The following is a 554,855-nucleotide window of genomic DNA, read 5'->3' as shown; positions in this document are numbered from 1 at the left end:
ATTCAGAGTAATATTTAATCACATGATGTTTTATGTCATTATTTTTGTGTTTTACTTTCCTAATTATATTGCTAAGTTCATGAAGGGTAGAGAGTGGTGCTTATCCATCATCATTCAGGCTGAGGCTGTGCTTGTGATTCACTAGATTGAAATAAATATATATTGTGAGTTGTTGGGCTACATAACCTGGAATTTATACAACAGAGTTTTCCAGGTTTTTTGTAGTAGAACAAGTCAAAGCTTAATTTGAAACTTAAAAGTTGTGGTAGGTCTTGGTGGGATTTTGACTGAAGATGAAAATATTTTCTTCAGTTGTCTGTCACCTATTAGGTATATGATATTTGTCAGATGAAAAGCTGAAAGACATGATGTAAATGTACAAGAAAAGGACAAAGATGGATATGAGAGCATTTATTATGTTCTAATGCCAATCAAAGGATATGTGTTGGTGGATATTTTGAGGTATTCTTCGACAAACATGATCTCTTGCTTCTGGACCTTTGTACCTGTCTTTGTCTGGAAAACGTCCCTTATCTCCTCCCCTTCCTTTGTTACTTCCTATTCATCTTTCAGTTTTTAGTTTGATGTCACTTTCTCCAGGAAGCCTCCACTACACTATCTTAAGTCTGGATGAAATATCCCTACTCTGGATTCCCATAGCACCCTAAGCTGATTACAGCACATATAAAATTATATTGTAATCATCTGTTTATTTTCATGTGCCCTGTATTAGCCAAAAAGGGTGCTGATGCAAAATACCAGAAATCTGTTGGCTTTTATAAAGGGTTATTTATTTGGGGTAAAAGCTTACAGTTACAAGGCCCTATAGAATCCAACTCAGATACCCTAAGAGGTACTTTTGCACCAAAGTCTGTTGCCACGTGTTGAAGCAAGATGGTTGCCAATCTCTGCAAGGATTCAACCTTCCTCTTCTGCTTAAGGCTCTCTGGGTCCAGCTTCTTCCTATCTCAGCTGTAGCCGGGAGGGCTTATTTTTTTCCAGGACTTCTCAGCTGCCCAGGGCTCTGGTCTCTTCAGCTGCAAACTACCAGGTGAATGGCTCAGCTCTCCCTGGGGCTTTAATTATTTGAGCCTTCTCCTTTCTGTCACATGGCAGAAATGACCAAGTACTCTCTTCTTTGGTATCTTCTGAATGCCCATTTATATCAGCCCACCAAGGGGATGGGGACTTAACCCGAGTTACACCCTACTGACGTGGTCCAATCAAAGCCCTGATCTTAACATAATTTAATCAAAGACCTCTCAGCCAACTCTAATATAATCAAAGGGCATCATACCCAAATACACTGGTCTGTAAACAGATGAGTTTACAAACATAATCTCATAAATAGTCACGTGACCCTCACACAAACCACAGAGAACAGAAGTTGTATATGTCTTATTATATCCCTGCACAGTGCCTAGTAATCAACAAATATTTGTTGAATAAATAGCTTTTAATTCCTCTAATTTAACTTAAAAGGGGGGGGGGAATCCTCAAAATAATAGCTGTCATTTATTGGATGTTTGTTAAATGAGCATTTACATATGTTAATATTTAATCTTTAAAAAAATCCAGATGGGGCAATTGAGGTTCAGAGAAATTAACTTGCTCAAACTGCTGAGATTTGAACCAGGATCTCTCAGGAGCCAAAGCCTCTAATCTTTCTACTTTGTAATACTGCCTCTTTCATACCTTACATTTATTTATGTTGCTTCAGGCTAAAAAACATCTTCACTCTTTACAGTAGCCTTGTGAAGCTAGGTGGCAAAGCCATGATTTCAAAATTAGATTCTGAACCTGGTACATTGCCCATTCCATAACACTGTTGTCACATTCTGGGGGTTTCAAAGGTCTTTACAAAAATGGTGAAATGATAAAAGAGTTAAAAAAAAAAACCCTAAACACCAGACAAGGAATACTTGATTCATAATTAATGGAAACAAATAGATTTATTTTAGCAGGCCTGAAAGAAATTCTGTATTTTCTTTGTCATTTTTTCCATGAAAAGACATATTAATAAAGTTGGGAATAATCATTATTAATTCTATCGAGTTATTTCTTCTTTATCATCTGATGATTTCTTGGCCTAATATTGCAATGGTGATAATTTCCAGGCCTCATTGACATGAGCTCAGAATTCATAGAATCCCTACAGAAGAGCCTATGGTATTACCGAATGGTGCTGCTGGGTGAATTTGATGCAACTCCTTCCTATCATTGGCCCTCCTTGTAGTAGTTTGCCTTACAAATTGCCTTTCCCAAATTCCTCAAATTATAACTTCTGGCAGGAGAGCACAGAGGGCTTCCTCCTGAGTTTATTAGCTTTGGCCACTCTTGACCTAATACTTGACTTTTACTATTTTTTTTTAGGAGATACTCAGCTTTACTCTTTACCGTTCCACCAAAAATTACTTCTGTTGAGAGGTAAAAAGGTTAGGAATGGAGTAATGGAAAGGGGGGGGGGTGGAGGGAAGCGTATTTTGAACTGAAACAAGCAGTGGCCTTGAACTAAGGGAATCTATTCTCCACAACACCTTCCCCAAAGTGAAGAAATCCCAGTATATACAGAGAAAAGAAAATTCAGTGTGAAAAGAATTCATATTTATTTTTTTTAACTTCCCGAGTTTTGGCATCCATTTTGATACATATAGGTCACTGGGCTATAGGGCAATACAAATGCAAAATCTCAAAAAAATAAGTATTTATTTTTTATTTAAAGTTTTTTTTTAAAGCTTTAGGAGACTTCAGGTTCTTAAGACCATTATTAACCTGAATTCTATTATAATCTCTGACCAAAGTGTTAGATTTAACTGAAGATTTAAAAACCAATTACAAATTTGGAAATAAATTGCTCTAAAGCAAATATAATTCCAAATATATCTGATTATTGGCTAATTGGTTTTGCCCTGTACTGTTCTGTAATGTTTGATTCAGTATTTCCCCTACCAGCTGTATATATACGTACATATATATTTCTGTTTTCCTTTTGTCTTTACATTTGTTTTGTCTGGCATTGGAATTTTGTTAAATCTGTGAGTTTGTGAGGGAGAAATGAGGGATGTGGATAACCTAGGCCCAAGTAGGTTGTGGTTGAAAGAAGGAAATACCAGCCTAGTTGTTGTTTTTTAATTGATGTATAGTTTATATACAGCAAAGCCTGTACATCTTAAACAAATACTATAAAGTATGTATATATCCATTTAACCACCACCCAGGTGTAGACAGAGAGAAATTTCACTACAACAGAAGGTTCTCAGGTATGCCCTCCCAGATATTACATACTCCCAATGATAACCACATCCTGACTTCCATCACCATAAATTCGTTTTTTCAGACCAGCCATTTATATTTTTTATTTTTTAAAAGACTTATTTAATTTATTTATTTCCCCCTCCTCCCATTTGTGCTTGCTGTCAGCTCTCTGTGTCCATTTGTTGGGTGCTCTGTGTATCTGCTTGTCTTCCCTTTATGAGGCACCAGGAACCGAACCTGGGACCTCCCATGTGGAAAAGAGGCACACAATCGCTTGAGCCATCTCTGTTCCCTGCTTTGTTGTATCTCTCATTGTGTTTCCTCTTTGTGTCTCCTTGTGTCATCTTGTTGCATAAGTTCACTGTGCCAGCCTGTTGCACGAGCTTGCTGTTTTGTTCATCTTCTCTGAGGAGGCACCAGAAACCAAACCTGAACCTCCTGTGTGATAGCAGGTGCCCAAAGCTTGAGCCACATTTGCTTCCCCAGACCAGCCATTTTTAACAGGGCTTTTCATATAAGATATCCTGAATGGGAATGGTTGATGTAAAGTTTGGGTATTGGGAGTAAGTTCATATTCTTTGGCATGACATATATAACCTGTGTGGTGTGTCCATTGCTTTCCCAGACAAAGAAATCCCCTACTGGTTCCATTCAGCTCAACTTTGGTCATTTGGTGGGATTTCCCTTAAGATCTCCTTCACCATAAAGGGTGTCCAGGTTTGTGGCTAATACACAGGCAGTGGATGATCTACACTTAAGAATAACTCATCACTGTTTATTATACACCTTAATTTCCAATCCTTATCCCCACCCCATCCCCTGGTAACCTGTATTCTATTCAGTGCTACCATCACCACCATCCATTTCCAAACCATTTTCATCATTCCAAATAGGAGCTCTACATATTAAGCCTTAACTTCCCATTTCCTGTATTCGCCCCATCCCCTGTAACTCTATTCTAGATTCTGATTCTATGAGTTTGCTTATTCTAATTATTTCACATTAATAAGATCATACAATATTTGTCCTTTTGTATCTGAGTTATTTCACTCAACCTGATGTCTTCAAGGTTCATCCATGTTGTCGCAATGTATCAGGACTTCATTCCTTTTTATGGCTGAATGATATTACATTGTATGTACATACCATGTTTTGTTTATCCATTCATCAGTTGATGGATATTCGGGTTACTTCCGTCTTTGGGCAATTGTAAATAATGCTGCTGTGGACATTGGTGTGCAAATATCTGTTTGAGCCTCTGCTTTCATTTAGGTATATATCTAGTAGTGGGATTGCCAAATCATACGGTTACTCTATACTTAGCTTTGTGAGGAGCTGATAAACTGTTTTCCACAGCTACTGCACCATTTTGCATTGCCACCAGCAATGAATGAGTTTGCCTATTTCTCTGCATCTTCTCCAACACGTTATTTTCCATTTGTTTATTTTCCTTTTTTTTTTGTAGTAGCCATTCTAATTAGTGTGAAATGGTATCTCATTGTGGTTTTAATTTGCATTTCCTTGATGGTTAATAATGTTGAGCATCTTTTCAGGTGCTTTCTGGCTATTTGTATATCTTTTTTGGGGAGATATTTATTCAAATCATCTGTCCATTTTAAAATTGGGTTATCTTTTTGTTAAGTTGAAGGATTTCTTTATATATTCTGGATATTAAACTTTTATCAGATATGTGGTTTCCAAATATTTTCTCCCATTGTGTAGGCTGTTATTTTACTTTCATGCTGAAGTCCTTTAAGGCACAAAAGCTTGGAATTTTTTTTTTTAAGATTTGTTTATTTATTAACCACAATCCTCATCTACCACCGGGTCACTATGTTTTTCAGTTATTCTAGGTTATTCTCCTCTATCTTTCTTTCAAATACTGTTTATGTCCCTAAACTATCTTTCGGGTGAAACAAACCACGTTAGTTATACAACCATTTGTAAACCAACCACATTAGTTATAGTCACTATAATGTGATATATCAACTCTGGATAGAAATGGATATTTCTGCACATTTACAGTCAAGCTAATTAAAAATTCTACATACATTAAGCATCAGTACCCCTTCTCAGTCCTCATCCTATCTCCTAGTAACCTACACTCTAGGTTTTAACTCCGTGTGTTTATTCTTCATATTTTGTTTGTATTAGTGAGACCACACAATATTTGTCCTTTTGTGTCTGGCTTATTTCACTCAGCATAATGTCCTCAAGGTTCATCCATGTTGTCATATGTGTCCCAATCTCATTTCTTCTTACAGTAGCATAGTATTCCATTGTATGTATATATCATATTTTGTTTATCCATTCATTGGTTGATGGGCACTTGAGTTGTTTCCATCTTTTGGCAATTGTGAATAGTGCCGCTATGAACATCGGATGCAAATGTCTGTTCATGTCCCTGTTTTCAGTTCTCCTGGATATATCCCCAGTAATGGGACTACTGGGACATATGGCAGTTCTATATTTAGCTTCCTGAGGAACTGCCAAACTGTCTTCCACAGAGGCTGTACAATTTTACCTTCCCACCAGAAGGAGTGTTCCTATTTCTCCACATCCTCTTCAGCACTTATACTTTTCTGTTTTTTAAAATAATGCCCATTCTATAAATTGTGAATTGGTATCTCATTGTTTTTATCTGCATTTACCTAATAGCTAGTGATATTGAATATTTTTTCCACTTTTTTTATTTTATAAAAGGTACTTCGATTGCTTAAATGTTACAGAAAATATATAGGGGATTCCCATATGCCCTACTTCCCATACCTTCCATATTTTCCAACATTAACAGCATCTTTCATCATTGTGGTACATTAATTGCAATTAATAAACACATTTTGAAACATTGCCACTAAGCATGGATTACAGTTTACATTGCAGTTTACACTCTCTCCCATTTGACTCTGTAGGTTATGGCTGGATATATAATGGCCTGTATCTGTCATTGTAATGTCATTCAGGATGATTCCCAAGTCCCTAACGTGCCCCTGTATTACACCTGTTTTTCCTTCTCCCTGACCCAGAACATCATGGGTGGGTCACTGCTTCCACAACAATTGTGTTTCTTCCATTGTTAGAATCACAATAAGTCTATAGTAGAATACTAGTAAGTTTGTTTTAGTCCATAGTTCATTTCCCAATCCTGAGGACTCTGGGATGGTGATGCTCCCTAGGCCATTAATTAAGGGTGGCTTCGATCCCATACATCTGATGGATGGGACTCTTGCTTGCAGTTGTAGGCACTCTCGGTTCCTTGATATGTTGTTTGTCCATTATCTCCTCCCCATTAGTTGTCTTAGGTGAGTGCATTGAACTGGAGTGTAGTGTTGCAACTCTGTTGAGATTTAGGGCTCACCTGGCACATGGACAGCCCGAAGATTTAAGTCTCAGATGTACACCTACCAACTCTAATACTAATTATAGATTCAAATAGAAGGACAGAAGAGTCATGCATAGGGAAACCACTGCTGAGTCTAACTGTCACACTAAGGGGCATAAATACCAGATTAGGGCCTACTGGCAAGGGGCGAAATTCCTGAGCTATCTGCCCTGACTACAGTGTCTGAATGTCTCCATATCCCTGTGGAACTTCGCTATTAGGGGTATATCTACTTTGGCTATCAGTGAGATCCTGTGGAGTTGTGCATAAGCACAACTACTTCCCAAGTTTGAAGTCTCTTAACTATAAAAGCTTTGTCTTTAATTTTCCCCCCTTTTGGTCAAGGTCTTTTTTTTTTCTTCCACATGCATTGCTTGTTGATACTTGGTAGCAATCCCTCAGTGTCAGGGAGACTCATCCCCAGGAGTCATGTCCCACCCTGGGGGGAAGTTATTGCTTTTATATGCCGAGTTTGGCTCAGAGGAATGCTTCTAATAGGTAACTTTTAGGAACCCTACATCACTATGCTAAGTTTAAATTTCAAGAGCAAAGGCTTGTAAGCATAGTCATCAATATCAAGGGTCCTTCAATGGACCATCCTTCACAAATTATTGTCCCTGTACTTGGGGCATTCTTGTTGTTCCATTAGAGAATGTGGCAGAGCTCCCCCAAGTGGGAATTTGATATTCTTTTGGTTATTGTGTGAATCTCCACCCACTGTGACAATGCCTCATGAACATTTGAATGCATTTATATGTATTATATATATACCCAGGAGAACTTCCTCTCATGTATCCCCCCTCACTTACACCCCACCCCAGTGATCCTCCCCTGCCACAGTTATAATGCTTCTGTGATCCAAAATCTCTTAAAAAATGAAACCAATAAAATAGCCACATACAATTAATAAGAAAATGATATAATAATGATAGTTTTATATGTAAGAAGTAAATACAGGAAAAATTAATAAAATGTAAAAAAAATTTTTAATAGGGATATTAAAAAATGAAAAATATTTAGGGAAAAAACTTTTTTCGGGGGCATTTTGCCTGTCATCACTGTAAGATTGTTGTCCTGTATGTACAATGACATTTTCTTCCATTTATTCCCCCACTGTCTTTTTTTTTTTGTCTTTTTGTCTTCAAAGAAATTTTAGGTCACAGTAGAATCACATACAGAATACAGGGGATTCCCGTATACCCAACATCCTCCCCCATTTCCCCTTTCCCCCATTGTAGCAGTTTGATGTTATTGATAAATTCCAAAAAGAAATAGCAGATTATGTTTGTAAACTGGTCTTTTCCTCTGGGCATATTACAGTATTGGATTCAGAGATTTTACTTTTACTTGATTAAATAATGATTAAGGCTTTGATTAGGCTACATCTGTATGAGATTGCATCCCTGTGCCCTTGGTGGGCAGGGACTCTAAGAGAACCCTCACCTCAGAGAAGGGAGGTTGAAGTCTTGAGCTGGAGCCCTGGGAAGTAAGCACACAGAGGAGCTTGGTCTTAAGGAAAGAGAGAAGATCTGGCCTTGTGGAGATAATAGAGCAGCTGAGCATGAAGAGAGACAAGCCCCCGGAAGAAAGAACCCAAGAAGCCTGAACACTGGCAGATGCTGGTAGCCATCTTGCTCTAACATGTGGCAATAGACTTTGGTGAGGGAAGAAACTTACGCTGTATGGCCTGGTAACTGTAAACTTCTACCCCAAATAAATACCCTTTATAAAAACCAGCTGATTTCTGTATTTTGTATCAGCATCCCTTTGGCTGACTAACATACCCAATAACAACATTTTAAGTGTGGATGGTGTATTTCTTACAATTGATGCACAAATATTGAAACATAGCTAATAACCATCATTAATGGGTCACATGGTTTACAATTTGGACTATATACTTTTATAAAATCTGATAAAATTTAACGTGACCTGTGTCCATCATTGCAAGTTCATGCAGAACATTTCCATAACCCCCAAAATGCCCTCTGTTCCATCTATTTTATTCCTCCCTCCCCCTCCCCTCAGGGCCCACAGTGACCACTAGGCTTCACTTCTTGAAGAACAAGATTCATAGTTACTTGCATCTTCACTGAGGCTTGATACACTGGTCTGTCCTCCCCTACTAGGCATCACCGATGCTCTCAAGTGACTGCCATCCCTCTGAGAACATAGCAGGCCTCCCTAGGATGGGAGTCTAACACCTTCCTACTCCTTATGTGGGTCTCTACCCACTGATGCAACACACTATGCCAAAATGATCACATGCTCCCTAGAAGCCTGCCCTAGGTGCGCCCTGGCCCAAATACCCCCCATCCAAAACCCTAAACCAGTAAATTTTCCTTTTCCTATTGCCAAATGAGCATTCCCAACATTGTAATTTCAACCATGTACCTGGCAATCCCCAGTGTTCACCTGCTCCCTCCCCTAACCCTCCCCTCAGTTCCATGGACCATCCAACCCACCCTCCCCACCCTACCCCTATACCACCTATACCAACCTATACCACCCAACCCAATATTATCACTATACCCCTGTCATGTCCCTTCACTGCACAGCTAAACACTTCCATCTTATGGATTTCGCCCATATGTGTGTTGGCTCACAACCTTCTTCTCCCTTTCTGTTTCTGCTTTTTTTGCCATTTGTATTTCCTCTTTAGAAAAATCTTTATTTGTGTCTTTTGCCCATTTTAAAATTAGGTTGCTTGCCCTTTTATTATTGAGTTGTATGATCTTTTTTATATAATGGAAATCAAACCCTTATTGGATATGCGGTTTCCAAATATTTTATCCCATCGAGTAGGCTGACTTTTCACCTACTTGACAAAGTCTTTTGAAGCACAGAAGTGTTTAAGTTTGATGAGGTTCCATTTATCCATTTTTTCTTTTGTTGCTCTTGCTGATGGTGTAAGGTTTATGAAATCCCCACCTACCACCAGGCCTGGAAGATATTTTCCTACATTTTCTTCTAGGAGCTTCATGTGTTTTGCTTTTATTTAGGTTTTTGATCCATTTTGAATTAATTTTTGTATAGATGTGATAGAGATCCTCTTTCTTTTGGCATCCATTTGTTGAATAGACTGTTCTGACCTATCAGGGTCGCTTGACAGCCTTGTCAAAAATTACTTGATCATAGATGTGAGGGTCTGCTTCTGAACCATTAGTTTTTTCCTACTGGCCTATATGTCTATTTTTATGCCAGTACCGTGCTCTTTTTCCCACCATAGCTAGGTAATATGATTAGAGATGAAGTGAGGGTCCTCCAACTTTGTTCTTTCTTTTTAAGATGATTCTGGCCATTTAGGGCCACTTACCCTTACAAATAAATTTGATAAAATTGAATTATTTATTTTTTTAAAATAAGGCTGTTGGAATTTTTATTGGAATTGAATTGATTCTGTATACCAATTTGAAATTTTAAGGATATTTAGTCTTTCAATCCATGAAAATGGCATGTTCTTCCATTTATTTAGATCCATCTTTGGTTTCTTTTAGCAGATTGTAGTTTTTGGAATACAATCCTTTATGTCCTCGGTTAAGTTTATTCCTAATATTTGATTCTTCTTGTCACTATTGTAAATTTCTTTTTCCTGCCTTATTGCTCTAGCTAGATCCTCTAGCACTATATGAATAACAGTTGTGATAGTGGATATACTTGTCTTCTTCCCAATCTCAGTGGGAAAGCTTTTGGTATTTCACCATTGAGTACAATGATAGCTCTGGGTTTTTCACATATGCCCTTTATCATGTTGAAAAAGTTTTCCTTTAATTCCTATCTCTGGAGTATTTTTATCAAGAAAGAATGTTGGATTTTGTCAAATACCTTTTCTTCATCAATCAAGAGGCTCGTGATTTTTTTTCTTGTGTTGAACCACCTTTGCATGCCTGGGATAAACACCCTTGATCATGATGAATAACTATTTTAATATGTTGTTGTATTCAATTTGTGAGTTTGGGTTTGGTTTGTTTTTTTTTTTTTTTGAGATTTTTGCATATCATTTAGTAGGGAAATGGGTCCATGGTTTTCTTTTTTCATAATATCTTTACTGGGTTTTGGTATTAGGGTGATGGTGGCTTCAAAGAATGATTTTGGTAAAGTTGTTTCCTGTTCAATTTTTTGGAAAAGTTTGATTAATATTCATATTAAATCTTTGAATGCTTGGTAGAGTTTACCTGTGAAATGATATGGTCTAGGGCTTTTCTTTTTGGGAAGGTTTTTAAAAAAATTTTTGAAACATATCACTCATACATAAACATACATAAACAGTAAGTGTATAGTAATAGTTGTGAACTTACAAAATAAACATACATGACATCATACAGGAATCTCAAACCTCACCCTACCACCAATACCTTGCATTGTTGTAAAACATTTTTACTAATGAAAGAGCATGCTCAAAATATTACTACTAAACAGAGTATCTTACATTTGATGTATTTTCCCCCCAACCCCTCTATTATTTATTTTTTAAATTTTTATATCATTTGTATACAAATATACATAAACAGTAAGTGTATAGTAAAAGTTGTGAACTTAGAAAGCAAACATGCATAACATCATACAGGGGTCCCATACATCAACCCACCACAACACCGTGCACTGTTGTGAGATATTTGTTGCAAATTATGAAAGAATAGCATCAAAATCTTAATACTAACTATAGTCCACCTCTTATATTTGGTGTATTTTTTCCTCAACCCACTCTATTACTTTTTAAAAATATATATTTATATTACAGAAGGTATGAACTTGCAAAACAATCATGCACATGTGCAGAATTCCCATACAACAATCCTCTATCAACACACCACACCATGGTGGAACATTTGCTACAGATTATGAGATAATATCAGACTATTAACCACTAAACCTGGACCATAGTGTACATTTGGCATATTATTTCCATACAGCCCCATTATCAACACAGCACATCTTTGGCATAGATGCATGAGTATTACTGTATTGCTGTTAACCACAGTCCACTGGTCACTCTGGTTGTATTTTTCCCATGCTTCTCCATGTTCCCACCACCCTGCAATAGTGAGGTACTGTGCTCTCTCAAAGGACACTCTTGCCTCTGTACCAACAACCACAATTCTCACCCATCTCTGGATTTACTGTGTTATTCAGTCCCTAGTTTATTTTCTTGCTGTCTTTCAATTGACATTTACACCCCTAGATTACCCTTTCCAGCTACATTCTGATTTGTAAATCAGCTTTTACTCAATATAATGTGTTACCATCAACCCTATACATTTCCACACTTTTACAATGAAGTTAATTAAAACTTCTACATACATTAGCCATCAGTAGTCCATCTTCATCCTTCTCTGATCTCCTTTAAGAATTCACCATCTACCACCAGGTCTTGAAAATGTTTTCCTACATTTTCTTCTAGAAGAAATGGTTCTTGCTTTTGTATTTGGGTTTTTTTAATCCATTTTGAGTTAATTTTTGTGTAAAATATGAGATAGGGGTCCTCTTTCTTTTGTCTATGGATATCCATTTCTCCCAGCACCATTTGTTGAATGAACTTTTCTTCCTGAGCTGGGTGGGTTTGATAGGCTAGTCAAAAATCACTTGACGATAGATGTGAGGGTCTGTTTCTGAAACACCATTTTGGCTCCATTTGTCTATGTGTCTATCTTTATGGCAGTGCCATGCTGTTTTTACCACTATAGCTAGGAAATATGATTTAAAGTCTGGAAATAAGAGTCCTCCAACTTCGCTTTCTCCTTTTTAAGATGTTTCTGGCTACTTGGGACTCCTTATCCTTCCAAATAAATTTGATAATTGTGTTTTCCAATTATTTTTAAAATGCTGGTGGAATTTTTATTAGTATTGCATTGAATCTGTATATCAATTTGGGTAGAATTGACATCGTAATGATATTTAGTCTTCCAATCTGTGAACATGGAATATTCTTCCAGTTATTTAGGTCTTTTTTAAAATTTAATAATGCATTGTAGTTTTCTGAATACAAGTGCTTTACATCCTGGTTAAGTTTATACCTAAATATTTGATTATTTTACTTGCAATTGTAAATGGATTTTCCCCCCTGACTTCCTCTTCAGATTGTGCATTAGTAATGTCTTTTAAGGTCTATTTCATCTAATATATAGCTACTTGCCTTTTTTTTTTTGTTACTGTATGCATGGAATATCTTTTCCCAACCTTTCTTTTACAATCTATTGTTATCCTTGAGTCTAAGGTGAGTCTCTTGCTCAGAGGCAGACAGCATATAGATGCCTTATATTTTCTTACTCATTCCACCAGTCTATGTCTTTTGATTGGGGAGTTTAATCCATTAATATTAAATATTGTTACTGTTCACCCATTTTGACCTTTGGGGTTTATCTTTCATATTTTGTCACCATTCTTTTGAGACTTTTATTACTTTTATCAATATAATCTTCATTGCTAGACTCTCTTCCAAGCCTTTCTCTCCTGTCTTCTTTTCAGACCATAGCACACCCTTTAGTATTTCCTGCAAGGCTCATCTCTATGTTATAAACTCTCTCAGTTTCTGTTTATCTGTTAGTATTCTAAACTCACCCTCATTTGTGAAAGACAATATTGTCAGATATAAGATTCTTGGCTGGAAGTTTTTCTCTTGCAGTATCCTAAATATATCACACCTCTGCCCTCTTATCTCCATGGTTTTTGGTGAGAAACTGGCACTTAATTTTATTGGGTATCACTTCTTTGTTATGCATTGCTTTTCTCTTGCTGCTCTCAGAATTCTTTCTTTGTCTTTGGCATTTGACATTCTGATTAGCATGTGTCTTGAAGTTGGTCTATTCAGATTTATTCAGATGGGAATACATTGTTCTTCTTGGACACAGATATCTATGTCCTTCAATAGGGTTGGAAATTTTGCAGTCATTATTTCTTAAATATTCCTTCTGCCCCCTTTCTCTTCTCTTCTCCTTCTTGGACACCCATGACACCTATGTTTGCACACCTCTTGCTGTTGTTTAGTTCCATGAGAACTTGTTCAATTTTTTCTATTCTTTTCTTTATCTGTTCTTTTGTATAGTCACTTTCAGAGGCCATGTATTCAAGCTCACCAATCCTTTCTTCTGCCTCCTCAAATCTGCTGTTATATGATTCCAGTGTATTTTTAGTTTCATTTATTGTGCCTTTCTTTCCCATGAGATCTGCTATTTTTCTATGTATGCTTTTAAATTCTTCTTTGTGCTCATCCCATGTCTTCTTAATTTCTTTAATCTCTTTAGCCATCTCATTGAATTTATTAAGGAGATTTGTTTGAACATCTATGATTAGTTGTCCCAACTCCTTATTTCATCTGGAAGCTTACCCTGCTCCTTTAACTGGGCTGTATCTTCCTGTTTCTTCATATGGATTGTAATTTGTTGTTGGTGTTTTGGCGTCTGGCTTACTAGATATGTTTATTCTGGGTGCAGTTTCTCTCTTTGGTTTAGGGCTTTCTTGCCCTTTCTCCTTTGCTGGTTATGTAGTAGGAGCCAGGGATGTAGTTGGTGATGTAAGCTGTGTAGGCTCACACTGCCCTTATTGCCCAAGGGACCAATGAAGCTTCTCCCAACTTTCTCCTTTGCCAAGGGTAGGGAAAGAGCCATAGCCATGTGTAATAATCCAAGTTGTGTAGACCTCGACTGTAGTTGCCCAGGGAGACTGATGAAGCTTCACGCCCCATTCTCCCCTACCTGGGATCAGGATGAGCTGCAGGTGTGAACAGCAATCTATGCCATGTGGGTCCAAAATGATTGCAGTTGCCCTGATAGATTTCTGATTATTCAGTCCATGCCAGCTGAATGTTCTTACAATTACCTGGAGAGGCTAATGTTGGTCCTACCAGCTTCCTCTCTTATAGAGGTGAGGCTGAATCTAAGGCTGCAGTCTGATCTGGGTGGGGAGATGCCAGTCCTTGCAGTCACTATGATTTTCAATCAGCCCACCTTCCCCTCATGTCAGGGGAAGAGTCAAAATGGTGGCTACTGGTCTCACTTTCCAACTTGGACAAGTTCAAACTTTAGCTGTTCTTAGGGTTATACTTTAGCCAGCTAAATTTACTGATCAGTAGCTGAAGTTGGTGGCCAACCATTTCTTCCTCCCCTGTTTTTTGGAAATGGAGTTTCCAACTCCAACCACAGAATTGCTCCTGAGGTTGCTTGCATTGCCAGAGTAGGATCACCACCAGCCTCTATGGCATGTCCTGTATTTTCTCAGAGAGGCCAGCACAGGTCCCCCCAGCATGCTGTCTGCTGGATGTGGGGTGAAGGTTGGGCTAGAGCTGTAATCCCGTCTGGATGAAAAGAAGCAGGTCCCTACCAGCACTGTAATTTTCAGTCTGCTCCTCTTCCCCTCATGCTGGGGGCAGAGTTAAAATGGCAGCTACTGACTTCTTTCTGACTTGGAGTTCAAACTTTAGCTATTCTTAGGATTATACTTTAGGTCGCCAAATTTACTAATAAGTAGCTGAAGTTGGTGCCCAATGGTCTCTTCCTCCCCCATTTTTGAGCAGTGGAGTTTCCAATTCCAACCACAGAATAGCTCCTGAGGCAGCTTGTGCCATTAGTGGAGGATGGGCACTGGCCTCTGTGGTGTGGAGCGCTCTACTTAGCAGATGGGGAGTCTCCTCCTTCCATTTTTTCAAGAATGTTGCAGGATCCTCTTCTGGTAGTCTAGAGCCCTAAACAGGTGCTTTAGGTAGCTCTGGGTGATTACTAATTGCCTTGTAGCACAAGCTACTCTAGGAGCTCCTTTCTGGTTGTCCTCTTGGAGAGGTTTTTGATAACTGTTTCAGTCTCTACTTCTGGTTGGTCTTCTATTTCTTCTAGGTACTGTAGGTTGTTCATATGTTCATAAGAATTTGTCCATTTTATCTGTGTTGTCTAGTTTGTCGGCATACTGTGGTTCCTAGTATCCTCTTATGGTCTCCTTTATTTCTGTGGGGTCAATAGTAAGGTCCCCGTTTTCATTTTTGGATTTTTTTTTGCATCCTCTCTTTTTCTTTCTTTGTCAGTCTAGCTAAGGGTTCAAACAGTAACAGCCAAACATATGTACTAGAAAGGAAGAAAGCACTTGTTCTATGGTGGGTTTGCCTCAGTCCAGTGTAAATATACTTATCAAGGCAGATTTTAATAAGCTATCACATCTTTTTTATTAAATTTAGAACTCTGGAATTTGTTAGAGTTAACTTGGAATAAAAGACTGAAACTGAATATAACTACTTGTCAAAAGCAGAGAAAAACTCAGTAAGCATAAAAGGCAAGGAAAAAGCCAAACTACTTCTGTATATACAGAAAAACAGCAGGGAAGCAGACGTGGCCCAACTGATAGAGTATCCACCTACCATATGGAAGGGTCCAGGGTTTAATACCCAGGGCCTCCTGACTCGTGTGGTGAGCTGGCTCACACACAGAGCTGCATGCAAGGAGTGCTGTGCCATGCAGGCGTGCCCCTGCATGGGGGTGCCCCACGTGCAAGGAGAGCAACCCCACGTGAAAAAAGCACAACCCATCCAGGAGTGGTGCCACACAAATGGAGAGCTGACGCAGCAAGATTCCACAACAACAAAAAAGACGCAGTTTCCCATTGCCGCTAGGATGCAGGTGGACACAGAAAAACACACACTGAGTGGACACACAGAGCAGACAGTGGGGTAGGAGGGAAGGGGAGAGAAATAAATAAAATAATAATAAAAAAAAGAAAGACAGCAAATATAACCTTCAGTTTAAAATGAAACATCAAGCATATAGACATGTTTTAAAAATATAAAAATGATACTCAACTATATCAGGAATGATGCTTTAAAAATTCCAGTTTTGGATTTTTTATTTAAGAGGAATGGGGAGAACCTTAAGCCTATATGGAGTACAGAAAATGATGGGATCTAGAAAGGGTGTTGAGAGGAGGCAGGAAGTTAGGAAAAACCAAAAAAGCAATTGCATTCCCAATGGATTTAGAATTCCTGTAAATCCATCTATTACACACAGTGCTTCCTAAATTGAGAGATTTTGTCAAAGAATTTAGTGACAATAAAAGTGACTATTTACCTTACAAAAAAGGTACTGTTTACATGTAGATTAGAAGTTATGCTGTTAAAGATTAGTCACTGACCCTACAGTAGAAATTAAAATTTATGTGCTGTCATCAGTGATACATGGCAGAAAACTTCTTCCAAAAATAGAATTTGCCATTGTAGGACTTGACATTAATGAAGCTCCTAAACAATTACTTAACTTCTCATACTTAAAAACCTAATGCAAAAACATTTCTACTCTGACTAATGAAATCTAACAGTTTTAACTAAAGTGAAGAATATTGCAGCTACATTTTTTTCTAAGATACAACTTGAGAAGATCTAGAATGTTTATTTCAGTATACTGGGCTCAAAACCAACTAAACTTTTGAAATGCATGGAGGCTAGATTATATTCCTTACAAAGTAACATTGTCATCATCATCTTTATGTTTTCAATGGGTTTGATTCATTGATTGCATTCTGTGATGAAACCATGTTGGTGGTAGTAAGAATATTTTTTGAACCCAATCATTGAAGGATTAATTAGTACATTTGGAACTGCAGTTGTTGCAGGAACTGGTTTGACATATGTGTACCGAGAAGGTGGAATCTGCACCGTAAATCTTTGACTTGTCACTGAAACTGGAGTTGTAACTTTACTTGGGACAGATACTTTTGTGGGGCTGCTTTTGTAGGAGTGGTAAGTCCTTTACTAATAGTACCAACACTTAACTGTGGAGCTTGTCTTCTTTGGTTAGATCCTTTTTAAATCAAGGACTTCATCCTATAGTTGGAGCTGTTAAGCAGTATCTGTCCAGTGGCAGTCTTAGTCCTGCTTAATCAGTGGTGAAGAGGTTTGATTTTTCTGCCTTGCAATAGCCAGTAAAGAATCTCTTGAAGGAGGACAGGTAAAAGATTGGTCAGCACGATGCTGGATTGCCAGTCTCACATCATCTGCATCAACATTAGGTTTATTAGCATGACTTGAATAAATTTTTGCATCATCCAGAATTGTAGGCACATATTGGAAAGCAAATTCCAACATTAGATTTATAACCCTTGGCTCATACTCTGTAATTCCCATGTCCTTCAGGATCTGTGCCATTACCAAGGCATCTCTTGGAGCCTTCTTGGGAGCCACCATCTTGCTTGGCTCCATATTATCCAGCCACCCATCCTTTCACTTTCAGTCTGTTTGTATCCTTGGGACTTAGATGAGTCTCTTGTAAACAGCATATAGATGAGTCATATTTTCTTATCCATTCCACCAGTCTGTGTCTTTTGATTGGGGAGTTTAGGCCATTAACATTCAATGTTATTACTGTAAAGGCAGCTCTTCACTTTTTTGACCTTTGGATATTTATCTGTCATATCTTATTTTCACCAGTCTTTTTACACTTTTAGTTACTGTTACCAATATCACCTTCATTTCTAGGCTCTCTTCCAAACTTCTCTCTCCTTTCTTTTCTTTTCAAGCTGTATCCCTTCCTTTAGTATTTCCTGCAAAGCCAATCTCTTGGTTATGAACCCTCTTAGTTTTTGTTTATATGTGAATATTCTAAACACACCCTCATTTCTGAAAGTCTGTCTTGCTGGATATAAGAGTCTTGGCCCACAGTTTTTCCCTTGCAGTAGCTTAAATATATCATACCACTATCTTCTCACCTCTGTCATTTCTGATCAGCACTTAATATTATTGGGCATCCTTGTATGTGATGAATTGCTTTGCTTTTGCTGCTCTCAGAATTTTCTCTTTATCTTTGGCATTTGACATTCTGGTTAGTATGTATCTTGGAGTGGCTCTGCATTTGACATTCTGGTTAGTATGTATCTTGGAGTGGGTCTATTCAGGTTTATTTGGATGGAACTGTGTTGTGGTTCTTGGACATGGATATCTATGCCCTTCAATAGAGTGGGGAAATTTTCTAACATTATTTCCTCAAATATTTCTTCTAACCTTTTTCTCTTTTTTTCTCCTTCTGGGGCACTCATGACATTTATGTTTGCCAATCTCTTGCTGTCATTTAGTTCCCCGAGACCCTGTGTGATGGTTAGACTATGGTGTCAACCAGGCCAGGTATTTGTGCCCAACTGTTTCAGTCAAAAGCAAGCACTACGCTAACTGTAATACAAAGGCATTTATGGACTTCAGTCACCATTGACCTTACTGCAGTGGTACATCATAGATAGCTGATTACAATGATATCAATCAGGGAGATTGCCATCAGAAATGAGTGATGCTTTATCCAATTGGTTGAATGCCTTAAAAGGGAAAGTGATTCCAGTATTGAGTGAGAATTTCCCAGCTCATCTTTGGACAGCCAGTGTCTCCCAGAACTTGTCAAGAACCTTCACTGGACTTTCATTGGAGCCTCTGGTTGCAGCTTGCCTGCAGAACCTGGACTTGTGCATCCCCACAGTCACGTGAGAGACTCTCATAAAATCGCATACTATTGACAGATATCTCTTGTTGATTCTGTTTCCCTAGAGAACCCTGACTAATATACCCTGTTTAATTTTTTCCATTCTTATCTTTATCTGTTCTTTTGTGTGTTCACTTTCAGGGACCCTGTCTTCAAGCTCACTGGTCTTTTCTTTTGCCTCTTCAAATCTGCTGTTATATTCCTCCAGTCTATTTTTAATTTAATTTATTGTGCCTTTCATTCCAATAATATCTACTATTTTTCTATGGATGCTTTCAAATTCTTCTTTGTGATCACCCTGTGTCTTCGTATTACCCTTAATTTCTTTAGCCATTTCATTAAATACATTAAGGAGATTTGTTTGAGCATCTGTTATTGGTTGTCTCCTTTTTATTTTTTATTTTTAGGAGGTACCAGGGATTGAACCCAGGACCTCATACATGGGAAGTAGGTCCTTAATCTCTGAGCTACACCCATTCCCCTAGTTGTCTCAACTCCCTTATGTCCCCTAGTTGACTAGGCCATATCTTCCTGTTTCTTGGATTGGCTTGTAATTTTTTGTTGGTGTCTTGGCCTCTGTTTTACTTGATGTATTTATTCTGGGCTTGGTTTCTTTCTTTAGTCTAGGGTTTTTTATTTGATTGGCTTTATGCTGTAGCCCCTCTTTGATACTTAGTTCAACTTATTTTAGAACTTTATGTGGTTCATGTTTAGCCAATCTGACATTTTCAGCTCTTTTTCATCTGTTTCTTGTGCTTCCTTACTGGTGACAGAGTAGGAGCTGAGGATGCAGTTGGTTCTCTAAGCTGTGGAGGCTGAAGATGCCAGCCTTGGCCAGGCATCATTGAAAGTTCTCCCACTTTTCTCCCCTGCCAAGGGTAGGGACAGAGCCACACTGTGTGTAGTAATCCAAGCCATTTCAGGCCAAGACTATCTGTAATTGCACAGAGAGACTGATGGAGCACTATGCCCTTTCCTCCCCTGCCTGGGACAGAGATGGAGCCACAGGGGTGGGCAACAATTTTGTCTGTGCAGGCCAAAACAACTACAGTTGCCCAGAAAGGCTGAGGGATCACTGTCCCTCCTCCTACCCTGTCAGGGGTGGGGATGCAGATACAGGACTGTGCAGTCTAGACTGTGCAGGCTGAAAGAGCCCACATTTGCCTGGAGAGGCTGAGAAAACATTATCCCTCCTCCTGTCCTGTCATGGACATGGATATGGTCACATGGTGCCCAACAATCTAGTCCATGCAAGCTGAAAGTGAGTACAATTGTCCAGAGAGGCTGATGCAGGTCCCTCAGCTTCCTCCCATCCAGAGGCAGTCCTGGAGCCCAGGCTAGGACAGCAATCTGACCTGGGTGGAAAGAAGGCCAGTCCCTACTGTCACTGTGATTTTCAGTCAGCCCTGCTTCTTATGTCAGGGGTGGAGTAAAAATGGATGCTACCAGCTTCTTTCTGACATGGATAGATTCAAACTAGCTTTACTTAGGACTGGACTTTAGCCAGCCATATTTACTAATCAGCAGCTGAAGTGCCTAAACATCTCTTCCTCCCCCGTTTTTGAGAAATGGAAACAGTAGGGTATGGACACTGTCCTCTGTGACATGGAGTGTTCTATGCATGAATCTTCACTGCAGATGGACAGTTTTCACTGTCCATATTTCCAAGGATGTTTCAGGATGCTCTTCTGGACTCCTGAGCCCCCAAAAGGTGATTTAGATAGCTCTGGCTCATTACTAACTTCACTATAGGATGAGCTGACTCTTGGTACTCCCTATTCTGTTACCATTTTGCCCATCCCGGTTTTCCATAAAATCTGATGATTGTCTTTTCCATTTCTGCAAAGATGACTATTGGAATTTTATTTTGAATGAAAAACCATATTATTTTATTTTTAAAATGCTCTGGGAATCTGTGTGTACAGGGGAAGAGATCAGTCTATTCAGGCCTTCAGTGTCCTGATGGTGATTTTGTCCTTTTCAATGATATGGCCAATGACTCCTATCTCTGACACTGCATTCTGGTCCACAGCATTTATCATGGCTTGGGAGATTGTTTCAAACTGGTGTTCTGGATCCATGTTGGGCTCCCAGAGAGACTTTCTGTACATTTGTTTGGTGCAGGTGCCACTGACCACAAAGTCAAATGAGGTCCAGAGAGTAAATGAAGGGCTTAAAGTCTTTGGGTACAACCCAGCAATGACTGACTCAGTATAGTAGGAACCAAAACACTTCTCATACAAGAGGTTGGCCACCATTCCCTTGAGTGTGTAAGGCTTGAGCTGCCGACCCTCCTTCAGCTCTACATGGCCATGACAGCCTCTCTGTTATAGGACATAATAGACGTGATTGCGGTGTACTAGGACCCGCAATCTCCACTGGGATTCCAGAAAACCCACTTTGGCCCTCACTGCGCAACCATCTTCACTCTTTTTTCAGAATTTTGATTGACACTGTGTTGAAGTTATAAATTACTTTGAGTAGGATTGACATCTTAACAATAATCTTTTACGTGTTATGCTTCCTTATAATTCTGTCCTTGCTGTCACCTTTTTTTCATCGTATACTTCCTTCCTGTGACTTTATCCATTCAATCCCGTGATTTTAATTATTGTTTTTATTCTAATGATGCCTTTGGCTGAATCAGCTAGTTGCCTATACAAAAACTTTTTTCAATATTAAAAGGAACCAGCCTTCCCCCTCTGCCCTCAGGGCAGCTATATGCCCAGATAAAACATGCACTTCCCCTGACTCCTTTACAGGTATTCATAGCTCTGTGACCAGTTCTAACTAATGAGATGATAGAGGAAATGTAGGAAGATTCACCTGCCTGCCTTTCTACATGAAGCCTGGACACAGTGCCTGAAGACACGTTATCAATCATGTGACCATGAGAACAAAAACCACATGCTAAAGATGGCAGAGCAGGAAAAGGGAAGGAAATTATTTCTTTGACAAACTCTTGACAAGCTGCATTGGCCTTGGACTACCTACTTCTTGATTTCTTGCTGCATGAGAATATTAAATACTTTTCTTTTTAAGATACTGTTTCTAGGGCCTTCCTGTTATTCACAGCTGATTGTATTTCTACCATACATTTCCCAAATCCCAGAATAGATTAAAACTACTACAGACCATAGGTACTAAAAAGATTGTTATTGAAAGGAGTTTTTCTCAATATCTCCCTTCGTACACTGACAAACACAAAAGCACTGGTTGACAAATAGTTAGCTTCTATACTGTTTTGAATGTTCACAATTGCTTTAATTCTAGAACAGTGATCTTAATTTTCCTAAGTTCCTCACATTATACTATTGGTTTCTGAAAACCCCTGTTCCTAGAAGTACAGCGTTTAATGTAGTTTTCTTAATAAAATTAGTTTTATTTTTAGAATTGACATAACCTTTTTCAAATAACTAGATGGAGATCTTTAAAGAACAAAAATGGGAACCAACTGTTTTAAGGATTTCTGATTTCACAGATAACCCTTAAGAATCTGTCAGTGGATCAGCCTAGAAGTCAAAGAATCAAAAGACTTTCTTATTTGTTTGTTTTATGTATTTATGTTTGTCTCCTCTATAGGAATGGAAGTTCTATGAGGGCAGGGATGTCTATTTTCTTCACTATTGTGCCCTAAAAGTGTAAATAACTAAATGGCACATAGAAGATACTTAATATCTATCAAATGAATGAAATGAATGAATGAATGATGAATTTACTAGTGTAACATGTAATACACTATTACACTAGTATAATGTGTAATACACTTATTCTGACTTCTGTGTATTAGTCAGAATAAGTAGGTGATGCTGCAGTAATATACACCCTTCAAGCCCTAATATCAATGACTTCACAACACAAGAGTTTGCTTCTTGATCACATTATATTACCAAGGTGGGTCTTGCACAGCTACATAGGTACTGATGGTGAAGAAGTCTCTACCTTTTTTGGTGGTTTGGAGCTGTATGTATCCCAGAAAATCATGTTCTTAAATCTAATGCATTCCTGTGGGTATGAACCTAGTGTAAGTAGGACCTTTTGATGAGGTTGCTTCGGTTAAGGTTTGGCTCCAATCAATCAGGATGGGTTTTTATCCTATCACTTGAGTCCTTTATAAGAGAATGAAATTAAAATATAGGGAGAGAAAGCCACAGAGGGAGTAGCGAGAAGCTGAACATCAACAGAACCCAGAAGGAAGGGAGAGACCAGGAGATGCCACCATGTGCCTTTCCATCTGACAAGCTAAGGACAAAGTATCACTGGCAGCTAGCCCAGACACCATAGTCTTTGGGAAAAAGCACTGCCTTAATTATACCTTGATTTGGACTTTTCTCTTAACTTCAAAAACTGTGAGCCATTAAATTCCCATTGCTTAACCCAACCCATGAGCATTTGCTTGATCTGCCAAGGAAACTAAAACACCTTGTCCTTTGCGTCTATAACTGCTAATGGTGGGAAAGCTGATATTATGACTTGTTCACTGGTTCTTAAAAGTTTCTGCCTGGAAGTGGCATACAATACTTTCCCATTTTATTGGCCAAAGTAAGTCACATGGCAATTTCCAGGGGATAGAGAAGTGAAATACCACCCAGAACTTAGACAGAGAAGAACCAAAAAAAATTTAAACAGCTCTAATGGTTGGTATATAATATAAAATTAGGGATACTGAATGGCAAAATAGTAATTAGCTGGATTATTAATTCTATTGAAAAGCAGTTAAAAATTGTGGTTTGAATATAAAAGTAATTCTTGAATAATTCTACAAGCTGAAAATAGAAAAGGAATACTCATGCCAGGAAATGAATGAAGTTGGAAACTACCTTTTGATAATTGGTGCTAAGTGGGGTGAATTGGTGGGCATCAGTTTCAATAGCTAGATAAAGCATGGAGAAGCTTATCCTTTAAAAGTGCATTGTCTTGGTTCTAAAATGATTTGGTGGAAAATCTAAGGCCAGAATCTAGATTTCTTTGTTCTCTTCCGGCAATTTAAAAAAATACATTTCCAAAGACTCCAATTTCCGGGAAGATGGCCGATTAGAAAGGCACAGGACTCTCTTCTCTTTCAGAAAAATAGCTAGAGGACAGGCAGAAACAGCTTGGAAAAAATATTATAGAGTTTGGAACACCAGGGGAAGGCTGGACACTGCACAGAAGAAAGAGGGGCAAAGGAAAAGAATTGCAACAGCAAAACTGTGAGTTAAAAAATGCATCTGCAACGGCTGGCACCCTCCCCCACCCTATAGACACTTTTGAATTCTCAGGCCTTGGGGCAGGCAGCTACAGACAAGGGGGCCCCAGGGATCCATCTCCCCATGGAAGGGGAGAGACACATACAGCCTAAGGCTGATTCAGCTTTTTACCCACAAATTTGTTCTGCTGCATCCCACAAGCTTTCCTGGCTGGGTGGAGCCACACCATTGTTTGCCTTGGGAGCCAGCAAGGGACTAAAGAGATCTGACCCTCTTAATCCCCCTCTTTACAGACCAGGGCTGGTTGTTGAGGATGCAGAGGGGAATGGAATTATTTACCTCCTGGGAAAAGAAAGGTGACTGCCAGCAAAGGTTGCAGAACTGCCTCTAAGACAGCTTGAATTTCGAGTCTCATAGCCTCCAGGCAGGAATTGTTCTGATATGGGTTGCAGTAAACACACTAGGAACAGACATTGAAATGAAAGGGCAACAAAAAAACACCACCTTCTGGCAGACCAAAGAAATGGACATGAGTAAATTAAAAGTAAATGAGTAAGAGAGGTATTTTCCTGCCTTTACAGCTTCCATGCCCAAGACCCTAGCAAGTTGGTCTGCAACCCATTACTGGGTCTAGGGTGCAAGTCCGAACAACTAACAGGGACAATCCTAAATTCCCAGAATAGGTTGAACCAAGGATCAAAGAACAGCTGTAACACACAGCTTCTTGCCACTAACTCCCTACAAAAGAGAGAGAAAGAGAGCATCTGAGTAAACTCATTACCCTAATCAGATGCCTAGACATTAGCAAAAAATTACAAGCCATACTAAGACAATGGAAGAAATGGCCCAAGGAAAGGAATATATTAAAGCCCCAGAAGAGATGTAGAGTTTGAGAAAACTGGTCAATGAGATGCACACAAATTTCCAAAATCAAATAATGAGTTGAAAGACAATAAGGCTAAAGAGATAAAAGACATCAAGAAGACAGTGAGTGAGCACAAAGAAGAATTTGCAAACCTGAAGAGAAAAGTAGCAAAGCTCATAGGAATGAAAGACATTATAGGTGAGATAAAAAACACATTAGAGGCATACATCAGTAGACTCAAAATGACAGAAGAAAGAATAAGTGATACAGAAGACAGAAGAGCTGAAATTGAAGAGAGGAAAGAGTGGGAAAAATTTAACAGGACCTCAGGAAGTTGAATGATAACATAAAACACAACAATGTATGTGTCATGGGAGTTCCAGAAGGAGAAGAGAAGGGAAAAGGGGCAGAAAGAATATTTGAGGAAATAATGGCTGAAAATTTCCCAACTCTCATGAAAGAAATGAACTTACATGTCCAAAAAGCACAGTGTGCCTCAATCAAAATAAATGTGAATAGACCTACTCCAAGACACATACTGCTCAGAATGTCAAATGTCAAAGATAAAGAGAAAATTCTGAGAGTAACAATGGAGAAGCAAACCATCACATACTAGGGACAGACAGTAAGACAGTGAAGATGTCTCATTCTAAACCATGGAGGTAAGAAAACAGTGGTATGATACAATTAGAACACTGAAAGAAAAAAACTGCCAGCTGAGAGTTCTTTATCCAGCAAAACTGTTCTTCAAATATGAAAGGGAGTTTAAAATATTCACAAATAAGGAGAAATTCAGAGAGTTTGGAAAAGAATCCACCTTTGCAAGAAATATTAAAGGAAGCATTAGAGCCTGAAAGAAAAAGACAGGAGAGAGGCTCGGAGGAGGGTATAGAAGAAAGAATAGCAGAAAGGATAACCAAAAGAGTAAATGAACAGAAAAAAATAAGCTATGACATAGGAAAATCAAAGAATAAAATGGTGGAGGTAAATAATAAATTTACAGTAATATCATTGAATGTGAATGGATTAAACTCCCCAATCAAAAGATACAGGTTGCCAGAATGGATACAAAACAAAACAAAACATGAGCCCTTGTATGGGGAAAGGCAGGAAGAGATGAGAGGTGGAGGCGTCTTTGGGACATGGAGCTGCCCTGGATGGTGCCTCAGAGGTAATCACTGGACATTGTAAATCCTCACAGGGCCCACTGGATGGAATGGAGGAGAGTATGGGCCATGATGTGGACCATTGTCTACGAGGTGCAGAGGTGCCCAAAGATGTACTTACCAAATCCAATGGAAGTGTCATGATGATGGGAACGAGTGTTGTTGGGGGGGGGAGAGGGGGGATGGGGGGGTGGGGTTGAATGGGACCTCACACATATATTTTTAATGTAATATTATTACAAAGTCAATTAAAAAAAAAAAACAAAAACAACATGAGCCCTTGATATGCTGCCTACTAGAGACTCACCTTAGGGATACAAACTAGCTGAAAGTGAAAGGTTGGAAAAAGATACTCCATACAAACCGTAACCGAAAAAGAGCAGGGGTACTTATATTAATATTGGACAAACAGACATTAAATGCAAAAAAAAACTATGAGATAAAGAATGCCATTATATATTAATGAAAGGGACAATTGACCAGGAGGAAATAACAGTCATAAATATCTATGCATCTAACCAGGGAGCCCTAAAATACATGAGGCAAACTCTGGCAAACCTGAAAGAAGAAACAGACATCTCTATAATAATAGTTGATACTTCAACCACACCACTCACATCCTTAGAACAGAATATTAACAAGAAAACAGAGAACTTGAACACTATGATAAACGAGCTAAACCTAACAGACATATATAGAACATTGCTCTCAAACACAGTGGGTTATACATTCTTTTCAAGTGCTCATGGATCTTTCTCCAAGATAGATCACATGTTAAGTCACAATGCAGGTCTCAGTAAATATAAAAAGGTTGAAATTATACAAAGCACCTTTTCACATCGTAATGGAATGAAACTGGAAGTCAAAATAGACAGCAAAGAGGTAAATTCACAAATGTGTAGAGGCTGAACAACATACTCCTAAATAATCAGTGAGTCAAAAAAGAAATTGTAAGTGAAATTAGTAAATATATTGAGACAAATGAAAATGAGAACACACCGTTTAAAACTTATGGGAGGAGAGCGGATTTGGCTCAAGTGGTTGAGTGCCTGCTTCCCACATGGGAGTTCCTAGGTTCAGTTTCCTGTGTCTCTTAAAAACAAACAAGTGAACAAATGAAAAACCAATTCAGGGGACCCGATGTGGCTCAGTGGTTGAGTGCCAGCTTCCCATATATGAGGTCCCGGGTTTAATCCCTGGCCCCTAGTACCTCGAAAAAAAAAAAAAATTGCACCCTCAATCCCTCAGTTCTTCCTATCTTTCTTTGCTGCCTCACTCCCCACCCCACCCAGAGCACTTAATTACCATTTGACAAACTATATATGCCACTTATTATTTTTAATAATATGTTTAAGGTCAGTTTTCCTCCATTGGAATGAAAACTCCATTACAGCCAGGATTTTTACCTTTTATGTTTACTGCTGTTGTATCTCTAGCACCTGGACAGTGCCCAGCACAGACTAACTACTCAATAAATAGTTGATAGATGGCATGATCCAAAAAGAGTCCAAGAATGGTGCTCTAAGAGAGATTTACTTACTTCCAATTAGATTTCAGTGTAGATTAGGAAACTTGAGGAACTGAGAAACTTGGTAGGATTTGTGACATCATCACACTTTTTATTTCTGTTGCCTTATTTGTTTTTGCATAGCAATGAACAATAAATAAGAATCCTCAAATCCCAGTTGATCTGGGAATATAAGAATCCAGGTGGTGGTAGCTGTAAAGAAGAGAATAGTCTGAAATTTGAGGCTGCACAACAGAAGTTCTCATATAGCTCCTTGACTGGCATCAATTTCGGAGAACAAAGTATTTTTCATCTGTTTTGCAGAAATGACCACAAAACAATTTCACTAGAAACAGCATTTACTAGAATGACTAGATCTCCACAAAACAATGTTCATGTTGTTCAAAACAGATGTTCTTTTCTGTATACCTGTTTTGCCATTAAAATTAAACACAGCTATAAGTCTTGCACAAAGCACTGAATGATTTAAGTTCTAAAGGAGGCAATTTAGGCCCAGGTGTAACTATAATTCTTTAAAAAAAAAAAAAAAGAAAAATAGAAGGAAAGGAATAAAGGAAGGAAGGAAAAAGAAGGGAAGGAAGAGGGCAAGGGTGCAGTGAAGGAAGGGAGAAAAAAGATAAAGAAAAGCAGAGAAAGAAAGGTTGTAATATTTAAACAAACCAGCTAGTGAGATTCTATGCTTGGTCTGCTGGAAAACTGTTCTAGTGGCCTCGATGTGGGAAAGTGAGTTGCTCAGCAGGGGCTGCTAAAAATACAGGGACTAAAAAGACATGGTTACCACATGCTGGCACCTTTGGCTATTGTTTGGTAGTTTGTTCTGATAAAGTTACGGTACAGCATTGGTGGCTCTTCTTAAAGCTTGATCAGCACAGAATGCAGATTACCTTGAACCTGGAAGACAAATAAAAAGGTTTAATTCAGATCAAAATTTGTAGATTTCTAACTCAAAGTGCTGGTCACATTTGTGCTATTATTAGCACCATGGTTATGCTGAATTTAGCCTAGCATTCCTGTTTCACCTAATGGGAAAATAGGAGGTTACTGCATTCAGACAGAGGGAAATCATGAAATAAACCTACTATTAACAATGTTTTCTGATAAAAATTACAAGAGTCACATGTTATGAACTTAAGGTGGGTTTCAAAGCAATCCGTTGTCTCTCAGAACAAATCTCTTTCCTCCTCGGTTTTGGGATTCCCGTTAAAGTATATCTTTTCTTTTTTCCAACTAGACCACTGACCAAAGTAAAAGACTGCCTTGTTCAGCGGAACAAAGTAAATGTTTTGGTTCTCATTTTAATCAGATGAAGCAAAAGACCTTATCATGCTTTATAAGGTCTCGATGATCAGTCTCCAGACTTCCTTTCCAAGTTCATTTCTTGCCATTCTCCTGCTACTCACTTCGCACCAGCCATCTTGGCCTCTTTCCTGTTCCTTGACCATGCCTAGAACACTGTTGTCTCAGGGCCTTGCTGTCACTGTTCACTTAGTCTGGGACACTCTTCTCCCAGATCTCTACATGGTTAACTCCAGCATTAGGATTTGGAAAAAAACACGGGTTTTGAAACATATCTTGAGCTGAAAAACCGAATGAAACTATGGAAACTATATATATAATTAATATATAAAATATGTATGTAAATATTATTTAATATACTGAATATATAAATATATAAATATTATTTATATATATCTTGCAAATTATATATAGGGTAGATAACATCATACAGTCCAAATCAAAACTGGGAAAATGAAACCCTTCCAGCATCCATCTTCTTAGAGTAGTTTTTGCTCAGCTAAACTCTGTAAATCACTTCCCCAGCACTGTCACCATTTTTTTTTTAAGTTTTAAATGTACAAGTTTATTACAGCCACTTATGTATAACATTGGAAAACTGGACATGAATTAAATGTTTGACAGTGAGGGATCAGTTAAGTAACTTATACCCATGTGATGGAGTATTATATAGGCATTAAAAATATATTTTTAAAAAATTTTAATAACATGTAAATGGAAAAAAAAAACCCAAAGAAACCAAAGGATATGCATATGATTTCAATGTGGTTTAATTTAGGTATGTAAAATGCATTTGAGAGTTGGAAGAGATCTCAGAAATCATCAAGTTTAGGAATTCCTAATCTGGATTTTAAGGGGATTTGTGAACCCTTTTCTCCCCAAATTATGTGTAGGATTTTGTATGGAAGTGTTTGTGTGTATTTTTCTGGGAAAATCTATAGATTTTCTTAGATTCTTTTGAAGAAATCGTGATTAAGATAGATGTTCAGACATCTTCATTCTATGTATCTGATGAAAGAAAAGCCTTGATACTTGGGTGAAGAGATAACCTAAGGGAGGAACTTTTCAAGTTATGTTCTATTTATTTATTTATTTATTTATTTATTTATTTATTTATTTATTTATTTATTTATTTATCCCCTTCTCCCCGCCATTGTCTGCTCTCTGTGTCCATTTGCCGTGTGTTCTTCTGTGTCCACTTGTATTCTCATCAGGTGGCACTAGGGATCTGTGTCTCTTTTTGTTGCGTCATCTTGCTGCGTCACCTCTCTGTATGTGTGGCACCACTCCTGGGTGGGCTGCGGTTTTGCTCAGGGCGGCTCTCCTTGCACAGGGGCCACTCCTTGCGTGGGGGGCACCCTTATGCAGGGGCATCACTGCAGGGGCCAGCACTCCTTGCACACAGCAGCACTGCACGTGGGCCAGCTCACCACACAAGCTAGGAGGCCCTGGGTATTGAACCCTTGGACCTCCTATATGGTAGGCAGAAGCTCTATCTTTTGAGCCACATCTACTTCCCAAGTTATGTTCTTTTTGTCTCTGGTTTTCCTTAGCACACTTCAGTCTCTCTCTCCTGGATGTATGAGTATGGGCATGTTCAGGAACAACTTGTTCTTACATAGTTGAAGGCCCTTTCCTTCATTTACTGATAGTTTTGTCTTCCACAGTGGGTAAAAGTCATTTTCCTTGAAAAAGTGATGCCCTTAGTTGTTTATAGAGTAGGGGGATCTCAACTTGTGCCTCAATTGTGTTTATTCCATTTTAGGAGGACTTGGTCATTCAGGCTCTTCTAAATTTGCAACGTTTCTAGGAGTCCATGTGCTTAGGGGCTGGAGGATCCTGCTCAGCAGTACCTTATTCAAAGGAATAAAGGGTGGAGGTAGTCTTGCTATATCTAAGGGCAAATCTCCAAGGTTGGTGAGAAGGGATACTTTTGGGACACACTGAGGTGTTCTTCATTCAGTTCATACTCTGTCCAGTTCCTGTAGATCCCTGTGTGAGTGCTAGGGTGGGTCTGGAAATAAAATCCCAAAGAGATATTTTCATGAAAACCTCTGCAACTTTGAAAGAACAAAGCATTGCTGTTTGGAGAGCCATAAAACAATGTCAATGTCATCCTAAAGTCTTGAGTTATTCCCTACTTTGGTAGGGATTTTGACCTGATGTTTATTCTTCCACACCTTCAGGGTGCTTCTAGGGTAAGGGTGGGAGTGTTAGGGGCCTTGACAGTCATTCCAGGGTGCCAGGAAAGGATGAAAGTGATGATTCCTGTGCAATAGATGAGAGAACTTATGAGATGCCTCCTGGGAAAAAAAGGGACTATTTTGAGGTCTTGGAATTGCCAGACATTCCTCTGGCAAGCTTATAATTTGCCCCTGCGAGAGGAAACGGGATACATATTCAGCATAGGGACCTATGGCTATAGAAGTATATCCTTTTTTGCTTTGAATTTCAGGTATGCTATTTTGTATTCTGTAGTCAAGGTATCCTCTAACTCTTAAGTCCTGTGATGGATAAGACTTAATTTCCACCAAAAAGAAGTGCTGTGATTTGCTTATGGATACTTTTCATAGCGACGAGGTTGCCAAGAAGTCATTACATATCTCTATCTGGAGACAGACCCCTCTATGATGGTACTCTCCAAGCCTTCGTTGGAAGCAGTAAGAAAGCGTGGGGTGTAAGGACTGTGGGGCTGTGTTCCCCACCACAGACAAATGCTGATGAGCATTTCTCCCTGCCAATGTGCTGCTAGCAACACCTCTCACTGAGGGGATTAATATTTTGATTGGCCTTCTGGAGGGTAGTGACCTTCCCAAGGGGAGAAATCTGGCTAATACTTTAGTTCCTCTGATATCAGGTCCAGAAGGACGCTGTTGCCAGGAATCCAAGGTAGTTGTTACCTTGACAGCAAGAGTGCAGCATGCGTGCATCTCTCCTGGTCCCCATGTGATTCTTTCCTGTGACGCCTGTGTGTTTATACCTGTGCAAGATGTAGGTAGAGACAGCCCACATGTGTCCTGTATGTCCTTTCAGAAGGAAGGGCTGGGCCCTCTGGGGTCAGTCTGCTCTTAACCCTCTGCTGCTCTCCTAGATGTCAACTAATGGGACCTCTTAAACCAGAGGGGGACCTCTCAGAAAAGACAGCATGATTCCTGATAAGGGCAAGGTGCTGGGTAAGTGACTATACCTGCACTTTCAGCAAACTAATTGGCCAAAATTGCTTATCTATATAAGGCTCATGAAAGAGGATAAATATCTTCCCTTTCTAAATGTTGCTAGTTAAGTCTCAACATCAAATTTATCTCAGGTGTTTCCAACTGCCCCCACCTTTTTCATTGTGATTATCATTTTCCTTCCTCAGGTATACAACTAAATCCTTTATAAATTGGGGATTGCTTGTGCCAATGGGCATATAAGTGCTCAGGGGTGAGTTGGAGACATTTTAAATTTGAGGCCAATCTATGGTTATTGCTATTACTTAGTTCCTCCTTGTTTCAGCAGGATTTATATGCTCACTTGTTCCTGCTTTAGGGAAGCTGTTACCTCTCAATTATTTACTTTCAGGCTTCAGATAAAATTATAGTTACACAAAGTTCCATTTAGAACAGGCTCAAGTATTACCTGCTTATCACCGTAACTGAAGATATTATCATAATATATTCATAAGTGAATATATTTGACCATTTACAGTTTTTTCCTTCCTTCCCTCCCATCTCCTGCTCCCCACATTCCTTCTTTTCTTAACCAAATATTGCTTTAGATTCCATATCTCAGAGGGATGCAAAAATATTGGGAAAAATGAGTTAATTCATACTTGTGCTTTATTTTATTATGGGCTTGCCTTGGAAGCACAGTCTTTCTTTCAGAACATGCTTTCTTTCATAACAGTAAGTTACTGTGATTTGAAAATCTTTGCTTTTCCCATGCTGGGAGTACAAAAGCATTTGTGTATAAGAAAACACTCCCAATCCTCACTCCTAAACACAGACATTTTTATTTCTCCCAATTTTCTCCACCTCATTTCTGCAGTTAAAATAATAAACTATTTCGAACATTCAGGAAATTACAGACTAACAAATACCATGTAGCTACTGCCTGCATTAACAAATAATAACATTTTGCCATCTTTGCTTAAGACTTAAAAAAATAAATATAATTTCATAGATATGGTTGAAGTCCTCTATCTACTCCTCCCCAGTTCCATAACACCCCAGAACTCTTAGAAGTAACCACTCCTGAGGTAGATTTTTCCTTTCTATCAGTGTATTTGTATACATGTGTATATCCATATCAATATATTATATTATTTTGTGAGCTTAAAAATTAAATGTAAATATAGGGAAACACTTTCAGGACCTTATGTTAGACAATGGCTGTTTCTTATATTTTACACCCAGAACACAAACAACAAATGAAAAAACATAAATGGACTGCATCAAAATTAAAAACTTTTCTGCATCAAAGGACTTAATCATGAAAGTAAAAGACAACCTATAGAATGGGAGAAAATATTTGAAAATCATATATCTGATAAGGGTTTAATATGTATGATATATAAAGAAGTCTTACAACTCAACTACAAGAAGACAAAGAATACAATTTAAAAATGGGCAAAAGACCTGAGCAGACATTTCTCCAAAGAAGATATACAATGGCCAATAAGCACATGAAAAGACGCTCAGTATCATTAGCCATTAGGTAATGAAAATCAAAACAATGCTGAGATACCATTTCATACCCAATAGACATGTCAACTGTTAAAAAAAACCAAAAAAACAGAAAAGGACAAGTGTTGGAGAAGATGTGGTGAAATAAGAACACTAATTCCTTGAAGGAAGGAACGTTAAATGGTGCAGCCCTGTGGGAAAGCAGTTCAGCTGTTCCTCAGAAAGTTAAGTATAGAATTACCATATGATCCAGCAATCCCACTTGTGAGTATATACTCAAAAGAATTGAAAACAGGGACTCAAACAGATATTTGTACACTGATGTTCATAGTGGCATTATTCACAGTTGCCAAAAGTTGGAAGCAATCCAAGTGTCCATCAGCCAATGAATGGATAAACAAAATGTACACACAATGAAATATTACTCAGCCCTAAAAAATGAAGTTCTGGTATATGTGATAGCATGGATGAACCTTGAAGACATCATTTTCAGTGAAATAAGCCAGACACAAAAGGACAGATACTGTATGAACTCATTTATATGAAATAATTAGAATAAGCAAATTCACAGATTCAGAAATTAGAATCCATGTTACCAGGGACTGGGGTTCAGTTAGGAAATGGGGTGTAAATGCTGAATTGGCAGAATTCTGTGTGGGTTGATGGAAAATTTTTGGTAATGGATGGTGGTGATAGCAGTGCAACATTATGAATGTATCAACACCACTGAATTGTAGATTTGAAAGTGGTTAAAAGCAGAAATTTTAGGTTGTATATATGTTACTAGAAATTTTTTTTGAAAATTAAATGTATGATAGCATTCAGTACCTATCACTTTCCAGTGTGCTTTCTTCATTCACACATTCGTTGCTCAGATTTTTTCCATGTTGATGTGTTAGGTGCAATTCATTTGTTTTAACTACTATAGAGATTACATTGTGAGAATATCCCTCAATTGATTTTCCATTTCTCAATTGATGTGCCAAATAGCTACTTTAAACCCTTCTTCCTTCTCTTCCAACTCTTGCCTCATTATCTCTGGAAACTTCATTACTACTTCCTGAATCCAATTGTTTACTTCAATTCTAGATATTCTCTTACCTTTTTGGCCTCTATGTTGAAGGAAGTGAATTGATACTTTATCTAAAAGATGTGGTAGATTAAAGAAAAGAAAGAAGTGCAAATGATGACTTGATGCTCTAAGAGTTTATATGACATTGGTAAAGATGCTGCGATTAAACAGCCTAAATTTGAATTCTAGTATCACCTTTTCTATCTGGGTGAACTTGGACAATTGTCTCAACACCTTAACCCTCAAATTCCTAATGGATATCTTATAATGTTTTTTTTTCCTTTATTTGTAAAGAAGGTTTAGATTACATAAATGTTACATTGCAAATATAGCAGATTTCCATACACCCCACCCCTTCCCCATCCCATAATTTCCCCCATTAACAAAAATTTTCATTAGTGTGGTACATTTGTTACGATTGATGAACACATATTGAAGCATTGCTACTAACCATGGTCTATAGTTTACATTATGTTTTACACTTTGCACCACACAATTTTATAAGTTTTGATAACATGTGTAATGACCTGTGTATGTCATTGCAATATCATGCAGAACAATTCCAAAGACCCCAAAATGCCCCACACTACACCTATTTTCCCTCTCCCTCCCTTCAGAGCTTCTGGTGACCACTGTCTTTATATCAATGTTGCAAGTTCTTCTATTACTACAATATAATGTCTACTTTAGTACCTAGTTGCATTCTACCCTTAGGTTTATACATTCCTCAATCTTGAGGGTTTGGGGATGGTGATGGCCACTTTGCTTCCAACTGAGAGGGGGCTTAGATCCCATGGGGCAGATGGATGGTTTTGTCTTGCTTACAGTTGTAGGTACTCTCTGTTTTTCTGGGTGGATGGTGGTTGTCTGTCATCATAATTTTATTAGTTGTCCTGGGTAAGTCCTATGAACTGGAGAGTAGGTGTTGGCTGCAACTCTGCTGAGATTCAGGGCTCAACTGGCATATGAACAGCTGGAGGATTTAAGTCTCTGGGACATATATTTAATGGGTATAGTGCTAATTATAGGTTCAAATAAAAGGGGCAGAAGAGCTATGTGTGGGAAAATTGTAAGTGATACATTGGAGAGAGAGGTTATCATATATTTCAGGGTAGGGCCCACTGACAGGGTGCCAATTTCCTGAGTTTGTCTGCCCTAACTGTAGTGTCTAGATGTCTCTAGAGCCCCAGGAGCACCCTTATTTGAGGCACTGTTTACTATAGCAGTCAGTAAGATCCTCCTGAGACATGCGTAAGTGTAACCTCTGGAATGACATCCTGACTCACTTTGAAACCTTTTAGCCATAAAAACTCCTTTGTATTTAATATTTCCCCCTTTTGGCCTAGGTCTTTTCCCAAATGCATCACACTTGATAATAATCCCTTTGTGCCAGGGAGGCACATTCCTGGGAGTCATTTCCCATGCTGGGGTGGGGGTTGGGGAGGTTAGTGAGTTTATATGTTGAGTTTGGCTTAGAGAAAGACCGCATTTGAGCAACAAGAAAGTTTCAGGAGGTAACTATTAGGCAATACAAGTTACTAGGCCAAGCTTCAATTTCATGAGAACAAAGTTCATAAGTACAGCCATCAATATCAAGGATAGGTGTATTGGTCTGCCCTCCTTCACTAGGTACTGCCTATGGATTCTAGAGATTCTTGCCACTTTATTAGAGAATGTAGGAGGACTTCCCAGGATGGGAATTCAATATTCTTTTGGTTGTTGTGTGGGTCTGCACCCGCCAAGACCATACCCTATGACTACTGAATACCTTCATATTCCATAAAGTTATTCATATTCTTCCCCACACATCCCCCCCTGACACGTATAGTATTGTTTTGAAGATTAAATGAAATAATTTTTGTAAAGTTTATAGTGCAGTGCCTGGCACTTGGCAAGCTTTCTGTTAATTTCCATTATTCATAATGATTATTAGCTTACTTGAATGTAGATACCTCAGTTTTGGTAGTGGATTCTATGTGGGGATCTATCTCTTCCTCTTGGATGGAACCATATGTGTGAGTACATGGGTGTAAATCTGTGTTCAGAAAAGGATGAAAAGGGATTGCTGAAAGGTTCTTATAACCCTGAGTTTATATAGAAGACCCCTCAGGTCCTACAAATTGGGCTTTTTGATGTGTTGGGAATTCTGTATTAGTTGAAGAGAATTGTTCAGTATTTTAACATCTTAGAGCACTATCAATAATGGGATATAATGAAATTATCAGTGATGGGATTGTGTTGAAATATATTCTATTGAAATAACTTGGATCATTCCATTACAACAAATATAATTTAAAATAGTCTTCTCATGTGTATGTTTTAACTTATCTGAGCCTCTATGTATTTTTTCAACCTCTATTTAAACTCACCTCTAAATGAAAATTTTTATTAGAAAATTAAAATGTATGTGTGTACTTAAAGATAATGAGAGGCCATCAGGCTCAGAGGGAAACTGTAACTTGAGAGATTTCCATGACTCAGTCTTTATCACTTGTTTTATGTTTCTGCTCTTTGAAGACATTGTTCAGCCAAACAAACACACATTCTATGAAAATAGACAAGGTTTGTACTTTGGTAGGAAAAATACTAACGCTAAAGGTATAATGGAAACCTCCTGAGAGTGGCTTTTTCTTCTCAAGTCTCAACTGGTGAGAGTTGGTCGGAGATTGGCTATTTCAAATGGCTCTGCGAAGACGAAACAGTAACTGTGATGAATATAGCCAGAGAAACAGAAGGAAGTGGAGCCAAACAGGAATGTTGAAGGAAACACTCAAGGAAAGTTCACGCAGAATGTTATTCATTTTGAGAAAGTATTTTTCAACAGCAATACACTCATGTGGAAGAACTGATTGGTGTGTGGGTTAAGTCCCAAACTCTCAAACTCTTGTGTAGGTGATGACCCATCATTCTATGGAAATTCTGAGAAATTGCATTTCTTTCACAGGGACAGAACATAAAGAGATATGGGCTTTTTGAAATAATGTATGTTCCTATTAGGACCTGTCTCCCAATACTAGTTTTGTTCCTGTTTTCCTAAATTGCATGCAATTAGGAAACATAACAATGTCTATAATAAAAATTAAGATAACATGAAAAAAATTATTGTGTTGGTACAATACCTGTTCAATCTTTGAGGACTATATGGAACTACTTAGTAAGGCAAGATAAAGATGATTTTCATTAAGGGATGCAAGATAATGTAAACATGTAAACAGGAATTGACAGTCTATTAAGTAAGAATAATCTGGCCACAATTTTTATACTAAAGTTCATTTTAAGTGTGAGCATTTCATAGAGAATTCAAATCCACATGGTTAATGGATTTCAATATTTTCCTGCATTTTCATATAGGAACATTTCCATTTTTGACAAACATCTTAAAATGGATATTTGTATTTACTTAGTTCAAATCCCAGTAAGAGGTCGGGAGTAGATAGACTTATGGAAGTTTTTGCAGAGATAATTTTCTATACATATTTTAGGAAGACTGTTTTGATTTCCATATTTTGCTTCAATTAATGGGAATTTGCACATCTATTACCTCAGCAATAACAGTACAGAAATCTAAAAATAAAATGCTAAGAATAAAGAACCTGAAAGGGGAAGAAGGGATTTTTATATAGATTTAGGTATCATGCTTTCACTGAGAAATTATGTTGTTTGAGAAAAATAATTGCTAATTTTTCTTTTTTACAGATACCTACACTTGTTTTATAACCTCTTCTGGCTGTAAACCTGAGCACCGATGCTTAACCTATTGTAAGTCAGAAAGTCATGCATGGAAATAGCCGTTTTGCATTTTAACCTTTTTCTTTACTAAGAGAAAAAAACCAGAAACACAAGAAAAAATTTTAAATCACGAATGGTTGGGAAAAGAAGACTTCTTGTTTAGCAAGTAAATGTTCTGACCTTATTATGATTTGATAAACCACGTAGCTCTAGCTTTACAAATTTAAACTTCGGTAGTACCTGGCAGGTACTCAATAAATCATTACTATTGTTGATCATAAAAATAGGTGTGGAGATGCATTTTTCCCTTTTGTAGCTTGACAGAAAAATTTCATTTATAAACCACTGTGAAGAGGATATATCTATGTGCTGATCACACAATGGCGGGTCACTTATACATCCTACTATAATTTGGTAAAAATAGAATAGTTTTTATCTTCAAATGGAAACAAATTGGAGAAAAGTATGTAACACCATTTGGAATTGTTGGCAACTTCAAGTGTTCATAACATAAGTCACAAAAGCAGGAGAACAAAAAGCTTCATCCTGGCTGATTAGATGATTTAACTAGCAGTTGGTGTTGGCACCAAATTTTCAGCCAGACTGTTAAAAAAAAAATCTCAGGGACCGGTAACTCTGACTTCTGTAGGGGAAAGATCTAAAATTAGTGTCCCTCATTATACCTGTTGGCATACAGATTTCTCCTATCAATTTCTGATTAGAAGAAAAATATGATATGACATTTTTAAGGAAAGCAAGAGTGGAACACACAGTAATAAAATGTAGTGAGCATTCTGCAAGGAGTTTCATTACCCTTAGCAATTTTGGAGGCAGTTGGACTATCATGTCTTGTATTATCAGGGTCTCTCCTCTTACCTGAATCTAAGCACTCATGGCTAACATATGACATTCAGAGGAAAAGATCCCAGGAAAAATGGACAAGAGAAGTACTCACATTTATTGTAAGAAGCCTCTACAATGTGGAGTGGCACATATCAAGTCCTTTCCAGAGTAAGCAGTGTGTGTCTATTTTTGGCGTCATATTAAAATAGGGTTCAGCTTATTGTGATAAGGAAAAAATGCTTTCAATGAGATTTACATTCAGTTCTACATGTCATAATATTTAAGGCTGTAGTGTTTTTATAGATTATACTAATTTGTTTGTAAGGCTTATTAGCTTTGTGGGTCTCATCCTTGAATATAAGTAAGGTTATCTGGTCAGGGGAAGCTGTAAGAGTTTTCTTTGACAAATCCCAATTTGCTAATAGGTAGAATTATCCACTCATGGTGTGGTCAGTGAAGTTTTCTATTACCTGTTTTGTTTTTTAATTTAATTTTAAAAATACTTTTTGGGAGTATTTCAGGAAGCAGATTGTCTACTATTAAGGCTTGAAGTCCAACTCATGTGAGAGTCCTCATTCTCCCAGAATAAGAAGGGTTTCTTTCTTTATCTGCACTCTTCAAACAAGTTCCCCAGAGCCAAGTTCTACATGTTCTAACCTATATTCTCATGATGTTATTGTGCTTACCTTTGTTTTAACCCCATTGGTTTCCAGTGAACATGCTAAAAGTTAGGCAATTAAGGCTTTTTTTTAACCTACAGAATTGGACTTGTTTCAGTATTGTTGACCAGTTAAGCCATTATTATTTGTTTTATAAAATATTGTATAGCATAAGCATCCTGCTTATTCAGGATAATCTTTTCAGATAAGCATTATGAACCTAACTGTGTTGAGAATGTGTTCCAAAGTTCTCAGTGTGTTTTTGGGACCTGGCAGTCTTGAATCTCTTCTCTACTGCTATATGAAGCCATTCAGTACTACTCTGTTGAGAGGCAATAGCCAGCAAATAGCAAATAAAAGCCTACACCCCAGAAGAGATTGACAGGCAGAGCATTTGATCACAGAAGAGCCGAAATGAGTTTCAGGAGAGATGCTGAAGGCCAGATGGCCCTTCAGAGATCTGCCAAGATGTACAGAGGCCCAAGAACAGTGAAGCCAATGAATGGACTGTGCTATGCCTGTTATATAGACACACCAGGGTGAGGGAGTCCTTATTATTTAGCAAAAACAGTGGGTTCAGGATTAGGAAAATGTTGGACTTTCTATTTAGCTGCTTCCTGATATTGACTGAACTTTGTGATCTCCCCACCTGCTGCCATTGCTGGTTCTGCTCAGGTTCTGTTTGGATAGTATTTGATTCTCACTGACTGCCCTTCCTTCCGTACGTAAATATTTATTGAGTGACTGATTTGTGCCAGCTGTGTTAGACTGGATATTTAATAGAAAACAAGATGAACATCGTTTCTGTCCTCAAGGAACTTATGATCTAGTGGGGAAGATAGAAAATGTAACAAGTGATTACATTACAGTTATACATTCTGCATAATGAGGGCTATGAAACAGAGAGTACAGGCCTATCGACGCACATAGCAAGGAGAACCTGAGGTAATCTGCAGCCCAGAGAAGTTCTCTCTGGAAGGATATGTAAGCTGGGACCTGAAGGATGAGTAGGAGTTTGACAGTAAAGTTAGAAATATTCTGGTTAGAGAGTGAGTATATACAAAGTTGTGAAACAGAGAGAATTTATCATATTTGAGGAAGTAGAGGATAAAATGTGGGACCTGGAGGATTACTGTTCCATCTCTTTCTTCCAGTGTCCTAGGTTATAAGGCAAGAGTGAGGGAGGCAGAGGAAGGGTTTTGGTGGATGCAGAGCTTTAAATGTTGTCAGGCAAGTACTTCATTGGAAATACTTTATGTGTATCCATGAATGTGTCACAGAATAGAAATTGACCTACTACAAAGGCAGAGCATTTGAGTCAGAATATAGGAACGGTTGAGATATACAGTGGGTAGAGAAAGGAGAGAAGGCCTAAAACAGAACCCTGAAAGATATCAACATTTAGTTGATAGGCAGAGGATGAGCTGCAAAGAAGACTGAGAAGGAGATTCCAGCAAGAGAGGAGAAAAAAATAGGAAATTGTATCACAAAAGTGAAGGGAAGAAAGTTCAGGGATGGCCCCAGAGTGAGGTTAATAAGGCACTTGCCTTGGATACCAAAGTTAAGGGGATATCAGTATTTTAATGCAATATCTAAAAAATCAAAATTAATGAAAAAATCCATGATGAACATAATATTAAACTTTTAAATAAAGACAGGATCAGAATCACTGAATTTTCTTTTGCTTCAGGCCCCAATGTGGTTCAGCAGGACACAGTTATTGTTCTTGTCTATATATTTAGAAGTTTGATATTTTGTTCATATAGAAAGAGGGAAAGATCAACAGAGTTAAATGTGGCTGAGAAAGTCAACATAAGGGCTGAAATAAGACCATTGGATTTAGACACAGGGAGGTTATCAGTCTTAACTATAGCTTGTTTTACTAAATCATTAGGTGGGTTATCTAATGTTCCTGCAAAGATATTCATCATCTTCTTAAAAGCTGAGAACTTTTTTGAATTAGGAAATTGTATAAACACAAACAATTTAAATCAAGTGATATCTTTTATATTATTAATAACTAAGGTAAAGTGAAATAATTACTTCTTTAATTTTGTGAAATCATCTTTAGCAGTTCTTTGCACTGAACCCTGTTCTCACCTAAATCCCTAGGGCAGGCATTTTCAAGATTCTGAAATATAGGCTGTGGGAGCCAAGTATGATTGCTAAGCAAATCCATGTTTATCCCTGAGATAATTTAATTGGTGTTTTGTTTGCAGGTCTTTGCAAACAAAGATTCTTATAAAATAATTTGCTTCCTAATAGGCCCTTCAGTTTGATATTACTACAATACAATATCAGCTCTGCAGGGCCCTTTCTAATAAAGGTATTTATCTATATTCCTTCTTAAGTGCTCTGTTGCCCTTTTTTTTTTCAGATCATACATAAGTTCTTTTATTTTCACATGCCATTTTGTTGTTGTTGTTCTAATCAAGGTTGAGATATCTCAGAAGATTGGAAATAACTTACCATGTCCTAGCCGCCTGTCCAAAATCTGATGTGCTCCAGCTTCACTTCTCAGTGTGTCAAAAGGTTAATTACATTTATAAGGTGAAAAATGTTCATTTCTACCTCATGACCTCAACCTCTGGCCTTAGCACTGGGAGTCCTCTGTCCTGGAAAACCCCTCAGCACTGAGCAAACCCTAGACAACTGGTCACAGTTTCCTTTGTTAAAGCCACCCAGGTCTAAGTGTAACAACTTACTTTGCCAATTTTATACCTTCAGTGTTTTTGTTAAATTTCTAACCAGGATTGTGAACATTCATGGAAAGCTTGCATTATAGAGTGAGAGATCCTGCATTACAACCATCTCATTTTACAGCTGAATATAATCTCAATTGCATTGGAAGGTTTTGGCCATCTCAATTCCCCTCTGGCTGCCATGGTACCAGACTTCTGCAAACCCTTCAAACATATTTCCCACTAATTAAAAACAAATGATCATGTTGGAACATCAGCTACAGTAATATGAAAAGTAGCATTCAGTTACCTTTAAATTGTCCAGTAATCTTTTTCTAATGATTCTTTTTGCGTCAAAGGTATTTTAACTTCCCTGGTGTCTAAAATTCAATGTCTCTCATGGATTACTCATACCTGAATGTGAAAATAAATATGGTCTGGCTAATTAGCATCAACTTTAATAAGATCCCAAAGTAATTTTATACAATGCTTCTTAAGAAGAAAGAAATTAAACTTAATAACTGAGATGATGGGATCTAAAATAGAAGCAATGCAGTGAGCATGAAAGAAAGAAAATAAGTACAGAAAAGGGGGAAAGATTTGTGTACTATGTGTGATGAATGGACAAGATGTTATTTTCAGATTCACACAATAGACCTTTGCTATTTTTGCCTCTACAGGACTAAGGTAGGGACTTCTTGAAAATTCAAATACCTGGTCTCCCAGGTATTTGGCCCCCATACCTGGTCATTCTGATTCAGTATACCTGGAGTTGGACTTGGGAATCACTTAGCTAGGCTATTTGAAGAAGTTTTCATATTTTTTACTTTGAGGAAAAGTATTTAGTGGTCATTTCTCAGACTTCATTCTTAGCATGTATAATTGTCCTTCCTTCAAAGAGGAGGGAATTGAAGAAGGCGGAGTCACATTTTAATGTGAGAGAGAATATAAGAAAATGAGACTCTTCCCCAGTTTCACTGAAGAGTACCTACATTAAAAACTTGCTATAAAATGTGAGGATGAATTCCTCCAGAGGGCATGTGGGATTGTACAGAGGAAACATGCTTTATAAATTTGTCCATAATGAAAAGATGGAGTAGAGGTGCCCAAGAGTCCAAGATTTTTCAAACCATGTCTGACTTGTGTTGTAGAGATTTTCCAACCCTAATGGAGCAGAAAAGAAAGGCTACAGTTTGTGTTGTTTACTATGCGTGATGGAAGCAGCTTTTTCTTTTCTTTTTTTAGTTAGACCAGTAAAAAAGAATTTATTGGGAAATGGGGGAAAAGAACAGAGCTTGCTGAGAAATGGGAAAGAAGGACGGAAGTACACACCGAGATTTGGTGTGGGCTTCTCTAGGCAGAGAGAGCAATCTCTGGCTTGTGTGGTTACCTTTTAAACTATTTATTATTCTTCCCCATGATAATTTTAAAGGGAGGGGCCCCAGGTGTTATTGGCTACCCCACCAATAGTGGGAGCCAATGATGAGGACTGTTTGGAATATCCGGGGTCAAGAGAAGGTCCCAGAAATAGTTAACTGGGACCTCAAGGTCATGGTCAAGGTCTCGGTGGGGTCTCACAGCCATGTTGTCTGTCAGCCATGTTGTAGCTCATCTTTTCCTCTTTTCCCTGTACTATTTCAACTCCCCCCTCATAGAGTTCATTCCCTTATTCTTAAGGGGGGCCTGAGGGGTGAGCGTCATTCTTCTGTAGTTACTTCCTGCTGGTTAGGGCGGTAGTCCCTGCCTGACAGGGTATAAACCTCTCTGACTATTCTATTGAGGTTGAGGAAAGACGGGTCAGACACTGTGGTTGAAACTGGATGGTATTCCCGTTTGACTAATAAGATGTTGATTCTGTAAGAAATACACTGAATTAGAATTTTGAAGCTACATGGCCCCACTAAAAGGATAAAGAAGATGGTGGTAAGCAGACCCAAGAGGGGGCCAGCCATGACACACTGAACCACAAGAGTGAGAAAAGCCAGGTGCCTTCAGAGGCAACATCCTCCCAAAGTTGATGGGAAACAGCATTCTTCCTTCAGTTCTTTTATGCTGTTGATTAACTCTAGGAAGAGATTGTGGTAGAACTGCTGAGTTTGGGTAAAAACTGCAAATCCCATTCCTGCAGCAATGGTTAAAGCATCTCTTTTTTAATATATGTTTACGTGTCCATGTACATCTACCCACATACCCTGAAAAGTCCTCTGGGAAACTAACACAAAGCTCCAAGTTCTTAATTAGCAGAGTGGATTCCCCCAGCTCTGTCACTTAATGGTGTAGGAAAAGCTGTGCTGGGCAATTAATTGGATGAACTGTAAAACTGGAATCCTGACCACTTGTGGTCATTAAAGATCCCAGGGTACATTCCTTATGGCAGGTAGAGTCCTGGATGTATTCCAACTCTGATAATTAAATTACCTTCTGCCCAGCTTCCCTTTACACTTTCAATTGGACTCTGTTTTCTTTCTATCCTTAACTGAAGTCAATTGTACACTCTAGACAGCCACTGCATTCCACAGGTGACTATAATGTAATAACAATGTTCTTAGGAGTAAGATTTACTGGGTTCGTGGTCTACTGGCATACTTTGTATAAAAGGGAAATTGTTGGTTTGGCATCTATAGATACATGGTACCACTCCTGAAAAATTGAGCTTGTTAAACATTTCAGTATATAATTAAGAGTGTATGTTCTATTAGTCTTGCCTTTTCCTTTTATGGAAGATGTCCTCTATAAACAAAGTAATTAATAAACATATTTTATTAGCAGATCAAATCCATGTTTTTAATAAAAAGACCAGTTACTTAGAGATCCTCATTTCAGAGTAGAGATAAGAGATATACTGGGAACCAATATGATAGCTTGAAATTTGTTGATACAGAATTTGGCCTCATATTTCTTCATTAAAAATTAGTAGTTTGGAAGCGGACTTGGCCCAGTGGTTAGGCCATCCATTTACCACATGGGAGGTCCGCGGTTCAAACCCCGGGCCACCTTGACCCATGTGGAGCTGGCCCATGCACAGTGCTGATGTGCGCAAGGAGTGCCGTGCCACGCAGGGGTGTCCCCCACTTAGGGGAGCCCCATGTGCAAGGAATGCTCCCCGTAAGGAGAGCCGCCCAGCGCAAAAGAGAGTGCAGCCTGCCCAGGAGTGGTGCCGCGCACACGGAGAACTGACACAACAAGATGATGCAACAAAAAGAAACACAGATTCCCGTGCTGCTGACAACAACAGAAGCGGACAAAGAAGACGCAGCAAATGGACACAGAGAATAGACAACTGGGGGGGGAGGGGAGGAGAGAAATAAATAAATAAATAAAATTTTTTAAAAAATTAGTAGTTTCCTTCTAATCTACCTTTTTTTGAAATGGGGAGGATTGGCAGTCAGTATTCTTTCTCTTAGTTATGTTTTATTACCACAAATTATTTTACTAATGCAAATGTTTTTCAAACAAATAAAAATTCAGTGGACTGTATATTTACTGAGAATAGAGCACAGTTATATAAAGTGATTAAACTCTCATAAAATATTATTTAGCTGTTTATCTGCTTCTGGGAACTAAAATTCTCTCCAAATTATTTTTTTAAATTTTTTATTTTTATTTTTTTCTAATTTGTCTCCAAAATTGCTTTAAAGGTATACAAGAAATATTATTTTCTCATTGTAGATAATGACTTTCCAATTAAAAAGATTTTAGCATGCACTCCTTAATAGACCAAAAAGAAAAGATCTCTTTATTTGGTATACTGATTAATTCATACATATTCAGGGAAGCAAAATGTACTCCCCAGTTTATGTGGTTTGTCAACATGGTTTAAAGTAAGTCCAGTTGGAGATTTTCTTTTGTTTATTTTTATTAAACTAACTTTTTGTTTTAGATAATACACTTGGTTCAAAATGTCCTACCTTTACCACAGGTAAAACACATAATGAGTTAAGACACACACACACATACTCACACACAATGCCTAAAACTTGAGAATCTGTAAGCATTTTCTTTTCTATCTCATAATAATTTATGCTTTACTTCAATTAGATTAAAGGAAAACAAAGGTAGACACCAGCTGTATTTCATTGTTAAGAAATTGGTTTTATTACCTGAGGTGTGAGGAAGAATTTTTTGAAAATGTATTAAGAATGCTTATGAAAGTGTTTTAAGTACATATATACTTATTTCTGTAATGCAGATTGGTGAAACTTTATTTAGAAGGGCTTTAAAAGTAGAGAAAATTCTCTGAAATAAAGATGGCTGTGAATAATTGTGTCATGGGCTTCCTATTTTTAAAAAAGTAAGTAGGATTGGTTTATAGATTTTTGTTTTGTTTTGTTTTAGTGGTAAATAAAAAATGCCTAAAGAAAGGAAAAAGGAAGAAATAGTGCATCAGATTGTACCATTTCTTATGGATATTTAAAATGACTGAGCTCCTTTTCCTCTAATTATTTCTCTGAAACAAAAATAAAGGAATTCAAACTGGTTATATCCACAACGTGAAAGACAGTGGGAAGAGTTCATGTAATGGGAGATTTCCCCATTATTAAGCAGATAGGGATATATCTTTCTAAGGGTAAACTGCTAACCTTTCCTACATGGAGGGGGCCCAGTGTGGTTGACTATATATTAGTTCAAAATATTTTCCAATTTCCATTATGATTTCTTCTTTGACCCATGCAAAATTCAAAAGTTTAATTCTTCATTTTTAGATAAAAGGGCATTTTATAATTATCTTTTGCTATTATATTTATTCTTATCTTAATTGCATTTGGAAATCATATACTCTATTTCTAATACTTTGGTAGTTTCCCCAGAAATTACAAAGTGCATATTTAATTTACCAAAATCTAATATTAACCAATACCTTTATGCTTGGACAATACAAGTCCTTAGGACATCTTAACCTTATTCACCTTACTCCTGTCTTACATGGTATTGTTGTGATGAATTTTAAACTTATCTTCACTAACTCAAGGATATTACTATTATGGTTTTATATAATAATTATTTCTATTATCTACATATTTATCACTTTATATTGCTCTTTATTTCTTTTTTTCTCTTTAACATTCTATCCTCGGAGTACTTTCCTTCTGCCTGAAGTATACCTTTCATTAATAGAATTTCCCTTAATAAGCTCCTTTGATGGCAAAGTGCTTCTATTTTTGCATGTCTGAAATGTTTTTATTATGCCTTTATTTGAAACATTACAAGATATAATATTCCAATGTTTGGCAATTATTTTCTTTTAACACATTAAATATATATATTTAACACATTAAATATATATGGCTTCTGGCTTCCAGCTGTTGCTGTTGAGAAGCTGACTGTCAGCCCATTACTCATTTGAAGTTAATTTACCTTTTCTCTCTGGATGCTGTTATAATTTTGTTGTTGTTGTTTTCTTTGGGGGTTCTACAGTTTCACCATGATGGTCATGATGACCACAAAGAGTATCAGTTTGAATATCTCTTTATTTATCCCTTTTGCAATTAGTATGGCTTGATTCTATGGATTGCCATCTTTCATTTGTTCCAGGAGCTTTTGTTTCAGTCATTACTTCTTTGATATTGCTTCTACCTAGCTTTTCCTGCTTCATCTCTCTAAGGCCTTCAATTAGCCAATGTTAGACAATTTCACTTTATTCCCCATATTTCCATGCCTTTTGAACCCTATGTATATTTAGTATTTGTCTTTCTTTGTTTCATTTTTTGATAATACATTTTAACTAATTCTCTCTTCTGCCCTAAGACTTTTAAACCAGTCCACTGAGTTTTTAATTTTGTCTATTTTTTTGTGTTCCTTACAGTATTTTTAAATTATTTTTTTATCAGAGAAGTTGTAAATTTACAGAAAAATCATGCAGAAAATGCAGAGTTCCTTTATTATCCACCACCCCACAGTTCCCAATAATTAATATTTTGCATTAATGTAGTATCTTAGTTAATATTGATGAAACTATATTATTATAATTATACAATTAGCTAATGGTCCGTGGTATACATTAAGGTTGATTGCTGTGTTGTACAATCCTATGTTGTGTTGTGTTTTAAATTTTTATTCTGGTAAAGTCTATACAACATATAATTTCATCTTTTTACCATATTCATATATAAAACTCAGTGTTTTTAATTATATCCACAATGTTGTGCTACCATTACCATGATCAACTACCAAATCTTTTCTATCACCCCAAACAGAACTATGAAACAACTAAGTATTAACTCCTTATTCCTTAGCCCCACCCAAGCCCTTGGTAACTGTGTTCTGATTTCTTACTCTATAAATTTGCTTATTCTAAGTATTTCGTATTAATGAGATCATACAATATTTGTCCTTTTGTGTCTGGCTTATTTCACTCAACATGATGTCTTCAAGATTGATCCATATTGTCACATATATCACCTGTCATTCCTTTTTATAGCTGGATAATATTCCATTGTATGTGTTTACCACATTTAGTTTGTCCATTCTTCTGTTGTTGGGACATCTTTGGCAATTGTGAATAATGCTGCTATAAACATTTATGTGCAAAATCTGTTCAAGACCCTGCTTTCAATTCTTTTGGGTATATAACTACAAACGGGATTGCTGGATCATATGATAAGTTCTAAAGAACTGCTGTAACGCAGTTACAAAATGACAAATAAAACAATTTAAAAATGGGCCAAAGACTTGAATAGATATTTTTCCAAAGAAGATTTACGAATAACAAATAAGCACATGAAAAGATGCTCAACATCATTAGCCATTAGGGAAATGCAAATCTAAACAACACTGAGATACCATTTCATACCCAATAGACAGGTCTACTCTTAAAAAAATGGAAAAGAACAAATGTTGGGAAGGATGTGGTAAAATAGAAACACTCGTTCCTTGAAGGTAGAATGTTAAATGGTGTAGCCCCTGTGGAAAACAGTTTGGCATTTCCTCAGACAGTTAAGTATAGAATTACTGTATGATCCAGCAATCCTACTTGTAGGCATATACACCAAAGAATTGAAGCGTGGACTCAATAGATACTTGTACACTTATGTTCATTGCAGCATTATTCACAATTGCCAAAAGATAAAAACAGCCCAAATGTCCATTATGTGTGTGTATACATATATATTTATATATATAATCAAATATTATTCAGCCATAAAAAGGAAGGCAGTTCTGATACATGTCACAACATGGATGAACCTTGAACACATCATTCTGAGTGAAATAAGCCAGGCACAAAATGACAAATATTATTTTATCATCTCACCATTATGAAATAATGAAAATAAGCAAATTCATAGAGCCAGAAACTATAACACAGCTTGCCAGGGGCCTGGGTGGGGGTAAGGAATGGTGAATTAATGCTTAATTGGTATAGAGTTCCCATTAGGGATGATGGAAAATTAATACCAGTAATTAACACCACTGAATTATATATTTGAATGTTTTTAAAAGGGGAAATTTTGTTAGAGTAAAAATAAAAACAACATAGGCCTGTACAACACTAACAGTGAACCTAGTGTAAACTATAGACTATAGTTAATAGTATAATTAAATAATATTTTTCATCAATTTTAGCAAAGGTACCACACAAATGCAAACAGTTAATAAGAAAACTCTTCATGTGAGTAGGATATTATGGGAACTCTATTTTCTGCATGAATTTTCTATAAACCTGCAATTTCTAATAAAACATATTTTTAAAAATTCTTTTGACATCCCCCCATATTTGAAAGTGAATAAAGAAGAACCACTCACATACTATTGTCAAAATACTTTTTTTCCTGCTATAGGGTAGATATGGTTGAAATAATACATGGAAAACATATGACAGCAAACTAAAATTAATTTAATTTTTATAAATACTAATGGAAGAGAGTGAAAATATTGCTGAAAATTCAATAAAGTATTAATATAAATTACTTAGAATCAGTTTGAAGTCACAGCTTGTAATTTGTCTCAGCATATATTGCTTAGCAGATTTGTTTTCAGTAATAAAATACACAAGAACTGAAAGTTTGTAAATAAAAAAGGAAAGAGATAGTAAAAAGATTTAGTCTAAACAGCAAATACCTTTAATATAAAAAAGATGTATATGTGTAATCACTGATGGAATAATTATTTTAACTAGAATTAAAAATCTTACAAAATTCCCTACAACATTCCCAGAAGTTCTATTGCTGCAAAGAAGTTGAAGCCAGTTACAAAATACTTGAAAATATTATGGATGTGGTTATTTTAAAAAATAAGATATTAAAAATATATCACAATCTTTAAATACTTTGTAGTGAAGTGAGCAATGATAATGACAACCTGTGAACCATGTTTACTGGTTTTTTGGAGAGTTTTTGAACTAGATAACAGATTTTTAAAAAATGGGCAATCTGTTCTTTCAAGACTTTCAGACAGTAAGTGAAAAAGTAACTGTTTTGAAAGAAATTCATGCTAAGGAGAGATCATTTTGAAAATTCATGTTTAGAAATATTTGTATAGTTACATGATTTTGTTGCAAAAATTAATGCTTTTCACCTATTAAAACTCTATCTGCACACTTTAAAAACTTGAAGATAGATTTTTCTAAGCCATTTAAAAATTCTCCCATATGAAGTTTTTAGTTGATATTGAACCTACTTGTTAAAAAATATTGAAATTCTATGAATATTGATTAGCTTGTATGGGCAACTGCTGGACTTCCGAAACAATGGAAATTTAGTAGCTAAATCTCACCATATAAGCAGTGGATGGAATTGGGAAGTAAGTGTCATGATTTAGTAAGAGCAGACAATGACATACTTCAGAGGTGAGAGAACCTTTCGTCACCTATGTCAGCCATTAAAATAACTATCAAAATAAGATAAAAGTAGTTTTTATTTCAGTCAGAGTTTTTAATTGCTTTGTCACAAAGTGTTATACAAAGATTAACAAAACGTGTATTAAATCATTGTTTTCTATAAAATATTGATAATTTTTATAGGTGACAAAAGTTTTTTTGTACCATAAGTATATAAAATAGAAATATTTAAAGTATTATTTCACCCTTTAAAATATGTTATAAGGTACATAATGTATAGTTTGCTGTACATGTATGTATGTGGACATGTGTACATATGCACATACAGACATACATACATATTTGGGGATGTGCTAAAAAATCTTCACTGATGAGGTGCACAATCCAAAATATTTGGGAATCACTGATTTAGTCATTCAAATGGTCTTAAAATTTGACCTCAGAGGACCCCACCTCTTTAGCTAGTCTGAATTATTCCCAATCTCCCAAAATAATCTTTATATTCCTTTCTTATCCTACTGTCTTTATGCAAGCAAACCTATATTAATGTATGACTTGAAATGTCTACTCTTCCTCTGGCTAAAGCAAATCCCATTTACCTTCTTGGACCTGTTCTTCAAAGGCTCCCTAATCTCTTCTGTTTTCAGAGTTCTTTCACTTTTTAAATGCATAGCACTTACTGGTTTTAATATACTCCTAGCAGTAGGTGATGTCATACTTTAGGACACTCCTTTTTTTGTATTATTTGATTTAAAGCGTATGAGTCTTATTTCCCCAGCCTCTTGAAGGCAAAACCTCCTGCTTACACTTTTGTATTCCCCGTAGTACCTAACACAAGTTCATGCAAGTAGCAGATCCTCTGTGAAGGTTTATGGAATCAATGCCTTTTTGGAAAGATGAAGTTGAGGGAGATGTTTTGGAGTTGACAAAACCCTCTGCTGTTGTAGTGTGTGTGAAGACAGTCACAATAACAGCTTTTTCCTCCCCAGTGACTCCGGGAGAAAGCGCTCCCCTTTAAATGTCTATCTAGTACTGAGGATGTAGTCCTCATGATGATATCAAGTAAGTAGTATAGACTAGAATCTCAAACTATGACACTAAAGGGAAAGACTGAATTTATTTGGAGTCACAAATGTGTTTAATATGTTCTCTTTCCCAAATGAGAAAATTTTAATCTTTTTCAATAGCTTACTTTTATGTCTTATTCATTATGATTATGTTCACAATGACAGATTGGAGGATTGGGGTTTGCCTGTCCATCTTGCTCTAGTTTGATATCTCTGTAGAAAGAAAGCAAATCAGTAAAGAAATCCTGTTTCCTTTTTAAATATCCTTCTGTTTGCTATTTCTGTTTTGCCTTTTTTTGTAATGCACTTTCACTCTCTCTCTAAAGATGTTGATTCTTTTTTAACAGCAGAGGTCCTCCTTGCTCAGCAACTACTCATCCTAAAAGTGTGAGAAAATTGGGAATTGCGTGACAAACAGATTAAAAAAGCCATTGTCTGTGCTATAGCTGGGTTTATGATGTCTTTTCATCTCAACACCTGCTAACATCTCAAGGTTCTAATTAGCTGCCAATCAGGGTAAAAAGCTCAGAATATGCAGCATTGTGTCTGGAATTACTATGTGGAAGTATATGCAAATTACTTGGGTTAAAGATAAGAAAATAATTTATACTTTAGAGAATGAAAAACTTCAGTAATCTAGGATTATCAAACATTGGTAAATGTATTATTGACTGTGTCACACTGATGCCAGATCATATAATGCTCTAATCTAGAGCCCAGATTTCCTGGACACAGATGAAACATGCTGGCTCTGGATTGGCTGGTTCCATTTTAATAGCACTAAGTGGAAAGAATTGAAATCTACACTAATCTGAGTTTGTTTGGGGTCCCAAACTCATGAGATCAGGACAAGCTCTACCCTATGCCACCCACCTTTTCCCATCTGTATCTATCTCCCACTGTGTTATCAGACGCTCCAGATGGAGCTTCCTGTACAATTAATTATTATTATTATTTTTATCTTTTCAACCATAATGTCTCTAAAACTCCTGGCATTGCAACTGTTGTCTTTGTTGGAAAGAGATGATAGCCTTCTGAGATGGTGATGGTGGCATTTCTTTGTGAGCTCTCAAGAGCAATGTGGATCCTATTTAAGTTTTAAAAAATAATAATTATGTCCTGACACTTTTAAAAAGTGCATTTCTTTGTAATTAGTTCTAGTGTTTAGGATTGCTTTGAAATTCATTCGGATTTTTCCTTTAAACAAGGAGAAAAGATTCAGCTTGTTTGCCTTGTTTAGGATCCTTTGGGATGAAAGCACTATAGAAATGTAAGCTATTATTAATCCGCCCTTCTCCAGACACATGTCGACGGAGGCTCTAAAATGTATATCAGCTGATGGTGTGTCTCAGCTTAAAGGAAGCTGCAAAATTATTTTAAGCATCTACTTTGAATTTGCTCAAACCCCATCCATTTCCATGGAAATGGAAGTGGCATCCCGCAGATAAGGCTCCTATTGGTTTTAGCAGTTACAGCAGGTTCAGCTGGATGGATGCCACCTCCAGGACAATACCTAACATTTTTATCTAAGTGCTTTGTATAATAAAGGTGGGATGTGGGTAAGTCCTGTCTGGATGCAGAGGGTTAGACAGATTGTGCAGATTTCCTCCAAAACCTTGCATTCTATCATGGGACCTTGATTGCTTTTACCTCTTTTGCCATTGCTTACTGGCATTGCACAGTAAGAGGAAGAGAAAATCATCACATCTTGCCCCTGTAGCTTTACCATCTGTGTGCCTTGGAATATTTGAGTATTATTTTCTTTCCCAATGTTGCTTCACAGCTCTTATTGACCGACCCCAAATAATCCAGAAATCAAATTCTTCAGTATCATTGTCCTCTGTGGAATATTAAGTATCTAAATGTGTGTGATACTGTATGGGCATTGAATAGTCAAACAGAGAGACAACTTAAGGTCACCCCAATGCAGACTGATATAGGAAGAATGAGGTAGGAACAAGCAGGCTCTGAACAGCATAAGAATAGACAAAGCTACAGATTTGCATTGCATACCAGATAATATAAGTCCATTTGAGTTTCCATTTTTATTAGCGTGAGATTTGTAGAAATCATGACCTCTCCTTAGCTTAGTTGAAGTTTTGGAATATTTCTATTATATATGTGGAAATGAGCAATAGTATTAGAACTCTTTCTGCTTTCTTGCCCCTTAACTCCTTAGGGATAATTTTAGGAATTTTATGTTAGTAGCATGTAAAGCATTAAGACATCTTAAGGGCCCACTTGTACACTATTTCCTGAATAGCCCTGTGAGGCTAAAGCTTCACCTTGTGTTTTAGTTATCTATTCCCCAAACTTAGTGGTTTATACAACATTCATTTTATTTGCTCATGATTCCTCAATTTGGCTATAATGTGGTGGGGACACCATGACTCTGGGCCATGTGGTGTTAACTTTTAAGGCACACTCATATGACTGGCAAATTGGTATCCAGCTGGTACAGAAGGCCAAGGGGGCCTTTGCTGGCTAATTTGGTCTCTCTATATTGGATTTCCTCAAAACAAGATGGTCCAAGTTAATAAGATTTCTTACATGGTGGCCAACTTTCCCAAAGTGCAAAAAAGTGGAAGCTGCAGGCCTTCGTAAGATTTCTTCCCAGTGGCTGCTGATGGTAGGGAGAAGGAAGAAGAGATATGGTATGGAGGCATTTTCAGGATTTGGAGTTGTCCTGGGTGGTACTGCAGGGAAGGATGCTGGACGTGGTGTGTCCTGCCATGGTCCACTGGGTGGACTGGGGGAGAGTGTGGACTACAATGTGGACCATTGTCCATGTGGTGCAGCGGTGCTCCGGAATGTACTCGCCAGATGTAGTGGATGTGCTGCAATGATGGAAGAGGTTGTTGACTTGGGAGGGGTGGCATGAGTGGGGTGGGGAGTATAAGGGACCTCATATGTTTTGAGTGTAACATTTAAAAGAAATAAAGAAGGAAAAAAAAAGAGTTCTTCCTGAAACTAGCCCATCATCACTTCTGCCACATTCTATTGGTTAAATCAAGTCCAACAGGCATCTCACATTCAAGGGAAGAGGATGATACAAGGATGTGGGTATCAGTAGGTGTGGTTCTCTTGGAGATCAATGTAATAATCTTCCAGCCCTGGTTCTAGTGGCTGTACCTACCTTCGTATTTAACTTGGTACCCACATTCCTCAAACATTTAGAGTCCTGTCTTCCTCTTGCCAGAACTTCCAAAGACTAAAGTCCTTCTCACAAAACTTTGTCATCATGGCAGATACCAAATAACCTTGTTTTGCCTTGTTAGCACAACCATTGATTTCCCTCATGAAGCTTTCTGGAGGCTACTTAGCAGACTGCCTGGGCCTTCACTTAGGTTACCAATTCTCAAACAGTGGTAAATGCACCTAGAGAAATGCAACATTGTGACAAGGAGTGTGAGGAATTTTGAGACATAAACATGAATCATCTTCCTCAGAAGTTGATTTTATTTGAAAATATGAGTTAAAAATTCTTCTTTCAATCATTACTTTTTACATAAAAGCTTTTTTATAAAAGCAAACATGAATATATTTTAGAATAAACTGTGGAGTTCCCTTGAATTTTAAACATATAACACAATACCTCAAGGACATTTAAAGCTTAATGTGAGCTGTTTCAAATTATATCCCAGACTCCTTGGGGCATGGGTTTATTCTTCTATGCTGTGAAGAGTATTTCTGTTCTGAATTCCCATGTTACATCCCATACACATACAGATTTCTTCGCTGTTGAAATATTCTTGAGTCACTCACTCTGTCACTGCAGGTCTGTTTAGTCTTTGCTAGCAGACCCTCTTCTTCTGTTCTTACTTATCCTGCCATCCATCCAGATCCAGAAAAGACTATATAATGGCCTTGGCCTTGACATGGTTCTTATGATATTTGTCGTCTATACCAGCTTCCCTGAAAAGAGAGAAAACTGTTTGGTGAAGGAGAAAGAAAAGTACATTGTTTCCATTTCCTTTTTCTGGAACCCAAACGCTGTTTTAAATTTTACTCCATAAAACCAGATCCTGCCACATGGTTTGTATACCCGATTCTACTTTCATCCCTAGCCTTTCAACAGCACTGTGACAATAATATTGCTTCGCATGGAAGCTTCTTACCCTGAATGGACCTTTGTATTTATTTATTTGTTCATTCATTCATAAATAATGTTTATTTAATGTGACTCCATTACATGTTTATGCTCTCAAGATACCTACAAGGTCTTTTAATCATCTTCTCTTTCAGAACTGTCTCATAACTCAAACCCTCATTCTAATAGCCCCTGATTCTGCTACAACTTCTCATTTGCTTTCTGCATAGTCTCTGGACATTCTACATTCATAGAATAGAAAAATTTCAACTTTTCTTTACCTGCTTCCCTTAAAAGCTTGAGCTCTGAGGGCCAGCAAACTCTAATCACTGGTATTATCCAAATAAAGAAGTAGAGATGAATAAAGAAGCTGTAGTTGAGGTATGTTTAATAATGCAGAAAAAGACTCTCTGTTGTTTGTTCTGCCCCCAAGCTTACATATAAAAGACCATTTTAATAGGAACCTTCATCCACAAAGCAATTTCAAGAAATAGGCCCCAATGAACTTTGGTTGTCAAGGGTGGCTTTTAACACACAGAAAAGTACACTGGGGCCTTGTTCTTTTGCTGAATTAGCCCTAATAAAAAGATATCACTAGTATTTCAATAAGAATGCTCCATGGATGTATTTGCCAAATTCATTTCTGCATTTCACAGTGTCATAGCAGAGCTCCAAAATACAGACCTCATGCATATGTCAATATGCCCTTGGAATGACAAACCAAGTAGTTAAGTTAATTAATGGCGGGTATGTTCAGTCACCCCTTTGAATAAAATGAGGCTAGAAGGGTCAATAATTGAACTCTTTCTGGAGGCCAGTGTTGTAATCTCTATTAAAATATTAACACTAACCATTCCCTGGGTACCTCACTAGTCAATTCTCTTTCATATTAGTTTAATTTATAGGCCAGGCTTTTTTTTCCAAAACTTGCCAAGTAAACAAGATAAATCTAAGGTGGCAATAAGGTCAAATGATGGTCAGGTTAGTATTAACTCTCTTGCAACACTCAAAGTAGGGTCTGTGGGAAAGAATCATCCTTAGCAGGAAAGAAAAAGTGCAGCCAAGGACACACCAAACCCTTTCATCTTTCTAGATTGAGAAATGAATGCACTGTTAAATGCATTTACTTAATTAATATTATCTGTAAGGAACTGTACAGTCAGTGAGAAAAGCTCTTTTGAACAAACTAACTTCAAGGTTGGCATATTATCTAAACACAATTTCTTCTCTGGACTGATTGTATCCTTCCAGCATTGTCACAGTGAGTACCATTTCCCTGCCAGTAGAACTGGATTTTCTATTTTCTTGGTAGGGAAGGAGAAAGGTGGGGTATATTGGGTCCAGAGGAGAGGGTACAGATAAAGATGCAGTCAATGATTGACTCATCTTTTTCTAACTACTTAACTACAAGGGATTATCCAGGTGGGACAGCAGTGAAAATTAATCTAGTACCTCAAGCTAAACTGCTTCTAGTATAGATAGTCAAGTGTTTGATTTCCATGTTTCTAGCTTCTCTTGGATATTCCAGGGAAACCGTTTTTAAAATGATTTTCTTTTGAACACATGATAGCATCTAATGGAGATAAATAAAATTTCTGCCAATGACTTCCAAACCTATATCTGAAAATTTGATTTCTTTTCGATCTCTTGACTTCTATTTTTAATTGTCTTAGCTCTCCACGTAGAGTCCTAACAGGCATCAGATACATATTGTTTTGATTTTCTCTCTGAAGTTGCTCCCCCTAAGCCTGCTCCATTTCATTAAGTATCCCCTTTTATACTTCTCTAAATTTCTTAGGCCCCAAATGTAGGTCTCATTTTTTATTCCTCTCTCCCTCATTTTCCACAGCATGGCGGTCTGTTGGCTTGCCTTCAAAATGTGTAACAATTCTGACCACTTCTCATTACCTCCGCTACTATCATCCTAGTGACTAGACACCATCAGTCATCTCTGACCTGAGGTATTGCAAAGAATCCTGCTCCCACTCTTGCCCACCTTCAGTATAAGCCTCATGTGGTAGCCAACATGATCATGTAACTTTTCTGCTCAAAACACTTCAATGTTTTCTGTTACATTTAGAATAAAATATAAATCCCTTACTATTTTTACCAGTCTACTTGTCTAAGTCTTTATTATCATTTTATTCTCATTTTCCACTATTCTTTCCCTCATTCATGGTACTCCAGCTATAATGCCTCTAACATGTCAAGGATTTTCCCAGTTCAGAGCTTGTGCTCTTGTTCTTTTCTTTTCCTGGACTCTTCTTCCCTCACATCTTCACCTGACTTGTTCTCTCTCATTTCACTTGGGTCTTGGCTCAGATGTTCATTCCTTTAGAAATGTCTTCTTGACCACTCTGCAATAAATTACAAATAAATAATTTGAAAAGTTGTTTGTATATTTGTTTCCGCCACTGGTAATTAACTGCAAGAAGTCAGGGGCCTTGTCTACCTTGTTCACTGGTATCTCCAGCACCTACAACAGTGCCTGACACATATTAAAGCTAATGAATTTTGAGTGAATGAATGAATGGATACATTTGTATTAAAGATCAGCAAAACTCTCCAGCCAGGGTCAATGTTTGAGGAATTATAGAAGAGTAAATAAAGAAGAGGATAACACTGGTTGCTTAGATAACTATTTCCTAACATTTTCTATCTTTTAATCAAAAGGCATAAAATAAAATATCCTTTATTGATAATTTATTATTCCCAAAGCATGGTTGTAGAGAATACAAAGTTATATAACTCTGACCCTAAATCTCTATGTGGTATGTGTATGTATGTGTATGTGCATGTTAGAGGGACAGGTCTTAATAAAAAAAAGAGCAATAATACTTCTTTCACAAGTGACAGGTGATTATTGCCTTATAATCAGACCCAATGCATAAATATGCTATCAGATATGATGTGGTAAGTGGTAAGCTCGAGAACAGAGCTTCCCAATGAGTTTGCTGGTTACAAGTATGCTTCATGTAACGCCTTTTCCTTTTACTTAAGCTAAAACAGACATACTAAAACTATTAGATTGGTGCAAAAGTAATTGCGCTTTTGCATTGTTGAAACTTTCTGTTTGATATTGGAATATATCATTAAATAAATGTGGTTATGTTATGCATCTTTTTTTAAATTTTTATTTTCTCCCCTCCCCCCCCACTTGTCTGCTCTCTGTGTCCATTCACTGTGTGTTCTGTGTTCGCCTGCATTCTTGTCAGCAGCTCCCGGAATCTGTGTCACGTTTTTGTTGCGCCATCTTGTTGTGTCAGTCTCCGTGTGTGCCATGCCATTCCAGGGCAGGCTGCACTGTTTTCACGCGAGGAGGCTTTCCTTACGGGGTGCACTCCTTGTGCGTGGGGCTCCTCTACGCGGGCGACACTCCTGCGTGGCATGGCACTCCTTGCACGCATCAGCACTGTGCATGGGCCAGCTCATCACATGGGTCAAGAGGCCCTGGGTTTAAACCTTGGACCTCCCATGTGGTAGGCAGACACCCTATCCCTTGGGCCAACTCTGCTTCCCTGTTATGCATCATTTTAACATGCATTTCTTGCTTTATGTTTTTTTGCTAATGACTTATTACTTGCTGTTTATTGTATATGTATTTTAGACTGTGGAAATGATGTTAGACAAAAAAGCCTGTCTGACGGATTTTCTTATTTGAGTTCAAAATGGGTCGTAAAGCAACAAAGACAACTCGCAACATCAACAACGCATTTGGTCATGAACTGTTAATGAACATACAGTGCAGTGGTGGTTCAAGAGGTTTTGCAAAGGAGACGAGACCTTTGAAGATGAGGAGCATAGTGGGCGACCATCGGAAGTTGACAACTACCAACTGAGAGCAATCATCAAAGCTGAACCTCTTAAACTACACGAGAAGTTGCCTAAGAACTCAACATCGACCATTCTACAGTCATTCAGCATTTGAAGCAAATTGGAAAGGTGAAAAAGCTCATTAAGTGGGTGCCTCATGAGTTGACTGAAAATTTAAAAAATCGTTTTGAAATGTCCTCTTCTCTTATTCTACACAACAACAAACCATTTCTAAATCAGATTGTGATGTGTGATGAAAAGTGGATTTTATACAACAACTGGTGAAAACCAGCTCAGTGGTTGGACTGAGAAGAAGCCCCAAAGCACTTCCCAAATCCACACTTGCACCAAAAAAAGGTCATGGTCACTCTTTGGGGGTCTGCTGCTGGTCTTATCCACTATAGTTTTCTGAGTCCCAGCAAAACCATTACATCTGTAAAGTATGTGCAGCAAATCAATGAGATGCACTGAAAACTGCAATGCCTGCAGCAGGCACTGGTCAATAGAAAGGGCCCAATTCTTCTCCACAACAGTGCCCTACCTCATGTCACATAACCCAACGCTTCAAAAATTGAATGAATTGGGCTATGAAGTTTTGCCTCATCCACCATATTAACCTGACCTCTCACCAACTGACTACTACTTCTTCAAGCATGTCACCAATTTTTTGCAGGGAGTATGCTTTCACAACCAGTAGGATGCAGAAAATGCTTTCCAAGAGTTCACTGAATCCCGAAGCACGGATTTTTACACTACAGGAATAAACAAACTTCTTTCTCATTAGTAAAAATGTGTTGATTGTCATGGTTCCTATTTTGTTTAATAAAGATATGTGTTTGAGCCTAGTTATAATGATTTAAAAGTCACAGTCTGAAACCGGAATTCCTTTTACACCAACCTAACTAAATGCTATGCATAAAAAGAGTGGGAAGCACTGGACTAGGCAGTGAGAGGAGAAGGATAGCTGTTTGGAAATCAGCTGAAGTACAGAGAATTCACCAGCCTGAGTCTTGATCTCTTTGCAGCACCTTCCATTTATTTTCCTTCACGATGATATCCAGCAGTTGAGGGAACTCAGCTCTCTTTAGTTATCCCAAAGGAAAAACTGGTTTTTTTTTTGTTTTTTTTTTTTTTGTGAGATAAATAAAGGGGGACTGGAAATATGTGGGTTTTGTTGTTAACAAGAAACCTCTCCTTCTCTTCTTTCAAATTTCTTTCAATTTCTTTTTTCTTCTTCCTTCTCTTTTGTTTGCACTTTCTCTCCTCCTGCTCTTGTCATGCTTTCATCCTCCTCACCTCTCTCTGCCTTCTTCCCAACTGTCTGTGGAGGTGGTGGTTGACGACATTCTGTGAGTAATAAATAAGTAGTCAAAGAGAGTGATTCCTATGTCAATCAAAGTGATGCTTTTCCTTCCTTTCTCCTTGCATTCTCCTCTGGATAAACCAAGGACTTGGGATTTCCTGTCAGTTTTCTATATTGTAGTAAAGCAGGAGAAAGGAGGAAGTAGGAAATTAACAGGACTTGACAATCATACCAGGAATTCGTTTGTCAAAACACCAAGTAAATTTATAGTATTTTGACATGGAATATAGTATTTCAAAACATGGAATTATATTAAGCAGGATCTTACAGTTTCTCAGATAGGGTCTTTCTGATGGGGTGATCCAAGGAGGTATTACAGCCATCTGTCTGCATTGTAGCATGCAAAATAGCTGTTTTCCACATTTCAAAGGCTGGATTTGTTTTAGCTGAACTTTGTGTGTCTGGTAACATATAGTCTGGCTTAACTGTCCTGAGGGAGTGTAGAACAGTTTCTGCTAGCGGTAACCCTAGAGGGAACTGGGTTGGTCTCAAAAGAGCTTTGGGCCTGACCACTGGTAGATTCAGTTCATTCTTTCAGGTCCCTCCTTGTCGTCTGTGGTTCAGGTAAGTAACTAGATTCAGAAGCTTATTTCAGAATGTTGGGAAGAGACTCAGGGTATTCAAAACCTTAGAACTGGAAAGGACTTTAAAGGTCATCCATCCGGCCATTGACTTAAGTTTCTTCTATCTTTTCTACTTCTGCCCTATACCTGAACAGTGACAGGGAACTTACAAGGTCCTGAGATAGCGTATTGATATTTATAAATAGCTCTGGCTATTGGAAAGTTTCCTTTTTAGTGAGGCAGAGTCTCTCTACTCTCTCAAGTTTTCATATTGGCCTGTCTCAGGGTTTTTCTGGGATCCTGTGAAACAAGTTTTGGATCAGTCTAACAGGAAACTGGGCCTCCCAACCTTCTGAAGGAATTAATTTCCTAAGGACCTCTGTGATAGAAATAGCCTTAGATACTTGAATTTTGGATTAAAGGAAGTAAGGTGTCTCATGAACTCAGCAAGTTTAATCAGAACAACATAGTTCTCTTTCTTGAATTTTCTCCCTATTAATTCTTTAGAAGACAGCATGGAGATACTCTACTATTAATTGCTATTACTAGTATTGTTAATTTAAAACTAAAGGATTAAAATAGATTCAGGACTAAAAAAAAATTATATTCAGATTTCTTCTCCTAAACGATAGGGTCTTTTTTCTGGGTTCCCTTCTGATATGATTTAGGGACATTGGTTTAAAAAAGTCATAGAAATAGGACATAGCTTTTCTTTAGCAGAGAACAGAAAGCCCTAAATTTTGTGTTTTAAAAGCACTGAGCGTGGGAGCATTAAATTCCTTCAGCTACTGGAGACCTCTAAACATCATAGTTTTGAGTCTGAAATTCTGTAACCATTTCCCCCATATGTATGGAGATACTTTCTGCACTGTTTCTCATTTATTTGTTCGTAAGTGTTTGTTAAGCACCAATTACATGCCAGACACTGTGCTTGTGCTTGATGGAAGTGGGAGCAGAGGCAATGTTCTAGTTCTACCTTCTAAGGTTTAACTTGGAACCAGTGTTGTCAATTCTGCTAATAGGTTTGGATGAGATTTGTTGTTCATTAATGGCTTTTCTCTTCCTATCACTAGGAAAATGCTGGTAGGGCTAGAATTTTACTGGCCTACTTTCAATGATGGCATTATTTTTTCGATTCAACTAATGGAGCTCTTAAATCCAGTTAGCCACCTGGCTTAACAAATCATTCATAAATGTGTGAATTCCTATTATATATTAATTTTATTTGTTTACAAGTATCTATAGTATATGTGCATAAAACCATCTTATGTTTCAGTATTCCTTAAATTTTATGGCTGAAAAAGAAATTGCATTGTTAATCTCGGGTATTGTAACAATAATAAATGTTGAGCCCTGACAGTCCTTGGATTTTCCAAGCAGTGAGTTTCTGTACACAGTGATGTTGCCTAGGGAAACAGAGTGTCTGGAAACAGAGAAACCAAACTTGAGTTTGGCTGAAGGTGGAGGAGGGAGGTACCATCTAGATTCTGGGGAGGACCGAGAGATATTTGGTATTGTGTGACTGGTAAAACAGATGTCTTTATCATAAATGGAGATGATCTGCAAGTCTCCTTCTTTTGGGAAGTAAGGTTTAGGTTCAGCCAGAAATAGTGGTATGTAAACACCCGATTCCGTCATGTGCAGACAGAGAACTGAGCCAGTAAATACAGAGCCTTTTTTTAGTTGGCAGAAGGCAAATGAAAGCTCAGTTAGGAGTGTTACCTAAATGGAAAGGTAAATGCAATTTGCAAAGTGCTATGAAGGTCTTGCCATCAGTATGACAGGCAGAAAAAATGATTAAAAAATGAAATCCTTTGCCTTTTCCCATCAACTTCATCCAACCAGCAAACTCTTCAAATATGTGCTTAGAGATTGAGATGGGAAAGCACAGGTTGGGGTTATTAGGGGCCTGTGACCTGAATTCTCCTTTTGGCAGTTTACTTTAGCCTTTGAGTGGCTAAGTGCTCTGGAGCCTCCCTTTGGCCTTAGTTTCCCATGCCTTTTCCTTCAGTTCTACTCATTTTTCTTCTTGTGTTTTTCTTCTATGCTCTAATATCACAAGTGTAACAGAATCTGAAGATGAGGGTGGAAAAAGAGTTATGGTGTGATCGAAAGTGTTGGGGAGGAAATAAGTTGCTCTGTTTCAAAGCCCATGCCTCAAATTGATGTCACATGATTTCGTTCATTCCTAACCTCTTCTACTCTCCAACATATCCTCTGAAACTGTCAGTCCATCCTTGCCAGTGTATTGTATTTAAATGTCACCTCTATAATTATTTTCCTTTTTGTCACCACAAACACATACTCTCTCTCTCAGACACACACACATACTTTCCTTCTTGAGTGTCAGGAAGAGCAAATAAACTCCACATAAGATGTGTTTGGTAGGGTCTAACCAGCTTGAGGTATATGGGATAAAAACATCACCTTCCTACCGTGTGTTAATTGGATCTTAGTAAAAAAAGATTACTTGGAAATATATTGAGACTTCAAATATGATTGAAATACATCTTACAAAGTTGTATGTTGCAAACTAACATTTACTGGGTGTTTAACTTAAACATTTATTCCTAATTACAAACATCTTAATTTACAAAAAATGAACTATACCAATGGATGTTTTGTTTGTCCACCAATTCCACTTCTCTAGAGTATTGACTATAAGTAGCTAGACGAGTGAATTTCTTTTGTCCTGCTGACCTCTTCAGTGGGTTCAAAAAGATCGCTGATGAAATCTTCATTTTCTTTCTCTGATCTAACCTTTGTCATTTGTATCATTAATGACCTCATTACTCTTTTTCATGCTACCCTCATTCCTCTTTTTACTCCTTTTCTCCTACCTTTTAAGCATTTTCTCTGTCCTATATTCTTATATATTTTTTATGCTTAAGAAATAATTACTTTTAGAAAAGTTTAAAAACTTCAAAAATGTATATACAAAGCTATATAAAATGTATACATACATTTTAAAGAAAAATAATATAATGAACACTCATGTTCCTATCACCTTGCTAAAGATCTAGAATATTACCCATACCATAGATGTTTCCTGAGTGCCCCTCTCCAACTATGTTCCTCTCTCCCCAAGGCATAAGCATTATGCTAAATTTTGTGTTATTATTTCCTTTAATTTTAAAATACTTTACCACATATAAATCTATCTCTAAATAATATGATGGATAATTTTGTCTACTTTTGAACTTTATTTACCATGCAGTATACATTTTGCTTTGACTTTGTTCAACATTACAATGGGGGATTTGTCAGTGTTGATGTATTATTCCTATGAGACTTGATTCTTCACTCAAAATTATGTTTTTGAGAATCATTCATGTTAATGTATGCCTCTGTAGTTCACTCATTTTCATTTCAGTATAATCCATGGTATTAATATAATACACTTCATTTACCCTTTTATTGTTATGGTTATTTGGGTTCTTTCCTTTTCTTAAAATTTTTGCTATTAATACTATGAACTACAATACTGGGGACATTCTTTTACAACTCTTGACATGTATGTGCAAAAGTCCTTTAAGATATATACCTAAGAATGGAACTCCACACTTTGATCTTTTTTTCTATGCTTTTTTTCATATTTTCCCTTCTACCCACCTTATCTTCTATACTGCATATTCTCCATTCTTGCTTTTTCATAAAAAGGGGGGGGGGAAATTATTTTACCCAGAACATATCATTTTTGGAGAGAAAGAATTGACTTCCTGGAAGTGCCGGGGGATGGTGACAAGACAGACCTGGTTTTAAACACCAGCTCTACCACCTATGAAATGTACGATTGTGGACTAGGTATTATCCTCAATGAATTTCAGTTCTTTCATCAGTAAAATGGGGGATAATAATACCTTTTTCAGTGAGTGGCTGAGTGGCTGTGAGGATTAAGTGAGTGCTTTCAGCAATTGGCGTGACAGATAGTAGGCATTAAATATGCCTTGGCTTCCTTCTCCATCTTTGTTAGAAATAAAATAAGCCATCACCTTCACCACTGCAAAGGCCAGGTTAGCCTGCATCCTCTCCACCAATCAGTAACCAGGAAAGAGACAGAAAGAAATGTTTTAGCATTTCTGTTCATTCACTCCCAGTACCGTGCGTTGACCCTCTGGTTTGTGCCCTTGTTCCTACCACCAGGGCTGGAACTGGACAATCAGTGTGTGCTAGGTCTGGTCTGTCATCCTTGAGAGAGTGGTAAGGCAATGAGGTGAATGAAATAATGCAGTGTACTTTTGGATTTCTGTCCAGGCCTACTGCAGTCTAACACAGATATGGGTTTGAAGAAGAGTATGCCTGGGATATCTCTTTCAGAAAAGATGAACTCTAATAGGTCTATGTTGGTCGCAAGTCATGGCCCTGAAACACAGCCAACATGAGGAATACTTACTGGTGTTTGTTCAAGGACCGTTGACTCTGTGGAATTGATAGGAGCCCTTCTACCTCTCTGGAAATGAGCTTATGCCTGTGTGTCTTTGAAGACTTCATACCACAAGTGCACAAGAGCTCTATATTGAAGAGTATTGTTTCTGCACTGTGAAAACCTGTCTCATAAGTATGCTGTGAAGACAATGGGAAAGAATGTTGGTCATAGAAATAGGTGGTAGAATCTTTCCTTTGCAAGAAATCAGAGTTGGGGCAAAATAAAACGAAGTATGTGTCATGCACAGTATAAAAGTTACTGGTTAAATCCACCATAAATTTTAGATGAATAAAAGAAATGTTTGTACCAGAAAGGGTGTGGTAAGGAATTGTCACCATCCCCTCCAGTGTGCATGCAACAAAGAATTTCTGCATTAGTTACCAGTTTGGGTTGATAGAATTGGAAAATCAATATAAAAATGTATGTTGGACTTGGTTAAAAGGGAAATAAAAAGAAAATAATATTGTAAGACAAACATAAATGCTAAAATACATTAATGACAAAGTCAGGAGGATAAAATTAATATTGATATGTATTAATGATCAAGCAGAAACTGGAAAAAATGCAAATCTAAGTCAATTAAAGAAAGAATAGTTATAAATAATCATTATTTTTTATTTGTGAAGGAAAATTTGATGATCAATGCTGCAGAAAAGATTAATATATAATGAATTTTTCATGTATTGCTTTTTTAGTACAGTTTTAGAATTAAAAAAAGAAAAATTGAGCAGCTACTACAGAAAGCTCCATATGCCCCTCCTCCCCAACATCACCCCAGCACACATTTTCCCTTATTATAAACATCTTGCATTGATGTGGCACATTAGTTACAATTAATGAACCAATATTGATATTATCAACTAAGGTTCATAGTTTACCTTAAGGTTCAGTCTTTGTATTGTATAGTTTAATGAATTTTGGCAAATGCATAATGACATGTATCCATTATACTGAATACAGAATAATTTCATTACCCTAGAATGCTTGTGTTTCGCCTGTTCCTCCCATCCCTCCACTCCCACCAAAAGCCCTGACAACCACTGATCTTTTTATTGCCTCTTTTCCAAAATGTCTTATAGTTAGAATCATACAGTATGTAGCCTTTTCACACTGACTTGTTTCACTTAGCAATATGCATTTATTGTGTGCCACTTTTAAGATAAAAATGTAATTTCATCTATACTTTTTCATTTTTATAAATTGCTAAGGAGTATGGCCCGGATTTTCAGTGGGTTGTAACAATTTAGTAGGTCACAAAATAAATTTAGTGCATCCACACTACCTGCATTTCCAAATAAAATAGGGAAAGTGGGTATAGCTCTGTGGTTCAAGCTTCCCAAGTACATGGTCCTGGGTTTAATCCCTGGCACCTCCTGAAAATAAACAAACAAACACTATCAACCACCTTGACTTACTTAAATTTTTAAAAAAATTTAAATGGAATAGAAATGATAAGCGTGCATTTTGTAATTACAAAAAGAAATTTTGTTTTTATTATGTGTGTGTGTTTGTGTTTATTGGGTCTACGATTGAAAACGTTTGAAAGCCACAGATCCCAGTGACTCCTCATGAACCTTTCCAATTCTGGTGTATAATGATTCTGTATGCTAAATAATTGAGTTCCGTAGCTGGAAATCATTTTGTTCGATTTCACATAGCTCTTCTATCTGAGAATATCACTAGTTACTTTTGAGTGGAATTTGGGCTAAGGTGTCTCCTTCTTGGACTGTATACAAAAGTATTAAGTTATTAAAGAACCAAATAAAAAAGAAATACCATTGGTCTCATCCTTTAGGCAGGTCAAATGTGTGAAGCTGGCAGGCATAATTAAGGGGAAGTTCTATTATGTGAAAATATTTCTCCTGTATTTCTGCTGTATTGTATGAGTTTATCAGGATTATCCAATTATTTTGGGGCATATTAAGTGCAAGACTTTGAATAAATGTCTATGATTTTTCAAAAAGTCCATGGAAACATGGAAACAGCTTATTAGGGTAGTTGGAGGACTGCTGCTCCATGAGCTTGGAGGACGAAGACTCAAGCCACAGATGTCTCTCAGACCTTGAAATCTAAGGGAGTTTGCTCTGCTGGTCCCCAAAAAAGGCATGTTCAGATTCCAACCCCTAGTCCTGTGCTTGTGAACCTGTTTGTAATTAGGCCCTTTGAAGGTGTTATTAGTTAAGGTGTGCCCAAACTGAATGAGGGTGGGCATTAATTCAGTATGGCTGAAGTCCTTATAAGCAAAGGCACTGGACACAGAAAGAAGAGCCATGGGTGGAAGCTGGAAGTTAACACAGTCCTGAGGAAAAATGGAGAAGACATCCCCATGTTCATTGCCACGTGACAGAGAAGCCAAGGACCAAGGATCATTGGCAGTCAGCTCCAGAATGAGTCTTTGGAGAGAAAGGATCACCTTCCTGCTGCCTTTATTTTGGACTTCTAGCCTCAAACCATGAGCCAAAAGATTCCTTTTATCTAAGCGAAGCAGCTGAGAAACTAAAACAGTGATGCACTGTCTAAACAGGCCAATTTTGTGGCATATAATTCCACAGAGTGTGGCCAAAGAATCTGCTGTGGTGGGAAGTGAGATTTCTTTACAGCTTGTTCTGCTCATACCTTGGTCAGAAATTTTGATTAATCTCATAAAGGATTCTTGATACCTGACCAGTCAGGTGAGATAAATGAGGTTTTTTTGATCTCTAGCCTCAGCAAAAATTTCATTACTATGGTTTATTTTTACTCTGTGCATAGTTACGTGCATGACATGACATGTGTTTGGTATCGCGTCATTGTCTTTGGTCATACTATGCTCACAAATATTGCACATATAAATTACAGGGCTTTAAACACAAATGACTCTGATATGATCAAGTAAATGTATTGGTATAAAGACAGTAAAATTATATCCTGAGAGGAGTTAGCTTATGTCAAAACAAGCACACATATCATGATTCTGTAGGCAGCTGATATTAAAAAAATACCATATCAAAAGAGAAATAACTGCTCTTGAAACAATTTGAGGTTTGTAGTGAAGTCATCTTTGCTACCACTAGTATTCTTTTAGAGAGTTCTTGCATTTCATCAGCAACAGTTTTTGGCCTCATTTTAGCAATGCTGAGGCAACGTTTCCTTTCTGTTCCAAACTCTGAACAGTTTTAATTAATGGTATTTTTTCAGCTCATGCTTAGCAGTTTTATCTTTGCAAGGCAATTTATAATCATTTTTATTAGTTATTCTAAATTGAGATTTAGAATGGCATTTCATAAAGAAAATGGCTTATGTTTGAGAAAGGAGACTATTCCTACCCAGCATTTGTCTAAATAGCATAATTATGGCTGCATTACTCATGGATTGTTTAATTATTTATTCTTTAATCAGTAGATGTAAATACTCCAACCTGCAATTATGGAAGGTCTGCAAACCTGAGTTGTGAAGTTCAACTGATATCTCTAAGAATTCTTGAGCAATGCTGAGCATGTGTTAATGGCTAAAAGGAAAAGGAAGTTGGAGTTAATGACGTAAATTATTAGACACTAATGAAATCCAATTTAGTAGTGTGCATAATAAAGTCATGCCATTTAGAAATCAAGAGTCTCAGAATGTTATCACCTTTTTCACATAAAAGTGATATGTTAATATAATATATATTAATGCAATATTGTGTTTGTTACAAGATCAAACTAGTAATTGAAATATACCTTTTCATAAAGTTTGAATGAAAATTATCATAGAATGTTTATTTTTGAATAGAGTTTTCTAGATTTTGCATACACCACAGGACAAAAAAATCAACATAAGCAGTATGTTGTGGACTTCGTATTTGTAGTCATTGCAGAATGTAATATACAAATTCAAAGCTCTCAGATTTGGAAATTTGAAAATACATATAACTTTCTAATTACTTTAACTCAGCTCATAATTTTCAACCAGTGTTTGAATATTCAAAGCCTTTGCATCTGCTTTTTGGATGTTTCACCACACATATGAGCATCTTTACGAGAGGAAACCTTAGGCAGGGAAAAGTGGTGAAACAGTGACCAGCTTCCTCAATTGCTGGTATCTCTAACAAGGAAGGCAATGGTGGGAAGAGGAAAATATAACCAACTAAGAAACTCTGTATCAGGGAAACTGTTGCCCACCTAATTTAAAATCATATTTTCAAACTACCATTAACTAAAAATGAATTTCATGAAAAGTTTTCTTTCCCTGATTACAATGGTGTTTATAAGAGAAAGAAGCTGTAACACAACAACAACCTAGGCTTATGGGAAAAAAAACAATTAAAAAGTCAGAATACCGGGCAAACATATCCTTGACTCAATGTCTCTCTCTCTCTCTCTCTTTTTTTTTTTAGGAACGAGTAATATAATGATGTAGTCCCACAGCATCTGCATAGATATTAAATGTGATTAAAAAATTTACGAATATACAAATGTGACCTGAATGAAAGGGCATGTCAAAACACAAGGAAACTAATTTTCTGCTTAAACTGGCAAAGAGACCAACTACTGTGCCTAGAAAAACAGTTTAGTTTTATTAGCTAAATAAACAGACTAATCAACACCACTGATCCCCTGCTCCCACTTACCCCAAGCTTTCTGAAAAGCTTGGATGTTCTCAAAGGCAATTTACTGATTTCAAATGCGGAATTGATGTTTTTCAATACACCAAATTCAAGTGATGGTTTCCATGGTGACCTTTCCTCAGCCACTTGACAATGGATTGAAATGGCAAAGAACCTCCCCTCCAAACATCAAATCTCCGAGTCCCTTTAGCCCTGTAGCAATGCACTGACAAAGGAAGGCTGAATCTGAGCTGGGAATTGGCATTGGCAGGCATTTCTCATTTGATTAAAGATTTTGATTCCTCATCTGGGCTGTTTCTGGACATTTTGCTTGAAATCCCTCCCCCTATGCCACCCGTGGAGTTCATGTTCTGGGTCATGGGGCAGGAGAATATGGGTAAAGTGTGGGTGGGCCAGAGAGATGAGTTACCCCAAGAGGAATCTGGTGTGAACTGGAGAACATTATTTTCACTTGGAAATCTTCAAAGGTCCATTCTTTTTATCCATGAAGCACTGGGTGGATTTCACATTACTTCATATGTAGTTTATGAAAGTATATATTGCTAATAAAGTAATAAAAAATAAAATAGAAATAAAGAAAAATATATAGCATTAAATTATAATAGAGTAATAGAATGTGTGTATATTTATATCTATATCAAAAACTGAAAATGAGGTCTTATTTTAGCAACTTAAAATTTTCTCTTAATATTGTATTGTGGATATCTCAAAAGATGCACCATATAGTATTTAAACAATTCTCAGGTATTCCAGTTTGATTTTACAATTTCAAGCAATAGTTCATAGCACATCTTGGTAGGTATATATATATCGTGTTGACTTGGGTAACTATTTCCTAGGAAAAATTCCTCAAAAATAATTGCTGGGTCAAAAGTGTTACATTTATTATTATTATTTTCATCATATATGAAGATATGATACTTTTTGTAGATTCCTGTATTGTTAAACACAGACTATCTGAAAATATGGGCACAGTTTTTCCAATGCTTTTGGTTTCATTTTTCTGTAGTATGAGGGTTCGAAAAGGAAAGATGTGGATTTCTGCAACTTGGAATCCTTCCATAATAAAAACGAACTTTTATTGAATACTTACTATGTGCCAGTTCTTCTAAGCACTTTACATCTGTTTAACTCATGTATTTTTCACCACAGTCTCATGAAGTATTTATGTTTTACTAGTGTAAAACTAGTAAACTGAGCTTCAGAGAAGTTAGGAAACATTGAGGTCATGCAGCTAGTAAATGAATGTGCCAAGATTTAAAACCATGTAGTTTGATACTAGAGTCAACAGTCTGAACCAACCCATACTGCCTCTTCCATGCTGATGATCTTTATTAGGAAGGAATTAAATACACTCTGTAATGTTTTACCTTATACTCATGCCCAGGTAAGAATTAACTCTAAGCCTTTTTTCAAGCACACAGACAACTACCTACAGATTGAGAAAACAGCTTAAATAGTAAGGAGAGGACACCAGATAGAGTAGACTATACGGGGAGAGGGTTGGGGAAGTAATATCATGCAGTTGAGGGCGGTATTATGAGATGGAAGATAAGTTAGATGAAGAGTGAGAAAAAGGTGGGAACTTGGGAAAAAGGAATGAACTATTTAAAAAATCCCTGGCCTAGGTAAATACATAAATTAAGAGTATTTGACTAAAAATATCCACATGGAGTAGCAACTCAGTGTTTATGGCTAGGAGAATATCTTTTTTTTTTTTTTAAGCCACACTTGAAGTGTCAAAAAACCTGATAATTGAAAACAAATGGGATAAATGCACAACTCTATGACTATACAAGGACCACTGAATGTACACTTAGATGGATTGTATGGCGTGTGAATATATCTCAATAATATTGCTTAAACAAAACAAAAGGACTTTGTACTAATTTTTCTTTACTGGTACACATTCCTTTCATATTCTAGCTAGATGATGAGTTTTGATGAACTCTGAAGAAAAATAAAAAATTTTTAGAGGTAAGGTGTCTTCAATAATAAAAGTTTATTCTCCAGATAAATATAAACATGGTAGGAAATCATAAAATTGCAAAGAAACTGTATTTCAGCAGTATGGAGTAGGGCTGTATGCTTGGGGGGCTGGGTCTACTGAGGGGCAGAAGGACAAGTCTTCCATTGTTTCCAGCTTGGTTTTCTTTCTCTTAGGAAGAAGAAAACATTAGTGGGCCACAGAGTTCTGATAGAGACATCATGCAGACCCCCTCTCCACAAAGCAATAGGCTTCTCAATGTGCATTAAATAAACAATTTGTGTGATTTTCCTGAAGGCAAGTACAGTATTTTAGAATGAGAAAACATATCATGTGGCAATATGATTATTTCATTAACTTACTCTACAAGAACGTTTATTGCTCCACTCAAACACTATCTTCCATGTGCCATGGTTGTGTTTTACTGAGGGGATGACGTCAGTGGCAGGGAATGTGGAAAGAGGAAGGTCTAGTTCTTATACCATTAGATGTAGATAACGGCTAGCAGGGCCTCCATAGGGCAGGTCTCCATCTATTCTCTTTCAATGATGACTGTTGTTTCACTTTTTTTCATAATTAATGAGTTGCCTAATAGTTTGTATTGGTTAATATATATTTCTCTTCCATAGGAACTCTGCCATAAGATCCATGGAGACAAGGACTATGTCATGTCTTGTTAACTGGTGTTTATCCCCACCACCAAGCTTAGTGTTTGACACACAATAGACTGTAAATTGTTGAATGAATGAATGCTGCAAAACAGTGTAGAACAGAGGAGTGTATGTAGCTTAAGCGGTTGAGATCCTTCCTCCCACATGGGAGGTCACAGTTAAGTTCAGTTGCCTCCTGAAAAAAAACAAAAACAAACAACAAGCAAAATAAACAAGAAAATCAACTCAGACAAGCCAGTGTGGCTCAGTGGTTGAGTGCTGGCTTCCCACATATGAGGTCCTGGGTTCAATCCCTGGCTCTGGTTTCTCAAATAAAAAAAAAAGACAACATGTGCTAGGATAACGTTACTAAGACCTTTTAGGAGACAAAAGAAAGACAACATGATAGAGTGGGAGGGAAAAATGCATACTCACATGGGTTATTTAATTCTGTTCTCAGAGTTTAAAAAATAAAAGTGTAGAAATGCATCTGTTCCTCCCTTCCATAATTTTGACCATACCCATTCACTCCAATTTCCTAATTGGGTATAACATTACGGTGAGGTTTGTAATTATGTAGAAAATAAGGAAATGAATTTGTTAATGAAGACGAATTCTGTGTTTTTTCCAATGCCAAATGATGGCTTTAATTTAATCAAAACCACTTGGAAGAGATAATATTCTTGCTCACCCAATTGAAGATAGATTGAGGCAGTCAATGTTTTTAATGAACTGAGTTTTTAAAAGAAATATTATTGTTTTGATAGTGTAATTGTCTTTTCTTTACAAATTACAGAATTACTAGTAATATTCTTTAACACCAGCAACTATAACTCTACTACCACCATAATAAGAGGTTACACAGATAATTTTATTTTATTTTCTCTCTTATCTTTTTTAACACAGTATTTTTAATAGCAGAACCAAGCTTCAAACCCAGGGTGGTCATAGGCAGGTTCTCCTAAAAGGAATAGAACAGTTACATCTACTTGGTACCATCGCTCTCAGTTATGTGCATGACTGAATTAGAATTTCAGAATTTTTGGGGTTTCATTTCAAGGCCAAGTGGCAGAACACTTGAGTTCAGTCCCTGATGACCTTGCCCTAACACATTAATGTTCCTTGTCCTTATCTTTTAAATGGAGTCATAGTTCATGAGAAGGAGGTATGACTCACTAATGAATGTAGAGCACAGGGAAAAGTGGATTAAGCAGGTTAGCTCAGGAAAGAACCAAATGTTATTACTATGAAAGAGCATTTACCTTTTCATTTGGTTTTGTATCTAGGAGTATTAAAATGTGGAGAAGCAATGAAAAAAGAAAAAGAATTCTTTAAGGCTACCACATAGGGTCAAAATTTTACTATGTCAGGACAGGAAGATTGTAAACTCAAATTTCCACCAACACATTTATTTGATATTTCAGTTCTATTTATTTGCTCAACTATTCTATTGTTTTTGATTTTGTTGTCTATAACTCTGATAAAGTTCTTTTTTATTAATACAAAGTAATACAAGTTTATAGAATTGTATAATTTTAAAAAAATATCAGTAATGATTCAATCTTTGGTAAAAACTAGGGGACCAGGGAGCTAGAAATGACATTCATGTAGGGAGAAGGGAGGTGATATTTTAGAAAGTAATTGGCAACACAAGCTGGGAAGAAAATAAAAATTTTAGGCCAGCCAGGTTGATCACAGCAGATGCATCATTTGCTTGTGAGAGTAGACAGTCCATTAAATGCTTATAAAGTTAATCTTTTCATCTACTATTTTCCTTCAATTTTACTTCATGATGAGAATGCAAAGAACTGTGTCCTTATTCCAAGGTTCAAGCGACATGGCATTCTATTTGATATTTATTAATCTGATTTGCTTTTATTGGTTAGAGTGGTTATCAACTATTAAATCAACGCTTTTAGAAGGCAGAAAATAAACTTTACTTGTTGATGTAATGTAATTGACTTATCCCAGTACTGCTGCAATATGTTGGGTGAGGGGGCATGGTATAGTCTGTAATAAAACAATAGGTTTAATGACTATTAGAAAGACCTGATAAGGTAGCTCTTTTTTGTAAATAAACATAAATGGGTTCCAAAATATTTTATTAGTGTAGTTATATGTATTTACTTTAGACTAGGAGTTGGTAAAGTATGGCCCACTCTGGCCAAATCTGGCCATGCCCATTTGTCTCCATATTATCTATGGTTGCTTTCTCACACCTGCAGAGGTGAGTAGTTAGGACAGAGACCGCGTGGCCCACAAAGCCAAAAGCACTTACTATCTGACTCTTTACAGAAAAAGTTTGGCGACCCTTGTTCTAAAAGAATTTCTGATCCTATTTCTTATTGTGTATACTTCATTAAATATGGCAGACACCTAAATTCATACTTTCCAGAAAACAAACTGAACAAAACAAAACCAAACCCTACATTTGTTTTGAAGCTCTACTTTTATGGTTCATCATTTAAAAAACTTCATGGCCCCAATAAAACCACCCAGCACATTTTCATATGGCATTTGGAACAATTTAGTTTATTTCTTCTGAAAGGTATGGAAAAATATGTAGGCACGTTCACTGTTTTTTTTTTAGGTACTTCTAGAAACTTAAACTTCAAAGAGAGTACAAATATAGTTATTATCCACAAGGCCTAATAGTGAAGCAGAGGTTGAGCGAAAAGCCTTGAGGTCAGTGTTCTTTGCTCATAGAAAACTAAAGGTTTTCATATTGATTCTCCATCTGTAAGGGTAATAAAAACTTGTTGGCTTACTAATGATAAAAGAACAGCATTGTCAGAGTCAGGAGGGCAGGGACTAAAATAGCTGTTATCTGGGGGGATGTTGTTAGCACCTGTAGTCACTGGTATGAAGGAGCAATCAGTTGCTAAATATTTGTGATTGCTGTAGAGCTGGTACCAATTCCTAGGAAAATAGTTTACTTTCAAATTTTTTGTATACCATGTTAGAGTTTTCAACTCAAAGTATTATTTTTAAAGACATATCTTAATATCAGTGGTCAAATTCTACCATTTTATATTAGTTGAAAGAAAGGGGAAGAGAAAATACTGCATGCTAAGAAAAGAAAAATGTATAGAGGATTGTTTCTGGAAACAAAACAACTTTGTGTTCTAATTCCCTACTCACCTATTTTTTAGCTGCCGTTCATGTGCACTTAGAGTTACCTGCAGGAAAACTGCTTATGAGATTTAAGAGAAATAATGAGATTTGAAAAGTGCACCAGGGTTTTAAAATGTGGCTTCTTTTGATTTTTTTAGCTTTTAGCTTTGATCAACCTTGAATATGCTTTACCATCAAACTTAATTTTATTGAGAATAATCAAGTGCCAAATTTATGTCTGACTTTCAGATTCCTTGTGTATCATGTATTTACTACTAAAATGGTTACTCAACCTTCATTTGAGTAATAACATGAAATTTAGTTGAAGTTTTTAGTTTGGAGATTGCATGTTCCTCTAGAATGTAGTTGTTGGACTCAAATGTATTTTTTCCTTGAATGTTTAATTAATTGGCTAATCTGGATGCTATTGCTGATTAGCAAACTACCCAAAATTTAATTGCTTATAATAATAATAATTTTATTATGCTCATGGATTCTGTGGGTCAGGAATTCTGACAGGGCACAGCAAGATGGTTTGTTTCTGCTCCACAGTGTCCAGGACCTTGGCTGAGAAGACTTTAGGGCTGGAGGTAATTTGATGACTGAGGACTGAAATCATCTGGAGAGCACTCCAGTCAAGTCTGATGCCTATGTTGGTTAGATCTGAAAAACAGAATTGCCAACTGGAATGCCTATAATGGCTTCTTCATATGGCCACTCTGTGGTTTACTAAGGTCATTGCAGCCTTAGGGCAATGGATTTCTTACATGGTAACTCACGTTTCCAAGCATGAGTGTTCTAGGAAACGAAGCAGAAGCTGCAACATCTTTTATGACCCAGCCTTGGAAGACACATATCCTTTCTTCTACTGTACTGTATTGGTTATAGCAGTCCCAGCCCATCCAGATTGAAGGAAAGGAGAATTAGACTCTACCACTCGATGGGCGAGTGGTAATGGGTAACACTGCAGAAGAGCATGTGGAATGGGATTTGTTGTTGAAATCTCTTTGGGAAGTATGATATGCCACAATGGTCTAGTTAAAAGTGGATGCACAATTGAGAAAATGTAAATTGTTCAGTAAAATGTTAATATTTTTGTGATGTTGGCTACTTACTAGAATTAGACATCTAACAGGTATTTCAGACTTACTGTGCTCAAAACAATGTTTTCGATTTTAATCTTCCCCAAACTTGTTTCTTTTAAGGTATCTTCATCTTGGAAAATGGCACCTTCTCCTACTCAACACTTAGGAATCATCCTTGATTTTTCCCACTCATTCAATCCTTACATCTAATCTAAAAACAAGTCCATACAGATTCACCTCCAAAATACATCTCAAATTAATCTACTTCTCTCCAACTTAAGTACTCACCTCCTAATGCAAGCCATCAACATCTCCCACATGAAGTCCTGCAGTAGATTTCATGATTGTTCCTCTCTGATCCATTCTCCATTCAGTATTAAGAATGAGATTTAAAAACCCTAAATTTGGTCATGTGACACATTTGATTATAACTCTTACTCTTGGGATAAGACCCTAATTCCTTCCTGGAGCCTATAAGGCCCTCCAAAGATCTGGCTCCTGCCTTCTTCTACAAATTTCATCACATTACCACTCTCTTTTTTGCTCATAGTGCTCCATTCTCACTAATTTCCATGCCTTAACACCCAAGTGTTTAGGAACTTGCTCTTTTCTCTGCCAGGAGTGCTTTCCCATGCTTTACATGGCAGGCTCATTTTTAACTATCAGCTATTATCTTCTCTGACTTTCCCTGACCATCCAATCAAAAGTGTACTGTTCCATTACTTTATCATCCCTAGAACTTATCTTATTGTCTTATTTGCTACTTGTTTATTGCCTCTCTTCCAATTAGCATTTAAGCTCCCTGAAGCCAGTGGCCTAGTTTGTTTTGCTCATGCCTTTCTCTTCAGTACTAATCTGTATCTTGTGCATAATAGGAACATCATAAATTGTTTTTTGAAGAATGAATAAAGATGGTTTCATACTGTGATAAAAATTGTATGTTTAAGTCTAATTTCTCATGAAAAGCTACTCAAGCCAGTATAGAACATAAAAGATGACTTTTACATTAATAGTAACAGAAAAGTAAAAACTGAAAAGTTCTTTTCTGGTCCAATCTGACCTTTAATATTTAAAATTATAATTGTTATTAATTAAAGGTAAGCTTCTTTTATGCATTTTTTTCATTTATTCATTCAATTTCCAATGAGAGCCTACTATAGACATGGCATTGTACTTGAGATGAAGAATGTGAAAAAATAGAGCTTACAATTTAAATGTTTTCAGAATAGAGGCAAAAGAGCCAGTTAGGTTGAACTAATTGCAGAAGATAAAGTGGGATAGATGGTGTTTAAAGTGGACATTTAAAAATAAGAAAACTTTCAATAGGTGGAGATGGAGGTGGAGGAAAGAAAGATTTCTTGTTAAAATAAATGGCAAAAGCAAGGGACCAGGGAACTGAAAGAATATAATGGATGCTTAGGAAATGGTGAGAAGCCTGGATTGAGTGAAGCACCAAGCTGTGTATGTTAGCCAAAGCAAATACAGTTGATTGAAGCCAGGTCATGGAAGGCTCCAAGCTAAATAACCTGAACTTCATTCAATAATTGATGAAGAACCATTGAAAGTGTTTTTGGGAATGGAGGAGTGCAGGAGCTTAATCAAAACAGTGCTTTAGGAAGATTAGCCTGGCTCTGTGTTTAAGCTAGATGGAAGAGTAGAGGAGAGGGCAGTCCGGAGGTATAGAGACCAAACTTTGTCAACTAAGAACCAAATAATCTCACCCTTCTCCCTGTATATCCTAAGGGATGAGGGAGGAAGCTTGGTATAGTGGGAAGAGCAGGGGCTGAGGCCTAGTTTCAAACCTCTAGCTCCATAACTTTGGTACTTATATGACCTGAGCCAAGTCACTTGAAATTTCTGGGCCTCTGTTTCCTTAACTGTAAATAGGGATATTTTTTTTATCCTACTATACAAGGTTTCCAGGAGGATTGGAAAGTATCTCACAAATTGTGGCTATTATTTATTGAAGGCAGCATTGAATTTATTTGCTTAATATTTTTTTAACATTACACTGGACTATACTTCCATTTATCTTGACTGGTTGTCTATACTAGAGCAAGATTACAAAAGCAGTTTGTTTGTACAGCACCACTATACCTAGTTTATAATGTTTTCTTATGTATTCTCTGAAAAATCACCCCCTTATCCTTGATTACTCTGCCCTTTATGTAAATAATACCTGCAGTATCAGCAGAGGCTTCTGAATAGTTGTTTTTCTGAATTAAAAATCTCTGAAGTGGAGTATCTTCTACTCTTGCCAGGATAGACCAAGTTTTAAATACTCAATAATCATTGCATTTACTTCAATCAAAGAACCATAATAGAGTTTGATGGCCACTGTGGCAGAAAAAGCAGTCTAGCACTCTTCTATTTTGTTCCATTTGCCTCTTATTCTTTCTTGGATCCTTTAGGGTTTATTTTAATATATTCCCTGGACTAGGATGGAAGACTATTGTTCCAAGATATCACTAAACCCATGAAGAAATATGCATATTAAGAAGTGATTTGGGGGAAACGGACTTGGCCCAGTGGTTAGGGCGTCTGTCTACCACATGGGAGGTCCTCGGTTCAAACCCCGGGCCTCCTTGACCCGTGTGGAGCTGGCCCATGGGCAGTGCTGATGTGTGCAAGGAGTGCCTTGCCACATTGGGGTGTCCCCCGTGTAGGGGAGACCCACGCACAAGGAGTGTACCCCATAAGGAGAGCCGCCCAGCGCGAAAGAAAGCTCAGCCTGCCCAGGAATGGCGCCGCCCACACTTCCCGTGCCGCTGACGACAACAGAAGCGGACAAAGACACAAGACGCAGCGAATGGACACAGAGAACAGACAACCGGGGAAGGGGGGGAATTAAATAAATAAGTAAATCTTTAAAAAAAAAAAAAACAAGTGATTTGGGATTACTTTCCCTGGATCAAAGATACTTGAGTACTTAAATGGAAAATTGAGAGGAAAAGAACTTACCTTTTAATAATTTAAAAATAATTTCCATCTTCTAATTCTGATGTACCATTATATATGCTTGAGAGATATTTTATAACAAACTTTTGCTAAAATACTAAATTTTTTATAAGGCTTACGCAAGTAAGGAATGCTGAAGGAAAGAGCCATGTCAGATGGAATTTGTTACTAATTGTTGTCTCTTTGGTAAACAGAGATAAAAATCTCTTATTGAGGGATTAAGATTGCTAGGACCAGGCCCAGGGACTAGATGCCAAAACAGCAATAACAACAACAGAACAAGAATGCTTCCCTTCCCCATTGATTTTAAAATGAAAAATCAAAGAAATCAAGGAAAATGATACAAGCAAATACCGTAAAGTTACCTCATGACGAGTTATTAATGATCTTCAACTATAAATTTTTTAGATAGAAAGCACATACATGTGTTTGAAGTTAGAAGAAAACACTACAGAAAATCTCATTTTAAATAGCTGTAATAAAAAAGTGGACATGTTAAAAACAAAAACAAAAATATAGCCTTCTGTTTTTGGATAGCTGAGCTCTCAGGTCTGTATATGGGTGTTGACATCAGTAGATGCATGTTCTGTCAGGGTTGGTTGAAATCAGAGCAGTGAATATAATTTAGGTGTCATGTTGTGTGGATTTCTCCAACCTTAGCTAACTCTTCTGGAGCAGATATTTAAATTTCACAGAGGAAGACCAACCCCAACTTCAAACTTCCTCAAATTTCAAGGAAATATGAAACAGAGTTGCCATGTATGAAAGTGTATTGAGTTCTGGTATTCATAGTGCTTCTTCTGATGATGGGAGTGATGCCATTACTAATGATAGGGTTTTTATGAGGATTAAATGCATTAATTTATGTAAAGTATTAATTTAGAAAAGTCCCTGGAACATGGCAAGGCTATGTAAGTCTTGGCTGTTTTAATTTTATTATCATTAGTGGGCAATCCATATTTCATTGCCAGATAGCAGAGACTGTTACTAATGAGCCTATTTCTTATGGATTCACATAAACAAAAGAGCATTTCTGGAATTTTGCCAAGATGACACATGATAGCTGTCTACTAGGTTTAAGATAATGGAGTCAAATTCAGATTTTATCCCCCCCTTTTTTCTTGCTGTACCTGTATTTTTTCTCAATTTAATCATTTTTTCTGTAATGAAACCACATTATTTTTAAATGGGAAAAAAAGCTGCAAATTTTAATTTTAAAAAAATCAAACAGCTATAATAAAAACATACAGCTAAATGTCTGATAAAATGTTATTTAAAAAAATATACTGGGTAGAGGATGTAGGTCAAGTGATTGAACAACATGGCTCTTCAGTCCCTTCTATTTGAACCTTTAGTTAGTATTAGAGTTGATAGGTGTACATCCAAGAGATTTAATCTTCAGGCTGTCTGTGTGCCAGCTGGGCCCTGAATCTCCACAGAGTTGCAACACCTACTCTCCAGTTCACTGGACTCACCCAGGACAACTAACAAGGAGAAGATGGACAATGACCATCCCAAGAAACAGAGAGAGTCTACAACTGCAAGCAAGATAGTCCCATCCATCTGTCCCATGGGATCTAAGCTCCCCTCTCAATTAGAGGTGGAGTGAGTATCACCATCCCCAAATCCTCAGGATTGGGGGAGGAATGAAGGCCTATAGTGGACTTACTGGTACTCTAGTATAGACTTATTGTGATTCTAGCAATGGAAGAACTTACATCATTGATGTGGAGGCAGTGGCCATTGGAGTTTCTGAGGGCACAGAGAGGGAAAAACAGGTATAATATGGGGACATTTTTGGGACTTTGTAATTGTCCCGAATGACATTGTAATGACAGATACAGACCATTATATATTGTGCCATAACTTACACAATTGTGTGGAAGAGAGTGTAAACTACAATGTAAACTATAATCCATGCTTAGTGACAATGCTCCAAAATGTGTTCATCAAGTGTAACATATGTACCACACTAATGAAGGATGCTGTTAATGTGGGAAAATGTAGGAGGGGTAGGGAGTGGGGCATATGGTAATCCCCTATATATCTTATGTAACATTTATGTAATCTAAGTATCTTTGTTAAAAAAAGTATATTAAAAAAATAAATATATATACTGGGTAGAAGACATAGCTACCATGCTATATGGGAGCACCTGCTTCCTATGTAGGAGATCCTAGATTAGTTCCCCAATACCTCTTTTTTTTAAAAAAAAGATTTATTTATTTATTTATTTCTCTCCCCTTCCCCCTTCCCCCCCACCCCGGTTGTCTGTTCTCTGTGTCTATTTGCTGCATCTTCTTTGTCCACTTCTGTTGTTGTCAGCAGCATGGGAATCTGTGTTTCTTTTTGTTGTGTCATCTTGTGTCAGTTCCCCGTGTGTGTGGCACCATTCCTGGGCAGGCTGCACTTTCTTTCCTGCTGGGTGGCTCTCCTTAGGGGACGCACTCCTTGCGCATGGGTCTCCCCTACGCTGGGGACACCCCTGTGCGGCACGGCACTCCTTGCGCACATCAGCACTGCACATGGGCCAGCTCCACACGGGTCAAGGAGGCCCGGGGTTTGAACCGCAGACCTCCCATGTGGTAGGCGGACACCCTATCCACTGGGCCAAGTCCGCCGCCTCCCCAGTACCTCTTAAAAACAAACAAACAAACAAACAACAACAAATATATACATATATATACAAATATATACACACATATATATATATAGTACACATATATACTGTATTTTTATTTGCCCAAGTGTAAGAATGGCAGTCATATGCATTTGAAGATCTACTTTTCCCCAACACACTGATTTGAATGGAGCCCAGGTGGGCAGTGAGCAAACACTTTCAGCGCGGTGCAGCATCAACTGCCTATGAAAGGGGTCAGACAACCTATCTGTTAGGCTTTTAAAAAATTATTTACTTATTCATGTAGAAAAGTAGCTCTAGGCAGTAAAATGAAGTTATTTATATATTTTTAATCAAATGTAAGTTAAAAAATAAGTAATCCATCCACATGGTTCAATATTTTAAAAAGTGCAAATAATGCAGGAAGACATCTTTTGAATTCTTCTTGACCTTAATCATTTAGTTCCCCTCCCTGGAGGCAAATTGTGCTTTTAGGTGCTTAGGTATCCTTCCAGAGGTAGTTTATATACATGCAACAAAATACATAGATATATGCTAAAATTTATTGTTGATGAAGAATGAGGTCTTAGGGAATGTGTGGTAGCCTGAATCTGTGGTAATAGAAATATATTCTGGTTAAGTAACACTATTTTTTTAAATCAGTTTTACTGATAAATATTAATAAAGCATACAATTCATCCAAACTGTATAATCAATGGTATTTGCTATAGTCACATAGTTGTGCATTCATGACTTCAATCATTATTAGAGCATTTTCATTATTTCAATAATAATAATGAACAAAAAACCAGACAAACGAACCAACCAGAAAATCCTTCACCTCTCAGTCTCTCGATGCTTCTCTCCCTGTACATAGCTATGTTTCTGGCTATTCTATCTAAATGTATAATCACAATGTTGTACATTCATCATCTTAAAAATTTTAAAACAATTTTTTACTCGTAAAAGAAAGACTCCAAACCCCTTAGCATTCCTTCCTCAGCCCTACATAACAACTAATTTCCTTTCATCTTTATGAATTGGGTTATATTTACATTTTATATAAATGGAATCATACAATATGTAGTGCTCTGTATCTGGTCTCTTTCACTTAGTATAACGTGTTTTTTTTGGTCTGATATTAACATTGTGTAGTATTAACTTACATTTGTTCAGCTGCAAGGAAAAATAGTCTTAAAGATGCAATTCTATCCATATTCATATTTCACATAAAATATTTAGTTTGTAATAGCATTTTTCCTTTTGTGTCTGGCTTGCTTCACTCAACATCATGTTATCCCGGTTCATTCATGTGGTCATATGTTTCACTACTTCATTTCTTCTTATCGCTGCATAATGTTCCATCGTGTGTATATCCCACAATTTGCTTATCCATTCATCAGTGGATAGACACCTAGGTTGTTTCCAACTTTTGGCTACCGTGAATAATGCTGCAATGAACATCTATGTGCAGATGTCTGTTCGAGTCTCTGCTTTTAGTTCTTCTGGGTATATACCTAGCAATGGTATTGCTGGGTCCCATGGCAAGTCTATATTCAACTTTGAGTAAAACTATTTTTAATGTCCCCTAAAAAGTAGATACAATTAATCATTCTAAATAAATAATTACTGATTTCCTACTCTGCGTAAGGCACAATGCCAGATGCTTTTTTCCTGTCAAGTTGCCTTTAAAATTTTTTGATTTATGTATCTTGTCATTCAGACAGATCTGTGTTCAAATATCTTGATTTCAGAGACTGCTTCCTTGACACCCAATTGCAAGTATCTCTCCCTCTCCTTGCCACTCTATCATATCATCAGTTTTGTTTCCTCCAGAGCAAGGATGATTCTATGATTTATTACCAAAGCCTGAACATTTTTGAGAGTCAAATGGGATGCTGTTATTCACAGGGAGACTAGGACTGTTCCTTGCAAAATGGGAGAGTTAGTTACCTCTTCATAGTGTTATCCCTTCTAAAATTTCCCTGTCCATTTGTTTACTCATAAGCTCCACAAAGCAAGAACTTTGTCCACTAGTTCTAGAAACCCATCACCCAGAAGAGTGTTTGATATATAGTAGTTGCTCAATAAATATTTGTTGACTGAATGGATAACTTAATTATTTTCCATGTCCTGTGTAGAAATGAGCAGAAGTTGGTCAGCAGTGGGAAATAGGAAAGCCATAGATGTTCCTTATTTAAAAAGAGAGGGAGAAAAGGAGCCAAGTTTTAATATTAAGGTTTTAATTTTGCAACAATTCCCATAAAGTCATCAATCTGGCATATGTATTCTTTTTTAAAAACTTTTTTAAAATTGAAGTTTGTTATTCAAACATGAACATCCATAAAGAATAAGTGTATGGTATAAATTGTGAACTTACAAAACAAACATGTATATCATCATACAAGGCTCCCATATATTACCCCACCACCAACACCTTGCATTGTTGAGAAACAATTATTACAAACTATGAAAGAGCATCATCAAAACATTACTACTAACTATAGCCAATATCTTATATTTGGTGTATTTCCCCCTCAACCCCCCCAGTTAATGACACACTGTATTAGCATTATATCCTTGTTATATTTTATGAAAGAATGTTCTCATATTTGTCCTGCTAACCACAGTCCATCTTCCACCACAGGATTCATTGTGTTATACAGTCCCATGCTTTGTACCATCCATTCAAAGTGTATACTCAGTGACTCTCACATTCATCACAGAGTTATGCTGTCATCACTTCAGTCAATTTTAGAACATATTCAATACTCAAAAAGGAAAAATCCCATTTCCCCTTATACACCTTCATTGTCCCTTAGAATTGATACAATATATTTTTTGCCATTGCTGCAAAAATATTACATTATTGTTAACTATAATCCATAAATTACTTTAGTTGTAATTTTCCCATGTGTCACCATATATTTTATTCTTATGCCATTAACCACAATCTTCATCCACCACCAAAATCACTGTTATACATGCACCAGATTATTCTCCAGCTTCCTGTCAATTTTCATTTACAGCCACAGACTACCCCTTTCAAACATAATCACATTTATAAATCAGCAGTGTTAGTTATACTCACTATACTGTATTTCCATCAACTCTATTCATTTCCCACACATTTACAATAAATCTTATTAAAAATCCTATATACATTAAGCATCAGCTCCCATTTTCAAAGCACATTCAATTTCCTAGTAACGTATACTTTATAGAGTTTACCTCCATGAGTTTACTCATCGTATTTCGTTCATATGAGTGAGACCACACAGTATTTATCTTTTTTTAAAAAGATTTATTTATTTTCTATTTCTCTCCCCCACACCCCCAGTTGTCTGCTCTGTGTCCATTTACTGTGTGTTCTTTTGTGTCTGCCAGTATTCTTGTCAGCGGCACTGGGAATCTGCGTCTCTTTTTGTTGTATCATCTTGCTGTGTCAGCTCTCCATGTGTGTGGCACCACTCCTGGGCAGGCTGTACTTTTTTCACGCGGGGCGGCTCTCCTTACGGGGCACACTTGTGTGTGGGGCTCCCCTACGCGGGGGACACCCCTGCATGGCGTGGCACTCCTTGCGCACATCAGCACTGCGTATGGGCCAGCTTACCACACGGTCAGGAGGCCCTAGGTTTGAACACTGAACCTCCCATGTGGTAGGCGGACACTCTATCAGTTGAGCTAAATCTGCTTCCCTAGTATTTGTCTTTCTGTGTCTGGCTTATTTCACTCAAAATAATGTCCTCAAGGTTCATCCATGTTGCCATATGTATCCCGATTTCATTTCTTCTTACAGCTGAATAGTATTCCATTGTATGTGTATATCACTTTTTGTTTGGCCACTCATCGGTTGATGGACACAGGTTGTTTACATATTTTAGCAATTGTGAATAATGCTGCTCTGATATCGGTGTGCAAATGTTAGTTCATATCCTTGCTTTCAATTCTTCTGAATATATTCCTAGGAGAGTATTGCTGGACCATTTGGCAGTTCTATATTTAGTTTCTTGAGGAAAGACCAAACTGTCTTCTACAAAGCCTGCACCATTCTACACTTCCACCAGCAATGAAGGAGTGTTCCTTTTTCTCCAGATTATCTCCAGCACTTACAGTTTTCTGTTTTTGTAATGATAGCCATTCTATAAAGTGTGAAATGATATCTCAGTGTAGTTTTGATCTGCATTTCCCTAATAGCTAATGATGTTGCTCTTTCTTTTTTTTTTCCATGTGCTTTTTGGCCATTTGTATTTCCTCTTTGGAGAAATGTTTAAGTCTTTGACCCATTTTTAAATTCAGTTGCTTATCTTTTTATAGTTGGGTTGTATGATCTCTTTATATAACATGGGTATTAAACCCTTATTGGATATATGGTTTCCATATATTTTCTCCTATTGAGTAGGCTGTCTTTTCACTTTCTTGACCAAGTCCTTTGAAGTACAAAAGTGTTGAATTTTTTCTTTCATTGTTCTTGCTTTGGGTGTAAGGTTTAGGAAACCGCTGCCTACCAAAAATCTTGAACATGGTTCCCTATATTTTCTTCTGAGAGGTTTATGGCTGTAGCTTTTATATTTAGATCACTGATACATTTTGAGTTAATTTTTATATGTGGTGTGAGACAGGAATCCTTTCTTTCTTTTGGCTATGATATACAGTTCTTCCAGCACCATTTGTTGAATAGACTGTTCTGGCCCAGCTAGGTGGACTTGATAGTCTTGTCAAAAAATCACTTTGCCATACGTTTGAGGATCTATTTCTGAACACTCAATTCCATTCCACTTTGTTAAAATACCTATCTTTATGCCAGTACCATGCTGTTTTGACTACTGTAGCTAAGTAATATATTGCAAATATCAGGAAGCAAGAGTTCTTCAACTTTGATCATCTTGTTAAAGGTATTTTTTGGCTTTTTTTGACCTATTACCCTCCCAAATAAATTTGATAATTGGCCTTTCCAATTCTGTCAAAAAGGCTGTTGGAAGTTTTTTCCATATTGTGTTGAATCTGTAGATAAATTTGGGTAGAACTGACTTCGTAATGATATTTAGTCTTCCAATTTATGAACATGGAATGTCTTTCCATGTATTTATGTCTACTTTCACTTCTTTTAGCAATGCTTTGTAGTTTTATGAATACAAGTCCTTTATGTCCTTGGTTAAGTTTATTCCAAAATCTTAGCTTCTTTTAGTCTCTATTTCAAATGGGATTCCTCCTCAGATTGCTCATTAGTAGTCTATAGAAATGCTACTGGTTTTTGCGTATTACTCTTGTATCCTGCCACTTTGCTGAACTCATCTATTAGTTCTAGTAGTTTTGTTCTGGATTTTTCTGAATTCTCTAGATATACGATCATGGCATCAGCAAATACCAAAAATTTCCCTTCTTCCTTTTCTGGTTGGATGGTTTTTATTTCTCTTTCCTGCCTAATTGCTCTTGCTAGAACTTATAGCACAATATTGAATAATAGTGGTGACTGTGGGCGTCCTTGTCTTGTTCCTGACCTCAGCAGGAAAGCTTTCAGTCTTTCTCCATTGAGAACAATGTTAGCTGTGGTTTTTTCCTATATGCAATTTATCATGTTGAGAAGGTTTCCTTTTATTCCTGTCTTTCACAGCATATTCATCAAGAAAGGACATTGGATTTTGTCAAATGCCTTTCTGTGTCAATTGAGATGATCATGTGATTTTTCTTCCTTAATATAGTAATGTGATATGTTACACAGATTGATTTTCTTATGCTAAACCGCCCTTGCATACCTGGGATAAAACCTCTTGATCATGATGCATAATTCTTTTTTTTTTTTTAACAATTCAATTCTATTGATACATATTAACAGAGCATATAATTTATCCAAAGTGTGCCATCAGTGCTATCTGGTATAATCACATAGTTGTGTGTTCATCACTTCAATCATTATTAAAGCATTTTCATTGTTTCAATAATAATAATAATAATAGACAAAAAAACAGACAAACAAGAAAATTCCTCATCTCTCAATCTCTCTGTTTCCCCTGCTGTACATAGCTGCTATTTTTGGCTATTTTTGCACAATTATTTATTTTTTTATTAAGCAGTTTTATTGAGATGTATTCACATACCATATGATCTAGCCAAAGTGTATGATCAATGGCTTTTTAAAAAGCTGTTAAAAAGTCCTTTATTGTAAAATTGAAAAATAAATAGAAAAATAGATTGAAATTACAAAGTTTAAAAAAAGAGCACAAGGCCAAGTTAGATTTAATATAATCAAGTATAAAAGATAGATAGTGTAGCAACATTTATAAATGTAAATAATATTTCAAACATAATAGAAATTAATTATAACATAATTCTAATTTTCATATCACAGCTCCAACTACTGGATATAATAATATCTAAGAATGAAAGAAATTATTGGTTTAGTTATTTAATTTCCATTTAGTCCAAAATTCTTTCTAGAAAATAAAATTCCTATTTGGGAATTCTTCACATCTTACTGGAATGAATTATAGCAGATAACAATTTGCCAACACATAGTTTTATGAGGCAGAAAAACTCAAAATCTTGTTCAACAGTAGTTATGCTACATCATTATTGGTCCAGATAGATTTTATTTAAAGAGTATGAATAAGAAAATAATAAAGAAAAATGCAGTATCCAAAAATATATCTCTTTTCCAGTCCTCAACTAAAAGCAAATGTTTATTTTTTTATGAAAAAAATTACAGATGACCAATCATAGGAACAATTTGCCAGGTGCAGTGAATAATTACAGTTTATATACTATAATGTTGTTATTTTACATATATCTGGTGTACTCTAGCTCGTTTTTGGTTACTATTTGCATGGAATACCTTTTTCTAACCTTTCACTTTTTTTTTTATATCCCCCCCTTTGTGGCTTTTTGTATGCTGTCTGCTCTGTGTCCATTTGCTGTGTGTTCTTCTGTGTCTGTATTTATTTTTTTAATTTCCCCTCCCCACTTGCTGCTTGCTTGCTGTCTGCTCTTTGTGTCCATTCGCTGCCTGCTCTTCTGTATTTTTGCTTGTCTCCCTTTATTTTTATTGTGTCACCTTGCTGAGTTGGCTCTCTGCAGCGCCCGGGGCCAGACAATGCTCCATGGTGTGTGGGCAAGCCTGCCTTCACAAGGAGGCCCTGGGACATGAACCCAGGCCCTCCCATATGGTAGACGGGAGCCCAAGTGATTGGGCTACAGCTGCTTCCCTCAACCTTTCACTTACTTGGTTGTGTCCTTATGTCTGAGGTGGATTTCTTGTAGACAACATATAGATAGCTCTTATTTTTAAAATCCTATCAGTCTATATCTTTTGATTGGGGAGTTCAATCCATTAACATTCAGTGTTATTACTGGAAAGGCCTTACTTACTTCATCTATTTTGTCCTTTGTCTCTCTGTTGTCATATCATTCTATGGTCTGTCTTCTTATCTTTTAGTTTACCCTACCTAATAATCTTCATTTCTAAACTCTTCTTCAAATTTCTCACCCTTGTTTTTTACTTTCAGGCTGCTGCACCCTCTTTAGTATCTCTTGCAAGTCTGGTCTTTTATTAACATATTCTATCAGTTTTTGTTTGTCTGTGAAGAAGGAACTCACCCTCATTTTTGAAGGACAGCTTTCCCAGATACAGAATTCTTGGCTGGCAGTTTTTCTCTTTCAGTACCTTAAATACATCATACCACTTTCTTCTTTCCTCCATGATCTCTGATGAGAGGTCAGCACTTAAACTTATTGAGGTTTCCTTGTATGTGATGCTCTCCTTTTCTCTTGCTGCTTTCAGAATCTACTCTTTTTTTAAAAAAAAGATTTATTTATTCTCCACCCCCCCCCCATTTGTCTGCTCTCTGTGTCCATTTGCTGTGTGTTCTTCTGTGTCTGCTTGAATTCTCATTCGTGGCTCTGGGAACTGATCCTGGGACCTTCTGGAGTGGGAGAGAGGCGATTGCTCTCTTGTGCCACCTCAGTACCCTGTGCTGCTATGTCTTCTTCTTTTCTCTCTTCTGTGTCTCTTGTTGTGTTATCTTGCTGCACCAGCTCTCTGCCTTGGCTGGCACTACTGCACGGGGCAGCACTCCTGCATGGGGCAGCACTCCCGCACAGGGTGGCACTTCCACGCGGGGCAGCATTCCCATATGGGCTGGCACTCCACATGGGCCAGCCTGCAGTGAGGATCAGCTTGCCCTAACCAGAAGGCCCTGGGCATTGAACCCTGGACCTCCTTTATATGGTAGACAGGAGTCCAACTGCTTGAGCCACAACCATTTCCCCAAATCCACTCTGTCACTGATGTTTGTCATTCTGAATGGTGGGTGTCTTGGGGGTAGGTTTATTTGGATTTATTCTGCTTGGGTGCATTATCTTTCTTGGATATTTATATTTAGGTCCTTTATAAGGGTTGGGAAGTTTTCTGTCATTATTTCCTCAAATATTCTTTCTGTCCCTTTTCCATTCTCTTTTCCTACAACACCAATAATGCAAATGTTTATTTCAGGTTGTCATTCAATTTTCTGAGACTCTGTTCCATTTTTTCCCATTCTCTTCTCTTTCTGTTCTCCTCTCTTTTCCAGTTCAGATGTTTAATCTTTGAAATCATTAAGTCTGTCTTGAAGCATTCCAAACTGCTCTTATGTGCCTCGAATGTATTTTTAATCTCATCCATTGTGTCTTTCATTCCCATAAGGTCTATTACTCTTCTTTGTAGGCTTTCAAATTGTTCTTTATGTTCTCACAGTGTTTCCTTGATATCCTTTATTTCTTTATTCATATTTTCTTTGAAGTGATTTAGCAGAGTTGTGTGATTATCACTGATCAATTGTATTAAATATAGTATCTCTTCAGGATATTTGGCTTGTACTTTTGGCTGGGCCATCTCTTCCTGTTTCCTAGCATGGCTTGTAAATTTTTACTGATATCTGGGCATCTGAATATGTTGGTGAGTTTACTCTGATGGCTAATTTCTCTCTTTTGCCCTTTGTATTTCTTTTCCAGCTCTTCTTTGATAGTTAAACTTATTCTAGTCTTTAAAATTTCCTAGCTTAAGTTTTCAAAATTGGGTCAGGGACTCACTAGGTGGGTGCAGATTTTCTCTCAGGGGCTGGATACAGAAAGCGAAGAGTTTTTGTTTATGGAATTTCTAGATTGGCAGCAGATGGTGCTACTCAGCGCACCTTTCCACACTGGCGTTTCAGTCTCAGCTTTCCAATGTTCCTGTGTTGAATCTCCAGATCAGAGATTCAAAGTGGGTTCTGTTTGTGGAATTCACTGAAGTAAGGCACTCTGATCTCCCCTCCCTTTTCCCTTGAAACAGCTGACAGGGAGGAAGATGTCTGTTCCCCTCTCAGTTGTCTGTAGCGAGTCAGGGTTTTTTTCCCAGCTTATATCTTGGGGGTAGAGGAGGGGAGACCATCCCGGCTGCCAGTGTGGCGTGGTAAGTCACGTTTGTTGTTTTGGCTTCATCTCTCTGTCCCTCATCCTCCTGGGAGTTGTGTAGCAGTCCTGGTCTCTGACACCAGCAACAGGTCCCTCGAACAGCTTTTGGCTCTTTCTACGTTGTTTTTGTGGAAGCATTCAGTTCTGCCTGTTAGTCCATTGCCATCTTCCACGAAATTCTTTTAATGTATGTTGTATTTAATTAGCATGTATTTTGTTGGGGACTTTTACATCTATATTCATTAGAGATATAGGCCTATCATTTTCTTTTTTTCATGTTATCTTTATCTTGCTTTGGTTTTAGGGTGATGTTGGCATCATAGAATAATTTTGGTAAAGTTCCCTCCTGTTCTATTTTTTTTGAAAGAGTTTGAGCAAGATTGGTATTAATTCTTCTATAAATGATTGATAGAATTCATCCTTGAAGCCATCTGGTCCTAGACTTTTCATCTCTGGAAAGTTTTTGATGACTATTTCAATCTCTTTTCTTGTGATTGATTTGTTGAGGTCTTCTCTTTCTTCTAGGGTCAATGAAGGTTGTACATGTGTTTCTAGGAATTTATCCAGTTCATCTATATTGTCTAGTTTGTTGGCATACAGTTGTTCTTAGTATCCTCTTATGATCTCTTTTATTTCTGGGGGGTCAGTGGTAATGTCCCTCCTCTACTTTCTGATTTTGTTTCTTTGTGTCTTCCCTCTCTTATTTTTTTTGTCAGTCTAGTGAAGCATATGTCAATTTTGTTGATCTTGTCTAAGAACCAATTTTGGTTTTGTTGATTGTCTTTATTGCTGTTTTTTTTCTTGTTGTTGTTCTCAATTTCATTTATTTCTGCTCTAACCTTTATTATTTCTCTCCTTCTGCTTACTTTGGGATTTATTTGCTGTTATTTTTCTAGTTCCTGCAAGTGTTCAGCTAGGTCTATGACTTTAGCTGTTTCTTGTGTTTTAATGCAAGTGTTGAGGGTTATAAATTTCTCTCAGCACTGCCTTCACTGCACCCCATAGGTTTATATATTGTGTTCTTGTTTTCATTCATCTCGAGATTTTACTTATTTCTCTTGTGATTTCTTCTTTGACCCACTGATTATTTATGAGCATGTTGTTTAACCTCCATATATTTGTGAGTTTTCCCTTTCTCCACCTGTTGTTGATTTCTAGTTTCACTCTGTTATGACCAGAGATATTGCTTTGTATAATTTCTATCTTTTTAAATTTATAGAGACTTGTTTTGTGACCCATTATATGGTCTTGTGGAAAAGGATCCATGAGCACTGAGAAGAATGTATATCCTGCTGTTTTGGGTGCAATGTCCTATATATGTCTGTGAGGTCTAGTTCATTTATTATATTACTCAAATGTTTTCTTTCCTTATTGATCCTTTGTCCAGTTGTTGTATGCAAAGATGAGAGTGTTGTATCAAAGAGACATCTATTTCTCTCTTCAGTTTTCAAAGTATGTGCCTCATGTATTCTGGGGCACCTTGTTAGATGTATATTTATTATTGTTGTTTCTTTTTGGCAAATTGCTGCTTTTATTAATATATAATGTACTTCATCTCTTATAGCAGCTTTGTATTTAGAGTCTACTTTGTCTGACATTAGTATCACTACCCCAGTTCTTATTTTGATTACTGTTTGTATGGAATATCTTTTTCCAACCTTTTACTTCTAGTCTATTTATGTCCTTGTTAGTCTTTTGTAGATAGCATATAGATGGCTGAATTTTAAAAATCCATTCTGCCAGTTGTGTGCTTTGATTGGGGAGTTCAATCCATTAACATTTGACATTATTACTGTAAAGGCATTACATACTTGGTCCATTATATCTTTTGACTTTCCATTGATTTACCATAGTATTATCTTTTGTTTTTCTTTCTTTTTAAAATTTTTTGTTATCTGACTTTTTATCCTTTTTTAAAAACCCTTATTAATAATCCTTATTTTCATACTTCTCTCCAGGCTTCTCTCTCCTGTTTTTTCATGTTGCAGCATTCCCTTTGGTGTCTCCTGTAAAGCCATTCTCTTGGAGACATACTCTTATTTTTTGTTTATTTGTGAGGACTTTAAACTCATTTTTAAGGGCAGTTTTGCTGGATGAAGAATTCTTGGCTGGCAGTTTTTCTCTTCTAGAACCTTTAATATATTATACCACTGCCTTAGCACCTCCACGGTTTCTGATAAGAAATTGGTACTTTGTCTTATTGAGCATCCCTTGTATGTGATGAATTGTTTTTCTCTTGCAGCTTTTAGAATTCTCTTTTTAATCTGGCACTTGACATTCAGAATGTTAGGTGTCTTAGAGTAGGTCTATTCAGATTTACTCTGCTTGGGTTGTGTTGTCCTTTTTCATTATTGATATTTATATCTTTCACAAGGGTTAGGTCATTATTTCCTCAAATATTCTTTCTGCCCCTTTTCCATTCTCTTGCCTTTCTGGGACACCTATAACACATATGATTGTGTATTTCACATTGCTATGCAATTCCTTGAGACCCTGATCCATTTTTTTCCCAATTTTTGCTCTTTCTTTTCTCCTGTCTTCAAATTATGATGCTCTGTCCTCCAACTCACTTATTCTGTCCTCATCCAATTCAAATCTGCTATTTATGCCTCCTATGTATTTTTTTATGGTAAAAAACCTTATATTTAGAATTAGCCAGCTGGATTCAGTTTAGATGATCCCAATTTTTTTGGCAACATCCAAAGGATCATATTCAGGAGCCAGTTGAACATATACCTTCTTCTCTCCATCAGACCTAATCAGGGTATTTTTTTTTTGTGTGTGTGAAGATTTATTTTATTTATTTCTCTCCCCTTCCCCCCCATTGTCTGCTCTCTGTGTCCATTCACTGTGTGTTCCATGTCCACTGCATTCTTATCAGTGGCACTGGGAAACTGTGTTGCTTTTTTGTTGTGTCATCCTGCTGCATCAGCTCTCTGTGTGTGCAGTGCCACTCCTGGGCGAGCTGTACTTTTTTTCACATGGGGCAGCTCTTCTTGTGGGGTGCACACCTTGCACATGGGGCACCCTATGGGGGTGACACCCCCGTGTGGCATGGCACTCTGTGTCTGGCAGCACCACATGAGTCAGAAGGCCCTGGGTTAGAACCCTGGACCCTCCATATGGTAGGTGGATGCTCTATCAGTTGAGCCACAACTGCTTCCCTGATCAGGGTACTGACCTTGGCCATGTTGATGTCATAGAGCTCTTTACAGCCTGTTTGATCTAGTGTTTGTTGGCCTTGACATCCACAATGAACACAAGTGTGTTGTTGCCTTTCACCTTCTTCATGGCTGACTCAGTGGTCAGGGGGAACTTTATGATGGCATAGTGGTCAAGCTTGTTTCTCCTGGGGGTGCTTTTCCAAGGATATTTGTGCTGTCTTCTGAGATGCAGCAGTTTAGGCTGCCAGAAGGTTGGTGACATGGGGATCTTTTTTGTGGCTGTGGACACCTTTCAGTATTGCCTTTTTGGTTTTCAAAGCTTTTGCTATGGCTTCAGTTTTGGGAGGGGCTGGGGCTTCCTTCTTTGCTTTCAGTGCCATCTTTGTGAACAGGTCTAATGTATTTTTAATCACATCCATTGTGTCTTCCATTCCCTTAAGATTTGTTACTTTTCTTAACAAACTTTCAAATTATTCTTTGTGTTCAACCAGTGTCTTCTTAATATCTTAATCTCTTTAGCCATCTCATTGCATTTATTAAGGAGATATGTTTAGATATCTGTGATTAATTGTCTCAAATCCTGTGTTTCATCTGAAGGTTTAATTTGTTCCTTTGGCTGGGTCATATCTTCCTGTGTCAGTATGGCTTTCAATTTTCTACTGCTTTGTTAGCAGTGATTTTTTAAGGTGTTTATTCTGTGCTGTTTCTCTCTTTAGCCTATGACTTTCTTCTTGGTTAGCTGTTTGCTAAAGCTTCCTCTGTTCCTCCTCCATGAATGTTAGTCTGTTCCTTTTGTTTTTTATTTTCTTCTATATATTTTCAATACTCCTTTTGTCTTCTCTCACTGCTGTATCCTGGAGGGCTACTTTTAGAAGTGTCCCTCTGGAGGCAACCTTCCCAGCTCTGTTTTCCCAGTCAAAACAGGCTCAGGGGACCTATGATGAGAGTGTAGGTTGATTCCAACGTGCTCTAGAGAAGAGACCCTAAAAGCCTCCAATCTTGTCTTTGATGTCTCTCCCAATCTAGGCTTTCTTAAAGTAACCAGCAAATAACACTCTTTATCCAGTTTTCCCTTGCTGCCCTAAGGTACCATTAATTCTCACTTGATTTAGCTCCTGGTAGGGGCCGGTTGAGGCTGATATTGCCAGCCTACCCGGAATTAAACTGATGCACAGCTCCCAGCCCCTGAGACCTGAGTTCTCTGATCAGTTGCCACACCCTGTGCTGCTCTCCTGCCCAGGTGGGCGAGGTGACTTTGCCTGCACTATCTTGAGAGAGAGTGATAGGAAGGCTCTTGGTTTTTCTCCCTCCCAGGGTACCTTAGGGATGTGACTGCAGCACCTGTTCAAGGTGGGTGGGTCAATTTGCCTGCACTGCCTCCAGAGAGAGTGCATGCTTCCCCTCCTTCAAGGGGGACTTGGAGGTGAGTGGGCAGCAGCCCTTTGAAGGTGAATGAATGGGGTGAATCTGCCCACCCTGCATGGGACAGAGTGCACACTTTATCTCTGTCCAGGAGTGCACAACAGCCCTTCAAGGTGGGTGGGATGAATCTGCCCGCACTGCCCAAGAGAGTGTATACTTCCTCTCTGTCCAGGGGCACAGAGTGTGCAGAAGATACATGGGAACAAGCTACCATTCTGTGAGAGGTGGCTGGTGAGACACACACACCCACACACCCACACATTGGCTGGTAGAGTCCAAGGGGCCCAAGAGTGTGTCCTGGCAGAGAAGTCTATGGCAATTCTTTACTATCTTACCTAAAACCAGAACAATCTTCTAAACCAGGGGGCATAGGTCTTAGTAGTTTAGCAGCTTAAGTTTTCCTTATCCCTTCTAAACAGAGAAAGCTGTGTCCTATGTTATGCTGACCCATGGGATGAATTCTGTAGGAGGAAGTGTAGGAGGAAACACTGGCCTAGGGCTGTTAAATAGAACATTCGTTGATAAATGCATGAATACCATTTCTGAAAGATTTGTATGTTTTTCTATCACAAATACAATATTCAGATTTTATCAGAGGAAATTACAGAGGAACTGGTATCCTATTAGAATTATTGAATTTTAGGGTAATTATCTTAAATCCTTTGTTTTTACAGCTGAGGGAACTAAGGCCCAGAAAGGGTGAAAAACATACTTTTCTTGACATTAACCCAGTCTCCTGATTTTAGAGCCTAGAACCTTTTCTAATATATTTTTCTTTTTTTAAAGATTTTTATATTTTTTATTTATTTCTCTCCCCTTCCCTCCTGTCCCCTCTAGTTGTCTGCTTTCTGTGTCCATTCGCTGTATGTTCTTCGAATGGACTGCTTCTATCCTTATCAGCGGCACCGGGAATCTGTGTTTCTTTTTGTTGCGTCATCTTGTTGTGTCAGCTCTCCGTGTGTGCGGCGCCATTCCTGGGCAGGCTACACTTTCTTTCGCGCTGGGCGGCTCTCCTTACAGGGTGCACGCCTTGCGCGTGGGGCTCCCCTACGAGCGGGACACCCCTGCAGGGCAGGGCACTCCTTGCGCCGCATCAGCACTGCGCATGCGCCAGCTCCACACGGGTCAAGGAGGCCCAGGGTTTGAACTGCGGACCTCCCATGTGGTAGGTGGACGCCCTAACCACTGGGCCAAGTCTGCTTCCCCCTTTTCTAATATTTGACAGGCATATGTCTTAAAAAATGACAGGTATGGAGAGAACCAGCAAGATGGCTGCGGAGTAAGGAGCTCCTAGAGTCAGGTCCTGCTACAGGGCAGTTAGCAAACACTCAGGGCTCTCTGGAGCTAGCTGAAGCACCTGGTTGGGGGCTCCAGGAGACCAAAAGAGCATCCTGCAACATACTTGGGGGAGTGGAAGGAGGAGACTGCCCCTCTGCAGAGAGGACTCGTAAGTAGAGCGCTCCATACCACGGAGGCTGTGCCCATCCTCCACTGGAGGCACAAGCCGCCTCAGGAGCTGTTCCGCAGCTGGAATTGAAAGCCCCACTTCCCCAAAATAGGGGAAGAAGAGACGGTTGGGCACCAATTTGAATTATGATGAGGAAATTCAGTGTGCTACAGCACGATCCTGAGAACAGCTAAGGTTTAAGCCTGTCAGGACAGAAAGAGGCTGGGAACTGCCATCTTAACTCCACGCCTGGCACGAGGGGAAGCGGGCGGACCGAAAAATCCCAGTGCTGGTGGGGACCGGCTTCTTCCCATCCAGATCAGATTGCAGGTCTAGCCTAGGCCCCAGTGCCACCTCCAGCAGGGAGGAAGCTGCGGGGACCAGCGCCAGCCTCTCTGGGAAATTACGGGCCAAACCGCGGAGGCCGGTGATTATCCTGCGCTGGCAGCACACCGCCCCAAGAGCTGTTCTGTGACGGAAACTGGAAGATCCATTTCCCAGAAACAGGGGAGGAGGAGATGGTTGGCCGCCCATTCGGCTACAGATTAGGAGACTTGGCTAGCTAAGAGATAACCCTGGGAACGGCTGGGGTGAGAACCACCCCAAGCCAGTAGCCGCCATTCTGACTCCGCCCCCAGCCTGAGGGGAAGCTTGGCTGACTGAAACTCTCCCTGTTGGCAGGAACCAGTTTCTTCCACACAGATCAGCCTGCAGCCCTAGCCTAGGCTTCAGCCCCGCCTCTGGTAGGGAGGGGCTGAGGAGCGCTGCACCAGCCTATACAGATAACTGCAGAGAACTTTGGCTGGCATTGACTGATAATCAGAAGCCTACCAGGGCAACTGTGGTCATCTTGGACCCACACTGCATAGATTGCTGCCCACCCCTGCAGCTCCATTCCTGCCCCAGGCAGGGCAGACAGGGTTGTGAAGCTTCATCAGTCTCTCTGAGCAATGACAGTCTAGGCCTGCATGAGGATTATTCCACATAGCTGTGTACCCCTGGCAAAGGAGAAAGTTGGAAGAAGCATCATTGGTCCTTGGTGCAATGAAGGCAGCTTGAGTCTCCACAGCTTACAGCACCAACTACATGCTTGGCTCCTACTGCATAACCAGCAAGGGAGAAATGATAGGAAGCCCTAAACTAAAGAGAAAAACTGCACCCAGTATAAATACTCTAATAAGCCAAATGAGAAGACACCAACAAAAATTACAATCCATACCAAGAAACAGGAAGCTATGGCCCAGTTAAAGGAACAAGATAAGCCTCCAGATGACATAAATGAGTTGAGACAACTAATTATAGATGTTCAAACAAATCTCCTTAATAAATTCAATGAGATGGCTAAGGATATTAAGAAGACACTGGATGAGCACAAAGAATTCGAAAGCATACCTAGAAAAATAGCAGATCTTATGGGAATGAAAGGTGCAATCAATGAAATTAAAAAAACATTGGAATCGTGTAATAGCAGATTTGAGGAGGCAGAAGATAGGATTGATTGGTGAGCTTGAAAAAATAGCCTCTGAAAATGGACATACAAAAGAAGAGATGAAGAAAAGAATGGAAAAATTGAACAAGATCTCAGGGAACTAAATCACAGCAAAAGGTGTGCAAACATACATGTCACGGGTGTCCCAGAAGGGAAGCAAAGGGAAAAGGGGCAGAAGGAATATTTAAGGAAATAATGGTACAAAATTTCCCAACTCTATTAAAGGACGTAGATATCCCTGTCCAAGAAGCACAATGTACTCCCATCTGAAATAATCCAAATAGACCAACTCCAAGACACATACTCATCAGAATGTCAAAGGCCAAAGACAAAGAGAATTCTGACAGCAGCAAGAGAAAAGCAATGCATAACATATAAGGGATATCCAATAAGATTAAGTGCTAATTTCTCACCAGAAACCATTGAGGCAAGAAGACAGTGGTCTGATATATTTAAGATACTACAAGAGAAAAACTTCCAGCCAAGAATGTTATATCCAGCACGACTGTCTTTCAAAAATGAGGGTGAAATTAGATATTCACAGATAAACAGAAACAGAGAATTTCTAAGCAAGAGACCAGAATTTGAAGGAATACTAAAGGGTGTGCTAGAGTCTAAAAAGAAAAGAGAGGAGAGAGAGGCCTGGAAGAGAGTCTAGAAATGACGATTATATCAATAAAAGTACTAAAAGTGTCAAAAAAAGTGGTGAAAATAAAATAAGACAGATAAAACTCAAATAGGAATACACTTAACTGATGATGTAAAAGCACTTGTATTTAGAAAACTGCAACTCAATGTTAAAACAAATCAAAAAAACCCTAAATAACTGGAAGAACATTCCATGCTCATGGATTGGAAGACTAAATATCATTAAGATGTCAGTTCTACTCAAATTGATATGCAGATTTAATGCAATCCCAATAAAAATTCCACCAGCATGAAAGGAAAAATTGAAAACACAGTCATTAGATTTATTTGGAAGGGTAAGGAGTCCTGAATAGCCAGAAACATCATAAAAAGGAAAAGTGAACCCTCATCTCCAGATTTTAAATCATAATACCTACCTATATTGGTAAAAACAGCATGGTACTGGGCTAAAGACAGACACAATAGACCACTGGAACCAAATTTATGGTTCAGAAACAGACTCTCACAGGTATGGTCAAGTGATTTTTGATTGGCTTGTCAAACTCACACAGCTTTGGGCAGAACAATCCATTCAACAAATGGTGCTGAAAGAATTGGACACCCACAGCTGAAAGAAGGAAAGAGGACCTCTATCTCACACCTTATGCAAAAACCAACTCAAAATGGATCAAAAAACTAAAAATAAAAGCAAGAACCATAAAACTTCCAGAAGAAATGATTGGAAAATATCTTCAAGACCTGGTGGTAGGTGGTGAATTCTTAAAAGAGATAAGAGAAGGACTGAGTGGACTACTGATATTTACTGTATGTAGAAGTTTTAATTAGCTTTACTGTAAAATGTGGAAATGTATAGAGTGGATGGTAACACACAGTGAGTAACAGCTAGTTTATAAATGGGGATGTGATGAAAATGGTAGTCTAGTTATGTAAATACCAGTTGACAGAATGGTTGCGAATAATCTAGGAACTGGAAAGCACAGTAAACCAAGAGGTGGGTGAGAATTGTGGTTAATGTTACCGATGCAAGAGTGTCCTTTGTGAGCAACAACAAATGTATGTCACTACTGCAGGGTGTTGGGAATGTGGAAAAGCATGGGAAAAATACAGCTGAAGTGACCTATGAACTGTGGTTAGTAGTAATAATATAATATTCTTGCATCTATTCAAAAGATGTACTATGTTGATACTGATGCAGTATGGAAAAAGTGAGGCAAATGTACACTATGGACATGGCAATAATCAGATGATATTTTATCTGTAGCAAATTGTGGTGTGTTGATGGAGGGGTGTTGTTTGGGAATTCTGCACATGTGCATAATTGTTTTATAAGTTTATAACTTCTGTCATAAAAAATATATTTAAAAAATAATAATAGGGTGGGTTCGGGGGAAAACACACCAAATGTAAGATTAGAACTATGATTAGTAGTAAGATTTTGACAGTGTTCTTTCATAGTTTGCAACAAATGTCTCATGACAATACAAGGTGTTGGTGGAGGGTTTATGTATGGGACCCCTGTATGACGTTATGCATGTTTGCTTTGTAAGTACACAACTTTTACTATACACTTGTTTATGTATGTTCATATATAAATGATATAAAGATAACAATTGGATTGGTTAGAGGAAAAATTGTTTAGTAGTAATATTTTGACAATGTTCTTTAATCATTAGTTAAAAAGGTTTAAAAACAATGCAAGTTATTGGTGGTAGGGTGAGATGTTATATACACAATGTATAATAGTTGTGAACTTAAAAAACAAACATATAACATAAAACAAACATATATAACATCTCACAACTTAAACTACTAAACTCTCAATCATACCTGTCATTTTTTAAAAATTTTTACTTTTAACTTTTTATATTGAAATATATATATATGAACATACATAAACAAGTATATGAGTGATATATTTCAGATATTTCAATGTATGAACATACATAAACAAGTGTATGAGTGATATATTTCATATATTTCAATATAAAAAGTTAAAAGTAAAAATAAAAAAAATGACAGGTATGATTGAGAGTTTAGTAGTTTAAGTTGTGAGGCCATTTATGATGTTTAACCAAATATAACTATTTTTCTCAGCTCTTGCCATGCTGATAACTTGCATACACTGTGTTCACCTTCCTTCTCTCATAAAATGGGGCTACAGCTGTTTTTAAACCCAAGGATTGAAGGAAGGGATGTGGATTATAAATCTAGGTTAGTTAGATTATTGAGGAGTTTGCAAATTGAATATGAACTTTCTGGATATTTTAAAATATGTGATAAAAACAACTTCAGTTTTCTCCCAGACTGCCCCCAAAATGAGAAGCAATAGTGATCTACTATTTCCTTACTCTTACATCAAGAAGTGGTTGACCAAATTAATGCATAGTGGCAACTTTAATGATCATTCTTTTGAAATATCGTTTAATAATAAAACAACTATAAGTGAAGACAATATCAGCACAAAGAAAATCTCTATTCTGTGTTGCAAAATGTTTATAAACTTTCATGAATGAGTCACGTATTTAAAAAAGACTTGATAGAAACATTTTGATTATTTGTTGAAATTTGTCGTAATAGGCTATAATGTATTTACTATCACCTTTCTATTTATGCCCCCAAAAGAGATGTGCATGAATGGTATAATTTTGCATAGCTGAAGGATAAACACTCAGTGACATCTTTCACCTTTTATTTGTCTTTTTTCATAGAATAGCATAAAGGGGGGAAACTCCTAGGATACAGCTAGTCACATTGACTTGTTCTGCTATTTGTTAAACAAAGTGTTTTACAGAAAATATCGAGTGACAAGCCCTCACTCTTCTCATTTTATGTAAGGAGGAAACATATAACTTAAATTTAAGGACCTATTCCAAGTCAAACAAAAATTGCGAAAAATCTTTAGGGTAAAATCTGTGGATCATATCTGTACTCTATTTGAATAAACAACACAGGGCCTATCAGTTGCACTGTTTAACTACATACAATCTTCTTGTTTTAGGATAAAAGAGTCCTAAGCTTATAAGAGACAGGAACCCCTGGACTGCCTTTTCAAAAACTTTTATCTTCACTCTTGCTGGAGACATTATGTCATCAAGAGGTTTCATCTTTTGCCGCCACTAGATGGTGCTTATCATTTCAACAAATGTTCTTCCTCCAGTCTTTCTGTTTTCTTTATGTTCCTATTAGGACTTTGTATGATATGAATAAATTTGATTGATGAACTAAACAGTGGGTGGGTATTGTGGAAGGTCATTCAGCACAGAGAGCTATTGATTAAAAAGTAAATAAATCATTATCAGTAAGGATTATTTATACTGTTTTTCTAATTCCATTAATTGTTTCTGTTCATTTTTCTTGTCACCAAGTTGTGTGAACCCCAAGACAAAAACAGAACAAATAAATCTTTCTTTGGGCTCATGAGAATCAAGGGACATAACTCAAGTTTTAGGATAGGTGAAAAAAAATAATCTCAGGATTCATTGTCCTCACCTAGAAAAGCATTGGCAAAGGTGACCACATGCAGAGCTAACCAGAGAAGTTAATCAATGACCTTTCAAAGGAAAAAGCACATGTATCTCAATTAGTGGACAATAATCAATAGGAAAGGAAAGGGAACATGCTCTTTTAATTGTGGGATAGCAAACATAAAGCAATGAGAATGATAACAAAGGTTGTTGGCTCTTTGCCAAAGACAACTCTTCCCCCCCCCCCCCCCCCCCACTAATGCAAAGTACACAAAACCTCACCCCCACAGCCCTTCAATCCCTCCTGCCCCTAAAGCCAAGTACGACTTCATATCCCCTGCAGGGTAAAATCTTCCCAGGCTTGATAAGTGAATTGCCTCCAGGGGTTCCCTCTTTGGTTTGTGTAAAGGACAGTTTGATAAATTTTGTAGCAGAATGCTAAAAAAAAATTAGGTTTCTTGGACTCTTCCTTTTCCAAACATTCATGAACACTGACTGTTCATGGCTGGCTCATGATTATAGTGAGAAGTTGCCAGCTATGTTGAAATACATAATCCACAGTGTGAAAAACTGCAGAGCAGCAGTGGCAAATTCTTAATACAAAAGTGGCTTCCCTTTGCCTAGGAGCTTACTTTTGAGGTTACTGATTCTTGCTAACTGTGTATTTAGGAAAAGAAGGTTAACTTTAACATTAGTTAAAACCAAAATATAACTATGTAGACAAAAACTTTAAAGCCAAATTTTTATTTTATGCTCTCTTTTGAATTTCCCATGTCATTGCAGTGGATCATTTATTACAGCAAGTGTGAATATATATCTGAGCCAGATGTGACAAGACCCCAACCCATGACATTAGTACATTTTAATTTCAGACATTAGCTAGCTTGGGGTGTTTTCTAGTTGTTCTGAGCATTGGCTAAGTAAGGGTTTTAAAGATACAAGTTTTTTTTTTTAAAGATACAAGCTTCATACCTGCTTCCCAAGCATTGCTGAGGCATCCTAGATTTTTCCAGTTTTAAATCCTGGAAATAAAAGCCTCTTTCTCCAAACTCTCCCCAAATTATTGTACTCCAAAATTTTTTCGCCCCTCTGGAGGTGTTATTAGCAACAGCTTTTTACTGAAGAAAAGTTCGGAACCAGGAGCAGTTAGTATGTGAAATTATTTCTCAGAAGCTTTATGTGTTTTGGTGGTTGCTATTGAAAATGCACTTTGACCAGGGTCTTTCATACACACTCTCACACACACACACATTATATATATGTAGGAAATGCATGCGCCCCTGAGTCATATATAGTGTAACTAAAATCCAATTGAGAGGCTACTCTCTAACAATACTCAGAACGTTGTTAGATGTGCTGTAAGTCTGTTTCATAGCTTCATGATATACTTAACTGATCTTAATGGGGATGGGTCATTGCTATATTATTATTATTATTTGCTTGGCAAAAGGGTACTTTAGCCTCATTAATTAGCCTTAGGAACAGAGTAAATAAAACCAATCTCTGCACGCTCAAGAAAACCCCTTGTATTGCTGAGAGTGTTTCCTTAACTTCGAAAGGCAGACAGCAGCCACCAGTGATAAAAACAAAGGACAAGGTTGAGAATCCCCGTTCTCCAGACACCCTTTGCTAATAGTGAACGATCACTTAATACTGTGTTCTGGTGGACCTTTCTACCCCTACACCACAAGTTTTGTGTAGCCTCAAGAGTGATACCGGGTTGGGAAAGGCATGCAACTTCACGTTTGCGTGGGAGAATAGCCTCTCCCAGCGAGGAACTCTTGTGAAAAGGGTATAAATAAAATATAAAATAAAATAAAAAAAATAAAATAATAGCCCTTGTAGCGCGCTAAGAGCGTGCGAGCGAAGGATCCCCGGGAGGCGAGGGCGGCGGGTCGGAAGCCGGGCGCCCGCCAGCTCCCGGCAGGCGCAGCCCGCAGCGCCGTAGCCCCCGGCGTGGGCGGCGCGGCCCCAGGCCCCTCCCCGCCGCCGCGGAGCCGGGGCGGCTGACGCCGAGCGGCGGCCGGGAGCGGCGGGGGCCGCGCGGGCGCGCGCGAGGGTAGGGCAGGGGGCCGGCCGCGGCCACTAGCGGCTTTAAATATGGATCGCGGGTTTGCTCTCGCCGCACAGCCTCCGCCGCGGCTGCCTTCGCCGACCCTTGTCCCCGGGGGGCTCCGGGGCGGGACACCACCGCTGCAGTGTTAGTTCCTGGCAGTAACAGCGGAGATCCCCATAAATATGCAGGAGCTGCAGAAGGCAAAGTAGAGTAGAGCCCGTGCTCTCACGCCCGCACCACGCGGGCCGTGGAGTCTTCTCGTCCCCGCGTCACCTTTGCCCCCTTCCTCCGGGCCGTTCAGGTTTCCAGCTGTGCCTGCTCGGGAGACCCTCCCGCCCCCGCGCGCTCGCCCCGCTCTCCCGCTCTCCCGCGCTCGCCGCCCTCGGCGCCGGAGCGCGCACCCACCCGGGCGGCAAAGTTGTGACTACTTGAGCGCGGGTGGCTCGCGCCCCGCTCGCTCCGCGCCTCGCGCTGACAAGTTGCCGGGGCTCGGCCCCGCCGCGGCCCGCGCCCGCGCCTCCGGGGATCCCGGGGGCCCCTAGCCTTCAGGCCCCGAGGCGCGCCGGGCAGTGCTCCCGCGGCGGGGACGGCGGCAGTCGTGGCGGCAGCAAAGGCAGCGGCGGCCGCTGCGGCCCCACACTCGGCTGCCAAACTGGAGGAGCGACGGAAGCCGGACCCCAGGAGGTGAGCGTCCGGCTCGGGCGGCGGGATGGAGGGTCGCCCGGAGTCCCCGCCTCACCCTGGCGGCGGCGGCGGGCGCGGACCCGGGGGCTGGTCCGGGGGGAGCGCGGGCGGCCTCTGCGCGCTCCGGGGAGGGAGGTCAGCTGCGGGCCGGGCATCTCCTCCCCTGGGCGCTGGCGGTGTGTGCCAGCTGCTTCCGCGGAAAAGTCCTTTCTTTTTTTCTCTATCCTTTTCTTCGTAGCTTTTGGAGAGGAGTTTGGGTGGTCCTTTTCTTCCTCTCTGCAAAGCCCCTAGCGCGAAGCTGGGCGTTGTTAGCAGGACTGTGGGGCAAGTGTACACAGCCGGCTGGGCTCGGTGGCGGTGACACGTGTGTTCCTGTGAGCCTGGGTGGTAGCTAGTGAGTCGGGGCACCTGCCTGGCCGGGGAACATCCTCCAACCCACCAGCGGGGATGTGTGGGGGACTCTCGGTGCCACTGAGGCCACGGCCCCCACTTGCCTGTCGGCTCCCAGACGGAGCATTCACATCTCTCCCTGGCACGTCGAAGGCGGGGGGTGAGTCAGGCAGATTCTCTGCAAGTGGCACACACACTTATTTGCAGTGAATTTGGAAGAGGGAGGCAGAGGTTAAAGTGGGATTTCTTTTGGCCAGCGACAGCGGAGTTCTCAGGTACTGGGCACCATGTGCGTCTTGGCAAGAGAGGAAATTTCTTTTTTCTTAAGTGCATTTTACTCAGCCTTTGCCAGTCCGTTAATAACAGTCACCAAAGGAAGGCAAGAGTTGGGAACTACATCAGCAGACTGCAGCAGGCACCACAAGGGAAAACAGTTCTTAAAGAACAAAAGGAAAATAAACAAAACAAAACTGAACTGGATGTGAAAGATGGAGAAGTAAGCAGTTCTATCTCTGTTCTCCCAATGCAGAGCATTACCTGCTACCCCCAGATCCTTGTGAAACTTCTGTTTTTTCCACACTCAGTCTTCTGAAGCCCTACCTTCTCAGTATAATTGCTTACAGCAAGCTGTTTCCAGTGTTGACACTGAAGAACAGTAACCACTTTGCTTTACCCTCTTCACTTATTTTCCCATTTCACTTCAGTGTCAGGGAAAGTAGCTCCCAGGGAGAAATCATGGTCTGTGGTCTGTATTAAATACACCAGTGTTATCTATACATTGTCTCAAATCTTTCCTTTACTAAGAGACTCTGGATTGTATCATATTTCCTCTTTTTTTTTTTTTGTATATGGGACTTGGAGTTGGAATATTACCTGAATTAAAGTATAAATTACTCATTAGTATTTGTTTTCTTTTCATTCTGATTTGAATGATTCTTCAATGCAGTTAGTTAGAAGAACATTCAGTAGCTTCTTTTAGCCATTGTAATGTCTTTTGAGACCATTTCAGACTAAGAAAGATCTCTGTGCCTTGTATCTATCACATTAGCAGTGAAATAATTTCATGGTCATTAAAGCACTTAGTTTGAGGTTATTAATGTAATTTCATTCAGGGGAAACATGCCTGCTTATTTTTCTTCAGCTTTTTTAACTGAGAAAAACTTTTACTTTCATTTTAAAGTTAAAAGTAGTGATAGGATTCGGATCTCATTATATTAAATCTTGTAATTGAATTAATAAAGGTTTTAATTCCAGAGTCTCTGAAACAACACAAAACTTCCATATACGTGGATGGAAACAGGAAAGGAGTGATCTTAGGAACAGTTGAGGCACAGGGCATTGGTGTGGGAGGATTAATATGGGGTGTTTCTCAAAGGCATGTCTGTCTTTGAGAAAACAGAAATCTAAGAAACCCCAACATTTTGTATGTGAATGCTTCTCAAAATGAGTTTTTTCATAATCATATATTTCAGGGTCATTTCTGCAGACTTTAAAACATATAAGGCACCCCAGTCAAATAAGATTGCCTGAATATACTCTCAGTTTATAGTGATATCTCTTTTAGTTTATTTTGCCAACATAAAATAACATTAAATGCTTGGCTGCTGGTGTTATTATTAACCTTTTTAAACCATTAGAAGACACTTTGGATTTCTAATAATGTTGTGTGAAAGAGAGAAGGTGATAGAAATTGGGTAACCTTTGGGACAACGTCCAGCATACCTTGCTGATAATCTCATTTTTTTGCTGAGCTCTGGCAAGAACGATTTTTAGATTCTGATCCCTTGTTCTGATAACAAGGCAGATAGTCTGGCGATACTTGCATCTTAAAGAAAAACACAACGCTTAAGGAAAGAACATGCTGGCTAGCTGGTAAATCATGTAGATGTTCGGGTTTCTCTCTGCCTGCCTCTGAGGGCGCTGCAGTCCACTAGGACTCTATTGCTGGGGAGAAGAGTCCGGAGAGAATTCTGTGCGGCTGAAGTATGGTGATACATAACCATGCTTGTTTCCTGGAGTTTCTCTGTGTGTTTGTTTTTATTAATATGAATGAACTCTAAGACTAGAGTTACAGATATAAAGAAGAGGAGTGGAAAGAACACATTGAGAAGAGGAAAATCTTGTAATGATGATTAAAGTTTCTAACTAATAGTTACTTAATGAAAGGAATCAGGGTACAGGACTTGATGGGACAAAGGAAGCAGACTATTTATCTTGGTTCTCACTTGATGGTGTTTTTGAGTTTGACCTTTGATTTTCTGAAATTTTGTGGAGTCATTTAGAAAACCATATAATTTAGGAATATTGAGGAAATTAGTAAGACTTTATAAAACCAGTTCTTGCTAATTTGGGGGAATTTTTTTTTTTTCATGATGCAGGAATGATAAGGGAAAGAAAGAATAATGTTTTTTTTGTATAAGGTCAGGGCTAAGTTGTATTCCAAATGCTCTTCTATATCTCCCAATATTTAAACATTTGAAAAAGTGCCACAAAATAGAAATTATGTTACTGTCTTTTGGCATAAACATGATATTTTATTTCTCAGTGTTTCATGCCTTTAGTTACTTTTCCAGCAGAGGAGATGGATTCTCCTAACCCACCGTTGTAGTTCTTCTGCTCCACGTACATTTATATACATGCAAATATATATAATGTATACTAGTAATTGTAGAGGTGGCTAATTTTATATTATCTAAAGCCATATTTACTAGCATTATAATGATTTTGTGGCAGTGTTTTTTATTGCATTTCTCTAGTTTCAGTAGTGCAGTGACATTCAAACAAAGCACCAAAAGTAGGACTTTGAGGCAGTGCAATGAATGTCTCATGATGATGGAGGAGATTGTTGTTATGGGGGGAGGAGGGGGTTGAGGGGGATGGGGGGGTTATATGGGCACCTCATATTTTTTGAATGAAACATTAAAAAAATAAAGACCAAAAAAAAAGTACTTTGAGGCAATGATGGATAATGGCTTTACTAACCTGTGGTGGTAAAGAAGAGAAAAAAAATTTCCCTCTAATCCTCTTTATGATGTCCATAATTTTATTTTTAATGATGATGTCTTACTTCCTTCTGAATTGTTGTGTATTCAAATTAAATGGTGGTAGAAATAGTAATGGTGAAACCATGCTCATCTGTGGTTCTTTCCATGAGCCAGAACACTTACCTTGTTACTTTTCCCTGCAAATTAAATATATGTGAGGGATCGTTATGCTCATTAAAAAGGATGAGGAAACGAAAACACAGAGATCTTTCAATGCTTTCCTTAAAATGAACGGAAAATTCTTGGTGGAGGTAGGAATAAGTGTTTTATCTTTTGACTAGTGGTACATGCTTGTTGAATTATTGTCATTAGGGAATGAATGTTGTTCTAGTCACAGCCACAGATTCTAAAGCAGGTAAAAGTTTATCCAGGTTTAAAGTGACAACTTATTTTCCCTGTTGGTAATTCTGCTCAGCAGCCGTGTCAGCTTGGCTCAACTTTATTCAGGTTCTGCAACACCAGAGGGTGTTTCACTAGGGAAGATTTTTCAGTTCGTGTGTACCAATTTTACCTCCAGTCTTGAGAGCTTACTTTTGTTTCTCATGAAGAAGGAACACAAAAAAGAGTTACAAGAAATTAGAATGTTAAAGCAAATTAATAATCATCAACTGGTATTTTGGGGTTTTGTCCTCCTACTTGTGTGGAAAAGGCTACCTTCAGTTTAACTTGAAATTCTGTATTATAAACGTTAGAAAGGTTTTAAATAAAATTCCAAGTATACTTTTCTTTTGGTGGAGGTGTTTAAAATTAAAATTAATTATAATACAAAATGAAAAAGGAATATATTGTCTTTAAAACCGACAATGTTCTGTAAATGACGCTGGTAGAAAAGCTTTTTTATAAGGTTTGAATAAGAAATTATAAGTTTCTTTTCTTTTTTATAATTATGTTCACTGATTGATAATCTCCTTTATATTATTTGTGAACAAGTACACTTGTGGGACTGGGAATTTTATGTAAGTTAACTCTAACTTTGGCCCAGGGACCTGCTGTTCTCTGAGAGTCTAAGAACAACTTCATCTATTTGAAACTCATTTAGTTGGTATATTCCTCAGCAAAAATAAAGCCTCTGAATAGGCGAAAGAAAGGGTAAAATACATACATTAAAGCGGTTCCACTTTATTCATAGAATATTCCTCAAGTCTATTTACTCTTAATTCACATATACTTCTAACATGATTGATTAAAAGATTTCTAATCTTGTAACAGAGGCTAACTGCAAATTAGAAGATAGAAATGAGGTGATATTGGCGACCATGGATAAGTTTGAGAAGTGCCAGAGGACAGCTTGGGAGCAAAGAAATAGGTAGGCAAACTACTGAAAGCCGATGCCAGAGTTAAACCAACATAGTAGGTGAGGACCAATTAGGCATAGACCCTGATCACATAACTGTATTATATGGCCTTCTCTCCTGCCTTTTCTCCCTTCTTACCTACTTCCTATCTATTTACGTAAAGTTTTTTTAAAAAAATTGAAATCTAACATGTATACAGAAAAGTGCATGTCATTAAATTATACCACAGCCAAGATATAGACCACTGCTGACATCTAGTAACCCCCTTTCCCCCACCAAGTCATTACTTCTCCCCAAAGGTAACCTCTCCTCTGAGACTGTAGATTACTTTTACCTATTAGTGAACTTCCTGTCAGTGAATCACATAGTATATATTCTTATCTGACTTATTTTGCTCAGCATTATGTTTTTCAGATTCATTCATGTTTTGTGTGTAACAACAGTTTGCTTATTCTCATTGCTCTATAGTGCTCTACTATATGAGAACACCACATTTTATTTGTTCATTTCATTCTTGGAGGACTTTTGGGTTGTTTCCAATTTTGCACTTATTATGAGTAGTGCTGCTATGAACATTCTTACAAATACCTTTTGGTGAAAGTGTGGGAATTTCTGTTTTGTGAGTTGTGAGTTGAATTGTGAGTCAGTTTTAATAGATAGTGCCTTTCTTCAAAACAGTACTAATTCACAGTCCCACCGGCAGTTTGAGAGTTTCAGTTATGCCACCTCTTTAGAAAGAGGTGGTATTATTTTTTAAAAATTTCGGGCCTTCTAGTGGATGTATAGTGGCATAACATTGTGGTTGCAATTTACACTTCTGTGAGTAACTTTTTATGTTTATTGACTATACTCCTTTGTAAAGTATTTTTTTTTCCTGTGAGGTTGTCTCCAAAATACTATCCCAAGTAAGAAAGATTTTAATATTTGGGGAGCTAATTTTTCTTATTTGTTTAGAAAACTTGGCTAACCAGGGAAATTCATTCACCAAATGCTTCCATATAATAAAAAAAGTGGGTAAAGATATTAGAAACATTTTGTACTTGGAAATATCATAGTCTGAATCTGTGAAACCCTGTCCTTAAAAAATAAAAATAATTTTAACACAGCACTAAAAAACATGCAGACCTTGTCCTCAGCACTTAACGTAAAGGTAGAGCATCTTGTAACTTTGTACTGCCCAGTGACTGATGGGGATTTGCATTTGGAAGATACAGAGTGGTGTCCCAGCTCTCTTACTTACTATTTGTCATTGGGAACTTAAAAAATTATGTTTCTCTTTTTTCATTATTAAAATGATTTTAAAACCTCATTCATAGCAGTAACATGAGGGATAGATGAGGTGATCTCTCTGAAACCTGTTCTGAAATGTAAATGGCCATGCATATGATAGTTATTACTGTTCTTGTCTTCTACAACAGTCCCTATTCCTGAGTCAACCTGTGTCAGCACTGAGAACCGTGTCTGCTATATTAGTAAATGTTTGTTGACTGAATGAACAACATATTTAAGCCTTGTTTCTTGAGCTGTTACTGTGAGTGATTCAAACTGCTTTCCGTTTTTTTCTCTAAGACTTTTTCTAGCTAAGCTGAATTGGGAACAGTGTTTATGAAAACATCAGATTGAAAAATTGAGTCTAACAGCCAGCATTTGAGATCACCTGTTTTCCTATATAGATCGTATCAAATAACATGCACTGGACCTAGAGAACTCTTGAAAATGATTACTGTTTTTTACTCCCTAGGTGATCTCTCACAAGCTTACATGCTGAATATTTTTCGTTTCTATATTTAAAATGATGGCCAATAAATTACCAGATTTAAAATACTGTAGTGAGTTTTCTAGTGCTGATATCTTGGAAACATGTTTCCTGTAAAATTGAATATTTAAGGATGAATAATAGCTGAAAATTGGAGCTTTTAAAGGGGGTTTTCAGCATAGTGTGGATAAGGTGATATGCAATATCAAAAGCAAACTTGTAGGGAAGTAGATTTGGCTCAACAGATAGAGCGTCTGCTTACCACTTGGGAGGTCCAAGTTCAAACCCAGGGCCTCCTGACCCTTGTGATGAGCTGGCCCACGTGTAGTGCTGATATGCACAAGGACTGCTGTGCCACGCAGTGGTGTCCCCTGGATAGGGGAGCCCCACGTTCAAGGAGTGCGCCCTGTAAGGAGAGCCACCCAGTGCGAAAAAAGTGCAGGCTGCCCAGTAGTGGTGCCACACATGGAGAGCTGACGCAGCAAGATGACATAACAAAGAGACACAGATTCCTGGTGCCATTGACAAGAATACAAGTGGACACAGAAGAACACACAGTGAATGGGCACAGAGAGCAGACAACTGGAGGGTGGGGGAGGGGAAGGGGAGAGAAATAAATAAAAAAATAAATCTTTAAAGGAAAAAAAAGCAAACTTGTAGCGTATAACGTTTGCATAAAGCAACAATTCTTAATCCCTTAAAGGCATGATTTTTATCCATTGGTTTGATTTTGCGACCCTCTTTTTTTGTCGCTTGAAAATTGGTTTGGTGGCATATATTTATTTTTATTTTTAAATTAAATAGAATTAAATTTTATATGATTTCTTTTTGAGAATTATATAATCGATTCTCATTTTAAAAATAGTAGGTATCCCTTTGCAAAATCAGACTTGCAAGCAGAAGGAACTTCGAATTTTATGTGGGAACTAATTAGATTTTCTTACCTGTATAGACTGATTTTCCTTTCCTATATTCTTGTGTGTTGTTTATTTTTTTGTTTTTAAAGAGATGGTGATGGTCTTGGTTGGTTAGCTTTCATCTTTCAATTATAACTGTTTTGCGGTACTCAAGACTATTGAGCATTTTATCTAAGGATGTAATTTTATGTAAGGATGCTTACATTTTAGGTATTGTACCTCATGTGTGCTTGACCCAAGTGTGGCTGCTTTAGGGTGACTTAGTGGAAAATGGAATCATTCAGTATAACAGGTAGCTTTTGTTTTCTACTACAGGTAAAAGGCTATGGAAAACTGAAATAAATACAAATGATAATTATGATGAGCCTTGTTAAATTTCTGTTTTAAAAATAGTGAATTTCAGAAAACGTCATCTCCTGTTCTTGGTGATTTTATTCCTTCCAGAAGTTAAACTGGGTAATTTTAAAACAAAAGCATCCAGCATATCTGATTTTTGCAATATTAAATGCTGGAGGCAAGGGCTCTCCCTTTGGTGTCCAGTCAGTACCAGAGACTTTAAAAAAAAATGGATGCTGTCGCTTTAGGGAAGGACAAATGTGTAAAGAATAAGATTGTGACAATTATGCCATCTTAACTGATATCCTGAGAGAATGGTATTAGCTCTTCCATTTCTTGTGTTCTTCAACATGGAAATCTGTCTTATGTATGACTTAATGCCTTTAATACAAACCAGGTTTTCATACCTTCTTCCCCAGAATGATCATGAATAAAGCCCTGGAAACTTGATTTGATGAAACATGTTTGTATTCAACAAGGAGTCAGTGAGACTATCAGACCGAAAGTTTGACCAGCCCTTGGGGGTTGGTGGCTGTACCCCTCAAACTCTCCCCTTAAGTGTTGTATGTTGACTGCAGCTGCAGTGAGGCATCACAGTTGAACTGTTTCATAAATTCCTTCATTCCTTCAACCTCTGGAGACTGTGTCTTAAGGAATGTGAGATGAATGCTCATGATGTTAGCAGAGAAGGGCCTCTAGGTAGGGAAATTGTTAAAGTACTGATTACAATCGCCTTTAGAAAATTGCTGAGCTTGAACAGATTAAGCAGAAATACCCAACTCACACGTTTGCGTTTTCACCAGTGTAGCTCTTTTACCAGGGAAAAGAGAAAAGGCAGATAGGATATGTCTCCAAAGATTTAGATAAATGAGATCAGAAAATTTCCCTTGAAAAACACATTTAAAAAATGAAACAAAAACATCAGATGGAAATATAGTTCAAACCGGCATTTTCACTGCTAAAACTAGACAGTGAATTCTATACTTTGATTGGTCTTTATTGCTTATTCCTTACACAGTTCACTTGTTTCATATGTGTTGGTATTGTCCTGCTATACTGAATGCCACCTCACTGCAAGAGCTGTGTTACAATATTCTTTTCTGGTCCTCACAGTGTGTAGCATATTCTATAGCAAAAAAGTCTTTATTCAGTGGAATGTTTGAATGATACTTAGTTTAAAGATCTGGTCAAATCAATCAGAGATGCATGACTAAATTCTATTCTATAGATATTCCTCTAGTGTAGTGGTTCTAATCATTGCTTTTATGTCTTTCAAAATATTTCTCATGAAATATGTTGTAATGAAGTTTGGAATCCATTAACTTTTGGGATGAAATTCTGTTATTCACATTTGGAATGTGTTGTATGTAGTTCCTTGGAAAAATTACCTAAACTCTTTATTTTTTTTTCCTTTTTTAAAAAAGTTATTGAAATATATCACTCATACGTAAGCATACATAAACAGAAAGTGTATAGTAACAGTTGTTAACTTACAAAAAAAACATATAACATTGTACACAGGACTCTCAAATCTCACCCTACCATCAATACCTTGCATTATTGTGAAACATTTTTAATTAATGATTAAAGAGAATCCTCAAAATATTACTACTAACCAAAGTGTTTTTCCTCCAAATCACCTTATTATAATTTTTTATATCATTTGTACATGAACATACATAAACAATAAGTGTATAGTAAAAATTATGAATTTACAAAGCAAACAAGCATAACATCATATAGGCATCCCATACATCAACTCACTACAGATACTTTACATTGTTGTGACACATTTGTTACAAATTATGAAAAAATATTGTCAAAATCTTACTACTAACTATAGTCCTTATCTTACATTTGGTTTATTTTTCCCCAACCCTATTATTATTTTTAAAATATATTTTTATGACAGAAGTTGTAAACTCACAAAACAATCTTGCATATATGGAGAATTCCCAAACAACACCCCCCTATCAGCACACCACACATGGTGAAACATTTATTGCAGATTATTAGATAATATTATCATATTATTACCAGATCCATAGCTTACATTTGGCATACTTTTTCTGTACTCCCCCATTGTCAACACAGTACTTCTTTGGCATAGATGCATGAATATTACATTTTTACTATTAACCACAGTGCACAGGTCACTCCAGTTGTACTTTTCCCATGCTTCTCCACATTCCCGCTACCCTGCAGTAGTGATGCACATCTGCTCTAGCTCACAAAAGACACTCTTGCATCTGTGCCATCAGCCACAGTTCTCATCTACATCTGGGTTTACTGTACTATTCAGTCCCTAGATTATTCTCTAGCTTTCTGTCAACTGGCACTGACATCTCTAGACTACCATTTTCAGCCACATTTCCATTTATAAGACAGCTGTTACTCACTACAATGTGTTTCCAACTCTGTACATTTCCACATTTTTACAGTAAAGTTAATTAAAACTTCTGAATAGTCCATCTCAATCCCCCTCTTATTTCCTTTAAGAATCCACCACCTACCACTAGGTCTTCAAGATATTTTCCTACATTTTCTTCTAAAAGCTTTATGTTTCTTACTTTTATATTTAAGTTTTTTTATCCATTTTGAGTTAATTTTTGTATAAGGTGTGAGATAGGGGTCCTCTTTCTTCTTTTGTCTATGGATATCCGGTTCTCCCAGCACCACTTGTTGAATGGACTGTTCTCCCTGAGCTGGGTGGGTTTGACAGGCTAGTAAATAATCATTTGACCATAGATGTGAGGGTCTGTTTCTGAACCATCAGTTGGCTTCCATTGGTCTATGTGTCTGTATTTATGACAGTGCATGCTGTTTTTACCACTCTAGCTAGGTAATATGATTTAAAGTCCAGAAATGATAGTCCTCCAACTGTACTTTTCCTTTTTAAGATATTTCTGGCTATTCAAGACCCCTTACTCTTCCAAATAAATTTGATAATCATGTTTTCCATTTATTTAAAAAAATGCTGGTGGAATTTTTTTCAGGATTGCGTTGAATCTGTATATCACTTTGAATAGAATTGACATCTTAATGACAGTCTTCTAATCCATGAGCATTGAATGTTCTTCCAATTATTTAGATCTTTTTTGATTTAACAATTGATTTTAACAATGAGTTTTAATTTTCTGAATACAAGTGCTTTATATCATTGGTTAAGTTTATTCCTGAATATTTGGGTTTTATCTGTCATATTTTATTTTCACCACTCTTTTGACACTTTCAGTTACTTTTACTGAAATAATCTTCTTTTCTAGACTCTCTTCCAGGCCTCTCTCTCCTGTCTGTTCTTTTCAGGCTATAGCACACCTTTTAGTATTTCCTGCAAAGCTGGTCTCTTAGTTACAAATGCTCTCAGTTTCTGTTTATCTGTGAATATTCTAAAGTCATCCTCATTTCTGAAAGACAGTCTTGCTGGATATAAGATTCTTGGTTGAAAGCTTTTCTCTTGTAGTATCTTAAATATGTCATACCACTGTCTTCTTGCTTCCATGGTTTCTGATGAAAAATCAGCATTTAATCTTATTGGGTATCCCTTCAGTGTGATGCATTGCTTTTCTCTTGCTGCTCTCAGAATTCTCTCTTTCTCTTTGGCATTTGACATTCTGATTAGTATGTATTTCAGACTTGATCTATTCAGATTTATTCATATAGGAGTAAGTTGTGCTTCTTGGACACAAATATCTATGTCCTTCAACAGGGTTAGGAAATTTTCTACCATTATTTCTTCATATATTCCTTCGGTCTCCTTTCCCTTCTCTTTTCCTTCTGCGACACCCATAATGTGTATGTTTGCACATCTCTTGCTGTCGTTTAGTTCTATGAAAACTTGTTCAATTTTTTCCATTCTTTTCTTCATCTATTCTTTTGTATGTTCTCTTTCAGAGGGCATGTCTTCAAGCTTACCAGCCCTTCTTCTGCTTCCTCAAATCTGCTATTATACCATTCCAGTATATTTTAAATTTCATTTATTGCACCTTTCATTTCCATAAGATCTGCTATTTTTCTATGTTTGCTTTCAAATTCTTCTTTGTATCCATCCAAAGTCTTCTCAATATCCTTAGTCTCTTTAGCCATCTCATTGAATTATTTTGGAGATTTATTTGAACATCTATGATTAATTGTCCCAACTAGTTTATGTCATCTGGAGGCTTATCTTGTTCCTTTAACTGGACCATATTTTCCTGTTTCTTGGTGTAGATTGTCATTTTTTGTCAGTGTCTTGGCATCTGGCTTACTAGAGTATTTATTCTGGTGCAGTTTCTCTCTTTGGTTTAGGGCTTTCTTGCCCTTTCTCCCTTGCTGGTTGTGTAGTAGGAGCCAGGGATGTAATTGGTGCTAAGCTGTGGGGGCTCAAGCTGCCCTCATTGCCTCAGGGACCGATGAAGCTCCTCCCAACTTTATCCTTTTCCTGGAGCAGGGATGGAACCACAGCCGTGTGTAACAATCCAAGTTATGCAGGCCTAGATTGTAGTGGTCCAGAGAGACTGATGAAGCTTCACACCCCTTGCTCCCCAGCCTGGAGTGGGGATGGAGCTGCAGATGTGGGCAGCAATCTATGTAGTGCCGGTCCAAAATGACTGTGGTTGCCCCGGTAGACTTCCAACAGTCTATGTGAGCTAAATATGCCTACAGTTACCCAGAGAGGCTGGTGCAGGGTCTGCCAGCCTCCTCTGTGCTAGAGGTGGGGCTGAAACCTAGGCCAGGGCTGCAGGCCGGTCTGTGTGAAAGAAACTGGTCTCTATCATCACTGTGTTTTTCAGTCAGCCTGGCTTCCCCTCATGCTGGGGTGGAGTCAAAATGGTGGCTACCAGCTCTTCCCGACTTAGACAGGTTAAAACTTTAGCTGTTCTTTTTTTTTTTTTTTTTTTAATTTTTTTATTCATTTTTAAAAAATATTACATTAAAAAAATATGAGGTCCCATTCACCCCCACCGCCCCCACCCCACCACTCCCACCACAGCAACACTCTATCCCATCATCATGACATATCCATTGCATTTGGTAAGTATATCTCTGGGCATCGCTGCACCTCATGGTTAATGGTCCACATCATGGCCCATACTCTCCCCCATTCCATCCAGTGGGCCCTGGGAGGATCTACAATGTCCGGTAATTGTCCCTGAAGCAACACCCTGGACAACTCCAAGTCCCGAAAACGCCTCCACATCTCATCTCTTCCTCCCATTCCCCGCACCCAGCAGCTACCATGGCCACTTTTCCCACACCAATGCCACATTTTCTCTGTGGACCTTGGATTGGTTGTGTCCATTGCACATCTATGTCAAGAGGAGGCTTAGATTCCGCATGGATACTGGATGCAATCCTCCTGCTTTCAGTTGTAGGCATTCTAGGCTCCATGGTGTGGTGGTTGACATTCTTCAACTCCATGTTAGCTGAGTGGGGTATTTAGCTGTTCTTAGGGTCATACTTTAGGCAGCTGAATTTACTAATCAGTAGCTGAAATTGGCAGCTGACCATCTCTTCCTCCTGTTTTTGGGAAATGGAGCTTCCAGTTCCATCCACAGAATAACTCCTGAAGTGGCTTGTGCTGCCAAAGTAGGATGATCACTGGCCTCGGCAGTGTGGCCTGTATATTCCTGGAGAGGCTGTCACAGGTCCCCCCAGTTTCCTCCCTGTCGGAGGTGGGGCTGGGCTTAGGCTACAGCTTCAATCTGATCTGGATGGAAAGATGCTGTTTCCTACCAGCGGTGGTGTGATTTTCAGTCCACCCCACTTCCCCTTGTGCCAGGGGTGGTGTTAAAATGGCAATTACTAGCTAGCCTTTTTCTGAATTGGACAGGTTCAAACTTTAGCTTTCTTAGGTTTATACTTTAGCCTGCTGAATTTACTAATCAGTCTCTTCCTCCCCCATTTTTGGGAAGTAGAACATCCAATTTCAGCTGAACCTCTTATGTTTTTTTAATATTTTTTAATGTAAAATTCCTTGTGATCCATTAACTTTAATTAATAAAAAAAAGATAAAAAAAAAATCTCATCTGCAGAATCGCTCCTGAGGTGGCTTGTGCCTCCAGTGGAGGATAGGCACTGGCCTCTGTGGCGTGGCGTGCTCTACTTACGAATCTTCTCTGCCGATGGGCAGTTTCCTTCTTCCATTCTTTCAAGCATTCTTTCAAGCATGTTGTAAGATTCTCTTCTGGTCTCCTGGAGCCCCCAAACAGGTGCTTCAGCTAGCTCCAGAGAGCTCTGGGTGTTTACTAACTGCCCTGTAGTAGGAGCTGACTCTTGGAGCACCTTACTCTGCCGCCATCTTGCTGGTTGTTCCCCTTAAACTCTCTATTTTGATATCACTATATTTTATCTGTTCTCTGAATTGGATATATTTTTATTTGCTATGTATTTAAGGTTAGAAGTTAGTTGGTACTCCTTTTTTTCAGACAACAACTTTATTTTGAAGCATTCATAGGAAGTTACAACATAGTATAGAGAGGGCTCCCGTACTATTCCCCAGCTACCTCCAGTGGGCACCACTTTAGGATCCAAGGCATATATCCAAAAAGATTGATAAGGAATTGTCATTTTTATGCCTACTCTGAAGAAATATTTAATCATCATTGATTATACTAGCTATTGTAAAAAAAATACAGAATTTGACTTAGCTACTGTTTTGTAACTTATGTTTGGAAAAGATACTTATGTAGTAAGTGATGAGGAAGACATTCATTTTTCACTTATTTTTTCACATCTCTGTGCATTTGCTTTTCGCTTCATTCAGATAATTTTTTCATGTTTATCACTCTAGGAGTTTTAAATCCAAATGTTGTTCCCATGAGATCTTTGGTACAAATGTGAGAGAGAGAAGGGCTCCTCTGTGGTACTGATGTTAGGGCACCATGATAATACTGATTTTGTGTAAAGGTGAGAGATTATTGTACTATATATCCTATGTATTAAGTTTGTATCTGCTTCACAGTATATGTGGCACAGTATATATGTGAATGCACAATATATTGAGAAATTTCTGAACATGTCTGTTATTTGGTATATATGCATTACTATTTCCACTGAAATCTCAATATGTTTCACTATTCTTTAGTATATTGATAAATATTAGATTGTTGAATACATATTTGAATTCAATTATCATCTCTTAACAGGGACTTTTTCATGCTGTGGGTGTTTGTTTATTTTGAACCTTAGGTAATTTAACCTAGAACACTTGTCAGAGGTTTGGTCTTGTACCTCAAGACAGACATGAGGGGAAAGATCTAGAGCATAGCATACCATGAGGAATGAGGAATTTCTTTAAGAGAACAGATGGAAAGTTATTTGAATACTTAGTGTTTTGAACAATGAAGTCTCAAAGCAGACCTCACAAAAGCCTGTAATGTCATGAATAATTTCCCTCAAATCCAATAATATCAGAACTAGGAAAACCATTTGTAACTGGGAGAAGCAGATTTAGCATAAATGAAAGTTTAAATGTATGTTGTGGGTATTCATATAAGCAGTTTTTCACCCCAAAAGTAGAAAATGGCTACTTCAAGAGGAGAAGGTCCAGAACAAATCTTTGGGTGGATTATCTGTTCATACAATTTAAAAGAGAAAACGAAAATGTTTAGGAAATACGGCTAATATTTATTCCGCCTTTACCTTGGACTCTTTTACAACACTTGGCTGGAAGCTCTGATTGTTCTGTAGAATAACTTCCCTTTCTTTGATGTCATTATCAGGTGTCATTGAATATCTCTCTGGGAGGATTAAAGGTATGATCCCACATGACATTTCCTTTAAACTTTCTTGTCTCAGCATGTCTTATCTTAGCTCTTGACCTTGACTAGTAGGTGCTACTTTAAGTGCATTGTTAAAGTTTAGGTTATAAAATGAGCATTCTGCCTCCTTGTAAAACTTTTTTTTGCATCAATTCTAGATCTTGCTGCTGATAAGTGAAATTGGGTGTTATTTCTGAATTGTAACTAAGACTTGGTTTTGGGTTCCTTGTGGATAATTCTACTAATTTGAAACAGAATGCTTCCCCAACTAAATGAAATATATTTTATTTTTTGTGGGTTTTAAAAGTTGTTGTGTTAGATAATTTTTTAGATGGAATATTACATTTACCAGTAGAAAGCTTGGAAAACCCATTGCCATATTTTTCTGTTTGGCCCACAATCTTTCAATTTTTGTGATTAATGGATTCTAGTGTATGGGTTTGAACAACACAGTGTCTTTTAAATAAACACTAGAGCAGCAGAAAGAAAACTGGCTACAGCATGTGGTCCAGGCTTCAAGCAAATTCCTACTTGAGGAGGGAGCTGGTGGAGTAATTGCTTGGTCCTGTAATTACAGTGAGGGATTCAATTCGATTGTGGGTGTCCAGGAATATAGAATCTATGGGAACCCTGATGACTTGAGGAGTAGTGGCGGGAGGATGTGAATGCCTGAAGCATGGGCAGTAGTTACTATGATTTGTAGGGTCTGAGGAATCAGGGAAGGGAAAATAATGTTCTGAGGAGCCTGATTCTGGGAAACTATGAATCTGTCTGCTTAAATTTCAGGAGTGGTCTATTTGTGTACTAGTCATCAGAATATGGAATATTTCCTTTAATTGAATATTCTGATAACTGTAGTTCATCTAATTATCTGAACTAAAATTATCTTAAAATGTTTTTTGATGTACATCATTCCAAAATGAATTGAATATACTTATTTCCTTTCTCAACAACATATTGAGTATAATTTTCTCTTTTGCTCATTATTTGTGGTCATCATTACATAATTCAGCAGTGCTCTCAGGGCTGTAGAGCGTAGAGCTATACCAGGTGTTCCCACATTGTTATAATTTATACATTCTTTTGCTTATTCTTTAGGTTGTAAAGAGGGTGTCTTAGCTGTGTTTAAACAGGAATTTAGGGTCTTGCTATTTGCTTTCATGATGGGCAGTAGATCCCCAGGCCTCTGTTTCCATGAGTTGAATACATATGAGGTGATTAAGTTTTGACTAGAGGCTGGGTCCAGTGGTGGGAAGTAGGGGAATGGAGGCCACTATGCTGTCTGTTCCCTTACAATGCTGGAGGGACTAGGCCTTAGCCATATTGAGAGGGAGGGCTATAAGGCAAAGGTGAAGGGACCATTTTCACAAAAGAATTCTGGGCCACAAGTGGGCTGCTTTGGGATCCAGGTAGCAAAGTGTAACGGACTATGGCTGTTGTTGGTGTACCTTGAAGTGGTAGTTGTGTGCCATGGTGCCTTCAAGGTTTAAAGTATTAGGGGACCCAGAAGAGGGCCTCATAGCTAGGAAAGTGGCATTCTCAAGTGGCCAGTGACCAGCAACCGAGAGGCCTGAACCGAAGAGCATGAAAGGATTGGCAGTGAGTGTGGTGGATTGAATTGTGTACCCCATTTTGGACATGTTCACGGTCTTGGTCCACATTGTGGAGTGAGGACCCATTGTAAATAAGATGTCTTCAAGATGTTACTTCAGTTAAAGTGTGGCCTTACTGAATGAGGTTGAGCTTTAATCTGGATTATTGTAGTCCTTTATTGGCAGAGTAAAAGTCAGAGGGGGAAAGAACCAGGAGAGGCTGCCACGTGTATTGGTGTGTGACAGAAATGCCAAAGATGAAGGATTGCTGGTAGCCAGCTGCAGAGCACCACACAGTCTTTGGGGAGAAAGCATGGCTTTGATTTTGCCTTGATTTTGGACTTCCAGTCTCAAAACTGTGAGCCAATAAATTCCTGTTGTTTAAGCCACCCTTTGAATGGTATTTGTTGTAGCACTTTGAAACTGAAACAGTGAGTATGGCTGACAGACCCCAGGAATAACTGGGGGAATTTGAGAAGGCTGCTGAGATCGAGCTCTCTCGTGGCAAAATTCAGTTATTGTTACTGAGACCACCTGGTACCTACAAACTGTGTTGAGACCTATGAAAACTCTACCGAAATTATTTTCTGAATCTTCATTGACTGTCAGAGTTTCACTGTACTGGTTGAGAGCAAGAACTCTGGAGTCAGAGTGCCTGGGCTTAAATCCTATCTCTACCAAGATTCTCAAGTTGGGTTCACTGGGTTCCTGAGATGGTACAGGAACTTTATTGGGACTTGTGTTGGGGTACCAATACCTGGTGGGGATGTGGGGAAGTTGGATTTGGCAAAGGGGGGAGTTAAACTGTTATACAGGAGCAGCAGAAGTCTCAGCTGATCCCACCAGGAGCTCTGGAGCTGGGGAGACCCTTCAGAGTTGCCCCTTTGAAGTAAGGGAAGCAGACCTTTTTAAAAAATATATATATATTTTATTTTTTAAAAGATACTTAGGTTACACAAAATGTTACACACACAAAATATAAGGGATTCCCATATGCCGCACACCACCCATCCTTCCTCACATTAACAACTTCTTTCATTTGTGTGGTACATTCATTGCAATTGATGAACACATTTGGAGCATTACTACTAAGCATGGATTATAGTTTACATTGTAGTTTTACACTCTGTCTCACTCAATTCTGTAGATTATGGCAGGATATATAATGGCTTGTATCTGTCATTGCAATGTCGTTCAGGACAATTCCATGTCCCAAAAATGCCCCCATATTATACCTCTTTTGCCCTTTCCCTGCCCTCAGCAACTCCAGTGGCCACTGTTTCCACATCAATGATATAATTTCTTCCATTATTAGAATACCAGTAAGTCTATAGTAGAATACCAGTAAGTCCACTCAAGTCCATATTTTATTCCCCAATCCTGAGGATTCTGGGATGGTGATGCCCACTTCACCTCTGACTGAGAGGGGGCCTTGATCCCATATGGCTGATGGATGGGACTCTCTTGCTTGCAGTTGTAGACTCCCTCAGGGAACCAGACCTTTCCATCCCATGCCACCTGGACATGAGATGTGGACTGCCTTGAAGACGAATGTGACATTTGCACAAGGGCTTTCTTTGCCCATTGCAATTTCTGGAGAAAGACTCAGCTGAGCGCCATCATCCACCAATACTTCCCACACCTGGGGGAGCCCTTTGGTTCTGAAGGTGAGATCTGGGTAGCCTAGCACAAAATCCAAATACTTAGTACTTCATGATGTGGGCAATTCTGTGCTTCCAGTTCACATGCATATTTCCCATTTAATTCTCAAGGTTGAAGTAACTTAATGTTTATAAGATGCTTAGAAAAGTGCCTGGCATATAGCAAGTGTGATTTAGGTGTTATTATTATGATCATACCTGACTATCAGCTGTACCTTTCCCTTACAATATGATTCTTCTAATTTACCATGAGTTTGAAAACTAATGCTTTCATTATTAATTTTTCCTGATTATTTTTGCAAAAGGAAAGCATCTGACAATATCTTAAAAAGGAATAGTTTAATAGACTATGTGTTTCAGTGTTTGCATTTTAAATTTTTATTGGAAAACAAGATGCAAAAGGAATAATTACTTGTAATGGAATTTGAAGCATTGGGGCATATGGTGAATGAAATTTTTAGGTGTGTATGTTTATTGTGTGTGATAGTTCTTAGTGTCTCTCAAAGTAACTAAGGTAAGTAACTTCTAAGCTAATGGGAGTTGACTCATCCTGCACTGTAGAGTTGGGAAATAATGTATTGAAAGTAGTGCATGACAAGGCGATAGTGAAGCGGAGAAGCTTTTCATAGTGTTGGTCTTTGCCTTTCCTGTCTCTCTGGTTCTAACTCTAAATATTACAACATTAAATCAATAAATATAATATTTTCACTTAAATTGCTCCATTTCTTAAACCTTACAGAATCATTATTTTCAATGTTTCATTATTTAAATTCCCTAAATATAGAGCATATCACCTGCAATATTTTAGAAATTTGGTTTTGATTCAAAGTAGTGTTCTCATGGAGGCTCAGTCTCTGCCAATTTATTTCTCATTCATTTGAGAACATGGCTAATTCCCTTGCTATGTTTTTGTCTCCATCATATTTATATGGTTGGAAAACATTTCACTTGAGCTGACATCATAATTTCCCCCCAAAACTGTAATTATATTAAGTTGTTTATTTTTAAAGGACTGATTGCTCTGTTAACATGAAAGCAGAGATAGTTAAAGATGTATGCTCAGGAGCAAATGTAGCTCAGTGGTTGAGTGCCTGCTTTTCTATGTAAAAGATCCTGGGTTCAATCTCCAGTACCTCCTTAAAAAAAAAGTGTATGCCACAAAATACTTCTTTAAAACATAAAGTGTGCATGTTTCTTACAGTTGTACCAATATCCTATTATTGGCATACCCTAATAAAGCCAGAAGAGCAGAAGAGGATATAACATATTTCCTTTGAAAGAACTTTTTAAAAAGAGGTCTTCCTTGAATTTATTTTCCTTCCCAGCTTTAGGCTGCTTGTAACTGTTCTCAGTTTCTTTTAAAGAAATGAGAATCTTAGACGTGAACCATGAAAAATACTTTATCAACCTATTCATCCTACTGTGATCTGTAGAAGGTGGCGATTACATAAAATACCTATTAAACATTGTATTTCACTAAGCTGAGTCAATGAAATATTTTGTCTTAGCTGTTTTGACATTAACCTTCTTTCTGAGTTGAGCAGGCTGTTGTGGGTTCTATGCAGAACTTTATAGTTTCTTCTGTATGTGAGCCAGGAACCTAATGAAGTTCTTTTTACTTAAGCAACCAACAGTTTTGTTTTGTTTTTCTTGTTGAGATCGGGAATGTCTATTACATTCAAAATTTCACTTCCACATTTGTTTTTTTTTTTTTGGAGGGGGCGTAATGGGAGGGTTGAATATAGATAAAAGATGTAATAAGACTGATTAATTGATGTATAAAAGATATTAATGTTTAAAGTGGTAAAAATCTCCAACATGCCCTTTCTAAAAGAAAGGATGACTTTTAAAACTGCATTTTGGGGATTAAATGTATAAAGCCCTTTTAAAGAGAAACGTTATTGTGCTTTATCTAATGGGAAACAAGTCCCACATCAAAGAAGATTATGCCAGTACAGCTTTTAATTCTCAAAAACCTGAGATTATAACACTTGTATATATGAACTTTAACTGTGTAGGAAATATGAAGCCAACAGTAATGTTTTGGACAGAATTATTTATTTCATTCATTGGCAGAGATCACCAAAAGGGACATAGAATGATTTCTACTCTTGTATATTTAATCCCAGGCTAGCCACAAATACTGTGTAATGACTTTGTAGAGTGTGACCTGTTAGTGACTCCCTATTAAAAAAACCACTTAATACCCCTCTCCCTTTCTAGCATGTGTGCAGTGGCTTTTTAATGTGGCTTTTAGTTATACTTTGATGTAGAATATTTTTCTCAAATTTTGGGCCATTGTTTTGAATTTTGAAATGAATAAATACAAACCAGAATACATTGTAGATAAGGACGAAAAATTGTCCATCCAAAACATTTTTTATTTAAATAGAATTACTTGCTACTTTCATTTAGAGTATTAATCAAAGTTATTGAATTCTTAGATCATTTGTCCAGATTTATACATGTAATCCAATCACGGGAACTAAAGATATTTGCTTGAAATGATAGCTAAGTACAGAAGTATATTAAACTAGATTTTAATTACTCTCAAAGTTTTACATATGAAATGTTTAGTAAATTCACTGCATATTATATTACCTAAAAAAGGCCAAAGAGGATGGACATCTAATAGGCAGATTTCTATAAATTCCAATGGAACCACATTATTAGAATTTATATATTTTCTGTAAAGCAAGGATTAGTTTTTCACCCATGGGCTTGGTCAAAGGTTGGCTACAAGGAAAAGAAGGTTCCATAAGAGTGTTGGCTGTTCATCTAATGATCCAAATGAAATCGATAAAGAAAACATGGGCTTATACTAATGATTCAGTTTCTAACAGTAAACCTGGTGAGTTCCCTTTAAGTGTGGCTTGCTGAAAATTGATGATGATTTTTAGCACTTAGCTTCTTCAGAGCACTTTCTAAATGTTGAAAAATTAATTGCCATAATGCCTGGGGGCGGAGGGTAGAATAGTAGACATGTCTCTGTTTACCAGGAAACCATTATGGAAGAGTCTAGAGATGTTGATGTTTTTATTTTTATAGGTGCCTGTGCTTTCTAAGGTGAACACCTGTTAAAATGCTGTCCTGGTTTCCAATCACAGGGTCGTGGGAAAAGTAACCAAGAAGGGTGCATGTTTGAAGACTTTTATGCTCATTTTTCTGTACTGATTTTACTTCTTCTCACTTCTGCCTGCTCATCACTTTGCAATACTGGATCTTTTAAAAATAGAAAGTGGATTATTAAATAAGTTTGTTCTTTACAATTAGTAGTTTCTTCTTACCTTGTAAAATTCAGAATTTATGAAAGCCAGTAGAACTATGAGGAACAAATCCCAGTGGCAAAATAATCACATTTTGGAAATGGCTTTAATAAAGAAATGAATCTTTCAAACAATAGTTTTTCTAGCTTTAACTTAATCTCCAAGTCTGAGAAATAATCAGTAAAGAATGTATGTATGGCAAATAGTGTATTATAGATAATAAGCTATATGATAAATATACAGGACAAACCCAAACAATTAGAGAAACAAGACAGACTATGCAAAGAGCTAAAGTTGACAAAATAAGCATTAGAATAAGGTGGCTAACTGAATACTAGAGTTAATAAATTAAAAAGGAGTTTGAGAAGTGAAGGGGCATGAGTGTGTAGTGGTTTGGAGTTGTATGTACCCCAGAAAAACATGTTTTTAAACTTTATCCATTCCTGTGGGTGTGAACCCATTTTAAGTAGGACTTTTTGATGAGGTTATTTCAGTTAAGTTGTGGCCCACCTCGATCAGGATTGGTCTTAATTATATTGCTGGAGTCCTTTATAAACAGATTGAAATTTAAACAGAGAGAGAGCCATGGGAAAAAAGCAGGTGAAGGTAAAGGGAACTTGGAAGGAGAAAGGAAAAGCCAGAAGAGCCTGCCATGTGCATTGCTATGTGACAGAGGAGCCAAAGAACCTAGGATCACCAGCAGCAAAACCCAGAATGCCAGTCTTTGGAAAGAAAGAATTGCCTTGATGATGCCTTGATTTGAACTTTAACCTTATCCTCAAAACTGTGAGCTTATAAATTCCCATTGTTTAAGCCATCAGTTTGCATGCAACATGGGACTTGAGGAAAGTAAGTAGGTCAGAACTTGTGAGATGAGTGGCGACTGTGTCTTACCAGACAACACTTAAAGTAGCCAAACTAATTCCTAGCTTGTTTGTGTTGCAAGCATCAGGATGTCTACTGATTAGCTCTCTAGAGAAATGCCGGATGAAGTCACTGTGGCAGACACAGAAGGCCAGCCATCCTTCAGGTTCTGAATCCTTTGAAATAGAAAAGAACCAGGACCATTTTTTTGAGAGCAGTTAATCCTTTTGTGCTTTGAGAAATTCACCAGATAAAGAGAATGCTGCATTTCTTTGCGTATGATTAACACCTTTGAAGGTAGAGCAGAGGGTGAGATTCTTCCTATGACTTGAAAGAGATGAAGTCCTAGAAATCAAAAAAGTGTTGGCTCACACTTGTTTACTGAATGCAGTGATAGGTTCTTAATTTTGAGATCTGGAGCCCATGGCTGGGCTTCAAGGAGGCTCATGATCCTCCAGAAATTTTATACAGGCATCTATCTTTCTATCTATCTGTCTGTCTATCTATCTATCTATCTATCTATCTATCTATCTATCTATCTATCTATCTATCCACACATACACATATATTTGGAGAGGACCCATAGTATTCATGATGTTGTTGAAGCCATGACACATACAAAACATTTCATCTTTAATATGAACTAGTTTCCCTTAAGAACATTTACTTAGTCCATTCAAGTAACAAAACAAATACAGTTTACAGCAATCTACTCCCTCAAAATCTGGATGAAAAAGAAATGAGAGCCATTCAGCTCCAGGACAATCACCTTTAAAAGTCTAATATATTTATGTTATCAAAGAGATCGAAGAGTGTAATGATGCAATCAAAACCAGCGAAAATGTTTATTTAACTGCTGCATATTAAATTGTGAAGTAGATGATCAAGACAGTTTTATCTATAATCAGTCATGGGACTTTCTTACTATCAGAGCTAAAGAAGATGTGACCATAAGGATAAGGTAACTTCAGTTGTGCATTTGTAATTTAGCTTCCTTTCAGATTTGGGATGCTTTGGTAGGATTTTTGTGGGAAACTGATTTTTGATATGTGGTGGAACTCATATTGGAGTTGTTAGACTTTTTTGTTTCTATATGGTTCTTTATATAAGCAGTGTAGCCGTTTCTGTGAATTTTTTAAATTTAATTTTTGTAAATAAAATCATGTTTATATGAAAGTTTGAAAATAGGATAATGTTTACAAGTCATTAGGGGACGCTTGATATTTAAAAGGATACTATAATATAAGAGAATCAGTAAATACTACTGCAAAACAAGACCAACAAATTGGGGTTAAGTGTTTGAAGTCAATGTTGTATATCTGGGGGATCTTCAATTACTCTATGAGATTATAGCATCATATTATTTATTTATTAATATGTCCATTTTAATTTGAGGTGGAAATCCACAGATTTCATCATACTTTAAAATGATCTGTGGCCCAGAAAGGTTAAGACTCATTTGCCTTAAATATCAGAATCTTATATTTATATATGTATCTAAAAAGAAGTGTTCTACAATTTTGATGATTCTGTTCAACATCAGAAATTTGAAGACAGGTCATTGATAAGGAATAAAATAGTAAGGAGAGTGGAGTTCACATGTGTTTAGGGCTGAGTATAGACCTTGATAAGTATGTATTAGATCTGACAAATGTATAAGATAACCAAGAACGATCAAACTCGTAACACTTAATTAACTGAAGACCTGGGATTGATCATGTGAATGAAATCTATAGATAATCCATGAACCTCATGATGGCCAGTTGTTAGAACTACTTCACCCATGAAATTCACATTCATTTTGGTTTTTTTTTTTTAAAGGAGAAGGTGGTATCTAACTTGAGTGTTTAGGTTAGGTTTCATTTCCTCTACTGTAGTTATCTACTAGACACAAAAGTGTATAGTGGTTAAGGATTCAGGTTCTGGCAGCAGACTGTGTGGATGCCACTTTGCCACTTCTTTTGGTGGTCATGGGCCAGTCATTTGACATGCCAGTCCCCTCTGTAAAGTAGGCATGACAACAGTAGGGCCTTTTGTAGAAAGTCAAGTGCTCTAGTATATATTGGGAAGAGGGCCTGTCTCATGGTAAGGGCTTAATAATTATTATTACTTTTTCTGTGATGCCTGACAGTAAGGTAGATAAGATACTGGGGGCTGAAAGGACAGGAAGAAGAAATGAGGTCTTGGCTGTATTCCAGACCCTGGAAGAATCCCTTGAATAAATTAGAATTGACTGTTTATATTATTGATTCTAGTCTGTGGCCTCATGGAGATGTTTCATTTGATTTAGTATGTCTAGACACATGGGTCTCCCAAGTAAAACATTTGAGTTTTTAAGTTCAGAAATATAAAAATTAAAAATAATCTATAACCACGTGTGAGGATAAATTTATAGGATGTGCTCCCATATCCTTAAAGGAAAGTATATCTACAGGTATAAATCACTGTTGACTTTGAAACTAAAAATGGTTTCCACCATTTTGTGAGTACTTAACTTTCTTCTTCTGTTCACAAAATAACTAAATGAAGATCACGATAAAGACTGTGAAATGCATTTTAAGAAGTTGAAATCTGATTGTTTAGGGAATTATTTTATATGACTTTTTGTAGTGGTAAAGGAAGCTTTGACAGTGGGAAAGTGATAAAAAATTTTTATTTCAAATTTTCCTCCATGGGGAAGTGGATTTGGCTCAACTGATAGAGCGTCCACCTACCACACGGAAGGCCCAGGGTTCAAACCCAGGGCCTCCTGACCCATGTGGTGAGCTGGCCCACACGTAGTGCTGAAGCGCACAAGGAGTGCTGTGCCACGCAGGGGTTACCCCACAGCGGGGAGCCCCATGCACAAGGAGTGTGTCCCGTAAGGAGAGCCACCCCGTACGAAAAAAGTGCAGCCTGCCCAGGAGTGGCTCTGCACACATGAAGAGCTGATGCAGCAAGATGATGGAATAAAAAGAGACACAGATTCCTGGTGCCGCTGACAAGAATGTAAGCGGACACAGAAGAACACGCAGCGAATGGACACAGCAGACAACTGGAGTGGGGGGAGGGGAGAGAAATAAATAAAAAAAATTTTTTTTCCCTTCATGAATTAGTTCATAATCTTCCAAGGAATTTTTAAAGAACTGAATGAAGATTTTTTTCTTTATGTAGAAGAAGTTAGTGCCTGAGTTCTATTTTTTTAAAATCTTCATTTACGTTGGAATTTAAGAAATTTTTGGAAGCCTTCCTTCCAAAATTAAAATAATATGCTATAACAAGGCTATTTTTAACAGATACTCAAGTTTATTACTGGATAATCATATTTCTAGAATTAAAAAATTTAGTGGAAATAAAATGTGATATTACACAATTTTATCACATTACACAAAAAAGGCTTTGTTGTGGTTTGTGAAATCAAACTTGGCTCCTTAATTTTTCTTGTACTGAAATTTCATAATGATTTTATGATTTACAAAATATGGATTTCTTTCCTACGGTAGTCTTTGATTTCATCGTCATCTCAACTCTTTGATCACCTTCCTGTTTCTGATTATTTGGAAAGCAAGCTGACTAATTTAAGTTGGGTTCTTTGATACCTTAATCAGTTTCCCAGGTCATTTGTATCATTTCTTGAGGATCCCAGAAGATTATCAGATGGCCTTCATAAGTTGAATAAAGGATCATCCCTAAGTTTGACATGAGATAAATATTTATTTTTTTGAGTTTTTAGACTAATAATTGACAAGTAATGAATTAGAGTATTTGGTTATGACAAGTGACACTAGTAAGAACTGAAACTTTCTGATCTTTAGTGCCGTTCTTATGCCCTTTATGCAGTGCTAGTAGTTTTCAGAAAGTCTATGCCAAATATCCTCTGTCTTTCAGTTTATTTTACATGATCAGAATATGTATGGCATGAGTTACTTTATATGATGGCAGATATTTACTTTGCAATACTCAGTATAATATGCAAATCCAAAGGACCTTGTACACTATTATGTGCAATCAGACACAAAAGTTATGATTTTACTTTTAATACAGTGGAATTTAAATTTTTTTAAATTTCATTTTTTAATTAAAGAAGTTATAGGTTTACAGAAAAATTGTGCCCAAATTACAGTTCCCATATGCCCCTACTCACACAGTTTTCCCTATTATTAACACCTTGCATTAGTGTGATACATTTGTTACATATGCTGAAACAATATTATTATAGTTATACTATTAAATACACTCCAAAGTTTACATAAGGGTTCACTGTTTGGTTTGTACAGTCCTATGGTTTTTTTAAAAAAGTATTCTAGTAACATATATATACACCCGAAAATTTTCTTTTTTAATCACATTCAAATATACAATTCAGTGGTGCCAATTTCATTCACAACAATGTGCTACCACCACTACCATCCATACAAAACTTTTCCATCACCCCAAATAGCAACTCTGTACCAGTTAAGCGCTAACGGACCATTCCCTACCTCCCTCCTGTGCCTGGTAACCTGTATTGTAGTTTCTGACTATGAATGTGCGCAATCTAATTATTTCATAACAGTGAGATCATGCAGCATGTGTCCTTTTGTGTCTGGCTTATTTCACTCAACATGATATTTTTCAGGTTCATCCATGTTGTCAAATGTATCAGAACTTCATTCCTTTTTACAGCTGAATAATATTCCATTTTATATATATATATATATATATGTAATTTTGTTTATCCATTCTTCTATTGATGGACACTTGGGCTGCTTCCATCTTTTGGCCATCATGACTAATGCCACTATAAACATCAGTATGCAAATATCTGCTTGAGTCCCTCTTTCAGTTGTTTTGGTTATATAACTAGAAGTGGGATTTCCAGGTCATTTGGCAATTCTGTACTTAGCTTTCTGAGGAAGTGCCAAACTGTGTTCCACAGTGGCTTCCCCATTTTCCATTCCTACCAACAGTGAATGAGTACAAGTTTTCCTATTTCCCTACATCCTCTCCAAGACATGTTCTTTTCCATTTTTATTTTTAAAATATGGTGGGTGTGAAATGTTATCTCCTTGTGGTTTTTGGTTTACATTTCTCAAATGGCTGATGATTTCATTTATAGCTAATGGATTTTTGCATGTGCTTATTGGACTTCTAAAAATCCTCATTGGAGAAAGGTCTCTTTAAGTATTTTGCCCTTTTTAAAAAATTGGTTGGCTATTGCCATTGAGTTGTAGGATTTATATATTCTGAATATATATTGACTGTTGTTGGGTATGTGGTTTCCAAATATTTTCTCCCATTCTTAGTTTTTTTTACTTTCATGATCAAATCCTTGAATGCACAAAAGTTTTTACTTTTGATGAAGTCTCATGTATCTATTTTTTTCCTTTGTTGCTCATGTTTTTGGTGTAAATTCTAAGTAACTATTTCCTAACACAAGATTCTTAAGATACAATCCTATGTTTACTTCTAGGAGTTTATAGCTCTTATATTTAGGTCTTTGGTCCATTTAGAGTTAATTTTTGGATATGGTGTGAGATCCTCAAGTTGTGAGGCTAAGTCTCTGATTTGAGGTATTTCTTCTTTTGTAATGTAAGCATTTAGAGCTACAGATTGCTCTCTTAGCACTGCCTTTTCTATATCCCAGAGTTTTGGTATACTGTGTTTTTGTTTTAATTCAACTTAAGATATTTCTTAATTTTCCTTGTGATTTCTTCTTTGATCGATGGTTGTTTAAGAGTATGTTGTTTAATTTCCACATATTTGTCAATTTTCCAGTTATCTGTTAGTGATTTCTAGTTTCTTTCCATTGTGGTCCAGGAAAATACATGGTATGATATCAGTATTTTTTTATTTATTGAGACTTTTTTGGTGACATAACATATGGTCTCTCCTGAAGAATGATCCATGTGCACTCAAGAAGAATGTGTGTTCTTCTGCTTTGAGGTGAAGTGTTCTATATATGTATATTAAGTCTACTTGGTTTAGAATATCATTTTATTCCTTTTTGATCTTCTATCTGGTTGTCCTGTCCATTATTGAAATTGGTGTATTGAAGTCTCCTATTATTAATGTAGAATTGTCATTTCTCCCTTCAAATCTGTCAATATTGCTTCATATATTCTGGGAATCTGTCATTAGGTGCATGTATATTTGTAATTATAATTGTTACAGATTTATCAGTACTTTCTATGCATTTGTGTTTTGGAACACATAAGATATAAAAAGTGGAGTTACATACTAAGAAATATAATACAATAATACTGACATTTGTAATTACCCATATGGTTACCTTTCCTGGAGGTCTTTCTCATTTTATGCTACTTTGGACTACTGTCTAGTGTCCGTTACCTTTAGTTTGAAGAATCCCCTTCCGCTTCACTTGTAGGGCAGGTCTCATGGTAATGAACTCCCTCAGCATTTGTTTTTCTGGGAATGTTTTAATCTCTCCATTTTTGAAAGGTAGTGAAACTGGACATGAAATTCTTGGTTAACAATTCTTTTCTTTCAGTACTTTAAATATTTCAAACCACTGCCTTCTTGCCTCCATGGTTTCCTAATTTTATTAGGCCTCCCACATACATCTTGTGTTGTGTTGCTTTTCTCTTGCTTTGTCCTTGGCATTTGACCATTTGATCACCATCTGCCTTGGCAAGGTTCTTTCAGAATTTACCCTGTTTTTGGGATTCATTGAGCTTCTTGAATGTGTATAATTATATCTTTCATTGAATTTGGGAAGACTTTGCCATTATTTTTTAATATTCCCTCTGCTCTTTACACCTCTTTCTTCTCCTTCTGGGACTTCCAGAATGCCTATTTGGTATGAATGATGGTGTGACATAGGTCTCATAGGCTCTGTTCACTTTTTTCATCTTTTGCCATGTAAAATTATCTGTTTAAGAGTCTCTCTGCGACTTTATCATATTCATTTTTATTGCACTGTTATCTGGCTTGTCCTGACTCAGAGTAGGTAGTCAGGAAAAAGTTGCTACAGAAATTGAACTGGAGATATGCAACGGCAGTAATAAAGATGAAAAATGATTAAAAAACAGGATTTTATAATCAGAATTTCAAGGAATTGTCTGAAAATCTGAAGAGATTTGAAACTCAAATATGACAACTCACTTTCAGTATGTTTTTTTTTCATTTTTTTTTCTTTATTTTCTTTTAAATGTCATTGTGTTTTTCTTTGTAATTTTTCTTGGGAACATTTATTCATTTGCACATCCATGTGTTTTTTAGATTGCTTTCAAATAATATCTTTGTATGCAAGGGTGACTACATCATATATTTTTACCACAAAACACCTTCACAAAACCATTTATCGCCTCATAATTACCCTCACTCTTTCCTTTGCTTACTCCTACAGATTTTGAGCTGTGGCTGGAGATTTTAAAAAGATTTATAGTTTATGTGCTTTTTAATGATATGAAGTCAGTGATTCTATTAGGATTCTATACCATGTTAAATTTAGATCTGTCATTACTATGCTCTATTTCAAATTCAAGAGTTTTTATAAGCTGCCTCTGAATCTCCAAACTATTTGGAAAATTAAAACATCAAAATGGTATATGTTAGTTAACAGCATTCCTGAGGTTCTTTTACTGGGGGACAGAAAGACATTTTGATCTGTAACACAAAATACTAACAATAAATTTCTGTATATACATCAGTTTTTAGTAATATCTTTAATGTTGCTGCATTCTGAAGTTTTAAAAAAAAATCTGGATAAGTTAAACAAAACTTCCTTTAAATGTGAACATTAGCTTGAAAAGTTGGAGCCCTGTCATACTCACGCTGTCATATTTACAAATCTCTGTGGCTAAGAAGGTGGAGCATTTGGCAATTTAAAGTCATGTTCTCCATAGTTTGGGAGTAAATACACATTAGTAATAGTATCACTTAAATGTATCTGATGGCTTTTTAAAAAAAGAGCTTGTAGTGTTTCACGAGTCTTATTAGAACTTAGGCCTTAGGTTGTGTGAAAGGAACCTCTTGTCTTTAAGAAATGGTGTTAGGAGAACTGAATATCCACATGCAAAAGAAAGGGTGAACCCCTTCCTCCTACCATATTAAAAAATGAACTAAAAATGGATCAAAGACCTAAATATCAGAACCAAAAGTATAAAACTCGTATAAGAAAATAAAGGGAAGACTGTTCAGGACCTTATATTAGGCAGTGGTTTCTTAAAATTTTACTGAAAGCATGAGCAATGAAAGAAAAAAACCAGATTATTGGAACTTCATCAAAATTAAAAACTTTTATACCTTGAGGGATTTCATCATGAAAGTAAAAAGATAACCTACAGAATGAGAGAAAATATTTGGAAAACACATATCTGGTGAGGTTTTAGCATTCAGAATATATAAAGAAATCCTACAACTCAATTGAGAAAACACAAACAATTATAAAATGGACAAAATATTTTAACACTTTTCTCCAGAGGAGATATATGAATGGCCAAAAAGCATATGAAAAGATGCTTAGTATCATTAACAATTAGAGAAATGCAAATCAAAATCACAGTGAGATACCATTTTAAATTCTCTAGAATGGCTAGAGAAAATGGAAAAGAACAAGTGTTGGAGAGGATGTGGAGAAGTAGTAACACTTATTCATTGTTGGTGGGAATGGAAGATGGGGCAGCCACTGTGGAACAGTCTGGCACTTCCTCAGAAAGCAAAGTATAGAATTGCCATATGACCCAGGATCCCACTTCTAGGTATATAACCTAAACAATTGAAAGAAGGGACTTAAGCAGATATTTGCATACTGATGTTTATAGAGACATTATTCATGATGGCCGAAAGATGGAAGCAACCCAAGTGTCCATCAACAGAAGAACGGATAAACAAAATCACATATATAATGAAATATTATTCAGCTGTAAAAAGGGTTGAAGTTCTGATACAGCTGACAACTGGGATGAACCTTGAAGCTATGTTGAGTTATATAAGCCAGACATAAAAGGATTCTTGCTACATGATCTCACTGTTATGAAATAATTAGAATATGCAAATTCAGAATCAGAAACCAGAATGCATGTTTCCAGGGGCAGGGTAGGGGTAAGAAATTGTGAGTTAATGCTCAGTTGGTACAGAGTTGCTGTTTGGGGTGATAGAAAAGTTTTGGGTATGGGTGGTGGTGGTGGTAGCACCATGTTGTGAATTAAATTGACACCACTGAATTCTGCATTTGAGTATGTTAATGAAATTTTTAGTTATATATAGTGGTAGGATGAAAATTTTAAATTACAGAACTGTATAACACAAACAGGGAACCCTAATGTAAACTATGGACTAGAGTTAAGAGTATAATGATAATAGTATTGTTTCATCAATTGTAACAAAAGTAACACATTAATTCAAAGTGTTAATAGGAAAAACTGTATGGGTGATGGGAGGTATATGGGAACTCTGTATTTGTATTTTCTCCATGATTTTTTTGTATATCTACACCTTTTCTAATGAAAAAAAGGAGAAAAAAGAGCTTTGTCTGTGGGAGATGTGGAAGCAGAAACACAGACACACAGAATCCAGCGACTTGTTCAGCATCATCTAAGTCAGCATGAAAAGATTTACAACCGAATTTATGGGTGTGATAACTACATTGCTACATCACCAGGGGAGTCAACCAACTGTCAGGGTGTCCCATTGGCCCTTTCTGGAGACAACTTATATGCCATCTAAGAAAATCTAATCTTCTAATCTTTACTGGTCCAAAGTCACTCTAGCTTTCTGTCTTCTGTCTGAAATAGTAAATTCAGGTCTAATTTCACAGTTGTCCAATTTCCTTCTGAAAGTTTGAGGTACGTTTCTTTACTATTATTATTTTTTTGTTTAGAATCCTCTGTTTTCCTGATAACCCGGACTATGCTTTAGTTTCTCACTTGGCTGCATTCAGAGTTAGTTTTAACATAGTCATGATCATGACTATTAGGCCTTAGGATCAGAAATGGGTCTAGTCAAAATTGTGCCTGCTAGGAGGGCAGCAAGCAAGGTGCCCAGTTCTCTGGGGCTGGGCAGACAGTGGGGGTTGCCTTTGCTTGGGGCAGAGGGTGACTACCAGAGCTGACCTTTCCTCAGTGGGCCGATCAGATGAGTGAGAACAGGCAGGGGTACTGTGAAGCCAGAATTGGGTTGCATGGGGACAGAGCCACATTGTGGTTGGAGAACCGCGGGACATGAAAATGTGAAGCAGAGATTAAGACTGCTGACTAGGAAGTGGTGGGCTGTATTCCAAAATGGCAGTGACAGTCCCCAAGTACTTGTGTGTGAGTAGGCTAACTAGGTGCAGTTGTGTGCATTAAAGAGACTGCAACCTGATAGAGACTGTGAAGTCAGGCAGAGTGATTGACATGAAGCTGAAACTCCTCTGGAAAGATATACAAAAATGAGGAAATTAAATATAAGCCCCGATGACATGTCTGAATTCTTTATTATCCTACATGCACTATATTGCTGACCTTGCATATAATTTGTATCTTCCTTTGTTCTCTTTATGAGTAGTAATACTCTATTTTCCCCCATAAAATATTGGTCTGTGAGAGCAACTCTTGACATACTACAAGGACTAATAAAGTAGAAAGAGGGAGGCTCTGCTCTTGTTTTGGGACTGGAACAAGAGAGCTCTGTTTCCTGATTGGTGGGCTAGAAGGCAGGGGCTTCTTTTGCTACCAGATGGGCCCATCTTACTGTGGAGTACTGAGTTTTCACTGCAAACTAGTTGCTCTGTGTAAACAGTCATCTCTGGCTATCCTTATGATTGTGTTCTTTTTTGTGTATCTATAAACACGGTGAAAGATGGAAGAAAGAGAAGAGAAATCTTTCTTTTCTCTGTTCTGCACTCGAGCTGCTTCCTTGCATTATCTTTGTGACTGTTCAGTTGGCACTAATACCCAATCATTTTCCTTGACGTGACCCCCCAGGACCAGATATACTGCAGTTTTGGGGAAGACTGAACTGTGTGGGACTCTGCCTTTGGCAGTCTTGTGTGGAGGGTATAGAAAGGCTTTTAGCTGTGGCCTCCTAACTTGGTTTACACAGCCCTGTATACAGTACTTCAGAAAGTGTGTCATCCTCAGCCTGGGATGACGCTGACTAGCAGCTGTTAGAAATATAAAGGCCCAATGGAGAAGGAAGAGGATTGAGGAGGAATGGGTTAGCCAAGCTATTTCAGGTGGATTTTCTAAGTTGTTTGTATGTCCTGATCAAGAAAGTTGGTTAAACAATGGATTCATTTACTAAATTTTCTGAATCTTTTTCACGTCATAGAATGCTTAGCAAATAATAATATTTGTGCAGCACTTTGGGATAAACAGTGTAGACCTCTTATAGTTGGAGGTGACTGACTTGTGGCTGTGACTTAGCCCAGCCCTGCCTGGTAGCCCCCGAAATGAGAGAATGGGTATCTCAGCCTACCTGTAATTTATTTGCAGCACACCAACCAGCACACTGGTTGTGAAGCAAAAGGATCATAGTTAACACAGTAGCAACTTTATCCATGGAAATAAATTCTGTACTGGAAGACTGGGCTATGATTTTGGTTCTACTGTGATCTCCTTATGTACCTAGAAACTCCTTTTGTCAGCATTGTCTTATCTCTGACTTGTACTCAATACAGTACCAATCTGCTTTGTTAGTTATCAGGCATGTTGGGAAAATGATGAAATGAATGAAAGTCTTTGAGCACCTTGAAAGTACTACCCTATACTATTAACAGTGGTATTGCAAAACGTTAGAAGTCATTTAGTCTGTCCTCCTGTCCTCCACTCAGTCTTGTTGATTATATGGGGTAGACTGAAATACCACAGATGGGCTTGTTCTTTTTCAATTCATTAATTTGATTTTGACTGCTGTTTTGGTTTACTAAGAACTTTGTATTCTGGTCATGTCCAAGGTGCAGATGGCTAGGTTTTCAAAACACCTTGTTGTCATATAGCACCCATTTAAAATAGTCCAAACCCTGTTTTTAATTTCACGATTTTCAACGTGATTGATTTGGTCCCCAAGGACAGGCTGATGCTTATCTACTGGTAACTCTGAGCCTGATCGTCTGGAGAGGCTCCACCACCTCATATCTTTTCCAGGTTGCTGAGAAGGGAGGAAACATCAAATAGACCCTGTGCCAGTCACTGTCACACCCAGTAGGGGGAACATGGATTTTAGAGCCAGACGGTTCCTAGTGGAATTTCCATTCTCTGTTCTTTTAGGCTTTATACCTTGGGCCATTCATTTTATGGCTTTGAGACTGAGATTCATCCTAGGTAAAATGTAGCTAGAAATAACTGTAGGGCTTGTGGGTTATTGTGAAAATCATAAGTGAAGATTCTAAAAGGATTATCAAATAGTGGGTACACAATAAAGTATACATACAGTTGTCATTATGGGTAATTCTTTAGCATCATACAAAGTTAGTAGTTTTACAAAAAAAGAGAAATTATTGCTGCTCATTTACCAAGTCTGTCATGCTGTTGCAGGAAGTCATTTGTGTTAGTTTCCTGGGCTGTTATAACAAAGCACTACAAACTGAGTGCCTTAGAACAACAGAAATTCATTGCCTCACAGTTCTGGAGGCTAGATGTCTGAAATCAAGGTATTGGCAGAGTCATGCTCCCTCTGGAACCTGTAGCAGAGAATCCTTCCTTGTCTTTTCTAGCCTCTGGTGTTTGCTGGAAATCCTTGGATTCCTTAACCTATAGATGCATCACTCCAATCCCCACCTCCATCTTCACAAGGACTCCTTCCTATGTGTCTCCCTCCTCACATAATGTTCTCTGCTTCTTAAAAGGACACCAGTCATTGGATTAGGGCCCACTCTAATCCCATGTGACATCATCCTAACTTGATTATATCCTCAAATACATCCCCAAATAAGGACACATTCACAGATTAGGGCTCCAACATATCTTTTGGGGACACAGTTCAACCCATAGTATCAGTAACTTCAGAAAATTAGCTTTTACCAAAGATAGGTTAGTGAAGACTCTGGGATATATTTTCCTCTTCTTTTCTTGCCTCCACCCCCCAGTTCACTTGTATATTTTATTTTGCTTTTATTATGATTTTAAAAAATTGGCACTGGGACTCATTTTCAAGTTTTGTTTTTTTTTTGTCATAAACATTACGCATGCAGGTCTGTGTTTCCCAGGGTGACCACCTTTCAAAAATACTTTGCTGTCTTGTTTCTAGTCTTTAGCCATGTTCCCAGCCAGTCCTATGAGGATTATCAACAAGTTGAGAAATTTGACTTCTGGTATACCAAGATGCACATGCTTCGTGATTTCTTGATGTCCCTGCAGTTTCCATAAGGTTTAGGAGAGGGACATTTCTCTTGTCTTTTATTTCTACCCTGGGACTAATAAGTTTAGAAGAGATTTTGGAAGAACTCCCTGGTTTATCTTCCTACTCCATGTAGAGGAAGCAGTATAGGGTAAAAGTGTTGGAATCAGGAAGGGTTGGGTGTGAATTCCTTCTCTGCCATTTGCTAGCAGTGTGACCTTGATGAACTTGTGTCTGTCTGGGAAAAATTAAGGACTGCTGCATAATAATTCTAAATACATGTATTGAATGCCAGCTTTGTGGCAAGTACTTACCACCCATGGTGCTTTTGTGTATATTACCTTATTGCTTTCCAACAACTAAACAATGTGGGTATTGCTAAACGCATTTTAAAGAAGAGGAAATTGAGACTCAGAGAACGTTAATAACTTTTATGACATTCATTTTACAAAAATTCATTGCTAATTTTGAAAAGAAATGGTTTGCATAGGACCAGGCAGGGAGCAGTCAAACTTGGACAAGGAATACCACTTTAGATTTGCCCAGACATCATAGTTTAAGTAAACTGATCCTTACTGAGACTGAATAATAAGACATTCTTACTAATGAACGGTTCATCTGTGCTAATGACAAAAGAGTGCAAATCAATAGTACAATGCAGCAAAAAATGATTTGACTACCAACAAACCAAATAACATTCATAAACCTTCTTGAATACTTTTTATCTATATATACTTATTATTTGCTTGCATTTTTAAAGTCCATTGCAAACAAAATGATTCTGTGAATGTAACAGAAATGGGTAGCTCTTAGCTGGCAAACATTTCTGTTTTGTGTAAGAATGTCATCATCTGTGTGTGTTGCTGGCACTTCCTGGGGCTCCCTGTTAGTTTTGCTGAACTGTTAGCACAAGCAGGAAGACTTAAAAACACACTCTTAGGCCTCTGTCAAGGCCAGAACATGACAGTGACAATAGAGTTGCAGTTTCTGGCTCTTCATTTTTAGTTTGGCTGCAACTAGTGAAGTGGGAGGACCATGAATGTTAAATCAATGGAGATTGGAGGGAAAATAATCTTTTTATTTTTTTATTGTTCACTGGTTTGTTTCTCCAGATGAGCAATAGGCTATTTATAAAGAAGCAGATCTCCAGTGACGTATATTAAAATGGCAATCCTATCATTGTTTGAAATATAATTAAAACAAAGGCTTTAAGGCACACTTGAGGGAAACCGACTTTGGCCCAATGGTTAGGGCGTCGGTCTACCACATGGGAGGCCCGCGGTTCAAGCCCCAGGCATCCTTGACCCGTGTGGAGCTGGCCCATGCGCAGTGCTGATGAGCGCAAGGAGTGCCGTGCTACAAAGGGGTGTCCCCCGCGTAGGGGAGCCCCACGCGCAAGGAGTGCACCCATAAGGAGAGCCCCCCAGCGCGAAGGAGGGAGCAGCCTGCCGAGGAATGGCGCCGCCCACACTTCCCGTGCCACTGACGACAACAGAAGCGGACAAAGAAACAAGACGCAGCAAAAAGACACAGAAAACAGACAATCAGGGGAGGGGAGGGGAATTAAATAAATGAAAATAAATCTTTAAAAAAAAAAAAAAGGCACACTTGATCTGTTTTAGACAAACTTTCTGATGTAATGAGAGATTCTTTTTACTTTTGTCCCCTCAAACGGGTGAACAACAAAATTGTCAAAGAACACTTAATATTGAGTAAAACAGGAATTTAAAATAAGGCTGGGGGCATTTTCAAAAGGAAATCTTTGGAGATCAGTTTACTGCAAATAAAACATACTGAAGAGTGAGTGCACGCTCCTGGAAACACATACATATTATTAACTAACAGGTACTCCAGAAATGGCAGAGCTTGAAACAATGGATATTGTTGAATAAAGGTACTTCAGATACAAAGGGGAAAAACCAAATAGTAATTAAAGAGTGAAATAACTATCTCCATCAACATAACACAGATAGGAAGCATGAATTGAACAAAATCAGGTACAAGATTTTCCCCATTGTTGGGAAAGTAGTCTCATCTTCTTAAATGATTCTCTTTGGCACAGGGACTCTTATGATATTTGAATGAAAAAATAATTCTTCCTTGTGAAATTCTGTCAAGGTCCTAATAGCTCACAAGCAAGCCCCAAATCTCTAGAAAGGGTATGTTATGGCACTAAACAGATCTGTAAGAACTTGACTGATGTTTTGCTTTGGTCTTTGGCTGTCTTGTGTTTATACAGATAATTCATTTTTTATATAAGGAGAAAAACAAGTGTAAAAAGATGCCTTAGACAATGTGTGTATATAGTTTCTTCTAGGGGTAGGCTTTTCTTAACTGATTACTGTTAATTTATCTGTGATTATCAATTAGCAGTAACACTATTATTTATCCTCTAATTTCAGTTATTTGCTTGATAACCTTCCTAACAAAATACATGCTGCTTCCACTTCTCTTTTGGAATGCTGTCAACATATACTTGTAAAGTGGTTGCTTGAAACTCAAAATATATTTCCCCACACATCTAATTCACACATAATGTAGCTAAATACATTAGCTAAATACATTGGCTAATGTAGCTAAATAATTCTGTTAGCTTTATACCGTTATAGTAATTTTGATACTATTGGCCTTTAACTTACGTGGACTCACCAGTTAGTAGCTGTGTGGTGTTAACAATTTGCTTAACATCTTTAAGTCTTAGTTTCCTCATCTGTGAAATGGGGATAATAGCACTTATTTCCTGGGTTGGTGGTTAGGCTTAAATAATTCACATAAAGCACTTATTATATTACCTTTTAATATTATTGCTATGATTTGTCCCCATTTGTAATAAATAGGTTTTTGTGAGTTGGCATTGGAACCTAACTAACAAATCTAATATTATTTCTTTGGCAAAAATGGACTTCCTGTATTTGGTAAGAAGGAAATATAGTGTCACCAGGAATATCCTTTTTCTCTTTCCTTATTCCCCACCAGTGTCTAGTAATAGAAGGGACTATGGTGATTTTAAGATACTTTCTGCTCTTCCGGGATTCCAGGGTGTAGCAGTTTGATATTATTGATGAATTCCAAAATGAAATATTGGCTTATGTTTGTAAACTGATGTTTTCCTCTGGGTATATTAGATTATATTGGATTCATAGGTTTCCTTAATTAAGTAATCATGTAAACCTCTTGTGCCAGTAGGGCAAAGGGTGGGGACTCACAGATAAAAGGCATGGCAACGGACAGAGTTGAGGGTTTTTGATGTTGGAGTTTTGATGTCGGCGTTTGATGCTGAAGCCTTAAGCTGTAGCACCAGGAGAGAGGAACCCTGAACCCAGAGAGAAGCAGACCCTGGAAGGAAGAAACCCAAGAAGCCTGAACCCTCACAGATATTGGCAGCCATCCTGCTCCAACATGTGAAAATAGAATTTGGTGAGGGGAAGTAACTTATGCTTTATGGCCTGGTATCTGCAAGCTCCTACCCCAAGTAAATACCCTTTATAAAAACCAACCAATTTCTGGTATCAGCACCCTTTTGGCTGACTAAAACACAGGAAGCTCACTGTCTTATGCATCAATATTGTATATTCATATGTACTGGCAGCCCTGACATTCATAGATTCAGCTTTCTTACAAACCATACTTTGATATTCAAGAACTCACACAAATCACCTTTCACATTTGATTTTGTACTTTTGTACATTCATCTGTAATGAAGTCAGGGTAGTTTTATATACGAGCTTGTAGTTCAATTTTGTTAGCATCACCATGTTTATTTGTGCCTTGTTGCTGTGCATATTTAAATGCTTTGTTGCATTTTTTTAAATCTCTTACAAATGAGTGAGAAAAATTAGAAATCGTGGTCGTAATGCTAAGAAACATAGATCTCATAAACCTAGTTTTGCTTTGATTAAGCTGGAAAGCATTAGGCATGCCAAAGTCAATCAGGTTTTCATTGGATGAGAACTTGTGTATTAAGATGTGAAGGAAAAGAAAAAAAGATATTGAAATTCTTAATATGTATTTTTTAAATAGTACATGTAAAGTAAGGAATATGTGTGTGGATTTTAGAGTTTTTTATTCTTTGTAACATTTAAATATATTTATATTATGACTTATACATCTACACATGTTTTATGGAATGCATTGAGAATAAAAGTAGTGGGAGGCCTGTATTGGATAGTTAAATTATAAAAATCTTTTTGTTTTGAAAAATTTCAAAAATGAGCAAAAGAAGCATGCGTAATACAATGAATTTCCATTTACTCGGTACCCAGCTTTGACAGTTAACATGCTGTCTGTCCTGCCTTACCTCTCCATCACCTTTATGCTGGATTATCTTAAAGCAAATCACAGAAATCATCTAATTTCACCAATTAATATTTCTGTATAAATTTCTAAGAGATAAAGACATTTAAACCCCCATGCCATTATCACAATGAACAAAAGCAACAGTGATTCTTTAATATCATCTAATACTCAATATCAAGCTTCCTTGGTTGTCTCAGAAAGTCTTAATTTTTGGTTTGTTTCAGTGAGGATCTCAACTCACATACTGCTTTATCTAATTAGATCTTGTAGGTCTCTTTATCTACTAGAATCACAGAGGGAGCTTTAAGTTGGAGAGTGTCATCCTTCAGAGGGGCAGGCAATTCCTCTAGATACAAACAAGCCACTAGAGCCAGACAGGCATTAATTCACTTCTTGATATGCAAAGGACAGCAAGCTAACAACATTTACCCCCAAAATACAATAGGTATACTGTGTAATTTGCAATCTTTTTGCATCCATCCTGTTCTCTTAAAATTAATCCAGTGAATTTATGGTTAACAACAACTTCAAATTTATTTCTTTATCATTTAAAGTATAGATTTGAATCACGGTGTTAAGAAGCCATCAACAAACCAATCCATGCTGTTCCAATAACATCTACATATTAATCATGTGCTTTGGCATCTTCTGTTCTAAGCTTTGCCATCCCTGGGGCGCATTTGGATAGGCGAAGGGTTCAAGTGGCAACTACATGAGTCATGAACTTCAGGGCTAGTTTGGCAGAAGTTAATACAGATTATATTAATACGTTAATGTGGATTGGCTTCAGGTTTGAGCCCTGACACAATTGTTCAGCACCTTCACAAGGTTGAAGTCAATGTGAAAGCACTGAATTCTGGGGATTTTTTTCCAGTTTTCTAAGGTGTGTCTGTCCACACTGTGATTTGTAGTGGGTTGGGTCAGGTTCTGGCATGTCAGGATGTTGAAGTTTATTCTTCTAAGCAATAACTGATCTACACACGGCAGTACCCACCCACCCCCTAACCCAAAAGGCTTCTTATTGAGGACTGTCAGGGTAATGTGCTCAGTTTGCACATGTTGTTATTGCCTTAATTGTAATGTGATTTTTTTCTCTATATACAATCAATGTAAAGCCATATCACAGTGATGTAGTAATAATGTAATGTTTGTAAAGCATATTCTCAGTGTCTTTATATTAATCAGATGTCAGAATGAATAAAAATCACACCAATCTCCAAACAAACAAACAAACAAACAAAAAAACTGTAAGGATACCTACATGTCTGTAAGCCAGCACCTTTGCGCTGCACTAGCTGTGGCTCCTGAGGGACCTTCCGAGTTCCAGGAACTCAAGAAAAACCTTAACTGAAATGTTTGTATAATGACAACGATTTTTAAAAAATAAGCCTGTAAGCTTAAGGAAATATCCCTCTGCTGTTCAGAATTCAGTGTCTTTTCTCTTGCTTGGAGTAAAAGCCCTATAGTAACCTCTAAGGTTCTACACAGACAACTCTTCCTCTGTCTTTACCTCTCTGACCTGATTTCCTATACACCTTTCTGCTCACTTGCTGATCCCAAGAATGTGCAGGCACTTTCCTGCCTCAGGGCCTTTGTATTTGTGGTTTCCTCACATATGCAAAAGGTTCATCCTCACCTCCTTCAGGTTTTTGCTTATCAGTCAGTGAGGTTTTCCCTATCTACCCATTCAAAATTGCATCCCCTTCCCAGTTCTACCCAACTCCCTAAACCTCTTTCTTTCTTTCTAATGTTTCCCCTCATAGCACTATCACCTCCTATGCAATTACTATACTATAAAATTTACCTTTTTATCTTATTGTCTGTTTTTCACCATGGCCTTATCCTTAGCACCTAGAATAATGCCTACAAATAGAGACACTCAATAAATTGGTTAAGTGAATGAGTGAATGATTTAACCAATTAAATATACTCTGGAGAATTTGATCACAAGTATACACTGAAAGATTCCTTGAGGGAAAATAAAAGATAAACTTAGAACAGTATTGTGAAAAGAGACATTTTAGTAAGAGGAAATAAACTGGAGAAGTGTTTTCAATGTTGGCATGGTACTGAACAGTGCTCATAAAGTTATGTGAGATAAAAGTTGTTTCTCGGTATGGACCACGTGGTGAGAGATGCGCTCTCTGGCCGTTGGTACAGTAGAACCTTAGAGTGTGCATATCTAAAAATTGTGATTTCAGCTATTTGCTGGCGACAGTGAAGGGTCACCCGACATAATGGCTTGTGCTTCTGTAGATGAGCCCAGACTGAGTCCAGTGGGTGGCCCAGCCCTACACCTAAGGCCATCCTGATTTCCTTCTCTCCCTTGAGTATTCAGAAACTTTCATAAGTTTATAATTCAGATATTTTATAATGGAGACTATGTGCTACTGTGATATTTATGAATTTGGGCATTTGCAAAATGTGGTAGGTAGGGTATATGTTTCCTGAATATCAAGGGTCTGTTAGTCTCTTTAGGTGCTCAGATGAGTCTGCTCTTTTGCCAAAGGTTTGTTTAATATTTGGGACAGATCAAACAAACCAGGGAAAGAGTGGCAGTTTGACATAGAGTCATTAAGAGGACAGATTTTAGAGTCAGGCTGTCTGGATTCAAATCCTGACTTTGTCACCTATTAGCTGTGTGACCTTAGGCAAGTTACTTCATCTTTTTGTGTCTCAGAGATGATGATGATAAAAATAGCAAATCCCTCATTGGATTCTTGTGAGAATTTAAAGAGTTAGTATTTATAAAGCACTTAAAACAGTGACTGACCATAGTAAGGTCTACATAAATGTTTGCCAAAAAAAGTAAAGACATTAATTATGAATGTCTTGTTAGAAAGGTAGGGGAATAGGTGGATGTAAACTATATAATTTGAAATTGTAAGAAGACATGTTTCGGTTAAGCATTAAAATAAAACCTTACAGGTAAACTCTCTTGGTCATGGGTTATTTAATTATGTGGGAGTATGGTAGAATGGTTAAAATTGTAGACTTCTGCTGAGTTAGAACACCTGTCCAGTCTTCTCTTCACGCTTTCTCTGTGACCTTGGGCAAATTATTTCAAATTACAACTCTGAAGTGGGGCTGTGAAGAGTACTTCCCTTGTGTGGTTATTGTGAGGATTTAATTAAATAATCCATTTAAAATGTTTAAATGCACAATGCCTGGTATGTAGCGTTTTAAAAATGTGAATTGTTTTTATTAATAGATGATGAGAATCTCAGATATCAGTCTGTATATTGTTACAGGGGTTGAAATCCTTTAGCTAGAACCTTCAGTCCTGCCCTTTTAGTGTGCAATTCAGACAAAATCTACCAGCATCATGAATGAAAGAATGTATTTCTGGTGATTAGCATACTGCCTGGCTCATAACAAACACTCAGTAAAATTCTAGGGGCCTCATCTCTGCCAGCAGGTGTGGTGGCTCAGGATGGAAGATATGAACAGTATGGCTGCTATATTGGGTAGAGGTAGGAAAGGAAGGCCTTTCTCCCATGTTACTTCTGTATATTGGAGGTGGATATGTCAGAGGTTTACCTGATCAAGTACTACCAGCTGACTCCCAGCTCTGTGCCCTGGAACAAACTCCTGCCCTCAGGTCCCCATCTGCCTGCCAATCTGGAACTGATCTGTAATAGCTGTAAAATCCACAATAAATGTATGCAAAATCACAGACTAAAATGGCATGTATAAATTAACTGTGGATTTTATTTATCTGTGCTATTTCTGTACAAGTTAGTGTTGACCACTGCTTACGTACAAATGTAAGGTTAAGCCAAAACTTCCAGAGTTTAAGGTTTATACTGACATTTCAAATCCTGATTTTCTCTGCAGGTGGCTACCACCCAGCTTCATTATAGTCTTACCCAAATACATTACAGGGTTTTATTTATTTGTTCAGTTTCTAATCCAGCCTGAAGGACAAGTTTGAGCTTTCTTACAACTTCTCAAGCTTCTTCTGGATTTTCTAAGCAATTTATGCTGCAATTTAATTTTTAGTTAATTCTTTCACATATTCCTTGAACAAATATTTTTTTAGCACCTACTGTGTGGCAAGTCCAGGTACCTCTTTTTGTTCTCTTTTTAAAAGCAAACACGGGGAAATTCTTAATTGAATTTAGTTCAGCCACAACATATGACAGTGAAGTTTCAGCCCATCTGAAGGGTTATATTCTTGAGTTAGCCTGTAAGGAGAAAATTTTGTAGTTAAAATTATCCTGGAAAAATCCTGTAATTCATCCACAGACATAACATCTCTCAGTGGGTACAACAAAGCCATTTTGCCCCTCTAGCTTTGGAACAAATTGTTTCTTCTGTTGAATACCAGCTTGCTTGTATGGGTCCAGATTGTGTGAAAAATACATTCAATTTCTTTAACCTTAGAGATTCACTTCATGATAAATATATATATGCCTTCACTGGACCCATTCCTCACTGGTCTGTTCATTCATTCATTCATTCTTCCACATTTTAATGAGGACTTATTGTATGCAGTGACTGTGCTTGGAACCTGAGGTAAAAAGAGGATACTTGCCTTCAAAGGGCTCTTAATACAGTGGGTAGGCCAACCAGGATGTGTCCAAGTACAGTTGAATGAGATTAAATTATGATGATGATGATGCAGTGTAATACATGCTGTATGAGAAGAGGGAGCCAATGAAGAATGAAGAATGGAGGATAGAGCATAGCTGTGCTTGGGGGAAGATGTGACTGAGAATGTAGAGAGGGTTCAGGAGAGGTTTAAGTTGGGTCTTGAAGAATGGGTTAACTAAGATGACATGTTAATTGAGGAAGCAGCCTGTACATAAAGGCATGATGCCTGTTCAGGGAATAGTATGGCAAGGGGATGGTAGGAGCTGAATATAGAAAGGAAAGCTTCTTTCAAGCCATAAATTCCATGTTGAGTAATTTGGACTTCATCTTGTACATCTTCTATATAACAAAGAACCACTGAATAATTTTTAAAAGGAGAATGATATCAAATTGTGTTTTATAAGTGAATAGATTAGAGAGGAGTGAGTCTGGAGCCAGGGAGACCAGTTAGACACTATTCATGGGAAGGCAGGTGGGAGTCCAGATACCATGCCCTCTGTTGCTGAGCCTAAACATGTTGGCTTCCCTTTGACTGACATCTGCTGGGCAGGATGGGCTTTCCCCTGTAGATACCCACTTTCTCCCCATTATTACCATATGGGATATTCCATTTCCTCCCTTTCCTCTTCCTTCCTTATCCTGCTGCTGGTCCTCATCTGACCATTGGCTAAAGAACTGGGGTGGAGAGGAAGAAGGCAGAGAGAATGGATCTTCCCAACTGCTGTCTTCCACTTTGGCTTCTCACTTGGAGCATATCCAGTCATTTCATCTTGCCTGTTCCCTCCAAAGCTTTTGAAGAGGGGCAATTGAAAGAGTTTGGAAGGAATTCTCTTTTTCTAGCCCCGGAAGTTAAACACACACACACACACACACACACACAAACAACAACAAAAAGGAACCTCTGAGAAAACATTCAAAGGGCAAAGTGATTAACTTTTTAGTTAGGAGTGGGCTGCTGTGTTCGATAGTAGAACCCTGGTCAGAAGCAGCTCAGATGGTAGGGGAAGAGCATGGGAAGGCTCATTTAAGAACAAAGTTGAAGGGAAGTGGATATGGCTCAATGGATAGGGCTTCTGCCTACCATATAGGAGGTCCAGAGTTTGATACCCAGGGCCTCCTGGCCTGTGTGGCTAGCTGGCTCATGTGGAGTGCTGCTGCGTGCAAGGAGTGTCGCCCTGTACGGGGGTGCACAAGGACTGGCCCCTTCGCAAGGAGTGCAGCCCCACACAGGAGGGCAGACTGCCCAAGAGTGGTGCCACCCACAAGGAGAGCTGACACAGCAAGAGGATATAATGAAAGAGAGAGACAGAGAAGAGACAATATGAGATGCAGCAACTAGGGAGCTGAGGTGGAGCAAGAGAACAATAGCCTCTCTCCCACTCCAAAAAGTCCCAGGATGGGTTCCCAGAGCCACCTAATGAGAATACAACAGACACAGAAGAACACACAGCAAATGGACACAGAGAGCAGACAATTGGGAGGGGTCGGGGATGTGTGAGGTGAAGGGGTAAGAAATAAGAAAAAAAAGTAAAAAAAAACACAACAAAATTGAAGAGTGTGACTGTGGATGTAGAGGAACATTCCTTTTTCAGCACTTAAATATCCTGCCAGCAATTTCACCTTTCATCTATTATGCTTCAGGCCCTAAGGACTGTTAATACTCTGTTATATTCTCTGGGCTCTAGGAATCTAAGATTTAGAGTCACCTAAAATCAATTGAATTTATTTACTCCAGGAATTTATTTGAACTCTTTCCGAACTCGTGAATTATTTAAGACTCATTTTAAAAGATCCTGAGGGAAGTGGATTTGGCTCAACTGATAGAGCATCTGCCTACCATATAGGAGGTCCAGGGTTCAAACCCAGGACCTCCTGACCCATGTGGCAAGCTGGCCCACATGCAGTGCTGACGTACGCAAGGAGTGCTATGTCATGCAGGGATTTCCCCTTTTAGGTGAGCCCCATGTGCAAGGAGTGCGCCCCTCGAGGAGAGCCTCCCCGCATGAAAAAGTGCAGCCTGTGCAGGAGTGGTGCCGCGTACACGGAGCGCTGAAGCTGCGAGATGATGCAACAAAAAGGGACACAAATTCCCGGTGCTGCTGACAAGAATATGAGTGGACACAGAAGAATGTGAATGGACACAGAGAGAGACAGTGGGAGGGGCAGGGCATGGAGGGAAGGGAAAAGAAGTAAAAAAAGACACTGAAGTGAGAGTTTAATGAACTTTCCCAAGGTTGCCCAGTTGCTGAAGGGCCGATCTGGAATTTGCACTCAGTTCTGCCTGATTCTGTATATATACCTGACCACCATGTAAAGTAATGTTTCAAGAAGGAAGGTAAAAAAATGAATTTACAAAGGAACTTTTGAAAAATTGTGATAACGGTAGATTCACATCAAACTGTAAGAAATAATACTGACTGATTCCTTTTATACTTTGCCCACCTTTTCCCATTTTGCAAAACTGTAGTACAGTGTCACAATTGGAAGGATATTGGCAAGGATGCAATTCACCGAACGTCTTCACATTTCTGCAGTTTCACTTGTACTCATTTGTCTGTGTTTGTGTATAGTGGATGTATAAATTCTATACAATTTTATCAGCTGTGTAGGTTCATATATCCACCACCGTAATTAAGACCCTCAATAGTTACAAGGATCCCTTGTGTTGCCCTTTTATAATGGCATCTACCTCCCCCTCCCCCAATAATCTGGCCTTCATTTTAAAAATGTTGTCATCTGAAAAGTGTTATAAAAATGGAATCATATAGTGTGTAATCTTTTTGGATTGGCATTTTCACCCAGCATAATCCCCTGGAGAGCCATTCAATTTGTTGTGTTTATCGATAGTTTGTTCCTTTTTAGTGCTGAGTAATATTCCACGGTATGTACATATCGTAGTTTAGTCACTTGTTGAAGGACATCTGGGCTAATTTCAGCTTTTGGCTCTTACAAAGAAAGCTGCTGTGAACATTCGCTCAGGTTTTTGTGTGAATATAAATTTTCATTTTTCTGGGATAAATGCCCAAGAGTGCAAATGAACTTTTAATACAGTTCATAAATCCAGAATTATGTTTGGCGCGATCCTGTTCTGGGCTGCATTTTCAACTTTAATCCAGGCTGCAGCCTGATTTCATGTGCGGCTGACACACATTTCTCCCTGGCCTTCCCTGGCCCTGCGCCTGTGTAAATTTCCAGGCCGATTAGGGCGCTCCTGAACTCTGCGAAGGGGATTTACAGCACTTTGTTGCAGTATGATCTGAGGGAGTCACCTCTGCCGTTAGTCACGCCTTGTCAGGTTGGCTGCACCAATGTATGTCCAGAGCTTCTGTACCCTGTACAACTGCATTCTTCTCTTACTTCCTGTGAGCCCTCACGGGGCACTTGTACGTTTTAAAGGGAATGGTTGCAGTTTCTCCTCCGTCCTCTCCCTACAGTTCCCTGTAGTGAACACATGCTGCCAAAAGATGGCAGTGCACTTTGCAGCCATTCAGATCCCTCTGCTCTGTCGCCTGTGGCTTGGAGAATTAATATTGTTCTTTAGGTCTGTTAAAAAGTGTGAACAGCAGAGTTTATAACAAACAGCAAAAGCGCCAGTAAAATGCTGGGACATTTAAAGATGTTTGAAAGAAAACACCATGTTTGCAAACAGTTTGTAATGAAAACAGTTCCCCAACTTTTAGAAGTGACTTGAATGGGGAATAGTACTCTGAAATGTGTATATGAGTGTATAATTTTAGATATCAGTACTGATTTTGCACTCTGTGTAGTGCCTGAAGAATACCTGCGGAAACATTAGCTTTTGCCTCCCATCTGATCGAAGACCAGCTAAAGAGCTGGGACAACCTGCTGTGGAGCTCTGAGACTTGAGATTAATGCCTTAGTGCTCACGTAAAGGCCCTTATGCAAACTGTAAATGTAATTTTCATGGCAGCAGTGGTTAATAATAATAAAACTCTTCACTTCCTAGTATTTGTCCACTCCCGGTGTGCGTCACTTCAGTGTGTGTGAGGGCATTTGTGTAAAGAACTGTTTAAACATTTGCTGTGCACAGGAAAGCTGTTGTAAAGAGAGAGATTATGGGGGTCACTAGATGTCGTAAATAGATCAAGCTAGGGAGGATAAAGTGGGATGAGTTTAACTACGTGGTTAAAGAATAAACATTAGGCAGTATGCAGGGAAAGAACCAACGGTCAGATTCCGGAGTGGGCATGTGAAAAAATGGTGCGATTCTGCTCCCTAGCTGGCCATTCTCTTAATGCCTTTTTGAAAGTAGTCGGAAGGTCCAGCTATTAACTTGATCCCAGTGCAGCCTAGTCACCCAGAGAAGCAGGGGTAGAGGAGAGGGGGGCTGGTGCTGCGAGGGCAGGGCTGCAAATCCCAGAGTGGATCCTCTCCACACCAGCTCATGTCCCAAAGTCGGAAAGTCTTTTTTTCTGCTCCGTCGGGATTGAACACTGCCGTTGCTGTGACCCTACAGCTCACAGCACAGCCGTGGTCCAGGGGTGGGAAGGAAACAGGTGGTTCCATCTTAAGCAGCAGCCCTTTTGCTAGTGCATCCTTTGGCAAAAGCCTTGGGTCAGGAGGAGACTTGTGCTGTATAATGTTATAACCCTGAAACCAGATGCTATTACCATAGAGATGAGTGAAATGCTATCACGGGAGGTATAAAAGGGGAGAGACTAGAAGGGAGGTGGGAGGGCAGTTGAGGCGAATCTAAGGTCTCCACACCCGAAGACCTTCAACCTTTAGCAGCACTGTGACAGGGACAGGCTTGCATTCTGAAACTGGTGTGCTGGCAGCCTGCCACATGCTGACTGCCTGAGCGGCAGCTGCTTGTGCTGTGTGGACTAGCTAGTGAGCACGTTGGCAGTTGGCGAGGGCTCTGGGGGTGGGGACTCAGAGGGGTGGAATGTAAATGGGTGCCCAAGGCCCAATGGCTGACAGTTTTGCACAAATATTTTTCGTGCCGGGCTTAAGTCACCCTTACAAGCCTGCTCAGTGATTAGGACCGGCTGGTGAAAGCTGGTTTGTTTGGCATCAGATTGGACATGTATTAGAGTTAAGTCGTTTTGCTGTCCCAGAATACTGGAGAATAAGAAAAATCCTATTGTGGGTGTGGACTTCGGTAAAAGGGGTTTATCTACTACCGTCAGAGGCCCCTGATGAAGGAACCAGTATTAGCTCTGAGTGGATTTTATACTGACTGACCTGACCCTTATCCCCGTGATGCTTGTGAGAAGCTTCCAAATCTATTCTGAACTTTGCCTCATGCTGGCGATCTTAGCAATCCAGGGAACTGTTTAGAAGCATGCTCCTGCCCTTCTTTCTTTCCTGCAAATGCAGACTGTGCAAAAGGAATATTTTGTGAATGGGTTTGGGGGCCTGATTAGTGACTAGATGAGTTATTTTCTTCCAACCCATAGGAGGAAAAACTGATGGGGTCGGACAGTCATTTTAGAGGATATTTTCCACCTTACTAATAATAGTAAGCAACTCTGGGAAGGATTTTAGGGAGAAAACACAACTCAAATAATTGACAGTTGTGGGGTAAACATGGAAAAAAGCCACTTAATCTTTGTACTCTGTGCAGAAGTCCATGTGTGCCATACTGGACTTGCTCTCCAGGAAGAGTGAGGGCTGCCCTGGGAAAGGCAACTGTGGATGTGCAGGTTGTATATTTTCAGTTTGCAGTGTTCCCTCTTTTTCTTTTCCTACAGGGAAGAGGCTGCTTTCAGACGCTCTCCATTGTCCATCAGAAAGAACTGAGTTTCTAATTGCATTGTATAGCCTTGGAGGGAATGTGAGCTATGTATCAAAGAGCCAAGGAATGCACCAATCGTTATTCTTACTCTCAAACTCAGATGGAACATGAATCATTTGCTCAACCTGTAACGAGGGCTCTGTCGCACCAGCTTTTCTCCCTGCCCCTCAAATTGTGACTGGGTTTCTTCCTTTACTTCCCCTTGGCTGTTTCTTGAAATTTGGGGTAGAACTTAGGTGCTAAGACTAACCCTTTATTTAGGAAATACATTAAAAGACACCAGAAGACTCTAGGACCAACTTGGTTAATGGCAGGTGCAGAAATGATGTTCTACATGAAATTGCATTGGATTCTGTAAGCTGACAGGCCTGGAAAGGGTTAGTTCTGAGGAGAAACAACTACTTTTTGTCTTCCAAAGGAGAAACCGTGCTGTTGATGTGTGTGTGCTAGTGCAGGGCTCCAGGATTTTGTTGTTCTTCTGAGGTTTTTAAAGAAAATTTCCTCATTAAGCTGTCATCCTTATCTTTGAAGGCTGTATTACTGATGGATTCTTGTGCTTTGGACCAATCTCCTAGCTTTGTAGGGGAAACCGTCTTTGATGAGGTATACAGAATTACACTAAAATGTAATCTCCACAGTGGCAGGGACCTTTGTGTCTTGCTCATCACTTATCTATACTGTCTAGATGTATACCTGGCACATAGTAGGCACTTGGTAAATATTTATTGAATCTGAATGGAAGAGAGCAGGAAAGAGAAAAGGGTGTGTCTAGCACTGTGTTCCTATGCTTCTTGGTCAAGGTCACCAACCTTTTCCATGTCTCCAAGAGCTGAGCTACTGAGAGGCTGAGAAAGAGAACAGAGAAGTAGGGATTGTCCAAATTGTCAAGCCCGCTCTATTTCTTTGTCTTCTTCTTTCTCAGCCTTTCAGTAGCAGAGCTCTGCCTTTTTTTTTATTTCTTTGACGTGATTCTTGCCTAGATTTCCTCTTACCTCATGGACTGTCTTCTTCCTCCGCTCTGCTTGTAAATGTTGACGTTCCCCAGTGCTTTGTCTTAGGCCCTTTCTACTGCTCTATGTCTACTTTCTCTTCCTGGATGACCTTATGTGGTAATAGTTCACTCAACTTTATTCAGTGATTCCTAAATTTTTATCTCCAACCCTGAAACCTCCTGAACCTGACTCTGATACAGTAGATTCTTGCTATTTGTGTTAGTTATGGGCCAAAAAATAACCCCGAACATTGAATTAGTGAATACTAAACCATTGTCCCTAGGGCAATACAGGGTTCAGTTCCTGAGAGCCTATGGCCACAACATTTTCATCAGCCAATCAGTAAGTAACCTTGTTTTAGATGTGTTCCTGTTTAAAGACGACTTCTTTAAGATACCTGTTTTTGGAAATAAGTTCACCAGTGCTGTTAATATTGAACTCAGTCAACAGCACTATAACTTGTGCCTGAACAAAGCTTATCTGACACACATATTTTTTTTCCAGAAGGCACATCACAGTCTTCTTGTGTTTTGGAACACTAAACAGCACTTCAGCACTGAGCTTGAGTGTCATTTTAAACAGCGAAATCACCAACAATTAGTGCAAAACTCTGAAAAACGTGGTACTAAATAGACTGTGAAAAGGACACTTGTTTATAGTATGAGAGCTGAAATAAGAAGGCAGAGCGTTGCCTTGTTCAGCCTCAGCTGGGAACATGCACATCGGGTGATTCAAATTTTGTGGCGTTCTGCACATGTCTGCAAATGACTGCCAAATCCCAGTGAATACTGATTTTGGGGCTACAAATAAATTCTTGGAGTAGATGAATTTGCAAATACAGGACCCACAAAAATTGAGAATTGATTTATCTAACTGTGTACGTGACATCTCCTTTTGCACATGAACCTTAAGGTGGTCAAATGGGAACTTTTTTTTCTTTTAAAGGGGTACCAGGGGATTGAACCCAGGACCTCATACATGCAAAACAGGTACTTAGCCACCGAGCTATACTGCTCCTCAAATGGAAACTCTTGATTTCTTTCCAACAACCTGTTTCTTCTACAGCTTTCTCGGGATGCCTGTAATAGCTTCCTAGTTTCTCTTGCCCCTGACAATCCATTTTTCACACAGCAGTCAGAGTGATCTTTTAAAAGGTAAAACAGTTTAAGTTGGTTCCTATCTTTAAACCCTTCAGTGGCTCCCATAACACTTAGAATAAAATTCTGAGACCTTATCATGGCCTGCGTGGCTTTTTGATTCTCTACAGCAGCATCTCCTCCCATTAGCCTCTGTCTTTCTGGCCAACTACACTGACCTCGTTTCTGTTCCTGGAACATGCTAATTTTGGTCCCACTCTGGGGCCTTTGCACTTGCTATTCCTTTGCCCCCACATCCTCACATGGCTGATTGCTTACCATTCTTGCCTCTGTTCAGATGTCACCTCCTCAGAAGCCTTATTGGAGTCCCTCTCTAGCAAGCAGCCCTCCGACCCATTTTATTTTCCATGCCACATTAATGCTATCTGAGATTTCCTTGTTCCTCTATTTATTATTAGTTTGTTAGGAACCTTGTCTGTCTTATTCAAAGATGTATTCTCCTCTTGCTGGAGAGTTCCAGAGCATAGTAGACACAAAATAAATATTTGCTGAATTAATGAATATGTTAATAATGCATAATCCTTATGTGAACCAGGGTGACATCTGAGGCTCATAGAGGCTGATAATGGATTTGAACTCTCAAGTCTTCAGAGCATTCTCTTTTCCATTAAAATCCTGATGGTTAACCCATAGCTTGTTTGCATTTAGTTTTACGTGTTTAGTTTGAGGATAGAGAAGGAAACAGGTATGAATCGGGATGAGCTACTGCATACAAGGCCCATATCTCTGAAAGAAGAAATTCTGCAAGTGTCCTAAGGTAATGTTTCATAATCACATTGTCCACCAATAGTTGGGCAGGGTGAAAAAGAAAGAAGAAAAGAAGAAGGAAACTTACATTTATTAAACATGCAGTCAGTCTGTGCTAAGCACTGCATTGAGTGTTTTCATGTCTGCAACCTAATTTGAATCTCAAAGCAATCCTGCAAGGTTAATACCATTACTCTCAATTTTATAGATGGAAAAACTGAGGTTAAAAGAAGTTAAATACTTGCCTCCAGGTGACACAACGACTAAATAGTAGAACTAGATTTTTAAACCTAAATCTACTTGATGCAAATTTCTGATGTTTTATGCTATGACGATTGCTTTGTGAGATAGATATGCCCCTAAAATAGAAAGGAGGAAAATTGAATTCAGTGCACATCCACATAGATTATAACAAATATCTGGAGCACACGAATAAGCAATACAGACAATATGGAAAACAGACCTACAATGTTCAATGCCTGAGCATATAATTGGATGAATAGAATACAGAGTGAACATTTGGTTCCCTGGCAGGGCTTATGTACGGTATGACATAGAGCAGCTGTCCCCAGAGAAAGTTCTTTGTTTCTAGATCGGTACTACACAGGCAGCATTTGAGCAATTCAGGATTTTCTTTCTGCTTTCACTATAAATAGAGTTCATGGAATTCTGTATATCAAAGCTAATGCAATGAAAAGGAGCCACAGAGTATGGAAATAAATCTTAACTCATATTATAAACTGGAAACATGTTTGGCATCAGGAAACCGTAAAAACGCTGTCATTACTTGGATGGATTCTGAGGTCTTATTTAGCATATGAAATTGCAGAGTAGATCCTATTATGTAAGGAGACAGGAGGACAGCATAATGTGGTTACAAAATGAAGAACTTTGTGCCCTTCAGGGAAGAGTTAACAGGACAGATCTACATAGAGAGAGACGTGTGATAAGAATGTGGACAGTGAATGAATGGGTGGCATGTATATGTGACTATTGCTGAAGTCGGGTGGCTGGATAATCCTCAGATGTCAGATTTCCGTAAGGCCAACATGTGACTCAAAGCTTGCCACTCAACATAGAATACTGGGCTGTGCTGGTATTAAGAGGCTGGCTGGAAGCTAGGCTCCCACTGTGCACTAGACTAACTCCCTGTCGCTTTCTGCGTGTGGGTGGGTGTGCATGTGTGTGTGTGAGGGTATACAGTTTTATGCAGTGGGTGTTTAAAGAGCTAAGCACTGAAGCTGGATTTCCACAAGCGATCATCACGAGCGCTCCAGACACACCAAACTTCCTCTCTTGGTATTTTTTTTTTTTTTTTTTTTTTGCTTTCATCTTTTTCTTTTCTTGCAAACCTCAGAGGGGATAATCCTCAACATCCAGCCTAGAGGTTGGGATTATTGTCTCTCACCTGTCCATGTGGGTGTCCTCTCAAGGTTAGAACTGAAGCTATGTGGGACCGGCATATTTCAAGCACCAGTTGAGAGGAGCTGCGTGAAGGAGTAGCAGATACCAAAGGAGGAGTGACTCTGCCCTGTTAACATGAACAACAGCTTGCAGGTTAACCTGCCCAGAAGCTGGGCTGCTTCAAGTGGCACACTCCAGGAGAAGTCTGAGCATTCTTTTTTTCTTTTTTATTACTATAGGATGGAGGATGAAGCCGTCTTGGACAGAGGGGCTTCCTTTCTTAAGCATGTCTGTGATGAAGAAGAAGTAGAAGGTGAGCTGAGCTTTATGGGTCTGGGAAAGTGTATATACATATACATGTGTATCTGTAGATAATGGCATTTATGCATGTTTATATCTTATATTTTTAAAGTAAAAAAAACCTTTCAATGGAGTTTCATTTATATCCACATTTTGCTTCAACACAGAACGCAGTTTTAAGAACTTCATTGGACCATCAGAAACAGAAGCAGTGTGGTCCTATGCAGTATAAAAGGGTCTTATTTTGAAGCAGATGCCTATTTTGGCTGTTCCTCTCCTTCAAAAATAAATATTTTGCCAGTTAATATTAACCACGTTCCAATGACTAACTCAAGGAAGCGCTAGCTTTATATAAATGTATTTGGCAGTACCTTGTAATCATCTATAATGGATGTTACAAAAAAAATGTTGCAGAAAAAAATGGACCTAAGCTGAGGATATTAAGAGTGGTAATCATTGATGAGTCCTGTGAAAAAGATGGACAAGCCTTCTTTATTTAAAAACCTCCAGGACCTCTTCTGTTAATGTTCCCAGGGCCCGTGATAAAGCCAAATAAGTGTTATATTTTAGCTGGTGCTATTATGATTTCATTGTGCCTTCCCTTCCCTTGTCTCTTGACTTATCAATAATTTGAGAATAATACTATTTATTGATAGTAATAATGTAGGGATTAATTACTATTTATTGAAGTAACCATATGAAGACATCACAGATATGCAAGATATTAATATTTATAATGACATTTAAAAAAAATCAGGTTTCTGGGAATATTCATAAAGTTAAATGAAGCTTACAGGTGACTACAGCCTTTAAAATCACCTAAGAGCTCATATGTGTTCTGAAGACTCTAGTTTGATTTCTGTCACTTGGTAAGCATTTAGTGCCTACAAAAACTTGGACCAGAGAGTTAGGTCTGGAAAGAAAAGGGCAGGTATTATGTGCTCTGGAGTGATTCTTCACCCAGACTGAACACCAGGTTCTGGGCAGGTGATGCTCTTGTGCTCCTTGGAATAGTGTTAAGAGAGTAGCATTTATATTGTTTCCCATGCTTTCTTAGCAAGTTTCTTCTGACCATGTAGGATTGCAGGGTTGCTCTACCCTGACCACTGCTTGCCTTCCTTTACCTCTCGAACTCTCTACTTCCCACATTTGAGGTCTTGAGTCTGACTAATAAGAATTTGATGCCTAAGTTTCTTAGGAAAAAGGAAACTACAGTATTTTCTTTCATACTGTTTTATGAGTTCCTTGAACTTTTACAACATGGCTGTGGGAAAATGTTAAGTTGTTGAGAGCCAAATAGAAAAACTTTTGTCCTAAGATCCTTTTAATCCACAATGTTAAATCTCCATTGTGGTAACTGTCACTGTCCTAGTGCCAATGACAGGATAAGAAAGTTAACAGTTATAGCCTATGGATGTAAGAAATAATGTTGTTTTGAGCAAATACCCTATAGTTTTCTTAGGACAATTAAAGTAGAAAAATCAGTGAGAAAGCTTGAGTACTTCTGGGAATGTGATATACTCTGTGTGTGTGTATGTGTTTTTTCCTCGAGAATAACATTCTAGTTAAGTTCTCAGGAGATGTAAATCACTTCTTGGGTTTATAAGGTCTGTAGGAATTGACTGCACCCTACTGCCATAGAATATTGGACACAGGTTTCTTAAAGCTTTGACTAACTATTATTATACTATAGACTTACTGTTATTCTAGCAATGAGAGAACTTTTATCATTGATGGATGTATGCCATTATATATTTTGTCATAACTTACAAAATGGCATGGGTCAGAGTGTAAACTGTAATTTAAACTGTAATCCATGGTTAGTGGCACTGCTTCAATATGTGTTCATCAATTTTAGAATTGATGTATGTACCACCCTAATAAAGGATGTTGTTAATGTGGGAAACTGTGGGAAGGGGAGGAAGTGGGCATATGGAAATCTCTATATTTTTTATGTAACATTTATGTAATCTAAAGTTTCTTAAAAAAAAAAAAAGAACCATTGGAAGACATATCATGCAGAGATTGTAGGCTGGGCCTCACTAAATTGGGGCTTCTCTGGCCTTCCTTTGAGGACATGGCTAAAAAAGAAGTTTATTTCCTGAAGCATTTCCCTTGATTTTCAAGCACAAAATTAAGAGACCAATGTAAATGAATAGTACACATATCTATAGCAGGTGTCTTTAAGGAGAAACAAAAAGACAGTCAAGGATGGTAGAAACATCTGTAAAATTCAAGAGGTTTGTTTGGCTTTGTGATGATTAAACTTGCCAGGTGGATTTTATTGTTCTCCCCATTCTGAAAAGACCTCTATTTTAATGATTACCTTTCATGTTGATTGGAACCTAAACTGATTGCATTTCTTTCAAGGTATGTTTAGGTGCCTACTGTTGAATCCTAAAGCCCTATGGGATGATTCCTTATGGTGTCATCCTTGGTGGAGAACTGCCAACAGTGCAGCCTCTTCTACAGTAGAAATCTTAAAACTATAATTAGGAATCATTCTAGTTGAGGGCCCTCCCATGTGACCTTGCCATTTTCTCACCGAGCTCCATCTGGTGGGGATCCTAAACTTTATAGTAGTTCTAAGTGGAAGGGTAAAGATGTTGAAATGGACATAAGTTTGATGGCTCACCCATGATCCCAGTGCTTCAGAATGAAGAAACAGGTAACTCGATTGTCAGAAACTCTAATAAAGTTTCACATTTGGAGTGGGAAGGACATATATTCATCTCATACCCTTAAGTGAATAGAAGAGGATATATTTGAAGGAAAGCAAACTGTTATCTCTGTTTTGAAGTAGCTATGTTTCCAGCACAGTTGGGGTAAGAAGTAACTGCTGTTTAAAGAATTAGAAATCCAAAGAGCAGGGAGCTGGCACATCTTATATTTATACTATCAATTATGTTTCCCTTTTTCCAAGTAGTTATTTCTCTGGCTTCTAAGATAAACATGGTTGAAGTATATTGTGGCACTAAGTCTTGGCAAAAGTAAACTTAAAATAAAACTCTGCTTTTTTAAAGAAGAATTTACAAAAATAAGAGTGCTCCCAATAAGTGACTGTTTCGGGGACTGAGGTTCTATATATATAGTTCTAGTTGTTTTGACATGTTCATGTTTTAAAAGTTCTTCTCAGGGTTCTCTAATTTGGAGTGGCTGGATTCAGCTGGACGGCAGGAAAAGCCAAATCCCTTCTAATGTTGTAGTTCTGAGAAAGGAGAGGGAGACTGAGACTTCAAACCAAACCCTTGGTTCACCTTGTTCAACTCTACTTGCAGTGGGTGGCATGACATTTAATCCATGTTTTAAAAAACCCAATAGAAAATCATCAACTGCAAAACTCACTGAGAATAGAGTGAGTCAGAAGAGGAGTCATCATCTGTTTAAATAGTAGATCTATCTATGTGTTGTATCTTTAAAGACTTAAACCTTATTTTCACTTAGTTTTGCTTGTGTATGTTTGTGTTAATGGTTTAAAGAGGTACTCTTTATCAAGGCAACAGTGCCAGTTTTAATCTTTAAAATAAATAGAAATTTTTATCTCTCTGCTTTCATTGGTTATTTTATACTATCTCAGGTTTTGTAAAAGCTAACCTTTATAGATGGAGTGGGTAAGGTGGTTAAACTCTTTTAAAAATTTTCAGTACTTCAGATATCATAGGGGTGTCATATTTGTTTCTTATCAAAGGCTCCAGCTCCAGCCCAATCTTGTGTATCCACATAATTGGTCTGCAGGTGGCAAATTGATGTTACCAAAATGACCCTGAAACAGCAACCATGAAAACATCTAGTCGGTTTTCATTTCAAACACACTTAGATGAGAGAAGTTGCCAAATTTTGTTGGGTGAACAAGGTTGAGAAAGGTCTTAGTCCCAGGTAGCTTTTTCCAAATAGAAGGAAATCCTATGGATTTTTATCCTTAAAAAATTCAGTTAGCCAGGATTTTGAATCTGTTTGATATAAACAGATTACTTAATATTCTTATATTTTGCAATAGGGGAAAAGTACAAACTCCACCTTATCCTTTGAGATAAGGCCTTGGCTCTGTAAAGCTAGGTAACTCCCCAACAGGCCTTGGCAATTCTTGCTTCATGAGGAGTGGCCTTTTCTTCACATCAAGTCCAGAACAACGACTCAGGAAACATAAAGTACAGCAAGACAATATTGGCCGAAACACGTCTTGGTTTCTGAAGCTTGATCGGTGCCCTCTTAAAGCTATTTTGATATATTGTGGTGGTTTTCCTCCTCCATTCAAAACTAAGTTCATTAGGAAGTGAGCTCCCAGTCTTTCCTAAAGGAAGAATAATTCTACAAATTCCCATGTCTACTGATGGATGTTAAGAGAGAGAGTATTGTTGAAATTGTATGAAATTTATAGTAGAATTTTCTTTAGGGAAATAAAATGAAAATGTGGGACATGGTCTGGAACACAGTAGACCTTCACTAAATATTTGTTTGATAAAAGAATTGATAAATGAATATAAGGCATAACCTAATAATGAAGCATATGTAGAATGAATTTTAAAAAATCCTTTAAATCTTTGTTTAAATTTTTAGTTAGAAACTTAGTTCTCTTATTACAGTTACTCAAATAAGATGATCTAATCTTATTCTTGGCATTACTCCTTTTTAAAGATCCTATAGCAAAGATCATTAATATGTTTATATCATTTATACATTTATAAATGTAAACCCATAAACACCTCTGCCTTATCCTTTTCCCTTCTACTTTATCTTTTGAAGAGAAAGTCTAAAATGATGTAGTAGTAACTTTTGTCTTTTCTGAGGTCAGGATCTCAACATTTTACAGACATGAAATCATAATGACTTAAACGTTTTTTTCACTAGAGGATATTAAGATGATCTGTTCATGGGTATTGGAAGAGGTAGTATTCTAAAAAAAAAAAGTGGTGCCGGGTAGACATTTGTTAATAATTACAATGGTGAAAAACCCAACTGCCAAGAAGTAGTGAATGAAACCTATCAGATGGGAAGGGTGGGGCCAAATAAGGGCTGGGGCTATTCTGAGTGCTGCATATAAGTGTCCGGTTGCACTTTGCTGACCTCTTCTCTGCTGTTCTCGCTAATTGCTCAGAAACAGTGTGTAAGAGGAAACTCTTGGGCAAATACTGCTGCAGGAAAATGCTTCTTAAAAGAAAGTGAATCCACACATTGGAAAACTGTGAAGAAATGCAGGGGGGCGTTTAAAGGTTGACACCTGAATAGCAACTTAGGTTTCCCAGAGCAGGTTGTGTCCATACAGGCCTTCCCCAACTCCCTGCTTCTGTTTCCGTGTTCTCCGTGGCCCCAGCTGAAAGCCTGCCAGAGGTTCTAAAGCACACAGCACTTAGCTCTGTAGCTGCCCAACACCTCTTGCTGTGTCAGTGAAGTTAAATGTTATTTGTATACAGAGTTCTTGGGCTTTAAGGAAATCTGATGATAATTCCATGGTCTTTGGAAACTAGAATCAAGCCTTCCTTCCCAGAGTTTTCTGACTGTAGAAAACTCTCTAGAAGTATAATATGGGTTTAAAGTCCTCTTTAAGGCATTTCCGGTCTTTGGTGTCTACATTTTTAAATGCAATAATCCATAAGAGTTGAGCTTGGTACTTGGATTTTTTCAAGGATCCAGAAATTCTGAACATATATATGTGCAGAATTTTTGTCCGTAGAATTAGTCTCTTTTTAGAGGTTTTGTATCTAGGCACATTTGTGAGATACATTGTTGGTACACACACACATATGGAGTCTCTGTCATTTGTCTTATTCATGTTCATAAAGCAAAGTTGACTGAACATGTGTTTAAGTATAGAAGTTTAGAACTTGTTCTACTGTAGAATGCTACATAAATGAAGGATTTTTGGTTTTTTGGATTTTTGGATTTTTGGATTTTTGGTTTCTCTGTCTATAAAACTTGATGAATAGAATATGCCTTTCACCATAGAACTATTTCTATAGTTACCCAAAACCTGTATTGCTGTTGTACCTGGCATTAGGAAGAAGGGTACATTATAATGTATCACTTTCAACTCTTTCTTTCTGATTTGATCCAGTGATTTTCACTCTACCAATAATTTTCAGTGATTATTTTCAATGATCATTATTCAGTGATTAATTTTCAGTGATAATTACTTCAAAAATTCTAAGAGACCTAAACATTTGAACTTTTTTACTTAATTCATTTCTACTAGTATTTACTCTTTGCCTCCCTAACCTTGCTTGCCTATTGCTTCTTATACTGGAAAAGTCAAGCTGGAATGGCCAAATGAAATTTACCTCAAAGCCTACTGTCCATTTCTCTTTGGACTTACTCTGATTCCCTTTAAGCTCTGGGCATGGGACCTAATTTTTATGGTTAGATGGCTCTGATACTGTCTCTAATTTGTTAAATTGTCTCTTATTTTCCAAAAAGACATTTATTAACTGTAATTGTATACAGGGTAAAATACAAATGCTTGCCCACTGTCTAACAAAGCCTACAAAATTACTTCTTTTATAAAAATGATTCAAGTTTGTAGTGTTTTTCCACCAGTGAAGATTCAACACACATGTACATACCTACGTACATACATACTTACAGATATTTTTCCCCTCTGCAGCATAGACTAATTATCTTTTTTGATAAGTTACTAACTATTGGAATTATGTAATTTATGTGACAATTAAATGAGATTATGCAACAGTATAGGAATACTATATTTCTTTCCTGAACTAAGTATTTCTCCATCCTTTTCATCACAAAGTTCTGATCACTGGGGGAATTGAGAACTGGGATTGATGAGGGTCAGTGGAATAAAAATGTAGTAAAGACAATTTGAGATCCTTTTGTTGCTGTGGTGAGCTTATGGTGAGATTCATTTTATTTTGCTCTATTTTATTTTACTTTATGGCTGATAGCATGTAGGGGACTGAGGTGGGAGCCTGACATGGCAGGAGGTTCCAAACATTGTACCCTGAATCTGCTGCTTGTTAGGTGGGATGAAAGGTGAGGAAGGGCGGTGAGTGACATCCTTTGAATCAGCAGTAGAGATGACTCAAATAGTTCCCTTCTCTGAATAGCTGGAAAAGCTTTTAATATCTGGGTGATTGGTTTTACTTTTTCATAGTTAGAATTAGAAGTAAGATATCTTAAATGCTATGTCCAATGTGTTCACCTTTCTTTATACTTTGTTGACTTTGAATGGAGAACAGACTCTGCTTAAAACTCTTGAGAGATTATTTTACCGATTATTTTCAGGGTGGAAGGCATAATAACTTTTACCAAAGCCAAAAAGTCTGAAAATCAAAATAGGTTTTGAGTTTTAGTATTATTGGCCAATACATCAGTTTTACTGGGCCAGAACTGCATATTTAGAGATTGGTTAAATCACTACCCAATTCGCTGTTGATTATTAAATTTTCTGTTAAGTAATTTGATCCCTACTGAAAAATAAAGAAAATGCCTTAGACATACAAGGAAAGCTCATGGTTGTATCCAATGGATATATGTATTTGGCAAATTAAATGTGATTTTTCAGACTACTCACTTCTATTCAGTCTGTGTTATAGTTTAGAGAACATAGTGATGAACCAGGAGTCTCAGGAACTTTCTATTCCTGGCTATACTACTGACTTTCTGGGTGACAAAGACAGGTCATCACCCTCTGGTGATTGTGTTTTCTTCATGCAAATTGCAGTTAGTGTTACCTATTTCCTTAGCCACTTACTAGAGATGCTCTAAGGATTCTTGGATAATAGCACCTGAAAAATAAATTTGCTGTGAATGCTTGACAATTACTTAATTTCTCAATTTCAGTTACTCATACAAAGAAATAGTACTTGCTCTTCCCTATCTCCTAGTTTTTCTAGGAATACAAGTGAAGTAATTTGAAATCCCCACGGCAAACCCTGTAAATTCAAGATACTATCTCCCTTGGGTAAATTCCCTGCATGCAATTTATCTTTTTTTAAAAAAATAAAATATATATATTTTAAAAGATACTTAGATTACATACATGCTACATAAAAATTATGGGGATTCCCATTTGCCCCACTCCCCACACCTCCCACACCCTCACACATAAGCAACATCCTTCATTAGTGTGGCATGTTCATTGCAATTGCATTGCAATTGATAAATGTATCTGAGCCATGGACCTTAGTTCACATAGTTCGCATTGTAGCTTACACTCTCTCCCTCGCAATTCTGCATGTTATGGGAAGATATAAAGTGTCCTGTATCTGTCATTTCAAAGTCATTTAGGGCGATTCCCAAGTCCCAAAAAGGCCCCTATATTATACCTGTTTTCCCCCCTCCCTGCCCCTAGAACCTCTAGTGACCACTGCCTCCACATCAATTTTGTAATTTCTTCCATTGCTAGAGTCACAGTAACTCTATAGTACGATACCAGTAAGTCCATTTCCCAATCCTGAGGCTTCTGGGATGGTGATGTCCACTCCACCTCTAATTGAGAGAGGGCTTCGATTCCATACAACTGATGGATGGGACTCTCTTGCTTGCAATTGTAGGCTCTCTCATTTTCTTGGTATGGTGATTGTCCTGAGTGAGTCCAATGAACTGGAGAATAGGTGTTGCAACTCTGCTAAGGCTCAGGGCCCAGCTGGCACATGGACGGCCCAAAGATTCCAATCTCTTGGACTTATACCTACAAACTCCAGCACCAAGTATAGGTTTAAATAGAAGGGATAGATGAGCCATGTGGAGAGAGTTCAACTCTCTCACTCTCAGAAGCACAAACGCCAAAGTAGGGCACACTGGCAAGGCACCAAACTCTGGAGCTCTCTACTCTGACCATAGGACCTGGATGTCTCTACAGCCTTCAGGAGCCCCACTATTTCGGGTAGTATCCACTTTTGGCAGGCTGTGAGATCCTGCTGAGATGTGCGTAAGTGTTACCTCTGGGATAACCTCCTGACTCTCTTTGAAATCTCTTGGCTGTATAAACTCACTTGTCTTTGCCTTTTCCCCCTTTTATTCGAGGTCTTTTTCCAGCTCCTTTGCTAGTTGGTGCTTGGTAGTAATCCCTTGGTGCCAGGGAGGCTCATCACCAGGAGCATGTCCCATGCTCACATTTATATGTGAGTTTGGCTTAGAGAGAGGCCACACTTGAGCAACAAGGAGGCTCTCAGGAGGTAACTCTTAGGTATCCCACAACACTAGGCTAAGTTTCAATTGCAAAAGCAAAAGCTTACAAGCACAGTCATCAATATCAAGAACCCATCAATGGACCATCCTCCTTACCCAGGAATTGCCCCTGTACTTGGGGGACTGTTGCTTCTCTATTAGAAAATGAGGCAAAGCCCTCCAGGATGGGAATTCAATATTCTCTTTGTTATTGTGTGATTTTCCACCCACTGTGACAATGCCCCATGAACATTTGAACACATTTATATACCTTATATGTATGCCCAGGTGAACTTCCTCCCATGTATCCCCCACCACTGACATGTCATACCAATGATCCTCCCCTGCCCCAGTTGTAACCCTTCTGTGATCCAAAGCTTCTTCAAAATAAAGTCAATAAAATAGCCAAATATGTTAATAGGAGAATGAAATAATAATGATAGTTTTAAAAATATGAAATAAAATGCATAGATATTTAAAAACTAAAAATAAAATGACAAGATTGGGATAATAATGAAAAATATTTAAATTTTTTTTTTTAAGATTTATTTATTTATTTATTTCTCTCCCCTTCCCCCCCACCCCAGTTGTCTGTTCTGTGTCTATTTGCTGTGTCTTCTTTGTCCGCTTCTGCTGTCAGCGGCATGGAAATCTGTGTTTCTTTTTGTTGCGTCATCTTGTGCCATTTCTCCATGTGGGTGGCATCATTCTTAGGCAGACTGCACTTTCTTTGGCGCTGGGCAGCTCTCCTTACGGGGCGCACTCCTTGCGCATGGGGCTCCCCTACGCGGGGGACACCCTTGCGTGGCACGGCACTCCTTGCGCGCATCAGCACTGCGCATGGGCCAGCTCCACACGGGTCAAGGAGGCCCGGGGTTTGAATCACGGACCTCCCATGTGGTAGACGGATGCCCTAACCACTGGGCCAAGTCCGCTTCCCTATTTAAATTTTTTTGACATTTTGCCTTTCATCACTATAATATCTATTGTCCTGTATGTAGAGTGACATTTTCTTCTGTTTATTCCCCAGTATCTTACATTTTTTCATTTTGTTTTCAAAGACGTTATAGGTCACAGTAAAGTCACATACAGAATACAGGGGACTCCCATATACCCAACATCCTCCTCCTTTTTCCCCTTCCCATATTAATACTTTTTTATATGTGGATAGTACCTTTGTTACAACTGATATACAAATAGTGAAACATAGCTACTAACCATGGTCAATGTTCTGCATTATGGTTTACATTTCAGACTGTAAACTTTTATAACTTTTGATGATATTTAACATGGCCTGTGCCCATCATTACAAGATCATGTAGAACACTTCCATTGCCCATTAAATACCCCTTGTTCCATCTATTTTATTCCTCCCTTCCCCCCCCCTCAGGGCCTGTGACGACCCCTGGCTTCATCCTTTGGATGACAAGATTCATAGTTACTTGAAACAACACTGAGGCTTGACACACTGGTTGTCCTCCCCTGTCAGGAGCTGCTCTTGCTCTCCAGAGACTCCCGCCCTTCTGTTTGTAAACATATCTGTCCTACCCAGGATGGGAGTCCAACTCCGTCCCATTCATTATGTGGGTCTCCACCCACTGATACAGCACATTATGACAAAATGATCATTCGCATACTCCCTAGAAGCCTGCTCCAGGTGTGCCTTTTCTCAAATGCCATCCCCCCATCCAACACCCTAAACTGTAACCCTTCCTTGTCATATTGCCATAAGAGCATTCCCATCTCTGTACTTTTCAGCTACATACCTGCCAATCCCGTGTTCACCTGTTCCCTCTCCCAACCCTCCCACAATTTATCTTTATGCTAAACGTTTTGTAGCCAGTGGTTGCTGTGACTACAGAACAATTTAAGGCTGAAGTTAATGCTCATATCTGGTAATTAACAAATTGATATTTTATTACTTATGTTAGCTCTTCTATTATAACTTAAATATAACTAATGGACACTGCTTTTTTGCCTTAAACTTATTAAAATGGTAAGGAACACTGTAGATATAGGCTCTAAAATATTGTTTTTCTAAGCTTACAGGTATCATTAAAATTGCTAATATGTTCCAGTTAGGGTCATGATCACTCTTTCAGGACAAAGGGCTAGTTGATAAGATAACAGAGAGTTTATTGTGTGTGTGACTGACTTTACATGAGAAATCAGGGAATATATCTCCCCCAAAGTGACATTGAGTTGAGACCTGAAGAATGAACAAAAATCAGCTAGATGAACAATGAGGGGAAACATCCCAGGCACACATGTGTGAAGGCCCTGAGGCAAGAAAGTGGTTTGCTCATTTGAAAAATGGAAATAAAGCCAGTGTGTATGGGGTATGTGAATAGGGATAGACTGGTTTGAGGTGGGTAGGGCCCAGATAATTCGTGGCCATTTATGCAATGCTAAAGATTTAAGATTTATTTGAATGTGAACTGGGGAGTCATTGAAGAAGGGTTTTAAGAGGACAGTGACAAGACAGATACATATTTTAAAAACCTTCCTTTGGCTGCTGGATGGAGAGAGCACAGGAGGAGGGCAAAGATAAAAGTGTGGAGACTGTTACTGAGGATCAAATGGGAGATGATTTGGGTTGGATTAGAGTGGGGACAAAAGAGATGGAGACAAGTGACTTTAATTTCCAGGACTTGCTGTTGGGTGGATGGGGTGATTGTTTCTGGATTATTTGCTGAGAGCAATTGTGGAAATCCATGTGCCATTTTGTAAGATGGGGAGCACTGGAGGAAAAGCGGTGGGGATGATAGGAATTTGGTCTTTTGAACATATAGAGTTTGAGTAACTGTGAGACACTAAAATAGAACTATCAGGCAGGAACTTGGCTAAATATGTCTGGAGCTAAGAAGAAAGGACAGAGATGGAGATATAAATTTGGGAGTCCTAGGCATATAGCTGGCATTTAAGACTGTAGGAATGGACAGTACCCAGATTTAGAGAATAGAATGAGAAGAGGACTGGAAGGGCCTCTCTGTGAGTGCCAACATTTGGTGATTTAGAAGGAGTAGTCGTAGAAGTAGAAGGAAAACCATGAAGAGGTTGGAACATCTGAGGCCAAGAGAAGAGCACGTTCAAGGAGTGAGTGATCAACAGTGATGAATGCTGCCTAGAAGTCATGTAAGATGATGATTGAAAAGTAACCATTGGATTTTGCAAAAAGAAAGTGATTGGTGGCTTTCATTAGCGATTTGGGTGGCATGTTATGTGGGAGTCAAATTGAAGTAGATTGAAGAGTGCCTACAGGGAAGACTATCATCATGAGAAGTTGGGAAGAAGCTGAGATGAAGGTAGAAAACCTTTCGCCTTCCTATTTATATGCACCATTACACTTAACCAACTAAAATATTCCTAACTGTTATAGGAGTTTTAGAACTGCAGTAGATCTTGGAGATAATTTAGTTTAATGTTCTCACCTTACAGAGAAATAGATAATTCATGGAAAGATTTAAGTGATTTACTGAAATTAACACTGGTAGTAATTAAAATAACTAGGACTAGGACTCAGGTTTCCTAAATATTCAAGAGCAGTGCTCATTCCAACAAAGTGTGCTTGAGGTCTGTTGTCTTTGAGAGGGAAAGGAAAATAGAAAGAGGGAAATGGATGAGGACTAGAAACAGCATCTGGAATAGGAAGTGGGAAGACCTGGAAAGAGTAGAATAAAAGCTGTTGGACGAGTTTGTAGAAAGGTGAGAGAGAAAGAGGACACAGCTTGGCTGGTCTCATTGTTTGAACAACCCCAGGTAGTCAGTACATATGACAGAGCTAGATCATCTTCATACTCTCAAGAAGCTTCTGGAGCTGAGGATTGTGGATTTAAACTTGTCATGTGATTATAAGAGAGAAAAATGAATCAGGGAATTCCCGAGTCACCTTTTTTCCCCCCTTAGATAATTACTAAATTGAAAGGACTAATAGTTTTTTTTTTGGCTGTTTTTTGCAGATATTGAAAGATGGGAATGGTGGTGGGTAGGGCCAGTACTTGAAGAAATGGGAAAGGAAGTCATATGTACCTCAGAGTCAGAGTCCTAGTCTTTGTACATTGTTAACTGGTTTTTTAGTTTAGTTTGTTTATTGGTAAATGAAGAGGTTGAACCTGATGCTGTTTAAGTAACTTCTGCTCTAAAAGTATGATTACATGTGGGCATGTCAGTGAATGTGGTCCTCCTTTTCTCTGGGTGAATCTGAAGAATGATATTTATGAAGATTCTGAGACTGGGATTAACCAGACCAAATAAGTGTCTTTTAGCACCTTTCTAGTTCTGGCTCATTGTTATAAGCCCTAATGCATTATCCCTATTTCATTTACCTATATACATTTATGTGAAGGAAGAGAATAATTGTGAACTAATATTAAGTGTTTGGTGCCTGATTAGCCATGAATGCAGTAACTGTATTATCTATCTATAGCAACTGAAAACTATACTTAGGTTTAGGCCATGGCAAAAAAGAGAAACATTATTATAATAGATTCAGAGCTGAAGAGAGTGGTTGGAATGGTGGTGCGAATGTGTGCATTTATGTGTCTTCCTAACCTGCTTCTCCGGCTGCTTTGCAAATACAGTTATTAATAACCATTGGATTAGCCACTGTTTTGTATCTTCCTTTTTTTTTTTTAAAGGAGGCACCAATGATTGAACCCAGGGCCTCATACATGGAAGGCAGGCACTCAATCACTGAGCTACACCTGTACCCCTGTTTTGTATCTTTCAACCCTAGTTCCTATTCAGCTGTCCATGTGGTGACCAGAAGAGAAATAATGGAATATTGGAATAACTGCTATTTCTTCATGTTTGACTACATATGTACTGCACATTAAAATTTACCAGCTCCTTTCAGGGTTCGAGGGTATCAGGATGTTTTATTTTGCTAAAGGCTGCTGGGAACAATGAACCAGAAATGTGTTGGCTCTTATAATGTAATTTATTAGGTTTAAAGCTTACAGTTGTAGGTGGTGAAAGTATCCAAATTAAGGCATCATCAGAGGTGCTGTCTCACCAAAGATTGGCTGCTGGTGATCCCTGGATTTCTGCCACATGGCAAGGCACAATGACAGGTCTGCCAGTCTGGGTCTCTGCTTTCTTTTCCAGGCTTACTTTCTCTTCAGGCTCAGCTATGGGCAAGCAGACATAAAGTTCATCTCTCCCCTCTCTTCCATGCCTTCTCTCTTTGAGCCTCTCAGGGGGTCTCTTTCTAAGACTTTGTGCTCCACTGATTTCAGCCTTTGGCCTCCATGACCTCTCTCAGCCTCAGGGTTTCTCTGTCTCTGTTGGCTTTTTCTGTGTATCTCTATGTTTTTCCCATTTATAATGGACTCCAGCAAGAGGACCAAGAGCCATCCTGGGTCACACCTCATTGAAGTAATCCAGAGGCTTTCCAACTGCATCCAATCCAATTAAAGGTTTCTACAACCACAAGAACGGATTAACTTTAAGAAAATGTTCTTTTCTGGGAAAACAAAAAGCTTCAAACTTTCACACAGGATGAGTGGAAAGTTAATCTCTTTCTTTTGGGTGGTTCCTGTTCACTCTTAGCACTGCCTTCCTGGGCCTTTTGACTTCCTCTACTCCATCCTGTCAACTAAAAGAACTGACAAACCCAGGTCTTCAGGGTTGGCACTAACTCTGTGAAAGCTCTTGGGGAAACTCTGCCCAGAGCAGGGTGGAGATTTCCAGGAACTTGCTTTGGTCTGAGGGAGGGAATATTAAAGTTACGGAAGATGTCAGCTCTGTTGCACTCTGTATGATGACTGAAACAGCTCCCTAAGGGATGAGTTACATTCAGATGTTTAGGATGAATGTACTAGAGTGATTTTGCTAGAGAACAGTGGGGATTCATGGATTATTATCAGGGATTGGGTGTATGGGAATGAGATTTTGAATTAGTGCTTTGGTTTCCCCCCTTTGGAAAGGGAAGGGAGAAAAAAAGGAACAACACTGTGTATCAGACACAGTGGGAAGTGCTTTACCAGCCTTATTTCAATGGGATTGCCCATATAAATATCTATGTCTTTATCTCTATCTTTGTAGATATAGACATATAGATATAAATATAGATACATTTTATACCTATAGATATGGATATAAAAGAAATTTTGCTGGGAAAAATTAAAATTACTTTGGAGAGCTGATTTTTTAGACATTGTAAAGCACTTCAGGATTTGCAATTTATAAAGGGTAAGCTTATTTATTCATTAAGATAGGTTCCACTAGTACCTTTAATTCCTGTTTTCTTGGTGTAGATAATTTCAAATAATTGATGATTACTGAACATAATTAAGTTGTACTTCTTTAAAAATATTTGTTAATATGGGCTTTTTATTGTATTGGTCAGTTTTTCCCTCCATTATCAGCTATTAGTAATGGAAACCGTTATGGAAACATAACCTCAGTGTGTGGCCTTAGGGTTCTCACCTTACCTGAAAAACTATAATTAGAACAATTTTGCTCAAATGAGCACTTAGGGGACAGATGTACGAGTTTGCTGAGCTAAAGGACAGGAGTCCAGCTGAGCAACCATAAGCTTGCCTCATTCATAGTACCTTTTTCCTGTAGTTGTTTGTTCTTGCCTAGATATTATCTTTTTATCATCAAGTATTAAATATGAAATTTCTTATGCTCAGAAAACACTGATTAACAAGTTAAAATTTTTTATTGGCCTTCCTCTAACCTAAGGTGCTTTAAGGATTTCTGGGACACTTTTGGTTCACAAAATTCCCATGCGGTTTATTTGCTTGCCTGCCTGATCCTATGTGTAATTGGTAGCACTTACATGAAATTAAATTATTCATCAATCTTCATAATTATCTATAAATATATCATATATGTAATGTGTAATTATCTATAAATAAACTTACGTATATATGTAATATGTAATTATCTACAAATAAACCAATACACTCTATTTTATATGTAAAAAATTGCCCCTATCCAAAATATAATGATAGAGACATCATCCCTTGTCTTGAGTAGTATTATGTGTCTGGACCCTCATACAAAATTTCATAAAGTGTTGACTTACCCCATTAACTGCAAAATTATACCATGCCTTTTGAAGGGGGTTTTCTTTTCCTGAGCTGGTATTTGTGCCTGAGCAAATTTGCAATGCTAATTTGATTATGTCTTGTTAGAGCTTCTTATGGATACTCTCAGGAGTTTGTGAGTAATAAGCTAAGCAATCTATTTGTATTTCATTTATTAAAGTGTTTAGGATTTTGCATAGTGCTCAATTTCTTATTTATATAAGAGCCAAACACAACCTTTTTAAATGTCTGGGCATCATATTATGATTCTGTCTAATTTTTCTTAAGCATGTACTTCTAATTGAGATTTCTGGGTCTAAAACATAAAATCTTTACATCTTTTTATATCTGACACTCCTTCTTCCTCTTCTGCATTTTTCTTTTTATAATACTAAAAAAAATCTTTCTTAATTCTGTTTTCCCTACATCTCTCTTGGCAATAGTAGAACATATTTTAGCCATCTTGGCATATGATCAGGTTACCTTAGATAAGCCTAGGAAGGTAGTGTTTAACTTATATTTTGGGAGTATTGCTGATTAGTTCTGAAAGAATGATTTAAAGTGCCAAGTGTAGTGGAATCTTTTCTTTGAACTGGGGAGAACAGAAATGAAGTTGATTATAGAAAGAGTAACAATGTGGCTAAAAATTACATTTGGAACATCCTTCAGTGTTTAATTAGAGAGGTCTGTAGGAGGCTGGAGGTAGAGGGTGGAGGTAGGTGGGAAGGGACTGTGGGAAAGATATATTTCTGGGCAAAGATTTTACCCGTCCTCTGGTGATTCTTTAGATAGAGTATAGTACTGATATTTAAGATTTTAAAAATATTTGTGTGCTACCTTATTCTAAAAAGTGTATAGTGAAAGGAAAATAATGGTTGAAAAGTTGGAAGAGAGAGGTTAGTGTATAAAATGTCTATCATGAAACTGCAGGTTGACTGAAAATTTGTCTCTTCCCTTTTGAACAGTCATCATGAAAAGGGAAACATAATCACTTAGTTGTAAGATTTATAGTATAAATTTAGTATATATTATAAGAAATACCAAAACACTAATGAAGCACTCAACTATTCTTTATATTGAGACCCAAGAGAGATTTCTTCTGTGGGATTTTATGAGGAGGAGACTGGATTAGCTAGTGACAACATCATTGGGTTGACTTCCCCAAACCTTATTTTATTTACCTCTTTCTTGGGAATAATAGCCACCTTTAATCAGTAGAGTTATAAAATGCCTAGCCAGTGCCTAGCACATTTGTAAGTGTTCAATAAATGGTTGCTAGCATCTGTATGTACAGTAAACAAAAGCAGTCTGTTTCCTAGGAAGGAGCTAATATGTCTCAACTATGCAGTCTTCTACAGAAATTTTAATGTGGCTGGTGTGCAGTATCCTTTTCTGGCTTGGAATTATTGATGAATTTAATCCTTCACAGTCCTAAATCACCCTTGGTGGATATAGTGCACATCTATGAAAGCCTCTTTAATTTGAATGACTACAGAGTTGCTGTCTAAGTATAGGAGTTCTTTGTTGGCCTGAAAACATTATAGCAAATCTCCCAGAAGTATGCAGTTCCTTTAGAATTATTTTAGGAACTGGGAGAGTTGGACACCACAGCTTCAGAGTATACTTACTACTGGCAGCTGGGGTGGAGCAGGTGAGGATGGGAAAAACTAGGATCAGGTAGTGATAATTTCTGACATTCAGAGATAACCAGGAAGGTCATGTTTTCTTCCCAGTAGTACTGGCTATGTTGTGGATTTTGAGATATTCCCACAGGTTTGTTGGGAACTTGCACCATCTGTCAGAGGAAGGCATGCAGAGTATTTATTTGAACACATGATACTGAGGGCACTGCCAAATGAAGGACTGTGTGCCCTTTGACTACACACCTAAATGAACACTGTCAAATGGAGATCCTGGTAGTCTTACTTTACGAAGTTTTGAGTAGTGAGAACGTAACCATTATTTTCATAACATTTTAAACAATCTCCTTTTCCTTATGAATTATAAGTATTTAAAAAAAAACTTTTTGCTTCTTTTTACATTATCTTTGGAAGGAGTTTTTACTGGAATTTCTAGCAGAGAAAAAAAAAATTGAGCCTAAAATTTCTTCATAAGTTAAGCATGCAGCTATCTCTGATTCTTTGAGCTCTTGCTGGGTTGGAAAACTTGTCTGTCAAGTTTCTCCTTTTTATTTTATATGTAAAGTAATCCTATACCCTGAACCACTGTGGCTTTCCTAAGACCTTGCTGTCATTTCGTGAGTTATAATTTAAAAAATAGCCATCAGTATTTTGATATATCTTTGAGACAGGTAGAGATATTTTAATAGAAAATAAATATTACATTCCACCCAGCATATTCTCATGAACAACAGCCTCTTTTCATTAGTAATGCTGCTTTTATTGATCATAAGGACAAGTGTCCTGTGGGGCAGTTAGACTGTCTCCATTCCAGCTCATTTTACTTACTTTTGGCATTTTTGTTACTGTGCACATGCAACTTATTAAATATTTGGTAATCATCTTGATAAAGCATTACATACCCCCATTTCCCAAAGCAAGGCCATCTTTCTCTTACAGGCAAAGAAGTCGAAGTGAAGAGAGGTTGAGAAGTAAAAGACAAAGCAGCAGCCACTATCCCAGAGCCCCTAAAGATTTGCTTAGCCCTGGAACTGGCATCCTTCTCCTCTATCTCAACATGAGACAGAAAAGGAAAATTTAGTGACCAGAAATGTGTGAAAGCAGGAGGAGGATGCTTTGAAATTTTGAATTGCTCAACTCATTGCCATGATTTACATTGGCAGTTCTTGGAAGGCAATGTCTTACTCACTCAGGGAACATTCAATTTACAGGACTGTAAACAGCCACATGAAAAGTTCATAGACTTGCGGTATCAGAGATTTGTGACTTCACAGAGGCCTTCATTGAGAATATCAAAAATGCCCTGAGAGTGGTTGCCTGAGGCTGTGAGTGGAACTTGAGAATGAAGGCACAGGGGCATGAGGGATCTTTTTGGAGTGGTGGAATGTTCTAAAATTGGATTATGGTAATGGTTGCACAACTCTGTAAATATATTTAAAAACATTGTATTGTACACTTCAAGTTGTATTGTACAATTAAGTTGATAAAAAAATGCCTGGGACTTGCAGTGATTTGATAGATACCACATTTCTGCTTGGTATATGGGCACTGTAGTACTCCATAGTACAGCATAATGTCTTTCCAAAAGCTTCCTGACCTATGTGAAAGTGTGTGACCAAGTGAGCATGGGGGGCATCTGAGGCACAGGAGCTGGAGGAGATGGCTATAGGGTGAATCTACCACAGGAAGGGTGACTGTGGTCATTATATGAACAAACATGTACCATCTTTGTGATGATGGCAACTCAAAATAGGTTCTGAAAGTTAATGTACATTCCTTTCCATGGAGTTTGAAGGCTGACTCTCTGAATTACTCTCTTTCATTAGGTTGATGACAACAATAGCATTTCATAGCCAGATATCTTACCTTAAATCCTATCAGGCCATTAATTAAAGTCCATGATTTCACTTAGGGTTCACTGTTTGTACAGTTTCGTGGATTAAAAAAATTTTTTTTATTGTGTTACATGTATACAATTTAACATTTCCCCTTTTAATCATATTCAGATATATACTTCAGTGCTCTTAATTTTGTTCACAATATTGTGTCACCATCACCACCATCCATTACCAGAACATTTCCATCTTTCCAAATAGGAACCCTGTACATTTTAAGCCTTATGTAGTACATGATTGCTCTGTAAATCCACAATTTCTCTAATAAAGAAAAAATTTTATCAGCTCATGTAGACTGCCTCTTAAATCAACTGATTAAATGAACTATGCAGATTTGGGTACACATGTAAAATAATCTTTCTGCACATCATCAATATGGCTAATGTAGCTTAATTATCATTTTTGTTTATTTGCTGTTAATTAATAAGATGTGAAAATGAGAGGTTTTAAAAAACTTTCCAAACTCTTAATTTTTTCATGATATTTCCCGAATTCCAGAATGAAGACAACCAATCTTTCAGCATTTGATTTACTGAAGAAATTGTTTGAATTTGCTTATACTGTTTTGACTTGAGATAAATCTGCAGGACTCCCTCAGTAACTGGAGAGCAGGAAACAATTGACACTTTCTTAACTCATGTTATTTCTGAGACATTTCCTACTTCCTAGTATAATATAGCTTTCCCATGAGAACAATTTGCTTGCAAATTGTTAGATATGATAAATTTCTCATTGATAAATATTCTATGGGGAGAATTTCACTATACTTTGTAGTAGTTGGTATGTGCATCTGTGTGTGTGTGTATGTGTGTGTGTGAGGGGATCCTGCTTCCTGTAAAGATGTCTCCAGCTTCATTCCAAACAGCAGGCATTTTCTTCAGAACTCTAAACCCAGTCACATAGGGCTCTGCATTCCTTAGTTGGAACCTCTTTCTTGCAGGAGCATATAATTCCTTTAATATTGTAAATTTAAGGGAACATGCCTGTGTATTGTGTTGTTTTTAGATATACTTGATGAGTTACTGTGAAAAGTAACTCACAGCAATTTGTACTAGGTATTCTGTATGTACATATATTGCTTGTAAGGTATGTAATACTGTTGGTGGCACTGTGAAGTTGCCATCAAGGCATGATAATTCCAGAAATGTGGAACGAAACCTATAAGTGAGATAATGTAATCTAATTTGCAGTTCAAAAAAATGTGTTTATGTTGTTTCTGAATCGGTGTTTCCTACATACAGAAGTTATACTGTATAATAAGTAAAAGTTTTCCCAATTAAAAAACATACAAAACTATGTAGAACTTTGAGTTCTTTTTTTCTGTCTTATCAGATTTTGTAAAATAATACCACTTGTCAGGTTTGCAGCTCCTTCCATCCAGAGAACTGATAGCATTTCACAATCTTTTTTCCTCATGCCCTTCTCTTCAAGGCAATTTTTGCTGGGCTGCGTTTATTTTTATCATTGCAACACTAGTTTTTAGAAACTTTTGGAAACTAAAAAAGAAAAATGAGAATGGCACTGTAGCTGACATTCATTTTAGCTGTTTTCTAGTGTGAACATTTGAGTATTTCTAAAATCTTCTCTCCAAGTATGTCTTATGTTTTCTCAGTTTGCCCCATTTCTAAGGTTCTGTTCTGCTGATTGGGTAAAAAAAGTTTTAATGTGAAAGCTTATCCCCAGCAGAATGACTTCTTGAACTTTGAGTTATTTCTTTATTTTTACAGCCCCAAGAGCTCCTTTCCCAGCTCCTTCCTCAATATAATCATAGACTCATGGAAAGTTAGAACTCTAAGGGCCATTGGGGATTGCTCATTTTAAGCCTCATATAAATGATGAAGTTGAAGCTCAGAGTTGTAAAGGGGCATGCTCTAGGTCATATGACTTATATGATCAGAATCAAGGACTCCTGACCTCCAGCTCAATATTCTTTTTATTTTTTTATACTTTTTTTTTTTAAGGTACCGGGGGTTGGGGATTGAACCCAGGACCTCGTATGTGGAAAGCTGGCACTCAGTCACTGAGCCACATAGGCTTCCCTGAGTTGATTTTATTGTTTGTTTTGCTTGTTTTTCTCAGGAGGTACTGGGAACTGAACCCAGAACCTCCCATGTGGGAGGTAGGCGCTCAACTGCTTAAGCCACATCTGCTCCCTTTTAACATTTTTTAAGCAAAAGTATTCTACCTGGACAGCAATAGGGTATACTGTCACAGAACCCTGGTGCCAGCCAACAGATTGAATTAAATTTTATTTTTCCGGTTGAAGTTTGTCAAATATAGGATGGTAATGTTGAATTAACTGGTATTTTCTTTTGACCTGTGGATCTTGTGCAATTTATGGCCAGCAGAGAATGTGTTTTGAAGTGACTGGTGATTTCTCTGTTCCTTAGGCCATCACACCATCTACATCGGGGTCCATGTGCCAAAGAGCTATAGGAGAAGGAGACGTCACAAGAGAAAGACAGGACACAAAGAAAAGAAGGAAAAGGAAAGAATCTCTGAGAATTACTCTGACAAATCTGATGTGGAAAATGCTGATGAATCGAGCAGCAGCATCCTAAAACCTCTCAGTGAGTACCCTCTCGGTGTTGGTGCTTCTCTCTGCTGCACTCCCAAAGCCTTGGGAAGATATTTTCAGTATCTTGTGTCTAATGGGGAGGGATACAATAAAGTTGGAATGGGCTGCTCTAAAGGATAATGTCTATTGAATTTGTTTTCTTGTACCAGCAGGTTGATCTAGGAGGTCCTGTGATAAGATTTGCTGAGGTGATCAGAAAAGCATCTGACAATATTTTGGCCTGGTCGTGTATTCTGAATTTTGAGTAGTAAAGTTGGGCAGAGTATTAACAGCTGTTATGTAGCCACAGTAGTCAAGAGTAACTGAGAGACTCTTAAAGGACTTTTTGGATTATTTATGCTTAGAAATCAGTTCTATTGAGACAGTAGGTCAAAATGAGAGTGTGTGTATATCTGTCTGTCTATCTATCTACCTACCTACCTACCATCTTTCCAAATATCAGGGCATTTAAGTGATATTTAACCAGGTTGTGGGCCAGTATGAGGATGTAAGAGAAGAGTGGGAAAGCATCCTGTCAGTCAGAGATGAGCATAGAGTGATACAGCTCTGGAATGTTTAGTATTAGTTGTCATACATTAGATACAAGTGTCATGATGAACAGGATAGCAGGAAGTCAAATAACTTCCTTGGAATCGATAGGATGGACTTGTGTTTAGATGTATATATGTTATTTTTTGCTTATTTTAATGTGCAGAATATTTGGCTCTATGAGTAGACTTACGACTAAAGTGAGAATGAATATATGCAGTAGAAGGGGGAAGAAGTAGAAACACATACCAGTTTGGAGAGATTCCCCAACAGAAATTCCATAGTGATGGCTTTTCATGTTGGCAGAGATCTCTACATTCTTCATCTCATTGCTACATTTGCAGAACCTGCATTATGGGTGGCACAGATAAAGATCAAGTTCAGTCACTGCAGGCGATGACAGGCCTTATTAGAATTAACAGCTCAGGGGTGTTGAAAAGTGAATTTCCAGAGTTAAATTAAAGAGGGTGTGAAACGTACTGATGTGAATATTGTATCTTACAAGTGGACCTAAACAGGTGGCATAAGAAGCTTAAGAAGTACTCTGGTGAGAAGAGCAATACTGATGGACCACTGAATTAAAGATTAAAAAGTTGACAAGAATTCAGAGAGGACCACTAAAATGAAAAGGAACTGGAATAAACATAAGACTTAGAAGGGACTTCAGGAGACTTTAGTTATGTACTTTTCCCTGGAATGCTTGGGGGAAGTCTTGCTGAAAGTGATGGTTCATATATTGACTAAAATAATGGGGATTGTTCTGAGCAAAGTCTGTGAAATGCAGATAAAATGGTAACAGTTAATAATCTGGAAGAACAAAAGATAGCAACCACTTCCAAATAAATTACTACTGTTTATCTTGATTTACTATCTCTCTTGGCGATGCCTATGCCAGAATCAAAGACAGGGGTTCTCTCTCTAGCATGTGCTTGCTCTCACGTGTGCTCCATCTGTCTGTCCATCCCTCCGTCCCTCCCTTCCACCCTCCCTCAAGTCATCTCTCATTTTACAATTGAAAAACGAGAGTGCATCATCACTCTAAATATCGAAAGGAAAGAGCTACTCTCCTGAACAAATAGGCCTTAGGGCCTTTGAGATCACCATTTTAGGAAGGGCAGTGGAAACAGTGCCGGTAATATTCAGATATGAAGGAAAGAACAGATCAGAGAGGTACTGAGACTAAATATGTCAGCCACAGACATACTATTACTTTTTGCGGCATTTTGGGATCAGTTTGAATAGAGCATGTAAAATGAACAAGGTAATCCATTCTTTGTCCACAGAAGTCTCCTTCCTGTAATGATGCATTATGTTGTATGCTACGTTTCAGAAGCTGTCACATGGACAGATAGTGGTTAAGAACCAACTTGTTCAATGACCATATGGAAATTACTTATTTGCATTTGACTGTTAATTTTTTTCCCTGTCGGTCAAAAAGTTAGGCTGAAACATGCTTTTGATGTGTTTGACGCAAAGGTCCTTTTGGAAATGACCGTGTTTTCTTCACTGCTTAAGGTGGAGACTAGATGAATCGATAGCTGTTTATCTGGTGCAGTTCTACTTAAAAGTCAGAATTATTTGTACCCAGATATAGAGAGACATTGAACCCTATGATTTTAGGGAAACCACAGGGCTCTGGCACCAACCTAATGAAGTTTTTTTGGGGAAAGTCATTTAATGAAATATCTGCCTAGTGCACCATTGTTTTTTCTCAAGAATAGTTGCATACAGTTTCTGTGAATCTTGGATATGGCGTGTTTGAGTTCCTTATGCCTATTGCCATACCATAACCCATAGATCAGATTCCCATATATGCCTAGGCATATATGATGCTTATAATGGTGGTAGAAAACACATAATAGAGTAACTTGGTAAGAGTGATCTTCGATTTTTTTTTTTAAAGATTTATTTATTTATTTCTCTCCCCTTCCCTTCTGTCCGAGTTGTGCATGTTCTTTGTTTGCTTCTGTTGTCAGTGGCACGGGAATCTGTGTTTCTTTTTGTTGCATCATCTTGCTGTGTCAGCTCTCCGTGTGTGCGGCACCATTCCTGGGCAGGCTGAACTTCATTCGCGCTGGGCGGCTTTTCTTACGGGACGCACTCCTTGCGCATGGGGCTACCTGTGCGGGCACACCCCTGCATGGCACAGCACTCCTTGCGCGCATCAGCACTGCACGTGGGCCAGCTCCACACGGGTCAAGGAGGCCCGGGGTTTGAACCGTGGACCTTCCATGTGGTAGATGGATGCCCTAACCACTGGGCCAAGTCTACTTCCCTTCTATTCTTTCTTTGCTCTCAACCCGCATGCAATCCATCAATGACTTCCGTTGTTTCTACTTCTATATTGTCATGCATCTCTCTGCTGTTCTCCAGTTTTGCTGCCAAATTCTGGTCCAGTCCATCACATCTCTTGCTTAGATAACTTCAACAGACTCCCATTTTCAAGACTTTCTGCATACGGAGGCAGCACTGATTCTCATAAAATGCAAATTGGGTCATGCTAGTCCTCTGCTATAAACTTCCTGATGCCCTTGGAATAAAATCTCAGTTTGGCTTCCTGGCCCACAATGTCACCCCAATTCTGCTTTGAACCACATTCTCCTTGCTCACTCTGCCCAACCACACTTATTTTTTCAGTCCTTTGCTGCTCACATCTTTTCTGCCCTTGCAAATGTGTCTTCCTGGAACGGTCAGTCCATTCTTGTTCTGGTTAGCTTTTCTCTCCCTTTATGTTCCAGCTTTTAAATGCCACTTCTTCAGGTGACATTTACTAGTCTATCTAAATTAAGTTCCCCATATTATTCTTTCTCAGCTCCTTACTTATTTCCTTCATAGTATATATTTCAGCCTGCAGTTTTCTGAGCCTATGTTTTTATCTTATGTCCATGCTAAATTGTAAACTCAATGAGAGCAAGGATCAGGTTTATCTTGTTCCCTATTATGGTATCTCTGGCACCTAAAATAATGCCTGGCATGTAGTATATACTTAATAAATGTCCACTGTACAGTAATTGAATGAAGGGATCAGTGCGAGGAAGACATAGGCATTGTTTTCTTCGGCCAAAATATTTCCCACAGCCTAGATAGAGATTCGGTGATTTTCTTGTTTTTAAGCCATGAGTATCATCTTATATTTCCCTTCTTTGTCTTCCTCCCATGCCACATAAATCTGGAATATCCCACTTTAGAAAGTGCCTCATTATTTTAACTGTTGCCAATGGGATATTTTGGTCTGGATATATGACTCCCAAGTGTGTTAAATTGCTTGTCCACAGGTAATGGAAGACATTGATCCGTAGGGCACAGGGATTCATCATATTACACTTAAAAATGCTCACCAGACAGACCTCAGGCAGCTCAGCTTCAGAAGCCACGTTAAAGGGGTCATGAAATTGAATAGTAAAGTGCATTTATAAGAAGAGAGGAGCTAAATATCTTCCAGTGTTTAGGCACACCACAAAGATGACATAATTAAAGGGTTCATTTAGCTTATAACAGAGATGCTTTTTATTTTCTCCACTGCTCTGGTGTCAAGACTCATTTTTGAAAAAGTGAATGTATGTTTTGATCATTCCACGTTTGGAGGAGGAAGCGAACTAGCTTCCTCTGAGTTTGGCGGAAGCTGCCAGTCCTTGTACCACTGCTCTTCCCAATGTAGTGTCAGAGCTGGTGTCCCAGCTCTGGGCATAGGAAAGAAAATACTTGTGAGAAGTGTGGTACCCTGAGGAACTGGGAGGGAGAGGCTGGGGGAGAAAAGTGACATGGAAGAGCAGGCAGGAGGAGAGACAAGGGAATGAGGAGGTGGTGTGGAGTGGGTGGTGGAGAGAAAAGTTAGACTGTGCTCTTTCTTAAAAATAACCCTTTACCTCCCCCACTGCGCACTTTTTTCCCCCAAGTTAGCAGCTGCCATCTGAGGGTTGCCCAAAAAGTGGGTGGGAAGGTGGTCCTCGCTGGGATAGGTTCTGACACCATAACATGGCTTCCCACCATGAATGGTTTTAGCCTTTCTCATTTTGTTAGTGTCCTGGGATATTTATGGGATCATCACTAGCCACTTAGTGACTGCAGAGGCTCTGAAGATGTGTAAAATGTTAAAAGATACATCTACAAACAGAACATCCTGTTCAGCCTATTGATCTGATGTGTAATCTATTTCTCGACAAGCTTGAACATGCATCAGCGTGTGGAGGTGCTCACTGCCTCTCACTCATGCCTTTCCCGTTGTGGAATCATATCACTATGTATGTGCACACAGATGGTCATTCAGTCTTGTGTTACTCTTTCATTTCTTTGGATGCATACCAGAACTGGCGACTTTATGCTGGAGAGTGTTGTTCTGTGAGCCTGGAACAATAGATGCCAGTTGGTGATCCAGTTATATTCAGGAAACCGAAACAGAGAAATGGGCAGCTACTTTGGTTTGGTGTTTCTGGGTAAATGAACAGAGCAACTTTTTGTAAGAGCCAATGTTACGTGTTGTTTTGTCATTTGATTTCCCTTTTCCTGTTCCACACCCCTGGATCCTCCCCCACACACCTACCTCATGCTTCTTGGCACATTTCTACTTTTTCTTGATGTTTTAATGTTCTCAGAAAAGAACCCTGAATTTTGATACCATAAAGTAACGTTTCTTTAATTTTCTGTAAGAAGTTTGAATATGCAGAGAATGAGTCTATGCAGGAGGCAAGGGCATCTTTGGAATGTGTGTGAAATGAGAACTTGCTATTGAATGATGAGGGATTCAAAGATTAATGTAAAGGTCATCTGAACTCTGGAAAGAAAGAGTTGACAGTAAATCAAATGGCAATGCCATAAGTTTTTAAATCTGTCTTATAGGTAATAAAATATATGTTAATAATAAAAAAATCAGTTTTGCAGAGTGAAATATATACATAAATACACTTATATTTAAATTGTATATTTTTGACACATTTTTTAACTTTTTATTTTGAAATAATTACACATTCATAGGAGGTTGCAAAAAAAGTAGAGAGACCCCATTTTCTTAAAAGAAACAATCATAAGCAAATATAGTGGAAGGAAACAAAAACAAGGAAGCAAAACATGTAAATTCACATTGGTACAATTAATAGACTTCATTCAGATTTCACTAGTTGCATATACACTCATCTCTGTGTTTGTTTGTTTGTGTATAAAGTTCTATGCCACTTTATCACATTTATATTTGTGTAACTACCACTCTAATCAAGATAGAATTGTTCTGTCACTGCAAGGGTATCCCTCATGCTTCCTCTTCATGGTCACATCCCCTAACCCTGCACTTCCCCCCATCTCCACCACCTTCACGCCACCCATCTCTAATTCCTTGACAACTACCAATCTGTTTTTCTTCTAAATAATGGTGACACTTTGAGAAGGATATGTGAGTGGAATCATACAGTATGTAACTTTCCGAGGCTGCTTTTTTCCAGCATAATGTACTTGAAATCCATCCAGGTTGTTGTGTATAACAGTAGTACATTCATCTTTATTGCAGAATAGTATTCCATGGTATGGTTTAACTACTCACCCACTGAAGGACATTTTGCTTGTTTTCAGTTTTAGTTTATTACACATAAACCTACTGTGAGCTTTTGTGTGCAGATTTTTATGTGGACATAAGTTTTCATGTCTCTGTGATAAATGCCCAAGACTGTGGTTGCTAGGTCATATGGTAAACATAAGTTTAGTTTTGTAAGAAACTTCCAAACTATTTTGCAGAACAGGGAAACCATTTTATGTTTCCACCAGTTTTTATTTCTTTTTTTTCCCACTTAATATTTGATTGCATATTCTGATGTTTCCAAATAGTCTGGTGTTTAATAATTCATTTATTGTGTCATTTGGAAGCTCTAAAATCTATTTTACCATTTTGTTGTCGTTAGATAATTTGTACTTCTAATATTTGAAGGAAACCACATTTCTGAATTGTTTTCTCTGCAGAAAAAACCTATGCATTTCTTGAACAACCCTAAGTAATTTCAGGTTCATTTCTATCTTTTAAAATCAGTTCTAATATTTTATTATTTTATTAATTGCTTGATTAATTGATTAAACTCTTATGTGGCACTAATTCACACAACCCTCAAAGCAACCATAGAACTTATGAACTGAAATCACCCCTACTATGGAAACTGAGGCATAGAGAGTTTAAGTAATTAGCCCATGATTCTGCAGTTAGTTAGTGTGACCCAAGACTGAAACTCAAACTGTCTAGCTTTAGAGGGCCTGCTTTATAACATTGGCCACAGCATATCAGAAATTTCTAATCATAAGAGAAACTTCAGATACGTCAGAAAATCTCAACTGAGGGACAGTTTATAAAATAACTTACCAGTGTTTCTTTTGACTGTCAAGGAAGTCAAAAGCCAGAAAATTCTCACAGCTGAGAGAAGTTCAAGAAGGCATGCGCATTTCATGAAATGTGATATTCTGGAAGAGATCACTGAATGGAAAAAGGATAGTCGTTAAAACTGAGAATACCTGAATAAAGTATGCACTTAGTTAATAATATATAAATATTGGTTCCTTAGTTTTGACAAATGTCTAGTACCAATGAAAGATGTTAGCACTTTGGGAAACTGGGTGTGAGGTACATGGATACTATTTCACAACAATTCCATGAATCTAAAACTGTTCTAAAATAAAGAGTTTGTTTCTAAAAAAGCAAAAAAACAAAAATACAACATGTGACACAAATGAACTATCCTGTCTCTTTCATCTTCTCTGCTTTTTATCTTCTGTAAGTAGGAAGAAGTAATTTATCTTTAGGTCTGAGAACAAAGGCTCTTTATATTAAGAGATAATTGAAAACTTAAAGTTTGTGATCTGATTACACTGGGAAGGCAGTTTATCAGAGTGGTTAAGAGTACAGATTTGAGCCACATAACTTGAGCTTGAATCTAAAGCACATACTGGCATGTAACTTTGGCAAGGGACATAACCACTACTGTGCTCCAGTTTTCTCATCTGTGTAAGAGGAATAATGGTAGAACTTAGTTCGTAGTGTTCAGGTAATAAATGAGTTAACTCCTTTGACCCATGGTAGTCACTTGCTAGAGGTTAGTGATGATTATTTGAGTTAACTCTGATCACCTTCTTCAAACTTATCTTTTCCTATTCATTGCACTCAGGTGTTGCCACAAGCTTCAGGCCAAAACTTTGTAGGGATTAATTCCTTATCAGCTTTAATCAGTCTTTTAAGATCATCTGGCACTTCCTGCCACAAATTCTCATTAGTTATTACTTTGCTTTAGCTGTTATCTTGAATTCTGACTCCCAGTGATCTTTGGGAGAACCTACCTAAATTAAGTCTCTTGACTTGCCAGTGGGTGTCACTCTGGACCCTTGTTGGCAAGTGAAGGGAGAGAAAACAGGAACTTCAAGGGGTGTTCTTTTGTGGAACACTGCCACTGGCAAGTGGCTCTGCTTACCAAGTGTGTCCTAGAATTTAGTCAACAGTTGAAAAATATAGTTCTGGGTCCCTCTATTCATTGTAAGCCTTTATAATGCAAGCAAATGAGCTTTCCCCTTTCTCATGAGAACGCTCTCTTCCTGGCTCTTTCTTTGTGCTTTTCAATGAAATTAATCTGGTTAAGACCGTCTCCTGGGTGGGACAAACCAGCTATTTGAAGGCAGTGCTGTGGAGAAAGGAAAAATGTTTGACATACTTGTGTTTTGGTGGCACTGGTTTGGCTCTGCTTTTGTATTTTGTTGGGGGCAAATAATTGCTGTTTGTTCCTCTGAAATGCTGATGAATAAATGAGGACTGTTTCACGATGCTTCTATCTTTGGTAGCCAGTTAAATCTGTAAATCTTTGAAGGAGCCTTGAATTTCTGAAATGCATTTCTCTTAAGTCACCTTGAATTTCCCCCTCCCCATACAGTTCTTACATTATGTAAGAGTATCATTTCTTGTTGCCACTGACTCTTGTATTACAATAGTTATTCCATTTTATCATGCCATGAGGTGTTATGAATAGTGTGTTTACATGTGTCATGGGAGAGTTGATGTTGCTGCTATTTATGACTCATGAGTTCAGTAGACCTCTGAGGGTTCCACTGTGCTCCAGGTGTTGGGTACTTAGTGCTAAAAAGAGATTTTAACTTGGGCTGGAAAATGGGGGAAAACCAGAAGAGTGGGTGGGATTTAGGGTGTGAAATATATTTTAATGAAGTGGATGGAGTATAAATGATTGTCTGCCACAGGCATTACCACTTAAGAAAAGGCAGGACACATCCTGTGGTTTGGGGTTCAAGTTTACAAGACAGGAAGCTTGAGCGTGTGAGTGTATTTGTGAGTGTGTGTGTGTGCGCATGTGTGAGATTGAAACGCACTAAAAGAATGGAAGATATTTGTGAAGATCTTCTTGAAATGATCTACTTAGGAAATTTCTTATATAAAGGGAAATAATTTTTAAAGCACTATCTAGGTTCTTAAAATCAGGGATTTAAATCCATGGTTTTATGAGTGTGACCTGTTGATGCAGAAGTAGTTGGGGTGAGGGACCATGGATGTACTCTATAAATAAATTCTCCGGAATTCTTCCAGGACCACAATCTGGAGGCAGGAATGTTGGGTTCTTTTAATAACTTTCCCATGGATGGGGAGTGTTACTTGACTTTTCATCACTCTTTTATAGAGGTGTTGTGAGCTTGGAGTCCTCATTTATCCTGGTCACCTATAAAATCGAAGTCTCAATTAATATTGCTTCTTCCCCTTTCTTTTTTTTCCATAGCTAGCCATTCACTGTGGTTTTTCCTTCAAAATATTTCTTGGGTCTATCTGCCCCTTCCTTCGAATTCTTAAGGCAACATCTTATTTTAATTTTTAGCCTTTAGGTTCTTCCTTGAAATAGAAGCAAGTAATCTCACACAAAGCTGGCAGATATCTAAAATATCAGTTTCATCTAGTCTCTTTTTAACAAACACACAAACAAAAACTATCAAAAAAAAACAAACCCGCCAAACTTCTATAGGCACCTCATTACTTAAACAGGTGGTTCCTAACTTGAGCTTCCTAGGTGTGTGCTAAGAGTTCATAGACATAATTGATTTATTTTCAATATTTTAAGAAGAAGTTTAGTGAAAATTATAGGTTATTCAGTTTCAGCAAGACTTCCCTAAGTTCATTTATACCAACTTGCAATGACTTTCCCAGTTTTTGAATTCCTATGGCAAATATTATCTATGTTATATGTTCTGGTGCCTGGACCTGCAGCACTTCAAGAAGTGACTTACCTCTTTCATTCCGGTGAGTGTGTTATCTTTCCAACAATATTGTTAGAGCCTCAAGGACAGGAGCAATGTCTCATGTTTATTTTGAATTATGTTCTGTAATAGTATGTGCTTTGAATGGATGAGTAAAGAAAATATCCAGAATTTATGGATTAGGTTAAAATAGTCTGGACTATCCTGGAAAATAGAAACTGGAGAGGAAAGGTTGTGTAATTATTCAATATTAACAGCAATCTTTAAGTTGCTAAAAATGCTCTCCCCCCAACTTAAATCCTTAATGAGATGTGATTAAAATAGAAATTACCGAAGAGTTACTCCATAGGATGAGTTGGATAATGGTGAAAATGAAAACAGAGAAGGAAAAGTAATTTGTCTTACCCTATAACTCTACAACTTTGTTTTGCAGTAACTAATATGAATGTAAATAAAATAGAAATTGTCCATGTTGACAAAACAAATATAAAAGTGTTACCCTATGTGTACTTTTTTTCATGGAACAAATATCAAAATGTGTGAAACTATGCAGCCAACATAGGGATACAAAGTATTTTTTTAAGATGACCTTTGTCTAAAGGACTGTATATCTTGCTGAGTTGGAATAAGCCTGCCTCTCCTTATGTCTATTTCTTTAGGGTTTATATTCCACAGGATAGATGAATATAGCATATAAAAGTGGCTGCTTAGGAGTGTGAGGTTTCTTAACTACTGAATGTGCCACCTAGGCTGTTTGAAGAGTATCTAATGGAATTTTCAGAGTTGTTTTTTTATGTGCATCTGAGACACTCAGGTTAAGGCCCTGTTGCTGCAGAGGCTTTAGATGACCTTTGTATATCCTATTCAGAATTAAGAATTAATCATTTTGGAACAAGAAAATCCCTGGAAATTTTTATTCTTTTGCTCTTTTTCAATTAAGGAGAATTCTGTTTTTTAAAAAGCATGATGTACTTGAATAGAACCTGCTTCAGGTGGTGCTGTTATTGTGATCCAGCCAGGCATATTAAAATTATTCTTTGTCAGTTACCAAAATTTTACCACAAAGGCCACAAGAGAAAGCAATTATATTTAATTGATTCTGCTTCATTTATAAGGCTTTAGGGAAGGAATAATTTAAGTATAATGGAAAATGTGACTTCTGAAAGCAAATTTATAGTAAATATGTGGGCAATATAGCTAGGTGTATTTGTTTAAAAGTGGAGTTGTTTTCAGCAGAAAATAGGATGGTTTCTTTTACTAAAGTTTGAAATAACAGTTTCTGTAACTAGAAATTTTCTGCAGATTCACCCAATATCCAGAACACATGCATGTAAAACTGTAAAGTCCAAATTCAATATTTTGTCTAACTCTACTTTGTTGCATCTTATGAAACTGCTGAATGCCCCAAACAATAAAAAACAAACAAAATCCGAGCAAAAAACTTGAAAAAAATTTGGGTTATTTTTTACTGATGTACACACACATGCATACACAACACACACACACAAATAACTAATAATTCTCTCTTGTTTCCCCAATATCTAAATAGTCCGGGATTGAACCCAGGACCTCATACATAGGAAGCAGACACTCAACCACTGAGCTACATCTGCTCCCCTAAATAGTGTGTTTTAGTAAAAGATATATTCTGGCTAATAAGGATGGAAGGTTGGTAACTGGTATTCCACTGGCTACTTCATTTGCATAAAATGCAAACCAAAGTTTTTGAAATGTTTGGAAGTGTGGCTTGAGGAAACTTTTCTGAGATCTTATTTGCATGCTCAAACCAAACTTGGAAGGTTTATAGATTTTTTTTGCCCCTTGAAACTGACCTTGGAAATCTGTCTATGCTACATTATCTTTAAGTTCTTTTGATCTTATTATTTCATTATTCTTTCTGACATTTGTAAAAACATCTAGAAAGGACATATAATGGGAAATATTTTAGGACCTTCCTTGTGTATTTTTTGTCTACTGGCAGAAGTGATAGAGATGCTTTCCTTCTTTGACAGGTGGCTGGGAGAAATGGGGGGAGGATGTGCTATCGTCAATGATTGAGTGGGAAACATTGTTTTAATAGAAGGTTTATACGAGTTTAGATGAGAAAGAAATGAATCAAGGACAACATATGGAAAGCCAGCCCAGAGAATACATTTATTTTTAAATAACAATTGAATTTTTAAGATGCAATTGTCAGTCATGGGGAAAAAAAGGAGAAAGTACAGGAATTGATACTGAGGAATAGATAAGCGATGAGTTGTCAAATTTTTAGAAAAGGAGAGAAAGTGGAGGAGCTTTGATTATCATGAAAGACAGTGAGACCGAAGAACAGAAAAATCACTGGATGAGTGGCAAAGGCCAATATCTCACCCCTAATAATAAAGCCCATAACTTAGCTGGACCAGGTCTCTACACGCTGTGCTCACGCTAGTCTCAAGTGGCCTCTACCAGCTTTAGCTTTGGTGTTCCCTAGGAGTCTTCTCATCATGATCATCAAATGGTTATAATGATTCTCTAACTAGCTTCCCTTCAATCTTTTATTTATAATTCCTCTCTATATTGATTTTACAATCATCTCTGCAAGAGTCTCCTCCTGCAAGGAACCTGAGCCTTGCCTTATATTCATGCTAGTCCTGGCTTTGGATAACAGCACACCAAGGATAAATAACCCTGGCTTACTAAAAATTCCTCTTAAATATTCTTTAGTCTTTTAGCAGGACATTTAGTGTAATTTTGAAATTCCTAATTTATACTTCCCATAGAAGATTATGCCCAGGCTTTGTCTAGCTACCAGACGAAGCTGGACTAAGGTATTCTATTTTTACAAAGAGGCTACCCCAAGTATCTATAACAAATCCAAAGCTGTCCCTTTGGTAGTCTGCCTGATGACAGTGGAAATTCAGAGTGAGGCAATGGGACTTTTTAGGAAGACAGCTGGGTCTAGGGGAATTTTTAAAGCAATGAACCATTTTTTAATTGAAACCACTGGATGTGGTTAGCAGTTTATTTTAAAAACACCATATGTTAGTTCATTCCTATATACTGTGACAATCATAGTTTAATCAAAAGCTGCTTGTGACATTTCTGTTTACTGTTTGTGAAAGAGTGGCTTGCTTCCTTGAAATCCTGAACTCTGTGCCGTATGCCAACACATTCAAAATTATAGTTTGGCTTTTAGGCAATTGTGCAATTTTTTTTTTTTTTTTGAGTATGTGGTAGGTTCATCTTTTTGTCACTTTCACTAATTTGTCATACTCTTAAATGGAAAAATATTTTCTAAGTCTTTTGTTTAGTAAACAGTGACTTTTATTCCTTTCTCTGTGGTTCCCCTGAGAGGAAATAAGCTAATGCAACTACTTTCTGATTCTCCCTTTTGGCCAGAAAGCCAAGATAAAGCATGATCTCATTGAGGCATGATCTATTGGTATGAACCATATGCTTGTAAGCTTGTCATTATTCTCTATGATACTGGGGTGCACTCCTCGTTTGCCACTATATAACAGGACGAAAAAAGAGATGCAGCTAGTTTCCTGGTCCTTCAGTGTAGTGCAGCACAACACAAGTCAGTTCATTTCAGTTCAGACCATGTAAATTCAATCCAAGAAATATTTATGGAAAACCTCCTCTTTACAGGCACAGTCCTGGGCACGGGGCCTGCAGAAATGAAAATTACATAAAAACTGACAAGTTAGTGGGGAAAAATGACACCAAATCAGACAAATTTAAGGGAATGTGATAATTGCTGTAGTGGAGTTATGCACCAGGTGTTAAAGAAAGTGCCTAAGTTGGTGGGGGGACATTGGAGAAGGCCTCGCAGAAGAAATTGCATTTGATGCTAGGAGTAACAGTAGCATGTCAGGAGGTGAGGGAAGAAGGTAGAAGGACTGGTTCAGTTTCACTGCACCTTCATCCAGGATGGACCAACACAAATGGCGAAAGAGCTAAGGTGCTTCTAGCAAAACATCTTCTCCCCCCACCTTTAGAAGGAAAGAATATGATCTTTTTCTTTCTTTTCTTAAGTTGACCATGAAAGCCATTTTCAGTGACCGTGAAAGATTCTGTTTGGTATTCTGCCATTGTAATATCCATTCTCTTCTTCCTTATACTGAGAACCCTAGATTTGTTCAGGACAGCAACGTGCCAGCTAAAAAATCCTTTACTTCCCACATTCTCTGTGACTAGGTTCTCATATGACTTGCCCTGACCAATGTGATGTAAATGTTCTGGGAAGAGTTTGGAGGAAATGTATTATTTTCTGATAGAGAGAGAGAGAGGTGGCTGGCACACATTTTCTGTTGGGCATTATGAATGAAAATTTTAGATCCATTAACTTACTCCATAAATAGTAAAAAATTTTCAAGTGCTGTCATTTCCAGGAAGTAAGACCTGGCATCTCTTTAATTTTGTCATTTTTTCTGGTGAGCCTGAGTAACCTTTCACATTCTCTAGGATGGTCTGTTTGTATGTCTGTCTTTCCTTTCTCTCTCTCATTAGAAAGAGGGTTATAAGAAGAGTAGAATCTGTTTATGAGAGGACTTGAATTTCATTGATAAAATGCTGCTGCTGCTGCTGACAACAACAATAACAACAGTAATAGATAAGTAATAATTATTGAACCCAAGAATCTGGCCAGGTACTATAATAACTAAAAAATCTGATCTCAATTTTCCTCATCAAACCCTCTGAGGTAAATATTTTCCTTTTTGACCTTAAGGACCCTGAGAGTCACAGAGGTGTATGACTCACCCAACATGGTTGGAAACTAGCAATGCTGGAATGAAACCTGGGTCTCTCTGACTCTAAGCAAAGGCTCTTAACCATTGCACAACAATGATTATTGAGAAAGATTGGATAAGACTTCTTGACAGCTTCATGAAGATTTAAAAAATTACATTTAATTTTGAAAAAGTAAGTTTAATAGTCAGAACTGATCAGACAACATGGGTAGTACAGCTAGATTTTACTATACATAGAAAGTTTACCTTTTTTTGGTGAAATACCAACCTGTACATATAATTTTAAAAATCTGTTTCTCTCTCTCTCTCTCTCTCTATCTATCATCTTTCCTTTATAGCTTTCTCTCACTCTCACTTACCCTCTTCCTTCCTGCCTCTTCCCTCCCTCTGTCCCTTCCTTCTGTATTCTTTTTGAGCTTTAAAGTTTTGAAATTTGCTCAGTTATCTTGGTTGCTTCTCAGAGATATTTTTTGAAAATATTTTTGTTTCAAATGGCTTTACTATAAAATGTCACTCAGATTCCATTTTTGAAGAAGCCTTAGCCCTCTAATCTGTTCTTCCTGAACAAATGAAGTTATGGAAAAGTTCATCAGCACTGAGGACACTAGGGAGAATGCCTCAGTATACCCCAGGATCACATCTGTATCAGAAGGATGAGCTACCTCATCCATTCACCCACCTTTTCACATCTAAAGTATTTATTGAGGGTCTGTAGTATACCAGGTACTGTGCTATATGCTGTAGAGATGATGTTGCGCAAAATGAAAGATACTTGCTAGCCTCAGAGAGCTTATAGTCTGTTGAGAGAGAGAATAATAAAATAGCCATACAGATTAATGTTACATAGCATCTGTGGTAAGTGCTATAATGGTGTGGCCCATCGTCTATAAAATCTGATAATAGGTGGGATTTGACCAAGTTAGGGAGGTCAGGAAAAGCTTCTTTGAGATCTGATGGATGAGAAAGAAATAGTTTGAAGGCAGAGAAGAGCACGACAAGTAAAGAGAAGAGCAAAAACAAAGGCTCTACGGCCCAAAGAGCATGATGAGTATGAGCTTGTTTAAGACAAGCTATCCACAGTGCCTGAGAAGAGAGAGGCCTCTTCCTTGAGTAAAGTTTGACCTGGGAAATAATTTTATTATCTCTGATTAATGTTTTAAAAATGAAAGGTAAAACTTCAAGTGAATGATATGCATATAGGATGCCAAATGCATGTTAAAAGCACATCTATATTTAAGGTACACAATAAATGAAAGCCCCACTTTTTAACCTGAGTTTAAATGGAACTTATTTGCTCACCAACTTCATATTTTTTCTACAATTTATTTTATTTGCTGAACCATCCCCCCAACTTCTGCCATATGTTATTACCTTCTTTTGTGCAAATATTGCTTCCTATTATATCAATGTGTCAAGTAAAGCACTTGTCTTTGAACAGCTAGTGTGTCTCAGCAAAAGCTTTGGCATTGGCATGTGAGGTTCATTCCTGTCTTCTCTAGTGGCTCCATGATTTTTTCCTACTTTGAGGTGATACTCTACTGACAGGAAAGATAATCCCTTGAGGATATTAGTTCTACAATTTATAAGTATAGAACCTTTCTGGGTGAATGTTTCAGTGGTATTGACTTTAAATCATCCACAGGCCTTTCCTATCTGTGACTCACACGATGTGACAAAGGGAAGGAGGATCGAATGACAAGGTCAAGAGGACACAAAACCTCAGCCCTTCTGCTTACTGGATGACTTTCTTCCAGAATGACTTTACATATATTCCCAGTGTGTGAAATCATATCTTAGCATGATGATTTATACCTTGGTTTTGGTTTGTTAACTTATTCTATTATAGCCAGGGCAAGAAGAGAAATATCTGACGCAAAGGAAGATTTTGCTTAGCCAGAGGAATTTTGAAACCATTACGTACCTTATACTAGTGTATTTTTGTTAACTGTGCTTATGAAGTCTGTGATCAGGAAATTTGTGTTATCCTTAAAAAGATATCAGAAAAGGCTCCAGGATGGCTTCATTGACTGTAACAAAATATATTTTTATACTACTTTTCATGTTTTCATGGTTTGCTATTTTCGCTTTTGTTTCAAGTAGCATTTTCCATTAAAGTTACTTTGGATGGCACTGCAAGTTTTTCCTAGGCCCTTTGTACACAATTCAAAGGGCATTCATGGCATTGATTGAACCGAGTTGACTTTATGTTGAAGAACATTTTATTTTTTCATAGTCCCGTATAACATGAACAGCTTTCTTGTACAGTATCTTAATTGTTCCATATCTCTTTATGTACCTAGAGCAAGAATTATTTCTGTTTTAGAAATACAAATCACAGGTTCCCACGGGTCAAGTAACTTGCCTGAGGTCACAGATCCTGTACTGGGGGAGTCAGGATTAGGACAAGGTCTTTGAACTTGGGTCAGGCACTCTTTATATTGTATCATGAAGCTGTAATACTGGAACAGTTGGGCTGAAAATGAGGAGCATTTGATATCGAGTGCAATTAAATCCTGGAGGATTCCATTATTCATTTCTCCAAAGCTTGGTCTGTTCAAAATTAGCAAATTACATCTATGAATAGTTGCTTTCCACTTGATTGGTCTAAAGTCAACTGAATCCTAGAGAAAACTCCTTTGAAAATGTGTTGCCTTGGAAATGGATGAGCATAGCAGTATAATAGCTTTTACTGTATTTGAAATTCCAGCAGTTTAGGTGACAGTTGTGTCTTTTGATGGGCGTGGGCAGATTCTGAACGGGCTTTTCCCGTTGCTCATCAGCTTGGCTGTGGCTGCTCTTATTACAGCAGTCGCTCATGTTCACAGATGTCTTTTAAAAAGCTTTTTTTTACGGTTCTTTTTCTGAGTTCAGAATATGTCACAGAAGTAACTTCTTTTTGTCCTTGCCTAGCAAGTGGTTGTTATTAGGAGATGCGTGCTGACTTAGTAGGAACATATAACATTTGTATAGTACTTCAGGTTTCTTCCATGTTTCTGTTTGATGCTCAAAACAACTGTGAGAAATATAGTGTTTGTATTATCATTCTCTTATTTTACAGATGAATAAGGCAAAGTTTACAAAAGCAGTGTTAAAACAGTGATTAAGATTGTGGGCTTGGAATCGTGGTTAGAGTTCAGTTCCCAGTATGCTACTTACTAGCTTTTTGATTGTGGGCAAGTGGCTTTACTGTTCTAAGTCCCAGTTCTTGTTATCTGTAAAATAAGGTAGGAAAGATTTCTGTAAGGGTTAAAGGTTTAATGCCTTTAAAGGTCCCTGGGCAAATAATAAGGCCCTGTGATTAGTAATTATCATTAAGTGGCTTGGCCTCAATCACACTTGGTAAGGGGCAGATCTGGCACTTGAACCTGTGACATTCTAACTCTAGCTTTTCCCTCATCATCTGTGGACAGATAGCTGTTGTACTAAATATTAGTGAGGGGGATGAGTTTCTGGAATAAAAGACTTAGAGATGCTATAGGGGCATTTGAACTCCTGGAATAAGTCAGCAAATTATTCTAAAAATGGAGAAACGCCCACCTCGCCTATTATTAAGAGCTGCTCAGTTCTAGACCAAATTTAGCTTTGGAAAAAAAAAACCCTTTCTGAATTCCATTAATACTATATGAGTACTTTTGGATGTACTAGTTGATATGACGTTTCTGCTGTCAATAGAAGGGCATTCAGGAGAGATTTTGGATTCCCACATTACAAGTCGCCTTTGTCACCCACAGCCAGTTTTTATCATGGGTCTGGTGAGAGCGAGGGGTGCAGCTTACAGGCTTATTGGGGAACCAACCACAGTCTCATATGACTGTTCTCCAAGCAAATCCATTTAGATTAGAGCTAAGCAACAAATTTGCTGGAGATATTATGGAATTGGGATTGTCCCTTGAAGTGTTTACCTTCATTTCTGTCATCCTGTTTCTTCTTTTTCAGGGAGTATTGGTAGTGCTTTCTATTAATAGTAAGCTGCCTTGGAACCCCATTACCACCTTTTCTGTGTTTGCCTGCAGGTGTCCACAGTGCTGCCCTGTCATCTCTATGCGTGTATACCTTCATTTATTTGAACATTTACTGCTTTTCTGATTGTAAAAATAATGGTTCCTCAACTTGATATAGTATGTGACAGGTTACAAAATATACTTGTATACACAAATGATTCTGAGAGTTCTGTAGAAATTATTCTTCCTAATTTATATGAGAAAAAGAAGATCTGAAAGGTTAAATGAATTGCCCAAGGAGAGGGCGCAAGTATGAGAAATAGGTAGGCTTGAATGTCCCAATAAAATCCTTGTGCTTTTTTCATAATATTTAATTCACTGTCTTCCCCTAGAACTGAATTATTTGGGTATTATAGTTAATAGCGTTCCACATTCTATAAAAGATTTGAGGTGTCTTGTAATAATTAAAAAAAGGGATGAAAGTAGAAGTCAGTCCCAAAAGATGATGCAATATGCAACACCCTAGAGTCAGTATTTTTCCTAGAGTTTAATTAAATTGTCTCTGAGCTTCCTGGCAGCCAAGATAAAAAGGGAGACTCAATCAGTTATATGATTTTTATCAGAACAAGGTAAGCATGCTAAGGGAAAATAAAGATTTACTAGGATTGTACTATAAAAGGAGTGTTTTACCTGGAGACTTTAGATAAGGAGCAATAAGAATTAGGATAATATTCTCATCAAAATTTTATAGCTATGCAATAATGTAAAAATTCACTGCAAGGGGCTGACATTTGCTGAGTATCTATTATGTGCCAGGAGCTGTACTGGGGATTCTGCATGACTTTTTTATTTAACCCTCATAAACATCCTTATTTCATTCTTACAACTAACTTTTAGAGGTATCATTTTACTCTATAAATGATAAGGAGACTTAGCCTTGAACAGTTTAACTTCCACAAGGTCATGCAGGTAGTAATGGGTAAATCTGCAGCTAAGAACAAGACCTTGTCTGATTTTAGGGCCCATGTTCTTTCCACTCTATCATAGTGCCTTATAATGATATATTATATCATTATAAAGTTAACTGAATGCAACTGTATTGTCTTTTAATGGTTCTACTTTCTATAAGGATGTATTTTGGAGGATTATCTTCTATAAACATCAGTTCTCTCATTCATGGTTTTGGTAGGAGTTGCTCATGTTCTGTGTCATGCTGGAAAGCATTTCCCAGCAATAATGACTGTTAAATGTTGTTGAATATTAAGTACTTTATATACATTATCTTCTTTAGTCCTTCTGAGTCCTAAGAGGACTATTATTATTCCCATTTTTGCACATGAGGAAAGTGAAACTCGCTGAGGTTAAATGACTCCCAAACAGTCATATAGCTGCTAAGTGGCAGGAGTCAAATACAGGTCTCCCTGTCCCTATTAAGCTTGTGCTTCTCTACTGCATTTGTGGGTTTCTTGTTAAGCACATGGTTAAAGTTGATAATCTCTTGAAAAAAAGCTGAGGACCTAATCTGGATTCTTCTTTGTAAAGAAGACCATATCATCTCAGCACTGAGACAGATTACTGGGATACCTATAAGGCATGCCAGAATTTTCCTTAAAAGACAGATGGGTCAGCTTTAGCGTGCGCTCAAGCATTAGTCTGCAGAATTCCACATCATAAAGAATGACTTGGGTAGCACAATTTTCAAGGAACGTGTTACTGATAATTTTTCACAACTACAGGAAAACATTAAAAATGTTTCAGTGACTGTTATGGCATGGAACAATAGGATCTCCAAGGAACCCACCAGGGGGAATTAACTATTAGATATGTGATGTCAAGAACTGATAGGAACAAGTTGAATTTTGGAGGATACAGCCCAAAGCAATAATTTTAGTTTACAGTACTTAATACAGACCTGTTCTTCTCGACAGTGATTAAATACCATGATCAGTTATGAAAGGGAGATCACTCCCATTTTTTATTATTCTCATAATAATATCCATTTCTATCCTCCCCACAATAAAAAGAATAACATTCACTGAGTACATTCTGAATACTTAATAAGTACTATCTCATCTAATCTTCATAACAGCCCTATGATGTAGGTATAGTTAATTATTTTATAGATTAGGAAATGGAGAGAGGTAAATAAATCAATCAAGATACAGCTGGTAAGTGGCTTGGTCATAGCACTATTCTGCCTCTACATAATGGCTGATCAGAGAGGATGCCCACTCTTCTCTATGTGGGGTGCTATGCAACCCATTCATTTGCAAGTGATTTTAAATCCTTAAAGGTAGAAATTAAAAAAAATGGAGGCAGGAAAGCAGGAAAGCATAGAAGATTACTAGCTTATTTATGAGATCAGTCTTGACCTCCCTGATTCTTATAGTGGGGCAAGTATCAAATTGACTGGGTGTCTCTATTGAGCTCACATAGTTTGGTTCATCATCACGTTTGGTTCAGAGTCAAAGAAGCTGGTTAAATGTCCATAAAAGCTCGGTCTTATTACATTGTTCGTTACAGTTTTCCTCACGTGGTAATACACATTGTTTCAGTGATTAACAGAAGTGTACATTTGCCTAAAGTCTACTTGCTTCTTAAACTGAATATTGAATTGAGAAATCCAGTCATGTATTTTGATAAAGAAAAATTCGCATGAGATTTGGAAAGAATAGTCAAGTAATTAAGAGGTCTGTAACTTTTGAAATGCATATTGGTTAAGCCTTAGTTAAGAATGAACTGGATTAGATGTATGATCTTGAGACTGTTTACTAACTTCTCTAAATCTCAGTTTCCTGAAAGATGCGATTAATAATGTCTAACTCAGGGTTATTTTCATGATTAAACAAGATAATCCATATGAAGTGCTTAGCCTAATGACTGGTATATTAAAAGCCTTCAATAAATATGTCCTATATAAGATTTCCCATTAAAAATGGTATAAACTATCTTCTGACCCATTCCAGATAGGATCATATATAAAGATTAAACCAGTTTGACGAGGATTGGGGCTCACCAAGCAGAATATTCCTGTGCAATATAGGTGTTAGAAGTTAAATTTTCCAGTGCAGTTAGTAGCTTTGCAGGAGTTTGAGGCTCTGATTAGCAAGCACTATAGAATTTTTTTCCAACCTGAAAGGGATGAGGGGGGAGTCCCGTGGAGAGTATGGGCTGGCACTCAGGAAGTGGAATTCTAGTCTAGCCGTGTCACCTGACCGATCTTTGACACTGGACACTTCGTTTAATGTCTTGGGCTTCAATTTATTGTACTGTTGAATGAGGCATTGGTGTGGGCAATTTAAAAATTTTCTTTCAGCTCTCATATTCTCTTACTTTAAGTTACTTTAGGTCACATGAAATTAGATAAATTAGTCAGTAGGAAAAAAAAGCTGCCAGAAAAGAGCTGTTCCAAAATGGTCACAAATAAAACAGAGAGGAAATAAATACAAAATAAAACAAAACCCCCAAAGTAGGTTGCTAGAGATTCTAAAACTGTCTATTTAGGGCCAAATGACTCTCTATTATCCTTCACTGATTTCTTTGGAGAAATGTCCTCAACTCATTCACAAGCTCAGGACCTTTTGCTTCCTTCCTTGACTGGAAAATAAAATTCTTTCTTTGAAACAGCAGGATTGGCCCTGAAGGATGCAAGCACAGGAAACGTCTTTAATAGTTGCTAATGGCACTATAACCCTTTTCTGAGTTGCTCTGAGCAGTCACAAAAGTGAATATATGAATGAATCAAATAAACAGGGAAGGTAAGTCCAAAGGACAGTACCCCAAAGAAGAATTTTGTCTTGAGCAAATGGTTATTTAAACTGGAGATGTAGTTGGTTCACTGCCTTGGAAAGGTTTGTCACTTTCTCTCTACAATATTTCCTGAGAAGTTTCCCGTTTAGTTGGGATTTGTTCAAACTGGCTATCATTGTTTACTTTAAAAAAACGGTGACAACAAGTGATGGCTAAATGTAGAGCATATTCTAGAGCTCCTTTTCTGCCTTTCAAGGTTACAAGGTAACAAGATTTTTTCTAAAAAATATTAACTCTCCTTTCTCTGATAGTGCTTTGGGAGCAATGGTATTTTATAGCAGGCAGACATATCACAAATTACTTTTCCAAACCCTGCATTTAACTGAGAAACAGTGACTTGACCAAGGTGGCACAAACAGTTAACTTGAATGCCCTCTAGCATTCAAGAAAGTATTTTCTCTACCACACCATATTTCCTTCCTTAATCGGGCTGTGGCTTCCGAATTCTTACGTAATATCTTGAATTTACCACAGCAGTGACCATGTTCTACCAACATTAGCACTTTTGAACATTTGGAAAGATTTTTCCATTTTCCCGAAACCGTGCTTCTAAAGGAGGTTGAAAGTAATGAGTTACCTCTTTCAAATCCATGAGGATGTGGCTGCCAAATGCCCCTGAGGCTAAGAGACACTAGAATAATGAACTGAAATGCATATGCTATGGATTAAGGTTTCCACATCAGTTAGAGAACAAGTGAACTCTAAGTGCAGGTAGAGGACCTATCTCGGCAGAGAAAGTGGCAATCGATGGTCACAGAGGCAGCAATTTTCAGTTAGTCTGGAGTAATTCTGCAGTGGTGCAGATTGGCACAATATAGGCTTTTTTTCCCTTAAAAACTTTTTGTTTTGACATAATTATAGCTTTACAGAAAGTTGCAGAAGATACTTCAAAGAGGTCCCATATACCCTTCTCTCCATTTCCCTCAATGGTTACAATTATATAATTATCATATAATATTAAAATCAGGAAATTGACATTGGTATAATACATGTATAGTACATTTCATTTTCTCACATGCATCAATTCCTGTCACCACCACTACAATCAAGATAAAGAATAGTTGCATCATCACAAAAATCTCCTCCATGCTGCCCCTTTATGCTTCTACCTTCTGGCTCACCCCTTCCCCCTTGCCCTTTGCCTTTTGCTCCTTGCCTCTTCCATCATCCTTAACCTTTGGCAACTACTAATCTGTTTTATGTCTCTGTAATTTTGTTATGTTGAGAAAGTTACATAAATAAATAATATGGTGTGTCACCTTTAAGATTGGCTTCTTTTTCCCCCACTCAGCACAATGCCCTTGAGATCTACCCAAGTTAATGCCTATATCAACAGTCCATTCCTTTTTATTGCTGAGTGATATTCCATGGTATAAATGCACTACTGTTTAACCATTCACCTTTTTTTTTAAAATCCCCCCCCTTTGCAGCTTGCTTGCTGCCTGCTCTCTGTGTGTATTTATTTATTTATTTTATTTATTCCTTCCCCCCTTTCCCCCCACAGCTTGCTTGTTGTCTGCTCTCTGTCCATTTGCTGTATACTCTTTTGTGTTTTTACTTGTCTCCCTTTCTGTTGCGTCACCTCGCTGAGTTGGCTCTTCGCAGCACTTGTGGGCTGGGTGACACTCCACAGTGCTTGCGGGCAGTGGCTCTCTGTGGTGTGCAGGCGAGCCTGCCTTCACAAGGAGGCCCCAGGACACAAACCCAGGGCCTCCCATATGGTAGAAGGGAGCCCAACTGATTGAGCCACAGCTGCTTCCCCCCATTCACCTTTTGAAGGACATTTTGGCCATTTCCAGTTTTGGCTCCTATAAATAAAGCTGCAATGAGCAATTGCATACAGGTTTTTGTGTGGACATAAGTTTTCCTTTCTGTAGGATAAATACCTGGAAGTGCAGTTACTGGGTCATAAAGTAAATGTATGTTTAGTTTTTTAGAAACTACCAAACTTTCCCAGGGTGGCTGTCTGTTTTACATTCCTCTGGGCAATGTATGAGTCATCCTGTTTCTCTGCATTTTCACCAGCATTTGGTATTCTCACTGCTTTTTATTTAAGCTGACTTAATAAGTATATAGTGATATTTTGGGGGCCCTAATGGCCAATGATGTTGAATATCTTTTCATGTGCTTATTTGCCATCCATCCTTATATCCTTTTCACTGAGATATCTCTTCATGTTGTTTTTTTCCATTTTCTTATTAAATTATTTGCTTTTTATGGCTGACTTTTTAGAGTTCTGCATATATTCTAGGTAGGAATTCTTTGTCAGATTTGTGATTTGAAAATATTTTATCCCAATCTGTAACTTGTCTTTTTTATCCCTTTAAACAGTGTCTTTTGTGGAGGAAAATTTAAAAATTTTCATGAAGTCCAGTTATCCTTTTTTTCCTTCTATGGGTCATGCTTTTGGTGTCATATGTAAGAACTCCTCACTAAGTCTTAGGTCCTGAAGACTTTACACTATGTTATCTTGTAAAAGTTTTATAGTTTTATGTTTACATTTGAATTTATTGTTGGTTTTGAGTTAATTTTCATTTGAGGTATGGATTTTAGGTCAAGGCTAATTTTAAAATTTATTTCCCTTCTAAATAAAAAGACTGTCTATATGGAAATGAACATGTAAGTCCATGTTCAGTTATGTTCCCTACTTTTTATATTAGGCAATGTTTCCTACAAGGAAGGTTTCACTGCCAATAAATAAAAGTGGTAAAATTAACTGAAGTTTCATACGTTTTTTGAGCAGTTGAATATTTAAAGTAAGTGAGAGTTTGAGAATTTCAGGCAGAACACAAATCTAAGGGATACAGCTTTCATCCCAAATTTTATTTCCTGACTTCCATTTGACTATACTGTACTTAGTTTGGAGTTATATGGTAGATACCACCAGACTTGTGTTTGGCACAGAAGATTCTGAAGTGAGCCTGCAGTTGTAGTTCAAGGTTCTACTTATGGCCCACAATGTGGGATCCCAGTCCAACTTTTTATTTAATACAATGCTGAAGAATAAATTTAGGTAAGAAGAGTGCACTAGAATTTGATTTTGAGGGGCAGCAAGATATAGAAGGAAGAGTACTAGGGTTGGTGTCAGGAGGCCTGGAATCTAGTCCCAGACCTGCAATAAGTAGTTTTATGACTTTCTGTACCTTGGATAACCAATCTGAGCCCCAGTTTTCTCTTTTGTAAAACAAGGGGGGTTGAACACTATCTGATCTCTAAAACGCTTTCCAGATTGCTATTTCATTGTTCTCTCAAACTTTTCCTATAAAATACTGTGGTATGATCGTCATCTTTTCTTGCTGATTGGAATAGAAAACCTTGACCTCCTTATTATGAGAAATGATGGTTGATGCTTAATAATGTGTTGTTAAATATAATGTGTTATGGAAATCCCCCCTTTGATATAAAATATGTTGTATTGAATGTTTACATGTACCTATGCTGTAGTGGATTCAATCTCTTTAAAAAATATTTGAGGGATTATAATGGTACATTAAATATTGTGTGTCCTCTCTTGGAATTGACAATCTATTTGTAATAGCTCAGTCAATAAATGTGGACTGCTAAATTTGATTTGAAAAATATCTCTTACATTTCTTACTTTACATGACTTCAGATCTTGTTCACTGGTACAAGTTTTTAAAAGTAGTAGTTGTTTCTTTTAAATGAAACCTATTAAAAAGCCTTGAAAATCTTGGTTTGGGATTATAACAGAAAAGAAATGGAAAACTGATCTGAGTTCTTAGGAAAGAAAGGGAGGCCATGGCTTTGATAAAGTTGTAAATGGGTTCCACAGAAAACCAGAAAATAACCTTTATGGTCAGTGCAGTATATTGTATGGCAAGTGGACAGGCAGGTGAGGTAGGAGAAAAGAACAGAACTAGTGTTGATTTTAACTGGACCAGAACCAGGCTAATTTGTACTAATGTCTCCCATGATTGATGACTGGATTTGATTTCTCAAATATGCAAACAGATAGGGGCCATTACAGTAAAATTCAAGGTCTGAAAATGCCAAATATATTTGATTTATAAATTTGACAAGCAGGAGTTCTGGCAAGATGGCATTGGCTTAGGTGGGCACTTCCCAGCTCTCTTGTAAAAAAATGGCTGAGAAGGGGCAAAATCCTACCTGAGTGAGCTGTTTTGGGAACCCACAGAGAGGAGGCTTCAGGGCATCACCCTGCTGGGAACTGGGAAAACCTTGGTGCTGAAGTTGGTAAGTGTATGTCCAAGGGACTTGAATCGTTTGGCTGTCCATGTGCCAGCTCTGCCCTGAGCCTCAACAGAATTGCAACACGTACTCTGCAGTTCATTGGACTTACCCAGGACAACTAACAAGGAAATGATAATGGACAATGACCATACCAAGGGACAAAAAGAAGTTAAACTGCAAGCAAGGGAGTCCCTTCTATCATCCCTAATGGACTGTAGTCCCCTCTCAATTAGAGGTGGACATCACCATCCCAGAATCCTCAGGTTTGGGGAATGAACTGTGGACTAAAGCACACTTACTGGTATTCTACTATAGGCTTATTGTGATTCTAGCAATGGAAGAAATTATATCATTGATGTGGAGGCAGTGGCCCCTGGAAATTCGGGAGGACAGGGAGAGGGAAAACAGATGTAATATGGGGGCATTCTCGGGACTTGGGAATTGTCCTGAATGACATTGCAATGACAGCTACAGGCCATCATATATCTTGCATAACCTACAGAATTGTGTGGGAGAGAGTATAAACTACCATGTAAACTATTATCCATGCTTAGTAGCAGTGCTTCAAAATGTGTTCATCAATTGCAATGAATGTACCACACTAATGAAAGATGTTGTTAATGTGGGAAAGGGTGGGAGGGGTAGGGAATAGGGCCTATGGAATCCCCTATATATTTTTATGTAACATTTATGTAATCTAAATATCTTAAAATACCTTAAAATTAAATAAAAAAAGAAAAACATAAAATAAAGCCCCCAAATTAAAAAAAAAATAATTGACAAGCAAAGTTCTGTTACAAAAATACTTACTAGGTCTTCTGTCATGCATTTCTGAAAAGGTCTCTAATGCTTTTATGATAACCTACAGCTGTTTATCTGCCTCAGTGAACAACAGACAGTGAGCACATTTCTTTGGGCTCGTTTTATATTTCTTCAGTATCATTACAATCTCTTTTCCTCTTTCTCTTCTTCGCTGATCCTCATCTCTCTTTCATTGGCTTAGGAGGCACTTTAATGAAGACCCCATTTCTATCTTGGTATACTTTTTTGTGGTGACATCTCCTGGCACAGGAGAATGGTCTAGGTGCAAAGTGTCTGCCACAGTATGCAGTCTTGACATTTGACTCTCACGGTGGGAGCTCCTTGCTGTCAGAGTCACACAGGGCTGGATTAGTTCTGCTTCAGTTACTTTGAATATCCTGACCCTTGTGGGTGGGCAGCCAGCAGAATCTTGACAGGATAGGGCGTGAAGACTTCTTTACTGTCCAATGTGGAAGTCCATAGCATTGTCACTCTGATTTCCATAGAAAGAAATGTTAGGCTGTATAGAAAGTAGCTCTTGAGTCAACATTATTGCTATATGACCCCCAATTTCTTCCCTTAAGTTTCACTGTTGGAAGTGACCAAATTGTACCCATTACGAATTTATTGCTGTTTACAGCACTGGGAGACCAAATCAGATTGTGTGTGAAACTTCCATTACTTCCTTCTACAAAATTTCTACTGGTTTTGCATGCGATCCAGGTCCTAGGGAGCTTCCCTGCAGAGTTCAGTGTAAGCAGATCCCAGGCCAGTCAAAGGTGTCATCCTTCCAGGGACAAGTGCTTCGTGAGCTTTTTATAGTCCTCTTGCTGCAGATTTCTCCTCTTTTTCCTTCTTCACGCTAAATGAGGAAAGCAAATGATCATAATAGAATTTTCTCAGCAGTTGGCCTTCAGGAATAGAGTTGTTGTTTTTTTTTCCCTTTCTTTGCCTTGACTTCTAAATTCTATAAACTTTTGTTGGAAACTTATCCCATGATAATAAGGGTAATAGGAGCAATGCTAGCAGTAGTATGATGTCATAGGCAAAAATAAGCTTCTATCAGCTATATTTCCCAGAATGGAAATACAGGGCTTTTACTTGTAATTTAGACTGTGATCATTTTAGATGTTATTTTCTTTGCCAGATTCATCACTACTCCTTTAATGGTAGAAAAACTTGTTTTCTACCAAAAATATTTTTCATAGAATTTGAACGCAAAGGGATGTTAAGAGTCTGCTGTTCTCTCCCACCAAAGCAGAAATCATTGCTATGATTTTTCTGACTGATCATAATTCACATGTCCAGGGACAGAGAACTCATTGCTTTCACTGTGGTTCATTCTGTTTGTGTACAGTTATAATTGCTAAAAGGGTCCTTTGTTATATTCTATTAAATTCAGTCTTCCTGTGATTTTGACCCTTTGGTCTTAGTTGTGCCCCTGATAATACAATTATTTCTTCTTCTACATAACAGTCCTTGGAAATAAGATGGAATTTTGACATCTTTCAGCTTTCAATGACATGATGTTTTTACAAAGTATATTCTATATATCCCATCTTCCTCCAAGTCATTACTAATAAATGTCACATAGTTCAGTGTTTCTCCAAACAGGTCATGGTTCATCAACCAACTTTATGTTTATGTCTGTCTGAACCTTTGCATTTAAACAAGAATGATGACCCATCTCTGCTTCCTGGCCTTGGAAATCCTATTGGCTCTTACTCTTTGCTCCCTCTTGCTGCTTTTGCACCCCATTCTTTTCTTGTGTGTATCTGTATTCTTACACTTTAGGATTTGCTTCTTGTTTCTAGTTCCACCTTGTCCTTGAGTCACCTCTGGTTTTCTAGTAGTATCTGCTCTAATTTGTGTAACCACCTGCCTACCTTACTCTCTTACTGGGAGCTATCAAACTGGTACCCTCAATGGGGAATCTAATTGGGCCATTGTTCTGTCATGGAATAATTTTCCTTAGGGTGACCTTCCCAAATTGTATCTTGCAGCAGGATTACAAATGCCTGGGACAGGGCTTCAGTGGACTCAGGTTGTCATGCATATTCCTTTGTATACTTCAGTTTGACATACAAATGTCATTCTCTATCTCTTTTTTTTTAAAGATTTATTTTTACTTATTTATCCCTCCCCCATGCCACTTGTGCTTGTTGTTTGCTCTGTGTGTCCATTCGCTGCGTGTTCTTCTGTGTCTGCTTGTTTCCCTTTGTTGTGTCATCTTGTGAGCCAGCTCTCCACAGGTGCAGGCCCTCAACTGTCCCCGGGCGTGGGCCGTCAGCTCTCCTCGGGCATGGGCCAGCTTGCTTTCACCAGGAAGCCCCAGGAATCAAACCCAGGGCCTCCCATATGGTAGATGGGAGCCCAATCACTTGAGCAGCATCCTTTTCTCTCTGTGTTCCTTGATGGACAAAAGCCTTAAGCATTGCCTTAAGGAGCTAACATACTTAGAGTCCCACTGTCTAAGTTACTTTTCTACATCTTACCCACGAGTTACAGTTAGATATTTTGTTGTAACTCAAGAAAAATGATGCAGGCATTCAATAAAAAAGAGAAATGAGTTTTTCTTGATGTAGCATGTTCTTTGTGAACCACTGTGGCTCCTGTGACCTTTTGAATTGAGAAAAGCGGTGTGCATGTGGCTGGTTGCTGTCAGTGATGTTCTGTGTGGGGATAGCCCACACAAGCTCACTGTGTAATATAAACGCAGATTGCCTGCACTGATTACTGTCCTCTCTTTAGATGTTTCTAGCTTCAAAAAGATGGCTGGTAGTATCTCAGACAAGTTCAATGAAGACTGGGGGTTGATGAATGATTGGAATTCAGAAGTATCCTAATTTTCATCTGGCAGGTACAGGCGAGTGGGCAAGTGGTAAGGGAAACTATGTCAATATCTCAAGCACCAAGGAACCTGACTGTGCAATAATGAGCAATTATAAAGTAATCATATATTATCCTCTGAGATATCATTCAAATGACATTTAAAGGAAAAATTTTCTTTGAACTTTTTCTATTCTGTTCATTTTAACATTTGTGCTTATCAGATTAAAGTTTAATGGTAGGATCTATTTCCTCCTTGGTATCTGTTAGTTTTTCATAATGATGAATGCTAGCCATGTTTATGACTTTTCAGAGCTGTCACTAACAAAACTCTGAAGTAGCAGTTCTCAAAACTTGAGTGGGCATCAGAATAACTTGAAGGCTTTGTTAAAGATTCAGATTTCTGGGCTTCACTCTTGGAGCTTTTGATTAAGTAAATTGGGGTGGAGCTCGGTAGTGTTTAATTAAAGCACTCCATGTGAATTCTGTTGCACATACTCAGAAGGCCAACTCTGAGATGCATTGAACATATAGGACAATGTTTACCTACTTACCAACTGGCGAATGCTTTACCTTGTATTGTCAAAAGATCGCTTGCTTTGGAGACTTCTATTTCTCTCCTAGAATGAACATTTTTTTTGTGCTGTATTGAAACACAGGAACACTCAACCAAATGGGAATCGTGTTGAGCAATTTCTTAAATTTTTTGCAAGTTCAGGTCAAACATTCAATGTTATCTTTGGTTATGAAATTGAGAAAACACCCAATTTACTCAACTGGACAGATAATATTATTTTATACTTGTGTATAGCTGTACAATTAAATAGTATTTTCATTGACATTGTCTCAGTTGATCGTTATAACAATCTTGTATGATTAGTGCTATTATTTCCACTTTACAAATGAGAATGTTTAAGGTTGTGAGAAAATGGTAGAATTGAATGGTAGGTATGATTGATTAATAATTCCTCAAAATTAGGCAGTGTTTATTATTTGCCAGGGACTATGTTGTTCTGTTCATTCTTCCTTTGAATCTTCCTAAGAATACTATGAGGTAAGTTTTATTATATTTTTTAGCATTATCACCAGCTTTTAAAAATAATTTGCTTTTGGTCAGGTTAAATAATAGTAACTTCTCTAGGTCATATGGCTAGTTAATGACAGAGTCAAGATTTGAGCAAGGTCATGCTCTTACCCTGAGTTGTGAAGGCAGATTACATGGATTGATTACAATCCTCTAATTAGATGTCTCTGTCCTTGGAAGTATGGGTGGTAATATTTCCAGACGAGTTACCAATATACACTACAGCAAGTTGCCAGTATACATTATATAAAACTCTACCATAACTCACTCTAGAAAGAAGAACAGAATATAAGTTGGATCCAATGGGAAGGAAAAAAGACCTTTAGAATAAAAATTATAAACAAATGAAAGGAAATACAACTGTACATTTTTAAACTTGATAAAAATAGCATTTCATACTCTGCAGTCATTGGGAACTACAAAAGGTGAAAAATCTGTAAGCTGTGGCCCATATATGTTCTAATAATGTATGTGAGCCACATATATTCTTTTGGGAGGAGAAATAGGGTTTGTCCTATTGCTATTTGTTATTGAATAGAAATATGTTGTCCTATGTTCCATCTTTCATTTATGAGATAATATTTTCATTATGAATACCAATTGGCACTTGACCTTTCATGCTTATGCCCATGGCAGTGACTGTCTTTACAGTATGTATATAGTGTTTAGTATGATCTTCGTGTTTTAAATCAGAAGTTTGCTTTCATCAGATAAAACTTTTGTTTTTATGCTAGTGCTTTCCTTCCATTATAGAAACATCTCCTTGATGGTGTATTTATCTTGTGATACTTTGTAAAAATCAAGATTAGAATTTTTTGTTTTGGTAGTTTTGGTTATAATCCAAAGATCACTTTAAACATAGAAGACATAACAAAATGAATAAATTTTCTTTGCCCTGAGGCCTACTCTGAAATATGTTTCAAAATAAAGTATTTTCTATTCACTAAATTTCAGTATAATTCAGTGTGAATTAATGAGTCACAGCATACTTTTCATCTCAAGTCAAGCTTTTTATCGTGATCTCACCTGACCTATTACTGACAGTGGTGAAAATTCCCAGGAATTAATATGTTGCCTTGTCTTGACGTCTTTCAGTTATCTCTTCACCAAAATGCATTTAACAACTGTCTATATCCATCCAACTTTAATGTTTAATAATATATTAATATCTCTTGATTCTGGCAGGTTAGGGGAAATGTGCCAGGAAGGAGCAGTATACAGAATGACCTTGTGCTTGAGTTGATTCTGTTTTGTATATTGTCCTACTCGAAAGCCATGAGTGAAAGAGCCAGGATGAATCAGTTCAGGCCAATATTCTTTAAATGTTTTTCTTTAAGGAAGAGCCCCTAAAAGTGTCAGAGGCTATGCTCTTTGGGTAGAGAGTGAGTCCATGCAGCATTTGATGTCATTTGGCCTGACAGCAAGGAGTTAAAGAGCAAATGCTGGATAGAGCCTCAGAGGGTCTTTCAAGAAAATCTTTTTTTTTAAATTTTTTTATTTTTTATTGACTTTGTAATAATATTACATTAAAACTATATATGTGAGGTCCCATTCAACCCCACCCCCCCAGCCCCCCTCTCCCCCCCCCCCAACAACACTCGTTCCCATCATCATGACACATCCATTGGATTTGGTAAGTACATCTTTGGGCACCTCTGCACCTCATATACATTGGTTCACATCATGGCCCATACTCTCCTCTATTCCATCATGTAGGCCCTGTGAGGATTTACAATGTCCGGTGATTACCTCTGAAGCACCATCCAGGGCAGCTCCATGTCCCGAAGACGCCTCCACCTCTCATCTCTTCCTGCCTTTCCCCATACCCTTTGTCCATTATGTCCACTTTTCCCAATCCAATGCCACCTCTTCTATGTGGACACTGGATTGGTTGTGTCCATTGCACCTTTATGTCAAGAGGAGGCTCAGATTCCACCTGGATGCTGGATGCAATCCTCCCATTTTCAGTTGTAATCACTCTAGGCTCCATGGTGTGGTGGTTGTCCTTCTTCACCTCCATCTTAGCTGAGTGTGGTAAGTCCAATAAATCAGATTGTAGGTGCTGGAGTCTGTTGAGGCTCAGGATCTGGCTATCACATTGTCAGTCCAGAGATTCAAATCCCCTAAATATATCTTAAACCCCAACATTAACTGCACCTCCAGCACATTAGCATGAAAGTCTTATGAAGGGAGATCCCATCTGAGTCCAGATTCATCACACATAAACACCATTTCCAAAGAGGGGCCATCTGCCCTGGTAGTTAACCCCATCGGCCATGACCATAACTCCCATGGGTCTCTTTAGCCCTCAAAGGAACCAATATCTGGGGGTTGTATCTGCTTTATCTGTCTCTCTGACTCTGCTCAGTTGTGCATGAGGGCAAACCTTCTGCCAGCCTCCAGACTCTTTTTTAGAAACTCGTAGCCATATAAACTCATTTCTCCTTTCCATTTCCCCCTTACTTTAGGTCAAACAGCATTTTAAAGTCTTGGTATTTTATGTAGACATGGATATTCTGCTGATCCGCATTTCAAGAAAATCTTAAGCCATAGGCTCAGTATCTTCACTCAAGACATCTTGGGCAGTTCAGTTATTTATCCAATTAAAAAGAAAATATCCACGGAAGTGATATGTAGAGATGTATGTTTTTTTTTTCCTTACTCTCTCTTATAAGTGGGAAAAAGTCAAGTCTAATTCTCTGTTTTTCTCCTTTAGGTAATACTGACCTCAAAAAGCATATGGCCTTTTTAAAAATTAAAAAAAAAATTTTTAAATTAACAAAAATACTTAGATTACATAAATATTACATAAAAATGTAGGGGATTCCCATATGCCCCACTCCCTACCCCTCCCACACTTCCACACATTAACTACATCCTTCATTAGTGTGGTACATTTGTTACAATTGATGAACACATGTTGGAACATTGCCACTAAGTATGGATTATAGTTTACATTATAGTTTAAACTCTTTCCCACACATTTTTGTAAGTTATGACTATATATATATAATGGCTTATATCCATCATGCAACATCATTCAGGACAATTCCAATGCCCTGAAAATGCCACCAAACTACACCTATTTTTTTTTTTTAAGATACTTAGGTTGCATAAAAAATAAAAGGGATTCCCGTATGTCCTGCTTCCCACACCTCCTACACTTTCCCACATTTTCCCACATTAACATCCTTCATTAGTATGGTACATTCACTGCAATTAATGAACACATTTTAGAGCATTGCCATTAAGCAGGATTAAAGTTTACATTGCAGTTTGTACTCTCTCCCACAATATTCTCCAGGTCATGGCAAGATATATAATGGCCTGTATCTGTCATTGCAGTGTTATTCAGGACAATTCCCAAGTCCCAAAAATGCCCCCATATTACACCTGTTTTTCCCCCTCCCTGCCTTCAGAACCTCCTGTGGCCACTGCCTCCACATTAATGATATAATTTCTTCCATTGCTAGAATCACAATAACTCTGTAGTAGAATGCTAGTTAAGTCTACTTTAGCCCATAGTTCATTCCCCAAACCTGAGGATTATGGGATGATGGTGTCCACCCCACCTCTAATTGAAAGGGGACTGCATTCCATTAAGGATGATGGATGGGACTCCCTTGTTTGCAGTTTTAGCCTCTCTTGGTTCCTTGAAATGGTATTTGTCTATCATTACCCTCTTGTTAGTAGTCCTGGGTGAGACCAATGAACTGGAGAATAGGTGCTGCAACTGGCCTTTTTACCTATTAGTGAAATCCAGGCTGCTTTTTGAGTTTTAGAGTGATTGGTGAAACTACTTTCTAGGTTCTCAGACTCTAGTAACTTAAGTTGAGGCATGCACTGATCTCAGGAAGGTACTTTGTGATGTCTTTGAAAGTAGTACTGAGCAAGGCAGGGGGGGAAAAGACAGGATTCCAACTCAGGCAGGAGTAAGTAATTGAGTTAGGTAAGAAATGATTCTTTTCCTTCTAGCAGTTGGACATTCTAAGAGGAAAACATGAGGAAGGAAATAAAGCAAATTTTTAAGGGAAAAGGTCTAGAATTGAACAATTCAGGACTCTTTATCAAAGGAAATGAGATCTCTTTTGTCTCTTGGTTGAAAAGCGTATTGGATGTGTAGTGTTTCTTGTAGTATTTTGGTATGTAATTATGGCACTGATCAGCCTCACCAACTACTTAATTAATAACTAGTTAGTGGATAACTTCTGGTCCTGTACTGCATACAGAACCATACTGTTCTAAATATTCTTACATAAGAATGAAAATGTTTTTATATAAGAGATATTCCCTGCCTCCAAAGAGTTTTGTAACCTAGCGAGAGAGATATATGGCACAAGTTGAGAGTACTTTCCAAGTAACATATCAATAAGTGAAAAAAGTATAGTACAAATTGAATACCTACATATTGAGTGATTAAGGGAGTGATGTTAAAGATATGGGGCTAACTAAGGAAGGATTCTTTCTTGAAGGAACTGAATTTTGAACTTGATCATGAATGAAGAGAGAAACATACATTGACAGGAAGAAGTGAGGATGGCATTTCAAGTGGGAGGGAAGGCATATGTGAGGACCCAGATTTGAAAATGATAATAAGCAAGTCATATGTGATGATTGCTAAGCACATAATTGTAATTCGTCAAGTTACAAGATGGAGCTGCCATGATCATGAATACTTTGTAATGAATTTGACTCACTAGGTATTAGGGCAGGTTCTTGAATGTGTGCAATGTGCTGAAAAGAATGAATATCGATGAGTACTTAGGCAGCAATATCTAGGATGGATTTGAATAGTACATCTTAAGGTTGGGAGAGTGTTATGTTTTGTAAACCAGGTATAAAGTAATGAGGAATAAAGTCTGCTGAATTGTAAAGAAAATAAACTCAGTTTTTGAGATGTTATGTTTCAGATGTCAGAAATTAGAGCCTGAGATGACTAGGGAGTAACTGGTGATGGAATTACAGCTGGAAAGGTCAAGTCCTGAACATTGATTTTTTGAGGCATTTATGCAAGGTGATAGTTCAGTAATGCACGTGGGTTATGTTTCGTGGTGGTGAATACTGAAGGAGAAATGTAGAAAGCCAGCTTTTAAACCTCAGGAGCTGTTGCCAGCCAAAGGGGGTGGAGGCTGACAAAAAGAACAGTCAGCAAATGAGACAAAGGGGTAGCAGAAGAACACAGAGAACACTTAGGGAAACCATGCGAGAAGAAAATTTCACAGTGCTAAATGAAGCATAGAGGTCAAGGAGATTGAAAACTTGAGGAAGCTCTATCAGATTTGCCAAGGGAAACGTCTTTGGAGACTTAGAAAAAATTGTTTCCAGCGAAGTTTCAGTGCAAAAGTGCATCAGGGATTTCTAGGTACTCTGCATGACAAGGGGATTAATGTTTAATAAATAAATCCCTTCTGTAATTGCTTTGGCACGTATGACTACATAGCTGGGTCTTCAGTATTTCAAGGGAAATTATGAGGTCACCACAGAAAGGAATTGAGGTTAAATTTCTCATATTATGTAAACCAGTCAGGTGATTTGGGTGTATTATGTGGAAGAGACTGAGTTTGAAACTCTCAAAACTGACCTGTTGGGCTTACTTGGATTTATAGGATCATACTGACTCTGGGAAAAATCTTTGGGAAAATGTGAAACCCAGCAATGTTTGAAAGCCTTTCTACTGGTATAATTACTTGGTGAATGCTAATGGATGAACTTGAATGTGGAATATTTTTTTGGAAATGTTGAGTTACGGAAAATAATAAGAATCAAATTACAGTTTGCCAAATAACTTTAATTTACTTGGAAGTGGAGGCACCAAAGAAATTTTGGTCAAGATTGAAACAAAGTTCTAAATTTAATGACCTAGAACTACTGTAATACCAAAAGAACATAACCATTTTGTAAGCTATGACAGCCTAGTTAAATAAATGAAGCGATGGTCAGAAGGTTAGATATGGTGAAGAACTCAAGTTTTAATGGGCAGGAGATACTTTCTCATGCTCCAAGTGAGATATTTTAGAGAGAAAGAAAACTAGCCCTTTGATTCATCTTCTTTTCAACTAATAAGTGATATCCCCATTAATTATAAAAACAAAATTATAACTTGATCTAACATATGTAATCAGATGAAAATGTGGTACTTTTCTGGTGAGTTAAATATGTGATTTTAGATTTATAATTATTTTACAATAAACCGATAAGGAGGAATTAAGGTAAGGATGCAATTAAAATTATTATTATTTTTTGCCTTCATTTTTCTTTATGTTCAGATGTAGTTTCTAGAACTTGGGGGCTAAATATAGCTTTGTAATAATTGTAAACATGACTTTAATGTTTCCACAGTTTTACTGTCTCTCCAGCAAAACATACATTGTCTGAGCCATTGTTTTTTTTTTAAGTTTAGCTTCTTGTACTTTATTTATTTTTGTTTTTTCTTATTTCTCCCCCCTCCCCCCACCCTCCATTGTCTGCTCTCTGTGTCCATTTGCTGTGTGTTCTTCTGTGACTGTTGTATTCTCATTAGGTGGCTCTGGGAACTGATCCTGGGACCTTCCGGAGTGGGAGAGAGGGAATCATTCTCCTGCACTACCTTAGATCCCTAATTTGCTGCGTCTCATATTGTCTCTTCTCTGTGTTTCTTTTTTGTTGCGTCATCTTGCTGCGTCAGCTCTCTGTGTGGGTGGCACCACTCCTGGGTGGTCTGCTCTCCTGTGTGGAGCTGTATTCCTTGCATGGGGGCCAATCCTTGTGTGGAGGGCACCCCTGTGCCAGGTCACCCTCCTTGTGCATGGCAGCACTCTATGTGGGCCAGCTTGCCACACAGGCCAGGAGGCCCTGGGTATCGAACCCTGGACCTCCTATATGGTAGGGGGAAGCTCTATCTGTTGAGCCATATCCACTTCCCTGAGCTGTTTTTGTGATATAAGATATAGAGTTTTCCAGTGCTTTATTAAATGTAATTTTGATAGGTGAACTTGAAACTGTGCTTGAACTTGAATTGCATGGTATACTGAAATTTTCATGGTTATCTAATCAAGTTGATACTTTCATGCCAGAGTGTGTCTTCCTGATTTTTCTAGAAGCTTCAATACAGAATAGGGTATGTATTGAATAGAGCTAATAATTTTCAAAAGTCTAGAAACATGTTTTGTAAAATTTACTTACTGGAACTTCACCTTGTTACCAAAAAGATTCAAGGTGACATATAATTGTTACATAAATTTTAAGAATCCAAAATAAATTAGATTTGTGGAAAAATGAAAGGGAAAAAAGAGAGGAATTAAATGGAGTTAAGAAAGAACATATGAAAAATCACTGTGTAGTTGTGGTCAGGTCCCATGTTGTGTGTGGGCCTCACATTTGTTGTTTTGTTTTTTCAGCTGTTAAAAAGTCCTTTATTATAAAATTGTAAAATAAATAGAAAAACAGATGGACAGAAATTACAAATTTTAACCGAGGGTGTAAAGCCAGGTTAGATTTAATTTAATCAATTATAAAAAATAGATAGCATAGCAACAAACATATATAAATGTAAATAATTCAAATATAATAGAAATTAATTATAACATAATTCTAATTTTTATATTACAGCTCCAACTATTGGACATAATAATCTCTAAGAATGAATTAAATTATTGGTTTAGTTATTTAATTTCCATTTAGGTCATAATTCTTTCTAGAAAATCAAATTCCTATTTGGGAACTCGTCACATCCTATTGAAATGAATTACAGCAGATAACAGTTTGCCAACCCGTAATTTTATGAGGCAGAAAAACTCAAAATCTTGTTCAGTAGTTGTCATGCTAAGTCATTATTGATCCAGATAGATTATTTTAATTGAAGAGTATGAATAAGAAAGGGTTAAGGGAAAACAAGTCACGTTTGTTTGTAGATTTACTACCAGACAGGGCAAAATATGAACTTGAAAACAAATCACTTGCTTAGGGGAAGCACAGGTATTCACAACACAATATCCAGAAGGAAATAAAAAGGGCCTTGTATAACTCAGTGACTGACACCCCTAACAACATCTTGACTGGAGACTAGTCAAGTTCCCTGAGTTCCAAGGAGCTGGTACCATAAGTCCACAGACCAGGGTTCTTAACCTATTTTGTTCCATGGACCCCTTTGTCAGTCAGGTGAAATGAGTACTACTGTAATTTATTTATTGCATACATTTGTAAGTGAAGGAAATGCTAGATTTCAATTAAAGGTTAGAAAAAATAAAGACAAAAGTCAATTTTTTTTCAATTCAAGCTCATGGACCCCCTGAAATCTTTACATGGACCACTTGGGGGCCCGTTTCCCCTGGTTAAGAACCCCTGCCATGGACGGATGGTGTCATATAACAAAAGCCCTTCTGCAAAATTGATTCAATGGTGGGACTTGAGGATCAATTAGGTAATTCTTTTAGTACTTATATTTGGTGTAACTATTTTTCTTTCCATCTGTTGTGTTTTGAACTTTCAAGGCATATATTCCAACTTATGTCTAAGGTGTGAGCATACATGTTGAAAGCATTCATTGTGTGAGCTGGCCTCTTACTGTGAATCAGCAGAAAAAGTAAGCTTTTATAACATCAGTGAAGGGTGAGGTAATTATTACACAATCAATCTTTGGAGTCTTTGATAAAGAACTTCTGAGGAAAAAGTGTGAGTCTTTAACCCTCTGTTGGATATAAAGGAGAACTTAGTCTGATAAAAATTTCTAAAAATATTTTTCATGTTTTCTGAATACCAAGAGTTTACTAGTAATTACTTAAATTATTTCTGGAATTAGGTTTAATGTTCTTAAAAATAACCCAAATAAAAAAGCAGTAAGATTTCTAATAATTTAAGGGATAGGCAAGTTCTTCCAGTTAATAAAGGTTTCTTTTGTGAATCTGTCTGGTACTACAGAGGAACAGATTTCCACTGACAGATATGAGACATTTCTCTTACTCTACAGAATAGCCTGTTCATTCTCTTTCCCTTGGCATGTGATTCAGGTTGTTGGAGACCTTGGTAAACTCATCACATTAGATCATGGGTTGATGTAAGTTCATGTTTGGCCATTTTTAAATTGGTTGGAACCTACCTTGGGGTACCATGTTTGTCTATAGCTGGCCCTGAAAGAGATTAAACATGTTTGAAATGTTTTTTATGGCAGTGGAGTGGGTAGTAATATTTCTTTTGCAATGAATTAGCAAGTGTGCCTCTTAGGAGAGCATTCCTGAACACATGATGAATCAGAGACCGATTACCTATAGGTTAATAAGTAAGGCATGTGGAAATGGCTTGTGAGAGAGATTGTGCCATTCATTATAGAAAATATGTATGCCACCGATTTAAGGTACTCATGACAGGAATCACCCCTCTCCAAACTGATTTCTACCTTATTCTCTGTCCTTTTCTTTTAATTTAAATGTTTGGGCTTGCTGCCTTGAAAGCAGTTGGCTTTCTTTAGCCAATGACGTGAAAGAACAAATGGTACCCATAATTGTCATAAATCCATTATTATGTCTAGAGTTATATTTAATTTAAAGCACAAGTCACTAATCAAGAAGACACAGTTTATTTAGTATTTTTCTCTTCAGAAAATTCAATCTTATTCTATAAAACAGATTGTTTACAACTCATTGCTTTTGTGAGACTATTTACCTTTCTACAATTTCAAGCATTTTGCCATGTTGATATACTTCTTCATACCTTAAGGTTTTAGGTATGGTTGACTGGGGAAATAACAATTTCAGTGATAGAGGTGGGGAATTCCAGGAATGGAGTTCAGTTCTGTAGGAAGTTATAACTGGAGATGTAGGCAATTGGAGATGAACGGTTGATGTTTAGGAAAATCATGGTTATAGAAGTGGATTTATAATTTATTTACTTAATTTTACTTTAAAATATTTTTTGTTGCAAAAGTAGTACTTATTTGTATAAAGAAATTATAATTAATACTGATAAGCTAAAAGAAGAAAATAAAAATCCTGAGGATAACTTAATTTTTGGGGTATATCCTCTTAAAATGATATATTAAACACATTTTTCACAAAAATGGTACCACATTTTGAATACCATTTCTATAATCTGCTCTTTTCTCCCAACAGTATTTCAAGAACATCTCTCTAGGTCATTATATGGTTTTATAATCCAGTATAATTTTTAATGGCCATTGCAAAGATTGTAACATTTTTTACCCATTCCCTGTTTTGGGTGCTTAGATTATTTCACATTTTGGTTGCCAGGGATTGTACCTTGATGAGCAGATCCATGGTTATTTCCTCTGACTAAATTCCCCAAAAGAGGAATTAATGGATTAAAGGGTAAACAGAACTTTCAACTTTCTGTCACACAGTGTCACAATTACCTTCCTCAAAGTTTGCATCTGTTTAGCCTACAGTCATTGGTATGTGAGAAGACTTATCAAGATGGCATTCTCTTTAGAGGTAATAGCTGAAGCTTTGCCATCATAATGTAACTTGGAGTGATTGACTGGCTTAGAGCCTAGAACCTCTTTCTTGGCGGTTGGCACATTCTTCAGCTCCTGTGCTGTTGCATTTGATGATGTTTTTGGACAAGACTTCTTAAGCGGGGACTCCTTTTCCTTAGAATTTAAAACCTTATTCCTGGATCGTTCATGTACTATGGAAAAGGGCGAAACTCCTCTTCTTATCCCACACCTGCTTTTCCTTCAGGTTCTGCTCTCTTGCAGCTATTTACTGATTTTCTTGCTCTGCCTAGATACAGTCATTTTGCATAAGAATCTATCTAGCATACAAAAATCAAGAACTGTTACTCTACCTCCCTATACTTAAAAATGGAGAGGACATGTCTTTTGATTCTGGAGGACAAGTTAGACTCTGGGGCTGCAAACACTAGGTATTTATCCAATAATATCTGGACTTGTTCACCTTTGCTTTGTAATATATGTATCCTTTTTTTTTAATCTTTTGATTTTTTGAAATATTTTCAAATTTATAGGACAGCTGCAAAAGTAATACAAACCCTACCCAGATAACTCCAACATCATTCCTCCAGATACCCAGATCCACCAATTTTAACATTTTGCCACCTTGCCTTTTTCTGTCATCTATCTCTGTATCTATGTCTATACCTCTGCATCTATCTATTTTCTGAACAGTTGAGAGCAGGTTGCACATATCACACTCCGTGAACACATAATACTTTCATGTACATTCCCTCTGTACAGGATATTCACTTATGTACTCACCATTAGTGCAGTGAACAAGTTCAAGAAATTTAACATTGACATAAAGCTCATATTTTATATTCCTTTTTTCTTATGTCTCAGTAATATCCTTTTGAGCATTTTCTCTTCAATCCTCAGATCCTATCCAGTTTCATATATTGCATTTAATGCTCTTATCTCTTTAGTTTTTCTTCCTTTTTTTTTAAATTGTGGAAACACATCTACAACATAAATCTTTCCACCTGTAGCCGTTTGATATAATTGATGAATTCCAAAAAGAAATATTGGATTATGTTTGTAATATGATCTGTACCTGGGCACCAAGGGGTGGAGACTCACAGAGAAAAGGCATGGCAAAGAACAGAGTTGAGGGTTTCTGATGTTGGAGTTTTGATGTTGGAGTTTGATGCTGAAGTCTTCAGCTGGAGCCCCGGGGAAAGAGATAGAGCCATTCACCTCATGGTCTACAGCTGACCTTGTAGAGAGGGGCAAAGCCTAGAGAGCCTTGTAGTCTACAGCTGACCTTGTGGAGGAAACAGAGGAGCTGAGCCCAGAGGAACCCAGAAAACTTGAACCCTCACAGACATCAGCAGCCATCTTGCTCCAACATGCGGAAATAGACTTTGGTGAGGAAAGTAACTTATGCTTATGGCTTGGTAACGGTAAGCTCCTACCCCAAATAAATACCCTTTATAATGCCCAGGAGATTTCTGATATTTTGCATCAGCACCCCTTTGGCTGACTAATATACCATCCCAACCACTCCCAATCATACCATTTGGTGGAATTAATCACATTCACAATGTTGCAGTCTCCTTACCACCATCCATTAATAGAACCTTCCCTTCACCTGAAACAGAAACCCTGCACTCATTTTGCATTAACTCATTGCCATAGACTCCCCCCTGAAGTAACCTTTACTCTACTTTCTGTCTCCATGAGTTTGTGTATTCTCTGATATTTTCTTTGTGGTTACTGTGGATCTTAAATTTAACATATGAAATCTATAACAGTCTCATTTGTTTTGATGCCAACCTAACAATAATAGCATATATTAACTATGTTCCTACACCCTCCTTTTTGTAGTTCTTGTCACAAATTACATATTTATACATTATGAGTCTAAAACCATTGATTTATTATTATATTTTATGCATTTGCCTTTTGATCCTGGAGGAAGAAACAAGTATTTTATCACAAATATAATAATACAGGTATTTGTATTTACCTATGACATTATTTTTAACAGAGATTTTTAGTTCTTCATGAGCCTTCAGTCAATTGTCTAGTGTGTTTTCAACCTGTAGAACTTCCTTTAGCATTTCCTGTAGGGCTGGTCTAATGGAAACAAAACCTCAGTTCTTGTTTATCTGAGAATGTCTTAATCCCTCCCTCAGTTTTGAAAGACAGTTTTGCTGGTACAGAATTCTTGGTTGGCAGTTTTTGTTTTCAGCACTTTAAATATGTCTTCCCACAGCCTTTTTGCCATCATGGCTTCTGATGAGAAATTGGCACTTAATCTTATTGAGGCTCCCTTGTATGTGACATGTTACTTCTCTCTTGCAGCTTTCAGAATTCTCTTTATCTTTGGCATTTGACAGTTTGACTATAACATGATATGGTATAGGCTTATTTGGGTTTATTCTATTTGGAATTCCTTGAGTATCTTGGATGTGTATATTCATGTCTTTCCTTAAATTTGGGAAGTTTTCAGCCATTATTATTTTTCATATTCTCTCTTTCTTCTGCAGCGACTCCTGCACTGCATATATTGGGATTCTTGATGGTGTCCCACAGGATTCTCAGTCTCTGTTCACTTTTCTTCATTCTTTCTATTCCTCAGACTGGATGATCTCAATTGTCTTATCTTCATGTTCTTTGATTCTTTCTTCTGCCAGCTGCAGTCTGCTGTTGAAATCCTTGAGGGGATTTATTTCTATTACAGTGTTTTTCAGCTCTGTTTGGTTCTTTTTTTTAAATTCCCATGTCTCTAATTAATATTCTCTTTGTGTTCATCTTCGTTTTCCTGACTTCCTGTCCATATTTTTTAGCTCTTTGAGCATATATAGGACCATTTTTTTAAAGTCTTTGTCTGGAATGTCTCAGGTCTGATCCTCATTAAAGGTTTCTAAAGCTTTAATCTTCTCTTTTTAATCTTCTGGACCATCACTTCCTGTTTCTTGTACGTTTTGTAATCTTTTGTTGAAGTCCGGAAATTTTGGTATTTTAATGTTTTATTGATGGAATTTAGATTCTGAGGTGTCTGTTCCTAAAGCTTTTATCCAGCTAGTGTTATGACAGAGCTTTCTTTGAATGTCAGGAGCTAACAGGAAAAAAGGAAGGGAAAAAAGAAAACACCTTTCCCAGTCTTTGCAGATTGACCTGTGTGAGTGCTCGCATTCAGATCTTATCTGTGTAGTCAATTTATAGAATATCTCTGGGCCAAACAATAGGGGTATCCCTGGTCCTATCCGTGTATGTATCTTGTCTTGGGCTTGCATGTTTGGCCTAGGAATTCCCCCAATTACATGGGTATAAATGTCCCATCTTCCCTAGGAAACAGTTTTCTCACAGTCCTAGGCACTGCACTGTGTGTCCTACAGCTAGCAATCCCATTCCTCAGGCAGCGGCTTGTCTGCTTTACCACAGTACTCTACAGGAGAGCCCTGTGTACCATCTTCCACATGCAGGGCAAGTTCTGGGCCGCAAGCCCCTTAGGCCATCACCAGACATATGTTCCCAGACATTTATGCTCTCAGTATGTGTGTGAGGGTTACTCTGCTCCCTTTCGAACTGAGGGAGCTCACACTGGGAATGTGGGCAACCCATGCTGGGCTGAGGGGAGGAGAGAGAGGAGAGCCAGGGTGCCAGGAGGTCCTACTAACTTTTATGTGGACTTTTTCTTGAATTGGTGTTTGTCCTGTTGACTTTAATACTTTAACTGTTTTCTGGAGCTCTGAAAACATACCTCTGCCAGTTCTTGCTGGTTTTCAAAGCTTTTGTGGGGGGACGGAGCCCTAAAGCTTCTCCACAAGTATTCTTTTAATACCCACATAAGGACTGTCAGGGGTTTTTACCTTGATTTTTCCAAAAGAGGAGGCAATAATAGTTCTAAATCCCCTTTCATAATTCTTCAAAAGTTGGTTGAAGAGGAACATTTTCAAAGAAAATCCTGCCTTTTCACTTTAAGGAAGCCTTAGTGATGTCACTTATTTCAAATTGAGGGTTGTTCAACCATTTCAGCATCTACCTGTCCTGCATGTCTGTAACATATCATGTATCATTTATTGCATCTTTCTGTGTCTTCAGAAGTCTGCCTTGAGCCAAATCTTTAATTTTTTTTCCTTTTCTCTCTTTATATCATACAAATAAAATTTTAATGTGTTTTCATTTCCATAATTCAAAGACTATGAGGCAAATAAACAATGCAAAACAGAGTAAATAATGGAGCAGAAAATCAGAGTCTCCCTTCGTCCCTTTGCCCTTGATCCCCACTCCAGAGGTTTCCTTCAACTCCTTTTTCTGTGAATTTGCATGCATATAAATGTACATGTAGAAAGATATTAACTTGCTATTTTTTTAATAGATATAATTAGAAGTTGACCTCCCTCATGTGTAATAATAGATGAACTGTGAGCCTAAAAATCAATTTGTGCCTGTTGGCAGCAAGCAGCATTTCTCTTATAAGAAATGTCTGGATAAATGGCAAAGATCTAGGCTCCTTGAATTTATTTTTATTCAGAGTTGGATGCATTTTCTAGTTTGGGGCCATTAGTTACTTTAAAGAAGAGACCTAAATCATACTGTTGTAAGTATCAAAAAAGGATTTAGGGGAGACTGAAATAGTATTTGATCAATTTTAGTGATTTCATGTACTCTCTCTCTTTAATATTTTCCTAATTTTGAAAAGTGTCTTACTTATGTATGTTTAGCATATCTTGGCGTTGATACTCTCAAACAATTCTTCACTTATTATACATACTTGAAAATCTTCTTTCTCAGGTTAAAAGGAAGCTGTATTTTGTCTTTGAGGACGTGTCAGTTAACAGACATATCAAATTGCCTAATTGGCTGGGTGATAGACAATAAAGGGCAGAAAATAAGAAATTATCCTCCACTCAATATTAATTTGTTCTCTCATATCATCTGGATTTTAAGGTATTATTGGAAAAAAAATATCCCCTTATCTTTTATTAAAGATAGAAGCAAACTCTTACAAAGTACAGGTTGTTGGCAGGACTGAGAAGTGTTGGAAGTATGTCTTGATGCAACTTGCTGGCCATACCAAGTGGCTCAGCTTAGTTGCACTCAGTGGCAAGAGACATTCTGAGGTTTCCCATGTGTTGGGAGGGGGCCCAAGACAAAGAAGTCTTTATAAAACCCAGTTAGAGACTTGGCTGTGGGACAGAGTCCTTGAAGAATCTGCATTAACTGTGCCCTGCCCAGGGGCATGCTGCCACAGTCTTTGTGCTGTGAACCATTGGCATCATGGAATGTTTGTTTCTGCAGGTAGATGCTCTGAGCTTCTTTTGCTTATTAGCTCCATTATTATTCCTGTATGCTGGAGCTGTTCTTGTTGTATTATATACCTTCTCTGCAAAATCATATCACACATTGATTGTTAAAAATTGCCTACTCTCTATTGTCTCATGTGTGGTTGTTTTGTAGAAATACATATACACACACACACATGCACACACACATATTTCACCAAAACATTAGTTTCTTTTGCGAAGTCTAAAGAGAATAGTGTTTGAAATTAGAGGAACTGGGTTCAAGTTCTTCTGCCGTTCAACAGCGCTATAATCTTTTTGAGGCTCTATTTCCCTTTCCCATCTTAGATGAAAATTGTAGACCTCAAATGACAATGTATTTAGAAAGTGTTTTGGGGAGTGGATGTGGCTCAAGCCACTGAGTGCCTGCTTCCCATGTGGGAGATTACAGTTTGATTCCTGGTACCTCCTAAAGACAAAGGGGCAAACAACAAGCAGGCAAATGGAAAGGAGAGCCGAAGTGGCTCAGTGGTTAAGCTCCACCTTCCCACATGCGAGGTCCTGGGTTCAATCACCCACCCCGGTACCTCAAAAAAAGAAAAGGTGTCTTGTGACCTCTAAGCTGTCACACATATAATAATTATTATTCTACATTTACTTTCCCCAGTGTAATCAGATAATAGTCATGCTCCAAGTGTTGTCTTAATCCCAGAGAAGACATATAAACTTAATATTCCCTACTTTGGTAGTAAAAAGGAATATTCATATAAGAGCTTCTATTGAGTAGTGAAAATCACTGCTGTGCTAATTTCATACTGGATTTCTGCAAGAAGCTTGGGTAGAGAAAGCAGGAGGCAGAGAGCAGAGATCAATAAAGGCTTAGTTAAACTATACCATAATTAGTGAAAGACGACATTTTGAAGGACTGAGTTCAATCATAAAGGCAGATAGTATTCTATAATATATATTGATGCTTAAAGAGCAGCATTTACCAACTTTGAAACAATATTTTTTGTGAGTTATCAGGTACACAGATATAGTCAAATATGTATTACATACTTTTCAGAGAAATTATCTAACTTTTTAGGTAAAAGTGAGAATCCTTTGGTTATACAGAAAACAATATAGTAAAGAAGGATTTCCTGAAGTGAGTTTCATGTCTTGGAATATGTATTTCCTCAGGTTGATGCTGGGGCCATCTTAAGGTTAGAAAGTGTCAACAGGAATGATCCAGGTACAGGTATAGGCAGGTTCTGTTTCCTGCTTTGTAGAAAGGTTTCTGATCATGGTTTGTGACTTGTTTTTCATCCTTCTAGCCTTGTAGATAACTGGTTAATTTCATTTCATTCTTTGCCTTTATCTTAAATTCATATGCTCATTCTTTCCATTGGAAGCTCTTTTGGCTTTTCTGCTAAAAATGTTCTCTCTACAGTACAACTTTAGAGAAGCTTAGCAAATTGTATTTATCAGTCTGGTTTATTATGTTTGTTCTTACAACCTCTTTTTTGAATCAGGACATCTCACAATCTATTTGTGCTTAATGTGAACAATGTTTATATTTACAACAAAGTTTTATGCTGGGTTTGAGTGAACTGTTGAATTATAAAAGTTAAGAGATTCATTTTTGCTATCTGTGAGGCATGAAAGTGGAAAAAGGATGTGTGACTTCAGCCAACTGGCCTCTGACTAGCCTCCCTGCTGTCTAGACCATAGGAAACAGGGCATTTGGAGACAGGTACTGAGGAAATGGTTAACACTAACTATGATAAGTTTGACTCATTCCCAGTTTTGTTCTCTATATTTGGTTTCAGTGCTTTTGTTGTATTGCAAAAGATGGTTTAGCTTAGTAAAATCTTATTTCAGTTTCAAGGTAGAAATGATGTTAATTGTGGAAACGGGAATAGGCACATATATGAAATTGGGGCTGTGTATTTAGTTTTGTGGGCTTTGGAAGGAGTGATGACTTTTATTTTCAGTTTTAGCAAAGGAAATATTTAAAAGCTTTGGAAACAATCAGGCTATTGATAAGCATGATGTAGTGGTAAATGTACTGAACCTTTTTTTCTTAAATCTTGGCTCTGCTAGTAATTTGCTGAACCTGGACAAGTTTCTGAAGCCTCTGAATCTCTGTATTTTTGTTTACAAAATGAGATTTCTGTATAATTTCTAAGGTCCCTTCCCGATCTAAAATTCTGTGCCTGTGATTTTTCTCTAGAACACAATGATTATTTTCTTCCTTCTACATATATATGAGGGTAACAGATATTCCTTATAATGAAAGTTTCCCTTAAAAAGTATAAGGCAGCAAACTTTGTTGCAAAGGCAATGTGCGGAAATGGACTTGTGAGTCTTGAACCTAACTGGGCTGCTCTTCCTCATTCTCTTTCACATGAACGACAAGCATTGTTCACTTCTGGCTCTTTGTTCCTCTACGTCCTGGTATTCTGAGATTCTGAAGGTTGGTTCTGTCTTAAAAGCATAGCTTCTTGACTGGTTACATGTGTTTTGATGGTAACCTTTTGGAAGCAAAGCTCCAGCCTTCATTGTTAAGTGTTACCTGTAGGTAACACTAAGTCTAGGACTTTGCCAACAGTATAGGAAAGGAAGATAGTACCAAGATAGGCTCATGAGGACATTTTGGGAATAGGGATACTCTACCCAGGCATAAAATCCAAGTGGATTTTAGACAGGTTGTTTTTCAAACCCCATTATGCCTCTTTAAACTTTTTCACTTTTTGAAGTAATTATTCTTTTGATGTTTAAAGTACATTCTGTTATAAATGGTATTTACCATCTGCCAAAGATGAAAGTTTAAAAATCAGGATGTATCAATCATTTTCTTTCCTCAATATCCTCTAGTTTAGTCTCTCCTATGAATGTAATAGTGATCTTGTGTCATGCATCTTGTGGAGGTAAGGCACATTGCGATAGAAATTTATATAGCAGGATAACTGGGAGTGAGTGTAGCTCAGTGGTTGAGTGCCTGCTTCCCTTGTACAAGGCTCCAGGTTCAATCCCTGGTGCCTCCTGAAATAAAAGAAAGTCAACTGACTATAAATAGGAGCAAAGTGTTTGAGGAGCAGATGTGGCTCAAGCAGTTGAGCACCTGCTTCCCACATGAGAGGTCCTGGGTTTGGTTTCCAGTGCTTCCTAAAACAAAAACAAGCAACAAGCAAACAAATAAAAAAACCAACTCAGGGGAGCTATTGAGGCTTAGTGGTTGAGTGCTGGCTCCCCAGTTATGAGTTCCCAGGTTCAGTCTCCAGCCCTGTTACCTAAAAAAAAAATCTGTGTAGCAGGAAATTGGGCAGGAGAAGGGAGGGAAAAATAGATGCCACAATGGAAGTGGTTTGAGAAGAGTAAATCCATTATTTATGCGATGTTTTTTGTGAATAAAGAAAAGCAGATTAGTCATTTATAATAAAGTTGGCCTAACTGGCATCTGCACAGTCTTAAGTCTCATTTCATAGCAATGCAGTGTGCCTGTTAGCATTTCACATGTAGCTCTGTCGGAATGGTTGCAGATGACTTTGTTGTTCATACTTAAAGGTGCTTTTGCATCTTTCCCATGAATCACCTCTTTGGAAAATACTTCTAGTATACATGAATGAATGTTTTAGTTTGCTAAAAGCTGCTGGGAGCAATATACCAGAAATGGGTTAGCTTTTATAATAGGAATTTATTGGAAGCTTACAGTTCTGAGGCTGTGAAAATATCCAAATCAAGACATCATCAGAGATGCTGTCTCTCCAAAGGTTGGCTGCTAGCAATCCTGGACTCCTTCTGCATGGTAAGGTACATGGAGGCATCTGCTTCTCCTCTGGATCTCCTCACTTCAGCTTCTGCCTGCTCCAACTGTGGCTTCGTCTCTCTTGGGTTTCTCTCTGGGCTCCTGTATTCCTTCTCTCTAACTCTGCTACTTTTTTCTCTGGCTGCTTTTAGTCCTCCATTTATAAAAGACTCCAAAAAGAGGACCAAGACCCACCCTGGATCACACCTCACTGAAGCTATCCAACCAAAATTTCCCCAACTGAATCTAGTCCAATCAAAGGGTCCCTCAGCCACAGGAATGGATTAGCTCAAGAACATGATCTTTTCTGGGATCCACAAAATGCTTCAAAAATTGTCACAATGAAACTTTCCTATTTTTGACCCATCCCATTTTACTTTTGATTAGCCCATGGGGAACCACAGTTTCTGTTATTTTTAGCAGAAAGAATAAAAGTGAAGCCATAGTTTAACATTGTAATCTAGAAACAAAATCATAGGACTGTGTATGACTTTGAAGCCTCCCTGTTCTTTTTCAGCAGAGTTGCAGCTAAAACATTCTGGATAGGTATTTCTCCCCCCTCTTTTTCCCCCTCTTTTCCTTTCCCTCCATTCCTCCCTCCCTTCTTTCCTTTCTTTCTTTCTGTGTTTAAGTACTTCCCCCAAAAAGAGAGGCACCAACATTTTGCTTTGCTGCATCACTAGAGCTTCAGATTTTGTTTCATCAACATCTATCAGGTGCCTGTTAAATCCTTGACTCTATTCAAAGCCCATTTCTATGCATTGCATTTAATCCCCATAGCAGTCTAGTGAGAGAGCTATTTTACCTCTATTCCATTGATGAGGAAACTTCAGCCTGTTTCACAGAGCTGTATGTAGGCAAATCCTGAATCTGAAATTAGGTCTTCTGAATCTTTCCTCTACTGACTAGAAACCCTGTGTTAGAGTCTGTAAGTGCTTTTAGAAAAAGATCTGTATCTTAGTGTGGAATCAAGGTGGTGGTGATTAAATGAGTACAGTATGAGAGGAGATTCTGCTCCAGATTCCCCAATGACTTGCTGTGGGCAAGTTTTACCTTTGTACCGTGCGTCTCTACTTATTAAATAGGGTTAGTTAAAGGTGCCCTAGAAAAATGTTAATCTGTAGCTATCTTATTCACTGTGGAATCTTAGTTCCATTTATACTTCTGAAGTTTGTGGAACACTTGGAACAACTTTTTTGTGAAAGAAATCCCAATATAATTGTCTTTAAGACATAGCATTTAAAAGAAGGTTTATTATCTAAACATTTATCAACAATGTGTTGAATTACTGGGTAGAATCTAATTTTTCAATGGATGAATTAGCACATTTCACCAAATACCTACTATGTGACTGACTCCTTAGATTTGTTATCGTTTAATCCTTACACCATTCTTGTGAGTTCTCAGTCACTGACCTCATGATGTTGAAAATAAGATGCTCAAGAAGACCAGTAATTTCCCCAAAGTCATATAACTAGTAGATAGTGAGCTGGAATTTGGATCTTTGAGAGCACTAATACCTCAGTGGTTATTATTATTATTTTTTCTCAGTTGTTATTAATATGGGGTTTGGAGTTAGATTGAAATCCCAGTTCTGTCTCTAATTTGCTGTGTAACCTTGGGCAAGTTACTTGACTTCTCTAAACCTCTATTTTTAAAATGATCTACTTCAGAGGGTCACCTGAAGATTAAATGGAATATTGCAAGTATGTCTTTAGCATGGCCTGACATAGTAAGGTATGTTGTGGCCCCTGTTTATACAGGTTTCTCCATATAAAAGGAAGGATGAAATATAAAGATAAAAGTGAAAAAATTTATGTTTCATTTTTTATGAAATAATGTTAAATCATGCATTTTTACAAAAAAGACTAGTATGGTACATTTGGTAAATTAGATAGAACTTTGGACTATGGCCACTATATACAAACTCTTTTACCCTCTTTACCAGTAGCATCCTATGAATCTTAGAATAAGATATTTTGCTACTGTTTCTTTTTTTTTTGTCTTATTTATTTTTTTAATGTTACATTAAAAAAATATGAGGTCCCATATACCCTCCACCCCCCTCACCATACTCCTCCCCCCATAACAACAACCTCCTCAATCATCATGAGACATTCATTGCATTTGGTGAATACATCTCTGAGCACCGCTTCACCTCATGGTCAATGGTCCACATCATAGCCCACACTCTCCCACAGTCCACCCAGTGGGCCATGAGAGGACATAAAATGTCTGGTAACTGTCCCTGCAGCACCACGCAGGACAACTCCATGTCCCAGAAACGCCCCCACATCTCATCTCTTCCTCCCACTCCCTACCCCCAGCAGCCACCATGGCCACTTTCTCCACATCAATGCCACATTTTCTTCGATTACTAATCACAATAGTTCATGAATAGAATATCAGTAAGTCCACTCTAATCCATACTCTATTCCTCCATCCTGTGGACCCTAGAATGGCCATGTCCACTGCACATCTATATCAAGAGGGGGCTTAGATTCCACATGGATGCTGGATGCAATTCTCCTGCTTTCAGTTTTAGGCACTCTTGGCTCCCTGATGTGGTGGTTGACCTTCTTTACCTCCATGTTAGCTGAGTGGGGTAAGTCCAATAAACCAGAGTGTAGGAGTTGCAAGTCTGTTGAGGCTCAGGGCCTGGCTATCACATGGTCAGTTCAGAGATTCAGGTCCCCTGGGTATACATTAAACCCCAGCACCAACTATAGTTCCGGTAAAAGTAACAGGAGAGAATTGTGGACAAAGATCACATCTGAGTCCAGCTCCATCACCCAGAAACACAAACTCCAAAGTAGGGCCAACTGGCATGGCACTGAACTCCATCTGCCATGACCATAGAACCTGTGGGTCTCTGTAGCCCTCAGAAGAACCTGGGACTCTGCTGAGGTGTGCAAAAGGGCAACCCCTCTGATAACCTCCTGGCTCTTTTTGGAGACTCATAGCCATATAAACTCATTTGTCCTTTCCATTTCCCCCTTTTATTTAGGTCAAAAAGCATTTTTAACTCCTGGTATTATATGTAGACTGAGATATTCTGCTGGTCTGAGTTGACCCTTTTATTCAAGGTCATTTTCTAGTTACATCATCAGCTGGTACTTGGTAGTAATCCCTCCGTGCCAGGGAGGCTCATCTCCAGGAGTCATTTCCCACGCTGGGGGGAATGCAGTACATTTACATGCTGAGTTTGGCTTCGAGACTGGACACATTTGAGCAACACGGAGGCTCTCAGGAAGTAACTCTTAGGCACCCTGCAGTTCTAGGTCTTGTTCTTATTTCAGGTGCACAGGCTTACAAGCATGGCCATTAGTATCAAAGGCTCATTGTTGGACCTTCCTTCTTTTTGGTCTTTGCCGTTGCACTTGGGGGATTGTTGCTGTTCCTTTAGGGACTGTGATAGAGCTCCCCTGGCTAGGAACTCAGCACTGCCTCAGTTGTTTTTAATTGTAACCACTAAGAAAATATCCAAACATTTTTATGTACCCTGGATATATGTCCTGGAGAACTCCCTGCCAACCATGTGTCCCCTGTCAATAACATCCCACACCAGTATTCCTCCCTTGCCATTGTTAAACCTCTCTGTGATCCAAAACATCTTCAAAGTGAAGCCCAGTATATTGCCAGGTTCCATTAATAGTAAAATGGAATATAGTGATGAGTTTAAAGGTTAGATATAGAATACATATTAATTTAGAAAAATTAAGGTAAAATAAATTGGGATATCAAAAAATTTAAAAATGCAAAAGCGTTGTTTTTGATGTTTTGCCTTCCATCAGTGCAATAAGTGTTTCCCTGTATGCAAATTGGCAAGGCAACTACTTCTGTCTTTTCTTCAGTGTCTCCGTCTTATCTTTTTTTTTTTTTCCCTAATTATTAAGCTTATCTTCACAAAACTTTTAGATCACAGGAATTCATATATACAATATACAGTACTCCCACATATCCAACATAAAACCCTTTTCCCTTCCACAGCAGTAATCTTTTTACATATTCATAGTATATTTACTGAAACTGATGTACAGATATTGAGACAATAGCTTTCAAAGACGGTAACATTTGGGTTTACATTGTGGTTTATATTTTAAACTATACACTTTTCTAATTTTTAGTTATCTTTTACATTATGATTTACGTTTTAGCCTATCAGCCCCTATATATTTTTGGTATAATTTAACATGTCTTATATCCATCCTTGCGTGATCTTTTGGAACACTTCTATTGCCCACACAGTTACATTGGTTCCATCTATTCAATACCTCTTTCCCCCTCCCCTTAGGGCCCACAGTGACAATCAATCTTCATTGCTTGAAGGTCCATGTTCAGAGATACTTGCAACAGTGTTGAGGGCCTGGCATGCTCAACTGCCCTAATGCACTGGGAGCCACCATTTCTCTCGAGAGATACAATCTCCTCTATTTGAGAGCATCAGTCCTCCCCAGGATGTGGATATACGTTCACTCTCATTATATGGGTCTCTATCCAATGATACAAGCCACTATTGCAAAATGAGCATTCACATACTCCCTAGAAGCCTGTCCTGTGTCGGATTATCCCCTTTAAGCATCTTAAACAGGTAACCTTCCTTATTATATTTTTGAAAAATTTTTCTCAGCATTATGCTCTCAACCAAATACCTGACAATCTCCTATATTTGTATGTTGCCTCCCCTCCCCCAATTTCTTGGGCAATATTACCTCCCATTCCTAGCCCCCCTCAAGCCCGCAAAGCCCCACCCAAAGGTAACCCTATTCTCCCATTTTATCCCTTCCTTGTACAAATACTTACTTCCAGCTTCTCATAGATTTCACCCATATAGGTGTCAGCTTACATTCTTCCTCTACCCCCCATTTTCCTTTAAGCCTATCATCCAGTCTCTGGCTCTCTGAGGCAGCTTGGTTTACTTATTTCATATCATTGAGGTCATGTAGTATTTGTCCTTCAGTGCCTGGGTTGCTTCACTCAACATAAGGTTCTCAAGATTCATCCATGTTATCACATGTGTTTGTAGTGTATTCGTTCTTAAAGCTGAGTAGTATTCCATTGTATGTATATACCACACTTTATTTATCCATTCATCTGTTGATGGGGATTTGGGTGGATTCCAACTTTTGGCAATAGTGAACAATGCCGCTATGAACATTGGTGTGCATATATCGGTTTGGGTCCTTGTTTTCAGTTCTACTGGGTCTATACCCAGCAGGGGAATTGCTGGGTCATATGGCAAATCTATGGCTAGTTTTTTGAGAAACCGCCAAACTGTCCTCCAGAATGGCTGGATCCTTCTGCATTCCCACCAGCAGTGGATGGGTGTTCTCATTCCTCCACATCCTGTCCAGCATTTGTAGTCTTCTGTTTTTTTTCGTAGCTGCCAATCTTATGGGAGTAAGATGGTATCTCATTGTGGTTTTGATTTGCATTTCCCTCATAGCTAGAGATTTGGGGCATTTTTTCATGTGCTTTTTAGCCATTTGTATTTCTTCTTTGGAGAAGTGTCTGTTTGAATCTTTTTCCCATTTTTAAAATGGGTTGTTTGTCTTTTTATTTTCAAGATATAGGAGTTCTTTATATATGTAGGTTATAAGTCTCCTATCAGATATATGGTTACCAAATATTTTCTCCCATTGTGTAGGCTGTCTTTTCACTTTCTTGACAAACTCCTTTGAGGTGCAGAAGGCTTTAATTTTGAGGAAGTCCCATTTATCTATTTGTTCTTTTGCTGCTCGTGCTTTTGGTGTGAAGTTCATGAAGCCATTTCCTATTCCAAGTTCTTGTATATGCTTCCCTACACTGCTTTCCAAAGTCTTTATGGTCTTGGCTCTTATATTTAGTCTTTGATCCATCTTGAGTTGATTTTTGTATAAGGTGTGAGTTGGTATACCTCTTTCATTCTTTTACGTATAGATATCCAGTTCTCCAGGCACCATTTGTTGAATAGGACATTCTCTCCCAGTTGAGAGGGTTTGGTGGCTATATCGAATATTATATGACTATATATATGAGGATCTAATCAGAACTCTCAATTCAGTTCCATTGGTCTGTGCCAATACCATGATGTTTTCACTACTGTAGCTTTGTAGTATGTTTTGAAGTCAGGTAGTGTGATTCCTCCAATTTCGTTTTTCTTTTTCAATATGTCTTTGGCTATTCGGGGCCTCTTTCCTTTCCAAATAAATTTCATAGCTAGTTTTTCTAGTTCCTTAAAGAATGCTGTGTTGATTTTTATTGGGATTGCATTGAATGTGTAGATCAGTTTTGGTAGGATAGACATCTTAATAATATTTAGTCTTCCTATCCATGAACAGGGAATATTCTTCCATTTATTTAGGTGTTCTTTGATTTCCTTGAACAGTGTTGTGTAGTTCTCTGTGTATAAGTTTTTTACACTTTTAGTTTAACTTATTCCTAGGTATTTGATTTTTTAATTTACTATTGTAAATGGTATTTGTTTCTTGATTTCTTCCTGACCTTGCTCATTATTGGTGTATAGAAATGCTACTGATTTTTGTGCATTGTTCTTATAACCTGCGACTTTACTAAACTCATTTATGAGTTCTAGAAGCTTTGTTGTAGACCTCTCAGGGTTTTCTATGTATAGGATCATGTCATCTGCAAATAATGAAATTTTGACTTCTTCCTTTCCAATTTGAATGCCTTTTATATCTGGTTCTTGTCTCAGTGCTCGAGGAAGTGCTCCTAAGACAATGTTAAATAGAAGAGGTGTTAGTGGGCATCCTTATCTTGTTCTTGATCTTAGAGGGAAAGAATTTAGGATTTGACCATTGTAAATGATGTTGGCTGTGGGTTTTTCATATATACTCTTTATCGTGTTCAGAAAATTTCCTTGTATTCTGATCTTTTGCAGTGTTTTTATCAAGAAACAGTGCTATATATTGTCAAATGCTTTTTATACATCTATAGATATAATCATGTGATTTTTTTCCTTCAATCTGTTTATATGGTGTATTACATTGATTGATTTTCTTATATTGAACCATCCTTGCATACCCAGAATGAATACCACTTGTTCATGATGTATTATTCATTTAATGTGTTGTTGAATACAGTTAGCAAGTATTTTCTGAGGGTTTTTGTGTCTAGGTTCATTAGAGAAATTGGTCTGTAATTTTCCTTTCTTGTGGTGTCTTTATTTGGCTTTGGTACTAGGGCAATGTTGGCATCATAGAATGAGTTAGGTAATGTTCCTTCTGTTTCAATTTTTTGGAAGAGTTTCAGTAAGATTGGCGTTAGTTCTTTCTGGAATGTTTTGTAGAATTCACCTGTGAAGCCGTCTGGCCCAGGGTTCTTTGTTGGGAGGTTTTTAATGACTGATTCTATCTTTTTACTTATGATTCGTTTGTTGAGATCATCAGTTTCTTCTTTGATCAATATAGGCTGCTATGTGTTTCTAGGAATTTGTTCATTTCCTCTGAATTGTCATTTTTGTTGGAATATAGTTTTTCAAAGTATCCTCTTATGATAGTCTTTATTTGTGTGGGGTCAGTGGTGATATCTCCTTTCTCATTTCTTATTTTGTGTATTTGCATCTTCTCTCTTTTTTTCTTGGTTAGTCTAGCTAAGGATTTGTCAATTTTATTGATCTTCTCAAAGAATCAGCTCTTGGTTTTGTTTAACTTTTCAAGTGCTTTCTTTTCTATTTCCTTTAGTTTTGCTCTTATCTTTGTTCTTTCTTTCTTCTTCCTGTGGGGTTACTTTGTTGTTTTTTTACTAATTCCTCCAAATTGCAGTTAGTTCTTCAATTTTTGCTCTTTCTTCTTTTTTGATGTATGAATTTATGGCTATAAATTTCCCTCTCAGTACTGCTTTTGCTGCATCCCATAAGTTTTGGTATGTTGTGTTATCATTTTCATTAGTTTCGAGGTAGTCATTAATTTCTTTTGAGATTTCCTCTTTGACCCACTGTTTTTCTAAGAGTGTGCTGTTTAAATTCCATATCTTGGTGTGAAATCTGGGCCTCTGGCCCTTGCAGATTTCCAGCTTCACTCCACTGTGGTCAGAGATATTATTTTGTATGATTTTGATCTTTCTGAATTCATTGAGCCTTTCTTTGTGGCCTAGCATATGGTCTATCTTGAAGAATGATCTGTGTGCACTTGAGAAAAATGTATATCCTGCTGTATTTGGGTGTAATATCTGTATATGTCTATTAGATCCAGCTCCTCTAATATACTGTTCAAAGTTTTTGTTTCTTTATTAATTCTCTTTTGCGATGTTCTATCCAAAGTTGATAGTGGTGTATTAAAGTCTCCCACTACAATTGTAGAGGCATCTATTCTTTCACTTAGTTTTTCCAGCATTTGCCTCACGTATTTGGAGGCGCCCTTGTTAGGAGCATAAATATTTATGATTGTTCGTTCTTTTTGAAAGATTATCCCTTTCACTAATATGTAGTATCCATCTTTGTCTCTCACAATTGTTTCACATTTAAAGTCTATTTTGTCTGATATTAATAAAGCTACTCCTGCCTTTTTTTTGGTTATTGTTTGCTTGTAAGATTGTTTTCCAGCCATTCAGTTTCAACCATGAATCCCTGGGTCTAAGATGTGTTTCTCGTAGACAGCATATAGATGGGTCATAGTTCCTTTTCCAATCCTACAGTCTGAATCTTTTGACAGGGGAGCTTAATCCATTGACATTCAGTGTTATTACTTTCAAGGAATTATTTATGTTAGCCATATTTTCTCTGGACTTATGTTTGTCATATTTTGTTTGTTTTTCCTTCTCTTTTTGTCTTTTTGTTGCTTTTACACTCTCTTCCAACTCTGCCTCTCCAGTTTTTTTCTTTCTTCCTGCAAAAATCCCTTTAGTATTTCTTGAAGGGCAGGGTTCTTGTTGGTATACTCTTTTAATTTCTGTTTATCTGTGAATATTTTGAACTCTCCATCATTTTTGAATGCTAGTTTAGCTGGATAAAGTATTCTTGGGTGGAAATTTTTTTCTTTTAGTACCTTGACTATGTCATACCATTGCCTTCTTGCCTCCATGGTTTCAGATGAGAAAGCAGCACTTAATCTTATGGAGCCTCCCTTGTATGTGATGGTTCTCTTTTCTCTTGCTCCTTTTAGAATTTTCTCTTTGTCTTGAGCATTGGATAATTTGACAAGTGTATGTTTTGGGGTGGGCCTGTTGGGATTTATGGTGTTTGGGGTGCGTTGTGCTTCGTGGACATGAACATCCATCTCTCTCGGTAGATTTGGGAAGTTTTCAGCCATTATTTCCTCAAACACCCGTTCTGTCCCCTTTCCCTTCTCTTCTTCTTCTGGGATGCCTATAATACGTATGTTTTTGTGTTTTGCATTGTCATTCAGGTCCTTAAGTCCTAGCTGGATTTTTTTCTATCTTTTTATCGATCAGTTCTATTATCTGTTTGATTTCAGATGTACTGTCTTCCACATTGCTAATTCTCTCTTCTGTCTCTTCTAATCTGCTGCTGTTTGCTGTGAGTGTATTTTTGATTTCTTGAACTGTGGTGTTCATCACCATCATATCTGTTATCTTTTTGTGTATGTCTGCAATTACCTCTCCAAGTGTTTTCTCCATATTGTTAAACTCTTCCTTTACTTCATTTGTAGTTTTTTATTGTTGTCTGATCATCATTTTATCTTGATGGGTATAATCAGTTCCTTAGCTTCTTTGTCTAGTCTTGGGGATTAATTAGTTGTTATTCATGCGTAAGTGTTGTGTCTTCTCTTTGTCACTTTGTTCTTCTTACTCTATTTTCTTGTTGCTGGCTAAGTTCACTTTGAAGGAAAATATTAGGGCTGGGGAAAGCAAAACGAGTAAGAAAAGAAAATGTATAAAGTAGTATTGGTAATAAATGTTAAGAGAGCAACAATCTGAGATCTAGGGGAATGGATATTAGACTCATGTAAGTTGTATAGAGTTATAGCATTAAGTAGAGTACCTATAATGAGATAGTCAACTGAATATGGGGAGGAATATAGTATGAATTAAAAGGCCAGTGTTTTCATGAGAGAGGGAAAGAGAAAAGAAAGACACTAATATCGATAGTGGATAAAAGACAGAAAACAGAACAAAGGTATTAGAAATTAAAAGTCAGACAATTTGGGGGCCAAAGAAAGGGAGGTAGAATGTAAGAGAAATAGCAGATGACAGAGGATAGAAAGACGTGGGGGAAAGGGAATAGTGTAGGTGGCCAAAATCAATACACACAGAAAAGAGAAAATGGAGGATGAGGAAACACAGCAAGTGTCAAGCACTCCCTGCAGCACCTATTATACAAAAAAAAAAAAATAAAAAAAGAAGAAAAAAATGAGAAAAGAAAAAAAAGGGACGAGAAGGGGGGGCAAAGAAAAAGGGGGGGAAACAACAAAAAGAAAAAGAGAAACAAAACCCGAATAAATGAAAAAGGACCTTGCGGGATAAGACAGGAGAAAAGTCCAGGAGACAATGCAATATTAGCAACCACACCAAAAAAAAAAAAAAAGAAAAGAAAAGAAAAAAAGAACCAACATTTCAAGCTATATATCCTCTTTGCAGTTAAATAATATGCTTAGGGATCTGACCTTCCCCTTTCTCCTTTTCTCACTTTTCTCTCTCCCAGGGGAGCAGGAAAGCTGCCTGAGAGGTCCGGTAGGAGATTCAAGTAGGTCCTTGTTGAACCAAATCAACACAGAAGACTATGACTCTTTTTTTCCAGTGTGAGAGCACCTACACCTCCCCAGAAACCCCAAATATGCTATTGGAAACTTGGATAACACCTCCTATAGTCACTCCCCCTTAGGTGTGCTAGGAGAGGTCTAATTGATTATCCGACTACCCCTTCTCCCAGACGAAGTCTCCTATCCCAGGACATTTAGGTAAATTGGGCTTTCTCAGCAGATTTGCCTCTCCTTTCTTCCCAGACTCTCCCCAAGTCAGCTGGTACACTCCTCCAAGTTCAAGGATAGAGAGAGAGAAAAACAAAACAAAACAAAAAAAGAAGATACAAAATGCCGACGGCTAGGGTAATCAAGGTCCTCAGACGGACTTCAGGGTGGGGTGGATTCGGGGATGGGATGTCTGTGATATTGCAGACTCAGGGTGTGTGTCTCTGGAGCATGGGCCACCAGGATTTAGGGGACACAGACCTGGGAATCACACATCTGGTTAACATGGGGCCTGGGAACCCCACAGGACAAGAAAGCCTTCAGGAATCCCAGCGGCTAGGGAGGGGTCCCGCCCACAACTTCTGACTTCCATGTCAGAAACCCAAAATTCCACCTCTCACAAGAATCTCTTCTGTCACTGTCTCACCAAATCGACATCCAGACACCTCCTGCCCCACAAGCCCCTGAAACAGCCCGCTTAGGGTTTGGGAGCACCTCAGCAAAAGAAAGATCCCAGGGATCTCTGGGGCTGTGCCACCAGCCCTAGGGGGAGGGGCTCCATCCACAACTTCTGACCTCCATGTCAGAAACCCAAAATTCCACCTCTCGCAAGAATCTCCTCCGTCACTATCTCACCAAATCAACATCGGACACCTCCCATCTTGCAAGCCCCCAAAACAAACTGCTCAGGGGTTGGGTAAACCCCAGCTCAACAAAGCCTTCAGGAATTGCTGCAGCTGGGCTGCCAGCCCCAGGGGGAAGGGTCCTGCCCACAACCTCCGACCTCTGTGCAAGAGACCCCAAATTCTACCTCTTGCAGGAATCTCCTCTGTCATCGTCCCACCAAATAGACGTGCAGATACCTCCTGTCCTGCAAACACCCAAAACAGCCCAGTCCGGCAGGACTCCGACCCTACTCAGCTGCTTCTTTGCAGGAGAGATTATGAGGTGAACTCATTCAGACGCCATCTTGCCCTGCCTCCTTCCACTCGCTACTGTTTCTTGATCAAACATTTATTGAGAGACAACACCCTGTACTGGGAATGTAGGTAGAAGAATTTAGGTGGGAGATGGAGATTAAATGTGGTCCCTATAAGCCCATGAGCCATGGAATTTACAACCTAGTGGGAGGAGAGACAGGCATATAAAGAGTTAGTTATAATAAAGTGTGAAAAGTGCAATGATAGTGCTTCAGAGCACATACAAAGTACTATGGGCAGCTATAGGAGACACATGATTAGTTTGCCTGGAGTCAGGGAATGCTTTGTAGAAGATGTAATAATTAGGCAGTGAAGATTAGAAGGGACAATGTCTTATTTATCTTTGATTTTTTTTTTTTAAAATTTATTTCTCTCCCCTTCCCCGCCCCAGTTGTCTGTTCTCTGTGTCCATTTGCTGCATGTTTTTCTTTGTCAGCTTTTGTTGTTGTCAGCGGCATGGGAATCTGTTTTCTTTTTGTTGCGTCATCTTGTCATGTCAGCTCTCTGTGTGTGTGGTGCCACTCCTGGGCAGGCTGAACTTTCTTTCGTGCTGGGCGGCTCTCCCTACAGGACGCACTCCCTGCGCGTGGGGCTCCCCTACAAGGGGGACACCCCTGCGTGGCAAGGCGCTCCTTGCACGCATCAGCACTGCACATGGGCCAGCTCCACACAGGTCAGGGAGGCCTGGGGTTTGAACCGCGGACCTCCCATGTGGTAGGCAGGTACCTTATCCACTGGGCCAAGTCTGCTTCCCTTATCTTTGTATTAATATTCCCCAAAGCACTGAATGCAGTGCCTAACACATAGTTGGCCCTCAATAAGTGAATCAGATGCTGATTAGCAAGTCTGACTTGGTTTGAAGATCCATTCTTTTTTTTTTTTTAAAAGATTTATTTATTTATTTATTTATCTCTGCCCTCCCCCTCCACCCCGGTTGTCTGTTCTCTGTGTCTATTTGCTGTGTCTTCTTTGTCTGCTTCTGTTGTTGTCAGCGGCACGGGAATCTGTGTTTCTTTTTGTTGCATCATCTTGCTGTGTCAGCTCTCCATGTGTGTGGCGCCATTCCTGGGCAGGCTGCACTTTCTTTCATGTGGGGCGGCTCTCCTTATGGGGTGCACTCCTTGTGCGTGGGGCTCCCCTATGTGGGGGACACCCCTGCGTGGCAGGGCACTCCTTGTGTGCATCAGCATTGCGCGTGGGCCAGCTCCACACGGGTCAAGGAGGCCCGGGGTTTGAACCACGGACCTCCCATGTGGTAGATGGATGCCCTAACCACTGGGCCAAGTCTGCCGCCTGAAGATCCATTCTTTCCTATGCTTCTTGTCATAGCTCTTCTACCTCCCTCAGCCACTGTGCAAGCCCATAATTTCTCTCCTGGTGTCAGGACACCAGAGGTCAGGCTTCCTGCTTCCAGTCCCTGTCTTGGGTGTTTGACCTTGGGTAGGTTACTTAACTCCTCCATGCCTCATTTTCTTCATTTATAAAATGGGATAATAATGGTACCTGGTATTATTGAATGATGTTAAATCTAAATGGGTTAAAACATGTGAAGGACTTAGAATGGGTCCAGGTACATAGTCATCACCTAATAAGATACTAACAATTTTAACTTTTCATTCACATATATCTTTGCCCTGAGTTATTTAACAGTAATGCTGCCTCACAAATACTTATTGCCACCTGCAAAATTAGTGTTTTCTGGAATATTTTCTGGTTGTCAGGGAAAAGAAGAGAAGGTGATTTAGGCCAGGAAGCATGTTGCTTTTTTATGGCCCACTCTTGCTTTAAAGCACTGCTCATCACGTCCAGGTTAATACCACAAGGAGCTCACGTATATTTTGCTAATTAAAAATCATGCTTCTTGGTGGCCCCTTTAACTGTTAAAATGACCTCCAGATTCTGATTTTTCTTCAGTCTTTATTAATAGTTAACAAACTCTTTAATGCTTAGCAAGAAAGCCAAGTAAGCCTGAAGCATTTAGAAAATGGCATGTGAATTAGTTGTAAACTGTTTCAGTAAACATTAAATGGGTAGCAATTACTTAAAGTGATTGCCCAAATTTCATTAAAGCATTTAAGAAAAAAAAAATGTGTGCTTAATACTGCTTTAATTATAAGGAACTAATTGAAGGCATCTGTATACTAGGGTGTACTAAGCTAGTCTAATTCATACCTCACCCAGGGCATCTGTTAAAAATACAGATTCCTGAGCTCCTACCCCACACTATAGAGATTCAGGAACCTGGTAATCTGTGTTTCTATTGTAATTACCTCAGGTGAATCTAATGCTTGGAACCTGTTTGGAAAACACTCCTCTAGGGTTGGCTGATTTAGATTCAACAATTGGAAGAAGAATTTAAAGATCCTTGAATATAATGTAGCTAATGTTTAGTAGTGGTGAAAATAGAATGAGAGTAGCTGAGAAAATGGAAGTCTGTGATTTTTGCATTGCCTTTCTAAACCATTGACATCATCATCAGCACCACCATTATTGGGCAACAGCAGGTATGCTATAGCTAGATTTGCCACAACTTAGCTTAATTTTTTTTAGGTAGTTAAAGAGTATGGATGAAAAGAAGGTAATCATATACATGTCTGATTAGAAGTGGTGCTCTTTTGAAAGTGGTGCCTTTACAGAGTTGCAAAAGAAATGCTGAGTGCACATTTGAGGCAAGGTAGCCTAATTACAGGTTGTTAGAAACAAATAGAAGCAGGAACTGTATTCGCAACAGTGTGCAACCAAGAAGACAAAGATTTTGAGATGCAAAGAGCAGTCAGCTCTAAATGTAATGTGTCCACAGCTAATAACTTTACACATGTATTCCCTGAGGAAAGAACTGCTTGCTGCATACCCTCCTTCTTCTACCCCACCATTCATGGCTTGCCCTAGACAGCTTTCTAAAACACACTCCTGATTTTGCTACTCCCTGTGTGAATCCCTTCAGTACTTGCCTATTGGTGTTTTAGGATAAAGTCTAAGGGCCTTATCAAAGTATATGGGACCCTTCATGATTTACTCAAATACACTTTTATAATCTCATCTCTGCCCTCCACATTTTCATGTTTGGTCCTCCAACTACACTGAACTGTATACTTTCAAAGTGCTTTGAGAAAAAATAAAAAAAAATGTTATTCTGTTCTAACCCCTAGGCCAATGCTACTAGAGACTCAATATACAGTAGGTGCTGAAAAATATTTGTTGAATGAATGCATAGATCAGTAGTGCTCACCATAATGTACTGTTACTATCTGTTTACGTGTGAGTTTTTCCTTTTTGAGATATAAGTCCTCTCAGAGCATTATACTTTGTGAATGGTTTTTGGCACTTAATTCATTAAGAATTTGTGAATGAATGAAGCCTGATAGGATCACAAACTATAAGTACTTTGACTATGCATAGTTAGCCCTTAGTTACCTATGCTATTGAAGGGAGACTGGATAAACAAAAAAAAAAAAAAAAAGAAATAATAGTATGTTTGATTTTCTTGGAATTATAAAATTATCAAGCCAAACATGACTATCTGAATCTTGAGAGACTGGAAATTTGGCTAGCTTTTCTTGGTTCCTCCCTTTCCCACAGAATTCTTTGTTTTCCCTACTATTCTATGTCCAATAGCATCAAACCCAAGACAGATGTAAATACCACAGATTTGGGCAGAACTTATCTGTCAAAAATCACTCTCTTTTACTTTGCATCTCATCAAGGTCAAGAAGGCAGTTAAATATTTTGAGCTGAATAAAGCCTTCAGCTTGAGTGGGGTTTCATGGTAAAATAAATATAGGCAAGAGATATTGAATAGTCATTACGTTACTTTATCGCAGTTAGCCTGACTATGACAGGAAACTGAAGTAATGTATGAGAGCTGGATACAGGCCAGTGCATTGCAGAGTCTTGTTGCCAGCGTTAATTTAGGCTCTTCAACAGAGTTAGAGAGGACTTCCTTCTCAGACTTGGCTCCAAGTGCTCCTGGGATTGAGCGGGGTGAAGTACAGGACCCACACATAGTGTTTACCTGAAGCGTCACTTTGACGTGAATATTTGGAAAGAAACATTTTTATAATAGAGTAAACATCAAGCTATTTATTTTACATGTAAAATTTATTATAGTCTTTAAAATATAAAGACAAAGCAGGAGATTTACTAACATTTTGAGGCTGGGCAGATGCTTCAGTTATTGCTGATTGAGGAAGATATATTTTTGAAGAACATGTACAGTAGACCAAAGGAACAGTTTGTAAAATGGAAAATTTAATTAGTATAATACAGACATTTTAAATTTAAAGTAGACATTTGTCTTCAAAGCCCTGTAAAGGCTTAATTTTTGACCATATAACTGAGAGGAAAACTCTGGAGGTTCCCTGCCACCACCCTTGGACATAAAGGGCAGTGGTATAATCTTTATCTTCACTTGCTTTGTGAGAAACCAGTTAGGACCCAGAGCAGAGCTAGATGCCTTCTGACTTTTAAGAACAAGTTAAATCGTGAACTACTTTACTTTGAGCCAGTTGGAGGTAGCATACTGCTGGCAATTCCAAGCCATTTAAAAAACAAAAGTTACGGTTATTAATTTTTGAAGCCACAAAAGCATGAATCAACATTATAGCAGTGTCAGTATCTCAGTAGGAACTGGTTTCAACTGAACTGTTGCAGCAAAATAAACTTTTGCAGATTGTTTTAACAGAATATCATCCACTGGGCTTCAGTTTATTTGCCAGCAGCCTTACATTTGAAACAGAGTTTGCAGCATTAGAAGTAGAGAAGGAAATCCTCCCTCCGAATATTTCTGGACCTTAGCAAATAACTCTATTTGTAATGTAGATCTGCAAATGTTTTAATGGAACTGAAACTGAAAAGTTTCAGTTGAACTTTTGTTGAGAGATGTGCCTCTAAATGTCACAATTGAGATGAAGGAAAAGGGTCAAGAGAGCAAAGTGGTCAGCAGGTCACCGTGGTGATACAGGTCATTTTAAAACGAGAGGTCACGTGTTTGTTTTTTCTTTCTTTCCTATCCTTTATTTTATTTTTTTAATTTTTTATTGTCTTTTTTTAAAAGATACATAGATCACACATAATATTACATTAAAAAATATAAGGTTCCCATATACTCCACTCCCCACCCCACCACTCCTCCCACATCAACAACCTCTTTCATCAGTGTGAAACATTCATTGCATTTGATGAATACATTTTGGAGCACTGCTACACTGCTTGGATTATAGTTTACATTGTAGTTTACACTCTCCCCCAGCCCATTCAGTGGGTTATGGCAGTATATATAGTGACTTGCATCTGTCCCTGCAATATCATTGAGGACAACTCCAAGTTATGTCCTGCATCTGACCCTGTAATATCATTCAGGACAACTCCAAGTCCTGAAAATGCCCCCCTATCCCACTTCTCTCTCCCTGCTCTCAGCACCTCCTGTGGCCACTGTCTCCACATCAATGATAAAATTTCTTCTATTGCTAGAGTCACAATAATTCTGTAGTAGAATACCAGTAATTGACTCTAATCCATACATTATTCCTCCATCATGCAGACCCTGGGATGGTGACATTCCCTCTGCCTCTAAATCGAGAGGAGGCTTATAGATAGGATCAGCCCTCAGCCATAGGGCTGATGGATGGACTTCTCCTGCCTACAGTTGTAGACTCTCTTGGTTCCCTGGTGTGGTAGTTGACCATCCTCACCCCCCTGTTAGCTGTGAGAAAGTCCAATAAACTGGAGAATAGGTGTTGCAATTCTGCTGAGGCTCAGGGCCCAGCTGGCAAAGGGAAGTTCAGAGACTCAAGTCTCCTGAGCATACACCAACCCCAGCACCAACCACAGTAAAAGTGACAGAAGAGGCATGTGTGGAGGGGTCATATCTGAGTCCAATTCCATCACACTCAGCACAAATTCCAAAGTACAGCCCACTGGCAAGGCACTGAACTCCAGAGCCATCTGCTATGACCATAGGACCTGGGTGTCTCCTTAGCCCCACTACCTGGGGTTGTATCTGCTTTGGCTGTCTCTGGGATTCTGCTGAGACATGTGTATGCATGACCCCTCTAATGACCTCCCGACTCATTTTGAAGTCTCTTAGCCATATAAACTTATTTGTCTTTACCATTTCCCCCATTTATTCAAGGTCTTTTTCTAGTTGCATCACCAGCTGGTGCTCGGTACTAATACCTTGGCCCCAGGGAGGCTCATCTCCAGAAGCCATGTCCTATACTGGGGGAAAGGTAATGCATTTACATGCTGTGTTTGGCTTACATGCTTTACATGCTGTGTTTTTTAAAACTTTCCAGATAAGGCTGTAAAGAAAAAATTTCAGCTATTGTGCCGAATATGTAATTATTGACCCTTGACAGTTTTAAAAATTGTAATGTTCCTTAATTTTTATGGAATAGCTTTTTTAAACTTCTTATGTTGTGTGTGTTTATACAGGTTTAGTTTATTTTATTCTTATTTTTTTCAGTGTACACCCATCACTGAAGCTTAGGTACATGCAATCCTATAAGGTTAGATTTTCCCAAGAATAACTGTGCTTTTATATTTTTTGTAAGTTGTTTGAACTTACAATGGTTTTGAAGAAAACCATTTTCCAAAGCAAAAACCCCCTTATTACACAAAACTCTGCTTGTATATATTTGTATGTATTTCATTTGACTCTAAACAGATCTGTAACTCCCAAAGTTAAAACTGACAAGTTTATAGGCTAAGTTGTTTGAGCCCTGGAATGAATTTAGACAGCTCTTAAAGCCATTTAAAACCAGAGCAAAATAAACTAAAAGTAATAGAATGAATGGCTTGTTCAAAAGTCAGGGTATAATGGCTCTATCCCAGGCTTAAAGTAGGAAAAGTTTAGCATTCATTGGAAGGCATTTGGTGATATAGCATATCAGTGCTTGGTTACTTTAAAGATAAAAATAAACATTGTTATTATCATGATTTTTAATAAAATTTCAATGAGTTCTAGTAAAAGACCAGATATGTTATTGAGATAGGCAGCATGGGCACTTGTATTATGCTCTGTGTTCACAAATTCTACAGAAATAGAAATGAAGGGAAAAGCAAAATATAGTAGAAAGAATATGGACTTTACAGTCAGACAAATCTATATAACTTCATTCTAATTCTAAATCTACCTTTTACTGGGTATGTGATATGGGAATATATGTAACTTCCTTGAACATGTTTCCTACTGAACAGAGAGAAATTACTACATAGGTTATGGGAGTGGTCTGTGGGTTAAGAGATAATATATGCTCTGCTACTTATTAATGGTCATTCTCAAACAATGTTTCTAGTCAAGTACCCTAACTAATGCAAATATTACAGCTTAGTCTGCTAGACCAGAAAAAGTAGAGCGCAAGCTGAAGGCTGTCTTCAATAAACCCCATATTAATAAGTACCTTTGAAGAGGCTGGCAAGTAGTGATCGAATGACAGGAAGAAGAGTGGAACCTTGTGATAGTTGAAAATAGAGGTTTGCATTTTGGAAGAAAAACCTACAGCAGTTGTATAGTCCAATTTGCTAATGTGTGATTTTTCCCTGAATGAGATAGCAAGCTAAGTTATTGTCCTCAAAGTCTTTAAACATTTTATTTTATTTTTTAATTTTTTAATTAATTAATTAATTTTTAATGTTACATTGAAAAAAATGAGGTCCCCATATACCCCCCACCCCCCTCACTCCTTTCTTCCCATAACCACAACCTCCTCCATTATCATGGGACTTTCATTGCACTTGGTGAATACATCTTTGAGCATCGCTGCATCACATGGTCAATGGTCCACGTTACAGTTTACACTCTCCCCCAGTCCACCCAGTGGGCCATGGGAGGACATACAATGTCCAGTAACTGTCCCTGCAGTACCACCCAGGACACCTCCAAGTCCTGAAAATGCCCCAACATCACATCTCTTCTTCTCATTCCCACCCTCAGTGGCTACCATGTCCACTTTCTCCATCTCACCACTTCTAATCACATTAGTTCTAGAATAGAGTATCAGTAAGTCCACTCTAATCCATACTCTATTCCTCAATTCTGTGGACCCTGGAATGGCTATGTCCACTCCACCTGTCTATCGAGAGGGTGCCTCGACTCCACTTGGACAATGGATGCAATTCTCCTGTTTGCAGCTGTAGCCACTCTTGGCTCCCTGGTGTGGTGGTTGACCTTCTTCACCTCCATGTTAGCTGGCTGGGGTAAGTCCAATAAACCAGTGGATAGGAATTGCAAGTCTATTGAGGCTCAGGACCTGGCTATCACATGGACAGTCCAGAGATTCAGGTCCCCCAAGTATATACTAAACCCCAGCGTCAATCACAGGTCCAGTAAAAATGACAGGAGAGGCTTGTGAACAAAGATCACACCTGAGTCCAACTCCATCACACTCAGGACCACAAACTCCAAAGTAGGGCCAACTGACATGGCACTGAAGTCCATCTGCCATGACCATAGAACCTGTAGGTCTCTGTAGCCCTCAGAAGAACCAATACCTGGGGTTGAATCTACTTTAAATGTCTTTGGGACTCTGCTTAGGTGTACATAAGGGTGACCCCTCTGATGACCTCCCGGCTCTTTTTTGGAGACTCATAGCCATGTCAACTAATTTTTCCTTTCCATTTCCCCCTTTTATTCAGGGTCAAAAAGCATATGAACATAGGAGATTGTCATGTATGTGGCTGAGAGTATATTGTTGAGAAAACTTTTTCAAAAATATAACAAGGAAGGTTACCTCTTTAATCATTTTAAATAGTAATAGATTCAGGATAGAAGAGAAACTCACCTCTCAAGTGAACTTGATTGCAGCACATGAAAGAATACATTCTTTTGACTCAATTCAGAACGTTCTAATTTCAGAGGCAACATATCCAGTCATCATTCAAGGCAGGATGTGTCATGCAGATTTTTCAGAATAATTTTAATTGCAGTTGATATTTCTGAAGTGGATTCTTGGACATGACTATCTATATGATTTGATGAATTGCTCTATAGGAGAAAATTTAATGACAACTGATTTAATGCCCAAAGAATAAAATTTTAATATTTAGACATATTTTATATTAGTGACAAGAAAAATAATTAGAAACTGAGTTTCAGCATTCTGTTTAAGAGATTCATTGAGCAAAAACCACAAATAATTATTAGATAGCATTTTTGGTGTGTTTTAAAGTAGGATTATAAAAACTAGGCATTGCCTAGTGTACAAAGCAGAGGTTCAGAGTTTATTTAATAACCTTAATTTATTTTTATATACACCAACAGTGGAATCTGTAAAAATATTTGGGTCTTGTTTTGAAAAATGAAGACGTCTTCAGGAACATGGTTAAGGCTTGATGTACATCATTTATGTTAACAAAAGTTTTGGTCTACTATAACACAGAATCCTACTTCCTAAAATCTTTGCTAGGTAAGAGTAGAGACTGGGTGGGCATATCTTAGGGTACAGCAGTCTTAATTTGTATGTTTTTTTTTTGGTGCAGCCCAGAGAGAATGTGTTTTTTTAAATATTCATTCACTTTCTCTTGGATTGCTGATTCTGTATTTGTTTTGTCAGATACTACTTCAAGAGAAAAAGGTAGACTCTTATCACCAGGACCTGTGAATCAAAACTATTGTTGTATACATGGAATTTCCAGATTTATTTCAGTAACTCAGCCTTGTGCATAATTTAGTTCCTGTTACCACACTTTCTTTTTATTTGTGAACAATCGATCATCCATTTTCTTTTCTTTCTGTCTTTGGAGATCTCCGTTCATATTCACATGTTTAAATATTCCTCCAACGAAGTGTCAGTTTTTAAAAATAAAATATTATTGAAGTATATCATTCATGCATGAATATGCATAAACAATAAATATATAGAAAAAGTTGTGAATTTATCGAGCAGACCTGCATATCATCATACAGGGCTCCCATACGTCAGCCCATCACCAACACCTTGCATTGTTGTGAATCATTTGTTACAAACTGTGAAAAAGCATCATCAAAATATTCTACTACCTGTAGCCCTTATCTTACATTTGGTGTATTTTCTCCCATCCCACCCAATTATTAACACCCTGTATTATTACTATATATTTGTTACAGTTCCTGAGAGAGCTTTCTCATATTTGTCCTCTTAGCCACAGTCTATCTTCCACTCCTGGATTACCTGTGCTTTGTATAATCCCATCCTTTGTATAATCCATTCAACATGTACACTCAGTGGCTCTCATTTTTATCACTGAAGTCTCAGTGTTTTTTTTAATCATCTTAATTACTCAGTACTTACTTAGATCTCTAGATTTGGTTATGTGCCTTTACCTATTTGGGTCACTTTCACTGAGGTCTATTTTTGTTGCATACAACTAATGATAAATTCATTTAAAAGGAATTTCTTGTGTAATTCTTTAATGTAACTGCTATTAGTGCTCATTACACATCTTTGACCAGATGACAGAGTAAATAAAGGGTGAGGATATCACTAAAGATTAGCTTCTCTATAAGAATTCAGCTTTTTCAGTCTTTGCACTTGAAAATTTGTTGGTAATACTTCTCCAAGGACAAATGGAATAAAAAGTCTCAGAATAAATAATGCATTAATAAAGCATTAAATATAATAGCACTGTTTCTGTTTCTGAATATATATTTTTCTTCTAGTTATTTAAAAAATTTGTTTATTTTTATTAGGGAAGTTGCAGGTTTCCTGAAAAATCATGCAAAAATACAGAATTTCCATATACCCTCCCACAATATAGTTTTCTGTATTATTTTCTTTGAGATTTCATATATAAATTTTTATTACAGATATTATAGGTTTACAGAAAAAAAAATGAAGAAAATACAGACTTCCAATATATCCCCCCTCCCTTACATGGATTCCCCTATTAACACTGTTCATTAAAGTGGTACATTTGTTTCAGTTAATGAAACAATATTATTGTAATTATACTGTTAACTTTAGTTCATAGTTACATTAGGGTGTACTATTTGTGTTGTACAATCCCATGGTTTTTAAGAAAATTATACTGATAACATACTTATACCCTAAAATTTCCCATTTTAACCACATTCAGTTATAAAATTTACTGATATTAATTACATTCACAATATTATGCTACCATAACCAGCACATCCATTGTCAAAACTTTTCCATTACTCCAAACAGAAACCGTCCTGTTAAGCATTAACTCCCAATTCCCTATCCCCAACCTGGCCCTTTTTAACCATTGTTATGGTTTCTGCTCTATGAATATGCTTATAGTAATTATTTCATATCAGTGAGATCATACAATCTATGTCCTTTTGTGTCTGCCTTATTTCACTCGACATGATGTCTTCAAAGTTCACCCATGTCATGTCATGTATCAGAACTTCTTTCCTTTTTTTATATCTGTGTCGTATTTCATTGTATGTATCTAACACATTTTGTTTATCCATTCGTCCGTTGATGGACATTTGGGTTGCCACTAGGAACTTTGGTGTGTAAAATATCTGTTCAAGTTCCTGTTTTGATTGTTTCGGATATGTATCTAGAAGTGGGATTTGTGGTCATATGGTAATTCTGTGCTTAACTTTCTGAGTACCCACCAAACTTTTCCATAGTGGCTGCACCATTTTATGTTCCTACTAATAGTGAACAATTGTTCCTATTTCTCCACATCCTTTGCTATACTTGTCTTTTCCCCCATTTTTTTAGTAACTGTTCTAGTGTGTGTGAACTTGTATCTTATGGTGGTTTTGATTTATATTTCCCTAATGGCTGATGATATTATACATCTTTTCGTAGGCTTTAGGCCATTTGTATATCTTTTTGGAGAAATGTCTATTCAAGTTTTTGCCTGTTTTTAAAAAATTGGGTTGTCTTTTGTTGTTGCATTGCAAGTTTCTTTATATATTCTAAATATTTAACTGTTAACTAGATATTTGGCTTCCAATGATTCTCCCCCATCGTGTAGATTTTCTTTTTACTTTTATGATGAAGTCCTTTGACATGCAAGAGTTTTTAATTTTAATCTCATTTATCGTTTTCTCTCTTTTGTTACTCATGCTATTGATGTAATCTAAGAAACTTTTGCCTAACCCAAGGTCCTGAAGTTGCATCTCTGTGTTTTCTTTTAGGAACTTTATAGTTTTTGTTATATTTAGGTATTTGATGGATTTTGAGTTGATTTCTATATATGTTGTGAGGGAGAGGTCCACACCTTTATTCTTTTACATATGGACATCCAGTTTTCCAAGCACCATTTGTTGAAAAGACTGTTCTTTCCCCATTGAATAGATTTGAGACCCATGTCAAATCTCAGTTGGCCATAGATGTGAGGGCTGATTTCTGCAGTCTCAATTCAATTCCATTGGTCTGTGCCAATACTATGCTGTTTTCATTATGTAACCTTGTAGTAAGTTTTAAAATGGTAAAGTGTGAGTCCTCCAAATTGGTTTTTCTTTTTTTTAAAGTTTTTTTTTTGTTATTTGAGGCCCTTACCCTTCCATATAAATTTGATGATTGGATTTTCTATTTCTGCAAAGAAGTTCATTGAAATTTTGATTGGGATTGCATTGAATCTGTAAATTGCTTTTTGTAGAATTGGCATCTTAACAATATTTAGGTTTTCAGCCATGAACACAGAATGCCCTTCATTTATTTAGGTCTTCTTTGAGTCCTTTTAGCAGTATTTTGTACTTTTCCATGCATAGTTCTTTACAGTCTTGGTCAAATTTATTCCTAGATGTATGATTCCTAGATGTATGTTGAAAATGGAATTTTTTTCTTGATTTCTTCCTCAGGTTGTTCATTGCTAGTGTACAGAAACACTGATTTTTGTGTGTTGATCTTGTGCCTCCTCCCACTTTGCTGCATTTATTTATTAGCTCTCAGGCTTTGCTGTGGATTTTTCAGGATTTTAAAAATACAGGATCATGTCACCTGCAAATTGGGAAGCTTTCATTCTTTTTTCCAATTTCCTTTAAATTTGTTTGCCTGTTATTTCTTTTTCTTGCCTAATTGCTATGCCTGGAACTTCCAGTACAATAATGAATAACAGTGGTGACAGTGGGCATCCTTGTTTTGTTCCTAACAACATATATATATATACCATAAAATTTCCCCTTTTAATCAATATCCAATTCACTGGTGTCAATTATATTCACAAAGTTGTGATACCACCACTATAATCCATACCCCAATTTTTTCTGTCATTGAGAACAGCAATTTTGAACCAATTAAACATTAACTTGACATTTCCTCCCCCCATCCTGCCCCCTGGTAACCTCTATTCTGGTTTCTGACTCTATGACTTTGCATATTCTTATTAGTTCATAACAGTGAGATCATATAACATCTGTCCTTTTGTGTCTGGCTTATTTCACACAACATGTCTTCAAGATTCATTCATATTGCATGTATCAGAACTTAATCCCTTTTTATTACTGAATCATATTCCATTGTATTGTTACTACATTTAGTTTTCCTTCGTTGCTTCCATCTTTTGAAAATTGTGGGTAATACTACTATGAATATTAGTGAACAAGTATCTGTTTGAGTCCCTGCTTTAAACTGTTTCAGGTGTATACCCAGATGTGGAATTTTGGGATCACATGGTAATTCTATACTTAGCTTTCTAAGGAAGTGCCAAGCTGTTTTCCACAATGGTTACACTATTTTACATTCCCAAGAACATCGAAAAGTGTTCATATTTCTCCACATCCTTTCTAACATATGTTCTTCTATTTTTTTAATAGTAGTCATTTTGGTGGGTGTAAAATGATATCTCATTATGGTTTTGATTAACATTTCCTTAATGGCTAACAATTTTATTAATGGCTAATGGGTTTTTGCATGTGCTTTTTGGACATTAATTTTTATTTTCATTGGAGAAAGATCTATTCAAGTCTTTTGCCCATATTTTTTAATTGGTTGGATGTTGTATTGTTGTTGAGTTGTATGATTTCTTTATATATTCTCATTATCAGACCATTGTCAGATATGTGGTTTCCAAGTATTTTCTCCCATTCTCTGTGCTATAATTTTGATGAAGTTACATTTATCTAATTTTTCCTTTGTTGCTCATGCTTTTGATGTAAAGTCTAAGGCACCATTGCCTAACACAAAGTCCTCAATATATACCCCTGTGTATACTTTAGGAGTTTTATTGTTTCAGTTCTTATATTTAGGTCTTTGTCCCATTTTGAGTTAATTTTTGTATATGGTTTGAGGCTGGGTTCTACCCTTAGTCTTTTGCATGTAGATATCCACTTCTCTGCACATCATTTGTTTAAGAGACTATTCTCTATCCATTCAGTGAAGTTGGCAGTCTTGACAAAAATCAATTGGCTTATAGCTGTGAGGGCTAATTTCTGAGCTCTCAGTTTGATTCCATTGGTCTATATATCAATCCTTGTTGCAGTACCATGCTCTTTTTATTATTGTAATAATACCGAGTGTCAAAATGCCCTTATATGCTACATTTGATGATTGGCTTTTCTGTATCTGCAATGAAGCTCCTTTTAATTTTGGTTAAGGTTGCATTGAATCTATGAATCACTTTGGGTAGGACTGGTATCTAAACAATATTTAGTCTTCCAATCCATGAATACAGAATGCCCTTCCATTTATCTAGATCTTCTCGGATTTCTTTCAGCAATGTTTTATAGTTTTCCATGCACAAGTCCTTTACATCCTTGGTTAAATTAGTCCTAGTTATCTGATTATTTTAATTGCTATTGTAGAAGATATTTTTCTTGATTTTTCTCTTCAAATTGTTCATTACTAGTGGAAACACTATAGATCTGTCTATCTTGTACCTCTCCACTTTCCGGAATTCATGTATTACTCTAGGAGCTTTGTTGTAGATTTTTCAGGATTTTCTGTTTTTCATGCAGTGTTATGTCACCTGCAAATAGGAAAGGTTTTATTTCTTCCTTTCCCATTTGTGTGCCTTTTATTTCTTTTTCTTGCCTCATTGCTCTGCTAGAACTTCTGGTACAATATTTAGTTTCAGTGGTAACACTGGGAATCCTTGTTTTATTACTGTCTTAGTGGGAAAGTTTTCAGTCTTTGACCATTAAGTATGTTGCTAGCTGTGGGATTTTTGTACATGCCCTTTAACATGTTGGGAAGGTTCCTTCTTTTCCTAGTTTTTATTAAAAAGGGGTACTAGATTTGGCCAAATGCTGTTTTTTAATCAATTCAGATGATCTTGTGGTTATTTTCCTTTGTTCTGTTTCCGTGGTGTATTACATTAATTAATTTTCTTTTGTTGAGCCACCCTTGCATACTTGGGATACATTGAACTTGATTATGTTGTGTAATTCTTTTAATGTTCTTGGATTTGGCTTGTTAGTATTTTGTTGAGGATGTTTACATCTCTATTCATAATGGACATTGGTCTGTAATGTTCTTTTCTTGCGGTATCTTTATCTGGCTTTGTTAGAGGCATTCTGCCTCACAGAATGAGTTAGGAAATGTTTTCTGCTTTTCAGTTGTTTGGAAAGGTTTGAGGCAGACTGGTGTTAAAGCTACTTGGAATAGTTAGTAAAATTCACAGTGAAACCATCAGGACCTGGGCTTTTCTTTGTTGTGAGGTTTTTAATTACTCTTTTAATCTATTTTCTTGTTATTGGTCTTTTGAGATCTTTTGTTTTATCTTGAGTCAGTGTAGGCAGTTTGTGTGTTTCTAAGACTTTGTCTATTCCATCTAGGTTATCTAATTTGATGGTGTATACTTGGTCATAGTTTCCTCTTAGAAACTATGGGGTTGGTAGTAATGCCCCTTTCATTTCTGATTTTAATTATTTGTTTCCTGTCTTATGTTTTCTTTGTTCCTCTAGAAAAATTTTGTTAATTTTATTGATCTTTTCAAAGAACCATCTTTCAGATTTGTTAATTCTTTCTATAGTTTTTAAAATTCTCTATTTCATTTATCTCCACTCCAATTTTTGTACTTTCCTTCTGTCTGCTATCTTTGGGTTTGTTTGTTTGCTCTCTCTTTCTAGGTCCTTCCATTGTATTGTTGGGTCTCTAATTTGAGATCTTCTTTTTTATTTTAATAATTTAGAGTATAAATTTCTTTCTCAGCACTGCTTTTGCTGTATCCCATGAAGTTTTTACATTGAATTTTCATTTTCACTTGCCACAAGTAATTTCCTAATTTACCTTGTAATTTTTTTCTCTGACCCATGGGCTGTTTAAGAATATGTTAGTTCATTTACAAATATTGTGAATTTTCCAGTTCTTCTATTATTGATTTCTAGCTTCATTCCATTGTGTTTGGAGAAGATATATTGTATGATTTCAGTATTTTTCAATTTCTTGAGACTTTGTTTATGACCTAACATATGGTGTATCCTTGAGAACGATCCAGGTGCATTAGAGAAGAAAGTATCTTATGTTGCTATTAGGTGAAGTGTTCCTATATATGTTCATTAGGTCTAGTTGTTTTAGAGTATTGTTCAAGTCTTTTTACGCTTGTCGTTCTGTCTAGATGTTACATGCCTTATTGAAAGTGATATATCGAAGCTCCTATTATTGATGTGTAACTATCTATTTCTCCTTTCAAGTATGTAAATATTGGCTTAATATATTTTGGGCCTCTGTGTTAGGTGCATATATACTTATGATTGTTATTTTTGTTGTTGTTGAATTGAGCTCTTTACCTGTATATAGTGACTTTCTTTGTCCCTTGTAACGGTTTAGATTTAAAGTTTATTTTTATCTACCCCAGCTCTCTTTTGGTCACTATTTGTATAGTATGTATTTTTTCTCATCCTATCACTTTCTACCTACTTGTATCTTTAATTTAAGCTGAGTTTCTTGTAAACAACATATGGTTGGGTAATGCTTTTTTATGCATTCTACCAATCTTTGCCTTTTGACTGGAGAATTTAATACATTTATATTTTAAGTCACTACTGATAATGTAGGGCTTTCTTCTGCCACTTTGCTATTGGTCTTTGTAAGTCTTGTACCTTTTTTGTTCCTCATTTCTTCTGTTAATTCCTACTTTCATGTTTATCTGATTTTTTATAGTGTACCATTTAGAGTTCTTTTTTATTTTCTTCTGTATATATTGTTTAGATATTTTCTTCGTGGTACCACAGGGCTTAAAGTTTTTTTTTTAAGATTTATTTTATTTTTTTCTCTCCCCTTCCCCCTAGTTGTCTGCTCTCTGTGTCCATTCACTGTGTGTTCTTCTGCATCCGCTTGCATTATTAGGCAGCACCAGGAAATTGCATCTCTTTTTTTGTTGTGTTATCTTGCTGCATCAGTTCTCCATGTGTGTGGCACCACTCCTGGTTGGTCTGCACTTTTTTTCCATGCAGGACTGCTCTCCTTGCGGGGAGCACTCCTTGCATGTGGGGGCACCCCTACGCGGAGGTGCCCCTGTGTGGCATGGCACTCTTTGTGTATGGCAGCACTGTATGTGGGCCAGCTTACCAAATGGGTCAGGAGGCCTTGGATATCAAACCCTGGACCCTCCATATGGTAGCTGGATGCTTTATCAGTTGAGCCACATCGCTTCTGATAGGGCTTTAATTTAACATCCAAAGTCTATCACAGCCATGGTTGATTTGCTACCAACTTAACTTCGTAGCATGCACACATACTGTTATTATTTATCTCCATCCCTTCATTCTTTTGTTGAATTGGTACAGATTCTCTGTTTAAACATTCTATGTACAAAACTACAGGTTTATCATTACTTTGTATGCATTTTCATTTTAAAGCCTATGACATGTAAAAAGCAATGCCTACACAAATTAAAGTACTTTCAAAATCACACAATCAATCACAGATTCAAGACTGGAATAGAGCTTTCCTTGTTAGTTTTTCCCCAACAATTCATTTACCATAGTAGATATTATATTAAAAAACTCACACAAAAGGGAAATATAAATTTAAATATAGAATAAATATAGTTTAGAAACATAACACATATTACAAGCTCATTAATAATTTTTATAGAAAGTAGAAGTTTCAATACAGAATCCAATTTGGGAAGTCGGGGAGGGGAGGAGGGGAGGAAAGTGATTATTGTTTAGTGCCTGCTATGAGCCAAATACTGTGTTTGACTCCTTGTACATGTTGCCTTGGGTAATGCTTAATCTCTGCTCTTTAAGGGGACTAAAGCATTTTATGAACATAGTCTTAAGAAAGGCACATTTGAGCTTCAAGACACTTGTTTTGAAAAGTATCATATATAGACAACTGTATTCCTAAACTTGCTTAAACTAATACTTCATGGGTCTAAGAACGGGCTGTCTGAGGGGGCAGAGAAGGCAAAGAAATTCTAAGGAATAAACCATGCCTTACATATCACCACAAATCTTAGAAGTGCCTAATTACTCCCGCTTTCTCCACTTGGTGGTCCATTTCTGTACAGGAAGCTGTTAAGGATCTTTTCAAGTGGCACACGTTTACGTTGTACCCTAATAAGCTCTGGCTATTTTCAGATGCCTTGAACTAATACATCTAAGACTCTTGCATAAATGGCTAAATATGTTGAATAGAAAGATTATAGTGAAACATACTGTGTTGAGGAGGACAAATTCTCTACTTTTGGTGATACTCTGTGGTCTGCATGGATTGTTCATAGCACACTTTACTAGGAAATGAGAGTCCCTAGCCAGCCCACACACCTACTCACTCAGATCTTTTTTTTAAGCAGCTTTGGGTGCCTTAATACGTGTATAATTTAGAAGGAAGTTTACTTCTACAACAAATTATGCTACTCTTCCCTAAAAGGCATTTCTAAAAACTTAGATGATCCTATTTTATTGTTTACTGAAAATGGATTTCGCCAATCCTATTGGGAGAAGCTACTTAGTGAAGCAACATCAAAACTTACTTATATTAGTTAGACTCGTAATTCATATGCAGTTTCTCAAGTAGTTGACTCAGGTTTTATAAATGTTGCTTACATCCTTACCTTTTTTAAAGGCCTTTGCTGGCCAATGGACATATATTGCTTCTTGGTTTCCCTAAGGCAGAGTGTTTTGAGTAGATAAAACAAGGCAAATGAAGCAATATATTGTCTGAGAACAGAGGAAGTCTGCTGTTAATGTAGGTAGTGTTGGAGGACCCATTATATGTATTTTTCCATTGCTGATAATGTAATTAAGCTTCAGACAGGTGGGAGATCATTGCCACTTATTTTGGACTTTCAGCTCAGCTTAAATCTACATTAGGCAGAAAAGAAAAAAGCTTATTGTAGAATAGTGTTGGCATTTCCTTATTACATTCAGAATTCTGTCAGAATCTTTAGAGCACTGATACAAATGTAAAAAGTGTAATCTTTTTTTTATTTAAGAAAGAACCAGTGCCTAGGTAATGTTTCCTTGATGACCCCATTCCCCATTTTTTTTTTTTTTGAAGAGATTGTATTTTGAATCATATTCCTATATATTGCTATGGAGAAAGGATGGGTAGAATTTTTTGACAATGTGGAGATGAGGTCAGAAGTCCTAAAGATTCTTTAAGGTTTATGCAGCTACCCTTAGTGCTTTTCATGTTCTTATGCATTTCTAAAGAGTCCACAGAGAGGAATATATCTTCTTAGGTATGGGGAGGCATCTAATGGCAATGTTGGCATGGTGGTTGAGACACTAATATTGGAGCTGAAAATTTAGCTATGTTGTGTAGAAAATAATGGCATTGGAGTGAGTCTGTGGAGTTTATTTGGGGAATCTTGAAGATTTCCTAATGTTGATGAGAATTGAATCTGACTTTAGAAACCTTTGGGTATAAATTGTGCTGATAATTGGACTGAGTTGAACCTGGAGAAAGTGCTGATGTGTGCACTTTTAAGCAGAGTGATTCATCTTATAAACCTTATCATGGACAGCTCTGACACAGCAAAGAGAAGTGAAGTAGGGAGTGAGAAATTAAAAGAAAATGGAAATGGTGGCTATGCATACACACACTAGGAACTTAGTTCTTTTAGGAAAAGTTTGCTGATTGACTATATTAATTAATGGGTAAGTTTCTGTTTACAGAAAGCATTCCACTTCCCCATGCTGCTTGCACCAAGCTCCCACCCATATTGCTGTGTGTACCTGGGATTATTTTTAGACCTGTGTGACTGTTCAGTCAACTAGCTTTCAGAACCATGGTCAGTCCTCTTACACGGTTCATAACAGGCCATTCTGGTCCCAGGCAGCAGCAAAGGCAAGTGGTGTGGGGTTATATTTGTGTTGAGAAAAATAATTGAGACTCTGCAGCTTCAAGTATTGTAGGGAAGGGTCTGGCACTAATTTAACGCGACTGTTCACGATTTAGCAATTTAAACTACACAAGAACTACCAATAATTCCAACATTTAGAGATAATAATTGCTAACGTTTGGTTCATACCCTTCTGGGTTTTTTTTTCCCTATACATATTACATAAATCGGGAAGCCTTTGGCTGCAAGTGCAATAATTCCAATAAGAACTGGAAAATATTTTATTGACTCACTGAAGGAAGAATATGGGTATAGCTGGGTTTTCTAGGCCGAGTAATTTGATATGAACAAACAACCAGAAGGAAGTTAAAAACAGCCAGAAGGTAATGCTTATCCAGACCTTGAGGTATTAGGTATTTTGTAATTTTAACAAGGCAGATACACCCTTGTAATCAAATGTGGGGGAATGGACCTCCCCCAGTGACCCAGGAAGTACCAGAGAGATGTATTTATTTGAAATAATAATAAAATTGCATTAGAATACTTGTGAAAGAATAAGAAGTTGAAAAAGGCTTTGTGCCAACAGTTTTTCAATACATTACAGCCTGGAATTTCATAGATCAACTTTATTTGACTGCTAGACAATCACTGGAACTCCTTCTCTGTGAATGGTTTAGCAGCAGTAAAAACACATATTAGCATATTGATAGTGTCACGTTTTAATTTTTTCAACCAATTGTGTTAGTAGAAATTATGAAGGGATAAGATGGACTAAGTTGGAGAATATAAAGGCTACTACTTTTAAAATTATGAATATCTTAACAGATACGGCCTGCGTCCTGACAACATTTTTGTAATGTAAACTATAGGTAAATTATTTTTCTACATTTTTGCAGATGGAAGGCTAAGGTACAGATATTTCCCAAAAATATTTTAGAGAGCCCCAGTTTCTATGAGGTCTTGCTAACTGAAATTGCTAACTGAAAGCTCTCCCAAGTAAAAGAGCTTGGTAGTATTCCAAAACCCTCCCAGGCTTAGTGCTGTTGACTTTCTAAAGCTCAAGAATAATCTCATGGCTTATTAAGAATAATTGTGATAATTGACAGCTTTTCTTGAGTGGGAATTTATTAATATATGGATACCTAGGTATTTAAAAAATTATCCATCTTAATGAATGCTATTTGGCTGTTTCAGTTTCTTAGCTGATTTCAAACAGAAAAAGTAACCATCTAATTTACCTGTCTGGAGCCTGCCAGCATGTAAATTGATAGTCACTTTTTGGATTGGTTGAAGCAAAGATAGTTTAAAGCATGGAGAAAGCCTTGTGTGACTTACATAGATCCCTCCCAACCTTGGATTCTATAAAAAGATTTCTTCATGCAATTAATTTGATGATGCATCCAATATACAGGAATTTACTCTAACCCAATAAATTGTAATCATAGAAATGTATGTCAGGACTCTTTTGGTAGAAAGTGACCAAAAAAAATCAACCTAGGTGGCTTTAATATTAAAAAGAGGATTTATTGTCATAAATGATCAAAAACTCAAGGAGTAATGACTTCAGGCATGGCTGGACCCAAGTACTTAAATGACAGCATCAAGAACTTTTATCTGCCTTGATTCTGAGCTCCTCCATGTTATCTTTATTTTCAGGCAGGTTCTTCCCTTAGGGCTGCAAGTTGGCCATCTGCACTTAAAAGCTTTTTTAACCATTTTACCAACCTCAGCAAAAAGTGAAGATTTATTTATTTGTAGTGTCAGCAAAGGCTGACACTTATTGATGCTGATTGGCCTAGACTAGGTAGTTTCCATTTAAATATCAATTGATGTTCCTAAGAGGTGTGATATTTTCATTATCCACACAAGAGATAGGTTTAGCTCCTTTGGCATCATAAGCATAAAGATAGTTCTTCAAAGAAAAATGGAATGCTGTTATCAGAAAAAGAGGTTAGGGCTACCAAGTGGTCAAGAGTAACAGGCAGCCACTACAATGTATATGTGTATGTGTGTGTGTATAATAAGTGGGAAGTATTAACACAATGATAAACTACAACCTTTAAAAAATGTTAGCTATTACATATTATATTTGTATTGATAGCATTTTTTTCCTATTATTTTTTTTCTTCAGTTTGCAATTATCACACCTCGGGTAAACATCATTGACTCCTATACTGCCACTGTGAAAAGCTATTTTTTTCCTTACGCTTATGTGTTATCTTCCTATCTGTAAATTCCTTGAGGACAGGGACCTTATCTTAAACAGTGTTTTGTGACCTTTCAGCAAATACCACAGAGTATTACATGCACTAAAACTAATCATTATAAATTCATTAAGTTATCAAATGGGAGTGTAGAAAACATGCTATCATTAATTGTAACAAATGTTCCATACCAATGCCAGGTGTTGGTCATGGGGTAGTGTGTGGAAATTCTGTATTTCATGCATGACTGTTCTGTAAATCCATAACTTCTTTCATAAAGAAAAAATGGGAGTGTAGAACTATATTCTAATTATTGCTAAGCCTCAGGGTTTCCATTTTGTTACATTGTCATGTCATTTTCCCAGCTGCCAGACAAAAGCAGCAGAGAAAGATCTTTTCTGAGGAACTGGGCAGAATATATATTGTTTGTTCTTTCAGGCATTCTCTTAAACATTCATTCATCCCATTTTTTTTGTGCCAAAGTTTAGTAAGGGTGTAAAGACGAAGTACAGCAATGAATAAAACACAAAGCAGGTGGATATTAAATGACTTAATAGAAATGCAGATAAGTGTTGTGGTCCCTCAACGTAGGGACAGATTGCTTCTAATAACTTACCCAAAATGCTCATTCTTTTATTTGTGGTTTAGTCAACACTGAAACGCTACTATGGTTTGGTTACTGTGTGACTAATACGAGGACAGATTAAGGGAAAGGGTAGAACAAGGCCAGTTTTCAAACATATATTTTCTGTTTCAGAGTTCTTAATGTAGCTTCCATTTTATGAGTGGTTATGCTATTATATACTTAGAAATATCCAGGGTTTGTTCATGAATATGTAACTCATTAGATTTAATATTTAGAATGAATATTATGGGCATAATACTGTGTTGGTTTTTGAGGAGGGCACATAAAACACAAAACCTACCTTCTAGGAGCTTAGTGATCTAGTTGGAGAAGAAAGTCACATACAAAAGTTAGGAAATATAAATCTGGCTTTTTATTATTTGGTGCCTAAATGAGTAATGGAGGCATAAAGTATTATGGATTCAATAAGGGAGGGATGCAAGCTGCTGTGAGTGATTATTACTGGGTATAGGAAAAGACAGACTTTTTGGTTGGGTCTTGCAGATAGAGTCGAATTTAGATGGAGAATATTCTAGACAGAATAAAAAAGATCTTAAAGTAAGCAGGTATGATCTTCTCTCAGTTATAAGAAAGTTCTTGGTTTTTGGGCATCAAGATTGGACACACAGACTGGGGTCACAGTGACATGAAAAGCAAACCAACAGTAGACTTTTGAAGTCAGGGATAGCAGAGGGATTTTGTCTCCTATGACACCTCTGATTGATTGATAGTGACTGTCCAGGGGAACGCTGACACCAGGTTCAGGCTCAGCAGGAAAAAATGTGATGTTGTATAATGTCTGCTCTGAATGCTGGGGGTTGGAAGTGGGGATGGATAGCACCCGTGCCACTTACTTGTCATCCTTATTGTTTAGTTGGAGTTTGGTAGGACTGGGTCTCTCTCTAACTCTTACAGACCAACACTTAGTCATCTGCAGGTGGGCACTGGTCAGAGATATCACCTTGTTGTACAACAGGAAATTCTACAGCCACTTAAAAAAACCAAAATACATTCTAACCAGAGCACAGAATAAAAAAACCACACACAGCAAACAAGGCAGTGTGAGGCATTAACTTTGTTTTGGTCCACAGACCTCCTGTTTTGACAAAGGTGATTGGATTAATTTAACGGCTTCCCTCATTTTATGATAAAGCTAGGTTACTTAGCACCACAATCTTTTCCTATGTAATGCAAGTTTATTTTTTGATGTTCTTCCCCCCTCAAGCCAGTAAAGTGAGGTCAAAGGGGTTTCATTCTTTCCCCCTTGTATTCTATTATCTGTTTCTCACAATGTAGTTTCACCTTTTTGTTTTCGTCTCTGATGCTGCTTAAATCATTGAAGTCAAACATGCAGAGCTTTTGCTTTTTTCTTTTCTACTGCTATTTTATTTTCAAAATACAGGGGCTCTCAGGACCAATATACATGAGAACTTTCTTTCTCTGAAGATAGGCAGGTTTTACTAGTAAGGATCAGCAATTTTTAACTAATTCAAACCTTGTATTGTAGGTACTATAAAATCATTATCATTCCATTTTTAGGATGGAAAAGTTGAGACACAGAGAACTTAATTAATTTGTTTCAAGTCACCCAGCTAGTAATTAGCAGAGTTGGGATTCAGACTCAAGCAGTCTGGCTCCAGAGCCTATATTCTTAATCTCAAGGTAATGTTGCCTTTTGTGTTTAGCCCATTTTACTGTCTGATCAAAAGTGATGGGAAAAATCAATTCCTAACATACCTCATTATAGAGATTCTTGTTCTATATATTTTCTGTGTTAAGAGTGAGATTAGGGAAGAGGATTTGGTTCAACTGATAGAGCATCCCCCGGCCATATGGGAGGTCCAGGGTTCAAACCCAGGGAGTCCTGATCGGTGTGGTGAGCTGGCCTACACGTAGTGCTCACATGCGCAAGGAGTGCCATACCATGCAGGGGGTCCCCCGTGTAGGGAAACCCCATGAGCAAGGAGTGCACCCTGCAGGGACGGCTGCCCTGTGCAAAAAAAATGGGAACTGCCCAGGAATGATGCCGCACACATGGAGAGCTGACACGGCAAGATGATGCAACAAAAAGAGACAGAGATTCCCGGTGCTACTGACAAGAATGCAAGCAGACACAGAACACACAGGGAATGGACACAGAGAGCAGACAACTAGGGGTGGGGGGGAAGGGAGAGGGGAGAGAAATAAAAAAATTAAAATAAAAAAAATCTTAAAAAAAGAAGAGTGAGGTTAGCATTTGGGAAAGATATTTGCTAGTCACAGAGGATGCCCTTACTACAGGTCAATATATGTAGTACAGTTGCTGTGGCCTTTTATTTCTAATTTCTGGGAAAGCTGAGGGAAAGGACTGAAAAAAGAAACTTACTAGTTCCTTAAACAAGCTACCTTTTAATACATGATTTTGGAATTTTATCCAAAACTTATTGTTATGCAGGTTGCTCAGAGGCATGTATTTAATAAAAAAGAAAACTTACAAGGTGCTTAGACATGGTGCCTGGAGAGTAAGACCTGGAGGTAATGTTACATCTACATCCTTCTTGCATTCCATTTTGCAGAAGTCACTGTTGAGGTACTCTCAAATAAATAGTGATTTGTGTTTTCAGATGCAGAGTAATGGTCTGTGGATTGGAGCTGAGCAGGGATATCTTCCCTGTCTGTGCAGGAGATTCTGTTCTTTAAACAGAAGAAGTATTTTTTCCTCTGTTAGAGGTGGGGATAAATACACATCACATCATTATAAATGGACAAAACATTGGTTCTCTAAAAACCCAAACTTTTCCCCTCTAAAAGCTAGTTTTACCTCAGAGATTTTCGATGTTGAATGTTGATAACAAGTGAATCAAATTTGCGATTGTCAGTTTCAGAAATACTATAATGACGAAAGTAACTAAATTTTTAGTGGCGTGAATATATTCCTCGTCACAAGTGTTATCCAGGTTCCAGATTCTTCCCATCATTTCTTCCTTTCCATGCCCCCTCGATTCCCTACAATAATGACATTTCCTGTTACTTGATTGAAAAAGCATTGCAAATGTTTTTATACAAAAGGTCTGGAACTTTACATTTTTTTTCTCCCAGCGATAGTAGGAAATTTCAAAGCCATTTTTTCCTAGTTATAGAAGTAAAACATCTTAATTTTGCTCTATATTAATATATATTAATCATCTTAGTTTAATAGTCTGCAAATACAGTTAGCAGATGTTTATCTTGTTTTTTATGTACTAATTTTTAAATTCATTTAACAAACTAATTATTAATAATTAGTTGATGTTTATTTCCCCTACTAGCATGTAAACTCAGTAAGAACAGGGATCATTTTGTTAGGTAGTTTGCTTTACCTTCAGGATCAGAAACAAAGCCTGTTTAGAACATGGAAGGTGTGTGTTGTTGGCTAATCTGTATTTTTGATTGTCCATTTTTGTAGAATGTCATCTGGACTCATTAGGAGATCAGGAGGCAACACAACTGTATGCTTTGCTGTCTGAACTGAATAACACATGTAGAGTGACCAATCACGGTCAGACTTTGAAGGAAGTATTGTGATTGGTCACTGATGCTCAGCTGTTATTTACATGATGATTGGTGAATTGGAAAGCTAGTCGTGAAGTTTGTACTGTATGCAGTTTCAGTAAGTGTACTATGCTAACTGAAATTTGAACCATATTATTGGTGGATTGGTATTATTTAACCAATCTCTGATAACTGAAATTCACAAACATTATAAATGTGCAAAGTGAGGACTGCCTCAATTCTAGATTTATTTTATGGACATAAATGTATTTTTTCTTACCAAAATGGGATTACTTTATGCATATGACTTTGTAATTTTATTTTTCATTTAATATTATATTGTATAAATGTCAGAAAACAGAAATCTTTTTTAAAAATTTATTTTATTTAATTATTTCTCTCTCCCCTCATTATTTTGTGCTTGCTGTCTGCTCTCTGTTCGTCTTCTTTTTAGGAGGCACCAGAAACCAAACTGGGGACCTTCCATGTGGAAGGGAGGTACCCAATCACTTGATCTATCCCCTCCCCCTGCCTGTTGAGTGTCTCGTTGTGTTTCCTTACTGTGTCTCTCCATTGCATCATCTCACTGTGTCATCTTTTTTTTGCCAGCTCACTGTGACAGTGCATTATGTCGGCTTGTTGTCTTGCTCATCTTCTTTAGGAGGCACTGGGAATTCAATATGGGACCTCCCATGTGATAGGCAGACACCCAACTGCGTGAGCCACATCCGCTTCCCATTAAACAGAACTCTTGACTTCATTTTTTTATGGCTGCTTGATATTTTATTGTATGGTGATACTACAGTTTGTTTGTCTTCCTTTTTGGTTATTTAGGCTTCTCTTTTTCTCAGTTGTATATAATGCTTCAATGGTCATCTCTGTAGCCACATCTTTGAGATACAGTTATTATTTATTTGGAATGCATGCAAGTCTAGTGGTTGAATTGCTGACTTAAAGAATATATACACTTTAAAACATTCCCATAGTCTTCCAAATTGCTTCTCAGAGAGTGTTTCCCATTTAGGCTCCTATCAGCAATATGAATTGGTAGGTACTGGTGCATATTTTCTATACCCTTGTCAACATTATCATTCTTTAAATTTTGGCCATTTTAATTGGTAAACATATATCTTTCTCTGATAGTTTTGATAGCCAGTTAGGTTGTATATTTTCATGTGTTTATTTGTAGTAAATAAATGTACAACTAGGGAATGTTATTCTGTCCTGAGTTTTCAGATGGCAAGGACTTTCTTGCTTTATTAGATTGTTATACATATATCACTACAAATTTATGTGTTTGTATGCATAAACATATACCCACTGTCTTACATGGACATACCATTCTTGGTTTTGTCCAGGAATTATAGCATGTCCATGGTTCTAAGTTTTGTAATATGACCATCAGTTTTCAAATGCTTTTCTTTTCTTTTTTTTAAAGAAAGGGAAAATAACCCATGATCTGGGGGAAATTCTAGTTAATTTTTCCTTACATGATTTTCAGGAGACGGGGTCAAAAGGAGCTAGTAGGGCATTCAATTATGTGCTTGAGTGTGTTAGAATTTTTTTTTTTTACTCAGGTGTACAATATTTTACTTGGGCTTGTTTTTCAAGTGCATGAAAGTGTGACTAAATATTTTTGCATAATGCCGTTATGTAAAGAAAGACACCATCTTGTTAAATATTCCTTCATCAGCTTGGCAGTTAGCCAGTTATGGGCAATGAGGATTCTTCTGCAAGGACATGGGCTTCGAGCATTGGACAGACTGAGGAAGAGTGGGAGGTGGGGGACTGGGAAAAAGCTCAGGATTGGAGTGATCTGTTGCCTCCTCCCACTGTTGTATGAAAAAGTGATTCGTTTAAACTGATTTTGCTGTCTAATAATTTTGAATGGGTCATTAGTGGGAAAGGAAGGAAAATCGTGTGATTGGCCCAGAGCTATCATCTGAGGGCTAAAGGTTCTTTGTCACGCACCACACAGAACTGGAGCGCTTTTTCTGGAGAGTGGTGTAGAGCTGAGATACAATTCATTTGAGTTTGGGGCTAAGGGAGGCTCAGGAAGAAAGATGTCCACTGAAAGTTTGGAGGGGAAGCCCAACAGTCTTGGGGAGACAGGACAAGCCCAGAGCCACACTTTCCTCAGGGTTGTCCAGCCAGTGTTTAACCACAGTATTTTCACTTCTGCAGTCTCTCCTGCCGCAGAACGTATCCGATTCATCTTGGGAGAAGATGATGACAGCCCAGCACCCCCTCAGCTCTTCACTGAACTGGATGAGCTGCTTGCTGTGGATGGACAGGAGATGGAGTGGAAAGAGACAGCAAGGTGAGTCATGGCTGATTGTGTATGATACTCACCTGGGGAAACAATGGCGGGGCCAGAAGTTTGAGTCTGCGAGTGCCATTCTCTAGCCTCAGCACTTTGAATAGCTGATGAGCATGATGTTGGCTAGGAAAAGGAATAAAAGGATTCCATTTCTTCTTTTCTATTATAATGATGTGAATGGAGGGCACCCCTTACTTCACTGCTGGAGCATGGTTTCATTGACCTGTGCTGATGTATAATTTCGACCTTTCCAAGGAATTAGAAATAAATATCCTGTCATGTACTATTTAATAACCAAATATTTTAAAGAGATATCAAACTCAAACAACCAAAGATGATGTTTCACAGTCTGTACAGGTCGTGGTTTATTATGAGATCTTGTCCATAACCTGTTAGGAGGAAGATTGTAAAGACAATGATTGTTACCCATAAGGTTTCTGTGAAACCATGTAAAAACCTGTCATCTTAAATATCCAGCTGAAATAAAGTAGAAGGTTCACCTGAATTTGGAGTTAAAAGACCTGAGTTCAGTTTCAGACTCTGTTACCTGTTAGCTGCATGACACTCAAGCTTTGGTTTCATCATCAATAAAGACTAGATTATTATGCCTACTATATAAAATATATATGTGTATGTATGTTATATAAAATATATATAAATGTAGTATTATACAACATATTTCTAAGTATATAATATATATATATTTCCCTTCATGCATGTGTATCTGTGAGTTGGGGAAATGCTTTGAGAATTGTTAAGGTCTATACATATATCTAGATTTCATTAATTTCATGGTAAAAGTGCTTTCTTTATATATAGATTCAGATATCAACTCTGTCTTCTGTGACATATAATAAATATTTACTATAAAGACTTTGATATAATGCAGTTATTGGTCTCTCATTGTAAACTTTACAGGGAGTTTCCAAGGGTATTTCACTTTCATAAGCAAATTAATGTTAAGATATACCTTTTATAGCCTGTAATTTAATTCAGATAAATTCAATTCAAGCAGCGTTTTTTAGTGCATACTATGTATCAGGCAGTATTTTCTCTACTGGAAGTACAGGAGTGAATCAAAGAAGCTCATACATAGGTCATTGTATTTTATTGAAAAGTTTGGAGTGAGTTCAGTTACTCATGAAAGAATGAGGCAAAACAAATCATTGTTCCACTTCAGGTTTAAGAAAAACGAAGAAGTGTAAAGTCTTCTCCTGTGATTATTATAGTTGAAAAGGGATTTGTATCTGTTGTTCCAATTCTAGATATGTCATTCTGGAGTCTGAATGAATTAGTTTTTCTTTAGTAAGTTATGATCATAGGAGCAGATGAGCAGTAAAGAAAGACTAACCCAATAGCTTTTTCTTTCTGAATGAAGTCTTTCTAAGAATTAAAAGAACTCGTATTTTCTGATTTATACCTTAAGAACTTAATATATAATACCATTTATAATCAAATCTCTTCAAGTTAATTAGATTTTTTTGTTGTTTTTGTTTGGTTCCTCAGACTTATGCCTTATAGGTCTATGAATTTATTCTAATTTCCAAAAATTTTATACTACTTAAGGTTCAATTTAAGTTGTATTGAATATCTTCATCTCTTTGGTATTGTTGAGAGTGGAGAAGCTTCATAATTTAATCCATTTGATGTGGAGAATCTTTTATTCCTCATCAAGAATTTTTAGGTGACTTAACCTTGTGGAAACAGTTATTCTTAAAAAGTTCAGTAAAACCCGTGGGTCATTTTGTATCTTCCATGACTTAAACCACGCTGAGAAAAAATATCATTATATTTTACTCCGGCCCTCATAGTAATATTTATAAAAGAGGCCTTAACTTTTATTTTTTTTCCTTTCCAATTGTTGGATAATTCTTCTCTTTCTAATAATCAGAAACCTTCTACATTGGGTGATCTTGTTTTAGCTCATCTGTTTGATAGTTAATAAATATTCTCTCCTTCTAATTAAAGAGCTTTCCATACACATTTCTACCTCCATCTCTATTTTTTTTTTAAAGATTTATTTATTTTATTTATTTCTCTCCTCTTCCCCCCCACCCCAGTCGTCTGTTCTCTGTGTCTATTTGCTGCATCGTCTCCTTTGTCCGCTTCTGTTGTTGTCAGCGGCACGGGAATCTGTATTTCTTTTTGGTTGTGTCTTCTTGTTATGTCAGCTCTCCGTGTGTGCGGCACCATTCCTGGGCAGGCTGCACTTTCTTTCACGCTGGGGTGCTCTCCTTATAGGGCGCACTCCTTACGCGTGGGTCTTCTCTACCCAGGGGACACCCCTGCGTGGCACGGCACTCCTTGCGCGTATCAGCACTGCGCATGGGCCAGCTCCACACGGGTCAAGGAGGCCAGGGGTTTGAACCGCTGACCTCCCGTGTGGTAGATGAACACCCTAACTACTGGGCCGAGTCCGCCGCCACTACCTCCATCTCTAAAGCTTCCTCTTGAAGCTCTTCATTTTTTGCTCTTTTGGGGCCTTTTTCCATGATTCAGTAATAATCTCTCCTTTCCCTCTCTCAGCACCAATAACCTATATACTAAAATTCCTCTGTGGTACACTAACAGTTTATAATACATCCTTTAAAAGAAGGCTTCCCATGCCCATCCTTCTTAAGGAATATACAGGGTGAGAATTGGTGCAGTATGATTAAGCATTGGGAGATTTTGGCCTAGTCTTGACTTTGCTTCTAACTAGCTACTTATCTTCAAGCTTGAGCTTTCCCTTCTATTAAATGAGAGTTGTATTGGACTGCATCTTCTTTAATAATACAGAGAGCTCTACTCTTTTGTGTATACTGGTTTACTCAGCTGTGACTACAAGAGCCACTTTGATTTTTATTCTTATCTTGAAATTCTTAATAAGCAGCTATCGTGGAGGAGCATTCAGATATAGTTTTTTGTTTTCTACTTCATTCAAATGCAGCTTATATTTTACTTGACCCATTGGTCCCAGAAATGTGTAGAGATCACCCTTCATTGTATAGGTAATTCTGTGTTGAAGAAGCTGTACATAGTATTTTCATTTAAGATTCTTAAAGATTAAGATGGAGTTAAATACTTTACCACGCTTAGCAACTTTTATTCCCTTGGGAGCATGTGTCGGCTTGGTGATGTCAGTCCCAAGAGATTGTACTGCAGGAGAGAATAGGCAATGGGAGTACATGGTGTGCCAAGAATAAGAACATTCACAAATAGTCTATGATAATTTCTTTTATATAGCACTTGTAACAATTGCTATTAACTTAGTTAATTGTGTATGTGCTTATTATTTTGCTCTCTGTCTCCCTCACTACACTAATGCATTTGAAGACAGGGACAACCATGTCTGTCAGTTGACTGCTATATTCTCAAGTGCCTCACTCACAGTGCCTGGCACATACAAGGTGCTCAAGAAATATTTGTCCCATGTGTAATTAGTTGAGAACTGGTCGCCTTAGAAAAAAACTGTTAAGAATATAAGAATTTCTTAGAAATATTAATTGACCAAAGTTGGGGTTCTGTGATAATTCATCCTTCCCTGACTGACGGGCAGCTGGAGTGACAGAACCAGGGCACCAAGCACACCACGGATGCAGCTCAGAAGTGGACCTGTGTTTAAAGTTTCAAACTAATTCATCAATTTTCTGATGACATCTCCAGTTATATCTCTAGCCTAGACCTCTTCTGATTGCAGTCTCCAATTGGATGGCTAATAGGCATCTCAAATTTTACGTGTTTAAAACTGAGCTACTCGCCCCCCTACCTCAGATCCACTCCTCCTACAGTTTTTTCCCATCTCAAAAAACAACTCAATTCTTCAAGTTGCTTGGGCCAGAAACACTGAAGTCTTCCTTGACTCCTTTCTTTCTCTACAATCCATGTTTGACCCATTGGCAAATCTTATTTATTGTACCCTCAAAGACATCCAGATATCCAGAATCTTACCACATCTCACATCCAATACTGCTATAGCCCTGGTCCAAGAAGTTACCTTCAACTCTCACTTAGATTCATGCAAATGTCTCCTAATTAAATGGTCTCCCTGCACCTGTCCTTACCCACCCCAACTTGAGCTATTCCGCATGATCTCTTTGACCTCATCTCCTACTTGTCTTCCCCTCCTTCATCCTGCTTGCACCTCATTGACCAGTCAAGCTCCTGTGTCAGGGACTTTGTACTTGGTGTTCCCTTTCCCTGAAATGGTACCTGCCCAGTACCCTCAGAAATATCTACATAGTTCATTTCCTCAGTTTCTTCAGGTCTTTATTCAAGTAATAATTTTTTTTGGTGGCTGCTCTATCCAAAATAGAAGACTTTCCCAACACTATCCTCTGTCCTCTCATATATTTCTTCTAAGGACATAATCAGCATTTAGCATATTCATATCTAGTTATTGCCTGTCTTTTCTCAATAGCATGAAAGCTCTATGGGGGCAGGAATTTTGGGTTGTTTTATTCAACACTGTATTCCTAACTACCTGACATCCATTTGATGTTCAAGACGTAAATATGTGTTCACTGAATGAATTAATGGAAAAATAGAATCTTAATTCTTAGTTTGTTGCTCCATCTAAATCATGTTGAGTATGGAGGTAATTGTGTCTCTAGAAATGATTCAGATTTTCAGTAATTTTTACTTCCTGTGACATTCTCCTTCATCATGTTTTGTTGAAACATTACTTTAATTAATTTTTAAAATGAAAAAAGTAACGGATTTACTGAAAAATCATGCATAAAATATAAGATTCCCATACACCCCCCCCATTATTAAAATCTTGCATTAGTGTGGTACATTTGTTACAATAGATAAAAATCACAGTTTCATAGTTGTATTATTCACTATAGTGCATGGTTTAACTTAGGGTTCATTGTCCGTGTTGTACAATTCCATGAATTTAAAAAAAATTATTCTAGTATCGTATATACAACCTGAATTTTGTCCTTTTAACCACATTCAAATATGTAATTGTACTGTTAATTACATTCAGTGTTGTGCTACCATTACCACCATCCATTACCAAAATTTTTCATTGTCCCAGCTAGAAACTTTACATTTTTAAGCCTTAACTTCCTATTCTCTACCCCACCCCATACCATAGTAAGCTATAGTCTAGATTCTGGCTCTATGCATTTACTTATTCTAATCATTTCATATCAGCGAGATCATAGAATATTCGTCCTTTTGTGTCAGATGTCTTTAAGGTTCATCCATGTTGTTACATATATCAGAACCTCATTCCTTTCTACAGCTGAAAAATATTCCATTGTATGTATATCCCACATTTCATTTATCCATTCATTGGTTGGTGAGCACTTGGGGTGCTTCTACCTTTTGCTAATAGTGAATAAAGCCACTATGAACATTGGTGTGCAAATACCTGTTCAAGTCTCTGCTTTCAGTTCTTCTGGGTGTATACCTAAAAGAAGGATTGCAGGGTCATATATTAATTCTATGCTTAGCTTTCTGAAGAACTGCCAAACGGTCTTCCACACCATTTTACATTGTTACCAGCAAAGAAGGTGTTCTTATTTCTCCACATCCTCCCCAACACTCATTATTGTCTGTTTTGTTTTTTTTTTCTTTTTTAATAGTAGTGATTTTTTAATAGTAGTGGGTGTAAAATGGTGCCCCATTGTGGTTTGGATTTGCATTTCCCTAAAGGCTAATGATGAATATCTTTTCATGTGCTTTTTGGCCATTTGTATATCTTCTTTGGAGAAATGTCTGTTCAGGTTTTTTGCCTATTTTTAAATTGGGTGTTCATTTTGTTGTTGAGTTGAAGGATTTCTTCATATATTCTGGCTGTTAAACCCTTATTGGATATGTGGTTTCCAAGTATTTTTTCTCCTATTGGTTAGGGTGTCATTTTACTTTCATGAGAAAGTCCTTTGATGCAAAAAAGTTTTTAATTTTGATGTGGTCCTATTAAGAAATGATTGCTTAACACATGGTGCTGAAGATGCGTCCCTATGTTTGTGGGAGTTTTATAGGTCTGGTTCTTATTTTGAGCCATTTTGAGTTGATTTTTATATATGGAATGAAGTAGGATTCCACCTTCATTCTTTTGCAAATGGGGATCCCGTTTTTCTAACACTATTTGTTGAAGAGACTGTTTTTCCCAATTGAATGGGCTTTGTCCCCTTGTCAAAATTCAGTTGACCATAAATGTTAGGATTGATTTCTAAGCTCTTTATTCTATTCCATTGGTTTATATGTCTGTCCTTGTATTAGTTCCATGTTGTTTTGATTACTCTGACTTTGTAATAAGCTTTAAGATGGGAAAGTGTGAGTTCTACAACTTTGTTCCTTTTCAAGATGGCTTTGGCTATTTAAGATCACTTACCTTTCCATATAAATTTGATGATTGGCTTTTCCATTTCTGAAAAGAAGTTTGTAAGAACTTTGATTGGGATTGCATTGCAGCTATAAATTGCTTTGGGTGGAATTGACATATTAACAATATTTAATCTTCAAATCCGTGAGCATGGAATGTTCTTTCATTCATTTAGGTCATCTGTGATTTCTTTTTTTTTTTTTTAAACAACAGATGATCAATTTTATTGATTTCATATTAATAAAACGTACAGTTCATCCAGTGTACAATCCATGAGCATGGACTGTTCTTCCATTTATTTAGGTCTTTTCTGATTTCTTTATTTTTGGGTATTGATCTTGTGCCTTCCACCCTACCCCCCCCCCCAATTTGCTGAATTCATTTATTGGCTCTAGGAGCTTTGTTATGAAGTGTTCAGGATTTTCTACATATAGGATCATGTAATCTGCAAATAAGGAAAGTTTTACATCTTCTTTTCCAATTTTGATGTTATTATTCCTTTGTATTGCCTAATTATTCTGACTAGAACTTTAAGTTCAATATTGGCTAACAGTAGTAATAGTGGGTGGCATCTTTGTCATGTTCCTGATCTTATAAGGAAAGCTTTCAGTCTTTCACTAATAAGTATGATGTTAGCTGAGTTTTTACTGTATTCCCTTTATCGTGTGAGAAAGTTTCTATTTCTAGTTCTCTAAGTGTTTTTATTGAATGTCTTTTTTTGCATCAATTGAGATGATCACGTGGTTTCTTTCCTTTCATTATATTAATGTGATAAATTACATTGATTTTCTTATGTTGAACCAACTTTGTGTACCTGGGATGAATGCCACTTGGTTATGGTGTATAATTCTTTTAATGTGCTGTTAGATTCATTTCTCTGGTATTTCATTGAGGGTCTTGCAGCTATCTTCATAAGAGATATTGGTCTGTATTTTCTTCTGGTATCTTTATCTGACTTTGGTATGCAAGTGACATTGGCCTTGTAGAATGAATTAGGGAGTGTTCCCTCCTGTTCAATTTTTTGTAAGTGTTTGAGCAGGATTGGTGTTAATTCTTCTTTGAATGTTTAGTAAAAATTTCCCTGACAAGTCATTTGGTACTGGACTCTTTATTGGAAGATTTTTGATTACTTATTCAACCTGTTTATTAATTATTGGTTTGTTGAGTTCTATTTTTTCTTGAGTCAGTGTAGGTAATTTGTGTGTTTATAGATATTTATTTCTCAATGTTATCTAATTTGTCTGATTTGTTGGTATGCAGTTGTTCATGGTAATCTCTGAAATTCTTATTTCACTAGGGTTGGTGGTAATATTCCCATTTTCATTTCTGATTTTAGTTATTTGTGTCCTCTCTATATCTTTCTTTGTCAATCTACCTAAAGGTTTAGCAATATCATTGATCTTTTCAAAGACTAACTTGGTTTTGTTGATTCTCTCTCTTGTATTTTTTAATTTTCTATTTAATTTATCTCTGTTTTAATCTTTGCTGTTTCATTCCTTGTGCTTACTTTGGGTTTAGTTTGCTCTTCTTTTTTCCAGTTCTTCCAATTTGAGGTTAGGTCTCTGGTATGAAATCTTTCTTCTTTTTTAATGTAAGCATTTAAGAGCTTTAAATTTCCCTTTGTTGTATCCCATATGCTTTGGTATGTTGCATTTTTGTTTTCATTTGCCTCAAGATACATCCTGGTTTCCCTTGTGATTTCCTTTTTAACCTATTGCTTGTTTAAGAGTATATTGTTTAATTTAGACATATTCGTGAATTTTCCATTTCCCCCTCTGTTATTTGTTGTGATTGGAGAAGATATATTGTATGATTTCGATATTTTTTAATTTATTGAAACTTGTTTTGTGACCTAAGGTATGGTCTATCCTGGTAAATGATCCATGTGCGCTAGTAAAGAGTCTGTATTTTGTTGTTGTTGGATGAAGTATTCATAAGTGTCTATTAGGTCTAGTTAATTCAGAGTATTGTTCAGGTCTTGTATTTCTGTGTTCATTTTCTGTCTAGACATTCTATCCATTAGTGAAAGTGCTATATTAAGGTCTATAAATAATGTTAGATCCATCATTTTCTCCCTTCGAATCTGTCAGTATTTGTGTCATACATATTGGGCATCTGCTCTTAAGTGCATATATATTTAAAATTGTTATGTTTTTCTTACTAATTTGACCCCTTTATCAGCATATAATGACTGTCTTTTTCCCTCATAACTGCTTTTGATTTAAAGTCTATTTTATGTGATATTATAGCTACCCCAGCTCTCTTTTGGTTAGTACTTGCATAAGGTAATTTTTTCCCATCCTTTATTTTCAACCTACTTATATCTTTGAATTTTAGGTGAGTTTCTAGTAGACTGCATGTAGTTGGTCATGCTTTTATACATTCTGCCAATATCTACCTTTTGACTAGATAATTTAATCCATTTCCATTTAAAGTCACTAGTGATACCATAGGACTTTCTCTTGCCATTTTGCTATTTGGGTTTTGTAAGCTTTATACATTTTTTGTCCTTCATGCCTACTTTAATATCTATTTCATATTTATTTGATTTTTTATATTGTGCCATATTGAGACATTTCTCATTTCAGTTTAGACATATTTTTCATGTATTTTGTTTATGATTACCATGTAGTTAAAATTTAACATCCTACATATAAAACAATCATATTTGATTTGATACCAACTTGACTTCAAAAGCATATACATACACTATTTTTGTGTCCCTCTATTCCCCTACCTTCTATTGTACTTGTTAGAAATTATATCTTTGTACATTTTATTTCCAGAATCATGTGTTTGGTTTTATGCATTTGCATTTTAGTATCTATAGGAAGTAAAATGTGGTATTACAAAACAAAAAATACAGTACAATATTGATGATATTTACAGTGACCCATATTATTGCCTTTATTTCTTTGTGCCTCTTTGAACCACTGTCTAGTGCCCTTTTCTTTCAGACTCAACAACTCCCTTTAGCTTTGCTTTATGGCAGGTTTAGTGGTGATGAACTCTCCCAGTTGTTGTGTATCTGGGAATGTCTTAATCTCTCCCTCATTATATAGAAAGTTTCACTGGATTTAAGATTCTCGGTTGACAGTTATTTTCTTTCAGCACTTTAAGTATTTCAACCCTCTACTTTCATTCCTCCATGGTTTCTGATGAGATTGGCACTTAATCTAATTCAGACTCCCTTATACATAACATGTTGCTTTTCTTTTGCAACTTTTAGAACTCTCTCCTTGCTCTTTTCATTTGACAGTTTGGTCAGTAGGTGATGGGGCATATTATTCTTCCAAGTTTATTATCCTTTTTGGTATTCTCTGGGCTTCTTGGCTGTGCATATTCCTGTCTGGCTAAGTTTGGCAAGTTTTCTGTCAGTATTTCTTTGACTATCCCTTCCGCCTCTTTCTTTTTTCTCCTCTGGGTCTACCATTATGTGTGAATTGGTATGCTTGGTGGTGTCTCAGAGATTTCTTAGGCTATTTTTACTTTTTATAATTCTTTTTGCTTTTTGCTCCTCAGCCCGATGGATTTCAATTTTCTTGTCATTGAGTTCACTGGTATTTCTTTGCCAGCTCCAGTCTGCTATTGAAACCCTCCTGGGTATTTTTTATTTCTGTTATTCAACTTTAGTAGTTCTGTCGGGTTCCTTTTTAATATTTCTATCTCTTTATTAATATTTTCTTATTGTTCATTCATTGTTTTCCTCATATTCTTTAGTTCTTTCTCTGTATTTTCCTTAATTTCCTTGAGCATACAGAAGATCATTTTTTAAACAAAGTCTGCCATTATGGCCACAGTTTGGTCTTTGCTGGTGTTTCCTCAGTTTTTATCCTCTTCCTCTGGATGATCCATCATTTCCTGTTTGAGTTGTAATCTTTTGTTGCATACTGTACATTTTAATATTTTAAGGTGTTAACTTTAGAATTTATTTCCTCAGATATCTTTTTCTTGCGCTTGTAACCAAAGATTTTCTTGAATGTCAGTCATCTTATCAAGTAGGTCCACTCTCTTTTCTGGACCTGGTCTTATCCTGGGTTTGTACTTGCCAGTGCCTTAGGAATTCTCCTGAGAGAGCTTCTCTCTCTGCTGGGTGTTTGCCCCAGGCCATCTACTTCGGTTGTTTATTGCACTCCTTTCATTGTTTCAAGCTGCTTTTGTCAGGAGGGCAAATTCTGGGAGGGGGGCCTGCGGAAGAGTTTCTCAAATCACTCTTTTTTTTTTTTTTTTCTCAAATCACTCTTGCCCAGCAGTACAAGGCCAGGGATCCACAAAGGGGGTGCTGCCTACCTCCATACTTCCCTGGACAGGGGCTGAGGGAAGGACCTGGAAGGAGCTTCTTCGACGGCCCCCCAAGGTTGTGCTTTCTTAACCAGCCCAGGAAATGCAGTCCTTCAACTGTTCTCCACAGCTCTGAGTAAGCATCCCATCTTTAAGTCTCCTCTGGCATCTCTGTCCAGAGCAGATTGATACGATGGCCTCCCTAAAGCTGGGACCCCAGCGATCAGAAGTTGCTAGTCAAAAGTCATGATTAGTGATCAGCCTGTGCCCACCCTGGATCTTGGGGAAGTAGGTTTTTAGGTCTCTTCATGGCACTATCAGGGTGTGCCACAGGGCAGAATCCCACGACAGCCTGCTACTTGGGTGGGAGCTGTTTACTGGTAACCACTGTGGACAGCAATTTACTGGTATTTATCATACTTTACCAGCCTCTTCTTCCTGCTCCTTTCTGAGTGCTATACAATGTTCTCCTGGCGTCTGGAATTTCAAAATAGTTGTTTCATATAGTTCTTGCCTGTTTAGTATATGTTCTTCAAGAGGGACTGGAGCTTCCTTCCCTGCCATCATCCCACAATCCCCATCATGTTTTTGTAGTGATTTCTGACTGTCACTGGTGATGTCCAGTTTCCGGACATGAAAATTTTTTCCTACTAAAAGCTCTCAAACCTACCAGGCTAATAAAAGGGATTCATTTTCTATATGAAGTTATGGCATGAATGTTTTTTATGACTACCTTAGGAATTTTGTTAATTCTCTACTTTTTTATGAAAAGCCAAATTGATAGATTATTTTATTCCATAGCACGATAACCCAGAAGACTCCTCTAGGTTAACCTAGTTTTCTCTGGTGAGCCCACACCCCCAAAAACACAATACTACCTCTCTCCTCTTTTAAATTTCGATCCTTTTCGGTTGGCTAGTGATTTGATTTGACCAAGAATATCCTTTGTTGAGCCTCAGCATTACAGCTGTTTTCAGCCTACTTCAGGAAGTTCAGGTTAGCTGTGTGCCTCAATAAAGAGAGTGGTTTCAGTAATGACAGATGTTCGCATTTAAGCCTTGGAAAGCATCATAGTCATGTAAAGCTATGAACAAGGGAAGTCTTGATTTGAATGAAGTGTGAATTAACAGCTAATTCTTTCATCCTCCTTTTCACAACTTTTCCCTTTCCTAAAGGTTAGAACATTGAATTCTCAGTGACTTTTCCACCACAGAGTATAAGTTGATCAATGTGCCAACGGTAGATTATTAGACCTGAGAAATGTATATAATCAGTGGAATGACAGTACATGCTACTCTTTCTTAAAAGGGTCCTCCTGAATGTTTTGTCATTTTTAGAACAATGACATTCAATGAAGTAGCAATAATTATAATAGAATCATTTGTTTTGGTGAATACTCCTCTACTTCTCATTAGGAAGCTCCAGGTCTCTTTGCTTTAGCTAATAGGTTCATGAAAAGCAGACTGGAAAAGATATGGTCCAGCTTTAAGAATGATATACATCCAGGAGGAAGGGACTTTTTCCTCCAAATTTTATTTCTTCGAGTCAGATGTGTCTTGACAAAAATAGTTATTGGCTTTCAGTTTTCCTCCAGCTAATTTTTAGATGGGCAATTCTGGACCTCACCACTGTTATGCTAATATATGTTAAAGATCACTCTCCCAGTGTGATTCAAACTGTACTGCCAAACCTGGGGAAAAAGGGAAACCATCACACGTTTCAATAAACACCAGAAGCTAACAAAGAAATAGGGCATTGATGTTTCACTTCCAAACAGAAAGTACAAATGAATACCATCTAAGTTTCTGCTTGGGTGATTGACTCAATTTAACTCTGTAAAACCTAGTTCAGATATGGCCATAAAACATCAACATGTACACTCATCCTGTGGATTTGGAGAGAGAACATTCTCTTCCCATTCTACACTACTCTTTTTTTTCCACTGGACAACAGTTAAAGGACTGTGATTACTTTGGAAAATGCTATTACACACCAAGTTGTTATTGTTGTTGTTTTTATAAGAAAGCTAAAGGAAACGGAATTTAATCATCTATATAATTATATGCAGTTATAGATGCTGTTTTGAAATAACTTTTTCTGTTGGTCTAGAAAATGGAGAATTCTCTTTAAAACATCATTTATCCCAGTGTATACTAGCATTGGTTTCTTTTATGTGTTATGAGGTACTTAGTAATTAACAAGAAATTTATTATCATTTTAATAGTAGTTTTGTGTAGTTGGATTAAATTCCAGTGCAAAAGTCGTGGCTATTTTCTACTGTAAAATTGGCATGTTTTTAAGTTAGAGGTCTTGTTTTCTCTTAATTATATTTAATCATGTGATTGGAAAGTTGCAAAATTCAGTGATTCCCAGTGGACCTTCTGTTTATTCTTAAACAAATGATTAAAATGATGTTTGGTTGGCAGTCACTTGAAGTGCATTAAGTCGCAAAGTACTTTATCATTATTTGTCCAAAACCTTACAATAAATAAACTTTACCTTGTAAACTCATCCTCCAAAGTTACAGCAGTTTTGTAATCACAAACATTTAAAGAGTCATTTTCTGAAAATTTTCCTATAACATGGCAAGTACTGAGACAAAGAGAAATGTAGGAAAGTCATAACAAATATGTGGTTCTCTATAGTTTTTATGAAGGGTAGATAGTGGCTTTTAGTACACTCACAGTAAAAATGTCTGTTTTAAAAAAATATGTAATTACATGTTTCTAAAGCACCTTTATAAATTCATTGGCACTTGAATAGGCTGAACTTTGATACTTTTGCCTTAGCCTTTTCTTTAATGGATTCTGATTTGAGTTGAGTAGTATTTAGGTTTTTTTTTTAGGTTTGTCCTTGATATGTGAGGAGGATGGCATGTGGAGGATAGCATGTGGAATTTCTGGAATGAAATTACTTGCAAACAATATATTTAAATTGGCAAACTATTATTTTATGCCTAAATGCACATGTTGGAAGTATAGTCCGTTCTTTGAACAATTACAGGAGTAATTTTAAAGGAATTTAATAAATCTTACCCCAGAGGTTTCCTTATGCTGTTAGCTATGCTTTAATATGGCATCACCACAACATTAAATGTCTACCAAACTCACAATGAATTAGAGCTAAACGGAGCTATGAGATAATCCTTATCCCTTAGGGACTAAGAATCTAAGGAATTGGCTAGGTTTGAGGTTTCACATCTCTATTCCTTTATGGTTAAATCTTGACCAGCAGTGCTGATGAAGTCCAAGAGGGAGAGAAATGCTATTCCTTAAGTTCAAGTTATTTGATATTTATGATTTCTAAATGTACTTTTAAAACTTGTTCAAAGTTATATTTAAGTCTAGTAAGGTTGATTATAGTATAAACTATGGAGAGGAAATAAGAAAAAAAAGACCACACAAAAAAAGAATGCAGTGGTTTTGCTTCTTTTTTTAAAGGAAATTTTATTTAACCCATATTGTTTGGAGAATTGAAGATGAGGCTTAGTTTTCTTCTGAGGAATAGGTTTGGCAACTAATAGAGGTAGGGATTTGGGAATTCATTTAGTAATGGTAAGAGGGATGTGAGGGCTATCTAAAATACATACCCTTACTTAGTTTCTAGCTGGCCCTTGTCGTTCACCTTGGTCTTAAAATTTATGACCCAAGATTTTTATCTCTCAACTACTTGTTAATAAGAATACTCCTATGAATAAAAACAAAGAGTCGCTACATTCTTTTTAGGTTATATAATTGTTTATAACCCTGACGTGATTTTTATGCCCTGGAATCTTCTGTCTGCTAGTGTGCTCTCTTGAACAATAAATGATAACAACATACATGGTTAGAAATTCTGTGAGCAAGTTTTAAAAGAGGATATAACTTAATCAATGTTATATATTCCATAAAATGATTACTCTTGAATGACCTTTTATTACTTATTTTTATTGTTTTTTGTTAAACCCATAGAATTTTATAAAAGTATCAAATAAAATTGTCATCTTACTCTTGGTTCTTTCTATATCTGTGGTTCTTATTCCTACCAAGGTGAAGAACAGCTACTTGAAGAAACACACACACACCAAGATCAAGAGTCTTTCATTGTCTTTTGGAAAATTTCTCAACCACTTTTGTAGAAAGAATAAAGTTCAGTTCTAAACTTTTAGAACTTTTTCAATGTTGTTGTAGACGCTTTAAAATGTACAAATCTCTACCTCCTACATTTTGGGGAATCAGCATAGAGAGGGTGGTTTTAGAATTGGGATGAGTTTGGGAGCAAGGCTACTATTGACATGCAGGAGTTGCCTGGCAGTGAGATGCTTGCTTAGAGGAGCATGGAGGGAAAGTCTTTGGCTATGGCTAAAATATTTCTGAATCATGTGTATGTGGGCTTAATTAACATTCTAAATTCGTTGACATTGTGGCTGATTGCTGGCTTTGTTTTCACTTCTGGTTCTACAACTGTTTTTCTCTTCCTTTGGAGGTGGGTAGCAGTCTATAAATAATACTTTCTGTAAGTGCTTTGTTTCATTTCTGCCCTTTGTTCTAATCTTTAGTGAGTTAGGTGAGTGTTTAGCTTTTTCTAGGAAAACATTTTTCAATCATTAAACCTTAGGGTGAATAATGTAGGAAAACAATTTTTAGCCTCCTCTTCATCATTTTTTCAATATCTTTCAGAAGATTTGAAGTGAGAGAATATTTTTGTTTGGATCATGATGAAAAGCAAACTGATGATGCTGTTTTGGTTTCCTTTGACAGTATAGAGTCTATATGTGTAATATGTGTGTGATATTCAGGCTGTCAAATGTGCTTTGGTGTCATTTCCATGAAAACTTTTTTATTGTTATATATTGCTAAATTATCAAAATGTCTAGAAGTCTTAGAAAGCAGCAGTTATGAAAAGATGTTTGTTCTAATGTTAAGGTTAATAGGATAGCTGTTATTATCAGAATAGATCTCTTGTTTACTGAACTTATGAATTTTTTTTTTAAAGATTTGTTTTTTATTTATTTCTCTCCCCCTCCCCCGCCAGTTGTCTGCTCTCTGTGTCCATTCACTGGGTGTTCTTCTGTGTCCGCTTGTATTCTTGTCAGCAGCATGGGAATCTGTGTCTCTTTTTTGTTGCATCATCTTCTGTGTCAGCTCTCCATGTATGCAGCTCTACTCCTGGGCAGGCTGCCTTTTTTTGTGTGTGGGGCAGCTCTCCATATGGGGTGCACTCCTTACATGTTGGGCTCACCTATGCGGGGGACACCCCTGCATGGCACAGCACTCCTTTCGCACTAGCACTGCACATGGGCCAGCTTACCACAAGGTCAGGAGGCCCTGGGTTTGAACTCTGGACCTCCTCTGTGGTAGGTGGATGCTTTTATTAGTTGAGCCAAACCTGCTTCCCTGAACTTATGAATTTTTAAACACAATGTGGAGGCATACTTGAAGGGTAAAACACCTATAAGAAACTCAGTGAGAGGGGAACATATGTCAGCTGACAAATATATATTAAAATAATACATAACACTCCTACATGTTAGCCTTTAAGCATTAAAAAGTGATATTTTATATTCATCTGACCACTTCACATGCCATGTCTTTCAAAAATTTAATATAAATATTCGTTTAGCACTGATATTTCACCTTATATATACACTTGCGTTGTGGAGTCAACAGAATTCTCAATGTGGTGGTTACTTTTATATATTATAGGCTTTATCTGCATTAAGAGTTTTGAAATGAATACTTTTTCTACCTTATTAAAAAAATTAGTTAATAATCCCTAATGATTTCATGGTTACATATAGACAGACATGTCTATAAAACAAAGTTGCTTTGACTCCTTTTGGTTTGCATTAGGGGAGGAAGAGTTTTAACTGCTCTGTTGGATGTGTTTATAAAGGTAATATAATTAACGATGTAATAAGCTTTTAAATTTCCACAAAATGAGACATTTTAGAAGTGCTAATGGAGGTGGAGATGGAGAGGTTGATGTTGCTATTTCCAGAGTAGGTAAGAATACTTTTAATTGCTATTCACTAATCTTCTCTTCCTAGGTGGATTAAGTTTGAAGAAAAAGTTGAACAGGGTGGGGAGAGATGGAGCAAGCCTCATGTGGCCACACTGTCTCTTCATAGTTTATTTGAGCTGAGAACATGTATGGAGAAAGGATCCATCATGCTTGACAGGGAGGCTTCATCCCTCCCACAGTTGGTGGGTAAGTATAGTGTTTTATATTCCTGTCATTTTTTTAGCATTACCTAACCATGAGTCGCCATCATTCCAGGTGACTTCTAGTGTAAGCAGAGTTGAATAGTCTATAACACTTATTCTTTTTTATGTCATAAAACTAGTATAATTCATTGCAGAAAACTTGGAAAACACAGAACAATGCTAAGATGAAAATAACTGTCCACCTACCTCCATCCAGTCATAGTCATTGTTAACTGTTGGGCATTTTTTCTTTGAGTTTTGTTTCTCAAATTTCATTTGTATGAATTTCATTTTTAATGTTATTTTTATTGCATCTGGGATACTATTGTATATGTACAGCTTTGTATTCATTTCTTCTACTTGTTAGCATAAGAATGTTATTTTGAATAGACGCCCCTGATCATTTGGTTATATTGGACTAGAAGTCTGGATAATAGATTTCTAGAGCTCTTTGACCTTAATTAAACTTTGCACTGAACTTTTCTGATCTTCAGTTTCATCATCTGTGTTATAGCATTCAAATCCTCTGAAAGAAGGGAATTAGTTTATATCCTGGGTTTGATCTGATTTTGTCGATGGAAGTCAACCTCTTTCAGTAGTATGTAGAGAAGGGTTGTGTGGGCAGGGAACCAGCAGGATCTGATGGGTTAGTGACTGATTTGGGTCACATTGGTGCTGAGTATCATTTGTATGACACTGGCAAGTCACTTATCCTCATGGTGCCAGGCAGATTTGGCATCTTTTGGAGTTAGTGTTGCATGAATTGAATGTTAGCTCATAAATTTAAACATCTTGGACAAATATCACTAACTTCCAAACAGGAATAATGGCTTAAGTTTTCTAGCAAGAGCCTGGCCCAGACTGCCTTATTACCCCTATTTCTCCTGAAGATCATGTTTCCTTCCCAAAAAGGTGCAGAGGCCCTACTTGTTATTGTTAAGAAAACTCATATCCTGCTACCACTGGACCTATACGGAGGACTGCACTTTCCCCACAGGTTCCCACATACTTATCCTAGGATTGTGAGGAAGCTGTGGACTCTGGCCCCACAGAAAGTGACCAGTAGAACATTGCTGTGCAATTTCAGGCTTACTGCAAAATTTCTTTGTATATCTGTAGACATAGGAGTTTATACACCTTTTATAGACAATGGGAATAGTATGGAAGAAAAGATTTGTTGTCAAATGAATCTATTTCTGGCCTGTATGTATCTAATTCTTCTTCAGAAATCTTGTTAGTTAGATTTGCAAAGAAGCCCCACACCACTCATGTGTCTAAAGTACTTAAGGTGCAGTGGTGAGAAGGGCTGAAGGACTAATGTGAAGATATGGATGGACAGAATTCGTTTATGTATTTACTCAGCAGTGGGCATGTGTTTCTACAATGTGCCAGACACTGTACTAGGCCCTGAATTTAGGTTTTTGAATCTACCATTTTGTAAATGGGTACATTATAAATCCATATCTGTTACGGTAGTTAGAAGATAGTGAGGAAATACTCCCCTTTGTAGAATTTTTCATATTTGACAAGGCATGTGAGGCTGAAAATTGAGATTTGATCTAGGAGGAAAGATCTTGTATCATTATACCGAGTAAACGTGGTGTCCATCTATAAAGATAGAGAGACACAAACAGAAGAAATGATTTTCTGGGTGATTTGTTCCATTTTCTTTTTTCAGTTGTTAAAATCTGTAAGAGAGATTGTTACCCAAAAAAATATCATGGTCAGCAAAATCAGTCCAGTTTTTGAGTGAGAACTGCAAAGTTTTGGTATTCTCAGAATTTACAACTAACCTGGAACAAAGATATCTGAAATCAGACAAGTTGAAAAAATGTCAGAAATACATAAATACAGGGCAAACTGGAAAAGATGATTGTGTCTAGGTAATATATATGGAGATTGTATGTTGTGGTTTAAAGGTCACCAGAAGGGTTCCCATATTAAAAAAAAAATCAGTTGTACAACAGGCTATCATTACTGTCTGAAATTCCACCATTTACAGATTCATTCCACTGATGCTCTATAAGAAATAGAAGAAAAAGTCTCACATTACATTGAAAGCTGTTAGCCAATAGCTAAAGAAAGAGATTCTTGTATTTACTACATTTAAAAAGATTAATCATAAGGTGTTGGTGTGGAGTGATGTATGGGAATCCTGTATGATATGCATTATTATCTTGTAAACTGACTTCTCTAATTGAAAAAAGATTAATCAACATTCCTATCTTAAGTTTCCCTCACTATTTTTCTCAGCTGTGAACTTTTTCACTAACCTCCATGCATTTCCTGTAATAATTTTCATAAAAATTAAAAATGAGATACCAGTAGCTCACTCTGAGGTATCATCACTTACTAATATGTTTGCTCTGCAGCCTCTGGGGCATGCAGGTAAATAGTCAGTGCTGTATTCTGGAGTTGATAAAACAAACAAAAGTCTAAATTAGAGGCAGTTAATACAACACAACTAAGCAAGGGGAAAAACAGAAGCAGATCTGTATGAGTTGGGAGAAGAGCATGTTTGAAGGAGTGTGACTGGCTAAAAAGGAGACTACTTTAAAAATTCCTCTTAAAGACACAAAATATTATAAATCATTGAAGAATGTGAAGAAAATACTTATTTTAAATGACTGAAGAGGGTACAATAACTTGAAGAGTTATAGTCATATAATATAACAAAAGAAAAACTGATAAAAGAACAACTTTTCATGCAATTTAAGATTTCATGGCTTTGTTAAGTGATTCATGAATCGGGAAGCATCCCATTCAGAGAAGAAGGGAGCTCCATGAGGGAATGGGAGGGGGAGGCTCGTATAGACCAAATGAGGAAACAAGTGAAAAAATGTTCTGATTACTGACCTTAAGCTTCCTTTTACATGGGGGGGTGGGTCTTATGAAGTGAGGAGCAATTAATAAGGTACGTTTGTCCATTCTGATAAGCTCTCTCTACTGGACTGAAACTAGTTTTATCACCAGATGTTGCTTATTAGCAACCCTGTAGGTCAATTGTTTTTATCCTCTGGAAGAGTCTTTCTTGGAAAAGGGTCTTCTCCTGGCAATGCCAATGCAGGCAGAATTTTATTTTACTTAACAGTCCCCCCTTTTGGTTATTTTTCCAATGATCTCATTGGAAACTTGACCAAAACACTCTTGTCACCACCACTGATTTCTTTTCTTGTCAGCAAGTCAGGTAGGCTCAGTTGGTCATTTTGTCCCACTTTTCCTTTTTATTTTTTGTGTTTGTTTCTTTTCTTGATTGCAGTGAAGTTTGTTGAGTGGCTGTTCATTTGCATTTAAAACCCTTGGAGTGGATTACTTATTCAGTTCAGTGTATTATGGGTATAGCCCTCTTTCTGAGTCAGAGTATACATTATTTTTATTTTTAAGTCTTGGTTCACTAGAGACAGGTCCATTTCTTTCTCATTTTCCTTTTGATTAGCTATCTTAAGAGAAGCTCTCTGTCCTGAGGGTGAAAAGGAATTTGAATAGAATCAAGAAACACAGTTTGTACAGCAAGAATTAAAAACATACAGACAAATCAAAATTAAATGCATAAATATGAAGTGTGCTAGTTTGTCCCCATATTCCGGTAAACCAAGAACCTGGGTCAGGGAATTCTGTTCATTGAAATACCTGAGTCTGAATGATATCATGAAATACCTTAACTTGGTTCTTTAAAAAATTCAAGTTATTTATCACTGTGCCAGACTTACTAACATAAATGCACCATCGTTCCTGAGCAGTCAGGATATCTGTTTTGCAAGAATACTGATGCTGAGCTGTCACCTTCAGCCTAGGGGTCCTGAAGAGCATTTAGGGTGTTAAAGCTCTGTTTCATAACCTTAAATATATTTATAAGTGCCAACTCCAGGTCGTATGGCCCTAGGGAGGTAAGATGGTGTGCAGGAAAGAGGGGAACCGTGTATTATAGTAGGTCAAAAGACTGGAAGTATTGTCCCACTTTTGTCAGTTTGAGGCCTGGTGTCTAAAGGATACTAAGTTAACTTTCTGACTGGCATTTAGGGTAGGCAATATATGCAACATCACAGGATCCAGTCCAATTTACAGGTAGGTAACAAAACTCATTCAGTTGCCTGTAGGCTTTGTAAATGCAAAGCTAAGGCAATGAACAGGAGCATAATCTGATAACCCACAAGAATGTGTTGTAGTTTTCCATTGAAGCATAAAATTATTCTACCATCACCTTGCTTTTGATCAAAGATAACCTCAAAAAGATTATTCTTAGTCATAAAATAAGGCTTGTTTCAATCGATTTGGCCTGATTATTTACATAGGTGCAGCAAGAATGGCAGTTTACTCTATTGGCCTGTTTAAGTTTGTTTTACTGGTAGTTTTTATAAGGAACCTCCTTTTGGACTTTTTAAAAAATATACTTTATTTTAAAATATATATTACAGAGGATGTTACATAAAAAAATATAGGGGATTCCCATATGCCCCACTCCCCATATCTCCCACTTTTCCCACATTAACAACTTCTTTTATTAGTGTGGTACATTCATTGCAACTGATGAACACATTTTGGAGCATTGCTGCTCAGCATGGATTGTAGTTTACATTGTAGTTTACACTCTCTCTCACTCCATTCTGTAGGTTATGGCAGGGTATATAATGTCCTGCATCTGTCCCTGCAGTTTCATTCAGGACAATTCGAAGTCCTGAAAATGCCCCCATATTATACCTCTTTTTCCGTCTCTGTGCCTTCAGAAACTCCAGTGGCCACTGTCACTACATCAATGATATAATTTCTTCCATTTCTAGAATCATAATAAGTCTATAGTAGAATACCAGTAAGTCCACTCTAGTCCAAATTTCATTTCTCAATCCTGAGGATTCTGGGATGATGATGCCCACTCCACCTCTAATTGAGAGGGGGCTTTGATTCCATAAGGCTGATGAGTGGGACTCTCTGGCCTGCAGTTGTAGACTCCCTTGGTTCCTTGGTGTCATGGTTGCCCATCCTCACCTCCTTGTTAGTTGTCCTGAGTGAGTGCAATGAACTGGAGAGTACGTGTTGCAACTCTGCTGAGGCTAAGGGCCCAGCTGGCACATGGACAGCCCAGAGATTTCAAGTCTCTTGGTTATACACCTACCGACTCCAGTGCTAACTATAGGTTCAATAAAAGGGACAAAAGAGGCATATGTAGAGAAGTCACATCTGAGTCCAACTCTGTAACACTTGGGAGCACAAACTCCAAAGTAAGGTCCACTGGCAAGGCACCAAACTCCGGAGCTATCTGCCGTGACCATAGGACCTGGGTAGTATCTACTTTGGCTATGAGATCCTGCTGAGGTATGCGTAAGCGTTACCTCTATGATGACCTCCTGACTCATTTTGAAGTCTCTTAACCATATAAATTCATTTGTCTTTACCATTTTCCCTTTTATTCAGGGTCTTTTTCCAGTTGCATCACCACCTGGTGCTTGGTAGTACTCCCTCAATGCGGAGGCTCATCCCTTGTTGTCATGTCCCATGCTGGGGTGAAGGTAACGCATTTATATGCTGAGTTTGACCTAGAGAGTGGCCCCTTTTGAGCAACATGGAGGCTTTCAGGAGGTAACTCTTAGGTACCTTACAACACTAAGCTAAGTTGCAGTTTCAAGAGCAAAAGGCACATAAACATAGTCATCAATATCAAGGGCCTATCAATGGATCATCCTTCTTCACTGGTCATTGTCCCTGTACTTGGGGGATTGTTGCTGTTCCATTAGAGAATGTGGCAGAGCTCCCCAGGATGGGAATCAGTATTCTTTCAGTTGTGTGAATCACTACCCCCTGTGGCAAAGCCTTATGAACATTTGAACATATTTATATCTTATATATATGCCCAGGTGAACTTTTAAAAGCCTCTTGAGTCTAGGAAGCCAAGCTAAGATCTCAACACCAGATTTCACTTGCATTACCTATTAATTTGCGTGAATTTCTCTTTCTCAAGGTCCCCAGAGCATCATGTAGCTCATTTTGCTTGCCAGGAAGTAACCTTCCTTATTGACATGAAAGGCTGGGAACCCTGGAACCAGGTACCAGGCTGGTTTTTCTAAGAGGGATTTATAAGGACTGGCTCTATAACATAAAACCTTAGTTCCTTAAAATTGTTTAGTCCAATCTGATAAAATGGGCATCATTCTCACACATGACGCTCCAGTCAAAGCCTTAGTTATGTAACTAGTGTCTCCAGTCATGTCCTGTTAACAAGGAGGACAGATTCTTATTAAACCTAGGTGAATGACTATTTTGCCATAAAAATAAGAATATTCAGTAAGACTTTCCAAATTCTGCAGGGAGAAAAAGATGAGGGTTCTATACGTAAGTGAAAAGGAGTAAGGGAATAGAATAAGTGATTTCCTATACCTAGAAAATAGAACACTAAAACATCAGCAGCAGTCCAAACAAAACTGTATCATTCTTTATCAGTTCATTCAGTCCTATGTGATTCATCCTTGTTCTGCTCGTTCTTGTATTAGCAATCTCGTGACCCATCGACTTCTTCACTAGAATTCTGGAATCTTGACTCAGTTCAGAGGCATGGTCTCAAAGTTATTTAAGCAATGTCACTAGAAGCCTGTGCCCCAGAATACCTGACATAGTCTTTTCATGGGTCTCTATGACAGTCCTATTTTGTTGAAGATGAAGCTCTCTGGCTTGTAGCTGACTGCAGGTGTTTATGGGGAAGCATCAGAATGAAAATTGACTGTAGATGACAGAAGACTTAAGATGGTGTTGATAACTTATTGTTGTTTTACAAAGTGAAAGTTCTGATGAATGTTTATTATAAAAATAATGCAATTGAGAATGAAGTTTTTTTCTCTGATATGTAACCTTTTTTTAAGACTAACTGAAATTATGACCAATAAGACCATATGGTTGTCTAATATCAGGCAGATCAGTACTTGGTCATTTTATAGACACTGAGGACACTCACAAATCTCTAGGAACTTTACACATTTTCTGAAAGATTTATATTAATAGTATTTTACCAACAGAAGCTTAGAGATTCTATTTAATTGAATCAGATTTCCCATGCAACTCATAGCATATCAAATAAACCTAATTATTTTTAGCACCTCTCTTTTTACAAAGTGAAAGAATAAATCCTTTGTGATTTTTCTAGGTGCTCTCTGGAAAATCCCAAAGATAGTTTGAGATCAATAAGATGTCATTTAGGGTTGATTTGGGGAAGGTAAAATGTCAAATTTTGTCAGGTTTGCACATTTTGTTCAGTATGAAAATGGGTCACTGTGAAACAATATTTGGTTCCTTATTTAACCAAAGTGACAATAAAAGATTTTAAAAGTGAATAGGAGTTAACATAATTATATATAAAGAAAACCGTAGTCCTTTTAAGAGTACGACGACTATACTCTAAAACACAATAAAGGCTAATACAGTCAATATAAATATCAATAAGGACGTTATTCTGATCAAGACATTGGATCTTTGCCTTCTAGACAGATTACTCAGATGGTTAATAAAAGTCATTTATAATTTCTCACTAAGAGCAGACCAATAATCAAAGAATAATCAAAGTCTACTTTGCCATTTTAACAGAGAGAAAACCAAATTTTAATTTTGCATGAAGATAGTCTGATAAGAAGACCTAAAAATCTTACAACCTTATCAAATTTTAGCCATCCTTGACTGTGAGAAATAAAATTCCTTTCCACAAACCTTCTACAACTCTCTATATCAATTCAGGTTTTGTTCTACATTCCTGTTTCTCATTCTGCAAGAATCAATCATTTTGCTTAAGGACAAAAGTACTTTCTTTTTTCTTAACAAAAACACGTCCTGCAAATCTTACATTTTTAAGTTACCAAGCTGACATCCTACAAAAACCAATTATTCTTAAAATAATATTTGCCAGAAAAATAATTGACTATGGTTGAACACAAATTTACATTTTTCATCACATTAAAGATCTAGTAAATATAATGCTAGCTTATTTTTATCAGCAAAGCTGTACAAATTTAGGAAGAACATATCCAAGTAGAATAAAATTGTGCCTGTATTGTCCTTAACATTGACAATTCAGAAAGCATAGCTAGTTTTTAAACTAACAATGATAAACTAGTTAATTATGTGAACTTGAACAATTTTTTAAACATTTGGTTTAGGTTCCAAGAATACTTCTTTTTCATTGGAAATTTTAGAAGTTTGGTTCCTTAATTTCTAGAACATTTGCAGTCTTAGTTTTTATATAAGGGCTTATTTATCTTTAAGCCAATTTGAGTAGAGTTCTTTTAAGTAGTTTTATTTAATTTGATAATACCATCTGGAGGGAGGAAAATATATGTCAAAAATACAGACATCACAAATAGTGTATAGCTTCAATTTAAAAATTTTCAGCCATGAGTCAGACATAAAAACACAGAATACATAGAAATACAAAACTCACTAATTTGTACAAACTATTTTAGAGTCTTACAATTTCTTAGTAGACTGAGTACCAAATAAAAAAACATACTATTTAGCCTAATTTAGGAGCTCTTTTCCTTTGAGTCATCTCTGAGATGAGTAAATTTGTCGAATTGAAACATTCCCTGTAATGGCCATTGCAACTCTAGGTTGTCTTTGGTGATTTCCTGTTTGGTTTGATAGACACAGCTTCTGGCCCCATATTTTTTGAACTTGTAATATGCTGGGGTACTAGAAAGTGTGGTATCAAAGTTTGAGTTTGAGGATCCCATCTTTATCATTTCACTTCCTACCTCATGCACAGGACAAATAAACCAGCAGTAGCAGAAATGAAACTGCAATTTGCACTACAGGCTAGAGACTTGGGCTCAAAATTTGAGCCTTCTCAGCAATAAAACTGACCTGCTAACTTGGAGAAAGCACTTTTACCTCATGCACAGGACAAAGAACTTCTTACCCTGTGAATCCCTGTGTCCCCAAATGCACCCTGCAGTCCGTCCTCCTGTCCATCTCGTTGGGAGGGATGAGGGGTCAGGAACGTTAGCCTACTGTCTTTCCCACATCCCTCTTTAAGGTTTGTGCCAACAAACTGATTTCTGCAATGCATGTACCAATTCACACCATCATCTATGGTGAGTAAGCATGCCCATTTCATTGTCCATGTGCATCACTGTGTTATAACAGTTTATATTGTAAAAATAAGAGTGACTCGTATGCCTCAGGCACTGTGCTGAGTCCTTTACCTTCACAGTCCCCAGAAGGCAGGTATTATTCTGCTGGTCTGTAGATGCTTCTGAGGGCTGAGATGTACTCTCAACATCAGAGAGCTTGAATCTGGGAGGCACTCACCCACAACTCTTGGAGATGATCAGGAGGACAGAGAACTCCAAGGGTTCATGTGTTGCCTTTCTTGTTGTCTCCAGAGCAGTTCATCAGTAGCTTTTAGATACCATCTTCATCACCAAAATTGATAAAAGAAAATATTTTCTTGCAGTTTAAGATCTCACCGCATTGTTAAGTGATTCATGAATTGGGCAGCATCCCGTTCGGAGTAGAAGGAAGCTACTGACTGGGTAGAAAAAAGAGAGCTCATATAGAACAAATGTGGATACATGTGAGGAAATGTTCTGATTAGCTGGCATTGAATTTCCTTTTACATGGTGGGGGGGGGAGGGGTGGGTCTTACACAGTGGTGAGCAGATATTCATAGATTAGTGTGGTACACTTGTCCATTCTGATAAATCTCTACTGGACTGAAACTAGTTTTATCACTAGATATTATTTATTAGTGACCCTATAGGGTTTTTTTATGTGTTCCATTTTCTTGGAAAGGGGTCCTTCTCAGAATGGGGTCTTCTCCTGGCAATGCCCACCCCATGCAGGGGGCCATTTTATTTTACTTAGTATTTGGTTATTAAAAAATTCCTTATCTAGCAGAGGATGCAGTGGAGCTGTTTTGTCCTGAGTAATGCCGATAATTGAGTTGAAAATTATGCATAGCTAGGTGTTAAGCTACATCTTCCACCCCCTTTGCCGAATTGATCTTAACAAATGAGAAGCAAAAGAAATAATAGCAAGTGTGATTATATCAAACACACAATAGCGTGATTTTCATCATTCTTTGCAGTCCACCTGCTACTCCTTCGTATCAGCCTGCTTCTGAGAGGCATGCCAGCTCTGTGGGCCTGCGGCAGTGCCATAGAAGGGACATGAGCAGTTGGTGACTACTTAAGCTGGTGTTACTTCTCACACTTACGTTAAAAAATTCAGTCTAATTCAAGTGCTCCTCAGGTCTTATGTTTATTTTTCTCATGAAGAACTCCTTTTGAGTGCTTATAGGAAAATATGTCTTTAAAGTATTATAAAGGATACAACATCATTTTCATGGATTATTTTAATTTCTCTATTTTTACTATACTTGTAATTCTACATTGAAAGAGTATCATCACATATGAGGCCAAGTACATTGGAATTTTCCTCCCTTCCTAAGTTAAAATGTCAGAAGCCATTTCAGGTGTTTTATCATGATAGGAAATGTATTAGGAAAAAGTAGCTCTATTTTTGGAGTTTTCGTTTTTATATTATATTTAAAGTCATTCCTGAGCTGTGCATATTGGCAGATGCTTTATTCATGTTGTTTCTTGCTTTTATTACATCTTTTTCTTTCAAAAATAGCAGTGTCTTTTTTCTAATTACAAAACTAATGGATACTCATTTAAAAATAGTCCATAAAAATATAGTACAAAAATAAAAATAGCTGGTAATTTAATCTTTTGGAGCTATTCTTCCAGAATGTTTTCTGAGAATCACTGTTTACATGTAGTTACAATTTATTTTACAAAATGGGGGCACACTGCCCCATTTTAATCTGCTTTTTAAATGTAAAAGTATAATGTGAATATCTTTTCATGTTATTAAATATAAATTAACATCACTATTTTAATGGCTGCAAATTATTCAATAAACATCTATTGTTTTGATTGCCTTCAAACTTTTATTGCAAAGAAAAGAAATAAATTTCTTAGTTATATTTGTGAAATTGTTTTCTAGTGGTAGAATGTTCAAAAGATTCGAACATAATAAAGGTAAAAGGTTTTGATAAGTATTTGCCAACGGTCTTCAAGAAAGGTTGTACTAGTTAATGCTGTCTTCAGCAATGTATTGCACTTCCCCTTCATACTACTTGGGATTAGTCTTTTTAATTTTTGCCTCTTTGATAATCACATCATTGTAATCTCATCATTGATTACATTTTTATGGATTTGTTTAAATTGTTAGTCTTGAGGTTGAGTATTTCTTTATATATTTCTTGGCCCTTTGTATTTCCTTTAAGGATGTTTATGACCTTTCACTGTTTTCTGCTGGGATGGCCATTTTTCTCTCTCTCTCTATATTTACCCCCTTGACCTTACTTTTATTTAAATAAAGAAAAATATTGTATGATAAAGAAAAAGTTGTAATCTATGTGTGTGAACACTAGGGTTAATTTGGGGGGCTTTCTTCTATAATTTATGTCTGTGGGCACGCCACTTCTCTGACCCTCTGTGTATCTATATAACAAGGGGTTGAACTTGATAAGGTTCCTTTCAACTCTGCTCATCTAGAGTTGGCACATTCTCTCCCAGTTGTAGTGTCTGTGGGATTTTGAACACTGAAGGCTTAATTCCAGTGTAGCTGTGAAATGTTACTGCCCCTACTTTCATTTGAAAGGTTTTGTAGTTTATGTTTAAAGAGATCCCTATAATATGGGCCATTTTTAAGGGAATTTAATGAAGGGCATAAGCCACACAGATGTTTTAACCTGTTCTAACTGGTGATTTCCAGGCATTTGTAACAGGGGGCGGGCTGTGCATGCATGTGGATTGGTTTGAGATTACAAGGGAGGGCAATCGAGGGAGGTCTGGCCAGGAAGGGTAGATAAGAAACACTTTAATCCACAACCCTGGAATTAGAGTAGGAGTTTGATAACACTTGCAACTGATATGCTGCTGCTGTTTGTTTATTTTTATGGCTCTTCTATAAAATAGACTCTTCATGTTGAGTAAAACTTAAAGGGAATGTAGAAAGGGCTGTGTTCTGTAGACATCTAATTATTTTACTGTGGAACAGAGGGTTAATTGTAATTACAGGATTAGTTCTGAGAGTTTTACTGAGTGAGGTTTGTATGGTTAAAAATACACTGTGCTAAAGGCCTCTCTCAAAACACTCCTATGGGAGAAACCCTTACCGCCTTGCCCAGGCTCCCTATCACGTGGTACAGAATTATATGACATTTTTGACATCTGTGTAAGGCATATGATATAAAATCCTGGATTCAGCCTGTTTGGCTCCTGAACAGTTGATTTTACAGCCTGTAAATTGCTAGTTTCTGGCTAGAGGCCATGAGACCAGTTTCTTGAGTGCTGTAGAGATTGACTTCCAAGATTTACAGTTGTGCCCAAGAAAAGCCCCTCAAATATCTGTAACTTCTCTTTACAAAGAGGTGGGAATGCGTGGGAGATGCTGTTATCCTATCATTGCCCACCACTTTTTTTTTGCCAGACTTTTGGTATAGAATAGCTTTTGTTTTCTTTTCCACTTTTATATTCTGAGGTGTTTTCTCAAGATGAAAATATTGATTTGTTTTAGATGCATACATGTACAGAAAACGTGGGCATGGGATTTGTTGCTCTGCTTCTGTGCAGGAGATAAAAGCTCGATCTGCACACAGTAGGGTAGCTTCCTGCAAATGCGTGTCTTGTATAGATACTGTGATGCTTTGTTTTGACCCCTGTTGTGGGCAGAGGAGATGTCTACCAGCTGATCTTGGCATTAAGAGTACGATGCACTAGGCTACATTTATGCCATACCATTGACATGCCACATTTAACTTGTGAGAAAAAGGATTCAAAATTTTTGTTTAGAACTTGCCCTTCAGCAGAGTTACTCATGTGACTATTTCTATAAAATGGGGTCATCTTTGTTTAGTTAAAACTGTACTAAGAAGGAGCTAATTGTAACTTTAATTTTTTGGTAGTAAGACTAAGATATTAAAATTTCACAAAAAATTCTGTTCAGTTGTTAGTTAAAAATGGCTAATGGAAATACAGTGGAAAGACTTTAGTTGGATGTAAATAAGAATACTAAGCCTCCCCTCTTAAAAAAGATTAAAGTATAATTTTGTGATTTAATCTTTCCTTTATATTCATATAACCTGCTATTGGGAGAAGTACTGTTTTCCTTTACCTCATTCTAAATAAAGACACTATAAACTTATGGAAGAAATGGGAAAATAGGTTAAAAATCACTTGTCTTATACTTTAATTTTTGCATGTTCTCTTCAAGTTTTCTTCATATCATTTGTATTTCTGGTACACTTGCTAAGATGAAGTAAGGAACTTTTCAAAACGTATTTTTTTTTTTTTTTACTTATTTTAAGAATATAAATTACTGACTTGTGTTACTCATAGAAAAATATGACTTATCTGTGTTCACTATTAACTGTGACTGAAAAACACCAATAAAAGACAATTCTGCCTCTCCAAACATGCACTTAATACTGTAATATTTATGGCTTTCTCATTTATCCCAATATTCCTATATTTTTAATCTTCACAAAAAGTGGGAAGGTAGAAATTTATAAAATTAAATAACGATGTTATATTTGAGGATGATATCCATAAAGTAAGAGTAAAACAATAACTTTGTGGTCTTTGTTTGTTTTTTTGATTTTTGTTTCTGTATCAGAAATGATTGTTGACCATCAGATTGAGACAGGACTATTGAAACCTGATCTTAAGGATAAGGTGACCTATACTTTGCTTCGGAAGCACCGGCATCAAACCAAGAAATCCAACCTTCGATCCTTGGCTGACATTGGGAAGACAGTCTCCAGTGCAAGTAGGATGTTTACCAACCCTGATAATGGTAATGCAGGGACTGGCTGCTCTTTTCTCTTATCATTTCATTTACCTTTAATTTCTTGTCATCTTTTCTTTACCCTTACCCATCTTCCTTTATCAAATTCATATGTCACAGCCATTCCATAATGACACATTTTTATCTACTGGGCAGTTTTGTGTCCTGCTGGAAGGATTTCAGCTGTTGTCGCTGTAGGCCACATAGGCCATGATGCCTTCCTTGCTCCATATACATCTCTTCTGAGTGACGAGATGGTTTGGTAATAACTCTGATGGCGCCACTGAATATTCCAGTTAAATCAGCAGACTTGTAGATTATTGAGTACATTAGGGAATATGCTTTCAACCTGGTGGCTTGTCAGATTTAGGAGAGTATAGTAAGATAGGAATAAATGCTCTGAGGTCCCGTATCACAATATGTTTGGTTAGTATGTGAGTTGGAGTCCAGTCTACAATTTGACTATTTCATCAAAATAAAACTTAATATTGTTGTTACCATGTTAAAAAAGTCAGATATGAGAATAATTATTCAAAGTGGAATGTGAACCCCATTGTATAGTGACAGAAAAGGCATTGTATCCTCTTTATACTTTATTGTATTTACCAGAGCTTCCTGTGTAATATCTATCTTCTGTATTATTGTCTCTGTTTCAAATACATTTCATGATTGGGCAAAATCTGAGAAGGAGAAGTCAATTTTAATGAAGTATGGAAAATGAAGGCATGGAGAAAAGGAAAGAGTTCCCAAGCATTCAGCAGTAGAACTAGGTCCCTCTCTTCCCAACTCTGCTCATTTTTAGCTTTAAGAGAAGTGGGTAGAGAAGGGAGGCTGTAATTCACTGACCTCAGCTGTTCTGTCAGAATAACATAAACCTGTTGTCATGGAAAAGGTGGATTAAATAAATTGTAATAAACTGAATTCCCACTCAGCCACTTCATTTCCAGAAATTGGGGTTTCTGACTTAATGTTAAAATTAATGTTTGGTTCAGAGAGAGCCTATTAAAGAGCAAACTTTTCTGGTGTATTTTGAACCATTCCATTATTGTGGTTTATTTTTTTTTCTCTTTTTCAAGCAAAACAGGTTATAAGTAAATGATTAAAATTTAAAAATGCTCTTATAGTGAAAAACATTCACAAAGAGAGAATCTCATTGAGAACATTTCTATTAAAATTTGATGCTTCTCCTGTTACCTGTAATATTGCTCTTGATGGGAAATGTTGTGGGTTTGTGTGTTTTCTCTGTTTTATCTTACTCTTTTGTAACTATGTTTTTGAAGTGAGGGATTGTTTAATGGTTGGAAAATGTCATGGGATGAATAGTTTGTTATAACTGATGTCATAAATATTTCATTTTAAAAAACAACTCATGTTTTTGAAATTATAGCAGTTAATAAAATTGAAGTCCCCTTTTATATCTTAACTTATATTCCTCTTTCTTATATAAAATGAAATTCCATGATTTGGTGGGTTTTTGTGTGTTTGTTATTTTTTAAACATGGGGTTGGGTGGTAGTATAAAGAATTAAGCAAGTCTATTACTTCAAATATTGCTATATTTGCAAAGAGAACAGGAATGAGCATGGCTGTCTCAGAATGCTTTTCACCAGTATGGGCTGAGCTTCATTTTCATGGAAGTGCAGGCAGGGTAGAAATAAAGAAGAGTTGGGTCTTGGAGACCAGTACCTTGTGCTTTAGGAGAAAATATTTGCATATGGAACACTACTGATTAGTTGATATTCAGTCTTTTATCCTATCAGTATATCTTTTATCCTATCAGTATATCTTTGTACTTTGGAGGATCTTGTCTTCATCATTCACCTTTTCAGTTGTGAAATGTTATATATGCTGGGCCTACAGCAAATAGGAAAGGCAGGCAGTTCAGGTGAAACAGCTTACACTCTGAAGCATGGAATATGATTAGGCCCTTTCAATCATGTTGTTATGATTGGCCTTTGTGATATCTAACTTTTTAAAAATATCCAGAGGCAAAATTTGACTTTGAAGTATTCTAGAGCAATGCCTCCAAGATAAATTATAAATTATCAATTATCAGATGGCACATTTTTGGTTTTCTAGAGATGTATGTTCTTAACTTGCAAATTTATAATATTACTTTTCTATCTTCAGGTTTAATTACTAAATATTTTTAACAATTGAGAAATGTTCTTAGAATAAATGTCTAAAATAAAGAGTTATAGAACTACCGGTACTATTTTAATAAACCAAATTGACATCTTAGATCATTGTAGCTGAAGCTAGATTCTAATATCAACATGTAAAACCTAGATAAACTTATGTCACCTTAGTCTTCTGTCTTAGGCTAGAAAGTAGACTCATTGATATTGCCAGAATTAGTTATCACAGCATCAATGTAATTAAAAGCTAAAATTTATGGAGATAAGTAGAGTTGGGAATTTTTTTCATTTCTTGTTGGATTGCTGGAACCAGCTCTTCCTTATTTACCAGGGTCCTTTGTTAACTTACCAGGAGTTTTGCAAGCTGGTTGTTAAACCAGCTATTATTAACAAAATTACATAAACTTACACTTAAAAAATTATATTAAAACAAAGGTAATAAATACTCGACTCATCGCTTTTTACTTATTTTACTTCATTTTACTATAATCTATGCTCCTGAGTTATTGACATCTATTGTGTCTGTAGGGTGGAAATACTATTTAATAATGTGCTACTTTACATCTCTGCCTAGCTCTGCGATGAGTGCCTACATGTTGGTAGCTTGAAATAGGGCATGGTGGTAATATGAAATCAGCAAATGCTGCAAAAATGGGCTTGACTTATTGTTTTTTCAGTTGTCTCTAGACTTACAAAAGTGATGGAAAAAATGCTACTAAAGCAGATTATGTTTGCAAGTGTATTGTGTCTGTAGCTGTGAAATGTGAATAGCATAAAATTTGAAGAAATATTCTTCCCATATTTGAAAACTGTTTTCCAGTTCAGCAAAGGTGTTACATACATCTTTGGTGAATGAGTTGTCTGAGTAAGAGTTATAGTTTTGCTTCCATCTTACTCTTTAGCATAAATTAAAATATTAATCATCACTGATGCTAAAACTACATTTGTTTGCTAACTGTAATCCTAAGTTGGCTACTGATGAAAGAGTTTGGCAAAAATCAACAGAAGAGTTCTTTGAGACTCAATTGGCTATATGAAATTTACAGTAAAGGTTATTGTATATCTTATTATTTGTTCAGTTGTGCCTTATATATCCTTTACATCAGAAAAATTGTGTTTTTATATATATAATTAAGTTATATATAATTTTCATATATAAACATAAAATTATATATAATATATATAATTTATATACATAATTAATATATATAATTTTTTCTGTAGTCCTGGTTGTCAGACATTCACCAGCATAGTCATTATCAGTACACCACATCTTTCTCCATAGCTAAAGACTAACTCTTGGTTTTTAGTGTCCTGGTGTGGCTTGGGGATTCAAGATGGTATAGTGTTTATAACAAGAAATGGAAAACATTTATATTTGTAATGAATCAGAAAAGAATCAAGCTAGCTTCCAAATGTTAATTATTATGAAATTGCCCCTTGTCTGAGATGTCTGTGAATTCTGATGGACATGTCTGCCAGGTATTACATTTCAGGGAAGAGCTGTGTCTTAGTTTGCCACAGGGCTGCCAATCCAAAGAACAGAAATGGGTTGACTTTTATAATGGGGATTTTGTTTAGGGAAAAAGTTTACAATTCCAAGTCTGTGAAATGTCCAAATAAAAGTACTATCAGGATGCTTTCTCACCCAAGTCAGATACTAGTGATGCTGGTGTCCTGCCTCGTGGTGATCAGGCATATGGCAGGACTTGAGCTGCTCCATGGGCTCACCCTCTTGGGGTCTTCATGCTTAAGCTTTGGCTGCTAGTGATCCTCGAGTCCTCTCACATTTCAGGGTAAAAAATGGCATCTTCCTTTCTCACTGTGTGTGTGTTTATATCACACCCAGCAAGAGGGTGGAAACGCAGTCTGAGTCATGCCTCACTGAGGCAGTCCAATCAAAAGGGTTGCACACCCCCAGGAATGGATTAGTTTAAAAAAATCTTTTTCTTTTTGGGTTTTACCAAATTCAAACTGTCACAAACTATAATTTTTCAATGTATTAATTGTGGCATTTCTATAGAGTTGGTGTTGCATGAAGAAATTAATGTTGTTTTATTTCCTCTGGTGTTGGATTTTCCTTTACCTGCTCTTTTTCTCTCATCAATGTTTTAGGTTGGACCATGTGAAATTGCTGTTTTTTATGGGTAAATATCGTAACTGTCAGCAATTTTATGTGTCTTTACCTAAAAATTTGGTCTGACATACTTAGTAATCTGTACTATTTTAGTTTTCTGTGTGAGAATAACATTTAATCCTAGAAACATTCTTTGTTGGCATTTAGAAAAATCACGTAAGATGTATTTAGTTTGTTATTTATTAGGAAGTAAAAGAAAAGTTCATACCTAATTGATTTTCATTTATTAAAAAATATTTAATATGTTTATGGCAAGTTTAAAAAAGAAATCATGGTTTACAGGATGGTCTGGGTTTTAAAAACACTAGGAATCTGAGAACTGATAAAGTTGCTCTGGCAGGTAGGTGAAGAGCTGAAAAAGGTGGTAGTTTTGAGCCAGGGAAGGTGGCTCCCAGGCCTCACCCTGCTTCCTCAACTCTTTTTCCTGGTTCTCAATGATCTTTTCTATAAATTTGAGAACTCAGGGTGTGCTGTTGATGGAACCTCAGGGTTTTATCTTCAATTCAACACTTTTTTTTGTTTTTTCTCTTAAGTAAGAGAAATTGATCCATTTGTTCCCATCACTTACTGCTACCACTTACCTTCTCTTTGGGTTACTCTTGTCAAGGCCACCTGCTATCCTGCTCTTTCTAACATAAGCACAAAGAAACTTTTAGTCATGTTTCAATGTGTAGTCTGTTACTCTCACCTTCAGGAAAATATATAGTGGTTAGCAATGCAGAACAAACATTGGGAAGAAATAAAATCTTTGTTGATAATAATTTTTGTTAATAATTCTAGGCCCAATTGAAATATATGTAGTATTAGGTTATCTTGGATATAATTTGAGATTAGGTCTTTTCAGACTATTTGGTTTGGATATTAGATCAAGCTGACTAGACACTAGCATGCAATGGATCTGCCTTGGGGCCACCACTAGGTTTGGTAGTATTCTTGTTCCATTTAGAAATTCTCAATTTTTGCCTAGACTTTGGAACGCAGCTTGTCTTAATTGTCTCTGGCTGGGTTGTTCTGCTTTGCAGCACCCCATCATACTCTTGAATGTACATATGGTCCCCAAATCAATGGCATTTCCCTTTCTTTCCCCAAAGATACCATTCCTTTGAGGCAGGTGGTTACGCTTCTCTAGTTCTGAGATGGATCCGCATCTTAAGTCTCTTGGGTCCACGAGAACTTAAGATGAGGGTCACCTTTTCAGGTACCTTTCTGCATACAATCAGCTGTCTCCTAAAACCAGCAGCACACATCTATCTGTTTTGTTCAGCACTCTAATTCTCAATTCATTTGCACTGCACAGAATAATAGCCTGGCTATTATTAGTGATTTCTTAGTAACAGTAGCCATTATTGTTATTTTAAAAATAGTATTTCTGGTTCATTCATCAGGTGTGGCTCTTCTTTTCCCTAGGCAGGTAACTGATCTTCCATTTTATAATGCCCAAATCTTTAACTAAACAAAGGGTCATTTCCTTCCCATATTTGCTGGTCTATTCTGCCCTTTATTGCAATAAGAAGTTTTTGACATTAAAGGCCTGCTTTATTATCTTCTCCTTGAAGGCATGGCATCATCTTTACCAAAAGCTGTATTTAAATCTTGGACTAATACTCAGTAGCAGTGTGATTTTCAGCAATTTATGTGACCTTCTTGAGCCCAGTTTTTTTATCTGTCAAGTAAGGGTGGTAATCCAATTTTGTGTGTATAAAACCAGGAGTCCATGAGAAATCTTTGTGAGAAGTATTTAAAAAGTATAAAGTGAGATACCAATGCAAGGAAGAGTTATTATTCAGAAATATTTTAAGGGAAAATTCAGTGACTTTAAGATTTAAAATTATGCATCTTTTTGATAGACCCGGAGAAGTTAATATCTGCTTCGAGGTTTCCACTACAGGTGCAAGAAAAAAGATCCTTGTCTTTTCTGTTTGTAGTAGCCAAGATTGAGTGGAGAAATGTATAAAGTACTGAAAACATGAGTGAATTTTTGCAATCAGAAATAATCTTGTAAACAGCACAGCACAGAGCCTTTTTACTCCACAAAAGTGATCTTGAAGTTTGAAGTTCCATTAGACGTATAGGAAAATTATTTTCCCTACACCCTCGCCTTCTGGCTGCTATTTAAAACGTTTAAAACTTGAAAAACTTAAAGGTTAAAAAAAACAAAAAGAAAATTGGTTAAAAGCAAGCCAGTGTTTCTTCAAAAAAAAAAAAGATTTAAAATTGAGGATAGATCGCTTCTGGGTCTTTTGGCTAAGATCAAGTATAAAATTGAGGATAGAGCTTCAATTTTAACTCATCACCATTATTTTGTTTTCTATTATTTTCTGTGGCTTTCAATTTTTTCCCTACCACTCCACATTTGAAAACATTCTTGAGGTTTTATTATTGATATAGGTCTACCTTCATTCTCAACTTTATAGATACCAGGTAATACCTAATGAGGTGTCTTTTATGGTCTTTATAATATTTTTAATTTAGAGTATAAAAATTGATCAGTATGTCTGAGCAACAACAGCTCTTAGCCAAAGTAAATAAAGTATGTATAGCAGATTATTACCATGAATTAAACATTTAAAAAATTTTGCTAATTGTCAGTCTTATGTAGTCAAGGTCCATGATAGAATACAGAACTTGAAGGATTGTCTTAGCCTACCAAATATGAGCACTGTCTTTTCCATTTTCCCTCTCGGTTATGGTGTGTAGTTAAAGAGCCTGAACAGATTTGCTGCTGCCAACTCTGAGTAAATCTTCTTTCAAGGCTGGATATTCTTGGTAGAACCGCCCCTGCAAAGTCTTCCTTTCCCCAGCCTCATCTTGCAGATAGGAGAGTAGGCATGGATCTGGAATCACCTCCTAGTCTCTGTGAAAGAGAAATAGGAGAAGAGGAGGATGAAGGACAGGAACACATAAGGAAAGGAGGGAAGGCAAAATAAAGCCATAAGATATGAGCATTGTGGATTCATTATCATGCCTTCCAAAAGGACAAAAAGAGGGGGGTGTGGAGGGAAATCAAATTAAAATCTTCCAGGATTGGTTAAACATGCTTCATTGTACTCAACCCCTGTTTTCAGTAAAAGTACAAGGGACAAAAGGAGGTCTCTTTTTTACTCTTAATATATTTTTAATTTATTTTTAAAAGATACATAGATCACACCAAATGTTGCATTAAAAATATAGGAGGTTCCCATATACCCCACTCCCTACACCCCCACTTTTCCCACATCAACAACCTCTTTCGTCAGTGTGCATACGTTTTGGAGCACTGCTACACAGCATGGATTATCGTTTACATTGTACTTCACACTCTCTCCCAGTGGGTTATGGCAGGATATATAATGTCCTGCATCTGTCCCCGCAATATCATTCAGGACAACTCCAGGTCCTGAAAATGCCCCCATATCACACCTAAAAAAGGTCTCTTTAGGCTTGTTAATCTACTTTCTTAAATGACAATTTGAATTTAAAGTTGCATTTAAACTAGGACAAGGTTTCTGTCTTTTGTATTTTCCGTCATCCTTCAGGATGTTGAACATAGGAAACATCAGTCATTGATGGTATTAGCAGTAGCTGCAACAACACCACCTCTCATTTATTGAGTACTTTTTATATACGAGATATTGTTCTCTATGATATCTCTAATAAATATATCATCATCTTCATTTTGCAAATGAAGTCTGAAGGTCAGAAATCTAAAATAACTAGTTCAAGCATAATAAATAGAGGAATCTAGTGTGCTTAATAACAATTTTCTTTTTCAAATAGAACAGGCTTCCTCAAACATATGTCTCCCTCTCATCGAGTCAAGGTCTGTTGCTCTTATAAGCACTCACTATCAAAGGGTTTCTGGAGGTCTTTCTATATCTAGGCAGGAATACGGCCAAACAGATATCTTTATTGACCTTCGAAGCAGAGATTCCCAGGCAGCCGGTACTCCTGTCTCATGCTTTTGCAAGTGAAATGCTGCTATAGTCTTAATTTAAATTTCTTGGCTAAATAAGAGTGCCAGATGCATAGTAGGTGCTCATTAACTATTTTAACATACAGTATTGCAACCCCAAAGAGGCCTAAAACTTTTACATGAATAATATGTGTTTTCTTCTTTGGTAAAATTGTTTAAAAAACATTTTGCTGGATCAGTTTTTTGGGTATTTTCATGATTCAGGTTGAGGCAACCTCACTTAAACAGGTTTAGGATTGATGGTTTTAGACAAGTCGATTCTCAAGGAGAAAATGAATTAAGAAAAAGTGTTCCTCACAACCTTTTACTAAAATATACTTTTTGGAAACTATCACTCAAAAAATTTCTTTTGAGCCATACCATACCTTTCTTATCAATTCACAATAATATAAACCATTGGGAAGCGGACTTGGCCCAGTGGTTAGGGCGTCCGTCTACCACATGAGAGATCTGCGGTTCAAACCCCAGGCCTCCTTGACCCATGTGAAGCTGGTTCATGCGCAGTGCTGATGCGCGCAAGGAGTGCCCTGCCACACAGGGGTGTCCTCTGCGTAGGGGAGCTCCACGCTCAAGGAGTGCACCCTGTAGGGAGAGGCACCCAGCATGAAAGAAAGTGCAGCCTGCCCAGGAATGGCGCCGCACACAGGGAGAGCTGACACAACAAGATGACACAACAAAAAGAAACACAGATTCCCGTGCCGCTGAGAACAGCAGAAGTGGACAAAGAAGACGCAGCAAATAGACACAGAGAACAGACAACCGCGTTGGGAGGGGGGTGGGGATGGGGAATAAATAAATAAATCTTTAAAAAAATAATAATATAAACCAATTTCTATATTGTTTAGGCCTGAAGTCACTTAAAAAGTGATATAAGAGAATATGTATATAGTAGCAAAACTAAGTTGCTTATTTTATAGCTAAAGTATAGAAGAATTTCAATGAAAGCATTATTTGGAAAGGTATATATTATATATATATCATATACCATTACCATGGTTTAATCATAGGAAATTTGGCTCCAGCTATGGAAACAGTTTTCAAATATTTGATCTTAAAGTCAAATCTGGAGGTAAATTTGTGAAGAAAAAAGAAGATGAAGGATAAAAGAAGATGAAAGAGTATAAAGAGAAAAGAAGATGTAAGATGAAAGCATTGCAGAGTTAGTATCCCTGTCTTTACAAAAGTACTTGGTGGGGGAGCAAAGAATCAAAATGTTAGAATTTGCCAGTGTCAGTGGTGAATGCTATATGCCTCCTCTTTTCATGAAGGGTAAGCAGCCAGATGGCTCCAATTGGGCTTTGCTAAAACACAGGCACCAGGTCTCCACGGGGAGTTTCATTTCCATGCCTGTCTTTGGAGCCAGGCTCTTGGCTGTTTTGTGCCAGGATCCATTCCAATGTCCCCTTAGTGATGAGGTTCAGCCTCCACTGATGTGCAAAAAGGAGTTCACAGCTTTAGTTTCTAGGAAATAATACACTGATGTGGTGGCGGGGTAGAGGAAAGAGAGACGAGAGACCTGAGTGTTCTTGAACTGAGCACTCCCGAGTACAGCCTGTTGCGCTCTACTCATTTTAGGGGCAAGCCGTGGGATCAGTGATAAAAATTGGATAGTTATATGTTCATTAGAAACTAAAGAAATATGAAGGTTCTTTGGAGTTTACTTTGTTAGTTTTCACTGATATGAAATTCCAGTAGGCCCATGTTCAGGTCTAGATAAAAGTTCCAGTTTTCTAGCCTGCTCCATTTCCTTTAGCTAAACCTACAGGAAGATTGGCTCTTAAAGCAGGTCACTCAGCTGTCAAAAGAAATAGGAAGTGAAACTTGGTCAGTATGGTAATGTACATTTCTAACTGCCTCCTGTTGACAGAAGCAATTTTGGAATAATCTCAATTGGTTCATTTTCTTTTTTCCTTTTTCTTAGTGCAATAAAAACTTGCAAAGAAGTTCAATTATGGGAAACAATTAAAAATTCAGATTGTGAAGAGAAGACATCAGATTTGCTTCAAACAGGTGCTGGCACAGATGGCCTGCTCACAAGTCCTGGCTTTATTTACAGCTTTTAAACACATACAGATAAATTGACAAAAATGTTTCTGGATTTTATAACATGCTGAATGCCCAAGTTTGGCCATAAACTTACATTAATTTGTAAGTGGTACAAATTAAAACTTGACCTCTCAAGTCACCAGTGGCCCCAAGAAGACCATTTGTCTGCCCTGTAATTTGCACACTTGTATGAATATATTATCTAATCTTTGCTTTGGGTTGGATATCTTTAATTTTTTATTTCCTTGATCGCTGCAATGACTAGCTTTATTGTTAAGGAATATGATATGCAGTCTGATGATTAGATATTTCCAACCTCATTGTCATTCCTTAGGGGATAATTATGCTCTTTATTTCTTACTATCCTTGAATGTAGTGTTTGATAAAAATAGCAAAACAAATGACATGAACCTCAAGTGGAACTATCTTTGAGGAGTAGTTTTTAGTCCTATCCAGTTGATGAAAAACACCTGGAGGAACTGTACTGTTTATTTTCTATTTTTTTTTTACAGTTCCTTAGCAAAATATTCTCTTCTTCCTTTTCATCTTTTTAAAATAAAATTTTACTTGAGTGTATCATTCGTACATGAACATACATAAACAATAAGAATACAGGAAAAGTTGTGAACTTGCCAAACAAACCTGCAATATCATCATACAGGGCTCCCATATATCACCCCACCACCACCACCTTGCATTGTTGTAAAACGTTTTTCACAAACTATGAAAAAGCATCACCAAAATATTACTGCTAATTATAGCCCATATTTTACATTTATTGTATTTTTCCCCAATCCACCCTGTAATTTACACCCTGTTTTAGTATTATATATTTGTTACAGTTCACAAGAGAACGTTCTCGTATTTGTCCTGTTACCACAGACCATCTTCCATTTAGCTGCATCATTATATTGTCTTTGATGTGACCTAAGATTTCATATGAGGACACTAAATATTAAAATTAGAGTAATATAAGTTTTAAAAGGCACCAAAAAGTGAGGAGTCCTATGTATTTCTTTATCTGTTTATATTAATTATTGAGTTATCTATAGCCAAGTCTCATGTTACTGAAGGGCTAAAAAACAGGAGGTAAGGGAAAGTGAGAGCCAGTTATATTCATCAAGGGAAATATTTCAGAAATAGAAGTATGAAATGTTGCTTTCTCCATTTGTACACAAGGTCTACAGAAGGGTTTATTGAATAGATCTTAAGAAAGCTGCTTACTAATATGACACTCCATTCTCCCTTTTCTTTATAAAACCAAGTATAACTTCCCTCTGTGTATGCTTAGGTGGTGCAAAATTATTAACAGTTTTGAGCTTACATCTTGAAATTAGTGTCCATTATATCAACCTTTCCTCTTCTGGATACAATTCATGTTTTGTGTTTTGGGACTGCAGGGAGGATCATCCATTGGTATTTTGGGGAACTGTGGTGGTTGAATATAAATGTTTTTAGACAGTTCCAGTAGAGTCTATGTTGGGATTTGTTCCATCTAAGGTTGCAGGGTCACGGGAGGGGTTGTGTCAATGTAATATGTCATTGTTCTTCTTTAACCCGCTTGTGTGATTTGCTTTAGTATTTTTTCCTTCTTAATTAATGCTTCCATCCTCATCCTTGCTGTGGCTGCTCATGTGTCCTCCTCCTCCTCCTGTCTTCTGCTTCTGACACTAAAGCTCGCAGCCCGCTTGAGAACTCAGTGCCCTGCCTAGCAACCCGCACCTTGGACGAGGACCCCCGAGTGCGGTGCACTCCCAACGCGGGATGGCTAAGTAAGTCAATGATCTGGGAAGGGGCAAGGATGGTGGTGGAGGTGGTGGGGCGTGGGAGGGCAGGAAGTGCATGGCTACAGAGTGGAGGGCTTCCTCAAGATATGTAAGATTAAAAGATTCCTATATTCACTGTCAGTGATTTATTCCTTCTAGTCTCACAGAGTGCAGTGATAATACTTCTCTGTGTGACCTGCCATCCTGAATTCAAGTCAGTTCCCTTGTAAAGTAGAGGAAGGAGTGCTAGATGAGGGGTAGGCTCGGTACTGGCAGCAATCTCTCCATGTGACCCTTCTCTGAAATGCTGTTGCCTCATGGGGTAACAATGCTGGAACTTCTGGCTTCAGAGGATTGTGAGGAGGATCACTTAAGATGAAGTCTCTGAAGGTGGTTTGAAAAGCATTCAAGTGCTGGGTAAGAAGGGGAATTTGCTAAGTTAATGACTTGAAAAGAGACCCCCATACCTGTTATGTACTAGAAAGATGAGATGTGCTATTGACAGTGAAAAAAGGAGTATGAGATAGAATCTTTATGTTTTAAAAATGTAGAGCTTTGTTAAGAGACAAGATTACAAACCGAAAGAGAAAAGAGCATGTACAGGAAACTACATGGACTTTTCCCTAAATTTTCCAAATTGATTATAAATTTTTGTAGTTGACAAGAAATCCATTTGTGGTGACATCATTAACTTTTAACTGTTTATTTTTCCCTTTGGTATGATAAATCTACTGATTTAAGCTTCTCACTATTCTAGCATGAGAAAATCTCACTTTCCTGGGAAGATGGCCTTCTCAAATGATATGGGAAGTTTTAGTTCATCCTAAAATGATATTTGTTGAGCTGCATTCTTTCAGGGCTTCTCTTGTAGTAAATTTGACATTTTTGAAAATTGTATTAATAATCTATATTTCTTTTAGATATAGTAAACTTATTGGCAAACAATTCTGTGCTGTACATCATTGCATGCCAGGCTCTGTGCTAGGCACTGGGTATACAGAGATGAATAAGATGAGTCCTCTGCCTTCGCTGGGCTTCCTTTTTATGAGGGAGGAAGGACACAAGTGAATAATAATAGCACACACACATACACATACATGCACAGAAAAAATTATGGGAATATCAGCTTGACCTGGTGGGTGATGATGATAGAAGAGATTTTTGGAGGAGGTAATTTCTGAGCTAAGTATTATAGGAAAAGTAGGAGTTTGGTAATAAGAGAGTTAAGGGAAGGCCTATTGTTAAAGTATTCATTTAAGATTTCTAAAGTAGGTCTAAGGAACTTGAATTATAATTTTATTGAATAATAATAAAAGTTGCAAGCATTAATTTAATACTTTTCAGGTACAACCTTGAGCTAAGGACTTTACCTATATGATATCATTTAATCTCCATACAACTTTGTGAAATTTTTATGCTGTTATCCCCATTTTACAGATGAGAAGTTGGGAGCTTTAGAGAGTTTAAATAACTTGCCCCAAATTACAGATAAATGTCTAGTGCAGAACTTAGACTTCATTATATGGTGTTTCATCTATAACTTGATGGGTCATATCTTATTGAAGTTAAAGTATAGGAAATTAACATGGTCAGATTGCCAGAGAGATCTAATATGTACATGATTTTTTTTTTCCTGCAAGAACATACATTCCCTGTCATAAATTCTTTTTTCTCAGTACTGCCTCTTGGGGAAAATATACTAAATTCTTGTGAGATGTTTAGTCATTGGGCGTTGGAGTCAGACAAGACAGGATTTGAATTCTGGATCTATCATTTGCTGGCTCTGGACTTTGGGCAAGTTACTTCTCTAAGAATCAGTTTCTTAACTGTAACATTGGCTTAATCTTACCAACATAGATTGTTTTGAGAGGTAAATTAGAAGTATATAAAGTGTCTAGCCCTCAATAAATCCAGCATTACTTTTTATTGGTATGATACACATGGGAATTGCACAGGAAATTGTAGCTGTTATTTAAAAGTTTTATTTATATGATGCCAGACATCCAGACATTGAAGTATTGTTGAGGATAAAGCATCAAGAAAATTGACCAAATGCCTATTGTTTGTTGATGATATGGAAATATGGCAACTCTTCAGAAATCTCCCTATGACTGTACTCTGGGCCAGTTCTTCTAAGAAAATATATTTTTTATCCTGAGAGAGGGTCCTGCTCATTGTCTGTTCTCTCCCTGTACTGTCAGAATTGATCTATAATCTCAATAACCTTCCCCAAGGCCCCCTATTACCTACCACATCAATTTGATTCAATTTAATATACACATAATGAATAACTAAGAAGTGCAAAGTAGTGTTAAATCCTGCTGGTTCCACCTACCTGTCCAGCCTCATTTTCATCTCTTTTCTCAATATGAACCTCTTTTCTGATCAGATTGTGTTTTGCTTTTTCTTATATTATCTAAGTTTTTTTTTTTATTTTAATTTTTATTTTTTTACCTTAGTTGATTTTTTTGCCCTCTTAGGAATGGTTTTTTCAAAACCATTCAGTAGGGCTAGAATGAATTCCATCTCCTTTTAATAAAATCTTTCTCATTAACACATCACATGGTTTCAAGTCTTAAAATTCCTTGGCTTTGTCTGTACCTCGCAGTTGACGGTTTACCACATATTTGTTTTATTTTGTCCTCTGTCTGTATTTTTTCCTTTCAACTACATAGAAAAGCTCCTTTAGGGCAGAGCCGTATCTCCTGGTTTTGTGTCTCCTCCATTTCAGTGCTGATACTTGAAACGTGGAGGTTGTACAATAAATAAACATTTATTGATCCTTGGCACACTATTATTATGTTACAAGCATCTACCAGCCCAGATGTCACTAGGGCCCATCTTTGTCACAGTAAACCATTAACCAGAAATGAATATTGTTTACCTACAGTAACTATTTCCCCATATTTTTCTTCATCCTCACCTGATGAATTTGCTTATCAATTTATTCCTAATAGTTTTTAACAAGGAATTACTTTTAAAAAGCATTGCCCAAAATGTCAACTGAAAAACAGGTTTGTGAATAAGGGTCCATTAATTAATCTTTTAGTATTCTTAGCAAGATATTTTCAGGCCTAGTGTAATTTGAAGTAACTAACTACCTTGAAAAAGCTACATTTAAAGTTGCTTTTGGGGAGTAAGCTCTCATCATTTTTACATTGTAAGCTTCTTATCGCAGTTGTCACCTGAGGCAGATGTAAGCTTAGAGTGCTTATCCATTTCAAATGCTGCCAAGGTATTGAATTAGAAGCTGGAAAAAAACCAAAAATGATTTCCTCTCACAGGTCTTACTGGCAGGTCTGAAATCAGCCTAGGCCACAAAGAACAAAAGAAAAGCTTTCACCTCTACTTTTCAGGACAAGTTAATACCCACCTAAATGCTTTGCCATTATTAGAGCGTAGGAGCATATTCTATCTTGGTGCAGCCAAAATGGCTCTTCACTTCTGAGCACTTATCTGTGAATTCAGTTTGACATCTAACAGCCAGTATTATCTGAGCCCTTAGAAAACACTTGTGTCCTTCTGTAGTTATTGGCAGTTCAGATCAGCTGCTTCAGATTCTTAGAGGTCTGAACTCCAAAGAAGATGAGGGTTAAGGCTTTTTCCTGCTTTCTCATGCACATTCCCAGTGTCTGTCTTCACTTTGCTTTGTGCTGTGTCTGTCTAGATTATAAAGGTATTGGTCAGGGACCTGAGCCAGTCCCGTTTTTTTGCTTTGTAGACACTTAGCAAGTATATATTGTTATCACTGCCCTAAGTGTTAATATTAGATATTGCTGTTTCTATTTATGAAACCACATTGGTTTAACTATAGATTCTTATTTCATTCCATAATCAGGCTGCACAATTAACGTTAAAATTTAAAGAACTGAATTATAAGTTGGACTTTTTGCTTTTTTAGCAAACTTTTTCCATTTTCTTTTTGGGCATTTCTGGTATTAGACAATTTAAAGTCATTCAACTTTTGGAAAGTTTACTTCATAAATAAAAAAATAATGATTTTCTCTAACTGTAGAGTTTTCTTAAAAAATTTTGAAACTTCTTTAGGAAAGTGGTGAATCCAGATAGTTTACTTGAACAAGTTTAATTCCACAGCTGTTTACTGAGCTCTTACTTTGGTAGTAACACAGTCCAGTTGGAAGGAAGGTGATGAGAGAAGTTCACAGACAATTTGAGATAGACATTGGTATGTGCTAGGAGAAGAGTACAAGGACAGACCTGTTTGTCTCCAGCACCCATCATGTAATACACCCTCTGAAAATATTTTCTTAGAAGAATGCATTCTGTGGGGCATAAAAACAAGAGTATTGGAAACAGAGTTCTGCTTAGAGGAGACAGACTGTTCAATGGACCTTTAAAGATGGGTTGTGTTTCCATAAAGGGAGGTTATAGTAAAAGCAAGGTGAGCCATTGAAAGGCAATGTTAGGCTGAGAGAAAATTATGAATGCAAGCAAGTTGTATAAAGATGAGTTTGTGTGAGGTCGAATGAGTTGACACGGTTGATTAGCACAGAGGGCATAATAACAGGACATTGGGGAGGTAAGATGACAAAATAATTGGGCCATTTTGTAGAAGGCCTATGAAGGATTTTTAGCACAAGGATAACATGGTCAGAAGTGCAAAGGGAATTAATCTGCCAGAGGTTATTTGAATGGAATAGAATGGGGAAAGGTTGGAGCCAGGGTGAATGTTAGGAAGTGATTGCAGTTGACTAGACGGAGGTAATGAGGATCTGGGATTGTAGCTGTGGAAGTAGAAAGGAGGCATCTACAGGATTTGGCAACTTGACTGACTGCTAGGTGAAGGAGAGGAAGGAATCCAGGATGGTCAGGTTTTGGGCCACAGCCAGGAGGATAATAAACCCTTCATGGATAAAGGTGATGGGGTTTATGGAAACATGACAGTTTAGATTTCCATCCACATTGTGCATGTTGCAACTATCCTTGAAGATGTAGTTCACTAAGAGATTTTTAGATTGCTTATCATGGGCCAATAGTTTTCTGGATTTCTGCTTTGTTTTAATATTCTCACTATAGTTTTTCTGAGCGCCATCTAAACCTCCCACTGTGGAGGAGAAAAGCCACCACATCATGACCGTCTTTATTGGCAAGTGAATTTAGAGCATTTTCATCCTGATGTCCAGCGTTTGACTTATATTTCTCTGTTCCTTTCTGTGGGATTGTTTGTTCTTGGGAATATTATTAGGGTCTTGAGTGCAACTGAAACATTTCCTCACAATGGCTTTTCATAGTCACACTTTTCAAAAGTCTGTGTATCATGTATGAATGATATACTTCAATAAAAAATGTTGAAAAAAAGTCTGTGTAGAAAATATGATACATTACAACTCAATACAATATAATACAAACCTGACATCTACCTTCAGAGCTTTTAAATTAACAAAAGACATTCAGAAGACTTATGTGGTATCCAAGAATGAGTGATAGCAGTCTTCAAATGTAGACAGCCCTAAACACAAACAAACAAAAGGAAATGGTTACTATTTCTTCTGGGTTTTTCAAAGAGGTCTCATTACCTATTTCAGTGATCTCTAAGAGTATATTTACAATGGACTAAAGTATATGCTGACTCTAAATGGTGGAATCAAGGAGGAGAAAGCATAAAACCTTATATATTCTATTATGTTTAAGGGAAATAGGGACTTTGAAGAGATTTCAAGAGGCGTAGATTTGGAAAAATGTTGACAATCCGCTGAAATTATAAAATAGGGCTTATTTCCAATATGGAGAATTTGAGATTCATGAGGATTCAAACTTGTACCTGATAATTATGATGATACGTGGAAGGTGTTTATAATTAGACTCTTCCTTTCTTTGCCATGTCCATCCCTCTTTATGACCTTGTTCTTTACCATCACTCTCTCTTCTTTCAGACTGGGACCTTAGAGTCATATTTGATTATATACTCTCTGTTCCCTTCTACCACCAATGAACCATTAAGTCAGTTAAATGTAATCTCTGTAATATTGCTTGCCTCGGTCTCCTTTTAGTCTTACTGTCATTGCTTTTGCTCAGGTCTTTATTTCCTTTTGATTAGTCTAATCTAGTAGCCTCTTATTTGTGGTTACTACTTATGTTTGGGCACACACAAATGCATCCTACAATTTGTCTTCCAGTTAATCTTATCATACCTAGCTGACAAGTTACCTTCTTATGTGGGAATAGTCAGTGACACCTCAGGGAATCTCAAACAGCATTGAAAGCACTGAACCTGGCATTTAAGGCACCTTACACAGTGTGCCCGTGTTGAGTAAGCAGTATTTAACGCTACTGTATTTCCCTTTTTAATACTGCATTCTAGCAATTACTTACCATTACTTGAACTTGTTGGGTGCTTCCCTCTCTTAGGCCTTTGCCATGGAAAGTCTCTTCACTTGGAATACTCTTCCTCCTGAGACTTTCTGTCAAAATAACTGCCCATTCTCCAAGGCCTGCATGTTCCTTGACGTCTTCCCAAATTGAGGTTTTCTCTATTAACCTTGAACTCTGAAAGCACTTTTTCTCAAGTTTCCTACATGACACTTAACTCATTCTACTTTGTATTACAGTTTTTGGGTACATGTCTTATTGCCTCTACTAGCTGTAAATTTCTGAATGGCAGGACCCATGTCTAATCCATTTAGGTATTCCTTAAAACAGACATTGGCAACTATGGCCCATGCCCCAAGTCTGACCTGCTACCTGGTTTTGTAAATAAAGTTTTATTGGAACACAGACATGCTCATTTGTTTATGTATTGTCTGTGGCTGCTTTCATGCTCCAATGGCAGAGTTGTGTAGTTACAAGAGAAATCTTTCACAAAGCCTAAGAAATTTACTATTTCCCCCTTTTGGAAAACATTTGCTGACCTTTGTTCCATGATACTGATTCATAGAGTGAGTACTGGGGCCGTCCAGATATTCCCAAGACCCTTTCAAGAGATTGAAAGATCCTAGGATTTTCTTCATATAACTCAACCAAATCAGCTACTCAGTAGATTGAATGCAGAAGTAAATATGAAAATCCAGCTATATTCCACTAAGCCATACATTAAAGAAATGTGCAAAAATGTGAAACCATGTGTATTAATCAGGATTCTCTAGGGAAACAGAAACTTACAGGAGATATCTCTAAAAACTATGAGATTTTTATAAGAAATTTCTCATGTGACTGTGGAGTTGCAGAAATTCAAATTCCTTAGGGCAGACTGCAAGCCAGAATTCTGATGAGGTTTTCAATGATTCCTCAGGAGAAGCTGGCTAGCTGAAGTACAGATGGAAATTCTTTCTTCTGACTGCTGAAATAATCACTTTTCCTTTTAAGTCCTTCATCTGATTGGATGAGATATTTCTCATTATTGAAGGCAATCTCCTCCATTGACTGTAGATGTAAGTAGACATAGATGCATTGAACTTACTGGTGATTTAAGTCCATGAAATGTCCTTACAGTAAAAATCAGGTCAGTGCTTGCCTGATCAAATGACACCAAAACCTAACAAGTTGACTTATGAACTTAACCATTACCCCATGGCATTGTTTTCACCAATTTTTTTGGGGAAAATGTAGTTATTTTTCATAAAATGTTGTTTATATTAATATGTAATTTTAGTTTATTATTTTTAAAAGAAATGATTATTTTTAAATTTTAGTTTTAATTTCTGATATGGTAAATATTGGTATATATACAATCGAGATAAACAAAAGCTTTTACATTTTAAGAGTGTAAAGAGGACCAGAGGGAAAAAATGTCTGACAACTGCTGCTCCATTGTCTCTAGTAGCATGACTTATACATAGCAGTAGATCAGTAAACATTGACTGAATGATAAGCAACAGAACCAGGTGATTCAAATGCAAAATTAAATAAAGCACAGTGATAATTCAAAGTATTGAAAGGGAAGGATTAGTAAGAGTCATTAATAAGTGATGTCTAGCTACACATTTATAACTTTGGTTCTCCCTTTGCCTCGCAGAGGATGTTGGTGAGATATTGTGGCATGAGGATGAGTGTGAGGTAGTGAGAAGAAGAGTTGATCTTCTTGACCTTTCTTTGCTGTTTTCATGACAGCTAGATGCCAGAATGGGCTAGATTTTGTAACAGTGATAGCCCATTACTTCTAGTTGTTTGGCCTTCCCTAATTTTCTTTCCTCCTCATGCTACTATAAATCTAATGTGAATCTTCAGGCAGCTCAGTTCATCACAGTTACTCAGGATCCAGGCTAACAGAAGCCTTATCTCAATACTTGTTTCCACAATCACTGTAGCAGTTGAGAAGGGTTATGGTGACTCACAGGCTGTTTCTTAAACTTCTGCTCAGAAATGACACGTCATGTCACTCACATTTTATTTGCCAAAGTAAGTCCTGTGTTCATGCCTAACTTCAAAGAATTGCTATCCTAGCACATGCCCAGAAGGTAGAAACTCAGAAATATTTTGTAAACAGCACTAATGACTACTACCCAGTCACAACAGGAATCGTATCCTTGACTTTGGATGTTCTCTTCTCTGCCAGGCTAAGAGCAATGTGAAGCTCTGCATGGCCAGTGTGTAAAAGATCTCTTCCTTCTGCACCCTATTACAGATGGAGGATGAGGGCTTCTCTTTTAGTGAGACAGAGCTGGGATTACCAGTTCAAGGTCTGTTGAAGAACCAGTGGGTCTGCAGTTTTACAGGGGACTTGTGAGATAGAATAGATTGACTCAAAACTGATGGATTCAAAAGTTTCATGCAAATATATAGTAAAACACTCTGACTAGACGAGATGATGTCTGGATTTAATTTTTGGAGACAACTGAAGTTCTAACTACTTGAATTAGTGTGGCTGTGCACATGTGAGTGAGAGAGACAGGAGGAAAAGCAAATGCAATATTTAGAGTTGTGTATATCAGTTTCAAAGTTAATAATGAAATTTGTTCTTGGCAGTAAATGGTAGAATTTTACATTGATGGAAATTGCTGGCAGAACCTTCAAAAATATGTTTTTTTCCTCTATGGTAAACTGAATGCTTCTGGTGCTTAGAGCTGTCCTGGTAATTCAGATCTCAGTTTTGCTTCTCTTAATAAACCCTGCACTTCAGTAGGCCCATCACCTATCCCCTCACCAGATTTAAAAAGACCCTGTCATTTTGGACTCATTGTCCTTCATCTACTATATTTTTTCAGTCACCAAATCCTTCTGCTGTTTTACTTCCTATTCATTCCTGCCCTTCCACAGCTCTCTAGATCAGGCCCTCATCATAGCTTGTATGGACTATTTCAAGATTCTCCTGTTTTTCCAACCTTCAAACTTACCCTTTTAAGGTCTATCCTTCACAACTGCTAGAAGGACCTATATAAGTCGTAAATGTGAACACATCTCTCCCTCTGCTCAAAAAACCTTTTGTGATAACTCCCTCTCACTTAGAAGGTCAGTCTCAAGTTCACTAACCTGTAAGATACTCCTTGATTTGTTCTGTGCTTAACTCTCTCATCACACTCTTGCTCTTGTACTACAAGCTCCAGTGTCTTTTGATTCCCATATACTTAGGTTTCATACTTTACAATCTCTCTGTTCCTTAGTCCTCCTGTTACTGCTGCCTCATGACCTGACTAAATTCATCCTATCCTTGAAGTCTCTTATTTCTTCCAGGAAATGTTTTTTTTTTTTTTCCCTCTCATCCCTCTTTTTTCTTCATCTCATCAAAGTAGCTCTCCCTCCTTTCTGTTCTAATAACCACCCCTCCCATTGCTCTGTCACTTCATTTACCATAATGTAGCACAAGTATACTTTCTTCATTGTTAGCAGTGTGCCTGGACCAGATCCCATACATCTTTGTAACTCTGGTGCCAAAAATCATGTCTCACACTTAGTAGGTGTTCAATAAATGTTGACTTGGACCAATTCACCCACCTCTTTCCATTTTTTGCTGACCATGGACTATCAATCCCACTTGTATTTCCTTTATCCTACAAGGTTGGCATGGGGAAAGATCTGCCTGATTATCTTGAAGAACTTAGTCAATAAAGGAGGAAGTAGAATATGTAGTATCCACTTGAGTAGAACTTTTAGTATATGTTTTCAAACATTTTGAATAATCGGTAGACCTGTTTTATTTTTGACAATTATGTGTTCTTGGAAGAAATGATTGGAAATTTCTCAAATTTCTCTAGATTTCTGTATATTATGACTTAGCTGTTGATTTTGGGGTTTTTTGTTTGTTTATTTTTTGAGCAAGTTGGGAAACTCTCATTGGGTTATAGATTGTGATTCATCTTATAGAGGGTGGGACTCTTCTGCAGAAAACTGATTTGTTTCCCGCTCAGGTTCTAACATAATGCCAGGCACAGCCACTTCTTCAGTGTTAGTTGACTGAATGGACCCTTAATCTGAAAATGAGAGAAAAAATGAAAAGAGAGGAAACATATGGACGTAGAGCAGGAATGATTTTTTAAAAAAATATGTCAGACCAGAGTTGTATCAGCTGATCACTCAAACTAATCAGCCTTTGTGGCATAGGGCAGCTCTGTGGCTGCTGATATTGTAGAATTTGAGAATTATATTGCTTGGCCTGGCTCTCCATTTCTTGCTTTCCAGACCATTCTATCCATGGTTGAGGTACCACTACCAGGGCATCTACTACTACCAACAATTGGTGATTACACACAGTGCAGTCTCATTAATCCCCACAAAACACTCCTATGAAGTGAGCGTCAGTGACTCCTTGTTATAGATGACAACACTGAGAATCAGTGAGGGTAAGTACTCATGGTTGTCCTGAGGGCTATTCACAAATATTCCAACTCTTTCTGGCATGTATGAGGATTCTGCTTCCTTGCCCACTTGAAGTTAGGTGTGACCACGTGAATTGCTTTGACCTATGAAACGTTATCAGAAGTGATGGGTGGCATTCCCAGGGGAAGCTTTAAGAGCCAGTATATGCTTCACTTGTCTCCTTTTCCTTAACCAGCAGTGCTCTGAAGAGTGGCTGTTCCATGCATAAGGATAGTGATGCAGAGCAAATCCCCAGCAAGCCCACAAGTGAGAAATAAATCTCTGTTGTCTTGTCTACCTAACAGGTGGAGTGGCTAAGGGTGCCTAGTAAGTAGTGGGACCAGAGTTTGTACTCAGATGTGTGGAATCCACATGACATGGTTTCTTTTCATTCCTCCCTCTCCCTGTCAATCTCTCATCTTGAAGGTCTCTTTAATTTCAGTGACAGAGATACTTTCTGCCTGGTAATAAGAGATGTGGACACTGATTACTAAGAATTTTGTTGCTTCAATTTAAAGATGAAATTTATGGTGTTTCTCAATGAGAAGCAACTAATCAGACTTAGGGAATGTACTTTTTGGGATGTTTCTATTTTCTGAGGCTTGTTCTTACCAACCCCAGGAAAGAGCTGAAACACACAAACTTAGCTTTGTGGGCAGTGATCAGCTTTTGCCTCAGAAAGAGTCATACACTATGACGTGTTCTGCAAGTAGTAGCCATGGTTACAAATCAAAGAACAGTCTTGTTACGTGAATATACTAGAGAGACTAATATCAGCTTCCCTTTTGAGGAAGAACAGAATAAATCCAATTGTAATGACATTGTTTTTTCCCCTCAGTAAAAGTCTTACTTTAAAAATCGATTCTTCTAACACACACTTAAACTGGAGTCTGGATTTCAGTAATTGCCATAGGTGTCAAGATTGAATCATTTCCCCAATTTCCAAAGGATGCCTTTGAATAATTCTTGTCTGGGTTTCTTGGGAAGTGCCTACAGCCTGTAGGAAAGTGACATTTCCTTTTCCCCAGCTAGTAGCTTAAGCTGTGTAGCTTTTTATTATTATTTATGATGATGTCAATGATAGTTGTGATTCTTGTCTTCAGTAAGAATGATTATTATAACCCTGGATTGGGAGGGTTCCTTTCCCTCCCACTTATGGGAGATAATTTCATTATATTTGATTGCACTGACAGAGTTTTGGGGTGCTACATTAATTCATTCATTTACCTCAGCTAGATGCTAGGAGTATACAGTGAATAAGGCAGCTATAGTCCTTATCTTCAGAATGCTACTAGTTAAACCATGTTACCAGGGAAAGAGTGATGATAATAAGCAGGTTCTTCTGAGCAGGGTGAGAAGTGCTTGTAGAGAAAGAGTGGGTCACATCTGAGGGGGGTGAATGAGAAGCTAGAGACTTCTAGGAATAATCAGATAACGAGAGAACTGGACATGCCCATGGGATGGGTTACGAGAGCAACTGGAATAATGGTGACTTAGTTGGTTCATGAGAGCTGGTTTAATACTTAAGTACAAATATGTAGAGGAAAGTACACTTCTTTGCTGCTTCAGAGAACAGACCCAGGCCGTATGGATGAATGTTTCAGGGAAGAAGATACTGTTTTAGGATTCCTGAGATTTAGGACAAGAATTTGAATTAATTTTTAGAGTTTAGTAATTTTTCAAAAGGATTGATGATCTTACGCAGACTTTGTTTTCTCAAGTTTAGGCCCGTGGGCTGGGATTTAGTCCCATTCCTCTTGTATGAGGATTCAGCATTCTCCCATCAGGGCACTTTTGTACACCAGTCTCTGGGGAGTGAATGAGGGCTACAAGAACTAACTCCCCAGTACTAGAGAATTGTAAAAGGTAAAGATAGGACCTCTATTTATGAAGATCCTTAGTTAAGCCTGGGAACTTACGAGAATGTACATTATGAAGCGACTAATGGAAGTTATGTGTATTTAAATGATGGCTAGTCTTTCTGAGCATGTATTTGCTTTGTTCATCACTCTGAACCCCATTCAGATATTGCCTCTTGGTCCATTCAGAGACTGCTGTTTACATGGAAATTGACTCAGTTCATCACATATAAGAATGGTTCATTACAATGCAATGAATTGCTTCATTAATTGGCAAATTTCCAGTCACCAAAAGTGTAAAAGCAGATATTAGGAGACCTGCTGTGTTTGATATTAGAGGAGAAAAGTTGCTTAGGAGTGAAGTTGGTTAGATGATCTCCAAGTGCCTTTTAATTCTTTGATTCTAGGAGCCACATGTATTATAACATCCCCAACTACCAGAGAATCTGCCTGTGGAGGCATCTACACTTATTATACCCTCTGTATTTTATTCCTGGTCCCAAGATAATGTACAACTGTGAGAAAATTCCAATAGTACTATACCGGAGGCATTTCTGAAGCTAATGTGTTTTTTTTTGTTGTTTAAGTTTCTACTTTGAAATAACCTCAAATCCATAGGACAGCCACAAAAACAACACCAGCCCCCTACCTCCATATAGCCCACATCCAGCAACCTTGACACTCTGCCACATTTGCTGCATTGTTCTGTCCATCCGTCTGTCCATCCATCCATCCACTCACGTACCCACCCACCTGTTTATTCATCTATCCATTTTCTGAGCACTAGAGAGCAAGTTGCACACATATTCCTTAAACACACAACACTTCCGTGCACACTCCCTATGAACAAGGATGCCCACCTGTATAATCACCTAAGTGCACTTATCAAGTTCAGGAAATTAATCATTGATATAAAACTTGTACTCTGTATTCCAATTTATCTTATGTCCCATTAATGTTCTTTTGAGCCCTTTTGGCCAGACCCCATCCAGTATCATGTACTATATTTGTTATCTCTTTACTTTCTCTTTTTTAATTTTTAAAAAATTAATTTATTGAAGTATATCACTCATACATAAATATACATAAACAGTAAGTGTATAATAATAGTTGTGAACTTACAAAACAAACATACATAACATCATACAGGACTCTTATATAACTCACTCTACCACCAATATTTTGCATAGTTGTTAAACCTTTTTAACTAATGATTAAAGAGCATTGTCTAAATATTACTACTAACTGAAATATTTTCCACCCAACCCTCCCTATTATTATTCTCTTTATATCATTTATATATGAACATACATAAACAATTAAGTGCATAGTAAAAGCAGTGAACTTACAAAGCAAACATGCATAACGTCATACAGGGGTCCCATACATCAACCCTCTACCAACACCTTGCATTGTCATGAGATGTTTGTTACAATTTATGAAAGAATATTGTCAAAATCTTACTACTAATCATAGTCCTTATCTTACATTTGCTGTGTTTTCCCCCCAACTCACCCTATCATTATTTTTAAAATATGTTTTTTATGACAGAAGTTGTAAACTTATAAAACAATCATGCACTTGTGCAGAATTCCCAAACAATACCCCTCCCATCAACACACCGCACTGTGGTGGAACATTTGCTACAGATAAGATGATATCATCTGATTGTTACCATGTCCATAATGTACATTTGGCTCATATTTTCCATACTGCCTCAGTATCAATACAGTACATCCTTCACATAGATGCAAGAATATTATTACTACTAACCACAGTCCATAGTTCACTCCAGCTATGTTTTTCCCATGTTTCTCCACATTCCCAACCCCCTGCAAGCGTGATGTACTTTTGCTCTAACTCACAAAGCACACTCTTGCATCTCTACCATCGACCACAATTCTCATCCACCTCTTCGTTTACTGTGCTATCCAGTTCTAGATTATTCTCTAGCATTCTGTCAATTGATATTTACCTACATAGACTGCCATTTTCAGCCACATCCCCATTTATAAACTAGCTGTTACTCACTGTGTGTTACCATCCATTCTATATTTCCACTCTTTTACAGTAAAGCTAATTAAAACTTCTACATACATTAAACATCAGTAGTTCATCTCAGTCCTCCTCCTATCTCCGTTAAAAATCCACTACCTACTGCCAGGTCTTGAAGATATTTTCCTACAATTTTTTCTAGAAGTTTTATGATTCTTGTTTTTATTTTTAGACTTTTGATCCATGTTGAGTTAATTTTTGGATAAGGTGTGAGATAGGGGTCCTCTTTCCTTCTTTTGGCTATCCAATTCTTTCAGCACCATTTGTTGAATGGACTGTTCTGCCAGAGCTGTGTGGGTTTGACAGGCTGGTCAAAAATCACTTGACCATAGATGTGAGGGTCTGTTTCTGAACTGTCAGTTTGGTTCCATTGGTCAATGTGTCTGTCTTTATGCCAGTACCATGCAGTTCTTACCAGTATAGCTAGGTAATATGATTTAAAATTTGGAGATGAGGGTTCACTTTTCCTTTTTATGATGATTCTGGCTATTCAGGACCCTTTACCCTTCCAAATATATTTGATAATCGCGTTTTCAGTTTTTTCTTTAATGCTGGTGAAATTTTTATTGGGATTGCATTGAATCTGTATATTAATTTGAGTAGAATTGACATTTTAATGATAGTCTTCAAATCCATGAGCATGGAATGTTCTAGTTATTTAGGCCTTTTTTGATTTCTTTTAACATTAAGTTGCAGTTTTCTGAATACAAGTGCTCTACATGATTGGTTAAGCTTATTCCTATTTTGATCTGTCTATTTTATTTCCACCACTCTTTTGACACTTTCAGTTACTTTTATTGATATAATCTTCATTTCTAGACTCTCTTCCAGGCCTCTTTCTTTCCTGTCTTTTCTTTTCAGGCTCTAGCACACCCATTAGTACTTCCTGAAAATCTGGTCTCTTGCTTAGAAATTCTCTCAGTTTCTGTTTATCTGTGAATATTCTAATCTCGCCCTCATTTTCGAAAGACAGTCTTGCTGGGTATAAGGCTCTTGGCTGGACGTTTTTCTCTTGTAGTATCTTAAGTATATCAAACCACTGTCTTCTTGCCTCTATGGTTTCTCATGAGAAAACAGCACTTACTCTTATTGGAGATCCCGTATATGTTATGCATTGTTTTTCTCTTAGTGTTCTCAGAATTCTCTCTTTGTCTTTGGCATTTGACATTCTGATTAGTATGTATCTTGGTGTTGGTCTATTTGGATTTCTTTTGAATGGGAGTACATTGTGCTTCTTGGACTTGGATGTCTATGTCCTTCGATAGGGTTGGGAAATTTTCTACCATTATTTCTTCAAATTTCCTTCTGCCCCTTTTCCCTTCTCTTCTCCTACTGGGACACCTGTGACATGTATGTTTGCATGCCTTTTGCTGTCATTTAGTTCCTGGGGATCTTGTTCAATTATTTCCATTCTTTTCTTCATCTGTTCTTTTGTATGTTCACTTTCAGAGGCCATTTCTTCAAGCTCACCAATCCTTTCTTCTGCTTCCTCAAATCTGATATTATATGATTTCAATGTTTTTTAAATTTCATTTATTGTACCTTTCATTCTCATAAGATTTGCTGTTTTTCTGTGTATGCTTTCAAATTCTTTGTGCTCATCCAGTGTCTTCTTAATATTCTTAATTTCTTTAGCCATCTCATTGAATTTATTAAGAAGATTTGTTTGAATATCTATGATTAGTTGTCTCAAACTCCTTTCTGTCATCTGGAAGCTTATCTTGTTCCTTTAACTGGGCCTAGCTTCCTGTTTCTTCGGGTGGATTGTAACTTTTTGTTGGTGTACTGGCATCTGGCTTATTAGAGTATTTACTCTGGATGCAGTTTTTCTCTTTAGTTTAGGGCTTCCTGTTCTTTCTCCCTTGTTGATTGTGCAGTAGGAGCTAAGCATGTAGTTGGTGCTGTAAACTGTGGCGGCTCAAGCTGCCCTCGTTGCCCCAGGGGCCAATGAAGCCTTTCCCACCTTTCTCCTTTGTCAGGAGTAGGGACAGGGTCACAGCTGTGTGGAATAATCCAAGTCGTGCAGGCCTAGACTTTAGTTGCCTAGAGAGAGTAATGAAGCTTCATGCCCCTTTCTCCCCTGCCTGGGGCGGGGATGGATCTGCAGATGTGGGCAGCAATCTATGCAGTGTGGGTCCAAGATGACTACAGTTGCCCCAGTAGACTTTTGATTATCAGTCTGTGCAAGCCAAGGGTACCTGCAGTTACCTGGATAGCCTGATGCTTGGCCAGCCAGCATCCTCCCTGTGGGAGGCAGAACTGAAGCCTACTCTAGGGCTGCAGGCTGATCTGGGTGAAAGAAACCGGTTCCTACTGTCACTGTGATTTTCAGTCAGTTCAACTTCCCCTCAGGCTGGGGGTGGAGTCAAAATGGTGGTCACTGGCCTCTTTCCGACTTGAGCTGATTCACATCCTAGCTCTTCCCAGGGTTATATCTTGGCCAGCTGAGTCTACCAATCAGTAGCCAAAATTGGCAGCCAACCATCTCCTCTTCCCCTGTTTTTGGGAAATGGAGCTTTCAAAATTCTAGCCACAGAATAGCTTCTGGAGTGACTTGTGCCACCAGACTAGGATAATCACTGGGCTCCGCAGCTTGGCCAGTAATTTCCCAGAGAGGCTGGCACAGGTCCCCGTAGCTGCCTTCCTGCTGGAGGTGGCACTTCAGCCTAGGCTGGAGCTGCAATCTCATCTGGATGGAATGAAGCTGGCCCCTCCAGCACTGTGATTTTTAGTCTGCCTTGCTTCCCCTCATGCTATGCTTGGAGTTAAGATGGCGGCTACCAGCCTCTTTCTGGTTTCAGTGGGCTCAAAGTTTAGCTGTTCTCAGGATTATACTCTAGTCCTCTGAATTTACTCATCAGTAGTTGAAGTTGGTGCCCAACCGTCTCTTCCTCCCCAGTTTTTGGGAAGTGCAGCTTTCAATTCCAGTCACGGAATGGCTCCTGAGGCGGCTTGTGCCTCCAGTGGATTCTGGATGCTGGCCTCCCTGGTGTGGAAGGTTCTGCTTATGAGTCTTCTCTGCAGATGGGCAGTCTCTTCCTTCCATTCCTTCAAGGATGTTGCAGGATGCTGTTCTGGCCTCCTGGAGTCCCCAAACAGGTGCTTCAGCTAGCTCCAGAGAGCTCTGGATATTTACTAACTACCCTGTAGCAGGAGCTGACTCTAGTTCTCCTTACTGTACTGCCATCTTGCTGGTTCTCCCCTCTTTCTTTATTTTTAATTTTGGTAACATATACAACATAAATCTTCACATTCCAACCCCTCCCAAACATACCATTCAGTGGGATTAATCACCTTCACAGTGTTTCAGTAGCCTCACCACCATCCATTACTAGAACTGCCCCTTCACCCCAGACAGAAAACCTGTGCTGTGTTCTAAGACCCCTCTGTTTTCTCACTTTTTTTTTAGTTCTTTGTTACAGTTTACATATTTGTCTGTTATGAGTCCCAAGCAATTGATTTATCATTATGTTTTATGCATTTGCCTTTTAGATCCTGGAAGAAGTAACAAGCAGAGTTACAGGTAAAAAATGCAATAGTACTAGTATTTTTACCCATACAATTTTCTTTACTGGAGATGTTTATTTCTTCACATGCCTTCACTCAGTTGTCTAGTATCCTTTGCTTTAAACCTGCAGTCCACATTTAGCATTTTTTTTAGGTCCACTGTAGTGGTGATGAACTCCCTCAACTTTTATCTGGGAATATCTTAATTCCTCCCTCATTTGGAAAGATGATTTTGAGAGAGACTGAATTATTGGTGGCAGTTTTTTTGCTTTTAGTATTTTAGATATGTCTTCTCACTGCCTTCTTTCCTCCAAGGTTTCTGATTGAAACTCCCTTGTAGTGATATGTTGCTTCTCTCTTACAGCTTCCAGATTTCTCTTTATCTTTGGCATTTAACGGTTTGATTGTAATGTGGCACAGTGTGGGTCTATTGGATTAATCCTGTTTGCACTACATTGAGCGTCTTGGATGTGTATATTCATGTTTTTTGTTAAATTTGGGAAGTTTTCAGGTGTGATTTCTTTGAATATTTTCTCTGTCCCTTTCTTTCTTCTCCTTCTGGGACTCCCACAATACATCTATTGGTATGCCTGATGGTGTCCCAGAAGTTCCTCAGGCTCTGCTCACTTTTCTTGGTTCTTTCCTCTTTCTACTCCCAGATAGGATGATTTCAATTGTTTTATCTTCAAGTTCATGAATTGATTCTTTTGTCTACTTCAATCTGCTCTTGAACCCCTCTGGAGAATTTTAAAATTCTGTTACTCTGGTCTTCAGCTAGGTTTTGTTCCTTTTCATAATTTCCATGTCTCTATTGATACCCTGTTTGTGTTCATCAGTCATTTTCCTGATTTACTTTAGTTCTTTAACCATGTTTTCCTTTAGCTTTTCAAGCATAACTAGGATCTTAAAAAAAAAATCTTTGGATTGTCAGAAGTCTGATCCTCCTCACTGACAATTTCTAATGTTTTAATCTTCTCCTTTGCCCTGGCTGTTGTTTCCTGTTTCCTTGTATGCTTTGTAATCTTTTGTTGAAACCTGGTCATTTTGATATTTTAATATGTTATCACTGGAGTTTAGACTCTGAGGCATCTCTTCCTTAAGCTTGTACCCAGCTACTGTTATGATAGAGCTTTCCTTAATGCCAGGAGGTAACCAAAATAATGAAGGAAAAGAAGGAAAAAAGAAAATGCCTTTCTCAGTCTTTAAAGATTGATCTGTGACAGTGCACTCCTTCAGAGTTTATCCATACTATGAGTTTAGAGCTTGACTCCTGCCAAAGATTAGGAGCACCCTGATCTTTTATGTGCATGCTCTTATCTCTGGCATGTACAAATGGGTGACCCTTGAAATTTGCCATTTACATGGATAGGAATGTCTCCTTTTCCCTAGGAAACAGTTTCCTAACTGTTCTAGGCACCTCACTCTAAGTCCTAAGGTCAGCAACTGTTGCCCCAAGCAGCTAACTTGACTCTTCTCTCACAGTTTCTTTTTTCTTTAGGCTTCATGTTTTACCACTTGCTTTTTTTCCCAGTCAACTTGCCCTCCTTACCACTTTAAGTCGTAAATGTAGAAAAGAATATATTGTCCTCATGTCAGGATGACAGGTACCAGAATGAGCAATGACCACCATCTCAAGAGAACATTAGAAACTATCATTGAAGAGCTTCCTATTCCTACCATGCCGTGGACATAAATAAGCTAGATACAGCTTGCTTTTGCTAGAAGCTCCTAAATTTAATTTGCCCAAAGTCAGCACATACCCTCTGGTGATGAATAACTGCTACATTTAGGCCTGAATCTTCAGTTCTTGAGATTTCAAGTTCCACCTTGGGGTGTGAATTAGGATTGCAACCTCTCAATATCTTTAGACTGGAGAATTACAAATGGTAAGTGGTTATGGGACCTAAACCATGGCAATTCTAGTTTATAGTTTCTAAGGATCTAGAGTTCAGATGGGATTTATGTACATGATTACAGGCCAGAGGGAAAGAGAAGAAAACTAACATTTTTTGGTTATCTGTGCAGGGCACTTCTTCATGGTTTTTTTCTTTGTTTAATCCTTATGGTAACCTTGTAAGGAAGGTATTATTGCTCCTGTTTGACAATGTTTTCTTACTCTAAGTTTTCCCTCTTTTCGTGATATTATGCTGACACAAATGATCTTTTGGGTTCCTTTTATATTTCTCCTTCTGGGCCCATTAGGCTCATCACAGTGGTGTGTGAGCAATTATCCCTTCCTCTTCTCTCCCTCATTAGAAAAATGATAACCAGTCAGTGTCAGCAGGGCTGTGTAACAAGAGTTAAAAATCCTCAACCTTTGGGACTTCTTAGAACTAGATAACTAGAAGTGATTTAAGACCAGGATGATTATCACTTTGGAAATGCAAGCATCTCTCTTCAGTTTGTGCTTTTCAGTGAGAATGTAATCCTGGTCTATCTTAGTTCTGACTAGAAAGCCAATTTTAGGGAAGCGGACTTGGCCCAGTGGATAAGGCATCTGTGTACCACATGGGAGGTCCACGGTTCAAACCCTGGGCCTCCTTGACCTGTGTGCAGCTGGCACACACACAGTGCTGATGTGTGCAAGGAGTGCCCTGCCACACAAGGGTGTCCCCGCGTAGGGGAGCCCCACACGCAAGGAGTGCACCCATAAGGAGAGCCGCCCAGCACAAAAGAAAGTGCAGCCTGCCTAAGAATGGTGCCACCCACACGGAGAGCTGACTCAGCAAGATGACACAGCAAAAAGAAACACAGATTCCCGTGCTGCTGACAACAGAAGCGAACAAAAGAACACGCAGCAAATGGACACAGAGAACAGACAACTGGGGTGGGGGTAAAGGGGAGAGAAACAAATAAAATATAAATCTTTAAAAAAAAAAAAAAGAAAGCCAGTTTTACTGGCTTTTCCCCTAGGTTACGTTTGCGAGCCATAAATCTAGAATCTAAAGGAAGGGGTTACAGTTTTAAGTGGAGGCCCAGGGAATATGTCTTAACATATAAAATTTTATGTCTACATCATTTTTCATTATATTTATATCTATATCCATATCCATAGCTATATAAGGCTTCAGATGTAGAACTAAATCAAATGGCTTGCTTTTCTGCACATATCAATACTTTTGGGTATAATGTTCTTTTATGACTAAAGTTATAGTTTGCAAACTGATAATTCAGACCAAACCTTTAAGGAAAATTTCTCTTGCCATAATGTAAAAAATAGTGTAAATAATGTTTCATGAAGAGTGTTGAAATGATTTAACAAAAAAACTGATTTTAAACCCTCTTAAATTTTTGATAGCCATGTTTGTATTGAAATTTGTCTTAATCTCCCAAAGTTACAAGTCAATAATACTGCTAGTGAATAATGTTTCAACTTAATCTCAGATACTTAAATACAATTAAATTAGATTTAATTAACACTTTTAATAAGATAGCCATATTATATTTTTATCAAAGCATTATGTGCAAATGGTTATAGAATTGAAGAGTACAGAGGGATTCTAAATAACAGCAAACTCCTTTGCTTTATCTTCACTGTGCCCAGGCGTGTCTGTCCTGACAACCACTTTTACTTCCAAATTGTTTCTAATTTTTTTTCTTTTAGGTTAATTTATGGTTTTGTTCCTATCTCTATATAATAGTCTTATGCTGCTCTTTCTGATTTATCAGTCTTTAAATACTATTTATATTTAAATTTTAATTTATTGCTATGATGGAAAAGGTTTTACCTAATTTGTATAAACACTTCTCCTTCCTTCAAATATTTTTGTGTCATTATTCTTAGTTTCATTATTAATTAGCACTTGTAATTTCAAGAAGTAAACCTATGCCTTTATATCTTTTGCTAGAAAGTATTCAAAGGATCTTTTGGCTTTTCACCTTGTCTAAAAGGGTATTAGCACCACTACCTTTCATTGCACTTCTCTGCACTGCTTCTACTTCCAGACTTTTATCATCTGTACTTTTACTTTTTATTGTCAGTATTGATTAGATTTACTTTTCCATCTTTATAAAACAATTAGGTGCTTTCACTATTAGTTTATTCTAAAGTTGGAAATCCATAAATAGCATTTATATTATTAGGACTATATGAATATAGTTCATTCTAAAGCTTTGTAATGATGTATATAATACATTTCCTTTCTTGTGCATTTTTTTTAACCTGGAGTTTTAAATCATCTTTCTGTGTTTTTTGAATTATCCATGACTGCAGTTTCAAGCTTTTCAAATCTCTCAAGGATACTAATAAACCTATAGAACCCCTTGAAATCTCTTTCCTGCTGGGCCTGTCCCTTCCTGTGACTCCCCTCTTTCTCCTGTTCATCAGTGACTGATGGTTTTCTAAACTGTTGCACAGCTGTTATTCCCTCTCACATTCATTACTCTTCTGAATTAGAGACCATATATCTCTTTTTCTTCGTTTATTTTCTCATTTTGCTAAATCACATTCTCAAGTAATTTGGAATGAAAGCGTATATGAAATTTAAAATTTTCAAGGTTTTTTTTTTAATGTCCTGAAAGTTTTTCCTTATTGTTTGTTTTTTGCACTTGATCGATAATTTAGATGAGTATAGAATTCTAGTTTGAAAACAGTTTTCCTTCAGAGCTTTAAAAACATGGTATCATTATCTTTTGCTATTCTTTGTTGCTTATGAGACTTCCAAAGTCTCATTCTTATTTCTTTTCCTCTCAAGATAGAAATGTTTAGGTTATTCTCTTTCTTGGTATTGTGAAGTTTCACAAAAATTCATCTGCATACAGGGCTGATTTTTAAAATGTACATTTCATGGTTTGCTGTGTTTATTTTTCCCTTGGGGCCTTTCAGTCTTGAGAAACATGTCCTTTAGCTCTGGGATATTCTCTTTGATAATGTTCTCTCCTCCATTTTCCTCCTTCTGTCTTAAGGGGACTCCTGGTAATCAGATAATGGCCTTCCTGGACTGATTCTCTATACCTTTTGTCTTTTCTCTCTCCTATTTTCTGACTCTTTGTTTTTCTCCTCTTCCTTACTTCTTGTAAAGTTATCTTAATCTTTATTTTGTAATCCTTATATTTTTTTCTCATTGGGAATTATTTTTTCATAGTGTCCTATCCATGGTTTATGGATATATAATTTCTTCTAAAAATTTTCTGTGAATTTATAAGTTATTTTTATTTTATATTTTCTAAATTGTTTTTCTATTCCTGTTTTCTTTTTTTTTAAAATTATTTATTTATTTTTAAAAATTACATTAAAAAAATATGAGGTCCCATTCAACCCCACCGCCCCCACCCCCCACTCCCCCCACAGCAACACTCTCTCCCATCATCGTGACACATCCATTGCACCTGGTAAGTACATCTCTGAGCATCACTGCACCCCATAGTCAATGGTCCACATCATAGCCCACACTCTCCCACGTTCCATCCAGTGGGCCCTGGGGGGATCTACAATGTCCCGTAATTGTCTGTGAAGCACCACCAAGGACAGCTCCACATCCCGAAAACACCTCCACATCTCATCTCTTCCTCCCATTGTTGTTGTTGTTGTTGTTAATCTTGGGCTTCCTCTTAAATGTATAATAAACCTCAGCTGTCCATTTATATTTAAGAAAGAAGGATGGCTTTAGAGTGAGCAGATAGGGCTACCTTGAAGGGTTGCCTAAATTCTGGAATTCAGAGGATGTTCCTCTGAGGTACAAATGCACTAATTGCCCTAGTCTTTTCAGAATACCTTTAGCAAAGAATCCTTCTTTTTTTTTTTTTAAATGAAGGGAATTCTTTTTCTTTTAAGATTTTATTTATTTCTCTCCCCCCCCCCACTGTTGTCTGTTCTCTGTGTCTTTTTGCTGCGTCTTCTTCTTTGTCCGCTTCTCTTGTTGTCAGCGGCACTGGAATCTGTGTTTCTTTTTGTTGTTTCATCTTGTTGTATCAGCTCTCTGTGTATGCGGTGCCATTCCTGGGCAGGCTGCACTTTCTTTCGCACTGGGCGGCTCTCCTTACGGGACGCACTCCTTGCGGGTGGGGCTCCCCTATGCGGGGGACACCCCTGCGTGGCACGACTCCTTGCACGCATCAGCACTGCGCATGGGCCAGCTCCACATGGGTCAAGGAGGCCTGGGGTTTGAACCACGGACCTCCCATGTGGTAGGCGGACGCTGTAACCACTGGGCCAAGTCCGCTTCCCAAAGAGTCCTTCTTATTTCGAGCATATGGTTTAAATGCCTTGGTTGCTTGGCGTTCTGCCCACTTGGGTGGTGGTAAACTTATTCTGCATAGTTTCCACGAACTCATAGCTTTCCACCTGAAACTTACTCCTGCCTCCCTTGTACTTAGCATCTTCCATTCTGGAGCTTGTCCAGGGTTTTACAGGGATGATCGTCTGTTTTTGATCTCCTACCCCTTTGCACATATTTTGCAATGAAATTTCTGAATAGCATGAATATTTCAGGTTGTGCTATACTGTCTGCAGTTCTAGAAACTTACTGAAGTCTTGTCTGTGTTTGTCTCCTATCAGTTCTTTTAATTTATGTGTTAATTCTTTTAATTAATGTGTTAATTAAGATTCTTTGTTTTTGCTTTCCAATTTTGTGAGAAAAGGTCACAATTTATTTTACATATTCTACCTACATTTTTTGTAGAGAATAAAAATGTGTGTGTATCTATGTAGGAGCTTATATACACACATGCACATATACATATGAGAAAGAGAGAATGCTAATATGGAATCACAGATAAGTTTTCTCGTCCACATTTCTTCTGAACTTCCTCAGCTGAGTGGAGGTTTTTAAATGTCTTTTTTATGTTTGTGTGTAAGAAAGAAAATCTGCTTTAAAAATTAAAATACCCATTTTAGATCATAAAAATTACCTATACAGTGCAATATTATTAGAATGGGGATCACCATGGTCTAGAGCAGGGGTTCTTAACAAGGGGTCCATGAGCTTGAATTGAAATTCAAAAAAACCTTCTTGTGGCGACATGTTGGTGTGGATGTGATATATTTATTAAATAATACACAGTGTAGTGTGGACTTACTAAGGGGTTTGTGGTTTTTACCTGACTGGAAAAGGGGTCCATTGAACAAAAAAAGGTAAGAACCCCTGGTCTAGAGCATTTTGCTTTTTCTGGGTGGAATTTAAAAGGAATTAGAGGAAATGAACCTGTGTATTTAACATTGAGGTGTCTCAGACCTAATATTGAATCTTAGGAAAAGCCCAGAGAATAATCATAAAATTTAGAAACAGTAGAGAACAGAGTCAAAGAAGTTGATGTTAGATAGATTATAAAGGAGAATGTGGACAGCAGAGGATAAAATAGGGTAGAGGATGGTCTTTACTAGAAAAGAATGGTTTTAGTGAGGACTTACTGACAAAGGAATTTACCTGTTCTTGTTATGTATATAATGTCAAATTTGCTGGCATTTAACCCCTGTATACTTCCTGCTTTCTATATAAGGATGTCTTCTCTGTTATCTTTTCCCCATACATTAGAAATGATTTGGACTTCTGGCTAGAACTTTACTTACTACTTACATACTCTGATGGTTATTGGGTGTTGTGATGTCTTCATTCTTCCTTAAATTTGCACTGTATTCCAAGCCAATTACATTCTTTATGCTTCTTCAGTTCTCCCAGGCATATATATGTGAGAGAGAGAACCTCTACCCCAGGTTCTCCTTTCTTTTAGCTGAGGTCCTGCACCCTTCTTTATTTCCTCTGACATTCTTTTATATATATATATATTTTTTTTTTTTTAATATAAATTTATTTATTTCTCTCCCCTCCCTCCCTCCCCCACTCCGGTTGTCTGTTCTCTGTGTCTATTTGCTGCATCTTCTTTGTCCGCTTCTGTTGTCAGCGGCACGGAATCTGTGTTTCTTTTTGTTGCGTCATCTTGTGCCAGTTCTCCGTGTGTGCGGCACCATTCCTGGGCAGGCTGCACTTTCTTTCACACTGGGCAGCTCTCCTTACGGGGCACACTCCTTGCGCGTGGGGCCCCCCCAACGTGGGGGACACCCCTGCGTGGCAGGGCACTCCTTGCACGCATCAGCACTGTGCATGGGCCAGCTCCACACGGGTCAAGGAGGCCCGGGTTTGAACTGCGGACCTCCCGTGTGGTAGAAGGACGCCCTAACCACTGGGCCAAGTCCTCTGCCTCCTCTGACATTCTTTGCTGGAGGTTTCACTCTCTTCTTTTACTTCCTTTTACCTCCTTTTACCTCTGTTTTCACCGCTGGCTGACAGGCTCTTAACCAGCTTGGCAGAGTCCTTTGGGTCTTTTAGTTCTGGGCCGTTCACAAACTTTTACGTTATTTACTCTTAGGCTTTCCTGGTCTGAAGTCTCTTGTAGTATACACACAATATCTCCCTTCATAGGAAATGAACCTTGGACAGCAGTGTTTATAGTAGTAATTCCAAATGGAGATAAAATGATAATGTCACCATTATTCATTCATTCACATACATTTATTAAGTGCACTAGTGCCAGGCTGTTAGGATGTAACCATGAACAAGACAAACCAAGGGCCTTGGATCTGGGCTTATGGTGTCTATATTAAATCATGAAGAAACAAACAACCCAAATCCTCTAAACAAAATAAAGCAATAAAAAATGCAATTAGCAAAAATACTAAACTGATTTTCTCTGTTATGAAATTCTTTCAAAGGGCTTTTGATCAGTGATATTTTTATCTTTTCTTGGCCTAATATTTAAATTTTAAATATTTCAAATATTTCTGTATTTTATTCGGTGGGGGGACAATGGGAATGGGTTGGGTGTCCTAAATTGCAAAATTTTTTTTGGTAGGGACATTTCTTCGTATTCTATTGCAATGGGAGACTAGGCATCTGGTCTGATAAAATCCAAGCTCATCTTTTAGCCATCCATTTTCATAAAGAAAAGAAGGAAAATTTTCATCTTTTTTCTTTTCTTTATGAAAACAAAAAATAAAGAAACTAAGTTCATCTTTGGGAGCAGCTAGGTGGGAAAACAACATATGTACCTTAAACATCCTTAGCTATATTATATTGCACATTATTGGCATGAAAATAGACTTTAAGTTTTCTCTTCATTAGTATGATGTGTTAACACACCAGTTTTTCTCTCGAGGGCAGTGGGACTGGAATTAAGAGATCCAGGTTTAATTCATGGTTTTACCACTTGCTGTGTGACAATGAACTTAACCTCTTTGTATACCATTTTGTATATCCTTAAAGTGGAAGAATAATATCAGCCTCACAGTATTGTTAGGATGAAATACAATAATATAAGTGAAAGTACCTAGGAATCAAAAAGATTTGTTGGCTTTTAACCTCGTATAAGAACATTTTCTAGCAGCTTTATTACTGCAACAAAATAAAAAGAATAGCCATGGGTCAGTGGGGTGCAGAAAACACTTATTCTGAAGCTACATTTATTAATAGTTTTGGGGTCGCAAACTGTGTCATTCAGACTCACAACTCTGAATTTTCTGACATAAGCATCCAGATTCAGTTATATATCTATTTGGTTATTTTTGTGTGTTAAAAATATATATTATTTATTTAATATTAAGAATTTAAAAACTGGTTTGCTACATAGGTCATGCGATTTTTGTTTTAACCTGTCTCTATATGCTCTATTAGCTCATTTATAGACTTATGAGATGAGGGTCATTTGTGTGCCATTGTGTTAACATACATATTTACATTTTTATGTAATACGAGCATGTTTAAATATCATGCTGTGCCTAAGCTGTACATTTTCTTCATATCATTTTATTGTACCTAATAGACATAATTGCAAAGGATTTTATAAATTGCTACATGTGTGCTAAAGAATAACAATGATTTTCAAACTTAGTACAGAATGTAATTAATTTGTACAGAAGACAGCGTGTACCTGCCAAGTGGGTACTTTGAAAATGAAGTTGTTTTTGATTGTGCAAAACTGCTTGAAAATGTGATTCTCCAAAGCTTTCTTTTTCTTATGGCCAGGAAACAGTGATATAGAAATTAATTATTATTATGCACTCGAGGCTGGTTTGTTCTTCTTTTTTTAAAAAATTAAGTTTAAATAAACAAGGTTTCTTTGGGCCAAGAGCAATCATAAGACATTTGTATACCTTGGATTTTAGATGGAAAGGCCCTGCTGGTGGTAGCTTTGAGTGAATGAATTACCACCTGCAAAAGAACTAGCATACATTAGGATACTCTTGTATTTCACCTTTTTTGGTACAAAGTGATGTTTTCCTCTAATATTCCCTCTCACTCAGGATTGCAGCATAATGAGTTTACATTATCCCTAAAGTGCTAAATAGAGAGCACTGATTTATTCTGACAATGTGTTTTATTGAATGTGAGGTGAAAAATATCCACAATAGAATGTTGTTAGGGTACTTGTTTTGTAATCACTTCCCTGGTTTGCTAAAATGCCACTCACAGATTTCTGATTGCCAGATATAATCTGGTTTGTAATCTCTTTTGGCTCTTGTCCTTGTCTTCTTTGATTTGTGAGATGTGTTTTTGGAAAAGCCTGATGAAACAGTGAGTTTCCAAAGCAGAGTTATTTATTTATTGGTTGCAGGTGAGGATTTAGAAGAAGAGCAGACTATTGTCCTTTTTGTGTTTATGTGGCGAGGATGATAATTTAATGACTTGCATGCGATATTATAGTTTGGAGCAGTATCTTGGAGGAGGGCCATATTATCAGAATTACCCCTCTGCCAATTCCAACCTATATAAGCTTCTCCCAACTCAGAGTCCAGCTACGACACACCTTCCTGTTAAGCTAACTGATTTATTTTGTGCAATGGATCTCAAACTTTAGTGTGCATCAGAATTACTTGGAGGGTTTGTTAAAACCCAAATTTCTGGGACCCACACCCAGAATGTTTACATAGTTGGTCTGGGGTGGAGTCTAAGTATTTGCATTAATAACAAGTGGCTGGTAATGCTGCTGCTGCTGCTGGTGTGGGGACCACTGATTTAGAGAATGGGAAGCATTGTCTTTCATTTAAGGCTTTGGCGAAGTGAAATGAAGTTTGCTAGAGAGGCAAGTGGGAGAAGATTGAAGAATGCTGATCTTCTCACTTAGTTACTTAGAAGTTTTGATGTCTGAATTCCTCCAGAGTATTAAAAGTTAAATGTTAGTGAAGCTGTTAATATTCATTACATTATTAATGAGAATCAGATTAAATTAGGAGGGGTAATCAATTTGATTGCTTCATAATATCAGCCTTATCTCTCCCATTTGGTTTCCTTTGTCTTCCTTGGACCTGAACCTTTCTCTATCTGCTACCCATGTAGCAGAGTAGAGATAGGCTTACTATCTTTCAGAAATAAAAGAATATAAAAGAAAACGAGGCAGTGTATCAGATTTCTTGGAACAGTTTTGACATCAATCAAGGTTTTTATTATTATAATAAAAAACCTTATTCATTTGGTTTCTACCTATTCAGATTTTGCAGCAGTTAGAATATTACTTGGACTGAGATGTACCTTTGCAGGATTTATAAAGAATTTCCAAAGCAAATCAATGAATTTAGGATATTGCCCAGGAAATTTAAATTACTTAACGAAAAAACTGCTTTCAAATTATTTCAATACTGCCACTTAAATAAAATTGATTTGATAATTACAAATCAGTCTTACCTATTCATTTACATAACTGCTTTTAAATTATAATTATGGCTAGGAGTGCTAAAGCTTCATTGCATTAGGAATATATAATTTAGATTTCTTTACTAATTCAGCCAGAACCTTCACCCAGTTAATAATAAAAGCAAATAACTGTCTTTGCTTTTAATATAAAGTATAAAATTATACCAATCATTATTTTCTATTATTTTCAAGCCCAGAATTATTTGGGGTCATTCAAGTATGTACCCAGTGTCTTTTGTATAGTGGACATTAGAAATCTGGTATATGATTTAAAGAAGAAAATGTGGCCTTCAAAGAGGTTCTTTTAATTTTCCCCATAAAGCAGGTGTTTTTAAAATGTTCTTTCCTTTGAAAAATGCCCTGTGCTCACATTTTCCTAGAATAAAACACCCTTACCAGGTGAAGGATTTAAGTTCTCTATGCCACGTTTACTCAATGAAATGCAGTAGAGTGGAACCTCTCCATTTTGCCAGCTCAGGAGAATTATGATTTTTCTGATCTAGTATTTTAAAAGCAATTATGTTACTTATAGACCTGGTATTTAGACAGTAAGTTACTAGAAGTGGACATTAATCTTTTGCAAAATTATGTTTTAAAGTTTTGATCTGAAGGAACTTAAGTGTGCAATCTAAAGAATTATTTGGCAGAAGATGTGAAGCTGTGTTTGAACTTCAGGGCTTGTTTTCAACCCTTGTCCTCTTGCTGTGGAGACCAGCCTGAGTCAGATCATTGAGGATTAATGATGAATTCATTACTCAGCTCTTTGCAAGGGTTGGATCAAACACCCTTGCTTTGAAAAGTTACTCTTTTACTAGAAATTTCAGCTCGGACAGCAGAATGAAAATTGAGTGTTCTCTTGATGAACACAGTCTATTTTAAAATTGTCTGTGATTTCTAGATGTCTCTCTTCCTCTCCATTCTTGTTTAAAATTGTTTGAAATAATTGGGCAGATTGCCAATAAATTTTACCTACAGAAGCTATGTTGTTGCCAGGGATATTGTTCCCAGGTAAAATGCCTGATAAAATCCACCCTTTTACTCAAATAAGATATATGGCATATCAATGGAAGAGAAGGGTAAGCTTATTTTGGTCTTGCTAATGTGAGTGCAGAGAAGTAAGGGAACCAGGGCTAGTACTGCTTTGCAGCAAAGAATGGGGATCCTGGATCACGTTCCCACTAAAGAGAAATATTCCTGATCAAAGTGTAAGCCAGAGAAGGGGTCACTCATGGCTTTAAGGGTGATCAGAGCAAATGGTGCTCTAGGAGAGCTGGGTAAGAGGAGGTCAGGGTCTGCATCCAAGGATGAGCTCTGTTGAAAATGAAGGTTGAGCTAATATCTGCAGGACACCAGCTAGACTAGGTTATGTGTAGGGTAAAGGCAGGGATGAAAGGTAAAGCAAACCAGGAGTAAATTAATTTTTATGCTATTGTTTTAGAAATTTCTTTCAAAACTTTACTTATCTTGGAATAGAACCAGCAATAAACTTAAAGTATTTGGGATTTTTTCCTGCTTTTCATTTAACCATGTTTTTACCACACACTGGACTCTGGAAAACTCTTCAGGAGAATCCTAATGTGGTTAAAAGCATCACCACCATTCCCATCATCATCTATGAGTGTTGATTAAGTATACAACTAGGGCCTTTGTGTTTTTGAGAAGTCTTTAATTGGAGTTCACTTTCGTTTTTCTAGGTAGCCCTGCTATGACCCACAGGAATCTGACTTCTTCCAGTCTGAATGACATTTCTGATAAACCAGAGAAGGACCAAGTAAGCAAAGAATTCTTGTTTCTCTGAAATCAAAGACTGAGTATATATCTAAAAGATGCTGGGAATGATTAGAGATGATAGGTCCCTAACATTATGTACAGAGTGGGGTTCACAGTTTCTTTGAAGAGAGCCAAAGCAGTGTGTGAAGGGATTTGGAGTTTAGAAGATAAGAACTTTAGTCCTTATAAATGTATTCACTTGGGCACTTTAACTCTTGGATGTACAGCTTTAAAATAGTAGTAATAATGCTACCCCAGGTTTATTGTGAGGATTAAATTAGATAATGTGTAAAAGAAAGTTCTATGGTAAACTATACAGGGCTAAGAAATGCTAACAGTTGCTAACCTTGGGGATAATTTAGTAAAGATAACGATAACTAAGGTAGTCTGGTTAGCGGGGTATTTACTAAAAGCCTTTTTGAATTAAGTGAAAATCAGGTTTTAAATCTCTTTATTAGCTTTCTTTTGAAAAGAATATGGCAGAAACTGAGCCATGTTCCCAGTCAGGTGGGTATCTGAGAAAGGAGATTATGTTTCAAAAATATACTACATTAATATTTATAAAAAGATGCTTCCTCAGTAAAAATTCTCAAAGCTTCAAAAAATGAAAATGAATATTTTAAAAGTGTTAGGGTTCCCTCAGGGATGTAGGGGAAGTGGCATATGTTGGAAAGAACAAGGAAAATGAAGCAAGAAGATCGGGTCTTGGTACTTGTTTCAAACCAACTGTACTAGTTTCCTTCTCTGTTAAATGGGAACAATAAAGCATAATTCAACTTGGAAAATGATGTATCTTATTCTTGCTGTTATAAATTATATTTTTTTGTCCTTTGATATAATAGATGAATGTGAGTCTAGCTGGCTTCAGGCTTTACATGCTAATTTTGTGCCATATGCATGACTTTATTGTCTTTTTACTTTTTTTAAGAAAAGAGTTTTGAGATCAAGGTGTCTTTGAAGATGCTTCTTTTTATACTTTTTTATTTTAAAAAAGCCAAGTTCATGATGGTATTCTTCTTTAACTGTCAGCACTTGTAGTAGTGATGGAGGATTATAGACCTTGGTGAACTCTTGGAATTTAGAGGGAAACGGCTCTTCCATTCTTCTTTTCCACAGTATCACCCTTCATCATCTTAGACCTGGATTGCTGGAAAAATCTTTGGAGAACTAATCTGTTGTCTTTATTCTCTCACAATTCAATATGCTTTTCATATTGTTGTCCTCACATTTCTCCTCTGGCTTAAAATCTTACGGTATCTTCCTATGAAGTTTAGTTCAGAATTCCCTATTTGACTTGTAAGACCCTCAGAAATCTAGTGTTATCCTTCTTATCTTTATTTATATTCCTCAGAATAGTGACTTTTTACTTTGCTCAGCCTAATTCTTTTATTTTCCTTCCTCTGCATTTTTATAGTTTTTTTTTAAATTAGAGAAGTTATAAGTTTACTTGTAAAACATAGAGTATTACCATATAACCCTCCCCATATTATTAACACCTTGCAGTAGTGTGGAACATTTGTTATAATTAATGAAAGAACATTTTTATAATTACTATTTACCATGGTCCAACTTTTACAAGAGGGTTCACTGTGTTATACAGTCTTTTATCTTTGAAGTTTTATTCTAGGAACATATCTACAACTCAAAATTTCCCCTTTTAACCACAATAACATACATAATTCAGTGTTGCTAATTACACTGACAGTGTTATGCTACCATCACCACCATCCATTTCCAAAACTTTACAATCAACCTAAATAGAAATTTTGTACAAATTAAGCATTAACTCCTGATTACCTACCCAAAAAACAGGCCCTGGTAATCTATTTCTAGTTTCTAGCTGTATGAGCTTGCTTATTATAGTTAGTTCCTATCAGTGAGATCATACAATATTTGTCCTTCTCTGTCTTGCTTATTTCACTCAACATGATGTCTTCAAGATTCATCCACATTATCTCATATATCAGGTCTTCATTCCTTTTTACAACTGAAAAATATTCCATTGTATATATATTTATACCACAATTGTTTATCCATTCATCAATTGATGGATACTTGGGTTGCTTCCATTTTTTAGCAATTGTGAATAATGCCTTTATGAACATTGTTTGCAAATATCTGTTAAAGTCCCTGCTTTAATTTCTTCTGGGTATACATCTAATAGAGGAATTGCCAGGTCATATGCTAATTCTATACTGAGCTTCCTTAGGAACAGCCAAACTTGTACAGCAGATACACCATTTTACATTCCCACCAACAATGAATGAGTGTTCCTATTTCTCCATATCCTTTCCAACATTTACAATATTCAGTTTTTTTCTCTTTTAACAGTAGCCATTCTAGGGGGTGTGAAATGATATCTCAATGTGATTTGGTTTGGATTTCCTTACTAGCTAATGAAGTTGAGCATCTCTTCATGTGTTTTTTAGTCATTTGTATATCCTCTTTGGAGAAATGTCTATTCAAGTATTTAGCCCATTTTTTAATTGTCTTTTTCTTGTTGACATGTAGGATTTCTTTATATATTGTGAATATTAAACTCTTATCAAAATATTATGCCAAATATTTTCTCCCATTGAGTAGGTTGTCTTTTCTCTTTTGTGATAAAAAAAGTCCTCTAATGCACAAAAGCTGTTTTTTTTTGTGCATTTTTTTGTGCATTAACCCAGGTCTTGTATGTGTGAAGCTGGCGCTTAACCACTGAGCCACATTAGCTTCCCTGAGTTGGTTTTTTTTGTTTGTTTTGCTCGTTGTTTGTTTTTGTTTTTTCAGGAGGCACCAGGAACCAAACCTGGGACCTCTCATATGGGAGGTGGGAGCTCGACCACTTGAGTCACATCCATTCCACAAAAGTTTTTAATTTTGATGATGTCTCATTTATTTTTTTCTTTTGTTGCTTGTGCTTTGGGTGTAAAGTCTAAGAAATGCTTGTCTAATGTAAGATCCTAAAATGCTTGCCTACATTTTCTTCTAGGAGTTTTATAGTTCTGGCTATTAATTTTAGGTCTTTGGTCTATTTTAAATTAATTTTTATATATGGTATGAGATGGGGGTCCTCTTTCATTCCTTTGCATATAGATATCCAGTTCTCCCAGCACCATTTCTTCAGTAGACTGTTCTTTCCTAAGTGAGCAGATTTAGCAGCCTTTTCAAAGTGAATTGCCAATAGATGTGAGAGTCTATTTCTGAACTCTTAACTTGATTCCATTGGTCTATCTATCAACCCTTGTGCCACTACCATGCTACTTTGACCACTGTAGCTTTGTAATAATCTTAAATATCAGGAAGTGTGAGACCCCCCCAACTTCATTCTTCTTTTCAAGGTGGTTTTGGCTTTTTTGGGCACCTTTCCCTTCCAAATAAACTTGGTAACTGGCTTTTCCATTCCTTTAAAGTAGGCTTTTGGAATTTTGATCAGGAGTGCATTGAATCTGTAAATAATTTTGGGTAGAACTAACATCTTAACAATATTCAGTCTTCCAGTCCATGATCATGGAATGTCCTTCCTATTATTTAGATAGTCTTTGATTTCTTTCAGTTTCTTGTAGTTTTACCTCTATAGGTCCTTTACAGCCTTGGTTAAATTCATTTCTAGATATTTGATTCTTTTAGTTGCTATTATAAAGGGAATTTTTTTCTTTAATTCTTCTTCAGATTGCTTGTTATTGGTGCATAGGAACACCACTGATTTTTGTGTGTTGATTGTGTACCCTACCACTTTGCTGAATTTGTTTATTAGCTCTAGTATCTTTGTTGTCAGTTTTTTTTGTGACTTTCTATATATAGGATCATGTTATCTACAAATAGTGGAAGTTTTATTTTTTCCTTTCCAATCTGGATGTCTTTTATTACTTTTCCTCGCCTAACTGTTCTGGCACCTAGTACACTGTTGAATAAAAGTGCTGACTGTGGGCATCCTAGTTTTGTTCTTGATCTTAGACTGAAAATTTTCATTCTTTCACCATTGACTGTGACATTAGCTGTGGGTTTTTCATATATACTTTTTTTTTTATTTTAAATTTTAAATTTTTTTTGTCTTTATTCATTTTTTTAATATTACATTAAAAAAATATGAGGTCCCCATATACCCCCCACCCCCTCACCCCAGTCCTCCCCCCATAGCAACATTCTCCTCCATCATCATGAGACATTCATTGCATTTGTTGAATACATCTCTGAGCATCGTTGTACCTCATGGTCAATGGTCCACATCATAGCCCACACTCTCCCACTTTCCATCCAGTGGGCCATGGGAGGACATACAATGTCCGGGAATTTTCCCTGCAGCACCACCCAGGACAGCTCCAAGTCCCGAAAACGCCTCCACATCTCATTTCTTCCTCCCATTCCCCACACCCAGCAGCCACCATGGCCACTTTCTCCACACCAATGCCACATTTTCTTCGATTACTAATCACAATAGTTCATGAATAGAATATCAGTAAGTCCACTCTAATTCATATTCTATTCCTCCATCCTGTGGACCTTGGATTGGTTGTGTCCACTCCACATCTATATCAAGAGGGGACTTAGATTCCACATGGATGCTGGATGCAATCCTCCTGCTTTCAGTTGTAGGCACTCTTGGCTCCATGGTGTGGTGGTTGACCTTCTTCACCTCCATGTTAGCTGAGTGGGGTAAGTCCAAAAAACCAGAGTGTAGGAGTTGCAGTCTGTTGAGGCTCAGGGCCTGGCTATCATATGGTCAGTCCAGAGATTCAGATCCCCTGGGTATATATAAAACCCCAGCACCAACTACAATTCTGGTAAAGTAACAGGAAAGGCGTGTGAAAAAAGATCACATCTGAGTCCAGCTCCATCACACAGAAACACAAACTTCAAGAAAGGGCCAACTGACATGGCACTGAACTCCATCTGCCATGACCATAGAACCTGTGGGTCTCTGTAGCCCTCAGAACAATCAATACAGAATGCTAGATATTGTCAAGTGCTTTTTCTGCATCAGATGAAATGTGGGTTTTTGCATTTTTATTAATGTTGTATAATACATTAACTGATATTCTTATTGAGCCACCCTTCCATAGCTGGGATAAAATCCACTTGATCAGGGTGTATAATTCTTGTTTTGTTTTATTTTGTTTTTTAAGGAAGCAATAGGGGTTGAACCTAGACCTCATATGTGGGAAGCAAACACCCACCAATGAGCTACACCTGCTCCCAGTTCGTAATTCTTTAATGCGCAGATAGATTTGCTTTGTCAGTATTTTGTTAAGGAATTTCACGTCTATATTCATAAGGGAAATTGGGTGTAATTTTCTTTTTCTTGTAGTATCTTTATCTGGCTTTCGTATTGTTGCCGCCTTTCTCCACCCCTCCTCCCCTTCCAGCCCCCGCCGTCCTTCCCGCCAGTCCCGCCCATATTGCCAACCCACAATCTGCCCTCTTCCCCAGTAACTGCTTACCTCAGGTCTATCCATCAGCTTCAGCCTGTCCACAGCCGCCCCTTAGCCAGCCCTCCCTTCATCACGCCCCTCCCTCTACCCAACCCTATATAGCTAAGTGTACTTCCATAATAAAGCAGACCTGTTCCTGCGCTCAGGCGGTCTCCGTGGTTCTTTCCTAACCGCGCGTCCCCCACGCCTGGAGAGCCCCGGTGCTCTATCCCTGGAGCACCCCCCGCCGGCGGTTCGGTAGGAGCTGACCCCCCCGACTCTTGGGCCTGAGCGAGACTGAGACCTCCCCGCTCAGCAACAACTGGCGCCCCCAATGTGGGGCAGCTCCTCCTCCGGCCCCTCTCTGCTGCTGCTGCTGCTGTGATTGTCCTCCTCTCCAGGTAGGGACCCCTCGCCCGGACGAGCCCCAAGGGACCCCTCGCCGTCGTCCCGTCCCTATCCCGTCATGGCGCCTCTTTGTCATTGCGTCAGGCGCCGCAAGTCAGAGCCCTCGCTGCCCTGCTCGATGCCAATGGAGTCCACGTCTCCTTGCGGCAGCTCCAAAAGTACTGGGATCTCTTGCTCCCTTTTAATCCGTGGCTCGCCACCTGCCAACTCTGGAGCCCGGACACATACTCACAACTCATAGATCGAGTCACCTCCGCCATGGAGCATGAGAAACGCACCTTCCCAGCAGGCCTCTTACCCGTTCTCGTTGCCATTCGCGCCTGTCTCCTTGGCGCTCCAACCGAGGCCATTTATGAAGCTTCTCCTAAACGGCCTCTAGACTGTGATCCCGATGAGCCCGCCGACACTGACTCTCTGTCTAACCAACTTGCTGCCGCTCTCGAGTGCGAACCTCCCCGCCCGAGCTCCCCGCAGCAGACAGAAACCATTCCTGCCGCTCCCCAAGATGGCGGACTTCCGCCTTCTTCCCCCACTTCTGCCCAAGATGGCGCGCATCCGGCTTCTTCTTCGCCGGTGTCCTCTTCCCGCCTCTACCCGCCTCTTCCTGCCCAGTCAACATCCGGTTCAGGCCCGGAAACTGCGTGGTCGCCATCTTCCACTAAACCGGAAGCACCCCTCGCGCCATCTTGTCCGCTGCTGGATGTCGCAGCTTCGCAATCTTGGCTGGCACCTGGAAGGGTCCCGCCGCCATTTTGTTGTCGCCCGGAAGCCGCTAAGCCGCCATTTTCTCACCCGTGTTCCGCTTATCCCTTGCCGCCACCGTACGGCAATAGCCCTTCACCTGCCTTGGCTGCTCCATCAGTCCCCGGTGCCACGTCTTCTCAAGCCCCCCAGCTGTATCCGTTGAATCCTCAGCCCACACAGCAGCGACCCCAAACTTGGCTACCCTTTACAGCGGAAGAGGTCAGGACCCTCCGCAAAGCTGTAAAGGAAGACGGAATTGGCAGCCCTTATGCGCAGCAACTACTTGAGGAGTTGGGGACCCAACTCGTTCTCCCATATGACTGGATTGCACTAGCCTGTGCCATCCTGACGCCGGGTCAATTTATTGAATGGCGCGCCCATTACCAAGCGGCTGTTGACCTGCAAATCGTGGAGAATGCCCAAGCCGGCGTCCTCGATCCCTCCGACGCACACACGGGTACCAATAATTATGCAAACCCTCGTTCTTATCTCGAAATTCCCCAGGGTTTTGGCATCGGGTAAAAGTCCTCGTCCAGCGGTCATTCTCTCTAGTTTCCACCTAGCAGCCCACCAAGCTCGCGCAGCTGCTTCAGGACCCCAATGAAACTTTCCCAGCGTTTGTCGCCCGCGTCCTGGAAGCTTGTCAGCGGAAGATTTCCAGCGAGGATGCCCAGTTTGCGCTGGCCAAAGAACTTATTATAGACGGGTGCCTTGCGCCGTTCCGGGCCGTAGTCCTTCCCATACGCGACAAAGCTCTGCACGAATGGGTCCTTGCTTGCCATGACGTCGACCCACAAGTCAAAACACTCACCGCTGCCTTTGCCTCTGCCATGGCTGTTTCATCCGGCCCCACTTCTGTCTGCTTTCGGTGCGGCCAGCCCGGCCACTTCGTCCGCGAGTGCTCCCAGCCAGGCCCAGCGCCTCGCTCAGACCCGCCGTTGCGACGGCCAAGGGGCCCTCCTACGCCATGTCCGCGTTGTGGGAAAGGATATCACTGGGCCCGTGACTGCCGTGCCGCCCAAGGTTCCCAGCAGCCTTTAAACTCCCAGCGGGGCAGGCCTCAGCCCCACCCTCAAGAGGCCCCCAGGAGAATTCCCAAGCCGTAATGTGGACAATGCCCATCACACGCTGCCAGAAACCCTCATTAGAGCTTAAGATTAATGGGCAATGGCTTGATGGGCTTCTGGATTCTGGCGCTGAAGTCTCCTGTGTTCCCTTCGAGATCGCCGCATTCAATCACTGGCCCCTCGAAACCGGCCCTCAAGTCATCGGCACCACAGGAGCCGCTGCCTCCTGGAAAACATCCTAGCCTCTGCATTGGAGCGACCGAGAAGGCCACGAAGGCCAAATTCGTCCACTCGTCCTCTCGTCAGTCCAGACCATCTTATGGGGGAGAGATGTCCTCAGCCAGTTAAAGGCCCGAATCACCACAGAAGCCTTCTCAGCTGCGCTGCCCCCCCCCCCCTCCTAGGGGCCACTGCTCCCATCTCAAAACCTGACCCTATCCCTCTGGAATGGGACACAGAGGAGCCCATCTGGGTCGAGCAGTGGCCCTTGCCAGCTCACAAACTGCAGGCTCTCTCTGCCCTCGTCGAAGAGCAGCTACAAGCAGGGCATATAGAGTCATCCACTAGTCCCTACAATTCACCAGTCTTTGTCATTAGCAAAAAGAACACCGGCAAATACCGCCTTCTCCACGACCTCCGTGAGATCAACAAACATATTAAGCCTATGGGATCACCTCAGCCAGGATGCCCGCATCCCACTGCAGTCCCCCAGCATTTTCACGCGGCAACCATTGACATTAAGGACTGCTTTTTCTCTATTCCTCTTCACCCCCGGGACTGTCCATGATTCGCGTTCACAGTTCCGCGCATCAACAACCAAGGCGCAGCTCAGCGATTTCAGTGGCGAGTATTGCCTCAAGGCATGTGCAACAGCCCGACTATGTGCCAACTGTATGTCAACCATGCTGTTGAGCCGCTGCGCTCCAAGTTCAATCCGGAGCACACATACATTCTCCACTACATGGACGATCTCCTTTTAGCAGCGAACTCCAGTGCGCTCCTCAATGATCTGCTCTCGGCAATAATAACAAACCTCTCCAGCCCCGGGCTTACCGTGCAGCCTGACAAAATAAACCTCCAGCCTCCTTTTCAATTCCTAGGCTTTCATTTTCATCGGTTCATCCAACCCGCAAGCCCAAAAATCCACCTTTCTGATAGGATGATGCTAACCAAGCCCAGCAACTTTGCGGGCAAATCAACTGGCTTCGCTCGGCGCTTCCCATCACAACAGCGCAAATGCAGCCCCTCTTCGAGCTCTTGCAGACCAAGGATAGCCCACCAACTGCAGCCACTCGCAGCATCACCATCACCCCCGCTGCCCGAGAAGCCGTCCAACAGGTCAGCGCCGCTCTGCAGCAATGCCGCCTGGAGCGGTTCTCCCCTGACCTTCCAATTTTGGCTTTAGTTCTGCCAATGCCGGTCACTCCCACGGGTCTCTTATGGCAAGATGGCCCCCTCCTCTTTCTTCATACGTCAAAAAGCAAGCTCCCAAAAATCTGCCCTTTCATAAGGGCCTGGATCGCGCTGGCCACTGACTTAGTACTTCTCTCCATACAGACGTATGGTATCCCGCCACACACCATTGTCTGGCCTTTAGATGCCAAAGAAGTTACCTCCCTCATCATGAACAATGCCCAAATGCAGAGCCTGGTTGAGCTCTTTCGCGGCTCCTTTGACAACCACTATCCTCATCACCGATTGCTGCAGGGAATGTCTCAATTGGCGTTTTCCAACCCGTTCCGTCTATTGCCCACACGGAACCCGATCCCTTCAGCCATCACTGCCTTCACAGATGCCTCAAAAATGGCGTTTGCTGCCATCATATACACTCCTGGGAATCCTGAGCCACGGCAACTGCTGTTCGCAAATGACTTTTCTGTTCAAGTGGGCGAATTCTAGCTGTCGCTGCAGTCCTCAATCTCCACCCAGACCAGCCTCTCAACATCTTTACTGACAGCCTATACACTCTTCAGGTGTGTCGCAGACTCCTGCTTGCTACTTTCCTACCAGGTGACTCAAACATCGATCGGGTGCTCGCCTTCGTACAGCGACTGCTTGAGGCGAGGCAGCAGCCCTGGTTCATTGCTCATATCAGAAGCCATTCTGGCCTGCCAGGACCGCTGGCTCTAGGGAATGACCTCGCTGATGCTTCTGTGTCAAGCCGCCAGGTAAACCCAGTCCTCCTCCATGAAAGCCCTGCCGACGGGCCGCGGCTTGGGGACTTTGTCAATCAAGCTAAGCTCTTACATTCCCAATTTCATTTCTCTGCGCGGTCCATCCGAAAGCTCTTTCCAGACATACCCATTGAGACTTGCAAGCACCTTGTGCGCGCGTGCCGAACTTGCGCGCTTCTTGCTGCCACTTGGACCTTTGCAGCCTCAAGGTGTTAACCCCCGCGGCCTCCGCCCGAACTCAAGGTGGCAATTAGATGTCACTCATGTCAGTGCATTTGGCCGCCTCAAATATCTTCATGTGGCAATTGACACCTTTTTGCATCTGTGCTATGCAGTCCCTCTTGCGGGAGAAAGTGCTAAACACTGCATCCAGGCGCTTCGCCAAGCTATTTTGTTCATGGGAATTCCATGGGATCTCAAAACAGACAACGGACCAGTGTATCGCAGTGCCTCTTTTGCCAGCTTCGTGCAGATGTATCACATCACGCATCATTTTGGCATTCCATACAATCCACAGGGGCAAGGAATCGTCGAGCGCACTCACCAACAGCTCAAGCTACTCATTCAAAAAGAAAGGGCCTCCTCTCCCCACAAGGTCCCCGCCGACGTCATGACTGCCTGCCTCATTCATCACAATCTCCTAACCTTCGATAACCATGGACTCTCCCCCACCCATAAACACTGGGGACCCATGTGGCAGCCCTCGCAAGTTCCCCTCGTCCATTGGAAAGACCCTGCCACAAATCGTTGGCAAGATCCAGCTCCCCTCCTAGCACAGGGGAGGGGCTTTGCTTGCGTCTTTCCAGATTCTGAGCCGCAGCCGCTCTGGGTTCCTGGGCGTTGCATTCGGCCCGCCACTGACCCATTAGTTCCACCGAACGATCAGCACCCTATGCCTTCGGTGAGAGATAACATTGACAGTGGATACGGCCCAGGGGTCGCCCCGTTCACCCGGATCCAGCACCAGCCATCATCAAGATGCCGCACCGTCAGATGATGCCTCTACACAGCCTCGCAGCCGTTCTCTTCGTCCTGGCTTCCCTCACTCTCCCAGCCGCTGCCAACCCGAGTCACCAGCCCTTCAATTGGACCCTCTCCCTCTGGCAACAAAAAAGGCTCCTCTCCTCAAACATAACCGCCTCCGCCCCCTCTTTCACTACTGATGTCGCCAACCTCACTGGACGCACGAACCTTCCGTCTTATGAGTGGGGGGGACACAGCCCCGCTGCCACAGGTTTCTACATGTGCCCATCCTCCGCCAGAGGATGCCATGACCCAATGCGCTATTACTGTCCTTCCTGGGGGTGCGAAACCATCGCCCACAGATGGTCCAGCGCCCCTAACAAAGACCCATACCTCACTCTCCAGCGTAATGCTACTCGATGGAACACCATCACACTCACAGTCAAAGACCCCAACTCCGACCTCTGGTTACGAGGCCGCATGTGGGGAGCCCGCCTGTATGCAGTAGGCTACGATTACGGTGCCATTATCACTATAAAAAAGGAGCCAATTCCCACACGTTCCACCCCAGTGGGCCCAAATCAGATTTTCAATCCTCCAAAGGCACAGCCCCCTTCCCTGCCCCGCTCCACCTCGCCCGCTCCTTCGCCCGGCACCCCCCTCGCCACTGCCTCCCTCAGCTCCCACAACCCCAAGCCTCGCTTACCCCCTACTCTGTACCCCAGCCCCCTCATTAATCTGATCAGAGCTTCGTACGCTTCTCTAAACTCCTCTCACCCCAACCTCACCAAAAGCCACCTACTCCAGACCGCTCGCCTATAGCTTCTTGTCTTCCTCTCCTTACTTCTCCCCAACTACTCCTCCCCCTCGGGCGAGGGGTACAGGGGCATCACAGGCCCGTTTCACTGGCAAGGCTCGGCGCGCACCAGGCGCCGGCGTGTGCCGACCCTAATGGCGGGCACATGCATCCTGGCCAGATGCTATGTTGTCCGCTCACGACCGGCCGGTCCTCGTGGTCTCCCCCCACCCCTCGTCTTATCCCCGTGCCCGTCCCCATAACCTCCTTTTCCTCCTACTCTTCCTCCTAATCCTTGTCTTTTGTTGCTGCGCACACCGAGTTATTCACACCCACAGTGCACACCAAAACTTGTTGCCTCTATTTCCTTTTAAAAACAAAAGGAGCAATTGTTGCCGCCTTTCTCCACCCCTCCTCCCCTTCCAGCCCCCGCCGTCCTTCCCACCAGTCCCGCCCATATTGCCAACCCACAATCTGCCCTCTTCCCCAGTAACTGCTTACCTCAGGTCTATCCATCAGCTTCAGCCTGTCCACAGCCACCCCTTAGCCAGCCCTCCCTTCATCACGCCCCTCCCTCTACCCAACCCTATATAGCTAAGTGTACTTCCATAATAAAGCAGACCTGTTCCTGCGCTCAGGCGGTCTCCGTGGTTCTTTCCTAACCGCGCGTCCCCCACGCCTGGAGAGCCCCGGTGCTCTATCCCTGGAGCACCCCCCGCCGGCGGTTCGGTAGGAGCTGACCCCCCCCGACTCTTGGGCCTGAGCGAGACTGAGACCTCCCCGCTCAGCAACATCGTATTAGTGTGATGTTGGTCTCATAGGATGAGCTGGGTAGTGTTCTTCCTTCCTCTTCATTTTTTAGAAAAGTTTGAGCAAGATTGGTGTTAATTCTTGTATGGGTATTTGGTAGAATTCATGTGTGAAGCCTTCTGGTCTTGGGCTTTTCTTTGTTCAGAGGTTTTTTTTTGCTTTTTAAAATTAATTCATTGAAGTATATCACTCATACATAAAGATACGTAAACAATAAGTGTATAATAATAGTTGTGAACTTACAAAACAAACATATATAACATCATACAGGATTCTCATAACTCACCCCACCACCAATAACTTGCATTGATGTTAAACCTTTTTAGCTAATGATTAAAGAGCATTGTCAAAATATTACTACCCACAAAGGACTTTTCCCCCAATCAACCCTATTATTATTATCTTTATATCATTTATATATGAGCAACATAAACAATTAAGTGTATAGTAAAAGTTGTGAACTTACAAAGCAAAATGCATAACATCATACCGGGGTCCCATACATCAACCCTCCACCAACACCTTGCATTGTCGTGAGACGTTTGTTACAAATTACGAAAGAATATTGTCAAAATCTTACTACTAATCATAGTCCTTATCTTACATTTGGTGTGTTTGCCCCCAACCCACCCTATTATTATTTTTAAAATATTTTTTTTATGACAGAAGTTGTAAACTTATAAAACAATCATGCATATGTGCTGAATTCCCAAATAACACCCCTCCATCAGCACACCACAATGTGGTGTGTCATTTGCTTCAGATAAAATAATATCATCTGATTATTGCCATGTCCATAGTGTACCTTTGGCTCACATTTTCCATACTGCCTCAATATCAACACAGGACATCTTTTGCATAGATGCAAGAATATTTTATTATTACTACTAACCACAGTCCATAGGTCACTCCAGCTGTGTTTTTCCCATGCTTCTCCACATTCCCAACCTCCTGCAGTCATGATGTACTTTTGCTCTAACTCACAAAGGACACTCTTGCATCTGTACCATCAACCACAATTCTCATCCACCTCTTCGTTTACTGTGCTATTCAGTTCCAAGATTATTCTCTAGCATTCTGTCAATTGGTATTTACCTACATAGACTACCATTTTCAACCACATCCCCATTTATAAACTAGCTGTTACTCACTGTGTATTACCATCCACTCTCTATATTTCCAAACTTTTACAATAAAGCTAATTAAAACTTCTACATACATTAAACATCAGTAGTTCATCTAGGTCCTCCTCCGATCTCATTTAAGAATCCACTACCTACCACCAGGTCTTGAAGATATTTTCTCTACAATTTTTTCTAGAAGTTTTATGATTCTTGATTTTATTTTTAGACTTTTCATCCATGTTGAGTTAATTTTTGGATAAGGTGTGAGATAGGGGTCCTCTTTCCTTTTTTTGGCTATCCAATTCTTTCAGCACCATTTGTTGAATGGACTGTTCTGCCCGAGCTGTGTGGGTTTGACAGGCTAGTCAAAAATCACTTGACCATAGATGTGAGGGTCTGTTTCTGAACTATCAGTTTGGTTCCGTTGGTCAATGTGTCTGTCTTTATGCCAGTACCATCCTGCTTTCACCACTCTAGTTAGGTAATATGATTTAAAGTCCAGAGATGAGGATTCATTTTTCCTTATGATGTTTATGACTATTCAGGACCCCTTACCCTTCCAAATAGACTTGATGATAGTTTTCAATTTTTTTTTTAAGGCTGGTGGAATTTTTATTGGGATTGCATTGAATCTGTATATCAATTTGAGTAGAATTGACATCTTAATGATATTTAGTCTTCCAATCCATGAGCACAGAATGTTCTTCCAGTTATTTAGGCCTTTTTAAATTTCTTTTTACATTAAGTTGCAGTTTTCTGAATACAGATTCTTCATATTGTTGGTTAAGTTTATTCCTGACTATCTGAGATTTATCTGTCATGTTTTATTTTCACCACTCTTGACACTTTTAGTTACTTTTATTGATATAATCTTCATTTCTAGACGTTCTTCCAGGCCTCTCTCTCTCCTGTCTTTTCTTTTCTGTTCTTTTTTTAAAAAAGATTTATTTATTTATTTATTTCTCTACCCTCCCCCCCGCCTCACCCCGGTTGTCTGTTCTCTGTGTCTATTTGCTGCGTCTTCTTTGTCCGCTTCTGTTGTTGTCAGCGGCACAGGAATCTGTGTTTCTTTCTGTTGCATCATCTTGTTGTGTCAGCTCTACGTGTGTGCGGCACCATTCCTGGGCAGGCTGAACTTTCTTTCGCGCTGGGCGGCTCTCCTTATGGGGCGCACTCCTTGCGCGTGGAGCTCCCCTATGTGTGGGACACCCCTGCGTGGCAGGGCACTCCTTGTGCGCATCAGCACTGCATGTGGGCCAGCTGCACACGGGTCAAGGAGGTCCGGGGTTTGAACCGTGGACCTCCCATGTGGTAGATGGACGCCCTAACCACTGGACCAAGTCCACCACTTCTCCTGTCTTTTCTTTTCAGGATCTAGCACACCTGTTAGTATTTTCTGAAAATCTGGTTTCTTGCTTAGAAATTCTCTCAGTTTCTGTTTATCTGTGAATATTCTAATCTCGCCCTCATTTTTGAAAGACAGTCTTGCTGGACATAAGCTTCTTAGCTGCAAGTTTTTCTCTTGTAGTATCTTAAATATATCAGACCACAGTCTTCTTGCCTCTGTGGTTTCTGGTGAGAAAGCAGCAATCAATCTTATTGGGTATCCTTATATGTTACGCATTGCTTTTCTCTTGCTGTTCTCAGAATTCTCTCTTTGTCTTTGGCATTTGACATTCTGATGAGTATATGTCTCTGAGTTTGTCTATCCAGATTTTTTTGGATGGGAGTATGTTGTGCTTCTTGGACATGGATATCTATGTCCTTCGATAGGATTGGGAAAATTTCTACCACTATTTCTTCAAATATTCCTTCTGCCCATTTTCCCTTCTCTTCTCCTACTGGGACACCCATGACAGGTATGTTTGTATGCCTTTTGCTGTCATTTAGTTCCTGGAGACCTTGTTCAATTTTTTCCATTCTTTTCATCTGTTCTTTTGTATGTTCACTTTTAGAGGCTATTTAAATTCTTCAAGCTCACCAATCCTTTCTTCTGCTTGCTCAAATCTGCTATCATATGATTCCTGTGTTTTTTTAATTACACTTATTGCACCTTTAATTCCCATAAGATCTATTTTTCTGCGTATGATTTCAAGTTCTTCTTTGTGCTCATCCAATATCTTCTTACTATCCTTAATCTCTTTAGCCATCTCATTGAATTTATTAAGGAGATTTGTTTGAACATCTATGATTAGTTATCTCAAACTCCTTTCTGTCATCTGGAGGCTTATCTTTTTCCTTTAAGTGGGCCATAGCTTCCTGTTTCTTGGTGTGGATTGTAGTTTTTTGTTGGTGTCTTGGCATGTGGCTTAGTAGAGTATTTACACTGGGTGCAGCTTTTCCTTTAGTTTAGGGCTTCCTGCCCTTTTTCCCTACCTGGTTGTACAGTAGGAGCCTAGGTTGTAGTTGGTGCTATAGCTGTGGAGGTCAAACTGCCCTCATTGATCTACGGACTGATGAAGCTTTTTCCAACTTTCTCCTTTACCAGGGTAGGGACAGAGTCACAGCTGTGTGGAATAATCCAAGTCTTGCAGGCCTAGACTCTCGTTGCCCAGAGGGACTGATGAAGCTTCACACTCCTTTCTCCCCTGCTTGGGGTGGAGATGGATCTGTGGGTGTGGGCAGCAATCTATGCAGTGTGGGTTCAAGATGACCACAGTTGCCCTGGTAGACTTGCAATTTTCAGTCAGTGCCAGCCAAAGATACCTACTGTTACCTGGATAGACTGGTGCAGGGCCCACAGGCCTCCTCCCTGCCAGAGGAAGGGCTGAAGCCTAGGCTAGGGCTGCACACTGATATGGGTGAAAGAAATTGGTTCCTACCATCACTGTGATTTTTGGTCAGCCCCGCTTCCCCTAGGCAGGGGGCAGAGCCAAAATGGTGGCCACTGGCCTCTTTCTGATCTGACTGATTCACACTCCACCTGTTCCCAGGTTATGTATTAGCCAACCAGGTCTACCAATCAGTAGCTGGAATCAGCAGCCAACTATCTCCTCTTCCCCTGTTTTTGGGAAGTGAAGCTTTCAATCCCAGCCACAGAATAGCTCCTCGGGCGACTCATACCACCAGAGTAGCACAATCACCGACTTCTGTGGCTTGGCGGGTAATTTCCTGGAGAGGCTGGTGCAGGTCCCCACAGTTTCTTCCCTGCTGGAGGTGGTGCTGGGGACTAGGCTGGAGTTGCAATTTAATCTGGATGGAACAAAGTTGGTCCCCACCAGCACTGTTATTTTCAATCTGCCCCACTTCTCCTTGTGCCAGGCATGGTGTTAAAATGGCGGCTCCTGGTTTCTTTCTAACTTGGGCAGGCTTAAACTTTAGCTGTTCCCAGGATTAAACTTTAGTCTGCTGAATTTAATCGTCAGTAGTTGAAGTTTGTGCCCAGCTGTCTCTTCCTCCCCTGTTTTTGGGAAGTACAGCTTTCAATTCCAGCCACGGAACAGCTTCCTAGGTGGCTGGTGCCTCCAGTGGAAGGTGGGCACTGGCCTCCCTGGTGTGGAGCACTTTACTTATGAGTCTTCCATGCAGATGGGCAGTCTCCTCCTTCCATTCTTTCAAGGATGTGGCAGGACGCTGTTCTGGCCTCCTGGAGCCTCCATACAGGTGCTTCAGCTAGCTGCAGATAGCTCTGTGTGATTACTAACTGCCCTGTAGCAGGAGCTGACTCTTGGAGCTACTTATTCTGCCACCATCTTGCTGGTTGTCCCCAGAGGTTTTTGATGACTGATACAATCCTTTACTTGTAATTGGTCTGTTGAGATCTTCTATTTGTTCTAGAGGCATAGTAAGTTACTTGTGTGTTTCTGGGTATTTTTCCATTTCATCTTGGTTGTCAAATTAGCTGGCATACACAAGTTCTTAGTATCCTCTTATGATCCTTTTTATTTCTTGTGGACAGTACTATTATTCCCCTTTTCATTTCTTATTTATTTGCATTTTCTCTCTTTTTTTCTTTGTCAGCATAGCTAGGGTATGTCAATTTTACTTATCTTTTCAAAGAAACAACTTTTGGTTTTGTTAATGTCTATTGTTTTTTATTCTCTATTTCATTTATTTCTGCTCTAATGTTTAATATTTCCCTCCTTCTCTTCCCTTTGGGTTTATCTTGTTCTTTTTCTAGTTCTTACAGGTGTGAAGTTAGGTCTTTGACTTTAGCTCTTTCTTTTTTTTTAATGTAGGCATTTATAGCTAAATTTCCCTCTCACCACTGCCTTTGCTGAATCACATGAGTTTTGGTATGTTGTTTACTCTTTTATATATGTCTCAAGATATTTACTAATTTCCCTTGTAATTTCTTCTTTGACCCGCTGATTGTTTAAGAGTAGGTTATTTAACTTCCATATTTCAATGGGTTTTCAGTTATCTGCCTATTATTTTTTTCCAGCTTCATTCCATTGTGGTCAGAGAAGATGATTTATATAATTTCAATGTTTTAAAATGTCTTCAGAATAATTTTGTGACCCAACATGTAGTCTATCCTGAAGAATGATCTATGTGCACTTGAGAAGAATTTATATGCTGCTGTGTTGGGGTGCATTGTTCTGTATATGTCTGCTTGGTTCATTCATCATAGTATTCAAGTTCTCTGTTTTCTTATTGATCTTTTATCTAGATGTTCTTGCTGTTGATGAAAGTGGTGTGTTGAAATCTCCAACTGTTATTGTTTAAGTTTCTATTTCTTTCTTCAGTTTTGCCAGTGTTTGCCTCATGTATTTTGGGGCACTGTGGTTTGGAGCATACATATTTATGATTGCTGTTTCTTCTTGATGGATTTCATATGTTTAAATGCATAGTGTCCTTCTTTTTCTCTTGTAACAGCTTTTCATTTAAAGTCTGCTTTGTCCAATATAGCTATCCCAGCTCTTTTTATTTACTATTTTCATGGAATAGCTTTTTCCCATCCTTTCCTATTCAATCTGTATGTTTGGGTTTTAGGTAAGTCTCTTTTAAACAAAATATTGTTGCATCAAGCCTTTTTATCCATTCTGTCAATCTTTGTCTTCTGATTGGGGAAATTTATCCATTAGCATTCAGTGTTATGACTGTAAAGGCAGTACTTCAGCTATTTTGTCCTTTGGTTTTTATAACTTATATCCCCCCCCGCCTTTTTTTTTTTTTTTTTTGCCTCTCTTTTCCTTTATTGCACCCTCCTTTGCTATAAAGTTGATTTTTTTGTGAAGTATGTGAATAATCCCTTTCTCGTTTTCATTTGTGTATATTTTGTAAATACTTTCTCTGTGCTTTCATGGGTTCATATTACACAAACTGCCTCTATAAACCACAAATTTGAAAAGATATGAACTCTGCTTTAAAGTATTCACATTCTCTGCTCCCATATCCTTTTGCTTTACCTCTTTATGTTCTTTTTGTCCTACATTACCTCTTCATATTTTCCATCTGTTATCTAGAAATATGCCTTTTTTTATATTGTTCAGTTCTATTTTGGCTCTTACAAATTTAAGAGTAGAGTTGTATATTGGGAATGCAGTATATTATCTTTTGCATTTACCTTTTTAATTACCTTTATTGAAGATCTTCATTTCTTCCTACTCCTCCAAGCTGCACTTTCCTGTCTTTTCCTTTCAACCTGCAGAACTCCCTTTAGTAATTCTTGTAAGGCATATCTTTTTGTTGACAAACTCTCATTTCTTTTATCTTTGAGTATTTCTCTCTCTCTTTTTTCTTACTCTATTGTATTTAAATTTAATTTTTCCCTACAAAAAATATTTCTAAAACCATCTTCTAGTATTACCTAATAAGAGGTAGTAATAATAAAATGTCCAAGAAAGTACTATGTGGCCTCTGCACTAACACTGCTTTACTACATGCAACATATCACTAACCTATTTCATTTTGTTACATTAATGTCAATGACTCTCCCTCATTTTTAAAGGGCAGTTTTGCTGGATAAAGAAGTTTTGGCTGGTTTTGTTTTCTTTGAGTATCTTAAATATATCATAGCCCTACCCTCTCACCTCCATGGTTTCTGATGAGAAGTCAGCATTTAGTTTTATTGAAAACCCCTTGTATGTGACAAATCACTTTTCTCTTGTTACTTTCAAAATTCTTCTTTTATCTGTGGCATTTGATATTCTGATTAGTATGTGCCTCTGAGTAGGCCTATTATCATTTATTTTATTTAGAATATGGTGTGTTTCTTGGGCTTGTATATTTATGTCTTTTCATAAGAATTGGGACATTTTTAGCCATTATTACCTCAAATATTCTTTCTCCTCTTTTTCCTTTCTTTTCTTCTCCTGGGACACTCATGACAGGTATGTTTGTACACTTGATGCTAAATGTCAAATCCCTTAAATGCTGCTCTTTTTTTTCTATTCTTTTCCCTATCTGTTCTTCTCACTGTACTGTTTGAATTATCTTGTCCTCTGGTTCACTGATTCTTTCTTCTGCCTGTTCAAATCTGCTTTTGTATTGCCTCTAGTGTATTTTTAATCTCCATTAATGTGCCTCTCATCCCCACAATTCTGTTATATTTCTTTTTAAATTTTCAAAGTTTTCTTTATGCTCACATATTGTCTTCCTAATACCCTTTTGCTCTTTACCCATATTTTCCTTTATTTCCTTGAATTGATTTAGGAGATTTGTTTGAATTTCTTTGATTAGTTGTTCCAAATTCTTTGTCTTCTCTAAAATTTTAATTTGTGTCCTTGACTCCACCATATTTTCCTGTTTCTTAGTATGGCTTATAATTTTTTAGCTGCTGTCTAGGTCTATTATTTTGATTTATTAACTCTGAAAGTTTGTTTCTCCTTCTTGTCTAGGGTTTTATTGTTGATTGTCTTTGTGTTAAGCTCTTCTTTGACATTTGTTCCAATTTATCCTGGACCTTTATTGTAGCCCATGTTTAACTGTTTAGATTTTCTCAATTCTTCTTCATCTGTTTCTTGTCCTGGATATGCAGTATAATTTTTAAGATTATACTTTTTTTTTTATTTGCATTTTTTCAACAGTGGAAGAAAGCTTCCTTTCCTCTGTTCCTTTTCCATAAATCTTGATCTGTTCTGTTTTTTTATGCACAGAATTCTTTCCTCCAACTCCTATGATTTGTTTAAATTCTCTCTCTTTCACTCAGTGCCCCTTTTCCTTACACTCTTCAGTGCTGGGGCCCATCCTGTCTTATAGCAGCTCAGTTTCCCCCATCTTTGTTTTTTTTCCTGTGAGCCTTTGCCTCTGGTTTCTTCCCTGTTAGGGTCAATCCAGAAAACTGGGTCAATCCAAAAAGAGCTGTTTTGTGTTTAGGTGGTCCAATGAATAGCGACTCGACTGAGTGGGCAAACCTCTTGAACAAAATTTGTGTTGTGATCTCTCTATCTCTTTCTCTTTCTTTCTCTTTCTCTCTCTCTCTATGTCTCTCTCTCTCTGTCCCTTGGGGATCCTTTTGTATAAGGCACTAATCAGTGGCTTGTGTTCTGCCTTGGGTCTCTTTAGCCTTGGATCGCTGTGCCTGGATATACATGGGGTTCTAACTTGCTGCTGTGAATGTCTATTCAGTCGTCATCTGTGGCAATAGGGACATGGACCACACTGCCTCTCTGTGACTGCCAAGCTGCATGGGACCAAGTGAGGAAGAGTGGTCTTTGAAATCTCTTACCTGATCTGGGAAATTACTTTTCTTTTTCTTAAGTTCAGCATTTGTGGAGTCCTTCTTCAGTTTCTATCATCCTCCTGAGCAAATGGAATTTATCCTTTTATTAGTTTATTTTTAGGAAAGATTTTTTTCAAGGGATGTGTTACATCACCTGTCAATGACACGACTCCTATTCCTCTCCCTTTATGTTTAGGCTTATTTGTCTCTTTTAGGCTCTCTTTCTTCAAATGCTATTTCCCTAATATGTATTGCTCTCCTCCCTCCAATCTGCCTATCTTTTTAAATGTTAAGGAAGAAGATCAGTTAAATATTGACTTGGTTAGTAGGTATATACCGCTAGTGGAAAAGAGAAAACTTAGGTCACTAGAAGTTGTTGAAAATGACTCATAAAGTTATCTTGCATGTTTTGGATCAATTCAACATTTACCAATTGAATTATTAGTGAATAATTTAAGTGACTAATTAATGTCCTAATTATTTATGCAATTGGTCAGGTCTTGATGCTGGACAAGGAAGTGCACTATTTGGGTTAGAAATATCTGGTTGATGGGCCTTTTGAGGAAACCTTCTTTTATCAGGGATAGCTCTCCTCTTACGTGAAATTTGTCCATAAGCAAATAGGTAAATTCTAACCAAGACATTTTCTGACCTTCTTGAGTCTCTTTATATCTGGGCATATGCAGAAGAAATTTGATGGCTTAAAAGATACAAAGTACATTTAGAATCTGGTGTTAGAAGAAATATTTTGGAACACTATGATTTTGGGGTATTGATTCTGTTATAAAACATGTGTGATTGTGGTCCTTTAAACCAGAACTTTTCATGCCTATTACTAGCATCTCCTAGTCATCATGTTCATGTTAGGATGAAATCAGGAATATTTAATTCAGGAGTTTTGTTCTTTTATTTTTTTTCAAAACCAGCGGATGAAGGTTGATGTGTATGTAGGAGTATCTACTCATGTACACCATCTATCTGTACAGTGGCCATAGCCAATCCAAGAACTCTGCTTCTGTTCTTTGACTCCCACCAGAGTTTGAAGAAAAGATTGTAACTGACCCAAGATCTCTCCTACAATTAAAGGTAGAGAAGGAATTCAAACAATTATTTCCAATTTCTATACCTAGTATTTTAACGACTTCCTTTCCAAAATCTCCTGCTTTTGGAAAAATAAGAAAAAAATTTGGCTAGCAAACAAGATGAGACTATGGCAAAAAACACACTAAACCCAGAGATTTTATTTTTTAATTAAATAACCCAGTGGGTTATTTTTTAACCTGTTTTTCCTCAGTTTGGGTTGGAAAAAAAGGTTGCCAGGTTCAAATTTGTTTTGAAAAAGCTTCTATAATTAATTAGCCAATGTCCTGAAAATGATCTTGGCAGTGAAGTCAAATTTGTCCTGTGTGCGTGTCCAAGTTGGCCAAAAAAACTTCCATTCTACCCGTACTGAAGCTTCTGATGGAGTGATTTTTCTGCTTGGATATAATTTCAACAGTTCTAATGGTACCTCATGACTTCCTGGAGACACATAACTTCCCAGTAGCACAAGAAATGGGTTTAATGTTGGGAGCTATGAAGGGGAACAGAATTTCTCTTCCTGACAGCTACATAGTGACAAAATTTGAAGGCATATTTTTTATGAGATTCTGTTTTGGGAAAACAGAAGAAACAAATCTGTGGACTGCACTTTTTCTTTCTTGGCTCTGCCAAGCCTATGTACTTATGATTTCAGTAGCGGCTGCCTTATTGAGAAATAGCTCAAAATAGTTAACAGGAGAAGAGCACAGCCAAAATTTAGGTGATTCAATGCTTCGACAGTATTCCAACTTGGATGTTATATTTATTAAGCAGAAAAACACCTGGGGAGAAGTAGATTAAAAAAATACACCTGGATCTCATATCCTTGTAAATCTACATAAATAACCTCTTCTATTTTGTTGCTATGGAGAGTTTCTTTTTTTTCCCTTTTTCCAGCTATCTTCCCCAGTTACCTTAGATTGATTTGTTTTCCTATCTCCCCTTAATTCTTTTGTGTTGTTTTTTAAAATGACAGGTATGATGGATGCTCATCAAACGTGTGGTGGGTTTGCTTACACAGCTTTTACATAAGTATTGAATCATCCATTAGGATAAGAAAATGAATCTTTCTCATGAGTTTACCTCTCAATTTTACTTCTCTTGTAGAAGACTTGGGTTTAGTGGTGCAATGGCTTTAAAGGTGCTTGACTTTTTTCGGGTTTATCAATAATACAATAATATATCACAATTGCCATAATCACATGTCCAAACTTAAATGAAATTATTGTAGTAGATGTAATAGATGTAGAAATACCGTGCAGATTTTCAGGGAAGCACTTGAGGCTCAAGTAACCTTGTGATCTCCTTACTGTTTATCACTTCGTTCATACTCATTATTTAGCTAGCTTATCTGAGCTTCTATCCCATAGGTCCTCTGGTGAATTTGGCTGAAGATTAAATTCTAAAGTGTATCATAATCATTTTTAGCACCATCGATTGCCTGTTATATTTAAATATGCTGGGCTGCCTTGATTACTATTTTTGAAGCCTGACTCTCTTGCAGAAATAGAAGACCTGGATTTAAATAGTTTGTCAAAGAGAAAAAGGATGAAACCATTAAGCCATGTATAAGTTTGAATGAGTTTCTTAAAATGAACGCTAGAAAGAAACATTCTGTCATGGAACGACCCCTAATCTTTTTTTACACACATATAATAATATAGGAGCAAGTTAACTAAGTTTAGCTGAAATGACTTTTTTGTAGTATTGAAGTTATATTTCCATCCCAGGACCCACATAAAACTTCCACCAGTATTAATAGCTATTTCATATTCACAGTGATTGAAAAGTACATAGCACCTCCTTTTCTTTTTCATGAGTCAGCCAGAAAACCTTCAATTTACACTGAATACTGACTGGTCTCAGTCCACTCCTCAGGGAGGGCACAGTGGCTAAGAAAGGTTCATATTTCTGAGATTATAATACTTGCCTTTAGTATGTTTTCAGTGACCAGTAAAGCACTGTTGTGTCAGGAGAGCTCCAAATTGAAAACGTGAGAACAAAGGCATGTTGTGAGAAGGTGGTTACACTAGTTTGGCATCATTACTCACTAGTTTTGTTAAGTAGGATGAGTTTCTCTAGCTCAGCAGCTATAGCTCTCCTTCAGCTGGGTGTCCTTATGAGAACTAGTATAGACATTGATTGCAATGAGTTATCTTTGGGCCTCTTTCAAAGAGGATCCAGTTTGCTAGCTAGATAATTGAAAAAAAGTAAATATGCCATCATCTTTTCCCTCTTTACAAGAAATTTGACTTAATATAGCTTTCTTCTCCCACCCTATGCTTTCTCCCATATTCTTAAAATTTTAACAGTTGATGGTTATTATTAATGCTTGGAAAGCACTGATATTAATACAGATTTTTTAAATCCTGGGTGTTTATACTCCCTTGAAAGTCATTTACTTGGATCAGAAGACCAGCATTCATTTAAAAACAGGTTATTTGTGAGTTTTAAAATGAAGGATATAAAGCTGTATCTGAAATAAAGTAAGCTCAGTCTTGTATTTTCAGATAAGAAGCAGAGGAGTGTTTTGTAAAACTTAGAACCATGGTTTCAAGTACATGTGAAACTGCAATAAATTTGAACTTCTAAATCATCCCTTAACTCTGTGCTGCTATGAATTGAATTCATTCATTCATTCATTCATTCATTCAAAAAATATATTCTATGCTAGATGGAGTTCTTGTTCATTAGGGTTCCAGAGGCAAATAAAACAGATAAATCTTTGGCTCCTAGGGCTTCCAGGCTTTTGGGTACAGATAGACTATACACCGCAATCAAGAAGTAAGCAATGAATAGTATAATTTCAGAGTGATAAGTACTATCTTGAAAATAAAGCAAGATAATATGGTGAGGTGCAGGAAAGCTATTTTAGGTAGGAGATTTAGCTAGACAGTAGAAGATTGGGGAAGGGATTTCTAGGCTGGGTAGAATGCAAGAATAAAGATCTTGAAGTAGAAATGCGTGTAGTGTAATCAAGAAACAATGAAAGAAAGAGAAAGAAAAGAAGGAAGGAGGGAAGGAAGGATAGAAAGAAGGAAGGAAAGAGAAAAAAGGATACAGGAGAAAGAAAAAGAGAGAAGAAAGGAAGGAAACAAAAGAAGGAAGGAAGGAAGGAAAGGAAGGAAGGAATGAAGGCCATTGTGGCTGATGCAAAGGCAGGAAGTGTGCAGTGATGATGAAGCCAGAGAACTAGGCAGGGGATCTTTTACATTTTATTTTAAGTGCTGTGAGACATGTTATGGAATTTTTACTGGAGAGTTGTATATTCTAATGTACAGTTTAAAGACAAGATGGAGATATGGTCTGCATCTCCTGGTGATGGTCTTCATCTTAAAATTGTATGAGCACCAGTGACTTAAACCAGTAGCTTAATAGGCCAAATAGCCAGTTTTTTAATATATTTGCCATCAACATCAAGATCTTGTTCCTATTGACAAAGGAAGTTCTGTTCCTTAGAAATATTATAAGGGTAAAAAAGAATTTCCTAGTTAAAAAGCTTTCCTTTTAAAAATGGTTCCATTTAATGCAATAGAAATGGACGTAAGTCACTGAGAGTAATGAGGTTGAGATTTTGAGCAATTGTGTGTGTACCTGAAGTCCACTTGTTGATGGTACTGTTGGCTGACATCAGGCATGCTATAAGGGTGAAACACATGACTCATGGAAACCTCCCTGGAGACTTCCCTGGGGAATGGTGACAGTGACAAGCACCTTAGTCTTCACGGTTCAGGAAAGAGTCTCAGGATGTAGGAGCAGGGCAGTGTAGCCAGGAAGGGGTCCAGTACTACTCTCTTAACCTATACCTGTGAAAAAACTGAACCTCAGGGGTACCTTAGGGAAGTTCCTGAATTCAACATTTAACAAAGGGAATTCTAGTTATTGCATGTCCTAAATAATAAACTGGCATATTTTTTTATTTGATGTCACTTTTCTCTTCTGGATTTGTAGTTTTCTGCTTGCATCTCAAAACTACCAGATGTATTTGAGATATATTGCAGAGAGTATTACAATGCTATCAACAATTATATTTAATAGAGGTCTGCTCTCATGTCATTGATTATCCACTTCTGACCAAGACCACATGAAATTTATTTTTTTCACTTTATGGCAAATTTTTATAAAACCAGAAGGCAGCAAAATCTTATGATGAACATTATATCATAAAGCATGGTTTACAAAGATTATAATAGTTGTAAATATGTATTTATATATAAATATATATCATTCTTCAACTACTATAGTAAAATGTTATCTATGGTAGTTTTTAAAACTAGTTTTTTTCTGATTCAAATCTATACAAAATGTACAAAATTTCTGTAAAAATACAAACAGAGCAAAAATGAATAAAATGAGTGAAATTTCTTGAATTTTTACCCTTCAAAATAACTAGCATTAACAGTTTGGTAATAGATAAAAGTTTATATAATTTTATGTAAAATAAAAATGGGACCATATTACTATGCAACTTGATTTTTTTTTACATAATAACATGGACATCTACCTTATGTTAAAATGCTGCATAGTACACATAAGTCAGGTTTTATTTAAATGATCTATTGCTAGATATTAGTTATATTCACTTCTTTGCAGTTTACACAAACCTTTAAAAATACCTTTATTGTAAATTTTTTTGCATTCCTTCATGAAGTGTTTCTGGAGGAGAAATTACTGGATCACCATGTATTGCCAATTTCCTTCCAAAAGATTATGCCAATTTGTATCCTAGATCTTCTAAACACTTTAATAAATCCTCTTCCACTGCTAGAATACCTTTTGCCAGGTGGTTTTGCATTCCTCCTTTATTATTCAGTGCACTAAAAGCTTAGCAACTCAGTTAAAGCGAAAAGAATCTCAGTAAGTAGCAACTGTCCCCCAGCTCACTTTGGAGACTTCCTTCAGAAGCTTAAAATACTGAGGCTAAAACTGGGTTTCTTCTCCCTATCTAATTGGATCTTTTAACCAGCTAATCTGCCCGAATTCTGAGGTAAGGAAGTGAAGAGTGCAGGGGCAGTAGACTCGGCACTTGTATATTTCTTACTGCTTCTGCTAAAGGTGTTGCTGGTCCCAGCTCTGAGGAAAATCCTTCAGGCTTTGTTGGAATTTCCTTGGAAACCAAAATGGCCTCCTCTCAAGAGCCCTTCTTGGTGGTCAGCATTAGGAACAAGAAGGAAAATTGCAAGAAGAGTTGGACAAGGGTTGTCTTTGAAGCAGTATTCAACACATTTGCAGTTTGGCTGTGCATTCCCTTTCCTCTACCCTCAAAAGAATTTTAAGTGAATTTATGTCCAGACTGCAAATTTAATTAATGAAAAGTTTTATACCTTATATGGAAGTGCTTTATTAGAAACTTTGAAGGAGTGCTTGTCATCTGGGACAGCTAATAAAAAGAGGTGAACCATTCTCTTTATGTTGAGTATTAGCAGAATCTGATCATCTGTCCCTCTCAACAGGGAATTGCTGCAGAGTAGATTTATGAAGAGGCCATATCATGAATGGAAGGTTTCCTTGCTCTTCTTCAGAAAGTGGGGGGCTTCCCACTGTTTCCAGCTCACTTGTTTGATTGATCCACTGGCTAGTTGATTTATTTGCTTCAGCAGAATCTCATGAACTTATCAGTCACAGCAAAGCTTCCTGATTTCTCCCTGTGTTATCCATTAAAGGTGGAGTTTCACTCCCTAGGACTGAACTAAAATGCAGACAACCATATTTCCTTTTCCTCAGCTATCATGTTAAAAAGCAGCTATTATACTTTCTATAATCTGAAAGCCAGTGGTTAATAATAAGAAGTTAATATTCCTGCCTAATTGGTGTTTTTTGCATACACATCCTAGAGGCTAGACAGTAACCCAGTCATTGCACAGGATTTTCACCTTCAAAATGAGCTGCCTAATAGTATAGAGACTATTCCTATATAAAGAATAATTAACAATAATTATGAACAATTAACATAGATTCGGCACTTGCACTAATGCTGTGAGTTTAGTACTATCAACTGTTTTACCGATTGGAAAACTTGAGGCACAGAGATAGTAAATAACTTCTCCAAAGTTAAGTAGCATCTGGCCTTAAATAGAGCCTGTGCTGTTTTATGAGTATAATGAATTTTGCCTACTTGGGATTAGGGTCTACTTTAGGTCACAAGCCATAGTGAGGTCCAATTTATAGTTTCTGGCATTTGGTTTGCCTTGAGGCACATATCCTGCTGAATAGGCTAATCACCAGAATTACTATTAAAAAAATTAGAAAAAATTTAAGGCTCTTATGAGGACTGGACATTTGTGCTGCTACAGTGAGATTAATGGAGGTCAGTGAGAAGAAAGAGAGAGGCTGATAATTAAAAAGGAATAATATATGATCTCATATTGTGCATTTATATCTAGCTGGGAAGACTAAATAAACTATTTGGTGCTGACAGCAAAGTGCAGTAGGAGTTCAGCTGAAGACAAGATAACTGTGTGGGCCGGAGCAGCACAGAGAAATGAGGGACTTTAGAAGCATCTTTCTGTTTAGAGAAAGTAAATAACAGAAGATAAGAATTCAGCCACAATAAAACATTCTTCCTTGGAGGTAAGAGATGGGAGAAACAAAATAGAAATGTAACTATCTGCAGTTTAACAATACAAATGAATGAGTTGGTTCATCCAATAAAGGCAAAATAGTGTGAATTTTAAAATTCTTTTTTTTTCCCCAAAGATTTATTTTTTTATTTCTCGCCCCACCCCATTCCCCTTATTGTTTGCTCTCTGTGTCCATTCACTGTGTCTTCTGTGTTTGCTTGTATTCTCATTAGGCTACTCCGGGAACTGATCCTAGGTCCTTACGGAGTGGGAGAGAGGCGATTATTCTCTTGTGCCACATCAGCTCTCCTGTTCTGTACATCTTCTTATTTTCTCTCCTCTGTGTCTTGTGTTGCGTCATCTTGTTGCGCCAGCTCTCCACGTTGGCTGGCACTCCTGCATGTGGCAGTTTTTTCCACCTGAGGCAGCATTCCCATGTGGGGAGGCTCTCCTGCTCGGGGCCACATTCACTCACGGGCTGGCATTCCGCATGGGCCAGCTCTCCATGTGGGGCAGCTTGCCCTCACCAGGAGGCCCTGGGCATCAAACCCTGGACCTCCTATATGGTAGACAGGAGTCCAATTAATTGACCACATCTGTTTCCCTAAAATTCTTTGAAACAAGGGTCAAAATCTCCTCAAATTTGATGAAATATAACAAGTTTCAATTTAAATTTAAATTTAATTTAATTCAATTTTAAATTTAAATTAGCAAAAATAGATTAGATAACCATGCCAGATAATCAAGAGTTAGAACTCACTTGATTTACAGATCCCTGCTTATGCGTAACTGAAACACCTCATGATTCCTTGACTTTCAGGCTTTTCATTATTTACCCTCAATATAGATATATTCAACTGTAGGCCACTAAGTCTCGTAGATAAACATCTTCATAACACTATTTTATTCTGATAAAAGGGAAGAGCAATTGCTATGAAACTATTTCACTAAAGTGATCATAGGCCTAGTTTTGAAAATTTAAATAAGCATGTTAAACCTTAACTCCTCTGAACTCATTTTCCTGATTCATAATACATGCATTATAATTCTATCTGAACTGTCTCTCTACAGAGTTGTTGCCTGAAAAGTGCTGAATGTAATTTAAAATATTATATAAACCTGAATTATCATTTTCCTTTTCATTATTTAAGTGAGCTAATGGTCTCTCTCTGTTTTTGCTTTGTGTACTTTTGCAGTAAGATTGGATGGGATGAAAGTGGTTCCTTACCTCTCAAATTGCATTGCTAATTTGGCTCTCTGGAGTTTCATGCTACATTACCCTGCTCTACCCACACTCTAATGAAATGTGTCTGGTTGTCTTTCCAAGAATATTGTTATTCCATGCACATTTCCATCAGACCCAAATGTCTCTTTTCCTCTCTACTTTGCCAAGTTTACATTTTCTTTAAGACCTAACACAAGTGCTACTTTTTCTTACATCCTTTCTGGAACATTCCAGCTCAAGTTAATGACATCTGTGTCTAAATTTCCAAACCACCTAATACTGTTTGTATCACTTGTCGCTTAACATGGGCTCATTTGTTTTCATTTTGTTTTGCCTTATCATTTTTCAAAGGGGCAGAGGATATGGGGAGAAGGGAGAAGCAGGAGTCTTGTGAGTTGGCTGCTGATGATAGTGATGAATAATTGGGGAGATTGGGGAAAATCAGCTTCTTCTCATTCTTTAGCTTAGGACTTTGTGTGTGTGTGAGGTACTGGGGACTGAAGATTGAACCTGGCACCTTGTATGTTGGAAGCTGGCACTCAACCACTGAGCCACATTGGCTCCCCTTAGTTGGTTTCCTCCTTTGTTTTGCCTGTTGTTTGTTTTTGTTTTTTCTAGGAGGCACCAGGAGCTGAACTCAGGACCTCCTATGTGGGAAGCAGGCATTCAACTGCTTGAGCCACATCTACTCCCTGGGACTTTTTTTTTTTTAAGACTGTAAAAGTGACTTAGACTATTAGAATTTCTTGGAGAGAAATTCTCGAAGTATTTTTATTGTCTCATTTTTTCATTCTGGCAACTCCTTAAAAAGTATTATTCTTATGGTCATTGATGAAGTGTTTTATTAGGTTGCTTGAAACCTAATCTTGCCCATGTCATACATTTTTAATTTTTCAGTTAAGACAGTTATGTAAATGATAACATTTTACATGTAGTTCTTTTCTCATTAAAATCCCATTTATATTTTTTTTCTTATACTGACAGCTCAGTGAACACAGTTAACTGGCTGATTGAAAAAGTGTGAAGAATACATCAATCCTTTTTTGTCTTTAATTAAAACAAAGTGTAGAGTGTCATAGGACATACTGAAAAAAAGCAGCTGTCAGCACAGAAAGATGTTCCATTTCAGGACATGGTGTTACTAAGTTTTCCCAAGTATAGCACATTTCAGATCATGGACCATCCAATATTTTACTTTTGGAGATGAGCTACTTCATTTGTAAGACGTGAAATAGTGCAAAATTAGGGGTAAGGCAGATCAAACTCGGAAAAGATTTATCAATGAATGGTATTTATCATAGAATTTATTAGTGCTTAGCATTATTACAACCCTGTTTCACTTATGCATTTTTCTTGTTTGGATTCCAAGGATAGCATTATGGTGACTATCCAAGTATATTATTAACAATTAACAAAAAGAACAGGTTAAGTTAAAATGTAGCTATGTATTAAGGTGATTGGTTTGAGAAAAACCTTTTGGTCAGAAATAAATTTATCTCTTCTTACGGTGTCTTTGGATCACATTTCTCATTGTTTCTTAAATGAAATTTACAGCTAAACCCTCTTTCTTTTTTTTTTTTTATGATTTATTTATTTATTTCTCTCCCCTTCCCCCTCCCGCCCCTGTTGTCTGTTCTCTGTGTCCATTTGTTGTGTCTTCTTTGTCCTCTCCTGTTGTCAGCGGCATGGGAATCTGTGTTTCTTTTTGTTGTGTCATCTTGCTGCGTCAGTTCTCCATGTGTGCGGGGCCATTCCTGGGCAGGCTGCACTTTGTTTCACGCTGGGCAGCTCTCCTAACGGGGCGCACTCCTTGCGCGTGGGGCTCCCCTACACGGGGGACAGTCCTGTGTGGCACGGCACTCATCAGCACTGTGCATGGGCCAGCTCCACACGGGTCAAGGAGGTCCAGGGTTTGAACCACGGACCTCCCATGTGGTAGACGGGTGCCCTAACCACTGGGCCAAGTCCGCCGCCCAAACCCTCTTTCAATATCACCTTATTTGGGATACAGAGTAATAAATAAGGGGAATTTGAGAAATTCCAAGTAAGTAGTCTCTACTTTGATATTTTGTATGAAGAAAATCTAGGTGGATAATTTTACTTTCTGGTTGATTTATGAACTCCAAGAAGTCATTCCCTTACAGTACACTCTGGAAGGAAGATCTTGTTGAGTAAAATAATGCTACTGCAACTTTAAAAATAGTTGTGAAACTCTTATCCAAAGTTAGGAATTCTCAGAGAGTAGCTTTTTTTATCAGGACATTATGAAAACATCTGTAACAGTGTGCCAAGAGATTTTCACGTGAAGATGGCAGTGTTGTTTCTATCCCCACACATCTAATGAATCCCTCTGAATGAAATCCTATTAAGGGTCATAGAGTGCAATTAGTTCTTTTGATAGACTTGGATTCATATTATGTTTTGGTTTCCAGTTATACTTTTAAAAATCATATGTAGTTTTTCATTCCTAAAGAATGTTTTGAAGTAGCACAACATGCAAGTTTTATTAAAATAATAAACTAAAACAAGTGAAAATAAAAGCCTTATTGGAAGATCTACCTTCTCTAATGGTAAATACTAGGTGCTGTATACTTGTATGCTTGTGTATTTTTAATTCTGTACCTTTTTGGTCTATACCATGTTGTGGTTTATACCGTCTTTATTTTAGCTATACTTTTTGGTCTAAAATTCTAGCCTGTGAGCCTCAGTGTAGAAAGAATGTAGAAAAAAGGATTTAAATACAAGGATTAGAAGATTTAGAGTCATTTCAGAGTTTTCTGGATAATAGAGAAATGCATTTTGATGTAGAAAAAGTCTGGGTTTTCTAATCCTTGAGATGTTGCTGACTTTCTTCCTTACTAGGTAAGTGATCTAGGTCAGAGTACATAATGTCTTCAAGTCTTAAATTTCTCATTGGAAAACTGAGGGTTATAAAACCTGTCTCCTTGTATTATGAGAATAAAATGAGATAATGTTTGTGAAGTACTCCAGGCACCGAGCAGGTGCTTAATAAATATTATTTCCCTTTCCCCACCCCTTACCCATGTCTTCATGTGAATATGGGAATAGGAAAAAATATGAAAAAAAAAAAAAAAAAAGGAAAATGGAACAAGTAAAGTGAGGCAATTTATTTTTAATTGTTGGACAGGATCAAAAGAAAGTAGCAAAAAAAGAACACTGCGGTATTTTTGTTTTTGTTAGAAAAGGTGTTAATTTAGAATGATTTTACACTAAATAGTTTCTATAGGATTATATAGGAGAGATGTTGTGGTGGTGCTGTTTTGTTCTTTCCCCTCTTCTTTCCTGAAAGTAACAAGCCTCTAGCCAAACAATTAAGAATTGTTTTTATATTCACATAAACCATTATGATTTTTAAAACTGAGACTGTAGAAAGCTGATGAAGCATGCAGAGTATATGAAAAAATAAGGCAGACCTTTGTACTGAAAAAATGTGTCACTTTCTGCTTAAAACTTTTGATGGCTTCCCTTTGCCCTTGCAGTGACCCCCAGAAACCTTACTATGACCTTCAGAGCTCTTTGTAATCCTGCCTGTCATTCCCCAAAATCATTTTGCGGTCTTTCCTTGCTGACTTTACTCCAACCACAAAGGTGTTCTTTCACTTCCACCAACATGCAGCCTTGTTTTGGCCTGGGGCCTTTGCACATGCCGTTTCTGCTACCTGAAATGCTCTACCTGCCTAGGTAACTCAGGCTAACCCATTATTCATCACTGTAAGTGGCACCTCTTTGGGGAAATTTTCCGTGACTTCTCAACCTAGGCCAGGTCCACATAGTGTAAGTTCTCCTTGTACATTATGCTTTTCTTTTGTGACACATACCACACCAGTCATCAAATAGTTGCGTATTTCAATTTTAGGTTAAATGTTTGTCTTTACCAATAAGCCATTTGCCCTGTAAGTGAAGAGATGATATATGGCAAACTAAGGCCCATGGGCTGCATGTGGCCTACAGCCTGTTTTTGAGTGGCTTGCAAGCAAAGAAACATTTCAGTTTTAAAGTTATATGGAAAAAACAAAACAAAACACAACACGCTAATATGTGAAAGATGATATGGGTGGTAAAGACTAAAACATTTTCTATTTGACCCTTTAAAGAAAATGTTTGCCAATATTTTACATGCAGTCACTGCTATATATTTTGAAATGAGGCAGTTAATAAAATCTATCATGATGTTTTTGTAAGCACTTTGAAGACCTGAGTCTGTGTAATTATCAGAGGGTTCTTATCTAAACACCTGTACTCAAAGTGTGAATAAACTAATATCAATATGGAGGTGATACCATGGATTTTTTAGTGTGTACTGCCGTACTGAACAGATTTATTAGCAATTTGGATGGGCATGTAAAAACAATCAGATTTGCAGATGACACAAAATTAACAAGGTTAGCTATCTAGAATTTTAAATGACAGGGTCAAGATGGAGAATGATCTTAACACAAGGAATTTAACAAAAAGAAAAGTAAATTATAGCAATCCAAAATATAAAGTAGATAAGTAGACATGGTAAATCCTTCTTTATCTGTGCAGAAAGTTATAACTTTGATCAGATTTAGATTTTTTTCTAACATGTCCAATATTCAAAAATAGTTGAGGGTGTGTGGTTACAGCAACTAGGACTGTGAGATGCTTAGCACTAACCAAAGGAGAATAATCAATGTAACTCACCTGCACAGTTTAGAGAAGAGAAGAGGGCTGGGAAGTTCATGAAGTCTGTCTTCTGGTGAGAGGGAGAAGATTTGTTGTCTCTTGTTTCATATGTCAAATTGTGATAGAAAATGAAGCTTTCATGGGGATAGTTTTTATTTCAGGATAAGGATGAATTACATAGGAAATAGAGCATTAGCATTAATTTATGAAGATTTTATTAAGTCCTCATTTGAACCGAACACCGGGTTAGGGGTTAGGATTTACAAAAATGAACGGGACATAATCCCTGCTCTTAAGGTGCTCTCATTATAGATGGTAAGACAAACTCATAGACAATTTAAGATGTTAGTTTGTCAGGCTGCTAAGATAAATACCACATAATGGGTAAGCTTAAACAACCGTAATTTATTGGCTCATGGTTTAGAAGGCTAGCAGTTCAAAATCCAGGCATCAGCAAGGTGATGCTTTCTCCCAAAGTCTATAGCATTCCAGTACTGGCTATCTTTGGAGTTCCTTTGGCTTGCATCTCTGCCTCCTGTCACATGGGGATCTCTCTCCTTGTCTCTGCTCTTAAGTTTCCATTGACTTCCAGCTTCTGGTTCCCCTCCATGGCTTTCTCTGACTGACTGTGTCTGAATTTCTTCTGTTATAAAACATTCTAGCAATACAGATTAAGGCCCACCATGACAGAGTTGGCCATGCCTTAACTAATAATATCTTCAAAACGTCCTATTTTCAAATACATTAACACCCACAGGGATAAAGATTAAGATTAAGAACATATGTTTGTTGGGTACATAATTCAATCTACCCCTATGTTCTAAGCCAGAAAAGGGAGTCAAGAAGGGCTGGGGAGTGGGCACAGGTGACATTTGAATTGATTATTGAATGTGATTGCTTTTTCTTTCTCTATAATGTTTAAGAAGCAAGTGACTCTGTGTGAGGAAAATAGCATTAGATGGGAAGATGGATGGTCTTTGAGTTCTTTTAAGATTCTCTGATTTGATGAGCATCAAATGAATTCAAAATTCAAAAATTAGGGGCAGAACTTTGGGCTAGAGTAGACTCTGGAACAAGGGAGTGAACAGACCCTCAGGCTCCATGTTCTTGTCAGTAAAGTGCCCATTACCTATTGGTGGCTTAGTCAGTGGCCCACCAGATACAAACGAAGATCTCAGGGTTATTTTTATAGTTGTTTGTCTCTCCTTGTATCTGAACCTTATTCTCCTTCAATTCCCTTTCTCCTGCTTCTGCAGTATTTTCTATTGTTCTAATTTGGTACATGTTTTCAGAGACCTCAGTGAAGGGTACATTTAAAAAATCTGCTAAATAAATAATAGCATGACTACTACAGATTTAATTATAGCTATACAGCTGCCTGTTTGAAGTGTTCTGCTAGAGCCATATGGTCCCTTGTACACCCCAGCCCTGGAAGGACCTGTTTGCCAGCTGATGATACTGAATTCTCAGAGATCTGCTAGCAGCTACTTGGTAGTCAACAGGTGGTGTGCTTTACCTTGACTCTCCATGGATGGACACTTTGTCGACAATTTCTTATTAGGCCCCAAGTAATCAGATATTAAAACACCCACCCAGATAGTTATATCTACCTGCTAGTTTTGCAGGCTTTTTGTCACTACAGATGATGTAAGTGAGAACTACTTCTACATTTAACCACTTTTACTCGACAGCATTTTTTAAAAAAGTACTTTAACAAGTGATTCTTTTGTTTCCTAACCCAGGGGTATGGTGGAAACAGAAGTGGAGGAGGGCTAAGGAGAGGGCCTGTGATCCCAGCCCTGCAGCTGTTCTGTGAGCATGACCTTGAACAGATATTTAGCTTCCCTGGACCTCAGTTAGGGGAGCCAGGACTGGGCTCCCAGTCCCAAAATTGGTCTCTTCCAGTCCCAAAATTCAGTGCTTATGATGTAGCTGTGAAGCAACCTCTTGCTGGTAACATGCATGTGTTAGAGAGAGGCAGGTTTTCATTTTCCCTTTGTGGTGTTCAGTGTGTTGCTTTCCCTAGTGCTTCGAGAACCCAAATTTCCCATCCCTTGGGACACAGAAATCTTTCATTATGATCTCAGTATAGAGGTCTAAACTACAAAATGTGGCAGAGTTTTAGCCTTTATTGTGTACTTTTTTCAGTTCATAGTCTATCCAATGCAGATTCTTTTTTTAAATTTTTATTCTAGTAATGTGTATATAACCAAACATTTCCCCCTCTTAACCACATACAAATATATATTTTAGTGCTGTTAATTGCATTCATAATGTTGTGTTACAATCACTACTATCCATCACTAAAAATTTTCATCATAGCCAGCTTTTTCCAGGTCAAGGATCCATTTGAGCTTGTGGTGAGATTATGGATACTTTCACCAGAAAAATGCACAATATATATATTGGCATAAAAATCTGCACAATTTCAAGGTGCCCCTTGGTCCCAGAAGTACCACCAGGGATTCCAAGTTAAGAACTTCTGCTCTCTGCTTTGATGAGATCCTTGCCCTCTCCTTACTGTTTTGAGTGAAGGGAAGTAGGTGAGACTGAGAACAGAGAGGTAGAAGGAATGTGATATGAAGCACCAGCTCTGAGATTCAGATGGTACCCAGGGCACAGCTTTGTTTGGTTCATAGACTGTTCCGGGGTGGGTTTTTTTTTTTCAGTTCCTGCACAAGAGAAGAATTCTGCATAGGTGTTTATCAAGCCATTGACTTTAGACTCTTGGATGCCTACTATGCCTCCATTGAGTCCACCCTCCCTCCTCTTATCCCTTGAACTTTTTATTTTTAAGAGTGCAATCTATGGTTTTCATTAGCTACCTCAACTGGGATGTGTGCAAAAGAGAATGCATATGAAACATTCCCCTTAAACTGTGATTTTCTCTTGAAGTCACTAGTCCCACTATGTTAGTTTTCATTTGTTGGTTTTGTTTTCTTTTAGTTGTTTCCTCTGCAACCCCTATCCTAATGGCAGCTGTAGATTGTGGGGCCAAAAGAACCACAATGCTTAGGTTCTTTCTTTTTGGGGTGGAGAGGGAAGACTGTGTTAAAATGTATTGCTTTTTAGATGTTACTAGATAGGGCAAGAGTCAGAAGTAAAGCATTTCATGTTCTTTCTTGCTGAAAACAGTCATTTGAGGACAAATATGTCGTTCTGAGGGAACGCAGATAAAATCGTGCTGTTATTGTGAGGAATTATATTTGTTTTACAGTATAGCTACACTGATCCACCCACACTCACCTCAGGCGTTCAGTTCATCTGATTTCAGCTTTATACCATGGGGTGGATCTCTGCAGCCTTTTCAAGTTAAAACTCATGCATTTATAGACTTGATATAACTTACCTCCAGAGTTAATTCTTACCTAAGAATTAACTTACCTGCAGAGACACTTTTCTGGATGGTTATTATGATTTTAAGTTTATAGTGCAAAACTGGGGAAGGAGATTTCTTCCTAAACTTCAGAGGATTTTATATGTGAATTAAATGTTGTGCTGGTTTAGCCGCATTTTACTTTATTCTTTTGGGAAAGAAAAATTTTGTTTTTGCAATCATTTTCTCTTTCCCATTTTTCTAGGATTATGCTAAGTCTTTAACATGAAAATGTGTTACCTTTCATTGACTATCTACTATGCTGTTTCAGCCACTGTGCTAAGACTGTTTACACTTTATTTATCATCTGTAAGGTAGTATTATAAATTTCACTTTATAGATGAAGATGCTAAAGTGCAGAAGGTAAATAAATCTCTGATCTCGGCAACTGTCACTTAGGTTAAAATATATTAAAATTTTAGAGCACAGGTATTTTTAGTGTCCAATCAGATTTTCATTGGTGTATTTAGTATTCACTAGTATTGTTGAAATATTTGCATTTGATGAAAGGAAACATTAGGCAGTTGAAGAAGAGCCGTTTTGGTTTTGTGTATCATTCTAGAATCTTCCTTTTCCTTTATTCTCTCTTTTTTAGGCATTCAAGAAGTCCTATATCTTCCATCTTTTAATTTTTCTTAAGTATGTTTTTATCATTTTATCTCACTGTTGCTCTCTTAGTTAAGGGCCTCATTCCTTCATTTACCACTTTCATGGAGGGCCCTATTCACTTCCCAGCACTGTGCTCACTTTCAAACATCATCTAACTTATTCCTTTTAACAACACTATTAAGTAGTCCTTTATAATCCTAATTTTACAGACGTAGAAGCTCCAGGTAGCAAGTAGAAGAACTGATGTTTGCTTTCAGCTCTGTGTGACTCCAAAGCCCATTGCCTTTATCCCTACTTGAATTGAAAACAACTGGTGAACAGTTACTAAGCACAGCTCGGCAAATCTTGTGCTCTGGGGACAGACAGCCTTTGGTTTGAATCCTGGCTCTGCCTTTCCTAGTTTTGTGATCTACGTAGAGTTATGTAAACTCTCTAAATCTCAATTCCCTCATGGTGACAATGATAATAACTCACTCCTAGAAATGTGCTGAGAGTTAAATAAAATAGTGCATGCAAAATTCTTGGTCCAGTGCCTGGCACAAGATAAACATAAAAAATATTGGCCATCGGTATGATTACTAATAATAATTTAAAAATTATTATTGAAGATCTTTGTGCCTCTTGGTAATGATGCTTTTACCTTTAGATTGCAGTTTTTCCATTCTGAGTTTGAGAATCTTAAATTAGGAAGGAATTCAATGTGCAGCAATCCTCCCAAAGCAGGTCTCCCCTTGAAAACTTCATTGATAGATCCTGGAGAAGTGTAGAACTTTCAGGCACTTCAGGAGGGGATATTTTTATTTTTATTTTTATTTTTATTTTTATTTTTATTATTAAACAAATATTTCTGTCAAGAAGACTAAAAATTAAAATTGAAAAATTAAAAACTGTAGTCATAAGTATTTGGAACTAGTAAAAATCCTCCTAGTCTCACCAGAGACCTTTCTCAAGTTTGCTGTCAGCAAGTGAAGGACCTTTTGTGGTACTCTCAGTGTCCTTGGTTGTATTTATGGAGAGTACAAGCACACCACAATACAGGTGTGATCACATGGATTTCCCTCATTTAACAAATGTTTATGGAACACTTACTGCAAATCTTGTATCTGTGTTACTTGCTGGGAAAACAAAGTTGAATAATATTTGGTTTCTTTTTATAGAGTGCTTTAGTATCCTTTATAAAAATATTTTTTTAAATAAATAAATTAATTAAATTAAAAAATTATCCCCCCACCCCTTGTGGCTTTTTGCATGCTGTCTACTCTCTGGGTCCATTTGCTGTTCATGCTTCTGTGTCTGTATTTATTTCTATTTCCCCTCCCCCCTTGTGGCTTGCTTGCTCTCTGCTCTGTGTCCATTTGCTGCATACTCTTCTGGTTTTTGCTTGTCTCCTGTTTTTTTGTTGTTACATCACCTTGCTGAGTTGGCTCTCCATAGCACCTGTAGGCCAGGCAGTGCTCTGAAGTGTGCAAGCAAGGCTGCCTTCACAAGGAGGCCCTGGGACTTGAACCCAGGGCCTCCCATATGGGAGACAGGAGCCCAACTAATTGAGCCACAGCTGCTTCCCTTTTTAATTCATATTTAAAAGCTACTTAGATTACATATAATGTTACATACAAAAGTGTAAGGGATTCCCATATGCCCCCTTACCCATATCTCCCACTTTCCCCCACATTAACAACTTCTTTTATTAGTGTGGTACTGTATTCTTTTTAAAGGTACTTACAATCTAATAAGAGTCACAGACAAGTAAATCAATGAATGTATGGTGATAAGTTTAGTCACAGAGGTAAGCATAGAATCCCATGGTAGAACAAAGTCAGGGAAAGTCAGGGTCTGACTTACCCTTCCTATAATGCCTGACTGGAGTTTGGAAGCATAAGTGGATTTAGCATTCTAAGGAACAGGGTAGGCAAGGCAGAGCATCCAGGTAGAGGAATTTCCCACCTGATAAATTAATAGGAATTTCAGGTCTCCTTCCTTTACACATGGAGCAGATGACCTACATTTACAAACAGTGGAGTTAACCGTACAAAAATGAAAGAGCAAAAGCATTTTTAGAAACATTACCTGTGATAATAATTGTCTTGGTGACAGTGATTATCTTGATGGGTAGAAAACCCACACAATAACCAAAAGAATATTGAATTCCCATCATGGGGAGTTCTGCTGCATTCTCTAAGAGGATGGTAAGAATTTCCTGAGTACAAATGCAGTGCCTCGTGAAGGAAGAGAGATCATTACGCCAGGCCCTTGATATTGATAATTATACTTATGAACCTTTTAATGTGAAATTGAAACTTAGCCTAGTATTATATATTGCCTAAGAATAACTTCCTGAAAGCCTCCTTGTTCCTCAAGTGTGCCCTCTCTCCAAGCCAAACTCTGCATATAAACATACTATCTTCTTCCCGATAAGGGACATGACTCTCGAGGATAAGCCTCTCTGGCACTGAGATGGCATTATTACCAAATGCCATCTAGTAATGTATCTGGAAAAAAACCGGGGGGAAATGGTAAATGCAAATGAGTTTTTATAGCTAAGAGATTTCAAAGTGAGTCAGGAGGTTATTCCAGAGGTTACACTTATGCATGGCTCAGCAGGATCTCACTGACTGCCACAGTAAACAGTGCTTCAAATGGCAGGGCTCCTGAGGGCTCTAGCGATATCTAGAAACTATAAGCAGGGCAGACAGCTCAGGAATTTGGCACCCTGCCAGTGTGCCTTACTTTGGAATTTATGTTCCCTACTGTAACAGAGTTATACTCATTTATAGTTTTCCTACACATGACTCTTTTGCCCCTTTTATTTGAACCTATAATCAGCATTATACTTGTTAAATGTAATATTTGTCTCAGAGTCTTAAATCTTTGGTTCTCCATGTGCCAGGTGAGCCCTGAATCTTAGCAGAGTTGCAACACCAACTCTCCAGTTCATCGGACTCACCCAAGACAACTAACAAGGAGATGATATTGGACAATGCCCATCCCAAGGAATAGAGAGTGTCTGCAAATGCAAGCAAGAAAGTCCCATCCATCTGCCCCATGGGATCTAAGCCCCCTCAATTAGACGCAGAATGACATCACCATCCCCAAATCCTCAAGATTGGGGAATGAACAATGGACTAAAGTAGACTTATTATTGTTCTACTATAGACATTATTATTCTAGCAATGAAAGAATTTTTATTATTCCTATAAAGCAGAGGCCACCAGAGGTTCTGAGGGGAAGGAGAGGTAAGCTTAGGTGTAATATGGGGAAATTTTCAGGTCATTGGAATTCTCCTGCACTACATTGCAATGACAGATATTGGCCATTATATATTTAGTCACAACCTACAAAATTGTGTGGGACAGAGTGTAAACTATAATGTAAACTATAGTCTGTGGTTAGTATCAGTACTTCAGTATGTGTTCATCAACTGTAACAAATGTACCACACTAATGAAGGATGTTGTTAATAAAAGTGTAGGAGGGAAAGGGAGTGGGACATATGGGAATTCCCTATATTTTTTATGCAATATTTATGTAATATAAAGCATTTTTAAAAATTAAAAAATTACAATTAAAATAAAATTTAAAAAAACAAATATTACCTAACTCAGCTAGCACCTAGAATTTCCAAGTTCTTGGTTTTCTTTAGTTTATTCCTTTTTAAGGTGTTGTTCTCTTTATTTGGGTTTTCTTCTTTCCATCTTTCTCTGACTCATTTCATTTGATGCAATTAAATACTGTTAAATACTTTTAAATGTGCTCATTAAAGTTTTTTACCTTTATCTGCACAGAGACTAAACCACTGTAGATGCTTAACATTGGTTTGCTATGTGAAAGTTTCAGGGATTTCAGGACAATATCTTCTAAATTTTAGGTAGTAAAATATATTCTTCAGAAATATATGGATTTCACAGTAGAGTGAAGTGGACAAAGCATTAAACAATTAGAATGTCTGGATTCAAGTGTAACTTGGCCATTTGGTCATATGAGGTTCCTTAAATTTTTAAGCCTTAGTTTCTCTCATGTAGGAAATGATGTAATAATAATTGCTCACAAACTTCCTGTGAGAATTCAAGTAAAATGGTATATGTGACATGGTATAAAAATTACAAATGGTTATATACATATTGACAATGTTATTTTTTAATGATAAGAGAAATAAGAAAACGTAACTAAAAATTCTGACAAGTTGATTTTTAAACTAGGTCAGTACTTGAAATTTCATCCTGTTTAGGAAATCAGAATTGATGGATTGTACTTAATGTTATATTTAGCTTAATAGTCATTTGTAGATGTGCTGCTTTGCAGAATCATTTGCATTAAAAGTGGTGAGATGCCTATATTTGGAAGAAGAGATTAGAAAATCAAATTTTCACCCTCAGGGGACTATTTTCACTTTGAAGTTGTATTTCTTAGATGGAATAAAGGAACATAGAAGAGTGTTCAAAAAGTAAAAACGTGTAGCCACAAAGCCTTTTTGCATCTTGATTATTTAATGACTTTGTCTGCATTCTTTCATATTTTATATTCCCTGGAAATCTCAGACCACATCATAAATGATAAGTGTCTATAATATTATAAATGACTGTCTAAACTTTGTATTCTGCGGGTTATTGAGCAATAGCTTCTGTTTTTAGGCCTTTTAGTCATTGGACCAGTGGTATTTAAATTTACCCATTGGATATTCCAAATTACAGCATGAAGATAACTGAAAGGACAGAGTTTCACTTAAAACAAAACAAAAATTTTGTAGTAATTATTCCAGTAGTTCTATCACACCAAAAATGTCTTATCCTACATATTAGCTTAAAGAGAGAAGTGAAGAATACCCTTATTTAATAGAAAAAATTTCAGATCATTTTTCTTGTGTGCTCTTAGAGTACAAGGCAACACCTAATTAAGCTTCAAAAACAGTGATGCTTATCTTTTTCCTTCTTCTGACATTTCCTAGTTTCCTAGTTTTGGCAACTATTCACTTTATAGTAAGAAAGTGATGTTTAGGAATGAAATGCTGGGGTATGTACAAGATGGTGTTTGTCCAGGCTATTCAAGAACACACAAACTCTGAATTCAACCCCACATTCTGTCTAGTATGTCATCAGGGGAAAAGAAACAAAGGGCAAGTAACCCTTTATTACTGGCACAGGCTTTGTTTTCAGGCCCTAAAGCAGAACCTTGGTGAACTAGGCAAGACCTTCTGCTCATCTGGGTAGCTGAAAAGAGCCTACACCGAAAACAGGCTCTTTGTGCTTGGAATCCAAAACTGAATTTTACACATGGAGCAAGTGACCTGCCTTCACAAACAGTGGAGTTCACTACACTTATACATGTGGATCTTACATATGTGAATCTTGATGCAGTCCTACAAAGAAAGGCCAGAATATAGCTTTCATAGAGTAGAACTATTTTCCCAATACTGGGGGCATAGCTGGTCTAGGCTATGCATCTTAGAAGTTGATTAGTTCATATCAGCCCTTTCCTCCTCTGGGGGTGGGATGGGAAGGCTGCTGCGAGAGTGGGGGGATGATGAGTTACAGGGACGGCCTTCAGTTAACTATAGAAGCCAACTATAGGCAATGCCCTTAATCCAGCTATCATACTCTAGGATTCCCAGAGTTTGAGACTGTAGATCTGCTCCATGTGGTCAAATGTATCTCTTTGATAAGTTCAGTCTATCTCAGAGTTGTCCAAGGATTAGTTTTTACAATGCTGCTTATCATGGCTTGCTTCTTCATCCAAGCCTGTTGGAGGTTTTTACCTGAGAAACATATATTTGGTTACATTTTATTTAAGTTGAGTAGTGGGATATTAGGATTTGTATACAGATGAAAGCAGGAATGCATCATTCAGACATAAACCAAGTATTGTGTACTTTCAGTTACTGTTACCCATATGCATAGGAGGAGGAGAGAATGCAGTAGGGTGATTTACTTTCTATGTAGGATAAATTTTTAAAGAGCCGGGGGTGGAGACTGAGCCCCAGATTTTGTATATCTTACTAGGTACTTTACATCTCCTATCTCTTCTAATCTTTACAGAAGTCTTTAAAATATCATTTAGGACTATGGAATATGATTTTAGTGTTTCACAGTCCTTTATTTCCCCTAAGGGATCCCTGCCAAGGGAATGCTACAAGTGAGCCAATTTGCAATGAACTAACAGTTTATTTATTAAGAAACTCATCATAGTAAAACATTTTTAAGTAAAAAAATACATATCTAGTATATGTAAGCACAATCATATATCTACAGCATTTCTCACAGTATGACCACACTTGTGTATTTCTCACTTACTAAAATTTATTCTTAGATATTTTGAATTCTTTTACTTGCTATTGTATATAAAATTCTTTTTCTTGGTTTCATCCTCAGAGTCTTTATGACTAGTGTATAGAAACACTACTGATTTTTGGGTGTTGATATTGTAACCCACCACGTTTTTGAAATCATTTATTAGCTCTAGTAGCTTTGTTGTGGATTTTCAGGGTTTTCTCTATATAAGATCATGTCATATACAAGCAGGGGAAGTTTTATTTCTTCCTTTTAAGTTTGGATTCTTTTTTTTTTCTTTCCTAATTGCTCTGGCTGTAACTTCTAATACAGTGTTGAATAACAGTAGTGACAGTGGGCATCCTTGTTTTGTTCTTGATCTTAGAGAGAAAGCTTTCAGTCTTTCACTATTGAGTATGATATTGGCTGTGGGTTTTTCATACATGATTTGATCATGTTGAGTAGGTTTCCTTCTATTCCTAGATTTCTAAGTATTTTTGTAAAGAAGCATGCTGGATTTTGTCAGTTGCCTTTTTTCTTAATTGAGATGATCATTTTTCCATCATTGTTCTTTCAATGTGCTGTATTACATTAATTGGTTTCTTTTTTTTAAGTTTTCTTTTAGTTTTTTAAAAATTTATTTCTCTCCCCTGCCCCCCTGCCCCAGTTGTCTGCTCTCTGTGTCTATTCACTGTGTGTTCTTCTGTGACTGCTTCTATCCTTAGCAACAGCACCGGGAATCTGTGTCTCTTTTTGTTGCATCATCTTGTTGTGTCAGCTCTCCATGTGTGCGATGCCATTATTGGGCAGGCTGCATTTTTTCCCTGCTGGGTGGCTTTCCTTGAGGGGCGTACTCCTTGTGCGTGGGGCTCCCCTACATGGGGGACACCCCTGCGTGGAGCGCGTGGGGCTCCCCTACATGGGGGACACCCCTGCGTGGCAGGGCACTCCTTGCGTGCATCAACACTGCACATGGGCCAGCTCCACACAGGTCAAGGAGGCCTGGGGTTTGAACCACGGACCTCCCATGTGGTAGGCGGACGCCCTATCCATTGGGCTAAGTCGCTTCCCACATTAATTGGTTTCTTACGTTGAACCATACTTTCATACCTGGAATAAATCCCACTCAGTGATGTTGTATTATTTTTTAATGTGCTGTTGGATTTGGTTTGCCAGTAGTTTGCTGAGAATTTTTGCCTCTGTGTTCATATGAGATATTTGTCTGTAATATTCTTTTTTTGTGGTAACTTCATCTAGGTTTCATATGAGGGTATTGTTGCCTCAAAAAATGAGTTACAAAGTGTTCAATTTTTTTTTTTTTAAGAGTTTCAGCAAGATTGGGGTTAATTTTCTTGGCATATTTGGTAAGATTCACAGTGAAGTCATCGAGTACTGGGATTTTTTTTTTTGTCATGAGGAAATTTTAAATTATTTATTCAATCTCTTTACTTGTTATTGATCTGTTGAAATCTTTTTTTTCTTGAGTCAGTGTAGGTAGTATGAATGTTTCTAGGAATCTGTCCACTTCATCTAGGTTACGTAATTTGTTGGCATACAGTTGTTCATGGTATCCTCTTCTCATCCTTTTTATTTCTATGGAGTCATGAGTAAGGACCCCTTTTGTTTCTGACTTTAGTTATTTGTATACTCTCTCTTTTTTTGTTATTCTGGATAAAGAATGTTGATCTTATGGATCTTTTCAAAGAAATGATCCTTGATTCTCTTCTGTTGTTTTTGCAGTCTCTATTTCATTTATCTCCACTCTGATCTTTATTTTCTTTATCTGCCAGGTTTAGGTTTAGTTTGCTCTGCTTTTTCAAGCTCTTCCAGTTGTGAGGTTAGGGTTCTGATTGTAGATCTTGTTTCTTTTTTCTTTGTAGGCTTTTAGAGCTCTAATTTTCTCTTTCAGCACTGTCTTTGTGCATCCCACTGGTTTTAGTGTGCTGTATTTTCATTTTCACTTTCCTAACAGTGTTTCCTAACATCCCTTGTGATTTCTTCTTTGACTCTTTGGTTGTTTAATAGTGCATTGTTTAATTTCTACATATTTGTGAATTTTTCCAGTTCTCCCTCTGTTATTGATTTCTAGCTCATCCCATTGTGGTTGAAGAAGATACATTGAATGATTTCAATATTTTTGAATTTATTAAGATTTGTTTTGTAACCTAATATATGGTTTATCCTGGAGAATGCTCCAATGTGTACTAGAGAAGAATCTGTATTCTGCTGCTATTGGATGAAGTGTTCTATATGTTCTGTTACATCTAGTTGTTTATAGTATCATTCAGTCCTTTTATTTCCTTATTATTCTTCTGTCTAGATGTTCTATCCATTATTGAAAGTATTGTATTGAAACCTCCTATTAATATGGAATCATCTATTTTTTACTTCAAACCTGTCAATATTTGTTTCATATATTTTGGGGCTCTGCCATTAGAGGTATATATATTTGTCATTTTTATGTCTTGTTGAATTGACTCCTTTGTTATATATAGTGATTTTCCCTGTCTCTCATAACAGTTTTTGACTTAAAGTCTATTTTATCTGATATTAGTATAGGTACCCCAATTTCTTTTGGTTATTACTTGTATGGTATCTTGTTTTCCATCATTTTATTTTTATGCTTTCTTGTCTTTAATCCAGGCGAGTCTCTTTTATACCACATAGAGTTGGGTTGTGCCCTCTTATCCATTCTGCCAATTTCTGTCTTTTAACTGTGTAGGTTAATCTGATTTACATTTAAAGTAACTAATAATACAGTGATGAATGTGCAACTTTGTGATTATACCGAAACCATTGATTGTACACTTTTGATGGATTTATGCTTTATTTGTTGGCACATTAATATGTATCAATAAAATTGATGTGTAGAAAAAAGTAACTAATCATAATGCAGGACTTTATTCTGTTATTTTGCTATTTGGACTTTGAAGTCTTGTACATTTTTGTTCCTCAATTCTTCTATTAATGCTTGCTTTCATATTTATTTGATTTTTTATATTGTACCATTTGAATCCCTTTCATTCATTTCTATATATATTTTTCATATATTTTCATTGTATTTTACCATGGAGCTTAAATTTAACATCTTAAATCCATAACACTCACGTTCGATTTGATACCTACTTAACTTCTATAGCATACACATACACAATTCCTGTTCCCCTCTGCCCTGCCCCCATTTTTGTTGGACTTATTACAAATTATATCTTTATATATTTGGTATCCACAACCGTGGATTTTTCATACTTGTTTTTTTTAACTTTATTTTAAAAGAAGTTTTAAATTACACAAATGTTACATCAAAAATAGAGGGGATTCCCATACACTCACCCCTAACCCCTCTCACAGTTTCCCCTATTAATAACATCTTACATATTAGTGTAGTACATTTGTTAAAATTGATAAACAAATATTGAAGAATTTCTACTAACCATAGTCTCTAGTTTACATTACGGTTTGCACTTTGTACAGTATAATTTTATAAGTTTTGACAAAATGTATGATGGCCTGTATCTATCATTGTAATATCATGCAGAACAATTCCAATGCCTTAAAATTGCCCTTTGTTCATTCTTTTCTCCCTCTCCCCCCAGAACCTCTTAGAACCACCATCTTTATATCAATGTTTCAAGCTCTTCTATTACTACAATAATAAGTCTACTTTGGTCCATGGTTGCATTCCCCCTTAGGTTTGTACATTCCTCAATCTTGAGGATTTAGGGGTGGTGATATCTGCTCTGCTTCAGATCGAGAGGGGGCTCATATCTTATGGGGCAGATGGAAGTAACGGTTTTGCTTGCAGTTGTAGATACTGTTTACTTTATGGGATGGGAGCTGTCCATCATCATCATTTTGTTAATTGTCCTGGTTGAATCGAGTGACTCAATGGAGAGTAGATATTGGCCGCAACTTTGCTGAGATTCAGGGCTCAACTGGCATATGAACAAACTGAACATTTAAGTCTCCGGGACATATACTTAATGGGTGTAGTACTAATTATAGGTTCAAATAAAAAGGGCAGAAAAACCATGTGTAGGGAGATTATAAATGAGTCTAACTCTCTTAAATTGGGGAAATAGGTTATCATAATTCTAAGGTAAAGCCCACAGATAGGGGCTGATTTCATGGGGTTGTGTGCCTTGCCTGTAGGGTTCAGATGCCCCTAGGCCCTCGGGTGTTTAGATGTTAGTGAGATCTGCATAACCTCTGGAATGACCTCCTGACTCACTTTAAGATCTCTTAGCTATAAAACTCTTTTGTATTTGATTATTCTCTCTTTTGGTCAAGGTTTTCTCCCAAATGTATCGCTGATTGGTGCTTGGTAATATTCTCTCTGTTCCAGAAGGGTTTATCCCTGGGAATCATGCCCATGGCCAGGAGGAAGGTAGTGAATTTATATGCTGGGTTTGGCTTAGAAAGAGACCACATTTGAGTAACAAGGGGGTTTTCAGGAGGTAACTCTTAGGCAACAGATATTATTAAGCTAAGTTTCAATTTTACAAGAATAAGTTCTTAGGTACAAGTATTAATATTGACGACTTGGCATAATGGTCTCTTTTCTTTTATTAGGTACTGCCTATGCACTCTAGATATTCTTACCACTCTATTAGAGATCATAGCAGGACTCTACAGGATGGGACTTTAAATTTTGTTGGTTATTATTTGGGTCTCCACCCACTGAGATAACACCCTATGACCACATGAACCCGTTTATAATCCGTAGAAGCATGTCCCAGGTGTACCCTACCGGACATTTCCCTCTACCACAGACCCTGAACCAGTGACTCTCCTATGCCATTGTTGCCAAAAGAACACTCCCATAATTGTATTCTCAACCACAGTCCTCTACCTCCTCAGAGTTCATCTGTTCCTTTCTCCAACTCTCCTTCTCTACCCCACCCCACCCCTGCTCTATGAATAGTCAACCCATTCTCCAACCACACTTGTACTCACATTCCAGGATCATTGACCCCATTCATATCACTGTACCACCATCACCACTATTTACTGTCAAACCTCTCTCATCCATCTAATCATAGATTCTGCCCAGATTGAGCATCAGCTACCTACTCTCTATCCCTTTCTATCTCCTGGTGACCTATTTTCCAGACTCTACCTCCATGAGTCTGCTCAATATCCTTAGTTCATATCAGTGAGATCCTATATTTGTCCTTTAGTGACTGGCTTTCTTCACTCCACATAAGGTATTCAAGATGCATCCATGTTGTCACATGTGTCAATACGTCATTCCTTTTTACGGCCGAGTAATATTCCATCGTATGTATATACCACATTTTATTTATCCATTCATCTGTTAATGGACACTTGGGTCCTTTTTTTTTTTGGGACACCTTTTTAGCTATAGTAAATAATGCTGCAATGAATACGGTGTGTGTGTATCTGTTTGTATCCCTGCTTTCAATTCTTCTGGTGTATTCCTAGTTGTGGGATTGTTAGATCATATGGTAATTCTATACTGAGCTTCCAGAGCAACCACCAAACAATCCTCCACAGTGGCTGCACCATTCTATATTCCCCCAGCAGTGGATAAGAGTTCCTATTCCTGCACATCCTTTCGAACACTTGTAGTGTTCTTTTTTTAATATCAGCCAGTCTTATAGGTGTGAGATGAAACCTCATTGTAGTTTTGATTTATATTTCCCTAATACTAATAGCTAGTGATGTTGATCATCTTTCATGTGTTTTTGGAAACGTATTCAAATCTCTTGCTAATTTTTAAAAATGAGTTGTTTGTCTTTTCATTTTTGAGATTTAAGATTTCTTTATATATGGTGGATATTAAGACCTTATAAGATGGGTGGTTCCCAAATATCATTGCTTTTTGTGCATGTACATTTTAGATCCTGTAAGAAGTTCAAGTGGACTTACATATGAAAAAATACACTACAATAGTGTTGGCATTTAAAATTACCCATATGGTTATATTTACTGGATGTCTTCCTCTCTTAATGCTACCTCAGTCCACAGTCTAGAGTCCTGTCCTTTCAGTCTGAATAACTCCCTTTGTCATAGCTTGTAGGGAAGGTCTAGTGATGATGAACTCCCTCAGTTTTTATTTATCTAAGAACGTCTTAATTTGCCTATAATTTCTGAAAGACAATCTCACCAGATTAAAAAAAAATCTTGATTGACAGTTCTTCTCTTTCAACACTTAAATATTTCAACTTTTTCCCTCCCTGGTTTCTGATGAGTAATTGGCACTTAATCTTATATTGACTCCCTTGTACATAATACATTAGTCTTTTCTTACAGCATTTAGAACTCTCTTCTTGTCCTTGGAATTCAGCAGTTTTACTCCTCTGTGTATGGGCGTGAGTCTCTTTGGATTTATCCTGTTTGGGACTCATTGGGATTCCTGTGTAAGCATATTAATGTCTTTCGTTAAATTTGGGAAGTTTCCTTCCATTATTTGTTTGAATATTCCTTCTGCCCCTTTCTCTATTTCTTTTCCTTCTTAGACTCCCATAATAGCTATATAGGAGTGCTTGATGGTTTCGCAGAGGTCTCTTAGGCATTCTTCATTTTTTCCATTCTTTTTTCTGTTTGCTCTGTACCCCGAATCCTTTCAATTATCATATCTTCAAGTTACTTTTCTTTGTTCTGCCAGCTCCAATCTGCTGTTGATACCTGTAAAGAATTTTTTATTTCAGTTAATGTGTTATTCCACTAAAGTATTTCTGTTTGGTTCCTTTTAAAAATTTCTATCTCTTTATTGAGATTCTCACAGTGTTCTTTCTCTGTATTTTCTTTATCTCCTTGAATATATTTAGGATCATTTTCTTAAAGTCTTTGTCTCTTATGTCCAAAGTCTGATCTTATTCATGGATGATTTCTGGATATGTATGTTTTTCCTTTGGATTGACTATCAATTTCTATTTCTTTGTTCGTTTTATAATCTTATATTGCATGCTGTACATTTTAATGTTTTAAAATGTTAGCTCCAGAGTTTAGTTCCTGAGTTTTTTGTACCTTAAATTTGTATCCAGCTAGTGACATAACAGAGATTTCCTTGATTGCCAGGAACAAACAATACCAACAAACCAACAAACAAATAACCTTTCACAGCCTTTTCAAGTTGGCTCTGTGTTGGCTACTACTCTTCTTCAGAGTTCAGCCTTCTTATACAAGATCAGGTCAATGCCAATGTGAAGTAGAGGGTTTGCTCTTTCTTTTCTAAACTTTGCACTTGTCCTGGGGTTGTGCTTGCTGTGGCCTTAAGAGTTCCCCCATTTATAGGAATTCAGATGCTTTCTCTACTCCCTATGTAAGACTATCTTTCTTCTCTGTATTCTATTGTATGGCTGAAAGCAGGTAATCCTTTCCCCAGATTGTTTTGACTTAATTATTAGTTTTGCAAGGGCAAGTTCTGGGAGGTCCAGCCATAGATGAATTTCTTGGTTCAGTCTTTCAATCTTCCACCTGATAGACTGATACCCACATACGGAACTCCAATAAGTACATAGGGGTTACTTTGCTCCCTTCAGAACAGGGCCAGAGATCTACAATGGGAGTGCATGCTGGCTCCACACTATGTTGGACAGGGGGAGGAGGAAGCGATAGTTTTGGTGCCCCAAAGTTCTACTTTTTTTCAGAGTTGAATTTTCTTGATTTCGCATTTGCTCCATTACTGCAACTCTAATTGTTTTCTGGAATTTTGATGAAGATGCCTCTGTCAGTTTTTGCTAGTTGTGAAAAATATTCTGTGGAGGTACAGTACCTTGTTTATGTCATTGTCTTATTTGACTGGCCTGAGCCTTCCTTTTTTTTTTTTTTTCCCCTTTTTTTAGGAGATACCAGGGACTGAACCCAGGACCTCATACATGGGAAGCAGGCACTCAACCACTGAGCTATATCTGCGCCCTACCCCACCTTTATTTTTAACAACTTTTTTGAATATATATTCCATATCATATAATTGACTCAATTTATGTATACAGTATGATGAATTTTAGTAAAATCATACATTTGTACATCCACTAACACAATATTAATTTGAGAAATGCCATGAAAATTTCCCTTGTGCTGATGTAAAGTCAATCCACGCTCCTAACCTTATTGCCAGGCAATCCCTGATCTTCTGGGGCTCTGTAATTTTCCTTTCCTGGAAATTTCGTATGAATGAAATCATATAATATGTTGCCTTTGTGTCTGGCTTCTTTTACTTAGCATGATACCAATGAGTGGAATGGATGGGCCCTTATAGTATATGTGTGTTTAACTTTTTAAGAAACTGATAATTTTTTTCCCAAGGTGGTTGTGCCATTTTACTCAAACCAGCAGTGCATTAGAGTTCTTGTCCTTTCACATTCTTGCCAAAACTCGGTATATTCAATCTTTTAAATTTTAGTCATTATAAATAGGTAGAAGTTATCAAAATTTGTTTAAAGTTTTCATAATTGGTTTGATTATTCCAGGCCCCCTTTTTTTTAAACTTTCATAGAAGCTTTACAATTAGCTTGTATGTTTCTATAATAAAGCTTCCTGGAATTTTGATAGGATTTGTTTTGAATGTGTAGATCAATTTGGGGAAATTGCTATTCAACCACATTGAGTGTTTCAATCCATAAACTTGGTGTATCTTTTCATTTATTTAGGTATTCTTTAAATTTCTTTAGCCTTTTTGCTAATTTATCAAATATATAGTTCTTGCACTGATTTTATTAAATTTTTTCCTAAGTACTTTGTTCTTTTATGCCACCATGAATGACATTTTTAAAATTTCAAGTTCAGATTGTATTGCCAGTGTAAAGAAATACAGTTGTTGTTTTTTTAAGGCAGTACCAGGGATTGAACCCGGGCCCTCGTACATGCAAAGCAGGTGCTCAACCACTGAGCTACATCTGCTCCCAGTTGATTTTTGTATATTGCTATTGCAGTCTTTCTCCTTACTTTAACTCATTTTTTTATTCCAGCAGTTTCTTTGTAGATTCATTAGTATTTTCCACGTACAAGATCATTTCTATTTCAAATAAAGGCAGTTTTACTTCTTCCTTTCTAATGTGTATGCCTTTGATTTTCTTATTTTGCCTTGCTGCACTGGCTAGGAAAGGAAGTAGAATTTTGAATAGATGTTGTACGAGAGAATATATTTGGTCCTAATCTTTCACCACTAAATATGATACTAACTGCAGGTTTTTAGAAAAAAATTTCTTTCTATTTTACTGAGCATTTTGATCATGAATGAAAATTGGATTTTTTTTTTTCAAATGCTCTTTTGGCATCTATTGAAATGACTATAAGTTTTTCTTTCCTGTCTTAATATGGTATATTACAGGAATTGATTTTAGCTTGCTAAATCAACATTCCTGGGATAATTCCTACTACAACACAGTTCTAACATTTTTAATATGTTGATAGATTTGAATTATTAATGTTTTTTCTAAAGATTTTTACATCAATGTTCATATTATAATAGTTTTAAATACTCTTTTGCTTTTTAAAATATAGTAAGGCTATAGAGGAGAAAAATATATTCATGGTCTTTTATATTTTTCCATACAATCATAATTTTGGGGGTTTTTCATTCCTTCCTATGAATCTGGATTACTCTCTGGTGGTTTTTTTTTTTCAGATTGAAGGATTTCTTTGAAAATTTTTAATAGTTCTCCATTTTTATTTATCTGATAATCTTTACCGTACTTTCATTGGCTATAAGAATTCTTGGCAGTTTTTTCTTTCAATAATTTGAAGAGGCCATTCCATTGTCTTGTAGGTGTTCCATCTTTTCTGTTGAGAGTTAAGCTGTCAATTTGTTAGTTTTCTCATTCTCCTTTAAAGTTAACTTGCTTTTTTCTTTGGATGTCTTTTTTCAGCAGTTTTATTGTGCCATGCCTAGATTTATGTTCTTTGTATAGTTTCTGGAATTTGTCCTTTGATGTAATTTTGGCTGATTTCTCTCTTGGCTTTTTCTTAACTAAAATTACACGAATATTAGAAATATTCTTTTACCATGTCTCATCTTTTTCTTACAGCCTTTTCTTTATTTTCTGTACTTTTCCCTCTCCATGTATCAATATGGATATTTTCTGCTGACCTATCTCAATTCACTAATCCTCTTTTTACTTGTTTCTAATCTCCAGTTGATCCCATATTTCAGTTTGTAACATCTGTTACTTTTTTTTGAACTTTAAAATAGATTCTGCTGAAATTATTTTTCTTGTAATCAGTTTTCTTGAAGTAGTAATTATTTCAAAGTTTATATCTGATTAACTGCAATATGTAGCTCTCCTTTGTTTCTAATTTATGGTTTTAGTTTTCCTCTTGGGTTCCAGTCATTTGGTAATTTCTGACTGAATACCAGATATAATATACATGGTACCCATAATTTGATACTCTGGATGATTTCTTTTGCTTTTGCCTGGCATTTAGGCTGGCGCCTACCTCCTTAATATCCAGTCCATAGTTGAGCAGATTAAAAACTTGTTTTCAGTCTTTATTAAATTGATCTATTACTGCTTTGCCCTTTTGCCTAAGGTGTAGTCCTTCTGGAATCCCAACTAAATGCCTGACATGTTTACCCATCACTTTGATTCTGCTGAGAACTCTCACTGTTAATCTTCTGAATCTTTCATAGGTACTTATGAATCATCAAATGTCTTTTGGAGAAAATCACAACTGAATTTAGCTTCACCTCTCTGCTCTTTCCTTCTCTGAGAGACATTGGACCCTCCAGTTTTTGATGCCCTAATAATTTTCTGAAGTGTTTATTTTTAGTAAAGGGTGTTTATTTGGAGTAAAGGCTTACAGTTACAAGGCCCTAAAGAGTACACCTGGAGGCTGCTTTCTTGCCAAAGTCAGTTGCCACATGTTTAAAGCAAGATGGTGGGTGAGCTCTGCCTGGTCTCGTCTTCCTTCTTCCTCTTTTTTTTTCCGTATACTTTTAAATTTTTAAAAAAAGATACTTAGATTCCATAAATGTTCATTAAAAATATAGGGGATTCCCATATGCCCTGCTCTCTAGCCCTCCCACATTTTCCCACATTAACAGCGTCCTTCATTAGTGTGGTACATTTGTTACAATTTACAATTGATGAACCCATTTTAGAGCATTGCTACTAAGCATGGATTAAACAGATTTTTCAAATTCTATAGTTTTCCAGATTTTCTTACTAGAAGAGGTGGTGTAATGAAAGCTATTTCACCATAGCTGAATGTGACAGTCTCCTGGACACGTTTTTTAGGTTTGAATTTTCTAGTTAGTCAAATATAGAGCTGCAGGCAGTCACACACCCACTCAGAATCTAAATCATGGGGTTTCTAGACTCAAAGACACCTGTTATGATAGAAGAATATAGTTGAGCCTATGAACTGCTCTGAGGCTATTCATCTAATCAGCCACATGGATGACATGGATAACAATACTAAATCTCTTTTATCTATTCAATTGCCATGCACAAGAGAAAACAGCTTGTTTTTTGTTTGTTTGTTTGTCTTCAAGATATTGTAACCCTCTCAGGAAAAAAGTAACAAATTTGTCAAATTCTAGACAATCAATTGGTCACTTCTCTCAAGATGTAGAAAAAGGGAGAGGGCAGATGCATAGTTATGATAAGGAGAGAAAACAATATTTCCTACCCTTACAGTTAATATTATTTGCATATAGTAGATGGATAAATTCATAGTCACACAGCATGAATACTATAGTAGGATCCTGTTTGAGCTAGGATCTCCCTCATCTTTGTTCCTTGATTCTTAAGATTCAACAACATATAAATATTCTCCTTTGCTATATCTTAGACACTATTCAAGTGTTAACCTCGATGAGATTCAAATGTAAGGTGACCATATAATTTTTTCTTTTAGACCAAGATACTTTTGAGAATAAAGGAGGATCTATTAATAATCATGTCAGGGTAAGGTAGTGAACTGGAACTGTCATGAGCAAACTGGGTTTGTATTTTGTCCCTACTTTTATGTGATATAATACATGTATCTTCTTCAGTGGAAGAAAATAGTATTAGGGTGACCTAGAATGATTTTGAGCTTACAAGATGAGTTTGTGTGGTAAAGAGTAAGATCCGGAAACTCTCATAGAGAATGGAAGGTGGGGGGGGGGGGGGGAGGTATCAGCAGGAAGAAGGGAAAATAAGCTAAGAATAAGAGAGGAAAAAGAGAGAGATGAAAATCAATAAGAAAGCCAAGAATATCATCTTTGCCAAGGAAAATGGGTGGATGTTAACATGTGGGTATGTAGCACTAGGCATGGTGAATTGAGAATAAGTACAGATTGGAGGATTAAAATCATTTCTGTGGGAGAGGATAAAAGAATGTATGAAATGGGGTAGCAGTAGGTGCAAGCTTTATAAAAATAATGAGAACCTATACTCAAGTTTAGATAATTTTTAAAATATCACTTGTAAGAACATTGAACAGCACACAAGATCACATTCTAATAAATCTGATTCAAATGACAAATCAGGAGAACTACTAATTGTAAATGACACTTATTACAGATGTGATTATTTTAACATGTAATAATAGTAGCACAGAAAAGGAGGTAGGATTTAAATATCTACTTAGTGACTGAGGAATAACGAGATAGTCTGTAACTGCTGCTTATCAGATGATACTATAGGTTTAAGGGTTTGGTAAGGAGGATAGGAGGATACATGGTTATCCCAGCCACTTAACATTGATTAGCAATTACACTGTGATAAGTACCATAGAGAAGACCTAAAATATGCAAACTGCTTTCATGGAAGAGGACAGAAGAATCTAAGACCACATGGTGTATGGAAGATTGAACTTTTCAGTTAGCTATATATGATGCATATATCTTAAAATGAATAACTGTTCCCATCCTTAAACAGAGCTAACTTCCCAAGTAAGATAGCTCTTTATGATCTGTCCACTTGTTCAGCTTTATCCATGCATAGTCTGTAGTTTCTTTTTATGCTAATACAGTGATCACTGGGTTGTTAGAAAACCGCTCAGAAAGTAAGGAAGATTAGGAAATTTTAAGTGTAAACATTTATGACAGGGGCAAGCTGTGTACTTCTAAGTAATTATAGCAGGACCCTATGGAAGAGTGAAATGTACACATCTTAGTTCACAGAGTTGGTGTAACCTGGTCACAAAAAAGGTCACAAAATCTGAGCTAGCCAAAGTACTTTTTGATGATTGTAGCTCTACAAGGCAGCCTTTGAAATCCATTTCTCTGAAATCAAGGTTGGTTAAAGGAATTTTTTTCACTGTTTCTATTCTGTAGTTACCCTGCATAAAGTCTAGCCTGAGTATCCCTTGGAGAAACAACAAGTGATCTATAAGAAAGGAATGTAAAATTTTATCTTGGGAATTCAATCCAGATGAGTTTATTGGGTGGTTTTCAACAGATTTGAAAGCCCTAGAATCCCTTCTTGTTTTCATTATCTTTTATTGCTCTTTGTAATTCTTGGGTCATTCTTTACCCTTCTTGTTTAGTCGTCTCATTTTTTTCTTAGTATTTTATTAATTTTCGCCATTTTTACATAAGCTCAAAATTGATTTTCATACTTCCTTCATTACTTTTTCCTTAATTCATGTGTTAATGAGGTACTTGAAAAAGATAACATGTGATTCAGTGTTTGATGAGCCCATCTTTATCTAAGGGATCATTAAACTGTGTCAGAGAAGAACCTGCAGGCTTCGCTGAACTCTGCTGCCAGGTGTGATACTTTTTTGTGACTTTCCCAAGTACAATATCCTTCTCATATGGTATTTTTGTTTTTTCTTTCATTATATTTCTGCATTTTCTTCTCTACTGGACTTTAAACTTCAGGAGAGTAGCACTGCCTCTTCTCCACAGTGCCTTCTGCAAGGCTTGAACGTTGTAGACCCCTATGAAGTTTGAAGAGCATTAAATGGAATTGAAAGTGGGATTAGATGGAAAGACTGAGGAAATTTCTGTCCAAACAGCTGTTCCTATTCTTTTTCATACCATTATATACTTTTATTTATCCCTTAGAGGACAGGCTCTTAACCTCTTTTGTTCCACAGACCCCTTTGCCAGTCAGGTGAAAACCATGGACCCCTTCTCAGAATGTAGTGGCAGATAGTTTTATGACACTCACCATCAGAAGTCAGAGAAAATAAAGATAATAAGTTGATTTTTTTCAATACAAGCTTACAGATCCCCTGAATTCTTTCTGTGGATGCCTGGTTAAGAACCCCTACCTAAGAAGGACATAAAGCATGTCTAGGGCACATGGGCATATTAAAGGCTCTGAGAAAGTCTGAAGTACAGTATAGAAACATTTAATTTTATGTAGCCTGCTGTTTCCTAAATTTATCTAACAAATACCCTTTTTTATCTTGGCTCTTCATTAGGCAGAAATACCCCTCAAACTACTTTAAACCCAAAAGGCCTTAATTTAGTGACTTATGTGACTATAAAGAATTCTTAGTGAGTTCACAGAATGTTAAAGCTGCAGGACCTCAAGGACTGGCCCTTGGGACTCAGCAATTTATCTTTCCAACCATTTTTCCCTCCTGTTTTGGTCTGTTTCATTTCGGGTATTGACCTCATTCTTTCCTACTGTGGACAGTCCTGTGACAGACCTTTTCAATATGGTGGAAACAACTTCATATGAAAGGGAGACTGTTGATTTTTACATCAGTTCTTCAAAGGATTTGTTCTCTGCTTGGGTCACGCACCCATCCTTTGGACCATTTACTGTTGAGGAGCAGCGTTTACCAAGATCAGTCATATTAAGTCATTTGTTTATTTATGTGGTCTGGGTAGTGGTAGGATGTGGAGAATATACCCAGAAGGGGTTATGTTCTTCATAATAAAGTAGATAGGAAACCTTGTAGGAAAGAACAGAAATAATAACCACCTTTTATTCATCCAACAAATGTTTACTAAATCTATCTATATATCAGGCACTCTTCCAGGCATTAGGGGGATGGCACTTAACAACATAGATGGATATTCTTACCTTCATAGAGCTTACATTTAAATGAGGAAGCAGATAATAAAGGTAAATAAAATGTATGACATGTTTTTGATAAGTACAATAAAAAAAAATAAGCAGAAAAGCAAAGTAAAAGAATCTGTGGGGAGAATGGGAGGTTGAAACTTTAGCTTGGGTGGCTAGGGAAACCCTCACTGATAAGAAGTGTACTTTAAAATAAATGTCTGAAGGAAGCCAAGGAAGGAGGTGTGCAGACAGTCTATATAGCAGGTGTAAAGGCTGAGGTAAGACTGTGGCTAGTGTGTTTGAGGGAGGGCCTGGGGGCCAGAGTGGTGGGCATGGAGAGGACAGAGAGAACAGTAGGAAATATGGTCAGAGAGCTTTTGGGCGGCCAGAGAATTCTGGTGTTTGAGGTTGCCTGAAGACATTGGCTTCTCTCTTAGTGAAATGAGACCATTAGAGGGTTTTGAGCAGAGAAATGACATGATCTGACTCCTGATTTGAGTGCTCCAGCTGAGTGCTCCAGGTGAGTAGAATATGGGCAAGGACATAAGCAGAGAAACCAGGCAGGAGATGCCATAATCCAGGAGAAATGAGAATAATGTGCACTGGGGTAGTGGCAATAAAGGTGGTGAGAAGCATTTAGGTTCTGGATATACTTTGACTCTAGAATCAGTAGGATTTATTGATAGAAAGTACCTGAGGTATGAGAGAAAGAGAAGTGTTGAAGATGACAGCAGGTTTTCTGCCTGAGCGATGGAAGAATGCAGTTGCCCTTCACTGGATGGAGAAGACTGTAGAAAGAGCTGGTTTGGGAAGACTATCAGTTTTGCACAAGTGAAGTTTGATTTTCTTAAGTGGAGATATTATTATATGTCTGGAGTTCAGGGGGGAGGCCTTAACTAAAGATATGAATTTGTAAGTCATCAATACAAAGATGGTATTTAAGACACAGGACTTAAAACCAATCACCCAGAGAGTATATAGATAAAGAGAAGTCCAAGGCCTGAGTCCTTGGGTACCCTGCATCACACGTTTTTATTTTAGAGTAGCTATTGGTTTCTCTTAGACTCTACTATTCCACAGTTTAAGAATGTTGATCTAAAGGAATGGAGTTTAGGAATGGCAACAAAAGTAAATTATGAATAAAAGGAGCAATACTATTTTTTCCCAACTACTCTTCAGAGCATATGCAATAGTTTATTTCCTTTGACCTTAAAAATATACTCCTAATTTTCCCATATGGGTACCGTAATCCCAATAAATAGGTACTATACTACTAGTAAAACAATTTGTGGAACTATATATTCAACTGTGGTGTATTCTGCATGTGCTGTGCATCAGTAATTGAGTTTCTTAGTGACAAAACCAGGCATAGTCAATAGGATGTAGATTCAACCTTTAAAACCTGCCTAACTTTTCTGAACAGTTGATGGTGTTTCAATATGATTTTTAGTGCTACAGAGTCATTCCTTTCATTCCTAACACTTATTGTGTTAGTGCTAGCAACTATGTGCAAAGTAGGTGTTTGGTACAATTGGGGAAGAAACTCCTAAGATACTTGAGGAAAAGACTTAAATCTTGACAAAAGTGGGATTCGGAAATAGAGCACTTCCTGAGTTCCCTAGGAAGTGGCCTGAGATGTTAGAAAGGCTTATGCTGAACTCTGAAGGATACTTAGAAAAGGTAGAAATGAGTAAAGGACAATTTTTGATAATGAATGTGGGTGGGAGGGTGGGTGGGGTTTCTAAGGGCATAAGACAGAGGGGATTACGATTAGATCCCCTGCTTAACCAAAGCAAAGTGCTGGAGACAAGAAGAGTAAAACCAGTTTATTAAAGAGCTTTGTGTTTGGTGTTGGTAATGAAAATCTTTGGCAAGAGTTTTAGGAAGATTATTCTAGCCATGATATTGTGTTTAAAAAATTGAGAAGGCCCTGTTGATATGTATTTGAGCCACATGGCCGTACCTCACACCCTCCTTTATCTTATAGAGAACAAATCATTTTTGCAACCTCCTCAGACAATAATATAATAACAGCTTAACAACATGATATTTTTAGACCCTTCCTGCAATTGTTCTTTTAATGTTGGTAAAATATAAAAAATATTTTTTAATATTACCATTTATTAGAGGATTCATCATTTAAACTTTGGAAAACTCCCTTACAGCTTAGAAAGTAGTCATGTTCCTAGCTTCTAAGAATTTATACCTCCTTTTTGCTTTTTTTGTGTCCACTGAATTCTTAGTTCTAATTTCCCTTCTTTTTAGTTTCACACCTTTCTTCTCATATGATATATCAAATTAAAACCCTGTGAAAAATGCTAGGAAGGGTGATAGAACATCAGGGATCAATTCTCATGTTGCTTATTTTCCCTAATAAAGAACTCTTAAAATGGAGGCTAGAAATAAATGTTGCCCTAGCCTTTTTCTAATGGGGAAAATTGGGTCATGACTGCCACTTCCCATTTCAGTAGTAATTCATGGCAGAAAATATTAAGTTCACTAATACGTTTGACTTGAAGGCAGGGATATTTATATTGGATGATATATATACATATATCAAAGGTTTGTGTCTTTTGTGTTCCTGGAAAATTCTTAACTAGATCCTTTTAAAATTGTTGAAATTTTTTCCTTGAGCTGTGGAAAGCATTTCCCACTCACTGATGGATGCTTGAACAATCCTATTCTAAGTGGGAATTGGAAAGACAGGGGAAAGGAAAGAATAATACCTATGATAGAAGCTTTCAAAGTGACTGTGTTAAGCAGCCTCTGTTCTCCAAGACAACTGCTTTACACCATTTCTTCTTTCCTCAAACCTCCACAATCACTTCTTCCTCCTCACCATCAGCCTGGTGATCCCATGTCATATTTCACTGCAAAAATATGAGTAATCTGAAGACCCCATGTTCACCCCACCAAATCTCTCAAACCACCTGTATCTATACCCATATGGTCTGCCTTCCCTGGTAAAGAGCAGTATACTCTCAGTGTTCCTATCTAAAGCTAAGCCCTCTACCTGTGATGTGGATGCTCCTCCCTTCTCATTATTTCAGGTTCTTTGCTTCTGTACTTATCCTCTGTCTCTTCTGCAGCAACAGTCTTTCTCTACTGGATCTTTCTCACCAATAAGTGCACTTACAGCTCCCATAAAAAAAAATCCCCTGTTTTATACCATCTTCCTGCTACCTCCCCATTCCTTTGCTTCTCTTGATAGCAACATTTCTAAAATGAATTATCACTATACTCCCTGTTCCCACTTCTTCAACTCTCATTCTCGATTCAGTATACTAATGTCTATTGCAGCAGTTTTTGTCAAGATCACCCTCTACCTCCATCTTCCCATATTCATTGCTCTCATCTTTGAACTTTCAGCAATCTTTGGCTCAGTAGATTATACTTTTCTTAATGATCACTATGTTTACCTGTTCTTTGATGATATCTTGGCTTTCCTTCTGCCTCACTGGCTGCTCTTTCTAACTGGCCTCTGCTCCTATCTTCTCCTATTCTTATAATAGAGTGGCCCATGGCTTACAACTTACACCTCTTCTTGGTCTTCACTCATACTCAGTGTTGGATCATCCTGTCCCATGACCTTAAATCCTTTTTACATGGTGATGTCTCCCAAATTTATGCCTGCCTACTCCAACTTTCCACTTGGACTTCCAGGAAGCAACTCCCTCCTCAGACTCCAAACCTCCTTCCTATGACCTTCATGGCCCTCACTATCTGGTCCCTCCTTACCTATGCAACTTCATTTTCTGCTGTTTTCTCTTCTTTGGTCTTTCAGCTCCCACCACATTTGCTTTCTTTCTATTTTTCTAACTGCCAGGCTCCTTCTTGTCTTAGAGGCTGTGCACTTGCTGATCTCCTTGCATGGACTATTCTTTTTCCAGATCTTTGATGGTTTATCCTTGACTTACCTTTCTAAAATGGTACACTCTTACCTGTTTTATTATTTTCTTTTTAGCACTCATCACTACTTTAAATAATATTTTTCTTCTCCCCTGCTGAAATATAAGCCTCAGTAGGCATGGAGTTGTTTATCCCTGCACTGGTATGGTAGGTCATGGATCAGTTCCTGGCTCATAGTAGACCTTCAATAAATTTTTGTTGAGTGAGAGAGTAGATAAATGCATGAATGGATTTGTGCTATACATGTTCCTTATGTAAACCATGTGATTAAACCCTCAATACTCCTAAATTCAAGGTATGGAGAAATGTTTATTTATAATAGCATGGTAAGATAAAATAGAAAAATGACTGGCTAGGGCCTGTTGAAATGTAGACTCTTATAAAGGGCTACCCCATGAGCCATACATGGGGTGTCTTTTCTGTTTCCCTCTTGGGAAATAAGTTATGTTTTCTTGCTTCTTCCCATGCAGTTGAAGAATAAATTCATGAAAAAACTGCCACGTGATGCAGAAGCTTCCAACGTGCTTGTTGGGGAGGTTGACTTTTTGGATGCTCCTTTCATTGCCTTCGTTCGACTGCAGCAGGCGGTCATGCTGGGTGCCCTGACTGAGGTCCCAGTGCCCACGAGGTAAGCTCCTCCCTGATCTGCTGGGGCCTACAGTATGTTTATAGGGAAATACCCTCTCCCTTAGGCTGCATGTGAGTGTTATGAGGAAGCAGCCAGTATAAGCATAGGAGAGGTATAATCTGAACCAATAATACAATAAAAAGTCATAATTTGACTTTTATGTTTTCAAATTTCTTAGTACTTGTATAGTAATAATTATAATAATGATAATTTGTTGGGCAATGTACAGTTTGTTCTTGTGGATTATTCTATTTAATCCTCACAATACCATTTTAAAGTCCAAATTATAGGTATCTGAATTTTACAGATGAAAAAACTAAATCAGAGAGTTTAAGTAACTTGTCCTAGGTCATCTAGAAAGTAAATGGTTCAAAGATTGATGGTTGTTTTCATTTGCTATGTGTTATATTAGAAAATTGGTGGTGATAAATACATATATACATATGTGTAAAATTCATTAAGCGGTGTGCTTAAATTCACATACTTTACTCTTATGTATTATACCACAATAATTTCTTTTATTTTAAAAGGAAGCATATTACTATTATGTTACCTTCATGTACTCTTTACCCTACAGTGGACTATCCATCTCTCTCTTGGAAAACTGAGCTCAATAGAGTTAGGAAGCTTGCCTTAGGGTGACCAATTAGTTGGATAGAAGCTAATGCTTCACTTAAACTTGGGCTGAATAAAAGGGGTTTAAAGAGGGCTTGTATCTTTCAGAATGACATCAGAGATTATCACATGAATAGGAACATAACAAAATTTTTATTTGTGGAGTGCTTTCTTTGGGTTCCAGGGCAAAGACAGGTAACTTTTCTCTTTTGGTTTCCCCAAGTGAGCAAGAAGGACTGTGAATTCTCAGTAATCTTAGGTGAACTGAGCATGAAAAACTGTGAGAAAGAGGCTCAGTTTTATTTTGAGGCCTATTAGGAAGAGAGGAGAAAATTTAGACCTTATTTGTCCTGTTTATATATGTATTTTCTTCCCCATTTTTGTATTTCTTAAGCATTTGCAGCAGAAGTAATACATGGGAAGTCATTGGACAAATAGCAATGGAAAGGAGATGATCATTGCTTATTCAGTTAGTGGGAGTATTATGATTTGTGTTTTCTGTAAACTTAGCTGTTTTCTCGAAAAGATTCCAGCAAAGCTTTGCAGTTCCTATCTGAGCAATCACCTGGAGAACAGCTGATTCAGATAATGGCTGAAGTCCAGCTCATATACCCCTATGGTTTTATTTACGTCTCTTTGGACTAACATTCCTGGAGCTTGAAAGAAAAAAAAAACAAAACAAGAACATGTGATGGGTTACCAAAATTGTTTTTTTCCATTTTTGTTATTATTTTTCTTTAGAAACCACAAATTAAAAAACAAGACTTTTTATTTAATAATAATAATGCAGGCTCATTGAGTAGCAAATCATGACCATTTTTGTATTCCCTTCTATTCTTGTCTTATCAACTGCTCCTGTCTGGCTCGTTCTCCTTTTTCTTCCACATCTGAGGGTGTTAATCTAAGGTGAAATACAGCGTCATTAGCTGAAGGAGCCAAGCTATTCAAGGGAATGTAATTCAATAATATCATAAAACTATTTCAGAGCAGTAATCTGAACAATATATCCTTGCATGTTAACATTTTCCCCAGGAAATAGTTTTATCCATTTGCTGTCTTCTGAACCAATGCAAGCTGTAATCACTGAGTAGAGAGTCTCATTAGCTTTTGTGTGTGTGTGTGAGTAATGTGGGGCCATTTACAATAGCTGCATCCTGTAAAATCCAATAAAGGAATCCTGCAAAGGATCAGAATGCACTACCTCTGCATTCAATGACTGCCTTTAACATACATGCTACTCTGTTTGTACTATAGGGAGACCTGAAAAATTCTGTTTTTGTATGGAGATTTTCCTTTTAAAGATGGAAGAAAGCTATGCTTTCTTATATTTATTATTACTATTGTTATTAATCAGTAGTATTACTATAATGCACCTTTCAGGAAGTGTGGCTCCAGCAGCTCCCCTTTCTTGTGTAGAATTCACAAGTTTCATCTATTTATTCTGTTATTTGGTTGATCTGTTATAGCTTTCCTCTTGCAGTTGGCTTACTACCAACTAAGTAGATGTTTACTTGCTGTCTGTAAACATTTCTAGATTCTCTATTCTTTGATCTTTGGTAACTTGGTAGGCTAGGTGTATGATCTTGCATACACTTTGCTTGCTGTCTTGCTGTCTTATATCTGCTAAGACCACTACTCACTCCTATTTATGAGCCATGTAGGGATAGCTCATTTTACGGTTGAGAGATGGAGGCAAAGGGAAGATTCATTATCAGTGCTGGAAATAGAGCTGCAGATTTCTGACTCTGAGGCTAGACTTTTAAGGAAAGTGTAAGGAGATATGTGGAATGGATTGAAATAAAATATTTTATAGTTTTCCCATGAAGACTATTAAAAGCTCCAGATCAATTTGTCCTTTTCTAATCTTGATTTGCACATAAGGCAAATAATTATTCAGTGAGCTCTAGTCCTCTAAAAAATTAAAGTGTTTACCCTTTTAGTATCACTGTCATTTAATACATATTTTATGTGATAAACAATGATTTGCCAAAAAGAAGTATTTAATAGTTTGTGCTTCATTGTCAAAACCATTAAAAAAAGAGGGATTGGGATGGGGTCCTGGTAGCTCAGTTCTGTAAAGTCCTCCAATCTAATTTTTAGCTGATACTTACTGTATGTAATGTGGTTGGTTGTGGTGAGTTTGTGGTCGCTTGAATACATTGTGGAAACTACAGTTTAGCCATATTTTCAAAAGCCATTAAATGTGAATAATGGGTTATTTGATTCACTGTCGTTTTGAGAGAAGGGAGTAAAGGACTGGTACATGCTGAGTTTATTCTAGAAATAGCTGTGATATATCAGGAAGGAAGGGGGTGCACATCCGTGATGAAAAGATTGAGTGGTTTAGGAAGGCTGGCTCCTTTTCTGATATGCTCTGTTTTTGCCTATGATTATTATGTGAATGTGAATATCGCCCATTGGTTCCGGATACAGATCATCTGGTACTTTTTTTTTGTTGTGGAGAATGCTAGAGGCATCAGCCCCAGGCATAATAAGTTATATGAGAAAACTCACAAAAGTAGAAGGGCCTCATAAAGATTCTTGGGACAACTAGGCATTATTAAAAATTCTTTGACTTTTTAAAATACTTATGAGTGAATAAAAAGGATTCAGTAATAAAAATTAATTTTTTTCCAGGCTGTCAGCATAGGCTGTGCTCTACTAGCCACACTAATGTGATGTTTACTTTAGTTTGTTAATAAAGAAAAAAGCTTCTGGTTAAAAATAACATCTGTCCATTGACAAAAAACAGCTTGCACCATGAAAAGAGTTTTCAGTATATTATAAAAGCTGAGTTTGGCAGGATGTAGTTCTATCATAAAATTTTTAACAGCTTTTGCTTCTTTGAGGGTTAAAGGGGAGAGAACATGTTTCAGACAGAGGTTAACTACAACTTGCTGAGTTGTTCTGTGATGTTAATTTTCCCGGTCTCTCATCCTCTTTTTTTTAATAATACAACCCAAATTAGAGACTTCTTAAGTATCTCTGTTCCTGCAGATGAAGTTCTTGGGTTGAGGTGATGTTTCCTGCTCCGTTATGGATAGCCAGATTCTCTCTCTGTATCATTTTAGGGAAGAGAATTACTAATTTGTTTCTGACTAGAGTAACATGAAAATTTTAACTTATATATAACCATGTTATTTCTATTTGGCACTTGGTAATATTCCATTAAAGAAAAATTTATCTTTTATTAAAAAAGTAGAAATTACATTACCCAGGAAAGGGAACTTGTACCTTTACATCTTGATCACCAAACCAATAAAATTCTCATTCTGGGTTCATTGCTATGATATATGTTTTAGGCACAATTAAACCAATGCTTCCATTCATCCTTTGACTAGTAGTATTAAGCAGAGAGCAAGGAATAAATATTTTATGGAAAATGATTGCCCTCATCTCATAGAAGTTATCTTGGGGGCTCTCTCAACTCTTAGAATGGTTACCCATCATCTGCTCAAGTTTGTATTTGAGAACTATTGATGATTGTTTTTCTTGCTGTCTAACAAGATGGTATTTTGGCTTTGTTGCTTGATAATTATCCCATATGTTATTTGATGACTATATTTCCATAATGTATACTTGGAAGCTATAATCATGATGGAGATGTGAGAGAAAAGGAAGAAGGAGTACAGAGTGGGTCTGGAAAGATTTTACATATTATGAATCACTGAAAAGTTAAACTCTAAATACAATGAAATAATAAAAACAGTATGCAAAGAAAACCTATCATTTAAAAATCTATTAAAGGATCTAGGTGTTAATTTCTTTTGCTGCCCTGCAGCTGCTCCTTTTTTCTCAAATTACATCTTTATTGTCTAGCCTTGTACACAGACAGATAGGATTGGGAAATGTGATCAGAATTACAGGTATTCCTTAATTGGATTTTTATTTGGCTTTGGTAGTTATTCTTTGTATGTGTTCCACTCAAATCAGTGATCTGTCTCTTCAGAAAAATATATTTTACTCTCAAAAAAGATACTTTTTCACACTGTATATTGTGGTATATAATTTGGGCCAGCTTTAAAGGAAGAAAAGTTCTATTATCAATTCAGTCTCAGTATTAGAACTAAAACCCAGTTCTAGTAACAATTTCCTTCACACTTGAACTAGCTTTCCTGCTTGTTGATTGCTTTTGCTATTTCTACTACAATAACACCTGAAAGTGAGTATGCCACTCAGCTTTGGTTTCTAAGCAAATCAGTACAGAAATGGTTTTGATTATTCTGGTATTAAATCTGATTATGTAGATTTCCAGATACCTTCTCATAATCTTAATTTCTGATTTGTTTATTTATCTAATTCCTCCCTTGGACTGAGTTCTACAATGTAAAAAAAAAAAAAAGAATTATCCAGTTGAAGGCATTTGGGGATGAATCCTAATATTTTGTAGAACACTTGCTGCCAATCCTTTTTTATTTAAAATGAGGTATATAAATGCTAAAATTTTACTAAGCAAAATGCTAAACAATTCCTGGTGCCATAAAATCTTCCCAAAATTTTCTTTTCTCCAGCTAAGTATCCACAAGTTCTTTCCCCAGAGTGTCCTATGGAAGTGACTGTCTAATAGTTATTCTCTGTGGAATCACACCAGCATAATAGGCTGGGCAGGTCATATTAGGCAGAATTGTGTGGTGAAGTGGAAAAGCCTGTGTGTCTGTTCTCTGCCATTTGCTAGGCAAGGTCCTTGGGCTAATCCATTAACCTTCTTGATCCTCAGTTTTCTCACCATTAAATGGGAATAGGATATCCATCCTTATTGCACAGGGTTGTATGTAAGTTTAAATGAGATGGTGAATGTGAAAATCTTATAAAGTTTTAAAAAAGCTGTGCAAATATATGATGTTATCATTTTTACTGTCCTCATTATCTCCATGTTTGGTAAGATATGATCATAATCAATACAAGGATTTATCCAGTGCCACCTTTTGGATATTTTTTCTTATTCATTTACTTCTCAGGTTCCTTCCTCCCCAGTTGAGGCATGCCTCTTTGCCCTTGTGATCAGTGAGGGAATCCTTCCAACAGGATAAGAGGTGACCTAGTGGGGATAAGTTCACTATTGCTTGTTTCAAGACCTATTTACTGCAGAGCAATACTTTGTGCACTATCAAGAAAACAGGTTTGGAGAGGAAAATGAAGACACCCGCAGAGGACTTTAAACTGTTTGTAAATGATGCTCTATTTTGAATTTTTCTATTTCTGCCCTTTGGCCATCAGCATGTGGTTGACTTGTAGAGGAATTGAATTTTGCTGGCTCCCAGTCACTTCTAAGTAGAAACATTTCCTAAAAGTATGGAGAGAATCATTTGTCACTGCCCTTATGTGAAGATATACTACATCTTTCTAGTTATTGTGCCTAATGGGTGTTCTCCAAAGCTTCTGAGAGTCAGGAGAAATGGAAAGAAAGAAAAAGAAAGATTGAATAACTCATAAGATCAACCTTTTCTGCTCATTGAAGGGGCTTCTCAGGTTCCCATGCTAAATTCTCTTTTGCCTCCAAATAAACAGAACAACTATTTGCACTTCACAATAGTGCAGAGTATTCTTCATGTTACGAAGAACATTACTGTTGTTTTAAAAATGAATTTTAGGCCTAACCTTTTAATGAACTGGAATAAGCATTTCTCAGTTTTATATACATTGAGTCTGATGAAATGTGTGTTACAGCCTTTGCTTCTTTCCTTTTCCATTAGGTTCTTGTTCATTCTCTTAGGTCCTAAGGGGAAAGCCAAGTCCTACCATGAGATTGGCAGAGCCATTGCCACCTTGATGTCTGATGAGGTAGGGAATTGGGACCATGGTGATCTATGGATGTCCAACTTGCATTGTTTTCATTCTGTGTGAATTGACTGTCACAATTGATTCAATTGAAATTATGGGGTCACCAGTCTTCTTTATAACATAAAGTACAGGCATTTGTAGAAAATGAACTGAGTTTCACACAGTTTCCAGTCAGTAAGGTTTATAATTGTTTTTGCATTGAATTCCAACCCATGTCAGAATAAAACGTGTTTACCTTTTTTCTTCTATAAATTTTCAATTCCTAGAACTGGTATATGTTAAATATTCTTTAAAAAGTTCAAAATGACCATATTAATTTAATAAGCCATTTCCCTTAAAATAGTTGATATAGTCATCCTGGGAATGTCCATATATAATACTGTTTCAAGAATGAAGGGTTTTGTAGGAAAATAAAGTCTAATAAAATGAATAATGTATTTTTCTTAGGGATCAGAAAACACATGATTTTATGGTTTCTTTATCTTGTGTAAAAACTAAAATGCACTAGCAATCCTTATTGAGGGGAGTACTTTGGAATTATGACCTTACACACTCTCATAACAGCTCAACTGTCGTTACACCCATTTTAGATAAGATAAAACTTACTTACAACTAGTTTCACAGTAGGAGAAATAATATTAGAATGTAGGATCATTGATTTCTTCTTCTGCTTTCTATTTTAGCTATTTTCCCCAAATATCTTGCTTTAGCGTCATTGTTTGATTTGTCAGTTTCTCCATGTGTTGAGTGGCAATAATAGTATAGGACACTTTCCTCCTTATTTGTAAAAGAGTGATTACTCAGTTGGTTACTTTATCCTGGGATTGAAAGCGTTGAAGCATAGCTATGCTAGGATTTCCTTCCCTCCCTCCTTAAGAGAGCTAAGCATCTCAGTGGATAGATTAATTGATGTTTATATTTTCATTTAAAAAAAAAATCCTTTTTCCTAAGATATGTCAATTAGATATGCTTTAGGCTGCAAGCATCAAGAAAACCTGATTTGTAGTGGCTTAAACTCATTTAGATTTATGTTTCTCATATAACAAGAAATTAGGAGGTAGGTGGTTGCTGGGTTTGGTTTAAATTAACTGCTTAATGATAAATCAAGAGCCAAGGCTCTTGCTTCCTGGTCTTAAGGTGGCTGGTACAGTCAACAGGTGTCCCTCTAGGCAAGAAGAAGGGTGACATCTTTTTTTACGTATTTCTAAAACTTCCCCAGACAGCCTTTCTCTTATGTCTCCTTGTTTAGACTATCAATCCTCATCTGTTGGGGAGATTGAGAAAGTGACTCTTACTTTGCAACCTTTATAATGGGAGGCAACAAGGGAAAATGGGATTGAAGATTGCTGTGTCTGCCACAGATGATATACTGGCTCTTTGTATTACCTTCTCCCCAACAATCCAAGCTTCTCCCACTAAATATTGTTTGTTAGCTTTTGAATTTTGTTGTTTGGGAGAAGAGCAGTTTTAGAAGTGATCTTTAAGAATAGGTAGAGTGTTGAACAGGGCCGTGTTCTCTTCTGGAGACCAAAGAGTTTGACTCATGAAATATAAAAAACTTAGATTATTTGTCAAGAACTTTCAGATCTTCGGCTAGGTTAGAAGAATGGAATGATTGACAAGGAGGATTATATACATTCTAGAAGCTCCTTTGGAGGTTTGTATGGAATGCAAAAGGCATTTGCTGTTTTGGGGGTTTAGTTGCTGCCTTGTCTAGAAATAGGCAGATGCTTTGGTCTATATGTTGCCAATTTACCCCAGATTTTTTTTTATTTAACCACTAGCATTATATATGTGTTTGAGAGCTACAGTGTATAAGTCAAATTTGATTTGAAAACTCAGATTGAATTTTCCCTTCTTGATTTACCAGCAATTTGTTTGCTCCAGTTCTTTTTGTTTCAGGAAAATGCCTCTTTAGTATTTATCTCCAAATCATTTTAATCTGGCTTTCATAGCAACTATGTCAGTTGTGGTACATACCAGTGGGAGATAAAAGGCAGTATCATTTTATGGTAGTAGAATGGGGGGAAAGCATGTAAAACAAAACACCTGTTTTCTCATGCTTTTACCTGCATCCCTTGGGATTATAATCTGAAGATTTATCTATTTTGGATTAAACTGAATAATAGGAAATATGACAGCATGGTTATGGGAATACTACAGTAGATTATGGATCACATTCTTAAGCTTGACATGGTATGAGACATGTAGATAGTCTATTGTTGGATCAGGGCATCTCTTTTATTCTCTAGGTGTTCCATGATATTGCTTATAAAGCAAAAGACAGGCAAGACTTGATTGCTGGCATTGACGAGTTCCTGGATGAAGTCATTGTCCTTCCGCCTGGGGAATGGGATCCAACAATCAGGATAGAGCCTCCTAAGAGTCTTCCATCATCTGACAAAAGGTGAATTATCAGGCAATTGAGACTTTTCTGTTGCTGGAACATCCCTGGAAAGAAGGTTGTGTTAGGAAAAGGAAGTGGAGTCAGGCAACTGCTTTAATATTTTCAGGTTCCCATTTAACTTAATGTTTTATCGCAAGTGAATAACATTTGTGCCTTGGTTCCACATTCCCTTGACACTGTAAAATGAGGTTCTTTATGCTGTGATGTTATTCAGTGATTACAAATTAGAGATCTCAATCTATAATATTGGAATGTATCACAGAGATTCTATGGAGATGTTTTCAGGATTCCTTATACAGGTAAAAGGGCCCAATAATTCAATATGATTTAAAAGTTTAAGAAATTGGGTGAAAGAGTTGAGGAGACACCACCTATAGAAATCTCTTATTTCCCAGGTACAATTTTCCCTCTTATGCAATATATAATTCATTCAGTATTTCTATTCATCTAGTCATTTGTCTTGGCTCTAAATATAATACCTAAGAAATATCTGTTAGGATGCAGAAAGGAATGCTCTTTTCTTCCAAAAGGACTTTACTTCATCTCTCCTTTAGGCAGTTGATGATACAGTTGAGAAGAAGATAAATGAAATAACTAATATAATTTTGGGCTCTGTTGTCTTGCTTAGAAAGAATATGTATTCAGGTGGAGAGAATGTTCAGATGAATGGAGATATGCCCCATGATGGAGGACATGGAGGAGGAGGACATGGGGACTGTGAAGAATTGCAGCGAACTGGACGGTAACTAATGGATTGATCCATTTGCCATTCATGATGAGGATCTCCTTAGAGAGAAATTTCCATTCTTCTTTCTATCAGCATTTTATGAACTGGTTTGTTCATTTGTTTGTCCAGCAAATATTCATAATGTACCCATTTGTTCCAGGCACTGGGTTACAGCAGTGAATTGAACAAAAACCCTAGCCCTCATGGGGCTTGCTTTGTAGGGGTAGGAGACCAACAATACACAAACAAATAAATGTGGTGATGGTTTTGGGGGGAAAATAAAGCAGAAGTGGGGAGTTTTGTGATGCAAGAAAGTATTACAGTTTTAGATAGGGTGATTAGAGAAGGCATTATAGAGAAGGTAATATTTGAGAAAAGTCCTGAAGGCAGTGGGAATCAGGCCATGTAGATGTGGGAGTTGGGAAGAGTGTTCCAAGTAGAGAGGACAGCAACACAGTGTGCCCGCACTGTGCCAAGACCAACAAGAAGACCAGTGTGACTGGGAGTGGAGTGAGTATAGAGGAGTATTAGAGAGATAAAGAGAGAGTTGGTGTGCCAAGAAGACTGACTGACGTGCCAGTCTTCCTGTTTTAGTTTCTTGCCTGCTAAAGCAAATGTCATGTAATGGGTTGGCTTAAACAACTGAAATTTATTGACGCACAGTTTTGAGGATAGGAGAAGTCCAAAATCAAGGCATCATCAAGGATATGCTTTCTTCCAGAGGATTGGCATTCTGGGGCTGGCTGCCAGATACTCTTGGTGATTGTCCTTTCTGTCTCATGGCATTGCACATGGCGGCCTCTCCTAGTTTCTGGATGTTCCCTGTGGCTTTCTCTCCCTGTGTCTGTATTTTATTCTACTTATAAAGGAATCCAGTAATAGGATTAAGACCTGTCCTCATTCAGTTGGACCACACCTTAACAGAAGTAACTTCATCAAAAGGTTATACTTAAAATGGGTTCACACCCTCAGGAATGGTTTAAGATTGAGAACATGTCTTTCTGGGGTATACAAAGCTCCAAGCCACCATACTTCCTCATCTGGCTTTCATGATTCCATCTCTTCCCTGTATACTTACTCAAAAGTGAGTAACTTTTTAGGGAAATGAGTAATTCTTTATGAACTATGTTCATTAGAAATATCCTTTTCCTTTTCTACAGATATAATTTTTTAAAAATTCAATCAGAGTATAATTCCCTTCTTCCATATTTTGCCTGTCACACATACATTGAATGTCTCTAGTATGCCTGGCATCAGGCACAGCCCCATCCATAACAAGAAGCTGAGACATGGCACTGAGGTCATCTCAGGTCCAACAGGCACGCAGAGAGAGACAATCCTAATAAATTGTAATAGCGTACAGTGGAACTTGACTGGAGGTTCAAGACTTGAGAAAGTTGCATGGTTCCCCTCCCTTTGTTCTTTGAGGTTCTTGCTCAAAGTACCCTGCCTGGGAGGCCAGTTCTGGCTATTCTATCTAAAATTTCAACCACTGCTTATCCCCTCTTCTCCACTTCATTTTTCCCTTGATTTTTAGCACTGTGCATTTTACACACTTTTCTTGTTTATTGTCTATCCCCCATAGAAAGTAAACTATGAGGGCTGGGATTTTTGTGTGGTTCATTGCTGTCTCTCTAGCATGCAGAGTATTGCCTTGGCATATTGCAGGTGATCAATAAACATTTCTTGAACGAATGAATGAATGAATGAATGAAGCAAGGTGGTAAGGAAGTCATGGCAAGATTATAAGGGTCTTATATGATTTACTCACATGTTTAGACTTTTTGTTTAGGCAGTGAGAAATTATAATTTATTGACACTGTACACTCTCCTCTAAAGACCCACTGGCTAGTCTTTAGGGAATGTGACACTTAATTTGGCAAGCAGAAAAGAGAGCCATAGAAGAACATTTATTTCTCTACAGTTTTCTGGTTTCCTGTTAAGTGGTCAGTTAGTACCTTATAGTTGATTCCCGCATTTTAAGTACAATTTCTTTGTGGTTAAGTAAGTTATCTCTTGGTTATTTTTATGTTAATTCATTTTACATTGTCACATGTTTGCTTTCTTTCTGCATAGGTTTTGTGGTGGGCTAATTAAGGACTTAAAGAGGAAAGCACCATTTTTTGCCAGTGATTTTTATGATGCTTTAAATATTCAAGCTCTTTCAGCAATTCTCTTCATTTATCTGGCAACTGTAACTAATGCTATCACTTTTGGAGGACTGCTTGGGGATGCCACTGACAACATGCAGGTGGGTATGATTTTGGGGAGGACACAAATAGTACAACCCAGATTGCCTCCTCACCCCTACAGCTCAGTTAGAAGCAGATGGCCTTTCAGTTACTCAGCGTGATTTTCTTTCTTTTGCTGGATGCTGCATTTTACTTTGCTTCTGGCTTGCTGCTGTATTTCCAGCATTTTAGTAATTACAAAAATAGCTTGATGAAATCTAGATTGAGTCACAAGTGGAGAAAAGAAGGGAAGGAAATGAGGATATACAATTCTATTTGGGCAAAAACATATCAGCTGCTTTAATGTTGTGCAGTGCATAAGTTTTAGATCTTTCACTACCTTGAGTGTATGGGTCATATACCATTAAACTTGATGACCATGATTTTTTGGGAAATGCATGATTAGCTCCATTTTACACATGAACAAATAGTTATCAAGCAACTGAGTGATTTTCTCAAGGTTGAATTTGCATATCTACTGGTAGGTTCAGCTGAACTTAGTGTTTAATGAGTACAAGCCAAAAGTTGTTTCTCCTATACTTGGATCTACCTCTCATTAAACTGTAAAGACAGACTTATTTTGTACAAACCAAATTTGTTGGTTTCTTTGCAGGTGGCATTTGCTTTCTTTTTGTACCAACCAAACCCAGAGTTTGAGTGATAGAAAAGATATTTTAAATATGTGGAATCAACCAACCAGAAAAATAAGTTAAAAAAAAACTTTTAGTTGATCCCTTCATTTAAAAAAAGCATTGTGCTAAGTGCTGAATACAGAGTCATGAATATAACAAAAGTCTTATGAAAAGAACCAGATTTGAGCCCTTTTCAATCTCTGTTTTCCCATATCAGTACTTATTTCTGCTTGGACCATGTGGCATTCATAAGTGTCAGTTTATTTTAAAAATTCAGCTCATTCCAAAGGATCGCTTTTTCTTCTACTGCCATTTTCTTCCCTAGACTAATTCATATTCCAGATTTCTGCCTAAATACAAACATGAGGTAGAGACTATAACAGCTATGTAAGTAAAGAGTGTGAAATTACTTTAAAAAATGTATTTTAGTTTTAAGTGCATGATTATCTTTGTTGCCTTTATCTATAGCTATATAACATAATCACAAAACTTAGAGACGTAAGATAACTATTTAGAATAACCATTTTATTATGACCTCTCATGGTTTTGGGAGCTGATGGACTTAGCCAGGCAGGTGTCGGTTGGGTCCCTCCTACTGGGACAGCTGCAGTCAGATACCTGCTGAAGTTGGAGTCATCAGAAGGATTCTTTCCTCAAATGTGTGGTGACTGCACTGGACTGACCAGAACAGCTGGGGCCTGGTTGGCATCTCTCTTTCCACACTACTTTTCCATATGGCTACTTTGGGTTTCCTCACAGCATGGCAGTCAAAGAATTACTGGACTTCTTATATAGTGGTTGTCTTACCCCAGAGCAGGTGTTCCAAGAGACCAAGGAGAAAGTTACATGACCTATTTTGACAGCCTCAAAAGAGATAGCATCCTGGGTGCTAAATTCTACAGCTCAGTCTTTATTGGAGGCTGGCTACCACTGCTCTCCTCTTCCTATTCCATATGACTGTTTGTTAAAATTACTTAAAAGTAATGTACATTTTAGAACATAGCTCATTTTTATATTATAAATTATTGTGGTTTATAATATATAGACAGATACATGTCCATCATACTTTATTGTTGTAATAGTATGTTGTACTAACTACTATCAAATCATTATTTCTGAATAGAAACCACACTTTAAAAAGGATGAAAAAATCTTAGTTGCATGATAAGATTCTCATGTGAAAGTTATTTATGTCCCATTCTAGCAAGCACCATTTAACTTTTCTGATTCACACCACATTAGGTGATTATAGCATTGGATAATAATAGAAAATGTAGACGTCCTAGACATCGGAATAAATATATTTGGTGGACAAAATTCAAAAGCACTAAAAGAGGGAAAATGATCCTACAGGAATCCCACAAGAATAGGGTGATAGATCTGGTTCTGGGGTTGTGTAACTTTGTCGATGTGAACCAGCCTGTTATATTCTAGCTAAACAGAGTGTGTATGACACTGCTACTATAGTCAAAAGTAGCATTGTGTGTAGGAGCCATGAAGTGATTTTCTTCTACAGCTAAATCATGTTATAAAGAATTTGAATATGGTATAACTGAAATGGATTGGAATATTGAAATATGGCATATGTTAGGAAAAACTAATTGTATTGGATTCACTTAGCACAGGGAATAGGTTGCAAATTTAAATGTCTGCAGAGGACATGCAGGCCTCATATGTGAGAGAAGGGAGTTGGGTAGGGATTGCAATGACCCCTGAAAGCCAATGATCCATCACAAGGGGGAAGTGGGCACCAGCTTTGTTTGATCTCATGTGCACCTGCACCAGTATTGCCTCGTTCTCTGATTTTCAAAGAGAGGCAGGAAATTCAAAGTCTGTGTGGAATTTGGTGATTTTTAAATATTGACAACTAATCAACATAATAAAAGTAACATTGTGCTGGCTAAAGAACACACATCTGTGTGTTGCTTATGAAAGACCAGTGGCATGAGAGTAGAAGTCAAGTTGGGTAGGATCCACACATGAGTATATGAAAAGGGTGGGTTGTTATTTTTTTCTGTTTTTTGTTCCACTGATTAGTCAAGAATGAGTAAATTAGATTGTAATAGTGATATTAGTAATAGAAGTTTCATAAAGTCTGATCTACCAGCAAATGGCGTGGTTATTCTTCATCCAAATGATTGGCTTAAAGAGTAACTAAGACATATTATTCAAGAAAACAAGTAGAAAAGAAAGCCCTGGGAAAGTACTATGAGGCATACAGGCACATATTAAGGAAATAAAAGGAAGCTGTAATTAATAGGTAAAAGAGGCTTTTGACAGGGTCATAAGATCAAAATAGTTTTGAGTTTTTCATTTGTTTTTGTTTCTCATGCTTTCAGTGTCATATCTAACAATCCATTGCAAGGCCCAGACCATGGAGATTTGCCCCTGTATTATCTTCTAAGAGTTATATAGTTTTAGCTCATATATACAGGCCCTTGATTCATTTTGAATTTAATTTTGTATGTGGTGTACCTTTTTTTTTCTTCATGCAGATATTCAGTTTTCCTAACACCATTTGTTGAAGATACTATTCTTTTCCCATTGCATGTACTTAGCACTATTGTCAAAAATCAATTGGCCATAAACATGTGGTTCATTTTGAATTTTCAGTTCAGTTCTGCTAGCCTGTTGTCTATCTTTGGGACTGTACCTTTCAGAGTATATAGGGATTTTTGTGTGTGTGCAGATAATTTTTTTTTTTTTTTTTAACTTTTTCAGGAGGTACTGGGGATTGAAATCCGGGCCTTGTACATGGGAAGCAGGCACTCAGCCACTAGCCATACCTGCTCCTTGTGCAGATAATTTTTAAACCAGTTTTTTCACGGACCTTCTCATTGAGATGGGAACATTGTGACACTCCCTATGTGTTAGTTTAGTACCTTTTATAACTGAATTGATTTCTTTTGCAATCTCCTAAGACTTAGCTTTAGAATACTGCATCTGAAACTTCGGAAGCGGTCTCCTAAAGTCTGTTAATCCCTCTTAGGTGAATTAACTTCTATATGAGTGTGTTAACAGGAAAGTAAAGGATTCTACTGTGTGATATATACAGGTGTAACTAATACAGGTACTTTTCTTCTCTGTAATAAATAACATTGCAAAAGCCTTGCTTATGGAGTAAGATATTTTCCAGGCCCTAAAGACTTCAGTAGAAACATAAATACTTTCAGTGAGTCAGGATGTATAATAGTAAACTAAAATGACCATTTACCAGATATTATTCTTGAGATTTGATGTAATTTAAAGTATCTAATTCAAATCCATGAGGATATTTGTCAGAACTAGTTTGGTTTTTTCATAAGTAAATTTTCTTATCTCCATTGATAAATTCATAGAAGCTGTAGAATCTCTATTGCTTTTAAAAGTTTCTACGAGTGAAAATATTGAAAGATAATTTCCTCTTGCTTCTGTAGTATTTTTCCTTTGAGAGATGTTGTAGCTATGTCCTCCTCCTATGCTCTACTAGTTTATGGTAGTCACAGTGAGTTTATAGTAGTCACAGTGAGTCACAGAAACATTGAGAGAGATAGAAAATTAATAATCATTAATAGATATTTGTTGAGCTGAATTTTGTCATTTCTTTTGTGTAGAATAATGCTATTAGCAAATGGGTTTGTAGAACTAGGAACTGGGCTTATAGATCTAAAATGGTCTGTCTAAATAGAAATTGACTAGTGCATGGACACATGTCAACAGTCATATTTGAGTAATTTTACATATTTCCCAGTAATTTTAGATATCCTAATATTTTACATATGAAAATTTTACCTAGGAAAAATTTACATAGAATCATTGTATTAGCTTTCCTTACAATAGTAAATGGCATAGATATAGTTCTGACTGTTTAAAGAACCAGGGAGTGAGATGGTTTAATGGGTGAAAGAGTAGCTCATGACTGAATGGGTAAGTACTTGAGCATACAGACATTTTGATGATCTGACAGAAGCCTTGCCATCAAGGCAACAAAATATTTTATGATTTGGTGCTGAGGCCCAGGTCATTTCACAGGTGTATGACAGAGACTAGGTCATTCTTTCAAAAATATTTATTATCTGCTATGTGCCAGGCATGATTTAAAATGTTATAGATAAGATAATTGAGCAAAACCTATAAGAATGCCTACTCTGAAGGTGTTTACAGTTTAGTGTGTTGATAAAAACATCTTTCTATACCCCCAAGAAATTCCAGTATTGGTGTGTAGTAGGCTTAAGGGAGAAGTCCTCTGGCTTCTTTGACTTGCCAGACACTGGACCCAGGACTGGGCAGAAGAGCATTAACAAAGCTGGAATAACCTGAGATTATAGCATATGCCTTCATAGATGTGGAAGTGGGTTATTCTCGAAAGCATGGAAACTCCACTGAGTCAACTGAGAACAGTGTGCTTGCCTATAAACGCAGGCAGCTCAGAGGAGGTTCACCCAGGGCCTTTATTTTCAGACTGCAAATAGACATAGGTCCTGGGTGGCAACATGTTGCAAAAACAAGATGAGTCATGGTACTGCTGTTGTCTAAGCAAACTCTTCTGCCAGCTTCTGTTCACAAGGTCTTGCCTGCTGGAAGACAGGAATATGCATTTAAACATTCATTTCAGAGCTGAAATATATATACTTTCAGTGAAAATGTAGCTAAAAACAAAGAATAAAATCTTTTCCTCCTTAAAAGATCTTATGAGCTATATATATCTTTCCAGTGGAACTATGTTCAAAATGAAATAGTTAAGGATACCATGGCTCCAAGTGTAATACAAATCTGGATGGCTGTAGATGTCTGCATGAATTCTCCAACTCTGCACAGAAATTTTGACCATCAGACTGCTCTGAGAGGACTCTGGGCCTTATAGAATGGGTATTAACGTATTCCTCATTAAGTGTGGGCAGTTGAAGTTTAGCCAGCCTCTTTCTGACTTGGACAGACTCAAACTTTAGCTATTCTCAGTATTATACTGTAGCCCGCTGAATTTACTCATCAGTAGCTGAAACTGGTGCCCAGTCATCTCTTTGCCCCCATTTTGGGAAGCGGAGCTTTCAATTCCAGCCACGGAACAGCTCTGGAGGTGGCCTGTGCCTCCAGTGGAGGATGGGTACCGGCCTCCAGGGCAAGGAGCACTCTACTGAGTCTTCTCTGCAGACTGCAGATGGGCAGTCTCCTCCTTCCACTCCTTCAAGTTTCTGGGAGAAACTGAGTTATTCTACCAAGAGTTGACCCTATTTTCATCTAAGATTCATCCCTGGCTTCTAACTGTTTCCTGTTCTTAAAGCACAATATCAAAGATATATAAAATAAGCTTTCTGAGGCCGGCAATTGGGCAATGTTCTCATTGTGCTTTTCTGTAAGTCACACCTTCATGATGCTCTGGTCCCTCTGCTGTACTGCCAAGTAAACAAAGGCTTTTCAGCATTACCATCCTAAACACATGTCCTGTCCACTGCCTCTTTCTGTGATCTACAAATTCCATTATATTTATTTGCTTGACTACCAAGCAAATTCACAGTTCTATTCATTTAGATATTTTAAATTAAAATTTTAAATGTTGATAAAATTGTAGTATAACTATATATCACCAGAATTTATTATAAGTATGGGTTTTTCATGCAAAGTATTAGCTGGAACAGAACCTTGATAGCAAACTAAATCAACAGATACTTAGGAATATCTTAGTCTGTGGACAAGGCACTGATAAAAGGAACAGTTTTTGAGGTAATTCTTTATGTTACTTAAAAATTTTTTTTAGTTTTTTGTAGTGCAGAAATAAACTTTAATTTGAATCTGCATTGTTGATTATGAAAATGGAAGACAGAATGAAGACTGAGTGAAGAAAGTAATTTTATTTTTTCCAGGAGTAAATATAATTCGGTTTTCAAAAGCCTCGTAGCAAAAGATTACAGTAAGATTTTTAGAATTCTGTGAATTTCATGATATTTGTGGAGCCTGCCACGACACATTTTAAGGGAATTTTTCTTATAATAAGAAACATTTATAGCTGACATCTAAATTTGAGGCTTTGTTTTAACATACTGCTGTGCTGAGAATCTTTAATCAATCTGCTTAATTTGGAAATGTATCATTTCTTATTCATATACAATATTCCTCGACAAGACAGACTTTTTGTACCAAGCTCATCATATGCAATTTATGATTGCAATGTTAAAGTAAATTGATAGGACTATCCAATAATTTCAATTCCCTAAGTGTTACACTTTGGCATCAAAATGCATTTCTTCCCTGCTGTGTGTAGCAGTTTGATATTATTGATGAATTCCAAAAAGAAATATTGGATTATGTTTGTAAACTGATCTTTTCCTCTGGGCATATTAGATTATATTGGATTCATAGGTTTACTTGATTAAGTAATTATGTAAACGTCTTGTGCCAGTAGGGCATTGAGTCCCCACCCTTTGGTGGGTGGGAACTCACAGATAAAAGGCATAGCAAAGGACAGAGTTGGAGGGTTTTTGATGTTGGAGTTTTATGCTGAAGCCTTAAGCTGGAGCGCTGGGAAGAGAGGAACCATAAGCCTGGAAAGAAGCGAGCCTGGGAAGAGAGGAACCCAGGAGGCCTGAACCCTCACAGATGTCGGCAGCCGTCTTGCTCCCACATGTGAAAATAGACTTTGGTGAGGGAAGTAAATTATACTTTATGGCCTGGTATCTGTAAGCTCCTACACCAAATAAATACCCTTTTTAAAAACCAACCAATTTCTGGTATTTTGCATCAGCACCTCTTTGGCTGACTAATAGAATGTGAAAATATAAAGTGACTGGTGAATCTGCATCAGATACATATTCCAGTTTCAGAAAGTTAGGTAGAGATAGTCTGTTAATGATACAGTTAGGTGGCTTTGGTAAGCAAAATTAAATAAGCCTATTTAGTGACAAATAAGGGACTCTGCATTGCTTAAATTACCTCCAAGGAGCATTTGCTGTTCCTTCTCCTAGGGGGGAACTTTAAATAATTTTCTTCATTACATTTACAAGTTCTGAATTAAACCTGTTTGAAGTTAAGTAATTCGTGATCAAAATTCATTTACCAGAGCTTTATTTGATTGGGGTTTTCATTTGAAAAATCTTTGTGCTCTATTTAGTCTACTTTGTCAACACTTTCTTTTCTTGATGATCAGAAAATGATAATTTGAGCATGGTTAGGAATCCCAAATGATGCTAAATTCTAAAATTATTTTGTGGTGAAGCGGATTTGACTCAACTGATAGAGAGACCACCTACCACATAGGAGGTCCAGGGTTCAAACCCAGGGCTTCCTGGCCTGTGTGGTGAGCTGGCCCACACACAAAGAGTGCTGTGCCATGCAGGGGTGTCTCCCACGTAGGAGAGCCCCACGTGCAAGGAGTGCGCCCCACAAGGAGAGCTGCCCCATGCATGCAAAAAAAGTGCAGCCTACCTAGTGCATGCATGGAGATCTGATGCAGCAAGATGATGCAACAACAACAAAAAAACAGACACAGATTCCCGGTGCCACTGACAAGAATGCAGGTGGACACAGAAGAACACACAGTGAATGGACATGCAGAGCAGACAGTGGGGAGGGGGAGGGTAGAGAAATAAATTTTAAAAATAAAAATAAAATAATTTTATTCAGCTTGCAATTATTTTGAAAATAGCTTCACTATTTTTAATAAGATATATTCATTGTAGAAAATTCAAACAATACAGAATAACTATGTAGAAAATAATTTGCTCTAAGCCCATCACCCAGAAATAATTATTGTTAACATTTCCTTGTACACCTTTCTATACGTCTTGTAGTGCATGTGTACACAGATCTGTGCATGGTATTTTAAGATAAATGAGATCTTTATATATATATGTATGTATATACACATGCACACATACATGCTCTTTCACAGCCTGACTTTTCTTTAGCACATTTCATGGCTGTCCTTCATTTGAATATGGATCTTGATCATTATCTTTAATGACTACATCTGTATGTATATATGATGTCTGTGCTATAATTTGTGTAATCAGTCCTGTGTTAGTGGACCTTCAGTTTCTCCTAATTTTCTCTTCACAAACAATGCTGTGGTGATAAACAGTATTTTCATTCTTGGATAAGTTCCTGGCATAGTGGTTAGATATGCTCATTTTATGTTTTGATATTTATTGTCAATTATTACTCTAGAAAGTTTATACCAATTTATACTCCTACCAATAATGCACCAGAGGGCCAACCCACTTGTCCTCTCCCTTGCAAAATTGGATTTTGTTCCATCTTTTCATTTTTGTCATTTGGGGGGGAGAGTAAAAAATAATTGGTCATTATTATTTAATACAAATTTCTTTGATTTTTAGTGAATGTGAATATCCTTTCATATTCTTATTGATTTTACTTCTTTATAAATGGCCTATTTGTGTCCCTGGCATGTTTTCCTTTGGGGACATTAATATTTTTCTCATTGATATGTTAGAACTCTCTGTAATGTAAGGATATTTTCCCTCTGCTTGTCGTTAATATTGTAAATACATTTTCCCTAGATCTGTAATTTTAAAGAATGCAGGGACTGGCAAGTCTGAAATATGTAGGGCAGACCAACAGACTGGAAACTCAGGCAAGAAGTTGCTGCTGCAGTCTTGAAGCAGAAATTCTTCTTTTCAAGAAATCTTATTTTTTTTGCTCATAAGGCTTTCAGCTGATTGGATGAGGCACACCCACATTATCAAAGGTAGTTTCCTTGACTTACAGTCAGCTAATTATAGATGTTGACTACATCTACAAAATACCTTCACAGCAACACCTAGATTACTGTTTGATTAAGTAACTGTGTTCTATAACCTAACCAAGTTCACACGTAAAAGTAGCCATCACAGTCTTTTAACTTTATTTGGGATTTCTTTTACTGTAAAGATTTTAATTTTTGTGTAGTCAAGATCTTCAAAGTTTTCCTTTCAATTTTTATTTTCATGATATTAAAACTTAGAGGGGCTTTCCTCACCCAAGGAGTAGAAAAATATTTACCCACATAGTTTAGTTTTTAATATTATTATTTAAATTTATTTATTCGTCTGAATTTGATTTTTGAGTAAGATTATACTGACATTTGATGGTGGGCACTTCAAATGATCTAGATACATATTTACAGCTTTTCAAACAACAACAAAAAATATTGTAATACCTCCCTGTCTTGCTCATCTATTCTATTAGACTGGGAGTGGAAACTCTTTTGGTAAAATTTTAGCTCATACTTTTCAGTAGGCAGGGAGATAACTCACCTCCCACCCTTTTTTTTTCTGTTCCTGCGGGAGCGTGCAAACAGAAATCCTGTTTATGAGGACAAAGCACTTTAGGCAGAATAGAGGGTCTAGCTATACAGGTGAAATAAAAAGTGAGAGTTGTATATCCAATTTTCTTCCCCAGTTTAGATAAATGGTGTGTGTAACCAGTCGTTAACGATGCTGGCAGGTACTTTTTGGAGGAGGAAGAAAATTGCTTGAATTGTTTAAATCAATGCACCTCAAATTTGGGTCACTTGAGAATCACCAGGGGAATTTGAAAAAGTACTGATTCCCCAGACTCATCTTCAGCGATACTGATTTAATTGTTTGGGATAGAGATAAAGAATCAATATATTTATACACACACGCACATATATTTTAAAGCTTCCCAGGTAATTATCACGTGACATTAGTTTGAGAAGCACTGATTTAGATACTTGCATCATTTCTCCATTTATTTTTGATCATGTGACTCAGCTTGTGTTGGTGACCTGATATCATACCTCATCCAGGTTGATTCAGCTCTGATTGTTTATTTCCAGTGGCCACAATTAAAAGGCATCAAGTTGCCTCATTGTTCTTGGCTAAATTTCAGATTTGGAGATTCATCTAGAAAAATTAAGTTTTATTATTTAGCATTCTGTACCATTCATATAAATCACATCAATACCACATGAAATATCTCTTATGGTCTAGAAACATGTTAGATTAAATTAAAAACTACATTGAAATATAACATTAATGTTGGTGGATGCCACTTTAATGCCGCTAAAATATTTCATTTCCCATGTTTTATTGGATTAAAAATCATCAAAGAGTTAGGAAACATTTTGTTTTCTTAGTCAAACCCACCACTTTTCTCTTAGCCTTTACTTCTTTTCCTTCTGTTGTTACCACCCTACCCAGGGTTATAATTATTAATCCAAGTAATAAATTCCTTAAAATAAAATAGACATAAAACAACAAAAATCATTCTTTAGTGTTATATGAAGATACTACTAAATAGCGATAAAGTCAAAGTTGACAGCAAAATTAAAAACAAATGTCATCATCTTGAATGCACTCACTTTACATTAGCCATGACAAGGGTGATGGCTCTCTGGTGTCCTTGTCACATAGCTCAAAGACATAAAATGTTAATGTTACAAATCATGGTTAGATTTTTTTTTAAACACAATCTTGCTATATGGTCTAATTTTTATGCTTGATTTTACCATTTTGGGGCTTTTGATGTTCTGAAAAACATGAATCATCTTTGGTTTAACTTTGTACTCTAAAGTAAGCAGAAAGATATTCACAGATTGTTTAGAATGAGGATTTAACTTCACTGCTGTAAAGTAAAACTAATTTTTAAATTGCATTTGATTCTGTGTGTTTAGTTACCCAAGGAATGAAAAGAAACAACTCCCAAAGGCCATAGTGCTGCCCCCTAAGGCTTCTGTTGATTTTCAGCTTGCCCTGAGAAATGATGAGGATTCACATGCTGCTTTTTTTCTTTTCCTCCAAGAACTAGTTTTCACTTTTCCTGTCCACGCCACTCCTTTTGACCGTCTCTGTCCATCTCCTCCCTCTCTAGAAAGAATGAGAAAAGAGGCAGGCTGGAAAGCTGGAAAGAGGGGATAGAAGCAGAGAAGGAAAGGGAACTGACATTTTTTTTTTTGTATCTCTGCTTTGTGCTGGGCGTTACTTTTAACTCTTTATATATTATTGTTTTATTTAATCCAAATTTTTATCCTGTGAAGTAAGTCTGATTTTATAGGAGAAAGAATTAAGGTTTAGAGACAGTACCCTGCTGGTAACTGTTAGAGCATAGATTTAAATTCAGATTTCCCTATCTGCAAATAATGCTCTTTGTGCTGAGTCACCTGGAAGAGACCTTTAAGATCAACGAGTCCAGCCTCTTTATTTAATATCTAAATAAGTAAGTTATGCCTATGGCTACTATTTATCAAAATGTGTTATGTATCGGAAACTATGCTAAACATTTTCTACATTATCTGAGCTGATGTGCATACTAACCATAAACAGGTTTGATGGAGAAACTGAGGCATAAAGAGATTAAGTAATTATGCTTAAAGTTAGACATAGAATAAATGGTACAGTATAGATATCAATTTTGAACCTTTCTGACTCCAGCATCCATTACTCTACTATAGCATCTCAATTATTTCTCCTAGATGAAGAATCTAAAATTAGGAGAGTAAAGTGACACTCCCAAGACCATCAACTCTCTGGTGGCAGAATGGAGTCTAGAACACAGATTTCTTGACTGCCAACTCTTTTCTCTTTCTACTATTTTACAGAGGATGTTATCTGATCAGAGTGGAATAAAATGAAAGTCCAACCTAAATAGAGTTGGACCAGTTTTAGGCACCTGATTTTGCCACAACTCAAAGTACAAACATCCACATTCTCATGATTGCTAGGGAGTTTGTCCTCTAAGAAATGAGTTATGGCTACTAAAAATACACATATCCACAAACTTTTGCCTTCCTATGTCAGTGAACACTGAATATAATTAATCAGAAAAGGAGTTTCTGCTATTGCACTTTATAAATTGACTTAAACTGGAGCTACAGTTAAACTAAAATTATTCATTACATAAGAATATTTAAAAATTTTCTGTATTGTGGCTTGATGAGTAACATGTCAGAATGTGGTGGAAATAGTTCTTTTCTCAGAAATACTGGAAGCATCTCTAAGTTTGAGCAAGTTTCCAGTGCAGTGTATATAATAAATCACCTGTCTCTGTTTCAAAGTTGTCAGCAACAGAATGGAAACTATAGCACTCACTAAAGGATCAAAAACAACCTGCCTTTTAACAGTCACATGGCTTCCATAAATCAATGTTGTTTTCTGGATGAAATTAGTTATCTTTACTGAATGGACAACAGTGGCTGTTGACCTTTGATAAGTGGAAGCTAGTGTGTGATTTGGGCATTTCTTTTTTGATTCCTTTATCATTTGCTAAGTATTTGCAAAGCACATAGAAGGAGAGTGTATCACATGATGGGGAGAAAGAGTAACATGGACATCACTGAAAAACCCTATTCTTGTCCTCAGAGAGATTGATAATCTCTGTCAAATAAAACAGAATTCTTGTCAAAAAATAATGGAATTCTTTTCTTTTTTTAAAAAAAGTTTTAGGCTGCATAAAAGTTACATAAAAAATATAGGGGATTCCCATATACCCCCTCCCCCTCTCACATTTCCCCCTATTAATGTCTTTCATTAGTGTGGTAATTTGTTACAATTTGTGAACAAATATTGAAGCACTGCTACTAACCATGGTCTATAGTTTACATTATGGTTTATACTTTGCACCACATAGTTTTATAGGTTTTGACAAAATGTGTAATAGGCTCTTTCCATCGTGGCAGTATCATGCAGGATAATTCCATTGTCCTCCAAATGCCCCATATTAAACCTTTTCTTCCCTCTACCTCTTCTCAGAACCTTTGGTGACCACTGTCTTTATATCAATGTTACAAGGTAAAGTGGAGAATTATTGATCTCATTATTCCTTCCCTGTTCTCCATATTCTCCCTTACACCCAGGCTGTACTATATTTTGATCTTGTAATAGTGGTAAGAAATAGGCTTGATAAAGAATGATGTACACAACTTTGTCCATCACATGTACATGGAGTGTGGCTAAGCCACACAGAGCTTTCAAGCCCCTACCTTTTCATTTTACACACACTCTAAATTAAGTTGTAAACAAAGAAAGATATATTATTTTTTAAAGCCTAATGTATGTTCACAGGGGATGAAAGAAGGTATGTCTAAGACAAACCCAGGCAAAGGCACATCTTTAGTTCTTGCCAAGGATGGGGTAGTGGGGTGGGCAGGTACATTCTCCAGACTCGTGGCATGCTGTGAATTTGTCTATAGATAGATTCATTTAAGCCCCCTGAATCCCAGTATCTTCAAGTGTTATAGATCAAGACAAATATCTATTGGACACCAGATAATCCCTTTCTCTCATCTCTGCATAAATGTATCTTGGTTCTGCCAGTCTTGCTTATTATCCTGATTACTGTCCCTGTGAGGAAGAATGAGCTGGTTACTCTGTGTATGGAATGACTGTAAAGGGATACAATCTATAGCCACACATTGTAACTGAAATCCATATAAGACCCTCCTACCACATTGCCATATCTGAAACCTAGACTCTCCTTGGACAGAAGGAGTTGTGAATTGTTCAGGCTTGTTCACTCACCATGTAAGAAGCCAGTGTCATTACTTGTCAACCCTTGCTTTTTGTTTGTTTGTTTATATATTTTTGGGCCCATCCGCACTCCAGTCCTGTTATTGCATAGTGCTGCTCTAAAGGAATTTTGTCTGTCTTATGAATTGAACTCCATCCTTGAAGATGAAGGCATCTTGTTGCAAATGCCATTCTAAGGTGAATGTTGCAGTGTAAAATATATTTTGAGTAATCATTGCAACAAGGGTCAGCTAAGATGGCTTTTGAGTGGGGACAGAAATTTCATAAGTGATTTTTTTTAAATCAGTTTTTATAGTCATTTCCCATTTGATTTATTTTCTGTAAAAATTTTAGGTGAATGAAAAGTTGTTGAAGAACTTTTGGGCCTTAATGATGTGGCTTAGTGAGGCTGACAGGTAGATGGGTTAACCACTAGGGCAGGAAATAACCAAGGAACACCTCAGTTTCCCCAGAAATCCACTCTGCTTCAGTCAGGGTATGGTTTAGATTATGGGACTGCTTGTTTTATGTAAATATAAATCATACTTGTATGAACATGAAATTTATAGTTTAGTTGAGAAGGGAAATCTTCATAGCACCATTTGTTTTAGTAAACCCATAAAGTTACAGAGACTGCATACTTTATCTCCACTGTGTGAATTAACTTCCCACTAATATGTTATTGACTTTTGAAGCTATAGCTTATCTTTATTCATTTGAAAAATGCTTTATTTTACAAGTGTTATTGTTTAAATTAATAGTCTTATATATCAATAAAAGATTTGTTATCTTATATTTAAAAATCAAATCATTCCTTGATAAAATACTATTTTAAGTTTACAAAAAGACCATCCTACAAATAAATATATGCTTTAATTGAAGACTAAAATAATGAAAAATATAGGAAATAGGCTAGTTTGCCATCATCTGAGTCATGAGTCATAAATAAAGTGATTAAGTGCAGAAAGTAAGGATAATTTTATAAGTCAGTGATGCTTGATAAGCCATGGTTCTTTGTTTCTCATATGCTAAAGGAAACTAATGATGGGTTGATTTCCAGAGATATAACTCAAGGAGATGTGACCACAAAAGATTTATCTATTCTTTCCCTGCACATTTACTTCCTCTAGAGATAAAGTTAGTTAAGGCTCTTGTATATGTTAATATTGGACAGTGAATAAGTAATGAGAATGTTTTTGAAATTGATATCTTAGAAATGTATGTGGAAGCCTCAATTAATATTTTTATTATGAATTAGAGTCACCTTTTACTTCTTATGGTCATTCCCAGTCATTGCTTTCTTTACAGTTCTTGGGAGAAATTCAACCCTTGGAGTCGGGTAGAATGACTCCTTTGTGTATAGGGTATATTGAAAGTTGGTGATATTCACATTGCTAAGAATTTTTGTTCTTTGTTTTTGTTTGATATGCTTGCTAAGGCCCTCATAATAGCATATATTCATGTAACTTCACTTCCCTCATAACATTGCAAATGGGAAGAAAATAGATGTGTTTCATTTAACACCTACATTTTCTTTCTATTAGGGCGTGTTGGAGAGTTTCCTGGGTACTGCTGTCTCTGGAGCTGTTTTTTGCCTTTTCGCCGGACAACCACTCACTATTTTGAGCAGCACAGGACCTGTTCTAGTTTTTGAGAGGCTTCTATTTAATTTCAGCAAGTATGTATATACATATCTGATTATAACTTAGAATTGTATAATAGTTGAACATTCATAGTCTAGATAGAGCATGGAATAGTAATAAGGTAGATCCAAAAATTTGTCACAATATTGAAATTTTAAGATATGGAAGTTCAGAAGACCTTAGAGTTGAAAGGTCCACACCCATTTTACATTTGAATCAACTGAGGTTGAATATGCTTTATTACCTGCTTGCTCTCTTCCCAGTCATTCTCTGTCCTACTGAGGGCGGGGTAGGGAACTGACCCCAGTGTACTGCAATGCCCCGGCTCCCTTGCTCTCTGGCTCCCTGTTGGGTTTGGCTAATGGGCAGCACTAACTGGTATATATCTCTCCTCCCATCTCACTTTCTCTACTTTGGTGCCGCACTGTGGCAGTGGCTCATCCCCCAGGACTATCTAGCTTTTGTCAGGTAGCCCCTCTAATACAACTCTAGCCTTCGTCAGGCTCTTTTAACACTATTCTTCCTTGGACCTTTTAGATCTTGTGGTAGTAATGGTTTCCTGCCACTGCTAGTCCCTGACTGCATTTCCATTCCTTGTTCCCCATACCTCCGCAAATAGCCCATTCATTAAGCTTTGACAGAATCCCCTTTTTAGTACACACCTGTTTCCTATGATTCTGACTGATATACTAGAGAAAATTAATGACTTGTTTAAGGTCACGTGGCTTATTAATGAAAGAGACTGGATACTCCTCACTGGTCCACTGCTCCTAATCCCAATTGCAGTGTTCTTAACTAAAGATAACTAAAGATACTGTTCAAGATTCAGCTGAACATTATCTTTAGTTAAGTGCTGACCAGGTACCAAGTACTATTCCTAAGCAATTTACATCTTTTGACCCATTTAATTCTTGTAGCAATCCTATGAGGTAGGGACAATATCCTGTATTATAGATGAGAAGCAGGCATGGAGTGAGTGAATCATCATCAATAGTTACCTTACCAGTCATGGGTAGGGCTGGGATTTGAATCCCTGCTTTCTGACTCCAAAACCCACACCTCTTGCACTACTAATGAATATGGCAATTGTGGTATCAGTACTTCATTTAGAAAGGATGGACCATTTTTAAAAGGAGAAAAACCAGTTAGGTGAATTATCCAAGTGACCACATCAGCATACAAATAGATTCAAAACCAGATTGGGTATTGTATCTGCTTTCTTTTTTTTTTTAATAAATCAATTTTATTGATACATATTAATAAAGCAAATAATTTATACAAAGTGTACAGCCAATGGAATTCGGTATAATCATAGTTGTGCATGTAGCCTCTTTCTAATATACATGATACTTTGAAGAGAGTGTTGATTTTGCAGGTTGATCTCATTGTTTATATAGATTGCACAGTTTCATATGGTTTGATAAAACTTTTTGGAATTTCCATATTACATTGGTATACATTTTCGGGATTTTAATTTTAGAATTGTCAATATCTATATAGTAGCTCATGGAGTTAAAGATCCATATGTAATGTTTGAAATTGTGTGCTTCATCAAAAATGATCAAAAAGTACCTGGAGAACGAGAATTTAAAATGAGTTTTTTAAAAAACTGCATTTAGGACATCAGGAACAGTCCTCAGAGAATTTAAAGATCCAAATTTTAAATAATATGAGTTTTTCTCTAGGTCATTACTACCAATCCTTCCTCTATCATAATTCTCAAAAGAATATTGGAAAGAATTCTATTTGTGTCAGTTTATAGAAAGAGTCAAAAAGTTTTTATATGTTTAAGGAAACACTGTGTAAGAGAAAAAAGCCTTTGTGGAAAGATTAAAAAAGTATGTAATATAAACAGAAACAAATATGCACAACCTTTGGAGAAAGATTTATTAGCTGCAATGTGATCAGAGTCTTAATCTACTGAAAATGTTTGCCTGCCAGTTTGTTTTAGATAATTGTGGGACAGAGATTATTTCCTTTCACTAAGCAAGTTCCTTTCTCACTTTCCCTTCTGTTTCATCATAATTGGTGATGTAAACATAGTTCTCTATAATTTATTTGAAAGCAGTTGTAAAGCAGTGAGAAACTTTTGAGAAGCCATGCTTTAAATTCATTACTGATACATGGTTCTTATGTGGCAACCTTACAATTTTATTCAAAATGCTATGTAATTTTCTTATCTATCGTACGAGCAGGGCAAACATTTTGTCTAGATATGGGGCATTGTGTATATCACTGTCTCTCAAAGTGTGTTTCATCAATTACAAGTACCATTAGATGCTCAGTGATAAAAAGGTTCTGTAATCCCAATGAATCTGGGAAGTGCTGCATATTATATCACCCTGTGGTGTCGGCACTTTTCACTTTAGTACCCTGAGGATTCTGAGGTCCTTCATGAAGACACTGTTTCACATTGTCTTGCCGGATTTTCTGAAACATATTTCAGTAATTTTGAGAACTAGGTTTAATCCTTTTTTTGTAGCTTTAGTGAAATCTAACAGTAACTACATAATTCTGCACAGATTTATCTCTGATAAAACTGTGAGGTTTGGTATTTTCCCTGTAAACTACAGAATCATAGGGGAATATAAATTCTGGGTTATTGCCCCTTAAAATTAGTATTAGAATGAAGAAAATAATTCACAACTTTCCAAAATACGCATGTAGTTTCCTTTCCTAAATTCTGCAGTCTCTTTTGCATTATTTTTACATGTTGTATCCCAATAATAAGAGAATTAGATTCCTTTTTTCCCTAAAGTAAGAATTCTGAAACAAATTATAACAATGTGTTTTAAGTGGCATAAAAAGTTCACAATTAAAGAAGGATTTTTAACCTGTATTATCATTATTTGGACATTTAATAATTGCTTTTCTATATTTATTGAACAATTTACTTAACTTGTTTAAATCATTATTTTCCTGTATTATACCTGATTTAGTCCTTTAGTTTAGGAAGTTTATGTTTTTTTGTCAGTATTTGAATGTTAATTTCTGTAGAGTTTTTCACATGTGAGTTTTTAAGTTTGTCCGTATGTTTGATTTAATGCTACTCAGAAACTATAACTCAAAATATCTAGGACACTGAGTGGTTCCGTTAGGACATATAATATTTTCTCCTTCTAATTAATGTGGTTTCTTCTTTTGGCCTCTATTATCATTTCCTTTTACTTTTTATAACTTAGTAACTAGTTAAAATTGACACCAAGGAGACTGAGAGTCTTATTGGACATAATACCATTTTATGTAGTTATTACTGATGATCAACTTGTTTGAAAAAAGTTCCTCATCTCTTATTCCTCTTTCTTGCTTCTCTAAATGTATCACTTTAATAATGAGTTGCCATTGGTTTTAATGATTTTATTTGGGTCATTCTTGTTGATCTGCTCTAGGAGTATTTGAATCTTTTGGAATAGCTAGTTGATGTGTTTTTTTAAGATTTAAATTTATACGTGAATTTTTTTCCCTGTACCCAAACTAATGATATTCCTAAACATTAGCAAGTGAATGAATTTGTTTCTCATCCTGTGCTGTAAACATCAATTTTATAAACATCTACTACCATTCTTATTAAGATCGCTCTTTCAGCTTGTTAAGGAAGCAAAGCTAGGTAATTGTTTAAACTTCTCTTTTAAGAAAGAAGCCTGTTGACTCAGAAGTAATAAAACTATGTATCTTCACCCTGACTCTGACACTGACTCATTGCATGATAATGTAAATCATTTCAAATTCCTAGAATTCAGCTGTTATGTAATCTATGTAGCTAACAGAGACATGAATAGGGTCCCAGACTTATGTAGAACTGGAAGAGAGTACAAAATCTGTCTTCAGAAAGTTTCCAGGAACCCATAGATGATAACTTCAACAGTGTTAATAATATCCTGTCTTGATGATATATTCTAGTTTGTGTAGTTGGGTGAAAGAGGGAAACAAAGCATAATGACTTTAATGCTCACCCTCTCATGAGCTAGACATAGATTGGCTAGAGGAACCATTGTGTACATTTTTAAAAACTAGTCCAAGAATTACAGGCTTGATTTCTGGTCTAGCTCTGCCATTAAAACCTTAACATTGGAAAAAATCATTTAAATTTCCTTGACCTTGATATCCTGATCTTAAAATGAGGCATATTAGACTGATTTCTATGTAGGGAACTTTTTTTAACAACTTTATTTCAAAGTCACAGAAATAAAAGAACAGAAAAAGACAGCTCAACAATTTATGGAATACTCCTAAAAAGTTATTTTTCAGGCATTTTTTTTCTTTGTTTTTATTTTTCAGGCACTTTTATCTCACCTAACTCTAACTGCTAACACAATTATTCTTCTAGTGTTCAGAAAGATATACAGATGAAAACATTAGTTAAATGACAAAGTCAAGGTCTCTTTATTTGTGAAAAAAATGAAGAGAAAAAAGGCTTAATTGTATTCCTATTGCACAAAACCAGACTTTATATTCTTTTTTTTTAACCTTTTGAATTAATACAGTACCAACTTTGCTTTTGCTTCAAAAACATTACAATATTGTTGTTAACTATAGTCCATAAATTACATTAGTTATACTTTTCCCATGTATCACCACATTCTTAACATCTAGGGAATTTTTAATTCTATCAGTCTATCATTTTCAGCTATTATAGGATGGGTCTTTTTTAGTTTTCTAAAGGCTGCAGTATACCAGAAATGGATTGGCTTTTACAATGGGAATTTATTAGGTTAAAAGCTTACAGTTCTGAGGCTGTGAAAATATCCAAATCAAGGCATCATCAGAGATGCTGTCTCACCAAAGGTCAGTCGGCTGCTAGTGATCATAGCTCCTGCCACATGGCAAGGCACAGAGTGTGGTTCTACCAGTCTCCACCTTCTCCTCCAGGTTCCCTTTCTTCCCAAGCTCAGGTGTGGGTGATCAGGCACATGGCAGGGCATAATGGCGGTGTCAGCTCTTCTCTCTGGCTTTTTTCCATGTCCGTGGCTTTGTAGTCCTCTGTTTATAAAGGACTCCAGTAAAAGGTCTAACACTCTCCCTGGGTCCCATAATCTAATAAAAAGGCCCTTAACTGTGCCATCTAATTAAAAGTGATTTAATCAAAAGATCCCTTAACTGAATCTAATCAAAGGATCCCATCTACAATATGTTTACTGGCATAGGAATGGGTTTGCCTTAAGAACAGGATTTTTTGGCATCCAAGAGAAACTCAAACCAACACACGTCTCCTCTGGTAACATTTGATAGCTCACAGGCTGAGTTTTGGTACCTGCTTCAGTCAAGTCCTAAGCTACAGGCATGCATTCATTCATCCAATAAGTCCTTATTAGTATCTTCTATGTGCCAGCCACTATGCTAGGTAAAGATTTGAATTTTATTCTAAGATCAGTGGGAAGCCATTGAAAGGTTTTAAGCTGGAGTATCCGATTTACATTTAAAGATATTTTCTGTTGTGTGGAAAATGACTTTGAACAGGGCAAGCATGGAAGTGAGGATATCAGTAAGGCAGTTCTTCTAATATTAAAGCAAAGACTTACTGGTGGCCTGACTGAGTTGGTGGTGATGAAGTAGGAGAGATGATGTCTTTTAGAAAAATTAAAATACATAGCTAGCAGGAAGCAGCTGTGGCTCAATCAGTTGGGCCTCCCATCTACCATATGGGAGGCCCTGGGTTTGCATCCCAGGGCCTCCTTATAAAGGCAGGCTCGCCCGCACGCCATGGAGAGCTGCTGACCCACGAGCACTGCAGAGAGCTGACTCAGCAAGGTGACACAGCAAAAAGGAAGACAAGTAAAAACACAGAAGAGTGTGCAGCAAATGGATGCAGGGAGTAGACAGCAAGCAAGCTACAAGGGGAAGTGGGAAATAAATAAATACAGACACACAGAAGAATGCACAGCCAATGGACACAGAGAGCAGATAGCAAGCGGGGGGGGGGGAATTTAAAAAAATACATAGCAGTTATCAGAATCCCATTGTCTGAAAGCAAGGCTGCAGACCTTCAAACATGCATGATTCTTGATTTCTTATATAAAAAAAATGTGAATACTGCTATCTACTATTTCATCACAAATAAATTACGAGTAACCCCCCCCCCCAAAACCCAGAAACCCACCCAACATGGTAAAGCACTCTCTATAGAATTTTACAAGAATCAATACTGTCTTAGTTTACCATGGCTACTATGACAAATACCACACAATGGATAAGCTTAAAGAATAGAAATTTATTGTCTCATGGTGTTGGAGTCTAGGAGTCCAACATCAAGGTCTTGGCAGGGTTTGCTTTCTCCTGGAGCCTGTAGCATTCCAGCAATCCACTGTCACATAACAATCTTTCTCTCTCCTTGCTTGTGTCTGCTCCTCTGATTTCCACTGACTCTAGCTTCTACTCATTGACTGTGTCTGAATTTCCTCTGCCTTGTAAGGTCCCCTGTCATATGGATTAAGGCCCACCCTGATTCAATTTGGCCTCATCTAAATAGAATTTTCAAAAGTCCCATTCACAAATGAGTCCACACTTCAGCTAATCATAACATCTTTAAAGGTTCACACCCACAGGAACACAGATTATGACTTAATGTTGTCTTTTGTGGGGGACATGTTTCAATCCCCAACAATATGAAATGGTAAAATGTCATAATCTTTTCCTAGTTACGAGTCTTGAACTAATTTATGTGTTAGAAATGAAAAGGGAAGTGAAAGACAATGGCTTCCTTAGAAGGAGGGGCAGATTCTAAGTTTGTGGTGGGACAGAGAAAGATAGAAAAATACTTGTCCCTAGACATAAATTCAGCAGAAGCAGATTTTTTTCTATGGGCAAGCTTCATAAGAAGTGGTAGTGTCTGACTGAAGCATGGCAAGCAAAGATTTTCTTGATCTGACTGCAGCCTACATTTCTAATCTCATTTCCTCATGCTGGTGGCTTTGGACCCACAGTGTTATTTCTGGCCTCTCAGACAACTTGCCTTTTTATGTACTCTTTCCTCTTCCTGGTCTGACTCTATCTGGTCTGCCTGGAAAGCTTCTACTTATCCTTGAATACCTTGAGTTCTTTTTTTCTGCAAACTTCATTTAAACACCCCCCCCCCCCCCCCCGCTGGAATTATTCTCTCTGCTGTTACACTTGGTGTGAATCTTTAGATGTTGTATCAGTCAGGTTTCTCTAGAGACAGAGAACCAACAGGATGATTGGATGGATGGGTGGATGGATGGATGAATGGGCAGGTGGGTGGGTGGGTAGATAGATAGATAGATAGATAGATAGATAGATAGATAGATAGATAAAAGAGATTTATTATGAAGAATTGGTACACACAAAACCGTGGAGGCTGACAAGTTGGAATCTATGTATGGGGCAAGCTGCAGGCTGGAAATTCTAGTAAAAATGCCATTGAAATCCTGAGCCTGAATTCCCCAGAGGAAGCTGGCAGGCTGGAAATTCTGGAACAGTTAATGTTGAAGCCTTGAAGCAGCAATTCTCTTGAGCTCTGAAACCCTTAGTTCTTGCCGTTAAGACCTTCCACTGATTACCCACATTAGGGAGGGTAATCTCTTTTATGTAAAGTCAGTTGATTATAGATACTAATCCAATCTATGAAAATACCTTCTGTGAATATCTACTGTGAACACCTTCACAGTAACAAGTATTTGACCCAACAGCTACATGCTATAACTGAACCAATTTGACACATAAAATTAACCATCACAGGTATCACTTAGTGTTATATAGACTGTATATTTGTTTATAAATTTGTCTCCTTCAGAAGACTGTGATAACATGAGAACAGAGAATATATTTATCTTAGTATCTTTAGTAACCAGAGAAGCCCTTAAGCATTTATCAACTGCATTGTAGATCTCAATGTTATGTTTTCAACTTGCTTACTCTGTAAAGTACGTGAAGACATGGAATACATACATATATATATATAATTAGAAAAGTTGTGAGTTTACAGAGCAATCATACCTAAAATATAGGATTCCCATACACCTGCCTATCACCCATACCATGCATTGTTGTGGAATGTTTGTTATAACTGATAAAAGAATATGCAAATATTACTACTAATTAAAGTCCATAACTTATATTATGTGTATTTTTGCCCATATTAATACCATGTTAATAATAGGGCGTTAATAACACCATGTAAATTTTACATTCATGAAAGAATGTTCTCATATTTGTACTGTTAACCACAGTCCATCATCTACTTCAGAGTTCATTGTGTTACACAGTCTAATGCCTTTTACAGTCTATTCAGAATGTACATTCAGTGGCTCTAAGTTTCATCACAGAGTTGTGCTGTCATCCCCTCAGACAATTGTGGAATGTTTTCATTACTTCAAAAGACGGATCCCTTTATACCCCTCCCCCATTGTTGACCCCTGATGCAACAAAATTACAATGTTACTGTTAGCTATACTCCGTAAGTTACATTAGTTGTATATTTGACATGTATCAACATATTCTTAATGCCTTATAAGAGTGAGGTACATTTGTTCCAGTTTATAGAAGAACATTCTTGTATTTGTACTATTTCCACAGTCCTCATTCACCACCAAGTTCATTATGTTATACAATCCCATTATTCTCCTTTAGCTTTCTATCTATTGGTATCTCCATCCCTAGACTACCCCTTTCAGGCATTATCACATTTATAAATCAGCAGTGTTAGTTATATTCACTATAATGTGTTAGCATCAATTTTATCCATTTCCAAATATGTATAATAAACCTTATTAAAAATTCTATTTTTTTTAAGCATCAGCTCTTCTCAGCCCTTATTCTATCTCCTGTAAGCTGTATTCTAGATTTTAACTCCATGAGTTTATACAGCATATTTATTAGCTCATATTAGTGAGACCATACAGTATTTATCCTTTTTTATCAGGCTTATTTCACTCAACATAATGTCCTCAAGTTTCATCCATGTTGTCATAAGCATTATGATTTAATTTCTTCTTACAGTTGAATAGTATTTTATCATATGTATATAGCACATTTTGTTTATCCATTTGTCAGTCGATGGACACTTGGATTTTATCCATCTTTTGGCAGTTGTGAATAATGCTGCTATAAACATCAGTGTGCAAATGTCAGTTTACACAGGGGCTGTATATTTTTACTGAGCAAATTAACGAATTATTCACATAGAAATGCTGTAAATACCTTTGATGTGCTTTTCTCTAACTTCTGTAATTACCTCTTTATAGTAGCATAATACTGTCATCAGACCAAATCCTTAAACCTGATTATTTCCGAATAAAATCAAGAAATATACTTTATATCTAGTAGCAAAAGGTGATCTCTGTATTTTTAGCAGTCATCCCATGGATATTTGGTAGTTTTATATTGTTTTTTTTTGTTCCACGGAGGAGGAACCTAAATACTTTCTTTCTTCTTTCCAGGGACCATAATTTTGACTATTTAGAGTTTCGCCTTTGGATTGGCCTGTGGTCAGCCTTCCTGTGTCTCATTTTGGTAGCCACTGATGCCAGTTTCTTGGTTCAATACTTTACTCGCTTCACTGAAGAGGGCTTCTCTTCTCTGATTAGCTTCATCTTTATCTACGATGCATTCAAGAAGATGATTCATCTAGCAGATTACTACCCCATCAACTCCAAGTTCAAAGTGGGCTACAACACTCACTTTTCCTGTGCCTGTGTGGCACCCGACCCAGGTGAGGGCATACTGCTTCATGTTCTATGTTTGCCTTGTTTGGGAGAAAGTGTAGGCTCCATGTAACATGGTATGTTACATGGTAGTAACATGGTATGTTTCCCAGGAAAGTTTTGCTCTGAGAAATCATCTTACTGAATTAGAAGTCTCATTGCCTGAAGCATCTTAGCCAAGTGACTCAATCAGGATATGAAACCAGGAGCTCTGGAATGTGAACAGTGCCAGCTCAAAACTTTGAAATGAACCCAGACTGTCACATTTGCAGTCATTGTATACATTGTTTTCGATTTTGTTATAGGTGAAGAAAACCAGGCACATACATCAACAGTTGTAAAAACCAGAAGAACCTAGTTCTCTGAACTTCTGTCCCATATTTTGCTGCTTTTTTATGGCTACAAGAGTCACTTCCTTTAAATAAACTCTAAATAGATCATTTTAAGTCTACAGAAAAATAGAGAAGATATTCACTTAAATGATTTTAAGCATGAAATTTAAAAAGAAATTTAGACTGGAGTAACCCTAGTGGTAAAGGATAGAGCCTTATGGTTCCTCTTTACTGGAAAATGTAAATAAGACAGGAAAGGAAAGGAAGTAATAAAAGAAGAAGAAATAAAGAAAAGAATAAATATACTCTAGGAGTAGATTTATATTCTAGAATAAGGAAAGACATTAGAGTAAGAGGAAATTTTGGGTAAAGAATATGACCCTAAACAACCTAACAGTTGAAAATCCTTCTTGCAAAACGTGAGTCAATATCAGAAATTTTTCTACAAAATTGCTCACCTTGGTCTTTGGAATTTTTCTTGGAGTAATTCGTCATCATTTTACAATACAGAAGGCATTTAACACTTTTGATAAAATTGCTTTCTTTCTGTTCTGGTAGAATAAGGGGTAGATATTAATGTCAGACAACAAAATGGCAACAGTGCTAGTGACCCCAGTTTACGTGATTAGCGAAAAAGGTCAATGTCCACTGAAATATAAGTTTGTATACAATCCATGCTTTTTTTTTTTTCCAAGATTTATTTTTGTATTTATTTATTTCCCCTCCCCCCCGCCCCACCCCGGTTGTCTGTTCTGTGTCTATTTACTGTGTCTTCTTTGTCCACTTCTGTTGTTGTCAGCGGCACGGGAATCTATGTTTCTTTTTGTTGCGTCATCTTGTGTGTCAGCTCTCCATGTGTGCAGCGCCGTTCCTGGGCAGGCTGCACTTTCTTTCACACTGGGTGGCTCTTCTTACGGGGTGCACTCCTTGTGCGTGGGGCTCCCCTACGTGGGGGACACCCCTGCGTGGCAGGGGCACTCCTTGCACGCATCAGCACTGCACATGGGCCACCTCCACACTGGTCAAGGAGGCCCGGGGTTTGAACCTCGGACCTCCCATGTGGTAGACGGATGTCCTAACCGCTGGGCCAAGTCTGCCGCCTACAATTGATGCGTTTTGAACAAAACATTGTATTGCTAGAATTTCTGTATTATGGTTTTTTGAGATTCGAAATGTGAGGTACATTCTTATAATATTCACTTATAGAATGAGGAAAGAATTCCTTTATGTGTACGGTAAAACAAACATGATTATATTATAGACTGGAATGCAAATTTCTTATGCATTTAAAAAATAAACACAAGACAAAGAAGAATTTTTATGCTTGTTGCATGCTATGTTAGATTACACTTAAATATTTTGAAAGTTCTTCTCTGTCACTATGGTGGAGAAGTCTTAGAAGACAGATATGCATCTTGAGTGGTGAGAGTAAGAGAATACTCCCCCCCACCCCAAATGGGTAGTTAGTAACATTTTTGAAAAGTAGGGCCATTCTGAATTTTGCACTTATAGATTCTTCTTGTCTTGTAAAGACAGTCACCTCACACAAAAATAAAACCCATCCTTGAAGGCAAAGCTGTGAGAGGCACAAAGATTCAGGTGAACCTGAATGGCGTCTAGTTATGAAATCTTATTATTGTTAAGATGTATACAGATTTTAACTATTTCACAGCATAAAAAAGTACTTGAAAGAGAGTAGGAACACAATACATACAGATGGTATTATTTAAATCAATTAAACAATGCTCCCCAGAGAAACACAAATATTACTGTACAACTATATGGAGTTCTTACAAGAGGAGGGAGTAAAACCCTTATTAGACTTTCAAGGATAGTCTAGATTATAAATTCAATATTAGATTAACTGGCATATATAATTGTGGGATTTTTAACTTTCATTTATTTTTTTCTGTTGATAATTATTATGTATTTATTTAGGTAAAAGTTTTAAGTTCACTTCTTAGGGAAGTCTGAGGAATCATATTCCAAGATTTTCTAAAGGAAAAATAAGACACCACTCAGCTTTTCTGAGGCTTTGAGGTGTTCATAAAGGCAGATAAGGGAGGGCATTGTCAGCATACCTGTCAGAAGAACGATCTACCCAATGTCAGCACCACACCTACCTGAGGCCAGTGGAAACTTGCCTTCATTATTTTATTAATTGGATGCTGACAGAGAAGATAATATGAAACCAAGGAATGGAATACAAAAATTCTACATGTAATTTTACTTCCAAGAGGGATCTTTGATTTCCTGAAAATGTGATATTGAGGGTTCAACCAATTTTACATCTGCATTGCAAGTACTGGCTTAAGTGGCAATAGCTTTTCCTAGGACCTGTTTCCCCAGGTTGTGTAAAGAGTCAGCTTCTGACTCTCTAAGGAGCTGTCTGCCAAAGACTCTTGACAATTCCTGCTACCTCTTTGTGGTTCCAGTTAAGTGGTGTAGTAGGGCTTTAAAGTCAGAAAAACTTGAATACTCTTAGCTTGACTAATGCCAGATGAGTGACTTTGGGCAAGCTTCCTCATTTGTAAAATGGGGTTACTAATAATATCTGTTCTGTAGACTTGTTTTCAGGAAAAGAAAATGAGGTATTACAGACAAAGTATTTAGCACAGTGGTTCTGATATGTTGTAAGTAATTAAATGTTAGCTGGCATTATTGTTGCTGATATTATTCGTTAACATTTATGATTACTTAGTGCTTAGTCTTAAAGTGTGAGTGATAGAGCAAAAAAAGAGCCTTTACCATCCTCCTTTCTGCCCATTCTGCAACGAGACCTGTTGGTCATACCCTCTATTTCTGGAGTTGTCTAGATGAGTGGCACTCATGAAACGTGTACATGAATGTGAAGCATTATTTAAACTTACAAAGAGCAATTCTGTTTTAGGTTTGGCAAAAGGCAAATGGATATTTACATTTTCATGACACTTGTATTTTATTAAAAACACTATAAGATTACTGATTGTGTATATTCCCTGTAATGTTAATACTTTTTGATAACCTTATACTTCCCAATAACCTTAATACTTTTTGATACAAAACTGCCTTGTTCCACCATCACTTTTGTGCTTATTGATGGCAAACTGAAAATTTATAGTGAGAGAATAATAGAATTGCATGTACAGCTAGAGTAAGTATTCTAAAAACAACAGAAGATGGCTCTTTTATCACAGCATGCACTCCTAGTAAAAGAATTCAGTCAATGAGTCAATAATATTTAAACTGGCTGATATCTTGTTTTTCAAAACTGGGACAGTATGTTACAATGTTACAATAACCAGCAACTGCACAGATGGAGAAGTGATCCTGCAAACTGAGAAAATGATTTTATAGGGATGGAAATAAGGGTCATTTAACCCTAAGAAAGCCTATTCATGGCCATAAAATATTATGGCCTTTTGTGCTTTTGGAAGACGACTCTTCCTCCTATTCCTCCTTTCTGATCTTTCTTGTTCTCACTTACTTCCACCAAATCTCATCACTTACTGGTTTTCCTTTTCCTAATTCCCCTTTCCTCCCTTCTTCCAATCCCCATTGCTATCAATTGCTCAGTACACACCAGTCATATACCCAGGTTTACTGAAGAATTAAGGAAGCCCAGGTGCTAATACTGTGAAGGAAAACCAGCTATGTTTGTTCACACATAAACCAGGGTGGTACATAGTTTCTGTGCTATTTCCTTTTCTCAGAAATGGTATAATTATTAATTAATGTGATGATTGCTGGTAGAGGTAAGATAAGAGGTAAGGTGATTACTGTGTGGAGGTGTATAAGGAAAAAGGTAATTCAATTAAAAAACCAGAAGTGAAAAGTGAAAAATACTTGATTGAAGGACAATTTGTAATGTCTCATTTCATCACCAGAACCCCAATTTGGAATATTGTTAGTGCTATATAGTGTAAAAACTCCTATATGCTTGGGAGTAAAGCAAAATGAATTTGAATTTCATTTCCGCCACTAAGTAGCAGTGTGATCCTCAACTAGGAACATTACATAATCTCCTTAAGTCTGTTTTATAATCTATGAAATGGTTTAGTAATTGTACCTACTCTTAATGAGATAGTATATGTAAAATGTTTGGTACTGACTAGACACTCAGTAAGAATCTGTTCTTTCTCATTTCTCACAGACATATAAAACATGCTCCAGTCAGTTTTATTTTTTGGTTGTATTCTTTTAAATAATTCAAGCATTTAATTTTCCCAGAAATATCCCTAGTGAAAGATACTATGCTTATTCTAGAAGCCTATAAATAATCTATCAACCAATATGCTATCATAGATAAATATGAAACATTGAAGCCATGATTAAAGAAAAAAGTTAAGCAGTTCAGTGTTTTCATAATTAAAGAATTTAATGCTATTCCACTGAATCTCAAGACTACAAAAATGTACACTATGCATAGTCATGTGGATGGCTTTGAAGCCCTAAAGGCAAGTAATTCTCCCTTTAAGAGGAATCTATCTAATTCTTTCAAAAACATAAATACTAGAAAGTTCTAAATACAGAAAAGGACATAGAGTTCCTTTCTTCCTTTCCCCCTTTCTTTTTCTTTCTTGAGCTCTCCTTCCTTTCCATTCTTCCCTCAACAAAAATGGGTATACTTTATCATTTTTGGGAATTGTGCTACTTGCAATGAAGTAAAATATATGAACTCAAACACACACATTGCTTTTATAAAATGTATTTTTTAAAATAGTATTAATTTTTGAATGGACAAGGTCAGATTTTAATTTTCATTTGACCTGAATTTTATAAATAAATTTCTCCTCTAGTATCTCCAATTCATTACTTCATGTGTAAAGATTGCAGTGACTATAGATTCAAGGGCACATTAATATTTTGGAAAGGACTAAAGTAAATTTTCTAACCCGGTGTTGGTTTTGTAGCTGGAGGGGAAAGAAGCCTTGTTAAAAATGATGAACAAATTATGACAGCAAGAAAAATCGCCTCAAGGGGATAGGCACTATGCTTTATTGTTAGCAGAAGATATATATTTTATTTATTCATTGTTGACTGTTCCAGGGAGAACATGCTTAATAATGAATGGATAAGTAAGAGAATTAAAGCCTTTTTAAGGTATCAAGTGTGCCACTGTTTATGGTGTCTTAAGTAAAAGATGACCTTTTCCCCAATTTGAAACTATAAGACCAAGTCAAATAACTGGAAGTAGCTATGGCTTCCATTTCCACACCTTTATTATATTCACAAGGTGAGGAGTCTTCTGGATGCTCTGAAACAGTTGTCATTAGAGTAGAATTTCAATATTATATCTCTCTATATAATTTTTTTATTATCTTAATGAATGCTATGTGCCAATATGTTATCACCATTAAAACAGACTGCTTGATTGTATCTCCTGTGGTCCCACATTATAGTCAATATGTGTTTAGTAATTAGAAAGACCAATTAAAAGAAAATTAGGAAATAGAAAATAATCCTAATTTATCTCCCATGACCTGCATCATATTATGTTCCATTTTATATTACTGAGTGCCATTCTCTCTAGATTATGAAGTAGGTTTAAATTACAGCAATAGTTAAACAGGAGGTACAAGGTCTTCTGATGTAGCATCACTCAGGCTTGTATCTGAGAGGACACTTTACCAGCAGTGTTGACTTCTTATCATTAATTGTACTCTGAATTTTGAGCTATGGTAGATACTTGAAAGACAATGGTTTAGTTTCCTTCTTCTGTACTAACACATATTTTAGCAGTTTCTCTATAACCCCTTGCAGGAAGCAGAAAGGAGAAGCAGTGAATTTGGGTAATCACCAGAACTGCATAATTCTCTAGCTTTAGGTTTATATAAAAACACAGATTCGGAAAAATCACTCCAGAATGATTTCTATAACACACCTAAATGTAATGATGCGTGGATGTGGAAAAGAATTTTTTATGAAAATAGTGGGTAATTCTATACAGCCTAATACCTCAGTAGGAGCTCAGCTCTTTAACTTCCTGTGCAGTATCATAGCAAAGATGTGAGAAGACTGTCCTTTATAGGATGGATTGAAGAGTATCATAATTTGAATTTACCTAGTTACAGTGAAAATCTCAAGCATCGGGTTTGGTAAAAATACTTAGGACAACTAAAATGATAAAAATAAGAAAAAAAGAAAGAAAACTTATTTTTGTTTATCTTAAGACCCGAGATAATGGCAGGTAGTATTCCTAAGAGCTACTCCTCCCAGAATTTTCCTAGTTCACTTTCTCATCTCTGCACAAGCCATTTTTGCCTTTTATTCACCAAGACATTTAAAGCATAAATATTTGGCATTATCAAGAGGCACTACTGTTATCAAATTGTCCAGGCCTGCTAAATAAATCTTATATGACCATGAAGGCAAGAAGATTATTCAATTTTATTCTGTAACTATTTTCCATTTACTCAGTTTTCTCAAAATGTAGCTTAAATAAAATAGAATAAAAAATTAACATTTCATGAACACAGAGAATATTCTTAATGTTTTTTTCTTCTGGTTCAGAGCAGATTAATTAGTTCCACATTATTGTAACCCTTAGGCAATATAATGAGAGTAGGGATTCAGATTAGCCTGTCATTTATTAAGTGCCATCCAAGAGCCAAACATTTTACTAGGGGATTTTAATAAACTATATTTCAGTAACATCATGTATTATTTAGTCATCATGAAAACCTTGAGAGATAGCTGACATTCTTCCCGGGGGTGAAGTTCTGTTTTCTCCAGGTCATATGGCTAGTAGTTATCTCAGCTACCATTCATTTAGCTCTTACCTTGTGCTGGACACTGCTGACAAATTTGCCTACATTGTCTTATTTAGTCTAGAGAACAACCTTATGAAGTTGTTGGTTTCAGATCAAGTTTCACAAATGTGGTACCTGTGGTTGCCGAAGAATTTGGAGGCGCTGTGCTCCACAGGTGGAGGGCCAGAATTCAAGCCCAGTCCTCTTAGTACTCCTTTCTCTACATTGTGATGTGGCGATATATGATGACAGTTCTGCCTTCCATGGCTGGTTGTATTCATGCTTAACCTTGTGAACTCAAGTGAGCTTTTGTGAATTCTTCCGGTGGCACAACTTCTGCTAATGTGTAAAGCAGAGGGCCATGAAGGGGTCCTAGTGCCAGGTCAGTAGAGGATAAAGAGGACAACCTTAAACAGTACAAATAATATGCTCTTTGCAGGATGTGTACCAACATTAGCAAGAATGTCACCTCCTTTGCCATTCATACTTCCCACAACCATACTTGAGCAAAAAGTTTACTTCATAATCCATGGTGCTGAGCAAATGGTGACAACAGAGTCCAGTGTGTTTTTTAGTTTTTCCATTTGATCTTTCCAGAATCCTAATTAAGGATATTGCAAATACCATGTAAACAGATCATTCTGAAACCAGTTGCCAAAAATTTGCACTGTATGTGTCTGTATCAAAACAGTGACCAATGGCTCTTGTAGATCAAATTCCCAATTGGAATTGATCTCTCTTTTTCTATTCTGTGAGCTTAAAGAAATTTACTTTTAATCTTACTTATGGACTCTACCAGTACTCTGCCAATAAGTATTTATTGGAAGTACTTTTTCATATATTTACACTGAAGTCTTTCTTTTGAAGCTGTTGCTTATTAAAATAAGTAGGAAGCATATATTACATACTTTTTACTGGTCTTTTGAAACTGACCTTTTGGGAATTTTGAGAGCCTATGTTCTTCAGTAGCTTGTCTTAGAGAAAAATTGAAGGAAAAAATGGTATTTAGATGAGCAGAATTTTTGTGTATCCAAAACTTAAGAGCAGTTACTGAAAGTTCAGATTGGAATCCTATTTTTATACACTCCTGGTCTTTTTTATCTGTCATTTCATTTCACAAAGAAGGAGCCTTGAATATCTTTCTCACTCATTTCATACTCCGTTTTTATGCAGAAAAGGATGTTGCAGAAAAGACCTTCACTCTGTTGTGACAGGAAGCTCATAAAATTGCATTAGAGAATCTAGCTCAGGAAGGACAGCTTCCCAGACACCATGTAAATAGAGCCTGTGATTTCACATAATGCTGTTTTTCTTCAAAAGCTTGGACAGGTCAGACATTTCAGTTGACAGTAGAGATTCACATCATCTAGCCTTGGCAAGTACTATTCACCTTGAGGTCTGTGATCACATAAATCATATCGATTGTGATTATTAGAAATTCTGGGTGGTAGAAGAAAGAGGGCTGAACAAGCTTCTGGTACCAACTCTGCTTTTGACTGACGATGTAATCCTCGTCGTCTCTTCCTTCAGAGTCCACACAGTATAAAACGGATATAAAACTATACCTATTATGGGCTCTAGTGTGTTTTTAAATGAACAAATGGAATAACGTAAGAAAATATACTTTAAACTTTTTAGAACAAAACATAGGTTTTTTAGGTTTTGTTAATAATTTACTAAATTCTTCTACCTTTTGGAGTGCATTCGTTATCCATTTGGCTGTGGCTAGATATGTTTTCTTGTTTGGGACAAGCATTCTTAAGCCTGTTTAGATTCTTTCTGTAACCTCTAATGAAGCGGAGGAAATAGGGAAACATTCAGTTTGCACGCGTGATAAAATAGGGATGCCTAGCAGCTGCTAGCTCTAGGTTGTTAGCCAATTCAGAGCCTTCAAAAATCAGAATAGATTCCAAACCTGAGAGAAACTAGGATTCATCTAAATATTTTCTCCCCTTTAATTTGTTTGCTTTATTTCATTCCTTTTGCCTTTATCTGCTATAATTCATTTTCAGTCAGGAAATACCTCCTTTCTAGCTTCCTGTATTCACAGTAAACAAATATTTTATGGTACATGAAGTCAGTAATCAACTCTCCCAACTATTAACAGCCATTTCTTCCACTCGGCAAAATATATTGAATGCCTTTTGTAACAGGTAAGAATATTATAAAACTGAAAGCAAAGAAATTTTAATACTATATTTTAAATATTTGTCATTCTATCTTGGTGGGGAAAGTTAGCAAATTAAAGCACAACAAATAATCTTTATTTTATCTAGGTGAAAAGTGAAAATATTATAAGTGAAAATTCATTGTGCTTTTATGTTGTTGTGTAAGATATTTTTAATATCTAACCTTGCTGTTTTAGATATTCGTTTATATATTTAGGTTGTCTCTATTTACTTTTATAGTCAAAAACTGTATTAATTTTCTTACAGTTAATATCACAATATCTAATGATACCACACTTGCCCTGGAATATTTACCAACTATTTCTTCTACTGACATGGTAAGTGACTTAATATTTTTGACTACTTGAATATTATATACTCTAACTGTAAAATTCATCATATGGTATCTCCTACCATTCAGCAATCCTGGCATGAACACATATATAAAAACCAGTGATAGTAGAGGGACATTTTCCTTTGCCAGCTTTTTTTTTTTCTTTCCTTCTTTCACCAAAGCAAACGCTTACTCCTATAACATGGTTTTATAACCTTCTTAGAAATTTAATTACTATATCCTATTAATTGTGACCTTGAAATATTTTCACGGGGAAAATGGGTGTGGTTGAAAAATGATAGCATTGGTATCCTCTCTCTGTTTCTAGTACATTAAGACTTCTTTTGACTAACCAAATGGTGCTGTGTTCTCACTAAGTGATTGTAGCAAGACATTTCCTCAGTTACTTCGAAAGAACCATGCCTTGATCAGATGACATCCTTTCCCAGGGCTTGTAACCAAGAATCTTTAAGAGACTGGAACTTGGCTTTAAAAATGAGCTGATTTGGATGGAAGGTCTCACACTGGAAGGCAGCTTTTGTGTTGGAGAAAAGGGGAAAGTGCTGTTTCAGACTTCCAATTATGTTCCTTCTACAGTGAATATGGAATCTTACGAAAGAATATCAGTCTTTCAGTTATAAAGACGGAAACCATAATACTTTGTATTGATAGAGTGCTCGTCTCTCAGGAGACCAGAACACTTCTGCAGATAGTATGTAATGAGTGCCCCCAATATCCCTTTTAAGATGATGTTTTGTATCTTCCCTAGTCAACACTCACTTGACCCGGTTTCTCTTTTGTTTTCATATTCTTTGGCTCTCTTGACTTCTTTCCTTACTGTTAACAATCTCATTGATTTTATTCAAAATTGTCTTTGTTTCTTCCATGTGTGATTGTGTGTGTGTGTGTGAATGGATGAGAATAAGTTTAAAGGCCAGTCAGCCAATGGCTAACAGGACTTGCCTAAAATGCAGGGGGAAAAATACTTTCTTCAAGATTAGAAGGATTTTAATTAAAATTAGTATGATAAAAAACTAATAAAAACATTAAATTAATTTGCAGTAAAAATTAATAAAACAGTCATTTCCACTCACAAAGAAATGATTTCCTAACTTAATTAATTTTGTAACTAATCAAGGAAAGCTTTCAAATTAATTTATGTTTAAACCCTGTCTTTGGGAAAGTCCTGGAAGAGACTCCAGTTATTGATATGTAATTATAAAAAGAGTATTCTATCACATTAAGAGTCATGAAAAACAAATGAAGTTCTGATTGACTTCTAGTTTGATGGTAATAGAGAACATATAGACCTAATAATGATTATAATTTAGCACCATTTATAGAGCATCTACTGGAAACCAGGTGATTTATGCATAATCATTAAAATCATCAATATATGTTATAATCATTAGCAAAACCTATCAGACATAATTAATCCCCATTATATTGATGAGAGAAACTAAAGCTCTGGGACCTTTCTTGTTCAGAGTCATATAGCCATAAATTAGTAGAACAAAGATTTGAACCTCTGAAGTCTGGATGTTTCCAAGGTCTGTGAATACACCGTGCTGCTTCAATATTTGCAGACTGAAATATATTCCCTTTCAGTTCTAGTGAGTTCTGTATACTCCAGGGTGACAGTCCTCCCTTAAGTGTCAATGGCATACCTTGTGTAAGATAATAAACTGTATATTAAAGCTCCTGTAAAGAAAGAACTTAGCAAAAGGAGAAAAAAATTATGTTTGTGTATATATGTGTGTGTGTGTGTATATATATATATATACACTTCATTTCTCTTCTGCTCATATCAGTTCCTTTATGTATACTTTGCATATATATGTAGATGATTCAGAAGTGGGCATTAAAGAGGTAATATGATTTGTTATTGTGAACAATAACTACCATTTATTGGTAGCTAGTGTCTGCTAGGTGCCAGCCTCTTTATTTTAATTGTCTATAATCCTAACAATAACTTTTGAGTTAATTAGATATTATCTCTAATTTATTGATTAAATAGAAACTTAGAAAGGTTGCCTGACCTTCCAAAGGTCATAAAGTGGTAAACCTAGGATTTAAACTCAGGGCTTTCTAACTACAAAGCCTGCCTTATTTCCATTCTTTGAGGGAAGCAGCATAATATTTTATGTAGAAGAACTTATAGATTATTTGAATTGCATCAGACTTCCTTGTTTCAAATTCTTGGCTCCACTACTTATTAGGCTGTGGAACCTTCTTAGTTTTCCATTCATAAAATGGTGATGATAATAGTACCTACTTCATAGGTACTCTAAGGATCAGGTAAATATGTAGGAATAACAGCATAGTGGCTGGCACACACTCATCTCTCAGCCACTGTTAGGCACTGTCATTAGTCTTTTTAGATACTGTTATCATTCCACTAGACCATGCTGTCCTCATAACTCAGAAGGTTAGTGGACAGAAAAAACTGGGAGCCACTGCTTCTGGCAGGCTACCGAATCTTGAGCTCTGTTATCCTGAATCTTTCCTAGGACATCCAGTCTTGAGGACCTAATTTCCTCCTTTTCATTCCAGCCTCAATAAGATCATGAGAGAAGGTGCTGTAAAATTGACTTGCAGTTCCAGGACACCAGGGAGGTCCCCTCTCACAAGGCCCTGAGAACATCCTGTCAAAGGAGGGAAAGGCTTTTCACTTCAGGTTCATCAGCATGAAGTTTCTTCTTCCTGATGGTAGGGATTTTTCCATGGGGAAAGAGCAGGAAAGAGGGAGCATTAGAGCATTTAAACAGATATTAGAACCCTAGAATAACCATACTTCAAGATAAAAAGGCAGGTTTTTCATTATTTCTTTGTTTTTGGAATCACTGTGTCTCTGTTCTTCTCAGCTCTGCCAATTTTCTTACAGCTTTCTCACCAAAAGTCGGCTGCTTGCAGACCCTGAAGTCCTGCCATGGCAAGTCTGCCTGCCAGTCTTGCTCTACTTTTTTCCTGGAGCTCAGTTGTGGGTGCTCAGACATCTCTTCCTGGACCTCATCTCCTTGAGCCTCTCAGGGCTTCTCTGCCTTTCTGCTGCTGTAGGCGAATCTTGAGTCCTCTTTCTTACATGTATTTTTTCTTCCAGTTCTCAGTTTGTATAAGACTCAACAAGAGGATGAAGACCCAAAGGGTCAGGTCTTACTGATGTAGTGCAATCAAAAGCCCTAAAGTTATATAATCACATGACCTAATCAAAGGTCCTTTAACTGAATTCAATGTAATTAAATGTTCCCACACCCTTAGTAATGGCTTAAGTTAAGAACATATCTTTTCTCAGATTCAGAAAATTCAAACGTCACACCTTTTAATGTGCTTTGCTTTATTGTGTTTCACAGATTTTTTTACAAATTGAAAGTTTCTGGTAACCCTATTTCAAGCAAGTCTATCATCATAATTTTTCCAACAGCATGTCCTCACTTCTTATCTCTGTCATATTTTGGTAACTCGCAATATTTCAGATTTTTTCATTGTTATTTTATCTGTTTCAGTCATCTGTGATCAGTGATCTTGGATGTTACTATTATAATTGTTTTGGGGTACCACAAACCATGCCCATATACAGCTGTGAGCTTAATAGATAAATGTTTTGTGTGTTCTCATTGTTCCACCAACTGGCTCTTTCCTGTATCTCTCTCGTTGGGCCTTCCTATTCCCGAGACACAACAATATTGAAATGGCCAATTAACCCTGCAGTGGTCTCAAAGTGTTCACATGGAAGAAGTGTTCCATGTCTCTCACTTTAAATCAAAAGCTAGAAATGATTAAGCTTGGTGAGGAAGGCATGGCAAAAGCTAAGATAGGCTGAAAGCTAGATTTCTTGTGCCAAATAGTTAACCAAATTTGGTACTGAGAAGTGCTACTCCAGTGAAAACACAAATGATAAAGCAAAACAGCCTTATTGCTGATAAAGAGAAAGTTTTAGTGGTCTAAATAGAAAATCAAAGCAGCCACAACATTCCCTTAAGCCAAAGCCTAATCTAGAGGAAGACCCTAACTCTCTTCAGTTCTTTGAAGGGTGAGAGAAGTGAGGAACCTGTGGAAGAAAAGTTGGAAGCCAGCAGCCGTAGGTTCATGAGGTTTAAGGAAAGAAGCTGTCTCTAACATAAAAGTGCAAGGTAAAGCAGCAAGTGCTGATGTAGAAGGTGCAGCATGTTATTCACGAGATCTGGCTAAGATCAGTGATGAAGGTAACTACACTAAACAACAGATTTTCAGCATAGATGAAAATAGCCTTCTCTTGGAAGAAGATGCCATCCAGGGCTTTCATAGCTAGAAAGGAAAAGCCAATGCCTGGCTTCATAGTTTCAAAGGAGAGGCTGACTCTTTTGTTAGGGGTTAATACAGCTGCTGACTTGAAGTTGAAGCCAATACTCATTTAACATTATGAAAAGTCTGGGGCCCTTAAGAATTATGCTAAATCTACTCTGCCTGTACTTTATAAATGGAACAACAAAGCCTGGATGGCAGCACATCTGTTTACAATGTGGATTACTGAATATTTTAAACCCACTGTTCAGACCTACTGCTCATTAAAAAAGATTCCTTTCAAAATATTACACTTTCGGCAGCACACCTGGTCACCCAATAGCTCTGATGGAGATGGACAATGAGATGTGTATTATTTTCATGCCTGCTAACACAACACCCATCCTGCAAATCATAGATCAAGGAGTCATTTCGACTTCCAAGTCTTATTATTTAAGAAATACATTTCCTAAGGCTGTAGCTACTGTAGATGTTGATTCCTCTGATGCATCTGGAAAAATTGTAAACCTTCTGGAAAGGATTCATGATTCTAGATGCCATGATAAACATTTGTGATCATGGGAGGAGGTAAAAATATCAGCATTAACAGGAGTTTAGAAGAAGTTAATTCCAGCCTCCATGGATGACTTTGAGGGGTTCAAGACTTCAGTTAATGAAGTGACTGCAGATGTGGTAGAAATAAAAAAGAGAACTAGAATTAGAAGTGGAGACTGAAGATGTGATTAAACTGCTGCAATGTCATGTAAAACTTGAACAGATATGGAGTTGCTTCTTATGGGTGAACAAAGAAAGTGGATTCTTGAGATGGAATCTACTTCTGGTGAAGATACTGTGAGCATTGTGGAAATAACAACAAAGGACTTACAAAATTACATCAACTTCATTGATAAAGCAGCCACAGGGTTTGAGAGGGTTGACTCCAATTTTGAAAGAAGTTCTACTGTGGATAAAATGCTATCAAACAACATCACATGCTACAGAGAAATATTTCCTGAAAGGAAGAATTAATTCATGTGGGAGACTTCATTGCTGTCTTACTTGAGGAAATTGCCACAGACACCCCACCCTTTAGCAAACACCACCCTGATCAGTCAGCAGCCATCATCATGTGGCAAGACCCTCCACCAGCAAAAAGGTTATGGCTTGCTGAAGGCTCAGATGATGGTTAGTATCTTTTAACAATGACGCATTTTTAAATTACAGTATATACATTGGTTATGTATAAACAATGTTTTTTCATACTTAATAAACTATAGTATAGTGTAAATATAACTTTCATAAGCACTGGGAAACAAGAAAATATTGTGTGACTTACTTTATTACAATACTCACTTTATATGGTATTCTGAAACCAAATCTGCAATAGCTCTGTGGTAGACCGGTTCCTTCAACCTGCCTACAAAATTCCTTAAAAGGTTCGCATAAAGCTTTAAGACCAGCTATAGCTGATCTTAAATTTGAGCAACAAGCATTGAGACCTGTGGCTTCCAGTTAACCTGCTTTCAGAGGGAGAGACCAGACTTCAAAAGAAGATAAAGAATATTTCCATCATCCCCAAAAGTCCCACAGAGTGTTCTGTATCTTGTTTTATGCCCTAGCTTTCTGAACCTTGGGAGCTTTGGGGTACAGTGAATCTCCTTATTTGAGAGAAATCCCTGTAAGACATACAACTTGCGAGAGGGTAAGGCATTTGCCTTTTGAAGCTGGAGGCAGAGCAAGAGGGCAAAAAAAAGATCTACCTAGGTTCAGAAAGCTGGGGCATAAAAAGGTGTAGAACATTCCATGCAGAACAGTCCATGGATGAAGGAAAGTCTTCCCTGCCTCCCATTTTAGTAAAGTGGCTTTCTTGCATTTGGAGGGTGGGGGAGGGAGTGGAGTGTCCATGTATCTAAGGGTGATTTCTCAGCAATCCTGTCCAACTTTTGGTGTACTACCTATTATACTTGTTAGACCACAAGAAAGTTTGATGGGTGGGTGCAGTCTCCGTCTATGCCTAGGGCCGCTCTGAATTCTGTCACCCCAGGCTACATGCAACCATTAAACTTTCATGAAAGTTAGCTTATTTCTTCTTATCTACATCTGTATTGGAGAACGTCTGTTGCTCTGCCAGAGATGAGGCATCCATGGGTGTTTTCACTCCTGTTTAAGACTTGTCACTTTTTGGAATTTGTTTATTTAGGTTTCTTTGCATCCTCATCTCGCTGATGTGTTTTAAAAACTTAAGATTTTGTGGCATATCCAGTTGCTTTCATTGTTATGGTGGGAATGACAGTCTCTTGCAACTTTCTACATATTAATCACAAACAGAACAAGAAGTCAGTTTTGATATTTCACAGTAATACATATAAGTAGACACAAGGGCTATTCAAATGTATGCTATAGATTATAAGGCATGATTGTAGATCACTGCAAATCTGGCTCACTCCCTGGGGATAAGAAACCTAAATGAATACATCTCCTACTTAACCTTGAGAATTTTATTTGTAGCATCGTGTTCATTTATATTTAAAAAGGTTGTTAATCAAACAAAGAAGGTAGAATCTTATTTTATTTTTTTGCTTGTTCTTTACCCAATAAATCATATCATGTCTACATGGAGATGTTGTTAATCATGAGACTAAGAACTATTACAGTCACATAAATTCTGCTTGACAGTCAGGCATGGAAGCAAAAATGCTTTGATTTGAGGTACCTTTAGAGTGATTCTAAGAGTTAACATTCATTTTCATGGGAAATGGAATGGCCTGTTAAAATTCTTGTGCATAGCATCCTTCTGATTTTCTCCCACTGAGAAAGTCAAGTGTAAAAACTATTCTGTCCTTAAATATTGCTGAAGATTACATGTTCTTGTAATCTTTAAAAAAGTTGAAAATTTCAAATATGCACTCAAATACAGAGAATAGTAAAATGACCACCCTATACACTTCACCTAGTTCAATGACGGCCAACATTTTTCCCATGCTGTCTCATATATACCCGACTGTTTTTTGGAGGGGGAGGAAGCTTTAGTATTTCAAATTTTACAATAAATCCTTCAGTATACATTCTACTTTTAAGATTTGAAAACTAATCTACTTTGTGTATATTTGTCTTAAAAAATGAGATCCAGAAAATTTGATAGAAATCTTTTTTTTAAATGAGATTAACCTCAGATAAGAACTTCAGTAACTTGTTCTTACTACTTTTATTTTTCTTTAAAGAGCAGTTGTCTGTTCTCTCTGTCCATTTGCTGTGTGTTCTTCTGTGACCGCTTCTATCCTTATCAGTGGCACTGGCAATCTGTGTTTCTTTTAGTTGCGTCATCTTGCTGTGTCAGTTCTCCTTGTGTGCGGTGCCATTCTTGGGCAGGCTGCACTTTCTTTCATGCTGGGCAGCTCTCCTTACACATTGGGCTCCCCTACACGGGGGGCACCCCTGGGTGGCCTGGCACTCCTTGTGTGCATCAGCACTGTGCATGGGCCAGCTCCACACGGGTCAAGGAGGCCCGGGGTTTGAACCGTGGACCTCCCAAGTGGTAGGCAGATGCCCTATCCATTGGGCCAAGTCTGCTTCCCTTACTTTTGAACCTTATTTCCCACTACCCCTTCACAGAAACATTCTGCTTAAGTTCATCTAGTTCACTTGTTCCTCCACATGGTTACCATTCGATAAGTTGTTTTTAATTTTTATTTTTTTAAGGTTTATTTTTTTATTTATTTCTCTCCCCTTCCCCCCTGCCCCGATGTCTACTCTCTGTACCCATTCTTTGTGTGTTCATATGCACTTGCATTCTTGTCATATGGCACCAGGAAACTGTTGCTTTTTTGTTGCATCATCTTGCTGCATCAGCTCTCCATGTGTGCTGTGCCACTCCTGGGCATGCTGTGCTTTTTTTGCGTGGGGCGCCTCTCCTTACAGGCTGCACTCCCTGCACATGGGGCACCCCTATGTGGGGGACACCCTTGCATAGCCTGGCACTCCTTGTGCGCAGCAGCACTGCATGTGGACCAGCTCACCACACGGGCCAGGAGGCCCTGGGTATCGAACCCTGGACCCTCCATATGGTAGGCGAACACTCTTGTCGGTTGAGCCACAACTGCTTCCCTCGATGAGTTTTTAATTAAGCATTTATTGAATAAATGAATGAAGTCCCCATTTCAGCATCTTTGCTCATAGTGTCTCTATCTAATGCTGTACTCTTTTCTTTCTGCCTATACCTAAATATATACAAATCCAAAGCGCATCGCTTTTATTCCCTTATCCATTGGCTTTTGTTACTCTCCCTAGCATTTCTTTTTAGTTTTTCTGCCCTCCTACACTTCTTCGTACTTTTTTGAATATGAGAGTTCTCCAAGGATCAGTCTTTTTTTCAAGGTTTCTCTATACTTAATGAAATTGATTACTCCCTCTTCTGATATATTAATCTGCACTAATCATTTCTTTTACTGCCTTTTATTGTTAGTGAAAATTTAAAATGAACATATTTTATTTCTCCAAGGAAATTGAGGACAGGGTATGCTTTATTCTTCTTTATATTTTCTTTGGGTCAAATTTTTCTGTTTTCTAGGTTTTATTATTACTCACAATAGCCTCTGTCTAAATGAGACAGAGTTGCCAGATTTAGCAAATAAAAATACAGGATGTTTTATTACAGCTAAATTTCAGACAAACAGTGAATGTGTATGTGTCCCAAATATTGCATGCATGTCCTATATTTTATCTAGAAACCCTCAATTGAAAGTTTATTTTACTTTAACTTTGTCCTCCAGATAAAAAGGGTAGGTAAATGGGTGGGTAGTGTTCCTTAAATATGGCCAATATTTCAGCTCTTGGTGAAAGATTTAATTCATTTATTCAACAAAGATTTATTCAGTGCCTGATGTATCCTGAGCTGAACTCTGCTTCTGTTCTGCTCCACTTCTTCTTTCTTATTTCTTAGTGCTATACTAAGAAATAAGAAAAGTCCTCTGGCTCTAAACTTGGATTGTTTATAGTTTTTATCCATCCCCAGTTGCCAAATCCTAGTCAATCTCTCTCCTTCTCTCCAAGATTTCTCTCTCTGTCTTAATCTCTTACAATCTTCTCTCCATTCTTGTGTTTCCTATCATCCCCTCTTTTCATTCCTATTCCTGTTTTTTTTTTCTCATCTACCACAAACACCTCAAAAATCTTTACCAACCCTCAAGATCTTGGCCTTTTAATACACCCACCTCCTGGGTTCAGTTCCCAGTTCCTCCTGAATAAACAAAAGCAAACAGCAAGCAAAACAAATGGAAAAAAAAAATTTCAGGAAAGCCAATGTGGCTCAGTGGTTGAGCACCGGCTTCCCATATACAAGGTACCTGGTTCAATCCCCAGCCCCTGGTACCTAAAAAAAAAAAAAAAAAATCAAAGGAAGACAAAATAATAATATGTAGGGGCAGATGGTGTGTTGAGAGGTCTAATATTTCAGAGAAGATGAAGGAGATAAGGATGAAGACTGAATGAAGTCCTATGAATTTTTTTTTTTATAACTAGAAGATCTTCTGTGAATGTTGAGAGAATAGTTCAAAAGAGTAGATTTAGAATTCAGTGAGCTCAGAAATTAGGGGGCATGAAAAAATGAATAGAAATTACAGAATAGTTTTTCAAAAAATTCAAAAGGATAGGCTAGAAAGGAGAGCAATGACTTCCAGGTTTTCTGTTGTTAGTATCAGGGAGGATGAAGTTGCAATTGACAGAAATGAGCAAGACTATATTGGTAGAGCAAGTCTGAGGAGAAAAATGGGAAGTTAGTTTTGAAAATGGCAATTTAAAAATACCTGTGATGATCCAAGTAGGAATGTAGAGTAGTTCAGTATGAAGTAATTAGAAAATTATTAAAGCTTTGCATTGGAGAACATTTTTTGATGAGTTACCATGTTTTGTCATCCTGCAATCATTAATTTGTTCTTAGAGTCAATGAAAATTGGAGTGTGGCCAAAATACACAGAGAACATCCTATTAGGAAAGACTTGTCTCAGTTATAACAACACTAGAGCAGTACTTCTTAAACTTCTTTACATCTCAGACTCCATTGAGGTCCAATGTATTCTTTGGTCACTCTTCCAAGATAAATATACATGTATCAGTGTTTTAAATGTGACTTTAGGAGACTCAGGGATTCTTTGTTTTTATGCTCCTTGCCATCTGTAATGGCTATGTCCTATAAAGTATTGTCTTCTTTTGAGATCCACTAGTAGTTGTTTGTGTATATTCCATGATGACTGACTATATTGTAATCAGAATGGTTTGAGTATGAAGAATACTGCACTTTGAAGAGTATTTTCCAGCTATGATCACATTGTTCTTCATGGTGCTTCTTTGCTGCTATTTAGGAAAAAATCCTGTTTGTTACTGCTTGGGGAAATGAAGTTACTTCTTCCTGATTTCCAAATGGATAGTGGTAGAAGCCCATTAGGATATTTTCTCAGCCTTCTGCTTTGATATATGTTCAAAATAGATTCTTCAGGAGATACACGAACCTAGGGAAGAATCACTTTCATCTTTTCTCTTGTCCTGTGACTTATATCTGAAAATGATCAAAACCAGAATTACTTAGAGTGAATTAGTGAGCATTAGAAATGGTATCCATGAAATAAGAATATAAATATAAAAGTCTGCCAAACAAAAAAAAGTGTAATGTATTAATCTGATAAAGTCCTGAGAATTTATCAGACAATAATATAAAGTAGCATAGGAATCCTAGACAATAGATTAAACTAGGGAATAGGCAAACTTTTTCTGTAAAGGTCAGATAGTAAATATTTTAGGATTTGTGTGCTAGATGTTCTCTGTTGCAGCTACTCAACTCTGCCATTGTAGCACCAAAAAAGGAGCTGTAGACAATATGTGAACACATAAGCATGGCAGACTTTCAATAAAACTTTATTCCAAAAACAGGCAGTAGGCTAAATTTGGCCTGTGAGCCTTTGTTTGTTAACTCCTGGATTAAACTATTCACAATAATTTTAGATAATTTCCAATAACAATGATTTTAAAGCAGTGTTCCCCTGAGCTATAATTCCAAGAGGTGACTAAGGGACTGCCTTGAGGTGGGCAGGGTATAGAGAGAGAGGATAGGACAGCTCAGTTTTATCAGTTTTAAAGACTGTGGTTCTTAGTGAATTTTATATGAAAAAAAAATATTCCCCTGATAATTTGAATTCAGAAGCCATTGGATAGAGCAAGTAGTAAATTTTATCAGTGCAGTTTCTATTATTTTTTTGCTCCTTTTATATACACACATACGTAAAGCAAGATGGACCTCTAAAGCAAAAAAAAAACCATATCATTTTGACTCAAAACATCAGTTTCATAGATAACAAAATGTGATATATTGGACTAAAAATTTTTATGAATTGGGTCTCTGCAAGTATTAAATTCTCAGTTAATTAACACATCACTTAGCATATTTATATATATTAAACTATTAATAGATGAGTTAGGGACGCTTTGTCTTAATGTTTAGTTTGTTTCTGATATGGATCCTACTTCAAGTTTTATAGAGTTAACTGATTGATATTAACTTATATGGAATAACACTGAAATAATACAAATAGAGAGCTAGCTTTTCAGTGATATTTTAATAGAATTGTTTATTAGCTAGAGTTTAAATTTTGTAGGCATGGGAAACTGTGTATTGATATGTTATATCTCCTGATATATATACTGCCTAAAGTTTCTATATATAAGTCCTTAGTGAAAAGATGCTGTTTGGGGGATAAATTCTTTACAATACTACAAAGAATCATTTGAGCACAAAATACTGATATTGGCATTTTAAGTTGATGTAAGCAAGAACAGTGTCTATTGTTTCATGTTCACAAGTATAGCTTATCCTTCAGGCTAAATCTGTGTAAGAAAATCAATAAAACTTCCCATTGGGATGATTTTAATGAAGCTTTACTTCTTTACTTCTTTGGGGAACTCTAGTTATAAAAAAGGATTCTGCTGCTAGAAAGTGCTGAAGTGAAATTATGGTAAATTTTTGCTGATTTTTAAAACAAGGAAATCTGTTACCTATTATGGCCTCTAAATGTTAAGTGTATTCTGCTAAAAATATCCTTATGCAGAAATCTAAAAAATAATATGAGATGTGATTAATCACCTTTCAGAAACAGAGTGTGGTAAAGGAATAATTATGCAATTCAGTTGTTTACAAATTGAAATTAGTATAGAAAAATATTTCAGGTAAAGATCTAAATCCTACTCTTTATTGACTTACATAAGTACTTACTTTTTGACCCTTAAATATAAAATATAAAAATATGGATTCAATCGAGCCAAAGATTTTGATCTGTTTGATCTTCTTGTCTGATTATATAATTCATATCAGGAGAATTCATTGAATAATAGAGGATATTAATGAAGTGTTTGGCGTGAGGTAGAATTCTTGCCTTCAAAAGACAGGAGAAATTACCCTTCCACATTAATTTGAAAGATATTCTCAAATAAATTTGCTGTTAGCACATGATATGCTCATTAGTCCAGGACCGAAGAGGAATATGGTTGTAGGTAATTAGAATTTCCCAAGCTGAGAACCCAACCCCTTCCTCCTTTCCAACCCCACTGGCATATATTTAGACAGGTAAGACTTTGAAAATATCCATAAAAAGGAAATAGCCTTAATTGTCACAGTGTGCAAGAAAGGTCTCTGAATAGCAAAACACACTCACTTAAAGAATAAATATTTTAGAAGGTTCAAATAATCAGTATAAGGAAGGATTCTGCAGAAATTTTGTTGAGTAAGGGAAGGAGCTACCAGAAACTACTCATCACTGAAAATGTTCAGGTAGAAGATGAATGTCCATATCTTTGAGACTATTGAATACTAATGGTGAGAAGTCTGATAAAATGACCTCTAAAAAGAGCTCCTTGGGCTCAGAGTTCATTGACTTCGATCAGTAAATCAACAATTTTAGGTTAGGTTTTCTAGGAGCAGATCTGATGTAGGGATTTTACATGCATGTAATTTATTGATAGAGTGGCCTCCATGAAAAGGAAGCGTGGGAAGCAGGATGGGAAGGACAGGAAGGGAGTTAAGCAAGAAGATGTATAAATGCTCCCACTTTGAGACAAGGGGCCTAGTTTTGTACCCCTTGGTACAGTTGGCTGCAGGAGGGCACAACATGCCAGGTAAAATAGCTCTTGTGTGGGTAAAGGCAGTTCTCTCGAGAAGGAGGCAACTGTCAGGTGTAGTAGCTACTACTCAGAGCAGGTGGGAGATGGGAGAATTGGTTAGCTAAAAAATTCTCCTGCATAATAGAAATATAGACTCCATAGAAATATAGATTCTCCTGCAAATTAGGAACAGAGGCAAGCACACAGAGAGAAGCACAGTACTGACAATGTAACAGCTGTAAATGAGATAGAAGAAAATTTGAAAGTTGACCTATGAGCTTGGGGCTATTTAACATAGAGATGTATATCCCACACACAACTCCACAGCACATTCCACCAGTGGATGCATCTAGTGATGATCTGGAGTCAATGAGAAAAAGTGAGTTTATTATTTAGAGGAAAAATTAGCTTATTTGTGGAAATAAAGAGCAAATGAGCAGTTTGCTTACTATAACTTTTAGACCATTAACAATTAGGGCCATGAGCTAGAAGCATAAGGAAACTGTGCACTACCAAACTGAAGTACTTTTTGAACAAAAAGATGTTTTAGAGAGTGAGTACCTCACATTTTGAAATTTAGGATAATTATCGTGTCTCAGTTTACTCTCAGAAAAGAGGGATTTTGTGGTTTGTTTCTGTTAAACAAATGGGTGGTTTTAAAGCTGTGGTTCACACGAGGGAGCAGGTTGCATCATTCTCATTGTATTATCAGTAATCACCAGCTTTCTGGCCTTCTTTACCTTTTACTACATTAATACCTCATCAGATTTCACCCCGCAATAGTTATCAGTGGACGATTTTACAGAAACTTTTAGTATAATCCCTGTATAGTCCATCAAGTATCAAAAGCTCCTGTTGATGTGTCAGTGTTCTGTAGAAATATTTTAATGTCTTTCTTCTTCAGTACCACAATGCTACCTTCGACTGGGCATTTTTGTCGACAAAGGAGTGTTCAAAATATGGAGGGAAGCTTGTCGGGAACAACTGCAATTTCGTTCCTGATATCACGCTCATGTCTTTCATCCTCTTCTTGGGCACGTACACTTCTTCTATGGCTCTGAAGAAATTCAAAACTAGTCGTTATTTTCCAACCACAGTAAGTATCTGAGCTTTATATAATTTTCACTGAATTTGCACTGTATGGACAATAACAAAATAAAATAAAAATTAAATGGCACCTGTAGTTTAGCTTTTCCAATACAATTTTGTGCATTTTTATACTACTTTCCAAGCTTTGTCCTTATGTATACATATTTAATATAATTGTAGTTTTTAAAATTCTAATGACCTCACATAATTCTGTCATAAATTCTATCATTCTAACTGTACTGAAAGGAAAAGGTAAGATGTTACTCTATCTAAAAAATGCCTGAGTAAACAAAAAAAAAAACTTTCTAATCCATAGTAATTAAGTACATAAATAAAACTTTTCATACTAATCTGGAATTTTGATGTTATAGAATGTCTTGTTTGTTAGCTCTATGAATGAGTTATTTAGTAGTTGAATTATGCTGTGGGAATAAACCCAAACTGTGTTGTTACACAAATAGAGGTATAAGATATCAGTGACATTTGGGCCAAATTTTCCTTCACATAATGATGAATGCGGTAGAATGGAGAAACAGATAATTGAGCTGGCTTATGCAGACAGCCTGTCTCCCATTAACATGCTTGGATTAACTTGGAGTCAAAATATGGTTCATTGAGAGACTAAAAGATAAGACCAGTATTTAGTTAATGGCATTTTGTTTTTTTACCTTAAGAATGAGACTAAGATAATCCTTTGCTTTACAGTTTCTTGGTGTTTAGAATGTCAAAATGTCTTAGGTAATTTTGATTATACCTGATTTATGTAACTTGCTCTATATATCTGACATTCATGAAATATTCCTTCTTTTGTTTTATGTAGGAGTACAAGAATTTTAAATCTTGTTGTTGATGAAATTCTTGTTTCCTGGAAGGAAATGAAACTTAAAATTAATCACTTTCACCCAGGAAAGTTTGACTCACTGATTCTTCCTATAAACTTGAAAATAAAGGGAAGGGTTGATAATGAAATGTCCCAAGCTAGCTGGCCCAGGGATTGAAAATTTCCATGAAATGAAATATTGAAAGAAAAGTTCGTCTTAGTCACCATAAAATGGTTGTCACAATCTAGTACTCCACAGGCTTAATTCAGTCCAGAGTCATTCTTTGTTTAACCAACACTTTGTAAACCTAGATACTTAGAACATTGAGGCCTGGGGTAGAACCTGTACTTCCCAACTAGTCATTGTCCTCACAACTCTCCATTGTCAAAGACGTGGCTATTTCACCCATTCAGGTTAAACACCTGTCCCTGAAGACATTTGAGCTTATTACCACAGGCCACACACTCAGAAATATACATATTTGATACAGCTCTTCAAAGGTATGTTCCTGTAGAACAGTTTCCTGGGTAAAGGTCTCTGAGGGTACTATTTAAGAAAAATTTCAGGACATTGTCTCAGCCAAATATGTGTTTTTATTTGTTTCTTCTTCATTTGGCTCTTTTCTTAATTATTAATTTGTTGAACACCTTTTTTTTCCTACAGTTCAGGTAACATTAACCCTTTTTGATATCTTCCAGCATTTGTTAGTCATCATTTGAGATTTGCAGAATAACTAGTTTCAACCTTAAGATGAATAAAGATCCTTTTATCTATGTAGACATTCCCTTTTCTTCTGGCATTACATCCTAAATTGATCATTGTTCTTCAGAGTTAAAGACATTCTCCTCTTCTAGGAGCCCAAGAAAGTAACTTCTCAGCCATTGATAAATGCTGTGAAAGGCCTGAGCCTCTAAAACTAGAATAGTGATAAGATTTTAGATATAATTTCTATTAACAGACTTTCCAAAATACTTTGAAATTGTATATATCAAATCATAAAATAAATAGGGAGTAGAGAATGTATGTGGTTTCTAAGGGACAGTGTGTGTGTTGGCTTCTTTACACCCTATTCATGTCATGCGTTCAGTTAAATAATAATACATATATCCATAGTGCATGCATACAGTCCTATGTATATATATAAATAAATAATAAGAGAAAATTTGTTCTTTCTCATTTGCCAAAATACATTATTAGTTAAGTTAACATTTAGAAGAATAGTCCCTATAGGTAGGAACAGACAGCTTTATGGGTTCCTATTTGTTATATAATTAAAACTTACATGCTTAAATGTTTTCAATAAGACAATCCTTTATTGCTGTAAAAATAACCAAGGTTAACTATTAATACCTCCTAAGCTATACCACCAGTGTACATGAAACCTATAAAAACTCAAAATGCTAATACTACATGGCAGTGCCTTGTCACACAAAATGATCTATTCTCTCTTGGTTCACACAGTCATTTCTCTTTTGTACTTTCAATTTTAGATATTTGTATGAGTTGTCAATTAAGACTGGAATCTCCTTGAAGATCATTATACTTCCATTTTACTCCATATGTCAACTAGCACAATGTTGGATGTAGTCTAGGAACTCAATACTTGTTAACTAGTGGAAACCAGTCAAGTAGAGGTAAATGCTGCATTTTGTGGGAAGAGCACAGATGTAGTGATCCAGGAGCTGGAGATTTCATTGCCAGCCCTGCCATTAAATAAGAGTGTACCCTTTCATAACTAACTCCATGGACTTTAGTTATATCACCTAGAAAGGGAGACTCAGGTAGATGACAATTAACATCCTTTTAAGCTCTAATAGTCTATAATTTTAAAGAGAATTTTCTGACTTCATCTCCTAAATGAAATAAATTCTCTATATTAAACTAATCCTTATAGCAACGGTCAATTCTTACAAATTTCCAGAAATTATTATCTTTGTTCTTATCCAAGATCTGCTCTTGCAGGTGCTGCCAGCCTTTCCCTGTGGTTGATTCACAATTGTTATAAATACAACAAATTCACACTGTGGTTTACTTTCTTCCCACAATTGAACTTACTCATCTTCCTATAGTCCCTATCTTGGCTAATAATATCACCTTTCCTCACAGTCACCCAAAATCAAAATCTTAAAATCACATTTGGTGTATCAGTCTGAGTTATAGCAGGAAGCAAATAATGCACTAAAATTAGGATAATATGAGGGATTTAATAACGGTATAGGAAAACCACAAAAGAAAATGTTGTACCCCAGAACAGAGGAGTTGTTACTATACCAGGTTCAAAGGATGAGATAAAGGGAGTGGTTACTGGAACCTAGAAGGAGAGAGAAGGGTTGAGAGCGCCATTTTGAGAGGCTCTGTGACCTGGGGCTGAGGATTTAATCAGCCTGAGGCAATCTCACACCTACTGCAACTGCTGTCAGACTTTAAGCACAGTTTTCCCATTTTGTTTCCATTTAATTCATTTTCTCTGACCATGGACTCAATCCACATCCCAGCATGTCTCAATCTGTAGTTCCTCATGAAGTATGAAGATATACATTTCCAGCCATGGCTCTATTCCCAGTAAGAGCAAGAAGACAACATAGAGTAAAGTGAATTCAAGGATCTATTTCAATCTGGTAAAAGGGGATTAAATCAAAGATTGAGGGCCCGTGCAGAGTGCTGAACTATACAGAATACGTCTGCCATTTTTTGTCCCTACTGGTCAGAATAAAAGTGCCTCAAAATATGGAATTAAAAACAATAACAACAATAACAAAAACAACTGGAAGCCGAAGAGCAAGGGAGCCTCCCATTGTAGACCACGCAGGTCAGCACTCCAAGGCTGAGAGCAGAACAGAGAGGGAGTAGAGAATAGATTTGGTGTGACAAGCAAATATATCCATCTCATTTGGCTCTCCAAATTTTTCTTTATTAAATTGATCTTGCTACATTCTCTTGATTATTCTGTTGTAATCTCTCTCCTTTACACACACTCCCCTAATTAAATCCCTCACCACCTTTGCCTAGACCAGGGTCTGGTGACCCATTCTTCATCTCTCCCTCCTGGAGCCAGTAGCAATCCATCAGTAAAGATCAAACAGGTGGTCTTTACTGGCCTCTCCATTGGGAATTTAATTTGTATATTACTTACTTCTGTGGAGCCCTAACACTCAGTGAAACATGGGGTAAATGCCAGTGCCCTATTAAGCATCTCCTTTGTGCTCCCAGGCCTTGTTAGACGGATGTGTCATCATTCTGTTATCCCACACTGTTAGTGATTCTGTTACATCAGCCTCGAGTCTTTAATCAAAGTCTTTCCGCATCAGAATTTCCAGTAGGAGCATCACAGCATCATCTGTGATCTTCTGTGGCAGATGGCTCAGGGCATTAACATGAAATGTTCTTCCAGATTCTCTCACCATCAAGTGATTATAAGCATGGAAAAGAGAAGCCATCATTGCATATTGGTGGCAAAATGAAAGCGGTGGCTTAAAAATAGAGCAAAATTGTAATGAGGAGAAATCGTAAAACTAGAGAACCCTATGAAAAGGCAAAAGTATTGGTAATTTAGTATAGCCACAGTAAGTGTTGCTGAATGATGTATGTAACTGGCATGAGAATGACTTTCTTAAGATAACCAGCCTGAGGCAACTTAACAGGGAAAGATCTCCAGGAATGGATACCCTGACCTCACTCTCTGCCACTGGCCAAACCCAACTAGTAGTCAGAGAGAAAGCAAGCCCACTGCAGACCAGACAAGTCCTTGTCAGCACTTAGAAGTGGCGATTCTAACCCTCACGTGAATTGATATAATGGTAAAGTTCTTTTTAATATGCCTTCTGATTGTTATTTTCATTTGAATGAACAGAATCACTAAATTCCAGGAAATATCAAAAGTCATGAAATTTATTTAGATGACAATTGAACAGAGTATTATTTGGTATACCTCTTTAAAAGCCTGTCTGCTATAGCTTTAATTAGTGTATTCATTCAACATTGAACAAAATACCATTGTGAATGTAATGTGTGATTGACACAGTACTGTAGATGGTAGTGGTACAAAGACAAGGAATTTATATGTCTGGCCCATAGTAGGCACGTGGTATATATTTGTTGAATAAATTAAGGTTTTTAGATTCTCAAATTAGAATGCCTTGTTTTGGCCTTCCCACCCTGTTCATGCTTATTACTTCTTGTGGTTTCACACCTCTGACTCAAGTAAGTTGATGATGGTTTTTGAGGAACTAACTTTATGGTTGAAAAAAAAGAGTAGGATTTCAGGAATTTAAATCAAATATAACAAGCATTTTAGTTAGGTGATACATTTATTTATATCGATGTAAAACACATGGAAGTCTGGAATTCCAAATCTGGCCATATTTTTGGAACAGTGATTCTTGGTTGACATTTTGTCCTATTGAAAGTTAAATGTGTTTAGTTTATAAACAACTCTTTACAAGCATCAGACAACATCCCATTCTGTTGTCTTTTCCTCTCAGAAACTTTATTGGTGAGTGGGAAAACTGTCAAAGTAAAATAAATGATGCATCAAAAATGATTTAAAAAGTTGGACATGCATTCTATGTCCCATTCTAGTGTTCATTAGACTGGGTGACATTTGGCTGGCTACTTTAAACTCATTCAGAAAATGACTTTGCTGTCTGTGAAGGGGAATCAGACTTTCAAATTCTTGTGGTATTTTGTGCCAAGGAAAGTAATTTTTAAAGTTAAATTTGTTTTTAATCTGAAACTTTTTCATGTTATTTCCTTAAGAATGACAAAGGGATATTTGTTAATAGGTACAACTTAATTTGTTAAAATTTAACAAAGAATACATGTAGTTCAGTTCTTGTGGGCCCAAGACAAAAAAAAAAAGCCACTATAATTTAAGCCCTAAAACAAATAAGATTAGGAGCACTTGTAGAAGAAGCATTTTTTCAGAGTTTTAAGGGTAGCACAGAAGCAGTGTATAGATAGAAGAATTTTGACTGTTGTATCCTGTTGATCCGAAGTACTTTCAGCTTACATGTCAATCACAGAAACATCACCCCATTGAGATGCATGTAATGACAAAAAACGACTCACCCCATGCCCAGGTTGTCTAATTTATACATATGACTTACTAATTATAATTGTTTTAAAGCTTTTATTCTTGCACCTTAATATAAATTATAAAACCAGCTCTCTTCTTATGCTCTGGAACTAATTATTATAATGGTTTCATTGGGTTATATTCTAGAGGACCCTATTAGAGGGTCAAGAAATTGGGTCATAATCATTGAATTTTAGTATTAGGAATTTGAATACCATCTAGTCCAACCTTGCCTCATTGCATAACTTTATTTCTGATGAGTGGTCATCTGGATGCTTCCTGGAACAGGAACTTACCTTCTTTGAGGGCATTACGGAAGGAAAAACAAATCTGCCTTTCCGCAGACTCTGTCCACAGAGCCTGCTGTTGCCTTCTGGAGCTATACAGAACAAGTTTAGTTGTTTCCTGTGCCGGACTTCACACATTTGAAGACAGGTTCTCCCTACAGCTTCTCAAGGCCTACCATTACTTTTTTGTGTGATAGGTATTCTGGGTTCCTCACTCCCCTGATTCATCTCCATTTTGTTGATCAGTTTGAGATTTTCTGTTTCAGATTAGAATATAGTAATTGATTTAGGACATAATATTTCCCATGTGATTTGATAATTTTGTTTCTGGCATACATTCATTTGGTTCATTGTTCTACTTTTCCATTTTGAGACAGGATAGAAAAGAGGTCTATGAGTGTCCAGCATCCTTGCTGAAACACTTCACGAGATCTGCTTGCCCCATTGCATATTCAGAAAAAATAATTTTTATCTGATAAGACTTCCAGTGGCACATTCTAAGCCTTCCCAGATAAATTGCTCTGTATGGTTCCCATTATTACTCCCAAAATTTCTCTTACTGTGGAATTTATGGCACTAAAATCCTAGGTACATCTAAATTAGACTTTCTATATATTGAGTTCTGATTATAGTAGGTATTATTGAATCAAAGTGCAGTTATTTTAATTGTTGCTGTAACTGATACTAATGATTGTTTCTCTCACAGTGCTTTATAGTGCTTCGTACTAGCAGGGATCAAATTTCAAAATTCTTGTATTTTGTGCCTTTTCATGATTGCCAAAAGGCACATATTTGCCTGGCATACTTTTTGTTTTAAATCTAGAATAAATGCTCTTTTACTTTGTTGTTTAGCATTTTCAAAGCACATGATCTTTAGAGGAGTTGACATCATGAATTAATATTTATTGAGAACCCACAGTGTGCCTGCTGCTGTACTAGCCTCTTTATAACAGCTCCCTCCATTGAGAACTGCTCCGCAGGCTAACAGCCTGCTCCCCTTCCTCCCTCTTTCCCCCTTCCCCTCCAGTTCATTTAAGAGCAGCTGCAGTCCTCACAAAGTGAAAACCAAATGTCCTCTGGGGCTTCAGAGGAACCAAATTTATTTTTCCCCCTGTAAATTAACTAGCTTCTCACTGTCGGTGTCTCTATTATTATGACTCTCTCAATAATTAATACAGTATCATCCTTCATGAAGAGTATGTTTATAATAGATTTATTAGGTTGCTTTTGGCCAAGAACAAGAGAACAGCATATGGTTATTTGAATTTCCCTTCCCGTCCTCTTAATTTCTTCTTTGCTTTGGTACTTAAAATGTTTAAGCTGACTGCGTATTAGATTTCAGTTGAGATATTTTCTAATTAATTCTGAAGAGGACAAAAATATTTTTCCTCTTCATTTTTATAATTAAAAATAGTAAACAAAAATAAAAGAGTTCAGGAGGAGAGGCAAGATGGCAGCAGAGTAAGAAGCTCCCAGAGTCAGCTCATTCTACAGTGCAGTTAATAATCACCCAGAGCTATCTAAAACACCTGTTTGGGGGCTACAAAATACCAGAAGAACATCCTGCCACATCCTTGGAAGAACAGAAGGAGGAGACTGCCCATCTGCAATGAAGATTTGTGAGTAGAGCACTCAATGCATGGAAGCTGGTGCCCACCCCCCACTGGCAGCGCAAGCTGCCTCGGAGCTATTCCCTGGCTCGAGTTGGAAGTTCTATTTCCCAAAAACGGGAGGAAGTGATGGTCAGGCACTGACTTTAGCTACTGATTAGTAAATCTGACTGGCTAAAGTCCAGTCCTAAGAACAGCTGAAGTTTGAACCTGTCCAAATTGGAAAGAGTCAGATAGCCTCCACTATAACTCTATCCCTGGCATGAAGGGAAGTGGGACTGGTTGAAAATCACAGTGATGGCAGGAACTGGCTTCTCCACCCAGGTCAGATTGTAGCCCTAGCCAAGGCTTCACCCCCAGCTCCCACAGGGAGGAAGCTGGGGGATACCAGTACCAGCTTCTCTGGGCACTTGCAGTTTATTTCAGCACACACAGACTAGATTGTTGAGCACCTGTGCCTCCATCCCTGTCCTCTGGTAGGATAGGAGCGGGGTGATGTTTCCTCAGCCTCTCCTGGGAACTGCAGGCGCTTTTGGTCTCTATGGACTTGATTGTTGGGCAAACCTGTGACTACATCCTCACCCCCAGTAGGTCAGGGGGAGGGGACAGTGTTTCCTCAGCCTCTCCAGGCAACTGCAGGTACTTTCAGACACATGGACTAGTTGTTGTACACTGCTCTGACTCCATCCCTGTGCCCAATAGGGCAAGAGGGACAGAGCTCCCTCAGCATCTCTGGCACCTGCAGCTGTTTTCAGCCCATATGACCTAAATTCTTGGACACATCTCTGGCTCCATTCCTGCCTCAACACGGCAGGAGGGCAGGAAGAGGAACAGTGTTCCCTCAGCTTAATGCAACTGCAGTCACTTTTGGCCCACATGGACTATTAAGTGGGCACACCAGTGGCTCCATCCCTGCACCTGACAGGGAAGGAGGTGAGACAGTGCTCTGTCACCCTCTCTAGGCAACAGCTGTTGCTTCCAGCCTGCATGGATGAGATTGTTGAGCAGTCCTGAGGCTCCATCCCTGCCACTGGCAGGAAAGGAGGGGGGCTTGTACTTTGTTAGTCTACCTGGGCAACTGAAGTCAGGTTTGACCCATGTGGGCCTTAGTTTGCTGCTCATGCCTGTGGCTCCATCCCCACCCTAGGCAGGGGAGGAGAGACGTGGAACTTCATCAATCTCTTCAAGCATTGTCCTGCAGGCTTAGATTACTGCACATGGCTATGTCTCCCTCTCGACTCCTGGCAGGAGAGAAAGATGGCAAGGACTTCATTGGTTCCTGGGGCAATGCAGGCAGCTTCAGCCTCCATGGCTTACAGTACCAACTGCATCCTCAGCTCCTACTACACAACCAGCAAGAGAGAAATGGCAAGAAACACCTGAAAAAGAGATTTAAAAAATTCAAATTGGCTAAACAAAAGCCACTATAAAGTTCCAAATTAAGTTGAACAAAGTGTCAAAGAGGGTCTGTAGCACAAAGCCAATGAAATAGAAAGCCATAGACTAAGGAGAGAAACAGTGCCCAGAATAAATACATCTAGTAAATCAGATGCCAGAACACCAACAGAAAGTACAGTCTATACCACGAAACAGGAAAGTATGATCCAGGCAAAGGAAAAAGCTAAGGCTCCCTATGAGATAAAGTAGTTGAGACAACTAATCATATTTATTCAAACACGTCTCCTTAATACATTCAATGAGATGACTAAAGAAATTAAAGATATTAAGAAGATACTGGATGAGCACAAAAAAGAACTTGAAAGCATACATAGAAAAATAGCAGATCTTATGGGAATAAATGCTATGATAAATGAAATTAAAAATACACTGGAGGCATATAACAACAGATATGAAGATGCAGAAGAAAGGATCAGTGATCTTGAAGATATTGCCTCAGAAAGTGAACATACAAAAGAACAGAAATAGAAAAGAAGAAAAAAATTGAACAGGTTTCAGGGAACTAACTGATGGCAAGAGATGTGCAAACATGTATGAGATGGGTGTCCCAGAAAAAAGAGAAAATGGAAAATGGACAGAAGGAATATTGGGGGAAATAATGGTGGAAAATTTCCCAAGCCCATTGATGACATAGATAGCTGTGTCCAAGAAGCATGATGTATTCCCATCAGAATAAATCCTAATAGAACTTCTCCCGAACACAGACTAATCAGAATGTCAAATGCCAAAGATAAAGTGAGAATCCTGAAAGCAGAAAGAGAAAAGTGATTCATCACATTCAAGGAATCCCTAATAAGATTAAGTGCTGATTTCTCATCAGAAACCATGGAGGCAAGAAGATAGTGGTATGGTATATTTAAGGTATTGAAAGAGGAAAACTGCCAGCCACAAAGCTTATATCCAGCAAGATTGTCTCTCAAAAATGAGTGTGAGTTTAGAACATTCACAGATAAACAGAAACAGAGAGAATTTGTAACCAAGAAACTGACTTTGAAGGAAATACTAAAGGCAGTGTTACAGCCTGAAAAGAAAAGACAGGAGAGAGGCTTAGAAGAGAGTCTAAAAATGAAGATTATATCAGTAAAATAACTAAAATTGTAAAAAGAGTGGTGAAAATAAGATATGACAGATAAAACCTAAAGGTCAAAGTGGGTGAAGAAAGAGCTACCTTTACAGTAATAACATTGAATTAGTGGTTTAAACTCCTCAATCTAAAGACACAGACACAGGTGAAATGGTAAGAAAATATGAGCCATTTATATGTTGTCTACAAGAGACTCACCTTTGATTCAGAGATGCAAACAGATTGAAAGTGAAAGGGTGGAAAAATTATTCTACACCTTTTTCCAAAAAAGAAAAAAGCTACCTTCGCTATACTTATATCAGATCAAATGGACTTTAAAAATAAAGATGTTATTAGAGACAAGGAAGGAAATTATATATTAATAAAAAGAGCAAATTCACCAATAAGAAATAAGAATCATAAATGTATATTCATCTAACCAGGATGCCCCAAATTACATGAGGCAAACACTGGCAAACATGAAGGGATAAATAGATATCTCTACAATAATAGTTGGTGGCTTCAATACACACTCTCAGCATTGGATAGAAGATTTTGGAAGAGGATAAATAAGGAAACAGAGTGCTTGAATACTGTGATAAATGGACTAAACCTAATAGACATATACAGAACATTGTATCCTCAAACAGCAGGATATACATTGTTCTCAAATGCTCATGGATCTTTCTCTAGGAAAAACCATATGTTGGGTGACAAAGTAGATCTCAGTAAATTTTAAAAAGATCAAAATTATACAAAGCACTTTCTCTGATCATAATGTAATAAAGCTGAAAGTCAACAATAGGCAGAAAAGGGGGAAATTCAGAAATATGGAGATTAAGCAGAACATTCTTAATTGGTGGGTCAAAGAAGAAATTGAAAAAGGAATCAATAAATATTTTGAGATGAGTGAAAACAAGAACACAACATATCAGCATCTATGGGATGCAGTGAAGACAGTTCTGAGAGGGAAATGTATAGCCATCTATGCTTATATTTAAAAAAAAAAAGATGAAGAAAGAGTCCAAATTAATGACCTAACTATACAGCTGGAGGATTTAGAAGAAGATCAGCAAACTATTCCCAGAGGAAGCACAAGGAAAGAAATAATAAAGATCAGAGAAGAAATAAATGAAATTGAGAACAACAACAATAGAGAGAATGAACAAAACTGAAAAGTTAATTCTTCAAGATTAATAAAATGGACAAGGCCTTTGCTAGAATGACAAAGAGAAAAATAGGGATAAATAAAACAAACAATGAAAATGGGGTTATTACTACTGACCCCACAGAAAGAAAAGAGATAAAAAAAGATCAAAAGAGGATGCTATGAACAACTGTTTGCCAATGAACTAGACAATATAGATGAAATGGACAAATTTCTTAGAAAGATAAAAAAACCTACACTGACCATAGAAGACATAGAAAACCTCAACAAACCAATCCAAGTAAAGAAATTGAAGCAGTCATTAAACAACTCCCAAAAATGAAACCCCAGGACCAGGTGGCTTTACGGGTGATTTCTACAAGCATTCAAAAAAGATTTAGTACCAGTCTTACTCAAAGTAATTCTATGAAGCCAGTAGCAACCTGATACTAAAGCCAGATAAAGATAACATAGAAAAATGAAATTACAGACTCATTTCTCTAATGAATACAAATGCAAAAATTCTCAGCAAAATACTCGCTAATAAAATCCAAAAACACATTAAAAAAATCATTCATCATGATCAAGTGGGTTTTATCATAGGCATACAAGTGTAGTTCAACACAAGAATGTCTGTCAGCCACATTAATAAAGCAAAGAAGAAAAATCACATGATCATCTCAGATGATGCAGAAGAGGCATTTAACAAACTTCAGCATTCTTTTTCTTTATAAAAATACTTCAAAAGATAGGAATTGAAGGAAATTTTCTCAACATCATAAAGAGTGTATATGAAAAACCCACAGCTAGTAGTGTATTCAATCATGAGGACTGAAAGCTTTCCCCTTGAGATGGAGAAAAAGGTAAGGATGGCCACTGTCACCACTGTTGTTCACTTTAGTGCTAGATGTTCTCAGACAAGAAAAAGAAATAAAAGTCATCCAAATTGGAAAGGAAGAAGTAAAAACTTTTGCTCTTCTCAGATGATATCCTATGTCTAGGAAGTCCAGAAAAATCTACAACAAAGCTACTAGAGCTAATAAACACATTCAACTAAGTGGCAGGATACAAGATTAATATGCGTTAATCAGTAGCATTTCTATACACTAGTAATTAGCAATCTAAGGAGGAAAGCAGGGAAAAAATTCCATTTACAATAGCAACTAAAGTAATCAAATATTTAGGAATAAACTTCACTAAGTATGTAAATCATTTGTATTCAGAAAACTACAATAAATTGCTAAAAGAAATCAAAGAAGACCTAAATATAAATGGAAGGACATTCCATGTTTACGCAGTGAAAGACTAAATATCATTAAGAGATCAAGTATACCCAAATTGATATACAGATTCAATGTCATCCTCATAAAAATTCCGCCAGCATTTTTTAAAGGAATGTAAAACACAGTTATCTAATTTACTTGGAAGGGAAATAAATAGCCAGAAACATCTTTAAAAAGGAAGCACAAAGTTGGAGGACACTCAGTTCTGGACTTTAAATCATTACCCACATACAGTGGTAAAAACAGCATGGTACTGTCATAAAGATAGACATATAGACATATAGACCAATGGAACTAAACTGATGGTTCAGAATCTACCCTCACATCTGTGGTCAAGTGATTTTTGACAAGGCTGTCAAGCCATCCCAGCTGGGCAGAACAGTCCATTCAACAAATGGTGCTGGGAGAACTGGATATCCATATCCAAAAGAAAAAAGAAGGACCCCTGTCTCACACTTTATACAAAAATTAACTCAAGATGGATCAAAGACCTAAATATAAAAACTAAAACCATAAAACTCCTAGAAGAAAATGTAGGGAAACATCTTCAAAACGTGGTGGGTGGGTATGATAACATGGATGAATCTTGAAGACATTTTGCTGAGTGAAATAATCCAGACAGAAAAGGACAAATATTGTATGGTCTTACTAATATCAACTAAATACAAAGAATAAACACATACAGTTAAAAATTAGAGTATAGGTTACTAGGAAATAGGATGAGGCCTGAGAATGGATACTGATGCTTAATGCATCTAGAATTTTAAATTAGCTAGACCTTTAAAGTATGGAAGTATAGAGCTGATGATAACACATTATAGGTGAGTATAACTAACACAGCTGGTTTTTAAGTGGAATTGGGGTTGAAAGAGGTAGTCCAGTGATGTAAATGTCAGTTGAAAGAAAGCTAGAGAATAATCTAGGGGCTAAATAACATAGCAAACCCAGAGGTGAATGAGGATTCTGGTTAGTAGTTCAAATACAAAAATGTTCTTTTGTAAGCTAGAAAAAATGTATGTCTATTACATGGTGGTAAGAATATAGTAATGATTGGGGAAAATACGTTTAATATAACTTGTGGAATATAATTAACACACTTATTGTAATATTCTTGTATCAATGCCAAAAAAGGTCATATATCAGCACTAATATGGTTCAAAAATAGGAGGTTATGGGATTTTTTTCTTTTTGACTAAGGAAAATGTTCAAAAACATTTGAAGAGGTGACTGCAGAACTCTGTGATGAAATTGAGATCCACTGAGTGTATACTTTGGATAGATTGTACAAGACATGGGAATGTATGACAGTGAAACATGTGGAAGAAGATGTGGTTAATGGTACAAATATGAGATTGTTCTCTTATAGACAATAACAAAGGTATAATACTAATACATGAAGTTAATAATAGGGGTTTATGGAAAAAATATCCCAAATGTTAGTGGTAATAGTCTGATGATATTCTTTCATAATCTGTAATAAATGTTCCACAACAATGTAAGGTGTTGTATGGGAATTCTGAACATTATTCATGATTGTTTTGTAAGTTCACTACTTCTCTAGTAAATATATATATATAAGAATTCAAAACCTGTCTAACATAAAAGGGGGATTATTAAATTTAATATTTAATCTTAATTGAGATAAGCTTTTCTTTTCCTCTTAGATAAACTGAAGTAGGAATTATATGTTGTAGCACATCTGTATACCATTACAGAAACAGTTTCTTTTTATTTTATGGCAAGTCTTTGATATATATGAATTCTCTTTTATATTGTGATCATCTGCATTCCTAGGATCTTGAAGTTTGAGCCTGGAGAGACTTGGCCTTTGGTTTAGATGGATACCTACAAGTTATGATGTTTGTCCGTACTTGGTTTGTGGCCCCTGAATCCACAGGATTGAGCAAGAAATATTTTTTTTTCTTTTTTTTTTTTTATTGACTTTGTAATAATATTACATTAAAAATATATATGTGAGGTCCCATTCAACCCCACCCCCCACCCCCCCTCTCCCCCCCCCAACAACACTCGTTCCCATCATCATGACACATCCATTGGATTTGGTAAGTACATCTTTGGGCACCTCTGCACCTCGTAGACAATGGTCCACATCATGGCCCATACTCTCCTCCATTCCATCCAGTGGGCCCTGTGAGGATTTACAATGTCTGGTGATTACCTCTGAAGCACCATCCAGGGCAGCTCCATGTCCCAAAGATGCCTCCACCTCTCATCTCTTCCTGCCTTTCCCCATACCCATCGTCCACCATGTCCACTTTTCCCAATCCAATGCCACCTCTTCTATGTGGACATTGGATTGGTTGTGTCCATTGCACCTCTATGTCAAGAGGAGGCTCAGATTCCACATGGATGCTGGATGCAATCCTCCCATTTTCAGTTGTAATCACTCTAGGCTCCATGGTGTGGTGGTTGTCCTTCTTCAACTCCATCTTAGCTGAGTGTGGTAAGTCCAGTAAATCAGATTGTAGGTGCTGGAGTCTGTTGAGGCTCAGGACCTGGCTATCACATTGTCAGTCCAGAGATTCAAATCCCCTAAATATATCTTAAACCCCAACATTAACTGCACCTCCAGCACATTAGCATGAAAGTCTTATGAAGGGAGATCCCATCTGAGTCCAGATTCATCACACATAAACACCATTTCCAAAGAGGGGCCATCTGCCCTGGTAGTTAACCCCATCGGCCATGACCATAACTCCCATGGGTCTCTTTAGCCCTCAAAGGAGCCAATATCTGGGGGTTGTATCTGCTTTATCTGTTTCTCTGACTCTGCTCAGTTGTGCATGAGGGCAATCCTTCTGCCAGCCTCCAGACTCTTTTTTAGAAACTCGTAGCCATATAAACTCATTTCTCCTTTCCATTTCCCCCTTACTTTAGGTCAAACAGCATTTTAAAGTCATGTTATTTTATGTAGACATGGATATTCTGCTGATCCGCATTGAACCTTCCGTATAAGGTCATTTTCCAGTTGCATCATCAGTTGGTAGTTGATAGTGGTCCCTCGGTGCCAGGGAGGCTCATCCCCGGGTGTCATGTCCCACGCTGGGGGGAAGGCATTGCATTTACCTGCTGAGTTAAGCAAGAAATATTGTGGGAACAGTTGTCTCATAAAAAATTTGACCTGTCTACTTCTAAATACTGTGAATAGTAGCTAGTAGTGAATTAGGAAATATGGGTTTCTAATTATGTTTCTTTATTGATAATATTGACTTACAGAAAAGGCTGCTGTTTGGGAGTTTTTGAAAAAGACCAAGTTTGATGAAAAGGAAGGTAAAACAAAAAAGGAATTTCATATACTTTTCTTTTTCTAAGCATGTTTGGAAATGCAAGAAGGGCTCAAAGAGAGCAATCCATAATGTTGGACTCTGAGTTCCTGTGTATCCAGTAACTCGTATCTCCTTATTGCTAGAAATGTTTGGGGCACTTTCTGCTTCTACTAGAACAGTTTTGCTGAGTTCAAATTAAAGTCTAATTTTAGAACAAGGTAAAACTTCAATGGACTGTTAAAACAGCACCCCTACCTGCCTTCTCTAATTAGAGGATTTAAAGTTGAATACAAGTTGGCCTGGGAAAAATCAATTTCCGTGAGTGTGATGTTTAAACTGGATCCAATATCTTAGAAATTAATGTCTTAACAATAAACACTCTACAGGAGTGATTTCTTTTGTAACTGAACTGTATTGTACAATTTTAGGGAAGGAAGTGGTAATAAGAGTAACTGTATTATACAGAACCAATCACCCTAGCTGTGATTTTTAATGAGGTTATGCAGCGTTATTATTAGGGTAGCTTTTTCCCCATAAATTTAAGAACTGGAGTCTGGCAGTTTATCATCATTTCTCTTCTTAGCTACTTTTGTTACCTTTAGTGTGTGTGTGTGTGTGTATATATATACATATATATGTACATATATAGTGTCATACCTGACAAGGATAACCTCTCCAAGGGTTTCTACCAGATTTATTTTTCACTCTTTTTATATAGTTTATATTCATTCATTCATTCAGTAAATATGTACTGAGTGTTTACTGTCTGCCAGGCACTGTTCTGGGGATTGAGATACAGCTGTGGACAAAACAGAAAACTTGCTCTCTTGGTGCCGACAGTCCTATGAGACAGAAAACAGATGTGTGATAAGTGCTGTTGGAAAAATAAAGCAGAGAAGGGAGGGAAAGAGTTTTAGAAAAGATGGTGAGAACTATTATCTTACTCGGCGGTAATATTTGAGTCAGGGCCTGGGAGAGGTGAGGAAGTGAGCCGTGCAGATTATCTGGGGAAAGATCATTCTAGGTAGGAAAAATAGGAGGCACAAAAGCCTGGAGGTGAGAAATTTTTTAAGATCTGCATGAGGCAGGTGTGACTGAAAATGAGAGATTGAAGGGGAGAAAAAAAGAAATGGGGAGATGAGGTGAGGTAAGGGATAAAAATGGAGCCAGATTACATACAGTCTTATTTTGTGATGAGTTTGGATTTTAAGCAGAGTGAGAGGGCCATGGGAGTGTATTGTAAGCAGAAGAGTAGTATGATCTATAATAGTTTCCTATCACTGCTGTAACAAGTTACAACAAATTTAGTGACTGAAAATTACACAGATTTGTTATTTTATAGTCAGAAGTCTGACTTCCAGCTGTCAGAAGTCTAAAATATTCTTGGTAGATTAAAATCAAGGGTTGGCAGGGCTGCTTTCCCTGTGGAAGCTTTAGGAAGAGAATGGATTTCCTTGCCTTTTCCAGCATCTAGTAGCTCTCTGCAGTCCTTGAGTCCTGGCCCCTTTCATCTTCAAAGCCAGAAATGGATGGTCGAGTTGCTCTGATTCCGCAGCGCTCCAGGCTCTTCTGCCTCCCTTTTGCTTATAAGAATCCCTGTGATTATATTGGGCTCACCGGGATAATCCAGGCTACACTCTTATCCCTACCCCACCTCCATCTCAAGTTCAGCTGACTAGCAACCTCATTCCACCTGCAACCTTAATTCCTCCTTGCCATGTATAATAACATGTTTGTAGGTTCTGGGGATTTGGATGTGGACATATTTAGAGGGTCATTGTTCTGCCTACCACATGATCAGACCTAAATTTCAACAGGATTATTCCTGCTGCTATAATGGCAGTAAACTGAAGCGGGTCAAATGCTGAAGCACAGAGACTAGATAGGAAGCTAGTGCAGAAAGCCATTTGTGATAAAGTGGTGGCCTGAACAGGGTGGTAATAGCAGTGTTGGTGGTGAGAGGTGGCTGGATCCTGGATTTGTTTTGAAGGTAGTTTGCTGACCTGTTAGATGTGTAGTGAGCAATAGAAGAATGGAATTGCCATTAATTGCCATTAATTAAAATGGAGAGAGAGTAGGTTTAGGGAGGGTCAGAGATTAAGTGGGGTGGGACAGGAAGATCAAGAACTTAGTTTGTGACATGCTAAATTTTAAATGCCTATAAAAACTTCAAGTGGAGGTATCAAGTAGTTAGAGAAATGATTCTGGAGTTTAGAGGAGTGGCATGACCTAGAAATAAATTTCTTGTTCTTCGGTATGTTGATGATGTTTTAAAGCAGACTATATGAGATCACTTATAAAATATATTAAAGGAAATAAGAGATCCAAAGTCTGAACATTAGAAGACTCCAACCTTAAGGAATTGAGGATCTGAGGAGAAACCAGCAAGGAAGACTGAGAAGGAAGTAAAATAGTTAAGAAAAAATCAGATCTACTAGGTTTGCTTTCCAGAATGTCTTCAGAATGTTAAAGTATAACTAGATGCGAATTTCACAACTTATATATTCCTAGCCATTTCCTTTTGAAAACTTAGAAAAATTATACTGGCTGGCCAGGCTATTACTGTACAAATATTCTGTTATCAGAGTTCTGTCTGTCTCTATCCATTGTATACTGCCCATCTGTGGATATGATATTTGTTTTATAAATTTGAATGAGCTACTTTAGAAAATGTGTACTAATGCCATCTTTTGAGGGTAATGTATTTATGGAGGATCTGCACTAAAATGAGAGTACAGAATGGAGCATGAAATTCATTTATTTCATTCCGCTAATAAAGACTAACCAGAAATTAAAATTTTGTAAGGTTGAACAGCTTTATATTCCATCGAGTATCGTCAGTATGGACAAATTGCTTTCCCTTTAAGTATGGATTTAACTTTTAAAAACAGCTATAGTCGTTCATATATTGTTAGGTATAGTTGGCGTTACATATTAAAAGCCTTAAATATTATATCCACATAACAGTTACACTGACAGGAATATATTCTAAGGAAACAGTCTTATATATGTGCAAAAGATTTATTTGTAGGATTGTTTATTATAGTGAAAAGTTGGAAACAATTTAAAGAATAGGGACTGAAGAAATAGATTTTGAGATATTCATTCAGTATAATACTGTGAAGTCATTAAAAGTTACTATGATGGAAAATATAAAAGGTAATAGAAAAAAGTGAAATAAAGCAAGAATATAGATAAAATTAATATGAAATGGTAGTACAGATGATCCTATTTTGTGAAAAATTCTACAGGTACACATAAATGAACATATGTATATGCAAAAGAAAGATATTTGCAAATGTTAAAAATTATTTCTAGATAATGGATTTAGGGCAGGTTTTCTTTTTCTGCTGACATTTTTTCTAAATGTTCTGCAATGAACATATATTAATTTTAAAATAAAAAATAAAAATAAGTGTCAAAGAAGATATAAGCATCGATCTTACAGATATATATCTTGTATTTAATCAGGCAGTTTTTGCTCAGAAAGAATTTTAAGATTACTTGGAACAATAGCAACACTAATGAAATAGATAAGTAGCTTCTCAAAAGGGTGCTTTGAAAGATAACAGTGAGTTGGATTAGGAATTTCTGAGATTTGGGGCGGTGGCGGGCAGGGGAGTTAAGAGTAGCCAACATCCAAATAAAAATATAGATAGTATGTTTGTATGAAAGAAAAATCATTGTTTTTCTTTATATATTGTCACACCTCAAATAATTTCTTAAAGCAAGATAGAACTTCCAGGGGACTTTCTCTCTGTAGGTACTTGGAATCCTATGCCTTGAGCTCACTATCTAATGAAATATATAAAGCACTAGGGCCAAGCCAGGAGCACCAATTGTGAGCCCTAATGGCAAGGTCCAGTTTGCACTGTTGGTTTGACAGGATATTCAATTTGTGGAAGACTGAGAGTGCCTCCTTTCCTAACTAAAGAAGCGACATTTCCCAGGTGCCCTGGTAATGATTCTGGTTAAGCAAGTCTGTCCCCTGGCAGGGCCATAGTTATAGGCCCTAAGGGTATTCCTACAAGGAAATGTAGATAGGATTCATTTGGTACTTGGCTACTTCCCTTCTCCAGTTTATTAAAAAACTAAAAGGAGGAAAGCTGTTTTTTTAAAATAACTTCTACCCCTCTTTTGAACAATTTTTAGGATATCTGCGTTGTCCACAAGTTGAATTTTCTGGTTGAGACTTAGAAGGGTGATAAACAAAATCTAACAACTTTTTTGTCCTTGCAGTGATTTCAGGTCTTCCAGCAATTGTGACTGACTGGGCCAGAAAGATTGTTATGTGCCTGGAAAACATCCTAATATAGTTTTGAAACTCTGTTTCACATAACCATCTTTTGCCAGACCATGCTGCCTGTGTCAACACTACTTGAGCAAAAATTTTAAAATTGGAGTTTGCTCCAGTACTGAGCCCCTGGGAGGCATCATTTTTCTGCAGGGATTTCAGATACGTCCAACAAAAATTAGTTCTGACTGGCAGTTTCATATTATTACTGGGCTGTGATTTCTTGTTTCTTGGAATTGATGGTTCCTTTCAAAGATCTCCTGACAGTAGATCATTTAGTTATTTCAGAGGTCTCTGTAGCCAAAGAGACCTCTTAGAACTTGAAATAATAGTAGTTATCATGTTAGGAGGACTTATTACATTCCCGGCATTGTGTTAAGCATTTTTATGGCTTAATCTTATTTAATTCTTACAACTAATAGGTGAGGTTATTGAGGTTAAGAAAGGAAAAGTGTTTACAGACAGTAAATAATGGAGTTGACGTTTCAACCTAGGAAATCTGACTATAGAAAAGAAACCTTACTCCTAACCCCACCACTATATTTTCTTCTGAACTTGATGCCTGCCTATTTGCACTTCAAATTATATATAATTGATGTTAACCTACCCCTCAAAGATCCCATAGCTGACCTTCTCCTCTGTGGGTACCTTTCAAGGAAGCAAAACCTCAGAGAATCCAGCTGTCCAAGAGGGAAACAAACACCTTGCCAAAAAAGGCCATCTTTGGTCCTGTTGGTAGCTGGTCCTCAGGACTCCTGACACCTAGTAATGGTTGAGCACTGAGCACTACAGCCTTTAGCATATCCACTCTACCAAGCAATATCTGCCCCTAACTTTAATTTCTATTGAAATTACCGTACTGCTTTAGTCCCACTGCTCTTTCAAGTGACCCTCTGTCCTCAAACCATGCAACCACTCAGCCCATCACTGATCTTTTTCATCTAGCAGCGTCAGAAAATGGACTGTTCATACTGAGATAACTTAATAACCTCTGAATGAACCCTAATTTAGTTTTGTAGTGGTCTTCCTATGTATGACTACACTGTGAGCTGCATGAAAAGAGGCACTTTATTTTGTTCACTCTTGTATCCCTAGTACCAAAGTATTAGATACTGAGTAAATTCTTGTTGAATGATCAAATTATGCATTACTGTGTGTACCCACCCTATGCAGATGAGAGTGCTGTAATAATGCTTTTAAGCCATTGGCAGGGCCCCTAGAGACTGCAGAGCTACAGAGGAAAGTCCAGGCAACTAAATGGTCCTATGCGCCCCTTACCAACTTGTAAGTGGCCACTGTGCATCACACCATGGGGAAGGCTGGGTTTGCTTCCTACATCCTGTGAAGTCCAGACCTTGCCCTGAACAGGAAGTTGGAGAATTGTTGAGTAATGGAGGCTATGCTTGAGAAGTGATGATGAAGAGATATTCTACATAGAGGAGACTTGAAGCACCAACCTGGAGTGAGAAGTATTTTCTTTGACAGTTAATGAAACCACACATTCCCACCTCTTATCACTTAATGTTACTCTCCAGGTTTCGATATTTATTAGCCTTAGTGGATGGAGCTTATAACCCCTTCCCTGCTGGCTCCTCGATTTTTTCAGGTTACCTTATGGAATTTATCTTGCTATATACTCACGACCTATTCTATTTCTTTGTACAGGTTTTCTACAATATACCCTGAAATTCCTACAGGAGACTGTACAATCTGTCAAGAACATATTCTATTTAATTTATTTGATTCTTCTCTCCCTGCCCTGTCTATAGATATACACACAAACACACACACACACATACACATTCTGCCATGTTCGGTACAATCAGATTAGATTATTTCTGGCCAGGTGATAAAGTGATGGAAACAAAATTTAAAAAGTAGTTTCTGTGCAGATGATACTTCCTTTCATTTGTTAATGAAACTATTACTGTAAACTCTTTACAAATATAAAATTCTTTATTCAGTTCAAACATAGACAAATGTATGTATCTAGTGCTAAAAGGACTCTTGTTTCTTTTTTTATTTTTCCAGGCAAGAAAACTTATCAGTGACTTTGCCATTATCTTGTCCATTCTCATCTTTTGTGTAATAGATGCCCTGGTAGGTGTGGATACTCCCAAACTAATTGTGCCAAGTGAGTTCAAGGTAGGTGAAATTCTGTCTTTTGACCATTCCTGGATCTCTCTTGCTTTCTTCTCTTTCCTTCATTCTGAATTGGTTTTGTACAACTATCTAGTTGTACTAGGATCAAAAATACATTTAATTCACTTCTTCACTAAAACTAAATTCAAATTAGAATCAAGAGCAAGGTTTGCATAGTGTTGATTTTTATTTCAAAAGATACTTTATAATAATATTACAAACTCTGTCTTGTATTTTATAGAATTTAAAAATTTCCAAAGTATTTTCATACACACTGTCACCTTGAACCATATAACAATTCTGGAAAGTATGCAATGTAGCTATCATCATCCAGATTTTATATAATTGAAATTAAAGCTCATATAAGTAAAATGCTCAAGGTTATAAAACGGAGTGTCAGCATCTGAAGTTAGAATCCAAGCCTCCAGACTCCATTTCAGTGGCCGTTTCATAGTACCAAACTACCAATCATATATATATATATTTAACACACGTACACATACACAAATATGTTTCCATATAGTCTATATTTTAAGTATTACAAAAAATATGGGAATTATTTTATGAACTTGTTAGTGTTTACAGGCTTCATGGGTAAAGTTTACATTTCTGTCATTCTTAAATATCCCACCTAATTTTCCTTTACAATTCTTTTTTCATCTCTTTGCTAAAAAAATCCTCACTTCCTCTCTCCACCATCAAGATGGCATATAGGCTAAGAAAAACTCAGCTTCAGTTTTAGCTTCATAACTGCTTAAGGAGGAAGGTAAATCTATATTATGTCAAATAGAATATTTTGCACTATTTCTTTTATCACGTTCTTTAGCAAAGGGAAGTTGTCATTAATTCATGTACATCAATGTTTACTGAGTTTGCATTGAATTAGGCCCAATACTGGGGATTTGAAATGTGTTAATGAGCAAGGCAGTGTCTTTTTTATGAACTCACAACCTGATAAAGGTAATAAAATGTGGATAGATTTGATGGAGTTATGACGAAAGTGCAACAGAAGAAAGAAATATCCTCAGAAAAGTAAAACTGTCTTGATAGATGGCAAATGTGGAAAATATAATTCCTAGATATTATTCTATTTTAGTTTGTTTGCATTGTTTAAAATTAGGAAAAGGACAAGCAGAAAAATGCTTTTCTTTATAGTAAGTAGTGTGATCTGCTGACAGAATAAATTGAAAACTGAAAAATGACTATCTTTTCTAGTTTTCTTTGGTATTTGTAAGGATTAACTAATTATTTTGGATCATTTCTCATATACAAACTAAGAAAGACCAGAATATTTAAATAAGTTCCGTTAATATAAATAAAATATTTGTAAATCTGCACATATTATCTTATGAAGGCTATGATACATTTTGACAGTGATGGGAACAAATTCAGCATAATTGCTAAAACTGTGAACAACATTCATGGTAGTTTTACAATTTATATTATATTATATTATATTATTTCTTTTATGAAGTGCATTTGGGTTTTTCTTCTGACTGCCCCTTAACCCAAATCCCCTTCTTTCATCCTGAGTTTTTTTCTTGCATCATCCCAAATGCACAAATTGATGTTTCCTTCTTTTCCATCAGCTCATATATCTTTCTGTCCTTCCTTTCAAGTACTGTCTCAAAAATAACCTCCTTTGGGAAGAATTTGGTGAATCGTCTTCTTTCTCTAGCCTATCAGTAAAGCTGGCTCTTCCTACTTTTCAATATATTCGCTCTTCCAAGGAAAAATAATTTTGTCTTTCCAGTAGATATTTTATCTAATAATATGTATTAAATGAGTAATGGTCTGAAAAATGTTCTCTCTCTTCTTTAAGCCAACTAGTCCAAACCGAGGTTGGTTTGTTCCACCATTTGGAGGAAACCCCTGGTGGGTATACCTTGCAGCTGCTATCCCTGCTTTGTTGGTCACCATTCTGATTTTCATGGACCAGCAAATCACAGCTGTGATTGTAAACAGAAAAGAACATAAACTCAAAGTAAGTGTCCATAATATCATTGCCTTCTACTTTATTTTTGTTACATGAAAATACTAATTAATTCAAAATCAAAACGGTTTTATTGGGAGTTATGCAATAGCTAATGTTTCCTAAGCCTTGGTGGAATCATAGATTGCCTGTGTAGACACATGTCCTCAACCTAACACTTGAGTAACATCATTTAAATCTGAAAAAACTGTTCCAAATCATTTTTCCTCAGGCACCAAAGGGAACGCAAACACAATTTAGTACTTAGCTGCTCTCATCCTACACCTAGTTTTAATGTGTTAACTGTCCTTAATGAAGACAATGGCAATCAAAGATTTAATTAACATATACTGAGTACCTACTCTCTGTTAAATCAGCTCAGCTCTATATTTAGAGGTTGAATCAGATAATTCATAGTTATAGCCATAACCATTTACTATTTGCTCTCAAGTATTTGTTTCAATATGTTATTTACCATAAAGCAGTGAGAAAATGATTTTGTACATTTGTTTTCATTTTATAAATATCAGCTATTATTAACTTTGTCATAAGTCTAAAGAAAATGCTTCAGTGCTCTGAATTATCTTTCAAGAGAGCTGCCTAAAATATTCTTACCTTATATAATATGTCTCCAGATCTAGTGGGTGGTGTTTGGAAAATATCATTTGAGGGTATGAGAAATTAATAGCAAAAATAAAAGAGCTTTAATTTAGTATGTGCCTTCTATGAGCCAGACCATGTTCTAAGCACTTTTTAATATATATTAATGCATTCATTTCTTGCCACCACCATCTGAGAGAAGCATGGAAGTACATTAGAATCCGTCTCCTGAATTCAGGAGAGGAAATGATTAAGAATGGGGTTCAGCAGAGCAGGTGTTACAGAAAGAAAAATCCAGGAAATTTAAGGAATCAATTGATTATAAAAACCCACTGGGTATTGGGTGACAGAGATGAGGAATATTCTGATAAATTATGTAAGCCCAGATTGCTTGAAGGATTGTGGATCATGGAGAGAAAAGAAATAGATCCTATAATAATCAGGGACCAGGAGAAGATGAAAATTAAAAGCTTGGAACAAAAAGGAGATCATTAGATTTTGAGAATTTGTGAGGATTGTATGTTGAGAGTGATGAACTGGACCAATATGTGTGATTAGTTACTGAAACGTATTGGGAAATGAATTTCATCAATGCTTGGAGGTTGAAATACTATGAGTCCAGAGTGTTGAAAGTGTCACTAGAGAATAGCTTAGGGTATGGTAGACGGGAAGATCATGGAGCCATTGCTAAAATCATAAGGAATGGAGGTACCTGTCCTGAGATCAGCATATGTTAGTGATTGTGGAGAGGGGGTGGAAGGACAGAATGAAGAATTACTTGCACTCAATGGAAGACATTTCATGGAAATATGAGGATACGTGATGTATACTCTCATTTTATAGGAGGAATTAGAGAAAGAAATAGGCTTTCATTGAACACCACCACCAGGGAATCACTGGTACCAAATTAAAGTACTAATTTTCAGTTATGATCAAAGAAAATATTGAAAATTTCGTTAGGAACTTACATTAAGATGATTTTCTTAGCCCCCAGACCTGCACCCAAATAAATACTGTACTGCTTTGGGATACGTTTCTGAATTAATAGTATGTTGTTTAAATTTTTAAGCTTTGTTTCCCACAAATAAACTCTAAATCTGTTTTTTATTGAATGCCTTGCAATGCCTGGTTCTGTCTTATGTTTTGTACTTAATTTTAAAAATTAGTTCTATGATCAAACAATTAGTAAGTGTGAAGAGTTCAATTTATTTTTTTCCGCATCTTATTTTCTGCTGCTCAAGATTTTGTGCCTGAGTGTTGTTCTTTAGGAAAATATCTCTACAAAATACCTATAAAAATTAAAGTAGATTTTTAACATGTTTTGAACCAGTGAATTTCAAATTTTGTCTTTAAATTCTTGTCTGTCCTTTTCTATTTTAACAATCTACTAGCTATTAGGGCAAAGTGGCAAGTAGGTGACATCTCTTCTTTTTGAAAATGATTCTTATATGTCAGTGTTTTTAAATTATCAGCACAGTGTCCCTATTTTATAGAAAATGATGTTATTGAATTTTATAACAAGTAAAAATCACAAGAATGTAAATACTTTCCACTAGAAATGAATACCAAAAAGATATCCTACTAGTTTCCTTAAGGGATTTTTGCAGAATACTATGAAAGATATTACATTTGAATGACAAGAGGTCATTTGGTAGATAATAGTACATATAGCCATTTGGTCAATAACTTAATTTTTTAAATTTTAGAAAATATTGTACTTCTGAAGAATGTATACGTTACATTTCTGTTCTTTAAAGGGAAATAATAAAATGCTGTCTGTCATATATCGGTTGTTCATACATCTGCGGGTCTGTCTGGGAACCCTCTATTTTGTTCCCATTGGGCTATTTGTGCCAGTTCTTCAGAAGTGTTTGGCTCACCTTTTATTTTCCCTACTTTTTTTATTTTTTAAAAGATACTTTGATTACTAAATGTTACAGAGAATTATAAGGGATTCCCATATGCCCCGCTCCCCACACCTCCCAAATATTTCCACATAGCAACATCTTTCATCAATGCAGTACATTCATTGCAATTGATAAGCACATTTTGGAGCATCGCCACTAAGCGTGGATTCTAGTTTACATTGTAGTTTACACTCTCTTCTATTTGACTGTGTAGGTTATGGCTGGATATATAAATGGCCTGTATCTGTTGTTGAAATATCATTCAAGATGATTCCCAAGTCCCGAAAATACCCCTATATTACACCTGTTTTTCCTTCTCCCTAACCCTAGAACATCCATGGGTCACTGTGTCCACAACAATGGTATTTTTTCCATTGCTATAATCACAATAAGTCTATAGTAGAATACTAGTAAGTTTATTTTAGTCCATAGTTCATTTCCCAATCCTGAGGAATCTGGCATGGTGATTCCCACTCTACCATGAATTGAGGGGGGCTTCTATCCCATACATCTGATTGATGGAACCCTCTTACTTGCAGCTGTAGGCACTCTCAGTTCCTTGGTATGTTATTTATCCATCATCTCCTCCTTGTTAGTTGTCCTGGGTGAGTCCATTGAACTGGAGAGTAGGTATTGCAACTCTGTTGAGATTCAGGGTTCAGCTGGCACATAGACACATTTGGCTCTTCTTGGAACTTTGTTCTTCCATATAAATTTTAGCACCCATGTACAGTATTGTACACACACATCCACACCCACACACAACCCTGTGGGAGTTTTATTTGCAGTTATATTGAATCCCTACATCAATTTAAGGAGAATTTTCTATATTGAACTTAGATGACCTATATCTCCATTTATTTAGACCTTCACTGTATATTAATAACAGCGTATAAAGTCTCCCATATATTTTTTGGGGGGGCAGGCTTTTTTTTTATCCTCCCCCCTTGCAGCTTGCTTGCTGTCCGCTCTCTGTGTCCATTTGCTGCACATACTTCTGTGTCTGCTTGTCTCCCTTTGTTGCATCATCTTGCTGCACCCGATCTACATGGGTGCGGGCCATCAGATCTCCGCAGGCACAGACGTGGGCTGTCAGCTCTCTGTGGGTCCAGACGCAGACTACCAGCTCTCTGTGGACAAGGGCCAGCTTGCTTCACAAGGAGACCCTGGAAGGTGAATCCAGGGCCTCCCATATGGTAGGCGGGAGCCCAACTGATTGATCCACAGCTGCTTCCCACCTCCCATGTCCTTTGTTAGATTTACCTAAGTTTTTATGCAATCCATTTACTGTTTTAAATGGTAGGTTTTTTCCTAAAGTTTCATTTTCTTCCTGGAATGTAGAAACTAATTTGATTATTGTGTATTGATCTTCTATCTGGCACTCTTCCTAAGTGTCTTAGTTCTGATAGTTTTCTATAGATTTGTTGGTGTTCCATACATTTTTTTATTTCTTCCTTTTGGTTCTTATATATTTTATTTATTTTTCTTGACTTTGTGCCAACTAGGAAATCCAACACATTTTTCGAGGGGTTACATAATTCAGTTTATCACATTAGGTGTGTGATTATATTTGTTTTGTCTTTTTAGTGAATTGAACTTTTTATGTAATTCTCTTTCTTTCTAGCAATGCTTTTTTTTTGCCTTGGAGCTTATTTTATTTCATGGTAAAGTTCTGGTAGCTTCTTTTAATTTGCACTTGCCTTATATATTTTTTTCCATTCTGTTCTTTTTCAGTCTTCCTTTTTCCCCAGTGTCCCTTTGCACATACAGACTTTTGAAAAATCCCTTTTTACAATCTTTGCTTTTAACTTAAGTGATTTAATCCATTTAAATTTATTTGGATTCATTTTTACCATGTTATTTTTGCTTTCTGTTTGTTGCATTTTCACTGTGTTCTTTATTGCCTTTTTTATATTGATAGAATTTGATTTTTTCTTATTTTTCTTATTCTACTTTATCTTCCATTGACTAGTTTGGAAGCCAGTACATTCTTGTCTTTTCATTTAGTGGTTATGTTGGGCATTTTCGTGTGCATATTTAACTTGGTAAAAATTTAGTCAATATTTTTTACTCTTTTCGTGAACTAAATTTATACTTTAACTTTAATATTCTTTCCAAATCATATGCTATTAGTATCAAGATTTTTATTTCTATTTTAACTTTTTAATCTATGTAATTAGACATGATCAAGATTTTCTTTTCTCATTTTTTCTTTTTGCCTTTATGATTCCCTCTTGGGATATTGTCCTCTAGCCTGAATTATTTCCCCTTAATAGTACATACTTACTTGCCAGGCTTTTTTGCTTTTTCATTCTAAGTACCCATATAGAAAATCATAAGATTCTTATGCCTCCTCCCTTGGTCCTAGGCTTTTCACAGGCTGGGGTGATTGGCCCAGGGACCTATAATCCACCTGCCTTATTACCCTGATTATGGTAGCTCTGCTTTCCTACTGTGAGGGTGGTAAACTCTTTCATTGGTGTACACCAAAATGTGTCTGTTTGACCTTCATTCTTGAAAGTTAGTTTCTCTTGATATATAATTTTTGGTTGCAAGCTATTTTCTTTAAGCACTTAAAAGATTTTTCCCCACTGTTTCCGATTTCCATTCAGAGTTTAATTCCTTTGTAAGGAATCTGGGTTTTCTTTTGGGATATTTTATGACAGTTTTGTCTTTGTTCTACAGTTCCCTACAATTTTTTCATAAATTGGATTTATTGGGCTTCCTGAATCTGAGAATTAGTGTGTTTAATCAATTATGAACATTTTTGAGTTTTTGGCTCTTTCAGTGTCTGACATATATCATTCCGGAATTCCAAATAGAAATTTATTGTACATTCCTATCCTGTGCTCCATATCTACTAACTTGTGTATATATTTTCCATCCCTTGCCTGTCTGGGTTATATTTTGGGTAATTTCCTCAATTTTTTCTCTTTACTAATTCTTTTCTTCTATTGGTTCTATTTTACTACCTACTCAATCTGTTGAATTTTTCAATTATTAGACATTTTATTTTTAGAAATTCTTTTTGCCCTTTTCCAAATCTTCCTGCTCAACTTTGATAGTCCTGGATTCTTTATTATTTTTTCATACCCTCTTTTACTTATTATTTTATGTCTCTGCTATCTTTGTAGGTTTGATACGAAACTTTGTTTCTTTGGCTGACTTATACTTCTGGTGTCTTTCTTCCTTATATTTGGGCCTTTTTATGTAGAAGTTATGAAGTAATATTCCTGAGAAAATGCATTGATGACTGTGTTTAAAATATAGCCTTCTAAAGATTTTATTTGCTTCTGAAAGATATATGAAAACCCTTCAACCCAGGAACACATTAATTTTTGTTTTTTCCTGTAAAATGTTTTACTATGGAAATTTTTAAACCTACACAGAGGTAGGCAGAATAGAATAATAACTACAGATATTCATTATCCAGTTTCAATACTTATCAGCTTATGGGCAATCTTAAGTCATCTACCCTCATTGTCTTATCCCCTTCCTATAATACTTTGCCTTTACCTTAACTGAGTTCCATTTTACTCATAAATTTTAGGTAATATTTATTATTAAAGATGAGTTCTCTTTTTAAAACATAGCCATGCTACCATTTTCAATCTAAAAGAAGTTAGCATTCCTTTATATCATCAAATATCCAGTAACTATTTAAATTTGCAAATGTATCATAAATATACTCAACTTTGAAAATATAATTTATTGTTTGAGTCAAAATCTGAATAAAATTCACACATTATGATTGTTGGATACATTTTAAAATTTTTTTAATCTATAGATTTTCCATCCATCAGTTAGATTTGTTTGTTTCCCCTTATATTTTTGGGGGATGCCAGGATGTTTGTTGTTTTGCTTATCTTTTTGCTGTACAACAAACCACCTGGCTGAAGATAGCTATTTATTATGATCTCCTATGATTCTTCGGGTTGACTCAGCTCACATGGACAGTTTTTGATTGAGGTATCTCTTGTAGTTGCACTCAGATAGCTTTTGGGCTGATGTCATCTGAAGGCTCAGTTGGGCTAATGTCCAAGTTGGCTTCTTCATTCCCATTTCTTTCTCTCACTCTCTCTGTGGTTTCCCTCTTTGTCACTCTCTCTTTCTCTACTTTATATCTCATTCTCCAAGACTTTTCCATGTGGCTTGGCTTCTGAGAGCATAGCGACGTTGTATTATTTGAGCTTGTTACATGGCAGCTGAATTTCAAGGGTTAAGAAGTGGAAGATACGCTTAAGGGTTATTCCTGCAATTGGCACAACTTTAATTTGGTTTCTAATGGCCGTAGTCAATTGGTCAAAGTAGTCAGAGGGCTAGCCTCAATTTAAGAGCATGAGGAAGAACTCCACCTTTTCATGGAAGCATAGTAAGATCTCATTGTAAATAGTATATAGACCAGGACATATTTTTCCAGCCATCTTTGAAAAACAAAATCTGCCACATTTGTACTGAGGAATTTCTCATAGTCTGGATTTTAGTGATTTCTTCTGCGTGGTATCATTTAGCCATGTCCTCTATATATCCTTTAAATTAGTCATTGGATCTAGAATCTTGATGAGGTATACATTTGATTTTTTGGGGGGTGGGGAAAGAAGGAAACTAATTTTTAGATTTTAGGTAGGATTGTGAACTTCCATCTGGAAACCAGGACCACTTTAAGCTACATTTTTGGCTTAGGGTTTTCTAGGCCACAAAGGTAATGTGAATTACAGTTCCAAACCCCATCTGCATGTGGGCTTATATTCAGGGATATCCATGGAGATTCTTTTTTTTTCCCTTTTGACATGGCACCCAGTGGCACGGCCAGGACAGGCATGTGTCCCCACTGTCTTTTCCTCTATATATGTCTCCTAGAAATATATAGTCGACCAACTGAATGTGCTGTGTTTTGGTAAGTTTGGTTTTATTTGGGGTGGGGGGAGGGTGTTCTCCCATCTAATACCCCTTCTTCCATCTTTCTAGGGTTTGTCTCCTGTCCCTGGAGTTCAGATGTTCATTTTAATCCAGGCTTTAAGCCACAGGGATCAGCACATTCTCTTTCATGGCAGGCCTAGCCTCCATGGTTTACCGACCCTGTGGATTTACACTTTCTTGTTACTATTGTTATTTTTTCCCTCCAGTTGTTCCTTTTTCTTCCCTACAGATAAGCCATCATTTCTAAAATTGTTTTCTCTGTTTTGTCTACCATTTTCAGATATTCTGTAATGGGTAGGGGTGTCGGTATTGATCAAGTTTACCAAAAATCTACAAATGAATGTTGACTAATATATATTTATTCTGAAAATATTTTGGAAACACATTTGTTGTTTTGTTCTATACTTGACTAAATTTTTTTGTATCTTTAGAGGTAAACACCTACTTGTTTCTCTTCATTGAGTTTTCTCAATGATAAAATTCAGAATATAGAATTTAGAAAATTTAAAATTCATAAAATGTACAATTTTTATTCCCAATATCCTGTACAAAAATGAGAAAAAAACAGATGTATATTAAGATTTACTTCTTAAAATAAGAATTAAGTATATAAAAAAGACGTTACGTCACTTTAGTAATTGATAATTTAAAAGCATTCCTTTGAACAATAGCTACTGAAAAAAATGCCAGTCTTTTTTTTCCCCCCACAAATGCAATGATACTGGTAAACATTTCATCGTAAGCCAAAGGCACATTGGAAATTGTTCTTTTCACAATTTTTTTTTTTAGGAAAGGAGAGCTGTTAAATGTGAAAAGCAGGGATTCTGTCTAAAACTGTAGAGGAATCTGACTGCTATGAAATTGATTCAAAAGAGAAACGTGAAACATTGAGTGAGGTGGAGTCATGGTGGTATTAAAAGCAGCATGTTTTTGGATGGCATTTGCTTTGGCATCATGCCAAATGGCTCTGACTGGCTAGCTGCTCTGATTGGGATGGGACCCACCTTTCTACTCGCCGAGCAGCTCTGTATTGATGTCGGAATGCCACAGCACTAGGCTCTTTTTGGCCATAATTTTGGTTAGTTACATAGCACATTATCCCTGCAGAATACTCAACAGCAAACCAGGTTCAGAGAGGACCTGATTTCTCTGAAGTCGTCTCCTAAGGCACTGGCAGAGGCAGGAAGAGAGTACAAATTTGACTGCAAAACTAGGGATACTTCTCACAGGGAAAGTGATTTGAAGAGTTTTATAGATTGAGTGTGGGAGAGAGAAATTTCAAGATTGGTATCTAGAATAGATATTAGGTACTTGTAGCAACTAGTTTTCTCTGATATCCTCTATTATAAAACCCTTAATTGGGGTGAATTTCCAAAATCCCTACCTTGCCCCCTTTTTACTTTTCTTTTTTATTCCTACGCCCATAACCCTAAATCCAGCCCTTCTATTTCATGTTTAGACTGTTTCAAATGGATTAGTCATGAGTTAATAACCAGTTTTCCTTCCTTCCAAACGGACTGATTTTTTTTAAAAAAACACTGTTCTTATGTGTTAGTCTTATATTTCTAAACTTTCTTTGGCTTACTTTTGTCCCTTGAAAAATATCCATTTTCCTTAGCCTGGGATTTAAGGCTCTTTGTGATTTGACCTCAACCTAAATCTAAAATAGTTTTTCTCTACAGACTAGCCTGTGTACTAGTCAAATGAACTGTTGGCCTCTCTTCAAATCTGGCAATTTCTCCTGCTGTAAAACTTTTCTTCCCAGTCCCCAGTGATTGCCACTTATCAAAATCTTACCCATTCCTTCAAGACCCTCCAAATATGAAAGCTTCTCAGGGTAGCCTTCACCCCTAGTAATTTATCATTGCTCTTCATTTGCTCTTATAATATAGTTGTATAACGGGTAACATGATATCTCACTTAGTAGTTACTCCCTTTGCTTGGACAAAACGTTTTCAAGATAAGGATCATGTTTTATCCTCTTTCCAGCTCTCTTGTGGCCCATCACAATGACTTCCAAACAGTAAACATTGTAAATACATATTGAATAATTTTATTATATTTTCAAATGGTTCTCAGAGCTGTTACACTGTGTGAGCTGGGTGATAACTGGAAAACATCCAAACCATCTCGAGTTCTCATAGTGAGTGTTTATGTTATTTAAAGCCCTGTTTAGATGCTATCACTGCAGGGAGTTTTCGTGGGTTCACTGTAGACAGAATTAAACACTTCATTCTCTGGGCTTTTTGATATCTTTCCCAAACCTCTTTGAATTTCTATGTAGAGAGCATTGTAATTTGTGCGCAAGTCTGGGTCTCCTCACCTGATCCTGTGCCCCTTGGTGGGAGGTACCACATCATGGTTCTCCATGTCCCCGTAAACTAGCATGTTCGCTGGATCATGTTGGACTCCTAACATGAGCATGAATGTTTGTTCTGTGTCTGTGTATGTACATGCACTGCCCTTGACCCCTTCTTTGTTATCATCTGTGGACCAGATGTAAATTCCAGATTGCAAGGCTAGCCTTTTTGTTCCATAGATTTTGATTACTGTGGATTTATTCCGAAATAACTTTCGTTCTGTATTAGCAAAGCATATACAATTTCAAAAGGAAATAAAGTTTCACTTCCTATCGTGGTACTTAAAATAATCTCCAGTTTCAGAAAATAGAACATGATCTGGGTTTATATTTAAGGAGATAAAGACTTAAAAAAATTTTTAGGGACACGTTTAACCTTTTGAGCATTTCTTGAATCTCTGCTATGTGTGGAGCACTTGTGTTAGTTGTTGCAGGTGAAAATAGCTTTGTTATGGTCTCTGAAGGAGGGTAGGAGATTTTGCCTAATCACAAGTTATGCTAACCAAAAATGTCTTCAAACATTGTCATATATCCCTTAGGGAGAAAAATAGATCCATCAAGAATCACTAGTGTAGAGCCTCATGGATGACATTACAGTGTTTAGGTTTTATTTTACGTGAAACGGGAACCCATAGGAGGATTTTAAGCAGGAAAGACCATGTAATAATTTAGATTTTTAAAACATTACTCTGAGAATGGATTGTCAGGGACAAAGGTAGCATCAGAGACTTCCGTCGGGAGAGCAGCTTTGAAGATTGGGGATGTCAGGACGGAAGAAGGGAAATTTGAACTGGGTCTTTAAGGGAAGGGATGGAATTAAACAGATGTTAAAGCCTAGAGACAGAAAGCTGGTTTGAAGAGTGGAATGAATGAAATTGCAAGGGGCAGAAGGAACAAGGAAATGATTTAGTTTCAGGTCCCCTGAGTTTCCCCATCACAGGATCAGTTCTGGGAGTCTCAGCCTGGTTAACCAGCCATCTCGACTCACCTTAGCCTGCCTGGTCTGCTCACTGCCCAGTTGCCTCCCCTGCTCCCTAGCTTTCCAGTCTGGAATTTCTGGGATGAGAATTTCATTTAACACGCTTTCAGCAGTATGAATGGATGCAGGAAGTGCAAAAGTAGAGGCAGTGGGAGCAGTCAGGAGACTGCTATATAATCCAGGTGAGAAATTATGAGGACCTGAAAGGGGCAATGAAAATGAGTAGAAGGGGTAAGGATCAGATAAAAGATTTCACATGTTATTTTTGAGACATACTGTTTAAGTGCCAATATTTGAACATTATTTTTATCTTATTCAAATCTGGTCATTCGGATATTTTTAGCTAATGGGGCATCTTAGAAGTGACTTGTTTTCATATATATAGGCTGCCTTTGTAGTTATACCTTTTCTAAAATAAACCTTTGGGTTTGGAGATCTTTAAGGCAATTCCTGGGGCACCATGAAAATCTGAGCATAGCTTTTACTATTTGGTTCAACAAATATGTCTCCAGTGTATGTAGATATTGCACTATACCTTGTAAACCTAGATCACTGAAATTTGGCTAAATAAATACATTGTTTTTCACTCTTTGTACTCGGTCTCTGTACCCCATCTGTTTATTGTTTTCCCTCAATACTTCAGTTACTTCAGTTTAAACTGCATCATCTCAAACTGTGGTGATTGCAGTGTGTCCTATCAGTCCCCCTTCTCAGCCTTCAATCTTTTTTTTTTAAAGAGATGTATTAGTACTTTATTTTTATTTATTTATTTCTCTCCTGTTCCCCCCACCCCTCCCAGTTGTCTGTTCTCTGTGTCCATTTGCTGCATGTTCTTTGTCCGCTTCTGTTGTTGTCAGGGGCACGGGAATCTGTTTTCTTTTTGTTGCGTCATCTTGCTATGTCAGCTCTCCATGTGTGTGGCGCCATTCTTGGGCAGGCTGAACTTTCTTTCATACTGTGCGGCTCTCCTTACGGGGCACACTCCTTGCGCGTGGGGCTCCCCTATCAGGGGGCACCCCTGCGTGTCACGGCACTCTTTGCGCACATCATCACTGCTCGTGGGCCAGCTCCACATGGGTCAAGGAGGCCCGGGGTTTGAACCGCGGACCTCCTATGTGGTAGACGGACGCCCTAACCGCTGGGCCAAGTCAGCTTCCCTCAGCCTTCAATCTTGACCCCTCAGAATGTATTCTCAGCAAACCAATAAAGCAATCTTTCTAAACAGAAGTATGGTCATATCATTTCTCTGTTTAAAACCCTTCAATGGCCTCCCATTGCACTTAGGATAAAAAAAAAATCCCAAAGCCTTAAGTAATACATAAAAATCCTTACTTTTCCAACCTTATTTCCTACCACTCCCGTCTCCTACCATGCACCAACTCTATTTTATCTTCCCAAAATGACTGCTCTTTTGTCTAGTTTTCCCATAACTTCTCACACAGCTGGCTGTGGCTAAAATTTTAGGGCTTTGCTTAAACACAGGTATACTGCAGAGATATTGTAGGTTTGGATCCAGGCCAGTACAATAAAGTAAATATCACAGTAAAGCAAGTCACACGAATTTCTTGGTTATCCAGTATATTTGACACTTGGCTTTGCACTATTCTATAGTCTATTAAGTGTTCAGTAGCATTATGCCAAAAAAACCAATGTGCATATATATATTAATTTGAAAATAATTGTTAAAAAATGCTAACCATCATCTGAGCCTTCAGTGAGTTGTAATCTTTTGTCTGGTGGAGGGTCCTGCCTCATTGTTGATGGCTACTGGCTGATCAGAGTGGTGGTTGCTGAAGACTGGGGTACCTGTGACAGTTTCTTAAAATAAGACACAATGAAGTCTCCTGCATTAACTGACTCTTCTTTCACTAAAGATTTCTCTGTAGTATGTCATGCTTTTTGGTAGCATTTTGCCCACAGTAGAACTCTTTCAAAATTAGAGTCAGTCCTCTCAACTAAGTTGATGTAATGTTCTAAACCCTTTGTTATCAGATCAGCAGGGTTTATAGCATCTTCACCAGGAGTAGACGTCATCTCAAGAAACCATGTTCTTTGCTGATCCATAAGAAGCAACTCCTCACCCATTCAAGTTAATCATGGGATTGCAACAGTTAAGTCACATCTTTAGGCTTCACTTCTAATTCTAATTCTCTTGCTATTTCCACCCCATTTGCCACAGTAGGCCACAACTGTGGACTTAAAATACCCAGTAAACCATGCTGTAAAGAGGTGTGCTGTCATCAGGCTTTGTTTTTCCATTTATAGTGGACAAAGTAGATTTACCATAATTCTTAAGGGCGCTAGGATTTTGGAAATGGAAACTTCAAGTCACCAGCTGCGTTAGCCCCTAACAAGAGAGTCAACCTCTCCTTTGCAACTTTGAAGCCAGGCATTGGCTTTTCCTTTCTAGCTATGAAAGCCCTAGATGGCATCTTCTTCAAAGAGAAGGCTGTTTTGTCTATGCTGAAAACCTGTTGTTTAGTGTATCCACCTTCATCACTGAACTTATCAAGATCTTATGGATAACTTGCTGCACCTTCTATATCAGCACTTGCTGCTTCACCTTGCACTTTTGTATTATGGAGACAGTTTCTTTCCTTAAACATCATGAACCTGCCTCTGCTAGCTTCCAACTTATCTTCTGCAGCTTCCTTACTTCTCTCATGCTTCGTAGAATTAAAGAGAGGTAGGACCTTATTCTAGGTTAGTCTTTGGCTTAGGGCATGTTGTGACTAGTTTGATCTTTTATCCAAACCACTAGAACTTTCTCGATATCAGCAATAAAGCTGTTTCGTTTCCTTATCACTTGTGTGATCACTGGAGTAGCACTTTTAGTTTCCTACAAGACCTTTTCCTTTGCATTCGCAACTTGCCTAACTGTTTAGCACAAAAGGTCTAGCTCTTTCTTGGCTTTTGATATGCCTTCCTCACTAATCATTTCTAGATTTTGATATAAAGTGAAAGACATGAGACGCCTCCTTTTGGTTGAACACTTAGATGCCATTCTAGGGTTATTAATTGGTCTCCTTTCAATATTGTGTTTCAGAGAATAGGGAAGCCTGGAGAGAGAGACAGAGATGGGAAAAAACTGGTTGGTGGAGCAGTGAGAACACACCTAACATTTGTGGATTAAGTTCACAATCTTACAAGAACACTGTTCATGATGCCCCAAAACAATTATAATAGTAACATCCAAGATCACTGATCACAGATCACCATGACAGATACAATAATAATGAAAAAGTTTACCAAAATGTGGCACAGAGACACAAAGTGAGCTCATGCTGCTGGAAAAGTGACTCCCATAGACTTACTTGATGCAGTGTTGTCACAGACCTTCAATTTGTAAAAAATGCAGTATCTACAAAGTGCAATAGAGTGAAGCACAATAAAATGGATTTGCCTGTACCATGTGCAACCCATGCCTGACTTTTTTTTCTTTTTTCTTTTAGTTAGACCAATAAAAAGAATTTATTGAGAAATAGGGGAAAGAACAGAGCTGCTGAGAAATGGGAGAGAAGAACAGAAATACACACCAATATTTGATGTGGGCTCCTCTAGGCAGAAAGAGCAGGCTTTCCATGCCTGACTTTTGGCTCAGTTGCATGCCTCTCCTAGTCACACCTGTCACATACTGAGATCACTCTCATTGTAGACCTTTAACACTGTTATTGTGAATGTCAATTTGTCGGCTCTGTTACTATACTGTAAGCCTCTGTGTCTTATCTGTCATTTATTTCCAGGGTCCAACTATAACACAGTATCATTGAATGAATAAATTGATATTTGTTCTTCCATCAACAAGTAATTATCTAGAGTGTCCATTCTGCTTTGGGCACTGCACCAGGTGCTGGAGTTTCAATGTTAAACAAAACATACATGGTCCTTGACCTCATGGAACTTCTGGTATATGAGGGAGAGAGACAGCTTTCAAATACTCATTCAAAATACGACATTGCAATTGCGACTGGTACTGGTGATTTACAAGAGTATAAGGAAGAATTTGACCTCTTCTAGGAGGTACAGGATGTTCTGTAAGGAGCGGCCCTTACACTAAGAACTAAAGCATGGGTGGGAATTAGCTAAAAGAGTCTTTTGGGTGGCAGACGAAATGCTATTTGTGCAGAGACCTTGCAGGAGGAGGTGATCTGGAGATAATTAAGACCTGAAATAATCCATTGTGTCGGCAATAAAGGAGGGAAAGTTTAGGCTGGAGAGAGATTTAATGGCAGACCAGGCAGGGTCTGCAGGTCATGTTGGTGATTTTCCCTTCATCTTAAGAGTATCAAGAATTATCAGCAAGGTTGAGGAAAAAGCCCTTTTTGAAGGGCTGGATTTCAGGAGGTTCAGAGTAATTATTATGTACCCGTAAATATTTTATCTCAGAACATTTGTTATTCTGGTGGTTGTGCATAGTTACCTTTATATTCTATCTCTTAAAATCCTCATTAGACCCTCTTTAGTATTATATTGTACTTTTTTTCCTCTTGTCTTCAGGATATATAACTTGAGTTTGTTTTCATTGAAATAGAGCAAGAAAGCATAAAGATGGCCCAGGGGGGCCTGCATGACCCGTTGATCTGGCCAGTGTGCATATCCTTAGGTTATTATAGTTTCCTTGGTAACAACTTTTGGGGATTCTGCTCTTAATTATCATATTAATACCTTTAATATGGATTTGAGTGATTTAGTCTAAATAGGGCTTGAAACCTCGTAATATTTCAGCTTTTGTCCCCACCCTTCCAAAGGATTCACATTTCCACCATTTAAGTTTATAAAGTTTTAAAAATTTTTGGTATGAATAACTAATGATTAATAGTTACCAGTCAGGAGAACAGGAGGATATATACATGCTATTTATCATTCATTTTTAAAATAATCATTTATTGGGAATCTATGCATCATGCACTGTGCTAAATTATTCAGGATACAGAAGAAAATAGACATGGCCCAGATTATCATGTTACTTATACTTAGCCTAGTGTCAAAGACAGATAAATACACAGGCAACTTCAAAGTAGCGTGATAAATAGTTTGATGGAAGAAAGGATAAAGTAACAGACAGGAATGCAAAGAAGGAATTTAACCTAACTCACTTATCTCACCTAGACTGAGGCAAGGAAAAACTACCAAAAAAGACATGGGCTGATTTAGTCTTAAGTATTAGTAGGATTGAGGCCATGTAAGAAAAGTAAAAATATAGGCTATTCCAGGTGACGGAAGCTGGACACAAAAGGCATCACTGAGAGAGATGTACATTCGAAGAGTTGCATGTGGTTAAAGTGGCCATGGCATAGGATGCAGGCAGAGGAGAGGTGAAAGATGAAGTTCAGTTGTGAACAGAGGCCAGATCATGAAAGCACTGTGGTAAGGACATAGGATATTCAAAGGCAGGAGTAAGAAAGTTCTGTAGGCTCTACTTTAAAGTATAGCCAGAATGCAACCACTTCTTGCCATTTTGGCTGCTACAACTCTGGTTCCAACTACCACAATCTCTCAAATGTTATTGCAACAGCCTCATTGAACTTATTCAGTCTGTTCTTAACACAACAGCCAGAGTCTTTAGGACATAAAATATGCCTCTTCCATTTAAAACACTCCAAGACTTTCCTATCACAGTCAGCATAAACTCCAAGTCCTTATAGTTCCCCTTAGTACTTAAATAATAATTTTGCTTATTTATGTGGTTTATTTTCTCCCTCAGTAGAATGGAATCTCTAGTAGAAAAGAAACTCCACAGAGGCAAAAAGTTTTGTCTGTTTTGTTCACAGATGTGTCATAGCACCTAAACTGTGCCTGGTACTACATTGGCAGTCAATATTTACTGAAACAATGAATGACTGAAACTCCAGATAGATCATGGTATTCATTTCATTAGTCACTATTGAACAAGTTTATTTCAATGCCTTCCTACCTTTGCTCTACTTTCACCTTCCTTTCCCCATTCCCAGTTCAACCCATTATACTTTCCTGGAATGAACTGGTTTGGTTAACATTATTTGTCTCCCAGCTGCATTTTCATCCTTAGCCAAACCTAGATTAAGTAAATATATGCTTTTCTTTCTTGTGTCAGCTATCCTTCCCTGTGATGAGTTATTTGAGGACATAATTAGACGCATGTATGTGAGTCAGGGGTGAAATCTTAGCTTGTCGGTGAAAGAAAAGCAGTGTTCTGACTAACCTGTAACAGGATCTGAATGATAACAGTCACTGAGTTTCTAGTATAAATCACATTCTCATTTTTTAAAGCAAGTCTCTCCATTTCCTTGGATTGGTCATATTCTGACTCTTGGTACTACTACTTCCATGCTGTGAAAATGGACTGTTCTATTTTCTCAGTCTCCATAGGGGTATTAAGCATTTGATTTCTTCATAAATAGAGCAGAGAAATATAACCATAGAATAACATTGTGAACTAGTTTAACAATATTTACTCAGTGAATAAAAGAACTAGATCCTTTATTATGTTCTCTGCTCTTCCAGTCAGTAAATGTCATGGTGTTCATTGAGCAATGCTTGAAATCAGCCTATTCTGATTAGGGGGTATTAATTACCTTAAATGATAATGTGTGCTATATTTTTAGATAATTATTTTCATATACTAACAAAAGTGAGAAATGGTCTTCTACGTACCTTCTCAAGTTTCCTTTCAGATCTTTAGTATATGCATACTGAGTACCTTCTCGGTGAACAGCATACTGCTAAACACTGGCAAGCCGACAAGGCATGGTGCTTGTCATTAAGGTGCTTATTGTGCTTACATTACCAACCATTGCCAATACCACTCCTGTTACTGCCACCACTTATTGAGTCTATATGTGTAACAACACCTACCATTTAAGATCCTAAAGAAGCTTTACTTCTAGTACTTCATTCAGTGATTGTATTAACTTTTCAAGGTAGGCATATATGTCCATTGTTCAGGTACAAAACTGTATGAAGAGAAGTTTATTAACAATAAACATATAATAAATGAAGCTGTGACTTAACTCTAAATTTAACAAATACTCAAAGTAATAGCAGAGAAGAAGCCATGCCACAGTTATATGTTTAATTGCCAGGAGGAATAATATGAGGAAGATATAGTTCCTGCCCTCAAGGAGCTTCCATTCAAGTAGATCTTTTTATCAAAGTGAACCACCAGAAAAATTGTAGGGTTTTTTGGGTAATCTTGATTCCCATGGCAAACATGAGTAATTTCTCCACATGGTTTTGTTATCTTTTCCTATAGAAAGGAGCTGGATATCACCTGGATCTCTTTTGGGTGGCCATTCTCATGGTGGTATGCTCCTTCATGGCTCTTCCATGGTATGTAGCTGCTACTGTCATCTCCATTGCTCATATTGACAGTTTGAAGATGGAGACAGAGACTTCAGCACCTGGAGAACAACCGAAGTTTCTAGGCGTGAGGTATGTGAAGTCAGAGGCAAATGGCTGTACAAAAGTCAGTGCACACACATTTGTGTGTTGAGCCTAAGGACAGGGAAAGGTTTGGAGGTGAAAGAACTGGTGTTAATTAATTTATTCCTGTATTTTGTGTTCTAGAAAGGACTAAATTCTCTTCAAAAAGATAGTGTTCAATAATTTTTTGGGTTCACTTTTACTTATGATGTATAAATTTCCTCTGATTCACAAAAGGCTAAATGTTGCAGCACACAAACACAAGCAGGTCATTTTTGTGATGTGGCACTTACTGCATCACAATCATGTAGGGCGGCCAAGCCTTTTAATCTTTCAGTTCTATTGAATTTCACTGGAACTCTTGAGTCTGTTCGTGATTTTTAAGATTCTCAGAAGGGAAAGGAATTCTCATTTTCCAGTTAGTTTTCTGTCCCCATAAGCACTGAGAAACTTTGACCCCCAGCTGTTAAATTTGGGTAACCATGAAAGGCAGTGGTTCAAGACCTTTATCCTCTATTGAGTACTTTTTTGCAGCTAACCCTGCTCTTAAGTACTTGGATGGATAGCTCACAGGACAAAGCTGTCGTTTCCCACGCCAAAACAGTGGGTGATTCTTGGGGGGTGGAGGAGGAGTGTTAGATGGGAATATCTGTTAAAAAGTATTTTTGTTGTTGTAGATTTGGAAATTAGACTGATGGGATTTATTGCACTCATGAAATTTCCTTGAGCTGTTTGTTAATTAGCATTTGGGACAATGTAATATTTGTCTCCTGTGAAAGAAGGGGCAATTACACAATAATACAGGTTGTTTAAAAAATAAGGGCTTCAAAGAGGCCATTAACTGATGGACTAAGAGCAAGTGATTTTTCTTTTTTGCTTCTAAAAGGAACAAAAGATTTAGCAGTCTTGTTAAATTTTCTCTTTAAGAATTCAAATAGCAAATTACAATATTTTTAAAAGATTTTATACTTATATTGAGTTAATATACTGTCCTTGAGGTATTTTTTACATTATATCCACACCTTTGGTGTTTTTAATCAAAACATTGATTTGGTCAATGTGAGGTCTTTTCTTTTTTGAAGGTGAAAAGACAAGAACGTGTTTATGAAAACAAGAGGTAGACTGGTAATCTTTTTATTTGGTTTCAGGGAACAAAGAGTCACTGGAACCCTTGTCTTTATTCTGACTGGTCTGTCAGTTTTTATGGCTCCCATCTTGAAGGTAAATATATGAAATACTCATCTCTTCCTTTTTCCCAGAACACTGACAGATAATTTACATGTTAAGAGTATAATTCTTTATGAAATATTTGCAATACTATCATCAGATTTTTTTAAAAACATTTATTTATTTATTTCTCTCCCCTTCCCCCCGACCCTGGTTGTCTGTTCTCTGTGTCTATTTGCTCCGTCGTCTTCTTTGTCCGCTTCTGTTGTCAGCGGCACAGGAATCTGTGCTTCTTTTTTGTTGTGTCATCTTGTTGTGTCAGCTCTCTGTGTGTGCGGCACCATTCCTGGGCAGGCTGCACTTTCTATCGCGCTGGGTGGCTCTCCTTACGGGGTGCACTCCTTGTGCGTGGGGCTCCCTTACGCGGGGGACACCCCTGCGTGGCAGGGCACTCCTTGCGTGCATCAGCACTGCGCATGGGCCAGCTGCACACAGGTCAAGGAGGCCTGGGGTTTGAACCCATGTGGTAGATGGACGCCCTAACCATTGGGCCAAGCCCACCGCCTATCATCAGATTCTGTAATACACTAAAACAAAGAGGTCAAGTAGAAAGAGGACTTAAATTTTTTTTCTTAATTTCTTTCTCACTCCTTCACCCCTTCCCTTATAGTAATTATTATTTTTGTAGTCATTAGGTTGAACCATGTGAAGTTACCAATATTCATGCTTTCTGGTTTATGAAAATAGCAATTTTATATAGTTCAGTCTAATATTTCAGACAGATCTCTTCCTCTCCCTACATTTTTTTACTCTCCTAGTCTCCCTATATCCTTTCTTTCCATTACTCCCCATTTACTGTTAAACTCCTAGATAACATGAAAAATTCAGGATGATCATTTTGCATTTTTTCCTCCTGTTCTTGAATTATTGTTGTATTTCCATTTTCTTTGGATTAGGAGACCTAATAGTCCACAGAGAGAGATTAGAATAAAACTGCTAATTTGTAGTTTAAAAACTTTAGAAGTGAACTTCTGAATAAGATAAATTATATGAATATGAAAGAAGTTGCTGGAGTCAATGTATAGGTTTGATTGATGGGGTGACTAACTGCCTAGATAGATCAAATACAAACTAAATGTGAAAGCCTATTTAGAAGCAAAATAGGACTAACCAAGAGGATCAGTATTACCTGTTCATGAAGCTTCCAGTTTTCTTTTTGTAGTACAAGTATTTTTCTCTTTTACAAACCATACCAGCCAATTATTATTTGCATCTATACTTTGCACCATATACCTAAAAAGTATAAATAACCACTGTTAACAGTATTCTTCCAAATTTTTCTCTGACAATTTTATTTTTAAATCATTCTAACTTTTAAGCTTTTTAAAGTTTTTGTTTAATTACACAAGTAATGGAACATTCTTGTACAGAATTCAAACAATATAAAAGTATAAAGAGTAAAAGAAATAAATGCCCTCCATTTCTCTTAAATTGGCACATTTATATGTCAATTACTAATCAGAAGAATTTGAGAAAAGTGGCCTTTAGGGTGTTTATACTAATGCATACATTATGCACAAAATACTTGGTTAACAGATAAAAGTTATAATTATTCACCTTTCATCCTTGGTTTCCACAATGTCAATTAACTGGTTAAATTAATTTATGACTGGATTCATGAAGAAATGTATATCTCATGTAACACATGGGAAAGTAAGATTAAAAATAACTTCAGAACAACTGTTTCTGTTACATACAGAGGACTTTACAGGCGCATAGATTTTATATTCTACAGGAACAGAAGGAAATCTATTGCCACATTTGCCCATGTACAGCAAGTCAAGTGGTAGGTTTGAAGCTGTACTGAGTTTCACAGCATTCAATCTACTGCCAAAATGCTTTGTTTCTCCATAGACACCAGCACATCAGCTGGTAGAAAAGACCTAATGGCAGCTTTACAGCGTAGGCAGCTGGACCTCAGCTGCAGACACAATTTTTAGAGAGTTCATTGGAGGCAATGCTGATCTCAGGATCTGGGAGATTCTACTAGAAATGAATTTGCCCTACGGTTCCTTAGGGCAGGCTAGCCTGGTACAACTGCCAAGTGTCTTCTGTGTGTTCTTCTGTTGTTTAACTGGTGAGGAATAATGGACAAAAATGTTTTCATCCCTACAAATTTACTCATTAACACCCCACCCCATTTTCTCATACTTTTATACTATTACTCTCCATTAATACTTAAAATCATAATACAGAAATGTCAGATGTGTTAAAAGTTCTTTTTTTATTTTAGGTACAGCAAATTGGCTTTAATCCTGGAGAATCTGTCAGCTGACTAATCACATATGATTCCAAAGGGACACAGAGAAGAGATACTATATAGATTGCTATTTTAAGGAAGAGATGCAAGACTCATATTTTCTGCAATGCCTCTTCCTACTGCTTTCTCACCTTGCACCCAAATATGGCTGCAGAGGAGTTAAAACTGAAAGCCCTTTTATTCTTTATAATGATTCTTTTTACCCCCAATATTCAATGCACCATAGTATCTACAGGAGCAGATTAAAATACAGAGAAAAGAGATAGTGAAAGAGCTGTAGGGGATCAGTGAGTGTGAACTTGCTTTTCCATTGGCCTTCTTTAAATAATCCAAGTTTTGCCTCACCCTCATTCAGCTTCTAATGCCCATAATCATGTTTATTTCCACCTAAATAGCTTCGGGTCAATCCAGAGCAGTCAATGAAAGAGGAAGTCCAGCAAACATTTTTATTTGACCTGCTTCTGCCCCAAACGTGGGAAATAAAATTGTTTTGTTAATATAGTTTCTGACATATTGTGGGAAGCCTAGATTTAAAAACAACAAGAATGAAAATAGTCTAGCATTGGTGATTTTGATTCCTTACATCAGGAAGTAAGGCTTTCCTTACTTCAGGAATCCCATCTCCTTCTAGTGAGCTAATTTCAGGTCATGTGTGCTGCCCTTTTACCACTGAAGTTTGGGGCTTTCAGCACATAACTTTTGTTAACTTACTTGAAAAGTCAATACAGGAAGAAACAGATGTTGAAGGTACAGTTTAACTGAAACCTAAGTTATAACTAAGTAAAAGTCAAGATTAACAATTAACTTCAGAATTCACACAAAAAGTGGTGTCAGGAGTTAGCTTGGAGGAGTGGAACTTTTTCCCACCACCATGTGACTATGTGCTTTTTAAAGAAACATTTGACAACTTCAGAGAATGATTTTACTTAAGAGTCTGCTTTTGAAAGGAAAATCAAATAAATGGGAACGAGAGAAATGTGTAACATTTACTTTTTCAAATGGAATGTCTCAACACCTTCCCTGCCCCACTCCCCACATTCCTTACAAGGCTAATAGCCTCAAGTGATCCTAATGATTTTCTCCCATGCATTAAACAGTTTAGGTTGTTGTTCCTCATGCCTGCTTATGCAAGTATACTTTGAACATGAAGTTTATGACCTCTGTTTTGATCTCTTTGCTGAAATTTGTCTTTTTGTGTGGAAAAATGTAAGGAATTATAGTGTACTATTTTTCAGTTCACAAGGATACCCCTTGACCTTAGCTGGTTACAGCTCACACATGCGTCAGAGCACAGGCTCTAACCTGTGATTTGATTCAGTACAGAACTGTTAGGAAGCAAGAAAAACTGGCTTCCCAGGCTGATAAAATGGTTTAGATCTGTACTTCAGCTGTGGAACTATTGCCTGTTAAGCTACTAATTTGAATAGGTTGGGGGAATTAGGGGAGCCTAAGGAGGAGCCAAAGTATGAAAGACAGTTCCATGAGCTTACTTTTTCCATTCTTTTGGCAAACCTAAAGAAATAAAGATCAAGTATAGGTCATGGCTATTCCATTGCCTTTGCTTGAATTAGTTTATCTTTAACATGAGGAGTGGCTAAAATTTATCTTTAAGATTTGTTTAGTGTTCTAAATGAAGAGGGTAGCATTTAATTTGTATCTGGTAAACATTTGTTGAAGTCCTGCAAATAAGCCAGGCACTCTGCTTAGTACCAGAGAAACAAAGAGTGATGATGATGTTAATGATGATGAAGATTGTAATAATAGCTACAATTGGGATAGGACTAAGGCCTCTGCATAGCATTTCAAATAATTTATTCCTCTAATGACACCTATAAGAAAGATACTAGTAATCATCTCCATTTTATTGGTAAGAAAGTCTATGAATAACTTTCCAGGTCACAAAGTTTTTAAGTGGTAGAGCCAAGATTCAGCCTCAGGTAGTTGTAACTCCAAAGCCTGATCTAAAAGCCATCATATGGTTTGCCACATTTTAAAATAATGCACAGTAAGTGCTCTCAAAGAACGCATTTGCTTTCATTTCCCAGGAGATGATCTCCCCCATCTCCTATTTCTCTCTTACGTGGAGAGAATAAGTCATTTTCACAAACTCCTCATCATACTTCTCTCCACAATTTCTTCAGTAACTGGGGACAAGGTTGGAGATCAGCAGCTTCCACAAAAGTAGCTCCATTCATGTCACCATTCCATAGCTAAAAAAAAAAAGATATATTAAAAAAAAAGATGTATTTATCGGACTAAATTTTTTTTAAGGCTTAAAGGTATTAGGATTTTTTAAAAAACATACTTCTGAAGACAGTTATTATAGCTTGAAAGGGCACTATAACAGAGCTTAAATAAACCAGGGCTTTGAGTCTGACCTTCGTAGCCATGCTTCTGACCTGTTGTTCTGTCACCCCCACCGTGGAGGGACCAGAGAGTTGTTGCAGCAGTTGCAGGTTTCCGAACTTGCCAGTGATGGTCCTGATGATAGTAACATCAATACCATGTTTATCATTTATTGAGTCCTATTGTAAGTCAAGTCCTGAACTAGATAGTTTGTGTTATTTAATCTTTATCATAACCACTTTATAGATGAGAATACTGAGGCTCCTAGAAGTTAATAACGTGCTTATGTTACAAAACTGGCAGAGCCAGAATATGAACCAAGATCTTTCTCACATCTGTGAAGTCTCTCTTCTGCACTGAATTCTATGTTGTGGACAACCACAATGTGTTTATTAAATTATCCTTTTTTGCACATTTTCCTAATGGGAGTTATTCTATCAAAGCAAAGACAGGATTAAGTGAAAAAGAGTGAAACTACACTCTCCAGTATGTGAGAAACTTGGTGACATGATCTAAATAGGTTAAATCTTTAACTGCATCTGGATTTCATTATTCTATCAGATTGTAGTATTAGTTACTTATTTTTCATTTTTATTTTAATATCTATTAAAAACTTTGCAATATTTGTAATTTTGCTTTTGGCTTTCTGGGTATGATTGATAACTACATAATTTTCTTTGCATAGTTTTATCATCTGGCAAGTGTTTGTGCATTTACAAACATAGTATTTCTTGTGCATTTTATGTTTTAATTTCTCCTGTTTTATCTTATAAAATCTTTCTCTACTATTACTACTATACATATTATACCAGTTTAAATTGGGTCAGATCTTTTAAAACACATTCTACTTTTCTTTCCTTTGAGAAATTTTTATTACAGTGATGATGAATTTTTAAAAATTGACCTTCTGATACCATTTATAAACAATATTCACTGAAAATTCATCTAGTTTATAGTTCTGTCAATTTCATTAGGTAGACTGGAAGACTATTCTTGAAAAAATGCACTATTATATAGAAAATGTAAAATTTCTTAAGACATTTGTATCACAAAGTTGACTAAAATTCACTTAATTGCTTCCTTGTACCCTTTCTGCCACATCAAAAAATGATTATGTACAAATGAAGACTTCATATCTAAAGCTAATCTCCTGCCCACACCACATGCCACTCTGGGTTAATAATTTTTTAAAAATTTTATTCTGTAGTATATTCAGCAATATTTTAATCATAAATCCAGATACAACAGACCCGGGCACCAAAGCACAGCTTTCCTTCATTTTGGTGTTACAACATCAGAGAAAAGATTTATTTAGCAAAGCTTAGGTGAGGGGTGGAAATGGGTACAGGAATCACATCTGCAATTACTTTCTTTCAAGTTAGAAACATGTTTTACTAGATTAAAAAGTAACTACTGCAAGAACACTAACTAGGTTTCCATGAACTTTATTCCCCTTTTCTCCTTCCACCTTTCTTTCCTTCCCGAAAAATTAGAAAAGAAATGGCAGAAAAAGGGCCATGATATTTTCAAGAAAAATCAAGTGTTCTTTGCCTGAAGAAAGCAAGCAAGCAGTGACTCAAAGCTATAAATGGCCCCTTTGTTATTATTTTATTTAGTTTTTTGATAAAAGTATACAGAGGAATTGTGAAGTATGAAAACATGCACACTCTAAAGGATATAAAGGCACAGGGCAGAACTGAAGTGCCTGGAATGTGATGTGCTCCCCTCTTGGGGGTGACTGTGGGGAAGTGCAGCACACTCACGGCTTGCACACCACCACCGTCCTTCACACCCCCTTAAATATTCTACGTCATTTGTTTTTCTGAACTCAAGATCAAATTAGCTATGTTAAAATTGCTAGTCCTTCTTGGAAGAACCATTTGTAAGTTTTATATATGTCTATATAAGTATATGTATTCCCTATAAATTTAACCAATAATAATTTCAACAATATAGCTAGCCACTAATAATTGGAGGCAGTCTGAAATGTTCTGGCATTTACTAGTAGTGGCCAGTGGTCTCAGCTATGGAACTGTTTATGTCATCTCAAGGAGAGGCTGATAGGAATTGTGCTTTAATTAGTTTAGTTTATGCTAGGGCTTTAAAACTTTTTCTAAAGTTATACTATATTTTCTGGCCACAATAGCCTCCTTTATATGGATTTGGTAAGATTCAACTTCTTGACTTGTGATTTTAGATTTTACTGTTTACCTTTGAAAACTCTTGAAATTACTTGAACTTCTGTTCAAACTCAAGCCTGAGAACATTTTGTACAGATAGAAAATTTCCAGAAACGGAATCATCCTTGATTTGCTTTGTTTCCTTAATACTAGGGACATTTGAAAGGTCTAGAAATAGAAAAAAGTTACTAACATCACACTGGAAATACTCACTGTTAAAACACTTTCTATTAATGTAAAAATCTTTTGTTAAGTAATGGATTAAAATGTAATAATTAAATTTTAAGAGATCTGTATTGATAGATGTGTATAATTAATTGCTTCCTGATGCCCATTTTTCCCTCCAACCAGTGTTCTCATTTGTCCTTTCATATTCCTGAGAGAAAGAAAGGGGACAATCATTCAATGTTTGTTTCTTGAAAGAGACACTTATACACACACTTATTGATGATTATTAAAGAAATAAAAACGGAGTGTTGTGAAAGTAACTTGGTCTCAAGAGTAAGGAAACCTTCTAACTCTATCTCTGCCTCACCATCCTTGCAAACATCTGGTTTATGTGGCCATTCCTTTTAAGGGGAGAGGGAATCAGAATTTTTTTTTTACCATTAATTTAAAAAATACTCCTTATTAAAAAAAAAGCACTAACAGTACATATAGACATCAAATGTCAATTAAAAGTCCCTTTGACCCTCCTTCATTTTGTTTCTAGTACAAAGGGTTTTAGAAGTTTATTAAATGATAAGTAAAGCACACTAATTAAAGGTTACTATATTATATTGTATGCTATCATTTAGTTTCAGATTTAGCCTTTATTTAAACTATCTCTCATCATTACTTTTTATTGTTGTTGTTTGTAAACATTTTCCAATTTCTTTTTCCTTCCTAGTTTATTCCCATGCCTGTACTCTATGGTGTATTCCTGTATATGGGAGTTGCATCCCTTAATGGTGTGCAGGTAAGGTTTCTGTGACAACCTAAGAATAGTAGTATAATTCTTGTAGTAAGGACATTCCAGTAATGGTCTTGAAATATGACCAGGAAAGCGAAAGAGTTGATTTTTTTTTTTTGGTCTCAAGAACGAGATCTAACAACTTTCAATGTGCTCTTCAAGATACTATTTGTCCATTTACCTTTACCCTATACCAAGAATAGGCTCTGTTTTTGAATTGCTTTCACATGGCTGAGATCAATGATCAAAAGTCTTGTACTGATAAAAGAATCAAGTCAATATAGTTAGCGTGTTGTTTTGATGGAAACTTCAGCTATTCACAACTGACCTCTGTTAAAAAATCATTAGGGAAAACTGTAAGGGACTTTTTCTTTCAGTTGAGGTTAAATTTAATTGGCATCAGGAAACTGAAAGTACTTCTGCTTTCTGGCACCTTGTTAATTGTAGCCTTATTTAGCACTTAGTAATGTTTTAATGGGAAAAGACTGCATGTTCTTTGAACATTATAAGAATTTTTGAACCCCTTCAAAATAATCCTTGCTTTCATTTATTGAATTTAGATTAATTTGGTTTTACAGTCAGATAAAGCTGGGCAAGTGGCCAGACTCCCCAAAAAAAGAGAAAAGACTGCTTTATTTTTCCCTGTTAGGTCCATTGAGTAGAATTCTTCACCATTTGAAGATTTGTTGTTACATACAAATTGGTTCTTAATAGATAGGACTAGATAAATGTGAAAGTGGGTTTCTTTGTGCCCATGAGTCTTTTTGGGAAGGATAAATTTGTGAAAATATTCCCATAAAGGGAAAATTATGAAAATAATATGATCCCCTAAACCAGTAATTACTATTGTTGTGTGGTCTAATAAACCAGTCTAGACCAGAAGTTTGATTCCATATCTAGGTGTCTTATCAATGGTTGGTACTAAGTATATATGTTTATTAAATAGTGAGAAAAAATCAATAATTCATCCTGATGGGAGAAAAGTTTTGCTGAAGGAATAACTGGTAGATTTCTTAACTTCTGCAGTGTTGTTGTCGCTTTCTCTTTCTCTACCTTTGTCTTTTAGACCTTTTTTGTGAGATTTGATTTAGCAAGAAATTTTGTAACCCAATTCTTACAAATGGGAGGGTTCCTGTCAGTCAAAAATAGCCCTTGGAAAAAGGAAAGAAAACTCTTTAGATAGGATATTCACTCCAGAGAAGATTGTCTGTGATAATCTAATTTACTTTTACACTTCTTCCTTTCTACCAGAAAGAAAGCAGAGAAATTACTTATGTTCTTTCTAGTTCCTGTCCTATCCCACAATTATTCATTTCAATAGCTATTTACCGAGCATTTACCATCTAGAAGTCCCTATAAGTTTTCAATTATCTTTCACCATCATCATAGAGAAAAGTATGAGTTAGATGTTTTCTTTCAGCATATCATTACTAAAATAGACACAAGATCATCTATTGTAAGACTCAGATAATAAAAATAGAAACTAGATGAGCTTCTAGAATTTATATTTTGCTGTTATTTTATTCTGCATAACATCCTGGTGAAGTAATAACAAATGTTAGAAGACTTGTACTATCACTTACAATGACTGTGCTAGAATGAATTTCTGCACTCCCCGACCCATGATTTGTCCCCTGAAAATTACCTTAATAGAAATCACTAATTGTTAGTAAGGCATAGAGAAAATGGCCTTATATATCAACTCCTGAAGTAATGCAACTGACTGCTCTTCTTCTCTCCTCCCCAGTTCATGGATCGTCTGAAGCTGCTTCTGATGCCCCTTAAGCATCAGCCTGATTTTATCTACCTGCGTCATGTCCCCCTACGCAGAGTCCACCTGTTCACTTTCCTGCAGGTGTTGTGTTTGGCACTGCTCTGGATCCTCAAGTCAACTGTGGCTGCTATCATTTTTCCAGTCATGGTAGGAATTCCTTTGTTGAACCTACCCATGTGGTCACACTGGTACTGTGTGGTTTTTGTGATATTGAAAGGTTAAGTGTCTTCTGTATCTTCAGTTTTTTCCAGGTTTGACCTAACCGCTGTGATCAGTTGTAATATGATTTAAGGTGGTTCCCATGTCTGCAGTCCATGACTGTACCTTAGAGTCAGACCCACCTAAGTTAAATTCTGGTGCTAATTCATGCTGCTTAGTGAACTGCCCTGAGCTGCCATTTCCTCATCATAAATTGGGGACAGCATTGCTGTTATTGTCTGGAGGTTTACTGATAATGGTATCAGGTGTCTAGTACAATGCATTCCTCATAGGGAGCACCAATATCCATTTGTTATTTTAAAAATATCAGTGTACTGTGGAACCAATATAAAAACACAGTATAATACAATTCAGTCTAGATAATAGGGAAGTTTGGTAACTTCTGAGAGGTTATCCAGTGAATCAGAAGAAATGGAATGAGTTGTTTTTGAAGTTCCTCCTGGTTTGTATCATGCTAAGTCTAAGGATGAGGCTGGGCTCTCTATCGTTGTCGTGATATGATGAGAAACAAAGGAAAACAACTAATATTCACAAGTGAAAGAAAGGAAAACTAAAATGCTGGCTCTTTGATTCTTGTAAGACAGTGCATATATATACACCCAAAAACAAGTCACATAGCCAGCCTTATATCTACTTTGTCTCTTGCACAGTTTTGAAAATAGAATCTCCATATACTGATTATATTCTGTTTTCTAAAAACCCTCTTAATCTTAACTAGGGTTATTTCTTTATTTTATGTATATTTGTTGTTTATAATTGTTTTTTTTTTCTTCCAGGGAGCAAAAAATAATGGTATAAAATATTGGTGATATTTGTAGAGTCAGCATTGTCTTCTTTTTCTTTAAACTTTAAGTTCTTTTTTTAAATTTATTTTTTTAATTGAAGAAGTTGTTGGTTTACAGAAAAGTTATGTAAAAAAAATGCAGTGTTCCCCTATTCCTCCCTATTGTTGACACTTTGCATTAGTATGGTATCTTTGTTACAATTGATAAAAGAATATTAAAATAGTACTATTAACTAAAATCCATAGTTTATATTAGGTGTATTTTCCCCATATACCATCCCATTATTAACACCTTGTATTAACGTGGTACATTTGTTGTTAATTCATGAAAGAGTATTCTTGTACTATTGACCCTGACCATCATCCACAACAGGGTTCACTGTGTTATATAGTCGCATATGTTATCTTCTAACTTTCATTCTAGTAACAGATACAACCCAAAGCTTCCCCTTTCTAATGCATGCACATCCATAATTCAGCATTATTAATTACATTCACAATAATGTGCTACCATCACCACCATCTGTTTCCAAACCTTTACTATCAACTGAAATAGATATTCTGTACAAATTAATCAGCTGCCCATTCTCTAACCCCAATCTATTCCCTGGTAAACTATATTCTAGATTCTAACTGTATAATTTGCTTAGTATAATTAGTTCATATCAGTTAAAACAGAAAATTTATCCTTCATGTCTGGCTTATTTCACTCAGCATATGTCCTCAAGATTCATCCATGTTATTGCGTGTATCAGGACTCCATTCCTTTTTACAGCTGAATAATATTTCATTGTGTATATATATATATACCACATTTTGTTTATCAGTTCATCAGTTGATGAGCATATATTAGTCAGGGTTCTGTAGAGAAACAGAATCAATAAGAGATATCAGTCAGTAGTATGCGATTCTTTAAGAGTCTCTCATGCAGCCGTGGAGATGTAGAAGTCCAGGTTCCACAGGCAGGCCGCAACCAAGGTTGCAGTGAAAGTCCAATGAAGGTTCTTGACAAGTTCTGGGAGATGTTGGCTGTCCATAGACGAGCTGGGAAATTCTCTCTTAATGCTAGAATCACTTCCCCTTTTAAGGGATTCAACTGATTTTGTTAAGCATCACTCATTGCTGATGGCAATCTCCCTGATGTAATTATAACCAGCCTACTATGATTTACTACTGCAGTAAAGTCAATGATGACTAAAGTCCATAAATGCCCTTGTATTACAGTTAGCCCAGTGCTTGCTTGACCAAACAACTAGGCACAATTACCTGGCCAAGTTGACACAATAGCCTCACCATCACAGGGCACTTAGGTAGCTTCCATCTTTTGACAATTGGGAATAATGCCACTATGAACATCAGTACCCAAATATGTGTTCACCTTCCTGCTTAAAATTCTTCTGGGAATAATGCCACTATGAACATCAGTACCCAAATATGTGTTCACCTTCCTGCTTAAAATTCTTCTGGGTGTATACCTAGTAATGGGATTGCCAGGATATAGGTAATTCTATTCATAACTTCAGGAGGAACCATCAAACTGTCTTCCACAGTGGCTTCACCATTTTACATTCCCACCAGCAATGAATATTTGTATTTCTCTGCATCCTCTCCAACACTTGTAATTTTTTTTTAATAGTAGCCATTCTAGTAGGTGTGAAATGATATATTTTGATTTGCATTTCGCTAATAATTAGTGATGCTGAGCATCTTTTCGTGTGCTTTTTAGCCATTTATACATCCTCTTTGGAGAAATGTCTATAAAGTTCTTCTGCCCATTTTTATTTGGATTGTTTACATCTCCATTTTTGAGTCATAGGATTTCTTTATATATTCTGGATATTAAACCCTTATTGGATATGTGGTTTCTAAATATTTTCTCCCATTCAGTAGATTGTCTTTTCACTTTCATATTAAGTTTTTTGATACATAACATATTCAATTTAGATGAGGTCCCATTTATTTTTTCTTTGTTGCTTGTGCTTTGGGTATAAAGTCTAAGAAACCATTGCCTAACACAAGATCTTGAAGATGCTTCCCTACATTTTCTTCTAAGAGTTCTACAGTCTTGGCTCTTATATTTAGGTCTCTGATCCATTTTGAGTTAATTTTTCTATATGGTGTGAGATAGGGGTCCTCTTTTCATTCTTTTCCATATGGAAATCCACTTATCTCAGCACCATTTGTTGAACAGGCACTTCTTTCCCAATTGAGTGGACTTGGCAAGCTTGTCAAAGTTTTGATTGGGATTGCATTGAATCTGTAAATCATTTTGGGTAGAATTGACAACTTAACAAAATTTGGTATTCTAATCCATGAACATGGACTATTCATCCATTTATTTATGACTTCTTTGATTTCTTATAGAAATGTTCTGTACTTTTTTTTAATGTGCAAGTCCTTTATGCCCTTGGTTAAATTTATTCCTAGATATTTGATTCTTTTAGTTGCTATTTTAAATAGAGTTTTTTTCTTGATTTCCTGCTCAGCTTGTTCATTACTAGTGTATAGAAACACCACTGATTTTTGCATGTTAATCTAGTATCCTTTCACTTTGCTGAATTCATTTCTCAGCTCTAGTAGCTTTGTTATCATTTTTTTCAGGACTTTCTATATATAGGATCATGCTATGTGTAAATAGTGAAAATCTTCCTTCTTCCCTTCCAAACTGGGTGCCTTTTATTTCATTTTCTTGCTGAACTGCTCTGGCTAGAACTTCTAGTAAAAGTTGAATAACAATGGAAATTCTTGTCTTGTTCCAGATCTTACAGGGAAAGATTTGAGTCTTTCACTACTGAGTATGATGTTTGTTGTGGGTTATTCATATATACCCTTTATCATGTTGAGGAAGTTTCTTGCTATTCCTATTTTTCTAAGCATTTTTTGTCAAGAAATTTTTGTCAAAAGCCTTTTCTGCATCAGTTGAGTAAATCATGTGGATTTTCTTTTTGTTTCGTTGATACAGTGTATTATATTAATTGATTTTCTTATGTTGAACCACCTTTGCCTACCTAGGATAAAACCATCTTATTCATGGTGTGTAATTATATGAATGTGCTGTTGGATTATATTTGCAATTATTTTGTTGAGGATTTTTGCATCTATATTCATTAGAGAAATTGGTTTGTAATTTTCTTTTCTTGTAGTATCTTTATCTGCTTTGGTATTAGGATGTTGTTGGCCTCATGAATGAGTTAGGTGGTGTTCTCTCCTCTTCAGTTTTTTGGAAGAGTTTGCACAGGACTGGTATTAATTCTTCCTGGAATGACTGGTAGAATTCCCCTGTGTAAGCATCTGGTCTTGGGCTTCTCTTTGTTGGGAGGTTGTTGATGACTGAGTCAGTCTCTGTGCTTGTAAATGGTCTATTGATGTTGGAGTCTTCTATTTCTTATAGCTTCAGTGTAGGTTGTTTTCTTCTAGGTTGTGTAACTCATTACAGTTGTTCATTGTATCCTTGTTTGATCCTCTTATTTCTGTGAGATCAGTTGTAAAGTCACCTTTTACTGATCTTTTCACAGAACCAACTTTTGGTTTTGTTAATTCTCTTGTTTTTTATTCTTAATTTCATTTATTCCTGCTCTAATCTTTGTTATTTCTTTCCTTTTACTTGCTTTGGGGTTACTTTGCTATTCCTGTTCTAGTTCCTCCAAGTGTGAAGTTAAGTCTTTGATTTAGTGCTTTCTTCTTTTTAAATTTATTCATTTAAGGCTATAAATTTGCCTCTCAGCATAGGCTTCACTGCATCCTGTAAGTTTTGATACATTATATTCTCATTTTCATTTGTCTCAGGATATTTATTGATCTCTCTTGCATTTTTTTTTGACCCAGTAATTGTTTAAGAGAATGTTATTTAATTTCTATATATTTGTGTATTTTCCAGTTTTCCACCTGTTATTGATTTCTAGCTTCATTCTGATATGGTGAGAGAAGATGCTTTGTATGCTTTCAATCTTATAAAATTTATTGAGACCTGTTTTGTGACCCAGCATGTGGTCTATCCTGGAGTATTATCCATGTTAACTTGAGAAGAATATATAACCTGTTGTTTTTGAATGCAGTATTCTGTATATGTCTGTTTATCATATTATTCAAGTTCTTTGTTTCCATATTGATCTACTGTCCAGATGTTCTATCTTTAATGAGTCTGGAATATTGAAATTTCCCACTTTTATTGTAGAGGTGTCTATTTCTCCTTTCAGTTTTGCCAATATTTGCTTCTTTATTTTGGGGCACCATGGTAGATGCATAAATATTTATAATTGTGTTATTTTTCTTGGTGTATTGCCCCTTTTATTAATATATAGTATCCTTCTTTGTGTCTCATAACAACTTTTGTCTTAAAGTCTATTTTGTGTGATGTTAGTATAGCTACCCAAGGTCATTTTGTCTATATTTGCATGGAATATCTTTTTACATCATTTCACCATCAGCTTTTTGTGTCTTTGGGCCTAAGGCAAGTCTCTTGTAAACAACATATACTTGGATAGTGCTTTTTTATCCATTCTGCCAACCTGTGTATTTTGATTGGGGAGTTTAATTCATTATCACTCAGTGTTACTACTATAAAGCCAGTACTTACTTCAGTCATTTTTTTCTTTTTTAAATGTCTTGCTTTTCCTTTATTGCAAACTCCTTTTCTGTTTAGTTGGTCTTTTGAGGTATATCTGGCTGATACCTTTCTCATTTCTTTTTCAGTATATTTTTAAATACTTTCTTGGTGGTTACCCTTGGATTTATATTATACAACCTACATTTACAACCTTCTGATTTGAAAGGATACCAACTTAGTTTCAGTAGTATACATTTTCTCTGTTCCCCTATCCCTCTTGTGTTTTTGTTTTTTGTTTTTGTCTCTCATTACCACTTTATAGTTTGTATATTTGTTATCAGAAAATATGCCTCATTCATTATTTGTCTTATGATTCTTCTTTGAATTAAAAAGTAGAGTTGTGTATTGAGGATACCATACAATTTCTTTTGCATTTACTCTTTTAGTTACCCTTACTGGTTATGTTCTTTTCTTCATACTACTCCAAGCCCCTCTCTCCTGTCTTTTCCTTTCAACTGCAGAACTCCCTTTAGTAATTCTTGTAGTAATTCCTTTATTAACAAATTCTCTCAGTTTTTGTTTATCTGTGACTATTTTAAACTTTCCATCATTTTTGAAGAATAGCTTTGCCAAATAAAGAATTCTTGGCTGGCAGTGTTTTTTTCTTCCAGTTCCTTAAATATGTCTTAACACTGCCTCCTTACCTCCATGGTTTTTTATGTAAATCAGCACTTGGTCTTATTGCAGATCCCTTGTATGTGATGGATTACTTTTCTCTTCCTGCTTTCAGAATTCTCTCTTTATCTTTGGCATTTGACATCTAATTAGTATGTGTTTTGGGGTAGGTCTATTAGGATTTATTCTGTTTGGAGTACTTTGTTTTTCTTCGACACATATATTTATGTCTTTCATGAGAGTTGAGAAATTTTCAGCCATTATTTCCTCAATTATTCTTTCTGCCCCTCTTCCCTTCTCTTCTCTTTCTTGGACAGACATGATGTGTATATTTGTGCACCTTGTGCTTTCACTCGAATCCCTGAGACACTGCTCATATTTTTATTCTTTTTTCTATGAGTTCTTCTAACTCTATAATTTTTTAAATTTTATTGAAATATATCACTCATACATAAACATACTTAAACAATAAATGTATAATAGTTGTGAACTTACAAAACCAACATATATAACATAAAACAAACATATATAACATCTCACACTTTTTAAACCTTTTTAACTAATGATTAAAGAGCATTGTCAAAATATTACCACTAAATAAAGTATTTTCCCCTAACCAATCCAATTATTATCTTTATATCATTTATATATGAACATACATAAACAATTAAGTGTATAGTAAAAGTTGTGACCTTACAAAGCATACATGCACAACATCATTCAGGGGTCCCATACATCAACCCTTCATCAACACCTTGTATTGTCATGAGATGTTTGTTACAAACTATGAAAGAGCACTATCAAAATCTTACTACTAATCATAGTTCTTATCTTGCATTTGGTGTGTTTTCCCCCAACCCAGCCTATTATTGGTTTTTTAAATATATATTTTTTTATGACAGAAGTTGTAAACTTATAAAACAATCATGCACATGTGCATTCCCAAACAACATCGCTCCATTAACACACCACAATATGGTGTGTCATTTGCTACAGATAAAATAATATCATCTGATTATTGCCATGTCTGACTCTCTAATTTTGATTGTCCTGTCTTCAGATTCACTGATTCTTTCCTCTGCCTGTTCAAATAGTCTGTTGTATGTTTCTAGTGTATTTTAATCTCTACCATTGTGCCTTTCATCCCCATTTCTATTTTTCTTCTTATACTTTCACATTTATGCTCACACATTATCTTCTTAATATCCTTTATCTCCTTATGCATATTTTTCTTCATCTCCATCAATTGATTCAGGAGAGAAGTTTGAACATTTTTGATTAGTTGTTCCACTTCTGAGTCACCTTTGAACTTTTAATTTGTTCCCTTGACTGAGCCTTATCTTTGTGTTTCTTAGTATGGCTTGTAATTTATTGCAGATGTCTAGCCATCTGATTAACTTGATGAATTACCTCTGAAGTCCATTTCTCTTTCTTGTCTGGAGTTTCATTTTTGACTGGCTTTGTATTAAAGCTCTTCTTTGACACTTGTTCTAACTTATTCTAGACCATTTGAATAGCCTGTGTTCAACTGTTTAGATTTTCTCAGCTCTTCTTCATCTGATTCTTGCCCTGGATATATAGCACAATTTTTAAGATTGTATTTTTTTTTGCAATTGTTTCACCTCCAAGAGACAACTTCCTTTTCTCTTTTCTTTCTCTGGGAATCTTGTTTACTTCTGTTTTGTTTGTGTGTGTGTGCAGATTTTTTTTCTCCAGCTCCTATCATTTATTTAAATTCTCTCCCTCACTCAGTGCTCTGTTTTCCTTACAATTTTCAGTTCTTGTACCCATCCTGTTTTGCAGCAGTTCAGTTTAACCTTCCTCCCCAGCTTTTTTGGGTGTGAGGTTTTCTACCTCCAGTTTCTTCCCTATTAGGGTATCCCACCCCATGGAGCCAAATGCGGTCAATCCAAAAAAGTGGGTCACTTCAGAAAAGTCTGTTTTACCTTTAGGTGATCCAACCAACTGAAACTGGATTGAGTGAGAGCACAGCAGTTTGTCCCAGCCTTTCTATTGCAGTTTCTCTTCCCTCCCCCTCCCCATGTGCCCTTGTATATGCAGCACTCCTCAGCACTTTGTGTTCCATTCTGGGTCTCTGTGGACTTAGGTCCTGTGCTTGGATATGCATGGAGTTCTAACTCACTGCTGTGAGTTCTACACTTTTTGCCTGTGGTGGGAGGGACTTGGTCTATGTTACTTCTATGTGACTCCCAAGCTCTGCAGGACTGAATGAGGGAAAGGGCAATAGGAAAAGACTGGTAGCCTGGGATTGAATTTTCTTACCTGGTATTTTTCTGTTTCTTTGATTCAGCATTTGTGGAGTCCTTCTCCAGTCTCTACCATTCTCCAGAGGTCTAAGAAGGTGATATTTGTCCTTTTATTGACTGAATCTCTGGGTAGACTTTTTCAGGAGATGTCTTACTTCGCCTTGTTGATGTCACTAACTTTTTCTTCTTGATGGTCTCTTTTCTCTCTTTTTAAACTCAAACTCATTAACTTACTGAAACACACACTGAATGTGAGGACTGATGCTCATTTACCTAACAGTATCACATACCTACCTAGTAGTTCTGCTATAACTAGGAAAAAATGAAGTTAGAACTGGACAAGTTTTAAATATACCCTGTAAATTACTTAATTATATATGCCAAATAGTAATGAAAAATGCCGTCCCTGTGTAAATAACTTTTATCTTTTTAGAGTTTATATTTGATCTCAAAAGAACCTTATAAACTTTTAATAGGGTAGATATTATTAATTTTTCTGGGAGATGAAGATACTGAAACATAGAGAGTATGATGTAAATAAGGACAGCTGTTTAATTTGGGGTTGAACCAGGACCCAAGTCTTAGATTCCTACTTCCTATTGCATATTAATTTTACTAAGAAAAATCATCTTTAATGTATCTTAACTTACTTCTCAAGCGCCATTCTTAGAATCAAAGACTCACAGGTTAAGAATGCTGGTTTTGGAGGCAGACAGCTGGGACTCTTTGTATCCTTCCTTTATCTGGCATTGTGATCTTGCATAAGATACTTAACATCTTAAACTTCATTTTCCTCAATTGAAGATGGAGATAATAATATCTACTTCTTGGGGTTGTGGTAGAGAATAAATAAGATAAAATTCCCTTAGAATTTAGCACAGCATTTGGCATATGGTAACTATTCACTTAATGGTAATTATTGAAATAGCCCAGTAAATTAAGTGATTTATGCAGACATTCAAGGGCTTCCTCATTGTTAGTATTTGGAAGGTGTCTTAATGCACTGTGTAATATACAGATTTTCTCTTTTTAAAAAACATGATGTTTTAATTTCAAATAATTTAAAATTTACAGGTTTTCCCCTTTAAACTTTTAATTATTTTATTAAAGACCTGTTTCAAAAAATATTTCTTTCACATTAAAATTCTAGTTGAATGAGTCCACACGTTTCAATGGACAAAACAAAACGAGTGTTAGCTAAGACTTTTATGAATCAACTTTCCCCTAAATAAAACATTTATGTTCTACTTAATATAAGCCCATTCAAGCAAGAATTCTGTCATGGTTTAGTCTTTTACTAAACAGACTTCTGCTTATTTTGATATGGGAAATAATATGCACTATTAATTCATCTTACATGGCAATCTTACATACTTTTTACCTGTATCCTCTCAGATCTTGGCACTTGTAGCTGTCAGAAAAGGCATGGACTACCTCTTCTCCCAGCATGACCTCAGCTTCCTTGACGATGTCATTCCAGAAAAGGACAAGAAAAAGAAGGAAGATGAGAAGAAAAAGAAGAAGAAGAAAGGAAGTCTGGACAGTGACAATGATGATGTAAGAAATTTTCCAAAATTCCAAAATAAAGCTAGCTAAGTAAAGCTGAAAAATGTATTTCTTATCCCTGATGCAAGATAGAGGGTTGCTGAGCTCCAAGAACATAAATCTGACTGCATCACATGCCACTCATTTCTCCTTCTTTTGTCCTTTATTTTCTCTTGTTAGTGTTTTATATTTTCTGAAATCTTTCTGTAACCATTAATGCCTAATATTGGCATAGTGACTTCTAAAAAAAAAAGCGCACAACATTACCACATTTAAAGAACTACAGTCTCAGAGATGTGAAGGAGGTTGCTTGATAAAGCTATAAAATGTTTTTACTTTCCTATTGATAATCCAGACATTAAGTTTGAGAGAACAAACTTAATTTGTAGTTTTAAGCATAACATGGTTAGACATCAATCTCAACCTACATAATCCCTGTCTCTACTTGAGGATGTGCTCAACCAAAGTTCTCTGCTATTGTACTTAAACACACACTCTGTTTATACTAACATGATTTGTGATTGTTTTCTAATAACCTTCAATAAAATAGAAAGGGAGCTAGAGTTTGGGTTCTTTTTATATACTTGTGGTTATTGTTACAGTCCAGATCGTCCTCCTGCCATTGACTGATAAAATTGAGAAATAAAATTATTGCCCATTTCAGAAATGCAGATTCTCTAATAGAGTCTGTAACCAATATTAAGAGAAAAGCTAGGATTTTTTTATCTTCACACACAGTGTTTATTTTAGTAGTCTTTTGAAAATACTGACAAAATGACATTTTCTATGTGATGATTTGTTCTGGATTTTATGCAGTGCATTATCAAAATTTTTTTTTATCACCAGTCTAAAGTGGGAGTATAGTTACTTTTTAATAAGTGTCCATTCTGTACTTAGTAGTTTTTAATGGCAATGTCTTTTTATTCTGATTTGTCATAGCAGTTGTTTAAAGTATGTATTTTGTTCCTATTTTACAGGTAAGAATTTAAATTAAGAAATGTTATTTTTCCAAGTATAACAACCATAAGTAACAATGCCAAAATTCTAATCTATGACTGTCCCAATTATTTCCAATTGGTCAGGCTGTCTCATTATATTCTTTTTGTAGAACTTGGAAATAGTACAGTGAAGTAAGGCAGCAGAGAGAATTGGATTTTACATAAATTGATCTAAAAAGAAAATGGCTAAATATATGAAGTACATTTAACCAAAGGAAAAAAGCTTCTGAGGGAGCTTTTATGACTGTAATCATTTATCTTCAATAAGAACAAGTATATAGAATTTGTTTCCAATAATGACAGAAAAGAGGAGATTATGTTTAAATTGCAACAGAGATTAAGATGCATGTTAAGATGAATGATTGTTTATGCATTCAAATAGAAATCAAAAATTGAAATAAATTTCTAGACCAAGAAAATGTTTAAAAAGTTGCCTGAAATTTTGAGATGAATGAAGCAGTGTTTAATTTTTTAAAAAAGATTTATTTATTTATTTATTTCTCCCCCGCCTCCCCTAGTTGTCTGCCATTTGCTGTGTGTTCTTTTGTGACCACTTCTATCCTTATCAGTGGCACTGGGAATCTGTGTTTCTTTTTGTTGCCTTATCTTGTTGTGTCAGGTCTCCATGTGTGCGGCGCCATTCTTGGGCAGGCTGCACTTGCTTTCGCGCTGGGCATACTCTCCTTACAGGGTGCACTCCTTGTGCATGGGGCTCCCCTACGCAGGGGACACCCCTGCGTGGCAAGGCACTCCTTGCACACAACAGCACTGCTCATGGTCCAGCTCCACATGGGTCAAGGAGGTCCGGGGTTTCAACCGCACACCTCCCATGTGGTAAGCAGACGCCCTATCCATTGGGCCAAGTCCTCTTCCCTAATCATAAATTTTTAAAAGAGACTCTCAATTTTTAAAAGAGACTCTCAGTTTGTACACTCATACATATTGTGAACATATGAAATAAGAATGTGGAATCCTTTTCTCTAGTGGTTTTTAAGAAAAAATAGTAAAATATCAACTTTAAGGAATGATTTAAATTTAGTGCTCCCTAATGCCAATAGTTGGAGCAAATGAACTCCTGAGGAGTCTCTTGCAATTCTTAGATTTGATTTTCAACAAATATTTAAACGGTGCTATTCTTTTATTAACAATTTTTACCATCTTCAATTTTATATTTTCAACAGATTTCCTGAAGATTATGTGAGATCATGTTTCCTTTCTTTTTCTAATCCTCTTCTTGGCTCCCTTTCCCCCTTTCCCCACTGCAAACAAAATATACATTTGTTCCTCGGTAAAGAATCTAACCTGCCAATTTAGAGTAAATCTAGGTGGCAAGTTCTATGTTTTGATCCCATTATTTGGGGGACCTAAATTTTTAAAGTTACTCTCCTAATGTTCACCTGATAGTCTCACAGTGTGAGGGCCATGGATACAGACAGTCATACAGGGGCATGAAGTTTATAGTTCTAATATTTCTGATCAGTAATATTGAAAAATTTGACTTGCTATCATTTTGCCTTTCGTCATTTTTTTCTCCATTTAAAAAATGTATTGATGTATATCATTCATACATAAACATGCATAAGCAGTAAGTATATAATAAAAGTTGTGAACTTATGAAACAAATATATGTAACATCATACCAGGCTCTCACATCTCACCTCACTCTACCATCCATACCTTGAATTGTTGTGAGACATTTTTAACAAATGATGAAAGAGCATCCTCAAAATATTACTACTAACCAAATTATCTTACATTTGGTTTATTTTCCCCCAAAGGACCCTATAATTTTTTTATATCATTCATACATGGACATACGTGAACATTAAGTGTATAGTAAAAGTTGTGAGCTTACAAATCAAACATGCATAGCACCATACCAGGGTCCCATACATCAGCCCAACACCAACACCTTACATTGTTGTGAGACATTTGTGTATTTCCTCCCAACCCATCCTGTTATTTTTTTAAATACATTTTTATTACAGAAGTTGTGAACCTACAAAACAAGCATGCATGTGCATAGAACTCCCAAACAGTACACATTCATCAACACACCATGCTGTGGTGGAGCATTTGTTACAGATCATGACATAATATTATCCAACTCTGGTCCATAGCATAGACTTCATACTCCCCCATTATCAACACAGTATGTCTTTGGCAAAGATGCGTGGATATTACAATATTGCTGTTAACCACAGTCTGTAGGTCACTCCAGTTGTATTTTTTCCATGCTTCTCCACATTCCCACCACCCTGCAATAGTGAGATACATCAGCTTTAGTTCACAGAAGGGCACTTCTTGCATCTGTACTATCAACCACTATTCTCAACCACTTCTAGGTTCACTGTGTTATTCAGTCCCTCAATTATTCTCTAACTTTCTTTCAGTTGACATTTACATCCCTAGACTATCCTTTACTGTCACATTCCCACTCATAAACCAGTTGTTACTCATTATAATGTGTTACCATCAACTCTATACATTTCCACACTTTTACAGTAAAGCTAATTAAAACTTCTAAGCCTTTCTTAGCCCTCCTGTTATCTCCTTTAAGAATCCACCACCTACCACCAGGTCTTGAAGATGTTTCCCTATACTTTCTTCTAGAAACTTTATGGTTCTTGCTTTTATATTTAGGTCTTTGATCCATTTTGAGTTAATTCTTGTATAAGGTATGAGATAAGGGTCCTCTTTCTTTCTTTTGGCTATGGATATCCAGTTCTCCCATCCCCATTTGTTGAACAGCCTATTCTGCCCCACCTGGGTGGGTCTGACAGGCTTTTCAAAAAAACACTTGACCATAGACATAATGGCCTGTTTCTGAACCATCAGTTCGGTTCTGTTGGTCGATGTATCTATCTTTATGCCACTACCATGCTGTTTTTAACACCATAGCTAGGTAATATGATTTCAAGTCCAGAAGTGAGAGTCCTCCAACTTTCCTTTTCCTTTTTAAGATGTTTTTGACTATTTGGGACCCTTTACCGTTCCAAATAAATTTGATCATTGTGTTTTCCATTTGCTTAAAAATTGCTGGTGGAATTTTTATAGGAATGCATTGAATCTGTATATCAATTTGAGTAGGATTGACATCTTAATGGTATTTAGTCTTCCAATCCCGGAGCATGGAATATTCTTCCAATTATTTAGGTCTTTCTTTATTTCTTTTAACCATGAGTTATAGTTTTCTGAATACAAGTGCTTTATATCCTTGGTTAATTCCTAAATATTTGACTCTTCTAGTCAGTATTGTAAATGGATTTTTTTTCCTTTACTTCCTCCTCAGATTGTGCATTACTAGTGTCTTTTAAAGTCTCTTTCATCTGATACAAGTATTGCTACTCCAACTTTTTTCTTTGGTTACTGCATACATGGAATATCTTTCTCCAGCCTTTCACTTTCAATCTCTTGGTATCCTTTAGTCTAAGGTGAGTCTCTTGCAGATAGCATATAGATGGCTCATATCTTCTCATAAAGTAGGTGCATGAACATCATTTTTGATCATTTTAAGTGCATTATCTTAGTTGAGTAAAATATATTCTGTGTCATTTCTCCTTTTAGATTTCCTCATACAGTCATTTTCAATGTGGGGAGTAGACTTAAGTTAAGATTTATTTTTCATTATTTTATTTGAACCCTAGTTTCTAATATTCTTTCTTTCAAGTAAAGCTCATCTCCTTGATACTTTCAGTTAAGAGATGAATTGGATCTTTTCAGTCTGAACATCTATTTGGATTCTCTGAAAGGAAAGTAGTAATCCTGTCGAAATCCTTTACAGTTTTGGCCATGTGGTTTTGCTCTTTAAACAGTCCTGTGATTAGCTTCCTGGTTTTACCATTTTATTATGATTTTGATTCTATTCTTATTTGACCATCATAGACAAGACAACATTCTTTTTTATTTTATTTTCCTTAAGTTTTCCAATATCTTTGGTGCCAGCAAGTTGAAAAGTCCCTTTAACTATAAAATAGTATTTGATGAGTATTGGAGTAAGGGAGAGAGGTTTATTTTCGAGTGTATAAGGAGGACTCCTTGAGAGAGGTCGTTAGAAAAAGTATTCCTCCTGTCTTCAAAGAAAAAGTGGAGTAATCATTTCTGGAAGTGGATTCAGAAGCACAAGCCAAACAAGAATCTAAGGTCATATTATAGTTTGGGAAATTTCCTAGGAGTTTTTAAAGCAGGAGATGTAATCTGTTTTCATAGTGAGATTATTTGCTTCACACATGCCACAACCCTGTCAATGTTTGCTGATCGGGAATCTCGCTTATGGAAAGCTTCACAATTGTTTCAAGTTATAGTGATCTCCATTTCTTATGGTTCTAACTTTTATTTGCTCAATCCCATTTAACTCAGAAAAGAGGAAAACCATCATGATGGGGAAAGATGGTGTAGAATTTCAGAAGTTAGGATAGTAGGAAACATTCTAGCTAGGGTTTTCTCCCTAACACCAAAAATAATACAATAGGTTTGATTTATACTGGGAGGTAAGGAAAACTGTATCGTAAAAACTTCTAAAATCTTTTATACATTTCTTTCACAGTCTGACTGCCCATACTCAGAAAAAGTTCCAAGTATTAAAATTCCAATGGACATCATGGAACAGCAACCTTTCCTAAGTGATAGCAAACCTTCTGACAGTGAGTAGAACTAACCTCTTGCATGCCTGCTTGACTATAATTCACACTTGAAGATAAAGCCTTTAGAACGATCATCTACATCAACTTTCCCTGTATTTTCTCTTTTTTTCTTTGTGGAGACTGAGATTAATTATTATCTAAATTTGTTTTTACATTCCCTGAGCTTCACTCTTAACTTCTTCCTTTCATCTATAACCTTTTAAGTGTTGGTTGGTAATCTCCCTGACCCAAGTAATCACCAGTTTCTTTTATTTGCTAAATTTATAACCATGTTTTTAATTGATTTTTCTTTCTTCCACTGATATTTAGGATTGTAGCTTATAGTACTACTTCACTGTCTGTTACTGTTTGTCTTCCTTAGGTTTCAGCCAATGACCAAATCAACTCAAAAGAGAAATTGCATCATGAGTTTCTCAATGATTAATGAATCAATTATTAACATTAGGAATTTGAAATAATTGTTATTTTCAGTTAAATTGGCAATCATGAAATTAGCACAACTTTTTAGGTATAACATAAGATATGTACATTTTCTTTTTAATTTTTTCATTGCCTTCTGCTATTTCAAAATCACCTTTTATAACTGGACTGGTATTTCTGGGATAATATATTGGTGGCTAAGTTGTAATGGTTTGTGACATGTCATCTTTCTTTTGTAATTGAGTATTAGACCACTTTAAAAGGGGGAAAAAACCTCTTTAGTAACATTATTAAATATCTTAAGCAATTCCAGTAGCAAGGAGCTATTGCTTCCAAACTACTTTTCACTTTGAGTTCTCATTTAAAGAAAATATATTATTTTAGATGGTAGTGGCGTTTATATAACATACACCCAGGTATACTTTAAATTATGCTGACCTTTTGTGGAAAAAAAGGACAGTCAAGGCATTTTTATTTCTATTTGACAGTGCCACTTCAACTTCAATAAGAACATACAAGGAAATTTTAAAATTAATGACAACTGATAGGAAATGGGTGTATTAATTATCTATTTCTGTGTAACAAATTGCCACAAAACTTAGAAGCTTAAAGCAACAAACAAATATTTTTCTCAGTTCCTGAAGTTCAGAAGTTTAGGGACACCTGAGCTTGGTGGTTCTGGCTAAGAGTTTCTCTTGAGGTTGTAATCAAGCTGTGTGCTGGGGCTGCAGTCTCTGAAGACTTGAGTGGAACAGGAGAATTTGCCTCCAAGCCTACTCACAAGGCTTTTGGCAAGCAGCTTCTGTCCCTTGTGACATGGGTGTCTCCATAGGCTTTTCATGACATGGCTTCCCCCAGAGCAAGTGATCAGGGACAGAGAGTAAGCAAGACAAAGCTGCAATATTTTATAACCTTATCTCTGAAGAGGCATACCATCAATTCTGCCACAATGTATTGGTCACACGGACCAACTATGATACAATGTGGGTGGAAATTACCAAGGATACAAACATTAGGAAGCAGGGATCATTGGGAGAGATCATGGAAGCTGGTTACCACACTGAGTTTAAAGAACAAAGCCTTAAAGCATTCTCTCTTTGCAGTCCAATTTAAAGACTAATTTCTGCTCATTCCTATAAATGGGATTTGATTAAGAAGATTATCTATTTGAATTCAAGCCCAAAAACCATGATCTGGCTTTATTTTGCATCTCTAGAACACTATGGTGAATAGAGACTGTGAAAGGAACACAGCCTGTATGTCTTCAGTTGGCATCATAACTTAGTAGAGCCCTTCTAAGGGTGATTTAAAAGCTGCCTACAAAAGACCACCAGTAGCCAGAATTTGAGACTCCTGGAGAAAGTTTATGGCAGATTGCTTATTTAGTGCTAGTTTTCTTCATCCTCTCAGAAATCCATTTAAAGGATAAATTGAAAGTTGATTTGGTATTTATTAGAAATTTACTTAGGTAAAATCAACTTGATCATTCTGACAGCTTTTCTAATGTCATGTTGATCTTTTATTATAATCCATGGAAGAATAAAATTGATAGAAATAGAGTTCCTCAAAATCTTTTGATTTTCCTCTTATCATGAAAACCAGCAAGGTAAAATGGTGAATGCTGAAGATGGAAGTAAAAACAAGGGCAAGCCTTGGACATTAAAATTGATGCTAGCACCCTCTAAAAATGATGCCCCTCTTTCTGCTCTTAGTGGAACGAACAACATTAGCCTATCCCAGAAAACCCAGAGTGGAAGAATCAAAGTGACCTTAACTTTTTATCACCACTTAGCCGATTAGCTTTATATAGCTTTATATAGTTAAATTGTCTAAATTTATTACTCTCCCGACTTGTGAAAGAAGCATCAATGGGGTGGACAGACTGGTTTTTGTGAAGATTTTTATTTTTACTTTTATTATATATATTGCCAAAAGACCTACTATTTATGATTTTTTAAACATTTTTTCCCCAGGAGAAAGATCATCAACATTCCTTGAACGCCACACATCATGCTGATAAAATTCCTTTCCTTCAGTCACTTGGTATACCAAGGTAAAGGACAGCCCATATTTTATGTTTTTCAATGAGATGATTGCCGCAAATAAATGTATTCAAGGGTGGATTACTGTCAGAATGCCTTGTTCTCCTTCCTCTCGCCAATTTATCTTAAATAAATGACCAACTCCCAAACTTCACCCCAGCTTTTACTGGCAGAATGTATTCTTAGAGACCTATGTATTCTTAGAAATAATGGAACCTTTCAGTACCACTAATTTAAAGTCCAGGATCAACATTAGCTCTTATAATTTCAGTATCATTTCTGATTTAATGGGTAATTGGTGTTTCCTGGCAGCTCTCCTGAAGTAATTTCCTTCCCTCTTAACAAGTCTCTGAGATTTCAGGTCCTACCTGATTATCTAAATGTTTTCTTCATTTTAGTTTTTTTGCTCTTTAATCACTCACAGTATAATGTACTTGATACATGTCCCTTCTTAGGTTGGTGTTGCTTTTTCAATATAAATATTCTAATAACATTTTTACTTAAATTTTTTCACTCTATTGCTATCTTCATTGCATTTAAAAATTTCAGTTGTGTTTTTTTAATAAAGGGGGAAATATATAGAGAGAGAATAAAAAATGACATGTTTGGCTCTATACCATGTATAAATAATTAATGGATGATAAAGGAAATCTGATGTACTTACTATTTCCTTTCTTTTTTCTTTTTCCCTAGTCCTCCTAGAACTCCAGTAAAAGTTGTGCCTCAAATTAGAATAGAACTTGAGCCTGAAGACAATGATTATTTCTGGAGGAGCAAGGGAACAGAAACTACATTATAACCTGTGTGTCTTTCTTAAAACTGAGTTTTGTTGTTCATGTTCTTGTTTTCGTCTGATTATTTGTTTATTTTATAATTTGTGTTTTGTTTTGTTTGTTTTTGGTCACTGGCCAAATAATATAGCACTCTCTTTGCTTCTCTCTTGCATAGGTAAAATCAATACAATAGTGTACCATACCTTAAAAATAACATCTGTAGAATCTCCCTTTTTTCTTATACTTTCAGATGTGTCCTATGACAATCATATTCATCTGTCTCAAGACACACACAGACCCTATCCTTTTCCTTTCTTAAGCAGAGGGCAAAGGTATTAAGGATTTTATAGCACCTTTTATTAAAATATTGAAGGGACTTAGAAATTTAGCTTTGGAGCTGTGCTTACTGGCTTGTCTCTCTGTCTGGTAGAACAAACCCTGACCTCCAGACAGATTTCCTTCTTGTTTAAAGAGCTCTCCAGGACTGGAAAAAGTGCTGCTATTCTAACTTGCTCTTGCTTGAAAGCCCAAATCTTAGTTATTAAAAGAAAAAACACTAAAGGTACTTTACTTCCTGTAGAGAAACTATTGCCATCATTGTAGCAACTGCTGGAATGTCCCTTTTTCCTATGCAACTTTTTTTAACCCTTTAATGAACTTCTCTGTTGAGTACATTGAAGAATATTTTTCTTCCTAGATTTTGTTGTTTAAATTATGGGGCCTAACCTGCAACTTATTTTTTGTCAATTTTTTAAACTTTTTTTTAATTACTGTAAAGAAAATGAATTTTTTTCCTGCAGCAGGAAACATAGTTTTGAGTAGTTCTACCTCTTATTTGTAGCTGCCAGGCTTTCTGTAAAAATTATATTGTATATAATGTGATTTTTACACACACACACAAATACACAATCTCTAGGGTAAGCCAGAGACCTAGATCAAATTAAAAACACCATGTTTCTAAGCATCTATTTTTCCCTTTCTGTAAAAGAAATATAATTTTCTATGAAGGTGATTGGGGGAAAAGGAAGTAACTCCTATGTAATGGGCATAATTGATACTCTCAAAATAGTAGTATCCCTGCACAGATGCTGATTGTATTACTATGTCAATGTCCTCTGCAGTATTGTTAGACATTTTTTCATTTTGAAGTATTTGTGTGTTTGCGTGTGTACTCTGTGTGTGGCTGGTGCACAAATGTGCAAAGTTAGAGAAAGAGTGAAGGTAGGTGAAGGAAATTGTTGTTGAGCCCCTTGTGTCAGTTTTCATAAAACCCAACCACATATGAAAATATCCGTATATCCAGGGATCCAAGAGATTTACCATTATGCAAATGAGAGTAAATGTATTTTATTGATTATCAGTCACCATCACTGATAAAATGACCCATATTTACAATATAAAATCCAAAGGAATATTAATAGACAATCTACACATCTTCAAAGTGTGTACGGGAATACAGATAGATCTGCAGTATAGGTGTATACACTTTAGCAATACTCACACTTTTTTTTAGGATGTAAAGGCAGTTCTTTGAGATTGGGACATTTAAGATATTTATATGTATATATGTTTGTATGTGTATGTTTCAAAGTACCATATGGAAAATTAGATCTATATTAACCAAATTTAGCATGGTATTTAAATGTAATGTTTTTAATAGGCTGCATTATATACTGTGAATGTGTATTGAAAACAACAATTTAAGTGTTGAATCCATAATTTTGGATTCATATAATACATTTGTAATATATCCTAACTATAACAAGTTGTTGGAAGAATACTAGAAGCAGAATGAAACCACTTATTTTGGTTTCATAACATATATATTGACTCCCACTCATTCTTATATTAATTGTGATTCTGTCCTCTTGAAATCTTGATTACAAAATTTTTATTCTCTTGAATTAGCTATTACTTTTATAGTATCCAATAATCTTAAAACTTTTAGTTTTATATAAATTAAAGATTAATGACCTGCAAATTTTTTCATTAAAATTATAGTAGGGAATAACAAGTTATTGTGTTAAAATCACACATGCCAAATTTTGGTATCACATTTTTATAGTTATCCTTAAAACCATTATTCTGTCTTATCTAGTTTTCTATTGCCTTCAAATAAAACTATATAAGACTTTCCCTTTTTCTTTATTGATAGAAACATTGGTAAAAATGGTTAAACAGTCAAGCATAATACATTCAGCCTAACTTATGATCTTGTTAAAGACACTTTTATTTACCTTCATAAAAACTCTAGGTATAATAATATTTTTGCTAATCATAGCAGAAGGATTCATGCCCCAATCTGTATCTTTCAAAGAACTGAAGCAAATTAACTCATAATTTCAGCTTGGCATAGATCTAAAAGCTATCGGTGCTTCCACTGATTACCTATATTCTGTGATAGAAGGTTGATATTCATGATGTGACCACAGAATAATATCTTACCTTTGCTGAAAGGAAGAGTGAATATAAAACCTTTTCAATATTCTGAGACCTAGGGAAGTTTTTTAAAAATCATTACTTTCAGAGAAACAGAAGTGTACCAAACTCATGCAGAGCCACCAGATTATCTGTCTAAGAACTAGCCAGATTTCTGCATGTCTTATTTCTTTGTAAGCAGGACCTGCATAATAGAACAGTAAATTTTTCACAAAGTATTTCTCCTTGGTGAGAAGGCAGAGCAAAACGATTCAAGTTGCTAAAAGCAAGACTAAGTATACACTCCACATTGTTCACCAGGGACTACATGGCAAAGGATCACAAATGTCTCTGGCTTGGCATTTGAAAGAAAATCTCTTAGAGACACTCTTTTCCATGGTAAAAGTCATTGTTCTCTACTATGGGAAAAAACTAGTATTTGTGTGCCATAGGCAGTTGTGCTCTTGCTTCTTTTTCCTATCACAGTCGGAGGAAAAAGACTTATGATTGAAGTAAGAAATAGGAAAACAAAAAGCCTTCCTCTCCAACCCCCTACCTCCAAGACTAGGGGGAAAACAATTGTCTGCTGTTGGTAATTCAGTTTGTGTATATTTTATGCACGTGCACCAACATACACAGAGTAAATCTTTTATTAGCTCTATACTGATGTTTAATATAGAGAATGATTGTCTTCCGAATTTTTTTTAACTGTGTTAAAGTACTTGAAATGTATTGACTGCTGAATTATATCTTTGAAAAACAAAACCATTTGAGTTGTATTACAGAGGTTATTTTTCAGGAATGGGACAAAGCTTTCTTCAATTCTTTTCATGCCACTTACTGATTTTAGTGCAGGAACCTGAGATTTTCTAATTTGTATTCCATCATAGTTAGCATCAGCTCCTGACATCATGAACATGGGCCTAGTGACACCAAGTGGCTAAGTACAATCAAATGATCAAATGATATTTTACAGCACTTGACTATTTGATGGGTCTTGGGAGTTTTCAGATTTCATTGAGCTTCATTATAACCTGAAATTTAAAACATTTTGTAATATATGCTTACCAGTCAAGTTGTGTTTTGATCAGAAATTTGAATAGATCCTATTTTGGGCTCATTTCTTTGTGCTCTATGGGTACATAAAAAAATTCAAATTCTGTTTCACAGACAAATATTGCAAAGAGATTTCAACTCAGGGCTAAAGTCATCCAGTGAATCTTTTGGAGCTAAAAGTAACTTTGTCCCAGTCCTACAATGTGAAGAGTGAATAGTTGCCTCTTTTTAGCCATTTTCATGGCAGGTACATATCCGTACACATTACTTTTCAGAATCAATACGCACTTTCAGATATTCTTATTTTTATTCTATTAAGTCTTTATTAATTTGGGAGAAATGATGCATCTTTTTATTTTAAACGAAGTAGATCAACATGGTGGGACAAAATGATAAAGAACAGAAAACATTTCAATATATTACTAATAATTTTTTCCAATATAAAACCTAAAATTCCTATAACATTATAGTATTTTACAGTTTTATGAAGCTTTCTATTGTGACTTTTATGGAATTAAGAAATGAAGAAGATGAGATATTTTAGCATTTATATTTTTCAAAATTAAATGTATACTTAAAATAAAGTAACTTTATGGAATTATGAGTGTCAAGTGTATCTTTTCAACTCTTCAAATAATTTAGTGACTCTTCCGTTACTCCTTGAATGCTGCAGGGAATAGCAAGTTGAGTGAGTTGGAGCCACTGTCCTTAGATTGCTTATAGGAGGACAAAATAAGTGTATAAATTATATAAAATAAGAAATTATAGGAATTATTATCCTAAATATGAACAAAGAGTATCATGCAAGGGTCAAAGCAAGAAAAAGAGCAATGGGAATATGGTTGCATTGAGAATGTAGTATTGTCATTGTCCTTTCATAAAGTTCATGAAATATACACATCTGGAATGATGTATATAAACATAAGCACTTATGAAAAACAGTTGCTTAAATAAACAAAACACCCCAATGGGATGACACAGAACACACATGACATACCTTTCCTCTAGGCCTATTCAAACTTCGATGTAACCTTTGAAATTCTCTAGGTACCTTGAGTTCAGCCTGAGTTATAATCACAGTAAGGAAGCAAACAATAGAAGGGATTAGAAAGATCCATTGGAAGCAGTAAAAAGTAACACTGGTGGAAATAAAGGCAATGGGATGGGGACATCAGCTAAAACAATCTTAACCTGGAAACTTAATATAGAATCGATAGCTCTGAACATCTCTCTATCGCTGATGGTGGTGGTAATGGGGGGTTGGGTGGAGGTTGGATTTTATCTGAGCTGAGCAAGAAATTAAGATCAAAGTATATCTAGTATAATCCACAAAGGAAATGTGCAGTTCAACAACTCTTCATATATGCTACTTCACACATCTGAGAACTAGGAGGTAAACTACAAAAGCTTCTGAGCTACCAAACTTTATCTCTCAAGATCTAGGCATAGCAACTCGAGTACTTTTGGGAAGAGAGCATAATCCCCACTCAATCTACTTTTACTAATAAATGCTAACAAATTTAATCATCTGTGAACTTCTCAGAACATAAGAGATGAAATAAAACAGAAAATTATTGAGAAGAAACTAGATTAACAAGTATTATTAACTAAGTCCTGGCAGGAGGAGAGAAGATATAAAAAAACCTTTGAAGAAATCCTGTAGTGTCAATGAGAAAGAATGAGATTAAGAGAAAATATATATCCTATGAAGTAACTTCAAATATTCTAATTTGTTCTATATTTTGAGAAAACATTGCTTATGCAAAATTAGAGCAGGGTGATTTTAAAAAGAATAATCAAGGAATGAGAACACTTAAAATTGAAAATATGATTCCATTTTTTAAATCAAAGAATAATTGAAAGATAAAGTTTAAGAAATATCCCAAAATTTAGAATCAAAAGGAAAGAGAAAAAGTGTGTAAATATATAATATCAGTCTAGGAGATCAATTCTCAACTCATAGAGTTTCCTTAAGAGATGGCAGGAAAGATATTTTCTAAAAAATAATAAAATTTCTCAGAGATGAAGGGAAATACAGCTATTTAGATACAAATCTGAGATCCCAAAAAAATAAATGAAAAAATACACACATTGTGGAATTACAGACTATCAAAAATTAAAATTTTGGACATTAGGAATTTTTTAAAAATATCCTAAAATTGTCCAGAAAAAGAGAAAACCTAAGAAAAATGAAAACCAGGGTGGTGACAGGCTTTTCAACAACAAAATTGAATGGTGGAAGATATTAGCACAATGTCTTAAAAATTCTGAGGGAAATTATTTTTAAACCTAAGTTTCTAGAGCCACTAACCTATCAATCAAATGTTTGATGGGATAAAATACTTAGAGATACTCAAATATCAAACAGTTTATTTTCTTCTCATCTGTTCTTAGGAAATTATTCAAGAATCTACTTCACTATGAGGGATATAACTAAGACATAAAGAGTCAAGATCACAGAAAACAACTGGTTCAACCTTACAGAACATAAAGTACTGGAATAATAGCTGTACGTCAGGCTTAGAGAACAATCTAAAGTAAGAAGGCAGAGGGCTTAATAAGGAACATAGTAAAAAGGAAGAGGATATAGGTAAAATACTCCATGAAATTGATAAAATGATTGGGAGCTTGGAAAGTTTGAACATATGATAAACTGGGGAAAAAAAAAACTAATTAGAGAATTTAGTAAAAACACAAAGTCGAACAAGAAAGTCACAGTCCAAATTAAGAAAGCAGTCTAAATTAGAATACAAGCTAATAGTTTTGAAGGAAAAGAATGTACTAGATTCCAAGAATAAGTAAGAATCTGGAATATATTGGACATAAAATGAAGAAGGCCTATGTTTATTTTCTCAAAAA

The 554,855-nt window shown here is 37.3% G+C and overlaps 1 protein-coding gene, 1 long non-coding RNA gene and 1 pseudogene across 11 annotated transcripts; 1 reads left to right on the top strand and 2 right to left on the bottom strand.

Moving 5' to 3' along the window:
• Nucleotides 1-17,064: 17,064 nt before the first annotated feature.
• On the bottom strand, nucleotides 17,065-17,807 carry LOC101424777 (transcription initiation factor TFIID subunit 9B pseudogene; annotated as a pseudogene).
• Nucleotides 17,808-106,945: 89,138 nt separating this feature from the next.
• On the top strand, nucleotides 106,946-552,594 carry SLC4A4 (solute carrier family 4 member 4). Of its 10 annotated transcripts, none has more exons than XM_071216109.1 (27): nucleotides 107,005-107,660; nucleotides 162,955-163,028; nucleotides 185,101-185,280; nucleotides 276,412-276,547; nucleotides 293,176-293,336; nucleotides 306,992-307,144; nucleotides 319,111-319,206; nucleotides 350,686-350,762; nucleotides 414,924-415,081; nucleotides 421,390-421,477; nucleotides 423,730-423,884; nucleotides 424,513-424,626; nucleotides 426,688-426,862; nucleotides 442,458-442,591; nucleotides 451,949-452,220; nucleotides 461,711-461,781; nucleotides 476,083-476,274; nucleotides 498,623-498,736; nucleotides 500,556-500,717; nucleotides 518,702-518,880; nucleotides 520,020-520,092; nucleotides 527,774-527,842; nucleotides 529,584-529,757; nucleotides 539,497-539,658; nucleotides 545,191-545,287; nucleotides 547,681-547,760; nucleotides 548,443-552,594. In XM_071216109.1, exons 2-26 carry the CDS (start codon nucleotides 162,956-162,958, stop codon nucleotides 547,722-547,724), a joined length of 3,309 nt encoding a protein of 1,102 aa, XP_071072210.1. In that variant the 5' UTR covers nucleotides 107,005-107,660; nucleotide 162,955; the 3' UTR covers nucleotides 547,725-547,760; nucleotides 548,443-552,594. The 10 variants fall into 10 exon arrangements, with proteins under 10 accessions (XP_058153281.1, XP_071072210.1, XP_058153257.1 ...); XM_058297274.2 differs by having other exon boundaries at nucleotides 306,992-307,171; XM_058297298.2 differs by lacking the exon at nucleotides 319,111-319,206 and having other exon boundaries at nucleotides 106,946-107,660; nucleotides 306,992-307,171.
• LOC105744619 (uncharacterized) lies at nucleotides 518,748-524,566 on the bottom strand. The gene is made up of 3 exons (XR_001117617.4): nucleotides 524,439-524,566; nucleotides 521,228-521,331; nucleotides 518,748-518,849 (listed from the first exon to the last, which is right to left on the bottom strand). It is a non-coding gene; the product is annotated as an uncharacterized lncRNA (long non-coding RNA).
• Nucleotides 552,595-554,855: the final 2,261 nt, after the last annotated feature.

This window comes from Dasypus novemcinctus, chromosome 1 (assembly GCF_030445035.2).
Source record: "Dasypus novemcinctus isolate mDasNov1 chromosome 1, mDasNov1.1.hap2, whole genome shotgun sequence".
Classification (NCBI taxonomy): Eukaryota; Metazoa; Chordata; class Mammalia; order Cingulata; family Dasypodidae; genus Dasypus; species Dasypus novemcinctus.
Note: the sequence above shows the minus strand (reverse complement) of the source record. Positions and strands in the feature narration are given on the sequence as shown.

What these genes read in the sequence shown, in the direction of transcription:
- SLC4A4 (XM_071216107.1), top strand. Translation starts at nt 162,851, where the DNA reads ATGAACAACAGCTTGCAGGTTAACCTGCCCAGAAGCTGGGCTGCTTCA. An exon ending in CTTCCATCATCTGACAAAAG is followed by an intron (nt 423,885 to 424,512) that starts GTGAATTATCAG and finishes TGTCTTGCTTAG; the next exon opens with AAAGAATATGTATTCAGGTG. An exon ending in TGGACAGTGACAATGATGAT is followed by an intron (nt 539,659 to 545,190) that starts GTAAGAAATTTT and finishes TTTCTTTCACAG; the next exon opens with TCTGACTGCCCATACTCAGA.